We start from the raw sequence: 499,083 nt of genomic DNA, 5'->3' as shown, positions 1-499,083 counted from the left end.
AAGTAGAGATTGTCAAGGCAGCACAATCAAATGACTCTGCCTATTACACTAAACTTGGAGAAATATTTACAGCCCCTTGCCTATGCAGATAGGAAGCAAAGGGAACTGTTGACCAATCTGATGAGATTTCCCTAGATATCCATAAAAGATTAACCTTAATACTTACAGGCTAAGGAGAACTGATAGCTGAAATGTCTATTCTCAGCTTGCCTTCTAGATTGCCTGTAAGGCTGTCACTGTGCATCTACCAGCACTTCTGTGGCATCTACTTTATCGGCCATCCTAAGGAGCTCTGCAACCAGGTGCCAATTAGAAAAATCACTTCACCTTGTCCTGCTGCTGCCCTTTCACAATCAAGGCCAAGAGCTGCTGCACTCCTGCTGAAAGTATTACGAAGTACATAAGAGTTCCCTCCTTTCTCTGTTAATAAAGGAAATAAACCCACCTACACAAGATTCTAACTTCTGGGTGGCAGTTGTTGTTTCTTCCAAGCAGTATGTATTACACTTGCTGGTGTAATACCTTGTGGGGAGAAAAAGTTTTACTAGAATCTGACAAAGATGAGCACATTTGCTGGAGCACCTACAAACTTCTCCCAACTTTTTGTAGTTTTATGATTTTTAACTTCGTATTAGAACTTTTGCTGCAGGTGTAACTCTTCCAGGAAATGCCCAAGCTTTTAAGAGACCTTATGGAAAAGGGGGAAAAGACACTTTTGGTTACTGTTCTCTTTTGCAAGCTGACATGGCATGATCCCTCAAAGGACACTTTCAAAAGCAGACTTTAGCCAACAACTGAAGCCATTTGCACTGATGCATTGTAATGAAACTGTTTGAGCCACCCGTGTTAAATATTTACTACTCAAGTACCAAGCCAAAAACATTCCCAGACTCTTGCCCATTTAGTCTGTGGCAGTGTGAGTTTATGTCTGTCCATATGATAAGGTGGCACTTCTGTTCCTGACATCTTACCAGAAACAGGATAATTTTGAAAAACAACACAATTATTTAGAAAACTGCCAATTTATCAGTTATGTTTGTGAAATGTGGAACAAAACTTGAGTAAAAGGGATAATGTTCACTGGAGGTGTGTGACAAACAAATAGCACCCAGTAAGTCATCCCAGATGAATCTCCTCACTGAAGTCAGACACTAAACAGAAAAAAAAGAAAGCTCACCTGTTTCCCATGGGCTTTCTTCTTTACTGTGCCACTTATCCTGACAGGAGATCTTGATGTTTGCACTACAGATATGTCCAAACTTCCACTATCAACCTCTCACTCCATCAAGTGAACTTCCACTTTAGTGCTGCACTGATATTTTAAGGATACATACCCACTCCATGAAACAATTACAAAATAATATTTCCCCTCCCCCACAAACCACCATCCAGCCTTTCACCAATTTCAACAGGAGTTAATCTGGATTCTTTATAGCTGCTTATTACCTCTGCATTACTGCTTAACTTTAACAAAACCTGTTTCACTGCCAGTGCATTGTTTGGCAATAAAAGTTTAGCTCCACAAGTTGTCTTGTAAGCACAAACCATAAACTTCTTTCAAAAGTATTTGGCAGGGGTGTCAGTGTGTGTGTGGTTACATTACAAAAGCAAGCTGCAACCTTTTGTATCACTGTTAAAAATCAACTTCTCTGATAACCAGCTTTAATCTCCAAAATCCAAAAAGCACATCAGTAAGCCTTTACTTCTTCCAGGTTCAGTGGACATTCCTCTCACCATCACTCCTCCTTACCTTTTGTCTCTTCCCCCGTGCCAAATTACAGAGAACACATCTCTCTTTTTTTATTTCCAGTCATGTAGGCCGAAATGTCGTAAACATGAATTCAAAGGTTTTACACAACTTTAATGTAAAGAAAGAAAACACCAAATTCCCAGATGAGCTTTCCATCCAAATATTTTAGCTAGTAAACTAGAACTAACTTTCAAATTCGAAAATTATCCCTGGATAAAAGGAAACCACCAGCAGTCAAACTCTCAAAAACATATCCTTCCTAAAGCTAGAACTGTGAAGAATTTCACAAGGCACTGTATAACAGTGAAGAAACACAAATCCATTCCTTTCATTGTAGGTCACCCCTTAAAGCTTTAAATATTAGAAAAACAGATACAGACTCCTAATACTTAACTGGTTACCTAATTACTTTTATCTTAGTAGATTTGCATACCTAACAATGGAAAAAAAATTCTTCTGTAGACATAGCTTTATGGAGGACAATCATCATTAGTTCCTACAGCCATCTGAAGCCAGTAGTCCAGATTTCTAAAAATTACAAAGTTGTACAAGTTCTCTCCTCCCTTGTGGAAACCATGTTCACTTTCCCTCCAGGAAACAGGACTGTCTGCGAAGCCATGCACAGTTAATGTCAGCCAACTTGCCAGTTTTGGGTCACCAAAATAGCAGCTGCAAGGAAGGAGAAAAGGCAATCAGTAATTACAAGAGAATAGTCAGCATATTCAAGTACACAATATAAAGTGGGGGAAAAAAAAAACAACACAAAAAAACCCCAGGCACTTCAGTGAAAATTGATTCAACAGTTTTAAAAAACCTGCTTTGGTAAATAATAATTAAATCCAAAAGAAAGTATTCCATCAGATGACATTAGGAAATGAAATAAAATTGACTCAATTTTGGTTTTATTGACCATACTTGATTTCTTTTTGACCATACTTCTAGACATGGGAAACCTGCAGGTTAGAACAATTTCAAAAAGTTCTAAGTTGTAAAGTAGTTGTTCTGAATTTTCTAGAGCATGCATTGTCTGTCAGAGAGTAGAACATTTACTGAGAAGAATTGCTATCAGAGCCAAACAAGACATAGGAGGAAGAAACATGGCCAGGCTATGCTTGACACAAATAATTTTACTACCAGGAAGGAAACATTACAAATAATCAAAGCCAGACATTATCCACTGCTCATAAGAAAAGCCAAGGAAATATCTGTTCCAGCTCCAGCCTAGGGTGGCTTTCTGCATGAGATCTGAAAACTGCTGAAAAAAGTAATGATCATATCCCAGATAAAGCAACAGCAATACTGCTGTGAGTCAGTCCTACAATCATTGGCCAACAGGCACTTCAAGAATTGTCTGGAGCAAGAAGCTTCCAGAATTTGCTCTCAGTAACACTAAAACATACAATACAGGCAGATACCACAATGATTCACTTGTATCTTATAGTTTGCTATTGCATTGGAACTATAGCTACCCTGTTCATATGACAACACTTGATTAAAAAAAACCTCACTATATCCTAGTTTATTGTAATGCCATAATGACCTGAAGTAGCCTGTGATACTCTTTATTGGCATCATAAAGGAATTTCAGTCATATTTTCCATCAGTAGTTAAAAATGCTCACTTAAACATATTTGAGGGCATCTGCTTTTCATAGCCAGGGGAATTTGAAAAATGTAGGAGCTCAGTAGTAGAGCCACTGTTTCCTGGAAATTAACATAAAAAGCAAAGTCACTGCTGGAATACGGGGCAGGCATTTTCAGAATTCAGATACCCAGATTTGGAAATTTAACATCAGTATAAAAAGCAATAACCATCTCATTTTCTCATAAAAAGAAAGACAAATTTTCATTTTGTATATTTTGCTATTTACCTCCAATAGCAGTACTGAAAATAAGCATTTAAAAGTTATTTCAAAAATTAAGAAGTGTTCAAGTACAAGCATTTCAGTGATGTACTCCTGTCAGCCCTTACCACAGCTGCTCCAACAACTGAATTATCTTCTCAGGAATTATAAAGCCTGTGATTGTGCACAAAAAAGCTTTTTCCACTATTGTGCTGGGCTGAGGACAGCAATAGGTTGATAAGAAGCTAGATGATTTGTTGTCTCTGGAAAAAAACAAACAAACCCAAACTGAAATAAATGCATTTCAAATCATCTACAAGAAATCTCAGTAATCAAAACTTGTACCATATAAGTAGTATCTGTGAATATAGCCTAATTTAATACCTAATTTACTACTGTAACTACTAATGGCCAGTCAATTAATACACAAGATGTAATGGTGCTGCGGGTTAACCATGGTAAGTACCTAAACACAGAGGCACTCACTCCTCCTAAGTGGGATGGGAGAGAAAATCAGAAGGGTAAGTGAGAAAGCAAATTTAAATACATTTTAATAGGTAAAGCAAAAAGTTGCACATGAAAGCAAAGCAAACTAAGGAATTCATTTACTATTTCCCATCAGCAGGCAGATGTTCAGCCATCTCCAGGAAAGCAGGGTTCCATCACATGTAACCATGACTTGAGAAGATAAATGCTGTTAACTCCAAACATTTCCTGCCCTTCCTTCCACCACCTTTTACTGCTGAGCACACCACCTCCCAGCCCATTGCCCACCCCCAATCTACTTGCTAGGGGAGCTGTATAAAGAAACAAAAAAGGCTTTGTGTGTAAGCACTGCTGAGCAAGAGCTGAAACACCTTGCTGTTAGAAACACTGTTTTGGTCACAAATCCAAAACACAGCACCACACCAGAAAATTAACTCTATCCCAGCCAAAAGCAGTACACATGGGTACTCCTAAAAACACAGATAACTTATTCAAGACTTACTATAAAACACAGAAATGTGTTTTTCCTAATTCTTATTTGACAATTTCTCAAAATACATCGTGGGGTTTTTTTCAGTTAAAATGTACTGAAAGAGCAAACAAATTCACATACTTACAAGCTAACTTGATTCAAGACAGCACCTAGCCATTCAAACAGCTCCTCTGTACTGCAGGATTCCTCTGGCTTTCCTTGTAGTTCATTGCTTTGTAACACTGGACACTGCAAGTCCCTTAAGGTGCTAAATGTTATTTTTGGCTTCAGGGCCCGTATTTGGTTTTTTGAAAAGTATGACTTCAATGTTGATCCCTCTGCACCTTAACAACACAATACCACAAAGAGCTGTTACAAAACCAATAAACAAAAGCAGTACTGAATACATGGATCCTTTGTGTGTGCGTGTGTGTATATATACATATATATACACACACACTTTCAAGAAAATGTAGCATGTAAAACTGCTTACATGCTGTTATCCATAGAATCTTCAGCTTACTTATCTTCTTGGAAATAAAAATTAATGCAAGATCCAGCAACTCAGTGTATCTCAGTAAATTTAACTACTAAGTGTAGATCTGTCAATAGGGTATTCAAGCAGCATTAACAGGGCAAGTAATAAAATGAACTCATTAGAAAAAGGAATTCAGACTTCCCAAAAAGGAACAAATGAAAGAGAGCAGGGTTAACTGATCCCCCAAGCCAAAGTCATCTCCAAATGTACCACAGAAACACCCATGGCTACTATAAAATACCCATACCATGAATATATTACCATAAAAATACATGAGGCCAGAGAACATTCTTCCTTGCTAGTGTCCATACATACATTTCCCTTGTGCTCATGGACAGGTACTCCCTATTGTAGAAGAGCAATGAGTGCCTACTACCATGCTGAACCTCTAGTTCAGCATCTCTACAAATTCCACAGGCACTGCATTTTTAAGAGGGAGTATACATGGTAGACATACACAAGGATAATACATCTCTAAGATCAGGTTAAAGGGAACTAAGCTCAAATGAATTGAGGCAGTATTCTAAAACCACTGCCTACAGAGATCCTAGCATCGCTAATTCACTAAGAACTGCCTCCTAGAGACAGAATGGCTTTTAGAATCACAAAGAACTCAAATGGAATTTGAGTTCCTGCAGATCCTACATTCCTGCAGATGTCAGGAACACTTTGGAATAAGCTTTAGTGCCATTTAAAGTCTCCTGGAATAACCCCTCACAACTGCAGAAAGTTTCCCTTTCCATTGTCCTAAAAGGCATGCAGTGTTCTATCCAGCATGTCAAGTTAGCAGATCTCTTAGTCCTCTGAGCTGAGGACAAAAGTCTGTGAGAATCATTTTGAGAGGTTGTCCTGGTTTGGGCCAGGATAAAGGTAATTTTCTGCCTTGTACTTTTGCTTTCAGACTTCCAAGTCTTCTGTAAGTAGCTGCACTTGCTGAAATTAACAGCAAGTTTCTCAGTAAGTGTCTGCTTCTACAACTAGTAACACTCAATGTTTATAGTTACAGCCAGAGACTGGTGTGCAGAGCCAAGGACACTGCTCAGTTCTGAGGAACTGCCCTCTGGAAGGAGAAGAGGAGGAAAGAGTTCACACCTGCATCCCTCTCTTAGGGAGGAACAGACAAGATAAATGACCAAAATTGACCAGAGTACTCCATCCCATACACGACATACTCAGTATAAATCTGAGGGATCACAAGGGTTAGTCCCCTTCCTTCCTTCTTCCCCTTCTTTGTCTGTCCCTGTTTGCTTTGACATCCTGGGAGGATTCCATCCATTCCTCTGCCTGTGGTCCTGATCCGTGCCAGCCCATATCTGTGTGTTCCTGCCTCCAGCTCCCAACTGCTGCTGACTCCAGGAGTCCAGCCTGGACTTTCCCAGGGCTGCCCTGCAGCCTTTGTGGTGACGTGAGAGTTACTGGGGGAGAGGGGTAGGAACGGGGTATCAATTTTCCTGTATATTTTTATGTATTTAGTAATTGTTTTCCTATTTATTATTACTGTTTCATTAAAGCTGTGTAGTTTAGTTTCCAACCCCTAAGTTTCTCTCTTATTCTCTCTCCTTTCTTTATCAGGGAGGGTAGGAGAGTTAATAGAGCTGTCATTCAGTTTAATTGCCGGGCCAGTGTTAAACTGTGACAGAGGTCTTATCCCATCTCTGAAGACCACATGCTTCATTTCCTAGGTGTGATGGCAAAACTAATTTAGGATTCATAAAACCACTCTTGATCTACAGTAAACTGAGAAATTGTCTTCAAATAAGATATATTTGGAAGGTGATGATATCCCAGAAAAATACCAGAATCAGTCACTAAGAGTAAAGACCCTCTAAGGAGTCTGTCATGCCAGAACACCACTTTCCTCTGAATAGTGGCAAAGTGAGTAGGTGACTGCAGGTTTGAGAACAGATTTATCAGCTTTGTCAATAGAAATTCTAGGACAGTCTGGGGGACAAGGATTGGAGAGAGAAGAAAGATGGGGGGAGTATAGAAAAATCAAACTATGTCACAAATCTCACTTTACTAGGATCAGAGAAGAAAATGTCACAGTGGTGAGTCTTCATAGAATCATAGAATCCTAGGGGTTAGAAGGGACCTCGAAAGATAATCTAGTCCAACCCCCCCTGCCAGAGCAGGGCCACCTAGAGTACATCACATAGGAACGTGTCCAGGCGGGTTTTGAATGTCTCCAGTGAAGGAGACTCCACGACCCCCCTGGGCAGCCTGTTCCAGGGCTCTGTCACCCTTACAGTAAACAAATTTTTTCGAATATTCAACTTGAACCTCCTGTGCTCCAATTTACACCCATTACCCCTTGTCCTATCACTGGTCATCACTGAGAAAAGCCTAACTCCATCTCCCTGACACTCACTCCTTACATATTTGAAAACATTGATGAGGTCACCCCTCAGTCTCCTTTTCTCCAAACTAAAGAGACCCAGCTCCCTCAGCCTTTCCTCATAAGGGAGATGTTCCACTCCCTTAATCATCTTAGTAGCTCTGCGCTGGACTCTTTCAAGCACTTCCCTGTCCTTCTTGAACTGAGGGGCCCAGAACTGGACACAATACTCCAGGTGCGGCCTCACCAATGCAGAATAGAGGGGGAGGAGAACCTCTCTTGACCTACTAACCACACCCTTTCTAATGCACCCCAGGATGCCACTGGCCTTCTTGGCCACAAGGGCACATTGCTGGCTCATGGTCATCCTCTTGTCTACCAGGACCCCCAGGTCTCTTTCACCTACACTGCTCTCCAGCAGGTCAGCCCCCAACCTATACTGGGACATTGTGTTGTTCTTCCCCAAATGCAAAACTCTACACTTCCCCTTGTTGAACTTCATCATGTTTCTCTCTGCCCAACTCTCCAGCCTGTCTAAGTCTCTCTGAATGGCAGCACGGCCTTCCGTGCTGCTTCAAATGCAGCACAGCTGTAACAGCCAGATGTATCTTCATGGACTCCTGGGAAAGGTCATGTTTCTTCATAGTAAGTGATCCAAAACAGTATGTAAAATTCTGACATCCAACTTAGACTAAAACCTTAGTTAACCTAAGCAAGCATATTGAAAATTAAGAGATATTAAAGAGCTTCCTTTTTGAAGCAGTAAGATAATGTGAAATCAATTCTCCTTGATTTGTAATTCCAGATAGTGTATTCTATTTCCATAGGGTAACAATGGCAGCCAAGAAAAAATACCTGATTTGTGATAAGTCTGAAGTCCAGCATATCATTTAAATACTGCAGGGAAGGCACGTATGACCAGAAGAAATTCAAGAATAGGACAGAGTTCACTGCAGATTACAATATCCAACACTTGCTATCAAAAATTATGGACTGTCTAAATTTCATCAGTCCTATTTATCTCTTCAAGGACAATCACATGGGGAAGTAGAAAAATGAGGGCTAATCCAATCCTTTTTAGTCATCCTTCAAAAAAGGCTGTCCAAGTACTGAAGGGCACAGTGATAAAGACAGTCAGACACTGAATTCTTTAGTATTTTTTAGTATTTCATATAAGTACATTTAAGTCTGAAGTGTGCTAGAACAGATGATCTTCCTTCAGTCAGTACTTCCTATTGGCATTTGTTAGATTAACAGGCTAAAAAAATGTACAGTATTGCCCTAGAATTCCTAGTGAAATAAAAATATTCTACATTTTAGATGTCCACTCCATATGGGAGACTCAGCTACAGTCTTAACTTTAAGAATGCTCAAGGACTAGAATAAAGACTCCAACAGTAAAATTCCTCTAGCCAAAGCATAGCCTTCCATGTCAAAAACAACTAGGCACATTGTCAAAGTATTTTGGAAGCCACTGAATTTCAGCTAGTAAATATCTGAGACTGTCACAGAAATTAAAGCAATCAAAAAGAGAACAAAACACTTCTTTTGCCTCTGTCATTTGACATATTCCCTTTTTCTGTTCCTCCTGGTGCCAGAACCATTAAGTGGGAAAAACGGGTATGAAAACAAAAAGTCCTGCTTTTGGAAAGTGACATGAATGTTTATAGGTTCGCAGCAGTGCTGGCCACAGCAAGAAACACCAGTTATCAGCAGGAACGCTGAAAGCAGAATGTTCACAGAGGACACTGATTCTCTCCACAAAATACACCCCTCTTTTCCCCTTCCAGCAGAATCTACATGATGCCTCATGTCTATTAATAAAAATCTATAAAAGTTTTATGCTTGGCAGTACTAGGGAACTCAAGCTCTTTCATGTGTTATAAGCACAAGATTCCTGAACAGAAAGGCATTCAGATTTAACTCCATATTCAGGAAAAGATTGAACTGATCCAGTTTCTGGAAGTAAGAATGTGAGGAAAAGGAATGCTGCTCTTCCCGAATGCTGCTACACTGACAGCAACAAACATAAGAAACATTCTGGCTTTAGAGGCATTTTTCTCTCTCTTCACGGTCAATAAATCCAAGCAAGCTGAGCCTGAAGATCCTTAAAAGATCCTTAGCTGGATTTATGTCACCATTTATGGTAGCAACAGCCTTCACTGTGACTCTTCCCTGAAGACTACAAGGATGGGAATTGCAAGCCTTTAAACAATTTCTGTATGACAAAGAAGGAAGGATCCTCGGCACATGATTAGTACTTAAAAAGGGTGAGGAGATGAAGGAATGAAGTGAACATGGGACGCTGCCAAAGGAGTAACAACGAAGAGTGCAGATGGGAAAGAATTCCCAGGGACCACCCTCATGTGTCAGGGACATCCCTCCCCACTAGTGCGGAGGCTTCTTCATGACAGAAAGCAAAAATACACTAAAAGCTACACAGCTATGATGAAGAAAAACATTTTTTTGCAGTACAGACTCCTGCACCTTTTGCCAATTCCATGCAAATGCTGCATATCCCTAGATAGAACCCATTCCAGAAAATGAGCTTCCAAGGAAGAATACTTAAATTCTAAAAAAAAAATTTAATGTAACCAGAAAACAGCAGATAAACAAATTCTAGAAGAAAGGTAATTTTGAGACAACACAATTTCTTAGGATAACAACATCTTTCTCTGCTCCAATCTGAAACAAGTGCTTGAAAAAAATATGATAAAATAGCAGACTGTATGTATCGGTGTACATAGTACATGACAAACAGGGACTCTGTGCTACTGTAACTACTGCTGAAACAAGAAATTCCCCATCCTAAGTACTATACCAAATATGTAACTCATATGTATTAATAAATAAAAACCCACCTTAAATCATCCTATTAATAATGGTTGTGTATGTCACAGATCTGTAAAGAAGAGGCAGCACTACCAAATAGGTGAAGTTACACCAGAAACTCTGGGCAACATAGAGACAAGGCAATGAAGCAACTGATACATCTCCTATGAATCACTGTTGTGTTCCTGCACTGAAACATTCTGCTATGTAGGCAGTAACACACCCCCCTCAAACAAATAAACAATACAAACAAAAATCCCACCCAAACATTCTTTAATCCAACTTTTCTCTCTGCTAAAAATACATTTAGACAATTACTGGAAAAGAATAATAAACTAAAAATATTTGGACTTCATGCCAATTACATTTTGGTTTTACATTTAGTTCTCATTACCTGTATTATACCACGCCAGTAGGAAGTCAAATTCTAAAGGTTTCTTCTCTTTCAAGGCCCAAAGCACTCTGTTGTGTTTCTTGCTATCAGGGTGAAAGCCAGAATCAGTCAAGTCAATAGTTATAACTGCAAAAATGTACAAAAGCAGAAATTACTCAATTGAAATAAATTTTAATATTACGAACTATAGAAAATTAATTAAGAACTAAAGAAAACAAAGAAACCATAGAACATTGTACTGTCTTTTCACACACACAGCATCTTTATCAAGTATTTGATTATGCAAATATGATTCTCTGTTGTCTAATTAAATATCACCTCCTGCTGCCCTTATTTTGATATAAGCTGGGACTGTTTTCTAGTGATTGGAGGGATAGGTTCCTTTTGTAATGGCAGTGACAGAAGTCCCAAAACAGTGCCTTAAAAAATAACTTGGTAATTAGGCAAGCTATTAGCACCAAAAAAGCTCAAGTTTCTAACATAAAAAGCCACATATATGGCAATTAGACTTTTTTAGCTGGTATTTTTTCATTTTTTTTCTTTTTTTGTCCCAAGTGAGAAGTTATACTTAATTTTCCAGTGGAAATTTCATTATACATTTTACTTGACAATTGTCCCATTTTGAAAATATTGCTGCAGATAACAAATCTCCCCTTCTAATGTTGCATAACTCTCTATCAGCAACTGCTGTTGCCAATTAATTTGTGATGGTATCGTGTTCATGGTTTCACTACTTACCAAAAAAAAAAAAAAAATTTTACAACAACCATACTCACTGTACTCAGCTCTTTAAAAATTGCATCAATTTCAAGTACTTGGTAAATGGAGACTACTACTTTAAATGTGTCAAATGTAATATAATCCTCACTTTCAGGCAATCTTAGGTAAGGCTCTTGACCGTTTTTTTTTTTAATCTGCAAATTTTATGCTCTACCTTAGTTTAGTATTTTCCAATTTAAATCAAAAGGCATAAAATTCTTGAGTCTTACATCATGCTGTATAAACAAAATGAAAAACTAGGAAATTAAGAATTTTATGCAATACCCAAAAGACCACATCTTTCTTTCCTTGTAACTGCTTTATTATTTGAAGAAAAAAGTTCTCTTCCTGCAGTCCTTTTGTCTGCACCTGGAAGAACACGACCTAGACAATAACCAGCTTTACAGACAGGGAAGTTTCAGCATTGCTGACTTTGCAACCTAACAAGTGCTTCACAGATAGATGTGAAAGAAGTACTGTTAACATAAATAATACTTACTATATCTCATAACTTTTTTGCCAGAATACTGAGAAGGGCGACCCTGCAGTCCAAGTTCTTCATAAGTATCCTTGTCCACTGATAGAATAAGTTTTCCTATAAAGAAAACAAACCTTTTAACATAAATAATCTTTTACTTAGTTTAAGTCTTCTGAGAACCACATATCTCATCAACATTAGCTTTGGATCAGTGGTATTACTAATGAAATCCAGACTCCTTAGTCGCAGCTAAATGCATTGCCAGATAAACCCTTTAAAAAAGATATGTAGAACATAATTACTCTTTCATTAAAAAGGCTTTATGAACTAGAATGAGAACAGTGTAATATTATCCCTAAGATAGGCATCTTTTTTTACTGTACCACCTCACTTCATTGCCTCAGTTTTCCCTCCACTTGTCCCCTGGCATTTGCCATGTTGTTGTTTAAACACTACATCACATTAGGGCCTGACTTAAACAGTCACGCAGGCACTGCTCAGCTAAACACACAAAAGCAGTTCCTCCAGCTCCAGTGGGACTACTCATGTTGAGTAAACTATGCTTATTAGTAATGAGCAGACGTGCACTGGAACAACTCCACTTCCATGTCCATGATCCAAATCTAGCAGCTGCCACTTGAGACTGCATTTCACACAAAAAACCTCTAGTACAGGCTTTTGATTCTACTGTAGAAGTAACAGTGTAATAGAGGATACAATCAAAGCTGCTGCTGAAGATTTCACAGTGAAGTCACATGGAACAGTAAGACTGTATCTTATTAACTGTGCATAGCTTTTGGTCAAAGGAAGTGATTCTGCTCCTGTACTCAGCCCTGGTGAGGCCACACCTTGAGTACTGTGTCCAGTTCTGGGCCCCTCAGTTCAGGAAGGATATCGAGGTCCTGGAGCAGGTCCAAAGGAGGGCAACCAGGCTGGTGAAGGGACTCCAGCACAGATCCTATGAGGAGAGGCTGAGGGAGCTGGGGCTGTTCAGCCTGGAGAAGAGGAGGCTCAGGGGAGAACTCATGACTCTCTACAACTCCCTAAAAGGAGGGTGTAGCCAGGGGGGGGTTGGTCTCTTTTCCCAGGCAACTCTCAGCAAGACAAGAGGGCACGGTCTCAAGTTGTGCCAGGGGAGGTTTAGGTTGGATATTAGAAAGAATTTCTTTACGGAGAGAGTGATCAGACATTGGAATGGGCTGCCCAGGGAAGTAGTGGATTCTCCATCCCTGGAGATATTTAAAAAGAGACTGGATGTGGCACTCAGTGCCATGGTCTAGTAACTGCAGTGGTAGTGGATCAAGGGTTGGACTTGATGATCTCAGAGGTCCCTTCCAACCCAGCCAATCCTATGATTCTATGATACAAACAAAGCTGCTGCTGAAGATTTCACAGTGTAGTCACAGGGAACTGTAAGACTGTATCTTATTAACTTTGCATAGCTTTTGGCCACAGAAAGTCAATCACTATCAACTATCTGTTCAGGACTATGCTAAAGGAACACAGAAAAGAATTCCTCCTCTCAAGAAATCTGAATTTATTTATGCCCTGATAGGCATCCACCATATTTCCGCATCGCAGGCTAGAGGGACCAATTTGAGTTCCTATTACACCTGGTATAGTTAAACAGAAATGAGAAAACTCACTTGAAGCAAAAAATAGCTTCATAATTTTCTCTGCATGTAAAATCCCACCCAGGATGGACCATTTTGCCATAAAATTGTGATGGAACTGCAAAGGAGTATTTTTACATGAGAGATAATTCTCAAAAAATAAACACAAATATTTTAAGAACTGTTACTAAACACTACTATTTATTTTTTTGTAAATTCTGTCTTAAAGACCAGTAAGAAACATGAAGTTGAAATGCATTTTTTTCAGAAAAAAATAATCCTCTGTAGCAATTGTAAATTATAGGTGACACATTGCCATGGTGATACCACACATAAATGATATTTTTTTCCTGATTTCCTTTTGATGAAATAACCTAGCAGCATGAATTTTAAAAGTTAAGATAAATGTTTTTCTGATTCAACCATATTTCTGGTAAAGTTGGCAAGTACAATATGCATTATATTTTCCAGTTTACATTATTCCAAATGAAAAAAAAAACAAACAGCCCAGCCACAAACTCAAGACCACAAATAATATGTATTAACAAAACAAAACATACCATTTGGTAGCAGAGCTGCAGTATTATCTTGATCAATTTTTGTGTTATAGGTAAGTGCATAGCATGATCCTGTAATAGTAAAATAGAAAACCAAATTAGCCCCTAAAGACAGCCATGACAATATGAATGAGTCTTCTCAAGATAACCAAACATGCCAAATACCATCTGAATCACTCTATACACTCCAGTTGTCATTAATTTTCTTGCCCTTTTTCCAGCAAAACAGCAATTTGCTATTCTTTTCAGAAACCCTGGATTTGCACTGTTTTAAATGACATGTAACACATATAACATTAACAATATGCCCCAATATGAAAACTTTTTCTTGACAGCTGTGAGCTTCCCAATTAAGCAAACAGAAAACCCCATTTTATTTCTAGCGTTAGTTCACATGAGAACAAGGTGAAAGATGTTCATACTACTATGTATCTTTTGTAGCATTCTCTACTACAATTTTCATCTTAAAAATACAACTCAAAGCCTGTAAACTTGGCGTGCTAGTGTTGTACTGCTTCCATAAAATTACTGGCATGAAAGCCATTACTGAGACTAAAGGCAATACAAGAGTCCCACATTTAGAAAGTAATGGATCTCATTCTCCTGCTTCATCTTTTTCCTCTTTATCCTTTAAAGCTTTTTCCCCCTGAAAATTACCTGAAAGGCACAGCTTTTGTCATGAGCCACGTGAGCAGGGTCTGCTCAATGAGAACAGCATGCTCTAGATATGCAATAGCAAGTTGCTGGGCAGAGGCTGCACCTTTCTTCACATCCTCTTTGTTCTTACTGTGTAAGGACAAGCTCCACTGGCAAACACAACCAACTCCCACTCCAAAAAAACATTTTTGCCTCTTTTTGTCCTGTCTGCTGCAAAACACAGCTAACAGCTCTGTGTTGAAATATGAAGGAATCAAAAAGGGAGAAGGAAGCCAGTTTCTGCAGGAGTCTGCATAAAGATGAGATGTAGAAGATAAATGAGAATGGCTATAAGTGGAAGCCCTCTTGACATTGGGCTTGCAGAATTAAGAGGGAACGGGGAGAAATGAGAAGTCATAGAAGTTTTGGACCCACTGGGTGTAAACTAATGTTGACACACTACAAAGCAGAAAGAGGAAGACAAATAAATTAATACAGAATTTTCTTAGTATTTTTCCTTCCCTTTATAATACCCTCCAGAGCAAATATATAAAAATGGATTTTACTGTGTTACAAAAAACATACAAGATTAATGCACCTATCATGTTCTGATTAGCTCCTTACCTTTCTTGACAAATGCATCAATGAATTCGTGCGAGACCAATTCATGGATCGATAAATTCCTCACCAGGTAGTACTCTCCAACATCTGCAATTGTACTCTTCAGCACTTCAGGTAGGATGCCACATTCAGGGATCAAAAAAGACACCTATTAGGAACATATTTGTAATGTAAATTATATCCTAAAATCTGTTCTGGAAGAAAAACAAGATGTAAAAAATTCTTCCTTTCAGAGAAAATGGCATGTTATGCCAAAACAAGACAAAGAAAACAGTAATTTCATTCTACTGTCTTTAAAATGTATCAATTTGCAGAACATCTCCAAGTACAACAAAGACATTATTTTTTGCATTTTGCATGCTCTACAATTGCATTTGAGGTGTTTAATGAAGGCACGATTTTATGTAGCATGACTTAACTAATGATCTCGTTGCATGTCATTATGAATTTAGCATGAATTCACACTAGGTCTCCTTCAGCAGGAAGCAGTTGTAACTAAAAGTGTAGGCTCAGCATGCATGGAAATGGAAAGACCAAAGTAGATTTCAAACTAGTTTTTGAATCAAGACATCATCTTCTTGAGAATACTGTAGGGGTCAAGAAGGTGGTAAAAGTCATAAGGTGTACGAACAAGGCTACAAGTTCTGTAGCGGGTTTCTCATTTAAGGCAGGAAACTGATTTTTCAGAAGGAATGAGCATCTACGGGGTCTTTAGGGGGGGGTGTTGTTTTGGGGTTTTTTTGTACTGAGCTCAGCATCCAGTCTTCTGGTCTAATCACCTACCTTGAATTTCTCTCTCGTGTAAAACCTTTCCTCTGTGTCTTGCACAGATCAAGAGTATTCTTAAGTCTAGGAGACCAGGGCAAATGAGGACATTACTTGGGCAAGCACCAAGCTTCTCAATAACCATGAATGAAGTAGCCATTTTAATGAAACCATGCTTAAGCAGCATAAAGGTTCAATCCCCTGCTCCTTACTACTCCACTTCTCAAAAAAAAAACTTTTTTCTGAAACAAAGGGGTTCAGGGAGCATGGGTACGTATGATCTCCCTTTGCACACGTAAAAAGTAACAAATGACAGGTGGGCTGTCTGCCACCCAAGTAGAAAGCTTCCTAGTTCACTGCTAAAAAAATTACTAAAGAAACAGCAAGAGCTCTGACTGACGGTAGCAACAGGCAAAGGAAGGAAAGAAAGCTGGCAAAAACTGTCCCTCAAGCATTTCTCTAAAATCATGAAGCCTGTAGGCGACAGCACAACATGATGCTCCGGCAGACAGAGGGTCTTTCAGCTGACAACCCCCCTGGACTGCAGAGGGACTCCCTCACCATTCAGACCTGGATTTTGCAGATGCCGCTGACAGAACCGCCCCTCCCCCCTGAGCTCACCCCTCTTCCTCTTCGCGCCCGCACCGCCTCTCCCTCCCTGAGGTGCTGCGCCCCCGAACACCCCCAAAGCCAACGGGAAGCCAACGTTTGGTTCCCAGCTTTCCAAACCCTCCCCCATGCCTCCCCCAGAGGGGCGGGCAGGGCCACCCCTGGCACCGCCCACCGAACCCTCGGGGGGACCCTTCCTGCCGCCCGTGGCGAGGCGTGGGGGGCGGGGATACACCCTCCAGCTTCACCGGGGAGGGGGCGGAAGCCCCTGATCGTTCTCCCCAACCCCGGCACTGCGTGAGGGCCGGGCCTACCCCCACAACAACCCCCTCCCTCCCTTCACCGCGGAGCCCTCTCCCTCGCAACGCACCGGTAACCGCACCCTCCCCCCCCACCGCCTCCTCCTCCCGCCCCGCACTCACGCGGCAGTTGTAGGCGTGGTCCCGCACGTGGGCCGCGTGCCGGGAGCGCGGGTGCCGCGCGTGTCCCTTCTCGCTGACCAGCAGGTGCCGCGGGGCCTGGCAGAGGCGGCGCAGCAGCACCGGCACCGACATCTCCCGCACCGGCCGCGCCGCCAACGCGGGTGGGGTTAGGGTTAGAGTTAGAGTTCACCCCCGGGCGTCACGTCACCCGCCACACCCCCGGGAGAGGCTACACGGCCCGGCGAGAGACCCAGAGAGAGATGGAAGGGGGGTGGGGGAAGAAGCTGTGCGATGAGGTCACTTCCGCCGGGCTGGCGTCCGCCGTCGGGCTGGTGTCGTGCGCGTGCGCGGGAGGAGGTTCGGGAGGGGGAGTCGCGGTTCCGACCCGGTTCGGGGTGAAGCTGTGACTCGGGGGGTAATAGTGACTCGCGCTATCCGTCGCTGGTGAAAGGGCTGAGAGGTTGAGGGTTGTTTGTTCGTCCCGGAGGAGGTGAGGATACTCCGGGGAGCCAAATGTATCCTGATACCCGGGACTTGGGATTCTTCCCTTGGTAGGGCATAGGGTGGGAGAGTGAGATGTACTTCTGAAATCCTTTTGTAGTGGGTAAAGGTGTGGAGTGGGTAGATAAGGAGGAAGGCTTGGGGTATTGTCCCTTGGAGTGAGACTGGTAGGGGAAGCTACACCAGGACCAGCTGGAGATGAGGATGGTAAAGCTAAGAGAAAGGATGGACTGAGCATGCATGGAGACTGAGTTCAACCTGCAGACACAGTGATGATGACTGACGAAGACCACCAGAAGACACCCCCCTCCCCCCAGTGACCACCGAGGGGCACAAGTACTCATGTGCTAAGGACATTTGCAAATGCTACTTCATTCCTGGCTTGGCTTCACGAATGAAGATTTAAGAAAACAAATACACGTATCTAACCTGTATATACTCTCTGTGTTTGGACAGCTAGACATGGATGTTAGGTTGGGATGCTTCCCTGTGGATCTGGTGCCATAATAAAGAATAATGATTTAACAGTGACGAAAGTGCTGTTGAGGTGATTTTCTTTGTTTCAGTGCTGGGCTGCATCAAAAGAAACATGGCCAGCAGGTCAAGGGAGGTGATTCTTCCCTTCCACTGCCATCAGACCCCCATCTGGGTTATTGTGCCCAGTTCTGGAGCCCCCTGTGTAGGGAGGACATGGATATGTTTGAGAAAGTCCAGAGGAGGGCCATGAAGGTGATCAGAGGGCTGGAGAAGGTCTGCTGTGAAGACAGGCTGAGGGCATCATGGTTGTTCAGCCTGGAGAAGAGAAGGCTCCAGGGAGACCTTACAGTATCTGAAGAGGGGAGGAAAGCTGGGGAGGGACTTTTCACAAGGGAATGTAGTGAGTGATAGGACAAGAGGTACAATTTTCAACTGGAAGAGGGTAGATTCAGATGAGATACTAGGAAGAAGCTTAAAGCCCAGAAGGCGAGCTACAGGCCTGTCAGCCTGACCTCAGTACAGGGAAAAATTACAGAGGGGTTCATCTCAAGTGCAGTCATATGGCAAGTGCGGGATATGCAGGGGATCAGCATGGGTTCTGGAAAGGCAGGTCCTGCTTGACCAACTTCATCTTCTATGACCAGGTGACCTGCCTCATGGATGAGGGGAAAGGCAGTGGATATTGTCTATCTGGGCTATAGTAAAGCCTTTGACATCGTCTCCTGCGTCATTCTCCCAGAGAAGCTGGGGGCTCATGGCATAGACAGGTGTGCTCTTCACTGTGTTAAAAACTGGTTGGATGGCCAGACCCAAAGAGTTGAGGTGAATGAAGTTAAGTCTAGTTGGTGGCCAGTCACCAGTGGTGTCCCCTAGGGCTCAATTTCGGGGCCAGTCTTTTTCAGTATCTATCAACAACCTAGATGAGGGGACTGAGTGCTTCCTCAACAGGTTTGCAGAAGATTCCAAGCTGGGTGGGAGTGTTGATCTGCTCAGTCATAGGAAGACTGATCCAATTAGAAAGCACAGCACAAGAGGCCCTATCTCTGATGTGTGCTCCCACTCCTTTTTCCATACATTATATATTTTATGTAAAGCATGTGCAAAAATGTCCTCTTTCAGCCTTCCTGCAGTTTTTCTTTTCCTGGTCCCCTAGCTTCATGGCTTCTGATTTAGCTTAAAATGTTACTGAGAAGCTTTCTTGGTACTTGTTGGCTTTGTACACTGTACAAGGCTGTATGCAACCTTATTTAAAAAAGACCACTTAGGTCTGTTTACTAGACATCTATCAAGCTGGTGGGGTTTTTTGATGCTGGTTTGACAAGAGTAGTTCCAGAGATCTTGAACTTGCCCTAGGGAGATCTTGGCCTGCTGTTTGTAGATGTGATGTTCAGTGTTAACACTCAGGCGTAAATAGCCTGGTTATTCGTCTCCCATAGGTGTTCAGATACCAAGAAGCAAAGTTAGTTTGTATGGGAAGTTTTTTTAGTACAGAATGGTATAGGTTATAGGTCATTTGTTCAACAGGTGCAATCTTACACAGATATGTACCATAAAACTCCTGTGATTTTCCCTGTTCACCAGCTGCATGACATTCTGCTTTGATAGTATAACTCAGGCCCTCTTATTCACAGCCTTGTTAGTTACTGGATGCTTGGCTGTGGTAAACAGGGAGCACTTAGGTTTTCTAGATCTGTATTTCCAGTCTGGTGAATTTATGTTATGGCTTCAGCTTCGGCAGTTGACATGCCCAGGCTCTGCTTCTAGCACAGACTGCACTTTTCTGCTGCTCTGTCTGTGTTTGGGTCTGCCTGATGCTGCTGACTTCACAGCTATATAGTAGCCAGCAGTGTGAAAAGGCTGCTCCTTCCAAGGTTTGTGTTGCAGAACCCCTATGGAATCCCTATGGAATGAGGGACGCTACTGAAGAGTTACGAGTTCTGCCTTGCTAGGCTGATTCACACCCATTTGTTTGGGGTTCCTGCTTCCCCAGGGCTTGTTTACTGAAGTGACATCAAGACACTGCTGCTCTGAACACAGGGGCTGAGATGAAGCTACACATCACAAGGTCACTGCCTCATTAATGTTTGTGGAGGAGGGCTGGATTCCGCACTTATATTGCCTGTATAAATTGCATTAATTGGATTATTATGAATCAAAAAAAAAAAAAAAGGCTGTGTAATCAGAGTAGCTTTCTAATTTAAAGTATACAAACATTAATGGGCAAAGCACTATGTGATTAATGTCAGTTATTATCATACCCGCAAGCAGAAGCCTTTGTGTGCAGCCGAGCATCACACTGAGATGATCAGAAAGCTTGTTCTACTGAAGGGGTGAAAAGTTCAAGCTTCTGATCAATAAGCCCAGAGATCCAGAGAGGAAAGCAGCCTGTGAAGCTGAGTTTTTTAGTGATTTGGGGTTTTTTGTTAGCTTCTCTATGCTAATAAAATTTATACTTCCTGCTAGGGATACAATTAGGTGGGACAAGAAATGAGGGGAAAATATGTTGTGCAAGGGTCAAGAAACTTAAGATTCATGGTTGCATATTCAAAATTAATTCAGTATTTTAGGGACTTGGGGAGGAGCGTACTTCACTCAGTGGAGCATTGAAAAATTCACATCACTGTTCAGTACTTTCATTTGTATGTCAGGCAGTTAATATTAACTTACCCTTACACTGTCTGTCCTGTTAGAGGTAATGTGTGTTTTAGAGAACTCCCTGGAGATACTGAACTATGTTAAAAAAAACCACATTTAGTCCGTGCTGTAATATACAGAATTTCTCTACCTTTAGATGGGCTCTATATATGTATGCTGGTTGTTGGTAAATGCTGACAGTTTTATAATGGTTGTTACAGTTTTGTGAGTAAATAGGTACAGGGTTTCTGTATATTGTTAAAAAAAATAAACAAATTTAAGTAATTTAAGTGACACAGCCCCTGCAAGTTTCCCAGGGATTTCAAGCCACTGACAGGGTACTGCTGTTTTAAAGCAATTCAGTTTCTGAATTGCTCTCTTGAAGAGAGTTCCAGGCTGTAGTCAAGAGGAAGGCAATGCCTTGAGGCTGCCTGTGATACTAGCCTGGAGCAGGGAAGGATCTCTAAAATATTTTATAGGACTGGTGAAAAATTTATTCTGTTTTTGTGTAAGATTACCTGCTTTAGAAAGAAAAGCCTGATGTTCACATTATGTGCAATGTCTAGTTGTGAAGCCCAGCTGCTTATTTTATGTAATTTTTTCACTATTGAAAAGCAATCTTAACTCATTCTTTCTGGTAGATTTTCTGTTTTTTAAAAAATAACATTATTATAATACCTAGAGTTTCAAGAGATCAAATCTAAACAAGTATTCGTCACATGTATTATGAATTTGATTTGTGTCTTTAAGATGAATCAAAGTATTTTTCTTTTCAGACACTGTTTCTTTCTTAAATATTGCTGACTGCAGAAGAGAAGCAAGTTCTCTAAATGTTGTAACCTTGGCTACTATAATTAGTTCTTTGCAAAACAGAAACAAACATATCTCTGGTGTCTTGTTCATCTGAAATCCCTAAGGTGTGCAAGACTGAAAGCCAGTGTTTCTCTCGATAAGTGTCAACTGCTTTTTTTCATTGAGGAAAGTGGAGAGACAGTGAAGATGTGGATAATTAACTTCATATTCCGTTTTTACACACTTCAGCCCAAATGTTCAGAGCAGTGATGGTTTATAAAAATGATCAGACTTGGTTTTCTAGAAAATGGCAAACAAAGCTTCTGCCAAGCTGCTCCCCAAAGAAGCTGTTCAAGGAAGAAGAGTGAGTGCTAACGATGGACTGAGCTGCTGGGTTTGGTTTAAATGCAATTAAAAAACCCTAATCTGTTTGTTTTAGAGTTTAAAAAAAAAAACCCAAACTGTAATATGGGAAAACTCACATTCACTCACTGTTGTGATACTGCAGTGGAAGAAGAAATGAGAAGAATAATTCCAAGATTCTGGGGATTGGGATTGTACTTTGTATATATTAAAGCAGAGCCTTCACCTCCGCTTGCCTCCTAGCATTTTGCCTTGGCCCTGGGTGGTGATGGGGAATTTCCATTCAACTTCTCTCTCCCTCTAAACAGATCAATCGTTATGCACATCATGGCTAATATGAGACACATGCCCTCTTACAAGATATCCTTCAGGGCAAGCTGCCCCACAGTGTTAAAAGTCAGTCAGGCGTCTGTCCCTGTATTCTCACTTCCTTGCAATAGGTAACAAACTTGTGGCCGTGGTTTCCTGATTGCTCCTTCATCTTCTAGGGAATGTCTTAGGAAGTGCTTCAGCACCCACCTCAACCTTGACAGGAAATAAATGTGTCCCTTGTCCCATAACAAGAGAGGGAAACACTGCTGCCTTCCTCATTGCAAAGTTCCCCTCTCTCAGTACTATAGACACCAGGCACCACTATTCCTCATACTGACTGATCACTTCGATTAACTAACATGAGAACCTTAAACCCAGAGCAGTCATGTTCTCAACCCATTCTTATTTTTTGCAGTGAGATCAACTGGTCTTTTAAAGAATATCAGCTGTCCCTGCAAAAATTGCCTTGTTAATATATTTAGAGTGTGGTATTTCTGGTAGCATTAGTGCTGCTTCTGGGATTGTGGCAGATCACACTTTAGTTACTTTAGTGCACTGTCATGAAGATACAGAGTACAAACCAAAGAGAAAATAAAACTTAGTGTTCCCTCCTGTAGACACATTTTTTTTAAAACAAACAAACTAACAAACAAGTGACATATAAATTTAATGCTTAGAGTAGGTCCATTTTTTCTTACTATCACTGCAGAGTAATTCCTTCCTGTCACAGCTTCAAGCTTCCAGCTTGCTTCCAGGAGAGGATATGCCATCCCAACCAATAAATCATAGAATCATAGAATTGGCTGGGTTGGAAGGGACCTCTGAGATCATCAAGTCCAACTCTTGATCCACTACCGCTGTGGTTACCAGACCATGGCACTGAGTGCCACATCAGTCTCTTTTTAAATATCTCCAGGGATGGAGAATCCACTATGTCCCTGGGCAGCCCATTCCAATGCCTGATCACCCTCTCCATAAAGAAATTCTTTCTAATATCTAACCTAAACTTCCCCTGGCACAACTTAAGACCGTGCCCTCTTGTCTTGTTGAAAGTCACCTGGGAAAAGAGACCAACCCCCCCCTGGCTACACCCTCCTTTCAGGGAGTTGTAGAGAGCGATGAGGTCTCCTCTGAGCCTCCTCTTCTTTAGGCTGAACACCCCCAGCTCCCTCAGCCTCTCCTCATAGGGTCTGTGCTCGAGTCCCTTCACCAGCCTGGTTGCCCTCCTTTGGACCTGCTCCAGGACCTCGATATCCTTCCTGAACTGAGGGGCCCAGAACTGGACACAGTACTTGAGGTGTGGCCTCACCAGGGCTGAGTACAGGGGCAGAATCACTTCCTTGGACCTGCTGGTGACGCTGTTCCTGATACAGGCCAGGATGCCATTGGCCTGTAGCTATTATTGTGAAGCCCTTCGTATGTGAATGCATGATGTTAGTAAGTGTTTGGATTGCAAGACTATGGCATTTCCCCCTACTAAGCTCCTTCTCTTACACCCCCAAACCATAAAAGGTTCCATCCCACATTTCTACAAACTTGTGTAGGGCTGGGTGTAAGTCTTCTGACTGAGGAGGGGCAGCAAGGTTTGGCCTTGCAACTTCAGCACAGTAATTTTGATCCTCCTTTTGCAATGCAGCATCACAGATGTGGTTGCCTATTTCAAGCAAAGAGAAGCTGAAGAAGCAGAGGAAGAAAGCTACAGAGAGATGAGACAGTCCTTTCAACTTACTGGAAATCTTTTTCTCTATGGCTGGATGGTGAGCTGGCTTCAGCCACTGTGAACAGGCAGTCAGAAAGTGGGAGTGGGCCTGATTTCTGTCTTTAATATTAGCTATGAAATCAAGCAGTGGATACAGTGGAGTAATTTAAAATAACTGAAGATTTTCAAAAAGTTACATGTTCCTATGTAAGGATAGTATTTTCAGGAGAATCTAAGGATTTAAGGAGCAAAGCAGCCTTATCAGAAGTGAAGGATACAAGTTTAAATGTAGAATTTTATATTTCATTCATCTGAGCAAGATTAATGGTTAAAAATCTATAAATGCACTAAACCAGTTATTCAGGAAAAAATAGTTAAGAATGATTTTCACACATAAGACCATGTTTCAATACACTTATTTTGGAGTAAATCCTCATTTTCTCATTTCCCTTTATTCGTATTGTTAAGATTAGGATGTTTGTATACCAAGCTGTTCTGAAATGTGTATTTTATTATATTTGCAATTATGGACATGGACTTTATTGCCTGCCATACTGTCACCTCCAATCACTTTCAAAGATACGACTTTAAGACTGGAAGTTTCCCAAACATCTTTCCAAGGAGTCCATAGGTGCTTAGTAAAATGTAACATGATCAGACTACTCTTTCCCTTCCTTCCTCCTTCCTTCCTTCCTTCCTTCCTTCCTTCCTTCCTTCCTTCCTTCCTTCCTTCCTTCCTTCCTTCCTTCCTTCCTTCCTTCCTTCCTTCCTTCCTTCCTTCCTTCCTTCCTTCCCTTCCTTCCTTCCTTCCTTCCTTCCTTCCTTCCTTCCTTCCTTCCTTCCTTCCTTCCTTCCTCCCTCCCTTCCTCCCTCCCTCCCTTCCTCCCTTCCTCCCTCCCTCCCTCCCTTCCTGCCTGCCTTCCTTCCTCCCTCCCTTCCTCCCTCCCTCCCTTCCTCCCTTCCTCCCTCCCTCCCTCCCTCCCTCCCTTCCTGCCTGCCTTCCTGCCTCCCTTCCTCCCTTCCTCCCTTCCTCCCTTCCTCCCTTCCTCCCTTCCTTCATGTTCATACATATAGTCTCCTGTATGGTTTTGATTTTTTCCCTTCTACTGTTTTGCAAAATTACTTGGTCTTTCTGTTTCTTGTTATAAGTCCAAATTTTTAAGGAAATATTAAAAATGCCACTTTGAAAGACAAGCAATCCATGAACTTTAGATTAAATTTAAATTATTCTGTGTATTTATTACAATTGTGTTTCCTATAAGCACAATTTTTTTCCAAACAACTGGAATGAAATGTCCTCTATTATTTGTTGTGCATGAAGTATTAGGGAAAAAAAATGAATAAAAGCTCTGCTGCTACAGGTCAGCTCTTTATCTGAGGTCCAAGGAGCTTCTGCATCATTTGATACACAATGAATTAACAGCAAACCAATTCCTGACTGCCATGATGGCAAAGAAAATCATCTCAAATAAGCTTTTAGACTTCACTGGTTTCCTGGAAGATTAGAACTCTCTGCAAAACACACTGATAGATCACCACTTCACTGCTTTTATCCACTGCACGGAAATGGAAAAAATAAAGTGACTTGCATCTTGCTGAAGTTCAGTGCCAATACTTACAGATCTTACTGTTAAAAGAAATTATGACTACATGGAGATTTGGGACTCAACCATAATGATAAGACATGTCTTAAACAAATGGGAGGAAAGAGACACAAAATTTTACCCAGTCATTTACCTGCAAATTTGAAAGTAAGACAGGCTTCACAATTAAATTAAAGTACTCTGCATTTGGCTAAGATAAACCTTTTGTTCTTGGAGTGAGGGGGAAACAATGTCTGCTGGGGAATGGATGCATCCTTTTTTGTGGGCTGAGTAAGAAATAACTATTTTGTCACTTGGAGGACAAGTAGAAAACAGCATATAAAATTAAGTGAAATTAAATATAATTTTCAGACAAGTGGTAAAACAGGAAAAGTGGAAAGGAGACAAAATTACCCTTAAAATAGGTTTTTGAGGTAATTTAACTTGAGCTATTCACTGAATGCATTCAGTATTCAGAATGAAAATGCATCGCTCTTAAACTGTAGAGAGACATTGTCAACCAGGTGCCTTGAGTTGCCAAAGAGTGGGTGTGAGTCCACCTGTGCCTGATTAGGACAGGCCCCTATTGGGCATGAGCAAGACCAGGGGGCCAATAAAGGTGGAACACACACCCACAGAAGGCACCTCAGCTCACTCTGGTGTGAGGCATGGAGAGGCCAGCAGCTTGTCAAGCCTCTGGAGCAAGAAAGGCTCTTCCCGCTACACTTCTACCCTGGAAGCGCTGTGTGGTGGCTGGAGTCCTGGAAGAGACCAGCAGCTCGTCGAGCTTCAGGAGCAAGAATGGCTCCTCCCGCTACATTAAACTGTTGCTCAGTTCATTAGTTCATTCTTCCTACAAGGTTTTCAAGCTGTTTCTCCTTGTCATTCCAGCCCGATTAATAAATCACTCCACAAGATAACTAAGGGTTCCAAATTTTGGCGTCCTAAGATTGGCCTGGCTACCCTTGATATTGTTGAGTAACCTTAGGTCTGCAAGTAAGATGTTCAGATGGAAAAAATCTGTGTAGACTGCTCATATAATTAGAAAGTAATGGTTCGTAAGGGAGAGGAATATTTGCAACCAGAAACTCTACAGCGTATGATTTATTTAAAAGATTCAGAGTTATAACCTGCACTCATTTACAGCAGTGTAAATTTGGAATTATTTCCTAAACAGCAGTGAAATTATTCATGGTATAAAGCAACAAGTCCAATGTGATGAGTGGTCAGCGACCTACTTATTAACATTGCAAACAGAATAAATGTGGAGCAGTGAAAACTTTCTGTTCATTTTAAATGTGTTCATGCACTTCTGTTGTTTGGATGGGAGACAGAATGGGATGTGAATGGCAGTGCTTCTTATTCAGGAACAAGTTTTGGCACCATTAGGTTGCTTTTACAGTCTATCATATTGTAGAGACATTGGAAATGATGAACTGAGTCACGGAAGGAGCAGCCTTTAAATGTCTCATCAGCTCGGGAGTGGAAAGAAATAGGAGACACGTGGGATTTGTCTTTTTGTTTTTGTTGGAGATGAAACTGGAGACAGAAGCAGTGTTGCAGAAGATTAGTAGCCCAAATACCAGCAAAGGAAACATATTTAGCTAAACTTATTCTTAAATATTTAATGTATGATAATGTGAACTACATTCTATCTGCAGACAGCTCATAAATGGAACTGCCCTGAATTGTGCCAAGATGGTAGTGGGAAGGAACAAAGACTCTAAAAGAACTTCATTAAGGTTGCAGTCCCAATTCATGATGATATGAATCATGGTAATATTTTTTGATAAGGCTTTAATGCCATAGTTAAATACTACTCACATGGATGGCGGACTTTATTTGCTTCAAATTGCAAAAAGTGTGTGGGGGGAAATGATGGCCCTGCCATCATGGAGCCAAGCAATTCCTAGCCCAAAGGGACTAAATTTTAGTGCTGCTGCTGACATAAACCACCCAGCAGTGTTATGCAAATTTCTTACACTAATGTAGTTACCTATTGAATGTTGCTGACTTTCTACTCTGAAAACCCAGGAAGCCAAAATTCTGAGGTACTGTGCACTTGCTACTCTGGCTGAAATCAGAAGTAGCAATACTCTGAACACATGTAAAATTGTACATACTGATAAGAAATAGTGTCTTTTCTAACAAAATTGCCACTTGGTCATTGAAGAAATTTTCTTATAAAAACAACTAACTGAAGAATCACTTACTGTGAAGCACAGCACACATTTTTAATACCTCTGTAAAATTTCCATAAGATTTCATATGACAAATTCACCTGCAGCCCTGACTTTAGATTCACTCTCCTACTCTTCCCCTTTACTCCTTTCACTGATGATTCCTGCCTTCTCAGGCTGCAGCAGGCTACCTCTTGAACTAAAGTGTTTTGACACACCCTCTTGTTTTTGTTGGATCATCTGTTTCTATCCTGGATTAGTACCCTGGGAGGACCACATGTGCCTTGTGTTGAAAGTCTTCAACACTGCTTTGCTTCAAATAGAAGGTCATTCTGATTTTAAAGTGTTTTCTGATTTGAAAGTGCTGGTTCAGTTTGCAGAACAAGTGACCCTTTGTACATTACTTCTTTATTTTTTTTTTCCATTTGGTTGCTGGAGAAGAATGCAGTTGCAAGTAAATGAAATTTAAAGCAATTAAAATCAACCACACCACCAGATGGAGCTTCTTTTCTGCCTTTCCCACTGAAGGTGCTGAAACTGTGGGACTGAATTCAGTGGGACTGTAGGACTTAGCTGCATTTATAGTCAATGAAATAGAAAACTCTCTTATTTTACTCCTGGTGATGCAGGACTGAGCATGCCCACATTCATATATGGCTGTTTCAGTGATCTTTATCTGTGTACTGTTAATGATGGCTATTGTGCCAGTCCTTGCTTTTGCAGGGTAAGGCTGTATTGTGCAGTCCTGTTCCTTTTTCATGCACTTTTCAAATATAGGCTGACTTGTTAGAACAGTATAGTAATATTAAAGCAGCATGAATCTCTGCTCTTTTTTTTCCTACTCTAACAACTATTAACCTGCTTTAGAAATAAAGATCTATCTTTGTTCACTATATAATCTATTTTACTCACTGAAATTCAACTCTGAAGTTGTCTTTTTTGCTTTTAGAAGTATTGTAGTGTGTCACAGACACCTAGTTGCTGGTACATACCTACCTCATCTGAAGTTACGATGTTCTAAAGTCATGAGCATCCAAATAAATGACTGTGATAAACATCTCTCTTACAGCATAGACTGTCAGGTGCCTGGTTTGCTGGATCACAGCTTAGCAGTTGAGAACAAATTGTAACTGAGGCAATCTGGGGAACTGCAAAGAGACAGGGCTAATTTTATTTCTTTTTCAGTGGTTTGGAAAACTATGCATTCAAGCAAATTACTTTTGAGTTTTTGCAGCAAGATTATTACTTGAAAAGCCTATTTCCTTAGTTTAACCTAGGTGAAAGAAATGAATCTGACATACAGCTAATACAGCTGTGACTGCTGGACTGAAAATGTTGTCCTGCATTTGCCAGAAGGTTCTAGAACAAGCTATATTGCACAACTCTATTTTCCCAAAAGGCAGTGACGTATCTGAGCTGATGAGGTCAGGTTACCATTCTATTACACCACATCAAACACAACTCTGAAGACCAGCAGAGGCTTCGCCAGATGACTTTATGAAGGTCCTTCTGACCAGCCTGCCAATTCTCCTGTTATGGGAGAGTCCAACTGAGTTCATGCTGATATTGATTTTGAGTGAGCTAAATGCCTTGCTGCTTGTGGCAAAGACAAACACAGAAGTTCAGAACAGAATTAATGTGGGTAGAAGTTCACGTCATTTTCTGGTTTTGTGCCTTTATTCCAATGGCCAAAAGCCTAATGCCTTAGAGGGAAAAAAGTTCAGTGCCTCAGACACCTAGTGTTGATGTGCTAAAAACTCAAAAAGCTGCTCTAGAAAAGTGTTATTTTACAATTTATATTTTAAATACTTTCTAGAGTTAATTTTGGGGGATGTGTCTAGCATTTGCAATTTTTGAGCATTTTTAGTCAAGAGGTGAACATTTATCTTCTGTCTGAGTAAATTTCTCTTACAGAGTTTTAGAAGGACACAGTTTTTTTTTTTCCAGAGGAAGTCTGCTAGGTGGCAGGGCAGGAGCAAATTCCAGCAATTTAAAGACAGACAGCAAGAACATCAGTGACTGTAGTAGCCCAGCAACAGTTTTGGGGGCAGAGTGTCCTTTATATCAAACTACTCTGGATAAGATGGAGTGTAGTGAAATGAGGCAACCAGGTGCCCCTAATTACCAGGTAGTGGGCATGAGCTTGTGTTAAGCCCACCTGTGCCTGATTAGGGTGGGCCCCCACTGGCATGAGCAGGATTAGGGGGCCAATAAAAGGTAGCAGTGGGGGCCCACCCTAATCAGGCACAGGTGGGCTTAACACAAGCTCATGCCCACTACCTGGGAATTAGTGGCACCTGGTTGCCTCATTTCACTACAATGGAGCTTCTTTCTCCCTTCAGTCCAAAGGTCTATATAAGCATAAGGTAGGGCAAGAACTTGATCCAAATGATCCTTTTCCTAAATTGCTAGGTAAAAAATAGACATAGACATGGAGGTTTTACATGTGAGAACCTGGATCCTAGTGTTCATCAGGAACCTTTGAAAGAGATGTGGTTCTGCAGCTTTCTGGAGATCCACATTAGAGCAAACAAAACCCACAAAACAAAACCCTTTTCAGCTCCTATGCTGTGAATACGTTTCGTAAGCTGACACCATTTTTCTGACCAATAATCTGAACTTTTCACTTTCAAAAAATGTCTGCTTGGGTTAAATTGTTGAAATGAAACAGTAAATCTCTCTGTAAGGAAGGCAGCTTGTACAGAGGAGGGTTTTCTATCATACTGTGATTTAGGGATTAAAAGTCTGACCAGTTGCTTAAGATTTTCAGTGTATGACATGAATTGAAAAGTGTTGCATAAATATCTTTTAAGTATCCAAGGTATAAAACCAAATTTTGACACCTCTAAGGGCCACAAGAACCAAGTAATACTTGGTTCAGAAACTACTGTAATAAATTACAAATCTTCAACTTCAAACAGGTTGGCATTTCACCCAATTGAAAGGGCATTCCTTGCCTTATTTCCAAATATTTGGTAGTAGTAATTGAGAAGGATATTCATCGTCATTAACAGGAAGTACAGACAATGCTGTAATTAGAAAAAACTGAATAAGCACATTTTGTTTTATTTAAAATAATCTCTACATCCCATAGGGAATGTCAGATGCAAGTCTACAGAGAGACAAGGCAAATTATGCAGCAGACAGCTCTAAAAGTGATTGTCTGAGAGGCTCAAAGCTCTAATGGATTTTGCCTGCTGAGCATCCTGCAGAAATTAGGTTTAAATCTTGGTATTTAAGATTTGGAAACTAAAGTACTCGCTTCTAAATGTTTGTTTCCATTTCAGTACTTTTTCTATTACAGATCTAATGTACCTTGTTTTGGATTACAGCTCCTGGTTTTCCTGAATAAAGAAGAAAATTAGGTCTAATAATCTAACCTCTGAATAATTTCTATTCAGATTGCATGATTTTTCATTCACTGATTGGCTGTTCTCACAAACATAATAAACTGAAATCCTATCCTTACTAAAAACACAGACAAGCCTGAATTTCATAGAATTGAAAGCCTTTTTTTTTTTAACAATTGAGGAGTTTAATATCCTTCCTCACAATATTGCAATGAAGAACTACATGATTTTCAAAGTGAAACAAGAAGGTTGTTCAGAACGAATGCTGCTAGAATGAGAGAATATGTTACTAATTTTGTGTATGAAATGTGATAGTATTTCCATATTTCTAGATTCTTGCAAATTGTTTTGTGATGCTTAGGAGTTAATACTCATTCACATTTTTTGTAAGTTATTGTCATGGGATATTTTCTTAGGAAATACCTGAGTGGGAAATTGGAGAGATTTGGCACGTTTGAACTAGATATATCCAGAGGTAGAACACTTTGCTTTTGCACTAACTGAAAAAATCTGCTAGTTTGGTATTTGAAGGTTGAAGCTAATATTAAAAGTGCAGAAAAAGCAATGATGAGCAGTGTTTGAATGGGCTTCTGGATAACATTGTGTGGTTGAGTTGAATCAGCAGAATCCTCCAGTTACTTGACTCTGGGTGTCTGCAAACAAGTATTTTTGTGTTCATTTTGTGTCCATATGATGACAACTATTGATCCAAGCAGATTGACCAATTTATTAAATTGCACATCAAGTAGAACTACAGCCCAAAATCTGTGTATTAATGAGTCCTGAGCAATACATACTCATGCAGCCACAGTCAGAAGTGAGAAAGCAATTACCATAGATTGCTTGCCAGTGATTTACACTTTTTTTGTTGTTGTTGTTCTTTGGTTTTTGTGTGTTTGTTTTTGTTTGTTTGTTTGTGGGTGGTTTTGTTTTCTTTTTGGGGATTTTTTTCTTTTATTTCAATCAATAGCCATCTTAGGATACTACTGCTCCTGCATGATGTGTGTGTTGATCCTGCGTATAGTTTATGATCTTAAACCTAACGGGTCAAAGCTCAGGGTGACCTTCTGACTGTGAATCTGCTGCCTGGCTCTTACTAGGAGATCCCTCCACTTTTATCTCAACATTTTCTTTAACAACAAATGTGGTCAATAGTATTTAGAAATCCAAGAACCAGGTTGCCCTCTTCTTTTAAGTGAATCCACTTTGAAATACTTAAAAGACAACAGGAAATGTCTACTGGCATAGTTTGTCACATAGTTGAACATCTGTTGTAAAGGCTTATCTGATTCTAAATTATTCCCATTCAGAATGGTAGCAATCAATTGCCACTAAAAATCAGCTTTCCTTTGTATACTATTAATTGCCTGATTGTAGTTCTTTTCATGCAATACAGCTTCTGCAAGTTTAACTGATTCTGCTTTATTTCTGTGAACAGCAGTCCTTTTTGCAGGCCTGTCTCCCAGAGTTATAGAATATACAAGAAATGTATATTAATGGCTAAATTACTTAACTTTTATCAATATTTAAAGTAAGTTGCTGGTTTTGCTCTCACTTATTTTCCTTGAACCTTTCACCATTCCTCTCTAATTTGTAGTCATCCAAATGGTCTTGCTTTATCAGCAAATGGCACATTGTTTTTCCCTTTGCAGCCTAAAACATTTGTTAATGATTTGGCAAGTGTAGACATAATGTGGTGTGAATAAACACCACATGAGGAAGTAAGGGCTGGCTTCTTAATTTCTGTTTTCCTCACCATAAAACAGATGCTACTTTGAGAAAATACATCAGAAGTGTTGTATTTTTTTTCTACAGAGCCTTGAAGGTATCATGAATACTAAGCACCATAAACTGCACATCATCTATCCATTTTTCTTCATTTCAAGTTGGTAATTTGAGGTGCCCCAAGCCTCAGAGAGGTGGGTCATGAGGTCCCATTTCCAGGCAGAGGTAAGAAAGCACCTTCATTGCAGTGAGCTGTGATCAAAACGCCTGTTAACAGGACAGCGGCCCAGCATTGCCCACTGATGTGTTACAGCCATCAGCAGATTGGGAGTGATGGTGAAAGCAGATGAAAGTGATGCCTCCCCTGCCAGATTTCAAAGACCTCCTTGTTGCACTGCACTGCAGACCTCAGCTCAGTAACCTGGGAGGATGCTCTATAGATAACTACTACTAAGCTGGAGCTGGTTAGTTCAAAGATCTTACACGGTGGCACACCAGTGCACTTGGACCAGAGCAGGTCTCTGAAGAGTTCAGCTGACACAGACTGGTGAAGGTGGCAGCTTGCAGCACTGGTGGTGATGAGCAAACTGGTACTTGTCATGTTCGCCATTATCACAGCTGGTGCTGAGGAGAACATTTGTCCTTCATTCCTTTTCTTACAATGCTTTAAACCAAAATACTAGCAAATGTTGAGCACAAGACCAGAAGCTAGAGGAATCTGATTATTTGGCACTTGTAAGTAACTGCTTGCTGTTCAACTCTTCAGTCGAGGTGCAGTAAGAGCATCCTCACAGCAGTATCTGAGAAGAAAACTGTTTAGTGATATGTCTCTGCTGCTTTGACATTCATTCCTCTGCGAGATCCAGACTGCACACTCAGTTGAACTGCACAGTATTCACTCACATTAGGAGGCTCCTTTTTGGCAACAGGACTGGTGCTAAAATTAAAACCAGCAATGCAAAACAAACAAAAAAGCCCCCTCTGACAAATCCATAGTGGGAATGTATTCCTTCAGAAAGTACTGTATGATGTGCATATGCCTTTTAGTGCCTCTTCCATTCAAAAAAAGACAGGAAGGCAGTATAATGATGTAGTATTTTTGCAATCATCCGTGCAAATCACCCCCGGACAATAGCAGTGGCACACTCAAAGTATAGAATTCAGTTTGGAAAATTCTCTGAAATGGATCTCACCATACCAATAGAAGTATCTTATTCTGCTGTTTACATTGTGCTCAGAAAATATAACACATGTGGATTCTAATTCTCTTTATTTGTTTAATAAGTAAAGCCTGTATTTATTTATTTTTTCTGTTGCTAAGGGGAAACTTTGAAGACATTCTGACTTTCAGAAAGGGTGTGTGCATATATATGTGCTTCCTAAGCACTTAATTTTCCACGAGCAGAGTACTGCTGGTACCATGTGTGGGGAAAACTGGTTAAAGAGATTTGCTTACAAAATGTGTCATACGTTAGACAGTGAATACCTACGGTGTTCCTTTTACCTTTGGGGTTTTGTCCTCGAGTTCAGGTCTCAAAACTTTTCTCTGCAGGTAGGATGAGTGGAAAATAACTAAACCCTAAAAGCTGGGAAGAGTCTCACGAACTCTCAGATGTAGGAGATGGACATTTTCACGACGACTGCGGGACAGAAGCCTGCGCTTGGGGAGCTGGCGGGGAATAAGGGGGCAGCAGCTGCGCCCGGGGGCCGGCTCCCCTCTTTTTGCCCCCGGGGCAGGTCTGAGACTCCTCGGTGATGCCGACACGGTGCTGGGCGACGTCCTGCTTAATCCTGACCCTCTAAGGGTGTTCTTCGGGGTATCTCCCGATGCGCAGGAGCGTAAATCGTGATGATAACAAACGCTAATGAATTACAATAATAATGAAGCCTGCTCCGGCAGCCTGTGACCTCGCTTTTCCCCCCGGCCTGACTCTGCGGGGCGGGGCGGTGGCGGGGGGGGACACTGGGGGGCACGTCTGGCTCCGCGGGTGCACTGTCGTTTCCCCCCCATCTTCCCTCCAGCGCCCACACACCGCCCGGCTGCATTGCTCGAGGCTCTCTCCTCCGCGCCCCGGTAACGCCGGCCCCTGTGGCGGGAGGCTGCGGGTGGGAGGACGTGCGTGGCCACCCGTCGTGGCCGCCGCTCTTTCCGTATTGCCCGTTCCGGGAGGTCCCGCCCCCGCCCGCAGCGCCGCGGCTGCCCCAGCCCCGCGGGGAGGCTCCGGGCCCGGCGGGTGGGGGTTGAGGGGGGCGCGCCCCCCGCCCGGGGCCTGCGGCGGGGGCGCCGGATAAAGCGGTGCCGGCCCGTCCGGCTGCTGCCATAGGGGCGGCCGGGACCGGCCCAGCGGGGCGCCCCGCCATGGCGAGCCCCGCACGCCCGCGGCAGGAGCTGGCGGCGGAGGAGCGGCGGCTCCGAGGCGCGGCCCCGACGGTGCCCCGCGAAGCCAGGCGGGAGGCGGCGGGGGAGCGACTGGCGCTGCTGGAGCTGCGGCGCTGCAGACGGCCGCCGTCCCCCGGCCCCGGCGAGCGGAGGGAGGTGGGGGAGGAGGAGGCAGAGGAGGAGGAGGAGGAGGAGGAAGCGGCGGCGGGCGAAGACTGTTGCAGCAAGTGCAAGAAGCGGGTGCAATTCGCCGACTCGCTGGGGCTGAGCCTGGCCAGCGTCAAGCACTTCAGCGACGCCGAGGAGCCGCAAGTGCCGCCCGCCGCGCTGTCTCGCCTGCAGAGCCCTCCCGACGAGGAGCGGGACCCGCCGCCGCTCTGCGGGCACCCCCGCCCACCCGCCCTGAGCCTGCTGCCCGACTTCCCCGACGGCGGCGAGCCCAGCGCCGAGCGGCTGCGGCGGCAGCGCGTCTGCCTGGAGCGGCTGGGGCGGCCCCCGGCGCCCACCGACGTGCGGGGCACGGTGCAAGTGCTGGGTGGCCCCGGCCCCAAAGAGGTGACGGTGCGCTACACCTTTAACGAGTGGCTCTCCTTCCTGGACGTGCCGGCCGCCCCCATGCCACCGGCCCCGGCGGCCGCCGGAGATCCGCCAGCCGAGCGCTACAGCTTCGCCTTGTGCGTCCCGCCCGGCCTGCGGGAAGGCTCTGCCCTTCACTTCGCCATCCGCTACCGCAGCTCTCAGGGCGAGTATTGGGACAACAACGGCGGCCGCAACTACACCCTGCGGTGCTGCGGCTCCCCCGGGGGCGGCCCCGCCGCCGCTTCCAGCTGCCTGCCGCCCCCCGCCGCCCCCCGCTACTAATTCCAGCCGGACGAGGGGAGGGAGTCGGGAGGGCCCGGCCGGGCGGGGGGCGGTGCAGCCGGGGGCCTGGTTCGGGAGAACGACCGCCAGCACACGAGGCAGCCGTCCCGGAGACGACCCTAAGGCTGGTGTTTCCGCCAGTGAAAGATGGATGTGCGTAGGCTTGCATTGCTGTGGCTTGTGGAATCGTTTCCCTGTTTGTTTTTTTTTGGGGTTTTTTTTTTTTTTGAGAGACAGAGAACAAGGAGACTGAGTAGTGTGGGCTTTGCTTTTCCCCTCTTGAAGTGAATTTTTGAGGTCTTTGATTTGGCTTGACATCACTTACCCGATTAGGCAGAAATGCACGGAGCACTTGCATGAAAACTTAACGGCGTGTTCTCTACAGATTCAGATTACCATCCAACCCCTGTTGTCCCGTTCTGACATCCGTTTCAAAGACATAGTACTGCAACAGCAATGGTGTGCTTTGTCTTTTATTATTTTCCGAGTTCAATGGGCTCCATAACAATACGATTCACTGTTGCCAGGACCTGTCAAACTCATGACAGGCTTCTGTGCCCGTCCCACCTTTGCCGTGCCATGTGGCGGCTCCGAGCAGCAAGCAGTCTGTTCTGGGGCTGGATCTGGGGCTGGACTGGGCTGCTCTGGTTTTTGTCACTCAGCACACTTCGATCCCGCTCCCCGCCTTCCCCAGGCTTGTGTCTAGATCCTGCCTGGCTAATAGCAGCCAACGGGGACTTCCGCAAAAATGTTTTCGCTTAAAATAGACTGGTGGCTTCTTCTCAGACAAATGAGAAGTCTGAAACTGGGACAAAGGAGGAGTGAGAATACTTGCTGATGCTGGGTTTGTCAGGAGAACTTTGGTAACACCTTTAAGTAATGCACTCTAAAGGAAAAGATGGTGTCTGTCTCACACACGGTTCTGTAGTTCCAGATTTGGGGAGCGGTGATGGATTTGGATGACCTCACTGGGGAGTGCTGATGTAATACAGAGGGGGTGTCCTCAGTGATGAAGGAAAACAAGTGCCTTAGTTCAGCTCTCCTAATGTTAACTTTTGCACCACATTTCTCAAGTATTTATATTTTTTTCAACTTATTTTGTTACATGTTTTTCAGTATTTGTATGTTGCTGGGAAAGGGGTTTGTTGGTGCACACAGCTGGACTTTATAGCTCTGGACACTTGAAATAATGGACACTTCACTCTTGCATTGCAAGCCTTGACTACTATTGGTGTCCCAAGGCCTAAAAGTAAGCAGAAAGTACCAATGAAAATGGGTTTGTAAGAATAAAAAAAGCTTTTAAAAAGAGCCCACCAATACAAATGATTTTTCTGAATTGCAAAATGTGACTGTATGCTTATTAGTTTTGTAACCCGGTTGTGCCCCTGTCCTAATGTGTGCAGTGCAGAGGGGATAAAGCTGTTGGTGTGCTTCATGGCAAACCAGAGTTATACCTGAAACTGACTGTGGTCCTGCTAGAGCCACAAGGCAAATGGCCCTGTAAGTACACAATGGCCCAGTATGCTTCTGTAATAGGCATCTCATGCAGAGCTGTGGTGTGAGGAAGCTTCACTAGCACAGGTTGGAAAATACTCATGTTTTGGTACACTCCACTTGTATTATTTTGTTATCTTGAAATCCAGTTTTAAGTTTGGATGATGGAATAAGTAGATAAGATATTGTTGGAATGAAGAAAATGTTTTGACCTTTGGATGTGTGTTCTTCAGCAAGACCTTAAGAGATTATTTTCCTTTTCAAAACAGCATACTAAGAGTTTCCTCAGGTCTTTATTTCCTCTGGAGACATAAAACATTTTAAAGCCCATCATGAGCACCTTTGAAAAATGTGCACCTCTATAAAATTCCCCATACTTGAAAATAACTCTTCAGATAACCTGCCTCTTCAGAGCTGGTACAGAATTGGAGACAGCAGCAGGTGGGTTACCAGGGAAAATACATGAAGCAGAGAGAGCTTCAGACTAAAATTCCTGCAGTTTTACTAACATACTCGCTGCTTCTGAAATGCAGCCTGCCCTCCCTGCCCCCTAAAAGCCCCCTATATATAAACTATAGAGTGAGAATTTGGCCAAATATAAAGAGATGCTCAGTTCCTTGAGAAGCCACCTTGCTGTTAGACTAGTACCAGTCACTCTGGAAATGCACTGAGAAAAAGCTCTGTGAAAGCAAACAAAGTTCTGTTGCTTTCCAGATTACACTTAAATTCTTGCCAAAAGAATGAAAGGTTTTAAGGGAGAATAGTCAACTCCACTGCTTCCTTACACATGTTTGCTTTAAAACTATTGTGCATTACCAGATTACGGGTTATTATGAATTAGCCTTTCTTCAGATAGCTGTGTCAATGCAATAGTGTGCTTTTAAGCTGACGTGATGCTAACAGAATTAATTCTTAAGTACAATGTAGTATCAGGGACTTCTGGAGCCAATTCCTTATTCTGTGTTTTGTTTATTAATTCTTTCAGGGAAGAAGGAAACTTTGCCAAAGACAGGGAAGGAGGGATGGTGGAGGATTTAAACAGAATTTAAAGCAGGAGCCCTATTCTCTTTGGCAGCGGAGCAGAGCTGATACCTTGAATCCCAGCTAACTGTGATTATTGATAGAGAGCTAGAAACACTCTCTGCTATGCTGTAAACTATGGGGAAAGGGTTTAAAATACCCACATTCAGAAAATGTAACATTTATGTTTTCTCTTGAGTTGTGTGATTTGAAATGCAAAATGCAAGAAACTATTCACCGGGACTAAACAGTAAAATGCTTTTGAGTGTGTCAGAAAACTGGTGCCATTCTTAAATCCATCAAATTTTAATAATTAAAGCAGAATATTTTTGTGCTTTGATAACAGGTAAAGTGCTTTTATTATTAAGAATTACTTTTTGTGAAATAAAAGGGGGAACCTTTCTCAGACAGGAATCAAACATACTCAGTTTTAATAGACAGCACATCTTTGTACTTCTATGAACTTAGAGAAGCACAGGCTTCCAAAGTGGGTTTTGAAGACTTCCCCCCCCCCAGTTCTCTGTTTTCACAGATGAGGTTACTGGGGGCTACAGAAATCCAAGACCTTATCAAAGATTACATTGGGCTGCAGTGTAAAAATCAGATGTGCAGCATGTGTGTACTGAATGCTGGCAAACTCACATCAGCACAAGGCTTCTTCTCATGGTCATAGTTTGAGATACACAACATAACTGCAACTTTTTTATTTCTTTCTGCTAAGAAGTGTATTCAAAATGAAGTAGCTCGGCTCCAAAGATTTTCAATTTATGCAGATGTGTTCCCCCACCCTGAATTAAGGGCATATGGAAGAAACATCTGGCAAATGGTTTCAGAGGTGTATATAAAACCAAAAAGTTTGATATATTTGAACCTCTACAGTGAGTAACTGTGAAGGGCATTAAAGTTAAAGCTTCCTTAAGCATTTTTTTTTCTGCTTATACTTGCATTTAAATTCAGATTTAAATGATCCAGAAAAGGACTGTGAAGCTAAATTTACTTTGGTGTCATCAAGAACTGCAAATTTGCATGCAAACTACTTTTTTATTTAAAGCTGAGGCTTTCAGTCAGGACTTGAAAAGCCTGGCTTCTGCTCCCATTGGCTTCCCTGGGATTTGGATCTAGCCCAAAGTACTGCAGGAAGGTAGGGGAAATGATCTAGGTTTAATTGCCTGTTCTATTCAGAGTCTTGTGTTACGGGGTTAGGGTAACATAGCACTGTGATGAATGTTTGTCTGTCAGGGGTTCAAAATCTGCTGTCTATGTGTGGCAGTAATTAAATCACCTTAATTGTTTTTCATGATTCTTTTTAAGAGAGGGAAAATTACTTGCCTTGGATTAGCATATTGCCAAAGACTGGTATAAATATTTATGTGGTACACTCTTTCAATAGAAAGCCTGTACATTCTTCACAGGTCTCCATAGTTCTCTTATTCTGAACACAGAAGAGTCATTTGAATGCACTACTTACCAGCACTTCCCCCTCTTGTAAAGCTTTGGTAGATATTAGGCTTAACAGTAGAACAGGTAAGTAATTCTGAAAGCAGCAACTCTTGCAACACATTGATGATACTTAAATTTCCCCTGTAAGCTGCAGAATATTTTAAAGGTGTGTATGGTTGTGAAATACATTTGAGAGTTCCAAATTTTTTCCTCTTAGAGTTGCTGAAAATATACAACATTGGAAGAATTATTGGCTTCTCTTTTTTCCTGCTTCCATATATAAGCGCTCATCACTATTCTTGTATCTTAAAATACTGAAAAAAGTAAAAATCTAAACTCTCAGTAAAAGAGCTACACACTTTTCTTTTTTTTTATAAAGGTAATTGAGCAAAACAGTCCTAAGAGTATGAAATAAATATGCCTGTGTTAAGAATCGTGGAACAAAGCAAACAGTATAGTCCTGACTTGAATGCCAGGATTTCACTGTAGATCATTATGGAAAACTCAGGAAAACAGACAGTGCACAGCTCTTTTATGGCTCTGTCCATGGGTACGTATGGTCTCTGCAGGGAGAGATGCATTTGTGTTGCATGACCAGCAGTAAATAGAGGGGCTGGTGTTTCTCCATAAAATTTTATCCTTCTTCTTGCTGATGTTAGAGGGTGGGAAGAATACTTTAATGGTTTGAAACTCGATTAAGTTTTATGCAGAAATATGTTTCTAAAAATGCGAATAGTTAGGTAAAACTCTTTTTAGCCTTTCCTAACATTGTATGTTGAGTGCTCACATGCTGCTCTCGTGGGTTGCTTTCCTTCCAGGACAGCTGAACCTTGTGATACATATGAACATTTTGAAACTGAGCTTTCAATTGCAGTAAAATCTCCTGAGAAGCTGTAACATACAACAGAAATGCCTGTCCTTTAAACAGTTGCTATTATTAAACAAATTAGTTTTTTTCTTTTCTTTCAGAGAGCTGTTTCCAAGTCTATACTGTAAAAATTATGACAAAAATCAGTATATGTAAGCATTCAAATTCTGGTTCATACTGCTGAGGTTAACAGTTTGCCAAAATGTGGAGGAACAGGAACAGACAAACATTTTTAATATAGCACAAAAGCAAGCCTGTTTTGCTAAGACAGTGTAGATTTAGTAAAGATATTTATTGAACTCCCATTCTAAGGAAAAAGGACACACTTTTTATAATAATGGACACCGTACATAGGTCACGCGATCATTCCTTTGTGTTTTAACTATTCCTGTTGTTTACACTGCTTTGACAGAATCCAACAAAGCTCCTGTCAGCATGCCAGGAGAGAGATTTAATGAGTATTGCAACGTAAACGGAACTGGTGAGGCACAGAAGGTGCACCCATAGGAGCACAGCAGTTCCAAGGCTGGACCACAGTGCCAGCTCTCTAGTTCACTGTCTCCATCAGTGATGATGAGCATATGCTTAGCCAAGAGTAAGGACAGGGCAAGTCCATAGGGATATAATACTAAAGACATCCTAGCCTATAAATACCATTTCTGCACTGGACTTTCTAATCTAGATGTGGTTTCTAAGTATTTTCCTTATGTAGAATTTCAACAATAAAGCACTTGGCGAGCTATGTTTTTATACAGAACTGGGTACACTATGGCAAAATTTACTTAAAATGCATGTTATGCAAGGAAAACATAAGATTTTTAGTTAACTTCCAATCCTGTACACCTGATACGTACATAACTAGTGGAGGCTGCACTTGCTTGTATGTTGCAAAGAGGGAATGGGTACATAAAAGGCAGTGAGTGTTGAGGTTTGAGTAATAAATGCTAATACTCTTGCTAGCTTGACACTTTTGTTAACAACTTGGGTAATATTACACAGGCTTTTGGTCCTTTGCAATAGGATATTTCTTAAGTTACTTCTAATAAGTAATGTATAAACACTGTATTGTAAGCTGATGGTTAATTTGCAAGAACTAATTTTTCCCTGACTGAGAATGTGAGCTGTCTTCTTAACCTCTGCACTATGGATTGGGGAGAGAGGTAGAATAGAGAACCTGAAATTTATTGAATTTTTTTCTTGATGGGTCACCTCTTTAGAATTTATCCTGAGCGTTTCTTTGCAAATGTAAATTGTTAAGGGAGAAAAAATCTGACTGGTAACCTTGAGACAGAAAGTAGGAGCAGATGACAAGGATCAGGAGTGCAGCAGTGTTGTGGCTACCACCAAAATTTAACAGAAGTTTCAGGCATTAATGGAGAAGTAATCTTCAACCTTTTAATGGAATTTGTAAGAAATTTTACATATTCATGACTTCATGCCCGTATGAAAGCATGGACCATCTACTGTAGGTATTCTTGGTGGAAACTGAATGACAAAGATCTAAAATGGAAAGGTCCTGGTATTTTGTAAGAAATGATTATGTGTTTAGAGGGCCTCTACTTGAAAACAAACATTTTTTTTCTTTAAACATGGTGTTAAATAGTAAAAATATTACTGATGGAATTGTCCCTCTTCATAAATCAGGGCTACACTATTCTAAAGGATGTTTATTTTGCTTCCTAGCATGCATTCACAGATCTTGAATTGGTATGTAGTGCTTATTCCAGTAATTAAGCTGTGTTAAACACAGATTTTGCATCTGTTGTTTAAGGGACCAGGTTTCTTACAGTATAAAACTGGCAGTCCTTACCTCTGAAAGTGTAAGATGTTACTACATTTCTTTGAGTTCACTGGAAGGTTAGTTATTAAAACTTTCTTCCCCTACATTTTTATCGTTAACTTAAGTGCACTTAATTATCCAGTTGTGAATGTGAAGATCTGAAACACAGAATCTCATATATATTTTACCTATTAGAATAATTACATTCTGTTTTAATAAAGTAACCACTAAAAGCGATTTACACTGAAATATTTATACACCTAATATGAGAATTATTACTCTTTTTTTTTTATTTGAAAATGAGAATGGAGGCTGCATTTGTAGTTTCAGGTAGTCACAGCTTATTCTGTACATTTATATTGTTAATAGAATGCATTGTTACACATTTCAATCTAACTGTACAAAATAACGAAACACACTTTAAGTGGTAGGGAAGAATGGGAGTTTGATATAAGTCAGATATTTTGTCTATCCTCTGCTTTAATAATGTTACCACACAGCATGAACAATGCAAAACAACAGATATTCTTAACAAAGATGAATTTTGTGAAGCATGAAAAATAAGGGGAGGTTTTGAAAGCTCACAGTGTTTTAGAACTAGTTTTTAATAACTTACGTTTTTCTTCTTAAAAAACCCACAACAATTGCTTGAAAAAAAGGAAGCCATTAAAAAAGCTTTTCACGCCTTAATTTTTCTGCAATTTCTAACATAAAACAAATTCAAGCACAGCAATGAATTGAGCAGAACCTGATCAAAATTTTTGCTTGTTTTTAATCATACTGCCTTGAAATTGTTGATTATTCTATAGGCTTAATACTAAACAATAAAGAGCTATTATGAGTGTTCCATTTTGCTGGACAAAGCTTTCTGCCAATTTATGACATACTGCACTTGAGTTACTGTCATGGTTAGGCTCTTTTTCTCCTCCAAAATGAATGAGCTTTGTGAAAAAGAGAAACCTTCCATAAAGTCAGGTAGTGCTTTCTGCTAATAGCTGCACCTCAACTAATTTATACAAGGTTTTGGTGGAGAAAATATGTTTTAAAGCTCCCAAGCCTCAGTGATGCAAGCCTCACATTCTGCTGTTCTGATCTGTTATTGGTTAAAAGGAGGATGAAACTGGTTATTAACTCTTGGAAACTAAAGAATGAATTGGTAGAATTTTGATGTCACCTCCTGAAATGTCACAGGGTGCTCTTTAAGGACATCACACAGTGCAGCTTGTGCTATTTGTAAGTATCAAGGTCCAGAAGACAAAAACTCCTTTCATCTCTAGTTTTAGTATTAAAAATGAACTATGTATTTAGCCATTTAAGTCAGCTGCTGTATATTTTTAAATTAAACAGGACCAGTAAGAAGTTACTAACTGCGTGAGAAGTTTAAAATCTAACACATCCTTCATGCTCAGTAAGAGAAAAGGTCAGTAACAGAATAATGCATCTGGTTACAGGTAGTTTAATGAAGTTTTATTGTCAAAATAGAGCAAGAACTCTTTCATCACATGGGACACACAAGCGAACAAGATTTTAAGACTACCTTACATGCTATCATAAATCACAGCAATATATTTCAGATGTGAACCACTAGAAAATAGTACTTTGGTTGCCAAAAACTGAGTCTCCCAGACATTTTTTCTGCTGAACAGAAAAGCTCAGACATGTGCAGTGAGTTTATGCATCTGTATGTGGCACTGTAGGATGCTGAAGATGGTCCAGTGTTGTTTCAGGATCAGAGTTTTCACATAACTATGTGTTTCCTGGACTCTCAATAACCAATTTCTGCGTGGAATACATCTGACCAATAGTAACCTGAAATCAAACCAAAATATCAAGCTGAAACTGGAAAACAAACAGGTTATAATTTGAGCTTCACAAGAGAGATTAAAACCAAATCAAGATTTCAGTAGCACACATATTAAGCTTTTTTCATAATGATATTTCTCTTTCTATTGTAAATAATACTGCTATCAGCCTAGACCTTAAGAAAAATAACAGATATGTAAACCACATATAAATTCTTGAAAGAATGACATTCAGGAATACTGTTCAAAACTTATATTAAATGTTAGAATTAGAAATTAGTACAAAGAAAAAGTGAACAGGTTGTAGGTTCAGAAAAATGAAAAGATGAATATAATGAAATAAATCAGAAGGATAGACATAGTCAGTAGGTATTTCTAATTAAGTTTTTTGGGTGGAGAGCTCAGCTGTAAAACGGCAGGGTATGGTGGTGTTTTCCAGTTCTTTTGGAACCCTAATTTAATTCACCCTACAGACAGTGAAAACAGATGTACAGTTAGTTCAGCAGTAACATTTTGCATACGCTGGAAGTGACCTCGTGTTCATGAGATGGTATTCACACCTCATATATTGGTGCTTTCTAGTGCAACAAGGAAATGAAAACTGACAAAAATGCAACTTGATGCTTTGATTCCTTTTGTTCTTTAGTACTTTCTAGTCTGTACAGTAACAGTGGTAAACTGTAGTCAGATGCCCAGCTGGTGGTAGCCACAGCTCTTCTCTGAACAGTTGAGATGTGCAAGGGAGATGTTTCATGTAAGTAAAGTAATGTAAGTAGGAGAAAACAACACTCATTTTAAAACTATGCATAATGGAGTCTAACTTTCAGTATCTATTATGTACCTCCAAAGCCTGGGTACACAGTATCTCTGTTTCCTTCTCACAAAAAAAACACCCCAAAAAAACCAACAACCCAAACAAGTTCATAGATTTAATTACAGAATCAGGACAAAAGAAGATAGATGCTTAATTACAGTAAGCACTATATGTTTAGCAGAATTTAATACTGGACACACGAGGCTTGAAAGCAAGCCAGGCTCTCAGAGTAGTAAAAAACAAGGGAAAACAAATTTTTTTGGCTTTTTTCATTTAATATTTTTCAGGGGAAAAATCTTGGCAGCTCTTAAAAAAAATTGTCATCTACAGCCACTCTCACATAAAATGTAAATAATATAGCCTTTTAGGAAATGAACTATTTCATCTTGATAAACAGCCTTGTCTGAAACTTGTAACACATTGATTTTCATCTTGCAATATTTATTACAAGGGAGGATTTATGAGCCATTCTTAAAGGAATAGAAGTCCTCCTTGCCAGCAAATATCCCCTCTTTTGGCACTCTGAACTAAGCAACAGCGTAGGAACAGCTGATTATTTTTGAAATTACTCATGAAGTATGTTGCATTCAAAATATTTAAAACAAAGGCCTTCCATGACTGGGGCATGTGTTACCAACAGAAATTTTAAGCTGTCAACACGTGTTACTTATCAAAGAGAACTCGCTGCTCTGGGTTATGTGGCAGGCTATACACTTTAGTTGCTGCTTTACCACAAACCATGCTGTAGTACTTAATTTTTGTATACTGTGTTTCGGAGCCCAAAGAATCTAATCCTTTCCCACACAGTACAGCATATTTAATGGGAGGCTCAGAGGGATTACAAAAATGCTGAAACCTGAATTGCATTTTTTTTTTTCTCCACCAACTGGGGAGATAGACGAGGCTGAGTACGTGACCTCTCAGTCAATCGTATCCAGCCAGGGCAGATGGCTTTGTAGGAGAAAGGTAGGAGCTGCTGTATGCTGTCCCTGTGCCAAGAGGTGATATTACCTACTGCTGTACCTCTTGACTCACATGCAGTAAGGTCACATATGTCTGTGTTGAGCTGCTTCCTTAGTCAGCCACAGGCGTGCAGGAGTTTTAGAGAGCGCACAGCCACGGGTGCTGTGCTGTCTGCTTTTGCTGGGCTGCTGCAGCTTGCCTGCTCTGCTGCCTCCCTTCCAGAAGATTTGCCGTGACATTTTTCAGATGGACTTTAAAACGTAAGGATTTTTAAAAAAGAATTTTTAGCCTTGAATTTCCAACATCATGATCGAGCCTTTCCCACGCACTTCAGACAAAATAAATAGACCTTCCGTTTATAGCTGCCGAAACCTGACATCTGTAAACATCCACTGCCTCAGAAGGACTGCATCAGTATTTACACAATGACACTCATTAACCTTTTGAATCAAAACAGTGCTCTTACAGTGTCCTTGCCTCACCAGGGTCTAAAGAAAGCACTTAAGCAGCAAGCATCACTGTGCCCAATTCTTCTGAGTAACAGACTTAAGCATTGCGTTCTTTTTTCATGTGTGTAACTTGTACACTTACTCTTTTGGCAGGTGGCTCTAAGCCAGTGCAGAGGTCAGTGTAAGGGTATTTTCATTAATCACAGGAAGCTTTTGTGGAAAAAGGCTCTACCCGTTTGCTGAGCAACTATGTTACCCAGAATTTTATTTACCACTGTAAGGTAACACATTGCAAATAAATTCTGCAGTGAAGAGTGCGCAATAAAGAAGCAGTTTGTCATCAGGAGAAGACAATAAATAGAAATACAAAGGCTGCTTTTTGTATCATTTGTATCTTGCCAAAACATTCAATGTTTAAATTCTGCCTGCAAAATTATGCACTTTGAAAACAAGTCTGACAAGTCCAGCCCTCAAACCAGACAATTTTTCCTTGTTCAAAGATTTAGTACAAGTTGAAAAACAAGGTCTTGCCTTACCGCTGAACCCTGGACAATGCTTAGGGGGATTAGGGGTTCAGAATGGGATTTATCATCAGATGTAAGATAACAAATGAGGAATAAGAAATTATTGAACAGTAAGCACTGGTCCATCCTGTAACCCAGCCAGTCTCTAGTTGTTGGTATGTTCATATGGAAACACTAATTCCTTGTTCATGGCCGGCAGCAGCAATCATGGGAAGAAGACACTTCATAGAATATTTTACCACTATTACTTAAAAGGCAAGTAGGAATGGTTTTCCCAAGATTCCAAAGAGTATTAGAGATGTGTGTGTGGAGAGGTACAGTAAAAACTAAATAGTGGAATTAGGAATTAGGAATTAAGTAGAAGTAAGCATTAAAGAATTGGAATTAAATATTGAAAAAAAATCCTTACGCCCTGAATACATTAGAAAGAACATGCTGTCACCCTAAAAAATGAACAAATACACTCAAATTGCCAGCTCTGAACTGCCTTCTCTCAAGTGGTCTATGGCTGGCCAGTGTCTGACCCCAAGGACACCTCTGCCTGGTGAGAAGGTTATCTGTAGCTTACACGCCAAGCCATGCAAGAGGTAAGACTGGAACGGGACAGTAGTGAGCTGGAGGCAGCCAAAATCCTAGGAGCTGTCTTCCTACCCGACACAGCTAGGGGGGCAGATCCTGCAGGCCCATTGCCAATCCTTGCAAAACAATACTAGGTGATCTTCAGCTTTTGAAGGTGGGTGGCATGTCTGATGATTTTTGCTCATGTAAAGATTTTACATCAGCTCAGACTTGATGTAGGAGCAACTGCTCCTGTTTCTGTGTGGCTGAAAAAGTGACTCCGGTCATTTTAGAGTGCATGGCTGTGCCCTGAAAAATATGATAGCATCTTTCCTTGACATCTCTGTATGTATTAGAATTTTGATAGTCACTTTAATAACCACTAGATTTTTTCCTCCTTAATTGTATTGGCTCTGCAGTACAAAGGTGGCCGGGTATCTCTTTTTTCTCCTGTACTCGACAGAATTATAATTTTATGGTGAATAACCTGTAAATTCTATGAAATCCTGCTGAGCCCTGATGAAGATACTTTTCTCATTGTCACCAAACTATGGTGACCAAACTGTCACCATAGTGATTGTTATCACTATCTCCCAGCAAACCCTAACCATCTTCAAACTACTAGTTACCAGCTTGGATGAGGTCTCACTATCAAATTTCAAGGTGAATGCACTAAAATTACCCTGGTGGCAGACATGGGGAAAGGTGATTTGTAAAAGTAAAGTGTCAATGCACAGCCAAAAGTGTACACCAACAGGGAAGGATCTGAAGGACATCCACAGCTTCAGTCAACAAATACAAAGTCAAAGCCACAAGAAATCTGGCTTGTAACATTTCTTAGCAGGACGGACACACAAGAAGGACAGACAACAACACACATCTCAGCCCTTGAAGGAATCTTTGCACCTTGCACAGCTGGTGATGTATCTTGATAAAGTTGCCCCATACATAGAAACATCATCTTCCTAACTGCAAGCAGTGTAAATCAATGCAGTATGACTACAGACTCTCACAAAGGCACTTTGGCCATCAGTTTCTAACCTCTCCTGTGCCTCACCTCATTTGCAATACAAATAACAAAAATAACAAACAGGTTTTGATTATATAACAGCTCTCCCCTCACTTAAATACAGTTTCTGAAGTAAGCTCTAGGGAACAATTTTCTGTCCTCAAAAGCAAACCAACCCCAGGGTTTTTTCATGCCACTGTTTATTTTTTGATGTCAGACAAAAGCAGATGCAACATAACAAGGGGTGGTGCAACACTCTTAACTCTATCTGGAATCACCTCACTGGTACAGACAAGGCACAAACATGTAAAACTTCTACCACAGCACAGGAACAGAAAAATATCGTAAGAGTAATTCCTTTAGCTCTCAATTATTTAAAAATTCATTTCCTGAGAAGGTCATCACAAGGGAACCAAATGATGTTTCTTGTTCCTCTCAAAGAAATGCAGATGGTAACTAGAAGTTAGTGCACTACAGATGGTTTTACATATTAAACATATTTACATATATAAAAATAGATATAGGTTGTTATATATTTACATGCATAAATATCTATAAAACATACTTTATATAATCATAGCTATCTAATCTCTTTTGTTGCACATTTGCTTGCAGGGAAAATGGTTACCTTATTAAAGCCAGGGATCACATAAATATTTTCTTCATTGTGAAGAAAAAGGAAAACATCCTCTATACTAATATATCTGTACCATACACAGGCACACACACATATATATTTTAGTTTAGTTTGTCCTGTTGCACATGAAAAGCTGACAAGTGTATCTCACAGGCACATTGTTGAATCTTAACTAGGAAGAAAAGAATCCCTGACGACACATTGCATATATTGCTGCTAATACTGGCCTCTGACGCTATAGGAATAAGTTGCCCATTCCTATTTTCTTGTGCTATGATTATAAAATGCATTTTGAGTGAATGCTGACAAGAACAGAAATGTACAAGAATAATGATAAATTTTAAGAGCCAGCAACAGTGTATTTGTATTATGTATTATTTGTATTATGTTGTTTACCTGCTGTCTTTCCTGTTGGATGATGCCAACCAATTTTCAATCCTGTCACAAGTGTAACTGAAGTGGCTATTGTTTTTAAGAAACATAAATTTTCCTGTGCCCAAAGTCAGATATGCTATAAACAGCACACTTCATTATAAATATTTTTATATTAACTAAAGCCAGTTCAATGTTCTTTAAATGAATATGGATAGCAATTTTAAAAATGATCTTGCATTGCAATAATAAACACATCAATGTTGTGCATAATAATTAAAAAAAATCAAGTGGAACTAAAACCTCATCAATAACTGTTCAGTGCTTTGCCAAATTTTTGTATTTGTTCTAGACGATGTGCCAGAAGCCTTATTTATTTTTGCTTAGGAAAGAATGTTGAAAAACTTCATTTGGCTACTTAAATACATAGGTTATTCCAGTTTTTCAGAGCTGGAATGAATACAGAAAAAAATGTATAATTTTGGAGACATTTACCTTATTTTCAGTGGTTCCACTTGTCTACACAAGAATAGGAAGGGAAGTGAAAGAAATCACAGAGCTCAGGAGTTAGAACTATCATACATTATTCTTCTGTCTGTGCTTTGCAAACATTGTTTTCTTTGTTTCCTTGTGCCAAAACTTCTACAGCCACTGATACATGAAGCTTTTGAAAAGGCAGGAAAAATTATTTATAGCTACCATCTGTCTGGCTTCCACTAAGTGGGAAGGTGTTAAGTGAAGTAAAGTAAGCCATCTAGTGAGTGAGAATTTGTCTGAAACATTTCTCTTAATAATGATAATTAATGTGATTTTGTTAGAACCATGTGCACTGTACCTTAACATACCTTTATTCAACTTATCAGAAGCAGGATGACATATTGTTTTAATGCTTTTATCAATTTATTCTGTGGGTCTCCCTGAAGAGATATTCTTCAGTGAAGAGCAGAGAATCATATCTAATCTAACAATGATTAACACATCAAATACTGTAACCATATGCATTGATGTGTATTTGTATATGACGCTCTACAGTAGCAAGGCATTCTTATTTTTAAATGCTGATTATTTCTCAGTTAAGAGATTCTATTAAAAAAAAATAAATACAAAAACGTGCTGCTATTACAGAATCACAGAATGGCAGGGGTTGGAAGGGACCTCAGAAGATCCTCCAGTCCAATGGCACTGTTAGAGCAGCATCACCTGAAGTGGGTCATGCCCCATGACATCTAGATAGGTTTTGAATGTCTCCAGAGACTGAGCAGCTTGTTCCTGTGCTCTGTTACCCTCACAGTAAAAATTTTTTTCCTTAAGTTTAGAATGAACCTCCTGTGTTCCGGATTGTGACCATTGCCCCTTATGTCACTGGACACCACTGAGAAGAGTCTGGTCTCATCATCCTGACACCCACCCTTTAGATATTTATAAGCACTGATGAGATGGTGCCCCCTCAGTCTCCTCTTCTCCAGGCTGAACAGACCCATCTCTCTCAGCCTTTCCTAGTATGGTAGGTGCTCCAGCCCCCTTATCATCTTAGTTGCTCCGTGCTGGATTCTCTCCAGTAGTTCCTTACAGACAACATGAGCATGACAGACATGGGCTTTGCTCCAAATAGCTACATACTTGAAGAAACAACATTCAGAGATCCTGAACAGAGAAAGAAGTGGACAAGAATATGTGGTCCACACTGTTCCACTTTTCTCATTTCCTGCAACTTTCTCAGTCTACAGTAAAAAGGATTCTCAAAAGTATGCAGGGCGTAAGAGCAGATGGTGTGGGCAGCACCTGCTGCAAAGGGGAAGAAGCATCCTTCTGCTGCTGCACAGGTTAGTTCACAAAGATCTCAGGGACTGGGTCATGGGGAAGCAAGCAGTGACTGATTTTGGGCCTGAACAGCCAAGCAAAGGTTTGATACCACACACATTCGAGGAAGAAGCAACTCTGCAGAGGTAATGCTCTGTTGTGGTGTGATCTTTTACATGCTTTCAGCATCCTGGCAATCTCCATGCTTCCACCTCTCCTCTCCTTCTACTTGTTATCTGCTAATGTATTTCAGCATCTTGCCTTTTCTCTCTTGTTTACATCCAAAACCTCTGTCTCTGCAGAGCAGCTCAAACTCTTGGCAAAAGCAAACACAGACTAAGGAAGGTATTCTAAAGAGTCAGTCCCATGTGAGTAAAGGGGAAAAAGCTTCATATAAAAATCACTCAGTTAAGATGCTGAGTGTGGCAAGGAAAGGAATAAAAAAACCAAGTACTTGAAAATAGAGAGACAAAGACCTGGATAACATTGTGCTGAGTAGGGCATAACAGGTACTCTGGTAATGCTGAGACATTTGGTATGTAAATGCCCAAACCATTCAGAGAGGACCCTATGTGTTGTAGCAACTACATAAGCAGAATTCATCAAAGCCAGTGGGACTGCCTGCCTTACTTTTGTCAGTAGTATAATACAACAGCCACTGTCACAAAACACACATTCTGCACTATGTCCAGGAAAATACTGTAATGTTTGTGTAATACAGATAAACCAACTGTACAATACATACAAAGACTGAACTGTCATTAGAAAAGTAAAATATTCCACTCTTCAATGTCCTCTTGGATCACTAATTGTGACAGACTTTTGGAATGAAGCACTGAAGAAAAATTAGTCTTTATAGACAGCTATAAACAAATAAATATACTTACTGAGAAGTGTGATAAAGTAATTTTATAGCTCTAATAGGCTTTCATACTGTGAATTACTGGGCAGCTAAAATGAGCTGCCACTTTATGCTCAGCAACAGTCACAGTATAAAGACTGCCTTTTGCAACATTTGTATTTGAAGTCAGATGCTAGAAATGCGACATACTGAAACAATCAACTTTAGCCTTTATTCTCATGTGAAATGGTGAATGTGGCAAATGGGAAGAGCTCTAATACAGTTACTCGATGTATGACATGTATGTAGATTAATGTCTTTCAGAAAATTACTTATTTGAATGTGCCTGCTCCCCCACACCCACCCCGCCTTTTTTTTTTAATACCATACATCACCTTGTACATTTATCCTCTTTCCCAGTTTCAGAATATTTCCGCAAAATTTCATATTTCGTCCATCACCACTGGAAAGTTCCAGAAAGAGATAGAATGGCACATAGACTTTCTGTGCTTTTAACTAAGATTTATCTGTCTACATGATGATTGTCTAAAGCCTTGGAAAGCCTGTATGCTTTACTTTCACTATATTTCTAAGTGAATGATACACAAAGTAAGTGCAAGGCATCAAAATCTGTGTATTGGGAAAGGCTGAACTTCATGAGCTAAGACACCTTGAGACAGCAGGCACCAAGGTATTAAGGACTGACAAGCAAGACTGGCTGTCTGGATGTAGGGAAAATGCATCTGAGGGTCTCTGTACAAGCAAAGTGCCAGATAAGATGTCAGAGCTCACCCAAATGAAGAGTAATTCAGGACTGTGCAAGGCCAGCATGATGAGTACAGTCAAAGCTGATGATTCTTCAATGAAGAAAGTGCTGTCAGTGCAGTGGCACAAGACAATGCAGACTGCTCTAGAAAATGTGTTTGGCTTCCCAGCACGGGAGATCTTGGTCACCTGCTGCCTTTGAACCCAGCAGCAATTTTGACCCCAGCTGAGCCTGCACTTGCTTTCACTCACAGTTCATGCCTGGAGCATATCTTACATGGCACGACAGTTACCTTGGCACATTTGCCATACATCCACTTTGAATTTTGTAAACCAAAAGTTTTCACAGTATCTCCTGTATCAGAACACGTTACTGTACCTACATCTGCAGGATGTGGTAAATAAGTACACCACAGGTCTTACGCTTGAGGAATCTTTGAGGCCGAGGGTTCGAGAATTGAGAAGCCTCACCCTGATGGTGATGAGCTCTAGCGGAGCAATAAAGGTAATGCAGTGCTGAAAGCAGTACTTTAAGCCAAGCATGCCAAGATTGTAAGTTCCAGTGTGAGCTGAGCTTATGAGTTTGAGCCTTACCTTTTATTGGCCCTCTAATCCTGCTCATGCGCAGTGGGGGCCCGCCCTAATCAGGTACAGGTGGGCTTAACACAAGCTCATGCCCACTGCCTGGTAATTAGTGGCACCTGGTTGCCTCATTTCACTACAAATCTTAAGCTCCTGTGGGAGCTGAGGGGATCCTTCCCTGCAGTATCCTGCCCAGTTATTTCACAGAAAGTATGTACAGGTAGAAGTACAGAGAGAAATAATTAAGCCAGAAGCTCATATCTTTGGTTATCTGCCTAAACAAAAGAATTAACCCTAACTAGTATGAAAACTGTAGCAATTAAGACAGGTTGGCACAATCACCTACTAGAGAAAGATGCACCAACTAAGGCAAATATTTTTCCTTTCAAGCAGAACATAGTTTAGTACACCTGGCACCACAAGTCAGTATTTAACTAAATAAACTTGGATTTGTGTTTTTATTTATTCTGAATACTGTCCAGTGCACCAAACATAAAGGGGAACAGTTCAGATAACTCAGAAGTGTAATACTGTTTAAACTAGCAATTTCAATTTTCTGTTTTTTTAACGGCCTTTCAGTCACAAGAATATTTTCTAAAAATGCATTTTTATCTGATAGTGAAGCTGTATTTTGGGAGGTGAAAGACCCAGCAAGCTGCTAAATTTTTACATGAATGAATAATACCCACAGTTTAATTATTTGGTGGTAATAAGTCTGCTTCAAGACTCCAGACTGTCCTTACTGAGATACCTAGTGCTGGTTACAAGATGGTATCAGGTACACTACATTTTATAAAGCTGTCAGGTGTTTTAGTATGATTTTAAAGTAATAAGGCCTTTCAGTGTTCTGGAAAAAGTCAATCCTTAACATCATATACACTTTTCCAAGACACAGAGATACTCCTTTTTTTACTGTCTTTCAAAAAGGCTAAAAGCAAGGACTAAACTTAAATTTATAGGAGGAATCACATACTCTAAGATTCCAATATGTCTCTTCCTCTGCACTGTTACCACCTGACGGAGACTTCAAACTGAGCTTTTGTCTATGCACATTTAAATTACAAAATTAAATTTGAAAGAGTAGAAATAGATATTTGAATTTATCTTTAGAAAAAAAATTGAATTTAAATTGAATTTAGCTTTATAAAATTTATCTGTATTTCCAAAGATAAATTTTATATTGGATGTTTGACTCAATCTGTAGCTTCACCCAGAAAGAAGCATCCCATTATGAAAATACGTAATGTCAAGTACCTATTGCAGAGTTCAGATGGTTGTAAGTGTATAAGGAGGCAACTAATTTTATGTAATTTTCTGCATTAACAAAACTTCCTATTTTGAAAAAATTTTAACAGATTACTAAACTACAGTCATCTGTTCCTGACAGAATCACAAAGATGATTTCCTTGTTTATCTGACTTTCTCCATTAGAGGATATCCAAGGATTTTTTTTTTCTTGATCAGCTGTCATTCTCGGCTTAGAATCTCCTAATCCCACACCTGAAAGTGGCCCAAGTAAGCTACAAGAAGCTTTTTTTTTTTTTTTCCCCCTCTCTCCCCTCCTTTTCAAAGAGCTCCAGTGAAGGCTGCACACAACAGAACAAGGTCTCACACCCTCAGGGGAACAAACATAGCTCCTTTAGTTCTTGGGAATCAGTCATCAGCATTTGGAATTCCAGCTGGAAAAAGCATTGCCTGGACTGTCTACACTCTTCAAAAACCTGAGAAGAAAGGACATGATGTTTTAGGACTGAAGATGTATTTGTTGATTGAAAGGTCAAAAATTTGTGATTCTGAGTTGACACTTGCCAGCCACTGTACCACAGACACCCTGAGATGAGGTCTCTGGTTCAGCTTAGTTTCCAAACCAACACCCCAGTCCAAAACTGTGACTCTGATCTACCTTATTAAGCAGCCTCGGCAGCCCTCTGCCCCTCTTGAAAATTATCCAGGTGAAGATGGGTGGGCTTCCTACAGCCTGTGTGCTGGGGCAGGAATCAGATCAGACCCCTGCCTCTCAGCATCGAGGCAAACACTGCTTGTGGCTACACAGGGAGCTGAATCCAAGCCCTCACATTCAAACCTCCACCAGGCTCCTGCCATCAAACTGTTTCCAGAAGCTTAAGCTCAGACTTAGGCAGTTCCACATACAAATGATCCAATTTCCCATTGCTCCTCAGAACAGTGCTTTTCACAAAAACTAAGAAGAATTAACAAGAGAGAAAGTAATTATTTGCAAACCATCCAGCCTTTAAGCAGGAGATACCTGTGTTTGTGTGGATACAGGGTAGAGCATACATTAATTTATTTAATTGGAATAAACTCTAGCAGCACCTTTTTTTTTTTTTTTTGGCAAAGATAAATTACTAGGTTTAGCACAGCTGGTAAGAGCTAATTCTGTAGAAAGATTTCTTAGTAGTGTGGGTGGCAAAGCACTTTCAGCAACTGTCTTAATTAGTTTTTCCTTCTTTGCAATAATACAGGACAGTTTGCAGAGCCTTAAAAAAAAAAAAAAAAAAAAAAAAAGAGAGAGAGCTTGTAATAGAAGATGTGGTATAAAATAATCCTTTTTGCTCTTTTGATTTTGACAATTCTCCCCCATTTAATGCCCCACTTAAATGAAGGCTTGCCTTGGTATTTCCCAGCACAGATAACCATTAGGAGTAAGAAGTTAACACTTATTCCAAATATAGGCAGGGAGCAATCTCTGTTCCTCTACACCGGACAGAGTAGAGAGCATTTCTCAAACAAAACACCCTGGCCAAAACCAAACAACAATAGCAATGGGAGTGCCACAGAAGGCTTTCCCCTCAGCAGAGATACCATACAGCTTGTGGGTGGCTTGTTCAGCAAAGTCTGGGAAGCTCGAGCTGCTAATGAGACTTGGTCCCCAGTGCAACCTCTCTGACATGGATCATTTATATGACAAAAAACAACACGGGTGCCAAGAACAATCATTTCAGCTTCACTGCTCCCAGTGTACAGCATGTAGAATGCCAACTGCAGGGTAATAACCCATTGCCACCAACAAGCACTAACTTTAACACACAGACACCTCCCTGTCCAAATGAGCTGGCCAAGGGCATGCGGGCTCTTCCGTCAGCACACACACGCACACGGAAAAGTTCTGTAGCTGTGAGCAAGACACACCTCCTGCCAGATAAAAACTTGGCTTGCAGCATCCACTTGACCTTCTGAATGTCAGCGCAAGATAGGGTGAAAGGCCAGGAAGGGCACAGATGTTTGTATTTACCATAATTATTGGCCATTTAGGAAACATCTGGACATTTTTTCTAGCTGTTTCATCTTGAATACTGACCCTGGAGCTGTACGTGAGCGAGTTACAGATCTATTTGAAAATCAGCCCAAAGAGTTGCAAGCCATTACCAATGCTTCTCTTTCTCCCAACTAACCCGGAGAAAGGCATGAATATGAAAAAAGGAACGTTCTGGGGAAAAACAAACTAAAACTGAAGGAACATTTTAAGATGACAACCAAAAAAATCCTGTTAATGAGGAACCTTTCAAGATATGTTCAGGAAAAGCAAACAGTGAAACTGCAAATAACAATATTAAGCCATATCTACAGTCCCTGTTTTTTTCAGGAAATTCTTTTTATATTTGCCCATTCATTTCTTTTGGCAGTAAATAGAAGACAGGAAGTTACTCCTATAAAAAATATTAGGCAACTTGATTAAAAACAAGAGCCAATCACAACTTCTTATAACTGCTCACAGCTCATTTCTGGTACAAGCAGTCTGATACTGAGAATAACAATTTTCTAATAGATGCCTGTTCATGACAATTCTTGGACAGTTTATGGAAATGTGGTCCTTGGAAGGTTGGTAATGAATCCTGAAAAGTTTAAAGACACTTCGGGGAAGGCAGGAAAGGCAGGCAGGAAGGAAAAATATATTGAATCTAGGACTTTGTCAGTCAGGAATCCTGTCAGAAATAATTTCTATTCTTCATTTTCTTTCCATTTATTTGTATAACAACACTATGAAAAAAAAAAAAAAAGCACAAACTGACTGACTGTAGACAGAAAACAGTGAAGCTACCTGTAGAAAAACTTCTATGAGGGACATAAATGGAAAACAGAGATTCCTCCATTATTTTTAGTACTAATCACCTTAGAGTTTTAACAAAAGGAGAGCAAGATTGACTGGCAAGAGATTAGAAGTGACTCTTTAATCTATGTAATTTATTATGTTCCTTAGTGCACATATACATCCAAAAACTATCTTGCTCAATCTCTGCCAGCTTCTTTAGTTTGCTATTTAAAAATACCATTAAAAACTTACATATCAGATCGTATACAAAAATAACTCCCTCTTTTAGTTTAGCAAAAACTACAGGAAAGCGAGCCAGTAGATGGCATTGTGGCACTTCAAAAAGAAATTTCAGAAAATCTCACTTAAAAAAAATGCAAGCCTAAGTACTGTGTTTAACCACTTACTGCTTAACCCATACAATGTCCTGCTCAATGCTACCCAGGCACAACTGAATAAATAAAAACACATGATATAGCTGCACTGTCATGCTACCCCTAAAACAAATCTCCTCTGTCCTGGTTCCCAAATCCAATCAGCTCTGTATCTTAGATTTACAATCCCAGATTTGAAAAGATGATCCTTATTTGATAAATAATGTCCCATGAACCATGGCCATCAAGGGGATCCCAGAAAGGATGTGGTTAGTTGAAAAATATGTTCTAAAATATAATCACAAACAAGATCTTACAGCCAGTGCAGATGATACCATTTCCTGCCATACAAAAACTACTGAATAGATATCATTCCTTAAAAACTAAATGTCTGCAGTATTTTATGAATACTTCCATTTTCTTTCAGTTACACTGCTGATATACCCTGATGGCTAGGGATGAGAAGCCTGTAGAAACTCACCAGTTTTTGCAAACACATCAGTTCTCTGAATTGCAAAACCCACAAAAATGTGAACCCTTTTTTGCAGTCTTCCATGTAAATTAAAAATCAGGAATTTACTTCAAGAATTATATTCCATACATGGGCAAACTTATTTAAACTGAATTTAGAGTTGCAATTACCAGTAGTCTGTCTGCATGCTGCTCCATGGATAAACCTGCTTTATCTTCACCAGCTCTGACCAGAGGGTTGGACCAGAGACCTCCAGAGGTACCTTTCAGTCTCAGGTCATCTATATATGGCTTATAGATAGAGGCTTATATATAGATGCTACTTGTGACATTACTCTTTAAGAAAATGTCTAGTTTCACTTCGATATGCTTTTTCTCAGGAATTTCTAAAAATCCTTGTATCATAACAAAAAAAAAAAAAAAATAATTCAAGACAGTGTAGTTGAATATGCCTACCTTAAGGGCTCTTAATTAAATTCAATAGTGCATTTTAAAAGATCAGCTGTATCGATTAATATTTTTTCCATTAGCATTACTCTGAATGTTTAAATATTAAAAACAAATGCCTCCTTTCTGGAACAGAGGTGGTCAGGAGTTGGACAGGAACAGCCAGGACAATAGGTGAAACAGTTCCTTCCTTTCATCATTACTTCTAAGTGATCCCATCTGTAGTAGTAGACAAGTGTCACGAACCCCAAAACATTTTGAAAAGAAAAAAACGGTGTAAGACAGGGGAGAAGAGAAGCACTGTGGTACTGGATCAGTCCAAGCATACATCTTTTCCAGAATGTTGTATCCATCACTGGCCACCAGCAGATCCTCAGGGAAATGGTGCATGGATATCACACACATACATACCCATCTTTCTGCCTGAATGCCTGGTCTGCTATCAGTGACCACAGATTTGTGGTAACTTCAGGGCCACGTAGCTACAACAATACTACAATTTTAACAGATTGGATTAATTTCTCTGATACCTGGTTTGTACTCCTCTATCTATGGGCCACCTCAGCATGCTGTGGCAATGATTTCTAGAGTATAAATGAAATGCACTCTGCAGTTCTGTTGAACTCTCAGGCCTGATGGCTGATCATTTTGCTTTGACATTGTAAAGCAGTAAAAAAAATGTCACTTCACTTAGGTTTTCTTCAGAGCAATTCTCCTCTTGGTAGATCTTTCAAGTGGTAAGTTCTTCACGGAAAGATTTCCCCCCTTTGTGTACAAATATCCAGATACCAGGGAGAAGGACAATAGCCAGGTACCAGCAGTACTCAATCAGCTAACATCTATGTAGTCAGGAGCAGAGGAAGCAAGACTAACACTTGGCACAATTTCTGAACATGCTGGGAGAGCACCTTGACACCACCTAACAAGAGAAACCAGTTCAAGTAGGAAAAAGGTGACCTGACTGACTGCTCTTACAATCATTTAGGCAAAGGCTTTCAGAGTGTGCAGTGGTGTCTAGTTGCCACAGTTCAGTTCAGAAAGTCTATTGTATTGGAGTGGATCCTTGACATAAATACAGTGTGACTTTGCTTGGTGAACACCAGAGCATGGTGACACATGGCCATCCTTCACTGTCTTATTTATGCTGTGTATTTCATCTTGTATGCCATGAGGTCCAGTGCTGGAGACTGCCACAGAACCAGGGGAAAATGATATGGGGTCACAAAATAGTTTTGCCTTACAGGAAATTTATGTACAACTTAAAACTGTAACAGGCCCCTCTGGCCTCCATTGAACTGTGATTTGCAGGGGACACCACTTATGTGTCAGTAAGAAAATAAATGTGTTTCTTTTCTCATGTTTATCAGTTACCCTCTGCTGACATGAGGGTGCTTGATAGGGAAGGCAGCTTGACCCATACAAGACAGACACTTTTTGACAGCAAGAATTGGACTCTTGTGACTGAATCCACAGAATTTGATTCCCTCCCAAGAACATCCAAGTGCTTGAACTTTCTGCCCTTTGGCAGACTTGAAAATGTTGACTCTTCTTGTATGGCCAGCACTTCAACAGAATCAAGAGTTGGAACACAGGCAAATGTATTCATACCCTGACCTTTCTCAGTCTGTTCAGTGGCTCCTGGTGTAGTGGCCAGCCACCACTAAAAAACTCATGCTGCATCTAGAATTTGTTTGTTTTAGAGAATGACACCTACAGCTAATCCCAAAGACAAAAGGTTTTTTGAAGATGACTAATGTTTTACAATCTACATTGTTAACAACCGGTATAAATTACTTTTGAAATTTTTTTAAATGGCCTTGGTGCTGATTCACCAGAGCTGAGGCTGTTGTTTAACCCAGAATCAGTCAAAGGGAATTTTCTCAGATGCTAAAAAAAAATGGTGACAAGTGTGGTTGTGCTGCAGCTTTCATTATTCTTCAAACCAAAATTATAGTCAGAAAAAAAATACCCTTCCTTACTTGCAGACATAGGGAACATTTTTGGCAGACTTCACACTAACATAGTCTCTCCAGTTTTCTCCTGTTGTTCCACTGCTTATAGGACTGGTAACTATTTGTGAGCGACCAGCTTCCTAAACTACACCCACCTACAACCACAGACCACCTGGACTAGGCACAGAGCTCAATCTTACAGTTCCCTCAGGCTGCAGTTTCCCCACTGACAACATCTGCCCAGAAAGAAAAACAGATGGCAGTTCCTCCAGACTTTTCTGGCCACCTGACCTGTACTTTACACCCATCATTTGGGCAGATTTAAAGCAGGCTGATAAAATCTCCTTGATAAATTAAAGAGTTAATGATGTGACAACACTTGTTGATTTCAAACATTGGCATAACAACTAAGGTACTCTATGTGCTTTCACTAAAGAAGCAGACACAGGAAATATATTATCTTTAGGATACTACATTTGCTAATTCACTGTACTCTTCCAATGTTAATTGATAACTTCTTGCCATTTCTGAAAGCAATGTGACAGATTTTTCCAGGCACTCTGACATAGCCTATAGCACAGCTTTGTGAGGTACAATAATATTTACTTCTCACAAGTAAAAGAAAAGGCTCTCAACTCAGCAAGAATTACGATTGTTAAAAAAGATTTAAAAAATAATCTTACAAACTGGTGCATAGTATCTTCTGTATAAATCAGCATTTATAGACTAATATTTCTCACTTTGTTGCAAGCTCATAATCCAATCATTAGTTACATTAAAATGTACCAAAAAGAAAAAAATATGAAGATTTATCCCATTAGGGATTTCTTTAAGCAGGAAGCATGCAAATCAAATTTCTCTAATAAGTTAAATTTTCTACTCTTGATTTTTGAGCATTTATGTTCTTCATTCCATTAACTCATTCTTTATCTGCGTAATTACTTATAGTAAAATTATTTCCAGAGATTTTTAATCCATTTTCCTGAGCCTAATAAGCTTGTACAGTTGCACTATCTATACTTCTGCTGGTAGTAACGTCTGAAGCTGCCAAATCACTTTTACATAAGAGGAAGACATTTTCTCGTAAGTTCCTATGAATAATCAGCAATCAGTTACAGAAGAGACCCAAATTAATAGCTTCCCTGAAGGAGAGACTACAGCCTAAGTGTAAGTCTCTCTGGTTAGCCACCAGAGAATCAATTTGGGAGAGGGAAGTTGTGAAAGTTTCAGCTACATTTGAAATAACTACAACTACAATAAGCCTACCCAAGATCTTTTAAGCCATGAGAGAATCATGATAACGGAACCTTGAGACATAGCAACACAGAAAAGCAGATTTCCTAAATTCACATGTCCACAAACTGTCTAAAGTTTAGAGAGGAAAGAGCAGCAAACTACCACAAAAAAAAGGTGCATTCATCTTCACTACTGACTCCTAGGTGTTCCTCCCCATGCAGTGCCTGGGTACCTCATCATCTACCTTTCGTTACTGGTCCTCACTTCCAGTGCCAGCTAAAACTATATTCTATTGATCAGGGGGTGAAAGCCACCCAATGCTATAGTTGCAAACTGAGATCCCTCCTTTTGTGCGAAGTCACGTTATAGCTTGTCCCGTGGGATGGCAAATATCTGCCCATCTCTTTCTAATTTAGATACAAACACTCAAACACATAAATTGGAAGCACTCACCAGAAGCTTGTATCTCACTGTGTTACTTTGTTCCAGCTTATGCTAAGGGACAGAAATTCAATTTTTTTCGGTAACAGAGGGAAACGTTGAATTGTTAAAGGATATTGTAAGAGATGTACTAAAACTTGCCCTGATTACTACAGCCTTCCTGAGTCAATAAGCAAGTGTTACAAAACTTCCTGTTGCAAACTGAGGAAGTTAATCCGAGAGACAAGAATGAGAAATACTGTGCTTTCATAAAATAATACTTTTCCTCCCAATTTCTGATCAATTAATAACAGCAATGCATTAATCATTCTAGGGAGAAACTTTCTCAGGAAATACAGTGATAAGAGATTTATCATTTTCTGTGGCTCAGATGGCATTTGACAGAATTTCTCCTTGGGTACTCCTTTCCCACCACCCAGCTAAACTCTCATGCTAGTTCTGCAGTGATGCCAAACTTCCTTTCATTATGAAGGGTATGAACAACTCCTTCAGCTGTGGTCTAGTTTAAAAAGCACAGAACAAAATACTCTGAGCACATGAAACGTTTAGCTCGACTCATGTTAAATTAACAAGTTTTCTACTTCATGTTTTTATCCCTGAAAAGTGAATGCGTGTCAGCCCCCACAAGATACAGCCCTGAAGTAGCCCTGGCCAAAGAGGTAACACTCTTACATGATGGTTCTTGAACAGTTTGTTCAGGCAAGAATTTGGTCCAGGAAGAAAGAAAAGTCAGGTCACTCTGCACTGGACAGTGGACCCTAGGTTCCAGAGTATGGGTTTCTAAGGCAAAAGTCAAGTTAAACACACAGAACAAATTGATGGGTGTTCAACAGCATTCAGTGTCTCACCTGCAGTCACTAGTTTCATGATGAGGGAACTGGGGGAAAGGAAGCTATTTCCTAATGTGATCACAAGTCATCACTTACAGGTCTGTTCAGTAATACCCACTGAGAAGGCCAGAAGCAAGTACTAATAGGGCACATCTAAGGTAAACAAGCAAACTGAAACCAAGCATAAGCCAATGTCAGACAAGAAAAAAACATCTTTTGGAGAGCAAAAAGATACTGGCAAAAATCGACAATAAATTGAAAGGATCCATTATTTTGGTAAGAGGCAGGAGCTCTCCATCTATTTCAAAACAGAGTAAGACCCCTTGAGTCAGATACCATTTACTAGGAAGTTAAATGATGGGAAAGAAAATGCTACATATGAATGCCTAGAATTTTAGCACGCTGCATTTGTTTTTATAACTAGAAAGGCCCATCTCTACACAGATAAATGCTGAGAACATCAATTTTATCAAAAGTGTTTTGCTTCTGCTGTAAAAACATATGAAGGAAAAAAGTCCCTGGCATAGAGACTTGGTCTCTTTGTGCCAATAATGCTAGTCAATATTAGCATGTAAGTTTTTAGTGATTCACTATAATGTTTGATTACCCACTCTCAAAACCCACCTAATTAGTAGAAATATTGATTTTGCAATGCTTAGTCCTTCAAGCCTAAGAAATACCACCCAATAAACCTGGTCTGAATATATAAAAAAAAAGTAAACTGATATAGTAATAAAATTGTTACAAAGGAAAAATATCCTCCTACATCTAAATTGGGTTGCAGTAGATAATCTTTTAAATAATTTTAGTCTGAAGCCTGCTGAGGCAATCATTTATGGCATGCTGCCTTGCCAACCGAGTCACCAAGTCCTCCTTGAGAGGATGTGATTGTACTGTTGCCACAACATACCATCTGGTTCAAAATATTCTCCCTGAAATATAGTAGAGTCATAGCACAAAGCAAACAGTGCCAAAGGTCTAGCTGACAAGCTTTTCCTACTAACAGGAAAAGCATTCTGGTCCAAAGTCAGTTTTTCAGAGAATGATACAAAGTTTCTGCTTTTTCATTTAGCATACCAAAAAATCTCGTCAACATTTTTTTCCAAATTTCTATCTAATAATCAAAAGTAAACTTTCTCCTTCCCTTTTATATGAATAGGAAATTCTGAGTATCTTTTCGGTCTTAGAACGATAGAACAGTTACAGTCAATGAATATGTTCAAAATAGCAAAAAGAACTCCAGTCTTCGTAACATTAACAGATAGACTTTAACAAATATACTTTGTCCATGTTACCCTCTGTTTTAAAGCAGCCACAGTATTGCCAGTAATTCTCAAGATAAAGCTGTAACTACTCAAGGTACCTAACCTTCATTTCTTTTAAATTCTGCAATTTCTGTATTTGAAATAAAATGTTAGACGCTTCCTGTAAGAAAAGATTAAACCTTATCACTAAGTGCCCAGAATGATAATTTAGTGGAAAACTCTTCTCACTTCATAGGTTTTAGTCAAAATATATATGTATCTCTCCTCTTCCTCCTTTCTTTAATGGACCAAGATACATCACTAGGTCAGCACTCACAGGAAAGGAGGGAGCAAATGATTTTCAAGTAAAAAGAACACATCTTAATCCATTCTTCCTAGAAAGTAAATGTATATTTCAGGAGAGATAAAAAGCATGTCTTAGCTGTAAGTAAGTCCTTAGATAAAGAACTAAAGCAAATAACTAAATCCTGGCTAATATTTGATAGTTGCTGCCTTATGGAAACACTGAGGTCTGTGAGGACAGTGGCAGAATGATTACATGGTAAAACAGTATGTCAGCTGTTGAGGAGATTAAAACTCAACAGCCTGTATGACAGCATCAATAAAAAAAAGATCAACAGGACAACAGCAAGCAATAGCATCAGCATTGCCAGAAATGTGTGCAAAAAAGGCTTTAGAAGGCAGTGAGACCTTCTAAGGTTCATCCCATTTAACAAATTATGCTCATCTTAACAAACTCTTGTGAAATTATTTTTCTCCCCTCCTTTTCTTTTTAAAGAGGTTTCTGGCACTGCTCATGTTAGCAGCTGGTTCTGAGCGTTGGTGTTGGCTGAATGAATGTGCCCCCTCCCCACTACAGGAGGACAGCAGCCTCAGGACCCAGGAAAAGGAAATTTTCTTCTGGCCAGTTCCACTCACATCAGTTGATCAAAGTCCCAACACAAAAGGTAAGTTGGGGGGACTGCCAGTGTAAGTACAACCCTGAGCAGACCTGCCCTAAGGGACCTTTCATGAAGAGTTGTATGGACAGTCAGCATACACCAAAATCCTGAGTCTCTTCCTGTTGCCAGCAGAAGGCAGCAGTGAGAACTGCAGCCAGAGGGCAGCTAATGATGGGCATTTTGGGGTGCTGGCTATGATAGACCTGGGTACACAACAACTGATCCTATGGGCTTCCTACAGATGGTGGCCAGTGCTGGCTTCCAAACTAGCAAAAGGCTTTGCCAGCTCAAGCTTTCAATAAGCTTTTTCAAAGTTTTCCTTCAGGTTGCTTTAGCTATAAATACTTTTTTTTTTTGAAGAATATGATGAAAAACAGATCTTGTGGAACTTGCTTCCGTTTGTGAATGGTATGAATGGTATCCTTTAAAGTTCTCCTAGCTCCTGGCAACAAGAGTCCTTAAGACTCCTAAATGTTTTATTTGAATGGATGCTTCCTGTACTGATCTTTAGCTATTTACCATAAAAATCTTGACTTATGTTCCTTAATTAGTAGAATTTACGGAGAAATTAATACACATGACAGGTAGATGCATGGACTTAATTAATTAAAAATGCAAACAAATATTATCTACTTTAACATACTAAGGTAAATAGATTCCTGTAGAGAAAGCAGTTTTTAGGCCATAATCAGAGAAATGGTAACAACTGACTAGGGACTGATTGCTGTTACTACAGCTTTCAATTCTTCTTTTTGTAAAACATTGTGTAGAGTTTCCAGCACTGCAAATCTTTTCTTAAATCAGTAATTTTGAAAAAATATGTTCAGTTCATTTCATCAGCACATTTCATCATTGATAACTCAAAAAATATTGCCAAATGGATTAGTTAAATTTCACAAGTTTGCTGTGATGTAATGCAGTTACACCAACCTTTTAAAAGTTGGTTAAACTTCAGTGTTTGCATGTAAACAAAAAATGATTTTTTAGCCTTAGGTCTGTTTGACATTGAGAGGAATGTCGTCAGCACTCAGAAGCTACTTTTAGTTCCTGCTGATCAGATACCTGCTGCTGTCTCTGAGTCAGGATACACAGGACAAAGAGAAAAGTGAATCAGGACTCAAGCAGTAGTGACGTGAAGGTGAAATATTACTATTTTGTCTAAAATATTCCTTAACAATTAAAACGTTTTTCCTTACAGATTCTTCTGTTGACATAAGTTCCTGATCCAAAGAGAGCAAGGCAGAGGTTCATAATTTCTGATGTGGATGTTGATTTAAAACTGAGCAATCAAACTCAGTGATCTGGTCAGGTCACTACTCCATTACTGTTGTCCCATATATCACAGGAATATCATAGGAAGATAGGTATACTTAAAAAAAACTTTTAAGAATGCCAGCAAGAAGCTTCCTAAACAGTATGTTATTGCAGCTAACACAGAAACATTCTCTTGTAGTACAACCATGACTGCAATAACATTAACACAAAGGCCTTCTGAAAGCAAGCACCAAGTAAACATGACTGGTGGTGTCGGGTGTAAGGACTCAGCTTAGACACAGACATTCCAGGCACACAGTCCTGTCAAATCTCATCTTCTAACTATAAAAGAAGTTAAAACACACAAAAGAAAATTAGTATCTTCAGATTTGCCTCAAAACTTTAAGCCTCAAGTTATATACCTACCCTAACGAGTAAGACTTCTCAAATTTGGAAAACTTCCTGTAGGAGATGAGGGCTTGTGGATGAACAGTGCCAGAGGTTGTGAGTGTATGACACTGTGTGCCCCACTGATTTCTCCAAGCTGCAGCTACTAGAGCTTAATAGATTGTAGACAGGAAATGGGGAAGTGACTGCCTTTGCTATTAGAAATCTCTGGCCTCTCAAAGCATGCATTTTTCTGTATAGTATTTTCCCTAGTGAGTAGACACATATCTGATTACTGTATTTTCTTGCAAGCTCAAGTTCTTAGGCATGAGACTCATGGTTCAAAATGTCAACTTAGAGCTATTGTCATTAAATGTAATAAAAACCAAAATCAGTTTTTCACAGTTATAATGTACTGATACCAACTTCCAGCAGTCTCTCAGCTTCTAGGTGTAAAAGTGAGTACACTTTTACAGTGGTAGTTCTCCCAAAGTCTTTGGTGTTTGAGTGTACCCTCAACCACTGATCCATGTCAGGAACATAACCAACCAGGCTGTGGAAGAAATCTCTGCTGCCTCAGTTTGTCCTTGCAGTGCCAACTCACTGTGGGCTCAAACGGGTTAATTGTTAATCTTTGAGCATCATGAAAAATACACTGGAAGACAAGGACACATCAAGAATTCTACGTTCCTGGTCTACAGACTCATTTCATGTGTTGCTGTTACCCAGCATCAATCCAAATTAAAATAAAGTGGACATACAGTTACTCTTTCATGAAATTCAAAACTGACGTGAACATTTATTAAAGACAGACACAGGTGTGAAAATAAAAGGAAAAACACCATGTAGCCTATCTACACTGTAGGAGGTTACATCAAAGATCTATCTCATTTCCTCCTTCATCCTACCCTTTTCCTTTTGCTTACAAGATGACAGACAAGTTTCCAGCCCTCATGCAAACTAAACAAAATTCACTCTGTAAAATAATATTTTATGTCAAATATATTAAGAATAATTCCAAATTGATGAATACACTGTCTTAACCTTTGTAAAGAAAATACTGAGTTTCTATCTCCATTAGGTTCCCTCACCCTCCTTGATAGCTTTGATAGCCTTGATAGCCATGAGACTGTGGCTACAGACAGTACAAATATCTGTACAGGCCCTTCTCTGCCACCTAAACTAAGATGCTAAATAGAATCACCAATCTACTTATATATGTTAATCACTTGAGTAACTTAAACTAGGTTCCATTTAATAGGTGATTTTTAGAACACAGTTAGAATTCCCTAGATTATTTTCCTGCTGTATTTTCTAAGTAAAACTTAAGTGGCCTTGAAATAAAAACCAAAAAAGCCCACAGCAAAGCACTAAAACATGCAGCATTTCTGATAATTCTAATGGAGCATGGAAGGAGAAGCAAGGAAAAACAAAAACACTTCAGTTTTTTTAATTATAAAAAACCCAAATTCACAAGTTAGAGCAGAATTTGGGCATGTCTAAATAGGCATTTTCCACAGTAGAAGTATTGCCTAAGCTCTTTTAGAACTTGCTTGCATGCCAGAGCAAATATTTTCATTTCAGTGAATTTGCTAGGCAACTCCCCAACATAAAGTGTATGGTAAAAACACTCCCCAGTAATATCAAGCCTGGAATATTTATTAAAAACATTTTGTGATCCATGAAAACAAACTCTAAATCTGCACATATTCAAACTACGAAATCCACTTAATGTATTAACCAGTACAACAGAATTTTATTTTAAACAGATTTTTGTATGTCAGAAGAGATGGTGGTGAGTGGGTGCTCTTCTATACATTATTGCTAAGATTTGACCCTCTGAGACACCACTGACTAAAATTAGCATGCTTTATTTCAAGCTTGTTCAGATGCACACTGTACTATGTTCCACTGCTCTACAGTAGAATTAGCAGCAGGATTTAGAAGCATTATAAGGTTATTTTCTTATGAGAAAATGGAGGACATATTAGGATGCAAGTTGTGATTCTGTCTGTACTTTCCTCTCTGATATACCCAACATCATGCAGGCCTAGTGACTACACATTTCCCTCTGCACCACCAAAAATAAGTATGTATGTTCACTTATTACTGTAGCCTCTGAAAAATAGAAATGGTAATATATGGGTGAAGGTCTACTGCTATGGTAATAATACCATTACTTTCCACTTCCTACTACTTTTTAATAATTAGTTAATTTAGAAAAAAACATTAACAGTTATGATTCTTTAAGCACCATGAGGACCACACTCTGTTCTTCTCTGACTGCATGGTTGATCCTGTTCTGTTAAGTAAAGGGAAAAGGGATCTTTTATATGACTGAACAAAGGATTATCATCCAGTTTCACAACATGATTGAATATAATGATCTATGGTATTTAAGCAATGAATACCTTTCTGAAGTGAACTGAATTTATAATGACTGCTGTTGCTTTAGCTTATTTACAGTGAATTTCACACATTCATGAGACTGCCCAGGGAGGTTGCAGAGTCCCCTTTTCAGCAAATATTCAAAACCTGCCTGGATGCAAACCTGTGTCGTGTGCTCTAGGTGATCCTGCTTTAGTGGGAGAGTTGAACTGCATGATCTCTAGAGGTCTCTTCCAACTCTGATAATTCAGTGATTCTGTGAGACATATGTAGATGAAATAGGAGCATTTCTACTATATACAAAACCAAAAGCAATTTAATTAGTGTTAACAATGGAAAAGAGCATAAAACATGCTCGCTCTTTGAAGGGCAATTTCTAGGATTTTTGGTGCTAAGCCTTTGTATTGCACACAAAATTAATAGCTAAATGGTTATTACTGTCTTTACAGTTAATGCCTGCCTCTTCCAAAGACAGAAAGCTTGATTAAGTGTATTGTTATTTGCTGGGCTCTGATCCACATTCGCAGTGGAAACCCATCTCAGCAGAAGTGCTATGAATTTTATTCTTGTCCTTGAAAGGATCTCACAAGAATGTACACAGACAGACTAGTTTTTGAAAACTTGACACTTCTGACCAAGAATTACAGCAAGGAGGAAAGAAAGGACAACATCATAGTTCCTGTCATCTTAATACTTCAAAAGAAGAAATGTTAAAGACAGAAAGATCAAGTACTTTACATTTAAAAAAAAGACCCACTGGGGTCTGGGGTCATCATATACTTTGATAAGATTTTCCATAAAACCCAAACCCCACCCCCAACTAAGCAATCCGTCCCCAGTGATGCCCATTCTCTGCTTCATTTTTTACTTTCTTATACAATGGCATCCAACTATCAGATTGCAAATCCTGTGCAACCACAAAAATAGCAATGTTCTTCACAGTGGTTTTTACTGCCCTTTGGACTGAAACTGCCTTGGAGGAAAAGAAAAAAAAGGAGGACAAAAAGAAGGACAAAAAAGGAAATTAACTATTGTACTTTGCTACTGGCCAAGTTCTGTAAACTTCTGTAAATAAAATTTAGAAATAGCTTTTCCATTTTGGGGTTTCTCAGTGTAATTAGAAACTGAGTAGCAGCTGGATATTAATCATGCAAGTACTGGAAAATATGGACTGGGTGATACTGGTTGGATCAGATGTAGAACAGACCTTCACATTAGACTACACTCACTGCCATAAGCTAGCAAAATGTATTCAGAAAGATGAAACTAGAATAAGAGTAGAATAATGTACTGACAAAATACCTGGACATTAGATCACAAAGTGATAGGCATAAGGTCTTAAAGACAAGAAAGAAAAAAAATACTGTGTGAACTGTAACATTGTCTGTGGGCAACGTGACCATACTAATTTCTTCCTTTTAAGAACCAGTTTTCTGAGGTGAAAGGGGAAAGCAATAGTTTGGTTGCTTTTTGGTTACCATTTCTAGGTCACTTGAAACATTTTACAAGTATCCACTGGAAATTTCCCACTTAATGACGTGAATATCAGCTTGTGAACTGTGAAGTCAAAAGAGCATGCAAAGAAAAAATACAAACCACACAAATGCTATGGGAAGAATCACAGAGAACCACAGATTACCCGAAAGAATGACTGCTCATATTTTTTCTTTGCATAGCTTTCCAGCTGAGATGCAGACACTCAGCTTGCAAGAATCCAAGCAGCTTCAGAAAGCTGAGCATCTGGCACAGGCACTTGGTCCTTCTTACAAGACTCAGGAGCTGAAGACCTGGTAGATGTGCGTGCTGAACTCAAGGTTGAATAAAGACGGAATGTAGGAGTTTAGCTGCACCCCTGAAGCAGCATAAGTCCTGGAGGTTTACTGACCCACCCAGAATCTCTGGTCTTGACAAAATATGCAGTGCTGCTGGTTGCATGACATGAATCATGCCTGAGCCACTTGATAATGCTGTGGAGTTCAAGAAGGCAGACTCTCCATCCCTGCTCCTCCAGAAGCTTATTGCTCAGTCTCAAGCACTTCCAGTGGGAATGGGCTGCACAATGGCTTTTTCTCTTTTTTTGACTACCCAGAAAATGTGGACACTGCTAGTGAAATTAAATTATAGCCTATTTATTAAAAAATGGAACAGTGTATAATGTCAGTTATGAATATCGGAAAGCATGTACTGAGGAGAGGAAAGGTACATTGAAAATTGACAAGTGAATCAACACAAAAACTACAAGTATTACTTACAAGGTAAATCCCTTATCCAGAATCAAACTGTAAAAAGTTGCTAGACAAAGACACACAGGATCTGCTAGAATTTGACACTCATAAGCCAGCAACATTGCAGTTACAGACTGCCACTTAAAACACTGCAGTATCTCCCATGGATCTGCTCTTAAAAAAAAAAATCAAAGTTACCGATTTGCAAATGCAACACAGGTGTTGCAACTAAAGAGAAAAAAGCTAAGGCTTGTTTGAAGCTTGTTCCAGTTAGCAAATAGGAATCTAATTCCCCAGGATAATTTGAATAAATATATATGTTTTTTCCAAGGGCATCATAACTGTAGTAGAAAATTACTTTAAACCAGAGAATGAACATACACATTTCTGAAGAATGAGTAACAGTTAAGCAAGTCTTTTCATAAGAAAGTGCCTCAACAGGTATACTGACACTACAAAGCGTGTGTAAGGCATCCAGGCCAAACTGGTGATGATGCTTTCAGACATATCTAAAAATACTACAAGTTTGCCACTTGCTGAGATAAATGGCAGGAAGTGAAAGAGATGATAGAGCTTTTCAGGTACAATAATTCTGAAATACAGATAACATCTCTCAACACGTTGCTTATTTAACATTCCAAAGAATCAACATGCAAGCGTCCTTTGGAGCAATGTAAAATTTAAAAACTGTGTTTCAGTTTAGCTTACCACAAACACTACTCTCAGACTCCTAAGACTACTTGAGAAAACTGCCTACTCACATATGCATCCATTAGAAACAGATTGAAATTCTCACCAAATACGAGTAAGCCTTTGACTCAAACTCAGCATCTTGTTTACACGAGGCCTATACAGAGGCAGTAACATACAAAGCTTTCCAGAAGCCCTTATTTTTCTTTCTCCTAGCATGCTCTTCATAAAACAAGAAACACACAATGCATTCATCCAGACTGAGGAAAACCACTGAATTTTTGTCCTAGGAGGTACAAGGCGCAGCCTTAGCTCAGTTTATTTCTAGTTACTAAGGTCTCATCACGCAGCTGCTGGAACTGAAACTTGCCAAATATAATATATAAATGGAGTTGTGGCTGCATGGCCAAGATTCCAGTGCACTCGTGGGCAAAAATAACAGCAGTACAGCTTAGCTGGAATAGCCCACAGGGAGAAACCTTTTTATAGGACAAATAAGAACAGTTAGCAATGGCCCCTACTAAACCATGAATTCACAGATACACACATTCGTTTTTAGAGAGGATGGACTTTTCATGAAGAGTCTTGTTCTACAGACCAAGTAGGGAAAAAGATAGAAGTTAAATCCTGTTCTTGCTGAATCCATTAGCAAAGTTCCCCTATGTTTTAGGTGGGATCAAATTTTGTTTATGTGGCAATTTTTAATTTGAGAGAGAAATTTTTTTTCAGAAAAGACATAATTCAAACTGTCCTATCTTGGATTACCTAGAAGCTGCTTCTGCTCAGAACAAACTGTCTGCCTCAGCAGATCCATGTATCCAGAAAATAAATTTAATTGAAGAGGCTAAATTAATATGGAAATTTTCAGATTTATAAGGTTACCTATTCACATCTGTTTACTTCTCTGCCACTGAAGAACGAGAAAATACACCTACAAACCAAACAGAAACTACCAAACTGTACCAATAAAAGGGGGGTTTAAGAGGAAGACAGAGGCTTGTAAATGGTAGATTAATCAATAAGACTGCAGTTCTTCACACAGACTAAAGATCAATAAATGACCCTGTATTATTCCAGTGGTGCTTGTAAAGGATTTTATTAGGATTCCAGAGAAGATGTGATTAAAGGGCCAGTAACTGCCACACACTGTGACAGTGCCATGCTTTCTACCTCTGCAGCCAAAAAAAAATGCAGAGTTTTGCCTCTTTCAGTAATGTAAGAAGCACTGAGCACCATAATGACACCTTGGCTAATCATATGTACTGTGCCCTAGAAACAGTCTTGATCAAAGCATTCTACCGCCCAGAGTCCTTCTAAGTTCTGTAAAAAGTTTCAAAGGTTCACTAACTATGAAAAGTTGCATTTAAGCTGGCTCTGTATTGCAATGTGTCATGATAAGTAGGTCCCATTGTCATCTTCTGATTACATATAAAAATTGTTATTTTCATTTACTGTCAGCATGATGATATCGACATCTTATTCTTGTGATAACTCTGTAAGACTGATAAGACTGAATTTTGACAACAGTGGACAGAAACCAACAGCCATGCTACTGCTTTGTGACTGTGCTGAGCTGGCAGAAGTAGAACAGAGGCCACTGAGAGAATCTGCATCTTCTTTACTGACAATGAATCCATTTCATGGCTGCAGAAAAACACATCTATACTTGGCAAGGACTCCACTTAAGAAAAAAAAGAAGTATCAGTGTTTTAGTGGACATTATAGAAAAGTTACTTCCCAAGTGAATCTGACGCATTAAGAACACCTCTTTAACTGCTGCCTAATGATTTCTGCAGATGTGAAAGGGAATATTTTACTGCTATTTTCAGCCATCTGTGCTGACTTTTCTTTCAGCTCAGGTTTACCAAAACTGTAATAAAAGACCCTGTGCTTTATGGCATCACATGCTTATTAGAATCAATACACCAATTAAACATATCACAGATATCACAGGAACTAACTGCTGAACTCACACTGGCAGAAGCACAATTTTGTGCATAGGGCTTAATAATTAGCAGGCTCTAGTTATCTTCTTATTCTACTTAAAGGTTTTTCTCAGTAATAAAGGGAATTCAGAAGGAAGCTAGCTTAGAAGTAATAACTTGACAATAATGCTCAGAAGGCCACCACTAATTCCTTGTTAGACCACAGGGCTCTTGTCACTGGGGACAAGTTAAATCCTTTTGAGTGCATCTGCACTGAGGTTCTACTTTGGATGTGCAGCAAACTTGTAAAGTGAATTTCTTCATCGTCCATGCTTTGCTCCACATCATGGCCCAGCATTTCAGACTGAATGGGCTTAATGTGTGCTCCAGCAGTAACTGAACATCAAGGCACCAGGACTGGACAAGAATTAGTCCACAGTGACAGCCAAAATATAAAGCATATGCAATGCAGACATCAGGTTCTTTACATAAATTGTTTTGCCTTACTGATACATTTCTACAGATCTGCTCTATGCATTAAAGCAGACACTGTCTCAATATTTTCAGCTCATAGAATCATAGAATTGTCTGGGTTGGAAGGGATCTCAGAGATCATCAAGTCCAACCCTTGATCCACTACCGCTGCAGTTACCAGACCATGGCACTGAGTGCCACATCCAGTCTCTTTTTAAATATCTCCAGGGATGGAGAATCTACTACTTCCCTGGGCAGCCCATTCCAATGCCTGATCACCCTCTCCGTAAAGAAATTCTTTCTAATGTCCAACCTAAACCTCCCCTGGCACAACTTGAGACTGTGCCCTCTTGTCTTGCTGAGAGTTGCCTGGGAAAAGAGACCAACCCCCCCTGGCTACACCCTCCTTTTAGGTAGTTGTAGAGAGTGATGAGGTCTCCTCGGAGCCTCCTCTTTTCCAGGCTGAACAGCCCCAGCTCCCTCACCTCTCCTCATAGGGTCTGTGCTCGAGTCCCTTCACCAGCCTGGTTGCCCTCCTTTGGACCCGTTCCAGGACCTCGATATCCTTCCTGAACCGAGGGGCCCAGAACTGGACACAGTACTTGAGGTGTGGCCTCACCAGTGCTGAGTACAGGGGCAGAATCCCCTCCTTGGACCTGCTGGCCACGCTGTTTGCGATACAGGCCAGGATGCCATTGGCCTTCTTGGCCACCTGGGCACACTGCTGGCTCATGTTCAGCTTCCTGTCAATCCAGACTCCCAGGTCCCTTTCTGCCTGGCTGCTCTCAGCCACTCTGTGCCCAGCCTGGAGCTCCTCATGGGGTTGTTGTGGCCAAAGTGCAGGACCTGGCACTTGGCCATGTTAAACCTCAAATAGAGCTCCCCAGCAAGGCTTGATCTTTCAGGGATGGTGGTGATTGAGCCCACACTTAACTGGCTGTCATGCTGCTTGTATCAGCTTCAGCAGGTCCTTCTATCAGCACCTCTTATTCCTTAGTTACTAGGATAAATACTTTCCTGACCATGCAGCCAGCAAACCAGCTTTCTAAAAAGCACAAAAAAGCAAATTGGTGAGTGAATGACACCTCTACTCTTCCACAATGATAAAATAAATTATTATTGAGCTGGATCAGCTTTGTTGATCTAGATCACTGTTTTTGCTTAAGAAATTGAGATGCTATCACAAAAGAGAAAAAAAAAAAAAAAAAAAAAAAAGGAAAAAGGAAAAAAAAGGTGAGGAGCTGCCTTTTTGGACACTGAAAACATATTAACCAAACTATGGCCTGAAGAACAGACATGAAAGTGCTACAAAACCTTCCAAAACAGATGGGCAAGTTACATTTATAATACTTAAAATATTTATTCTGCTCACAATACAGACTATTTTTATTACCAGCACAAATATCAGGGGCACAATACACAAACTGGAAGTTCAGAGTGAAAAGCAACAGTTCAACAAGAAGTGCTTTTGGAAAGAATCACAAAACCTTGTAGAGGCCTCTCTTTGGAACAGGTCCTTGTGATTGAAAATTATTACTCTCTATTAATAATTAAGCCTGTCAACTCTTATTTTACTTGGTGATATACTACTATTGCCCTCACCAATTGAGCAAAAATAGTAATATGTAAACTAAATTAGGGAAAAGTTAGAAAGCAAATATCTTTATGCAGAAAAGCAGTATTATCTGAGGTAGTGCACCCAAATTTATTTGCAGACATTATTAGAGAAAGGCTGCTACAAACTGGCAGGTCAAAAGAAGGCTAGCTCACAAGTAGCAGCAATGAGACTGACAAATTATTCACTGCAGTGGAAAAGCATTACTAAGAAGTGTAGAGAGACATTGTCAACCAGGTGCCTCGAGTTGCCAAAGAGTGGGTGTGAGTCCACCTGTGCCTGGTTAGGAGGGCAGGCCCCCTATTACCAGGGGGCCAATAAAGGTGGGACACACACCCACAGAAGGCACCTCAGCTCACTCTGGTGCGAGGCATGGAGAGGCCAGCAGCTCGTCGAGCCTCTGGAGCAAGAAAGGCTCTTCCCGCTACACTTCTACCCTGGAAGCGCTGTGTGGTGGCTGGAGTCCTGGAAGAGACCAGCAGCTCGTCGAGCTTCAGGAGCAAGAATGGCTCCTCCTGCTACAAAGAAGGAAAAGACTATATGGTATATATGGAAAATAAAGTCATATGTTCTTCTCTTTTGAAGGAATGGCAGCTAAAACCAGAACTAATACATACAGCTGAAAGGCAAATCTGTTCAATGCAAGTGTCACACAGAAATGGTGTATTTAATTGCTTTGGTAGAGATGGTATGTGATGAGCTGCAATGGTGCTGAGGAAGTCTGAAGTTTCCCTTGCAATTCCCTGGATAAGACGTGTTTGGGTTTTTTTTTCTTACTGCCTCAGGGCAATCAGTTTCACCACAAAAACTGTCACTGAGGACTTTTCCCAAAGCTAATTTACAAGATGCTTTTTACACATCCATTCCCAGGGAGCATTTCTATCACAACATGTGGCCTGACAACTCTCAGTACACATCATCAGAGTGGCATAAAAAGCTCTAACCTTTCAGCTACGGTACAGCAACCAACTGCACCCACGCTCCTAGTCTACTGTGATGAAAATTACTTAGGGACTTGTAGTTTTTATTTGCAGCAGGAACTTTCAGCAGAAGGATCTGTTTCACCAAACTTAGCTCAGCTGCTCTCCTCTCTTCAGGATCTCCAGGCTCTTTGACAGCTGCACCTCTCATTCAACACAGCCACAAAGTTTAAATATGTAGAGGGCTGCATATAACTAAGATAAACCAAACATGAAGAAAGGAACAATTCACAGCAAGTGAAATGGAAGACAACATCTCTATGAAGTGACATGGTTCAAATGTGCCAGTCCATCAAAAATCAGTCAATTAAATCAAGGTAAAGATCTATGCTTTCAGAAAGTACTTAGTGTGGAAAAGTTAAGACTAAAGCAATAATTTTAGGTTCAGCAGACTGTGATCTATGGTAATTCAGCTATTGGCTTCAAGGGGCAGATTAAAAACAAATTTTACACAATATTCCAATACTTATGTTAATATAATTGACAAAAAATACATTTTGACAGTTAAATAAATTGAAACATTGCATATTAAACATGCAGCTATCTCCTTTCAACTACGGTCCTGTTGAAAATAATCAGCATGAGAAGAAACTCTGAGTGCTACAAGAAAGGTTTCTAATGATTTAATATCACTTATTTCAAGTCAGTCCTGGCAGGATTATTACTTAGAACCACTTGCCTAATGTTACCTTTAAACTCTGAAATGACCCTGAAGCTGTCCCCACTTGTGTGGTTTGAATGATGCCTATGCAGCAGTACAGGCTACACTGGGCTCCCTCTCTGCCACCTGACTCCGCCAGGAGCTGCTTTTAAGTGACTGATACTCTGGTCTGGGGGCTGCCTAGATGCCTGCTTTGGGAAACCAACCTCCTGTTTCTCTAAGGTGGTACTGCTTTTACCAGCACAACTGCTGAAAGATGCTCTTTGTATACCTTTGATTAAACTCCAGTTGCATCTTTCAGAAGCTAAGTGATCCACAGCTTTTAAAAATTAGTGTCTGCCCTTGGAAGTATGTTTTATCATATTACTTACTATCACTGTCATTCAAAAAACCCCCCTCTTCCTGCATTTTCTTCTCCCTTATTTGCTCCTGCTGACACCAACATCTGTACAGCTGTTTGGTGAGGGGCGTGGGAAAGCAGGCAGGTTAACAACCAACACACCCCTGGAACGTGACTGGAAAAAAACTGCTTCCTGGCCAGCCTGATCCCGCTTCCTATGTACCACTCCAACTACTACTCCAGGGACCAGACAGGACTGTTGTTTCCAGAGGCAATGCCAACTTCAGAGCTTTTCAACGACAGACTAATGGTTACAGTCTACTCCCAATGAAATGTTTCTTGGGTTTGAAACACACTCCCTGAATTTTCTTCCCTGAGCTGCTGAGCAACATCACAGGTATGTCTCAGTCAGGTGGCTAATTCACCTCTCTGAAGTGTTTGAGTTCCCGGCTCAAGGGCCAACAAAATTCTTTGGAATACCTCAATATCAAATCTATTACCCGAGATCTCATTTTTAATTGTGTTTAAACTGCAAGATGGAAAAAAAATGGACCAAAAGGAACAGGTTTAAGCTATCGAGCAAGCTATTAAAGCAACAGCCACACTACAAAGTAAATTACTTCTACTTCAACAAAGATGCTTTTTAGGAAAAAAATGGCAGCAGTTACATGCAAAGTACAGCCAGCATGTTGTACAAACATCAATAAGGAATGCAAAATTTGTACCCTTGGTGGCAGCTGTCTGTTTTACAATAGCAGGAGCTTTTTCATTTTTCGGTATACGGTGTACTACTTTGCATCAAACATATTTATTAGAACAGCAACAGCTATCTTCTATGTGTCTTACCTGACAAAAAGCACTTCTGTGCAACAACATTAGATCCTTGCTGTGCATTTTTGTAGGGGTTTCTTCAAATCACTACAAGCCATTAACCTTTCACTTCAGGTAAGTAATGAACAGTGACTTTTCCAATAAAGGAAATCAGCTGTGTTACCAATGGCAGCTCCACTTTTAAAATCCATGCACCAACACCCCGTGCATGCACTTGTAATTTTTTTTTTTTTTTAAATCAATTCTGGTATGAAATAAGAAAGGTTCCCTTTGGCTTCACCTTGAGCTGATAATGAACAAACTCTCAGTGAAGCCTGCTCCCAAGGAAGTCTTTCTTAATAGCACTGAATAAGAATAAAATGAAATTTCACTTAGGAAGCAAGATGTATTGCTTCCTGCTTTCCTTGCAGGGTATCTTGCAATTGGACCAGTGCTAATTGGACACTTCAGCTGAACAATTTAAATTAAAAAGGAAAAAATGAGACTCCAATTTCCCTTGGTTTCCGACAGTGTCATTGACCAACACCGATACGCTGAACTGCAAAATCAACATGGGACCTTAATTACACTGGAGGAAAGTGCAGGAAAAGCTTTGTGAGGTTCTCTTATTAATTTTACTTATGTACTACATTAACATACATTTTCTTGCAGAAACACAAAAGTGCTTCCTAAAGAACTTGCTCTGCTTTGTTGTCTTGTGCAACAGTAGCAGCTACCACAGGCTGAAAAATGTCTCAGCAACATTAGTGTGATTCTGTATTAGTATCAAATGAGGTATAAAATGGGTTAAAATTTTCTGCCTGACATCAGGGCATATCACTTACAAAGGAAGTGGTAAAAGCTGACAGATTCAGGACAGCAAGCTAGAAGAAAGAGACATAATTAAAATGTAGGCTATTTCTTAGGCAGACGCTAATTTGGAACAACTTGCATCTCTCTGTTTTGTGTTTATACATACTGGTGGTCAAAAATCATGCATATAATATAAAGGCCCAGAAAATCTTCTAAGTTGAGGGAATGCAGTAACAATGAATACTAATTTTTCCTTTCCCACCCAGTTTCATTCTATCCATTAATGCATCCTTAACCCTTGTGCCCTTAAGTATTCTCTTCCTTTCATCATTTCTCCCATTAACAGGGCTTCCTCCTCTCCAAAAGCAGCAGCTGTGAACTACTTATTTTAGCATCGAATTTCCAAAAGGAGCTTCCTGCATGAAGCAGGCACACACCAGCCTGTCTCAGCAGAACATGTATAAGCTTAGGAGAGATGATGGAGAACAAAGGATAGCTAAGAGAGGCTCTGCCTTGCATCTTCTTATTCTGGCTTTCCCTCTGCACTTTTTGTATGGCAAAACCACTAAAAAGGATGCACTGAAAAAGGGCATCCCACTACTTCCTTCGTTTAATTCCATATATTGGCATTCAAAATCAGATTTTACTTATGAATTTAAAGGTAGGTTTGATTTCATGTTAATAGGATGATAACCTTTAATTTTCTACAAAAGACTTGCGATATTTTTGTGGCAGAAATATATAGTCACATAATGCTTCGATGCATTTTATTAAACTTCATTCATACTTCCTTAATATTCTGCATGCAGCAGCTAGAAACCAGCAAACTGCTGATGGGATGCATTTTTAAAGTCTCAAAGTACCTCAAATACCAGCTCAGTAAAGACTTAGGGGGGAAAAAAAAAAAAAAAAAAAAAAAAAGATAAATAAAAAGCCTCAAGAGACCAGAGAGACTGCTATTCTCATCTGATATAGAAAGATGGATTCAGAAAAGACTTGATTTTAGCAGTATAAAATCCACAAGCCCATAAAGCCCCTGTTTTCTGTTTCCCCCCATAGAATAAAATAGATAACATCAACATGTAAAAACAATGTTAAAAATGCATAACCAGAGATACAAAAAATGACTTGACATTTATCTGCAGAATTAAACAGGGCTCAGAGCACATTTTATATTTTTAGACCATCATATAAATATAATTAATTTAGTTTCCATCAATCACTTCTGCATAAACATGAAACAAACAGTTCCCACAGTGAATCTCAGGATTCCACATTAATCATTGCTCTGACTGATCATTTAATTACAGCAAGAATCAAATACATCGGACTGTTTCCCCCAAATTGTTCTGCATTCTCTCCAGAATTTTCTGCCATGTTCTGTGTTTTTATGAGACTCCTTGTTCCCTACTAACATTTAGGGAACCTGTGCCTGCAAAATACTAAATGCATACATATTTCTGCTTTTCAAACTGCCTGGTAACTGTATATGCAGGCTATTTCCCCTCCCCAACTCCTCCAAAGTGGTTTGCAGGAAAAAATTACAGAAATATGATAATGTTGATATATTTGCATAAGGAAGATTTTGAAGTGTCCTCAATTTTCTTCTTTTGTATGTTTAATTCATTACCCTACAACCCAGCATGAAGATGGTGACCGGGCTACCCTTAACTATAATAACAGCTTGAACACATCATAGCTTGTCCCAGAAGTATCTTTTTCAAGGTACTTTGAGGGGATTTTTTTAAAAAAATCCACTGCAACAGGCGTATTAGCTATTCATATAATTAACCTATGTATTTGAAAAAATAAAGTATCCTGCCCAGCCTTTCTTTGTCACTTAATTTAAATAAAAGCAGAAGTCACCTATAAAAATATAGAGAGTAAATATAAATCAGAGGGCAACTATAAACTTATACTGAATAATTTTGTAGTAACCTTATTACTTCACTGTCACTAGCAAAGCATAGTACCAAACATACATGGGGTACCTTTTGAAAATTCTAATTTTCAATTTAGTATTTTTGCTGCTGTCATGACAACATCAACTAATACCATGTAATTTCATACTAAAGAGAATGAACAGTAAGTCAATTTCTTGTAAGTCAATTGTTCTTTGTGTGAAGTTTGTTTTAGTGCTAAATATACAATATCAAAGAAGAAGAAAAACCTCTTAATGCACTGGCACATCTTTAACAAAAGAGATTGCTCTGCCTGGGAATTTTTTTAAATCTACATATAAATACTGAATACTGTCCTTAGGGTATAATGCCATGAAATGGAACTTTATGGCTTTCTCTCTTCATGTGACAGTGGTGTTGGAATAATTTGTTGTTATCCAGAAGAGAACTGCATCAGGGTGTGTTTTATATTACAGATTGTCCAGTAATAATTAGTTCATGTCTTTCTCTTAGGCTACTTCTCTGCTTACTTCCTTGACTCTCAGGGGTACCTTTCCAGACTGAAACCATTAAGTAATTATATAGCAGTGACTGACAGAGTGCCATTAAACAAGCAGTTTAATTTGTTCAGGGTGTTTTGGTTGGATTGCTCAGCTGTAATGATCCTCTTGATGTAATATTCCAGTTCTTAAAAACCACAATTCATTGCCACAGCAGCAGCACTTCTATGCCAATAGGATGACCATCAGCACGAAGAATTCTCCTTTAATTTACCTTCAGAAACAATAATGTTTCACCACATCAGATCTCCCAATTTGTTCCCATTCAGGATTGACACGTTTTGTTTCACTCTACAGAAATCTTATAGCATTGGTTGCCAAAAGACAAAATGTGAGGCTTTTCCTCAGATATCATTAAGGGTTAATACAACTCCATTGCAGAAGGTAAAGATGACTTAAATCTAGTTGTACGTATTCACTGAGATATGACATATTCAAATTTTGTTCATAATAATCAAAAAATGGGGTAGAATCGGAGGTTTTATTGAAAGCTGCTGTTTACTTCTAGGCACACTCTATAAAGTAGAAGGTCACTGTTACTACATGTTGAAGCTGCAGGAGATGCTCTCAGCAAAACTGAGAACTAAAATCAGCAGATGCAGGCCTAGTAATCTGCAAAGTAAAACACAAATGTTCTTGCAGTACTATGAAAACAAATGCACACACCTTCTAAAAACCAAAAGCAAATGACACAAATATTTGTGCAGAGAAAGTGATGCTATTCTGTAAGGACCACTGGGAATATACGTGGCAGTGGCAGCAGACACTGCAAGATCAATTCCTGTGGTGTAGTAACTATAAACCACTTGCACTTCTATTAAAAAATTAGGCAATCAATAGCTCAGTGTTGCCAATAGTTTCAACAAATTCCAGATTACAGCAATAAGCAGACAGCTCATGAAGGAATACACAGCTCTCCCCATTCTTAAAAGCATCTTCCAACCAAAAAAGTGATGCAACAGCTGGGGCATCGTTAGGAATACCGCGCTGTATGGACATGATCCATGTGACAGTCATCCCACAGGACATTACAAATGAAACTAAATTTTCTTACACATGCATCCCCATAAGATCAGCAAGGTCTGCAGATTCACTAAAAAAACACTATAACTTATGCTATTTTCTTATACTTTTTCTATTTTCCTTATTCTACATCAAAGCTTTCTGAAAAGTTATGCATGACTAGCATCCTTTCCTATGTACTTGAACAGTTATGCTTTATATATATACAAGAACAGTACTTTGCTTCTTTACATAAGTGCAAAAACAGAGTCAAAGTGATCATTCAGGGAATAGCACAATGTGAAGGAGACTGCCCTCAAACCCAATTTTAGAAGACAAAAGCAAGGCTGTGATTACTTGTCTCACATAGTGAGAACGACACATTCTTCTTCACATTCTCCTCTATGCATTTAGTTTGGAATAACATTTTTTGTTCCCACTTCAGACTTTAGCTGCTTCCTAGGTGACAGATAAATGGTGTGCTTTGGGGAAAGGAGCTTTACATCAGGCTGGCTCAGCCAACTTTGCCCCCTCCGTGCCTGGTTATATTTACAGCTACACCTTACATTACAGGGTCTTGAGCAAGCATGAAGTGCCTGCAAAAATGCTGCTGATTCAGAACCCTCCACCTGCGGTGGGACAACTTGTTACACCCACTTCAAACAGGGTTAGGTGGCCATGCAAGACATACAGCAGGGTAGCTGTAAACCTGCTATATAATTCTTGTTATGGCTTTGGGAATTAGCTTTTTCCTTTTCTTCTCTCTTTTTTTTTTTCTTTTTTCTTTTTTCAATTTAAAAGAACAAGATACTAAAAAGCTGAAAGCTCCTAGCTCACCTACAAGAGAACATTCATATAATATGTAGTATGATTACTCCCTTGAATCAACCATAATGTTCCAACCTGTCCTTCCCATACAGAAACATCATCTATACTACACACTTCATAATGAAGCATAATAATTGAGAGGAATTTTTCGTTTGGCATTAAGAGAAATGTGACCAACATAAAAAAGCAAGCCATGAAATTCTGATGCCCCTTCCTGAGCTAGGTACTGGAAAAATGCTGCAGCTTCCAGGGAAACCACTCTTCCACCTGAATACTACATTGTAAAGGTACGAATCACACACAGAATCACAAAATCGTTCTGTCTGGAAAAGACTTTGAAGATCATCAAATCCAAACATTAAATGGCGACTGATGCTTCTCACTACCTTAAAAGATTCTGGAGTGAGGTTGCAATCACAAGTTTCTGTGATGGAGCAAGTAAAAGTGACACAGGGTGTTTGAGGTCACTCTGGCAAAAGGGAGACGAATGTCCAGATGCTGCACCTGCTGTACATAGAGTCATGGGACTGAAGTTATACTGAATGTAGAGCATGTTACTGTCTCTTTTCACTTCTAATCATAAGCAGACATCTTCTGCTCTGCTACAGATATCTAGAGCTACATGGGATTAAAGAAATTATATACTCTGTATTTAATGGCCTCTAACTACTTATGCTGAATGGATTATCTCCCCTACACAGTATAAGCAGCTGAACTGCACAGTGCAGATGCTAAATGCTTGCTGAAAACTCAACCACACCAAAGAATAAAGGGTTACCTTACCAGCTCAAATACCTGCTGCTGTTAAAATAACCAGTGTGATATATTATGTTTGATTCTCTCAGTGGGAAACCGAAGATCTGAATAAGTAAAGAAGAAAGCAAAACCATGCAAGGAACAAGAAGCCAAAGCAAGGCTAGGGATGTTAAGTCTGTAGTGAGGATCTAAAATTTTTACTGTTTCACCTCTGAGTTTGGGGGCAATGGAGTACTTTTAAAAATACCAGACATGTGCAGTTTAAATAGCTATTTATAATTTTTTTAAAACAAAGCAAAATCCATCCTCATAACAAATCATATGGGTACAGTATTCTATTAATTTCATTACAATCATACTGTGAAATGAGACACTTCTCAAAATATCTGAAAATAATATTCACACATTATATGAAATATGCAGCACTTGGCTTTTTGGATTAACAGATGTAAAATAATTTCAGTTGCACCTACTTATAAATAATTTACTTCTCTTAAAAAGTATGTATAAATAATGCAACCCTTCAGAGAATTAACATTTACTTTCTTAGTTGAATGAACTAGCTGAAATATCTGGAAAGTTTAGCCCTTTGAAGAGATGACCAATTTCAATATATGACTGAAAAGTATGCAACAGGTTCTCTTAAGGAACAGAAGAATGAGGGTGGGATACGTTAACATTTTTTTAAACGTAGATCACATTCCTATGATCATCAAAGAGAGATAAACAATCTTTTTCTTTCTTGTAACTTGCCCTACATGCATTTTCAGTGGGTGACCTGAGGAAGTAGCTTAAATGGAAGAGGAATCTTGGGACTTTTCAGATGAACAGCACCTACAGGAAAAATATGCTAAATTACACACACAGCTCTGTGATGCTGTAGAAGTTTCATGCCTGTGACCTCTGGACAGAACCTGCACATACATCAGACATTCCCAGCAAGCAGCAAGGTGGTCTTCCCTGACACAAGCAGCAGAGAAAAGACTCATGTTGGGCCCCAGGGAGGAAGGGAAGAAGTCATTGTAGGCCACAAGTCACACATACAGAGAGGGACTTCTGGAAGAGGACTGCATTTTGAGCACTGACAGAGAAGTGATCTGTGAAATGAAAAAAAATGGAGGAAACTGCTGCAGCTGCTAGGGCAGACCAACATTCTGTGAACTGATGGCATGAAGGATTGCACAAATGTGAAGCCCAGGAGGACAGGCTTACAGAAGTGCAATGTCCTCCAGCTCCATCTCCTCTGGGCATGGCAGCTATTCAGCACCAGCTGGCAGGAACAAAATGGGAGAACAGTTCTCACAGATGGAAGAAAGGAACGAGATCTTGTGGTGTTCTTTGGTCTGCTCATCATGCTGTAAGTGAGCTCAAAGAGTGACAAGATCTCTGGTCTTTGAATTTCCTTACTAGAACTTACTCAGCCTTGGGTAAGATCTCAATTTGCCTCTAGGCTTACAAAGCTCATAAGGCAACCTGCAGGGCCATGAAGTCTCAAAGCAATGCCTGGAAGGAAAAAGCCATTCTTAGGATCCATCTCAGAAGACCAAGACTTACTACAGCATAGGAGGATGCAAGGTGACTTAAGAAAACACCAGCCCTGTCATCTTGGTAACTTGAATGAACATGTCTGAGACTCAGCCTGCAGGAGGTACCTCTGGCAGGAGAGAGGCATTTGAGCAGAGACCTGACGTCATATACACAGCTGGAGTGAGAGAATTATTCTTCACCTACAAGAAATGGCTGAAAAGTAATAGAAACTGAAAGATCACAGGAGAAAAATCAAAGCAGAATGGAAACAGGAGCCCTTTCCGCTTTCAAGCCCTAGCTCCAACCCAAGGTACTTGAAAGGAACTAAAATGCTTTGCTTTGTATCAGCTCCATCTATTTATTAGTATGGTTACCAACAAGAAACAAGACTTTGCTATTGAGTATTTCTCACGGATGACTACACTTTTAATAGTACATATAACAGAACATTTAGAAATTTTGTAATGACCACAACGAACATTGTAACAAAAATAGAGTAAAAAAACAGTCATTCAAAATGCCTGTAACTCTGCTAACATCCTCCTGCACACATACACAACCATAATGTATCCATGAGAAAGTTTCAAGCTTGGAATAAAACAACATCAATGGGAGAAAATAATTTGAGAAAGAGGTCCTGTTTTTTCCCTCCTTCACTGCCTTGGATGTACACATTGTCAGGTCTTCAAGCCTTGTTTAATTACTTTGTGCAGAGGACTGGAATCCCCTAAGTGTTAGTGCGTGTGTGGGACAGTGGGAATGCATGGTGAAATTTGGTAGCTACACAAGCAAGTTAATGGCATTTTTAAAATACAGACCTATTACTCAGATTCTACTGCTTCAATTTTTCATTCCTTAAAATTCAGTAAATCCAGTACCAAACAATTAATCAGTTCTGTATCTGATTCAATTACCAGTATTTGACCAATGACAAGAAGAATGATATGGGATGGTATTACCAAGAAGACTCACACAGTAAAATATATTTTTTCTGTGCTACTGGGGGAGAAAAATAAAACAGAATTGTCTAGCAAAGGCAGAGCCCTCGGAGTAGAAATTCGAGGATGCCATTACTGTACTGGTTACCTGTGGTGAGGGCTGCATAGATCTGCTGCTTTTTAACTCCCCCATGTGGTCAAGCGAGTTTTTAAGTTTGTAAGTCCATCCCAGGTTTCTCCCTCTCTATACCATCCTCTACAGAGTTAGATGAAAAGGCTAGTAGTGGACTAGGAAAAATGCAAACTTGAAAAAAAATTCATTAAGAGGACAGAAAGCACAAGAAACACCTCAAAAGTCTCAAAAGTCACTCAGTTGCTCCATATAGTCCCTATAGCTCCCTATAGCCCCCTAAATTTAGTTCCTAACTCCCAGCACACAAGTGACTAAACTACAGCGTGAAATAGTACCCATGTTTGACAGTTTACAAGTGGGTTTAATCACCTTAGTACAGATTTACTAATGATTTATAATCCAATTTATCTTGGAAATAACCAATATTTCAAGTACCTGACACCAGAGGTATCTGAACTAGTATAATCTCATTGCAATTAAGAGCCTCAGACCATTCAATTGCAATCTGTCACTACTTCTCAAATAGCACTTGTTACAGTTATTTTTCTTTAATGTCTCCTGTAAGTTACAGTAAATAATCAGATAGTCTTCACATACATACATGGTCATATGTAGACATACATAATCATATGTATGTCTAAAAGGTGACGAAAAGGCTATGAGAAAAAAAAATATGAAATCCTTACTGTTGAGATATACTCTGTGTTACAAGCATTAATGCGGCTTTAGGACAGTTTAGTTTAGGCAGGATATAAATGACTGTCCTCCACTTTGCTCTTTTGTTCAGTCATTAAAGTTTACTTAATATTCATGAAAAATACTTTATATCCCTGGAAGCTAAAGGCCTCTCTTTATTAACAGAACAATTACACCTCTGGCTGTATCATAAATTACCTACGCTGTCAGGACAACATACTTAAAACCTTATGTGGAGGAACAATCTAGCTATAAGAGATTTGTTTTCATGCCTAACAATTACTAAAAATGCTTTTCTGTTTATTTCAGTTATAAAGAGTCCTTTTTATTTATAGTTGTCACATATTACCAGTACCACTAGGAAATCTTTCAAAGTCAGTATAAAATTTGAAACAGGGAATTTCCACTGGTGTTTGTGCTTACTGCTCACACACACTGAATTTCCCACGAGATATATATACAATTTTGTGATTGATCTTCCCAAAGAAAGGTCTAGCTGGAGGCAGCTGGCTTGGGCTGGGAAAAAGCAGTCACCAAATAGGCATCTTTCTCATTATGACAGGCACGGGTGGCATTGAAGGTGATATTAAAACACTTTTCTTGCCTTGTCAAAGCTGTCCCTGCAACCCAATGAAACATGCACAGCTTTCCACAAATTGAGGTTCAAAAGTACATCTTAACTTCTACTTCCATTGGAAAAAAACCCAAAAACAACAACCAAGCAGAGTTTTGTGGAAATGTCTTAATGAATTATAGCTTTAGCTTCAGGTGGAACCTTACGAATCCACTGCTGTTTTATGCCCACAACTATAGTTTTTATTTCTTATGGTAAATGCTGGATTCTACAACAGCTTAGACTAAGAAGCTGTTTTAGTCAAATTTCCATTCTTATCCTGCAAAAGTGTTCAGAAAAATTTATTATGTTGATTGAAATTACAGTGTTTATTCTCAAAGCAGTATCTTCTCCCATGAAGTAAGAGAAAGATCTTACCAAGAAGCAGCAGGAGAAAACAGTAAAGACCCATAAATAAAAACATCCTTTTGATTTAAAAATAGATTTTAAATATTTTGATCTTAAGAAATAAGGCTAAATCTAAAAGCAGACACAGAAATCTCTCCTAAGTACTACTTAACTGTTACTTTCTACACTGAAAATGATCTGTAGCACATACACCAGAGAGTAGTGATATGGTTACTTTTTAAGAGACAGCAATGGAAAATACAGGCTTGACAGCATATACCATGACCAAATTAAACATTGCTTTTCTGCTTTGCATAATTTACATATACAGAATTTGCTTTATAAACAATATTGGCATTTGGAATTTGTTTATCTAACAATAAAAATATGCCACATCACTTCTGCACAAGTAAGCTCTATGAGTATCTACACATTATCTTTAGTTTGCTGTACTGGCTGTCTTAAAGTTGCTTTGTAACCAGCTGCTATGGAAAAGAACTGAGTGCACATGTCAAAGACCAAAACCAAAAATGAAGTCCTTAATGCACAAGTGTTAAGAGTAGCTTTTAGTTTTGTCAACTAAATGTGTCACTGCTGATGTTTGTTAGTATGGTAGTAGAAAATAGTGTTAGTACTAGCAATTTGGCTTTGCAGTGATTTCCAACCTATGTCAACTGCCCTGAAAAAACAAATTTGACAAGCAATGGTCAAATATGAAAGAGATCGACCCCTGGATTTTTCTTTGTTCCCACTGGGTAACAGCTGTCCTCTGTATTTGTCCTTTTGACACAAAGACAGACCTAATTCTTAACCAGCTGCATGCCCCAGTATGCACCGTACACAGGATTTCAGGTCAGCCAGAGAACAAATGCTGGGCCAGGGAAGCATCTGCACAAACAAGTAAGGTGGGTAAGTGGCTTTTCAGTATTATTATATTGCGCGTTTCTCCTACGTAAGTTTTGCAACATATCTGTATACGAACTGTGTACGACTTAAAAACTGTGCAATATAATAAGGAAAAATGCCACTTACCTGACTTTTCTTAATATGCTCTACAAGAATTCAGTCTCACTAGCATGCTAAATATAGGGATGTCATAGAAGAGCACAGAGTCAGTCTTTTGACAACGAAGAATGTCATGTAGCCTAAAAAGAAATTACAAAGGGTTTTTGCTTCTCTAGAGGAAAAAAACAGACTATAATAATTTTTCTGTGATGCTATAATGTAAATTTTTTTCCAAGAAGATGTTTCTGCCATTTTCTGCCACTCTTTCACATGTGTTTCTGCCACTCCACACACCATTTCTATATTCCTTTGAAAGAGATTCTCTAATTTTTCCTAAATTATTTTCCTAAGTGTGATTTCTCTGCTGATAAATAAAGATACCTCCAATACATTCATCACTTGCTAGATCTATTTAATCCATGCTCAATGACTGGAACAAAAATAAAAAAGTTGAAGGAATTTCATAGCCAGACACAGAAAATTAAGTGTCAATAACCAAATTAATTGTTTCTAAAACTACAGAACATTTACTGCATTTTTATAACACTGTTCAAGTATTCAGATAGGCTCATTTAGCAAGAATAAGAAAACCCCTGTTTTTAGATACCGCACTAGGCCTGAAGATGTCTTGACACTGCATGATAACTAAAATTAATGAAAACATTACGTACAAAGGGCAGGGTAGGAAAAAAACCCACAATAAACAACCTAACCAAAAGCAAACTAAGCCCATACCAAATTCTGGAAGACTGAATTGCAGAGTGCTATCAATAAAATTTACACATATTTTGTTTCAAAAAATCCAAACCTCACTCACCCTTTACATACACACAATACAAATTTACTGAAATACTGAAATCCAAGATCCTCTTAGTGCAATGAAAGATGAATGGTGGGAAAATTCAGGTTCAATTATCTGCAGAATTATAACATACTTTGCATACTCAGTATGTTATCTGACTAGACAGGTAAGTCATGCCCAAATCTACACCACCCTTTGATATGATGTAGAGAAACCTCATGAACACAACACTGTCAATGGAGGCAAAATTTCCCTTCTGACTCAGGTCAGATGAAATTTTTACACAGGACATTAGTAAAAATAACCCAAACATTTCTAGCCTTATACTATCTGTGCAGTGGTGAATGTAAGATGCACTTGATTCTCCCAGAACAGCCGTATAGTTTACAACACTTTTAATTTCACTCTTATTCCCAGTATCTCAGATTCAAATAAACAGACCTCTATTACATAGAACTGGGTTAGGTGGATTTCTGGGCAAACTATAGCAATGTATTTTCCTGTGAACATTACATAGTACGTCACTTTTAACATTTCTCAACTCCTGCACAAAGTCTAGGTTTGCAAAGATATGCGCCACAGAAATAACAAAAGCTGAAATTTAGGTTCATATGCAATGCTACCCAACTTCAGAACAGAATGAAGAATAAAATATTACTCAGAATTAAACAACCCGAAAACCTGTTTTGCCTCTAGTGTCTCACCAAAATCTTTCTGCTTTTGCAGCTTTTCAACTATAATTATAGAATCACAGAATGATTTGGGTTGGAAAGGACCTTAAAGCTCATCTAGTTCCAACCCTCCCTGCGTAGGCAGGGACATCCCTCACTAGACCAGGTTGCTTCAAGCCCCCACCAACCTGGCCTTGAACACTTCCAGGAAGGGCCACAACTTCCCTGGGCAACCTGTGCCAGCGTCTCACCACCCTTGCACAAAAGAATTTCTTCATCATGTCTAGCATAAATCCCCTTTGTCTTATCACTACATGTCCTTGTAAAAAGTCTCCAGCTATTCTGTAGTCCCCCTCAGGTACTGGAAGGCTGGCATAAGATCTCCATGGAGTCTTCTCTTCTCCATCCCCAGAAGCCTAATGGGAGCAGAACTCAATACTGAGGAAGGACAAAGTAAGCTTGAATTTCTTCACAGAAACTAAACCATACTCTTTAGGATACTTAACAAATTCAAAACTCATATTAACTTCAAATCCCGACCACCGTAAGCTCTCTAAAGCAAAGCTTAAAATCTAGAAGACATTTCCTAAAAGAAAAATATACTCACAGCACCCAGCACCAAAAAGTGTCTTTATATTAAGAGAGCCAGCCTTAAATGATCTTTGTCATATATACAACTGAAGAATTATCTGGTTTAAAAAGGAAGATTCCAAAACAACGGGTAAAGATAGAAAGGATAAATTATGTTCTTCACTGCTGAAGGTTGTAACAGAACCAGTAGTAAAATGTGATTTTTCTAAACTTCTGTTCCTTGAAAGTAGACACTACACTATCTCACAGCCTTTGCAAGTTTCTTAAATCCACAAAAAAGAAATTGCATAAATATATGCCACTTTCTGACTCAGCTATAAGAGAAAGGGATTACATTAATTTTACCTGTTCATCTTAGTAGAGACTTTTTTTCCAGTGTCCTGTTCTTCGCATTTGTTCTTTAGCCAGAGGATGATGCCAGGCTCTTCTCAATTATGCCCAATGACAGGACAAGAGGCAATGGAGATACACTTGAGCATAGGTGGTTCCACAGAAACAGGAGGAAAACATTTTTTACTGTGAGAGTGACAGAGCACTGGCACAGGCTGCCCAGGGAGGCTGTGGAGTCTCCTTCTCTGGAGATGCTCAAAACCCACCTGGACACATTCCTGTGTGACCTTCTGTAGGTGACCCTGCTCTGGAAGGGGGGTTGATATTTCAAGGTCCCATCCAATTCCTAACTTTCTGTGATTCTGTGACTGAGATGCATTTCATGCTTTTTCCTACTAAAACATTCTGAGCTGTTCAGACTAGTGATCTGTTCAACACCATTCTTAAGTGACAAAGAGTAACAAAGAGAGGAAAAGTTATAAATTTCTTAGTACAACAATACCACAGTTTAAGGCACCAGATTGAAAGGCCAGGCCTTCCTAATACCATATTCACATCTACTCAACACTTACTTTCTGAACAAGGAAAAGTGATGAAACTTTCTATTGCTTACCAGAATGAGAGACATTCTGCCTAGTAATTAAATAAATGCTAAATTTCTGTCTCCATATAAAAAAAATGGCCAGATGTTAACTTCAGTGAGTTTGCTTAACTACTACATAGTTTGATGTGAGGTTGTAATATATAGGAAAAAATTGTTATATGGAACTGAAATTTTTCAGGGTTTTAAAATGTCTCTTGACTACAAAGAGTTGAATATATGTCATTTGACAGATGTGAGAACAGGATGATTCAACAAGTGCTATTACAACGCATACAGCATTACAGAAGCTTCAGGCTTCTGGCTAATGGTAATTACTGTACATTGCAAAGAATTGGTAAGAATGTTAAATTTTATGTTTGCTGCTTTACCTAAATCCTTAATGAAACTTACCACTACTTCACTGCTGAGATCTACAGAATAACTAAGGGAAACATCATCTCAGACACAGGTTCTCTCTAAGTAAGCCAAGCCAAATTACTAGTTCAGTTTAAGAAAATCACATGACACAAAGGGCTACCTGATTATTTATTCATGTTTCTAAAGTTAATGTACGAATTATTAGAAATTTTGGATTTTCCGTCTCTATGACTGAAAGTCACGTTTGGAAAATAATTCCAGATCCTACCGTCATGTGATGTGGAGTCTGATCTTTTCAAAGCACAGTAGAACTACTAATTAGAGTGAGAACTCTCACACACAAATGCTTCACTATTTAATTTACAAAGCAACAATCTGGTCATGTCTCATGATGATTCAGAGCGATGTTAACCTGTCTCAGAAACTGTGAGCTCAAACCACAGCAGGCTTCCGAATCAAGCATTTTGAAGTATTTCAGGTCAGTAACACCATTTCATCTCGGAACCATTCTGCTTTAAACTAGCTGTATTCCATCTCTCGTGCCAGAAATTTGTTCCCTCTGGCAGCAGCAGGAAATATAAATTAAAATGTGTATGTCTTAAGCAAAAAATGAATGGTAACGAACGGTTATTGATCAGGAGTGACCTCCCTCCACATGCCTGCATGGTCGCTGGGAGAAATTCCACACACTGCAGAAATGATGGCTTTTATCACTGAAGTTTATCACGTGTACTGGCATTGCACTACACATCCTACTAGCACCACATGATGCATGGCTAAGAGTAGACATGAAGAGCAATTAAAAAAAAAAGAAATAATAAGCAATAAGAAAGTGGGTAAAATATTACGACTGAAGATCATCATCTGTTGTTTTTTCATTACTGCCTAGCACAGGTATGCTGTATACAGTACACAGTATCAAAATTGCCTGCAAGCTGTGGCTCTGAGGTAGTCCTGGATCATAGAATCATAGAATTGCTGGGTTGGAAGGGACCTCAGAGATTACCGAGTCTAACCCTTGATCCACTATTGCTGCAGTTACCAGACCATGGCACTGAGTGCCACATCCAGTCTCCTTTTAAATATCTCCAGGGATGGAGAATCCACTACTTCCCTGGGCAGCCCATTCCAATGCTTGATCACTTGATCAATGCTTGATCAATTCTTCTTTCTGTGGAAGTTGAAAGCTGGCAGAATACAGCTACACACATTTCAGAACTGGAATTGTCCCTGTAAAATATCTTTTTTTCTTTCTTGTTTCCAACCAATCACATGTGAGCAAGAGGACGTATCCCACTGCACATATGTTATCACTTTGTTCCAACCCCCAATTAAAATGTTTTAGCATACCTCTTCATTTGTTAGAAAGGACCAGCCATGATGTACACGGCTCCTAACACACCACCACTACAGAAACTTGACATTTTACACAGCAGGTCTGACTAAAAATAGGAGGAAGTTGCATTTAGAAACTTAATGTACAGTTGGTGCAGTTCACGCAGAGTGGACATGGAAGCTGCAAAAAGTGTCTCATAGTCACACAAAACTATGTGGAGAACCATGATCACAGCACTGTGCATATGAATTTATTTACTGTAGGGATCTACTTCCAAAACAGTAGTAGAAGATCTATGAGTAGCATGCTAAGCATCAATCTGCATTCATACACAAAATGTCACATTAACAATTCTGTTCTGGAAGTCATGTTACAAAAGAAGATGTGGTATCAATCTACAAGTGTAGGACCTTGAATATATATGTCCCACTATGATGTACCACAATTTGTTCCTTTTTTACAAGACACAGGACAGGGGGTAGTCAGGGTATTCATTGTCTCTCCCCATGTGCCAAGGAGAAACTCCTTTAGCTGTACATCTATTCTGTAACCCTAGAAGCACTGACCCAAAATGAATTAAGCATTGTGTGTTTAGAAATATCAAATTTTAAGAACTTACAGGCTGAGCCTAATGCATAAAGGTTGTCTGAGAATTGGGGAAAGAAAATACAAGCCCCCAATTATTCTGCCATCACAGGCTATGCTTTTGTTCCTTTTGTTGAAGAGACTTGGGTAAGCATTACTACAAAAACATACTAAAATGAATAGCAAATGGCATTTTAAAAAGCTTCACTTCCTACATAGGGTAGACTTGAGAGCAAGGGGAGTAAGCATGTAGGAAGGAGAGTACTTGAAGAAAGAAATAAAAGCACAGTAGCTGGCCCTTCTCTGCAATAATATTATCAGCCTGCTGAGAGCAATTACAATAGCACAGACAGCACTTGCTTTATTGTGACCTTATTGAATTAAATCTGAGAAAAAAACCTCTGCGATTCAGCAGGGAATTTATTAGAAAATTTTAATGCTAACTTAAATTTGATCCAAAGGCCTCAATATTAAAGGTCATATCCATTACTATACAGTGGGAAACCTTGGATCTCTCTGTTCCTATTTCTACTCTTTTTCAGTTTATTTTCTTTTGTAAGAGTAGGTCAGATTCTCCTTCTCCCAGATTTGCAGCACTGTATTTGAGGCATGAGACTGCTATTTACATTTTAAAAAGCCTTAGCCAGCAAGTCAAATAAAAGAACTCTAATCTCACCTTTAATGAAAACTTGAAAACAAAAACCAAAATCAAGCAGCACTGAAGAAACTCATGCAATACAAGCTATATTTTAACCCATTTCGTGGATATATAAAACATGTAACCTGATTTTCACTCAATTACTTGCCACAGCCCTCCTGATGAACTGCCATCACAACAGGGAATCACGTATGGACAGACTACTAACTTACACAGATAGTGTAAAGGCTTTGTGTTTGTATGGCAGCAAGCACCCCCTACCAAGAGCCTTCAGCTTTACAACAGGAGAGGCACACGCTAAGCAACAGTGAAAAATAAAAAAGTGCACCCTGTAGCTTTGCACTCTGTCTGAATGAAAAAGTATTCCTCACAGATTTTCAGAATAGCTATGTGAAGTGACTCTTCTTTTAGCTGAAGACTTAGGAAAGAAACAGAAACATATAAGGACTGTACTTGACCAAAAGATGAAAAAGACCATGAGTTCTTCTTTTACACTGTATTTTCAAGCATCAAACTGTATGAGAGGGGGAAAGCTCATGTTCTCATATGCTTATATAATTTTGGAACTTACGTGGTATCAACTTCCAGAGTACCTTGAGCTCTTAGGCACCTATATAAAACAGCATAAATGTTTGAAGACAAACCTGGATCTTTGCTATCATTCTGCTCAGGTATCCTCTGAACAGATGAGCCACCTCTCTTTTGAGCCTATGAGAATATACATTATGGATGTTCATTACACTCCTTACTTTCTCTGTAGCCTTGGTACTCACTTGATGCAGGATGTCTGAGGAAGGGAGGAAGGTTAAGTGCCAAGTCTCCTGTACCAGGCTCACTTAGGTTTTAAAATATACCCCACTTCATGATGTGGTAGCAGAATTTTCAGTCTTCCTCAAAAGTACTGGAATATCTGCAAATTGAACTGGTTTAACCTACTGTTCAGGCTATGCTGGCATTAAATGTATTTTTGGAGGATAATGCATGAATATCTTTTGTGAACTTAATTCACACATCATTGTAACATTCTTCACTAACAGCAAAACTAAGTTTAATTTCAGATACATCTCAGGTTTCTTAGCAAGTTTGAAACCAAAAAGGCAAATACAGTTTGAATGCCACTGAAAGGTCACCACTCATTAAACTAATGACTTGTGTTCACACATTCACACACTGGCCCAAGCTTACCTTCTAGACATTGATGCAAACAACCTCTGGCTCAGAACCTGCACAGCACAGTCTGGGCTGATACACTCCATCAGCTCCCAGGGTGCCTGCTTTCAAACCTACACATCACATATTCACACAAGCACCCTATTGCAAAGCCCTCTACACACACAGTGAATGTATTTAATCTGCCATGCTAAAGAAGTGGGCTATGATTTGTCTTCTGAATTGCTTTACCCTTCACAAAGAGACTGATGACACATCCATGCTTTTACACAACCTGATTTGGTAACCACTGTAATTTTGTTTGTTAGATGGCTGTGTCTTAGCTGGCTCGTCTCATGCAAAAAAGGAGCACGAGGCTCTATTTATTACTTTTAATTCTTGCAGGAAGTCAACAAAATGGCTTCTAGACTAAAATCAAAACAGGTAATACTTTGTCTTTTCATATAAAAGCCTTGATGTTAGACTACAGACACGTTGGTTTTGTACATCAAGTATAACATCGCTGAGTCTGATTTTTTTTTTTCAGGGTATGAGCAACACATAAGTTATTAATTTAGTAAGGTGAGGACAGGACTTACAGAAACAGAAAATTCAATTGTGACACTGGGTTGGATGCCATCAGGGTTCATACTGGTGTTCAGCTCCCCTGTTTGGCAGATGTTTTTCTCTCATACAAGCTCAAGCAAGCAAAAAACCCCATTAATCTATTGACAGTAGTTTTCAATTAACGGTATCTTATTTACAATATGGACGGATACAGTATTTTGGAGTAAATATTACACAAGGATCTAGAACAAAAGAGGTATGAGGAACAAGAATTCAGACACTTCTGATCTTGAATTGCTCAAATGACAAAGAATTTTGCTACCTGCATCAAGAACTGGATGTTTAAATCAGATCTTTTGTCTCCTAGGAATTAGACACTGGTGAATTTTTACATAGCCCTTGAATAAAAGGGTTTGCTATCAAGTTCTTCTCCTTCTTATTTTTCTTTCCAAAATAAGCATTTTCCTAATCTCATTTTCAACTTAAAAAAATGGTGCACCTCTAACTTTATGTAAAGTATAATTTAATTCTACAGCATTTCAGATAACTAATTTAGTGAACAGTTCCTTCTACAAGTAGCATTGTCATGTTAGGCCCTACACAACATGATATTAAAATAATTGATTTTGTATCATATTTGAGTCCAACAACATTACTAATTTTTAATTTCAATTTTTGTATGTTTACTTGAAAACTTCTGTTCACCTTTAATATCTCAATTAAAAAGATAAGTAAAATTGCAAACCCCACAAACAGCTGCTTCCTTACTTCTCTCTTACGTTTGCATTCACACTGGCTCTGACTTAACGTGCAAATAACAACATCAACTATTGAGTCTTTCTTCACTGTTCATTACTCAGTATTTTAAATACTTATATTGTCTCCAGTGTGGCTCATAAAGCACTGTAAGAGTGACACAACGTGGTCAGCATCCTGCCAGATCATTGTCTAAGAAGTTATCTATAGTCTTCAGCTACTTGGACCTAGGGACAAAAGAGAAGACATCAAGACAGAAGATAAAGGCACACCCACTGAGATAGACAGTGTTGTAAGACTTACAGTGTCATGGTTTAATTCCTGCAGTAAGCATACTTTGGGAACCTGGGCAAACGGTTTAGTTCCCTACGCACTGAAGTCTTTAAACATAAGCCTAAATGTAAACATTTAGAAGCAGCCTCCTTAATTTCCTCCTCAATATCTTATGGACAGGCACGTGTTGAAATACACAGTTAAAATCAGAGTGCCTTGATCTCCCATACTTCACTGTTACTTCTGTAAAGGAGCAGTAGCAGGAGGAATTCTCTCTGCCCTCTGACTTCCTTGGACAGCTGGAGAAGGGAAGCACTCTCAGTGCTCACAAGCCCCTTGGGACAGCATAACAAATGCATGTGTACTGATATACCCACAGAATTAGTAGCAATAAAACTAGCACTTTGAAAAGACTTTCTTTTTTTTACCCATAGAGTACATATAGTAAAGATATTTTACTGTCAGTGTGCTAGTTATTCAATACTATTCTACAGCACAACTTTAGATACCAATTTTTCTTCCTCCTCCCTCATGAGCACACATAGAAATCATTTAAAAGCAATTTACATCAGACTGCTTAAGGAGACCCTTAAAAATATAATGTATGGAGTTAACCATTGGCATGATTTATTATTTAAGTTCCACTGTTATAACTTGACAATTAAGAAATATTGATAAATGTAAACACATTATTGATGTCAATTAAAATGTACAAGATTGATTAACCTCCCAGAGGTATATTGGTACAAGCAGTTAGAGAGTAATCACCCCCAATAAGTTTTCACTACAGACAAAAGTGCATAGAAATTAGACTGCTGTGAAACAAAAAGTACTTTCAATTAAAATTAAGATAATTTGAACACAGAACCAAAGCATTGGGTCAACAGAAAAATCAACAGAATTACAAACATAATCTGCATTAATGTGAAAGGCTGAGGTCACATAATGCTCTCATCAACCATACAGTTGGATGAAAATATGCTTAAAAATTATCAAAGCAACTGCTTAGCAAGTAAATTTATGGCCCTAGGAGAAGGACTATGAAAGTATTTTCTGGCCTCTACATTGTAATATTCGTAACTGCCCTAGAGAAGGATAAGATTGGTTAGAGGATAAACATCAGACTTTTGTTTCAAAGTACATTTTTATGTACATTCTACAGGTGACTGAATTATAAAGGTGAACTTTAAACTCCACTTAGAAGTGTTTTAGTTCCTGCAAAGCCAACAGTCTAAGGGCATTCAAGCAGTCCATACCTTGGAGGAAGGAAGCATGTATGGGACATACCCCAGAGAGAACAACAGGATTAAGTCAATTTGTGTTTTAAATGTGACTGAGAGAGTTTGGGCTCCTTCTTTCATTTTCTTTTTACCTGCTTTCAGAATTAATGTACTGGCATAATGCCTGTCACCAAGATGAAGGGCACTGCAGCTATAGCTTTTAATGACCAAAAAAACCCCAGGCTCAGCTCAGAAAGCACAGAGCTAAAGTCAGCAGCAATGCACCAGTACCAAGGAGACTGCGTAAACACTAAAACTCTCTGTATACTCTTGTCTAGAAAACAGTTCTCCCTGCTTAAACTTCCAAGGATCAGACATGCTGATACTGGAGTCTAACAACATTCTTCCCTAAAGCTTGGCCTTCATCATAACTTCATGGATCAAACACATTTCCCTCAAATAAAAGCAACTTAATTCTGAGACACTAGACAGAATTGAAATGACTGCAAAGAAGATAAAATTGAAATCTAACACATCAATGATAAACATTCTTTGTTTCCAAGAGCTTTGTGTGAAAGCCACATATGTGTTTATGGTTATTGTAAAGATAAAACTTGATCACTGTTAATTTACCTGGCTGCAAAATTCAGTCAAATGATATGACTTACAGAGACCACATTTGGTATTCAATGGACACCCACAGTGGACCCCCAGAACACTACAATACATGCAGACACACCAGACAGGACTGTGAAGAAGGCTGATTAAAAACAAGTAAACTTTTTTCCCAAGTTTTTATTAAATGACAGTTAAAGTTGGTGGGTTTTATAAATAAGTTTCATTTTTGACAAGCAATTTTAAAATAAGAAAACAACTGGTACTATGGAAGAATTTTAGTGACTGAACCACAGAAGAACCACAAAAATAAAATGGGGAAAGCCATCTGGCTTGTGAAGCCAGATTCTTGGAGAAAAGAGGACAACAGAGATCTTTGCAGACTGGCATTATGCTGAAAATGAAGATGAGAATAAATTCTGTAGTCCTGACAAACTATCTGTGGGAGAAACAAAAAAGGCATCTGATTTAGTACACGGGGAAGGTTTTACCTATTGTATTTTGTGTCTGCTGAATCGAGAAGCATGGCCATCTGAAAGGCCAGAAAAGAACACAAGTAGCTTAAGGAGGAGCCCTCTTCCCTTCTTTAGCTGTTAAGGGAAAAACTGTAACTATAATATGCTGAGTCTCACTGAGCATGGGAGGAGAGGTTATTTAAAAAAGCACTGTACCTCAGGTACAGGACTAGGTGACTTGTCAGACAGTGAGGGTACCAACACCAACATCATCATTCTGAATTACTGCAGTTCAAGGCAGCAGAACACAGTTCTGAGGATCTGATGCAAAGTGTCAAAGCTCCTCCTGGAGGGCAGTGTGCCTGCTCAGCTGCGGTGCCACTGACCCTCATGCTGCCTCCTTTCAGTCAGCAAACTGAAAACCAGGGAGGACAGGGAGGAGAGTTTTCTCAACAAGGAAAGTGAATAAAACAACAACAGATTAAAAAGCATTCAGCAAACTCTGGGAGATCAAAACAGAGATCACTGTTGTTATAACAGCACTGTTGTGTCTCTCATTATTTTTCAAAAGTCCAGAACAGCAATCCCTTTCATTACCCCTGAGTCTAGCTGGGCTTAAAACTGGTTTACCCCATGGAAACACCACTGAAAAGGAGCAGACAGGAGAGATCTATGTTCTTGCATGAATGCAAGTCACAAATACATTGGAAAGTCTTTTACATTGTTATATGTTTCATAAGTAACACATAGAACTGCCATGCTTCTCCTTCTCCTATTCAGTAAGTAAAAAAAAAAAAAAAGACACCCTTCACCAATGTTCACAGACACACAGATACCACACAACAAAAAAGACAAAGTTCCTCAAAGTCATTATCTTTCTTGCTAGAAGCTCAAAGTACAAACCCTCCCTTCAAGTAGCACCACTACAAAACAGAATGGACAAGCATCAACTCAAGGTCTCAGTGAGAAACATGGCAGAAGTCATTTGAGCTGGAATCAAAACTACCAGCATTTATCCCTGGAAGTGTTCAAGGCCAAGTTGGATGGGCTTTGAGCCACCTGGTCTAGTGGGAGGTGTCCCTGCCCATTGCAGGGGACTGGAAGGTTGGAACTAGATGATTTTTAAGGCCCCTTCCAACCTAAACCATTTTGTAATGCTATGATTTTTATCTTCCCCCTCTTGGCAGTATTTTATATTTATACTAGGATACGCATGTGTTTGCTGTTACTCGCCTAATCTGGATGAGGTGTCTTGAAGTTTTGTTGGAACAGATACTCCTATGATCTGCATTTGTCTACAGACTGAGCATAAGCCCTTGAGACACCAAACATGGGGAAGCAGAAAGCATGAAAGGACAAGGGGTAAACCAACACATCTCCTGCAAATGTGACCTTTCCTTGCTTCTGAAACTTTCTTTAGCCCATACTGGTTCCATTAGTACTGCTGTTTCAAGAAGCTACTGACCAGCCAGGCTGGTGAAACATTTTTGTATGTGGAAGTTTATACCAAGCATCTACTTGATCAGATACGACGTACTGCGAAGCCAAACTGCTCACTAAAAAGTCCTTCTCCTGTCCTTCAGACAGTTCTCCTCTGTGCATAACATCAGATGCTCAGAGCTCTGAATGCATTATGTAACTACTTATTATTTATGGCAAGGCCCCAATCTCCTGGACAAGCCACTAAATAAATGTAAAAAAAATAATTTCATCTCTTTATGAGAGATAATTAAAGTATTTTAAAAGCACCTGCCAACACTCAACAGCCTTTATCTTTTTTTTTTTTAAGGAAAGGTTACTGCATACATCAAATGCTGCATTTACATTAAGGCCTCCAGACCAGAAGACAAAGTCTCATTTTACCTCTGAATTGCCTTTGCTTGTAGCCTAAAGATTACTTATAATGCAGAGTCTAATCTGATATTTAATATTGCAGCAGGCTGAACCTGCCACTTGTAATTTAGTCCGCAGCATAGAAAACACCCAACCACTTGTAAAAATACAATTCTTCATCTCCATCAGGAGAGTTAAATGAAAGCCTGAGGAATAACACTGCTCTGGAGACTCAAACAGGTGTAACCTGGAGAGCAATGCTACCTGAAAACAGGTAAGATGTCTGTCATAGTTCCTGAGCATACAAATACTGGAAATTAAGTTACTATGACAGTTCTGGGATACTGATATCTGCTACAATACTGCATATCTCCAAAGCTATTCCACGTGCAAAGATGAAAAAGCTATTTGAAAACGCTGGCTAAAGGGGACCTCACTGCTAACACATTCTGCAAATGGCAAAGTTCTGATTCACTTGGGTTTCTGTTTAAATTTACCAAACCTTCCTCAAAGTCACCTCTACTGCATTTTTTTTGCTTCATTCTCCCTCCTTTTCCCCACTATTCACCCCAGCCCTTATGGATATTTAATGGACGTAAAATGCCTTTACTGGAATACAAAATTAGTATAATTCTGAATTGAATGCCTCAGTTCAATTTTGCTTTCAGGCTTTCTTTTATTCACTAAAAGACATATACACTTCCCCCCATTTGTACCTCTGCAAGTAAAGGACACTGAAACTTCAGCTACTTTAAAGATTTCTGTTTCCTTCTTGATTGCATTCTTCCTTGTAGGTTGCTATTACATGAGAAGAAATATACAAATGTATATTTCCAGTTATATTTTCAAATCACACCAAAAGTAAATACAACTTGAACATAACAAATGTTTAAATTCAGTGTTTGGCTTTGCCTCAAGCTTCCAGCACAGTTTTAGTAAATTTATATAGGGAATCAACCAAGTGAGAACTCATGATCTGCTAAAGCAATTGCAAACTGACTACCAGTACTGCAACAGTCCAAGAGCAAGATAAGTGCAGGAGGCTTATGGCAACCATTTGCTAAATTCTATGTGCTACTGCAAGTATTTAGAAGTGTATAGATTCTTTATTACCTTCAAAAACTGATATTGTGCAGTGACTTGTTAAAGCTTTTTTAATAGGATCTTTTTCAGCTATCTGATCATGCCATCCACCTCCTGCACTTCTGTGAATGAGGTATCTGAAAACTGTTTCCTTCTTCTTTCCTTCCTGCTTTAACAAACTAAATGGCTTGAAAGGTAGGAATAGTGCTCTCTGTGCATAATGTTGGCTATATCCTGGTTGGAACATGTAGGTGCAGCTGTAATAAATAAAGAAAAAAAAAGAAAAAAAAAAAGAAAAAAGAAAAGCAGAAAACTTCCAAGGACGCTCCTCTTACACGTGAGCTGTAGGTCTATAAATTTTTGTAGAAAAAGAGGTACTAGCCACTATGAAGCTGCAAATTCTGAAAATTCTAAAAAAATAATAAAAAAAATTCAGGGAGCTTCTCGAGAAAAGCAGTAAATTAACCTGTGATTTTACAGCTTGCTTGCAGTGACAAACTTGGTAATGAGAAACCATATTAGAGCTCCAACATTAACTGATTGTCAGGAGGAAAACATGACTTGCCAATACCACATACATTCCTGAACAGTGTGTGGGTGCTGCACCTTGTTCTTGAAGGGCCTAAAGAGTTTTTCCATCTATTCTTCCCTTTTGGCTTCAAAATTGCTGATATCATAATCAAATATATTATACAGTATTTTGCAACTTTCCTACATATTCATAGAATTTAGAAAAAAATTACTTGTAGACTAAATCTACCAATAAGAATTATCATAATGAACCTTCTCCTACTAAGGCATCCATCCTACAGTGCTTTCACAGAATCACCTGGGCTGGCCAAGACCTCCAAGATCATCAAGTCCAACCATAACCTAACACTGACAAAACCTTAACTAAGATATAACCCCAATCACTATGTGTATACAACTCTCAAATACCTCCAGGGATGGTGACTCCACCACTGCCCTGGGCAGCCTATTGCAATGTCTGATAGCCCCTTCAGTGAGGAGATATCTCCTTATATCCAGTCTAAGCTTTCCCTGGTGCAACTTGAGCCAATTACCTCTTGTCCTATCACATGTAACTTCACTGAACCGACCGATCCCCACCTCTTTACAACCTCCTTTCAGGTATCTGTAGAGAGTGCTAAGGTCTCCCCTCAGCCTCCTCTTTTCTAGACTACATAACCCCAGCTCCCTCAGCTGCTCCTTGCAAGACTTGTGCTCCAAACCCTTCATCAGCTTTGTTGTCCTTCTTTGGACATCTCTAGTAGCTCAATGTCCTTTCTGTAGTGAGGGAAACAAAAGTGAACACAGCACTCAAGGTGCAGCCCCAGCAGTACAGGAGTAAGGTCACCTCCCCAGCCCTGCTGGCCACACTATTCCTGATACAGGCCAGGATGCCATTGGCTTTGCAGTATAAACACAGGTATCTTCGGATACACAGAACATTTCTTGAAGGCTGAGAATTTCCTTGAGACAGTCTATTCTAATGTCACAACTGTGTAAACTGGTACCAGTTCCCTGAATGCACAACAATAAGCTTTCAATCCAGAAATACACACAACATGTCATTTACTATTTACCTGCTATTGCTGCAGATCAATCACAGGATTACTAGAACTGAACTGTGGAAAACAATGGCAGTATTTGCTGATAAAGCCACAAAGGCCAAGCAATAAAATCCAAAGCAGGTGCAGTAAGATAAGGTCCCTTACCTTTTGTGGGTTTTTTTTTCAGTAACTACAACTGAAATTGTTTGTTTTGTTAACAGTTATTAAACATGCTTTAATATTTACACTGTTTGTATTAACAGAAATATGCTTCCCTTTGTTGTGGCTATATTATGATCAGTTGATAACAAGTGCTGTATTAGCACAGTTCTTCAGAATAATTTCCACTTCCATTCAACAGTTATTTGGCTCCATGATACTTCTAAGATGAAATATTGCTAATTAAAGACCCAAGAAGGCTCAGTATTGGCTACAGAACTGCACTGGCAACATGGCTTGCTTAAAAAAAATAATCCAGAAGAACTGTTCAACTGTTCTTATTTTACAGTTTCCAAAACAGTGCCATACTAATGATTTTTACTAGAAATGGCAAGTGTAAAGAAGAAAACCAAGAATATAAGACCAAAATCATAACGTGATTTGTGTTGTAAATGACCTTAAAGACCATCAATCCTCCCTGCATGGGCAGGGACACCAGACCAGATTGCTCACAGTCCTGTCTAATCTGGACTTGAACACTTCCAGGGAGGGGACATCCACAACTCTGCACAACTTCTCCAGTGTTTCACCACCCTCACACAAAAGAGTTTATTCCTAATGTCTAACCTAAGTCAACCCTCTTCCAGTTTAAAGCCATTACCTTTTGTCCTATCACTACAGGACAAAAAGTGCTAAAAAGTTCCTCCACAGCTTTCCTGCAGGACCCTTCGAGTGCTGGAAAGCTGCTATAAGGTCTCCATGAAGCCTTTTCTTCTCCAGGCTGAACATAACAATTCTCCCAGCCTGTCTTCACAGGAGAGGTTCTCCAGCCATCTGAGCTTCTTTGTGGCCCTCCTCTGGACTTGCTCCAACAGCTCCACGTCGTTCCTGAGTTAGGGGCTTCAGAGCTGGACACGGTACTCCAGGTGAGGTCTCAAGAGAGTGCAGCAGAGCGAAAGAATCACTTCTCTTGACCTGCTGGCCACTGTTGTTTTGATGCAGCTCAGGATAAAGTTGGCTTTCTGGGCTGCATTTTCAGCTTGTGTTGTGCTCCTCACCAACCACCATCCCACATCCTTCTCCTCAGGGCTTCTATAAATCAGTTGCCCACCCACCCTCTATTTGTACTTGCTATTGCCCTGACCCAGGTGCAGGACCTTGCACTTGGCCTTGCTGAAGTTCATGAGGTTGGCATGGGCCCACCACTCAAGCCTGGCAAGGTCCCTCTGGATGGCATCTCTTCCTTCCAGTGTGTTGATTGCACCACACAGCTTGCTGCCATCAGAGAGCTTGCTGAGGGTGCACTGAATTACACTGTCCACGCAATCAACAAACATATTAAATAGTACAAGTCCCAGTACCAAACCTTGAGAAATGCCGCTCATCAGTGGTCTCCATTTGGACATCCATTTGACCACAACTTTTTGAGTGCGACCATCCAGGCAATTTCTTACCCACCAAGTGGTCCATCCATCAAATTGATATTGTTCCAGTTCAGTTAGCAGAATGTCGAGCACGACAGAGTCAAACACTTTGCACAAGTCCAGGCAGATGATGTCAGCTGCTCTCCCCTAGTCCACTGACGCTGGGACCCAATCATAAAAGGTGACCAGATTTGTCAGGCACTATTTGTCTTTGGTGGAGCTATGCTGATTGCCACCAACCAGCTCCTCATTTTCTATGTGCCTTAGCAGAACCTTCAGGAGGATCTGCTTCATGATCTTGCTGGGCACAGAGAAGAGACTGACTGCCCTGTAGTTCCCTGGGTCTTCTTCTTTTCCCTTTTTAAAAACGGGGGCTCTTTTTCCCTGTTTCCAGTCAGTGGGAACTTTACCAGATTACCCTGACTTTTCAAATATGATGCACAGTGAATTGCAACTTCATCTGCCAGCTCCCTCAGGAGCCAAGGATAGATCTCGTTAGGTCCCATGTTCTTGCACAGTTTCAGGTTCTTTAGATGGTCTTGAACTTGCTCTTCCACTACAGTGGGCTGATCTTCCTTCTCACAGTCCCTACCCTTGCCTTCTGTGACTTGGGTGGTGTGGTCAGAGCCTCTGAAGATGAAGACTGAGGTAATAGAAGTCACTGAGTACCTCAGGCTTCTCAATAGGCTGCATGACTATCTCTCCTGTTTCCTTCTGGAGATGGCTTACATTGACTCTAGTCTTCCTTTTATCACTGAATACCTACAGAAGCTTTTCTTGCTACCCTTGATGTCCTGTCTAGATTTAATTCTATCTGGGCTCCAGCTTTCCTCACCTGATCCCTGGCTGTTAGGACAACTTATTTGTACTCCTCACAGGTTGCCTTTCCTTGCTCCCACCTTCTGTAGACTTTGTTTTTACATCCAAGTGTGTCCAGAAGCTATTTGCTCATCCATGCAGGCCTCCTGCTATTCATGTCTGCTTTCCTCTTTCTTGGGATGCACTGCTCCTGGGCTTCGAGGAGGTGATTCCTGAATACTGACCAGCCCTCTTGGGCTCCTCTCCCCTCCAGAGCTTTACCTCATGGTACCCCACCAGCAGATCTCTGAGGAGCTCAAAGTCTGCTCTCCCGAAGTCCAGGGGAGTGAACTTCCTTTGTATTCTCCTTGTTCCCCTAAAGAGCCTAAGTTACATCACTGCATGGATGCTGCAGCCAAGGCTGCTCTTCAGTGTCACCAGCCCACCCTAATTAATGAGAACAAGGCCCAGCATAGCATCTTTTCTCACTGGGTTCTCTACCACTTGGAGAAAGAAATTATCATTGATGCATCCCAGGAACTTCCTGCACTGCTGGTTCATTGATGTGTTCTCCCTCCAACAGAGATTGGGGTGGCTGAAATTTCCTGTGACCAGTGCTTATGAATGCAAAGCTGCTCCAATCTCTCTACAGAAGACATCATTCCACTTGGTTTTCCTTGGTTTGCCTGTAGCAGCCTCACTATGACAACATCAGTCCTTTAACCCTGACCCATGAGCTCTCAGTCTTCATCCCCACAAGAAGCTCAACAGACTCCAGCTGGGCACTGCTGGAGGTTGACAAATATTCCTCTTCTCTGCCTGTCCTTCCTAAAGAGCTTGTACCCAACCATTCCCACACTTCAGTGGAGTCATCTCACCATGTTTCAGTGATGCTGGTGACATTGTAACCCTGCAGGCATGCACATGAATAACTCCTACTGTTTGTTCCCCATGCTGTGTGTACTTGCACACTTGTGCAGTCTCACACAAAGGATGACACGGGCTATCATGAAGGCACAGCATGAAGTACTTCATTAAAGGATATGGAGCTAAAGTTACTATACCAAGCTAATAATGCAAGGATTAGAATGCACTTGAAACAAGCTGTAAGTATGAACAATGCTGCAAGTGCTCAATATTTAGCATATCAGTGGCACCCTTCTCATAGTTCAAAATCACATTCCTTCATTCTTCTACACATCTGAAGGGAATCATGAGAGAGGTCAAGCTGGAGGAAGAAAAACTCAAATTTATGAAAACTAAAAGTCTTCACTGTCTGCCCCTTCCTGTAGAAAGCATGATGACCAGCCAGCTGCAGAGGAAGCAGAATCACACATCCTGCCCCTCTAACTGCGCATGGTGCAACTCCTGTCTCCATGCTAAAGGCTTGTGAAAACCATGATTCTAACAAATCTGGATTATTCAAAAGGACAAACAAAGGCTGTGAAATGTCAAATCTATTTCACTGAAGACTGCTGCATTTGTGTGATGTCAAAAGCAGTATATTTGATACTGAAGCCTTCAGAAGTGCCAGGAAAACAGAAATAATCCTTCCAAGCTGGACAAGATGATGACTGGTAATTTCCAGGTGCAAGCTAAAACTAAGAATAAAGTACTGTGAAGGAATATATAGCAACTAAATGCCCTATAAATTTAAACAGGGATTTAATTAGAGCACATGGGCCTAATATAGCTTTTGAATTTCACTTTTATGCTTTCAGTTCAAAACTTGACAGCATGCCACAAAGAAAACTAGCGAATAATTTAAAACACTCAGTATTATCCCAGCTTCAAAGTGGCTTCTCTAAATCTTGAATCCCAGCAACATCAGTAACATTTCAGCAGTCATTCTCCTAACACTGAAATATTCCAATGATGGAAACTCGCAAATGAAGTCATAATATCATAGTTGAGGAATAGCTGTTACAACTATTCTCAAAGGATTTCAAGACTTAGCATCAGAATTTTTTAAAAATTTGTATTTCAAACTTACTTGTGACAGTGCATTTCTTAAAAAGCCCTTCTTTAAAGGGAAGACACCACTAATTGTGCTGTTTACACAGTAAACACAAAAAAAATCTCCACAGTGTTCAGAAAAGAATCAGAGTAGTTCCTTCCTTTAGCCAGACGAGTTTTAAATTGAAACCAATAACAACCAGAGGAGGACTAGGGCAGAGATTAATGTTCCTCCATGCTTTTCAGCTTTATAAAGCTACTTTTATAACATTCAAGCAAATTGTACAGTGATTGACATGAACAAAATGACAGTAATCTGTCACTATTTCACATTTCCCACTAGGCTGATCCACATAGTTATTTATGAACCTTACACTTCAATGGTCACTTTGATGACTGAACCATAAATTAGAATATAAAGTGAATATAAATTTAATTTTAGAGTAACAACAAATTGTCAGCAATGTGGGATATTATTTAATTTCTATTGACACACTATGAAAAAGTCAGCAATACCAAGATGTGCTACATCTTAATAATCCCCAAACTTTGTGAAAAAACACACACTAGAGCTCATGTTTGCTTCAGTGCTTCTGCATTTAAAAATAAAACCACTTCATATTATGCTTGGTTAGTTTTAAATATGAAGTCTTAATAATGTCAGTTGACTTCATTACTTAAATCTTCAATTAAACAGGGAGCAAGGATTAATTTTTTTCAACAGAGCATGATTAAATTTGACAGCAAGCAATGAATTTAGAAGCTAAGGTTTTTAATAGTTCTGATGGAAAGCTTACTTTTAAGATAGTGTTGGTACTTTCCAATATTCATCTCGTTTTCCAGCTGAAAATGAGATGACCCTGAGATGTAATAGAAATTCTGCAAACAGTAGTTCTGTTTTTTCCAGAAACTTTTTTTTTCTCTAAGGGGAGGTGGGTAATGAGTCGGAAAAAAGTAATCCTTATTACCCAAGGAGCAAGAAGTCTTACAGGGACTCATGACTCAAAAATTATCTTGATAAACTAATTTTGTTTTATCAGGTTATTTTCTGTTAAGAACTCCATTGTTACTATCTGTTGCTCCCACAAACATGTAAGAAATACACACACTTCCAAAACTGAACACAGCATGATGATACTTTGGAAAGTTTTTAAAAGTGTGACATTAAAGATATATTTAAAACTAGGTTTCACTGGTTTAGCAGTGTTACAATTGGGAAATTGTGTCAGATTCTCTTTAATATTCCTTGCTTTTCAAATATATTTTTCCTTGAATTCTTACTAGGAACAATAAAATATGATCCAATTTAGAACTACTTTAGCTTTAGCAAATTGGTTTCACATGTGAGAGAAACCACTAAAATAGCTGTGATTTGAAACAACAAATAAACAAGCAAAACTCTGAAGTTATAGGAATTACTGAGCTCATTCTGCATTATTCTTGTACATCCCAGTGACAAAGATAGGTTTAAATAACAAGTATGTAGTAGAAAGATAGGCATTTAATGTTGTTTATTTGACAAGAATTTGATGATAATATATTTAAGATACTGATCTCAATCTTAAGAAAGATTTCTTAAAAAATAGCTTTGTCATTACTAACTACAAAGCAGCAAAATGGGGAAAAATGTGTAGTAGATTACAATTGTCCTGATTATTTAATGAATATATCAGAACACTTTTACCAGTGTAAAAATTGGTATATCAAAGTTACCTATTGTTCATTCACAGGCTTATTAGAGATACTTGAGTATGTACAGGCACATATATTTGTTTATGTCTGATCAAAATGTTCACTAGCAACCAATGAACTAAAAATGTTCTTAAACCCTATACTCCTTTACAAATAAGAGCAAGTGGGTATACCAGTCAGAGATGAACCAAGCCTGCCTGCCCTTCCTCATCTTTCCAAGGCAGCCAAAAGAGTTATTTGATTCTGAGGGGTAATCGTTAGGCTAAAAGAAAACTTCATTAAAGGTACAAAACAACACCCATGTCTGAGAAGCAAATGAGTCTGTCTTGTCAAGAGTCTTTTTTCAGGGCAGCAAGGTAATCTGGGTGTCTACAGGACCCCAACAGGAGAGATTTTACTTTAAAACCTATTCCAGATCTATTATGGCTCAGTTCAGTCAGCAGAACCATGTTTTGGAAAAAAATAAACAAAAAAAAAACCTGGAAAACATTTATTTTAACATGACTTGCCTATCATCTGAGTAAGAACTGCCTGTTTTTACTTATGCTCATAGAACCAGCGAGAGCCAAGCTCTGCCCACATCAAATCAGGGCACCTCAAAACTAAGGCACTACAAACCAGGGTCCTTGTTTTAGCATTCTCATTTTAGCATATGCATCTATGAAGCAGGAACAACATTACACACCTATCTCAAGTGCTTTGATACCTTGAAATGAACTCTTCAGAAAAAGAAAGTACTTGATATTATAAAAGAGCTCTGCCAAGTAGGTTCTAGCTCAGTTATTTTTGAAACAAAAAGTACACTTCAGTCATTCATTTCATGGCAAAACAGTTACAGTGGGAGCCTCACTAATGCTTTACTGATCTCTTAAAATTACAGTGTTTACATTCTTACAGCCTTCACAGAGCATTTCCCGACAGGTAGACAAGAATTTATCTTAGCCACTATCTAGAAGAGATTTTCTGTAGCATTTTACTATGAGAGATCCCATGTCCACAAATTGTTATCTCTTTGATGCAGATTTCTGTAAGTGGCAGAAGTGCATTCTAATGTTTTGGCACAACCTCCTTCATGATTTTCTCCAGCCTCTAATACCTCCCTGGAGAACACTGGATATCAAGGCTCTACAAAATAAAACCTCAAAAGAGGTTTTTTTAAAAAGAAAGAGCTGAAAATGCTACTCACCACCTACAGGTAACAGAAAAAGCATCCCGACATTTTAATATAAATGTAATGAATCAATACAATGTGAACTGCTTCTATGGCAGCACAAAAGAACACCTGTTCCTGGGATAAGACATTTTAAAAAATAACTTAATGTGCTCCAAACTATTCATTCTTAATTGCAAAACTGAAGGGTTCAGCTTCCTATGGTTATAACAATCCAGCTAACTGACCTGCTGGTTGTTATAAGAATTATGTTAAAATAGACTATGAAGGAACAGGTTCACATATTCACTTGATATTTAATAAAAGTACTACTGAGCTCTGACCATTGTCACTAAGTGCAGATTTTGCAGTGAGATAGCTTAAGCATTGCAAGGTTCCTTAGAGAGTTCAGGCACAGAAGTTTGCTTTCTTCAAATTTTCAGTGGTCAATGTAGATAGACAGCAGGTACGTATCAAATGTGAAGTATCTTAAGTACAACAATCTGTAATATGTCTAAATAATACAGCACCCAATGGAAGTAACAGAGAAGCTACAAATGCTACTCAGAGAAGTTCAGATAAAAATATAACTTGTGACTCAACTTTTTGCAAAGAAAAATCTGTTACCCTGCTTGGACACATTTAGACAGCATTTACTTAATTCTGTATTTTCTTGTTCTGCTACTGTTATAACACTGTATCAGGAAGTGGGGGAAAACAAACACAGAAAGCAAGACTATTTGGAGTTAGTGTCACAGCCAGTCTTGTAAACCTGTGATGGAAGGAAGATAAAAAGAGTGAGGAAAGGAATCTAATACACACGAGCTAGAGGAAACGGATGCAAAGGAAAATTAGGACAGAACAGATAAGAAGAATGAAGAGACAGTAAAACAAACAGCAGAAAAATTAACAGAAGAGCATACAAATTTTTGACAACTAGGCCTGTTCTGGTTAATGGAACATCCCTACATCCCCTATTGCATCCAGCATGGAAAAACTCATGGTTCCCACCCTCTCAAACTCAGACATACAAAAAGTAGTGTTCATCCTGAGATGTTTTGCACAATCTATTTTTTATCTGTAATGGCATAAGACAGTTTACTGAGAAGTGCACATGTCTTGGATAAAATGAGAGAAAGAAACATACCTGCCGATGAATAACCTCTAGGTTTGCTTTGGCTTTATTCACAAGTTCTTCTATTTTTTCAGAATCCTTTATATTCTTGTTTTCTCTGAAGGCATCTCTTATCCTTCTGATGGCATACATTCTAAACATAAACAGTAAGACGATGTTTTCATAGATGTACTATAGTTCACAGCACTCAAAAAGCAGAATTTGTTTACAAATCTAGATATATACAAACACACATATTTTGCCCAGTTTTATAGAAAAATCTTTCGATTCAGGGTTTTGCCTTGACTGATTTGAAACAGTGTCCATAATCATTAACTGAAAAAGTGCTCTTACTGGATGTTATTGTAGGAAAATATCATATTACACAAGTCCAGTCCTTACTGCTGTAAACATACTGTTGGATGCCTGGCATGGTTACTGTAAAGCTCAACATACAAAAAAGCTAAGAACAAAAAAAAAAAAAATCCACAAAAGGCTTTTTGAATCAGACTATTATTCTGCATAGCCTAAATTATTCTCAATTCTACCATCAACACACATATTGCACGTTATTCCTAGGTCTTACTTTGTAATCTGGCAGTCAAAGGTGGACCGATGGACCAATCATACAAAAAAAAACTCCTTCCCCATCAGCTCTTTCCTCTTTGAAAAAGTCTCAGTCCAACACCTCATCCATTTCCCTACTAAGAAGCAATAACAGGACACAAGCTCTGCAAGTTGGAAGCAGGTATCATCTCTCCTCTTATAAAGGAAGGTTCAAAGTCATCTGCAGTCATTTCTGCATCTCTCCTATTTCTTTTAAAACCAATAAAAACCCTTCATAGAATCATAGAATCATAGAATTAGCCGGGTTGGAAGGGACCTCAGAGATCATCTAGTCCAACCCTTGACCCACCGGAGCAGTTGCTAGACTTCATTGCACTGCTCAATAAAAAAAAGGGCCAACAATATTAAAATAAAATTTTCAGACTGAGCAGTAGCTACTTTCATTACACACATGCTAAGGGAAGAGAAGGATAAATGGCAGTAAACTGATTCTGTTCAGCTATCTTGATAACGTCCCCCTTCTCTACCACCACATCACATCAGTACTAATTTTACTAAAGAAACTGAAACCCTATGTGTGGTGCTAGGAAGAAGAAAAAAAGCTGCTGCAAATACCACAAATAGCGTAATATTTCAACAACTGTTTCAAGTCTTGTATAAAAGTGAAACATGAAACAAAATTCTCTGAAACACAATCATAAAAAATTCTAAAGATGATGTCAAAACCCAAAATATTCAGGGCGGGGAGAGAGGAAGAAGAAAGATGAATAGCCAGCAGCACTCCATAACATTAGATGGTGCTATGCAGCTCCTAATGCAGCCTCCACCAACCAAGCAGCATATTTTCTCTGTAAATAAATAATAAATTCATAAATAATACATTTTGTTCACTGGAGTCAGGATGGCTGTGGAGTGCCACCCTGCTGCCACACAGCGGCAGATGGTGTGTGCTTTTTAATTAGGGCCTGTTCACCTATAATGTGACACTGGGGTGCATGAGTGAGTGAGTCTGTGTGTTTGCATGTGTGAACTTAATAGAATGTATTAAATATGGAAGCTCATTCCCATCTGCAGCTGCTGCCCAAGCAAGATTTGAAGGGGAAGCAGCTTATTTCTGCTAGATAAGTAACAACCCCGAATCATTAAGATGCGGTGTAATTTTGTTGCTTCGCACCGGATAGACATGAAAGCACTACATATACACGAGTAGGGTTAAACTGCAGAAACATTAATATTTTCTGCAAGGAAGGAAGGTTTCCAAAAGATACAAAGACTAATTTTTTCCTTTTATAATTTCCTTAAACCTCTATGAATGTTAATAGCCAAATAAAGTTGTTTTACATAGCCTTTAGCACCATCTTAATTCTACTGCTAAATCTATACGTCTTCAGTATTCTCTAAACACACTTCAAAAACTAGATGAACATCCTGGTACTACTCTTTACTAAGATTACATGGAGATTCAATATATCACTTAAAATAAGAATAACCTGAACTCAAAGCTCAAACTCAGTCCTATAATGACTGTAAAACCATACTTTCTTCCTCATTGTGAGGTGCCAGGGGAACATTTCGCCAACACTCAAATTCTTTGAAAATTATGTAAAAAGTGTTAAGAGATAAACAAACCGGTAGTTTTGATGGTTGGTTTTGGTTTGGATATTTTTGTGTGTTTTGTTTTGTTTGTTTTTTAAACAACAGCTCTTTATACACAACAGCCCTTGTGAGCAGGGTCAATTCCAAAATTCAATACACTCTGCATTCCAAGAGTTTCTGAGCTGTGTTAAAAGCTAACACTGACACTAAGGCTGTGATATTGCTGCAAGTCCATGGACAATGGAGTTCTTCTGAAATTACAGCAATAGGTATAGCAACATGTACTACACAAACGCACACTATGAAAAGAAGCTGTTCATTCAGACATGTATATGTTGGTTTTTTGTTGTTTTTTTTTTTAAAGATCGCTATTCCAAAGATCTTCTGGTTGATGAAAAGAGTAGCCAGCTAATCTAGTGGTATGTACTCGCAATCCGATAAGCATAAACACTAAAACCAATCATGTACTGTTGGAGTCACAACTCAAAATGCCAGTGGCAGACAACAGATGGCTATCTTCAGAAAACTTTACATTAACCTAGAAGAATAAGTATCTGAAGACAGAGTGACAGATGAAAAGCATACCAGAAGTGACACAGTTGCTGTATTACTGGTGATTATTTACCCAAGCTGGCACAACAGAACTGAGGGCGTACAACACTGCAGCAAGTGAGTGAAGGGGAACTACTACAATTTTGCTACCCTCCCTGGTAGCCACAAAACCTCCCTCTGCCTCCTTCAGACCAGCACAGCAAGTCTTGAGGTGAGCCAGTCCAACTTGGTAACCTGAGAGAAGGCCAGTCTACTAAAAGAGTGAACCTTTTTTGCTGCTTTGCTTTTTCTGGATCCCTTCTGGAGCTCCATTTACTTTGCATGGGACTGGATGAGCATCAGGGCCAAGGGAGAGGGGACACAGCAACACAGCAGTACTGATTTAGATGGATAAAGTTAGCAATAGATCCCACCAAGAGAGGCTGACAAAGTCCCATAAACAAAGGGGACTCTTCATCAAAGAAGTACCAAGCAAGCCCTCTGAAGAAACAGAATGAGAAAGCAATTCTGCATACACTCAAACAGTTCCTGCAGACCTTTGGGATTGGTTGGGGTTTCATGTGAGAACAAGACCAGGGCAAAAACATTACCACAGACCCCCAGGGAACGGGCACTACCTGTTAAGAAACCATGCCCCCTAATAACAGTAAAAAACAGGGTTATAGTTAGAAGACAGTCTTTTCTTAATAATAAGTCATTCACCTCTACCTTCAAAGAGTTCATCTTCTTCCTTCCCTGAAGCACAATCGAAAACCTAACGTGTCCTCATAAAAATGAAGCTTACGAGAAGCCAAGTCTGAAACCACGGCTATTAAGAAAAAATGAAATTGCAATAAAGTGCTTCAGAAAATACTAGCTGCTCAGGGATATAGATGTTTTTATTTCAAAATGTTGACTTATGTCATGCTCAAACAGAATTAAAAAACCAAAATAAAATAAAATATCAGTTTCAGCCTTTCACTCTTGTACCTTTGTCCTCTGCTAAACCAGAGTGTAAAAAAGCTGAAACACAGCACATACCTCTAACTACCCAGTGCTATCCCCTTAAAATAAACCTAGCTAAGCAATGTTTGTCTCAAAAGCAATGAAGTAAAATACATTTTTCTTTATTAGTTTAAATTCTATTTAATTTATCAAGGCAAGTGATCAGTAGCTAACCCCTAGGAATCCCACTCTGGTCAGTAATTCTGAAATGAAGTATATAATGCTTTTATTTAAGGACACAATGTGCAAAAGTGAGATATTGACTTACAATACAGTAATATTAAATCAAGTGAAGGATCCTTTTTATAACAGGTTGTTGTTTCACTAACTATACTTTCTTACTGCTTGTCCTTTCCAGTTAACATCTATTCACTTAAGGTAGGGATAGTATACATTTTCCTAATTTCTCATTATTACTAGTAAAATGTGCACCAGGTGAAATTTGCATTTGCCTAGCTGAATTTTCAGAATTACTTAGCATTTAAAAATAGAAAGTTTTTATAATTAAAAAAATATTTGCAGAAAAATAATTTTAGCCTACCTTAAACTTTTATTAGCACTAGTGAGGATGTCTCAATGTATAGAATTACTTCAGAAGGAATCTTTATTTACATATAAATATGTGTAGACATAAGGATTTCCATATATAGGTATTTATTTACATTCTTTTTTCCTCTACAAAGGTCTCACTAAGGGACTCCAACAAAGGTGAGATAAAAGCTGCCATTTATTACCAAAAAAAAGAAACACTTGACAACAGATGTTTGTTTGAGACTCAGAGGTAATTAATTCATAGGGAAGTAGTTGTGACCTGCCTAATTAAACACGGGACCAACAGAAGGGTGTAGAGGAAATGTTTTATCAGCAAGGTGTTCCTCAAACTCCATCATTCGACACATTTTCAGCACTGCCACCTTGAGTTACAGCACAGCAACAATGACACCTGTCCGTTTTATAAAATCAAAGCAAAGCCTATTTAGCCTATTTCTGGAACCAGAATTTGCTTGGGGGAGCAGGGCTGGTGGCTGGAAGCTGGGAAAGGAGGAGAGAAAAGAAACAAAAATTAAGACCATTGGTTAATCCAATATTTCCTGATTCTGGTTCTAGTCAGAGTTTCTAGACAGTCTTCACAAAAAGCCTACAAATGAAATCCACAAGCCATTACTTCGTTTCTCTGCTACATACAAAATATGAGTTCCAGTGGCATTGATAAGAAGCATGGCTGGCAGAGAACAGCACCAGAGATCCGCTGCAAAGCAGCTCAGGAGGTCTCCAGTCTCAGCTCCTTCAGGGAGGAGGGCCAGTGATGGGATTGGATCAGGCTACTCATGGCTTTGTCCAGTCAGGTCTTGAAACCAGGATGGTGACTGGACCACCTCTCGGGGAATAATGCTGAATTGCTTGGCTGTCCTTGTGGGGAAAAATATTTTCCTTAAAGCCACTCAGAAAACCTCTTCCTTCATTTTACTTCTGCTGTCTCTTGCCCTCCCTCCAGGCAACTCTGGATACCTTGATGTAATGGCTTCTATTATGTTCCCTCAATGTTTTCACTCATCCAGGCCGACCCAGCCCAGTTCCCTCGGGCTCTTTTCACAAGGAAACTGCTTCACTCCCCAGCAACTTCGGTTGTTTCTGCATATCTTGCTTTAGGCTATCCATGTCCTTCCTGCCCGGGGGGGGGGGGGGGGGTGGGGGGGGGTTGGGGCAATACTGCATGCAGTACTCCAGTCTAACAAGCACCAGCTAGAAGGGGGGCAATCACCCCTCTCAGTCTGCTGCCTGAGCAACTGTTGATATATCTCAGGAAGCTCTTGGCCTTCCTTGTTTCCAGAGCATGTGGCTGGCTGCTGGGACCCCTAACCCCCTTTCATCAGAGCTGATTCCTGGCCAGTCAGTCTTCAGCCTGCTGTGTGTCCAGGGCATCCCCCTCCCAGGTGTAGTACACTGCACTTGTCCTTACTAAATTTCATATGGTTACTGTTGGCCTTTTCCTTCAGGGATTCCCTTCAGGCTTCTGAGGGCCCTCTGGACCGTAGTCCTTGAGCATGTTGGCTCCCTAATGTGGCATCATCTGCAAACTTTACTGCACTGTAACTTCCTCTGGGTCATTTGTGAAGATGTGAAACAGAATGAGCCCCAGGATAACCCTCTGAAGATCCATTAACTACCATTCTCTAAACCCTAGCATCCAACCACTCTGAAAGGCCCATGGTTGTACGTCTATCCAGACTATAGCAAGCTAACTTGGATACAAGAACATTGTGGGAACCAGCACTGAAAACCTCCCTAAAACAGAAGTAAACAATATCCACTGCTCTGCCCTCATTCACAAATCCAGTCAATGATGTTGGTCAGGCATGATTTATCCTCTGTCTCCAAACATCACCATCTTCATGGTCCCAGAATGCTATCTGTGCTATTCACAGTTAACTAGGATTGCTTTCACAGCTCTTTGAAAGATGAATTTTTTTACTATGCTTCTAAAACTAAAAGCAGTTATCAGTTTAATTCTAAGTGTAAAGAATCTATGCAGAAGAGAGTGCTTTTCAGAGGTCAGGGTTAAAAGAAAAATGTCCAAATGAAAGCATTCTTTTGATCTTTACTGGAGTTGCAACTGCAATGTTATATTGCAGAAGAGGTTAAAAAAAAAAAAGGTTACTAGTGAAGGACCCAATCGAACAAGTTGTTCAGTTAACGAGGCAACAGACAAAGATGTGCTGCAGGAACTAGAAACAGAATTTGCCTCAGATGAAAAGTGTCCTGATGGTCTGAAATGACAAATAGTTTTCTGCTAAGCTTTCACTGCCAAGACCCTGCCAACAGCTCACCAGGACACCTGAGTAGCTCAGCAGTCCAATTACCAGGTGGGGAATGCCTTGAAACCACAAGTTCAAATCCTGACAAGGCTTTTTTCTCTCTTCTTCCTTTTGAGGCAGAAAGACACCGTTCCATTTGCTGTACTGCCGTTTCTGAACACTTTTTAAAAGATGCCTGGCCTTCTGCAAGCTGTCATTACAAATTCTACTACACTTTTCAGGAAAGATTAGAGTTTTAGTCCAGCCCTGTGGCCCAAATTTCTTCTTTTCAGTGTGACTAGGAGTTACCCTCTATTCTAAGATTAGAGACATAGTATAGTTTGTGACTTAGGTACCCTGAGGAGGGCTAACCACATGGCACCTCTTGGTGACTGTCAATTTAGAAGCTCACTGGTGCTAAGCAGCCTTCCAGGACGAAAGCATTTCCCACATGCCAGTGGAACATGACTTCTCTTTGATGAAGCAAGAGTGCTTAGCTTTTTTTAATTAAGCAACAAGACATAATGCCTTGAGCTATTTTAACTTCCTCGATGCAGTGTGGGAAGACGATGATGAAATTTGGAGAGGACACTTCTGAAGCACAGCATTATTTCTGAAACTAAAGATTTAGATTTACTACCTATCTAGTTACAGTACCCATAATATTATAATATGGAAACAATAACATGTCAATTCTTTAGAAGACAAGAAGGATTGAATACCATAAATATGTTGACAACATTCAGTTTTAAAATAACTGAGATAACTGGACTGACAAAAGACAATTCTTTGAAAGCTGAGGTGAGGCTTTGCTGGTCATTTTGGCAGTCTAGTAATTCTGAGCCTAACACAGTTTTACTTGGATTCTAGTAACAAAGATGCTTAATTATGTCTCTTGAAGAATTTAAGCACGGACCCAAAATGAATCTAGTAATTGAATAGACACAGAATTTCGATAGGATCCACTCATCTCACAAAAAAGACAACAATAAACCGTAAGTACAATTTATTAAACAATCCATATGAATCAACAGACCAAGTGTTCTGTCAGTTTATAGACAACATAGAAGAAGTTACAGGATTTGGAATATTTGAGTTATTTGCCAATCTCTATCCTCTCCTCCATTTCTATCAGCTTTAAAGATTATCCAAAAATCTTTGTGTCTTATAACTCAGTCAATAATGACAAACATCCCCCACTGGAGCTCCCATTACCCCATGGCTCAATGACCTTCCCCCATTTATAGCATGTTTAGTTTTGCAAATTTACAACATCAATTTCGACAGCAATGTTGGCATTTGAAATTACTAGGTAATATTTGCCAGCATAGAAAACTCTAATATATGCAAAGCTTATTAGTCAAATCTAGAGCCTAAAAAAAAAGAAAAAAAAAAAATCCATTTGAAATGCATGACAAACCCACTGTCCTACTTTGTGACTACAACAGAGTACTGAATATCATTTTTAGACATTTGGGATTGTAAATGTAGTGCCTTTGGATAATATATGAAATGATTCAAGGAGGTTCAGATATAGAGTACTGTGATTCTGATACCAGAGGCTCAGAAAAAAAAAAAGCAGGTTGTTTTGTACAGTATGAATACTACCTAAGGCACAGAAAGTCAAGTGAACTAGATCTTTCCTTGTGTATTTTTTCTGTTTAATTAGTAACACAACCCAGAAGTCTTCACAAGCTTTATAGATTATAACATTACCAAAAAGAAATGGGGGCTGAACGCCCCAGTCTCAACCAGGAGCGGAATAATTACCCAGAAATGCCATGGGTGCAAAATTCATGCCCATGGGAAATCAGATGCAGCTACTTACACAATAAAAGTGCAGAAGGATTCATGGTTGAACGGAGGGAAAAGAATATTTTGCTCAGCAAAGCTGAATGACTGGTTCACTCACAGACCAAGTCAGAGGCAGATTTGAGGTTTTGAGGCAGGCACAGCTGATGTTCATCTACATAAATTACGTAACATCCCTATGCACCAGGCACAATGTGCCAGAACTATCCACTATGGCTTTCCACTCCTTGTATTTCCCAGGTGCTCTCAGCACAAGCAAGCACTGTTTGAATACTTGCAGGCTAGTTACAAAATAATATGCCCCCAGGCTTCTGATCTTTGTAGCGTAATGATCAGCTAAGACATAGAGGAGACCTCTGCTAGCTCCAGTAAAATTTTAAAACTCAGCCTCTCAGGAACTAAATATTCCATGAGTATTTCTGCAGTCCAAAAGTAACACACAAATCAAAGAAATTACTACATCCTAAGTGAAGTAACACATTTCACACATGTTAAACTATTTCATGTAACAGGAAAAAAGAAACATTACACATATTTTATTATTTTTGTTCCAACAGTTACTCTAAAAAACAATGTAGTATAAACAATCTGCTTTTATGCAGCAAGGAGTGTCTACCAGCCAAAACCTCTCTTTTGGGCTATGTGTAGCCTCCACCTTTAAAACTGTGGCACCCACACTCTTGCTCTCCAAACTGAAGATCTCAGCATAAAATGCAATACTTAGACCTGACCAGACCAGAACACATATATTTTAATATCAGATAGAAAAATGAAATTAGATTTAAAACTTAAGCTTACACCAGTTCAGTGAAAACAAGTCATCCAATAAAACTGCCAACCCACCTCCTGTGCAGTGAAACAGTTTAATCTAACCACGGCAACAGAAAGGGAGATCAGAAATATTCAGGAAAACAGGTAAATTTTTTCTCCAAGAAGAGAAGCATTGACTAAATACTGTCTTTTAGGCTAGTCAAGCCTAAATATGTTAAGTTCAGATATTAAAATTTACAGGTGAAGATAAAGATAAGGAAAAGATCAGCAATTTTTCAGGGGTTTTCCTTGAAAACCAGTTATGACGCTCACTTAGAGGTTTACATGACGAAGGAAAAAAACCCCACCCTGATCCTGTTTCTATAAGAGACATCTATGTATATATTCTATTGAACAAGAGTAAGTTCAAATTGGTACATTTACATATCACAAAAGGTTCTGCATCTCAGGGCAAAAATGTGTTACAAAGAAGCCGAGATAGCACTTAATAGCTAATTAAGTCACAAGAAAATATTCACTAACACAAGTGATAGTAGCACATTCAGTCCAGAAAAAAATACAGCAAAACCCAATTCCTCTTCCTTCCTTACGGACATGGCTACGAGGGAAGTTCCTCTAGGATAATGTTTACTTCAAATGCGGAATTAACATTTGGCCTAAAAATCAGTAACTCAGAGGAGCATTGGCTAAGGTTACCACATGAGATATTAGGAGAGGAAAAGAGGTATGAAGAGTGATCTATTTATCATAACAATGTTTTCAGTATAACATTTTATGACAAGGGCAGATTACTTTGTCTTTGACATGTGACAAGCCCTTCCATTCCCTAACGTAGCAGAAAAAGTTTATAATCCCAGAATAAATTACCCATAAAAGTTTCAGAAGCACCAGGTCCCTAGCTAATGGTAGCAATAACTTGCAATGGTAAGAGAATTTCTCCCTAAAGGATTACAAAAAATTGTTTAGAAATAAACCCCCAAAATCAAGCCTAACAATATACACAGGTTTTTAAGTACTGCCACTGGTTCACTGAATGAAGAGTTGTATGTAGGTATGGAAGTATAGGATACTTACTTGCCCACCACTGCATCACTATAGCTGGTAGGGCTACGTTCATGTTATGTTCCCATTGCTTTTGGATGTGATTGTGAAGGTGCCACACCAGTTTGACAAATATTCACCTTTACATTCAAGATGGGAAAATAATAGGCAGCAATTTTTGGTATAAATTACAAACTGAAAATAATAAAATAAGAAATTTTTAAAAAATGTGATTAATGGCTCTGGAAATCAGGAAACCTATTTAGAGGTCTACATGAAATACATGTTATTATTGTTTTGTAAACAAAACACAAACATTTATTTTCATATTGTAAATTAGCAAGGTCAGTGAAAATACATTATGAGTGGGATATCTAATTTATTTTGGACAGCGATGAAACTACTTAAATCGATCAATACATGTTCCTCCCTTCAAAACTAGTTTACATATAAAGAACATTAATTTGAAAACCTATTTGCCTATTTATTGGGCTAGAGAAATATTGTGATAATTTCAGATGAGTCAAAGATGTTTCCTGGCACTTACTAGCACGTTAGTTTCAACACAACATGCTGCTACTTGACATCCAGAACATAATTCAAGCTATAAAACCTTTAGGACATTGGATGGCTTGTACTATGTCTGCAGCGCTTCGTCTGAGCTGTACTGACTTTTTCCTGAGAAGGAGACAGTCTGACGTTATTTAAATAAATAGAAACATTGATTACAAGGGCAGGTACAATCCAAAACTTGAGGAAATGTGATGGTTAGTACCTAGCCCCCTAGAATAAATGATGGCTTCTAAAAATGAGCCCTGCCCCACCCTCCTCCTCCTCAACCCCCCTTCCCATTTAACTCTTCCACTGCTATTCTAACATAGTCTGCAGAAAAGTGTTTAACATTCACTAAACATGTAATCATCAATGGTAGCAATCCATGACATAAACTGATTTTCTTCATCATCAAGGCTCTGGAGGAAAGCTGTGTCTCCAGTTCTCCTGCTTATGCAGGAGGGAGCAGATGTTTACATCTGCCTGGGCAGGCAGCTGAGCCTTGTGGTAATCTGTATGTTTGATGGAGAAACAGAATCAGACTTAGAATGCTGTGCAAAAGATAGATGGAGACTCTCTAGAGGCTGACCTCACAGGACACAACAGTTCATCCTCAGAGGCACTTAAAAGTCAAAGAACTAATTTCCACTCTGTGGGCTTCAATATCATAATGGTTTAGTGGTTATTGCCCATATGTTGTAAATAAGTAACAGGGAAAGATTTTTTTTTTTTTAAACGTGCACTCAGGCAGCTAAAATAAGACAACCATACTTTTACCTAAGCTAATCTTTTAGGAAGAGGCCTTTCATGGCTCCAGACCAGGATACGCCACACAAGAGACTCAGAACTGTCAAGACCTAGCAATGGAGTTTGGGGAGAATCTCACTCCTGTCATATTCAGAATCCTGGAAGACATTTTAAATCTCTCATTGATTTGAACTAAAATTTTAATGGAGCTGTACTTAAATACTAGTTTCTTGAAAATTGTATTTAAAAAATCAACCAAACAGTTAATTATGTCCACTTATAAAACACTACATCCTAAATGTAAACTAAACATATTTTGATCTAAATGCTAACAAGTTCAAGAAAAAGAGCAGCACTGCAATTCAATGGAGATTGAATTGCAAAAACACTGACACACCTACTGTATTTCCTTTGGCTTCCACAATGGCTTCACAGCTTGCTTTTAACAAGTACTTTTGAAAAGGGATTATTGGGATGGAGCAGAAGTGAATTTCTGACCTCTTGATACCAATACATTCAGACATTCATACACACACAGTGTATTTACTTTGTGCATAGGCTTCTTTTCTTTAGAAGGCTTAAATGTTATTCAACCAATGGCTATTTATTTAAAAATTTGAAAAATATATCTGAGCAGCACCTTCTCCCAAGATTTTGTAATAAACAAGATGCTGAAGAAAAGCTTAGTCCTGAATAGTAAGAGTGTGAATACCAGCAAGGCTGGCATTTAGCCATTCACACCACAGGACCCTCAAATTTTCTTAAAGAATAATTTAAAGATTTTATTTCGTACATATTCTGTTAAAGAAGACAGCATCCGAACGTAACTTAATCTTTTCACTATTATCATACAATATGTTTTATTGTGTGTTGCATCCTCAGAAGATGTTACAAAGAGATCAAGTAAAAAGGAATAGAATAGAATAAAAAGTAGAAAAAAAATGTAAAACAAACAAAACAAGGCAATTTTTCATAACCCCATCCTAGCCAGAATATTGTCTGAATGATTTGTGGCATCTTCACTCTTGAGAAAGATTTACAATATCAAGAATTCCTAAAGTATTCCTTACTGAAGACATCCTCTGTACTGAGTTCTGTGCAAAACAGTCACAGAACAAATGGTCCAAGTATTCATACATGCAAGAAAAAAAAAAAAAGAAAGTTTTATTTTCATGTCCATTTTTCTTGGAAAAGCAGACAACCATGTACAATCTAGGATTATACTTTTTTGGTCAGCAAACCCAGAAAACATGGGAAGAGCTTTATAAAAGAGGTAGTTCAGACAGCACTCTTGCTATCTATTGCTGCAGCAGTGGTTCTAAACAACTGCAGTTTGTTTCCTTTTTTGCAAAATTACTTGATTTTTTCCAAAATCCAGAATGCTGAGAATATTTGAAATTTCAGTAGCCTGTATCAACTGTGTCTTGAATACGTTGTTATTCTATGAGTCAGCATCTTTTCATTTTCAGCAAAGCACAGATGAATAAAGTGAGGAACTAAGTGCTAAACCCACATTCAGGAATAAGAAAAGGAGAAGGTGAGCTAGGACAGCATTTCAATAGCTAAAACTATTACTACATTACAGAGTGTTTTTCATTTACCAGTAATCATATGCATAAGTCTATTATCGTGAATCATTGCCAGAGGCAGCAATTTTTCTATTATTCTCATTAGTTCTCAAACAAATTCTACCGATAATTAAATCTTGTGTAGAGAAGAAAAATGTCCCTGTTCTACTGTGCTATGCAAAAAATGCAAATAACGTCTTGGATAGCAACCACATCAGATTTACCCTACTTGGGTGCCTTTGCTAAAATTATAAAGTCCATTAATCAGTTTTGCGAGGGTGTCCCCACTTATGTGTCTTCTAACCATAAAACTTTAGTTTTCCCAGAACTCTCTATGACACATACGTGCTCCAAATTCTCCCTCTAAATTACTTTTACTCAAAATACTCCTCTGCTACAAAAAAAGTCACAAAAATTACATCAAAACGGATGTGTAAATATCCTTTGTTGTTTAGAAACGGTGTAATTTTACGAGGGTGAAGTGAATATATTTGGAAAATAACCATCACCATTGTACCTTTAGTACCAAGAAAACAGCTTCTGATGAACAACCAACAGAACTTTGATGGAATGATTTTCAGCTGGGAAATGCTACTATAAAAAAATGAAAACATTTGGAAAAATTGTTTCATCTGGTTTAAGATTTCTTTTCAGAGAAATATGTTCTGATTATATCTAATGTTTATGTTTTCAGATTTTTGGTACAGTTCTGTCTCCAAAATATTTTATATATGGATACTGAAGTCAAATGGAAATACTTCAGTATTGTCAGACCAAAGTCTGATGATTCATAATCACATTTTGTAATTTTGTCTCCACATTTTCCCCAAAAGTGCATGGATTTCCATGTTTTAATTCAACTGGGAGTGTAATCATCTCAGACCCTTTTACAGTTTCACTTTGGCTGCCTTTCGGGTGATCTTTGGAGTTCCCTTCCAACGTGGGACGTTTGATGGTCCCATGTCCCATGACTCCCTAAAATCACATCAATAACTCTATCACTCAAGGTAGGAAAGGCAACTGGCATTGAAAAAACCCAGTGTAACTTAGTTTGCTCAGCTTTGTTCTTAGGTTAACACAGATTTGCAAAAATCAAATTTACTGGTTTAAAATCCTGAAGGACACATCTCAGATTAATCTGTGTGCATGCAGTTTCGAAAGCAAAACCTTTTGATAAATTATCTTCCCCAATCCTTCTAGATTCTGGTTAGTTTTATGCATTAATCAAATATATTGCACATTCCAATAAAAAAATCAAAATCCATTTAAGTGTGATTCACAAAGACAAGCAAAATATATCTATATATAAAAACACAACATCCACCAGTTAACTGGCATGAATGTAAATCAAGAAATAGCTTTAAAAAACCAAATAATTTATTTGCAGAAAATTCCTAACAGAGAACCCCAAAGTTTCTGACTTTACCTATAACTGAAAGAAACTAAACAATTAGAAAGATGACGATCCAGAAGCAAGTCATAGAGTATCTGCCAGTGTAGGTATCTGTGTAGGCCAAGGAAGGCAGGGTCCTGGAAAGCACAGTAATGTTGGTTAGCTAGAATCTCTGGAGCTTATTCTAGCCAACCTTCCAGTTGAAATAGGCCTACATGCAACAAGGCCAGGTCAGCCATGGTACAGTTTGGTTAATCTTCAGAAATTAAGATGTAAAATCTCTCCAGGTGACCTGCTCCAGTCCTGCACTACCCTTCAAGAGAAAACCTTCTACCACTAGATTCCCGTATGTTTTGACCACTGAGCTTCAGTCATGTTAGAAAAAAAGTTGACATTATTCTTATTTGCAACCAGATGTGTTTTAACAGCTTTCAAAAGTTTACAAATTCTTTTGTTTACAGTAACAAAACAGACACACCATAAAATCATTATTAAGAACACAAATCCTTAGAAATTATCCCTCGAATCAATTTATTTGAGACTGTAATCCTGCACATTATAAACCACCAGAGGATCTGATTTGTGCCAACCAAGCGAAGAGAACACTCACTACAGAACACCTTTTTTACTCAATACCTAGCATCTCCATTTGTATATTGATTTTCCTCCAATACAAATAACTTTCTTTACTCAGACTGTGTGCATAGGTAACAAGGCAGAAATCAAATTACTTACAGTCTACTGAATTACTTAAAGTCTACTCTCTGCTGCTAAAACCTGGCACACAACCCCCAAACATTCCACAACATTTACTACAGGACCTGGAGATGCTCCTGTCTGCTGTTATTCTACTGTAAGGCATAAATGTTACTCTTTACAGTTACAAAACTAAAAGTTCTTTTGGGAGGTGGAAGACAATTTGGCACTACCAAATTTGACATATAGAAGTGACACACAGAATGTATTTACTGGGAAAGGCACAAAACCCCCTGAATTTTCCATCAAATCTATATGTACACGTTTAAGAGAAAAAGGATACCAAGCAAATAAGGAGACACCAACCAGCTGATGATACACTTCAGATGTACACATACAAATATGCACTCTGTGCAATAATAAAATATTCTGAAATTCTCTAACTGAAGTAATGAATCAATAAAATGAATACTTTCTACTTTGCTACAAGTTGGATCTTTACGAAGTCATTAGGTTTACTCCAGGGTATAACCATATCACATTACGGCATGAGGACATGGCAGGACTGCTTATCTTGGCACAGAAGAAGCAAACAGGGTGTCCATTTTAGCTACATAAAACTGTAGAGACAGAATAGTTGTTCTGGTCCCAGCAGATCTCTACATGTAACAGCTGTTGATTATTTCTGTTTCTAGTGCTCACAAATGTGTATATACCACATGATTTTACACAGTTGCAGACTTCACAGTATCTCCGGACAGGGCCATTAAAACTTAAGATCTTTCAGGAAACTGAAAACTTGCACCCTGATATGGTGGCATAAATGACTGATAACCCTGGTAAACACATTTTTCAGTATTTTATATCCTTTAAAATTCACGAGTATAAAAACACTAAAAAACCCAGAACTACAAGTTTTACATTACGTTAAGCAAAAATCTCACTGGTGCACCTACTGTTACCTGACAGCCTTACCTTTGAGACACATGCAAAAATTTCCATAGAGCCAAGACCTGTCAAGTACACAGTTCATTTCTGGAATACCTGGAGAGGTGGGCTGGGTTTCGAGTATAGTGTATAGAGGAGATGCCAACAATTCCCCAAGTCCCCTGTGCTCCACCATCAAGAGTTGAAGACTTCTACCTCCACAGGCTTTCTTTCCAAGGCACTCCCTCACACACGAGGGAATACTTATGCCTGGAAGAGCGCCGACCTTGCCATGTTATGCAAGTTCAAAGGCTTCCCTTTCCAACTCTTGCCAGGTTGGGGATGGTTCACAGCAAAGACAGCCCACATGTCCCTCTCCATGATCCAACTGCATGGTAAAGCCAACAAATGGCCAGTGGGCAATATTATTTTGCCAGTGTCAGCAAGAAGCCCCCCTGTGAAACCAGTGGGTAGCTAAAGGAGGCCAGGGCTATGCCTCTGGCACACAAGCAGGCATGCTCTTCGCCAAAATACCTGTGCACATCTTTCACCAACACCCAGAGAAGGCAGCCGGCCGTGCAGCATGGCATCTCGTCTGGCTGGACAGGTGAACCCTGCTCCCTCACCCCCTGACCTCAGGTACAGCACATGGTGCCCATGAGTAGCAGCAGAGCCGCCCTTCTCCCGCACATCCAAGGCTGCAGCGCGGCCCCGGCTCTCCCCTACCAGACGGGCGGCATCCAGACTAGACACGAGCTTTTCCAGGATGGGACGATCTCCGTTCTGTCCCTTCCTCCTGTGACAGGGAGGGTCCATCACCTTAGGCTTTGGGGCAGCCTGTGGCCAAGCCCTTGGATCGGGGGATCACCCTCCTCTGGCCCCCTCGAATCGTGCCCGGGCCCAGGCCCGGAAAGGCCTCCCCCAGGGCAGGGCAGGGCTTGGCCTGGGCCGGCAGCCGCTCCTCCGTGGGGTCCCGGGAGGTCACAGCTTTCCCGCACCCCCCGAAGACGAGCTCCTCACGCGAACCCAGCCCAGCCCCCATAAAAAACGCCGGCATTCCCCGTTTCCCCATCGTTACCCCTATTCTTTCGCGGAAATAAGCGGCGTCAGGGGCAGCTGCCTGCCCCGAAGCCCATCCCCGCCCGGGCCGGGAGCTCACCTGTAATTGTAGCCGTCGAAACGCTGGCTTTCCCGTAACAGGGCCCGGTAAAGCCGCAGCACCTGGGCCCGGCTGGACGCTGCCATGTTACCCACAACAGGCGGGTCCTCCCGCGGCGAGGCCCCTTTCCCCGCCCGCAGCGCCCGGGGCCGCGCCGGCCCCCGGAGCCGCCTTCAGCCGCCTGCGCCGGCTTCTCTGCGCGCCTCCGCGGCGGGCAGGCAGGGGCGGGGGCAGCCGCGGTAGCGGCAGAAGCAGAAGCGTACGGCCTGGCGGTGAGTATAGGAGCGCCGAGCGGTCGGGCAGCGGCTGCGGCTCGGCCGGGGCCCAACGCAAGGGCCGGGGCGGGGCCGTGGCCTGAGTGGCGCGGGGGGAAGGCACTCCCCCGGCTGGGGCAGCCGTGAGGGCTCGGGGCAGATGCCAGGCCCGAGCAGTCCTCCTGGGTTTGCCCCTTCCGGCGTAGCAGGTGGGGTAGATCCGCGGGGCCGCTCTCTGTTGGGCTGCGCCCCCAGGTTATGGGTCAAGCCTCAGGCTGCCTCGACCCGCGGGGGCTCCGCTCGGGCTTCGTCAGTGCGGCTCTGAGCGGCCCGAACCGGGGGTGGGGGGTGTAGGGGAAGGCCTAAGCGATAGGGGTAAAATAAAACCAGCGTTGGGTGACAGTGGGGTGTTTGTGCGCACCAGGGGCTGTTTTGTCGGTGTGTTGTATGGAGGGGTGGCTGCTGGCAAAGTGGGGTGGGTGTAGGGCCCCGAGAGGAGCAACAGGTGGTGGGCGTTTGGGCATCGCATCCAAATCGCTATGTTAAGTTTCAAGTCAATGTTTCCCCGTGTCCCTGTGCCAGGGCCTGATGTGTTGCAACCCTATGTGAACGATTTCTCTCTTAGTATCCTGGCTTAAGTTAAATTTTGCTGTTGACCTGGGTAGTTCTAACTCAGATAGCGTTCAGGTTAAGTAGTGAGATTCTCTGAAGGAGGTTGGCGGGGATTTCCTGCCTCTGTGCTTGGTGAGAAATGTGTGATGCTCACACCTCTCTGTGATGAGAAATACCAGTTGGTTTTTTTTTTTCTTACTTTTTTTTCCCAGCACTGAGAAGTGATCACAGGAGTTTTATCAGTAGCCTCCTCTAAGGTTCCTTATCTGTGCTGGTTTTCAGAAAGAAAATGACTCTGTACTTGGGGTAAATTTAACATACAGGCCTTCATGTGTTGAAAGTGGCCTTGAAGAGAGCAGGAATTGGTGTACACAGTGTTTGTGTGTTGTACAGTCCACAGAGCAGCAGGTTAGTTGAACCATTCAAAAAATAGATTCTGCCTGTTTGTCTTGTTTTGTATTCTTCTCTAAGGCTCTACTGTGGCTCTTTTTCTACTTAAGCATTTCTGTTATTATTTTGAGAGGCATCCTGATACTTCTGTTGCTGGAAGCAGCATATACCTAACATTCTCTTCTGCTGAAAGTTTTCCAACTGTAGAGTAAACCTGACCTTGTAAATTACAGGTGTGATCCCCAGCTGCATTTAATACTGATTTTTAAATAGTATCAATAATATGGTTTACTGATAATCATTACAGGATTCCTACTTTCTCCATGGTATGTTTTGTATATAGTAAATGTTTTTATACTTTTGACATTGCTCTGGCAAAATTGCTTCAATTGCTGCTACTAATTGACCTCATATTTAACTGTATATGAACTTTGAGTGTTATCATTTGAGTCAGTTGCACATCTGATAACAATTTACAGTTTATTGCATAGAATAAAAATAGTTCCATGCTTCTGAATTAAAGTAATAGATACATATGAATTATCTGAAGTCATCTTATGTCAAGTCATGTTATGTTTTAGCAGTCCTTTTAGGCTTCTGGAAAATGGGATTTTCCATATATAACAAATTTCTTGGATATTCTCTTTATAAAACCCAAACTAGAGGAAATGCTGTGGTTTTGTAAAAAATTTAAGTTACCAACTGAGGTACTTTGATAAGCATCATGCTTTTGAGGCCTTCCCATGTCAGTTACAAAACCCTGTGTTTTGGGCTAGCTTTCAGGAGACTTGAACAGAAATATGTAAAGCAAGCATGTGCTTTAGTTGCCCATGGGACTAAATTCTCCTTGTACCCCAAGCCATATTGACACAGATTGCCACATGAGAAGTGGAATCCATCTGAGGTGCTGCTACCCCCCCATCTTTGGAGCAGTTGGTGGCTGTGGTCCTTAATACATGTTAAAACACTTGCTTTGTGTCTCCAGATTTATCATCTTCCCTGAAAGCAGTGGCAGCCCTGCCCTTTGTTTTTGTCATGGGCTTCAGACAGCTTAAAATATGTGGGTCTGCCATGTACAGAACAAAACCTTGCTTTGCAAGTTCAGCAGAGTTACGTTAAATCATTCTGTGGGTGAGCGTGGCTGATTTCACAACAGCCCTCTTTCTTATGATGAGAAATAAAATTTTGATGCTTATGTTTTCAGCTGTATAAGATGAGAGAATAATTGGAAGGAAAGCAAAATGTGTAATTAAATTTTCTTTACAAGAGTACTATTGATTTAATATTTGTGAAGTAATTATAAATGATTTTGAAATAGCCCCAGATGCTGATTCTGTTATCCTGTTCCTGAATCTCCCTGACAGTTTTTGTGGTTTTATTTATTTATTAATGAAAATGGAAACTTCATATGTTTAGAATAAGCAGTAATCACACGCAATTTACTATCAAATGCAAAGAAAACATACCAAGGGACGTTCCTCTCATCTCCCTCTCCTGGCTTAACTTTTGTTATACTAAAGGAGGGAAGAACAATTTTTTTGCAGAAAGTCGTCACCCTTGTGCAGTTGGATTGACACTGTTGACTGGAATAGCTATTTTCTTATGTATTTTATTATTGCATTTTCTTGAAAGCCATGTATTATGGTCTCAGAAGTCCTGTTCTTCTGCAGTGAGTGGTCATCACCTCTGCTATGATGGGGACACTTGTGATTCTTCGAGCCTTCTGTTTATGTGCATCATTGTAAGCCTGAAGAAAATTTAAAGGATAGTTACTGCTCTAATGAGCTCCGTTGTGTCCTGTGGTACTAGAGCATTGGTATGGGGAAGCTAAAATGATCACTTGATTATATTAACTGCATCCTCATTCCTTCGGGAGAAGCCACACCTGAATTTAATCTGGACACCAAGCCAGGACCAATTAAGACAAGCAACCTAGGGTCTAGTGGGAGGTGTCCCTGCCCATGCAGGGAGGTTGGAACTAGATGGTCTTTAAGGTCCCTTCCAACCCAAACCATCCTGTGATGGATATTCTATAGTTCTATAGAACTATAATTCTATAGTTCTCTAAAGGGCAGGTGATTTTTTTTTTTGTTTGTTTTTTACCCCCAGGCTCCTCTGTTTTAAAACTTAATGCTGTTTTATTGTTACAGTTTATGGGGATGGGCCTAGAGATATGTTTTTCTTAATTGCAGGGATACATATGATAATTGTTAAGAGTGGTTTCTCGGTATTCATATGTACAAGAGTCTTTGGTTTCGGCATTTGGTCTGAGGAAGGAAGGCAGCCTGTGCCTTGCCTTTCTGCATCTCTTGGGGTAAATAAGCACTTTGAGAATGAAATAATAGTGACAGAGTCTGGAATAGTTACTAATATTTTAAATGTGTAGCTGTTAAAAAATAAATTAAGGCATTTTGATTAAATACCTGCAGAGACTATAAACTGGTGTGAAAGGCAACATCTGTTACATTCTGTGGTACATATTGGATGTTTTGTTATACTTGGCTGAATTGTTCCTTGTGGTACACTATTTCAGCTTTATGACACTGTACTCAACACTTTAAGAAAGCTTGTACTTTCCTGGTACACTGCTGTTCTTGTTCATTATTTTTCTTTGAGGGTCAGAATGATAATTGATTGTTGTGGTGTTATAATCCCTTTTAATTATCTTTTTCAGTTTGTGAATGTTTGGGATCTTTTCCCTGCTTCTATGGTGTTGTTTTTCTCACTTCTTCCCTGTTCCGTAGTTTTTGATGGACAGTGTTTTATGCAGTGAGATCCTATCCACTGTAGAGTTGGAAGGACTATAAATCACAAGAATTTGGGGATTTCAGTCACAAATGTATCAAATTATCATTTAACCATTACCTGTAATGAGTAAGATTTTCACAGTGTCAAAAGGAGACTTTGAATAACTGTCCTTTTGAAAAAAAAATTATTTACCCTATGGAAAAGGAATTTTAATAGGAGGGGAAAATTCCATGTTTCAAATTCAGCTATGCTCCTAAATTATTTGTGTATTTTGGAAAATTCTATCTAAGAGTTCAGAGGGAAGAAGCTCCTAGTCATTTTTTGTGACCATCTCTTTTTGAACTGAACTGCAGAATGCTGTGCAGTTTTTGAAGTGAGATGGTAAGAATAGTAATAATAGGGGGAAAAAAACCACAAACTCACAAAACCAGTAATGTTTTTTGTTGTTGTGAAACTTGTGTTGGTAAGGGAAAAGCTGTTTTACCACTGCTCCTAAACCTTTGCTGGTTTATGATCTCCCACGTGCTGCAGGCTTCAAACTGAAGGAAATGCTCCATTTTGTTTTGCTTATTGGCTTTAGTTTTACTCTTCTGATTTCCTGTGGCTATGTGCAACACCAGGGGATTTCATGGGCATCATGTTGCCTGCTAAATATGTATCATGACAAGCAGCTGGACAGTTCTGCAATCGTGGGATAGCTTCCAGATAAATGGCATGCAATGTTGATACTTACCATATTGATCTGGAAAGATGTTGATAGACATATTTTGATAAAGTACTTCATAATGCCTGAAATACAAATGCTATAGAAGTCCAGAATAAACAGGAAAATTTGATTGCTACAGTAGGCAAGAGAGTAAGTTCTAGGGGATTAAAGTTAGGAATAATGCTTGAAGAGTTTGGTGTGTAGTAGTTGCATGAAATGTAAGTGATGCTTCTAACCTTAATGCTGATGTAATCCATGGTATTTTTCAAGACAGGAATCCAACAAGAAGTGAAGGTGGTTTTGCTGTATGATTGCTTGTTATATTGAAATGTTACTGAGAAACCTAATCATGAGAAGTGGATTTATTAAGTGTTCTCATCCATGACCGCATCTATTCAGAAATGGTTTCTTTGCTGTGCAGTTCCAGTCTTTTATCTAATTTAATCTCAAATAACTTCCCTTTCTGTGGGAAAAATATTCTACTTTATATTGTATCTTGCAGTTAAGAAATGTTTTCCAACACTCAGCCTATGGTACCTACTTCCCTTACATTCATCCCATGCCTTCACTTATGCCTTGTGAAGCAATACTCTGCGTTTCCTCTCCCCCTGTGATTTACACTATCATCATATTTCTCTATAGCTCTCATCCAGCCAGGATAACTTGTTTACTCATTTTGATTTATTCCCCCCTCCCTTTCTTTTTCAGTGGACATGGAAATTTTCAGCTTAGGAAGCAAATTTATCTGTAAAACAAGGACTGATACTTTAAGAGCAGCAGAGAATCTCTTCGTAGAAATCTCTTATATTTTTGCTGTCTTGTGATTTTGGGTTTGCCAGGTTTGTTACAAATAATTTTTGTTAAAAATCATCATTGCATCTAAGATATATTGCTAGAGCAAAGTTTATTCTTTTCTTGCATTTATTTTTGTCATATATGAATGTGTGCATGTGTATAAAAGCACGTGTGAATACATGTAAAAGCACACACAAAGTTGTGTGGTGGTAGTAAAGGTGACAGTCACAGAGTTCATCCTGGATCCTCCATGCTGTGGTGGTGGGGATTTGTGCACAGCTAACACAGGGCTGTGGGGCTTTTTTTTCTGTTTACTCAGTCCCACATGTCAGGTATAGGAAATCAAAGACGACCTCCTGCTTGGGTGCATCTTGGTTCTTTTCCCTATGCCTGCATTGTGTGCATGGGCCCTCATGTCACCCAATACAGGGGGCTGGCTCTGGCTACTGCTTAAGTCCTTCCCTGCAAATTGATTTCCCTAAGCATTTTCTTATAAATACTTCTTGTGTGATTATTTCCTGGAAGCAATTCTTGAAGCAAAGTATCTGTGGGTGTTGGAAAACTGTGTTGCTATGAGGTAGACTGGAGCTGATACAAGAAAACGTTATCCAAGGTTCATTTAGAATGCAAAGTTATTGCATAATGTGTTCTAAAGGTGTTATCTGGGACATGTGTGACCTCTGAAAATTGCATGTATGGAAATCACTAATTTTATTTTCTTTTAGGCAAAGAAGTTAAGTAGAACTGCAGCTTACAATGGATATGTAAAGCAGCAAGGATTAAGTAAGTAGGCAATCTGTTTAGTTTTCTGACTGTAAGATGAGGGGATGGCAATATGATTTTCCAGTTGTAATGTTTTTTCATATTATGATGTGATGCATCCATATGACCTTTTGTTCTGGTAGTTTGGACTTTTGGTGGAGAAAAAGCCCAACAATTTAAATATGAAACTGAAGCAAAGGAATCTAAAGAGAATATTCCTGTAATTGAAAGAAAACTATGGAGCATTGTTTTCATTTAAATGAGGAAAACAAATACACTTAATAGCAAATTATGGTAATGGTAGAGGTTAAGTGAAGATAATTTTGCATGATCTTAGCATTTTTGATCTTTAATCTTGTGTCACTATCCATTTTATTTCCCCAGAACTCTGGCCACCATTCATGATAGTGGGAACATGTTTCTAATTATATAATGTTTCTGATGCACTTGTTAGATGAGATGAATCATTGAAATTTCCTTATGTGCCTTCACTCTTCTAGACTGAAGTTTCTTTTATTTCTGCTTCAGTTTTTTTTTTTTTTTTATATCTGGGGTGACTATGCCAAAATTTGTCTTTCAGCCAGTCCCGTAAGAGAAGGGATTAAGCAGTGACTAAAGCTTACAAGAGCTGAAGAAAGATTATTTCTGCTTGCAGGTAAGTAATGACAAACAAATGTAGCATTCTGAATGTCATTGACACCAGCACTGCCAGTCTTTTTAGACAGTTTTCAGTCTGTCTTCATTTTAGTTAATAAAATAATCTTTCTTCATCTTCACCAACTGTTAAAGACAGGTGTGCTAATTAGGTATGCTAACTATCTAACTTTGCTTTTTGTGTAGAATTTATGTGGTTTTTTACTCCTAAGACAGAAAATAATGAGACTTAAAATACACAGATAGGTAGACAATAATAGTAGGTAGATAGGTAGAGAATAATCATCTTCTGAAGGACAAATTCTATCATCTTTATATGGAAGTATGTCCATATCATTGTATATAATCCCTTTGAAATCTGTCTAACTACAAAAGCAGTAAGTTGCTGTTCAGAGTGAGAACAGGAGGAAGAATAGTGATGCTCTGGTGAATGGGGAATGAGCTCGGTGATCTCTTATGAGAAGCAATGGTTAGGGCCTTACAAATCCCACTGTTAACCTTCTAGTCTGTTATGTTGCTATTTCTGTAGCAGAATAAGCTAAGTGCAGTGTGTATCCATGTCTCTTCATGAAGTTTCATGTGGGAGACCAAACTGGGGATGAGGGTGGGTCTAGGTGGGGGTGCAAACCTATGAAGTGAAGCTGCCAGCTTTCCTATAAGGGGAGAGTTTAACATTCTGCACAAACACGGGAAAGAGGAATAGGGGAAGAAGTAGTTTGAAGTACTATTGTGAGAAGAATGTATGACTTCTGTCTGCACTCCTGAATTAAGGGTCTTCTTGTTGTAGAATTTCTGTGATTAGCTTTTTCAGGTATGTTCTGTAGCCTAGGATTAGTCTTGCTCAAGGTCAGGTTGCTGATGTGGGTGTTGGGTTTTTTGTTTGTTTTTTTGTGTGTGTGTGTTGAGTTTTGTTTTGTTTTGTTTTCCTGGCAGGTGATTTTCATAATCATTTTAATTTTTACTTTTTTTGGAAATGATTCCTAGTGAAATATGTGTTCTGCATATAAAATAAAAGTAACCCCGACAGATAAACAGAGCAAATTATCAGGGTTCTCACAGAGACTAAATAGTGCTTCTTTTAAAATTTTTTGTGTATGATTTCAAAATTGGTTTGATTTTCAAGACCTTGTGCTCTTATTTTTGAGAGTATTAACATAATGTTTGCATTGTTTCCTTATTTATTTTGGCTGTCAACATAGGCTTTTTTTGCCTATTTTTGCAGAAACATTAATTTTAACTTTGCTTTTTATTATACTAATTGCTTCCAGGGTAAAAAAATGCTTAGTGCTTTACAACAGCTCTTCCCTTGGGAAGATTAATATTCTGAAAGGGGCAATACAGTATTACACATGTAAAACTGTCAGATATTGAACAGATAATTAAATAGCAGTTCTAAGTAAGTTTGTTAAAATTATAAAAGCTACTTACTTTTTGTGTTGGCACACTAGCTCTGTCAAGGTGTTGCCTGATAATGGTTGTGTTCTGTTTTCCCTTCTGTCCCTCTCCCTCCCTGCACAAATTTTGTTTCTTTATTGCCCCACCCTTCCACTCCCAAAGTATCTGTTTCTGATGCTGCCACTGCTCTGCCATTTTCTTGTTGCAGATTATATTCTCAATACAGTATTCATTCAACAAACCCAAACTCTGCTGAATAGATGAATACTTGAACTAAGTATGTAGAAAAGCCATGCCTATTCTAGTTTCTTTTATCAGACTCCCTATGTTGTTTTTAAAATATTTTTTAATATATAAACATCATTTTAGGCATATTGCAGATTCTACCAAGTCTTATTTCCTTACCTGATATTAGTAGTTCATTTTGTCCATGTGTCCCCTGGCTGCTCTCATTCTAGACACTGAGTGACAGAGACTGCTTGGGCCCCTGTGGAGCTTCATCTTTCAGCATGTTGTAAATTGCAGTTCTACAAATTAAAATATTATGATTGTTATTTTTGATTCTTCAGTACATAATGGATGTGGCATTAACTGAAGATTATTTAGTCGTGTCACCTTGAGCTAGAAAAAACCCTTATTATTCAATAATAATAAAGACAAATCTTTCACATTACTGTTTTGTTTTTTCCCCTAATAGGTATAGTTTCTTCCTTCTGCCCCATCAATGTATGTATCTTGCCTTAAAATTCAAGATGAAGGGATGTTGTCTTTCTTATGTAAAGACTGGATGCTTCTGTGTGCTGGAAGCTTCTGTGTGCTGTAGTTTAAGATGTGTATTTTAAGCTCTAACTTTTATTTCACTGAGGCCTGCTCTGGATGGAAGTGTGACTTGAGTATTCTTTGAGGGTTCTCTGACGTAATTAAAATATAAGGCTCTCTCAAGGCCTTTCAAACAAAGGTTTTCTTTTGTTCTTTTTTTCCATGCTTTGTCTGCATTAAGTATATCAACATTAGCAAGCCTTATAGGAAATTTTACCTGGTAACATTAAAGATGATAAAGCATGAAGCTGCTTGGGATCCTATTACACTACAGTGCTGTGAGCCATGGACCCAAATGTATCCTATTTCCTAGCATTAATGACAAAGAAAGAAATTAGTGATACTAATCTTGTTCTTTCTACTGTAACTATTTTTTTGTATCCTGTGGTAGCAGGACTGTATGGAGAGACAATTTAAACCTTTAAGTCACACTTCCCTTGCTTTGATTGCCACAGGATATCTCAGAACTAGTTCTTTAACAAGCTATAAATGTCAAAATGTATTGAACACTGTATAGATAGTAGTGTTCAGACATAATCAAACAGTGTTACAAGGTGTGTGTGCCTGAATACATTATAAGTGTCACTGAGGAAATTAGACCCAGCCATAAACTTTAGCAGAACCAGAGCACGGTTGTATCAGGAAATTAGAACAGGATTAAGCTAATTGATGGTAAAATTTGACTTGTATTTAATTGAATAGGCAGAACTTGAAATTGAGGGACTCCATTATAAAATTTCTAAGTGTTTCTCAACAGCATTGTTTATAATTCAGTATTACTTGTTTCGTTTATTTTTAAGGAAAAAAATGATACTTTTTTACCCTTTGGCTTTAAGCATTGTTAAGGCATTTCTTTAGCTACAGTTACAGATCTATCTCATAATATAAATAGAATACTTGCAAAATGTGTTTTTCTGTCTTTTGGTAACTTTGTATACATTGTAACTAGAATATACAAAGTAAAATTTTTAAACTTGTTAGTGGAGGGTTGGCTAGGCAGTTACTTCTTGTGAGTTTCCTCAAGTACACTTGTTCTTATAATAGCAAAGCAAGCCCAGTGATGTGTTAGTTGGTAGACCGATGTGGTAGCACAGAGGATTGAGTAAGTCATGTGGGATTTTGAAGAAATATATTATCCATGTATCTGTGGTAAATTGAGTGCTGGAATCAAGGAAATAACACCAGAGTAGTTAAAAAATAAATGTATATAGTGAATAAATTTGCTCAAAAGACCAGGTGAAAAGAAACTGAAAATGTTTATCAATCGGTCTTCATTTTTGCTTTACCTTCTCAAATTTGTATTGCTGTGAGACCAGCTGTATTGAGACAGATACTGTGATTATGAGACTTGCTTGCAGAGCTGTTTGTATTGCTTGCAAATCCTGCTGTTCATATGCATCTGGCATTTTGTGTAGGTTAAATGGGTTGGAATGAACTGTGTCATTTAGAAACTTGTGTTCGTGGGTAGTTTGTTTTCCTTTTAAGACATGCCAATGCCTCACTCTTTATAGGCTAGCTGCTTTTTCCTGTACTTTTATTTTTTTCCTACTCTATTACTATCTGTAATCCATGTGATGTGGGATTGAGTATAAATGATTGGAGTTCCTAAACAGATGTTGTTTGCTTTATCATATTATCATAGTATGTATTTTTAATTCCAGCCTAAGACTTTGGGTTCATAGTTCTTGTGATATGAAGGGGTCTTCTGCTTCTAAATCCCAATAATAGTAAGGGAACACAACAGCCTAAATGAAAGAACAGAACATAAATGCACAGCTACCACATAAATGAATGAAAATAAAAACAAACCCCTCATTGATTTGTTTCACTCAATCAACACAAAAAACCTCCAGCAACAGGGAATCATATGAAAGCAATGAAGGTTTTTGCAGCATGTAAGGAGAAAATGTTGGACTAAATAGAATTTACTTCTTAGTACAACTTGTAGGCCTCATTTACGCACTTAAGGAATAATGGGTCCTTATTAAAAGAGTGAACCAACAGCAGTGTTTTGAAGTAGAGAAGTCTCTTAAGTGTTTTTCAAGAGCATTATTAGTGCCTGGGTAAATTTATAGGAATCAGGTTTTACTTGTTACTTGAACTGCAGTAGTGTATTTTATTCTACATCTATGTCTGCACTCAGTCAAGAGCTGAGTTTCAAATTATTTCTGTGAAATATTCAGAACTATTAATGAACCCAGTAAAAAAAGAAAAAAACAAACCAACAATCTGCTATCATAACTTCTAATTGGATACCTGAAAGTGCCTCTGCAGAAATCTTCTCTGACAAAGGAAAACAGAAGAAAGATGGCAGGAATTTCAGTCATTGTTTTTTGTTTTTTCTCTCCTTGGGCTTGGGCAGGGGTTGAGTGAGAAGGAGGAAGCAGACTGGGAGATCATTTCACGTTCCTGTTCTAGGGTTTCAGGGCTCCATAGGGATGTTTTTGCACTGCATGAAAATAAAGCCCTGCTGCTCTGACTGCACCAGGTTCCCAGTTGCACAGCTCAGCTGTCCAGGGCATCTGAGTTTTGCTATAGCAAAGGGGACTGGAGGTGTGGTAATAAAGGTTGTAGTAACACTGTTCCATTTCTGTTGTTTTTAATGTGATTCTTTAACATGAACTAGACGGAGGTGCTAGGAGGAAACCTCTTTGCTATACATACACAGCTTTCTGAACATGGATGTAATGGATTTGATCAAAGAAAATGTATTTTTCAACAAGAAAGGCTTGAAATCTGTTTTAAAGTAGGAAGGATGTAAGGTGACCACCTCTGCAGGACTGCATGCACAAGTTTTACTCAGACTGTCTAGAGACCATTTTTCACTTAAGCTTGTGTCTCTGTATAGATGGAATATGTTTTAGGCATTGAAAAAACCACTGAAAGGAACATTTTTGGTTTTTGTTTTTATAGGGGCATTTAAGAGTTACTGAAGCAACATTAATATATGAACATAATGCTGAGGTTTTAGGTGTTATTTTCTCTGCAGCTTTACAAGACAAAAGTTTCTGTAGTGATGCAACATAGTGTAGAACACATAATACTTGTGAGGCAGACATTACCTTCTTAAATTATCATGACACGTGCTGAGGCCATACTATGTATGATTATGTATCATCTACAATGATTTGGGGGGTTATGTATTACAAGAGTATCTCTGTATCCTTTAAGGAATGATATGACAGAAGTGAAATAGATAAATCTAAGTGTAATCTGCTCCTAGACAAGCAGACTACCTATGTGTTCTGTAGCAATGACCTTTACCAATGTGAATAGTTATATACTTTTGAGAACCAGAGTGCAACTCTCACTTAAGGTGTTGCTGTCTTTTTTAAGGCACTGTTGGGTTGAGTCTAATATTTTTCCTAGAAATTCCAATTTTAAGCCTAGATTCCTATGGAATTGAGGCCTGTGAGATGGTATTTGTACATCTGCTTATTTTTTCTCTTATTTTCAGTCAAATTTCACAAGGGGTGTCCAGATCACCAGAGACAGCAACTTAGAGTGATGTGTAAGAATAAAGGGACTAATAAAGGAGATGTATACCTTATTAATGCCTCAGCTAAGGGGGAAATAGCAGAATGAATTTGTCTTTGCTTCCAGACTTAGAGGAAATAAAGTTTTGGTGGCTCTGCTGCTTGCAAAAAAAATCTTTTTCTAAACTGTTTTCCCCAAGGATGAATTATGTTCTATTGGCTGACACATCTTACAGAAGTAGAAAAGAGGATACATTGTCTGAACTATTTTGAAATAACTGAGAATTGGTTATGAAAAAAAGTGTATGTGTTGTCTTTTAGACTGTTATAGAAGAGTAGCATGTCTATGGGGGAAGGTTTGAGACAGAAGATGCTATTTTTTCCCAGTCTTGCAGATCATTAGCAAATATTGGAATTTCATAGAAATTATAATCAACTGTAAATGTAAGCTGTTAAATTGTTGCAGAGGGAGAGTCATTACTTAGACAATGAACCTTAGAGTAGCACATCTACTTTTTAAGCTGTCAGCATGTTACCATCATCTGGAAAAGTACACAACAGCTTGTCATAAACATATCAACTTTTCTCTTCAAATGAACATTTCTGTTGGCAATGTATGAAATGTTGAAAGAATTACCTTTAAATTAAAGCATTTGTGGTTTTAACTCCTCTTGCAACAATTGAATTATGAATAGAAATTTTCTGTTTCGTATACAAATTCAAAACTAAGAAAAATAATTTCACAAACAGAAGTCCAAGAAATCAGTTAATCTTTTTTTTTCTTTTTTTTTTTTCTTTTTTTTTTTTTAAATATATTTTGGTTGTTTGCTTCTCTGTATAAACCACAGTGTATTCTCCCAGCGTATTTTTTTTTCTCAGAGCTGTGGATAATCAGCTCTTCAGAAGAATTCTGTCATGTTTATAGAGCTGCTTAAAGTCCATCAGTACATTATGTTGGTAACTAGTGTATAAAGAAAAGAAAGGCAGGCATTTATAGTACATTATGCACTTCAGGTCAGGTATAGACAAGGTAGATAGTGAACAGGGTTTCTAAGACCCAAATAATGGATTTGTAAATGGGAGATTTCATTTTGTGTGACTTGTCTACATAGTTGTGCAGCTCTGATTTGTTCCAAAGTTTTGCACGTACAGCCTCTGTCCATTCTCCCTTTTTGAAAATGTTCAGGAAACTGCTCAGCTATAGGTTTGGTTCTGTGTGTTAGCAAGTAAATGTATCTACCCTGTGGGTCTCTCTGTATGAGAACCCCGTGGGCAAGAGCATTAAATTCAAATTATCTATAACTGGATTGCTCAGAGAGGTTGTGGAAACTGTTCTTGGAGACATACAAACCCAGCTGGGTGAGTCTTATGCAACCTGCTTTGAACAGGGTATTTGCCTAGATCATCTCTTTGATGAAGTGGTCTCTTTGAAACTAAGTTATTCTAATATTCTTTAATCCTAGGAATTGCAGAAATAACGTTTGTATCCACTTCTAAAGGAGGCTGGTGCTGGGATTGTTGTTATACTGAGCAGGCGTTAAATCCTGTCATCCCTAAACCCAGCTCTGTGTCCATCTCTTGCTGTTATTGGGCCTTGATTTCCCTGTGGGCAGTTTTGACCCTCATGGGGCTGTAACCATCAAGAGAAGTTAGAAAGCAGGAGATGGACCCTCACTGTAATTAATTTGGTGGTGGAGGACTTAAAACTGAGATTTTAAACAACAGTGTTCATACTGTGAACAACAGAGATGAGAAGAATTCCAGTTGCTAAACCATTGGGCTCTTGTGTATCTGTATCATTTTACCTGGGGCTCCAGCTTCTTTCTGGAGCAGATCATAGAATCATAGAATTGGCTGGGTTGGAAGGGACCTCAGAGATCATCAAGTCCAACCCTTGATCCACTGCCGCTGCAGTTCCCAGACCATGGCACTGAGTGCCACATCCAGTCTCTTTTTAAATATCTCCAGACACGGAGAATCCACTACTTCCCTGGGCAGCCCATTCCAATGTCTGATCACCCTCTCCGTAAAGAAATTCTTTCTAATATCTAACCTAAACTTCCCCTGGCACAACTTGAGACCATGCCCTCTTGTCTTGCTGAGAGTTGCCTGGGAAAAGAGACCAACCCCCACTTGGCTCCAACCTCCTTTCAGGGAGCTGTAGAGAGTGATGAGGTCTCCCCTGAGCCTCCTCTTCTCCAGGCTGAACAGCCCCAGCTCCCTCAGCCTCTCCTCATAGGGTCTGTGCTGGAGTCCCTTCACCAGCCTGGTTGCCCTCCTTTGGACCTGCTCCAGGATCTCGATATCCTTCCTGAACTGAGGGGCCCAGAACTGGACACAGTACTCGAGGTGTGGCCTCACCAGCGCTGAGTACAGGGGCAGAATCACCTCCTTGGACCTGCTGGTGACGCTGTTTCTGATACAGGCCAGGATGCCATTGGCCTTCTTGGCCACCTGGGCACACTGCTGGCTCATGTTCAGCTTCCTGTCAATCCAGACTCCCAGGTCCCTTTCTGCCTGGCTGCTCTCCAGCCACTCTGTCCCCAGCCTGGAGCTCCCCATGGGGTTGTTGTGGCCAAAGTGCAGGACCCGGCACTTGGCCGTGTTAAACCTCATCCCGTTGGAATCAGCCCAACTCTCCAGTGTGTCCAGGTCCCTCTGCAGAGCCCTCCTGCCTTCCAGCTGATCCACACTCCCCCCCCAGCTTAGTGTCAGCTGCAAATTTGCTGATGATGGACTGAATCCCCTCATCTGAATCATCAATAAAGCTATTAAACAGAACTGGGCCCAACACTGATCCCTGGGGGACACCACTAGTGACCGGCCACCAACTGGATGCAGCCCTGTTCAGCACCACTCTCTGGGCCCGGCCCTCCAGCCAGCTCCTAACCCAGCACAGGGTGCTCCTGTCCAAGCTGCGGGCTGACAGCTTTTTCAGGAGGATGCTGTGGGAGACAGTGTCAAAGGCCTTGCTGAAGTCCAGGTAGACTCCATCCACAGCCTTCCCCTCATCCACCAGGCAGGTCACCTGAGCATAAAAGAAGATCAGGTTGGTCAGATGGAGTCTCTAAAGCCAAGGAATGCTCTTGTATCCTGCAAGCAAGCTTCAACAAAAAATATTTCCATTATACTGCTCATTTGTTTTTCCCTGCAGTTTTGGGAGGCTGTTTAAAACTTCATTTCTCCAATCTCTAACTTGTGGTGAGCGAGCTGCTCCTCTGGTATTCATCACCAGCGAGAGGAAGGCCCGGTGTCAGCAGTAGTTAATTACCTATTTTGAGAACTGGAGGTATCAAATTTTCCCACACCAGGGGAAATTAATGCAATTCCGAAACGTGAGGGAGAAATGCAGCTCTCACTGTACTTTAGGTATCACTTTACCATTGCTTCTAATTAAGGTTTTTCAGCACTAGCAATCAGCTCACCCCGCACAGCTGCACAGAAAGGCGGGAAGGAACCCGGAAGCTCCCTGGCTGGCTCAGCCAATCAGGGGCGGCGGGGGGCGTGGCCTGGTAGCCGCGGGAGGGATTTAAACGGCCACGGGGGCGTAGGTCGGAGGCAGGCGAGAGGGAGAGAGAGACACGGCCCTGCGGGACCGGAACCGGGACCGGGACGGTGGGGTTGGTTGGTGGTGTTTGGGGGGGATTTTTGGTGGGGTTTTTTGGGGGCTTCGGGTTTTTTTAGGTGTTTTTCGGTTTTTTTTTGTTTTGTCGCGTGTGTTCTGTCGCGTGTTTTGTTGCGTGTGTTTTTTTCCGTGTGCTTTTTTTGCGTGTGTTTTTGTGTGTGTTTTTGTTGCGTTTTGTTGTGTTTTCTTGCGCGTTTTTTGCGTGTGTTTTTTTGCGTGTGTTTTTTTCCGTGTGTTTTGTCGCATGTTTTTTTGCGTATGTTTTTTTGCGTGTGTTTTTTCCGTGTCTTGTTGCGTGTTTTTGCGTGGGTTTTTCCCGTGTGTTTTGTCGCGTGTGTTTTTTCCCGTGTGTTTTGTCCCGTGTTTTTTTTCCCGTGTCTTGTTGTGTGTTTTTTGCCTGTGTTTTGTTGCGTGTGTTTTGTCACGTGTGTTTTTTCCCACGGCTTTTGTCGCGTGTTTTGTCACGTGTATTTTGCCACATGGTTTTTGTCGTGTTTTGTCCCGTGTGTTTTGTCGCGTGTTTTGTTGCGTGTTTTTAGCTTGTGTTTTTTGTGTGTTTTTACATGTGTGTGAAATTACACGCATGTGAAAAAACACATGCTAAAAACCACATGTAAAAACCACACGTAAAAACATGCGAAAAAACATACATGTGAAAAACTCGCAAAAAACCACACAGAAAAAACACACGAAAAAACCAGGAAAAAAATACTTAAAAAACAACACGCAAAAAACCATGCGAAAAACATACATGTGAAAAAACACGTAAAAACATGTGGGTTTTTCGCGTGTGTTTTGTCGCGTGTGTTTTGTCGCGTGTGTCTTGTCCTGTGTGTTTTTTCCCGTTTCTTGTTGCGTGTTTTTTGCTTGTGGTTTTTCCGTGTGTTTTTTTGCATTTGGTTGCGTGTGTTTTGTCGTGTGTTTTTTGTTGCGTGTTTTGTCGAGCGTGTCTTGTCGCGTGTCTTGTCCCGTTTGTCTTGTCGCGTGTGTTTTTTTGTGTGTTTTGTCCCGTGTGTTTTGTTGCTTTTTTCCCCGTGTCTTGTTGCGTGTTTTTTGCGTGTGTTTTTTGTCCTGTGTGTTTTGTCGCGTGTTTTGTCACGTGTGTTTTGCCATGTTTTTTGTCGTTTTTTGTCCTGTGTGTTTTGTCGCGTGTTTTGTTGCGTGTTTTTAGCTTGTTTTTTTGTGTGTTTTTTACGTGTTTTGTCCCGTGTGTTTTTTGTCGCGTTTTTTTTCCGTGTCTTGTTGCGTGTTTTTTCCGTGTGTTTTTTCCATGTGTTTTTTTGCTTTTTGTTGTGTGCGTTTTGTCACGTGCATTGTCGCGTGTTTTTTCACGTGTGTTTTCTCACGTGTTTTGTCATGTGTTTTTTGTCCCGTGTTTTGTTTCTTGTGTTTTGTCGCGTGTCTTGTTGCTTGTGTTTGTTTGCGTGTGTGTTTTTTCCGTGTGTTTCCCGTGTTCTCAGCTCAGATGGGCTGCATCTGTCTAGCAGGGGCAGGAGGACTGTAGCCTGTGAGTTGGTGGGGCTGAGCAGGAGGGCTTTAAACTAGGTTTGAAGGGGGAAGGGATTGAAACTGGGCTCTCCAGAGGTGAGCCTAGAGGTGAAAAGCCTGAGTTAAGAGTAAAATCAGCAGCCCAGCTGAAGTGCATGTACAGCAAAGCACACGGTATGGGAAACAAACAGGAGGAGCTCGAAACCATGGTGCAGCAGGAAAGCTCTGATGTTGTCACCATCACGGAAACGTGGTGGGATGACCGGAGTGCTGTCATGGATGGCTACAGGGTCTTCAGAAGGTGTGGGAAAACAGTCTGCGGAGGCTTAAGGATTCCATGTGCACATCAATATGATTGTATGAAATCGTTTATTAGCAACTTGCACTCACTTTATATAGAGAAGCCTTGTTTACACCATCTTATCATGCAGGTGGCTTTGTATTCCAATTACACATACCATTCTCACGGAAAGATTCTTCTCACATAATTATTTTCCTCTTCTGTTGCCAATTAAGTTATCTCTTTCCCAGTAGCTCATTCTTAGAAAGCCTCTAACTAGGCCTCAATAACCATTAACCCAATGTGGCCTAAATTGAAGTAAGTCAGGATTGCTCACAACCTGTATATTTCTGAACTGTTTCCCCAACAAGAAGGGACAGACAAGGGAGAAGTGGAGGGGTGGCTCTATATGTCAGAGAGTCTCTTGACTCTGTAGAACTTGAGGTCAGTAACAATAAAGCTGAGTGCCAGTGGATCAGAATCAGGGGGAATGCCAACAAGGCTGATATCCTCATGGGAGTCTGATACAGATCACCCAACCAGGATGATGAGTGATGAATTATTCTACAAACAGCTGGCAGATGTCTCAAAACCATCAGACGTTGTTCTCGTGGGTGGCTTTAACCTGCCAGATGTCTGCTGGGAATTCCTGCTGGGAATTCCAGGCAGTCTAGGAGATTCCTAGAGCGTATAGAGGATAATTTCCTGCTCCAGCTGGTAAATGAGCCTACCAGGGATAGGTCCCCACTAGACCTGCTCACAAACAGAGAGGGGCTGATGGGAGATGTGGTGGTCGGAGGCTGTCTGGGGCACAATGCCCACGAAATGATAGTTTTCAGTACTCAGGGATGCAAGGGGGGACAATAAAACCTCTACACTGGACTTCTGGAGGGCAGGGTCTATTCAGAAAACAGATTCAGAGTGTGCCCTGGGAAACAGCCCTTGAAAATAAAGGGGTCCAGGAGGGATGGGTGTACTTCAAGAAACAAGTATTGAGTGCACAGGAGCACTGTCCCTGTGTGCTGAAAGGCAAGCTGGCAGGGAAGATGACCAGCCTGGCTGAACAGAGAGGTTTTGAAGGACTTAGATAACCTTATTCTATTATTAGAAATACTCAAAGTAATTTAATTTTAAAAATAAAATAAAATAGAATGCTAGTGATATCAAATTGATTTGCTTTCCATTGTTTGAAATACGAAGTGCTGCATAAAAAAAACAAAAAACCAAATGACAAGCTAGGAATATTTTTAAATTTCTTCAAGATGGTCTGCCAGACATATTATAGGTAATATATTTATATCATGAAACGGTGTCTTACATCACTGTCAAAGTCATGTAGTAATACCTAGTATCTAAGATTTGCATCTGTCAAACTATACCCATTCAGAGTATCACTGATGATATATATATAAATATATATATATAATAGATATAAAAATCTCATCACTAGATATGAATTCAAAATTCTTAGAAAACTAGTGTTACTTCCTCATGATGGTTGCTAATAATAGAGCTTCACTTCTGATGGCCTGTCCAGCACCTATTGATAACCTTTTGATAATGGTTTGCATTTGGAGCTAGATTCTCTAACTTCTATCCTTATAGGAAGCCAGAGCATAAACAGAATGAGATGTTAAGGTTTTTTTGTAGAAAATTGCTTATGGTAGTTTTTGAGCATCAAGGGCTGTATTCTCTGTTGTTCCTGTACTAAAATCCTAGGGACAAATAAACTACACTCTGGTGAATGACTGTGTACCACGTAGTGATGACTGCTGTGTAATGCAAGCTATCTGTGCATCTTCTAGTTGTCATTGCCATCACTCCTTCTTATATGAGGTAGTAAATAATAGAGATATTTTTGCTGATTCTTGAATATTCAAGGTTAAAGTCTCTAAAGCAGTTCTCTGGCATTGTTCAGTAGCAGCAGGATGTCTTACAAGTGGTATAAAAACCTGAAAGCCTGCTTTTCTTGGCTTCTTTATTGCTAGGTTCACATTGTGCCTTTGCTCCCTTCTTGATTTCTGGAAGAAAAACAAAACCAAAACTATTTAATTATTTCTCAATTAAATGCTGAGCACTCCAAGAGATTAACTCAACAGAGAAATGCAGAACCTTTACTACAATGAGCAACTTTACCCAGATGACTTATTAGCTGAAAATAGTTAAGAATGTCAGCGTAGCTGAAAACTTTCATCTTCTGTGCACCAGAAGGAGCATCTGGTTTGTTTTGCTCATTTGTTTGCTTTGCTTGTAGAAGTTTCCTAGTTCTTCAAGCCAGCCAGGAAAACCAGCAGAATTATTTAAACAAAATTCCCCCTAGCACACTACGATAAGGCCAAATAATTAGATTAATATGCTTAAAGTAGATACACAGAACAGATTTAAAACAAAAACAACCCATCTGATTCAGCTGGCACAAGTTTTTTTCTTGCATAGGAAGGCAGAGAACAGAGTTCACCTGTTTGATAGTAGGTTGGACCTTACCAGCATTAGGTCTGTTGTCCTAGAAAGACTCTGATGTTTCTGTTGTAAACTTGGAGCTAAAAAACCTGGTGCTGGCATCAGCAAATATTTCATGCATTTGATTGATTCTTCCAATGTGGCTAAAATACTTCCATTTCAAATACCCACTCTCTTAGGAAAAAATCTTTTTTAAGCAAGTAGATATTGTACCTTGAAAACGGTGATCCACAAAACATCTGTGTTTGCACATAGATGCCAGCCAAAATGAATTTATTAAAAAGATTCAATGTTACATGACAAAATGAGGTTTTGTATTTATTGTGTCATGGGTTAACTATTGATTGTTCAGTTTATATAAAAATAATGCCTCCATCAAAGTACTGAGTAAAGTTTTGTTGCTTTTGTGTGCATCTGCTTTTTTAAAGAGAACACTGAAACCCTGTGGGTTTTTTTGTGTTGTGGTTTTGTTTGTTTTTTTTTTTAATGAGGATTTTTGCGAAGTGAAATGTTTTTGGAGGTTAAATTTGAAGACTGTATCTAGTTAGATGATTACAGTTTCTTATTTACTAAATTAAGAGTGTTACGTGCACTAGAGAGCAGAATGCCGTGCACTGGGATGAATCCTGTCCCCACAAGACTATTATAAAAGGGTAAGAGTGGTCACAGTGGTCTGTATAGCTAAAGATCAGTGATATGCTTCTGGGCATACTTTTTGCATTTTCTAATGAGAAAAAATTAATACTTGATAGCATGAAAAAATGTGTTGTATCTTTAATTTTTGGGTCACACTGTTCTTAGAGATGTGAGGAGAAGCTTTTGACAGTGAGTGCAAAGCCCTATCCAAGGCCTTTTAAAAATTATTTGGCTGTGAGTCTCTTTTCTTTCTTGTAGCATGGGCACAATCTGTTTTATCATGTGCCTTACTCCTACCATATTGAAACACAGATGTTTTAAAAATAAGATGCAGTAAACTAAAATAGGAAATATAAGGAATATTTTGTTACAAACTTTGAATGATAAACATGGGAACTTTAAATTTTCTCCTGATGAATTTTTATAGTAAAGGTTAAAAATTAAAGAAGTTTGTTTTGCATGCAAACTTTCAGCAGGCTTTACTCTGTTTAATAAAAATATTCTTTTTTTAAAGTGTAACAGCTGCTTTTATTGGACTAGAAAGGGGATATCATGTGAGTAATGCTGTAGTTAAAAACCCTGCAACCCGACATTGGGAGTTTGTTTGGCTTTAAGGCTTTGATCATTTGGATTTAAACAGAATTTGCTGTTGGCATTGTGTTTGAGAGTTCACACTTTTAGCCCACATTTATTTAAAAAAGGTTAAATGAGCTCATGGATGAACCAAATCACTTTAGCTAGTTCTTATTACTTGACTGTGAGCTCATACTAACGCAAGGAATATAAACCAGTGGAAATAACGTGCACAAGTATAGTGTTGTCTTTTGTGCTTCAGCTTGTACTTGGTAGCTGTGCTTTGAGACTTTTAAGAACCTACTGTCTCCCTTCAGTCCAAGGAACAGTTTGTCAGACTTTTTATAGCTCTTGCTGGCATAAAATATTTTGAACACAAGCAAGTTTAAAGGAATTTAATCAAAATAGCTTGAAGAAAGGAGTTTCCTGAATATTAGATTAGAACAGAAAAATAAACTTTCAGTGCTGATTTTCTGTGTTGCACCCAGCAGAGCATGTTTGCTTCATTTTAGTATGGATGTTTTTTCAGACTGCTCTTTGGGAGGCTTAAAAACTCTGTTCTAGTAACTGTGAAAAGAACACTGTCTGCTCTCGCATGCAGACATGAACAGAACTTGGAACTGTGTAGATACATTTTGTGATTTGTATTTTCTCTGTAGCAGGGAGAGCCTTTCTTGCTCCTGAGGCTCAACAAGCTGCTGGCTTCTCCAGTGCCTCTTGCAAGAGTGAGCTCTCTCCTTGTGGGTGTGTGTCCCACCTTTATTGGCCCCCTGGTAATAGGGGGCCTGCCCTAACCAGGCACAGGTGGACTCACACCCACTCTTTGGCAACTCGAGGCACCTGGTTTATCTTGTTTCTCTACATTTCTCAATAGTTCTTTTTGTTGTGTTCTTTTTTCTCTTCATACATGTTTATGTAAGCATATTTAAAGTTTAATTCTGTCACATTCTTGCCATATGAAAATCAAAATCTAGCATGAAACATTTATGTGTGAGTCCTAGTATAAAGGAAACTAAAATACTCTGATAACTTTGTAAGATGGTTGTGAACACCTAAAGGCCTGTCCTGTTCCGGATTACTTTGTGTGAATCCAGACAGTGGTGATTGAATCTCTTTTATTGGGTAAGTAGAATTGATGATGTTAAACAGAACAGGTGGGGTTTTTTTCAGCTGCATTTGTCATCTATGAAAAATAAATACAGCTCTGAATCAGACCAGCTTGAAAATGTCTCAGTCTTAGTTTGAATTTCTGCTCCAAACTCTTAGACCCTCATTCACTATAAAAACAGTGTTTGGATATGATAAGGATTAGTGCTAAGAGGGAGGCATTTTGTTTTCAAACTCATGGAAGGCCAACAAACCCGTTTGCTTTAGTTTCTCTTCCATCCCAGTTTTTTGTGTAGTGGTATTTAATGAGGACCCTGAGCATTCCTCATTCCACTCTCTGCCACCTCTGACCTCCTTTTTCAATCCACGTTTATAGTCAGCAAAAGGGTGGTACTTGCTGCCACTCGGGGAAGCCATCAGAGGAGATAAACTGAGCTTGTACCTTGGTTCTTGTACTTCCTTTTGAATGAAGATACTTCCCACTGCTGTTATCACCAGGGGAGTACTAACTTTTCAAGTCCTGAACTGCCCATCCTATTTAGGGTTTTGCCATCAGTCCATTCAGGTGGCCAGTGGTATCTTTCTAAAGACATGTGGAAGGCAGGGATAGCAACACACTTTTTGCTTATTGAACAGGAAGTTGTTGGAGCTTTCTGTTGTGAATTCTTAGAGCTACTGACTTGCTGTGTACTTCCATGGGTCTTCTTAGAGCATTATTTTATTCCCGGCAAGTGGTTTTTAGCCCTATAAGACCCAAATGAACATTTTAAACAAACAGGTCTGCTGAAAGCATGTGAGTAGTGCTGAGGGAATTAGATTATTTTCTGTTTTTTTCTGGTTAAGGATATTTATTAGGGTGAGCAGATGGGCACTACTCATTTTTGGCATTCATTGGTAAGCCTGCTACCTCTCCAGGTGGCTCAACAAAAATGCTAACACTGTGGCACTGCTCCCATTTTATTTTTATTCCTCTTAGACTAGTTAGTCACCTGTCTCTGTTCTCCTCATTTAGAGCCATCTGCTGGATTTTTTTTGCTTCTGTTCTTTGGATGTTCTGAATTCTAAAGTTAACAAGGGATCTCCAATTGGGGCTGATGCAAAGTCTTTGAGTATTTGCTGAGTATTGGACTCAAGGATATATATTTTATATATATATTATATTCCCCAGTCTGTCCTTATAAAGTAAGTCATGCAACACTAAATTATGTGTGTCTTTAGTGGACTATTTTACCATTTTTCATTATTAATATAGCAGTTCTCTTTTAAGTTGAAATATTAAAAAAATTAACCAGCAAGAATCCATCATCTTGCGTTTGTTCTCATCACAAGAGAGCAGAACACTAATTTGTCAGGCACAAGTGATGAAAAAACAAGCTTTAACTATATAAAAGTACATTTAAAAAAGTTTAATCAACAATTTATTCTCTGAAGAGATAGGGAACATGGCTCTAAACTGGAAAACCTTTATTTTGAGTGTGATGTTGTCTACACTGTGTTAGAGTTGACTGTGTAGGACAAACCCATACCTATCACGTGCATCCATCTCTGAAGTAAGGCAGTTGCTTCTTTTCACTGCTTGCTCACTATTCATCTAGAAGCCTTCTCACTTGAGTATTTTCATTATGATAAATTTGCTCTGTTTTCTTAGAAAGTCTTTTGAATATGCACAGTTCTCCTGAATACAAGTTTAAAATGCGTCACCTGTATTTAAGTGTGTGGTCAACAGAAAGCGTATTTGATACTAGGCCAAATAAATTCTCTGGCTGAAGGGCCTGGCCACTGTTTCATGGCTGTTCCCTTATGTTTTCTTCCTTTCTTCTTGCAAGCTCCTCCTCCTCCTTCCCTCTCCTGGGAGGGCAAAGCTGCTACTGTGTGTGCTTGAGTGGAGAGAGGTGAGTGGGAAGTTCCCTGGAGAGACCCTGGAGGGTGCTGTATGTGCAGACCATGACTTCTCTGTTGACTCTTATTGAATATCTACTTGGCACAGAGCTGTGCTGGTCAACCCACCTTTCCTTTGAGTCCAGTATTACATCCTTGGTGGATCCTATTGAAATCTACAATCTATTGGACTTCTTGTGCAATGAGAAGCCATTATCTGGTGGGTGTAAAAATGCTCTGGTGGGAACCACAAAGATGAGCTCAAGCAGTACTCCTAAACAGCTGCTGAGAGAGCTTTGCTTCCCTATCATTTTGGAGAGCTGGTACTTTGCTATTGAAACTTGTTCCCAGATTTCCATTTGCGATTGCAAACTTTATTCTCTAATATGTTCCTAAAACTGAAATAGGCAACATTGGAGGAGAGGTCAATATAGATGAACATAGAGCTTAATTTAAATGTTTCGGTACATTTTATGTCTGGCCGTGGGTGCAGGAAAACCTGAGAAATTCAATCATATTTAACTCAGAGTTACTTGTTTTGTTACTTGTATCATGTTGCTCTTGAGGACTGTAAGCACTGATATGCCTAGTGGCAGTACCATAAAGAATATAAAGTTTGAGTTTCAGGCCTGGTTCCCATTTCTTGAATATGTTTACTAGAAAACAATAGAAATTTTTTTGTCTTGTGGACATCTGGGGTGTCTTTTTCCTCATACTGCTAGCACATCCTTTTGCAGCTCTTGCTCCCAGCTCCTTCTGTTGAGACACTGAATATTAACCAATCTCCCTCATTTCTTTGCCTGTTCCTGCTCTCTTTTCTGCCTTGAATTAGCAGTATGATTCTTCCTACCCTGTACTGTATTTTTTTATGTAGCTATTAAAGAGTTCTTCTTGCCACCAGACAACAATTTAAACAAATGTCTGACCCTCACATTATCCTCATGATCGCTGCATTATTTTCTCATTACCTGTCCTTACATCTGTTCTTGCTCTGCTGTTTTAATAAATAGCTTTCTTTATCTGCCATAAAGAAAGGAGAAAGATAAATCACAGATGATACATTGGAGGAGGTGAAGAGTAAAGTTCTCCAGATCGGTTTTTTTGTTTTGTTGCTGTGAGGCTTTATAATCTTTATTTTTGTGAGTGGTAGTGCAGTATCCTGAGATTATTGTAAACAGGTCAGTCAGAAGTGGCTTGAGACTACTGAGACCTGATACAGTACAGTAGCTGATAAAGCTACTGAGTAATCAAGAGTGAAATTTATAGGTATTTACCTATGTTTAAACTTTTACATTGTTCTTAATGTGTTCTTCCAACTTTTCTCTGGGGCAGTTTGCCTCTGGTGAATGACATATTTTATCCATGGTTTTGAACTCATAGTAACTGTTTTCCCTACATAATTACTCTGTTGACTTTGCAGTTCGGTAACATTGATCTTTAAACTACAGTATGCAGGCTGAAGTGATGAGAACAGTGGTTTGTCATTGGTGATGGAGAGTCATGTCAACATAATTGAATTTAGTTTGACCGCAGTGATTTTTTTGGTTTTTTCCCCTCCAAATGTCGGTACAAAAAATGATCTTAATGTTTTCAGGAGAGACTTCTGTACAAAGGGGAGTCAGCCTAGGTATCTGGCTTTTAATGTTGGTAATCTGGGCCAGTGATATGTATTCCATCTCTGTTAGTCTGAATTGCTTGAGGAAGATCCTGTATGTCTTCACCACTAGAGTACAAATTGTTTATTTCAGTAGTTTAAGTCCCCCATCTCAAGTCCAAAGTATACTACTGTTATTAAAAGGTTTGGACTCACTTTCTGTGGCTTTCCTCTAACCTCAGAAATGAGGCAGCACTCAAATCACAAAATGGGATTGGTAAAGAACATTTAGATTTTTATGCAAAAAACCCTAAATGAGTGTGACAGCTGAGGACCGTGTGTGTTTCTCATCGAGCCATATTTGTTGCAATTAATGTTCTATTCTACCTTTAACCACTAGAGAAAATTGCATAGCGGGCATAAAATAAGCCATCTTTTGGAAGAAGATTGAAGGTGTAGAGCCTTAAACAGTGATTAATGACAGGTGTGTCCTTTCCATTTTAAATAGCAACATAAATAGCCTGGTATCTAATGTTAGGCATAGATACTGAGTTATTTCCTTGAATCAAGGCTGATGTATGTAGCTATTAACAGCGAGGCATTCCTACATTCATTTATTTAATAATGTAGAAATAAGAGTTTTAAGAGAGGAATAAAATGTATGGTCAAGGTGTAGGTATTCAGCAAAATGCTTTGTGAGTGAACATTTTTAACAGGTTTTGTGGTGAAACTAACCCATTTGCCTCAGTTAAGGTAAATAAGCCCTTCAAACTGAGGTAAATTTGAAAGAGTGTCTGTCAGTTCTGAATTTCTCTCTCTGCTGTGGCAAATGTTTGTGTCTAAAGTGTTCTCACTTGCTGCTAATCTTCTACTTGGTGCCCTTTTTAAACAACTGGGCTCAATCCTAGTGTTGGTTAAAGCAGTGCAGCTGCATGAAGGACCTGACCCAAAGGTCAGTGTTCTGTCCTTTCCTTTCTTAAAGGACTGAAATGCTTATATTACAATCTAAAGAACTGCTGTGGGTAGGAGAGGGGGTGACATGCTTATGTGATACATCTTTGAATAAGATACATGTCTTTTTCAATCGGAGAGGTGAAAATAGTAACAAAAAAAAAAGTTGATGAAGCTTCTGTCAGTGGTCTCTCCAGTCTTTTGTGGTTAGAATGAAACCATGTTCACCAGGTGTATGAATCACTCTTCAGAGTTTTGTATCAGCTGTGCATTTCCTAAGAATCCACTCTATCCTTTTGTCTAGGTCATGAATGGAGATGTGAAATAGTATTGGAGCCTGTATTGACCCCTGGGGCATGCTGCTGGTGTCCGGCCAGACTTCTTGCATCTAATATCAATCTTTTCAGCACAACCAGTTTTTGTAGTGAAATGAGGCAACCCGGTGCCACTAATTACCAGGCAGTGGGCATGAGCTTGTGTTAAGCCCACCTGTGCCTGATTAGGGCGGGCCCCAACTGAACATGAGCAGGACCAGGGAGCCAATAAAAGGTGAGGCCTGAACTCACAAGCTCAGTTCACGCTAGAACTCACAATCTCGGCGTGCTTGGCTTTAAGTGCTTCTCTCAGCACTGCACTGCCTTTATTGCTCCGCTAGAGCTCGTCACCGTCAGGGTGAGGCTTCTGAGTCTCGAACCCGCAGCCTCGGCATTGCTCGGGTTTGTCGGTTACTGCGTGCTTAGCCGGCTGCGCCACTCAAGCCTCACCCTGATGGCGGTGAGCTCTAGTGGAGCAATAAAGGTAATGCAGTGCTGAGAGAAGCACTTAAAGCCAAGCACGCCGAGATTGAGTTCCAGTGTGAGCTGAGTTTGTGAGTTCAGGCCTCACCTTTTATTGGCCCCCTGGTCCTGCTCATGCACAGTTAGGGCCTGCCTTAATCAGGCACAGGTGGGCTTAACACAAGCTCATGCCACTCCCTGGCAATTAGTGGCACCTGGTTGTCTCATTTCACTACAAGTTTTCAGTCAACTTCACTGTCCCTTTATCTAGTCTGTACTTGATCAGTTTGTTTAGGAAAATATTATGGGAAACGGTGTCAAAAGCCTTACTACAGCAAGATGAACACATCCACTGCTCTCCTCTCATCCACCAAGCCAGCACTCTCTTCATAGAAGGCTAACAGGTGGATCAGACATGATTTCCCTTTCAGAAATCCGTGCTGATGGCTTCTAATCAATTTCACGTATTTTAAAAGTTATGTCCAGGGTTAGTTGTACCACTGCCTTCCCAGGGACTGAAGTGGACTTGCCAGTAGTCCTCTGGATTCTCCTTCTAAACCTTGAAGATAGGACTGACATACTTCATTCAATCTTTGTTTTCAGCTAAACTTTTCTAGAGAAGACTTTTAAATTGTGATTGCCTTTTCTTGATGTAACTTGGTTGTTATTTTTGAAAAGACACAATTTATACATTGGAAATAAAATAATAACTCTTCACTGAATTTAACTTTCCTGTGTATTGATCAAATCTTCACCTTACATCTGGAAACAGGTTAAATTTGGACTGAATGTAAATATGGTTGTACACTAAAAGTAGTGTAATATATCTTGTTAATTTTTTTCCCTTTCCTTTCCACTTCACTAACTTGAACCAGCCCAGCTTAATTGAGAGTGAGAGCTCTGTTCCAGACTGCCATCTTCAGAGGAAAATAATTTTTCTTGAGAGCATCATGAGCAGATTGTTAGAGAAGGCACTTGTAAAGGCCTGCCTTTGCACACCAGAAATAATTTATGTGTGCTAGCAGTTCTACTACTACTACCCCTCAGTATGAAAATAATATTAATTCTGCTCATGGACGGTGAAGCTTGCAGATTGGTGGGAACAGACCAGGACACCAGTCAAGATAAATTGACTTAATTCATAATTAAGAATGGATTATTTGAAGGACTAGGGAAGCTTTGTGCATTTTGTCATTTTCCTTGAAAATTGTTAGTTCTCACTGGCTGTCAAAAAGTAAAATAAGTTGTTTGATAAATAATGTTAGTCTTTTATACTAAAGTAAGCATTCACTTTGCTCTTTTAAACAGCTATACAACTTAACACAAATACAGCTTAAGTATTTACACATTCTTATTTTATAAAATACTGATTTGTACATTTCTTGCCTACCAGCTAATGGTTAACTTTTATTTGGGACATGTACAGTTGAATTTGGATGGAAATTTGAATGCAGTTTAAAATACAGAAACACAACATTATACATTTTCCTTAAAAACATATTCCACATTTAAAACTACTGGAGTAGACTAAAGAAAGGCAGTGTCTTCATTCAATTAAATATATTGTTTCTGGGTATCATATTGAGTGGATTTCATCTTGAGAAGGAAAGATGCAGGTGGTTTTGGTCTGACAAGCCTGTTTTTCTTCTAGAAAAGTTATGCCTGGAATATGGTGACATAGGATTTTTTAAGTGGCAAAAAGGTGTTTATATTATCTTCCATGTGTTTTTAGGAAGTTATTCTATCTATGGTTTCTTAGAATAATTAAGTATTCCAAGATGTTAGGAGGTGTTTTGCTATGCAGAAAGTTAGTGTCCTTCAACATTGTTCCTTTTACAACTTTGCTTTTTTTTTTGAGGGATTTAAGCATTGAGTCCGTCACTTTTTTAGATCTTGTTCATTTTGCCAGAAGAAAAAATATGAAGATACTTTCAATGAAATGCCATCTTCTTGGTCTTGCTTCTTTCTCTTTGATGGTAGGTTTTATTATGTGTTATGGTAGGACTGTGAATTATAGAGCTTAGAATAGTTCAAGCTTCAGTCCAGGCTTCCTTATTATTGTTCCATCATCATCATAATCATCATCGTCGTTATTATTATTATTATCATTATTTATTTGCTTCAAATGAAGGAAGGATCATAAATTTCTTAACACACCTCAGACAAATATTTACTTAAATTCCACCTTGTCTGCTGTTCTCCAGTAAGAAGACACTTTTGTATTATTGGGGTCCATGATGAGAGGCCAGCAGGTTTCTCTTTTTGGGGAGAGGGGCTCATTCCCCAGCCTGCAAGGACACATGGTAGGAAAAAGGGTGCAGTATCATCCCTTCCCTTGGCATTATTAGAGAAAGCAGCTACCTCAAGCTTCACACCATCTGAAGTTCAGAACAGTGGGGTAGATCAGTTTCCTGGGACAGGTTGCGTGCCAACACGTACCAAAATTAGCCAACTCAACTATCAGGGAGAATTGGTAGCAGTATGTGATAGCTTTTACTGAAAGAGTACAAATATTTACATTCTTATGTTTTGGCTCTCTGGTTTACCAAGGATACCCTTATAGGGTTTCCCAGCCTTTTCTTTGCAATGGTGTTGGTTGTGCCCACAGCATCTTCCAGCTGCTAGCAAAGCTGTTGCATATGTGCAGGTAGAAGTTTTGTGCTACCTTGGCAGTGGTTGCCTCTGCTTTGAAATAGCTTGTCATAGTTTGAAAATATATTTCTCCAGTATGTACTCGGAACATTTCAAATTCAGTGTTTAAAAAAAAAATAAAATTTTGCACTTCGTTATTTCCTACTCTGAATGACTATGTGAGCATTTATGTCATTCAAATGGTAAAACTGTTTTAAACTATGCTCCAGCAGTTTTCAAAAAGTGCTGGAAAAAGGCAACTAACATTTTTACTGAATAAGTAGTTACTCAGCTTTTAATGTAAATTGATGTTATTCTGCAATACTGATGCTCTTTCATCAACTTGCAGTAAATCTTTTGGGGGCCAGATCTTTTCCATCTCAGTAGTTCTGCTATACTCAATGTGGCTGCTCTGTGCAGTTCTTTTATGCAAGTAAAGGAGGAGATGTAAAAGGAGCAGGCAGTATATGTGAATGTTCTGTCAAACCAAGCCTAAATGACTTTCCTTTTTTTGCCTCCAAATTCTTGAAAGAAAAATTTTCATCAAACTTTGAACTGTTAAATTTTTATACCCTTTTTTACAGGATTCACCACACAAAGATTTAAATAAATAAATATATATATATATATATATATATATATCACTTAAGGTAATAAATAGTCATGAGATGATTTCTTTCAGAAGAGAAAGCTACTGTACATCATTAAATTCCTACCAAAGGAAGGAAAGGAAGTTTCCAAAGGAAGGAAACTTGCCAAAGGTGTCAAGCTTCATCTGGAAGTCTCTCTTGCTCCATAGAGTCCACTTTTAAAAAGGGGAAATGCTTTAGGAGATCTGCCAATAGTCTTTTTCACTTCAGGTTGCTGCAGTCATGGATTGGTATTCACAGATAAAACCATCTTTTCCCATTTTCCACAAACCCTATTTTAAATATCTCAAACATAGACAATTACTTAGCAAGTTGGTATCACCCTCATGTGCAGAATGAACTCAGAGCTTCAGATATACTTAAAATGGTGAGAAAATGTATATTTATTTTAGCTTAAAATTAATTAATTATTGCTGCCCCAGCCTCCCCTTCCTTTGCTATTGACATGAAACTCTTGCTTTGCAACCAAATCAAGTTGTTGAGCATCTTGGTATTTCAGCATGTGAATAACTTAATTTCTACTGGGTTATGCACATGCTTATAGCTCCAGAAAGTGATTCAGTGAGGTGCAGAGCTTCGAAGAGCACTTGGCTAGCTTCAAAGTTTGTGCTTGTGTTCAAGTTCCAGTGGAATCAAGCATGAGTCTAATCCAAAGTCCAGTAATCCAGTAATTAAAATACAGTTGAAAGACTGTGAAAGGACAAGACTTTGAGCCAATTCTTTGGGGTTTCAATGAGTTTGCAAATTGTACTGCTCAAGTCTAGTATTTCTCATGTTTGGCTTCATTTTTACCCTGTGTTGCTGCCCTCTGCAAGCCCAGGTAAGGGCCTTAAGTATTGAGATGCTGCGTAGAGCTGAGTGAGTTCCCAGTTTTAATAGAAAGAGTGAAAAAACCAAACAAGGTCTCAGATGATGCCTAGACAGACTTGGCAGAGGAGGAAGGTAATGGTTGATTACCAAATAGAAATATGGGGAGTTTTGAAAATGTTACGTGACTTGTGAACAAATTCCCTAGCAGTATGGATGTGGGACAGCACAGTGTTAAATTTTAGTGCAAGTATTCTTAAGTGTCTGGGTACTTTTATTAACTGGATGATCAATGCAAATTAGATATTTAAGATTTTAGTCAGCATATTAGTGATGACTTATGCCATAATGTATGCAAGTTTTATCGTTGCTTCTGTATAGCAGTTTGTATTACTATTGTTGCTTGTGAGTCACAAATGGTAATCTTAAGATCATGTCAGTAACATTTTTATGGTATACACTTACCCTTGTGTTTGATATACAGTACACTGAAAATGTTTTACAGAAAAGAAGTTTACTAACAGTTTAGAGGGTTTCACATTTTTATTGTAGGTAGTTTTCATTTTCCTAATCTGTAAATCTACTTTTAAGTTATTTCATTGATGTATACTCTTGAAAAAGGAAGATATTTAAATAGATCTCTAAGAAGCCTGTAAGAATTGCTTGTAGTAAAATTCAGTGTCCAAACAAAGTGCTCCTAAGATTTAGTACCTTGAAACTTTATAGGAAATAAAAATGTGCTCTGTAGTGGATAAAAGGTGATAATCTTCCCTCTTCCATATGAAAAATGAGATTTTTTAAAAAGTAGGTTCATGATTTACAATTTAATGTTGTCTGTCCTACTCTAAAAGTCAAGATAATTCTGGAAGAGGAAAGCCTTAATTTTTACATTTAAAAAAAAAATCTGTCTGCTCAGGATATTTACAAAAGACAAAAGATAATGAATTTGTTTATACCTATATTTATACCCTATGTGGGATGAAATATATTTGAAGTAGTTTGAATATCTAAGAGCATTTGGAAATATGGTAAGTTGGTTTCCAAGAGTCTTAGCCTACACAGTCTGTAGAATAAAGATGCTCCGGAGAGGTGAATGAATAGGAGTTTCAGAAATTCATGTTATATAGAGCATGTAGGAGGTGTCCTGAAATTACATAATAAAGGAGTCATGTGTTCACTTCAGGTCTATATTTGGGTTGGAAATTAGTTTTAAAATAATCAAGAACATTGTCAGTTCTCTGCCTCTCAGTCTTAAAATAGGTTTCTTGGATTACTTATGTGAAATTTAAATCAGTTGATCATTAGTAAAGTTTAAAAATTTAAAAACTAGTATAGGAGTTAGAGCAGGATTAAACATGGCCATGACCATAAACATAAGGTCTGAAGCTATGCTAGGGGAGATTTATGTTGGCTATCAGGAAGCACTTCCTCTTGGAAAGGGTGATCAGGCATTGGAATGGACTGCCCAGGGAAGTGCTGGAGTCACCATCCCTGGAGGTGTTTAAGAAGAGGCTGGATGTGGCACTTAGTGCCATGGTCTGCCTGATGTGGTAGTGTTAGGTCATAGACTGGGCTTGATGATCTCCGAGGTCTTTTCCAGCCTCAGTAATTCTGTGATATTCCTCTAACATAAATAACTCCTGATTCCTGTTCAGTGTTTTCTTTTGACTCAACAGATGTTGCACATCTGCCAGCAACCACTTTGCTCAGGGACAGAAGTGGAAGTCAGGCCTGATGAAACTGCAGCTCAGCACTGCAAAGCTGCCATCAGATCTGTAAGGGCAAGAAGAAACTTTTGATTTATAGTTGTTGCATTAGGTGAAGAGTTTCACTGCACTGTCAGATCTCTGGAGACATCACATCTTTGTTGAGCTAAGGCTGTGGTTAGCATGCTCTGCCAGCATCCTGTCCTTTCTTTACAAGAAAATTGTATCCAATTTTCCTATCCAGGGTATCCGCAGACTTCCCTGGTGTGCTGGATTTAGGGACTGGATGACAACACCTTGTCGCCAATATGTTTGAATTGGCATTCATTCGGATTTTGTTTTTTTGTTTGTTTGGTTTGGTTTTTGGTGCTGTGTTTGTGTTGGTTTTTTGTTTGGGTTATTTTGTTTGTTTTTTGGTGGGGGGTTTTTTGTGTGGTTTTTGTGATGTTTTTTTTTTTTAGTTTTTTATCAAGTGAAGGCTCTATCCTGCAAAAGCATTAAACCCAGAGACCTGTACTTGAGTCTTTTGCTTGCTAGAAGCTGAGCAATGTAGGATGTCTTTATTCTGGCTGAAGTAGACTTACTTACCACTGAGAACAATGACATCAAATGAAAGCCTTTTGGAGAGGGAAGACTTTTTTTTTCTCTGTGCTTGCTTTATAGCACTTCTTTCCTGAACATATTGGGAACCTGCCTGACAAAGATGGATGTGTTAGAAACTCAGAATGACAGGATGATATTAGAAACAAGAGTATGACCTGAGGAATTTGTTTAGCAATCAAGAAGTAATCTGCTTGCCAAGTGACTGCTTTTCTATCATTTGTATATACAATTTAAACAGAGACTATTCTACTTAAAACAGAGATGAGGAGTGAAAGGAATTGTTTTATGTTTGGAAAGTGTTTTCAGTAGATACCATTTGTCTTGTATTTATTTTTGTGATGGAAAGATCAATGAGAAGTCTACCAGAAGGGATAAAAACGTGTGGGAAGACACTTTATAAATGCTTTTGATAGAGTGTTGAATGCATTTTTAGTTTCCATTTACCTGGCTTCATTCAAGGAAAGGTTATGTGTTCTAACATCTATGTATTTCATCATCAAGTCTGTTTTTGGGTAATCTGTCCTGCCAAATAAAAAAAAAAAAATGTGGGACTTAGTGTGATAGGTGTTTTAAAATTTATTCTGTATGCCATTTGTTTACCGAAGGGGGAAAAATGATTTGGCCTGGCTGTTCCTTTACACAGTTAAACTTAGTTTTCCTAGTGTCATGGTCTTTCTAAAATTACTGAATAGTGTGATCTCTAAGATGACCTTTGTTAGCAGTTGTCAATAGCTAATGGTAATGTCAGACTGATTCAAATAGCCTCTAAATGTTACTGCCCCCCACTCTTTTTTTGTGACAGCATGGGCCTAATTCAAACATCTTTTTTTTTTCAGGGAAGCAAATACATAATCCTAATCTTTATCTTGCCTTGACACTCTCCACCCTTATTGCTGAGATGCAAAATTAGTAATTTTACTCCTATTGTAGATTATGTGATGAGATAGAAGTGCACCCTGAACAGCCCTCTTTACCAGGAGGGAGCACTTTGTGGTGTTCAATGCAGTGAAAGAATTCCACTTTCAGAATTGCATTTTTAGGTTTTTCAGTTGTCTTGCTGTCATGGTTGTCCCAGCTGGAAACTAAGGCCCACACAGCCACTCACTCACTCCTCCTCAGTGGGGTGGGGGAGAGAATCAGAAGAGTAAAAGTGAGAAAACTCGTGGGATGAGATAAAGACAGTTTAATAAGTAAAGCAACAGCTAAAGCAAAGCAAAAGGAATTAATTCACTACTTCCCATTAGCAGAGAATCTCCAGTTCAGCCATGTCCAGGAAAGCAGGGCTCCATCACACATAAAGGTTACTTGGGAAGACAATACTCCATCACTCTAAGCATCCTCTCTTCCTTCTTTTTCCCCAACCTTATATGCTCAGCATGGCATCATATGGTATGGAATATTTCATTGAATAGTTGAGATCAGCTGTCTCAGTTGTGTCCCTTCCCAGCCTCTTGTACACCCCCAGCTAACTCATGGGTGGGATGATGTGAGGAGCAGAAAAGGCCTTGACTGAGCCATGATTGTTGCTATTTTATAGAGAAGGGCAAAAGTGAAAGCTTTGAGTAAAGTTCAAATATGTTCTTTGCACTTTGAATCCATTTACAGGTGTTGAATAGTAAAGCATGAAAACTTGTTGCTTTGAGAAAAATGCTTTATTTTTGATTCCTGCAAACAGAAAAGTCACAGGCATTATACATGTACATCCTTAATCTCAGTGTGGTCAAGAGTGCAGCCAAGGTGAAATATAATTAAAGAAAAAAATATCGGAATATGAGATAAGGAGATAACTTTGGACATGTCATTGTATGTTTCAGTGATAGCTGCTGAAATAACCCTGGTTCTCTAAAAATAGAGATCAAAGAGAAAGCAACAGAAGTTACTTGAGCAGAAGTGATGGGAATTATGACTTCTGGATGAAGGAGTATTAAAAAAAAATTAAACAAATTGCAATATCTATGACTTGAGTTTGAAGAGTGGAGTAAAAATAGTATTTTGTCAGCTTAATAAGATTTTTACAGACACTTCTGGTGTCTTTCCATTAATTTCAGTGGGAGTTTGTATCTAGACCACCCAGAAATTTTAAACACGAGTAAAATGAAATTATGAATGGAAAGGCCTAATCCAAATGGATTTTTCTGCCTACTCTATGCCTTGAAACAAGATGAATGAACTAACTGAAATGCAGCCATCATATATTTTCAGTCAATATGGTGCCATAGTTACAGCATGCAATTTGCAGGAGGTGCCTGTTTGACTGACTGACTGCTGTAGGTTCTCTATTTTCCTATTTCCTTCTATACAAAAAACTGCTGAAAAACTTTGTTGTAACAGGAAACAAATGTTGTTGTTTTCTTTACTAATAGTACACAGCTAACCATGGCTGTCAGTTGGCACTCAAACTTTCTTTGTAAAAATTTTTGTGAATATTTGTACTCTTGCCAGCTAATCTGAGAGGAGGAGTGTCAATGAGGGGAATAAAATATGGGAAATGATAATGTGTTTTATATAGCACCTGCCATACTCTAGAATGTTAAAGCACTTACTAAATAGATGCTGAGATGGATAAAATGTGACAGTGCCTATGAGCAAATACATCACCTGCTAAGCTTTCAACAATATAACTGGCATACAGCCATAAACACCATTAAAACTGCTACTGAAAGAAATATTTGGATAGACCTCTTAGGGATAACCTGCTATTATGTTTCATAATTTCTTTTTTTTAATAATGGTCATAGAAATCATAATATAAACTAAAACAAAACTGGAAAAACCTGGAGGTACTAATTAATCTCTTCTTTCTCCTGCCCAAAGCAGACTGAATTTTATACCTGTTTTTTTTAACACAGCTGTTTAGAAATCTGCATGAAGTAATGCAATTGCCCAAGTCCTCTCTTGCATTATGTCACTCTATTTGTAGAAAGACTTCACCTGATCATAGGTACAAAAACTCTGACTTTGGTTTCAACAGCTACATTGCTGCTTGTCCTCGGGGTGCAATGGAGGCAAGACTATTCCATAGGGTGTACAATTTTTTTTCAGATCTGATGATGAAAATGCCTTTAATATTTTTCCTCTCTAGTCTAAATAGTCCTTGTATGTTCAGTCTTTCTACAGAGTTCCTCCTTTGAGACTTGTGGTGATTTCTTTTTGCTATTTGAACACTTTTTCAGTAGCTTCACATTTTTTATGTGTGTTTTGCCAAAAAATTGACAGTTTTACTTCTTCTTCATAAACAGGACAGCAGTGCTTCCTATTTTATGGAGTACAAACTCTGTGTTCCTGTATGATGGTTTCTTTTTTTAAAAAAATACATTTTTAACATATATTCAGCTCATAGTCTGTGTTATAATCCCTGATCCTCTTCTGAAGAAGCCACCATCAAGTGGCTTACTTGTGCTATAGATAGGCAGCTGGCTATCTGCCCAAGTACAGAAACTTGCAGTTGCCCCCGCTGAATCAATCTATTATTTTATTGACCACTTTGCTAGTTTTACAGAATAATTTTGAGCTTCAGACCTCTTCTCCAGCATACCAATAGTCCTGGTTCTTGATGATCAGCAGATTTAGGTGTGTCCTCTGTTCAGTTGTGTCGGCTGCTAATGGAAATGCCTGGAAGACCAAGGTCAGATCCTTGCAAAAAACCCAGCACACTTTTTTGGTTTTGATACCAAGCTATAAAAAATGTTGGGGGTTGTGTAATCAACACTTTTTGCCCTTAGTCACTAATAATTTCCTGTAGAAGTTACCTGCTTATAGGAGGATGTGTGAAGGAATTACCTGCCTTTTTCTTTGGTAATACAAGCTGTTTCCCACTGGAGAATGAAAGCTGGAATTTTTCATGATCTGATGATGCATAAGAAATAGGATTAGTTATTCCCATGTGCAAAGTAATACTTTATTGTTGAGAAAAGATCTTGTAGCACAAAAAGAAAAAAAAAAGACATGGAGATGTTTGCACATTAGTAACTGCATGTTTATGGATACTTAGATAGTCAGATCTGGGTGATCTTTGGCTGTTTTAGTAGCTTTGATAATCAGACCTAGTTACTGGATGCGTGCAACAATGCAGATAACAGCTGTTAGAGACCAAATATGAAAGTATCCTTTCAGATATCAAAGGATAGTCTTCTGAGTTCAGAACTTAAATTCTGCCTTCTTAACTTATGTATACTTCATGTCATTGTGGAATATAGTCTTAGACTTTATTCAATATTTGTATGTGTAGAAGGAAAAAAGAGCTGTCTTGAAGGCATTATGTGGCATACTGAAAGATATATACAATTTGATGTAATTTAAAAAAAATTTTATTCATTTATTTATTTATTGTGGAGAGAGAAGGTCAAATGCAGCAGAATGATCAGAGCTAGATGTTAAGTCATCGATATTCTGACTTGTGTTTTACTGGTGGTGTCTTGTTTGCCAGTGGAATTCAAACAGACACTCCCAAAATTAGTCCAAGTCTGCTGATAATAACAGTAATTGTCTACAGGTTGCTAGTAAAAAACTTGTGATTTTTGAGAGATGGTTGAAGTGAGCGTAACAGTAGTGACTGCACTTTTATGCTCGTGGAATTTACACTGAATATAGTCTGGATACCAGTAGGATGTAGATGAACATAGTAATTTGAACAGTTAAATGCAGGACATTCATACAGAGATCTAATGTTACTTTGACTAAATATTTCTGAATATACCTGCTATGTCAGCCATTTTTTAATGTTTTCAATAAACAGATTTGAGTTCAGGCCTTAAACTGCAAATTCCTGCCATGTGAGATAGCTCTAGTGCAGGACTCAAGCATGGAACTGTACATGATTTTATAGTTGCCTTTACAAGGCTTACCTGGCAATGACTCAGATGCTACGCCTCTGGAAAGTGGTGAATTTCAGCCCCAAGTGTGAGTATATATCATCTTTAGGCACACCAGGAGGTAACTTACTATACTTTATTTTTCAATTTACAGCAATCTTAGCAAAAGTGCAACAAAAATTACAGAAGTTTAAAAGACCAGTGAATTTGAACTCTTTTTATTCTGATGAAACATTTTTCTGTACCGACCTCACCTAGTATCAAAATAAATTTTGGAGCAAAAAAGTAATTCAAAAGTATATAAAAGCAAAGAGACAGTAAAAGAGCTTTCCCCAATTTGTTATTTTGTTGTAAGAAGCAGCTGGCTTTAAGACATTAAGGATAAAAAAGTCTTACTGGGTGCTTTATAGTTATTTTATTTTAAATTCATGCTGTGCTAAAAACCACTGGATGTCCATGACAGGTCTATGTTAGCAGTGATAATTCGGATAGCTATCTTTCTGCTGCTTTTGTCTTAATAAAGTAGTGTCAGCCTGGAAGCAATAGGTTGTTGCTTTTTATTATTTTTTATTCTTTCCCTCTACTTGTAAAGAGTATTTCATCTTTTCCTGTAATTATGGACAGAGGTGCTGATTGTAACAGAGTGTTGTATATGTGATTTTGCAATAATATGTGATTGAAAACCCCTTAATTGGGTATTATGCTTCTTTAACTGATGTTGAAATGTTAGCATCATGCCTTGTTTGCTTTCTTTTCCTTTGAGCTGTGTTTCTTGGTAGCCCTGTAGTAAAAATTTATGAGAACTGGAAAGGCAGACCAGTTTCATTCTGTTTAAACTCCTTTCTTCACATCTCTTGAAAACTTTGCTTTCTTTTTTTTTTTTCTTTTTCAAATGACTTGCCTTAGAAGAAAGTTCATTTTTTGTGGCATTGCTCTTCAGCTTTGTTGAAGGAAATGTAAGCATTCTCAGCCAGTCTATTGATCCTTATTTAGCAAGTCTTCTCTGTGTGATGCCAAGGAATGAACTACACAGTGAAAGCAATCAGCAACTGCTTGAGTCAATCTAATTACTCTGCTCTGTCTCCCAGCAGATGACAGAAAGAAGAATTGGAAAAGGAGATTTTTTAGCCCAGGTGCCAATTAATGTATTGGAATAGCAGAAAATTAAATGCCGTAACGGTCTGGAATAGTGGCTTTAACTTCCAGAGCTCAAAAAATTTCATCCTGAGACTTTTCATTCTCAGCTTAGTTACCTGATGGATTTTGTGGAAATGTTTTCCGACAGAGTTGAATTATTCTGCAATGTCTAAATAAGTGACAAAGGCAGCAACTGAGCATGCAGCTTTTTATGGTGGTGTTACAGAAAATAATTGTTTTCTAAAATATTCCAAACAACAGATATCAACACAGCTCACCTGCTCCCCAAACCACAACCAAACAACAAAGAGCAATGCCAAATAATTTAGGCTTAATGATAAAGGATTTAGCAATTTGGGGAAATGATTTTCAGCTCTTGCACTATTCACTGAAATAATGTTTTTAGCTTCATCATGTGAGTAATATATTATAAGCGGTGTATGGTGTTCAGTCTGGCTTAGCTGAGAGCAGACCTCAAAGCAAAGCAATCTTAGAAATGTTTGGGCTCTCTTGTGCTGTGAGGTAAGGAAAGAGCAGAACCCTGCAAATGTGCATCTAGCTGAGCCTACATCCTGATGTGGCTGCAGGGGGCTGGGAGTAGGAACACGTGAACAACAAGAAATATTTAATTCTAATTTACGAAATCACCAGATTCAGGCTTATTTCATACCTACAGAAACTGGATATTTACAATTATGCACATAAATCTTTGCAGTTTTGCTTACATGTTTGGAATCAATTGCCATTTACATTTGGGCATTCAGTAGATTTGTAGATAAATCAGGTTTATCAGACATGATTAATATGATTTTGTGTACTCAGCCACAAATGTTTAATACAATGTTAATATTTTAATGTTGTCTAGAAAATAAGGTAATATGCCATGCTAGGCCAGATTTTGTTGTATCAAATAACAAGCTAGACAAATATCCTGCAATTCTTTTGTTTCTTTGAGTATACACAGAGTAGCAGCATGAAAATGAAATTAATTCTTTTTTTTTCTTTGTCTTTGGAAATTCTAACTTCGAAATTATCTAGTAGGTATGGAGACTAAAACAAGCTAAACTGTAACTTTTATTTAATAGCTGTGGGCAGTGGTCCTTGGAACTCTAAGAATTTCATACGGAAGATTCATACTGAAAAAATGTTAGTACTCATTATAAGTCTGTGGTTGTCCCAGTTTGATGTGTCCCAATAGATATTGGTTAGGTTTGCCTTTTCTGAGTGCTACCTGATTGCCCTTACCATTTGTATCAACTCACTGTAGTAATAGTCCATTGGGTTTTGTCCATTTAATGGAGTGGGAGTGTGGTCATGCCTTTAGCTTTCAAGTTAACTCACTCTGACCTACTCAGATCTTGTATAGTTTACTCTGGCCTCAGTAAATTACCATTTCCTACCTTCTGGTACATTGCAAGTCTTGCATCTCCAACAAGAGATGCATTTAAACACCACTGTGGATTGGGAAGGGGACAATTGGCTGCTTAGTGCCATTTTTGTCTAGGACAACAACAACAACAACGGTTGTCTTACACCCTGTGGATTTTCTTCTGCTCTGCCTTCTGGTTGCAGTAAAGATTATAATTCAGAATTATTTAGCATTAATGTAGGATATCTGTCACTACTGACTGCACACTGCTTTGCAGTTCCCTATGTTGGCAGCACCAGGCATGACAATTTTCCTTTCTTGATGCTCTATCTTCATATTTCATATGCAGTCTGCCTGGCTTCAAGGGCTAGTAACATGGTAGTAACACATGGTGGTGGAGGCACCCTCTTTGCTATTTCTTGATGTTGGTTAAATTTACTTTTGTTTTCTTTATCCTCGAGTCATTGTGGGCTTTGTGTGAGCTCTGCTGAGCTCTTGAGCCTTGGTTCTGTAAAACCCTTCAGCAGATGCTGACTGCCGTGCCAGGCAGATTCTTTGGCCCCATCAGAAGCAAGTCCTAATGCTGATGGCATGATGTTGCTTTTGGCTGCTTTACTGGTAAATATGATTAAAAGATTACTATCTTTACTGCCTGCCTTGGGTCTCAGTACGTATGGTGTTTATTTGAGTCTCGTATGACTGCCAGTTCTCACAGCTCACAAGAGAGACAGCCCACCATGTAGTATTCTTTTTCCTGGTTGGGTTGGCAGGCTGACTGCTTAATCTGAGTCAAGAGCAGTAAGGGGGGTTAGTTATAATGTGAAACTTCCCCAAAATGAGCCCATAAGAAACATAAATTTTTAAAATCAAGATAAACACTGCCTTTTGTTCTGGTAAATGTGTTGATCAGAGATGAAATCCTAATTAATAGATGATTTGTGAATGCCAGGCTGGTTTGCAGGCCAACCCCAGTGTGGAGCAGGTAAAAGCAGCAATGATCTGTCCCATGCCACTTCACCTAGTTTGTTACTTTCTTCTTTCATATTTGTTTGCCTCAACACAGCTCCATTTATTTATCTTCCCATCTTCCCTAAATATCTTCTGCCTTTCCAGCTGATCTCTCCTGATCATGCTTAGTTAATTGTTATTACAATAAAGTTAAGCCCTGTGAAGTTTGAGACATAAGACAACCAGAGGAATGACTAGGTACTTCTTGCACGGGGAATAGCCTTAAAAATCTGCACATTGAGGGAGGAAGTGTTTCAATGGTAATAGCTCAGTATTTCTGAAGTGTTCAGCATGACTTCTAATAGGCGATTTTTTGGCAAACTGCTTTCAAAATGTTTTAGTTGTGTTCACAGTAGGCATTGTACTCATTAAACTGTTGGTAAAATGGTATTGCGAACAATTTAAAAAAATGGCAGTATAAGGAGGAAAATGGCAATATAATAAAACCAATTTGGAAATAAAAAAATAAGTGAAAGCCAAAATGTTGAAGTAGAGCACTTGTGAACTGAGAGCTGCTGCACTAGCAGGTATGAAACATGCAATACCTTTCCCATGGGAAAAATTATACAGTTTAATTGGTTTTACTGGCTGAAAAGCACTTTGAAAACCTATATAGAGATATGCTATGTAAGAACAGAGTGCTGCCTAATGAAAGTCTAAATGCTGCTTTATAACCCTGTCCTCTCTATTTGTCAGTATGCCCAACTGGTATCAGTGGTGATGAAAGCCATGGATCACATTGTGGGACATGTTTGACAGTTAGCAAGGTGACTATAGCTGTGTTTTGATATATTAAAAATTTGCTTTTTTTGCCAATAGGACCATTTTTAAAAATAAAAGTTTTAAATTACTTTTCTTTTTAATATATTATGATGCTTTGAATGCTTTTCAGATTTGCTTACACTAAAAATTACCAGGCTTTAAAAAGAAATAAATCCTTCCAATTTATTATATAAGAAGTGTTATGTAGAATTATAGTACACCTGGCACTAAAAGCATACCTATATTAAAATTATATCAAAATTTATGAGTAAATATAGAAGTGGGACTAAATGGTAGGAACATGGAGTCTGACTGAATAATTTCTTAATCTTTTTCTTTTGCAAGTTCCTTTTATGGAGAAATAACACTTAGAAATTCCTGGAGATGATTTACATCTTAAGTCTTTTTTTAGGGAGTATAGATTTTAGCATCTGATTTAACAGAGTAGACAATTTTTTCTTTGTCTGTCTTCTTTATGATTTGTGAAGAAGCCTCACTACTGTTTTGGGTTTTGGTTTTTTTTCATTTTTGTGAATGATTTTTTTGGTTTTGCATTTTATGTGAGTTTTCAATTATTAAGTAGCTTCTGTCATGACAGCACCTTTCAGCTCGCATAGTACATGGTAAGCTAGTTTATTTGGAAAAAAACATAACTAAAAGAAACTGGGTTTGAGAAATCAAGGATTGAAAATTTAAATTCTAAACCCTTAGAATGACTCATAGTGACTTGTAGAAGTTAATATGTTATTACTGCATCTTATGAATTTTTATCTTTAAATATTTCCATTCATTCATTTATTATTTTCTTTCAAAGCTTAAGAGTGTGGACAAGCAGGTAAAATAGATTTTTTTTTCCTCCCCCCACTCCCTTTTTCTCTTTTGACCACTTAGTTTGTGCTAACTAAGCTTAGTACCTCATTGCTTGCCTCTGTGTGGCTGTCAAGGTTTCTTGCATAATTTTCTTGACAAATGGCTTACTCATTAATATTTCAGCCCTGTTACTACCAACCTCAGAGAAGTGGTATGCCTCAGGCAGGGAAATGCAGTTTCTTCCTTGGGAGCCTTCTCATCTTCTCCTTAAGAGCTTTGTCATAGCCCGTGGCAGATAAATGAAGATGGTGCAGCTCACACTAGAGATGACTTTGTAAACACGTGGTCAAGCATTTTCTGACTGGAAAATGTTGGACTGCAGTGAAGTCTGCTGCAAACATCTACATTTTCTCTTCTTTATCTTTCTTAATGCGAGACTTATTGATTCTGAAGTCAGATCTGTAGAGGAATTTGTCTCTGTCTTTTTTTTTTTTTTTTTTTTTTGATTGCCTGTTGAAATATAAGTAGTCCTAGTAAAGGCTCTGTCTGTTCACAGACTTTCATTATTTGTATAATAAAGATAGACCAAGGTGTGACTCTGCAGCTTGGAGTTTGATTTTTTTATCAAGTTTACATCACAGCTAGGTCTGAGATAAGGGTCTCTGGTGATACTTTGGCAAAAGATGACAGCAGATATGTGAAACCAATCTTCTTTAGAGCTTGGTGTGACAGAAAATTTATATGATATGAAACATAATACTCCCACCACCACTCAGGGTTGAAACATGGTAAGAAATGCTACTGTGGCTTAAATTTTAATTATATACATTTTAAACCCATGAAATAACTCCCTAGTTTAAAATAGTAATTGTATTTATTATTTCATATTAGTATTTAGATTTTTTTTTTTAAACTACAGCATGATATGTAGGGTATTACTAAGGAGGGCTTCAGGATCTATACTGGGTCATGGAATTCTCCATTCCTTTTCAGGAATGGAAGGAGGTGGCAGGAATGAGAGTTCTACCAAGAGACAGCAGGTAAAGCTGAAGACTTCTAGTTTGTGAATGCAGTGATTGATTTGTGTTAGCTGCTGGCTCTGGAGTGAGCCATCTAACTGATTTGATATTCTTGGTATTGGGTGGGCTGGGTTTCTTTCTGAAGTTTAGTTTTTCACTGTGCCATATGAGGTCTCTGAAACTTGGGCATGCTGAATATTTTGCAGATGAAGGTTAAATGTAGCTTGTATAGCATGTGGATCGAATCTGTTATGTGTAGTGAGACAGGACCAGGTGCCCTGAGTTATTGATGAGTGGGTGTGGGTTCACCTGTGTCTGGCCTCCCTCCTGAGCATGTGCAGGAGCAGGGGGCCAATAAGAGAGCAGCTGACACCCACGGAGAGAGCTCTCACTCTTCAGTGAGCATGGAGAAGCCCACAGCTCGAGGAGCCCCAGGAGCAGGCAAGAAGGGGTAGATCCCGAGGCCACAGGAACAGCCCTAGGACATCGTCCAGGAATGGGCTAAACCCCGAGGCCTCAGGATCAGCCCTAGGAGCAAGAAGGGCTCCTCCCGCTACAGTTATGTAAGATGTTGCCATGTTTTTTTCTGCCTTTTCCCTGGAAGAGGCAGGCAGCCATTATTTGATCAGGGAATGATGCCTCTTGAGTTGAAGATATATTCTTAGTTTACCACAGGCATTTCTGGAGGGCTGGGCTGTTCCTGCTGTTGCCATTGCCAGGAAGGTGCAGCACTGTTCCAAAGGTTGGAACAGGTTCCTGGTTGGCCCACCAGGAGGGTCCAGCACTTCTGGGGGCTGTGGCTGAGCCATTTTGCCTAAATTGTAAAAATAAAGCATATGCCTATAGCTTTATGTTCTTCTGTAGTGTATTGTAGTGTGCATCTTCATCCCACTGACTCATGGCAATGCACTTATAGATAACTTTATTTATGTGAGAAGCAGTGCTGAAATTCAGGAGGTTCTGCTGTCTCAGGGGTGCAGCGTGTACCATGGTTATAACCACCCTTCCTGTGGAGTTGTTGTTCTATGGTGCAGTGTTTTGGATTACTATAATGGAAATTAATAATACTTGAAATTAATTACTTACACTCCCTCTGCTGTCCTTTTACTGTTACCAAGTCTACACAGGTGCCATTCTGGGCATTTAATAACTGACTGTGAAAAAATTATTACTCCATCCTCATGTTAATGCAGGATGAGGTCTCTATGTTTTTATTATGTCCAAGTGGTATAGTTAATTAGTGAGAACTAAGAAAGTGTACAACTACACATACATGCTGCCAATACCTGATTTGAAAATAAATTAATGTTTATTCAAATAAAACACCATAGGAGTAAAATTCTTGATGTCATATACATCTGTAGAAAAATAGATGATGGAGTTTCAGATATTGGTGGGAAGAAGGCAGAAGGCGTGGTGGTAATCCTTACTGCAGAGAGGGTTTTATGGGTATTTAAAAGTGTCTGTTCCTTTCATCTGACAGTTATTTATGATATGTCTTCTAAGGAAGAAAGCTAGTTGGCAATATTTTCAAGGTACTGGAAAAAGAATATTCCCTCAGCAGGGAAAGGCAGTGTTTTTTTTCAGATTGCATCCCTTGAAAAATGGATGTATTTAAAAGTACAAGACACATCTGAGAACGTTTAAGAACCTTTTCTGCATTTGTAATGCAATGTGTTTGAAATTTGTTTGTAGAGTGAGGATTTGCTGTTAAAATATGGAATTGGCTAAGAGTTTGTCTCATTGTGAAGGGAGAGAAGAGCACAGGCATGGCAGTGAGAGCTCAGGTCACACCTGCTTAGTTTTCAGTAGAGTTTTGTGTGCCTTATCACACATTATTTAAAGTTTCCACTAAACTGAAATTTCTTCAGTAGAAAGCAAACAATGTTTTAAGGTTGTGAAAAAGAAAATGAAGTTGTAATTGAGTATAAATGAAAGAAAATTAGATACTGTTTCTGAGCAGGGGTAATTTTTCCTTAATTTAACTGTGATGTTTATATATACATATACACACTTTTTTTTTTTTCTTGCTGATAGTTTCTTTCCTCTTTTTAAAAAAATTTTTGGTTTTATTCACCTGTTTTTTCTCTTCAACTAAAAATTGTTCTTTCTGCTTACCTTAAACTTCTGAATTTTGCCTGTTACAGAGTCTGTTGTCTTCCATCTTCTAGAACCAGACCTTTGAATTTGTTTGCTTTTAGTCTTTAGCTTCTAATGTCAAATATGTTCCATACTTTTTATCTTTAAAAAAATATATTCTCTGAATAATTCAGAAAATTGATGTACCTGATTATCTTGCTGATCACAAATTCTACTGCATGAATGCTCTACTGAGCTGCTTAAACAGATTTACTTCAGGTTGTCTTGAAACCAAATTTTTCCAGATTTTGAAACAGTCTTAATAGCAGCAAGGTGGCACAGCTACTGAATTTGCAAGTATTTTGACCACTGAAACACATTTTGCCTGTATTGTATTCCATGTCGTGAGGAGTATCCTTTTAGTAAGTGGGAAACTGACTGATAAACCTGAACAATCCTGGACTGACACTGTTGGGGGAAACTAATGCCTGTAGCAGCCTTTGGAGGACCACACGGAGCACCGAAATTGTTGCAGTGAGATGTGAATACATTTGTCATCATTTGCAGTATACAAGTGTGCTCTCAAGTGGTGATTCAAAACATTTGAAAACTGGTGCCCAGACATATGTTCAGAAGTGTGTTCCCCTCTCCAGAGAATTACTGCCTTCTATGATTGCCCATCCTGCAGTCCTAAAGAATGGTGAAGGTTGAGGTTGTACCTCAGAAGGATGGGACCACATTTTCTCTGCTTGCCTACAGGTGCTCATGCATGTCAGGCAGGGCATAAAATCCTGGCCTCTGTTCAGACAGTAAGCATCTTCTGAACCAGTTAAAAGTGTGCATGGTTGTTAGTACCTTTTATTTCATATTTAAGAAGGTCTTGCATGTAACACTGAAAGAAAACATGGTCATACCTTATCCCAGAGAAGACTGTTTAATTTTGTCTCAGAATATTGCAAGCCTCAAAATGTTGCTGAAGGCAGCATCATGATTAATGTATTACTATTACAAAGCAGACAGCAAGGCAGCTTATGAAACATTTTTGCTTTGGTTAAGAAAAATACCAAAAAAGTAAGTTATTATATATGTTTCTTGGAACTTGGATTATTAATTAGACAAACTCCAAGTGCATGAAAAAATTAAGAGTCAAATACTTGAAGGCTGTATTATCTTGCCTGGTGTTTTGTAGTGCATGCAAAATTTTGTTCTGTTGGATGAAAATATTCTGCCTTTGGAAGGTCAGGTTCTAAAGTGGGTCCATTCTGAGAGGTATATAAGGCCATTTCAGAGGTCTGTGTATATAGCATAAATTCATTATGCTCAGTAAGAGTGAAATCGGTGTGCAACAGCATATTCAGCATTTTAAAATGAGCTGCAAAAAACCCCCTGAGCTTGTTATTAGTATTGCATGTAAAACAATTTGTTATTTTCTATGTAATGTAAATATAGTCATAGCAATACAATGATATTTGCTGCTGTATGCCTACATAGTTTTCAAAACTAAAATTCAGTGCTTAGCTAAATTGCTAAGCCGACTGGTAAATGTCCAATTTTAGCAGCCCAGCATATGTTTGTAATTTTTGTTTTAACATATGTTATGTTGGTTGAACTCCCCTCCCACCCATACGGTAGATAAAAGCTGTCACATCACAAAATGGTGGCAGCCCAACTTTTCTAACATTTTCCATGGCACTTCAGAGCCTTGCATTAATTAGCTATTCTTGGATAGGAGACAGACTCTCATCTTTGTGAAATTTTGGTTTTAAACCCATCATGTACTTTGGTTTATGGATGAGGTAACCCATCTGTGTTTTCACAGCCATGAATGGTAAAAAGCACAGGGTGTATAGAGAAGTGGTCAGCAAGAGCAAGGATGCCCTTGGGTCACAGATACAAATAACTAGCAAATGGCCCTGAGCATGGGCCTGTTACCTTCACTCGTGGGCTCTAGTTTGCTTGAGCAAGAATGTTCTCTCTCTCCTGCTTTTCTAGGGGATGTGGGAGAATAAAACAACACTGGTGGACAGACTTTTCATTGTGAACTGCTAAGCTACATATCCTCCTAAGCTAAGCTAAGCTTTTATCCTCCCTTTTCAAGGCAGGTGTAAGGAGGAATTCCACCGAGTGTACAATTTTTTCTGAAATGTCAGTGGAGTGGAGGGGACCTGTGACAGGTAGCGCTGCAGCTGTAATAATGCTGTCTTAATCCTTGCTGGCACTGTGACATGGATCCTGGATTTATACGTGAAAGGACAGACCTTGACAGTACAGCAATAAGATCTTTTGTCATACCAAACTGCTTTTTGCATGTGCTCCAAAATCATGGTATTTTTTAAATTCTGTCTTCAGTTTCCCTGCTGCTAAGCTCTTGACTGTGGTGTACTTCTATATGTGTAATGTCTACTGTGCTGCTGGGTGATGGCTGGGGGTTTTCTGTGGGGGATGAAGGAGCCTTGCCCATCAACTGAAACTGCTGTAGAAATGGCACAGGGTTTCTGGTTGAGGACTGAGTTTGGTATGTGCAGTCATATCTGTGTCTGCTCTACAGCATGGACAGGGCTGTTCAGATGCCTTCATCCCTGGGTGGCATGGATACCACGTCTTTCTCTCTGTTCAGAAGCTCATACCCACATACAAGCCTGATTCTAAATGTATTCCCAAAACATAAAATATGACATCAGTCCTTTCAAAGATCTGAGTTTCTGCAGTCATATGAGACATTGAGGTACAGGATCAGGCCAGTGGAGTTTAAGAGGAGCTGCTGAGATACCCAGAAATGTAACAGTGGCAGCATCAAGGAAATAGTGGGCCTGGTTTTTGCATGTCCATCTGAAGTGCTTTGAGAAGCCCCACTGGGAGCTACTTGTGAGCAGACTAATTCCAAAGCCCTGCACAGTTAGTTCCCAACTGTGAGCCAGAGGCACAGTCAAGCCCAGAGCACGTAAGCCACTGGTAATGCTGGTGGAGCTTTTGGCTCGCAGATGCCAGTGGTGGTTGTTCAATATTTATTTCCCATTTATGTATTTGTTTTCAGTTACAGGACCTACAGCTGCTGCTTGGCTTGATGTGGTTGTTAGCTGGCTGGCAGTCTTTGCTGTGGGATTCAGCTTTTGTCAGTGTGCATAGAAACTATTTTTAGTTTACTGCCAAATGATAAGCATGATGTAAAAGAAGGAAGAAAGTGGTAAATTTAAAATATGCTTTTTCAGACCTTTAGACACCTGTCTGCTCCTTACAACTAAACGTAATTGTGTGTATCTGTAAGATCAGTTGTTTATTGATCAGTGATTTATTGCTAGCAGGTTTTTTTGTTTATTTTTTGCAGTGTTGCTCTCTGGTAAACATTTCTTTGATTTTAAGGTTTCCTGTATGTTATGGAGCTTTTTGCCTTCCTTCTCTGTGGCTTCTGTTCCCAAATGTAATTTTTCACCAGCTGAGCTCACCCAAGTCCAGTACCATTTTTCTGTAGTGAGTCTGGAAGTGGCATACAAGGAGCATACATGAGTCTGTGTTGGGAGATGAGAGCAGAAAAGTGTTTGTGAAGGACTTCAGTATTTCTTATGCTCTTGTGTGACACTGTGTCAATGTCTCCTTACTGCTTTTTCGCTCTTGCAGTAATTGGACATTAAATAACTACTCAGATAACATTGGATAACTAACAGTAGGTTTGGCATTAGATTGCAATAGTAGTGCAGATAGTAATGCAATTTATCTATCTGAAGCATATATATAATGTTATGATGAAAACTGTGATATAAGGTCATCTATAGGTTTTTCTCTTGTACAAGTTTGTGGAGAGTATGTATTGCTTGCTCAGATTAGCATTTCTGAATTATCAAAAGTTGATTAAAGTGGATTGCAGAGTAACAAATTGTGTTACAAATACAGAAGACTCAAGAGCTAAGTCCTTGGAGATGTACACATTGGTCTTCCTTAAAAATGAGTCTTAAAGTAAAGTTCTCCCACTCTCTCCCCCCCAAACACTTCAGGTTCATGTTCTAATTTCTTTTCCCATAAAATTATAGTAATGAGAAAAGCTGATTATATGAAAATTCAGCTTTTGATGTGGTTGTCTGACTTTCAGAGGAATAGCATTTAGGAAAGCAGCAAATATCACGTGGCTCACAATGAAGTCATGAGAGTTTTTCGTATGTTATAGTTATGTGTAAGTTTTGAATCAATTTTTTTTTTTAATAAATGTATGGACAGATAGTGATATTTACTTAAGGGAAGCTGAATTCATTATCTGACTAGAACTGGGTATTGAAAGCAGCTGTTTAAAAATGAGAACTCACTTTCCATGAAGGAGAATGTGCGTTTGGGGAAAATGGATCCTGTTTCCAAAATGTAAGGCTATCCTTTGTTTTGTCTTTTTCAGAGGGTTTTCTGGCATGTGTATGTGAATTCATTTATGGAAGAATCTTACCAGTAGTGGCCAAGCTTAAAAACAATCTTTAAAACAAAACCAAACCTCCCACCCAAAACTCAGTCCTTAAAAGTTTCAAAACCAGGTAAAAGTTGTAGCTGTTCTTTTTTTTTCTTAGGATATTTGACCTGGAAAAGAATTAAACTAAATATTTAGTAATCTTACATTGTTCTAGCAAATTGATTTCCTGACTGCTTAACTTGCCTTTATTTTGATTCATTGAGATATGCAATTACTTTAGGATGTAATTTATAGAGAACATCAGGTGTAAGACAGAAGAAGAGGTACAATATGAGCATATGTTATCTTTTACAGATCTAGTTCTAGCTGGGGGGTGAGGACTCTGTGTTCTGGAATGTGTCTATTCTGCTTGCATATATAAATTTCTGAAGTTTAAGAGTATGAAGAATAATCTTGTTTATTCTTTTTCTTTACACTTGTTTCTCTTATGTTGCCATAGAAAGCTAGCCACATACTGTAATCCTAGTATGACAATGGAAAGCTCTTGAAGATCGTGGTCTGCTCGCTGCTTATGTCCTTTCTTTCCCTCATGTCTTGAAGATAGCTTTCACAGGAAAGCCTTTCACTCAGGAAACCTGTGGCCCTGGATTTCTTAGTTCATAATGAAATAACAAACTATTTTATTACTTGAAGCACTTATGTTTCCCCAGTCACATAACTTCTAATACCTTGTTTTCCTATTCCTTAATAAGCAAATATTAATGCTTAATTATTTTACCGCATCCTATACTAATATTTGTAATGCCAACTATAGATTTTCAAGTGATTTTGCATCTCAGAATGACTTTTGCATTGGGAGTAACAGGAGGGCTCATGATCCTCAAAACTCCTTGTGCTTGGAATTGTCTCTTTGACCACTACAGCTGCGTACACATGAAGCGCAAAGCCTGTTTGTAAACGAGGTGAATGTATGAAGATGGCCCTTCAAACTGAAACAAGTTATAGAATAATTTTGGTTGGAAAAGACCTTTTAAAACCAAGTCCAACTGTTAGCCCAGCACACTGCCAAATCTACTAAACCATAGAATCACAGAACATAGAATCACAGGTTGGAAAGGGCCTCTGAGATCATCAAGTCCAACCCTTGCTCCACTACCACCGTAGTTACCAGACCATGGCACTGAGTGCTACATCCAGTCTCCTGAACCTCCAGGGACGGAGAATCCACCACCTCCCAGGGCAGCCCATTCCAATGCCTGCTCACTCTCTCTATAAAGAATTTTTTCCTAATATCCAACCTAAACCTCCCCTGACAGAGCTTAAGTCCATGTCTTCTTGTCCTACTGATAGCTGCCTGGGAGAAGAGACCAACCCCCCCCTGGCTACCCCCTCCTTTCAGGGAGTTGTAGAGAGTGATGAGGTCTCCCCTGAGCCTCATCTTCTCCAGACTGAACACCCCCAGCTCCCTCAGCCTTTCCTCACAGGACTTGTGCTGGATCCCTTCACAGCCTCCTTGCTCTTCTCTGGACCTGCTCCAGGACCTCAATCTCCTTCCTGAACTGAGGGGCCCAGAACCGGACACAGGACTCAAGGTTTGGCCTCACCAGCGCTGAGTACAGGGGAAGAATCCCTTCCCTGGACCTGCTGGCCACGCTGTTCCTGATACAGGCCAGGATGCCATTGGCCTTCTTGGCCACCTGGGCACACTGCTGGCTCATGTCCCTAAGCTCCACATCTACATGTGTTTTAAATACTTCCAGGGATGGCATCTCGGTCACTTCCCTGAGCTGCCTGTTTTAATGCTTGACAACCCCTACAGTGAATTTTTTTTTCTTGACATCTAATCTAAACCTGTCCTGGCACATTTCCTCTTGTTCTATCACTTGTTACTTAGGAGAAAACACTGCCCTCACCTCACTACACTCTCCTTTCAGGTAGTTTTAGAGAGTGACAATGTCCCCTCTCAACCTCCTTTTCTCTAGGCTGAACAACCCCACTTCCCTCAGCTGTTTCTTATATGACTTTTTCTCTAGACTATTCTCTAGACCTTGATTGCCTTTCTCTGGACACACTCCAGCACCTCAATGTCCTCCTTGTTGGGGGCCTCAAAAATGAACACATTACTTGAGGTGCAGCCTCATGAATGCCAAGTACAGGGGGATAACAACCTCCCTAGTCCTTCTGTTACAAGCCAGGATGCTGTTGGCCTTCTTGGCCACCTGGGCACCCTTCAACCTCCTATTCAGCTGACTGTCGATGAACACATCCAAGTCCTTTCCCTCTGAGCAGCTTTCCAGGCTCTCTTGCCCAGGCCTGAAGTGTTGCACGGGGTTGTTGTGATGTTCAATTGTGTTGTTCAGCTCAGATATCTTTAAAAATGTCATCCTGTCATTCAGTTTCATTTACATCAATTTCCTAATACTTGATACGCCTCCCTGCCCAGTAGAGCAGGATAAGCTGTGAAAACAGCTATTCTGGGAAAATACAGAAAAGGGGTTTTGTACATTGGTCCTGACTAAGTGGACCCTTTATTGTGAATCTTTTGCAACACTTACATGTAAACTTAACATGCAGTTTATATATACAAGTATAAATATATATATATGCTAGATATATAAAAGTATAAATTTATGCCTTGTGGTTTGAACTGTTAAACTGGCTTTGTCTGGCATGAAGTAAGAATTACCCATGATTGCATAGTGTGTGCCTCATGCATATGCTTGGTGTGGAGCACCTTCTGCAGCTTCTGATAATAGGGGAAGGTGGCTCAACAGTAAGCTAGTACTTGAGGTTTTGTTAGAAGCAAGTCCAAAGGGCATTGTTAAATTTCTGAGTTTTGTCATAAGTACTGTTCAGTTATTGCTTCAGTTATATGAAAAATACTGGTTCAAAGAAGCTGATGTTTATTCAGCTGTATCTGGGAGGGGGTTAAGTCTGGGTCTCGAGTCATTAATACTGATGCAGTGATGCAGAAGACTGATAATTGAATAAGAAATCCTACTTAAAATTTGATTGTGAGGGCATTTTCTCTCTTTTGCAGTCATAATAGCAGTTTATAATGGGAACTTTCTCTCATGGACATTTGGATTTCATTTGTCCATGAGACACCAGCAATTCCTGCAGCAAGATTGCATTTCCTAACTCAATGTTTTAAATTTTAATTTTTTTTTTTTTTCTTTTCTCTAGATTGTAAAAGGTTTTGCAATGGCAATGCTCTGGAAATTCATGAGAGTAGCTAAGTATTCTAAACCAGCTTTACCACCAAAAGTAAAGGGAAGAGGAATTCCCACCCATGTAAGGCATTCTTCATCCAAGTCTGTACCTTCAGATTTTGCTGCCAGCACACCCTGCTCAAATACTGTGGAACTGCTTGGTAAAGTTTATCTTCAGGATCACTACAGCAATGTCACAGAGAAGATTCTTTCCAAGGTGGGGAAAAACTTACACAACAAAAAGCATCACCCTTTGTGGCTAATCAAGGAGCAGGTGAAGGACCACTTTTACAAGCAATATATAGGACGTCGTGGGACTCCGTTGTTTTCTGTCTATGATGGTCTTTCTCCAGTGGTTACAGTACAACAGAATTTTGATAGTTTGCTCATCCCACAAAACCACGTCAGCAGAAGGAAGGAGGATAACTATTACTTGAATCGGGATCATATGCTAAGAGCACATACATCAGCTCATCAGTGGGACCTGATACACTCTGGCCTAGATGCCTTCCTGGCTGTGGGAGATGTCTACCGCCGGGACACAATTGATAACACCCACTACCCAGTCTTCCATCAGATGGAAGGAGTTCGGCTTTTCTCCTGTCACGAGGTAGGAATGCACTAGTTGGGGTGAAAGAGATTTTGGGTAAGTTGTGTGATCATGTATTTGCTGTAAGCGAAGTGCATGCAGATGTAGTGCATGTTATAGCAACACATGCTGTACACTGATGAAAATCAAGTGATTGCTCATCTAGTAATACTTTTAGTTTGGGAAAAATACACGTAGAAAACACTGAGTTTGAAAACAACCATAAACTTCCCCAGAAAAATGTGGAAAAAAAAAAAAAAAGAACAATAATCTGGAAAGCTGACAAAGTATAACATTTTCTGAAAGGAAATAGCTTGTTCAGCTAATGATCTGCACAATTCAATTCTAGTTCTATCACAAGCCTCTTCTGATGTGGCTGTTTTTGATAAAACTTTGTCATATTAATACTTGAACAACTCAAGGGTGTGTGTTGTTGCAGCTATATCCAGCGTGAAGTTTTTATTCTGTCACCCTTTTTTTTTCAATAGCTCCAATCTTCTGTAAATTAATGTCTTTCTTAATTAATTGTTCCATTCTTCATCTTACTCTAAAGCTGCACTGAAGGATTCATCTGGTGCCACTGATTATTATGGGTGTGAAAGACATACACAGTAAACTCATCAGAGTCCAGAGGCATCAGCTAAAGAGCTCTAGGTAGTTGTCCAAGACTCTTGTGTTTCATATATTTTGCTGGCATGGCTTGCATGTTCTGCAAAGGCATAGGTGTCATTAAGTATTCTGCTGTGTCATTGATTAGTGGTAAATATAAGTTACTTTCTTTTCCAGATAGTAATTGATTGGTACAATTTGTGTATGCTTGTAGCAATACTGCTAAATTCACATTTCTAAAACTAAAACTAGCCTATTCTAATAATGCTGAGATGTAGACCATTCTTTATGTCATTGCCAGTGGGTGACAGGAGCTTGTCAGGGAATCATAGAATCATAGAATTGGCTGGGTTGGAAGGGACCTCAGAGATCATCAAGTCCAACCCGTGATCCACTACCGCTGCAGTTACCAGACCATGGCACTGAGTGCCACATCCAGTCTCTTTTTAAATATCTCCAGACACGGAGAATCCACTTCTTCCCTGGGCAGCCCATTCCAATACCTGATCACCCTCTCCATAAAGAAATTCTTTCTAATATCCAACCTAAACCTCCCCTGGCACAACTTGAGACCATGCCCTCTTGTCTTGCTGAGAGTTGCCTGGGAAAAGAGACCAACCCCCCCTGGCTACACCCTCCTTTCAGGGAGTTGTAGAGAGTGATGAGGTCTCCCCTGAGCCTCCTCGTCTCTAGGCTGAGCAGCCCCAGCTCCCTCAGCCTCTCCTCATAGGATTTGTGCTCGAGCCTGATGGGTTTGGATGCCCAAGGGAAAATTAGGGTAGAGCATACATAGAGCATGGCTTTTCTCACTGGTGGAAAGGGTTCATGCTGCCTGCACTGTTCCCTACCCTATGGTGTCACTGCCACTTCCACTTTGAAAACATACCTGCCTCTGCAGCTGTCCTGTGAGCTGTGTGGTGTAAGATACAGCTTGCAACAGGCTCTTTGGTAACCAGGAAATGGAAATCTTGTGGGATTTATCCAGTCTTGTTTGCTGTTCTTTTCCCAAAGGCCTGTTTATGAATACAACTGGGGTGTATGCAAGAGAAAAATGTACAGTACTACATCAAGAAAGTGCCATTTATTAATGATTTTTGTTCATAACAATTTTTTTTGCTTGAGCAGGAGTTTCCATTCAGATGGAAAGATATTATCTCCCAGATAAAGATGGTGATTGATCTGATTATTGAAATTTTTTTTAATGAATATGGACCTTAACATTTTTTTGACCTAATAACAGACTACTTCTTTCTTAATAATAGTACTTAATAATATTAATTACTTAATAATAGTAATAATGGGATTTTAATAACTGGGAAGAAAGTTAAAGAAATGTTCAATAGCATCTTCTCTCTAGAAATACATGATGTGTAGCAATCTGATTCATTGCACTGTAGTTTGCTCATTTCTTTTTCTCTTCTTTATTCTCCCCAGGGAAATGATTGAGAAGTTTTTGGGGAATTTTAGTAGCTGGTGAATTTGAAGTTAGTGCTTCTGTAAAATGGGTCTGTCTCTCTAAAGAATGAAAGGCCAGTACTTCCTGTACTGACGAAGTAAATATAGTGGTATTGTGTACAAAGTGTAAAGCTTGTTTACTGGGCAGCATGTACAAATTCTAAACCTAAGCAGGATCTAAAGCATAATTTTTTAGATTCAGCTGCAGTTTAAATACCAATAGAGTCTTGTAATATGTAGTACTTACTGTAGTCATTATCACAAGAGCCTTGTGGAATAAATTTAATTTGTAATTCTGAAATTTCACTGGGGACTGTTTCTGTGTTTTATTTTCTGGTGGCTTGTTCAAAATAACTTAAATTAAAATAATTCCAGAAGGAACTGTTTGAGCAGAACAAAGACTAAATGGAGGTAATACTACATGAGAGCAAAAATTTTATATTTTGGCATTACTTTATTTACACCCATGTTTAAGTTGTAACCCACTGAGCAGAAATGTATGAATGTCAAGGGCTGTTACCTTTCTCTCAGACTTTTTGTTCATAACCATACTGCAATCCCTGGTGAGGAAATCTGCATGGTACTGAGGTTAAGACTGTTTGGAATTAAGGGAAAAACTGTTAGCTCTTAGCTACAAGGACAGTATACCTTTCATCTTATGGTCTATAGAATAATTTTACATGCTGTAGCCAGTTTAGTTCTCTACTTTATTCTTTTTATTCTTTTCTGATTTGTTGTCTGCTCAGTGAAAGTGACCACAGAACTAGGGGAGGGTGAGAACAAACCCCAAAACCTAGAATGAGTTTACAGGAACCTGAGTTTAAAGGAATTTAACATCTCAACTCGGTGTAGGAAGGGGAAAAAACAGGCCAATTCATCCTCAGCTGAAATTTTAGGCAGGATAAGATGTAGAAGATGTAGAAAAGTGTCTCTCCTTTACAAATACAAAAATCTTTAGTCAAGGTTAGGTTAAAACTTCTTCCCTGAAACATTTAGCATAATTCCTCTTCATATCAAAGGTAAAATCAATACATTGGGGAAAAAAAAGCAGGAAAAACTAATAATAGTTTGGAATTTTAGTATTTTACTCTGAGATACTTGTGAGCTGCTTGCTACTTTTGGCTATACTGTTTTGCATAGATTCACAGAATGGTTTGGGTTGGAAGGGACCTTAAAGATCATGGGCAGGGACACCTTCTACTAGACCAGGTTCCTCCAAGCCCCATCCAACCTGACCTTGAACACTTTCAGGGAGGGGGCATCAACAGCTTCCCTGGGCAGCCTGTGCAAACCACCCTCACATGAAAGAATTTCTTCCTGATGTCTAATCTAAATCTCCCCGCTTCCAGTTTAAAGACATTCCCTACTGTCCTACTGCTACACGCCCTTTTAAATAGTCTCTCTTCAGCTTTCCTATAGACCCCCTTCAGGTACTGCAAGGCTGCTGTAAGGTTTCCTTGGAGCCTTCTCTTCTTCAGGCCAAACAATTCAACTCTCTCAGCCTGTCTTCATAGAAGATGTTCTCCAGCCCTCTGATTATCTCCGTGGCCCTCCTCTAGAGTTGCTCCAAGAGCTTTCATGTCCTTCTTGCGTTGATACTGGACACAAAACTCCAGGTGGTGCCTCATGAGGGTGAAGCACAGATTAGGGGGCATCCTGCTGGAAAGCAGCTCCATGGAGAAAGACCTTGGAGTCCTAGTAGACAGTAAATTCTCCATGGGTCAACAATGTGCCCTTGTGGCCAATGGTATCCTCGGGTGCATCAGGAAAAATGTGTCCAGCAGATCTAGAGAGGTTCTCCTCTCCCTCTACTGTGCCCTGGTGAGACCGCACCTGGAATTCTACATCCAATTTTGAGCTCTCCAAGAGAAACAGGGATCTACTGGAGAGAGTTCAGTGGATAGCTACAAAGCTGATTAAGGGGCTTGAGCATTTCTGCTATGAAGAAAGACTGAGAGAACTGGGCTGTTTAGCTTTGAGAAAAGGCTGAGAGGGGATCTTATTAATGTCTATAAATACCTGAGGGGTGGGTGTCAAGAGGATGAGGCCAATCTCTTTTCAGTGGTGCCCAGTAATAGGACAAGGACAAGGTTTAAACTAGAACATAGGAAGTTCCACCTCAAGATGAGGAGAAACTTCCTTACTGTGAGGGTGATGGAGCACAGGAACAGGCTGCCCAGAGAGGCTGTGGAGTGTCCTTCTCTGGAGACTTTCAGAACCCACCTGGATGCATTCCTGTGTGGCTTGCTCTAGTTTATCCTGCTCTGGCAGGTTGGACTAGATGATCTTTAGAGGTCCCCTCCTGTAGTGTAACAAGGCAACCAGGTGCCACTAATTGCCAGGTAGTGGGCATGAGCTTGCGTCAAGCCCACCTGTGCCCAATTAGGGTGGGCCCCCACTGCGCATGAGCAGGACCAGGGGGCCAATAAAAGGTGAGGCCTGAGACACAGGCAGGGCTCACTCCTGAGCAAGCCAGCAGAGATCAGTCACTCTCAGAGCAACAGCACTGATCCAAGCTAGTCAACCCTGTGGCTATAGGCTCGGAGCACTGTTCGTGAGGCTCTGCTGGAACTCCTGGTTGGACCTTGAAGCGCCGTACCCTAAAAGAGGTTTGTCTTGCTACACCCTCCAACCCCTATGATTCTGTCATTCTAAGTTCAAGAGAATCACCTCTCCTGACCTGCTGGCCACATTACTTTTGATGCAGCCCAGGATACAGTTGGCTTTCAGGTGCGAGCACACGTTGCCAGCTCATGTTGAGCTTCTCATCAGCCAACAACAGCAAGTCCTTCTCCTCAGGGCTGCTCTCAATCAGTTGTCTGCCCAGCCTGTATTTGAGCTTGCTAGTGCCCTGACCCAGGTGCAGGACTTCATGAGGTTTGCATGGGCACACCTCTCAATCCTGACAAGGTCCCTCTAGGGCAGTGTGGTGACTGAACAGCACAGCTTGGTGCTATCAGAGAACTTACTGAGAGTGCACTCAATTCCGCTGTCCATGTCGTCAGCAAAGATGTTAAACAGTGTTGGTCCTAAAACCAGCCATTGAAGAACACCACTCATCACTGTTCTCCGTTTGGACATCAAGCCAATGGCTCCATTTCTTTGAGTCTGACCATCCAGCCAATTCCATATCCACTGAGGGAGTGATACATCCATTGAATCCCTATCTTTCCTATTTAGAGACCAGAATGTCATGTGGGACAGTGCTGAATACTTTGCACAAGTTCAAGTAGATGGTGTTAGTTGCTCTCCCTTTGTCAGCCAACGCTGTGACCCCATCATAGAAGGCCACCAAATTTGTCAGGGATGATTTTCCCTGGGTGAAGGAAGACGTAGCTGCCACCTACTACCTCTGTGTTTTCCATATGCTTTAGCAGAGCCTTCAGGAGAATCTGCTCCATGATCTTGCTGGGCACAGGGGTGAGACTGGCCTGTAGTTCCCTGGGTCTTCCTTTTCCACCTGTTTTTGAAATGGGGGCTATGTTTTCCCTTTTCCAGCCGATGGGAAGTTCACGGGACTGCCACAACTTCTCAAAAATGCTGGCTAGTGGCTTAGCAAATTCCATCTCCCTCAGGGCCCACAGATTTATCTCATCAGGCCCCATGTGCTTCTGCACCTTCAGGTCTCAAACCTGATCTTCTCGTACTGTGTGTGGTTCTTCATTCTCCCAGTCCCTGCATTTGCCTTCTGTGACTGGGGCAGTGTGACTTCAGCACTTGTGGGTGAAGACTGAGGCAAAAAAGACACTGAGTACCTCAGCTTTCTCCATATCCAGAATATCCATGTCTCCTGTTCCCTTCTGGAGAGTTCCTTTTCACATTTTTTCCTAGTCTTCCTTTTATCCCAGATATATCTAGAGAAGCTTTTATTTTCTTCATGATGGTTGATTGATTGATTATTTTTGTAAGAGTAATCTGTGATTCAAAGAGGGGCAGGTAAGTGATGCCTCTCTGTAGCTTTGTATGAGTGTAGATACTGAAGTACTAAAAAATTGCTAAAAGTTATAAAAAATTCATGCTGAAATTTCCCATAAACTTATAAAAAAATGTCCTGGGACTGTTATTAAAGAACATTTGAAATTCATTTAGACGTGTTTACAGTATATTTGAAAATATTTTACAGAATTGTCACCTGGTCATAATATAAAGAAGTATTAAAATTAATACAAATAGTTAAAACCAGTGCATAAATAGCTTCCCAAATTGGCTTGAAAATGGTGGACATAAAATGAACTATTCTTCAATAGTATTCCCAAATTCTATTTGTTTTGTATTCTCTTCCTCTAGCAAGCCTGTTTTTTCTTCTAAAGGGAGGAAAACACCTCCTAAAGGAATTTTTTAGTCATATGGATCTAAATTATAAAATAAATTATATAAATGATAATCTAAATTTTTGTAGTCATTTGGATTTACAGTATCAATAATGCTGTAGTCAAGTTTGAATTGGCAAAATTTCCAGGGTGGATTATAAAAAAAAAAAAAAAAAAAAATTCAGTGCTATGCCGTGGTCTTTGGTGCAGTTCATTATTTTGGTTTATGGAAAAGAGAAAAAAATCTCAACGAAATGACACTTTGTGCATTTTAGCCAGCAGAGGGAGCCGACATAAATCCAATGGCAACTGCAGGACAGTTTTTAGTTGACCACAAATAATGTTCACACAGTGGAAGAAGACTTTATAAGACATTTTATAGTCTGTACTGAATTATACATAAATTTTAAGGGGAACAGATGTGAAAATATAGGAATTGCTCCTCTATTTTAATAACCCTGTTCCAGTGGAGGCCAATACCAGATTGTTCAGATGAAATTATGCTCTCATCAGGCTCATTTATGCAAACATCTGAGAAATATAAATAGGAGACTCTGAAAAAGTAGTGGGGATACATCTTGATTCTCAATTGAAATGGTTTTGGTGGAAGTAACAAATTTTTGTAGCCTAACAGAAAACTGTAGGACTAGTCCTCCAAAGCAGTAACTACTCAGAAAAAATAATTTCTGTATTGTAACATCATAGTGTTCATATTCTGAAATATAAAGACTCTTCCTAGCTAACAGAAGTGTGGATTTTCTCTTTTTCTTATAAATGTGTACTGCTTTACTTGTCTTGTTACACTTGTGAACCTTGGCCATATTTTTTATTTACTACATAAAAAAAAAAGTTGTGTTTATCCTTTTCCTTACAGTTTGGGGTAGGTGTGAACATCTGATTGACATACATCTTTTTTTAAGCCTTGATTTTAAAAAATCCCAAAAGTAAATAAATGTGTGCCATCCTGGGTTTTCAGTTGCAAGATTACTGTCGTGAGGTTTGACTTCCTGAAATCCTGGGGGTTACTGCAGCTTTGGTCACTCTACTTCTGTTATGATATTGTATCAAAGGAAAGCCTCTTCCTGTCTTCGGTCTCTATTCTTCCTTGTGTGCAAAGTGATTTGCATAAGTTTATTGTGTTTCAGGGACTGACCTATTATATAGAGTGATTTGGAGCATTTACAGAATGCATGAGAAAAATTGTGTTTAAAATATTTTGTCCCCTTCAGTAACTAGGTGAAATAATAACAATGTTTAGCTGAGCACTGAAGAAAAAAAATAGTTAAAAAACCTTAAATGGTCCAGGTATGGCACTCTTTGTAGCCCTCTGCAACCTGGGGGTAGGGGGAAGCTTGTGATGAAACTCCTTGTAATCACTCTGTGGGTATCCCCTTTTCTGTATATTTCTTCTGATTTGAATGATGCTCTTTAGTGTTCCAGCAAGTGGGGAGTAAGGGTCATGTGAGAAGGAGTCAGTGACCTTGTCAGTGACCAGACGAGATGGACTCGGGGAGTCCTGGTCTGGTGTCTGTCCCTCTAACGGAGGGCATTTATCTTCTATTCTGTAATAGCATGTGTGAGTCAGAGGGAAATGGGGATTTCCTGGCTGCTTTGAGATAATAGTATTAGGGATCCATTCAGGTTTTTCTGAAGGTGGAAAATGATGAAACAGATTTTACTTTAGGGTGGCTATCTCCCAGACGTGTGGGCCTGCATCTTAAACACATCTGGATGTGGAAAGTAGTGCAGGCTGCATGCATTGTGTGGCACTCCCAGCTTGTGAAGCAGTGTCCATCACATCAGGTTTCAGGTGCCTCTGAGTTGTTGTTTGTTAATGTTGGTCATGAGCAATGCATCAGTCCCAAGGATCCTGAGAGATGGTCTTCCTTCCCTCAGGCAGCAGGGAAAAGCAGATAGTAGCAGGGACACCAGAACTAAGCCCACCACGGTAAGAAAGAAATAACAGCAGTGTTACTTTGCTGGAGTATTCTAATGATGATATTTATTGCTCAAGCTGAAATTTGACTGAGTTGTTATGAATAGAGAGCCTGGCTAATTTAGGTGGAACTGCTTTCACTGTTGTGGATGTCTACCCAAGTTGTGAGTGTTGTTTTACTCATTGTTTTCCAAGTTGTGGTGTATAAATCATGCAGATCTGAGGGCCCGCACTGTATTATTTGTGGTTTTTTAGTTGAAAAGCTGATAGTGAGGGGCAGCAGAAGGCCTGTGACATTTTCATCATGGTCTGTGGTCTAGAAAGTTTGGAAGCCACCAGTGGATCTTTTCGTAGAAAATACTTTTTTCACAGTTAGTTTTGATTTGTGTCATATCCAGAAAAAATATCTAATAGTGCTTTTCAGAATATAGCAGTTAAATCTATTAAAGACAATATTTAAATTGTGCAAGAAAAAAAGAGCAAAACGTCTAAAAGGGTATTTGGTAAGTCTGAGGTGCTTAAAAGTAAAGGAATTCCTATTGCCACAAGAAGAGAAATCTGAGTCCTATCATGTACGTCTCATTATAACACATCTGTGTAGCAGTGTTCCTTTTTCTTCACTTTCCCAAAACACGTTTTTCCCTTAAATGCAGTGATGATTTAGTGTGGTGTTTTTTTTTTTTAAAAACACTTTGATTAGATTACAAAAACCAAAACAACCTTTCTTGCTATAATTGAAAGACTGAAAAGGGAAGGATCCAGAAATTAGGGGAACCACTCTGCAAGCCTTCTTTCTTGATTTGATTTTTGCCATTTCTTCCAAAACAATTGCTTATCAATAAGCAGTAAAGAGCATTCTGTCATGTGGATGATGGGCTGTATATACCTTCATCACATGGAGGTGCCTAGATGGGGGTGCAGATTTACAAGTTTTACCCTCTTGGTTTTGGACTGGCATTATGTTTTCTTTTTGACGAGCTGTCTTCAAGTGGCATCATTGTCATCATTCCTGATCCATCAGTTAAGTGTTACAGCACATTAAAATGTTGAGGAAATGGTTTGCTATTTGTAAGTGGATTTAGAGTGCAGCTGTTTGTTTATTTATAGGGATATTCATCAGGGATCGAGAATCAAAATGTATTTGGTGTGGCAAGGTTGAGTGCTGCCACATAGAGATCCTCACGTAGTCTTAAGTGCCAGTTTATTTGTGAGTGTAAGTACATGTTATTCATTATCTTAATTGCTGGTGTATGCAGTGACTGGCAAGAAGAATACACAACTGCATTGTGGAAAGGCAGGATGTAGTTACAATTATCTTTCTGATCTTAAACCTACCATGAATGACATCACGTAAAGAGACACAATCTTGGACTGAATCCTAAGTGTATGGATACTGAAATGATGTGAGATTAAAAAATGTCTGTCAAGTGACTGAAGCATTGCTGGGTTCTTTATTGAAATCACACAAGTGACTTCTATTCTCTGAGCTGGACTAAGAAAGTTCTTTTAAAGCAGTATAGCTCTGTTTATATTTGTCCAACTGAAACTGTCTTCTGGTCATTTCCATGTTACCAAATTTGACTTTGTTTTAATAAGGGAAATTATGAGTATATTTAATTCCAGATGGTAAGGTCACTTCAGTTTCCTTCTTCCTTCTCCTTTGCAACACATCATCATTGAATATATACACTGACGGACCTGTGTAATTACTAAATTTTTTACTTCTGCATGATGACACAATATTCAGTGTTTTGCACACCTTCTCTTAAAGACAAAAACTTCTTGTTCCTACAGTAGACAGACACAGGTGCTTGATTTATAGGTACAGAAAATTTATTTTCTGGTAGTAGTAACAACCGATCATATTCAATACAGTAAAATAGTGCATTTTATTTTGGTCTGCACTGAAGGAATAAATGTGCACACAATTGTGTCATCTTGGATGTCTCAGTGTTTTATGTAAGACTTAGGTTTGGGATTTTTCTCCATTTGCTCAGATATGTGTTTGTGAAGAATTGATATGAAAAAGAAGCAACCATAGGTGATTCTTCATTTTATTCAAGTTTTGACTTCCCTGGCTTTATGTATATAGAAATATTGGAGTGTTTCTAGTCCAAGACATGTACTCAGCACAGTTCAATCATTGTAATAGTGAAACCAGTGTATCAGTTTAAAGCTGCGTATATTGACATAGCAATCTTGGTGAACAGAATAGAAAGGAATAAGTATTAATACACCTGAAGGTGTCTTTTTTTTTTCTGTCTATAACCCCATCCCCAGCTGTGCCAGAGCCTCTATGGAGAATACCAAAGTGCTTTCCTGTGCCTGTCAGCAAGGGCAGCAGTTTCCTTGCCCACTACCTGTCTTCCAGGGCTTCCCCTAAGGCTGTGTTTTCACATCCTGTGCAAACTAGTGTAGATTCACAGCTGTGCCAAAAGTGACTCAGCCCCGTCCCACCTTCCAGCGTGTCTCTTGGTGCATCCAGTATGCTGATAAGTGGTTACTGATCTGAATCTGACCAGTTTCACGTCCCTCAGTTTCTTCCCGTCTCCTGGGTTACTTCTCATCTGGATCCACCTCCCAGCCTGGCTCACTGCGCTGCCATGTGGACGCTTGCCCTGGCAAAGGGAAGGAGATGGTGCATATGGCTGGTTTGGCAGCATACAGAGGACGGCAGGTTAGAGAGCTGGGGTATGACTAAATTTATTTACTCTCGTGGTTCTTGCACATATTTTATTGACACATCTGATACAATCTGCTAAAATAGATTTCTGCTTCAGACAGATATTGTAGCATCAACATTTCAGGAATAATTCTGTAGTATGGAAAGGTACTTCTGTGCGCTTGTTGTTAATGTATTTTAACGGCAGTGTCCAGTCTTTCTGTTCATTGCAGTGGTCTGAGTAACCAGTTTGAAGCTGGAGAGGAATGAAGCAGGAAAGGAAGAAGAGTTTCATGTCCTAAAATATTGCTGATGGGAAAAATAGCAATCACACATCTTCAACAATTACACATCTTCTAATATGTCAATACAGTGTATTCTGGTTCTAAGGGAAAAATACTTCTGTGGCCTAAAGGGTGTTTCTGGCTTACTTCTCTTCCGTCAATATAAATTAAAAATTGCTTCCTACGTAGGGTAGTTCAGAGCAGAAACCTACCTTAGCCACTCCAGGTTCTCATGTGAGACAGCCTGAGTCTGTCCATTGACCAGCCAGTGAGCCTAAGATGAGTAACCTCCCTAAGCTAATGTTGGCCACTGTAAATAAGCCCTGGATATCAAACCCACTTGCTGGATGAGTTCTCTGCCCTGCTGACAGTAAATTAGTTATGGAGTGGGCATCATCTGCTTCTTCCAGCCAATGCAAAAATAATGCTTGTAGGAAGAAAGGGGTTTAATCTTTCACGTGAGCACTTGAATAAAGATTCTGTTATGTAAAAGTGTAACACCTAGTTTGTCAAAACTCCTGTCTTTTGATTATTAAAGGAATTTTAGTCAGGCTAATGGACAGTAGTTTTACTTTCTTTTTCTTTTTTATTTTGTAATTTTTTTTCAGTGCATGAAGCAGATTAACTTGCCAGGTGTTTTCTCAATCTTCCAGCCAAGTCTCCTTCTGATCAGCAGTACAAAGCTAAAGGCTACTGATAGGATTCCTTCAATTCATTTCACTGCTAGTTTGCATAATATCTGAATTCAGACCCCTGAATGCATTGTATATGTGTGAAACTTGATAGAAACTAGTTTTAACTGTGCATTTGTAGACTGCCAGAGGTTCACTCGAACTTCTTAAAGAACATTTAATGTGCTGAAGGCATCAAACTGCAACTAAAACAACTTCTGTGGGCATCTGTGGGTTAAGCTTACACACTGTTTGTGGCATCTTCTGAGTAAGCTGGGAGGCTTAATGCAAAAAAAATTTTATGCATGTTTTTTTCCCTCTATGTGTGCTTGGTTGACTGTAGGTACTTAGAGGAGAAAGGGTAAGAAAGAGCGCAAGAAGTACTTTTACAGTTCTCTCTCTCTCTCTACCTTACAGATGTAACAGAGTTGTTTTTTGTACAGCTGTTAGGATTTTAAAAAATTCTCTTCAGAGTGCAAAACTGCCTGTTTGTCTCCACAAAAGCAGAGAGGCTCAATGATGTGGCTTAGTGGGAGTATTTTATTGGTCTCTCTGAGAGGATGTACATTTGCTGGTGTGGATCGGTCCAGGATTGCTTGATCAGGGCTGGACAGGGGTGTGCAGGAAACAGAAATCTTCAGTTTGCAGCATAGTGGAGAGTGGCCTCTGCATAAAGAGTGAATTTGCCACATCATAAATGCAGCCTGACCCTGTGGTTCCTAATTTGGAAACCTCAGACCAACACCGTGAATCCTTAAAAACCCCCACGATAGACAAAATCCCTGTACAAAGGCAGGTGCTGTGTTCAGGAAAACACAGAAAAATGGTAGTCCTTAAATGAATAAATATTACCCAAGATAAATCAAATGTAAGCAGCCTAAATTAAACAGCCTAGGTTTTTTTGTTTTGTTATGTGGTTGTTTTGGGGGTTTTAGGTTCATTTGATTGTAGATTTTAAAGTTCTAGGGGTTTTCGGTTTTTCTTTTACACCATTCAATTACTAAAAAAATTAAAAATGTTCTAAATGCCATTGTGCATCGTAGGTTTTGGAATATAGTTTATGTATACTGCTCAATGTAATTTATTCTCCATTAAAACTTTCAAAGTAAGAGAATCAGAAGAAAAAGAGATGTTTCCTTAAGGTTATTATTTTCCTAGAGGTAATCATACTATTTGAAGATATGGTACAGAAATAAAACAAATGTTATTGTTGGAGTATTTGTGGTTTTGTGATGATTTATCTCTGTGTTTAAGGAACAGAATTTGCATTTTTATAATTTTTATGCTTGTTTTTCATGGTTCAGACTTAGCAGGTAAGTTCCCAACTTAATTATTAACTTTATTCTCTGGTTTTGTTTAGAAAGTAATTGATGTGAAACACACTGGTTATTTTGTGGTTTTGTTCTAGCTGTTCTCCAACATTAAGGATGGTGAAGGCTTACAATTGTTTGAGCAAGGTCATCGCACTGCACACAAGCAAGAGTGTCACACCATGGAGGCAGTGAGGCTGGTGGAGTTCAACCTGAAGCAAGTGCTTACAAAGCTCATGACTCACATCTTTGGTGATGGTAGGTTCTTGAACCTTTTTTCCTGGGCTGCTGATGGCTTTAGGCATCTGGACTTGTCGGAAACATTTTGCTGCATAATAAAAACAGGAGGCTTGGGGGTGATATTGACAGCTGTCATACTGAAACAGCCATGTGGGATTTTTCTAATGAGAGTTACAGCAATTTTAGAAGTCTTCGTTCATATTCTTTACTGTTACATTTTTGTCTTAAGTTTGGTTGGAGTTCCATTCCAGTGTCTTTTAATGCCAGAGTGACTGGCTATTGATTGACCTTTCAGCTGTGACTTGTATTTATGCTATTGTTCTTTAATACTGTTATATCCACATCTTATAAAATTACTGAGCACAGCCCAAGAGGCCACACACAATTCTCTCTTGGTTTTCCTAAATCCCGGTGCACACAACCCTGTGCTGAATCATCAGGGTTTTGTGAAAATGTTTTGGCATGCAGCAGATCAGGGTAATGCAGTGGGCATGAATACAGGTAAGGACATTTGCCAGACCCAACCAACTACAAGTACTCATCTAGTAGAAGCCATGTGTTGGAGTAAATGTGATGTACCTCTCTGTGAGAGCCTCTCTGCTTCCTCCTTGTGGGCATCCTGTGTCTCCAGAGGGAAAGGGCATGAAGGAGGTGTCACATCTGGGGATGCATCAGCACTTGGGTGCTGCTGGCGAGGGTGCAGGGCACTGATTATATCTCCTAATAGTAGCATGGAGATGGACAGGAGAAGGGAAGGGATACATACCCTTCTTTACCATGAGGGTGTCAAAAAAATGGAACAGGTAGCCCAGGGGAGTAGTTGAGGCCTCATCTCTGGAGATATTCAAGGTGAGGTTTGATGAGGCTCTGAGCAACCTGAGGGTTGCTCTAGCTGAGGGTGTCCCTGCTGATTGCTGGCGTGGGGGGGTTGGACTGGATGGCCTTTAGAGGTCCCTTCCAACCCAATTTATTCTGTGATTTTATGACACGTGCATGTGTGCTTTGCTGCATCCACATACACCAAACCTTTTGGCTGAGGAGAGATGGTATTTGCTAAGCTCATACCAAGCTGAAAAACAGCTGGGTTTTGGTACTTAGGGTGGAATGAGGAAGGGTAATGAATGTCTCTGTGTATGAATCAAATATCCTCTCTTCAGAAATACCCGCTTTCAGTTTGAGGACCTGAACTTATAAATGGCCTAAGTCAAAATTGCTAGGTTAATGTTATTTCCTGGCAAGGAGGCTGCTCTTCTGAACCGATTCATTTTTCTGTTCAGGAAATGCTGGATCATATCAGAATGCATGGGGTATCTTGGCTACTTTCAAAGCTTTTTTAAGATTTAGAGCTGTAGTTCCAAGAGTGGATTGATAATGGTAGCAAGTCATATATATGACTGCTTTAATATTTTTCTGAAATTCTGAAGCTGAATTTACAGCAAGCAAAACCTTTACTGTTTTTCAGTCTATTCCACATGGACAAAATCTTTTTAGGTTCCTGACTTCAGATTTTCTTTTGGGTGTATTCTACTTGACAGTGGCCTTTTGAAACATACAAAATTGGGATCAAAGTGACTAATAGTAGGAATGATATTTTTAGATCAACCTCAGATGAGGAGGATGCTGTTTCAATTAAGAGGTTTCTAGGAGTTATTAGTGATGTCCGAGACTGCAGTGGCATCTTTCTAAAACTGTTGACAGATGCTTCACTTTAAGCTTCAGGATGTTGGCTGTTACTAGTTCTTCTACAGTCCACACAGTAGCTAGAAAGACATTATTTTTTAATTATTTATTAATTAATTGTTTTTAATTTAATTTATTAATTAAATACTTTTTAATTATTCTAAAACTACAGACTAAAAGTAGATACCATCTTCTTACTGTTTTTTATTTCTGTGCCCCCAATATTTTTCCTGAACTACATAGAAAAGATATAGTTAGTGATTTAACTGTAAGTGTCTCTACTTTTTTTTCCCATTCGTGGACATAATAATCTCTGTCCTTGTCACCATATTGATGCTAGGCCCTAAACATATGAAATGAGTGTAGTACAAGTGACCTGGGGAACACATGATTAAATTTGTCTTTTGACAGCTCTCATTGTTTAATTTTAATTTTACTTTTATTCTTCACTTTACACAATGCTTTCAATTACCACTTTATCTCAACTCCTGTAGATTTTAATTTAAAAATCAAAATGTATTTTACTGTATTTATTGCTCTTTGAAAAATTCTTTATTTTTCCTTTGTGTGGCTATTCCATAAGGCCCCATGCTCTGTTAAAAGAAAAAAATATCATTCATTTTATGCTCTGCATCAGTTGTATTCTCTACAGCCTGTGCTGTCAGCCGAATATTGCAGTCAAGTTGCACATCTTTTCTAGCAGGATAGCATGATCATAGATGCTGTAAGCTACTGAAATATTGTATTAAGGCCAACTGTTATTTAACAGCTGATTGATTGTTTTGCAGGCTAAGTCTACCATGAACACACAGACATGCTATTTAGTTTTGCATAAACTAGCTTAGGCCTAAAGCTCTCTATCTCTTGGATAGCTGTGCTTCTGCAAGGCTTCGTATGAATTTAACAGCTCAGGGTTCGGCCTGGAGAAGAGAAGGCTCCAGGGAGACCTCAATAGCAGCCTTCCACTGTCTGAAGGGGGGCCTACAGGCAAGATGGGAAGGGACTTTTTAAAAAGGTATGTAGTGATAGGATGAGAAGTAATGGTGTTAAACTGGAAGAGGGTAGATTTAGTTAGACATCAGGAAAAAATTCTTCACTGTGCAGGTGGTGAGACACTGGCACAGGTTGCCCAGGGAGGCTGTGGCTGCCCCCTCCGTGGAAGTGTTCAAGGCCAGGTTGGATGGGCCTTGAGCAACCTGGGCTGGTGGGAGATGTGCCTGCCCATGCAAGGGGGTTGGAACTAGATAGATGATCTTTAAGGTCCCTTCCAACCCAAACCATTCTATGATTCTGTGATAGATTGAGGACCTCTGCACGAAGGTCAGATCTCTGACCTTTCTCTTTTTTTGTTTGTGTTTTTTATTGTCTCATTTCAGATATGTTTTGTATTAGATTATGTTACATAATATTTAATAAGCCAGTTTTAATTTAGCTGGCTCACCTCACATTATTTCGATACTTTAGGGTAGACTGCACATATCAATAAACAATATAACAAACGTTGAGTAATGATCACTACTTTGTCATGAAGAAGGTCAAAGGCTTCATAAAACTCTGCACCTACATTTATTCCCAGGTTTGTCTTTTTACTTCTTCCTGGCTTTGCCAACAGGCAAAAGAATGATAGATATTAGATCAGGGGAAAGATCTGAAGCATTCAATTAGCTGTCTTAATAATATAGGATAATGTAGGATAGTTCTTTCTATGACATTTTCTAGTGGCACGCCATGTCTGACTTTGCATTCTACAAGTGATGGCCTTTCAGTTTATTTCATGAGATTTTGCTATTAGGAAGCTGTTTCAAATATTACACATAGCAATCACCTTCCTTACTTTTCTTCTATTACCTCCAGATATGGTGCACACTTAAAATCCACTAATTTAACTTACACCTCCATCTCCACGTGCAGATCTGTCAGCACAAGAAGTCTGTTCTGTCTCATTTTAGTCACCTTCTAATGAGGTTTTCCAAGATTAGCTGTGTTAAGTTTTCTTAATAAGTTAGTCAGTCTTTCCCAGCTCCAGCTCTTTCTCTAACCTTTCCGTATTTTACCAAATCTCTTCTGGATCCTGAGAGATTCAGAAGTAATCATATGATTGCAAATAGAAAAGAATGACTGTGTGCTGGTTCTGTATCTTTGCTTTGCATTAAATGGCCCCAAAATTTACTGCTATCTCATACTTATCTACTCAATTCCTAGGGTAAGACAAGATGGGAGGATGAGTAGTACCATGCTTTGACTGATGGTTCTGCTGCTGCTGGTTCTCACTGAACATTCACCAAATGTCTTTTAAATCAAACACGTTGTTCTCCTACTGTTTCCCTTCCTAATTTGTATTGATGTCTCTTTTGACTGCATGAAGATCTATGATTGTAAGGAGTTAAAAAAAAAAAATAAAAAAATCACCTATTGAGGACATAAAGGTCTGGCCACTAATAATGTGAGCTAACACAGGTTTATGTGCAGCCAGCTCCTGTCTGCTGCACGTGAGATGAATTAACTGAAGCAATGAGGTACATAGTACTTAAAAATGAACACTCTTCTCAAGTGGCCATGGCTTGTTATGTTCTGTGCTCCTCAGCACTGTCTCCCTGCCCTGCACCCCTCTCTTTTTCTATCCCACGGACTCCTTCTCTAAAAATAATGCTCACAGCAACAAAGAGAATTTCTGGACAGTGAATACCATCTGGGGATCTGGCTTTGTTGCTTCTGTGCTGTAGTGTAGAAATAGGCTGCTTTAATATATTGGGTGGTTTGGTTTGGGTTTTTTTTCTTTCTTTTTTATTGCCTTTGGTCAAGCCTTTTTCATTATGAGACTAAATTAGGCTTGTATTGACAGATACTTGTTAAGCTTAGTATGAGATAACACTATCACTGTTGAGTGCAGGCTATGACTAATTCCTTACCTGGATTCAGTACTCAGGAATAACAATAACTATTCCCTTTTTCCTTTCTCATTGTAAGTTGCTAATGGACATTTGATAACTGGAAGGACTCCTGTGAACTGTGAGGCTGTGAAATGAGCAGATGTCCCCTGCTAATACAAATCATCCCTTTGAACTAAGGGAATTACTGAGTTTGTATCAAGTGATCAGGCTTCAGTTAGATTCAGCATTGTGGTTTTTTGAGTGCCTCCATTTTTTAAAACCAGTATACATTTCCTAAAATCTCTGGAAAAGATTTTTTTCCCCCCAGCATTTTATAGGCTCTATATGAAGAAATAAGAAAAGTTTCATCAGGTAAAAATGTATAGTACTACAGAAAGCCTCATCTTCATAATCCTTTTAAGTCTTCAGTTGTTTAATTTGATGAGTGTGAGCAATATCCCTTATTCCATGGGAATATATTGGGTGAAAGGACAATATTTTTTACCTTAATAATGAATGTACCCATTTATTCTCTGAGTCTGTAGAAATGCAGTTAGAAGGTTTAATCTTAACAAAGTTTGTGCACCCTCTGCTTTTCAGCAAAGTCCTCCACAGCCAAAAGACTCAAAGAGCACATGAATGTAAACTAGAGAGGTATTCCCTCTTGTCCTGGCTATTGTATTAATGACATTATTGTGGTATATGATGTTACCTATTAATTTAGGGAAAAGAAGGAAGGAGGGAGTTGTTTCTTCATTGTGGATTTCTTTTGTTTTATTCAGATTTTTTTTTTTGTTTGCTTATATCTGCTTAAAACAAATGCCTTTTACGTACTAATATACAATAAAATTAAAAACTAAAAGAGTTTAAAATTTTTTCCTATAAAATTTTATTTTAATTAAGAACAAAAATGAGAAAACTACTTTTTCCCAAAGCTTCATTTTGAAGTGCTCAGAGGATTAGAAAGAAATCATTATCTGAATATGATGCTGAATATGAAACTACTTGAATATTCAATGTCATTCTTGCAGCAGTTGCAGATTTTGATAGCTAAAGATATTTTATTTGTACATGACTTTACAGAGTTGTACATTCCCCAGACTGAAAATGCATTTCTACCAAGATTGGAAAACCCATAGAATCTTAGAATAGTTTCTCACCACACTCACAATGAAGAATTTCCTCCTAAATTAAAAATAAAAATGTTTTCTGACCACCATACTGTTGTACACACATGACTTTTTAAATGTATATAATTTTTTTATTGCTATGCAGAAAAATAAACAATAAGGTAATAGTCCAATTATGAATGGTATAATTGCTACAATATTTGTTTTTCTGAGTTCTGTGGATAAAGTTATTAAAACTCTTTTTTAGCATTCATGTATCTTTCTGAGGTTTTTTTTTAGTTTTTAAGAGAGGAAAGAGAATACAGAAGTATCAATGTGTTTTTTTTTAAAAATCTGCTTCTCCATTTGAAAGTTTACATTATCACAAAAAGTTCCCTGTAACTTTTCTGTATTTTATGTTTCTGCCATGTATGTATGTTTCTTTTCTTACTGTCTTAGTTTCTGTAGCTACATTCAGTGTTTGAAAAGTAATAAAATAAAACCTACTCCTTACGGCTACAGAAAAAGTTGGAATTTGAAAAACTCTCTGTATAAATTATGCAATTTCATGTTGTAAGTCACTTTTTTGAAATAAAGAAAACCCCAGAAATCAAACTAGGGGTGTTAATAGTTGCTGTTACCTGAACAACCTTTGCTGGGCCCCTGGTTTTCTAAACTGAACCTGCCTGGTTGTTGATAATCCTAATGCTGATTAGCATTTGATTTAACTGAAGGGAAAGATGAGTTTGGGATTAAGTCATTAGCTCACAGAATTCACATTTCAGCTTTCCCTGGAGTTTTTACAGTTCATGTTTCTGAGACTTTTTTTTTCCTGACACCTAATGGCTGTATAAAAAATTCTTCAATAAAACAAAACTTGGTTACAAGTACTGAAACACAGCAAATAAATCAGGACCTTGACAACACCCCTTCTTTGCCAGCACTGTAGTCCTTGTTTTTTTCTGGCTCTGCAGCTCTGAGATGCCAGGGGTATCTTTGCTCAGCACAGTGGTACTTGCAGAGGTGCTGAGCTGCACATCCACATCTTGTCTCATGGGTCCAGAGTATTCCATCTCTGCTGATATATTGCATACCTTAATAATGTACTCTGTGTATATATATTTGTGTGTATTAATATATATTTTTAACTTTCCTATTTGAACATGTAGAGAAAGAATTGCTGTGTATTTTAAATAGGTTCTCATGAAAAAAATTACTTGCCTAGCTGATCCATAAAATACTAAGTGACAATTAAAGACTTTGTTTTTCCTTTGAGGAGGAGCCAGTCATCTTCTGGTGCAAAGAATAGCAAAATAGTCTGACTTTCCCATGATCTTGGCTCATTTTTGTTTGGTATCAGGTGGTTGCTAGAGTTTGACAAGTGATTGATTTGGTTTCAAAGGGTGCTTGAATTGCACAAAGTGTTTTTCATACTAGAAAAGACATGGTCATTTTTCCCCACAAGTTTCAAGATTTATTGCCTTGCACAGGTGTTGTAAATTAGTTTGTTTGCTATTTATTTTCTCTGGATTGCTGTAATTGATGTCATTAGTTGAAGGGTAAGTTTTACAGATGGTTGGAGGGATGGCCTTTTAAGCATACACCCTTCTTATTTTATTTTTTATCACTGTTACAGGGCTGCAAGTGAGATGGGTGGACTGCTACTTCCCGTTTACTCACCCTTCCTTTGAGATGGAGATCAACTTCCAAGGAGAATGGATGGAGGTCCTGGGCTGTGGGGTCATGGAGCAGCAGCTAGTTAACTCAGGTACTGAAACTCCTTTACTTCATTGGCATCTCTTTTAGCAAACACTTCCAAGGCAATCAGCATCACAATCTGAAATGCCTCCTTCTCCTCTGGTGAGTGCAAGCATCTCTGTTCAGCAGCCACCACAAATAGTCCTTAGGTGGAATGCAGCCCTTGCATGCTCTGATTTGAAGGTAGCAATTGAGTGAGTGATCTGCAGCCTGCAAAGGGAAAGATTGCCTTTTATTTTGTTCAGTGAGACAGACAGATGTCAGCCTTAAAAGCAAAATCTGGGTGTGTCTTTTTTTCTCTTTTGAGAGATATCAAGTGGATTCCTAGTTATGATTTAGAAGTATCATAAACAAATAGCATCATCTCATATTTGGAATATCTATAGAAAGAGGAATGTGATATATTTCATACTGCTTTTTGGTCCCTGGGTAAATGGTAGGTTGGTTTTTGGTATAAGTTTATTCCTTTTCTCCTCAGGTTGGTTATTTATGATGTTGTAAACTGATTAAAAGCACCCTCATTTGTATTAATTGAAATTATTACATAGCAATGTTACCTGATGATTTTGCTCTCTAAAACTTACATGTAAGTAACAAAAGAAGAAGAGGAGAAATTGGTGGGGTTTTAAATTTTTATATAGTGAATTTTACATTCTGGGGTTTTTTATTAGCTGAGAATAGGCAATTTTTTGTAAGCACAGTGCAGACTTCATGCACTCAAACCTGTCATTCAGTGTCTCCCAGTATTGTCTTTGCTTGATATTAACTATTAAAATATGTATTCCTGAAATGTAATACCTGCTGGTAGGCATCACTTTTCCTTCTGTAAGACAATATTTTCCTAAGAGAAATAACGAGCGCTTTTTACCTTCACAATCCTTGAGTCCTTCTGTGAAGACTGCTTTGTGGGGCGATTGCAAACAGTCATTTGAATCTGAAGGTTGGATATGACTGCTTATGTATGGTATAATTTGTATAGTTGGAATGCTTCAGAACAGAATTTTTTTCTTTTTTTAATTTTTGTTTTGTTGAAAATATATAAGTTCATATAGTAATATACAGGAAACAAACAAACAAAAAAACAAAATGCAGACCAGAAGAAGCTTTGTGGAAGGATGGAAAGCTAAGGTCCATGCTGCAAGGGGGCTAGGACATTTGCTCTAAGTAGATGCTGCTTTATGTTGGCAGAAATTTCTGTTGGACTGGCAGGTCTTATAAAGATGACTACCTGCCCAAAGTAACCTCAGTATAACTCCTTGGAGGGTACCCTCCTCATGCAGCAAATCCGCATGAGGTCCAAATGGTATTGGTAGATCATATTAACGTTTTTTTTTTAGTCTTGAGTAAAGAATTTTCATGGAGCTTTAATGCCCCTTGCAGTCCGTGTTAGATTTGTTGTTATTTTCTGAAAGACAATGTCCTATTAATTTTTTTCTGATGCCTTGTTTTGAAAAGAGCCTTTCTTTTCAACCGCGTTTAAGTAGAACATAATACACATATTTACTACGTGTCATCAGAAATGCACTGCTAATAGAGAAGAATTGTCAAATACATTCAAATGTGTTGATAGTACTCTTCATCACCTGCTTTCTTACTCTCTGCTCTTTTTATTTCTGATGTCTGTGAAGAGCCTCTTTTTTTTTTTTTTTTTTATGTTCCTTAACAAGCTAGATTTCCAGTTTCTGACATAGACGTCACAGCACCTGTGTGGTAAAGAACCCAGATATGAGAGGCAACAGAAGAAAACAGTATTCTTGGTGCAACTTTATTGTTTATGGACTTCCATAGTGCTCTATTTCACCCTTGAAATTTCACCTTTGTAAAATGTTAAACCAGATCAGGACTTAATAAGGGAGACACAGGCAGACTCATTTTTAGTCATTCACTGGGTAGTGGGGGTGATCTAGTCTTCTGCACCATTCACATTTTCTGTGTGAACACTAAGCAAGGTTTCTGTTGTCTTGGTGTGTGGATGAACAAAATTTTATAATGCCTGTAATTACCATTTATATTGAATTCAATCCAGCTATTGAGTAATTTTGAGTTGTTTGCATTCAGTAAAGTCTCTTACTGTAAACAAAGTGTAGAATATGGTGTTAATATTTTCTAACACTGAGAGTTGCTGGTTTTAGAAGAAAAGAATATACCCTATGATAGTGTTTTATTTTATATAATTATTGAAAACCTATGCACCACTACAAAGATGCACTGAATTGCAAGGAATGATATTACATGTTCCCTTAAGGCTGGTGGTGCTGAACTAGAGCAATTATTTGGTATAATGTGAACATAGAAAAAACACTATTATAATCAGTGTTCAACAGGAAGTATAAAATCTAAATTATTGTAATGTTCAGCTTTCCATTTTTCTGTGTGCTTTGTTTTTCATCTTAAACTGTACCTGAATACATAACTTTAATAGGAATGTTGCATATGAATTTGATATAAAGGTATTTTTATTCAGGATAACACTGGGAAAAATATAGAAACTTTACAGTATATTAGCAAGTAGTCTTATTTTTAGGTTTATGATAACTATGCAAGGAATCTCTTTGATCCAGTAGAACTAATATCAATTAACAACACACAAAGTATTTATTTCTGTACTTCAAGTGTTTGTTATCCAATATTTGCAAAGCTGGTTTTCATTGGTAGGTGCAATTGGAAGTTCCCAGGTCTGTATGAAGTTACATGGTTGAAACCTTTGAATATAGGATGCTCCTTCCTCAGAGGCTGTAATCACATGGTGTTGCTTAGTACCTGTGAAATTGGAAGCAGTTAGGGTGTGATCCTTTGCTGATTGAAATCAATGGCAATGTCCTTGGTGTTCAGTGTTGTAGGATATGTTAGCTGTGGATGGAAGCAAGAAAATTGGACGGGAGTTTACCCCAAAACCAAGAGACTATAAACACAAATATTTGAAAAACAAAAGAAAGGACAAACACACACCCCAAACCCACAAACAAAACCAAACAAAAAGCTATAAAAGGCTTCTCATGATGTTTCTGAACTCCTGAGGTATGCAAAAAAATAACCTAGGGGTGTCACACAGATCAAACCAAAGTCCAGGACATACCTGTATCCCTGTACCATGATGACACCCAAAGCAGGTGCTGAAAGATGAGTAAACAGGTGTGCTTATGCCCATCCTTTGCTGATACACTCCTGCAACAGTCTTTTCCTGCACTGAGAATGGTACATTTGTTTTCAGTTGTCATTGTGGAATTTTTTTTTCCATTCATTTGTTGAAGTGTTTTTTGAGTTCTAGTAAATCTTTACTATGTGCAGCATCGTGCAGCATCTTGCAGCAAGAAACTGTATTGAGGAAGAACTTCCTTTTTTTGTTTTGACCAACAACTTAAGAGTTACAGCTAGAGCTCCTCTCATGTGAGAAGAGACAGTAAGTAGCTGTCTCTTCTTCTGTGTTTAAGCCACTCAGGATTTGTTTAGATCTCAGCTGTAACTCTTGTCAATGATTTCTTTCCAGGTCAGAGAGGGTCCTGGCCATGCAGTTTCTCCCTGTGTGGGAGCTTATCTGTGTGTTCTGATCATTCCTGCCTTCATTTTCTGCAGCTCTCTGCTGTAGGAAGTCACTGTGTAATACTCAAGCTATGGGCATATGGTGGTTTTGTACATCGTACATATACCATACAGTAAAGACTGCCTTTGCTTTTCTTTTTCTGATAATTCTTAATATTCATGTTGTTGCCTTGACCTTAAATGAGCCTAGAGTTGCAAAATGAAGAGAGGTTTTGGTACAATGACTGCTGAAGATGATTGCTTTTGATCACTGGCTGGTAGTTTGAAACATCCTGGCACTCAGCCACCCATTCAGCTCTGGGTGGGAGCTCAGGTTGAGAACTTGTTTCATGAGATTATGAATCATGAAGACAGCTGTATTGAGGCTACCAGTGAGAGAGGAGTTGGTAAGACTCTTCCTGTATGTAGATTTTTCAGCTTTCCACATTAGAACGCAACATTGATATTTATAGTCTTAAGAAATCAATTTTTTAAGTTATTTTTTATTTTTACTTTTGTTTGACAGTTTGAATTTAGTAGGGAATGGTGTAAGAGTTTGAAGAAGGAAGTGTCAGCTTTCCAGCATGAATAGTAGGATATTATCATGGCATTAGCAAGGAAATGATCAGGCTTTCAGTAAGGCTATAGAAAGAACTTCTAGTCAACAGTCTGCATACAGTTATAATTTTAAAAATTTCTGACTAGTCTTGGTCTTCCAGCTGTAAGCTCTGAATTTATAGGGTAGGTAGTTTTTCGAGCATGATATTTCTTCCTTAGTTTTGTGTATACTTCTGATGAGGAAAAAAATTCTAAACTTGTCTAAACATCTTTATGAACACAGTTGAACATGACCAGGAGTGTGCCATAATTTCTGCCAATATTTGCCCACTTGCCATGGGTGTACACTCCTTGGTGAAACTTGATTCTTGAAGTGTGAGCCTTTCCCATTTGGAAGCCTTTATACAGATCAGTTGGAGGACTTATTTCCAAAATTTAAATAGAACCTGGCCCAGGGCTGCCACCTTCAGCCAAATACAAGTCTAAACTTGTAGAATTCATTTGGCTTCAGTGCTGCACTAAATAAATCTTTCTTTACTCATTTATTGAAAATCATCAAAGTTGCTGCCTGAGGGGAAGTAGCAATTTTAAGTTCTTAACCTGTCCACTCCTTTTTGTTTTGTATTAAGGAAAAAGAATATTAGTTTGGACAGTTATCCATGGGCAGCAGACAAGTAGTTAACAGAAAAATTATGTCAATGTTACCTTGCAGATGCAGGACATATATTTGTTTTTTTTTAAATTTATGATTATGTTCTTAAATCAAATTTTAGTTATGGGCGAGCTACGTTCATATATCAAGCAGCAGGGAGTGTTTTGGGCAAAAGGAAATTTAATATCTTTCATCTAGCAGGTTGTTTTCCTTCTCAGCTTTTCCCTGGTAAATTGCATTAAAATGTTGGAGCAGATGGTGCATGTGGCTTAAGCAGTATGCAGACCCATGTTCTGTCTGTGCTAACAGCTCTCTGTGGGGACCTTGAAATAGTTAATGCTGTATATGTCTATATGGATATAGTGTATAAGGGTAAATATAATGCATTTAAAATACATCCCTGCAACTCTTCAAGGTGAAATTAAAGTTACAGAGGTATTGGTGTCTTGAGCACCTGGGGCCTCCCAAGGAGATGAGGTGAAACTGTTGAGTGGGCTGGTTCTTCCCACACAGTGCATCCAAAGAGATTCAAAAGGCTGTTGCCTAAGCTTCCTCTAATCTCCTGGGGGTTAAAATCTGTTAATTTTAGGTCACTGTCTGTCTCCTGCATGACCACATCACAGAAATACTTTGAAGTCTCCTGGCATTTCCTGCATTTATCCTCCTAAGACCGTAATGAGATAGGGATGTGTAGTCAGGCCTCTTCTGTGGACTGGAGACTGACACACATGCACACTGCAGACAAAGTCTTTAGTTGCCATAGTTAAACTTAGTTTTTCTACAGCCCTTAATAGATATTAAAAAGGTCTTTGAATGTATGGAGCTTATTTTTTGGATCAGTTTGCTGGGCAGTCTCTACGACTGGCTGCAGGGGGAGCCTGATCTCTTGATTCAGGCAAGTACCTGAAGGTTAGGTGAATATCCCACAGAGACCATGTCTCAGATTAAATGAAATTAATGGGGAATTAGGCAGCATCTGAGTTTGAGTGACTTCCCAAGGGTCTCAGGAGTTGCCCGAGGCAGAAACTGGAGTTGAATCCAAGCTTTATAGCTCAGCTCCTGGGCCACCTTTGTCTCAGTTCATCCTAGTGATTGACATTTGCACAAGCATACTTATATATGTTTGTGTATATATATATATATATATATATATGAAAATAAACACAGAGTGAGACAAGTAAGACAAATCAGTAACTAAATAAATACAGAGTGAGGCAAATTTAGCCTGTGTTGATTTCTGTATATGGGTGGTATTCTCCACACATGCACACACATTCCCACTGTAAACAGAAAAAATGATTGTCACAGCTGGCTAGTTTGAGGGACACTCTGCCGAGCTGGCCACCACTGCAGTCTTTTTTTGTCCAGTCAAACATGGAGCTAGTATGGAGTTGTGGGATTTTAGAGAAAGATGTGATTGAATTTTTATTTGGGTTCTGCAGGATTGCATATATATACCCACATATACCCACAAATATACACACATGGCACAGGTAGGGAAGCGTCTACCTGAGGCAGTACTGATTGGTTTAAAAGGGCATAAGTGAAAGGGCAGAGGACCTGATTTTCACTAAAAATCTGTGGTTGTCCATCCTGTCTGGACAAGGAGAGAATCTGTGATTGTAGTTACCTGAGTGGCTGCCAGCAGAACAGTTAAGCACATACTTGACTTTTAGTGCATGTAAAGGCCTTGATGTGTATGTTGAGGGGGTGGGGGGGTCAATTAGCTGTCATTAATTGCCCACCACACCTCTTGGCTGTAAAGGAACTGTGCATAGCCAGTGACTGCAGAGATGCCAGCTGCTTTCTCAGCATCTTCAGATTAACAATTAGTGCCAGCCACCTTCATTGTTGTAAACCTGAGTGATGGTTTGCTAGGCATCCAATTCCAGCAAAGGGAACAGATAATGAGCTGCTGCATGAGCTGGACAATAGTTTGTGCTTTAAATTTTGGCAGGGTTACATCGGGACTCTCAGGACTTTGGAGGTTTATGTTTCTAAAGACATGTATTTTTAAATCAGGATGACTCTTAAAAACAGTTTCTTCTGTCTCATTTCATGCCACTGAAGGAAGAAATTGGAGAGAGTTTATTTCCTGTGTTTGCATAAAGAATGCCTTTTTGATTTGATTTTGTTTTGGTTTCTTTTGAACTGACATGAAGTAAGCCTTGGTCATGCCTTGATAACTGAGCTAAAACACAGAAATGAGGTTCACAAAGGTGATGCTCATGTCAATCAAAGGGTGCATTGCACAAAGGTTATGCTTCAGTCAATGATGCTTCGGTGTATTCTTTTATTTGTTACTTGTTTCTCTTGTTCTGTTACCCATGGTTACACCACCAGGTGTTGTGTTGTGTTATACATTTCCTCTCCCCTTCCCTTTTCCTTGTCAAGATAATTTGCCTGTTGTCTCCTACTTAATTTATAGCTCTATTTTTAAAACTGTTTTTTCATCAAGCTTTTCATCCAGAAGGAACCTATAAAATTTTTGAAATGTTGCTTTCTCTGATTTTATTGCCTTTGACAGATTCATTAGGTATGTTAGAGTTTGTGTTCTTCAAAAGAATTAACAGAAGCTTACTCCCCATCTTTATGTGTTTGTGTGGAATGAGCAAATACAGTATTCTATTTTATGACAATTCTATTACACCTATTTCTGGGAAATGTGTTATTTATTTGCGGGGCTATTTTGTGAGAGAATAAGTATAGGATTGAACTTGGTTGGCCATTTGAATTTGTGGCTACATATGATTTTGCCAGCTAAGTGTTAGAGTAGTACTGTCAATGGATTTAGAGGATAATTTCCCTTTCACGATGCAGGACTACATTTTTAGTTGGAATATATGCTCCTTATCTTCACAATTTAGGAAACGACTTTGTCTTCATGGTTCATTTTCTCCTGCACAAAAATTTCTTTGAATAAGGATGAACTCCACCTAACTCAAACCTTGAAACTATCAAGAGTGATAATTTGACTGACTAAGGCATGGTACTTCTTTCCATCCAGTGAATGAAAGCTTCTCCTTAACAGACATGAGGCTTAATTGTGTCTATTTGGAATCTAAAAAGAAAAAAAAGAGGTGGGCAAATGTGCAGATACATCTTGCAAAGCTTTTATTGCCTTCAGAGGAGTTTGCCCATGTGTATTTATTGCCTCTTCTTCCCTTAATTTTTTTTTAATCAAAAGTAAATTAAAGGTTTAGTAATTCACTATTACTTGCCTCCTTGGGATCCAGTAGGAGGACTAGAGCGCTGTATACAAGAGAAGGCTAAATAATGATGGATGTAGCTTATTAAGCAGCTCTCAAATAAAAGAAGGTACTACTCTCAAAAACCTTGAGGAGCAACAATTTATAGCACAGAGAAGGTGTTTCCCTTGGCTTTATTTATGCAAATAAAAATACAGCTAAATAATACTACTGAATTACTACACTGTTAAGTGATGAATGCTGAATGTTTCTAATCAGCCAGGAGCTGCTCCAATGAGCCTAATATAATTCCTCATCAGGCTAGGATACCCCGTGGGGTTTTTTTGTTGTTTTGCAATATTCATTTTTTGCTGTTCCCAGGACATTTATCAGTACTATCCAGTTGAGGGTGAAGAGATTTTGCAGACATGCCTCTGCCTGCTCCTGATTCTGCCACACAAAGCTCAGTTGAGGTAGTTTCAGTTCAGCTGAGAGCAGAGCAAGCATTTGGGAGGTATTTCTCTTCACTACATTGCAAATACAAAGTTGATTTCTCAAGAAGAGAGAGAGGTTTTGGATAGAATGTTTGCATTGTGCATAATTCCTGTCAGTTTTGTAGTTGGAGAGAGGAGCCGGTGACCGCAGTTCTCCCACATGACTGCTGGAGGCTGAACACCTTCCTCTTCCCCTCTCTGCTCTTGCATTAAGAAAATAACCAACCAGTGGTAGTGTCTGAGTGGTCAGCCCTCCAATCTCCATTCCATTTATCAGCTTCCAGTTGAGTCACCAGGGACATGTCTTTAGAGGGCAGCAAATGGGGAAGGGAAGCCTGAGTGTACTGCGCATCTGGGACAGAGCAGTGGCTGCCCAGTGGTGACAGCCTGGTTGTGGCAGCAGGCCAGGCTGAGCCAGTGGCACCAGCCTCTCGTGGCTTATTTTGCCTGGAGGTTTGAGAGGACCTGGTTGACCAGCTGCCTGTGTGCCAGCATGTAGGAATCCACTGCTGACCAGGCAGGCAAGCCTTGGCTGGCAACCTTTTTTGAATTGCATGTGAGCAAACACACAACAAACAGCTCAAGAGCCTGAGTTTGGCCACTGCTTCTCTGTTGTTATTGCCTGACAACAGACCAACCTTTCATGTTATTATAAAGTTGAGCTTTCTAAGAGTATATGATAAATCAGCTCCACTGGGGCTGCTTTGGCTTGTACTGCAAAGGAAAACTTAGCTTGAATTTTGTTTGGGCTTCATCTTCAGATAACTGGCTTGGCAGTTCAGCATTACTAAATAAGAAATGTCTACAAGCACTAGAAGGGATAAAACTGAGAATGTAAATAAAAAGGTGATGTGGAGGTTAATTGTGGTTCCAGAAGAAATGAAGGAAAGAGCCTACAACAGGTTTGGCACTTCCATACTGCTGGGAGGTATCTGCAGCACAGCTACAAGAGAGGAGACAGCTTGTTCCAGGCAGTGTACCAGCCAGTTATGAGCAGGATCTGCTGCTGTACCTGAAGGAAATCAGGGAAAAATGCCAGCCTTTATTAACACTTTTCCCCATGTAAATAGCAATGACAGATTACTAATAGATATTAAAACAATGTCTCCCTTTTCCTGAACAGAACGGATGCCATAAATTATGTAGCCTGATGACTGTGCAGTGAGCATCACTAATAAGTTTGATCCTAAATATTCTGGCAGAGTCCCAGGAAACTTCTGTATGTAACAACAAATGGATTTTAAGAGGTAACCACTGAGGTCGTCTCATACCTTTTTTGTTTATAGAATAGACAATGGAGAGCAGAAAGGGTTGGTTTGTTTCTTTGCTTTTGAGGGCATTTGGATTATTTAAAAATTTTAGCTCACTATTTTAAAATCTCAGCAAGTTCTGTATTCTCAGGATCAAAATGTTTGCTTTATCAGGAGAAAAGGCAAAAAACCACATCAAACCCCCAGAAAGCCCATAAGCTCGTTGCTACAGTTTTAGAGCTCTTCAGTTCCTCACCTTGCAATAAGTTGTAACTTTTATCTCTCCTTTATCTTAAAATTGTAAAAAACCCAGGAAAAAGTACACAGAAAAATGTTTCTTCAAGACCTGGAGTTTGAGTTGCTCATTCAAAAGTAGCAGTCATCTTTGAGGTAATGGCAAATATTGCCACTGACATTATAATTCAGAGGTGTTTTTTTTTTTTAAATAATAATTAAAGCAGAACAGTGATTGATGCAAAATAGCAATGGGAATTAGAACAGAAAAAAAAAGTTAATAAGACTCATTTAAATAAGGCAAGAGACTGTAGCTAGAGCTTAATCTTTGACTGTATGGGTTGAAAAGTATTTAGCTAATGAATTATTCTAAATGAACAAATACAGTGAGGAGGACCCTTTCCTTTTATTTGTTCAGGCTTGCTTAGCATGTTTCCAAAGTGACAGTCAAAGGTAAACTTCTAACTTAGACTTTTTTTTTCATCTCAGGGAAATACATTCTTAATACAATAGTACTGCATAGGTTACAGCAGAAACTACAACTGCCAGGATATCTCTGCTACCATACTAGAGCCTGTTGTATCACCATCAGGAGAGGGACAAAATTACTTCTAAAAATGCTAAATTGCTTTCTGTTTGTATTCAATTAAAAGCTGATGATCTTAGAAAGGAAAACTACTTTTCCTGTATTGACACTTGCTGATGCTGTGTTCTTCTTTATTTATTTAATAAGAACTGGTGGTTCATATTATAATGGAGCAGTTATTTTCTCTAGGGCTCTCTGCTCATGAGGGGCAGTGTCTGTGTCTGCTCTCTTATAGTTATTTATTTATAACTCAGGGCAGTCTGAGGTTCTCACCATATTCAGAGGAGGGTTAGGGTATTTCAGAGGAGGTTTATTGACATCTGGATTGCAGCTCTCTTGCACACCATGGGCACATGAGTAATAGGAACAAAGAAAAAGGGCATTTACAAGAGCCAGTCCAAAACAGGGAGCTGAACTTCACTGAAGCCATCTGAAAATGCACTTAATTGCACAGGAGCTTTAAACAAAAGGTTATTGTGTCTGTGTTGCTATCATCTTTCACACATCAATAGTGAAGTGGAGCAGTCTGTGCGTAAGCATTTGCCACATTCTGCATATGGCAGATTGGAGTACACAAACAGTAGACAAATGTTGTAGCATTCTCTGTAGATTTTCAAAGTTGTTGTATGCCATTTGGGGGGGGAGGGGACGTTGTTTTATAATAGTACCCAGGTGATGAGAATGATGCACTGGTTGAGTATCTGGGTTTCTTTAAATCTGACCCTATGAGCTGTTGTCCTAGTGGGACAAGGAACAAGCTGCTGCTTTGTTTCGGCAGGATGTGAGGCTGAGGGGAGTTGCTTCTAGCTCAAAAAAAAATTAATTCCTACTGTTTTTGCTTCTCTACTGTTAATCAATACTGAATAAATTCAGTAGAAGCAAACCAGTATGTCCTGGGATGGAGAGAAAGCACTCAATATTATATGACTCTAATATAGTGAAAAGAAAAGAGTTATTTTTGTGGTGCCCCATCAGTACTTCTGTGGTTGTCACCAATGATTATGAAAGATTATCAGTGGGCATAATGTTTACTGGTAACTGATTTTTTTCCTGTTCAGTTGCAGACCATTCATAAACACTGTCATTGCCCTGGAATTTCTTCCACATCCTTTTAAGAAAATGGTATTTAAAACCAAGGACAATTGGAAGATGAGACAGATGGAAACTTGGGTCATTCTAAACCAAGTTTAGGAGCAGTATAAGGAGAGGTGAAACCAGTCATTTCCTATTGACCTCTCTGGGCTCTCTGGTGTTGGACAAGGAATGATGTCACATTCTTGCCTCTTCTTCATGGGTCAATAATTAGATCAAACTTTATAAACAGCCATCAGAGACCTCCCTTCTGTTGTTCTTCATTAAATTGGCCATTGTGTTTAAGCTTTCAGAGGAGGGGAAGTAATAGCAACCACTTGAAAAAGAGATGGCCAGAGGGTAAGATCAGGTTGGCTCTATTTTTGTAGACTAAATTAACATAGTAATTGTTAGAAGAGGAAACACAGTCACAGTCATCAAAAAACCCCACAGATTCTTTACTCTACTTGTTTTCAGAAGACACCCACTATTCTATGCTGCAGGTGTAATACTCAGCAGTAAAAGAAAATCATTAATTCTTGCCTTGAAAGGATCAAATTTGAAAAAGCCAGGGTTCCCCTACAATGACCTTCTTGCTGCCTTATGATACTCTGTAGGAAGAGAAAATCAGCATCTCTTTCCTTAAAAGACTCACATTTGAAAAGCAAGAGTTCCTCTACAGTGACCTTTTTTCTGCTTTACTCCCATCTCCCTTTCATTATTTCTCTTCTGATGGAGCTTGAAGAAATACCTGTACACCTTAAGGTAGGGAAAAGCTCTGTGGCTGTACAATTTACAAATGGAGTATAAGGAAGGTGAGCTAAGAGGCACTAAATCTGTAATTCCATGTGTTCTGCAAGTTTGTGCAATATAGAGCAGACAGGGCCTTCCCAGGCTCCCTGGAGATACCCAAAAGGCTTGGAGGCAGAAGGAAGTAATTGCAGAAAGTATGCTGGCAGCTGAAGGACAACCCCAAGATGATTTTCAAACCACAGCTGAGGAAACTGCCAAAGAAGTGTGACAGCAGGGAAGATGCCTGCATGAGCTCATCAGTTCTGTTCTACACTATCTGTAGAAGTCTTGTGCAAGACACTGAATTTGGAGGGCTAGGATTTGTCCCTAGCATTGCTTTCTGGACACACGCCTTGAACAGAGAGCCTTCAACCATTGACTTTGATTTTCTTATTCAACTCCCAACCTTTTTTTGTAGAAGTACAGTTTTAGTTTGGGTAATCCAGCATATGGACTTGTTTGCCATGTCTGCAATGATGTTGAATGGAAGCTGAAATCTTCCTCTGGGAAAGCAGAAAAGAATGATGAAGAGTCATGGTGAAGGCTAAGGGTGGGATTGGAGTAAAATGCTGTATTAGGAAGAAATATGAAGAGTTGAGCACTGGTGAAAATGGAGAATAAAAAAGATGGAGTAGCTGTTTCTTGATAGCTTAAGACATAGTAGCAGCTGTAATGGCAACAGAGAAAAGTCCTGAGGAATCACACTGTCTTTATTTCTGTTTGTTGGGTTTTTTCCCCTAAATTAAAATAGAGAGGGGCTTGCTTTCTTCTTTTAAGGACATGTCAACTGAAAAACCTCACAGTAAGCTGTGAAGTCTGATAGCTTGAAAGTGGTATGTTTCCCATGACCATGCATTACTCATCTACAATACCTTAGCCTTACTAGACATAAAGCTTACTGCAGTGGAGCCCTACCTGACTGAAAAAACTCCTCAGTCAATGTTGGCCCATCATGCAAATACTCTTAAGACATAATGCACCAATCCAGACTTGGATCACTTGTTGTAGGTGTCATAGCTTTGAGAAAGTGTTAATGTATAGATACGTTAGTAATGTGTCCTCTTCACCTCTTCTGAAACCTCTTTGAACCCATGTGTTTTTTTTTGCTGGTGGTTGGTTGTTTTTTAAAAACCTGTATATAAAAGCTGTATTATTAGACATGGCTTACAGAAGGTGAAACTCTAACACACTCAATGTAGTGACTTGTCCCACATTGTCATTCTGCTGTTCACTTGGAGAAAGGCTGTCCCTCTTCAGTTGTTTGTCCTTAGTAAGGGCAGCATTACTGCTACCTTGTCACCTTCTGCTTGGAAGGTAATTCTTTGTTTCATGTGTTTCTTTTTATGTGCTTTTTCTTTTCAAAATCCTTTTCTGAATGTTTTAGACCTGATCTCTGTCTCAGAAAGTTTGCTAGTGCTAGGTTTTTCTTGTTTTTCTTTTTACATGAGGAGCTCTGAGCTGGAGCAAGCAAAACAAACATTAAGTATAAAATATGTTCCAGTGTTATGTGAGGACTCCTCGGGATTTTTTCACAGCCAGAAATTTTACTTTTGCAAAGGTTGTTTTCCTTTCCTGTGATTACCTTGGTGCACTTAGACTGATGCATTAGAAAATGTCTGGAAAAATGCTCCAAAACTGCACACTAACAATTTGCCTGGAATTCAATGGTGCTCAAATTCCATGTCCTCCCTTACACTTCATGCTCTTAGATGCGGTCAAAGTAGGCCAGATTAAAACGTATACGGGGTATCAGTCTTCATGTCAAGATGATCACTGACTACCTGAGTTTAATCTGCTGAAACATCACGTGTAGCCCTGTTATTGCATGATTATAGCTTCTGGTTTCTCTAGCTGGCAAAATGCAAAAGCAGTCAGATCCTTATGGCTGATCCTAATGTAGAAGATTTCTATGTATGATAAAATGCTAACCCTTCAAATCAAATCTCAAACATTTGGATTTTTTCTAAATTTATTGAGTCTTGGTTCTCTCTGCAGAATGGTTGTACAATTTCATTTAGTAATGTCAGTTGTCTTTGTCCTGCTTATTATTAACCATGTACGTAATAGTAGCGCTCTTTCTGCATTCAGTAAGAAGAGAACACAGGCATGCCTACTCCTAAAGATTGGGTTTTATTTTTGTTTATTTGGTGTTTGCTTTCTGCGCAAAAGTTGTGTAATTAATTGGACGGAAATACTGATGCCTGTATTAAAACTATTCAGTAGGATTTTCTTGAACTTGGCATCTCTGTTGCATTCAGGGTCTTCAATTTATTTGTGTACAAAATGGAGGTAATAACCTATTGACTTTTTACTGTTGTTTCAGGCTTGATTATTAGTTTCAAAATGCTGTTGTAGCTACTGATGCAAGTCAATCAGCAAGTGTAAAATAGACTGGGAGTCACAAAGTGCAGTAGTTGGTATAATGGGAGTTACCCAGCCTTGGAATTTAGTGAGGACTAAGCAGCTCATGGCACGGATGCCTGCAGTGGATTGTAGATGCCAAATGGTGTGCACTAGGGTTGGCGTAATGTTGAGAGCACAGGCTTCTGAGAGGGACCACAGCCTCTGGAAAAACTAAAAGTGAGCAGACTCAGAAGAGCTGTCTGATGCTGAAGGTTGATGAGAGGTTTACTGACAGCATCTGATCTCTTTGAAAAGTAGCATCATCCAGCCCCTGCATCCAGCTTTACATCTGATCCTCTAGACAAAAGGGTTAGTGGATACTGTGCTTCCAGAGGAAGAGCACTTGTGCTGTGAGGCTGCAGGGTTTTTTAGTTAATGCTATTAACTGCATAAATGCCAAAGAGCCCCCCCGAAAGGGATTATTGTTCTTGAGCATACACCGACCAAATAGAAAGTACAACAGAATCTTCACTACAGAGCTAACAAAAACTAACACTGACCTGGCCAGTAATGAGCGAACAAACTAGCAGTTTTAGGAAAGACTGAGGTAAATTGTCACCTTGGGACAATTGTCCTGACTAAGCTAATAGCTGTCTGAGTGTTACTTGTCACAGTGCTGTCGCTCAGACTGCTCACACTAATGTCTCTACTTTGGTGTTATCCAAGGTTCTGCACCACAGCCACACAAATGAGACCTTTGCTGGGCATTATTTTACTTGTACATTTTTATATTATTCTTTTTATTGACTTGAAGATAAAGATACATGCTGACAAGGCTCATGCTGAAGTGTTCTGTTTTAGCTCTCTAATCAAAATTTAAGAGCATTGTCTACCGTACAATCTCATTTTGAGAGGTATCCAACTTGAACAGTTCCAGAATCCATTTGTCATTGTTGCTTAGAAGCATTTGATGTTTTGATGCATTTTCAATCACTGCTTACAGCACTCCGTAATGTTTTTACAGCACTTGGCTTGGTAGCTGCAGTTCTTTGCTGCATCGGGGTTTTTTTGTGGTTTATTTATTTATTTTATTCTGCTTAAAACACTCCCTGCTTGCAGCAGCTGTGACTTGTGCCCATCAAGGTAAAAAGGCAGCATTTTTATTGCTGCTGCAAATCTTTCTGCTCTGGGTGATTATAGGTATCTAGTCATAAAGCAGCCTCAGAGCCAGCAACACAGTTTGTAAAGACACTGTGGGGGCAAAGTGAGACTAATGCCTATTTCCAGCCCCTCTGGTGAGAACTGCTTGGAGCAGAGAAAACCCCCTCTGTCCTCCCCAGCACATCAAAATCTGGCAGCTAGCTGCTAATTGCCTTTACAGTGATTCACATGCCATCTGCCATTGCTGGGATCTTTTGTCATCGACTGTAGGCTCTAGGCTGTTCCATAAACTTCATGGGGCTCTTCTGTCAGTAACAATGACTTGATGCAGGATGGTAATAACAGCAATACAGCTATGTGCAGAAATTAATTAAGAAACTATTTATGTGTTGTCACCCTTTTTTTTTGGCTTTGAGAGGACGGTGTTCTCTGGGGGTAAAGGCAGAGAAGGGTGAGCAAGAAAGATTTCCTTTGTGTGCCACAAAGGGTTCCCCCACCCTCACAGAAAGCAACTCAGGGAAGGGTGCTGTCAAAAGTAATAAAAGTGGGAAGGATTATTATGTATTTGTGTATCACACCTCATCTGCAAGCCAGGGGGGAGCAGAGGAGGGTGAGACCTCCCGGTACAGTGGCTGGGGAGACAGAGGGAGCTCTCCTTGCTGGGAGCCAGGCAGGGAAAGGTGAAGGCATTGGTCCTGTCGCAACTTACATAATGGTTGCATAAGAGTGCTGGTGCCGTGACTGTCAAAAGCACACGGGAAGGACGGGATTTTTCCCTCCCTTCGCTTCCCTATGGCTGAAATCAGAAACTGAGTCTAAGACACTGTTGTTTACTCTTCTGTGTAGCCCAGTTTTCGCTCTCCCCTGACTCTGAAGGAGCAGGGGGGCTCCTGCTTTTGCTTATTTTTGCTGTGTTTTGCTCTTAGTTCTTCTTTTCTTTCTTCTTTTTTTTTTTTTTTTTTCTTTTTTTTTTTTTTTCTCCTTTGCCTGCATTTACATTTCAGTTCTCACTACTGCCCCTACCATGGCTTTCAATGTTTACATGTTTTGTCAGTGTTTTTTAAAGTCACCTGGATGATCCCTGCAATGCCCCCTTGTTTTAAAGTGGTCACTTCAAAGCAGAGATACTGCAGAATCTCATCTGGTTTTTTTTATTTTTCCTCCATTCAAGCCTTCTTTAACGTGTTAGGAAACCTGATTGTGAGGGAGGGTGAGAACATGGTATTATCCAATTGGTCCATTCTGAGCTGCAAACCGAATACTGTTTTTCTAGGCACCCAGGCATACACCGGTGGAGGGTGTTGTACACCTCAGTCAACATAGGCTGGCTTATATGATGGTGAATAAATTAATCCAGGAACAAGAAGTCAGAAAGGGGACTGGGAACTCCAGCCTCTTCATTCCCCAGGCAAGCTTTTTGCCAGCTGATCTGAGGGTCAGTTAGTTCATTCAGCTTGGATGGGCAATGGTACTTTTGTATAATCCTCACGGCTCCCTCTGCACCTCTGTGGCACTGATCCTTTCTGCTGCTGCAGGGCTGCTGGTGCAGCAATTTGTTTGTTGTTGTTTTTTGTTTTGTTTTGTTTGTTTTTTGTTTTTTTTTTAATTTGGCTTTGAAGCAAGAGAGAAGCTTTTGGATTGCCTTTTTATTTCTTGTTAAATGGGTGTAATTATTGGGAGTCCGGAAAAGTGAATGGGGTCTGTACGATGTGGTTTGCTGGTGTTGAGGAGGTGATTAGAGCTATGCCTCAATCAGCCAGAGGGTTCCCCCTGGGCAGGTCTGGTCCCATCGGTGCATCCTTGACAGGGGAGGGAGAGGGGCTGCAGCCTGCTGCGGCAGATGAGGACCGGCCGTTGCCATGGAGATCGCTAATACATCCAAAACGTGGAGAAAAAGGGCATTCCGTGCAGCACACCAGCTCGACGCAGGCTGAAGGGAGAACAAGCCTGCCCGGAGGATAGGACCCCCATCAGCAGTCCCAGATGGAGTTTTAATTTCCTTCCTCTCTTTCCACCCCTGTTACAATGCCCCCTCCCTCCCCTTAAAAGCAGGAATATCAAGCATCTGAGCTGCTGGTGCACTGCCAGCTCTGCTTCTCTTCTCACCTCCCAGAGGCCAGGGACAGCATATTGATGGCTGTGTAATGGGGAAGAGGGGAGGGGGACAGGGCACGAGGCTTTCGTTAAGGAGTGTGCACCACTTGCCACTGGGGCTTTAGTGGGTGTCATGGGATTTGTTTGCAGCATATGCGATGCTGTTAATGATTGAAAAATTACCACAACAATTAGTCATGGATCGCTGAAGGCAAGGCCCCCAAACACTCTGGACAATATGATTAAATCCATGTATGTGACAATTAACTCTCCTTCAGGTTTATCCACCAAGGAGATGAGAAGAAGATGGACAAAAAAAATGACAGGCGAGAATAATGTGGCAGAATGGACCCGATACAGCTGGCACTATCAATTTTAATCTGACACTGAATTAATCACACTTGGTTTAATCCCGTTCTTATTGCACCATTCTGGTTGCCTGTTTATTTATATTCTACTTCCTTTGTGTGCTACACGGAAGCATGACCAATTTAATTCCTGTCCGTTCCATGTTTTTAAATTTAAAAGGCAAATCCTTCAGTCATGCCATGTTTGAGGTAGTCCATGGTGCAATTATCTCATAAAAAATGAGCAGAGTCCAGATGCACCACGCCATGAATCCCCTTCTGTATCACAGCTGAGTAACTTTCAATAAATATTTGTTCACCCAGTATTCTCACCGGGTAGATCTAATTCTGCCTGTCTGTCCAGCCAGCCAGACATGCGGACACACAAGCAATGCTTTGCTTGTGCATTTATGCTGTCATTAGATAAAAAAGAAATTGGTGTGTGTTTATTGGTGATTATTTTGTGCCCATGATTTTATTTTGAGGGACCAAAAGCAACCCTTTTGTAATGTTTGGATGTTTGTAATGTTTGTAATGATTGGAAAAGGAAGACAGTCTGGTGCAGGAAAAGGCAGGTTTTGGTGATCTGGCATAAAATTTTTAAAATATTAAGACTTTTAAAGGAAAAGTGCTAATGTTTGACAGCTGCTGCTGAAGTTCTAAAAGAGACACAGTGTATATCAATAAGCAATCTCCTCAAATTAGCCAACTGTGTGACCTTTCTAGTACAGTAAATGTAGTTTGATTACTACACAGTTGCTGTGCCTGCTCCCTGACAAGTCTCTTGTTCACCAAGTAGCAAGGGCAGTTAAACGGATTGTACAAGCCACAACTAAATTTCATCTGTAGCTACTGCCAAACTCACTCTTTCTTCTCTTCTATCCTTTCTTTTATTTATTTGGTATTATCTGAAGAAGATTTTTTAACTTTGAATTCAAGTTGACTCTCTAGATATATCTAGGCATGACGTAAAGATTCAGTTGTATTGCAGCATATTACTGCTCTGGTCTGTAATGCTTAACATTTTTAAGTGTTCCAATTGCTAGTCTTAAGTGTCATAGTGTTCCTGCATTTTAAAATCTTGGTAAAAGTGCTGGTGTTATGTACCTGTGTTCTTAAACAAGGTGACTTAAAGGCATGAGTGTTTCTATTGAAATAATTAGTAAACTCCCTTCTGGTTTAAAATTTCAAGGTTTTTATCCAGTCTTCTATTTATCTGTCAGTAGCTTGAAAACACAAAATGAAGTAGAGTGGAACTGTCTTCTTCTAGAATGATTCTTGGGCTCTTGTTATCTGAGAACACAATCTGTACTCCTGCTTTGACCTGTGGGCTTAATGACAAAGAAATGACTGTGAAGTCAATGGGCAATGAAGATATCAATGACCTTGATATGTAATTCAGTGTCCAAAGGAACCTTGTTTTTCTGTTGATGATGTAACTTTTAAGTAACTTTCAAGGTGGTTCAAGGTGAAGTGCATGAAGCTGGCAGATGTGAATTTCGTTTCTTCTGTTTGTGTGTGAAGGTGAAAATACTCATTGATAGAACAGTATGTACTGAGTGAAGGTCAAAAAAATCTGGCCCAGATACCTCTTACACTCCAGAAGTTTTCCAGTAGGTTCTAGTCAAAATCTCAGACTCATATTAAACAATGTAATATTGGACATCGTCGCCCACATGAAGCAACATTTGAGTCAGAGATGATTCTTTTATTGTATCTTTCAGCACTTTCACCAACTGTATGTATTCCTGCCTCTGGAGTCCATCTATATTTTGTAGACATTACTCTTTTGTCTTTTTTTTTTTGTCCCTTCATTGCAAATCTACAGGGAGAGAAGAACCAAAAATGTTTTGAAGGGGGAGCGTTTAAATTTATGTCACCCCAAAGTCTGATGCTGAGTTCTGATAAATGTGTAGTAAGTAGTGGATATTAGGTCTGATCTGGCAGTACTTTGGTTCTCAAAGTGTCCAAAGCAATAGTAAAATGTTTTTCTGTTTGTTTTATTTATTTCTTTTGTCATGTCATGACATAAGTTTTAGGTTCTGATCCTCTTGTAACTTCTGGCAGCTTAGAAGAGGAGTTGACTGTATTGTAAACTTGTAGCAGAAGCTAGCTCTGCTGGGCAGCAGAGATAAAATTAACTAGTAATAGGAATTTAATTTCTTCTTTCTGCTTCCCCAGTCTCTGGTATAGTCTGGTGATTCGCAGTGGAGTTTGCTTCTGCTGTTTGATGGATAGCAAACACTTGCTGATTACATAACTAATTGACAACTATGGAAGTCGCTCCTTTATTAAAAGATTTATCAAGTGATTAGGAGACCATTTATATAGACTCTACTAACATAACACTAAACGTTGAGCACATTAGTAGGAATAAAGTATGGGATGGTTTTAGATGTATTTTTTTAAGCAATTTTTGTTTTATTTCCTTTGAGGCTTCAAATCACAGGGGGTATGATGCATTAAAACAATATTGCTTGGGGCTTCTGACATGGGATGGTCTCTTGGCCTACTGCACATTACATTTTACACCATTCAAAATTTATTTAAATTTAATTAAGATTAATCAGACCAATTTACTGCTCCTTCATTACAATTAAAGTGCGAGTGACTTAAGTTTGTTAGCAAGAATTTTGCAGTTCTAATATCAGAAAGTACTGTTGGCACACTTCAAGTTACAAGTTACTTGTGACATGTGACAATGCTTGTAACCCATGCCAAACCTGTGAATGAGAGCATCATTAAGCATTTTGTGCATGTTGGTGTTGGGCTCAGGGAGTGGGGTAGAGTGTGCACATACATTGATTGCATGGATCAATGTACAAATCAAAAAGCATGTTTGATTGCTGGCAGAAGAGATGAGCTTGAAATGGAGATGAGGCAAGAGGCCTGCCAGCAGGACAGTAAATGTTTAGAGTGCATATAACTTGAGGGTGATAAAACTCTCTAGTATCCAAATCTGACCTTCTGAAGAGATTCTTTAGATCTTTCCAATGAGGATCTTTCCTCAATAGATATTGTTCAAGCCATGGTCTGCAAAGAGGAACAATTTTTTTTTCATTTCCTCCTCTCCTCAATATGAGGTTTTTCATTTCCCTTTGCTTACATGGAACTGGATGGGAACAATGCCACACACCAAGTGCCAAATCAGTGTTGTTGTGTGGCTACTATGATATTGCCATTCCTTGGAGCATTGCAGAACAATTTCATATGGTCTTTATTTTGTCAAACTTCTCTTTTTAGGAGTTTAGATGGTCACTTAGATGTGAACTGTGTATACTAGTGTATCTACAAGTGTAGGCTATGATGTGCAAGGCTGAAAATGGGGTGAATGAAAAGGCAGAGTATCATGTTTTGCTCCGTAGTTTTATGGTGCACTTGCAATACTGGCAGGATGTAGTAAACCAACAAAGAGGGATAGGAGCAAACTCTCAACTAATGACTTTCATAAAGGTCTCTTTTCTTTAGCTGGTAGAGAAAGAGAATGGATTCCAGATAAACCAGCCAAAACCTTACCTTTCTTTCAATAATGGTGCTACTCAGGAAATTGAAAGCAGTTACCTTTTTGTTGTTGTTCCTCTGAGACAGTTGTAAAAAAGCAGACAATATATTAAAAGTATGTAAATACCTGTGAACTTCTGTGTGTCTATACATGTTTATATATTTAAATACACACAACGCACACATTTTCTACAAAATCCAAATAAAGACTGCAAGTGTTAGTCATTTTTTTTCTTAAAATATGTATGTGAAATTAGATGATTAAAGAAGTAGAGAGAAAAATAAATTACTTCTTGAATACTATCTCTCTGTTTTTACTTACACTAATGTGTATGACCAATTTATCTATTTGCCTGAAAAGCTGAACTTACTCATATGTGGTTTTATTACAGATAAACTGCTATTGTTATATTTTCTGGGAGTATAGTATGTAAGAGTCAGTATATACTTTTGATTCTTAATTTGTATATGTTGCTGCAACTTCCTGTAGACATTGATAAATAGGATACATATTTTCAGGCAATACACTATTTGATAGACAAACACTTCTTGTGCACTCTGTCACACTGATGATGAGGTTGACAATTTTGTGTTGGTATGAACTGCTTATTACAGGCAAAGAAAATGTATGTGTCATGCTTGTTCATATATTGCCTAATAGGAGTCTTAGAAGAAAGAGATCTACCTTTACAGCTTTTCCTGGTAGCAGCACTATCCTGTGGTACCAGTGAGCACTGGGTAACTCGCCTGCATGCTTCTGTACTAGTTATATACCCCCATAATTACTTCCCACCTTGACTTTAAAAGAACCCAAATACTACAGCCTTGAAAACAGTGCTGGGTATGTATATTTAAGGCATAAGAAATTATGGTTGCTAAGCCAGGTCAGGCATTTTTACAGGACCAGGGCTTGTGTACTTGGTCCCTGAAGAGCCTGGTACACTGAGCGTGTGCACTTTCAATATTTCCTCACAGTTCATTGTACTGGGCACGTTTAGCTTTCAGGAAATAGATGTATATTAGAAATACTTCTAACATTTGCCCTTTACCACTCATAGCTGTCTCAAAACCATCCATCCTTCCCAACAGAAGTAAATTTTTTATCCGGCTGATTAGCTAGGGGGAAAAAAAAAAATAAAAAAACATCTCTTGGAGACCTTTGCGAGGTCATTAGCGAAGCTTTCTTTTCAGAACGTGAATACGCCACCTGCCTTTCATAGCCCAGGGGAGCCCAACAACAGTGTGTGTCTTGGAGCACACCACAGAATAGCATCTGCATACTGCCAGACTGAGCTGCTAATAGCCAAGGGAAAGAAAGAATTGGTGCCAGGGGTGAAGAGAAATGCTGAAACCTTGCAAAGCGTTAAGCAGTGCTCACCTATTTATTAGACAGTTAATGCCGCCTGTAGCGTGACCAGTGAAGGATAAAAGAAGTGGGGCATGCTGCAGATTGTTAATTGGTCTTAGAGCTGCATGGTGTAATTACTAGCTCACTTTCTTCTCTACTAAGGAAAAAAATATCCCAGAAGGGACCAAAGCTGAGACAGTTTTAGTCTGCCAAAAATCACGTTATGTGTTTAAATATTTAAATTTTTTATTTCAGAAAAAACATTTTGCTCGCAGACTGATAACCTGCAAGAGGGCTTCTACCTGATTTTGAGACCTTAAATGATCACCCATTGTTTGTGATGGGGTAGAAACAGGTGATTTTCTGTGTCCGTGCCATGGGACACGCATTTGTCTCTGGGAGAATGAGAGAGGTCATTTCAGTCATCTGTGGTTTTGCTTCTCATGATAAATAGAGAGTTACATCTCTGCGTACAGACATTGTAGAGCTTGCAGATATGCTAGTAAGACCAACAGATAGAACCACACAGAGGAAAGGTGAACAGCAGAGCCATAAGCAAAGGTGCGTGTTTGTATATTACATGGAAATGTAGTACATATTGCATAACAATACTGCATTTGCAATGTGTAACTTGTGTTTTGCCCCTTAGTTCTATCACTGCTGAAACTTCATTTGCATCACTTACCCCAGAAAGTAGTTGACAGCTTTTTTTCTTTTTTTCTTCTTTTTTTTTTTTTTAATATTTGTGTAAAGCTGCCACATGAGAAATTTTGGAGGGTTTTTTTTTTTGCTGCCTCTTTGCTTTCCCCTCAAGGCTGTGTTATTCAGACATTTAATACTTCATCTCCAGACTGTGAGAATTTCCAGACTGAAATGTCATATCTGACAAGAAGATGCAAATATCATTCATATCCTCCATTATGCTGTCTTGCACAAGGCAAACATTTAAAGGATGTGTAAATGTGTAGGTAAAGGTCTTCAGTTGGTTCAGATTGTCATGACCCCAGCTGACACATTGCACAAGATGAACATCTGTCTTCTTATTTGCTCTCCTCTCAGCATTCTGCAATACCTAAGCATATGCAAACACACTACTATCCATAGTTAACTGAACAAGTGAGTTAAGTTTCTCTGTTGCAGTGAAATATGGAGCACACAACAATACTAGTGCTATTTTTGTCTTATGGTATAAGTGCAAGTGACGTTTTTCAAATGTTCTACAGGGAACACAAACTCTGTATGTGTAATGTGGTAGTGTTTAAAACACTTCCACAAGAAAATCGTTTAAACCCAGCTTGCTGGAAATACACAAGGTATTTTAGTTAATTAATTCTTTTGTGATTTATATTGAGGATGGGTGATTTTCACTTGACAGTTAATTGACTTTTAAAATCATAATCTTCCTGTAGGAATAAGTTCTTCCTCTTTCCCCTTGAAAACTTCTATTTCATCATTACCGTCTTGCAGTTTGGTCTTTTCTGAGTATGTGTTTTCTGCAAACCCTAGGTTCTTTGTCCAGCTGTAATTTTGTTGTTGTTCTCCTATTTACTCCATGCCTTGAAGGCTAAGGACAAAAAACAATTGCAGTATTAAACAGAATATTAACTTGCTAGCTGTTTTATTTATTTCCTGCATTCTCGGGAAATGTCCTCTAAAGTAAATTTATTCACAATAGTAAGAAGGACAACATTTAGTATTTCTGCTGACAGTTAATACAATATTTTGCCAAGTATTATCTAGGTAAAAGTTTCACTCTTAGTTGAAATGAGAAGTAGTTTATTTCCTTTTTCAGTCCTGTCTGCTTGCTGCAAGTTGATTGTAACAGGTTAGCAAACAGTTGTTCTAAAACTAGATCATTTCATGCTGATGGAGAGATATACTGGGGGTGAGGGGAGAGAAAAGCTGGCACTGCTGGTACCATCAGGCTCAGTATATGTTCTCATTGCATAAAGGAAAAGTAGGTTTGCAGCCCTCACTCCTCATCATGATTGTTTCCTCCAGCCTTAATTTGCACTTGCAATATAGAAAGGGCAAATTTAGCCTATGCTTCTGCTTTTTTCCTATCTATCTCTGCCCTTCCTGTTCCCTCAGCAGGCACAAGGATCTTCTCCACCAGCTCTAGTTCATCTTTCTCCCCACTGGTGGAGTAGATTTACCTCCCACACCTGCAGCAACTTTGGTTTTCCCTCCAACTTGGTTGACATTTAGGGTAGAGGTGGGTAGAACATACTGAAATAAACTTTTGGCTCAGTTTAATAGTAATGTCACACTACAGCTCCTGTATTATATGGCCTTATAGTAGCTTCAGGTGGAAAATTTTCTTTCCATTATGCATTTTTTCTTTTTTTTTCCTATATAAAATAAATAGAACTATATGTTGGACTGAGTTCTTCCTTTCCAAGAAAGCTTGTCTGTAGCTAAGGACTCAGTGCATAAATACTTCTTGTTGCTTAAAATAAAGGCAGTGACTTGAAAATAATTTATTTAGAAATTCTTTCCTAGCTTATCTGACAACTTAGCATGGCAGTGTTCGGTTGCTAGAACACACGCTTCGCTAAGAGACAGGACAAGCATCCAACTGCGTATGCAGAAAGCATTTGAATTTGAATTTCAATTAATTCACGTACAGCATGAAATAAAAATGTCATGTTTGGAGGAGGGTTATTGTTGTTTATGCAGTTTTACTCAAAGACTTGCAGAATAAATGATTGGTTTGTACTACAGCACAGTATTAGAACAAGAAGTGATTGCATTATTAGCTGACAAGTCATGAGTGGCCTGGATACTTTAGCTTGCTCCCATGTAAAACTACTTTGGAGATTACAGGTCTGTCTGTTATGTCTTTCATCCTTTTTAACATTATATTCTGCTAGCTGTTACAACATTACGTGCCTTGTGGTAATTTGTTGAACCATCAGCTGCAAATATTTGTTCAGTCTAAGGACTCCAGGCAGGCATAAGAGAAAAAAGGTCAAATCATGGGGAAGAATATTCTGTTGCCTGAGTTTTTTAGTAAATTACTATCTTACTTTTGTTCATAAAGGAATTACAGTGAGAGCTGTATTGATTAGTCCATGTCTGTGTGCACATGCTCTTGATCGTTCAGCAGCCAGACTCCGCTTTGGGTTTTGGATTGGCAGAAGTTATCATGTCAGAAAGACCAAGTACAGGAGAATAAGTGGCCCCCAAAGGACTTTGCTGCTTTGAAACATCAGCAGAAACAGCTACGCATCCAAACACGCCCAGCTTCATCTAGGTGAAATCACTCATTGGCAGCACAGCATAGAAGGCTTTTCTCATTAAAGAGATTTTCTCATTAAAATGTTGTTTCGTGTTTTGAGCTGAAAAAGTTATTTTTATTCAAAACTGAAAGCTGTAAAAAGAGCCTGGTCAATTTCTGAGAAAGTTTTCATTATAAATTGTTCCAGAAATGTCTGGTTTATCCATCTTGATACTTTCTGACATGAAATGTTTTGTTTTTTTTTCATTTAGTTGTAGTGGAGTGTAAAATATCATATTTCTAAAACATACTGAAATAAAGCTTTCAAAAATTAACTTTATTATTAATTGAAGGATAGATCCTGCCACTGTTTGGAGGAGAAGCCCAAGAGAAGCACAAGTGTAAGTACTTATGTGGTTGGGCTGGATGACCTCTTGAGGTCCCATATATCCTGAATTATTTCCTTAGTCTATACAACAGCATAAAAGGTCAAGGTTTTTTTTCCACTCTGATGTGTTCTTGGCTCTTATTGGGACAGCCTCAAGGAGTTGCTGTAAAATATCACCTGACCCAGAGTACTGTAACATTATACCCAGGCGTCAGATGCTTCGATGTAAAAGAGCAAAAAAAAGAGCTAGGCAGCAGAACAAAGAATTCTGTCAAAATTGAATGAGGAAGGGAGAGGATACTTTAAGACTTCAGGTATATTGTGTATTAGTGACTTTGGGAAGATTCACATCCATCTGCTTGGGGCTGAAGTTGGTAGATGAAAGAGATGATGTGCAGGTATTAGAAATTATTCAGCTCAGTGGCTGAGCCCTTTGTAAGAAGTGAATAAACCTAATGAAGTGCACTTTATATCTTTAAAGGTGGAAAAGAACCCACCAACAACAAAACCAACAACCCCCCCCAAAAAACAACAACAAAAAAAAACAACCAGAAGAAACTAAGAGTTGTTATTTGCAGACCAATTAAAGGAAGAACAAGTATAGTGTTCAGTTTTTTAATATAGCACATACTTATCTGATTGATTTGACTAAACCATCATTATTATTAAATACAGCAGTGCTGTCCCATATTCTGACTGGCTTTCCCATTGACCACGCCATGGAAGTGTTTGTACAGGAATTGCTCAAGGGTCTTCCCTGGCTTGCTGTGCCAGCACACTGAAAATAATGTTAAATTTTGCTTTTTGCCTCAGTTTTCAAAAGCCATTTTGAGGCTTTTGTTTTCAGTGATGACATACATCATTTAAAATCTCCCAGGCCTCAGAATGATAGAAGCAGGAAAACCAGCACTTTCTGTGTTGAAGTGACAGTGAAAAATACTCAGAGATTGGTGAATCCCTGCCATGTGCACTCTCTCTTTAACCACTTGTAACACTTCCTTCCTTTGGTATAAGTGATCTCTGTATTTTGTTAGGTTAGATGTGAGGGGTTTGATAACCCATTCAGTTGGGTAAACTGCCAAGAATACTCCTTCATGGACCAAAAATATTTGTAAGAGTTGAATTAACAGGGGAAAGGTGGGGGAAATGTTAAGGTTTTTCCCCCAGCAAAGGAATGTGTGAAGATTATCTCCAGAGTTTTCACGTGGAGGAAAAATTGGTGTATTCTATCTAGGTTCATCCTTGAGATGTCCTTATAAGAGGAACGGATGGTTTAAAATCCATTGATACTGCTGGCAGCTAAAAACTTAATAAAAACAATTTAGTGATTTTTAATTGAACTAAATGCATTGTTCTACAGACCAGATGTTATTTGAACCTATAGAATCAAGGCCAATAATTAATGACAGTGATGCATAATGACACTTTAATAAATTTATGATGGCACCAACTCCTTGCTAGGCACTTACCACACAGTCTCAAATGGCAGTCAGATTCTGCAAACACCTTGTAGTATAAATATAGATAGATGAGTGATATACTAACAGAATGACATCCTCTAACAAAAATTCAGAAAACTATCCTTAAGGGCCTTACAGGTATGTTTATACGTCTTGAGAGTGTGTGTTTGGCAGTTTTTGGAGCCAAGGCATGTACCCTGTCATTATGAGGGAAAAAACAAGGAAGATAGGAGTAGTAATCTGAGGTATACCAAACCAGCCCTAATAAAACCTGTCCAAGCTACTCTTTCCGTGTATTTGTATTTTACCCCAGGCTTTGCTTCTGGCATTCAGCATCAGCTAGGCAAAGTCTTTGGTCACATTAATTTTTCAAACCTTTTAGTTGGTTGGGCAAGTTGAGCGATGGGAAGTAAACCTTCCAAAGCTTAGGTAAAAGCAGTACTGTAGAAGTTTGTGTTAAATGTATAACTAACCTTTGATTCTTAATTTATCCACAAACTTCTAGTAGAGAAAATGCCTACAGAGGAGGGTTTCTGTCACAGCAAGAGTCAGTTGGGATGGAGTCTCAGGGTAAAGAGGATGGGGGGAATTCAAGATAGAAAGCATTGAGGGAGTTTGCAATACTTACGGAACAGGAAAACCATTTTTTCCAATTTACCAAAGTTATGTGCAAGTATCTTAATTTGCCTTTTAAACTATTAACCATGCTATTTTAAGCAGGATTTAAAACCGTTCATCAAAGTGGGGAAAAATGAGCTGAAAATGTGGATTTATAATAATGGCATATTAGACAGAGACCATGCGGCCTGTAAGATGCTAGTAGTACCTTTCAAGAACAGCACCACTGAAAATATTGGGTGAAGATTAAAATATATCTTCCTAATCTTCTGCTATGTTTGCCTGAATAGGTTCATATCCCTTTGAGGCAATGTACTGTAATTCCAATAAATACTGTGTAATCTTTGGATATAGCATCTTAGTGCTTTCTTTCTCCTAAGACCTGTCTATATTCATAATGAAAAGACAGAAGGTAGAGGCCTCTTCTTCTGTTGCTAAAAGACCCAAGTGAGGGGCTGGGCCCCACATGCCACCCTGGCACAGGACTGAGGCACTGCCCTGAGAGTTTCAGGGATATTTCAGCTGAAGGCTCCGGTGCTGGCTGAAATGGTCCCTGACCCTCAGCGGTTTGTTTTATTGCCTTGCCAGGCTTTTCCTTTCCCTCAGACTGGTCCCTGACCTGACTGGAATGCATGAGGCAATAGGAGTGCATTTTGTCAACTAGACCGAGATGGTAGAGCTTGGTTAAGGGGCAGTCACCCACAGACTTAGGCTGACAGACCAAGGGGGAAGAGCAGGAAGGCACTCTGTGCTTCAGGCACCTGCAAGGGGCTAAACTGTGGCAGAGGGACAGTGACCCTTTTCTGCCTCTGGTCCCAAGCAGCAGGGACACCTGAGTCCTGAAGGCTGAGGCAGCTTGGGCCTCCTGAACTCTCCAGTGCAACTCCCTGCTCAGCAGCTCATGGTGAGGAGGTGAGAGGAGATAAGGCTGGCACGTGGATGTGCGCTGGCTTCTTTCCTGCCCCCTGGGCACCACGGGCCTAGTGGAGGAGGCTCTGGGCACAGGGTAGGGAGGCTGGAGCAAGAATGGCCCCTTCGTCCCCGATAAAGGGCTAGTGCTGAGCTTGCTGCATTCCTGAGGCTGAAGTTTTGCGTCTGTGATCTTTGTCTGCTTTTGCTTTTGCATCCAAATATGTCTTACAGTTTTTGCAGTCTTGTATTAGGCTTCATTTGAGGAAGGGGATTTAAAAGCAGCTATTTTAACGTTGCCATTATAGTAACAGTTAGACTCCCTTTTCAGAAAGCTTCCAGATTCCCCATACTTAAATGTACAGCTTTTGTGTATTTCTGCTGCCACTTTCTGCTCTTCAGAACTGGACTATGACTTTGCTCCACTGTCCTTGATTTTTTTTTTTCCTCTCCTTTTTTCTAATGACAGTTGTTCCTGATCTTACTGTGCCAGAAAGTTGAGAAGAATGATCTTCTGCGGCACTATAATGCTTGTCAGCTCTTTCCTATCCTGAGTTTTAATGAACAGTTTAGTTCCTTGCCTTTGCGCTTCTGTCTCTGCTGTTTTGCTGCTGTGCTGGAGTCTGAGCAAAGGAGTGCATGACAGAAAGACACGATTTCTCTCTTTCCTACCTAGATAATTCCTAACTGTGTTTATTTATCCCCTCTTTGTCCTTCTTTCTTCGCCTTCCTAAGAAAGCTAACGAGAAATGCTGCATCCCCAGGCCCCTTTATACTCGTTTGTGTATCTGTATTATAACAGCAGTGCTTAGCACTTGCATAATCTTGCTCCCCTGCATAATCACTGTAATCATTTACGCATCTGTTTTATAGCAGGAGTGGGTCAGATTCTGAGACAGAGCTGAGCAATTCTGGCTCTCCACTGTGTCTGCTGGTTTGGCTAGCACTCGTCATCACTCTTTGGTGTTTATTTTATGTAGTGTTTTATGTATCTTCTGGACTTGAGGACTACCTTTTGTTCCTTTGATTTTTGGGGAGTTGTTCTCATCATGGAAAATTGCCATGCTCTGGGAAGGTGCTGCAGAGTAGGGGCAACACATCTGGATTAAGGTTGATTCTCTAATTGTTTTAGGCAAATTGAGCACATGATGTTTATAGTCAGAGTGAGGAAGGCTGCGACCTAGTGCTGAAATTACCTTCCTGAGCCACACATCGTGGAGTAACTCAAGAGCTGGCATCTTCCTGGCTGTCCTCACCTTGCCTCTCCAGACTCCTGCTGCACTGCAGATAAGCCTCTGAGGCTTAAAGGCCCTCTTTCCTAATCTGAGGCTTGATAAACTACTGGTAGAGGGAGCATTTCCTCACAGGTTTCTATATTAAGGAGCCATTTGGATGCTAGCTGCAGCAAGCAGAGATTCTACGCAGTGTGAGCAGTGTCTGTGTTAAAGAGGTCAAAGAGCTGCATCATCTGTAGTCATTACTGCACAGCACTGTGTGGGGAGTGCAGCACCAAAGCCAGCACTCTGGAGTAGCATCTCTGGGTGGAGCTTTCTTCTTCCTCCATCTTTGTTTTATTTTTCTCAGTGTTGACCTAGTTTATCAGTGTTAATGATATTAGTGCATCAGCTTCATTTTTGTGGTTATTAAGTGCTTTTGGGGCTTCATAATTTTATTATTTCAGCGCCTTTTGCAATATAAATGAAGCACAAATGAATGTAGCCTGAAATAATACTTTATTCTAACTTGATAAATCTCGTACATCTAAACTAATCTATGTTAATACTTCTTTCTTTTCACGACTCTGTGATCATGTAATTTGTTTAGTGCTGAAATATTTTTCCTTTTTACCCAGAGTGCCTGAAACTGTGGCGTATCTCTCTGCTATATATCATTCTGTCTTCGAATTTTAAACACTTATGTTTAGGGCTTTATATAACATACCCCATCTGTATACTAGGAGGCTGACAATCCAATTAGATGTCCATTGATTGTCCCCATCCATTCATTTGCATCACTGCCTCCTGCTGTGCTAGTTTCTCATACGGTGCCTTTTCACATCTACCTTGCTGCATTGTTTCCTGGTTCATCTTGTCTCAGATGCCATAATACTTTCCTTGCTCCCCTCCTATACCACAATTTTCATAGCCTTTCATTTTCTGCTACTTTTTGTTTTCTTTATCATCCCTGGTCTGAACTAGAATTACTTTCCTGTGGTACTGGGGGAACGTTTCCAGTGCTGGAAGGGAGAAGCTTCAGACCCACCTCCCCACAAAAAACAATCCGAACTCCACATTCTTTTCCTGTGCAGATCATTTTGATGCCTTCCTGACTTTGTTTGCTCTGAGGTGAGTTTGAGAACTGCATCAAGACCCTTCTGTTCTGCCTAATGCTTACTGAATGGGTGGAGAAGTAAGAGGACTAGTACAGCATTCACCTCCTTTGAGGTTCTGGCAATGTTCAGGCAGTGCTCATTTCTCCTCAAGCCAATGGCTTTGACTTCCACTTTTTTTGAGCGGTATTCCTGCCCATGGCAAAGGCATTGGAACAGGATCTTTAAGCTCCCTTCCAAACCAAACCTTTCTATGATTCTATGAAGAGAGAAATGGAGCCGCAGTTGGGTAACTGAGCACCTCCCTATGGAGCTCTGGAGGTCCTGCCAGAACCCACTATGATCCAAGGGGATCAGAACCTCTGGGGTTATAAGGCATGAAGTTGTTGTTCATTCACCATGAGGCAACCACCAAATTCTTTGAGCTCAAGCAAAGTCTTGCTGCATATTTAGACACAAAAATGTAATCACTCGTTTTCTAAGCCTGTCCTTACTATTCCTACATCTCTGGTAATGGTTTTGTGGTTAAGAAGGATTTGCAGCTCAGCTCAGCTGAGGGTCTGTTTTGATGGTAGCTTGCACAACTGCAAAGTGAAAAACAAACTGAAGAGACTACTTAGGTAGGGTTGTAAAGATGACAAGCAGGTTGCATCTGTTGCAATGCCCAAGTGGGTTTTCGATCCCACCAAATGGAATTAGAATTTTTCTGGATAGGTGGAAAGAGACAATATCTCCTAACAATCTCCCTGAAATAGAGAATAAAAATATCCGAATGATGAGAACAAGGAACTGTGGGGTTTTTTTCTTCATAATGTGATAATAATGCCATACTGCAGTGGGATATCATTGCTGTCAGTTAAAAGCTTGTTAAGCTGCTATCACTGTAAATAGGTCATTAACAGTGAAAATGAATGTCACTAGCATAATTTAAAATTCTTTCAGTTCCCTTAATATCTCTTAAATGCTTAGCATAATGTATCAATCTAAGTTTTAGATCTGAGGAATTACATGCTCTTAAAAAAAATAAAATCAGAAAACTTTTTTTTTTGTCACTACAGAATGTATTTCCCAAAAATAAGAATTAGTAAATATTTTAATGCAGTATTTAGAGATCTGTCCACCCAATAATTTATTTCCCATCACTGCATTTGGAATCAAATTACTTTTCTTCCATATATTTCCCCATCCATACACTGTCAAAGCTGACTTTTTAAAAATAATATACCTAGGTACTGCAGGTTTGTTTTCAAAAAGGAAATTTTGCTCATTTTTCAGATTTATTTTTTTTTCTAAATAGGGTAGTAATGAGTGTAAACTTCTATCAGAATGGCATCTGGAAACTGATAGTCATGTTTAGTGACAGAGAGATCAAAATAATCTTCCATGTACCTATTTGGTTTGCATACATGGAAACCAGCAGTAATTCTACTGAAGTTTATAGAATATAACCTTCAGTGTAAGCATCTACAACTGAAATGTAATGAACAAACTGAAATGTACATCTTTAATTAAATTTAATTAATTTTTTAATTGTTAATTCAATTTGGTTTTGAAATATTTTTTTTCTGTCTTTCCTTGCAGAGAAATCAGTAAAGCTGTGGAAGTAAACAAATAGGTTGTTTGTATAATCCTTTTATATCTTAAAATGCTCTCTTAGTGCCAGAGTTTCTTTTTCTTGGATTGCCGCTTGTGGTTGTGTTTTGACAGTGTTGAAGGTGTTTAACTGGACATGCCAGTGGTGTGGACAAATGCAGAATGATAAAAGAATGAAGCAGAAGGTAACGCTGCAAAAGTGAAGTTTTCTTTATACTGCTCTGACCTTTTTTGATGTGCACCATCTTTTAAGGATTTGTAACTCACCTAGGTGATAACATCTTCAGTATCCTGTGTTCCCTCTCAGCTAGTAAGATAATGTTAAACATATAATTGCTGTATGTATATATATATATATAGTGTGAGTGAAAAATATTACTTGTGATATAGCTTTTTTTTTATCACTTACCAGGGAAGTGGTGGAGTCTGAAGGTATTAAAAAAATGTGTGGATATGGCACTTCAGGACATTGTTTAGTTGGCAAGGTGGTGTTGATGGTTGGGCTTGATGATTTTAGAGGTCTTTTCCAACGTTAATGAGTCTGTGATTCTATGATATTTCCTTCATATGGTCTGAGTGGTGGAGCAACAGGGGACATAATGTCCAGGCTCACTTAAGAGCCATTTAGCATTTTCTTTAGAGCTGCCTCAAGGAACTAAGTTGCACTGCTACATATGCGTGCCTAGAAGTCCTTTTTCCTGGGAAATTATTCTGGTGACAGGCCTTTGGAAGAGGTAAGGGGCTCTAATTTCAGTCACTGCATTGAAGTAATGTCTAGGGCATCATCTGGAGTAGCTTCACAGCTCTGTGCGTTTCTGTCTATAGCTCTTTGCTCCCTCTCTATTTGCCAAGTGTGTAATTTAGACAGATCTAATGTTTTCAGAGCTTCTGTTCAGCACAGAGAACTCTGTGACACTGCTAGTTCCTTATTTCAAAATCTAAAAAAGCTGAGTGTGTATTTAATACTAAATTACATATAGCTTCCATGTTGTTAATTTTCAATCTACATCAAATATTTCTGAATTTGCTCACTACTGCAACTTGGTACCAAAAAGTTTCCTTCTGATTTTTTACCATTTTGAGGAAACTTGTCAATTGCAGCTTAATGCCTGGGTTGTACAGCTCCTTGGTGGGATTTCACTCTCACTAGAAACAATGCTAGTTCTAGTTGAAAACATCACAGATGATGCCAAGAGTTTAAAAATAGATACTTAGAAATGCTAGGTGTGGATTTGGCTTTATTTAGTTTTATACTGCCACAAGAGTTAAACATTACCCCTGAAAGCTGTAGATTCTTATGTCAGAATGTGGGGGGAAAAAGCAAACAAGTCTGCTAAGTATGGAAAGACTTGGTGAAACGTAGTGAGCTGGCACAGCATAGAAAGTCATTTTGTTGTTGTTGGTATTTTTTTTCTGGATAGGAGATTTGAAACAGCTTGGTCCCTACCCTGCTGAAGTGTTTCTAGATCTAGGATCTATTTGTCCTAGATCCTTTGAGCAAAATTCAGTCTCCAGAATAAAAGCTATGAAAGAGTAAAAATCTGAACCATATGCATGAAACTGTGTGCATCCTGCAATATGTGTTTTATAGTGAGTTCTGCCTCAAAATTGTCATTCTGGGCTATGGTCATAGTAAAAAAGGGCAAGTAATATGTTGTTAGGAGTATTTAAGAAAGTAGGCTCCTTTCAGCTTCCTGGTAAAAGGAAGCTTGCCAGCTTAAGGTGGACAGTTTGAGCAGGTAAGTTGTGATGAATTCACTGGATGTAGAGGGGTGGTTTGATTTGAAATTATGACTTGTCTTTTCAGGGGATAACAGGTTTTTTTTCCTTCCTATTCTTGTTCTCTTCCCTCAGAAATGAAAGGACTGAGGTTTCCTATTTTAGATATCTCTGATCTGGGCTTTTCTTCTTTACTTAAGAGAAAAAAGACTACAGATAGCTTCAGAAAGGGATCTTATCTCCTTAATGGCTTAGATTTATGTAGCTGTTGAGCAGAAGAGACTGGAATAATCTTACCTCTCAAAGAAAGAACGCAGAGTAGCTGCTGTTTAAGTCTAGCTGTGCTACCTCAAGCTTTGTGTCGGTGATGAGTGAAACCAAGTTTGGGACTGACACTGCACTTTTCACTCTCATTTTTATAATTCTTATGAACAGGTCTCAGTCTTGTTGTATCCCAGAACTTCTGAGCGTAAAAACGATACAAAGTGGTAGGTGCAACTTTTAGGTTTCCAGATGGCATGCTTCATAAAGCGTTGCCACAAGAAAAAGAAGTTAACTTTCTACTGGCAAAGGACTGGAGCTGCAAAGGAACCTTCAGTCTCAACAGAGCCTGCACAGTGTTCATATTTTTTAACTAAATTCAGGAAATTGGCAAAAGGAAAATGGAATTCTATGTGCCATACTTAATTTTTTAAAAGTTTGTGTTAATAAAACAACCGGAACAACTAAAGCAAGCTGTTGTTCCACAACCTCTTGGTCAATGTGAATCTCAGAGAGATACAACTCAGTTTTTCCTAGCTACTTACTGTTCAGTCAGCTTCCTGAAGAATGCTAAATGAGAAGAAAAGAGTGCTGGAGGAATTAGCACTTCAGGGTCTCCTTGCATTCATCAAAGAGATGTATTTTCATAATAAATTTTCACACATGCTGCCATCAGCAAAATTATTACATTAAGAAGTTTCCAGAGTTAGTAGGGAATAAAGGGAGGCATGCTCTGAAATTCCAAAGACAATCACAAAGACGTCAAAGATTTCCTTTGATCTTCTATTTGTTTTCCATGATTCTTCCAAGAAAGGTATTAATGACTGACTATAAGCAGAACAAAACATGGTTTTCTGAAGTACTGTTCCATCCAGGAACACTTGGCAGAATAAACCTCCAGCTTTAGGAGTACAGAAGAAATCTTGTTCTGACACCAAAAAATGAGGTTGAATTGTCAGACAGAATTTGGTCTGCTTTATTGTTTTCACCTATTTGTAGTTTTGCTTCTTCCTATTCCAGTGTTTCTATGTGCACCTAGAGAGCATAGATTATTCTCTTTATTAATCCTTGTATTTTATCTCTCGTGATTGCTACATGAGTTGATGAAGTAGGAGTTCCAAGTAGCTTATTCTTCATAGTCAACTGGCATATTTTTGGAATGCTTTCTTGATCCATCCTAAGTTGTGGTGATTTCATGAGTTGGCAGGCATGCCTTTCTCCAGTTTAAGATGTTAATACATGATGTCATGCTTATGGAGAAAAAAATTCCACCATAAGTAATAATCAGGACCTCTTTCTCAAGCTTCAGGTTGGAAGAAGACAGCTTCTGGTTTTGAATATTTCATGCTTGTCACTGTCAGTGTCAAGTTCTGACTTTCTCTGTGTCCTGTCTTGCATTTTCTGTGGTGACTGTATAGTATATTATGGAAAAATAAGTAATCCTGGCAAAGGGAGTCTTATGTTACATTCCCAATGGGTGTTGAGTTTAGGAAGTACGTGAAATGCATTTAGACTGAATAACCATCCCAAATCTGTCTAGGGACATCTGTTTTTGCATGACTGCTAGCTCAGTCTCATTATATGAGTGCTATGCCAAGAGTGGTCCCAGCTGATGAGGGTAGATATTATAGCGATATTCCAGGTTAGGTAAACTCAGGAAGGAATAAAGAGTGGCATTCAGCTCCACATGCAACAAAATCTACTTGGAGAAATACAGCAATTAATTTTTTTTTTTAAATACACAGAAGATCTGTGTGAGAAAGGAAGAGATCAGTGGCAGGAGGGACAGGCAAGGGTACAGTTTACATCTCAGAGTGTCTGTTTTTTATCTAAAAAGTTGGCTGGACAGCATGCTGTGAGCCAGCAATGCACCCAGCTGCAAAGAAGGCTCGCAGCTTCCTGGGATGCATTAAATGGGTGTTGCCAGCAGGTTGTGGGAGGTGATCCTTGTCCTCTGCTCAGCACTGGTGAGACACTTCTGGAGATATGTGCCCAGTCCTGGGCTCTGTAGTACAAGAGAGAAATGGACATGCTGGGGTCAGCCCAGTGAAGGGCCACTGAGCTAGCTAAGGACTTGGAGCAGCTGACATATGGGGAGAGAACCTGGAGAGATTACTCAGGAGGATCTTTTCAATATTAATAAATATCTAATGGGTAGGAGTAAAGAGGACAGAGACAGACACTTCTCAGAGATGCCCAGTGACAGAAAAAGATGCAGTGGGTGCAAACTGAAATACAGGAAATTTCATTTAAACGTGCGGAAAAAACTTCTTTACTGTAAGAATGTTCTAGCATTGACTGGAACAGTTTGCCTGGTGGGATTGTGATGTCTCCATCCTTGGAGATATGAAAAAACCCTGACTGTATAATATTTTTCCTGAATAACCTGCTCTAATTGAGCCTGATTTGAGCAGCAAGGGTTGGACTAGACAATCTCCAATGGTCTCTTTCCCCTGCAGCCATTCTGTAAAGGAGACAGTATTAAGGAGTAGGTCTGTTTAATACTTTTCACTTGGGATTATCTGAAATAAGAACCATTCTCTAAGTATTACATGTGTGATCTGTTTGCTCAGAGGTGCTTTTTAAGACTTACTAAAAATCTGGCTTTTTCAGAACTCCTGGAATTCTGTTTTTAATGAGTAACACTGCATGCAGTCTTAGTTGCAGGCTTGGAAGTGTGTTGACTGGAAGATGTTTAACCACAATCCTCGATTTTGCAGGATGCATTTCTGGAGATATAGTTGGGTGATACAAGCAGGAAAAATGTTAGTAGTATCGGGGGAAAAAGGAAGAGAAAAAGGATTTCTTTACCACCCTTGAAAGAAGGAGGGTAGTGGAGTGCTGACCCACACTGTGGCAATAAATTTACAGCAACTATTAAAACCCCTTAAATCTTAATAAGGGTTAAGATTTTAGTAGAGGACCAGATAAGGATAGTCATTCAAAGTAACCTATCGCTTTGGCACAATTTTGTTTATCTAAATAATAGTTCCTGGCATTAGGAAGATATTGCTCCATTATGTGCTGAGGAATACTTAAGCAGACCTGCTGTAACGTACCTATTCGGTAGAGAGAGCGCAAGCAGATATGGACCTTCAAATTTAGCAAGTCTCACCAGTTTGCTTCTGTTGGCGAGTAATATAAATGGCACTTTGGGCTAGAAATTAAGCATTTAGGCAATGTTAAAATAAGAAGGCATGAAAATACTTGGCATACATTGCTCTCTTCTTTAAGACGAGGCAACACAGCATTGATACTTGGTGGAAAAGGGTGAAAGTTGCGTTCTATCAAGATGCTATGTGGTTAATTGTTTTTACGATTTTCTCTCTGTTCCCTGCTTTTTACCTGCTGCACTTATTACATGGTAAATGCTTCAAAAATGGCATAATGATGAGTTACAGGTTAACAAAAATACTGATGTGAAGTGAAGGTCATACTTGGCTGGTAGGAGACATAAGCTCAAAGTTCTCTATTACGTGCATAGAAACTGCCTGAAAAGAGCATAGACTCTTTCTGTTATACTATTAAGAGCATATTTAATTAAGACAAAATGCATAATTATGCTTTTCAGTGTAGCATAGCTCCTTCCCAGATGAATCAGAATTTAATATCATGATCTCCTTAGGTGTTTGCTGAATATTCTATTTTCCTCTTATAGTACTTATTCATGCTGTTTTACAAGCATAACAGCACGCAGTGACATGTTCACACATGGTGCAAGAACATTGTATCAAAACCAAAAGTTTTGCTCACAGATATTAAGTAAAAAGAGGATAAACTTTACTTTAATTGCTTGGATATTTTTTCTCCTCTAAATATATTCATAAGCAATACAAAGCAGTATCTGAAACTTCAATATATTTCTTCTTGAGTATTTGGGGAGCAGAGACTCTTGAATGTGTGAATGTTGGGATCAACAAAAGACACAGTACTTCCCTACCTGATAGCTTCATCCTTGTCCATGACCATTGTCCTTAATTAAAAGGGCCAGAGAGTTTATGTTATAGAAAAACAGAGTGAGTAAGATGATGCTTACCATAGTCTGGCCATTTTTACTTCTTACCCATTACTTTTGCTCCCAAGTGTAAGATCAAAGTAGAATCTGACTGCCCTGTGTTTCTGTCTTCTCTGATTTTTCTGCCCAATGCAACTTTTGTTTTCCAGTGTTTTCCCCTTTCCTTTCTTCTCATCTGAATTGTTTCATGCCTGAGCATGGCAAAAATGTTTATATTTAGCCATGTCAGCACGTTTTGCTAAAATTTGATAGAATCATAAGGGACACACTGAGGCAGTTGCATTTTTAAAGCTCTTCCCAAACAAGTATCAAAGAACAGAACTGTAGCTTTCCTCCACTTCCAACACAAGAAACTCATGGAATAATTTGTATTTTCTGTCTGCTGGGTGGTGATAATCTCAAGTAGGGAACCACTATTTTAATGGTAAAGGCAGTGCAACTACCTTGGATGTTACTGGACACCTATAACTGCAATACCATCTCATACTTACTTCATTTTATAGGTATTGATATTTAAAAGAGGTAAAGATCATAGGGACATACTTTTGACTCTTTCATTTCAACTACTGGTGTCCATAGTGAAATGATTCTTCTTTCCAAGGGCCCAGACACCAAAACTTCCTTTGAAAAGTATGTAAAGAGGAGGTGTTCTATTTTTATTTTTTTTTTTTAATCTGCTTGTGTATCTAGTTTTTGTAATGGAGTGGGTGAAGAAGGGTTTGTGTATGTTTGAAATTCCTGGAGGTCTCAATACCTGTCATGTTCCATCATCAAAAAGACATAAGTTACCTATCCATCCCCAGTGTCATCATTGTAACAGGTTGCCAAAGGCTAGAGAGACCAAGGAAAAATATTGATGTACAGCTATCTAATGCTTGCACTTCTACCATGTTCTCCTAACAGCCACTGCCTCTCTCCTGACAGTAGTTTCATTTCAGGTGAGGGGAATCCTGAGAGAGAAAATGCAGGAGTCAGCAGAATGGCAGATGATGAAATTTCAGGGTGGAAAGGTGCTCAGAGTGTAAAAAATTATTTGTGTAGGAAGATTTTTCTCTTGAAGGAGTTATGGTGGTGAAAAAAAATGCTTTTTAGCTGTGTGTGGTTAAGACAGAAAATCTAATCTTGTTAAGGAGCTACAGGAGGAGAGGATCATCTGTGATATACCGAACCATAGCAGATGCTGGGCATCTTTGATGTTAGTCCTGTGTGTTGTAGGAGCATATGCCCTTAGCATATGCCCTTGCAGCACTGAGGGAGAAATGCTGGCACGACTTTCTTGCTTTGTAGCAGCCACAATTCATACTTCTCAGGCCTGTGGCATGATCTGGTTTAGCATTCTTTTAGGCCACCAGGAAAAGAGATGCATGTTGTCTTTCCGTCCTTGCCATTATACTTCAAGCTGGTTCTTCCAGCTATTGTATTGTACTGTTATTTTCTAGGTATCTCTGCTAAGCCTTGCCCTCAAGTGGAAGCTGAGTGTTTCTTCAGCAAACTTAGTTCCTATCAGTCAGTTGGGCTGAAAAAGCTTCTTTTTTTTATTATTTATTTATAACTCTGAAAACTAGTTTAGAAAGATGGTGTCTTTGTGTGGTGTGTACACTTCTGCCTATCTCTATGTAAAAATACACATGTGAATTGTTGCTAATATAAAATCACATGGTCAAGTCCACTAAGCATAGCAGAGGTTTTATTTTCTTGCTTGGTTTTGTTTATGGTTTGCTTTTTTTTTACAGTAAGAGGGGCCAAATTTTGGAAAAACAGTATTTCTGTGGAGGGCTTAGTGTAGGCTATATTATTCTGATGTTCTGCCCTTCAATCTGCAATCCTGATTCCAGGTTCAGCATTGTCATGTCAATGATAGTGTCCTTACCGATAATAATTCAGTTGTTAATATGGCATGAATTAATAGAAAAATTTTAGTAAGTGTTGTAAATGTGGCAGAGAGCAACTTGACTTTCTTGCAGGTGCCCTTAGGAATGCAAGTGGCAACCACTTAAAATCCATTTACTTAACTATGACTGTTTACACCATAAGAAGAAATTCACTCATAATTATATTCAGAATTGTAGAAAGCTGTTGCTGCTTTGGATTATTTGATCTCTCTGGGGAAACGTCCATCAAACTTAACAGCCTACATTTTTGCTTAGTTAATTATAAAGCTGTGAACAAGAAAATGCAAGTCAATCTCTACTATTCTTAGTGTAATAGTAACTTCCTGAAATATTACTGTCTTTATGAGTCCCAGTGGAGGTTCCTTCTTGGCAGGGAGAAAAACCCCACCATTCTATTGCATAAATAACTCATAGTCATGGGCTTTTATAAATTGGTGCACTTACGGTATCTGCAGGTTGGCTTAAGTTATTTTTTTTCTTCAATCTATGCAATCCAAAACATGTGTTGTGTGTTCTTTTTAAATATTAGTTGTGCATTTTATGCCAGTCAGGGTAGATTGAAAATATTCTCTTCTCTTCTTTTGTACTGGTATGAAGAGCATATTGTGTAGAGTACTACTTTGCCTCTGGCTGCTATTGAGGTCTTTCATGGAGATGAAATTTTTTTTGTTTTTGCCTCCTATTGGGATGTTTTCCACAGTTCATAAATAACAAAGTTGCTACAGGTCCTTTTATAGCTTAAAGGATCTTTTGTTAAAAATTAAAAACTTGAGTTATCAGACACAATACATGGAGAGTCACTTTGTCTTGTCCATCTAGGATTCCAAACAGCTGAAAATCCTTGGAAAGGATTTGAGGCTTTCTTCAACAGTGTTTGTTACTCATGCATAGAAATCAACTTTATTGCTTTTTACCTTGCCATTTATTATATTCAAATTGCATGTTCATGGTTTTTGTTACAATCTGTAGTAGTGCCTTGTGTGAATACATTTTCACAGCTCATTTGCAGAAGACAGGAATTGCTTTTTGAGGTTTGTAGCTCTCAATGATCAAAGAAAGTAGTCTTTTCAAGATTTTGGGGAAAAAAACAACCAAACAAAAAAACCCAAACAAAACCAAGGTTTCCTAATCAATTCAGTGGGATATCATTGACCTGTGTAATGCCATCTTAACATGCAGTAGGACCAAGTCCTGTGCTGTAGGTGGTCCTGCTTGAGCCCTGGGCTTTTAACTAGGTGATCTCAAGAGGTCCCTTTCCACTTCAACCATTCTCTGATTTTGTGTGTTGCAAAGAGCTTCTTCAGAGAATTATTTGTATGTTCCACTGTGATGCTATTGTGTGTGATAATTAAATCATTATGTTCCTACTGCTGCCATGTCTCTGCAATTCCCCTTTTTGCAGCATCATCAGTTTCATTGGTGCCCCATTGCTAGACACTTCTAATCGCAGGTCTGTAGCTGAGCTGATGCACAAGACTAAACATTTACTGAATTTTGAAGCCATGAGGCATATGAAATGAGAGCTGCTGCAATGTGCAGCTGCTCTTTGTTGTGTTTGTGCTCCCCCAAAGCACAGCTGTTGAAAGACAGTTTATTGAACAGTAAAATCAAATCCCATGGAATTAGAACCAGTATGGCTCTGAGTGCAGAGTTTTTACTGCTGGCTTCAGAGATACCCCCTAGCACCATTCTGCTTTGAATACATCAACAAACTATTGCTGTCACTCAGTTGAGCTTTAAAGTAGAAGGCCAAAGAAAACTTCTTATGAAATAAAAATTGATTAGTAATGATTTCATGTATATATCTTGAGGATGTGCCATACTAATTCAGCCCACTGAAGCCTGTAAGTGCTTTCTGGATGGTCACTGAGCACCAGATGGATTTGGATGCTATAGTTGAAATATTCAGACCTGGCTTTTTTTTTTTTTTCGACAGGCATCATTAAATAACATGAGTGATAGCCTTGCACTTTGTATCACCAGGGAAACCTATACTTCACAGAATCACAAAATGTCTTTCATTGCAAGAGACCTTCAAGATCATCCAGTCCAACCTTTGTCCAACACTGTAAGCTCACCACTAAACCGTGTCCCTAAGGACCAGGCCCACGTGCTGTTTAAATACCACCAGGGATGGTCACTCCACCACAGCCCTGGGCAGACTATTCTGATATTTGACAACCCTTTCAGTGACAAAATGTTTTCTAATATTCAGCCTAAACCTCCCCTGGTGTAACCTCCATCCATTTTCCATGGTCCCGTAACATGTCACCAAATAGAAGAAGCTGTCTCCCTCCTCACTCCAACCTCCTTTGAGGTGGTTGAAGAGAGCAATAAGGTCTCCTCTCAGCCTCCTCTTCTCCAGACTGAACACCCCCAGCTCCCTCAGCTGCTTCTCACAGCACTTGTGCTCCAGGCGCCTTAAAGAGATTTCCCTGGACACACTCCAGTACTTATATGTGCCCAGAACTAAATGCAATATTCAAGGTGTGGTCTCACCAGAGCTGAGTACAGGGGGATGATGACCTCCCTGTTCCTGCTGGCCACACTGTTCCTAACACAAGCCAGGATGCCATTGGCTTTCTTGGCCACCTGCACACACAGCTGACTCATATTTAGTCGATGATCAACCAGTACCCTCAGGTCCCTTTCCAACTTGCAGCTTTCTAACCACACATCCCCAAATCTGTAGCTTACCATGGGGTTGTTATAACCCAAGTGCAGGACCTGACATTTGGCCTTATTGTACCTCATACAATTAACCTTGGACCATTGATCTCACCTGTCTAGATCCTGCTGTAAGTTTTCCCTACCCTCCAGCAGATAACACAGCCACCTGGCTTGATGACATCTGCACATTACTGAGCGTGCACACAATCCCCTCACCTAGATCATTAATAAAGATATTAAAGAGATCAATACTTATGCTATGGTAAGAGACCACTGTGAGGTTTTGTGAAGCGGGAGGAGCCCTTCAAGCTCCTAGGGCTGCTCCTGAGGCCTCGGGGTTTAGCCCATTCCTGGACGATGTCCTAGGGCTGTTCCTGAGGCCTCGGGATCTACCCCTTCTTGCCTGCTCCTGGGGCTCCTCGAGCTGTGGGCTTCTCCATGCTCACTGAAGAGTGAGAGCTCTCTCTGTGGGTGTCAGCTGCTCTCTTATTGGCCCCGTGCTCCTGCACATGCTCAGGAGGGAGGCCAGACACAGGTGAACCCACACCCACTCATCAACAACCCAGGGCACCCGGTCCTATCTCACTACATTTCCCCCCCCCCTTTTTTTTTTTTTTTTTTTTTTTTTTTTTTTTACACAGACATTTACATAGTACACAGACATTTACATAGACATTTACATATTTACATAGCACGATTTTTTATACACAAGAATACACTTACAGGATTTTTCTTCGGGCCCCGCAGGACACTCAGCTAAGAGCATCAAGGGGGCGCCGAGGGGCAGTACAAAACACACTTATACAGGATTTAGACATAGACATACAGGATTTTTACAGGATTTTTCTTCGGGCCCCGCGGGACACTCAACTAAGAGCATCGAGGAGGCGCCGAGAGGTTAGAGGATTTTTACACAAAAATATAACTTACAAGATTTAAACATATAACTTACATATAACATATAACTTATTTTACATATATTTTTAGGGAGAATTCTCAACCCTTACACGTATTTTGGGGAGAATTCTCAACCTTCTTTCTTTCAACCTTCTTTCTTTAAGGGGAATTAAGCATACCCACATATTCGCTCGATGTCAGCCCCTTTCTGGCAAAGTCTCTGCAAGCTGTCTGAGCACTCTTCACAAAGTCTCTGCAAATTGTCCCAGGCACTTGCCCTCTGTTCCGGGGTTTCTTTCCTCATGGGCCTCGGGATTTAACCCTTCCTCATGGGATTTCCCTCTGCTCAAGGGCTTAGCCTAGGCATATTTCACAAAGCCTCTGCGAGTTGCACCAGGCACTTTTCACAGAGTCTCTGCAAGTTGTTCTTCTAGTTATTATTCTCCCTCCTGTATCTGCTCTTCTGGCTTGGTTTCCCTCTGTTCCGGGGTTTCTTTCCTCATGGGCCTCGGGATTTAACCCTTCCTCATGGGATTTACCCCTCTGCTCTGGGGTTTCCTGTCCAGAGAGCTTGTTGATCATACCTTACAGGGAGAACATTCTTGCAGTTTCTGTGCCAGCTAGGTTTTCTGCAGGTTGCCCGCATTCTCCACCAGATGAAGCGGGAGGAGCCCTTCAAGCTCCTAGGGCTGCTCCTGAGGCCTCGGGGTTTAGCCCATTCCTGGACGATGTCCTAGGGCTGTTCCTGAGGCCTCGGGATCTACCCCTTCTTGCCTGCTCCTGGGGCTCCTCGAGCTGTGGGCTTCTCCATGCTCACTGAAGAGTGAGAGCTCTCTCTGTGGGTGTCAGCTGCTCTCTTATTGGCCCCGTGCTCCTGCACATGCTCAGGAGGGAGGCCAGACACAGGTGAACCCACACCCACTCATCAACAACCCAGGGCACCCGGTCCTATCTCACTACAGTTTTGAGATAGTTTTAAGTCTTTATTGATAATTTCACTTTTCTTACTCTTTATTAATCTTCCAGATAAAGATTTTAGAACTGTTAAAGCAAGCGTATCAAGAATGGCAACTGTGTAAAGGAGCTCCTTAGTGATATTGAGGACCCAAGTGTGTGTTTCTTGGCCTAATCAAACAGTATCAAACTTGATATCTTCCAGGCTCTTCCTACAACATAATATTCTTTTTCCTCTTACCGTCTCCTAATAATGTGTTCCTTTCCAGCACATAAGAGCAAGCAGAGTAACTTTACAACGGTCTTGAAACGTGGAATTTGTACCTTTTTTTTTCAGTGGTAGCTAAGAGGAGAGGGAGATATTTGTAGTCTCTTGGATGTTTTTTGTCCAGATTTCCAGATTTTCTTGTGGCCTTTGGGTTTTTCTGGTAGCCTTAATGGTCATATAATGCAGAGTAGTTTAAGGGCAGAGAGCAATATATCAATAATAATTCATGTACATTGCTTGGAGAACACTTACGCAAATTCACTTTTCTTTCTTACCTGAACTATGTGGATTCAAAGAGAGGAAAGATTGATAGAGGCAGAGTTTGCAGCTTTCCCATCATAGCATGTCTGTGAGATTTTCTGAATTTTGAGGTCAGAAATTGTCAGTACACTATTGTGATTCTGTGATACCAGCTGACATATTTGCCAATTTAAGCTGGTGCAATAAAGCTGATATAGTGATGGGTTTACTTTGAGACCAGTGGTAGGAGCAGAAGAGTGGGGAATAGCACACCAGTTTTTTGGTCTCTGGAAGAGACAGGTGCATTCTGCAATCTTGGCAGATGAATAAATCTTCAAGATGTATTTGCCACAAAAAAACTAGGGGTAGCAGACCTGGCTGGTTTACCTCAGCAAGAAAGAAGTGGGATAAATTGTTCTTACTGGTGCTTCCTATTGACTTGAAATAGACCACAATTGGCAGCTGAATGTGCTTGTTCAGGAAGTGGACTCTGTGCCTTTCGCCTTTGTGCACCTTGTAGACATTCTTGCACTTTCTCTGACAGCAAAACAGGGAGAGAAGAGGGCTCTCCTTTTCCTCTGAAAGGACTGTCTAAACATATTTTATATATTGACTAAAGCCAAAATAAGGAATGAACAATGTGACTAAATTCAGCTTCCTCACCATGCTGTGATTAGGTTAATATCAGCTGTGCAGAACTGTGTAATGTCTGCACTCCCTCCGTCTGTTGAGAAGTTGGAGAGTGACAAAGTGAGGGTGCTGGTCCAGACTTTTTTCCATTTCCCTGTATTAGGGAAGGGATTGACACTGGCATGCTTGTGCTTTTCTTGATTTCCTCTGTGTGCTTGCAACCCTGGCATATTTTTAACTTCTTTAAGGATGAACCTAAGCCAGCCATGTGACTTCTAATAAAAATTACATATTGGCAGGAGTTCTCCTGCTTTGCCTGGCCTGACTTTCCCTTTTAATGAAATCAGAAATAAGGTAAACTTGATCTGATCAGATAGCCCAAGCAGTTGTGCAGTGTGTAGATGTTTATGAGCAAACCCGTGGAAACAAAATACTTCTGATTCTTTTTCTACTTATGCTGTGGGAAAGTAGGAATTACCATGGTGAAGCCAATGATATACTTATGTGTGCATTGCATAGAAATTTGAATAAATAAGAACTGGGCCAAGTATTTTTTTCTTTTGCTATTTGGCTAATGACAGCTTAGATCTCATCTGGTCTAAATTGGCACAGCTTCACTGATATTGGAGGAGCTTTTATACTTATTCATACCAGCTGAGCATGTTATACAGTCCAGTCTTTGCATATGTGGGCTGGTTTTTTTTTTTTTCCTTTTTACCTCTTATTCTGTTTTCCATCTTGTGCTTGGTGATCTTTTGTTCTGCCCCTCATGTGCAAGTTCCAGCTCTTGCCAATTGACTGCACATAAACTGCCAGCCTATTTCAGAGTAAAGCTTTTTCACAATCATCTAGAAGCCTATTAATTTTGAATCTAGGTTGCACAGATATGTAGAGGATTTATTTTAAATCAAAAACAAAGATTTGTACTTTTCTATAGCTTTTTCTTTTTTCCTATGAAAATCACAAATTAATTTTAATGGCTGAATAAATTTCTGGGTAAGCAATCCCTGTTTATCTCATTTGATTTGTGAGGAGCTTAATATGAATATATACCGAAATCTGCTGCTTCTAGTTATTCTTAGAGTCTGGCAGAAAGCTTCTGTTTCAATTGTCACAACAAAAAGTAAGAAGGATATACATGCATTCAAGCATTGCTATGCCTTAGAGCGTATCCTATCTTATCTGACTTGGGGGAATTACACATACACATTTTGTAGAAAGAAATCTTATACTAATATATGTGCAAACTTTGTGTGATAATTATCCAAGGACACCTTAATTAATCTGGTCATATTTTAATGGCTGGTGACATTTTAAATTGTTCAGGGAAGCAGGCAACCATGATGAACACAGTGCTCAGAAGCTCAAAACCTCTTACAGTTATGTGGAACTAATGCACAACATATCCTTGGAAATGACAAGGAAAATTAAAATAGTGAAGATCCTGTTATTTCATAATATTCTAAAACCGTATCATGCCTCTGCAGCTGTAATCATTTTATAGTATTTTGTGGTTTGCATTCTTAGAGGTGTGCATATTTTAACAGCTTGTTTATTAAAAAGAGATGATGAAAGGAAAGTTAGCAAGTTCAACACTCCAGCTGAAGAGTGACCCATCTCACTCTTCTTTCTCATGACCAGTAATCAGGGAAACGTGGGAAAACCTACAGTAGACAAATACGACAAACAAGTATTTCCTATATTTATTTCTAGTCAGGAATGCTTAGCAGCTACCTTTAAAGGCAAAACTTGATGATGTTTGTTTTCCTGTATATACAGTATGTTGCATACTGGCAATCATGTATTAAGTAGAGCTTTTTCACATATGTCTGAACTTGAGGTATAGAGCACAGAAGCTTTATAGTTGTAGTGTCTTCTGCTAAAATGGGCTATATAAGATTTTGAAATGCACATCCTGGATTTTTTCCTGGTTTCAGTTTGTCATAACAAATTCCCCACGACAATATTAGTAGGTAATTGATTGGATGAAGTAATTCTACACTGTATAATGAAGATTCTGTTAATGCAGCATCATTGTGCAGAATTTTATATGTGTGGAAGTTCAAAAGCTTAGCAAAGTTGGAGTAGAGTACAGAAACTCTTGTTGAAGTGTATTTTCATGAGTCAGACGTCAATTCTAGAAATCAATAATTCTGAGCTGTGTTGTTCACTTAGTTAATGGTTTGGTTTCTTTGAGGAAATTACTAGTATGCTTCAAATTGTGTAATTTCCATGACAATATTAATTGTAGTACTTCCCTAGAGCTTGATGCTTGCAAGAGGATAGAAAGAAACCTGTTGTAAAAATGCTTCATAAATGTTAGTATCTAGGCTTGGCTGGTTCTTGTCCTCCACTCTGCACTGCTGCTTCACTGTTGGAAAATTACTATCTTTTATTGTTAAATTCCCTTGGGGCTTCAGAAAAGACAGATGGCGAGGTCTCCTTGTAGGGGAGCTTTCTGCTTGGCATTATTAATTTTCCAGTCCCTTATTAGTAATGGAGCATTTGCAGCAGACCCCTTAGGTCTTGATGGTTTTAGATACCTGTGTTTTATTTGATAATTCCTATTTTTCTTATACTTCACTTCAAATTCACTGCTTGGTACAGAAACAGTCAGCTTCTGAGTAAGAAAGATGCTTAAACATATCACTGCTAATTAGTAATTAGGTACCTTTACAGGCTTTCTTTTTTTTTTTTTTTTCCTTACAGACTGTAATAAGGGAATGTAACCACAAAAGCATGAATTGCTTTCTCTTTTTTGATAAGGCATCTTCCAAGGTTCTCTAGTTTGCTTTTTCAGTATGTCTTAGGACATATCTTTATCCGCATATTTTTTGGTAGTAGAAATCTAGCTCCTGACAGTTTTGTCAGAATTTCAGAACTAGAACATCAGTGAAATTGTAGCATCAAAGTTAAGGCAGTGGCTGATGACCTGGAGTTTTTGTTTGTTTCCACAGGATCTATTTGATTTGAGTGAATGGTTATTTATATCAGGGTTATCATGTGAAGTGTTGTATTCCTGGCAGAGGTTTCTGCACTTCAAAATATTAAAGAAAAAAATCAATAGAACTTTGTAAAGATTTAAGGCAAGAAGGTGAAAAGTACTATTTAACATGATCAGATAACAGATTGTCTATGATGTGAAGCTCAGCAGTTCACCATGTTAGCTAATCCTACGCAAAATTTAGTGTCTTGTGTAACTGGACAATTTGTATCTTCAGTAACTTGTGGGAACCCCTAAAATCTCATGGTGTTATTTCATTACCTGTAAGCATCCTAATGCAATATTCTCAAAGAGGTTTGTGAGTGCACATGTGAAGTCTCGTTTTCCTTTAAAAAAATAATTATCCTATTCAGTGATGAGCTGCAAGACTAAGAGTTCTTTGAAATTTTCTGACATAAATTAATAGTCAGTTTGAATATCCTGTGTGGCAGGAGCTTTTCACAGTCCTCTGAAGCTCAGGGACAGGCACCCAGAAATCAGGCAGTTCTCCTTAAAGGAGGTGTTGAAGCCCCTTACTTTCTCATCTGTGAAATGGCACCCTAATCCCAAGAGCTGTGTTAAATATTAACCAGTTTGTCCACCATGCCTTGAAATGATGAAGTGCTCCATAAATGGCAAGTGACATTTATAGAAGTTCTTTTGATTGTGGTTTTGTGAGGAAGGTAAACCAAAGATGCTGCTTAAAAGGTGGCCATGTAAAGAGCATGGAGTTTACCTACCCACATTTTCACTCTTAACCATTCACTGAAGAAAGAATGGACAAGAAATACACCTCTGTATGACCTCAGAGTTTGTTAGTTTCAAAGGTAACCTATTGAGAAAGAATATCTCGCTGTCATATTCCACAAATGCTGCAAATATCCAGCATAGTTTTCCTACAACAAATTACATGAGTACACATAAAGCCACCATCACAGAATAATGTAGGTCCAATAGGACCTCCAGAAGTCTGTGGTCCAGCCCCCTGACCAAAGCAAGTCCAGGCAGAACAGGACACCTAGGGCTTGGTTCAGTCAAGTTTTAAATCTCTTCATAAAAAGCCTGTACCCATCTATTTCCCCAGTAAAGTGAGATGTCCCAACACATCTGTAATCAGAGGGAGGTCATGGCTTGCAGCTTAGGCTTTTAATTTCTCCTGTTTGCTTTCCATGCTGAGTGCATTTGTGTTCAGCCTTCTTGTGAGACCCTTTCAGGAGAGGGTCAGAGCATTCCTAAAGCTGCTCATGCCCATTGGAGAGAAGTCAAGCATATGGTGGTAAAGAACAAGTAATAGGATTGGGATTGATTTAATCTTTATCTGCATATAGGCTGATAAAACTGGCATTTGCAAGTACTGATATTCAGTAGGTCCAATGGTTATACATACATAAAGTGATTATGGGCATTCAGGTATTTCTTTACAAGGATCAGAAATGTGCATCATTTGCTGAAAGCTGGCCCTGTGTGTTCATTCTGTCGTGTTCTCTTTTTTTATTTCCTGGGAGAGGGAGAGGAGGGGAATGACTTCCTAGACTACTTTGTACTAGAAAACATTATATTATTTACTGTAAATACAGAATATTTTAGTTGAGACAAGATCCTAGAAAACCTCCATTAAAGTAAAATGCAAAGTAAAAAAAGCCCCAAAACAAAAAACCTCCTACTTACCTTTTCTAGCTTAAACAAGCACCCACCAAAAAAACTCCTGTATGGAAGATATTAAGAAACTTCAGATGGTTATTTAAAAAAATACTAAAAAGTCGTGGAGAAAACCAAGAACATTTTCTGTTGACTTGTTATTTCTCTCTTGGAAAGGTCACTGAAAGTTTACACAGTGACAAAATAACCACCTAATTAGTGTCTGTCCTGTAAAACTAAATGTTGATATATTTCAGGGTCTCCTCTATTGACAAGTGGGACTGATATTCAACATGGGCTTCTCTTAAGTGATTCCAGGGCAAAAATTACCAGATACAGTTGTGAGTTTCTATACTGATTGCTGTCAATTTTTTTTTTCAAACTGTAAAGGAAACAAGATGTAATTAAAAACTGTCTGTAGGTTTACTTCCTAGGAAGAATCTTCTTTTAATTCTATTTCTGAGAGCTATAAAAGGCACTATTTTATCATGAGAGTGAATCTTGAAAGCACAGCAACCCCTTTATATATAGCTTAAAAAATTCACAGTGGAAATTAGTATTTCATTAATTGTCATTGAATAATTACAGAATTAGGGGTTCTAACATTTTTTATATCATTCATTTCTTTAGGTGTCAATGGAATTACCTTTCCAAATCTAGGTTCAGTGCATACCATCAAATTAATTAGCAATTATGAAAAAGGAAGATGAGTTAGAATACTTGTAACTTCTTTTGAGAAAGGAATCTCTTTAATGAGGAGGTTTAAATTGCAGTTTTTCAAGAAAAGAGTAAGAGAAATTATTTTTATTAATATATTAATTCTTCTTGACAAAAAAGCAGATAAATAGTCTTTTCTGTTAATTCATTTAAATATTTTAACAGCAAATTAAAATACCATGTAATCAAAGCAGTAACTTTTCATTTATGTTATATTTATACTAGAATATTTCCATTCATGCAGTCCATGAGGAAGTTTCAAAACTCACTGAGTGAAGCTCAGATCTTTCCTTTTGAGGTGCTGTGATACTCACACACATGCACATCAACTACACAATTGATCACATCTCCTTCCTTACCAAGACAATTGTCAGTCTGCCATGTCCCTGACCTGTACATTGGACAAGGTACTGTTTGGTGAGGAAGGAACTTTTCCATTCCTTACTGATGTCTGCATGGGGGTTTTTTAGCTCTTTGTTTTCAGAGGGCTTAAGACTATGTACTCCTGTAGTTTTCATCCTACATCCAGTTAAGTGTAATTACATCTTTAGCCCACTTTATTTGCAGTTTTGTCTGCTCATTGAAGGAGGCTCTTGTCAGGGGAGGGGCAGAAAAGGCATACAAGATGTATGTACCTATGTTTAGTAAATAGTACTCTCTTTCTCAGAGGCAATACCTGTGAGAAAGGTAGAGCACTACTTGAGTGAAGGGTTCAGGCACATTCATCCACTGGAGTTTTAGTTCTGGCTTCCTCTGGAAACTTGGAGGAAATTAATGGCTCAATGATACCATGACTTGCTGTCAGCTGAACTCATCCAGTGTTCACCCTGAGCTGGGTATGGACTCAATTAGGCTCTCTGCAGTTCAGTGTAGGGCTGTAGGTATCCATCAGCATCCTTTGGACACAGGAGGTTCTCTCCCTCACGATCTCCATGCTGCATCTCAGAAGGAGAGAGATAGAAACCTTGGTTGGAAAGCCAGCATCCTGAGGAGTGAAGAAGGGTAAGAATCCATTTAGGATGCAAGGAACATTGCTAAGTTTACTGCTTCTTCTGTGTTTGTTAACTCATTCAGTTTCCAAGGTGGTCATTCCTCTGTGGATAAATTGAAACTGCTGGGTGGAGGGTGCTGCTTGCAGGCCTCTACCTCACTGAGGCAATGGTTGGAAAGCATTAGTTGGGTGCTGCTAGTGGCATCAGGAAAGGACAGCCTGTTCACTTTAACCCTGCTCTGCCTTCTCTTCTTTCCTGCTAAAAAAGATTCCTAGTTAGAATCATAGAATTGGCTGGGTTGGAAGGGACCTCAGAGATCATCAAGTCCAACCCTTGATCCACTCCCCCCGTGGTTCCCAGCCCATGGCACTCAGTGCCACATCCAGTCTCTTTTTAAGTATCTCCAGGGACGGAGAATCCACTACTTCCCTGGGAACTTTATTCCAATGTCTGATCACCCTCTCCGTAAAGAAATTCTTTCTAATGTCCAACCTAAACCTCCCCCAGCACAACTTGAGACCATGCCCTCTTGTCTTGCTGAGAGTTGCCTGGGAAAAGAGACCAACCCCCCCCTGGCTACACCCTCCTTTCAGGGAGTTGTAGAGAGTGATGAGGTCTCCCCTGAGCCTCCTCTTCTCCAGGCTGAACACCCCCAGCTCCCTCAGCCTCTCCTTATAGTTGAATGTAGGAACATCTCCTGTCTCAAAGTTTTCACATGTGGTCACTAACTGTGTGCTATTTGTAATCTCAGTGCCTGACTGGAGACCCTGATGTCTGATTTCAGAAGTGTTGAGTGCTCATGGCTTCAGCTGTAGTAATAAGGAGCTGTACTTCCATTGTATTAACTGTTGTTTAATGCTTGGTGCTCAGAAACATCAGGTCCCAGGTATCTCAGGGAGCAAAATTAATAGATGCTTTAAAGTCTTTGTGCCCAAATTCCCTGTCTGCAATGCAGGAGTCAACAATGCTTCCTCAACTCACCAAGACATGTGGAAGAAGGAAAAAAAAAATCCTTAATATTTATAAAGCATTTAAATATTGTAGAACTGAGTGCTTCATTGGGAAGCTCATAAAAAGAAAGAGTATGTCTTCAGAGCTCTGTTTGATTATTGCTCAGTGCATAAGGCACTTGGGGTACATATTCAGCAATAGAAGGAACTCAAGCAGGGATCATTAGCTATTGTCTCTTCTCTGTGTTCAACAGAACAAAGTCTTGTAGAAAAATTAATACTTGATTGTCTCACTGAAAACAGCATCATAATGTATTTCTAAGATGTGAGCATCTTAATGTTCCTCTGGCAACCTTAATTCTAGCATTTCAGAATATCTGAGTGTTTCATTCAAACACCAAGTGTTGTATTAAGCCTCGCTTTTGTGGGCCATTTCCTGATTGTTTTAAATTGAAAACTGAGAAATTGAGATACTCTGTTGTATATCATCACATTCTTATGAGTCATCAGTGTAATATAATTACAAGCTTTGTAGAGTAATTCTCTGTGTATATACCTCTAATTATCACACACAGAAAATATTAGATATAATTGAGAGTTTATATGAGCACAGTAAGAAAATTTTAATTTTTTTTTCAAGCAGCTGCAGGAGCTGAAATTCTTTGTATGACAGGCTTTGCCTTCTTTGAGTATCTTTGCTGAGAAAATTCTCTCTTCAGAGGTAAATAAAGCTGTTCTGTTTTGTGCTATCGATCCCTGTGTGGAGTAGTAAAATGTTCTATACAATACACAGTATAACACACACCCTCTGTGTGAGTCTCACTCCCCAGGCTAGTGTAGGAGAGGTTGGCCAGTATAGGTGTGCTACAGCTGTACTTCATACCAACAGAATCAACTTTTTGCTTCTGGAATTGTGGCTAAAGAGACCTTTTGCTGATGGAAAGATACATTGCTAAGAAGAATCTTTCTAAGCTGTCCAAAGAAAAACAAAGTTTCACCAGTTCACTCTCCTAGGAACTCATTGCTGCAGTTGAATAAGGTAGTATTTTGGCATCCCACAGATGCTTAGAAATTTCTTGCAGATACCTCTGCTTTCACTTGGAAGCCTCCCCAGATCCAAAGAGAATAGACTATTAGCCATCAAGTTGATAATAACCAGGTGTAATTGCAAAGTATTCAATAGGAGAAATAACTCTTGCCTTGAGTGAAACCCTTCAGTTCCTGCCCCAGAGGAGCACTGGGTATGGCAGTGCTGTCCCACAGTGTCACTGCACAGAGAGTTAGGTACAGCACAGGGTTAGGCACAGCTCAAGTCCTTTCCTCAGGTAATGCAGTTCAGAGGGTCGTGGTCACATAGAATTCAAGCAGTGTACTACAAGTCAGAGAAACTTAATTGGTAAGTTCTGATTTTTTCTCCATCTTGGTGTTCCTGGAAACATAGGCATGAGAGAAGAAATGGAAGAGATTTTAGTCCCAGGCAGAAGAGCATGCCATGGTTCTCTGTGCCTTTTCCTGAGGTGTCCATTAATGCTACAGCTGGATACTTTCCCTTTTATGCATGCTGTGTTTACAAAACTCACCAGGAGGCTAGCTGAGCAACCGTAGATACATTACAGGTGCAGATATTTGCAGGAGACCAGGCTGACAAACAATAACTGGAAACACTAAACTCAGGAGCAATGTATAGAGAACTGCAAGAGGGTCCTTGTGTGACATGGTCTGCAAATCCAGCTTGGTAGTGCCTGATTTCATATCGCATGTACTTCCTGTAATTATACATTTAAAATATGCTGATGTCTTTGAGTAGCATCAGAGCTCTTGACAGAAAATACCTAGTCCAGAAACATACAATGGTCAATTTTTTTCCAGATGGAAGATGAGTGAGCAGGCATGGCTTGCAAAGCCAGTCATACTCAGAAGAGCCCTTTGAAAGCAGAAGTGAGAAGTGCTCATAAAAATGTTGTAACACAGAACTGGTGGAATAGTTCTCTAGTAAGAAGAAAGGAAAACTTGGGATAGTGCTTTTGAACTATCCCTATAGTCTGTGCTATATGACAATATGTTTAGGTATCCCTGGACCTTTCATGTTCTGATTTTTTAAAAGAAATTAATTCTGTGTACCTAGAACCTTGCTAGAACTCTCAGGAAACAATGTGGTGGTATTATATTGGAATTCATTGTGTTAGAGTGTGTGTGCTTCACTTCTGTATGAAATCTTTTCATTGCTTTACCATCAGAATGCTGAGCTAGTATTGATAGGAAGTCTTTGGGATTTAGTATTTTGTGTTTATGTTGGGTCTTATTTAAATAATACTAGGAAAGAAAGTACTATTATCCCAACTCCATTTATAAGGCAAGGGATGCCTACATGATATTGAGGGATTTCATGAGTTTCTTCCAAAGGATGGGTTTATGGCAGAAGAATGTAGTTGTTACATCATAAACCTTATCTATCTGTTACTTTTATAAATTGTAGAGCCAAGGAACCCCAGACTTCTCTAAGATAGGTGCTGTAGAAACACAAAAAACTTTGTTGGTCCCTGCCTGTAGAAGTTGAATTTACTGTGCAGTATCAGCCTTTCAGAGTAAATGCTATCAGCTGAACACATTTTTTAGCCCTCTGATATATATAGATGTTCCCAGTTTTTTAACAGGAATATCAAACAAATGCTAACGTCATTCTGTGCTATGATACATAAAATGTATCTTCTCTGTCTCTTTTGAGGATGTCTTAATGTCTTGAAGATGGTAGCACATTATGATGGTCCTTGCGTTCTTGTTCCTTGCTCTATTGTTATTCTTGAAGAAAAAAAAAAGTGTAAGATACTAAACTTTGGTATTATTGAAATTTTGCACCTGGGGGCAATGATTATATATGGAGTGAGTTTGTCCAGCTGTACTTATACCCCTGAAAAAATGGGTTTCATAATTGAATTTTAGAGTGGTACTGTAGACTTGGTCTGTTTCCCAAATGGCAGCCCTTCATGTATTTCTTTATAGCTTTTACTTTTTCAAATTTACATGGGCTCAATGCCTAGGGAGATGTCATGGTATTAAAAGATACTAAGAGACCCAAACTGGCAAAATTCAACTTTTCCTGAATGAACAAAACATTACAAAGGATTTGGAATTTGCTTATGCATGCAAAGAACAAAAAGAGCAGTACTGGAGCCCACAGACAGAGCGAGGGGAAATAGACCCAAGAGTCAATTAATTTTTTGCTCTATGACAGGAATTAAGACAGAAAATTGCAGTGTCCTCCATGGAGAATGTCCAGTCTTGAGATATCCAGAGATAAAGGAAAAAAGCAAGCCATTTGTTCAGATATGTAGGCTGAAATACAGAGAAAAAGGTAGACCATATACCATAAAAGACTTTGTAGTTAATGACTAGTATCTTGTGTTGTGCCTGGGATTTAAGTGTATACTTTATTTAGACTAATTTTAAAAGATGAATGTTATTGCAGTGTATGGTCTTGAACTTTGAAAGCATATTTTAATTTTTAAGTAAGTTTTTTAATGGTGGTTTTATTGTTGATTTTGTTGTGGATGTTTAGGAGGGCTTGTGAGAATGAGAGCAGTGGACTCAGCTCAGGCAAAGACAGAAAGATGGACAGGAGCAGAAGAGGAGGACTGAGGAAGTAATTACTTGAGAAACAGAAAGTTAAAAGAATTGGAAACTAGTAGTGCCAGTTCAAGGTGGGAAATAATAGAGGAAGTTCCTCCTTGTTGCTGTGGTTCACTCTTTCTGCTTCTTGCTAGTCCAATTTTCTTGTCCTCTTCTGCTCCAGTAATGCATTTCTCCCTATCAGAAATGTTTTCTCAGCTATTTGGTCTGGTGAAATATTTATAAAATGATAGATGTTAATTACACATTGGAAGAAAGTCTAATGCAGTGGGTGGCTTCCCTGGGTAGAATTTTTTTAAATAGACTGTTCCCTTAGTATGTACACAGCTATTTTCATTATGGAACAAGTATAAATATACATATTAAAAACTCAATCAAAGCCTTTAAAGTTCTTTTGCTTGGTTTTCAAGTGGAACAAACAGAACAGATCAGTCTGACCCAGGAGACAAAGCTGTGGTCTCAAAGTGCCTATTATTGTTGGAAAATCATTCCACATATGAGATCTAGAAAGATATGTTCTTTTTCCACAGAATAGGCATAATTGAATGTTTACTTCTTTTCTTGAATTCTTGAGGAGTGGCTTAGTTAGCATGCATAGTCTGAAAGCCAAGTCCTTATTTTAGGAGGCAATTTAAACTGAATTGCATGCAGAAGCCTGAAGGCATCAATTTAACAGTGTTAGAAAATAATATGACCATTTTGATTTTTGTTTTCACTGGAGAGATCCATTCAGAGGGAAACTTCAGTGAGCTTTTTGGTTTCAGATGCTTAACATCCCAGCCACCTGACCTTGCACTTTCAGAAGCTCTTGTATACAAGAGTGTATATACACACTGTATATAAGGTGTGTATTTTTTTTAGTATTTTTTGTCCATGTAAAGCTTTGACTCCCAATATATAGAGGTTTTATCTGACATAGGAAATAATTTTTAAATGGCTTATTTTTAACATGGGTAAACATCTTTCACCTCGTTGTGATGGTCATGTAGAATATGCATTCCTAATGTCTAGTGATAAGTAACTATTTGTTTTGCAAAAGCTGTTTTTCAAAATCTTCTTCATAAGCTACCCATTAAGTACCTAGACCTCAACTGTGGGCGCAGGTCTTTGTTTAGGAATTTGTTATGTTTTATGTCAAGTCACATGTACATTATGTCTGTAATTTGATTCCTATACAACTTAGAGTACTGTTTTCTAAAACATCATGAGTAGTCTGTGTGCCTTTGAGAAACTGTTCACTCTTCTTCTTACCATTTTAGTTCCTTTAATTTAGTTCAGTCCATGGTTTGGACTGTAAGAAAGAAATCAAACTCAGATCTTTGCTTCTGGAACTCACCCGAGCTTGCAGCCACATATACTTTGGGTATAATAATTTTTGGGCATTTTGTGAAAAACACCTTGTATGTAGGCTGTTGTATGCTCCTGACTTTGCTGCAATCTAAGATCAAAATTCAATTTCTTCCACTTCTCAGTAACTGCTGACTATAACACTTTGAAGACCCAATTTAGGCTCTGTTGAAAGAAAGATTTCTTTATTGGCAGTTTTACAGGGATAGCAAAAATTCTTAAATATAAGAAAGCATGGATATAACAATAAGTGTGACCAAAGTCTGTAACAAAAAAGTTTTTTCAACCTGTTCCTATCACCGAGCTGCAAAATATGCCTTTAAAATCTTGTACAGTGCAAAAATGTCTTTTCTCACATTCCTTGAGAAGGTAAATATTTCTGCCTGTGGGTATTTCTGAGGATTCAGTGGGATATAATACATGAGTTCTGCTAGGTTATTATATATTCCTCAGTGAAGAATTATGAAGCTTCCCATCCTCAGTGATGAAATTTAGCTTTCATTTAAAGCTTTTTTGAATGGCTCGATGAGTCTACATTTAAGTGTAAACTGATTCATCTGAGCTCAAGGCTTAAGAGCAGGACAGATAGATATGACTATACAAGGAATACTCTTGAGCTCCTCTGTAAGGCAGAGCAGTGATGATGCAGTCTTCTGTAATCATAGAATCATAGAATTGGCTGGGTTGGAAGGGACCTCAGAGATCACCAAGTCCAACCCTTGATCCACTACCGCTGCAGTTACCAGCCCATGGCACTGAGTGCCACATCCAGTCTCTTTTTAAATATCTCCAGGGATGGAGAATCCACTACTTCCCTGGGCAGCCCATTCCAATGTCTGATCACCCTCTACATAAAGAAATTCTTTCTAATATCCAACCTAAACCTCCCCTGGCACAACTTGAGACTGTGCCCTCTTGTCTTGCTGAGAGTTGCCTGGGAAAAGAGACCAACCCCCACTTGGCTCCAACCTCCTTTCAGGGAGTTGTAGAGAGTGATGAGGTCTCCCCTGAGCCTCCTCTTCTCCAGACTGAACAACCCCAGCTCCCTCAGCCTTTCCTCATAGGATCTGTGCTGGAGTCCCTTCACCAGCCTGGTTGCCCTCCTTTGGACCCGCTCCAGGACCTCAATATCCTTCCTGAACTGAGGGGCCCAGAACTGGACATCAGATTGGACTGTCTCATTCCCCCAGTGTGGTAAGCCAGTCAAACCATTTTATCCTTTCCTTTTACATAATTGGCTACCTGACATGCAAAGATTCCAGCAATTTTCTCCTAGTGGGTAGTCAAGTTTTTCACATGAGGCAGCCGGAGCCTGGCAGCACACAAACCTTGGAGGGGCCAGCTGGGGAAAGCTCGTATGTCAGGAAAGCTTTATCCATCGGACTGTGTCACCTCAGGCAGGGATACCATGGTTGTCCCACCAGGCACCAGGTCCCTGCAATCTGCCACTTCAGCCAGGTGTTGTCATCAGAACCTCAACCTGTTTTTTTGTCGTGTCTCAAGCTATTCTGTGTCAATTCTTTCTGTCATGTTGACTCACATTTACTGACTCCTTCTTATTTTAATTGCCAGAATTCATTTAAACTTACGCATGTGCCGTGAAGAGCTTTGGGTCAGGCTGTACATTAAACAGATGGGCTGTACATTTAACTTTTAAGCCACTTGGTCATTTAGGAGCGTGCTTTAGACTTGCTGAGCTTCTCAAGGTAATTCTTCAGGTGCTTTAAGTCAATTATATCTTACATTGATTTGGAACTTTAGAAACGGGAATTTGGAGAAGAGATCAGAGACAAAATAAATGAAGATCTGGGGTGCAGGGGAGATTTGCCAGTGCTGATTTGAGAAGGAATTCTAGCTACCTGCATTTTCCTTTTTTTCTTTTTTAATTTTTTTTCCTTTGAGTAAGGAATTCTTCACTGATAAGGCTTGGACTTCAGACACTTGGGAAATTTGTGGTCTGAAGGCTGATAACTGCTGGAGGATCATCCAAAGGACCAGTTCTGTGACTCCTTGTTTACTCATAGCTCAGTTGACAATGCTGTGAGCTGCTAGGCAGATAGCTGGGTGAATAATGTTTATCTGCTACATAATGCAAAAAAAGTGTGATGTGTTTCATAACCTTAAAAAAAAAAAAAAGGAAAAAAGAGAGATTACTGATACCAAATTAAAGCATTCATTACAGAATTAAAATGCATAGCAAATAAAATGGGTATAAATATTGTACACTACCCTCAAAGTATCTGGAAAGCATCACAATGAAAACCATTCTAAAATCAAAATAATAAAAAGCAAAAATCTTAAATGTAAAGCTCTGCCTATCAAAATACAGACCCATTCTGCTGATAATCTATCATATACTTTTTTTCCTATCCTATCTACCAGTAACCATTAGTAATTTGGGGAAAGAGGACTACTGTCCTCTATCATGTATACTTAAAAATGCATCAGTGAATTAATGAACTCAGATGCTTAACCTGGTATCTTTGTATTTTAGGTTTAATGCCTCTGTAGAGATTAAGCAGTGTTCAGAAACCTCATGAATATTGCTCCAGGTGTTGTACTTTACCTCTGGATGAGGTGGTGGATTGTATTAATCAGTCTACAGAAATATCCATGGGTCTATGAAAGTGTGACTCTCTTGAAATTAATAGGAGTTTTGTTTCTGAGGCAGGAGTAGATCATCTAATGAAGACAAGCTGGAAGTTTGGGGAAGCAACAGCATTATCTTCCCATCTTCATAGTCATAAAAATACAATGACTTTTAGATACTGGAGTATAGACAGAAACAGTACTTTCAGCTTGGAAAAGAAACAATTCATATTTTACACTTAAAGTTGGAGCTCAAAATCTTTCCCAAATAGAGATTTCAATACATTCACTGTAGTCACTATCCTTTCTCTAAAAATACCTCAATCAACAGTACCAAATCATGAAGTCTTCATGTAAGATAGCATGGATTATTGGTTTCCAGGGTCATGTTAGCTCAAAGGCTCTTGAGAGGTCTAAGCATATTAGTTTGAACAGCTCTACAGTGAGATATGAGTTCACACCCAGTACTCTGTTTATTAGGACTTCCACAGTGTAGTTGATAAACTTATTTCAAAGGTCAGAAAATGCAAAATCTTGCATATGAGCACACATTAAAGGACAAAGCAAAAATATCCATACTCTTCAGGGGAATACTGTTGCAAAGTGGACTGAATTCCTGTGGCAGTGCTGAGACTGCAGATGAGTTATGGATAAGTTCTACTGGGGACTTGGTATTCCAGGTAAATAGGCACGTTCAAATTAATTAAAAGAATCAAAGTGATGACTGTGTCTCTTCCCCAAAGCTGGTCATGCCTGCCTCTATTTAAACAGGACTCTGGACCATTTAGTCTCAGCACTGAGTGTGACAGCAAACTTCAGAATGTCATCAACTCCCAAAGGGAGCTGTCTTCTTTCTGGGAGCACAGACAAGGGTCAGAAAGTTGATTTCTGCCCCCAGACTCTCCTGTATGATGGTGACAAATCTGCCAGTTTCAAAGATTTAAAAAAATTAGTTTAAATTAATACTGGGGGAGACAGGAATGGCCTAGGTCTAACTGAGGTGCTGTGAGATGTGCAGTGATAGCAGTATATGACTGAGGAGCACACTGCCAGTGCTGATAGTGAACTCTAGTCTGTCACACATGCACACATCTTTTCAGAATAAGTGCGTTTATTTAGGCATTTGTTTAAGTTTTGAAACCCTCTGAGCCTTTGCCACCTCTCAGCTTATTACAAAATCAGTAGAAGAGACAGTGGCTAAACATGGAGTTGGTTCCTGGAACTGTTTAATGACTCAGTGCTCCTGTCCTGTAAATGAAGGAAGGTATGGATATTTCCTTTCTTGCCAGAAATGTTGCATCATTAATATCTGTTCAGCGCCTCTGTATTAAATATTCTTGCTTTTTTATATTTAGTGTCATGTAAAAGAAACTTGTGTATGTGGGAGCAATGGCTTTTCCCAGGCACAGCAGACCAGGAGTTCTTTGGTTGGTTGTGTGACCCTAATGTGACAGCACCTTGCATCCCGTTGTTCTTTTTCTTCCAGGGGCCAGAGGAAAGTGGCAATTTTGGTCCTCTCAAGTGTTGGCTATGATGTTAATGTTACATAGGCCTGGCCTGGTCATAGAATCATAGAATCATAGAATCATAGAATCCTAGGGGTTAGAAGGGACCTCGAAAGATCATCTAGTCCAACCCCCCCTGCCAGAGCAGGGCCACCTAGAGTACATCGTGCAGGAACGTGTCCAAGCGGGTTTTGAATGTCTCCAGTGAAGGAGACTCCACGACCCCCCTGGGCAGCCTGTTCCAGGGCTCTGTCACCCTTACAGTAAAAAAATTTTTTCGAATATTCAACTTGAACCTCCTGTGCTCCAATTTACACCCATTACCCCTTGTCCTATCACTGGTCATCACTGAGAAAAGCCTAACTCCATCTCCCTGACACTCACTCCTTACATATTTGAAAACATTGATGAGGTCACCCCTCAGTCTCCTTTTCTCCAAACTAAAGAGACCCAGCTCCCTCAGCCTTTCCTCATAAGGGAGATGTTCCACTCCCTTAATCATCTTAGTAGCTCTGCGCTGGACTCTTTCAAGCACTTCCCTGTCCTTCTTGAACTGAGGGGCCCAGAACTGGACACAATACTCCAGGTGCGGCCTCACCAATGCAGAATAGAGGGGGAGGAGAACCTCTCTTGACCTACTAACCACACCCTTTCTAATGCACCCCAGGATGCCATTGGCCTTCTTGGCCACAAGGGCACATTGCTGGCTCATGGTCATCCTCTTGTCTACCAGGACCCCCAGGTCTCTTTCACCTACACTGCTCTCCAGCAGGTCAGCCCAAGTCTGTCATCCCAAGTGAAAAAAAACCTCTGAGCAGAAAATTCATGTTTGCATGTCATAGAAAATGGAACTGAATTGCAAAGTGTTTAGCTCCTAAGGATAGTAAAAGGAGGTAGTGCATCGTGCTATGCAGTATTTTTCAAAACCTATTTGAAACCTTGAGCACAAAGAGCCAAGGGTGTGGCTTTATTTTATTGCAATTTTTGGTTCCTGGACTTAGTGATGTGCCCAGTCTTGCTGCTTTTTTGATGAGAGCAGGACCTGTTCTGTAGCTGTAAAATCTTTCATTTGGTGTTTACTTGTAGGCTTTTCTCTCTGGCCACTTCACCTTTTCTTTTTCTGTCTTTGTAAACAGGTGAAAATTTATGCACAGTTTTTCATGTTAGGAGCTTAATCTCTTGAATTTTTATTGTGTTTTTTTTGTTTATTGCAGCTGGTGCTGAGGATAAAATTGGCTGGGCATTTGGCCTGGGCTTGGAGAGGTTGGCCATGATCCTGTACGATATCCCTGACATCCGATTGTTCTGGAGTGAAGATGAACGCTTCTTGAAGCAGTTTATTGTGCCTCACATTTGGCAAAAAATAAAATTCCAGGTAAAATAATACATATTCAATAATAATAATTTTCTACCAGTAAGAAGTGGTTTTAGCCCTAGAGAATATAATTAAAATTCTGTGCTATTTACAGTTAGGCTTTAAAGCAACAACTTTGCAGCTATCGTGATTTTCTGATATACTGCAATAAAATTCAGCTTTTGATGACAACTTTTTTTTTCAGTTGCTACTGGTACCCAGTGAATATCTCTCTTCTGAGTAATACTTAAGCATGTATTTAACTTTTAAATATATCCAGAAAAAAAGGATTGATTTTGGCCTGTGTCTGGTTTAGTATGTTCTTGGATTGTGACCATAATTCTGTTTCATTATACAGTTGTGCTTGATGCTAAGTTCTCAAATATTATAATGCATTTCAAATTTTTCCCATTGTTTTTACTCTTATAGTATTGGAGTCACTTTGAATTGGGTTGTTAAACTTTGCCAAAACAATGTACTTCACCATCTTCAATACATCAGCTCTTTTCTCCACGTGGTATTGAAAGAAGAGTGCAGGCTCAGCTTCCATTTCTTTTGTAACTCCTCTACAGAGGTGACTTTTGAACTTGGCAACCTTGTCTTATACTTTGTGGTTGCAAAGTAATCAAGCCTAACCGGATTGAATGGAAATGCTACTTCCATAATATCCTTCTGTGTGAGCCCGGGAAGGTTCACATTATCTGGGATCATTGGTCTTCTGGGGAGCTGAGCTGACATAGCTGTGTAGATGCTTAATGAAGTCTTAACTGCTAAAGCAACACGATGCTTTTTTCTGCTGTCTTTAACTATATCCCTTGGTTGTTTGTGAACAGCTTGATTATGTTTTTTAAGAACTAAAAATATAAAAGGGGGAATCAACAGTGACAATGCTTAGATGATATTTGAGTAGTCTCCACATCAAATCAGTAGCAGCATCCATTTTTTTAATTCATGGCAATTCTGGCACATCTTCTCTGATAGAGTCAAAATGGTGTTTAGATGGGTTTGGGGTGGTGTTTGACTTTTTTTTTGTTTTTTTGAGTGTGTGTTTTAATTTGGTGACACTGTCATTTGTGTAATCAGATTGTAAATATCACTTCCAGAAAGAAGACAGGTTTTTCCTGTTGTTTCAGAGGTGGGTCAGCCTTTAAGATTCCCTGATAATCCTGCAGAATGTGTGTTGTTCTTTTCAGTAAGGAGGGCTCAAGTCTCCTTTTCAGCCCTTAACTTTCTGATTGGCTTTGCTCCTGAGGAGCACAAATTACTGCTTGATTTATAGAGTTCCATCTGATCTCTTATGGAACAAAGAGGAGTTTCCTGGCCTGCTTTAAAATTGTGGATCCAAACCTCAAACTGATTTTACCAATAGACTGGATTTTGGGGGAAAGGATCAGATTGTCAGAATAGGATGGTATGAGGGTGAAGCCAAAGAGGGAGCTGAGTGTCTGGTTTCTCTAAGTTACCCATCATTTCCATGTTCAGCTTCAGGTAAAGTCACAGTCCCTTCCACCCGTAGCCATTCTGTGATTCTATGGTCATATCCCAACAAAAGTATACAGAATACAGTATATCCCATCAAAAGTTTACAGACTGGGAGAAAGAGGGTCAGCAAAGGTACTAAGGTGGATTATTTTGATTATTTTCTCTCTCTACTCTAAAGAAAGTGTATGACCAAAGTTTCAAAAACAATTTTTTGCTCTGATGTCAAATACTGCTTAATGATCTGTTTTCTTTTTTTCCTTTTGTGTTTTCTTCTTTCCTTTTTTTTCCCCTTTCCCTTTTAACACTTACATATGCACCTCTCTGATGTCTCAGCTTCATCTTGGTAAAGTAATTCTCCCTAATTCTTTGTTTAAATATTTCAACTCTGTCCCTAAAGAGATGAGCTTGGTTTATTTATTTAAGTCTGCATCCAGATTTAATCTGGTATCTTACATTGAGCTTTTTCAAGCTCAATATTTTACATACTACCAGCACCTACTGGCATTGTTTTTTAAGGTGACCCTTCAAATGAGAATACTGTGAAATAATTCTTGGTGTTACCATAAGATCTTGGGTGATGGGTGTTAATAAGCCGATTTTTTATTTCTTTCTGTTGTATTTTTTCATGTATTCTTTAAAACCAAGTCAGCAGACCTGCTCTCGTCTACTTTCTAAAGAGTAATAATTAATTAATCACAATTAATAACATGGTTTATTCGTATCATATTTGAAGGAAAACTTCTGTCCTCCATTGTTGAAGTTGTAAGGAATCTCAATGGATATTAAAAAAGTTACAGATTTTCTGCGTGCAAGGCCATGCAGTGTCTTTCAGCCTGACTGAACTAAACCAAGGCAGACCAGATGTTCTGAGAGCTTTTCATTACACAGATTGAGTCCTGGAGCCTCAGAAGGCCTGGGTAAATGTCCATCCTTTATGTGCTTAACTGAGATAGACCTCTTAACCTTTGGATACCCCCCCCATCCTTTCTTATAACCTGTATATTGTCCACCAACGTAAGTATTTTTCTTTCTGTTCATTAAAATGTTCTTCAAATACATGAAGTCTACACTTCATAGCAGTAACTTTTAATAACAGCGAGACTAAATATACTATTGTTCAAAAATGGGATTTAATGGAAGCACTTTCTTGGGACTTAAGGATATGGTCTGTGCCTTTTAACAGCCTGAATGTGTCAGACTTTTTTTCCTGTGTCATCAGTTCAATATACGTGTGCAGGCTTCAGTAGGTCAAAAAGCTGCTGGGAAAAGCTGACAGCACTTGTATGATTGTGGCCACTCAGCACAGCAGTGTCAGAGTGCTGCTCCCCACAGATCAGATTATTGCCTTCATTTGGATTACCGAATGGCTCTGGCTATAACTTGACACAAGTCACAGCAGTGTAGGGGATCAGAGGCTGTTAGCTTGCCTTCAATCACTTGTGCAGGGCTTCTGCTCAGGCTGTGAAAGCAAGGGCTGAAGACGGACAGGGCACAAAAGACTAAGCAAGGTGTAATGTAATAAAACAAATGGCTTGGATCTGATCTAGCACCCTGTGTTACATCTCTGTTCTTCAGGGCTCTGAGCATAGCTGCATATAATCACTTTCTGGTTCATGCTGAGCCAGTATTCTTACTGAAAAAAAAAACCATGTGTCCATGGGCTGACAACTCTCCAGAAAAGGTACAAAAATTAAATGACATTTAGGAAAGGAAGGCACTTATAGTTCAGATGAAATGCAGCGTACCCAGAGGTGTTGATTAAGACAAATGGGCTCTGGTGGCAGGATGGTTCCTGGAGCCTCCATCATTTCACTGCCACAGCGAGTAAGCAGCATTTCACCTCAATTGACTGCTGATGCATCCTCTCCTCACAAAGTCACTTTCATCTGATGCTGCTGGTGGCTGCTGCTGCTGTTGTTTTAAATAATTATTTCTTTCTATTTCAGATGAGCCTTGTGGCCTGGACTGAGGTCAAGCAGGAGCATGTTTATACTGTTCTAAGGGAGCATTGGTAGAAAGGAAATCTGTATCAGATTCCTAGCTAACCTGCAGACTTCCTCTGTGGGGTTATGAGATCTGCCTTTTCCTTTGTTTCCTCATTTCTGCAATAAGCCTAGCACCTCCTCCTTTTTACCACCCTCTTCCATCATCTCCTTCTTTGTTTCTGCTGGCATGTGCAGTCTTTCCTGAATCAGTTACATCATAATAACCTGTTAACATCAATACTCAGAATAATAGACTGTCTAACTGGGATCATTTTGACTGGTGCCAGGACAGACAAAGTTCCTGGAGCAGTTCAGCTGAGAGATCTGAGGGACTGGTAATGTCTGGCAGTAGAGTGAGAAGAGCTGACAAGCAGCTTGAGTTGACACTGTTCACCTCCCTTACAGCTGCAGCCAAAACAGTGTATGTGTCCCTAACCTAGGAAACACTACTACAAAGATGTAGTTGTGTGCAAAGAAGTGATTCATTATACAGGGAAGGGAATCAAAGTGGCCTCATCTTTCTCCTGTGAAGACAGCAAAGGCTGGGCCTCACTTACTCCCACTTGCCTGTGCTCACTGTGCCATAGGAATTAAGCCCCTATTCTAATGACCCAGTTTTTATCCAGAAGCCCACTTTCTGCTATTTGCTATGTATTTGAGCCCTCTTGCTTACATAGCTACACAATTTGACTTACCATGCACTTTTCTGTTTTCTGAAACAGTTGTCCCTGTGCATCTTTCCTGCATGTTGCTGGTAGACATATGGCTTGTCCTAGAGCTTTAGAAGATGCTGAAAATAAAATGCACTTACAGGTCCAAGGGGAAGCTTTTGCAAATTAAAACTTCTTACTCTATAACCTTTATTCCATGATCAAGAAGGGGGGCATCTGATCTATAAGCCAGCCATTTTAACCAGTTTGATCTTATTATATTCCCTTCACAGGGTGGGGCTGTATGATCCATCATGAGTATGCTGTATAAAATTTATATGTATCTTCTTAGCCTGTGATTAGCTTTATTTTCCAATAAAAAAGTAAACAGATTCACTGGCTGCTACATTTTCAGATATTTTTCATCAAGATTAGGTAACTCCATGCTTAAATGGTTATTCATTTATTATGTTTACTTTCTAATAGTGCATCTATTAAAGGCAAATATGCAACCATTAGTATGTAAATTTAACTTGGATGTCTGAACAAATGAGGTACTGCCTCTACTGTGATTTATTGTCTAATTAGTTTTACTGTAATTGAAGATATATACTGTGTGTGTATGCATGTAGAGGTACAACAGAGAATAGATGATGGTGTAGCATAAACATTTTATTGGCATGACTTTGGGAAGGTTGAATTTCTTATGAGCTGCTTACATAGATCATCTTAAATGAAGGTCAATAAAACCTTTACAGTGCTGTATATCTCAGGTTTGTCTGTACACTCTGCAGAACATTGTGCGACTCTCCTTATTTTAGTATTGGATAGCTATGGAAAAGAGGAAAAAAAGCCTTCTTCAGTGCAGAGGTGCTGCTGCACTAAGCTGCACAATTGGATTAGAAATCACTTGATCATCAAGCCTTCTCTCATCAGGATGCTGTGTCTCGTATCATTTGTAGGCAGTGCTGGTATTGAAGCTTGAGGAACCCGAGCCCTCTGCTCCCAGTCAGGCAAAGTACTGAAGCACACGCTGAGCTTTAAACTTGCAAGAGGTCCCATTTAAATCAATGGGACTGCGCTCAGTCAAACATAACCTAAAGGTCTCAGTAGTTTCAGGTCAGAGATCTCCATACTTCCCAGGATCCAGCTGAGAGTGATCAGTGCCTTGCAGAGCTGAAGCAGAGGAAACGTTCAAAATGGCCTTTATAAGCAGTAAGAGTTTAATCTGATAAACCACCAAACTTCATTTGCAAAATCTGTGATACAAGCTGGTTTTAATGATGAACACTTGGGGTAAAGAAAGTGAATGAGCACGCATCTGGAGGGTAAGCAGAACTTGAATTCTCACTCTCAACTAAAGGCAATTGGCTGAAAACATGGGAAGGAAAGGAGAAAATGGGGGTCAGAAACTAGGAGAGAGACAGTGGACAGTTATGAGGCTGGATACAAGAAAAACAAACCACTGAGGTAAGACAAAATAAGAAGAAAGTGGAAGAGAGAAGAGCTATACTTTGGGCACTGGGGGCAATATTAAAAAGTCTAGGGGGAAAACAAAGTTTAAACAAGATGTGTTGTGGGACAGTGGGAAGAGGATAAAGGCACAGAAAAAGAGCAGGTTAAAGGCAAGAAATTGTTGAGACTGATGCAAAAGTCTTTTTCTAAATCTATCAGAAAGTTCTCCCAGACTTTGTGCAGTGTGCAACTAGTCTTGATCTCCTTTTGAAAAGAAGAAATATGAGTGAATACAAAAATTATGACCACAAGCCAAATTCTGTACTTTAAAGCATTATCATCAGTCTCAGGGTAGGAGAGTTGAAAGCAAGGAATGTGTTGCCTGAGAGTAATGATTGACACACCCATAGCAGCTCTCCAGAACTCAAGTGTACCTCAAAAACAGAAGAGGGTTGATGAACACTGTTATATCCAGTGCTATCCTATCATAATTTCATTTGGGGGACTGAAAAATAAGCAGCTTACATACCAGTGAACTGCAAATGAGAAATGGAGTGGTTTTCCCATATATGATACAGTAAACAGTTGCTCAGATACACATACAGTTTCACTGGAGTACAACTGGACCTGTTGTGCTTTCAAGGTAATTTTGCAAACACATTCAGAATTTTCTTTCTCTGGCTCTTACCATTTTATTTCCCCAAGTAAAACCTGAGTCAAATTACTTACAAGAGCTATAGGCTATCTGTGCCTTGTTTAAAAGAGAAACTGTGGATCGCAAGATACAGAAGTGCAGATAGGGGATGGAGCTGAAGAGTGTTACCTCTATTAAGTGTGGTAGGAACAGCAATGTGGAGATCAAAGGAGTGCCCTGTCATATCTTCTCACCACATCTTTGCCTTGGCTTTCGTTTATCTTCATAGTCTTAGGATATAAGGCTAATTCAGCTTGGAAGGAAACTCAGTAGATCTCTAGGCACACCTTCTCCTCAAGGCAGGGTCAGCTCTGAGATCAGGTCAGGTTGCTTAGGACTATATCCAGTTGGATCTTGAAATCTCCCAAGAGGGAAACTGCACAATGTTTTTGGGCAACCTATTCCACTGCCTTACTGTCACGGTAAAAAAATTTGTTTTTTTTTTTTATCTGTTCTGAAATTTTCTTGTTTTCACTTAGATCCATTGTGTTATCGTCCCACCACTCATGGGAGTGTAAAGCCTGGGTCTGTCATGTTGATGACCTCCTTAAACGTACTGGCAGATTGCTGTAAAGTTCCCCTAAAGTTGTCTCTTCTCCAGGCTGAGCAAGCCCTGTTCTCTCTCAGCCTTTTCTCACTGGTTAGATATTTCAGACTCCTGATGATATTGGTGGCCCAATGCTGAAAATGGAGCAGTTTGTCAGTGTCTTTCCTGTACTGGGTGGGGGGCAAGCTGGATGCAGTACTCTACATGAGGTTTTATGACCACTGAATGAGTAAAGGAGGATAATCACAGTCTTTGATCTGCTGGCTCTGCTCCTGTTGATATAGCCCAAGATGCTCTTGGCCTTCTTTGCTGCCGGGTCACATTCATGCTCAGTCACTGTCTGTAGGAGCCACCAGCTCCTTCTCAGCAGAGCTGTGTTCTTCTCTTTGCATGTTTTCTTGTGGTGGATAAGCCCTTCTGTGGCTTATCCATGAAATGTTGCTTTTCTTCACTGTCAAGGCTTTTCATAACCTGGTCTTACCTAGCATTTCTTAGTTCATATACAGAAACTGATGCCTGTGTCAAACTGGACAGTGATTTCAGTATTTCTTCCCACTCTTTAAATGCTCATATGAGCATTTTGGGTTTACTTTAATATTGCTTCTCACACTGGGCAAGAGCTCTCTGTAATACTCACTCTTCTGTTCTCTTTCAAATCCTGCAGTGCCTTCCAGAAGAGCTGGAGGCAGGTGTCTGAGGTGGTGATGAGCTGCTCGTTGTCATTTCTCAGACAGTTAACATGTCAGCTTTTAGGTGCAGGAACCATCACTGCACACTCCACATTTTAATTCTGAATTTGTGAAACTGTGTGCCAGAAACCAGACTTGTGACTAAGGCTGCACTGAGATGATACTATTGAAACTCTTGATAAAAATTACCATTAAAGGAGGATGTGGTTCCCCAGCAGTCCAGCTGCTGTCCTTCAGGCTAATACCAATGATGCAGATCTTTACACATACCCTGTTCCCATCCCTTCTCCCACCCACTCAAATCTAGTCTTACTAATAGTCTCTCACTGAACCTGGACGAACAGCAACAGATTAATTCCTTTCTACTTGTACTTGGAAAATTGTCAATAGCCCTTTGTGCTTACATTACTTAGTGATATTTATCTTGCGTGGTATCTCCGTCTGTTGTCTGCTGGAGCACCAAAGGCCTAAGCAAATCCACATCATCCATATAGCAGCCACCTTGGTAATAGTCAGATGTATGAGCGAATGTGTAAGTCAGATGTATGAAGGTGTATATATGATATTCATTAGCAAAATCTTTTTTTGTCTCCTTCGCCTATAGTTCTTGAAAATAAATAATTCTAGGTTGTTTTCACAGTCTTAAGAGTATTTGAAAACTCTGATGTTCACCTCTGTTAAGTTACCACATGCCAATAGCAGATTTCATAGAATCATAGAATGACTAGGGTTGGAAAGAAACTTGAAGATCATCTAGTTCCAGTCCTCCTGGCACAGGGTGGGATGCCTACCACTAGATCAAGGCCCCATCCAACCTGGCCTTGAACATTTCCAGGGAAGGAGCATCCACAACTTCCCTGGGCAATCTGTTACAGTCTCACCACCCTCACAGGAAACATTTTTTCCTAATGTGTAGCCTAAATCTCCCCTCTTCAAGTTTTAAATGATTGCCCCTTGTCCTCTCACTACACACTCATGCAAAAAGTCCTACCCCTTCAAGTACTGAAAGAAAGCTGGAGTAGGGCTGTAAATTTAGTCTTGCTGATGGTGATTCGAAGCAAAATAGCTGGTTTGAGCTGTTCTTTCTGGATGTTACAAGTTTTCTGCTTTGTACACAACTGCCCCAGTTGGAATTTGTTAGGAGTGGGGAGAGTATGCCTGTATATGTATGTAAAAAGAGCAAAACACTTCATCTTACTTTCAGTTCTCTATGCTAGCACACAGTTAAATCACCAACAGAATTCTTATGACCTGGCAGGTAGTTCCAAAACTTGAATATAATTATATATTTTCTTGAATTCTCAGCTATGTGGGAGGTCCAGGGCTTTACTAACAAACCTACAAAGTGCCTACAAAGAGATTTTTGGAGTGTTGCAATGTGAAATACCAGTGTGTCCACATGGAAGATGCCCTTTCTTTTGCTCGCAGGTCCAGTCAGCAACAGCAGTTAAAACTTCTCTCGTTTTAAAGGATTTAAGTGGTTTTTTTGTGACTGCTCTGCACCACTTGTTCCCAGATCCTTGGTTCTCACAGTATCAGAATTAAAAGCATTTTTTTTGTTTGTTTTTTCTCATGGATTATTCTGCTCTCCTGTTCCAGTTTTACCATAGCTGCTACTTATGTAGTTGCACTGTGAGGTGAATTAGGGACCCTTTTTCCTATGCTGTTCCTTAAAGCCATGTCAGTTCCATGGTTCCCTTCTCATTGTTGCCCCACAACCTCAGCACAACTGAGGAGAGAGCTTTTCTTTTTAGAGGCAAGATTAAACCAAAGTGACTGGGGAAATGTGAGAGGGAAAAAGTCCTGTAAGGTGGCTTTGCTACTGGATAGCACACTCAGCACCGTGGCTTGCATCCATAAGTAGCGCAAGGAAAGGTGATGGATCAGTGAGGGAGGTGAGCAGTCTAGGTGGGAAAAGGAGCTTTTGCCAGCTGGGAGTCTTCTACTGTTCCCTTCCATGTATCTCAGACACCTAAAACTTCAGTCCTGGAAGGAAGAAGAATAAGGTCCAGAAGCAATTGAAAGAAAAGTCAAGGACTAGAGAAGAAAGGACAGAGTAACTTAGATGAAGACATACAGCTGTTGTTGTGGAAATTTTTTTGTCACTTCCAATGGAGGCATCCCGAGTGAAACACACCTGTGCAACCATCATTAGATCCAAAGGCTGCTGACTCTTTAGTTGGGTCCTGCGGATTTCAAATTGTGCTCTTCCTATCTTCCTAAACAGATATGTGCCCTTGTCCTTCCATTAATGTAAATTAAAACAGAAATGTTTCCTATTAGAAACCAAATGGTGGCATCAAGATCACTTTTTTTTTTTTCCCCCCACTTCTCTGTAGTCTGGAAAGTTGTAAGGACATGACAGAGACCTCATCACTCTCTACAACTCCCAGAAAGGAGGTTGTAGCCAGGGGGAGGTTGCTCTCTTTTCCCAGGCAACTCTCAGCAAGACAAGAGGGCACGGTCTCAAGTTGTGCCAGGGGAGGTTTAGGTTGGATATTAGAAAGAATTTCTTTACGGAGAGGGTGATCAGACACTGGAATGGGCTGCCCAGGGAAGTAGTGGATTCTCCATCCCTGGAGATATTTAAAAAGAGACTGGATGTGGCACTCAGTGCCATGGTCTGGGAACCGCAGCGGTAGTGGATCAAGGGTTGGACTTGATGATCTCTGAGGTCCCTTCCAACCCAGCCAATTCTATGATTCTATGATTCTATGATAAATCCAGCTTCTCACAAGTTAAGAGTGGTAACATTCATAGCATATCCCATGAAAGGGTCTGGCATGAGCAAATGAAAGAAAAGAGAGCTTCAGAAATGTCCATCTTAGGTGTGGCTGAATTTAGAGCATAGTCTTAATTTAGAGGATGATGGGTGAACCTGTAGATAATGTGGTATATCCAGCAGTTGTGTCATCAAGTGAAAGAGATTCCCAGCAACTGGGAACAGACCACCAGGGACTTCCTTCTAATTTGTGTTTTCTCAAATAGGAGCAACTGTAGCCTTGACTGAATTTTCAGCTCAACCCAGCATGATATAAATAAAAAATGAATTTCCAGTTACAGCTGCTGCTGCAATCAATGTACATCTGTTGCCAGCAGGATCATTTTGCTGCTGCTAGCTTTTGGGGGTTTTTGTAGGCAAAAGCCAATGCAACCCAAAGTGAACCTGATAGTATTTAAATGATTACTAAGTAAAAAGTGCAACAGGCTTCAAGAATCATGTGTTACTATGTTTTGCTCTTACCTCTAAACCTCATACATTTGCAGTTCAACTGGTTGAGGCTCTTTAAAACAAATAGCTCACAAATGAGTAATTCTGTTGCTGAAAATAATCAACCAATCTTTATTGCATCCCACATGATGAAGTATAATGGTTATACAAAGTGCTTAAATAAGCCATGGAGCAATTTCCAGCAGTGATATATATATATATATGTTCTGAAACCCACATTAAATTAACACTTGGTGAAGGAATAAACCTGGAAATCTGAAATAATACTCAGTTTCTATTGATTTCTAGGATTTCGTATTCGTTATGTGAAAGTGTGAGAACCAGCTGCTGGTGATTTTGGCAGGAAGCCACAAATGTTCAGAGTTTTCAATCTTACTGTCTACAAAAGTATGTAGCTAGTAGGGAGGGTAACCCTTAGACTTTTGCCAAGACTTTTCAAATACTTATTGGGTTACAGTGTGGTGAAAAGAATTCTGACTAGGAGGATGGCACAGGAGCTAGCTTGACTTTAGTCTTTGTCCCTGACTTGACACGAGACTCAATTTCCCTACTCAGTAATGCTTTTTTCCATGCTATTTACAGCTGTAGTTGTCCTGTACCTCTTGTGTCAGCATGTCTTCTCCAATACTATCCTAGAGTGGTGTAATGGAGAAGATGGTGTTACACATTCTTCTCAAACAGTCTGAAGGACTTAAGAGGCAGTTCCTGGAGAAGAGGGGAAGCCACAAAGCCAGACTGGAGACTTTCTTGATTCCTTGATCCCAAGGTGCAAAATTTGGGTTGTGACTTCACTATAACTTCTTTATTTCCATTTTTTCCTCTCTCTTTTCTCTTCTACAACTATAATTTTAAGGAACTGGTTCATGGAGCGTGGTGTGACACCATTGTAAGCCTTCAAACAAATACTTATTAACATTCCTAAAAGAATGCCTGGAGCTATGGAAGTAACAGCCTGCATATGGCCTAGGGCCTCTATATGGAGACAATGGTAGAGATAACAACTGAGGATCAAAGTGGTAGAAGTCTGCTCTAGTTGCTCAGTCTGATAAGTTTTATTGTTGTGAAACGATTAAGTGTAACAGGCCTATAAAAGGAGCTGTGGTGGTGGGCTGGGTTTTTTTTTTCCACCGACACTAACCCTCCTCTAGTATGCTGGCCCAACAATGGATCCAGGACTGGTAATTTTTTTTTTTTTTTTCTCTTTCTCTCTTCCTCCTTCCTCTTTCCTCCTTCCTTCTCCCCCTTCTCCTTCCCCTTCTCCTTTTCTTTATCTTTTTCAACATAAATAGGTTTCATAGTTACCATTTTAATGCCTACCGGTTATGTTCATTAAACATAACTGTTTAATGTTCTATCTTTACTTTGGCCTGTTGGGATCCAACAAGAATCTCCATGCTTCCAGCCTTTGGAATGTCACAGGTGGGAAGTTCTTCAGGTCAGGGACTACAGTTTTGTACTCTACCAAATGGGACTCTGGTTTCTGACTTGCAGTCCTAGGTAATTACCCCAGTCTGAATGTCTGTATGCCTGCAGTTGGGTTAAATACATCTTTCTGAATGTACATTATGCATGTACTATAAGAATGAACTCCTGTTTAAAATTTACCTAAGCATTTGTGCTATGGGGGGAAGAAGACAGGTACTGAAACTAATAGGAAATACACTCTGATTATATTTACCAGTTTTGGATAAAATGATGGATTTTGTCATAGACAAGTTTACTTGATAGTTGTTTTAACATTTATGCCAATGTTTAGGTGCAAAAGACACATCTTGCAAAGAGGTTTCAATAAAGTGGTCTCTAAAATCATACCTAAACCCCTACAGTCATCATCTGCATCATTATTAACTATTGCAGCTCAGCTGTAGACATCCTTAGGAAATAAGGGCTGGAGAGAACAGTCTGGGGGCATGTGTGTGTATTTGTGAAGAGGAGCACATTTGAAATACATGGTGTTAATAAAATCCCCTGATTTTCAGCTGCCACTTGTCTGATCAGAATATGAATTAGGCTACAGAGAATAGCCAGACAACAGAAGGCACAGTTGGGAAGAACCGTATTATTCTTATCATACTCATTCTCAAATTTCCTTCATCTTGCTAGTGTGAGAGACACGTGGACCATAGTAGTGACAGCCTCAACCAAAATATGACAAGCAGTGTTTTGGGATGCATATGCTGCCAAGGATGATTTTTGCATTTTTAAAGAAAAATAATAATGGGAAGAAATCACCTCTTTTGAGGATTGCTTGCATCCTTCTGCTCCTGCACATGTCTTAAATCCAGTTTGCATAATTATTCCCACTTGTAACCTGTTCTCCTAAATCAGCAATAGTGAACCCATTTTCTGATTCTTGTAAAATAAGGAAAGACATTAAAGAAATACCTGGTGCACAAGGATCCTGCTTGTAGAGGTTTAATGTTTTTTTAATTTTGTCACTGTATACTTAAATGCTTAGTGTACTCTTTGTGCTTTTTGTGCTTGGTCTGTTCTTGGCTTGTGCTTCTCTGAAGTTTTCTTTTTCTAAGTGTTATTACTCTTTAACAAGGGTATAGCTTTAGGGCTGCTCAGGGTCTGCCTGAAAGGCCCCTTCTTCTGAGTATTGGACAAGGAAGCAGAACCTTTATTTTTCTCTCTAGTTTACCTACTGTTCTTTAAAGTTAGATGCTATTTTTAGATTGTTGCACTACCGTGCTGTTTTATTATTGTTTTTGCACTTTGGAGGTTGTGATTTGTATGAATCCAGTACTTAAGGGGGAAAGATGAAGTTGACTAGTCTGGAAATTAAAGTCAAGAGTCATTGCAACTCAGGCAGTTTCCCCAGCTGAAGAAGGAAAGCCAGATGTTTTAGGGGCACTGGAAATCATGATGGGTATTTCAAAACCACTAGTGATCTGCTCAGGTAAAATGTTATATGTGGTAGTTGGGATCTTTTAATTTCTAAGGGAGCAGGGGGTTTTATGACACAGTTTCTACTGCAACATTTCCCAGATGATACAGATTTGCTTATAAGTCTGAGAAGTGTCGAAAGATGAGGACAGTCCTTTGTACCATAACAATGTCCAGGGCATTATGTGAAGCTGTACCTGTGAAGTCAATAAATATGAAACATCATTGCTGTTCTTGTGTTGGAAACCTCTGCATTTTTTAGGGCAGAGAGAGAAAAAATACAGCTTGTTAGGTGGCAAGAATGACTTTTTCAGGTGTTGCATGTGCCTGTGAGAGTTGTGATGCCGTGTTATTTTAGTGCAAGTCATATTCAGGTGTTCTGGAGATTCTGCTGTTTATACAGTAACTCTCTGGAATGTGGGATTTAATAAGCAAAAAAGGAAATATATTCAACAGTGCATTATACGAGTTTGGGGTTTTTTTCTAAGCTGAAATAAAAGGTTGGGTGCAATTTGTTTCCATTGTTACTCTATGTGTTCAGAGGAAATGCATCTTCATATTGCTGCAGTCTCTTCAAATACTTGCATTCTTTATTTAGACATAAATCTTTTATATGAACTGTTGATGTGTGCAGTATTTTACCCTATCAAGCTATTTATCTCAGCATTACTATTAAGCATAATGAGAAACAAATATTCAAGCCAAACCAGCAGGAATGAGGAAACCTGACTTGTGAGCATAGCAAACACTGAATGCCTGCAGAAACCAGTGCCTTCTACAGGAACTGCAGGTGGTCAGCACCACTGAAGAAAAAATTCTGAATAACTACTGAGTAATCTGGCTTCTGCTATCCTGTTCCTTGCAGGCATGGCAGGTAGTTTTTAGAAAAGTGCATGATTGTTACATACAGTCTTTGTTGACAGTTCATTCTCTGAGGTCTGTGTCTTCTTTGCCCTTTTTACCCCTGCTTCTAAGGGGTAAAAATCCCTCCTGATGGAGCAATTCTGGCTCTGGGGTGGGGACTTGGGTAGGAAGGACAAACAACACGTAGACAGCCTGTGCAAAAGGCATTCCTAAGTGTTGATCATTAGGTTTGATATGAGAATCCACTTTATCATTTCAGTGGTCCCAAATCCTCTGGACTCCTTCCACAGGGCATAAGCTTGCTCTTTTTCTATAGATGATGAGAGACTGTAATAAATGGGTTGTCCCACCTGTTCCCTTTTGTGTAACAACAGTTCTCTGGTGGCAACTGCTCAAATGAAAAAATTAGACCAAAGAAACCCATTTCTTGGCTTTTGGTTGTCTTGCTGTGATGTGTATGTGTTTGAAATGAGGAAATAAGTGCCATGAAACTGAGCTAGCACTCAGCAGGCCATCAACTGAGAGGTCAAGGAAGAAACATTAGGAGAATGCATATTTTTTACAGTAGACCTAGAACTGCCATAGGAACATGTCAGGCTAATCTCTTCTTCGTCATGGTGTTTTCAAAAGGGGGCTGTAAGAAACTGAGATGTGGGAGTGGTATCTGCTTTGGTGGTTCTCCTTATGAGTCCTGTCCTATGGGGATGAGAAATTATTTTTGACTAGTCAAGCACAGAACAGAGTCCATTACCAGTATTTAGGAACCATTTGTATTTATCTTTTGGTATTTTTTTATAATCAGATCACAAGTGGCAAGGCATATGCAAATGCCGAAGTGTATGGGTGCCTGAAAATCTCTCTCCACTATGTACATTGCAACAATCCTACTTTTAATAGGATTAAGTCAATACTCTAATTTTTTATGTCTTTCCTCTACTTTCACAATTCCTTACTTTTCATAAAAATAATACTTTCAGTGGCTATAGAAATTGTCCTTTTGTGTCTGAAAAACATCTCAAAAGCCATATGTTCATCCTGTTTTTGATGACAGATCAATTTAAAATACATTTTTTTGCTCTGAGAACCGTGGCTTTAAACTTGGAGCGTCATCCATGACAAATTCAATCAAGCTTGACTTCAGAATAAAATACTTGTAATTTAAAATAATGTGCATAAGAACACAGTGTCCCTTTCTGATGGCACCACCACCTTAATAACTAGTTTATGAAGAGTTACCTGGTGACCACTAATGCAGAATGTAAGCAATTAAACTTTTTCTTGTTTTGCACCTTCAGGAAACCTGTAACACAGCTCAAGAAAGAAACTCTTTATCTTCAACAAGAATGCAGGGAGCTTAGCTTAGGTGGAAAGGGGACAGAGCTCATATGGTGGTGTGCACTGTACGACAGAAGGGAATCTTGCTGGATCTTGTCCACAGTTTTGGCCAGACAGCTTCTTATTCCTGAACCCGGAGACTTACCTAAAAAGACAGTCTATGCCCTGTGGCACTTCCCTACTGAACTTGGATCTAGAGTGGGTGTTTCACAGAATTTTCAGAACTGGAAGGGATCTCTAGGGCATCTAATTTAACTCTCCCACTAAAGCAGGATCACCTAGAGCACATTACACAGGATTGCATCCAGGCAGGTTTTGAATATCTCCAGGGAAGGGGACTCCAGAATCTCCCTGGGCACCTTGTTCCAGTGCTTTGCACCCTCATAGTAAAGAAGTTTTTGCTTATATTTAAATTGAACTTCCTGTGTTCCAGCTTGTGCCTATTGCCCCTCATCCTGACACTGGGAACTGCTGAGGAGAGACTTGCTCCATCAGCCTGCAGATACTTGTAGACACTAATAAGGTCTCCCCTCAGCCTTCTCTTCTCCAGGCTCAAGGGTTCCAGCTGTCTCAGCCTTTCCTCATAAGAGGGATGCTCTATTCCCTCCTCTGGACTTTCTCTAGTAGTTCGCTATCTCTCCTGAACTGGGGAGCCCAGAGCTGGATGCAGTATTCCAGCTGAGGCCTCACCAGGGCAGAGTAGAGGAGGAGTATGGCCTCCCTCAACCTACTGGCCACACTCTTCTTTATGTAGCCCAGGATTCCATTGGCTTTCTTGGCAATAATGGCACACTGCTGGCTTATGGATAATTTACTATCTACTAGATAGTACTACCTTCCAGATCCTTGTCCTCAGAACTGCTTTCTAGAAGGTTCACCCCTAACCTTGGCCCCAGGTACAGGACCCTACACTTGCTTTTGTTGAACCTTATTAGGTTCTTCCCAGCTCTCCAGCCTGTCCAGATCACACTGGATGGCTGCACAGCCCTCTGGAATGTCAGCTGCACCTCTCAGTTTTGTATCATCATCGAACTTGCTGAGCATACACTCTGTCTGCTCATCCAGGTCATTGATGAACACGTTGAACAAAACCAGGCCAAGTGTTGACCCCTGGGGACACTGGTGGGGTCCAACAGGCCTCCAACTCAACCCTGCTCCACTGGACACCACCAGTTTTAATTTACTGTGCGTCTTGACAGTGTTGTTTCCTTTTACTTGTATTTTCTGCAACGTACTTCCTGAACTCCCTTAATTCCATTATTGTTTTTCCCCAGGGATGAGGGAGGTAAAGGTAAAGAGAGTGTTTTGCCAAGATGAGAAACATCAATGACTTGAAACCCAATGCTGTTTGAATGATGCAGTTTTCTACAGATAAACAAACTAGTCTCCCTGCCAAACATATGATTTTCCTCAAGGTATTGATCTCTAGAGGAGAGTCTGGCATCCCTCTTCCTTTTTCACCCCCGTGAAGGGCTCTGAACTGCACTAGATGGAGTGGAAACTGAGTTACTATTTGACTGATTAGACCTGCAGGTGTGTGTTGGCAAGTCCAGTCAGCTGCAGTGTCTGCAGACAAATGCTCCTTGTGACTGGTGGTAGCTTTCATTTGGTTTCCTGTCTGAAGTGAAAGAGAGGGACTGGAACCAGGGCTCTTAAATACAGCTTAGAAATAAAGCATTTCTATCAACTATGACAAATTAAAACCTTTGAGAATGGAAAGAAACCAGGCTATTTAGAAAGTAAAAAGTGAGGAAAACGGGAGTGGCTATGGAAATGTTTGGGCAATCCTTTCCCTTACCCCAATCCCAGAACCTGTGAGAGACTTGATTGCATAGTACTACTGCCATGCCTAGGAGGAGTTGTTTCTAAGGTGTTGTACACCCAGTTCTTCTCAGTAGCTCAACATCTTCATGCTGACCTTCATGTTCCTTTAAGATGAGAAGTCAGTGAGCTAGAAAAAGAAGGAGATATGATTTGGTAGTATTTTCTTTCCTAGAATGCCATAAAAGAAGCAATTTTCTTAAAGGAAAAAGACCTATTATGCTATACCTTACCATTTAGCTGTAGTATGCTGTCTCCCATCATGGCAAACATCAAGTGCTTGGAGAACAGCAGAATGAGTATGAAAACAGTCTGATCTATGTCCACTTTTACTGATCCTACTTAGGGTCACAGGAGCGATGCTGAACCAAAGTACAGTTTGATTGCTCCATTTAATAGTGACTAGAGAATCTGTCCACCAGGAATATGTGTAGTCCTTTTTGGTTCCACACAAGTCCTTAGTTATGGTATGCAAAGTGTGGAGCAAATTCACCATTTAGGTAATTTGTAACCTGATGTCTTCTGTGCTTGCCTCTTTTCCATTTGCTTCTGTGAAAAATAGTGATGGGTGTTTCCCATTCTATGTTGAGTGAATTAATGGTTTGAAGTCGTTTGGGACACTTAAAGGCACTCACATGATATTCAATTCACAGACAGGGCATTCTCACCCATGCGTGAAGAAAACCTCTTCCACACAAAATAATCCATCTTCAGGCAAAGTGCCTGAAATCCAGGAAGTACATGATGTTCCCTTGGACACATGGCATTCCCTGGATCTCTGTGTCAGCTTACTGAGGTGAAAAGAACTTTTGTGGGAAGCAGGCTGCTGATTATACTTGTGTGTGCACTCCTTAAGAGGTTTGCAGGACCACTGGAAGGTAACGCCCTTCTGCCATTCCCTACAGGAGGACAGAGCAGTTCATCATTCCCATGCTGGTCCACTTGCTTTGATGTTAAGAGCTTAATCCCAGAACATATCTGCATAACTGCTTATCAGACTTTATGGAAGTTCTCTGTTGAAATTTCTCCACTTCCTTCTTTGGATATATCTGTTTATGTGTGTGGCTACACATAAATATATGTCTGTGTGTATATATATATATATATATGAATATAGAGAATTTTCTAGATATAACTAAGGAAAAAATTGATTTGGTGAAGGGAAATGTAGAAAACTTATAATGGCACATCGTGATTGTGAATTTTAAGCCACAACAGAGAAGAAATTCAAAATTATGTTTCCTGTAGCAACCATAATTTGTCTACTCTGGTCATAAATGCGAAAGTGTAAACTTAGTAGCACACATACTAATAAAGGAAATTTCATTACATGCAAGAGGGTTAAGTTACAGTTATAAATCTGTAGATTTGAATTTTGTGCCTGTTAAGTGTTTAAATTTCATATGACAACACTGAACTAATGTAGTTTCACCATGAAATATATTAAGAAAGGCTTAGCTATTACAGGACTATAGCTTTAATTTCAGTGAGAATATGACGTTGCATTAAAACTGCATAGTTTGTGTACATATTTCTCCAAAACAAGGGGTAAGACAGGACTGTTATGATGCTGCCAAGCCTCATGTTTTTCTGACTTAGGCTGGTGATAGCAGTCCAGCATGGCTACCTTTTTAAGAGTTTGGCTTCTGTGGAGTTGCTAACCCACCCTTTGATACATATCATCGTTAACTTTGCATTTGTGTCACAGCTGTCAAAATCCACATACAGCTTTTTTCTCCACCATGTGTGTTGCTCATTTGTTGTGTTACTCAGTCTGCAGGAGGGAGGGAAAGTCCTGAGGTTCATAATTTGTTTGTGTCTTTGGGCTACAGGTGCTCTGTGGCCCTGTGCTAGCCTATTTGCCAGCACTGGCTGTGCATTACCTCTAGCTGGTTTTTCCCCAGAGGATGGGGCTTCTGCCATGTGTTGTGTTCTCCTGTGAGCTGTGGGGTATCTGCATGCAGGCTACCTGATGATCCTTTGTCATCTGGAGATGAAGAGAGACCACTGTTAAGGTGACCATTTGATTACTGTGTCCAGGGTGTCCAGAGTGGTGTGGCGTCATGTACAGAGCCCGAGTTTTTCCGATTTTATGCAGATGAATTCTGTTTCACCCTCTTGCTGTCCGTCACTGCCTCAACCTGCTGCAGTCCTTCACCCAACATTTATTAGCACCTATGGCAGTCTCTGAGCTGTAGTGGTAGAGAAGCAGGCACGTGTTTGTTTTGTCATCTGCTGCAGGGACAGTAAACCCTGACAGAAAGGTAGAGCAGGGGGCTGGGGTTGAGGAATGCCACAAACCAGCAGAGCTCTTTGCTGTCACAAACCCACACAGAAGAGTCACAGCCCTGAGTTTTCAGTGATGTGCTCCTCAGGGACATCTAGGCATGGGCTGGGTAGGCTGGCTGAGCAGGGTACAGCACTAGTGTCCAGCTTTTCCTTTCTATACTAAAATTAGCATCTTGAGAAGGAAAACCTTGCAGTTTTAGTAAACACTTTTTTTTTTTTTTTTTTTTTATTAAACGGAGAAGGAAACGTGACTGATGAATAGCAAACATGTAAGCCTAGGAAAGCACTATTGTTTTCTGAGTTTGTCAGAAACAGTGCACTGCAGTGTTTGAAATGGAAAGTAAGCAGAACATTTAAAATAGTGCTGGGGTGACAAAACCGATGGGACCAAAGAAGTGGTGCAGAGCTGTCTGTGCATCAGCAGTGCTGCCTGACAAGCCTGGCAGTAGCCTTCTGTTGGTGGGATCAGTTCTACCTTTTACTAAATCTCTTTTCAGTTCCCCAGATACCTAAAGGGAGTGGTCAGGCAGTAGAAGAAGTTACAGTGGGGCTTCCTGGGTGGGCAGCGTGGTGGGAGCTGAGGTCAACATGAAGGCAGTGGAGCCAGAGGGTTCCTGTGAGCTTCTCCGAGCACTGTGCTGGAGCACAGCAGAGTCTTGAGGAGGAGGTGGCTGAAGTGTGGCTGGAGGTGACAGCAATGCAGAAAATGAATAGGGAAGAGGAAATTGCTCTCAAGAGGGGCTTCTAAAATGTCTGTAAATTTATAAGGAAAAAGCCTTCAGGGCTGCTGTTTGCCTTGGACCTCGAGAGGGATCAAAGTCTAATGGGCTTTAGACTGCTCTTTTCATAAAGGGCAGTAGAGTTTAGAAGGAAGATAGAGGGCAATGGGATCTCTTGGCCTACAGTATGTATTTGCTGGGGTTCCAGAATACCAATTTGCTAACTTCATTTTGACCTGCCATCTGGAGACTCTTTTTCTATCCTCTTCATGTTTTAGGTGTAGCTAATAAACAGTTATGTATCTCTACAACAAACAGATCAATATGTTTGAGAACAAGGAATTTTATCCTTATGCTAACGTTAGTGTTGATATAATACTTACTGCAGTAATATTGACTGCAGCCAGGTGGTGAAGGGACAGTATAATAGGGGATTATTGCCTTGCCTTTTACCATAAAAGATTTTTCTGCATTATAGGGCTCTGAGAAAAGGTTTGCGACTAATAATAAAAAAGTTAAGCTTACTGTTTTAAGCGTTTGTCCTTCCAGTCTATGTAACACAGACGCATACGCACACACGCACACATAAAACTAAAACATTTCTGTATCTGAGCTAGTAACACCATGGAATGCATCAGAGCAGCAGTTTTCCTACAGATCTAATAATCCAAGAGGGACAGACCCTACAGTTCATTACAGCTTTGGCTATGATCGCATGGAATATGGTGACACTGACAATGTGAGTCAGACTGTTCTGGCTACATTTGCAAGGTAGCCACATTGGTCCTTGTGTACATCTCATTTTAAGTGATAAAGAAAGTGCTGTTTTCATGTGCCTGACATAATCCTTATGCTTTTGACCTCAGTAGCAAATACTATGAATTGTGAGTACTCTGCTGCTTTTGGGAGTTAGGATATTACTCAGTTACTTGAATGTGTAATTATTTTTCTTCAGTGTCCTTGTAGCTGTGGGTATTGAAGAAGTCCCCTTCCCAAATGGAATATTCATGTTTAGGCTTGTGAGATACGTCTTTTAGTAGAATAATTAAATATCCTGAAGCTGGGAGTTCAGTGACCTGTGGATTAGTCCCCACAAGCTTTGAAGTGTATTCAGTGGGCTGCTGAAATACAGCAGTGGTAAATATAGTGGTAGACAAAGGTGAGATGAAAATATGGAGGTCTACTGGAGAATTACAACTTCATTCACACGAGCACATGTATCAGGTTGTTGACTGAGGAACACCTCCAACATTTGCAGCTGTGACTTCTGTATACAAAAGAGGAGATGTTTACATTTCGTTCATTAGCATTTCATCAAAAGCTGTTGTGTGATGGCTTTACTCAGAAAGGTTTTTTTGGTATACAGGATATGAATTCATTTGACAAGTTTATTCCTTGAACAAGTTGGATAATCATTTGTGATCCACAATTTTATTCACCTGGGGGAGGTGTGTTATTAATTTAAAACTTGCACTGTATTCCTTATCAGATATTTATTGACCAGTTTACATTGTACAGAAAAGGATTTGTGTAAATCATCATGCCATAAAGTTGCCTTTTTTACAGGTTTATTGCTTTAGCAGGTATTCACTTAGGATTTCACTGTTTCATCATAAAACATTCCCAGGCACAGAATAATTTTTGGGTGTGATAATATACTGTGTATACCAAGGTGTACACATCAGCTGTCATATACATCTGAGCAAAATTAGAAAGGATTTTTTCTCCACAGACCCCAACAATCTTGTGTAAGCATCCTCATTTCAACTGCAGTGCATTAATAGAAGGTAGGAGTAAGATATTGCATGACCTAGAGGGCATGAAAGAAGAGCATTATCATTTTCTTCAAAGGCAGAAATGTCTCAGCAAAGGCAAGATCTGAAACTAGTTTACTCCAGAAAAGTTCCATCAAAATTGAAAAACTAATAATTGTTTTGTTTTCTTTCTCATCCTCTTTTTACAAATAACAAGTTATATGCTGTTCTGACCACAAGATGAGGTCTTTCTGTCTGCAGGAAAGATGCCCCTTTATGTTTATGAGTCTGTTGTGGTACTTAGGGGATTAGTAACTGTGCTAACAGAAATACTTCTTGTATTGTTGCAGATGTTTGAATGCCTATAAAAAACACCGAAAAGTGAACCAATTAAACCAAAGTGTATTCTTATTGTAACCTTTTAATAAGAAGGAAGCTATTGATAAGACTTCCTTAGAAATTGGACAGTACAAATAATAAACATATCATGTTATATAAGAACCATATAAAGTAAATATAAATTTTATATATCCACGTGATAAGACTTTTTGAATCTGTAAAAATCAGAAAAATGCTTTTTAAAAGTACGGTTATATTCAGTGAATAATCATGTTAAAATGCTCTCTTCCTTTTAAACAGCTCTGATCCAAAAATGTATTTTGGCTCATAAGTGCTGATTTCAGCAAACAAAACAATTTTGTTTTTTTCTTCTTCTGAATGAATCAAAGTGGTTACAAGGGGATCTTTAAAAGACATTTCCTAGTATAGAATCTTGCATCTCAATTGTTTATGAGGTCAGTTTGCACTTCAAAAAGCATTTCAGAAAGCCTCTAAAATATGTGCTATGTGTGTTATACAAGTTCAAAACAATTGTAGATGTACCTACCAAGTGCTGCCACTTACAAAGGTATGTTTTTTAATTTTTTTAGCCACTCAGCAGATACCCACCTTTGATCAATGACATCTCCTTTTGGCTGCCTTCTGAGACGTACTCCCAGAATGATTTTTATGATTTGGCTCGAACCATTGGTGGAGACTTGATAGAAAAGGTTGTCCTAGTGGATGAATTTACCCATCCAAAGTAAGTAAAACTTTTAAAACATTTTTCCTGTGGTAACAGTGTAAATATTATATACATATTTTAGTTCTGTATCTGAAGAAGTTCTTGCTTCCTTCCAGTGTCTTCACATTTTTCTTACAGAAAAGCCTCTGGGCACAGAAATCAGTACAAAAGATTCTTAGTTTGCTATAGAACTGTATGTTGTAGATCTAGATGCTTGTAATCATTATCTTGATTTTGTAGTGATATTCTGGTCTGGTGGATGGGAGAAAAATGTGTAGGATAGGGAAGCCTGTATTACTGCTGTCTTGAATGTTAGTTACTGAAAAGCAGCTTAGTAAGTTCATGTTTCTAATTAATCACCTCTAGAATTTAAAATTCAGGCTTTATTCATCCTTTAGAAATACAAGTTTCATGAGAAATTAGCACATTTGGCAGTCTTACTTTCCTTCTTAAACTAACTTTCTTAGTTATAAGACTATAAGGATTGGAGAACAGAAAATGCTATAGAAATAAGCTAATTTAGAACACAGAAAGAGGTCTTTTAATTAAGATCCTTTGGAGACACTGTGTAGATGATACTGTGTAGTTATCTTACAAACTTTTCTGTGGTTCAAAAAAACCTTTCAAGGTTCCACTGGGCTTTGGAATGAGAACCATGCTCCAGTACATTGCAGTTAGGGTGTGTATTAGCAGTGAAAATGTATTTCTCTACAGGGAGAAGGAAAGGGGGCAAAAAAACCCCAAGTCATGTAATTGTTTATACAAGGAACAAAGGTCTGTGAAAAAAAGTAAATCTTGATTATCTGCTTTGTAAGGTGATAATCTTCCAGGAAAGGAAGGAGTCTCATTGCTGAAAAGCATAAATTCAGGATAATGTCAAGTTACTGTGCTAGGGTAATTAGAACTGTTTCAACCTTAATGCATCTTTGGTAAACTTAACAGGACACAGCATTGAGATAAATAGAGTAAATGTGCAATATGTGAAGAAGGCTTTCCAGAAAATGGAAGGTTTTTGGTTCAGTTTAGTCTGCAAAAGAAAGTATTTTCTTTTCCTTACAGCTGAAACTAATTGTAATGGATGCCAGCCTAGTGGAGCTAGATCAATTTTAAAATGTTTCAAGCAGAAATTTATTTCACCGTGCAGTCATATGTTACTTTGAGGTGGAAAAATAAGCATTCCCTATTAGAAAATTATGTACTAGCAGTAGCTAGGACATGGAGACATTTCTGTATTCAATTCTCTTGAATTTTGTCATTCCTCTAAACTCCTGTTCAATAGTGCAACAGGTAGACCTCACAGAGCAAAGAAATCCATCTACTCTGTCCCAAGCAAAGAAGTTTAAGCAACTAAGCTGAGGTACGTAGGTAGGTTTTCTGTAAAGTGATTCTGGAAACCAGGATAACCATAGGGTTGCTCAGCAAGAGTACATCACCCAGTGATTCCAGACAGGTTCTCCAGCCCTCAAAGCTCCTTTTGAGTCCTGATGACACAGTCTGATTGTAACTTCAATAACATAAAATGTGTCTGTAACACAACTGTTATTCAGGCCTATAAAGAACAAATCAGCAGAAACGAAGGAAAAGTTGTGGCTTTGCTGAAATGCCAAGGAAGCTGAGTGAAGCTAGCAGTTATGGCAAGAACAGGAGCAAGCTATCTGTAAGGCAAACAGAACAGAGAAGAAAGGTATCTTTGCAGAGTTTTCCACAGTGCATCTCATGCAAAGGCCACTTTACTTGATGCATTAGGTGCTAACATTTAGATTGTAATACATTTGGTTTGTGGAGCATATTTTTCCATGTGTGGTCTGTATAAACATTTCACTGTGACTTGAGTTGTACACAGTGTGAGCCATGGGACCAGTTACTGGAAGGTAGTGGCACTGTTTCTGCTACCTGATAGAATTACTTCTTTAAAATCCATGGAGATCTTTAAGGACTGTTAAGCACTGCTGTGAAAATACAGGATGAGATTTCTGAGGATTTATTGTTGATATTTTTTGCTATGGAACATTCTAGTGAAAAACAAAGAATAGAGTTTGGACTATATTGATAGGGATTGAAGGGAGAAAATCAGGTTTTTGGGTTGTTTTTTTTTTTCCTTACCTTTTGCAATGTCTCTTGTACTTTCCATATCTTTAAGTTCAAGATTTCTACTGCTCAATCTGTCTAAGCTGTATAATCAGTATGAATGACCTTCAGAAATTAAATCAGAAAGTAGTCTCCTCCTCAATGGTCAAGACTTCTCTAGTTTGAGAAAGAAAATAGGTTTCACAGGGAAAAAGAAAGGTTGGCTGAATGACAGTCCAAAGGTAGAAAGGTCTCTACTCACTACAAATAAGCAAATTAAAACTGCTGCCATGCAGAGAATCACAGTAAGAGCAGTGCCTTGCATTTTTGAGATACTTGAGTAAGTATTGTCACTGCATACAGGTGAAGTTCCAGGGATAATGCTTAAAGCATTAAAATGCTTAAAGTGTCCAAAGTAATAGAGAAAATACTGGCTAATTGCATGTGGTAGAAGTGATGGAAGATATTTTTAAGCTGAATTGTCCTTGATGCAGAGGATATGGGATAAACCCAACAGTGAGAGAGAAGAGTCAGGGGTGATTACCTGTCCCCTGCAATGCAGCACCACAAAGAGAATCCAGAAATGCCAGGGTTGCTTATCTTTGCTTTGGGTGAGCCCTGCAAATCTGTGGGTTTGGGGTTTTTTTAGCTGCAGAGTCTCTTCTCTCAGGTACCTTGCATTGTGTCAGGTGTGATGGGTTCTCATCCTCATTCTGAAAGTTTTCCAAGTTTTGCAGAGAAGTTGATTTCCTACTGGTCTGGGGCTTGGTTTTGTTGGTTGTTTTTTTTTCTGCTTTGTTTTTTATTTGTTTGTTGTTTGTTTTTTTTTTTAAAGTTTGACCCTAACATTGCTTTTTTGTTAGAAGAAGAGGGGAAGGAAGGATGTGCCTCCACATCTTGCTTTGTAAGGAACACATGGACTTAGGCTGACAAAAGTATACAAAACTGTTATCAAGAAATGCACTGTGTCCTCAATAGTACTTAAGAGGTAAATTTTTAATCAGAACAACTAAAAATACCATGAAAAGGCAGTGTGGAGACAGTAAGGAGTGAAAAATTGATTTGCTGCATTTTGACTGCTATGCTGTTAAAAATGTAAGTGGGGAATAGGTAAGAAAGGATTTATTCTTGCCTCTGAGTGAATTACTTGCACACTTCTGGAGTGAGATCTGCACATTTGTAACAATCTGTTAAGTGAAGGAAGAGGAAATGTATTTGCTGCTGTGAAAGAAGAAGGTTGGTGCACTGTGGCAATATCTTTAGAGTCTTTAGGAGTACTCAGATGACCTGTGTCTCTTTTTTCACAGTTATTAAAAGAAACAGATCTGACAGCAAAGAATCAGATCCTGCTGATTGCTGTGTAGTCACCCCTAGCTCCTTGTTAGTAAATAGAAAAAGGTTAATAACAATAAATGATAATTTTCCTTTGTATTGCCATATTTGTTGCCTTTTTCCTTATCTAGCTGGAGATCAAATCAAATACTTTTAGGTTTGGATTATTTATTGTATCTGGCTTGGTTTTGTCTTGCTTCTGGAACGGGTGAATTAAGCAGAATAATTCTGAAGCACTGCTTGCTGCTAGTACTACACAATTTAAAGCAATCAGTTCATTCCCTGACTACCTTGTTGTTCTTCAGCCTGAGCACTTTACAATTTGCTGAGGGATTCTTTGGGATTACCCTTAACTGCTGATCTGGCAAAGTCCCAGCAGCAGTTTCTCTTCAGAAAAAAACAACCCCCAAGCTGCTTTTGACAGTAGCTAGCAGAGGATTGGTTTCCTATTAATGAACTGTTTTTCTTTAGCTCTGGACTTCTTTTCTCTCATTAAGTCAAATGTGTAGAAGTCTAATATTCTAATAATGGAAGTCTGATAGTCTAATAATGTTTAAATCTAATAATCTATGTGTAAATCTAATAATCTAATAAATGTGTAAGTCTATTAATCTAATATTTTGCAATGCACTTTTGTAGCACAACCCAGAAAACATTGTTCTATACAGAAGTAAAGCTTTTCAGTTCTATATTTATTACATATACATGTGTAGACTTGGAACCTGCGAGCTTGTTAAGCACCTCTTTCCAGGCTTTCAAATGCTTGGCCTAGAGCTCTGAAATTCCAGTGTGGTTCAGATACCTTATTCCCTCTGGTTACTTTGAAAGTTTCCCAAATAGCAGTGTCTTGCTCAAATGTAAGAGTGTCATAAAGAATTATGAGAGGAAGGACAGAGAACTCTGTCCTGTTAGGGATGGCATGCCCTTGAAATGTAGAACATCTCCTTATGCTAGGCATTTCTTGCTTCATCTGCCAGAAGGATGGACTTGAAAAATAGTAGTAAATACATCTTTTCCTTTTAAAAGGAAAAAGGGAAAAAAAATGTAATCCTTGCTTTATACAGTAAAGTGTGAGCTGTGTAACTTAGAGCTTTTTACACAGCTTGTGACTGCCAGTTCAGGCCTCTGATGCCAGTGTTTTCTTGAAGACCATCTGGTGGAGGGGGGGAAGAATAATCGACTAATCAGGAAAGACAGACTCTGCCTTCTTTCTTTGGTGTTCAGACAGGCACCATGCAAATAGCTGTTCTTAATGTCTCACTCCTGAAGTCTGAGGTTTCCATCAAACCACTGTATTCAGATCAATTGTGGGGCAGACAGTGTTCTGCTGTGCCGTCCCTGTTTCTTCAGAGGCTTCACCGGGAAAATAGTCTTCACTAACTGAAAATAATTTACTATTAATGAGCTTCAGTAGGAGTAACCCATTATTCTTCTTTAGTGGGAGACTGATGTCTAACACGCAGCCTTGTGGGAGGATTGGTATTCAAGAAAGGAAAAAGATGAAGTAACCACAGGTTCCCCTAAGAGAGGTGAGGAAACACAGCCCTGAAGTGTGATGTATCACCAGTGATATTCCATAGGAAGTGCAATCACCCTTCACGGGTAATGAGAAGAGAGGAAAACTTAAGTACGTGAGCCACACAGAAGACAAATGTCACCTCCCTTATGTATTCAGGCAGATGCAGAGGATAGCATTGCTGTATAGAAAAGGGATAGCTGAAGTCACAATGAATCTAAGAGGCTGCTCAGCTGAAGAGCTTAACCTTTCTTCATCATGTCAACCTGGAGTCAGCCATTCACCACCAGTTCTCAGATGCAGCCCGGAAATCTTTGCCGCAATTCCCAAAGCACTTCACAGGAGGCATCACAGGAATTAGTGCAGTGATTTATTGACAAGCAGTGGGCCGGTGAAAAATTGCTGAAGGAGTCAGCTGCCACAGGATGCACAAGGGGATAGCAGTAGCCTTGTGAGTGCTTCTGAGTTGAGGGAAATGTGTTCTGGCTAGGTCTCAGGTCTGTACCTGAAACTATAGCTTTTGTCTAACTTCTCCTTAATCAGCTTTTAAATAAACATTAATAGGAAAATGCAGGATGGGGTTTTTTCTGTAATCTTCTGGCAGTGTGAAGAAGCAGCACATTTGCAGCTAATCTTGGAGTTTCTCTCAAATTCGTTTGAGATCTGTAGGGAGATCTGCATGGGAAGGTAGAGCTGTTCCCATTTGCTTTTCTATAAAAGGATCTTTCTAGCCACAGAAAGTGTCTCTGGTAGTGAGACAGCCACACCAAATATTTCTTAGGGTGATTAAGGACAGCAACATCCTGTGTTAAGAATTGCATGCCTGTGGTTCCAGCAGGTTATATGGACATTTTCACTCATCTCTTGGCAAGGCTTTCATAAGACTGTGTTGAGCTTGGTAATAATGTGGCCAGGCCCCTGATTCTTAGACTAGATTCAGCCAAACATACATCCTGTAATGCTGCCAGGATGGGAGATGAGAGGAAAGCATCTTTACATGCCCTTCTTCACTTCCTAGTATTTGTGAGCAGAAGAGAGATGGATTTAGCACTAAATAATTAATTCTGCTCTTTATATTTGATGGATCCAGAACACATTTTCGTAGGGAAAAAACCCCTATAGCTAGGAAGGGTTTCTTGAAACTGAGTCAAAATATTAAGCAGCTAAAAGGTTAATTATCTCCTTGCTGGAAAATGTCAGCAGTTAGGCTGAGGAAACAAGGTTTTCTTTAATTTCAGAATAAACAAATGTCAGCATACCTGTAACAGATCACAACATCTTCTCGTTTGTTTTGTGCTTGATTGATATTTTATTTTAACCTTCTAGTTAGCTTTAAATAATTAGTTTAAGAAGATTGTTGCCAAATTCTGTAAAGTACTAAGTGCCTGAGTAAATTGAATAGAAATTAATGGGGCTGTTCACTTGATAAGATCTGTATACTAGGGAAATGAACCTGAGCTGCAAAATATTAATCTGGATGGCAACTGCTGCCATTCCAAGTTCCTCCAGAATTCAGGTTTCTGTCCTGCTTCTCTCAAACACTGTCTGGTAAAGTCAATATTAACACCATGCACCTGATCTGTTATTCATTAGGCATCACACAGAAGTGTAAGGGAAGAGTGCCTATCAAAAATTAATCTGAGTATGAAAAAAAAATTTTTTTAGTATTTTTATGCCTACTAGTACATGTGTGGGACAGATGGATAGTAGGAAAATGAATGGCTGTTCTTAATTTGTAGCATTTGAATAGTTTGCTGTCATACTTTGTAAAATGAACACCAGAAAGGAGAAAGATGAAGGCTGTAGGGGTTTTTTATTACCCCTATATATAAAGGTCTCGTGGTTCTCTGCTAAGATGATGTCTCTCTCTGCAGACCAGTGAAACAAAGGAGGCTGAAGTATGAAGTGACACATCTGACAAGCCATAAAGTAAATTTAACAGTTTATATTAGAATGTTGACTTTAGTTGGATAGATGGGATGTATATTGAGCAACTAAAAATCAGCTGAGGTGGTGCAGCAGATTCAAGTTCTTGAAGTAAATGTCCAGATTCAATTATGCAAAGGCAAGTCTTTAACTGTGGGTTGTGTCACTTAGGCAGACATTTTTCTGATATTCCTGGGTTTTGCTTTTTAAAATTAGTCCTTATTTTCAGAGCTTCTGAGGATTAGCAGTTCCACTGAAATCACTAGGCACTGTGGGAACTCCCAAGTTTTTCAAAATTATGTCATTTGTAGAGTATCCATCATTTTAAGCTAAGGGATGTTCAGAAAGCTTAACTAAAATGTGCATCATGATATGTAAAACGTTTGCAGTAGTGGTATCTTTCAGCAAATAAACCTCTATGGTAACACAGAAACATAAGTGACATCTGCCTGGGGTCATGATGAAATCTCAGTATGAATTATAAACCTGCAGTATTTATAAAATTACTGTTGTATTTCATACAGCTCTGAAATATGTCACTAGACAATTCTATCAGCAGGGTCTTAGATTAAATAGTGTTTTCTTGTACCTTAGTATGGCAATATGTATTTTTTGTCTGTTTCAAATATATAAAATTTCTATATGCTCACAAACTTCAGTTTTTAAACAGTAGTTCCCTCAGGGGGCCTCAGTGGGTCCTATTTCCATTCTCTAAATAGGAATAGCACTTATATACCAGTTTTGAAATATAATATTAACCTAGTAGATCATGATAGTAGCCATTATGGGCTATCAAGCTGAACATGGTAATGGTGAAGCAGTAAATTCACCATTACAAATTCAAGGTCTTCCACTCTCCTGGCTACTAACCCAGTTGCTTATGTTGACTTTGAAGTACATCCACTTTCAGCTCCATAGAGAATATTTTAAATTTCTAAATTTGTTTGGTAGCAGTAAGTTAACATGCTTGACTAGTGTAGATTTGTGCTAGTTTTATATTTGTTGTGAATCTGTTGAATTTGAAATCTGCTTGGAACCCCTGCTTTTTCTCTTTAACCTTCTCTCTATGACATGAGTTCAATTGGTCATATACAGTGCTTTATTTCTCTGCAGAAAGAAACAGTTCTGTGTACTAGAGGGAGAACTATCAACTTAGGAAAATACAGAATGCAAAGTGGGCATTTTTTTTTTTTCCTCCTGCATTTTTTCTACATCTGTTCTCTTTCTGGTGTTCATCTCATCTGCAATCCTTGTAGCAGCACAGAGAAAATAGAGCCTAGGATGGTTGATTTGGTTGATTTCTAGCTGAACCAACAACGTCTCTATGTGGAAGAAGCTAAAGCAAAGAGGTTCTTCTGTTACTAATATTATTTTGTTTAATGATCAAAAAACCCCAATAGACCTATCCAGTAATGCAAACTAGCTGAAGCCTCCAAAAGATTCAGGGATTCAGAGTGGCTCTCCATTGCCTTTCAACTTAAAATTTTGAGTATGGCAATGTGTTTGCAGGGTGAAATTTCTTGTCTGAAAGGCAGGATTTCTGTCAGTATTAAGTTCTGCTTGGAATATTGGACAAGACAGGAATGAAAGCTGAAGGAATGCAAAGGTGAAGGAAAAGACACAGGGAAAAAGCACCATAGCTGAAAAAGACCAATATCCTATATGACTGATTTTACTTTTCTGGGTGACGGGATTAAGTAGCTTGAAAGGGCTGTGATTCTCAGAAGTTGACATTTAGCACTTCTGAAGATGAGACCAAAAAGGAATTCATCAAACACCCGTAGCTTTTGAAAGTTTTGTCCAAGAGTTTAAAAAACAGGCATATGAGAAATAACTGAAACCACAATTCCTGCACAATATTTTTGCTGTGTACTTTGGCTTTCAAGTGTGTTCAGTGCCATCTCTGCCCCTGCTGAGCTGCTGCCCACCCAGATGTTCCACGTTTTGTGCTTCATTCCTCTCTTCAGTGGAGCAACTTGCAGCAAGTGAGCAGTCTTCTCAAGCAGCATGCTGCACAGCAGGAGTGTGCTCTAGCTCCCAGGAGTTAAATCTTGGTCCTTAAACCACAAGTTCTGCTATGAATTTCAGTGTGACACTACTTCAGAAACATAAGTATGACACATATGGGGCTAGAGACTAGTTTGAAGTAGCTGGGGCTAGTGGCATTTTGAAGTTTACACACCTCTGACTCTCTTATTCTTTTGCTTATTGATTTTATTTTTTTTTTCAGGAATCCTATTTATAAAATAGACATGCTCTGAGTTGTTGATTAAAACTAATCAGACTTTTTCTTTAATCCTCTTATGGAGAATACCTACTGTTTGTTTCGCTTTTTCATTTTAAGTATTATTAATAAAAAGAAGCATCCACGGGAAAATAATATGTATGCAAATACTTTGTCATAACCAAGTAGCCAAAACTGTGGAAATTTTGACAAGCAAGATCTAAAATCTGTGGCTGGTCAGAGTATGGAGGAAATGCTGTAAAATAGTTCTGAAGAAGACTTGTTTGTTAACCCCAGCTCTTTCTGCATATAGTACTGCCAACAGAGTGCAGCAGCACCATAGAGAGTTACTGCACTCATGACTCTTAGTTTTAAATGAAGAATTGTGTCCTTAACTCAAGGCTTACATGTAATTTATTAAGGTCATTAAAGGTCTTGCTTGGTGTACGGGTCAGGCATATATTAAAGTAATGGCTTACAAAGCACAACAGTAGAAGGAAAAATACTACAAAGGCAGGAAAAACTGTCTTTTAAACTGTGTATTGTAATTAAAAAGTCCTGTGTAACTTGTCATCTGTGTAAAGTTACTATCCCAGTGTACTAGTTTGACCCAATGTCTTTCATCCATTCCAGATGAAGACATAATTCTAGTGCTGGAAAACATGATTACTAAAATAAGTAGATTTGAAAATGAAATACGCTCTGAGTAAAGCACCTGTAAGTGGTAGTGGAAAAGATTATGATACCTTTGGAGCACTTCACTTTCCTCACAAGCAGAGTTGGCACAAGATGAGCCTACTGAGTGTCATCCCCCACAATTCTCTTTTTGGAAAATTCAGCTTGACATTCTTAGCAAACTGATTTTTTTTTTCTTGCTTATAATGGGGGAGTTTCCATGTTGGAGAAAGTGGTAATATTGGTTGTCAAAGAACTGTTCTTCTTTGAGCAACTCCTTTTGAGTTTCAGTGAAGCTGGGAATGTGACAGACATGAAATCAGGACCCCAAAGCTCCATCCAAAGCTCACTGAAGTCAGCAGAGACCACCTCGTTGACTTAAGTGGGATTAAGATCAGGCCCTGTGTGTTTTCCTTGCTCATTAAACCCCAATCTGTCTGCAGAGAGCAGAGTCATTTCTCTTCTGGGAACCTGGACTTTATTGCCAGTGAATTCAGTTCTCCATTAAGAAATATGATGTCTGCTGTTAGAAATACTCATGTTATTCAGCAGGGACATTCTGATATTTACTCAGTAGAGTAAAGTGGTAGTTAATAATGAGATTTGCGTTACAGTTTCATTCAGAAGTCCTTCCAGTTTTCTGGTATTCTGGAAATACAGAGGGTACATAGGTGTTGTAGCAATACACTTGCACACATTTTTAGGCATTGTGAAAATTGATCACTTACATACTTATTTATTATCAAATTTTCTCATATTGTAGCATTAGACCAATCAGGTATAGAACTTGAAAGACCATCTAAGGTGTAAGAATGGGTTTTTTTCCTAGATATGATAATGTTTACTCTTGCAAGCACACAGCTAGAAATGAAGGGAGAAACTAACTACCCATTGATGATTTGACTTTACTAAGTTCAGCTTTCACCTTGTATTGCAATCATGCCTGTTTTGTCTGGATAGGAAAGATGTTCCTTCATCATGTTGTTTGGTCTATTGTTTGCCATTGACCAGGCATCTAGGGTGCCAAAAGGGCTATCAGCTCTTCCAGTATTGAAGAATTCCCTATTTACAAAGAATCTTGCTACCTTTAGGAGAACCTGTCTTAAAAACTAATACGTTTGCTTTGGAAGAGGCTCTGTGAGTTTGTTTATGTAGTATCACACAATCAAGATGTACTGTTCTTGGTTTTGTTCTCATCTACAGTCTGTTCCTGGGTCTTCAAAAAAAAAATTAGTACCTTTTAAATGAAAGTATAAGATGTAATGATAGAATAGAAAATACATTTTCAGAAGATAAAAAAAGTGAGGATTTCCTTAAGTGTTAGGAAGAGCTGTAAGTGAAATTACAAAAAGTTTACCTTAACTGTAGAAGTTTGACTTTTCCAATCAAAGCTGCTTAATAGCATCCCAAATATGGCTTAAAGGATATGCACATGCTTTCAGATACAAAATCTGGCATTCACCTAGTATCTGCAGAACAGCCCTGGAAATGCAGGGAGTGCTGGAGTAATATGAAGAGTGTCCCTTCAGCTGGGTGTCATGTTGTCAGCAGTAGCTAGTTTAGGATGCTACAGAAGGCAACGTATGAAATCCTCCCTAAACTGTTAGGAAATATGATATCCATTATAGAATGTCTTGCTAACCTCCATCTGTTAGTGGCTGTTTATAGTGGAACTGCAGGGATTATTTGTATACTTATGCAATTGCAGTATAATCTACTTCATGCTTGTCATCAATTGTCTTTTGTGGAAATGGGTTCCACAGGATATCTATTCACTGTTTTAAAAACAAAGTATCATTTTGAAATGTTATTTAATTCTGTTTGACTTTGTATTGAGAGCAAGTAAAAAATACTTCCTAATTAACTTTCACTATATTGTGTATATTTATTCAGTCCTCCTGTTATCTTTCCGGTAAACAGATTTGATCTTGTCAGTCATTCCTAATTCAGTTGTCTGTCTGCCTAATAACTTTTGCAGCCTGACTCTAGGACCCCTTATTACCTTCATATATATTTTTAGATGTGGAGATCAGACTGGGAGTATATCTAAGGTGAGCACATGATACTGACTCCTATGCTAGCATTGTAGTATTTTAAGTGTTTTATTTTTCTTGCTCCTTTGGGAAGATTTTAGCTTTTGTTTCCTATATTTGTGCTGAGCAAATTTCTTGATCTTTTGGGAGATGCCATGATGGGTTTTCCTTCAATTAACTGCCTATTTTGATGCTGTATTTTATTTCCGCTGATCTTTTTCAGCAATACATTTTTTAATCTGGTTATTTACCATATCTTTCTTACCAGTGTTTCTGTGTGACTTTAGTCACAAAGGCTAGGCTAGATACTGGGATCAAGATACAGGAAAAAATGTTCAAGCCATGCTTCATCTTGGGTAGTGTTGCTTCAAGTGTTTTGTTTAGTGTTTTGGGGTTTTTTTGTTTTATTAACAACAAAAAGTTTGCACTTTGAATGCTCAGTTGTGGGGTGTTTTCACACTTTTTGTGTGTGTAGAAGCAAGAACATTTATTTTCTTCTGGTCATTTCAGTTGTCAGTGAACAACAGACTTAAAAGCACTATCTAAATCATACACAACACTGGTAGCAAAGCCATAATAAAATATATTTCCCTAACACTTTTAAAGATAAATTCCTGTGACGTCCTTAAGGCAAGTTCAGGCCTTTCATTCCAGTGTTCCATAAGCTCAGCCTGTTATTCTACTTTAACTTATACCAAGTTATTCTACTGGTCTGGGAATACTGAAGAGAGCTTGGGGGTGACAACTCCCCACAGATCAGCGACTGGTCCTGGTATCAGCCTGAAGAGTCCATCTTTTCATCATTTCCATCAGGGTTTCCAGCAGCTGATCTTCAGCACTGCTCTTTGGGCTGTGGGTACAGAACCCATCAAGGAGCATCTCTAGCAAACACTTGTTTACTTTGAGAACCATTTCACCAAAGTAAATGCTTTTGAAGTAAGCAAGTAAATTGTCTGCAAAGCCCTGCATGTGAAATTTTTGTTTTTTACTTTGTGAGTGTGAATCACACAAGTTCATAATTACAAAATCTGTCTGAAATTACTTTCCTGGTGAGTGGCAGGGACACCCTAAGAGGCCAGAGTCAATGTTGCAAAGGTGGCTAAACAGTGTCCCTTAAGTAACTAGCTTTGTGAGCTAAATGGTGCTCTTTTAATAAGAATTAGAAATTGTGTTATTGTCACATTCTAATGCTGGGCCAGCAATTAGAGGAAGAACAGATGCTCTCTATTGAACTCCTTCCTTTCCCCAATAGAGAAAAAAGAGAGAATAAGGGAGAGAGACTTACAGGTTGGAAACTAAACTACAGAGCTTTAATGAAACAGTAATGATGAAAAGGAAAATTATTAAATATACAAATATACACAAAAGTGATATCATGTTCCTCCCTTCTTTTCCCCCAGTAATCCTCATGTCACTACCAAGGTTGCAGGGCAGTCCTGGAAAAGTCCCAGACTGGGTTCCTGGAGTCAGAGGCAGAAGGGAGCTGGATGCAGGAACACAGATTCAGGGGGGTACGGATCAGGATCAAAAGCAGATGAATGGATGGAATCATTCTTCAGCCATGACTCTAAACATTAAACAGTATCAGTCCTAGGACTGGACACTGACTGAGAAACTTGCTTTTAATTTCAGCATGTGCAGCTACTTAGAAGAGATTTAACTGAAACTAAAATTACAAGAAAGAAAACTGGTTCTATCCTGGCTCAAACCAAGACAGTTATTAATTCTGCCCCTGCTTCCTGGAGGTCTTCAGTTTCAGTCACACTGGTGGCTGAGCTCCTACCTTCTGAAAACCTGTGGCCAGTTTCTAAGCCTATGAAATACCTCATCTGAGCTGCAGCTCAATTTAAAATCTTCTCATGGCTCTCTCACTTCCTGGCAGTGCTGGGACAAGCCCGTTTTGGGGTGCTCTGTATTTTAAATAATGGTGTTGCACTGTCCTTGCTGAGAAGGTTTTTGTGAGTTTTAGGGTTTCCTTTGTCAGCATTGGCATTCGCCTGTTTATCTGTCTAGCCCTCTTCCCTCCCCCCCCCCCCCAGTTTTCATTTTCAGTTATTTTTGTTTATGTTGAACTTCTGCCTGTTCAGCTGCAGCAGAGCTCAGTGTTGGCAGCCCGCCTTGTGTTGTACAATTCTGCAACTTCTGCTGCTTAGCAGCATGTTGGAAATTGCTTTGAAATAAATCCATGTTGGACCAAAGGCAGCATCTTTGTTGTTACCCCCTCAGAATAATTTGGAGCTATAATTGGATTTCTCATTTTAAATAAACAAACATGATTTCTGATCTATAGACAGATCTGGAGGCATAGACAGGCAGAGATGTGTGTGTATGTCCCATCCCCAGCACAGAGAGGCATTTACAAAGCATGCATGCACTTCTGGTGCCTTGGGGCAGGTTCACACTGGAGAGGGAGGGCTGGAGGGCAGCCTCAAATCCCCACTGGGTCCCCGTGAGATCTGTCAAAGGAATTTTTTGCTCTGTGCTCTCTTGACATGAATGTGCAGGAAGCTTTATGTTGTTTCTGCTCTCATCTTTGGAATGCTGATACCCAGTGGCAAGAATAGGAAGCTGTGGGTCCAACATGCTACTGCTGCCTTACCAGTCCTTGGATGGCATGTGGGAAAAGAGAGAAAGCTGTGGTATTTTGAACTCCCCTTTATGTGTAGACTGAAGGCTGCACACAGTGTAGGATTTCCATTTCAACAAGGATATGCAAGAAGCTAAAAAAAAAATTGACAGGGATAATCAGAGAATGGTTGAGAAAAACAATAATTTTCTTCTGGTAGAGATGATTTGGTGGATGAATGTGAGAGAGATCTGGAAAATCATGGGTGGGTTCAAGAGGATGGGTGGAAAAGAATGGCTTTATGGGTTCTAGTACAGAAGGCTTCATGCTTCAAATGAAACTATGAGAAACGAGCTTCAACAATCAGGATGAGATCTAAGTCCCCCTGGAACTCCTTGCAGAAGGGTGACAAATGCAAAATGTTCATATGGGGAGACTGGATCAATTAATTCAGAGGAATATACTGAGATGGGAAAAATATGTAGAAGTGGCATGCACCTCAGGAATGCTTTGTGTTGAAAACAGATTGGATAGGAGAGTATTAGAGGCTTGTGGATTAATACATGTGCACATTGGTTTGGTTTTTAACTAAAGGTATCCACTTATCAAGACTGTTTAACTGTGTCTCTAAGTTTGTGTGTGGGGTGCTTTTTTTTTTTTTTCCAGACAGAACAGGGTTATATAGACCTTTCATACAGCCCCAAAAAGTTGTTCATGAGTTCTTATATGGTATAATTCAGTTACTTGAGGTAATTTTTTTTTTCGTGACTTTGAAATTTGGGCATTTTTGCTGCAGGCTTTGTTGCCTTTATTCCCTGTATCCCCATATTTGCAACCAGTTATTTGTTTGTTTGTTTGTTTGTTTTAAATATGGGTCTCCTGAAACCTGATTGCATTAAAATATGGCACTGTAAGTGTTTAAATCCACTTTGTGTTCCTTTAGTTGATGAACGCTCTAGGACACAGAGACGTGAAATTGCTTTTTTCAAGTCAAGAACATGGTTGTTGTTTGTCTGTCACAGCATTTTTGTGAATTCAATCAAGATACCTGGAAAAACAAGGGATGAAAAGGTAGTGATCAGATAAAAGTGAGGAGGGGAAGACCTGCAACACAGCTAATTTGTAGTAAGCATCTTCCCACCTTCCTCTTGTCTGCCTGTGCTGCAATTCCAAAGGAAGCAAGAAGAATTTGGTTTGAAAGTATGCAAAAGGTGGCTGCAGAAGGCTGTCAGGGCTGCAAATAGACAGAGACACATCTATGGTGCCAGAAGAGGAGGAGCAGGTCATGCCCTGCAAGCTTCTGCAGAAGGAGTCATTTAGCACAGCTTAATGGGGATGGGGTAATGGCAGTGTGTTTGGCGATTAGATTGAGTAAATGATGGATGAACTGCATAGCCCCCAAAATACTGTATACAGCTGTCATGCCTGTGTACTTATGATCAATAGCTGTTGTAACAGGAAGAAGCTGTCCCCTGGCTGTCTCCTCTTCCTCCCCATCATTTAACTGTCTCTTGCATTGCTGTCGCTCGGTGATACAGCAGCACCTATTAAAAAAGATGAGAATGCATAGATTGTATTTTAAACATGACTCTAAATGCTTATCTTTCTTTTTTTTTTCTTTTTTGTGTTTTTTTTTTAAAGGGTCATTTTCCAATTCAATTTTCTTCTAAATGTCCAAATGGACTTATGTATTTCTTGAACCTAATAAAGTGAGCGAACTGGTGTTTTTTTCCTCTTGAGTTATCTAACAAAATTTCTCCTTCTCCACTGAATTATCAATTATTCATGTCCCAGCATTCCTGAGAAATTGTGGATGTTGATACTGGCACTGGAAAAAAATAGACTCCAGGAAAATCTTGCTGGATTTTTCAAACATTCAGCTTGAAACACCCTATAGCTTACAGAATTTATATGATCTTTTTTTTTTAGATTTTTTTTCTTTTTTTTCATTGGCTATTTATGGACTAAAAGAGGAGGACTTTGGCGACCTTGCTGAGTCGTTTGTCCTAGAAAGATGCACTAAGATCTTTTAAGATATTCCTTCCTGCAGCAGGTCATTTCTACAAATTCAGTATAGACAAAGAGGCAGAGGCAGTTTCTTGTGATTTCTGGCCCTGTCTTCCTAGTGGGAACTGTGTTCCCCTGACTATTGTCCATGTAGTCTCTCAGCTTAATGTTCACTGTGGTTTCTCAAAAGCTACTGGGTTTTTCTCATAACTTTTATTCAATAATCGAAGAGCTGCAACCACTCTATCCTACTAGAATCAATCCAAACTAAGGAAGCTCCTTAGTTTGTGGCTTGACTTCACTTTGTGTAAAACGCTCTTACTTCATGGATGAGTCTTTTTGATCTCAAAGCAATCTGCTTATCACCTTAACAGCAGCCTGTGAATGATGCTTACTATTAACTTTTAGCACCATTGCATAGAAGACCAAAGAGCCACCTCTGATGCCTGGAAAATTTGCTGGGCAAGTTTCTGAAGTGGACATTATTGTGTGAGTGCAGACTACCCTGTCATTGACCTGGGAGAAAACATGGCTTAAGATTTTTCTATATAATTCCTATAAAGTTATCTAGAGAAAATAACCATTCAGGTAGTACTAACAAAGCAGAAAAAAAAATTTAAACAGTGTGACTTTAAATTGCATAGTAAGCTCTTGTATTACATTTTTATTAAATTGTGGGCTCTTTGAAGTGATTGTCTTTGAACGATGATATATTTCTAAAACGTAATTATTTTTCTGCTTAATAAAATTCTAGAGAATTCAAGACTATTTATCAGGGCTTAGAATTACATTATTTAGTATTGCCTTTAAAATAATATTTTTTAAACTGTTTATGCAGGGTGCCTTTCTTTGTACACCTGTCCCAGAATGTATGTTGCTTCAAGAACCGTGTGCTTGTACCCCTGCCTGGCTGGTTTTCTAGCTTTTTAGCCCTGAGGCTACAGACCTGTTCCTGATTTTGGTTTTGTAGTCCAACCTTCTGCTAAAAGCATAGTTAATCCTGACATCAAGCTGCATTGATCAAGGTTTTATCCAGTTTGCTGATGGAAACTTCCAAGGGTGGAGACCACACAGCCTCTCTGGGCAACCTTCTGCACTGCTTGACTGACCTCATGGTGAAAAAGTCTTTCCAAATATCTGATGTGTACCTCACTCACCCTTTATTTGCTGTTGTCACTCATCTTCCTGCTGTGCGCTTCCATAAAAGAGGCTGACTCTGTCTTTTCCATAACCTTTTGTAGGCACTCAAAGGTAGCTACTAGGTTTCTTAACCTGTGCCTCCCTCCAGCAAGGCTCCACAGCCAATCCACACGAGGCCTGTGCTTCAGCCTCCATCTTCCTTGCATTCTTCATCACTACCCAGTTTATCTTAAATTCTATGTATTTTTTTGCTTTTACTGCTAATACAGCTCAGGTTCTGGCCAGCTACCTGAGGATATTTCTCTGTGGTCAACATTTTTGATCAATCAAATCAGTCCATTATAGAGAGCATCATCTGGAACTTTTATGGCTAAAGACAGCACTTCTGTGGTGTTCCACACCTGTGGCACTAAGTGTGGGTGAGCAGTGGCACTGCTGGCTATCTCAGCAAGCTGAACTGGACCATTATAGAGGTACTGGAGAGTGTCCAGATGAGGGCTATGAGGTTGGTGAAGGGTTTAGAGGGAAAGCTGTATGAGGAGTGACTAAAGACACTTGGTCTGTTCAGCCTGGAGAAGGGGAGACAGAGGGGAGAGCTCATCACAGCTCACTGCTTCCTCAGTAGGGAAGGAGGAGGAGCAGGCACTGACCTCTTCTCTCTGGTGACCAACAATAGGACCTGAGGGAGCTGTAGGAAGATGTGCTGGGGGAAGTTTAGGTTAGATATTAGGGAGAAGTTTTTCACCCAGAGGGCAGTTGAGGAGTAAAACAGGCTCCCCAGTGAAGGGGTAACAGCACCAAACCTGCCTGAGTTCAAGAAGTGTTTGGATGACACTCTTAGGCAGATAGTGTGATCCTGGAGGTGCTCTACACAGGGACAGGAGTTGGACTTGATGATCCTGATGGGTCCCTTCTAGCCTGGTGGATTTTATGATTAGTGTTACAGGCACAGTACAGCACCTTAAAAATTGAGAACCCAATGGGAACAGAAATGTCCATTAGTTTAATGAGATGTAAGTAAAATACTTGTCCAGAAGACAGGAATGGTTTTGGAAGAGTTGGTTTCACTTGGACATGGGATCATCTGTGTCCTGCTTTCACTGCAGGTGAAGGAGGAGATAGTAGTATAATGAAACAGAAAGTAAACTAGCTTAAAAATAAGTTACTGACCTGTTGCATGAGCACTGCAGGTACATGTGTTTAATTGTTTCTCTGTCACAATGCAGTTTTATTCAAGGACTACAAGGATGCATGTGTTACGGGAAATCCATAGCACAAATTCTCAACCAGCCTGAACAGGGTGATGATAAACAGGGTGACAATGCCAATTTACTCCTGTGGAGAAAATGGCTTAGCATTTCAAATAATGTAATTTTCCTTAATTGTGAAATCGAAGTATATCAATCAAGTTTGAAAAAGGGCTCAATAAATTTAATCATGAAACACTACATTATGGCTAGGTAGTACGTTTAATTTTGTCTTTTATTTATTTTGATGGCGCAAAGGAGTCTATTTGTTATGATGCTCAGGTAATTACCTATCACAGTAATGGTTTTAATGACACATGATCTCTCTACAACTACCTTAAAGCAGCTTGTAAAGATGGGGGATTGGTCTGTTCAATGAAGTGAAAGGACAAGACATGGTGGGCTCAAGTTGCACCAGGGAAAGTTTAGGTTAGCTGTTAGGAAGAATTTCATCACTTAAGGGATTATCAGACTTGGAACAGGCTGCCCAGGGCAGTGGTTGAGTCACCATCCCAATTTAAGAATTGTATACACATAGTGCCTAGGGATATGGCTTAGTTGAGGTCTTGTCAGTGTTAGGCTATAGTTGGACTTTATACTCTTGATGGTCTTTTCCAACCAAGGTGATTAAGTGACTCTGTGATCTCTTGACTTTTCTGCTTGGAAAATATGTTTCATTTGAGGAAAAAAATTTTTTTGCAATTTCATAAATTTTCATTATCAGGCAAGTGTATTTTTTAATTCCATCACAGACGGTCTTGTAAAGCTGGCCTCTTTTTTATGTAGTGTTACATTTGTAGGCCATTTTAAGCATCTCTGAGAATGCACCAGAAACATCATTTCCTCTACTGTCATGTTATTTCTGATTTTTTAGCCCCTGTACTCAGCCCTGGTGAGGCCACACCTCGAGTACTGTGTCCAGTTCTGGGCCCCTCAGTTCAGGAAAGATATCAAGGTCCTGGAGCGGGTCCAAAGGAGGGCAACCAGGCTGGTGAAGGGACTTGAGCACAGACCCTATGAGGAGAGGCTGAGGGAGCTGGGGGTGTTCAGCCTGGAGAAGAGGAGGCTCAGGGGAGACCTCATCGCTCTCTACAACTCCCTGAAAGGAGGGTGTAGCCAGGTGGGGGTCGGTCTCTTTTGCCAAACGACTTTCAACAAGACAAGAGGGCATTGTCTTAAGTTGTGCCAGGGGAGGTTTAGGTTAGATATTAGAAAGAATTTCTTTATAGAGAGGGTGATCAGACATTGGAATGGGCTGCCCAGGGAAGTAGTGGATTCTCCATCCCTGGAGATATTTAAAAAGAGACTGGATGTGGCACTCAGTGCCATGGTCTGGGAACTGCAGCGGTAGTGGATCAAGAGTTGGACTTGATGATCTCTGAGGTCCCTTCCAACCCAGCCAATTCTATGATTCTATGATTCTAAATACTTCTGCATAGGAGTGTTTTAATGGAAGAACTTGCTTGTGATGTTTTGTCTTCAGATTTTTTCTCTGTAGGGAAGCGTCTTAGTCTTCTTTTATAATGACATTTCAACTTTCTCATTAACAAACTTGGGATTTGGAAGGAACTTAAGAAGAAGAAAAGACCTTTCAAGTAGCAATTTAGTAGCTGCATGTGCAATACCAAGTTTTTATAAAATTGTATTGCTATTCTATCAGTGCTAATAATGCATAACATCATTCTTCTGTCTTACATTTTTGAAATAAAATATGCGTACAAATCAATCCTCACAACATCCTGTGAGAGAGATAACTATCAACATTATTCTGATCCTCATAGTCCATTAAATGAGAATAATGACTGTTTCAAGTGGAGAGCTCAAGAAGAAGTAGCATGTTTTGAACTCAAAACTCCTGAAGCAGCTTGTGATAATCATCCCATACATCTTTCTAAGTCCAATTATTACTCTCTACCTTTGCAAAAACATCTCTTATTCTAGTTTTGCAAATTTCCTATTTTGCTGAAAATCATAGAGCAGTCCAGGTTGGAAAGGACCTTGAAAGATCATCTGGTCCAACTGTTTGTTGGAAACAGAGCTTAGATGAGGTTAGCTAGTACCCTGTCCAATCACATCTTAAAAACCTACAGTAATGGGGAGAGAATCTACCACATCCCTGGGGAATTTATTATTAATATAAAATATTTTTTTTTATCTATTGAGCTGAATGATCTTGATGTTAGATCAAAATATACATCAGAATGACCCATAAATGGCTATACAGTAGATTGCCACATGAAGAGAACATGTGTATGTGTGAGTGCATCCTGTGTGGGGAAGGGAGGCAGCAAACATGATGCTCATTAATGCAGAATTCTCCAGGCTTTCTTGGTTGCATTTTGAATTTTGGTTGAATTATCTCCCTTCAGGCTTCTGACCATATCCACCATTTTTACTCTGCTCTAACCTAGGAGAAGATACTGCATTTTTGTCAAAATCACAACTTTACTTAGCACCTGCCCACAATTGAATGGAGGTTTGGTTATATAGGCAATGTAGTTAGCGGAATATGAAATATATTTACTGCTCTACTAAGAAATATTATTATTGAGTTAGTACTGATATAAATAAACTCTATTGGCACAGGCCTTGATCTTGCAAGAATTTGGCTGAACTACTGCAGTAGCACTGTGTGAAATATGTTATTGACATGGGGAAGGAGGAGGCCTTAAGCACCTTTGAGGTGACAGCATGTTCATTGGTGGCTCTCTCACAATGCTGAGGTTTCTTTGGTACATTTTTTGTATTCTGTATTCTGCATCTGCCTGAGTTTATCTTTGTTTCTGTGAACTATGTAATCTCTGTTATTTCATGCATTACAATCTTTGAAAGTGCTTAAATAATTCATGGATATATTGCCTGTGCTATAACCTATCAAACTATAAAAATGTTTTCCATTATATATCACCCATTTTAATCAGTTTCTAAAAAATACATCTAACTTGTAAAGGATTAATAAAATCTTCTTCCAAACTCTTTATAATTTTTTTCCATTGTCAGTGTGCTACTACTCCACTACCAGCTCATATTATTCTTTCTTTCTCCTCTTAGCTTCCCTTTCCTCATACTGACAGTTGGTTTGTTTACTCAGGCTCTTCAGCTATCAAAAATTCTCTCTTATGGCTTTTTTCCCCTCACAACCTTTGAATAACACTTTACCTCCAGATCTTATTTTTAATCTGTTTTTTTTTTTTCTTCAGGTATCATAGTGCTTTTAATTGTAAGTGGTGATACTTAATAAAGATTACTGCTAAATGAAAAAAAAAAAATGTATCAATTAATTCAGGGGCAAATTAGATTCCCAGGTGTGATTTTGTGATTATGGTTATTACTCTGAATGGGGCTTTGGTTATGCATTTTAATTTCTTTAAGAAACCTCCTTCTCTTCTAACTTAGGTACCTTTAATAGTTGAATAGTGCTGTAATGAGTCCATTGCAGGTCCACCCAAATCAGATTATAAATTTGGAAACCATTTTACTGCAGGACCTGCAGTGCTGGGGATAATCTGTAGTGCAGACTTTCAGGGATGTGACTGCTAGTTCTGTATTTGAACTGCAAAATTTCCCTTTTTGGGGGGGGGAGGTGGCCAAAGAGGCAGTAGATTTATTCCCCATATTTCCTATGCAAATTAATCTCCCTGTTACAAGCAAAACCAAAAAAGGTCTGTACACCTCAGTCTTCTGCAGTGGGTTAGGTCTTTTTTTTTGATACTGTGGCTGGTGTCAGTGTCCTGTAGTACTTTTATAAGTATTTCCCAGTTCTTGGCCTCAGACAGATAGATCTTACTTGTTCAGACAAAAAGACTGAGTCCTGACAACCAGGGAAAAAAAGGCAGAAAGCAGAAGTCTTGTTGCTCCTTTGCATTTCACTTGCCTTGCTGTTCTTTCCACTTGTACAGGCGTGTGCTAAAACAAGTTCCTGCTCCCTGCTGTTCAGCTGTGAGGCACTAGAGAGATTTTTACCTCAAAATTTCACTTTCCTTTGTTCTGTAGACAATGGTAGGCAGTAGACTAAATCAAGTCATGTTCAAAGATTGTTTTTTTTACTCTGAAGGTTTAATCTCCACTTTCATAGGAGATTTCCTACATGGCATAACTTGCAGCCAGTTTTTTCCAGAGTACTCTTACTATGGTCATCCAAACTTTGCATGTGGTTTTTAGTAGTCCTGTGAACTTTAAAATTCCAAGTGTGATAGTACAGAATCAATTCCCTAAAAACTTGGCTCACTGTCTGACTTGTGTTCTGTAAGAATAACTGAATATGAAGTTTGTAAGCTCAGCATGGTTTTTTCCCTTGAGGTGTTAGGTTGCAGACATTTTCATCAGGACTTAAGAGACAATCTTTGCTGTTAAAGATGTAATGAAAATTTGATTCATCCTGTCACGGTCTTGCAAATTCTGTAAAAAAAAAAAAAAGATTATTATTCTGCAGCTGCTGAACTTCCTTCAGCAAGTGTTAAATGTACTCCTTTCTTCATTATTTTAAACTTCACAACTCCTTCATTACAGCAAATTTAGACTTCCATTTAGAAATTATACCAATTAGTTTCATGAATTTCTTTATAAAAATTGGAGTAAACCATGTAGTAAGAATTATATGCAATTTCACCTGACAAACAGTTATACGATACTCTTTTCATTTTATATGCGCTTCTGACTTGGAAATGCCTCATCAGATTATTACAATCTGTTTTCTCTATCAAATCATCTTTAAAAAAAAAAAATTAAAAAAAAAAAAGGCATGTGGCAAAATCCTTGGCTTTTGTGTTTCAATTTTACCTAAAGTGACTTTCCCACTTCTGCACTACCTGAGATTTATATATGCAGCACTTATTTGGCAGGTAGTATCTAAAAGACTGAGGAGATCCGCAGTGATGCCTCTGCCTGGGGCTGCTGAGCCTCTTCTGCAGCTCCAAGTCTGAGTCTCAGGAGAGTGAGGTGCAATGCCCAGATGTGGAAGTAGAAGCAAAGCTTTTCTGGTGTAAAACTTGCTAAAAGCAGAAAGTCTTAGGCTCACCCATTACACATACATGCTGTGACCCCAAACTGCAGACTTCTTCACGTGGTACCTTTAGTGGCAGGAATAGTCCTTAGGCATCTATGCACAGTTGTCACCTCTGTGTGCAGTTTTGCAAAAATTGTACTCATAGGTGGCATTTCACATGTAGTTTCACAGAGTCTGGCATTCTTAAGTTTGTCTCATTTCAGAAATAGCTGGTAATGTGGCCAATGATATGGGGACACCTGCATGGTTCTGTGCAGCACAATGACTTGTATACTGGAAGCCTCATTACCATGAATTAAATGCATAGTTTTACAGATAACATTGTAGGACATACAGAAATATTCTAGCTGGAATTTCACTTCTGGATGTGAAAAAATTGTTTTTGCTAAATTGTATAATGAGATCTTTAGCAGCACTTAATATGATTTAGTCTTTGTATTTAGTCTTCAGTAACATGGAAAGCTCTTCTTAGCTTAAAGATCGTGTTAAAAATTGCATAATCCTTGTCTGGGTGATTGAGTCTTCAAATGCTGACATTGATATACCCTGTGTCCTGGCAAATGAGTGGTTTCCTCCAGTCAGCACTGGCAGGCTTGCAGGTGACTGAATACAGTCTAAATGTTAATGCTGGTCATTCACCTTAAATAGTCATTTGCCTGTCATGAAAATCAAATTTCTTGTTTGCATGAAACCAAAGTAGCATGTACTAAAGAGCTAAATTTTCTGTCTCAAATGTGTATCGCAGGCTGCTGAGGATATAGTCCGTAGCATGAAAAATAAACCAAAACAAATGGAAGATAAATGTAGATGCATGTGGAGTTGTATTCAGAAGAATACAACGATAAATTGTATTTATCTGCTATGTAATAGGCACTGCCTGCAGCTGTATCATATTCTACATCTGAAGTGACCTTTTGCATTTCTGGTATGAATAGAGGGAAGGGAGTGGTTCCTTTGGGGCATAGGGTAGTGATCAGGTCTGGTGTTCAATTTTATGCAGGTTCATGTGCATGTTGCCAGCTGTCGAGTTGCGGTGTGCTCCTGGTTCCTGTTCCCTTGGGATCCAATCTGTGGCCAACCTATTTTGGGTGTCACATTGATGTTGCTTCTAGAGTAGAGCAAGGACTAAATTGACAATGTGTGTGAAAGAGCCTGTGTTGCTTTTATGAGACAGGGTGCCTGACTAGGATGAATGTAATTTGCACTAGAAAGTTCATAGAGGCTAATGAAGATGGGACGTGATGTTATTTTCTAATTGCCTTTGTTACAGCAGCCGTCAACAGAAAGTAAATAATCCATTTTTGGCACAATGGAGTTGCCAGATTGAGCTAATGTCAGGGCATCTTTGCTAGAGCAGATCTGGGAAAGAGCATCTTCTTTCCCACTGTCCTCATCCAAGTACCAGCCTAAGTCAGTAGGAAACTAATTGCTCCGTCAGTGGACATCTCATTGAGAATGGCAGAATTTCAGTCCAGATTGCAGAAATCTGGTGGCTTGAGGAGGCACATTAGAAGGAAAGTCTTCCAAAAGTTATATAGGGAGAATATTTTAAATTTTATTCTAATTTTTTCTTTAAGTATTTAGTATTTCAGGTGTGACAGTAGGGTGATTCAAGATCAAATAATGGCTATGTTATGGCATTGTCACCTCTTAGGAGGTGACAATCTTAGGCTCAATCACCCATATGAAACACCCCTAAAAGTGCAGAGCCTCTGTTGTCATGTGTGGGACAAGTTCCTCTTCCCATGGCCTGTGTTAACTGGATGGATAACGGGAGAGAGCATAGCTTAGTTTTACCTAGTTCTGCCAATTCTTGTCTGCTGGTGCAAGTCAGAGCCATATACATGGCACTCTAACATAAGTTGGGAGACAGGATCCGGGCACAGACAGTCCATGACTGGATGGGTGCCCAGGTGGCCAAGGGGTAGGATTGGTCCCTTATCCCTTAACAGAGTGACTCTGAGGGACTTTGAAGTAATTACAGTAGAGGACCTATATCTGGGGAACTGGAGTTGAGGTGACTGTGTTTATACTTCTGAGCATGCACATATCTCAGCTGGACACTGATGTAATTAATAAGCATTATGGCTTCTTTCCAAGTACTTAGATCTTGAAAGACTTCACCTCTTCTAATTGATGCATGGGAAGGCAGAGCTGATTTTTGTGAAGATCTAGAAAAGCAAAGAAAGGTGATGGTTTCCAGTAGAGGCTGAAGCTTCTGTAAACTTGTGTCTGTATGTATTAACCAGCTGTTTATACATACACAAATGTGAGTGAAGTGCTGCATGTTTAAACATAATCACATCAGCCACAATTTTATGGCAAGTAATGCCTTTGCTAAAAGCGAGGTGAATTTTGAGACTAGCAGTACCACGTAGATGTAAAGTTCAATGCATTACCCCAAAATAAAGAGAGAAGAGGACACAGTATGTACAAATTGGATGCTAAATACAATCCAAAGTAAACACAAAATATGTGTCTTCATTTTAAGCACAGGCATCAAAAAAAAAAAAAAAAGAAGTGGAAAGTGTGTGATCTGAAATTAACTAGAACTGTTAAGCATTAAAAAATAGATTGACCTTTTCATTTCACTGTGGGGGAAAAATAGCATTGGAGTGGCATATAGTATGGTCTAATCCTAGAAATAAACAACTGCCTGTCCACTGTGCCATTTCTGTGTTTTAGGAAACAAACAAAACTCTTTAGCAAACTCTTGTTTGCTGGATCTGTTGCATGTTTAAATAAATGTTCCTTGGTGCTGACCTCAAGGAGTCACAAATATGTTTTAAACCACTGTTATTCTTCATTTTGTCTTTAGTGGCCTTGGAGCTTGGCTCCACTGTAGCAGGAGGCCCAACACCTCCATAAAGAGGTGCTACAGGACAGCTGTAATAAAAGAACATTAAAGTTTATTTTAAATCACTATTATATGAAAGTCAAATAGACACAAGCTGGGGATAGAACATCAAATCTAGTGCAAAAATATGCTTTTCTCTAAAACAGTTACATGAGCAATATTCAATGTTGCTTCCAGTGTAGAAGAGATGAAAAGATCGGTGTGGTACTTGTAAACCTCCTTGCAAGATGATCTAAAGACTTTATTGTCTTAGACCCAACCCCTTTTTACAACAGTCTTATAACAGTCGGATGATTTATGAAGAAAATATCATTTGGCTTTTACGTTGTGAGCAAAAGAATGATTGCTTCTAAAGTGTTGCTGTTTAGTGAGATATTAATGGAGGGATAATCCATTTACATTTTTACAGCGGAAGTTTTGTAATGCTTTGGGGATTCATTTATTCTTTGCATTCATGAAATAGCCTCTACTGAAATAATGTTGAAGTAATTTGCTGTTGAAGAATAAAGTAGTTTGTCAAAAAAAAAAAAAAAAAAAAAAAAAAATGTGGAGGCTCCAAACAAAGTTCTGCTGTTAAAATAATAATTTGCTTTTTATATAAATTGATAATATTCTTTCCATAGGCAGCTTATAAAGTGGATCAGAGTTGTAAATTCCACAGGCTATAGATTTAGTAAGCACAGTGTACTCGTTTTAACTCTGTGTTTTTTGTTGATGTGCAGTAGATAGTGAGATGCATAAATATGCACGACATACCATTTGTATGTATCAGTCTTCTCAATAGGAGCTGTTTGCTGGTTGTTCCCCATCCTGTCTCATTCTCTTCTAGGTGATCAGTGATTTGGTCTGCTTCTGCCTTTGCTTCTGTTTTTCTGTTGTACCACCCTGGTGGTAAAAGCACAAAGATTGCCATTATTCTGTGCTAAGAGGGCAGTACAGAGTGCAGTTCTCATTTATAAATGAGTATTACATTACTCTCCTGTCTTGGTATTGCAGGAACTAGACAGTGATTATTTTGAACTGCAGTGTCCTGCTTACATGTTTTCTGCTGCTCACATAACCTTTGCAGAAGAACTGGGGAAGGGAATGAGGGAGTAAAGATGGACTGACAATGCACATCTGGTCAGGCAGCTTATTGGTAGTTGGAGGTGATTTACACTGGGAAAAAAACTACAAAAATGTGATACAGCTGACCAAGTGTTAGATGCCTCAACACTAATAAAGGAAAAATCTGGCGCAGAAAATAGCCCTTTGAATTGAGGGAACTTAAACCATTTAGTTGTCTTGCAGCACTGTTTCTTTCAGAGCCTGTTCAGGACAGAAACATTTTAAATTATAATAACTGACTCGTTGGCCTGGCTCTGCATTTTGCCTTGCTATATGATATACTTATCTTATTGACTGTTGGTCTGTGTACTCTATTTGTGTGTACAACAAAAACATGCTATTTCTTGATCCTCTTTTTAGTACTGAGCTGCAGTATCTGTAAAAATTGGACAAATAACATGATGTTCACTGGTCTTATATGTGGTGTAGCTGTGTGTGAACACTCAGCCCTGCAGCTCTGGGAGCTCTCATGGCCTCTCTGAAACATGCTACTTGCTATGTGATAAGTTATCAAATAATAGAGATATGCTTAAATTGCCCCTTCCACACTCAGGTGTACAGCGCTGGACTCTGGATGTTACCCTGAGCAGCACAAACTCATGAAAATGTAGCAGAGGAAGAGAAAAACTCAAGTTTTCTTTCTTTTGTTGTAGAGAGTCCACAAAGTACTGAACAGCACAGCTCCTTCTAAGAGCTGAGAATCCAAAGCCAATGCAACAGCCTATAGTAATTCATGATACTTATGTAATTATGTACTTCCCAACTGCAAAGTTTAGCTGAAAGAAATATGTTCTTGAAAAATACTCCTTAACAGCAACTGCAGAAAGCTGTGATGGCTTTCAGTGCACAAAGGAAAAAGACACGAAACAGAATTTATATTAATCAGCTTTCAGTTATCCTTTGAAGTGTCTTTAAATCATCATTTTAATATCATACTCACAATGCACCTGATTTACATTTACTTACAAACTGCAAATATAAAGTCCTTGGCTAATTTCAGGGTGAATTCTAGATGGAAGATGATCTGTCCCTGAAATGTATCATTCATTTTCACATTTGATACTTGTTCAGAAATGGAGCCAAAACATTATCCTGAATGCTCAGACAAATTTTGTGAATTAAAAAGAGTCCTATTGAAATGGATTACAGAAAAACTATACGTAGACAGAGATTATTCTGGCGAAGTTAGCTAGTTTTCTGTGGGGAGACTTACTGGCCATTTACACTACTGTGTATGTGTTTATAAAATGGAAGGTTTTTTAATTTGAAGATCAGATTTCAGGTCAAGGTAATTTTTCTGAAAAGTGACTTTCAGATGGAGAAACAGCATGCTTTAGAAAAAAAACAGTGATGCATAAAATGAATGAGGTTGAGCTAAGATTGCTCTTACAATTAGTTGCAAATTTCACAAGTCATGTTTGTAATTTTCAGAAAAACAATTATCCTCTTGATAAAGCAACCCATTCTGAATAAAAAACTTTCTAAAGTTTTGCTCTTTTCATCTTGAATTTCTCTGTCCAGCCCATGTTCAAAGAAGAACTTCAAATGTGCTGTATTTAAGCAAGTGTTGCCAGCAAACAGAGTTGACCTGAAATGACTCCAGAAAGAGTCAGGTAGATTCCAGAAGGAATGTTAAAAGGAATTGTAGCAATTTCTACATAAAATGAACTAGAAATATAAAAAAGAAATAACTATCTACAGTGAGATCAATAGTGAGTAGAATTCATGTTTTCTGAAGACCCCAAGAACCAGCTCTTAACTTGTTAACTACTGCTGACACTAGGAAGACTTATTTCTTTATTCCCCAGCTGTGGAGAGCAGCAAACCTTTGACAATTATGACCTTTAAAAAAAGTCAGTTTTGACATCCAAACCCAAGGCATGAAGGGAATCTGTTAGTTAGTCTGGACAATCTTGTGATTAAATGCTTAACTTTTGGGTCTAGTATCTTAAACTTGCAGTGAGTCCATGTGATTTTTTTTCTATGTTCTGTTGGTACCATGCACAATATTCTTCCTTGGAAACCTGTGAAGAAAAGGCGTATGTCTGATGTGTGTGCAATGTGGTGTCCTGAATTAGAGTTAAATTCTTATCTTTAGCAGACATTTGCTATATAACAACAAAAAATAAATGTTTGATAACGTGTTTTCATTAGAGACAAAGCTTTCAGTCCATTGGGTTAATCTGTGATGGTGAATTGAGGAGGCTGCTTACCTTAAAGAAAACAGCATCATCTATCAGAGTTTTGTTTTGGTCCATCATGATGTGTTACAGGTAAGAATTTTTCTGAACTGGTTGTTGCTGCACATCAGATGTGGAGAAAACCAAGGAGAGGGAAAAAAATATGCTTTTTAGTGTATTTGGTGCTTTTTTCCCTCAAATGGTTCACCAGTAGCTAGAACTTATTACCTGAAAGTGAGATGCTTATTTTCTCTTTTAAACTGTGCCTTTCTCCCTGTCCATCTTGATCTTGATGAATCCTTTCAGCGTCTGCCTTCCAGGCTGATGTAGCAGAAGCTTGTGCCAGTGAGAGGAAGACAGTGGCAGTGTTATGGCTGGGATTTTCTTGTGTCATCACTCTGCAAACCCCTAGAAGGTTATGAAACTATAACCATGGGCCATATTTGAAGTTCTTTCTTTTGCTTATTGGTTTAACTGTGATGTCAAGATCTTTTTTAAGAGAAGTGATGTAATGAATCATTGAAGAAAACTTGAGTTTGCTGATGGTCACTAGAGATGCTTACTGGCCTTAAAACTACATGAGTTTATGGGGAAATTATCAGAACACAAGAATGTTCTCTGATGAGTGTATTTTATTAACAACATGCTTCATGTTTTAATGGGTTGTTTCTCTCAGGTGTTTGAGGTGCTGTTATGCTAGTTACTCAAATTTATGAAGTTAAACAATAAACATTAGAAGTGAAAGCTCAGGAAAATTGCCAGAGTGTAAAATAGATCAGTCCCTCGGCAGATTTAATTTGCCTTAGTTTTCAAAATGTTTTTCTTTTAGTTTAGTATTTAGAGGAAGGGAAGACAGACTTTAATTTGAGGCTTTAGGTCTGAAGGTACAGAAAAGAGTAATGTTTTCTCCAGGGGGTGGCAAGCTTTGTTTGCAATTAGCCCAAGCATTTGCTATATGAGGGCTATTGATGCTTCTGCACTTGAAATCTTTATGACTGAGCCATAGTGAAGTGTGACTTGGAAATCAACCAGTAAGAAACCTGGAATGATCAACGTGGAGCAAATAAATGTTTTGTGTTTGATACGTGTTTATCTTTTATGTTTTCTGCTTTTACACAGTTTTGCAGACAGGACTGGAATCTTTTTGTTACTATGAAATATAAGTTACTTATTTAGCTGAAGTCTTACTTTTCTGTGTGGATGAAACTGAGCAATTCAGTGTTTTATTTGAACATAGCATGTAAAGTAAATACACAGTCCATGGGGCAGATGCCCATGAATGCCTTTTATTTTCACCTGGCTTGCCAGGTATGTAATAATTTTTCATGTGTTACTGTCAGAAGACACTAAGATGTGTGATTAATGCGAGTCTGTCAAAGGTGTAGAAAGGTGCAGTTATTTCTCAGGCAGGAACAAGACCTCCCTTCTCAAAGGTGAAATACAAATCATGTAGGCAAGGAAGGAAAGCAGGCTCCACGTTATGGTAAGCACAAAATTTCTAGGAAACTCTTCTGCTTTGCACAACAGTTACTTACTACTCAAGCTATTATCCACAGGCACAAAAGGCTTAGTTTCATAGCACAGATGGCATTTCATCTGCTTGGACAGCTGGGCTAATTTCAGCCTTGGACCTATTCTACAGGAGGTCTTCAAAAAGGGTTAAGAGCAGCGGGGTTTGAGCTCTGGTGTTTAATATGTGCATTCCTCCCATTTGCTAGTTTACTGAAGATATGGTACAAGCATATTCAGCACTCTGGTGCACTCAAAGCATAGAGCAAACTAGGAGTTTGCTTGTAGTCACATTTTGACTGCTTTTGAAAGATATATTACTGTGTACAGCTTTTATCTTAAATTAATGTTTTTTAAAATGTTTAAAGAACCTTGAAGAAACGGTTATAGAAAGGAAAGTAATATTTGCATCTCTGTTCGAGCTGCTTAAGGGAGCAGTGAACTGAATATACAACCAGTTCTCTGTTACTTTTGGCTCTGGGGACAGAAACACCTCAAACGAGACAATTTCTGATCAACCTGTGGCTAACAGAGGCTGATGCCAAGACTTGCAGGGGCCACTACCCAGAGCAGAGCCAGCCCTGATCTGCAAGATGTTAACTTCCAGTGCTGCCTGGGAGAGCTGAGCTGGGCCTGGAAGCAGTGTAGTTCATGCAGCAGTCTTGGTTCTGAGACAATAAATCTGCCTGGGTCTGAGCAGCTGATGTGGGGCCAGCTCTGATGTCTCTCCATCTGTAGCAGGCTTAACTTGCAGCACCACTTCTTGGGATCCCCAGACTTCAATCGTACCATCTGCCTCCTTAGCACTTGGACTAAGCAAATTGCTAATTACAGTGTCTGCTTGTATGGCCCAGTTTAAGCATTTCTGCAGCCCACATTAGCTGATCCCTGTAGGTCATAAGCTTGCTTAATGCACAAAAAGACAGTTCTTTTCTGTGTCTTTTGGTTCTGGCTTATTTTGGGTATTTAATGGAGCTGGCTTTTATTCCCTGTGAGAGAGTAGCATCCCTCTAGCACTGGACCCTCAGGATGTGACTTTTTAAGAGAGGTAAAGGTGAGGAGAAATGATCCTGACTGAGTGGAAAGGGGAATCCCAGTATCAGAAACTGGAAAGTGGTAAGGACAATTTCCCTGATCTACAGTTGAGGGGATTGTCAGGAAGAAGTACAAGCCAGTGTTTCAGAGGACTTTGAAGCGGTAACAGGAGAGGCTGTATTAGAGCTAAACCCTTCAGTGCATTTGCTGCATAATTTTTTATCCTCAGATGAAGGAAGATGAAACATAATGAGTGCTGAGTAAAGCAATTTTAGCTGTAACCAAAGCCTTTTGAGGAATAACAGCAAATTAAAGAAAGAAAAAGAAAAACAAAACAAAACCAAAACCACAACAAAACAAACATGACTAAAATAGAAAAGCTTGCAGAGTCTGTGAACACTTCCCAATTCATTAGACTTGTTCTTGGATTGTATTTTTTTTCCCCTTTTCTTGTTTTCATTACTCTCCTTCACCAGGCAGTGGTTGATATCATCACCTTGTTGTCATATGTGCTTGGGGGAAACAAATCTCTCACAGCAGTATCCTGTCAATACCCTGTCTTGAGTTAGCAGCATGTGCCTAGCTCCAGCCCTGGAGGATAATGTTGCTTTTGCTGATAAACCCCCACTCTTTTCGTTATCTGTTGATGAATAAACTGCACTCTGGCATTACCCACATTTGGAAACCAAGTCTGCTGTCAATAGATAGAATTTGTAGCAACTGTTTGAAGTCACAGTTTCAAGTGTATGAATAGAGTTTATAACTTAAGATTTCTGTGGAGCAGAAAATTATTCACATTCAGAATGAACTATCTTGATCTTCTGTGGTTTTTCAACCCCATTTAAAAATTTTTTTTAACATCTATATATAAAAACACATATATAGCATTAGTATTTCCAAAGTAATGTATGCATATGTAGGGGAAAGCTGTCAGTATCTTTACTTTTCTCTCACATTGCTTGGTGTACCGATGGTGTAAGAGTGGGTAGTGGTGCAAGGAGACTGGTTATGTCTGAGTTATTTAGTAGTTACTGGTACCAGACAATTTGAAAAAAGGTCTGCAAAAATTCTCACAATAGGAATTTAAAATAAAACTGAATTAATCTACTAGGTTAGATGGTAGCATTGTTTGTAAGGTGATGTATCCTAAGAAAAATAGACACTTAAAGGACTGGAAATTACAAAGACTAAGCAAATGAGCATGTTTGTGTAATTAGTTAATGAAAATCACTGTATGACCACAGTGTGAAAATGGTGAACGTATCTTTGGGACTATATTCAGTAAGTGTTTCATCAAAGGTAAAAAATTATAGTTCTTCTTTCATCTAGATATTGAAAGCAGAGATTCAGTAAATCCCAGATCAAATAGTGCGTGTGAGAGGATGGAAGCCAAAGAGGATAATGTGCATATGAGGATCCACACAAATCTTTCTGGTTGTTTGATGTTTGCCAAGTCTAAATTGGAATCAATGTCATTGGGTTTTTTTTTTTGTTTGTTTGTTTGTTTTAATATAATGACTGTCTATGTTGAACCATTCAGCTCAGTTTTGTGGAAAATTCATCCTGATATAAAATCACCACCTTCAATTTAGCTGAAAATTTAGGCTTTGTAATGCAAAATGTCAAGAAGAATGTTTCCATTTGTGCTTTCTTAAAAAAGAGATGTCTTTTTAGGCTGACAAACCGGCTGAACAGAAAATAAGTAATCTGTGCACATCAGTAGGTCTGAATCAACATCCTCAAAGAACTGATGGATCACATCAACACAGATGGATAGTAATAGCTGCAAAGGAGGCTTTGTGTCACTAAAGATCCACAGTAGGCCACAGTAAAGTGGGAACGTGAAGGATGTTCAACCTCTGTCAGAAAAGGCAATTCAAGAGACAAGCAAAATGCCATACTTAGCATGGCCAACATAAGGACTTCCTCAAAAGCTACCTCCAGGACTCAGTTTTGAAGGAATTCTGCTAGGCTGAAGGACCATGAGTAACCAAGTTTGTTCAGCATGCTTGCTGAAGACTTGCTGCAGTACATGAATGAGGCAAAAAAATCACAGTGCCTCTCTCAGCCTCCTGACTGAGCATCTTTTCTTATTTCTAGAGTATCATTAATGCTTAAAAAATTGAATTTGGGATATTTGCCATGACCCTTTCCCTCACTCTGCAGCAGAGTAAGGGAATCTGAGCTGGGACACCAGCTAACAGTCTTTAACCTGAAGCCACAAATAGGATGAAAGAAAAAGTCTCTTTCAAAGGATGCTGTCTCCCATAATAAGCTGACCTACCAAACTGGATGGGCAGTTCTCCCCAGCAGACAGTCAGACAGTAATTGTCCCACTGCCTTTCTAAGACAGTGTCTTCTTGTCCCAGGATGCTCCCTTTTGCTTCAGCATATGCGTGGTTGCACAAAAAATACCTAGAGGAGGTATGGTTCAGTTAGCTCTGGCTGACTTGAGATCATCTTTAGCATTTAGCGCTATCTTTTAAGTTATGCCATTCTTTGTCTTTTTAACACAAATCCATTTGTAAAAATTATGTTATTGGTACTCATGTTGATGTGTGACTACACATAACACAATAATGCCTACAGAGCAACCAAGGGCAGGACCACATTATGATAGTACTTCTTGAAAGCAAAATGAAACAGAAAACCAACCAACCAACCAACCAAAAAAAAAAAAAAAAGGAAAAAAAAAAAAAAAAAAAAAGAAAAAAAAGAAAAAAAGAAAAAAGCAAACCAGCAAAAAAGCCAAACCTGCTTGGAAAAGATTGCCAAAGACTAAACACATGAGAAAAAGACAAACACTAAAATGACTTGAAGCACTCTGAGGCAGAGTGAGGCTGAGGTGAAGAGAGCACAGAGTGAAGAGCCAGGAGTCATCCAGGTCCAAACAAAACAGTAGGAAATTTTCCCCAATGGCTCTGTTTTAGCAGCTTCTGCTGCAGTTTCTCTTGTGTGAAGTCCTTGGCTTTCTTCTCCCTTCATTGCAGTCAATCCACAGATACCGTATTAGTTAGTTTGCTGCAGAATGTACTGCTTCAGAATTTGATGCTTTCTCTCAGCAGAGTGCAGTATGCACTCTCTCAGCCAGTTCTGCATCTCTTTCCCCTGTCCTGGCTTAGTGTTATTGAACTGTCTGAAAACAGCACTTTCCTCACCAGTGGTTTGGCCCAGGCTTGATATTGCAATGAATTTAGTTTGACTGTGGCAAGTCACACAGAGGTAGCACAGCTATGGGAAGATGAGCTGGAATCCATTGTTTATTGTCAGGGGTACCGTCATATAGTGGCAGGATTCATAGAATCACAGAATAATATAACACTGGGTTGGAAGACCTTAGAGATCATCTGGTTCCAACCCCTCTGCATGGGCAGGAACAACTCACATTAGACCTGGTTGGTCATAGTCCCATCCAATCTCTCCTTGAACATCCCACATCAAGGGATGTGGCATTGACAACTTCTCTGGGCAACCTGTTCTAGTGTCTCATCACCCTCACACACATTTCTTTCTAACATGTAATCTAAATCTACCCTCTTTCAACTTAAAAGTGTTCCCCCTCATGTTATCACTACATGCCCTTGTAAAAACTCCAGCTTTCTTGTAGACCCCCTTCAGGTACTGGAAGACTCCTGGGAGGTATCCCCAGAGCCTTCTCCTCTCCATGATGAACTCCAGTTCTCTCAGCTAGTCTTCATAGCAAAGGTACTCCAGCCCCCCGATCATCTTTGTGGCCTTCCTCTGAACTTGCTCCAACATCTCCATGTCCTCCTTGTCTCAGGAACCCCAAAGCTGAACATGGTACTTGAGGGATGGTCACATGAGAGTGAAGTAGAGAGGGAGAATCATCTCCCTCATGCTTTTTTTGGATGCAGCCCATGATACGGTTGGCTTTCTGGGCTACAACTACACATTGCTGACTCATGGTGAGCTTTCCATCAACCAACACGTTCAAGTCCTTTGTCTCAGGACTGTTCTTAATTCATTCTCTGCTCTGCCTGTATTTGTGCTTGGGATTGCCCTGATGTACAGGACCTTGCTCTTGGCCTTATTGAGCTTCATGAGGTTTGCATGGGGCCACCTGTCAAGCCCGTCAAGGTCCCTCTGGGTGTCACCCCTTCACTTTAGCATGTCAGCCACACCACACAGCTTGGTGTTGTCAGCAAACTTGCTGAAGGTGCAATCAGTTCCACTTCCCATGTCACTGACAAAGACGTCAAACAGTGACAGGTTCCAGTATTGACCCCTGAGGAAGCCCACTCATCACTGACCTCTGCTTGGACACCGAGTCATTGGCTGCATCTCTTTGAGTGTGATCATTCAGCCTTATCCACCAGGTGGTCCATCTGTCAAGTCCATGTCTCTTCAATTTAGAGACAAGGATGTCATGTGGGACAGTGTTAAATGCTTTGCACAAGTCCAGGTAGGTGATATCAGTTGCTCTTTTCTTATTCATATAACCCCATTATAGATGGCCACCGAATTTGTCAGGCACAATTTGCCCTTAGTGAAGACGTGTTGGCTGTCACAAATCACCTCCACATTTTCCATATGTTTTAGCATAGTTTCCAGGAGGATCTATTCCATGATCCTGCTGGACACGGTGGTGAGGCTGACTGGCCTGTAATTCCCTGGGTCTTACTTTTTTCCCTTTTTTAAAATGGGGGCTATGTTTCCACTATTACAATCAGTGGGAACTTAACCAGACTGCCACAACTTCTCAAAAATTATTATAGTGGCCAAGCAACTTCATCTGTCAGTGCTCAGGACATGCAGATGCATCTCATCAGGTCCCATAAATTTGTATACCTTCAGGTTCCTTAGATGGTCTCAAACCTGCTCTTCTCATCCAGTAGGTATTTCTTCATTCTCCCAGTCCCTGCCTTTGCCTTCTGTGACTTCAGTTGTGTGACTTGAGCTCCTGCAGGTGAAGACTAAGGAAAAAAGAGTTGTTGAGTAACTCAGCCTTCTTTGTATTCTGAGTAACCTGGTTTCCTGGATCCTTCTGGATAGGGCACACATTTTTCCTAGTCTTCCTTTTATCACCAACATACCTGTAGAGAAATATTTAAAAAGACAACATAATGTTGAAGAGGCTCCAGGAGGAGCCTGGCATTTAGCAAAATGTCTTTCTTAACAAACTGGCAAATTAATAAATGATGGAATCAGAACTGGAATCCTGTGGTGTATCTTCAGAGTTGGTGGTAGGAGCAGAGCAGCACTTTAACACTTTGCCTGAAGGGAGTGAAAAAAAAAACCTGTCAGGAGTTAAAAGGAGAAATGTTCACCTCCTAATTGCTTGGTGCAAATCTCTCATTTACAATAAACTGTCAGTTGCAATTTTCAGCTTTTAGAAATAAGTGGCCTGGTGTTCAAGACTTCTAAGTGGCAAAGTTGTGCAGGTCAAGTTCTGTCGAGTACATAATGTGAAAACAAAGTAGCAAGACAAATGTTATGACTTCCATACCTTTGATTAGCAGGATGGATGTTCAAAAAGAAGAAAATAAATCCTCTAACTCTTTCAAAGCCCACTCAGAGATTTTTAGAGCGGCTTTATAAACACAAAATTTTAGTATATGTAAAATGAGAGCATTTGATTTTGAAGCCTTTAAGACATTGACAGAAGGGCCCAGAATGCCATTTGAGGCACTGAGGTAGTTCTGAGTTTTAATGTTAACTTGTCTATCTCTGTATGATACTACTGACCTGTCCCACCTTGTGAGGATTAATTACTTAGTTTGCTCTGCCACTTTGAAGACATAAAACACATCTCATGTCAGGTAAGGTCTGCATCAAAAGACTGAAGAAAGGCACTGAGCACTGTTTGGGGTTTGTTTCCATTTGAAGTCATCTGGAAGCACCATTCCAATCTACCAGTGCTAGAGGATATGGGTTTTTTAGGCTGAAGGGAAGACCAAGCTGTTTTGAGATGACTTTGGTTTACTCAAGCCATTTTTGCTTGCTGTAGCTTCAAGGCATAAATTGATTTAGAATATGTTAACAATTGCTGCGGGTGGATAACAGACATTTGAAATGCTTTTGAGTGAGTGAATGTGTTCTTAATGCCATAAGCTCCTCAATAAAATATTATCCTAACACGCAAACGTCAAATTTTTATTCTTTTTTGTGTAATCCCATGTTGAAAAACCAAACCTGTCCTTCCAGCATTTTAAGGGGCAGTCATGCCTCTCTGTCAGTCATCTGGCAACTGTGGTTGGCTTCCAGGGACAGAAAAAATGAAGCAAATAGATAAACAAGAGACCTGAATGTTGTGGGGGACTCTGGAAGAGCAAAAGGGATGTCCTAGAGATTAGCTTGAACTAAACTCTACCATGCTCTGAAGAAAATGAGGAGTGCAGAGTCCAAAGTTTGCAGAAAGGTGATTTGCAGAAAGATAGACAGATAATTGAACTGAACTAAACTAACACCTAAACTAACAACCAGTTCCTGGCTTGCTGAATCAGACTGAACAAAAAATACTAGCATAGTGGACATGCAAAGTGTCTACCTAAACCTCTTTGACAGTAACTCATGTAGCCAAATAGCAGAGTCTCTAGACTCAGAGACTGTCTTTGCTTCTTTATTGAGGTGATTGACCTAAGGTCAATGGAGAAGCTCTTTTCAGCAGTCTGTCGTGTGAGTGGTGGTCTAGTCTCTGAGATTTGAGTGGAACAGTTTCTTTCCAGATCAGAGCACTTCCAGCAAATGAGATATTTCAAGGCAAGCTGTTTCCCATGGGGATAGCTGATCCAGTTTTTGCTTTTTTGCGTTACTTCGCTAGTCCCAGCCTTTTGTACTTGTTCACTTTGGGCCCTGATGAAATGAATTCTCTTTTGCAGTGACCTGTGCCTCCAGTGTGCAGTAAATGTCCCAGTCTGTCTGTATTCCACTCTACCCATGGTACAGCCTTTCAGTTTCGACTTTTTCCTATTGAAGATACTAGAAGGGAATTTCATAATACATATTGATTACTATGGTTTCAGACTGCCCCTCTGCTCCTACTTTAGATTTTTAACATGTTCAAAAAGTGACAGTAATGGTTGTCTGCTCTAGGCTAATGTATATTTGTCTGAGTATATGTATGAAGCACACCAACAATTTTAACATTGCACTGGCATTTATCTAGTAACTTTTCTCCTTTAAGAATAATTCCAGTGAGATTCCATGACCAAGCACATGCTGTTTATCTAGTAGATACTGTTTTCTACCAATGTCATCAGTCAAATGTAAAGAGAGAGGAGATTGTGTGGAAATAATCTTGGGCTCTATAGTGGTATTTTGTCCATGTTGTATGTGCAAATACTCCATTCCCCTGTTGGCAATTTCTGTCAGCTCTTCAGTAAATCGCCTGCTGTACCTAAAGCAGGAGTCTTTCAAATGAAGGAAGAATTTGGATCTAATTTGTTCAATTTTCTCCCTTGAGGACATAGGTAAGGCCCCAGTCTATGTGACTACTGTTAAAATGCCACGAAATCAGGTGATCTTAGTTGTGAGTAGGAGAAAATCTTGGCAAAACAAGTGTTTCAATGTTGCTGTGCTCTTAGAAGGCACCTTTACTGCATTGGTGTGCAACACACATTTCCCTGCCTCCAATGCAGCAATTGGAATGCAGTAAATTTTAGGAGGGGATAAAAGGGCATAAAAACAGAATTCAGGACCATGCTGTGAATTCTTGTTTACTTTTCTGAATGATGGTACTGCAGATAGTTACCTGCTTGCTTGACTACCCACCTGCTATGTATGGTTTGTGTTGTACAACCAGCAGACAAACCAGTTTTGCAAGGTGCACTCATTTGTATTTTTCTGTATTGTGCTTGTTCACAAACCTGATTCTTTGCAAGTTTTTTACTTCTACTTCCTGAGTGACACTTCTGTCATATTTTTTGACTAATATCATAGTGGTTGACATTTTTATATCCTGAAGGCTCGTAGAGAATTTTAGTACCTACAGAAAAAGGTGTGAATCTGGAAGCCTGTATTTGTATGGGGGTAAGTCATTCTACAACACTACTAATTTAGGTGTTTTGAATGCCTGTTAGAAAGAGCCCCTTTTCGCCTTTGCATGTAGCTTCCCCTGGACAGCTGTTCTAGCATAATAGAAAATGCCATTGCTTAGTTGAATCTTTTATTCTCCTCTCCGGTGGGCTGATGTGACATGATACTGAGTCAAAATAAATGCCAATAGCAAAAGAAATCTTTCCGGGAAAACTGAAACCCCTTCATGAATCCAGAAAGCAATGGCTCCACATCAGTTGAGTGAAAGGGTGGTGAAGCAGCAGTCGTTGTTTCAAACACACTTTTTTCAGTGGTAGATTCAAGCAGTGAGAGGCAAACACAAGTAAGTGCCTCCAGTGAAGGAGGGCAAGGCCCACCATGATGTCCAACAGGAGGAAGGTCTGTAGGAGATGGGTTGCTGCTGGTACTGTTTCTCTTCTCTCCTGGGCATTATTCCTTTTTATGTGTCTCGGGGACTGCCTGGGTTTCTACTGGTTGGAGAAGATCAGAAGACATCTTCCTTTGTCCTGGTTAATTTGGCAGAATAAATTAGTTACAGGACCTGGTGTGGATCTGTGCATCAGAAACCAGGTTCCTGGGTCAGATCATGTGGATGTGTTAATAATGCTTTGAGGGAAAATGAAAATGCTAACAGACAGATGGGCAGATCTCTATATTTTACACTGTGGTAGGAATGAGGGAGTCCTGCACAGTAATTTGCCAGAATAAATGGAAAAGGCTCCGTGGTCCCAGACTGCTCTACCAGTTGCTGCTCTTTTCCCTCAAATCTCTGTGTTACTTTGAGTGACATCACTTCTGACAAGTCTCAGTTAACTCATCTGTAAAATAGGGCTAATCAGATTTGCCTACCTTATGGAGATAAATTTATTAAGCTTATATTGCAAAGTAGTATGAAGGCATAAAACATTATGGAACTGTTGAGTGGTAGCCATGCTATGTTAATTTTGTTTATGGAGTCGCATCACACATAATGTCAGTGCACTTCTGCAAATTAGGGCAGCACAAGCTAATCAAAATGTAAGCTTTTCTAATGCTGTTTTTATTTTTGCAGCACTCTTGCTGGTTTTCCAATTCAGTATGAGTTGGGTAAATAAATAAATGACCTATCTTTTGTTTAGCAGCATAGGCCATTCTAAAGTCTACTGTGGAATCTGGCTTGGAGCTTAACTTTTTTCTGCTTCCTTCACAATTTTAACCCCTCTGTCCCTTGCTCTGTCTTGCTCTTCCTGTTTGGTTTTTTTGAGTGATTCTGCTACCCTTGTATCTCCTTGGCCCTTGATTTTCACTTGCTGGGTCTAGTGCTATCACTTTCAGTGATTTGGTTTGAATTTCACTGTACCTTACCATCCTGAGTGGTAGGTACGAGCTCAGTGCTACGTCTTTACATGTGTAGACCCTATTGGGAAAAAAAGAAGCCCCTCTACTTCATCTGCCAGGGGAAATTATATGCACGGGACTGAAAGTTCTGCTCTGCTGCTGCCAATTGCAAGCAAATATGCTTTCTCAAAACCACAACTAGAGAAGGAGGCAATTCTTGGCAAAAAGCTCCCCTTAAGAGCACTTGCTGGAAATGTCTGCACACTGTTCCTGAAAAATACACTACAGAACACTGCACTCTTCAATTTGCATTCTTTAAAATGGAGAGAAAGAACTTTGTCAGGGGACCTAGGTGTCTTGTTCAGGAAACTGATGTAAAATACTGAAGGCTATCACAGCCCAAGCCACCCCAAAGGTAAAGCAAACCCCCAGATGATCATTGAGTCCCAGAAATGGGTTGTTCAGGTGAGAAAGGCATTAGCAGTGACACAGAGGGCATGAAGTCCACTACACAAAGTGCACTTGTCTTGGTCTTCAGGGTAGTGGCAGAATGTAATTAGGTGTTCCAGTAATCAGAACATTTTCAATAGAAGTATTTTGAGGTGAAATAAAAAGTAGAGGTTGGAAACTTAAGTAGTTTCTGTATATGAATGATGCATTCTCCCAGAAAACATTAGCTGGAGAGAAGGACCACATATAATGTAGGTATTTTCCTTCTGTTTCTACAGAAAAGTTGTCTTTGAAGGCTTGGGCTGGGTTTTTGTGAAGCTCTGCAGATGCCTCCATACCAAGCAGTGTTCCAGGGACCAGATAGTATACCCTGCACTTGGGATCATCAACTTTTCTAGCCCTACAATGTCTGATATCTCAAGGCTGACACACAGCTGTAACCCCAAGTGGCTTGGCCTGGACAACAAGCACTGCTTCCAGAATAAGAGAATTTGATCTGGCTCCTGAGCTGCTTAAACTGTGGCATCTTATGGGACCTACTTTGATGTCAGTAAGATGAGCTTACACCCAGAAGAACCTGGCTGATACTGGTGGATTACTTCAGGGGGAACTGCTGAAAGATTAGCACTTTCCCCTGAAGGCAGTATGGATTCTTCTTTCAGGAGTGCTGTTTCAGACTTCCTGGAATAGAAACTTTGCAGAGTACCATAAACTCATTCTCCTAATCCATAGAGGTCCTGCAACATTGGTATTTAGTGTCTTTTCCATATAGGGGAGCAATTTCAAATTAATTTTTAATAGGCTTCAATGATTTTTCTCTTGGGACTTGTGTAGTTAAATTCTTAATAACTCGTTTGTTGAGCTATTCATTCTCAGGGAGTTGAATGTTCTCCCTGTCTTCCTGTGGGAGCATGCCAGGCTCAGGCTCTCTGTACCAACCCCACATGGACAAAGATTTGTTATCATGCCATCCATCCCATATTCATTCTGTACAGCTTTACTGAGTGTTTGTCTGCAGGTAGGGAGGTCTTTGGTCGGTCTTAGGATGGCACTTCAGTTGAATAGGAATATATTCCTGCATCAAGAACTCCACAGAGGGAGAGTTGGTTCTCTTGTCCGGGATGTGGAGGTAAAAGGGGTTGTGATACCATGCAAAGATGTTGCTCTAGAGCAAGTCTTCATTGTGAGATAATGTCAAAATGGACAGAGGGCATATGGGCAAAGACAGGTAAAAAGAAAGAGAGAAAACTGTAGCTTTAGGTAATAAAAGGACAAAGAAGCAGATTGGACTTGATATAGTCCTAACAATGATAGAAAAAATATGAGGCTGGAACATTGCAGACCCATGGAGTATTTAGGGCCTGGCCACCGGGGCCTTATATTAATTAATGGTCTTTGTTTCTTTAGCATTCACAGCATTTGGGATCAGAAGCCTTGGAAGTGCCAGATTTCCCAGCCTGGAAACTGTAGTTGGTGTTTTCAATGCACACAGCTTTGACCTTTCCCTTTTTTTCTCACATCTTAATTAAAATGCTCCTGTCAATGAGCAAATGAGCAAAAGATTGAGCCAAAAAGATGCACTTGGAGTAACTTAGGGTGAGATTTTATTTGCAAGTCAGAATGTTACCACCTGTACAAGTGTCTTCAAGTGTCTACAGTCTTCTGATGCAGATATTGTCTGAGCAGCTGTAAGCAGCCTGTCCAGATAGAAACTGAGGTGCAAAGAAATCTACAGTATAAGAAGGACCCTAATTAAGAGGAGATCATGGTTTAAGCCTGACAAAGACCAAGCTTGAGTAGGTTGATGCATCCCTGAGAAAAAGGAGAATGGACAGACAGTGGATGTTAAATATAATAAACAAAATGGATCGCATACAAGGCAAGAGTGGTTTGGTTTTCTGCTACATACACAGGTGCTTCTTCATCTTACCATGGAAGATGCTGTGTCAGACTATAAATCTGTCAGTATTCAACATTATCTTTCAAAATGTCTTCTAGGAGATGCTGCCCGAATTATTAGCCCTTAGGTAATAGAGGAAAAAACACTGAATCTGGCTCTTTCTCTCCTGAATGCTTGGAGCATTTCACTGAATGCTTTCATATGCTTGTATGACAACATACCTTCAACCAATAATTCTTTACACATACCCATAAAATTAAAATGAAGCACGTCAGTATAGTAGCTAGTACAAATTAAATTCACAGATTGAAGTGGCAACAGTGAGGAGGAAAAATCATTGGCTATGAGGGAAACTCAAGGAATATAAAGTAGTGCCTTCTTGAGACAGAATGTTAAGCACCATCAGTTGGGCAAAAGTGATATGATTTCATAAAATCCTTGCAGTATTGTAAATGTGTCTACCAGGCAAATCATTAGTATTGCCAGTATTTATTACACTGAATAAAACATGGTGATTTTGGATCATGGGGAGTCATGTAAAGCTTGTTCCCATTCACATGGGTCCACATCTCCTGGGTCTTGTGCAAAGAAGGAAACTCAAAAAAGCTTAAAGCAAATTTTGATTGAAACCTAAGCATTAGGGTTTTATTTATTTATTATACCCCAAACATTATTTGTTGATTTAAATTTAAATTATTTATAAGCCAAACCTTGGTTTATTTATTTATTTTTAAGATTCCCATATGATCGTAAACACCACATTTTCTCAGTTATTTAAATGTATTAAAAAGTTGCTATTTTTTTCCCCACTGCAGAATTCATCAAGCTGTTTCATCAAAAATAGCATCTTAAGCTAAGTGATTTTTTGTATTTGATATACTGATTTTAAGCAAATCCAGTGTAGGTAGCTAAATGGTATACCTTACTTGCTTGGAAGCAAATGATGTTGTGAAGGAATAATTACTCTTGAGTAATATGGAGTGAAATTTTCAGAAGTGGCTTTGCTGTCAGCTTAGGTCAGTGATGGTATTCATGCTTCTCAACTCAGCTGGATGGAGGCATTTGCATGTTCCTGTGCATATTGACATCAGGCTCCCTGATGTTCCAAACTTCTCGAATTGCCTTTACCAAATTTCAGAAACTCCAGAAACATGACCAATTAAATTTATTTTTTGCAACAAATCTTTCAAGTTCAGTGTTGTATGTAAAGAAACTTGGATACCTTGAAGAACAGGTAATGCTAGAAGGACCAGAGAGGTTTTTGAGTGTTGCAGCTGCTTTTGTCCCGTGTTGTAAAATTTTGAAGTGTGGGTGCTTTCTTAAGCTATAATTCACGACTGTGGATGAGAGAATGACTTATTTAAAACCATTGTTGCTGCTGGCAAAAGAGTTTGAAGCTCTTTGTTAAAGCAAATACAGGATGAGAGTGAACCTTTCGTTCTGTTAAGTGGCATGAAGTAGATCAGCCTGTGTGTAGCAGGCTGTAACAGCTACTAACTTTTGCCTGAATTACGAGGGAAGCTCCAGCACAGATACAGTGTATTTTTTAGAAGATACATCTTCTGCAAGATGCCAAAGTTTAGTACTTAGACGGGGACTCAACATCAGATGTGAGAAATCACAGTTCCATCTATTTTTATTTCAATAACATTAGAGAGCAATGGAGGAGAAAGAAATCTACTTCTGTGCTGTGAGAGTAGCTTTGACTGATGACTAAGTGCCAGCCTGGGGAATTATAGTAGTGGCATGCTTTAGTTTTCCTGGATTTCGAAGGAATTGCAATGTTTGACCTGGAGGTGCAGGTTTGCCTCATTTTTAAAATTTAGCTGAAAAGGGCACTTAAAAAGAGGTAGCATGTGCTGCCTTCAAAAGAACCATTTTTCTTGCTTTTACTGAGGAAGCTGAGCCATGCTGTCTTCTATAAATAGCAATAAAATCTCCTGCTTAAAACTTACACGGGGCCAGTGGAAATCATAGCTTCTGCATTAATGAGCATCAGCCCTCCTCATGACCTTCTCTTGCTGGTTACAGGCTCTGAGGACTCCAAGTGAGAATCTGCAAGAGATGCTCTGTTCCTCCAGGGCATCCCAGCTGCAGGTATCCATGCTGCCGAGGGCACTGGGCTGTGGGAGCATCGCTGTTGGGTTCTGATTTCACCCCTGGAATCAGCCTGTTGCAAGGATTCAGAGGTGTCTCAGATGCCTTGATTTTCAAACCTGCTTCATACCCTCTGTTAGGCTCTGGGGAAGAGCTGTGAGAACTTGAACCATTGTGAATCTCAAGAATTTTCTGACCCTGTGGGATGAAATGTGGGCCTCAGAGAAGTCAACAGCCATTTGCTATAGACTTCAACAAGACTGATGTTGTCCCCTTTGATGTCTGCTGACAGCAGGGAAAGTGTGACAGAGTCTTTGGAGAGTAACTGAATAGGTAAATGCAGTGCTAGTGAGACTGATGAAAATACAAAAAGCCACTGAAATTTTGCAAGCCATCAAAGCAGGGAGCCATTAAGCATGCCTTGCATATTTTAGAATACCTAAATGATTTACTCATCAGAGATCAAATTTAATCAGCTTCTGAGTTCCTTGGGTACCTCAGCCAGGCTTAAATGTGTCACCTTGTTCTGGAAATAGCCTAAGCACCAGCCTGTGGTAAGTGTAGGTTGATCTACCTCTGATGAAGCAGGGTAAATCATCCTGCACCAGGCACTGTGCTGTTGCAGCTCCAACACTAGGTCTAATGCACTATCTCAGACACCTCTGCACTGTCTGTAGTCTGGATGTGCCATCTGTCAGAAAGATACCTGCAAACAGTAGCTCTGGGAGGGGTAATAAAGCTTAAATGTGTTTGAGAATGAAGGAGGTTGGAGCAATATGAGCCCGTAAATTGCAGTAAGTTGCCAGAATTTTTGAAGGGATCTCAGACTGAATAAAGTGACTGTGCTGGTAACAAAAAATATATAATCCCTAGTGAAATTCAGCTCCTGTGTGACCTACAAGCCCTTAAGACTTATTTTAGAATGAGTTAAACTCATTGCGGGGAAGAAAAGCAATGACAGCAATACAATTTATTGGGGAACATGGCTGAAGAGGGATAAATGCCTATCAGAATGGAGTATATTGTAGTTCTTGCAGATGGTGATGAATTTTAAATATACAGAGTCATTTTAGGCACAAATTTTTATTGATGGTCTAGGAAGTGGGATTGCTGTAATTTATTACTTTACACGTAAAGAAAGGTGCTACCTAACACTGCAATTGCTTGTGTAGGTAGTTCTGGTAGTGTTGGAGGGAACAGTCTTTTCAACTCACTATTAGTCCTGAAGGAGAACTGTTTTTCAGCTGAGGATGAAATAATATATCCTGCACTTCAATCTATTTTCCTATCCATTTGATTATTTCTTCTCCTCATTGAAGAAAATGAAGAGAAACATGGTTGCATGCAGCTGTAAATATTATGATGGTATTATATAAATCCTGGGCCTGTCTCCCTTGTGAGAAGGTGTGGTCGTAACTAGTCCCTGCATCTTGACAAACATCAGGCAAAAAATATCCAGGAAACAGAAGTTGTCTAAGATGTGGAAATGCACAAGACATGAGGATGAATTAAATGTTATTAGAACTGCTTAGGCCAGGGAGGAAACAGATGACAGGTGACATGATAGAGGAATGTAAAAATAACGAGTAGTTCAGAGAAGGCTGGCTACATGCTCATGCTTACTGAGTTGCAGATATAACAAGGATATCCAATGCACTTAAAAGGCACCACATTCAAAACTTGTAAAAGGAAATCTTTTATGACAAAAGTGGATAAATAATCACTGACACAAGAAACTCTTGAGTAAAAGAGCTCCTGTAGGTTTGCAAGAAGTTTACACTAATGTATGAATGAAACCTTTCTGCTTCAGTTCATAGGCCCACTGATACTGGTGGCTTGAAAGGATCAGAGAGCTCTTGATCCAGCTGTAGCACTTAATCCCTCTGTAAATTGTTTAAGGCTCAGCCCCCATATTTCACCTCTTGCTATTTGAGGTTTTTTTTCCTGTGATATAATGAAACACTACTTTTTAACTGACTTCTAGATTATTAGAACAAAGAAGCACACAGTTAATTTTTTAAAAAATTGTCTAGATTTGTCTTTGGGTAACTTCACATAAAATTATCAGAAACACTAGCTAGGTTGTGGTTGTCCAGGAAGAAACTTTTATACTAAATTAAAAGATGTTGGATGAATATCACTTGCAGAGTAGAAAACTACAGTGCTGGCATTCTGTGTCACGGTTAAGGTGATACGGAACATCAATGTGATGTGAAAATAATGGACAGTGCAATGCTACAAAATGAAAGAACCATAGCCACAGCTCCCATGTTATTCCCAATTTAGAGTCAGAGCCAAAAGGCATCTCACTGTAGGAGAAAAGAATGGAATCCCTCATAAAGGGATAAATAGGCTTTTCAAGTGTAGAAGCAGGGAATGAAAAGCAGGTTGTTCAGGCTGAGGAAGGGAGCTAGTGTAAACTAGAGCAGCCTTAAAGAGTGTTTTAAAGTGGGCATTCCCGGCCTCATTATTGCAGCTGTCTCCATTTTGGTTTTACCTCCTCATCTTTGACATTGCTGTGGAGTTAGTGAGGCCAAGAGAGATAGATGTTCTCAGTGATGCTGTTGCTTGTTCCATCACTGGACTTCTGTGCCTTTTAACTCCATCATTTTCTGTCTCAGAGTCCTCAAAAGTGTCTTCACTGCAATTGCTTCCCAGTGAAGGGATTCTGCCAGGATTAAGTACAGTTTTGAAAATGTGTGGCCTGGTATTATCTGGAAAGGAGAAAATCTAGGTCTGTATTTTTAGACTGGAATTCTGTGCTATCCCTTCCCTCTGAGAATACCAAGCCATCAAGGATGCTCTAGGATTAAGCTTTCCTTTTTTCCCTGAAGGGACTGCCAGTAAAGTTGGAGCAAATGATCCTCAGTGCAACAGTAAAAAGGAAGATTTGAAATATCTTCAATAACTTTTTCATGCTCTCTCCAGGAGGACAGAGGTATTAATAGATCACAGAACAGTTTTTTCTTCCTCATTTGGTTACAAAGATGAGTTTCTAGGTGCCTTTTTCCCCTTTTTACTTTTAAAAAACATGAAAGGTGAGTCTCTGCTGGGGAGTTCCCCTTGGTCCAGCAGAAACAGTGATGGGCCACAGTTTCTGTGTTAGGTAACAAAAAGATTTATGAAAAAAACCCCTAGGATTTTGAAGGCCTTCTCCTACTTCTCCTTCTCCCTCTCCTCCTTCTCCTTTTTCCTTTCCTTCCCCTCCCCCTCCCCTTGGACATTAAGTGGTACCAATGCAGTTCAACTTTGACTAGCAAAAAAATTTGACCAGAGTTTTCATAATGCCGACCTCATCAAAAGGACATTCTTAACATCAATAGCTATAACAGCTGAGCATTTAAAACGCAGCCTGTGGCCTTACCTATTTTAATTTCTTACCCCTTTTCTCCTTGTTGGGTTCATAGGATGGCAAACAGAAATATCATCTGTAATTACATTCAATAAATCCACTTGAACATCTTTGCAAAGAAAATTTTCCCCTAGGTGAGTGATATTTTTGCTTTGCATATGAAAATGTTGGAGCTTTACTGCATTAAATCAAAACAAAATGAAGATTCTGAACAATTTTTAAAATCCAGTTCTGGATCTGATCCTGGGAGCTGATACATACATTCAGCTCTTACTGAGCCTAGAGGGAGATAGAGATGATTGTAAGCTGCAGATCAGATTCTTATGCAGTGTTCACAATGAAAGTAAATTCCAGACTCACACAAAGTAAATTCTCCCTGAATAGGAATACAATTATATTTCTTCAGCTAAATGTTTAACAAAGACGTTGCAGCATGGAAAATGTTAGGTAAACTTTATCTAAGAGCTGATAAATGAATGCTTCTATTCTACAGAAGGGAAGTCCAACATATGACACACTAAATGTCCTGAAAAATATTTATTGTACTATAGGATGGGGGTTTTGGTTTATTAGTTACTCATCAAAAAGCATTTCAAAACCAGTGAGTCATAAATGATTTAACAACTTAATTTGTAACATACTTACTATACTACCTTTTCTGCTTTTCTATCAAATTAGTACATTGGGTGATGTAGTGATTTCTGTTTAAATCTAGCCAATGTCTGATAGTCTTTACATCACAGCAATCATAAAATTAAAAGAATAAATAAGTAGCCTGACAGATTCTTTCAATATTATCTTAATTCTTGCTCCAACCTATCAAGGGTGATATTTATTATAGATATAAAGGGCATGGAATTAAAGCTCATATGAATAAAAGAAGCCTAACCAACAGTGGGAGTTGATTTCATAGCTTGTGCTTCCTTGCATGGCTAAGTATGAAGGCTGTGTCCTTAGAGACAATAAAAGAGCTTTGGGGTGGATGACAGGAAGAGATAAAAGTGCAAGTGCTGGTCATCCACATAAATATGTTCTTATGTCTACAGGCTTGTAACTCACTGCCTGTGGTGGGTAGGAGGGTGGTGACTATTTGTCTGAGTGAATTTCATGTAAAGGAAGCTTGACTGGAAGTTGCTCTTACTCATGTTTTGAGACAAGGCTCCCCTAGACGTCCCTGTGGCACCTTGTAGGTACCAGGTTCTGTACTTGGCATTCCCTAAAGACCAGAGCCTAAACCCTGGATTGGGATTTTGACAGTTTCATGGGTGAAAGACAGACAAATTAAGTCTATGTCTGGATTTGAAGAACTGGCTATGTCACCAGAAAAATACTGTTCTCAGCAGGTCTTTTTGCTTTGATTTTGTATGTTTTCACACCTCACTCTGTTAGACACCAGCTGGAGAGCTCAGCAGGGGTGGATTTTCAATTTTGGGGTTTGGGTTTTTTTAACTTTTTCAAAGGAGAACACGGGCTCTGAAATGTCTGTCCCTCTGCCTTCCTTGCTGCCATAGTCTAAACTGTGTCATGTGTAACATTAAAATGTGTGTTCAGTGCTTGTCTTTCACCAGTAGAGGTAGCAGACTTTGCAGAAAGGCTTTGCAATGCTGTGTGCAGCCACCTTTTCTGGAAAAACACTACAGGTTTTTTGAATCTCCAGGGCAGTTCATCAAAACAGATGTATAAAACCATCAGGGGACACACTTTTCCCAAAAATAAGCCCTTCCTCTATATGCACACAGACGTGTTCCTGTAAGCAAAGTTTCCAGACATATCTGTCAAGCAGTGCTTTCTTCTGTGCTCCAGGTAATGAGAATCTGCTGAATTGGGGTCAACAGTTCCTGCTTTAAACATGAGCTTGGGTTTGTATTGTGCTACAATAATATTTTCTTTCTGGGTTTCAGGAAACACCTTGTGCAGGCAGGAATTCTTACCCAAATTTGGCAAGTGTGCATATAATAGGCAAACCTGGACTCATTCAGGTGTTCAGAAGTGCAGTTTGCTTGTTTTGCATCTGAATATAGTCTCATAGATGCCAAAATTTCCCATTTAAAATAAAATAAACTACTTGGAATGATGGCAAGGAGATTGGATAGTGGACTTTAAGCTGCTGAAGCTGTAGTATTTTTTTACCTTTTGAAGGAGTACATGTTTAATTCCTCATCACAAAGGATACTGCCTGCAACACTGTCCCACTGTAAAGGAGCAGGAGGAAAGCTGTAAGGCTGCCCACTCTCTCAGTACACCAGAAAGAGAGGTTCACAGAAGAAGCCACAGAATCCTAGATCCTAGTGGACTTGCAGCTTTTGAAATCTGTTGATCTTTCCTATGCTGACAGCAAATGAAAGTTTGCAATATTTCCTCATGATGCTGTGTTGGATACAGGAGAACCCCAGTCCCAGAATATCCCTCTAGGATTTGCTTCCAAATTAAAACTTAAGTGCAAACTGGTTACCAGCTTCAGGCAATCTCTTTCATCCTGTCCCACATCTGCTTTATCAGTTTACCTACTTCCAGCTTCAAATTTTATGGGGTTACTGCTTTTCCTCTCACATGGAATCAGTGAATATGCCTTTATATTTACACCTTTCTGATATTCCTCTGTCATCTTAGAGTGATTTATGTCATGGGATAGATGGATGTAGCACTTTGCTAGGTCTGGTGCTCCCTCTATATTCAGAATGTTCAGCATTAGATTCTGAGTCTGCTTTTCTTGGTAGTACTGGGCATCTCATCTGAACTTAGCACCTAGTAACTTCCCCTCTAGGGAATAAATGAATATTAAAAAATATTTATATATCTAGGGCTTTTTTTGCATCCCACCTACCTTTCCTTTCCAAATACCCTTCTTCAGAGAATTTCACAAATAAATTACTGACGATTTAGGCATAGATCAGCAGACTGAAGAGTAGGGTTTAAAAATAGTTTGACGCCTGTAAAATGGATCATTTTCACAGTTAAAGTATTTTTGCTCATGTCTCAGAGGAATGTTGGAAGTGCAAAGAAAATGTTTTTGCAACAAAAATTATTGGCAATTTTCAGCTAACACAAAAGTATTGGAAGTACTTGTATTTTTTTTTTCTTTCTGAGCTCTACTTGAGTGCTGTTAAGTTAAATATAATTATATATAGCTGTATTATAGAATATGTGTACTAAATGTACTACTATGTACTTTTTCCCCTACACCAGACACTTTTAAGACTCAGCTTGACAAGGTGCTTGGCCATTGCATCAGAACTGTGTGCCTACCTGGCAAGGTTGGATGGACCACATGATCCTTGAGATCTCTTCCAACCTGGCATTCTATGATTCTAAGTAGCACACATCATCTTCCAATCACACTCTCTTTGCTCTGCAGTGTAAAGAACTACCAGTATGAAAGTTAAACCAAGATACATAGTTGTTTCCCTCAACTTCAATGCCAAATTGTACATGGGTTCTTTGCATTCTTTTAACGAATTATTTGGAAAATCACTGTTGTCTCTTTAAAAAATTTTAAAAATATGAATGCAACTGGAAAATGAAGCTAAAAGTCCTGCCTTGCTTCTAGAAAGCCTGTGCATCAGCTTGTTTGAGGACTAGGAGCAGCCTAATACAGCAGTACTGAACCTGTCAGAGGCTGCAGGCTTTTCCTGGAGGCAGGGCAGGTTTACTCTGTGTGAGCATCCCCATGCTGTCAGTAGTTTAATCATGGCTGTATTTTGTGATTGTTTGATGACTGTCCCATTTTTTAAATGAAACATACACGAATCTTACACCTCCAGACTAGCACCTCGGATCCCACAAACCTCTACTTGCTCCCTCAAGAATCCCTGCAACTATGAGGAACAAAAAAAATTTGCTTGCAAAATGAATGTATTGCAAGGTGAGCCCACTGCAGCATTCTCTGGATTCTCATATGAGTTACAAGCATGGAATATCATTTACATTGCAGTAACTCACACTGAAGTTAGTCAGAGGGATGTGGAGGGTGTTTTCAGCCAAACTTTAGGAAGGGGAGGTTAAGACTTCCAAGCATTTGTCCTAGGTGGTATCTACTGAAGACATCACATCTTGTATTGACGGTTGCTTATGAGTTAGGAGCAGAGCTGGCAAGTTCTCTGGGTTTGGTCCTGGAACTGTAATCTGAGGATGTGGCAAAAACTTGTACTTTGATTAACCGTTCCCAGTCTTTACTCCTAAACTTGTGCCAATCCCTGTACTATGAGAGTGTTATGTGCTATCTGTCATCCAGATAAAAGTAAGAGGGTTGGTTGTGCTTCAACCACATAAGTTTTAGTTGTCTCCACAACCAGCTGTGTGGCCATGAAGCAGGTCTGGTGGCCACAGGAGTGATCAGGGCAAGGGCTGCTTTACCTGCTGTTGCTGCTTAAGACCTTTCTGTCTGCTATTTCCAGAAGGAGTGGCTGTGGTATTTGCTATGGGAGAAGAATAATCCATGGCTGTGGAACATGTCTCACTGACAAGTCACACAAATGGGCTTTATATTCTCTTGGAGACTGTCCTTATTCAGTTGCTGCCTGTCAGTTCTGCAGATAACCTTTGCTGCCATTGCCACATCAATAAGTGCAATGTAGACGAATCATAGTTGTGTTTGGACCTACTGCTCTCCTCACAATAATGGATGAGGGGAAAGAGACTTCATTTACCTGTTAAGCTTGAGGGTGATAGATGGTCAGCTAGTCATTGGACTCAAGTCTAATAAACTACCCATTTGGTCAGTTCAGATGTTTTATTCCATATTGAAATATCCGATGAAGAGGAGATTTAAACAGATACTACTTAATAAATATATTGCAAAGCATTTATGCAAAGGTTTTACCCTGCTTGTTTTCCAAGTTTCATAGTAGGAGTTTTGCATTAATGTGTGTTGCCACTCCACACTGCCAGATCACTTCTGAGAAGCCATGTTGTCTCACAGAAGAGTTGAGCAATCCTGCAGCAGGGCTAGAGATATTCACAGACATGGTCACACACACGAAATCCAGGTGTGTCAAATGCTTATATTTAATTTTCCAAGGATTTCAGAGGCCTTTATTTGGGTAGGAGCTTCTACTGTATTGCGCTTCTTAGGAGGGCAGAGTGAGGTGCCTGAATTTCAATTCATATGCAAAGAGGTTAAATGATTAATTGAGTGACATTCAACAAGTCCTTGTCACTCACTGTCCTTATCTGCCCTGCTTCCCCTTCTGATATCCTGCCATGGCCAAAGACGTCTGATGTTTGTCAGAGGAGATCATGTTAATTTAGGCAGGCCAGGCTGCTATAAATAAGGGATGAACTTGTAATTGTAAATGATGCTAGTTTTGTAGCTAAGTGAATTGCCACCTCTCTGCTCATCTGCATAGGCTTCTAGTTGTCACATTCTTAAATATTTTTTCACTGTAGCAGTTCAAGCTAATGTATTTTATTGTATTGCTGGTATGGATGGAAACATGGACATAGTTCAGCTGATGAATGGTAGCTCCATAGTTATCTGTAGCTCAAGCATCATAACATGTGAGTACACTTAAATTTCATTTTTTTGGCATTGTTTGGAATTCCTGGCATACTTTTCTTGGTGTCTCCCAAAAGACCAGTCAGTTTTTTCTTTTGGTGCCTTGCTTCCTTGAGCCTGCTTTCAGTGCTGCTTTTGAGCTCTTAAAACCAAACGTGCCTAGCTTCTGTCCACTGAGAAGAGCAGAGAGAAGGCAGATGTGCTTGTCCTGACTAGAAAGGCAAAGGTAGTGAACACCATCATTACTCTGTATGCATAGGTACGTTTATAACACTAGAAAGGGTAAATTTTCATCAAGGCAGAGGTTTGGTTCGTATCTTAATCAAAACAAATCTCTACAATTTCAGCCTGGTCCATTAGTTCTTTTAGTGATAACATCTGCAAAGCCACACAGCACTTGAACTTGCATGTCTTAGCCTAGTAATGCAGGAGAGGGTTTATGCCATAAACCAAATATAACTGTTGTGACCATTTCCCATTGGAATTTCATTATGGATGGATCAAGTTCATTTTTTGTGATACTCTGAGATATATAATGGAGGAAAACTGTACTTTATATCAAGCATCCTTAGAAGAGTTGGAAAGTGAAAAACAAAAAAGCCACATCAAAAGTGCTATTGATATGAAGCTGAAAGAGAAGTGCCAAGTGCAAACACAGCGGAGAGATGGCATTGTGAATCCTCTCCAAGTCTTTTCTCTGTTTCTATGGTTTGTGTGTTGTTTCCTGGGACTTAAAATGAGGGTGACCAGGGAGTTAGTAGGTTTTGGACATTTTTTACAGCTCCTTTTCCTTTGAATTTCCCAAGTAACTTCAGTAGACTCCACGTACAAGATTCACAGCTCAACGCCAGCAAATGCCAAGCCAAAAAGAAAGTAGAAGGGGGAAAAAAAAGAGTGAAGATGCAGAAGAAAATCACTAGAGAAGCTTATTTGTTAGGAAATCCATCCAGTTTGACTTTGTCAGCTGCAGAGACCACCTCTCCCCCTTCACAGCTGAGAAAGTGAAGAAGATGCAGTGCCCTGTGCTCCGTGTCCTGCTGCTCTGTGCTGCAGCACAGGCTGATGCTGCACAGGAGGTAGGCACTGCACAGGTGCTGTGCAGGGAGCCCTCAAGTCCAAGAGCCCTGGCACTGCATCCCTGAGGATCAGCAGAGAGCAGCCCAGCCCTGCTGCCTGGCAGGTGCCAGCTGATGAGATACTGAATATTCAAGGTACACTCGGTGGCTTAATACAAGGGTGAGAAATCTCAAAAAGGGGTGCTCTTTGCTACCTCTGCCTCTCTCAGGATATTTTTCAAGTGGCTGAATTGTGCCAATAGACGCAAGTTGTCTTTGAAACAATTTTTAAATGTAAATGTGACATTTCCTCCCCTAATCACACTACCTTCAGGTGAAAGATGATAGAGTTGTCTGACTAGTTAAGCCCTGAGTCTTTGAATAGTTGCTCCAGAATTAAATCTATCCATAAGGGTGGTTTCTTAAGTTCTTCTCTTTTTTTTTTCTGTTAGGCACTCAGCTCATTTAATCTGTGTTTGAATGTGAAAATGTTCTTAAGAAGTGAAAGATCTGTGATTTATATGCAGTCCCTAGCATCCTTTTGCCTAGTCCTCATTTTATTTTGAGTTGATATCGTAACAGATACATCAGTGCAGAGAACACACTGTGTTTCTTTTCTCAAAACATTCAAAATTCATGTTAATTTCATGCCTGCTAATTCTCAGTTACAGGATATCTTTAAAAGATAACTAACAAAATAATGTTTGCGTGCCTAATTATTATTACTTTTTATTTTTGAAAATCGATGTAGATGTACGATCATTTCCATTTCTCTAACCAAAAGCAAAGCACTCTGTCTCTAGCCATATGGATTTCATATGCCTTTCAGAGCAACCCAGTCTTACATGGTAATGACTCAACAACTTACTGAATCCAGTTAGCAGCTTTATAGATGGTTACCCAAAGTATCTCATGGTTAAGTTTCATAACAGTCCCACTTAGGTAATCTCTCATCCTCTGTGTAACTGTTTGTTAAAGGAACCATGCCTTCTATAAGCAAAGAAGCACATATCCTATGAGGAGAGGCTGTGGGAGCTGGGGCTGTTCAGCCTGAAGAAGAGGAGGCTCAGGGGAGACCTCATCACTCTCTACAACTCCCTGAAAGGAGGGTGTAGCCAGGGGGGGGTTGGTCTCTTTTCCCAGGCAACTCTCAGCAAGACAAGAGGACACGGTCTTAAGTTGTGCCGGGGGAGGTTTAGGTTGGACATTAGAAAGAATTTCTTTATGGAGAGGGTGATCAGACATGGGAATGGGCTGCCCAGGGAAGTAGTGGATTCTCCATCCCTGGAGATATTTAAAAAGAGACTGGATGTGGCACTCAGTGCCATGGTCTGGTAACCACAGTGGTAGTGGATCAAGGGTTGGACTTGATGATCTCTGAGGTCCCTTCCAACCCAGTCAATTCTATGATTCTATGAAGTGATACACTGTTAGTATTGATCCCCACACCCTCCTCCTAGCCAGCCACTCTTCTTAATATCTAAAAGCCAAGCTGTCAGGTTGGGCTGATGTCCCATAATACAGGGGAGTAGGTAAAGACAGTCTTTTAAAAATTCATCCTTAATGGCAGTAACCTCCTAAGCATTGTGGCAGAATTTGGTGAAATACTGAAAGAAAGACTTTACAAGTACAGGATCTGTATTACATAGGCCAGAAGGGAGAACTTCACTTGCATAGAATGAAATTCCGGTTAGAGCAGAGGCTCTATGAAGAACTACACATATAAGGTCAGCTCAGAAAACTGACCTCAGGCTTAATTCATGGCAAAACAGTTTGCACTGCTGCAAATTTCAGCTGTCATAGCTGGTTGTGTTTACCTCTTCTCATGCCGTCCTGAACACATCCATTCATTTCCTAACTAAACTGGTGTTTCATCATTTTTAAGAAGAGGATCTGACTGGCTGCTTCTGCAGATCAGTTTTGAAAACATTGCTATCCAGGGACCTGTCCCTCTTGTTTTATAAAATGTCAGCTTAATCCTCAGTTGACAGAAAGATGTCATCCCTGTGCAGTGGGAGCAGGTCACAAGATTGGACTCAGTAGTATTTGAGGACAACCAGACACATTTTTTTCCCTCATACCTGAGTCTCATTTTGAACATAGTATATAACATGTTTTAATATGAACTTAAGAAGAAAAGAGACATTGTGTTTATGTGGATTCAGTGAATTGCTAGCTTGTGATTTTAGTCCCTGTTTCCATGAGTTTATCCTGGCAGCATAAGTCTTGGTTTGTGCTGTTCTCACCCCCACACTGTGCTGGCAGAGTGACTGCTGTAGCCATTCAGCGAACCAAATTTGGGATTAAGTCTGTTTTTTCTGTTCCTACCTGTTCGTTTTTCAACCACATCATCTTGGTAGTGTGGATTGTCACACAAGCAGCCACTCAGGCAGGTGTGCTGGTTTAGTACAGCAGGGCAAATCTGAGAAGCAGGAAGCAAGTGGAGGTAGGATCAGGGAAGGATTCATGCAAACACCACTGCTACTCAGTTTTATTGACTCACTGCTGTGCTACTGAAATGCTCACCCAAGGAAAGTAAGTAGAGGCTCAACCTTAAAAAAAAAACGAGTCCAAACGAAAAAAAACAACCCACATCCCTCAAAGGCTGATCCTACACAGTATGAGTCTAAGTACGGGCTTTGTAAGTGAATGCTGAGCTTGATCCACTTTCTTTCATTACTTTCCTGTGGAGCTTCTTTGATGTTTTTGGGATGTACAGAGTCAGAACTGTGATCTCTCAAGGTACAAGAGACTACACTTGTCCATGCTAGTTGAGATATGCTAGCAATATAAGAAAGTGCTCAGCCAGCTTAAAAATGCTTAGAAATATTTTGACTGTCCTATAACCATCCAAGTCCTATGCAACCCAGCTTCTGTGGTGGGTTTGTCCTAGAGAAGGGTGAGATCATTTTAATCTTTCTCATATGGATGCTAAAGTAAAATCACAATAGTATCAGGTATTGTGATACTGACTAAATCCTGTTAATAAAAAGTGTGGGGGTTTCAGGAGTGGGATCTGCAGGTCTCTCCCTGCATCTACTCCCTGCTGTTCAGTGATCTGATTTTATTGGGTTGTCCAAACTGTGACTCTGTGCCTTCACTTTTTGGTAAAGACCAGAGTGCAGAATGTCACAGGGATATTGTAGTCTCCCTCTTCTTCCCCTTTAAAATCTCAAGTGTTTCCTCTGTCATCTCTTCCATTCTAAGGAGGTATATTCCCTCACTGAATCCACACACCAGCACCTGTCTTTATTCATCCATCTCTGCAGAGCTTGTGTCGCTGGCTGGGGAGAAGAGTTTGTGCATGAGTGCAGTGGAGAGACATAGAGGATGCAGATGATTCAGAAGGGAGCGTGAGTAGCATTGCAACCCTCTCAGCAGTGAGTGCCTAATAATTTTCATATTCTTTGGTACTGTCTGTGTTTCAAAACACACTATTAGAACACCAGCCAGCAAAGTAGAGAATGAGCTGCTGATCTTAATGATGTGACCTCCAGGTTACACTGGGTGAGGTGACTGTTCAGGTGTAGTTAGCAGTAATCTCAGAAGGAGCATCTCCTCCCATGTTTATACTGTACTTCAAAAGAAAATCTGCTAGCAGAGGTGATGGTGTTTTAAGGTCATGCTCTCAAATTTCTGCATCTTATTATAATAAATATCAGTCTCCTGTAACTCCATAAAGTCAGTAATGTAAGAATAACAAGTTCATTTCAGGCAGCTGTCTGGATGAATAGTTGCTGTCTGGTTCACCTACAAATAAACAGGTATGTGGGACTGTGGTGCACGTGTCTGCGGCATGTATGAGTCTTTCTTCTGTGACTTACACAATCATGTCAAGATGAGGACAAAGGAGAGTGTAGTTCTTAAACCTGCTTAAGGGAGTCTCCAGTTCAGGGAACAACAGAGTGCAGTACTTTCAAAGTAGTACATGCCCCCATTAAGCCATTCTTCATTACTGTACAGACATAAGTCATAAATAGTTTATTTGCTGCTCAGCAACTTCATATTTCATGTAAGAATGGAAGAACACATATACAATGGAATTTTTATGAGATCAACATTTAATCCCTGAAAAAGATTTAGTAAGGATCACCCCAAAGCTAGTGATCTTATCAGTCCAAGCAAACTTGCAAAGGTTAATAAAAAACTAGCCTTTGCAGTAATAGCTATGAATGTATATATACACTTACATACATGTATCTTTATACCAGTATCCATGGGGTTATTTTTCCTTGTAGCAGTCATAGCCTCTTCTCTGCTGCAACAGGCAGTGCAGATAAATAAAATGAAAGGCAGCTCCTTCCTCACAGCTTATGGGTACATAAGGAAGAAGTACAACAAGTGAATACAGAATGGCAAGTGGTTGAGAATGGGGAGGCCAGGATAACATGTACGAATACAAGAAAAACATGGCCGGTTATTCAGAGCCTCCATGAGATGAGATTTCTATCATGTTTCTATATATCTCTATTATAAGATTAATTGATCTGCAGTAGGTCCTTGGACATATCATTTCCTCTCTATTTTTCAGTCTGCCTGCTACAAGGCAGAAAGATAGTGTGAGCTTCTATGTACAAAGGTGATAGTCCCAAGAGTTGTTGTCCTCCTCAGGGCCTCCTTAGCCCTCATTCAAGGATTCTTGTCTCAGATATCTCATAGTCCCCAGTTTTTCCCAAATTGCCTCATAGTGCAGATTTCCAACAGGCTTGTTTGAAACACTGATTTGTGAGAAGAAGGGCTTTGTTCTTATGTTAAGATTCCCTCAGGTTGGACGTGAACTTGGAAAGCTGAAAGCAAAGGGTTAACATCTTGATATAAGCTCAGAGAAGCGTAAAAGAGAGCTGCAGTTCCAGCCTCCATCATACATACATGAATGATATGTAGCATCTTCTGTGGCTGTTCCTTAGAGCTTTCCTAAGGCATCTCTCAGCCCTGAAGCAAAGAGGACAAAGTGCTGAGTGACATTCTCCCTGTGGGATGCTGTCTTACCGAGTGGACTTTTCTGGGATTTTTGTTTATTTTTTTAATTGGCTTTAGACAGTGAAAGGTAATTCAGCAGTACTTGGCTTTCCTTTCTGCTGTATTTCAACGTTGGCCTATAAAGCTAATGAAAGGCCTAAAGAGGTTACATAGTTTTCATGATACTCCTTCTCCCTCTCAGTCTTTTGATCTCTGCTTTTCCCCTTTAAAAGTTGTTCCCTGTTTTCTTTATTTCCTGGGAATCTAGTGTTGGTAACACAGAGCTCTTTTGCCTGGTATAGCACAGTGTTTTGTATTTCCTACCTCTCTGGCTACCTGAACTGGGCTTTTTTCTCTCTCTTCTTTTAATGCAATGAGAGAAAAAAATAGTGTGCATTCAGTTGGAGCTACAGAGAGCTATCTTTGCTACTCATGTAACTTCCTGCATTTTGAAGGCCATTACATTATTTTACACTAAAGAGTTGAGGAGTACTGCCACCTAGATCATCCTCCTACTCCAAAACAGGATGAGCTCTACTTACAGCATTCCTGACAGACACTTGTATAACCAGTCCTTAAAGATTTCCAGGCATGGTGACCTTACCGCCTTCCCAAGCAGATTTTCAAGCTGAATCTTTCTGCAATATGAGCTCATTACTTTCGTCTCCTGCCGCTCGTGAATGTTCATGAACAGCTTATTACCTAACTCCGTGCAGCAGCACTTAAATATTTGAAGTGTGTTTTCATGTTCTGCCTTCTTCAGGCTGAATGACCTGTGTTCTCCCAGTCTTCCATCAGAATTTTGTGTTACCTGCTTCTTTGCTCTGCTCCCTAGTGATCCCTTTGCACTACTCCCTAGTGATCTGCCTCCAGTTGCCTCACATCAGTCTCAAGGTGAGGAAAAGGTACTTCAGCTGAGCCAGCAGCAGTGTGGAGTAGGGCAGAAGGATGTCACTCCAGCTGCATTCCAGCAGTCTGTCCCAGAGTGGTGCTTGCTTAGCTTGAAGCAGCACAGCATCATCGCGGATTCACACTTGGCTGATGATTCTGTGCAGTCCTTAGGTGCTTTGTGCAGTACTCCTCTATGCCCAGTTGTTCCTTCTGTGCATACAGCTGGGTGGTTTGGGTTTAATACAGAGGCTCCTTCTGGTTGCAATGTGTCCTTCAGTTTTTCCAGTCAAGATTATTCTAATCCTGACTTTAGCTATACAGTTTGTCCGCTAACAAACATTTCTGCTGCATCACCTATTCCATTAATGAAAATACTCCATCATAGAGGAACTAGGCTGAAAATCCCTAGAAGAATCCTTCAGAATTGGATGTGAGCTGCAGATAACTGCTTCCAGAAACAACAAATTACTGGCAGCTAATCCAGCCATTTGGAATGTCACCTTCTAGTAGTAACTATATTGATCACCAGTTTTCTCATCTACCTCCATACAGCTCCCTCCAAAGTGAAACATTTAGGAAGATGGATTTTGTACTATCTAATTTTATGAACTGTGTTTAGTATTTTTCTTCTTTTTTCACTTTCTGTTATAACTTTTTAAAAATTGTCCTAATATTTTTCAGCCTTGTCTGAGACTGCTTGCAGCTGCCAGAGGATCCACGTTTTGTGGCATATTGGAGCTAGATGATCTTTGAAGCTCCCTCTGCCTCCACCCATCCTGTGATTCTATGATATTGCTCTTAGACCATCTTCTTATCTGGTTTAGCTGACTATGAAGATAGGTGCCATATGCACATATACCCCCTACAGATACACCTGCCCCCCATGGTGTTACTACTTCCTGCAATTTATTGTTTCATTTATTGATTATTGGTTTTTTAACCTGATACCACTTTATAGAGGGAAACCAATTTGGGGTTTTTTTACTAGATTTTTTTACTAGATTTGATTGATACATCTGCATTTTCTACTTTTTTTTTCATTTCTATTGTGTGCTTACAAGTGGCTTGATTATCTGCACCAGAGTACTTCTTTTTGAAGTACTTTTGAAGTTACTTTTGAAGTACTTTACTTCCTTTTGCCTTCCTTGGTAGTATTAATTCCTGATAGTGAGAGGATCATTTGGGCATTTGTAGTAAAGTCTTAGCAAAAAACCATATTTTCATCTTCCAAGTGTAATGTCTCAGTGGCTTTTTTTTTCCTTTCTCAAATGTCAAACCAATAATGTCATTGTACCTACAGAATAATGCATTTAGTTTGTGCCCCAACTTTTTAAGCTTCATTCCCACGTGGTGCTTATTGTGTGATGCTGATATGATCTTAATGTAGGAGGTGATCACCATGCATATGTCCTGTCACATTCACATTTTTCATTTTTTTTTTCATTAAAAGTAGCCATAATACTAAGAGGACAACACACCAAACATGGCAGTTAGAGTCGTCCAAATGGATGTTCATTTTGGCAGCTGCAAAAGTTCTGGCCAGTGCACAGAACTGGTACGTGTTGTCATCATTTGGCTAATTTCAATGGTGCTGTGACATTTCCCCTGTCATTATATTCAGAATAACCAGGCAAGCCTCAACTACAAGACCCAGGCTCTTTTTCTGTCATCATGTCCAAATGTATTACCTGTAAAAATGGGACCTGGCAAGAGAAATGCTTAACAGCCAGACAGTTTTCTGTGTGTTAGCAGTAGTTTAATCTGCTGGGCAGTAGTTATCCTTACTTTAAGGACTTTTTCTGAGTTGTCTTCCCAAGGCAGCAGCTGTCAGAAAAGCAATGAGAACAGGTTTCTTGTGACTGTCTGTGTGGAACTTCACTACCCCTTGGGAAGGGAAAGTGCAGAGTTTCTGTATCTCCAAAACAAATCCAGTTAGCCAGATTAAACCTCATAAAACCTGACAATTCTGAGAGAAAAAATAATGTATTGACTGGAAGGAGATAGTAATACTTAATTATGCAAGTGGCTGCAGAAATTCCACCAGGTTTAACATATACTGTAAGCAGTCTTGTTGAGAGCCCCCTGTATTGGCACACTCACAGGTACAAATATTTAAGATGTTTCTAGTGCTGCAGGCTGCCCAGGCAGACAGGTGCATTTAATTTGTTGCTTTCACACAAAAGGGTGATTTCTTTTCATCTCTGCTTCCAGTTTTGAAGACCCTCCTGCCTTCTGATCTCTGGTTAACTCATCTCTTCCTGCTCCCCCGCCTGTTTTCTCCTGATTTGGGAATAACTTATCACTTAGCAAACAGCACATTTGGTTATCCTGATGTTGGGTCTACACTTTTCTCCACCCTGTCCACTGTATATAGGATGAGTTATTTTTTCCTTCCATACCCTGTTTTGTTTCCAGGGCTGCTGTACAATTTGCAGAAGAGAAGGTTGACTGGAATTGTGTATGTATGGGAAGAGTAACTCCAAAGTAGGGTAACTGAAAGGGTCTGCACCTTCACTAATCCCACCCCCTCCTCTGTCATTGATTCACTGTGTAACCTTGGAATAATCATCATGCTCTGAGTCCAGACCCATGTTCTTCTTTACATTAACTCAGCAAGCCTAATGAGAACTTAAGCACCTAGCTCCTGGACAAAGCAACTAATCCCAAGGATGAAATCTATACAAGTACCTGAAACAGCATCCAGTCCTTCCCATGCACTTGTCTACCACCTTACTGTGTAATCCTTGATTTCAGCTGGTGCTCAATGAAGATCATAGAATCATAGAATTGGCTGGGTTGGAAGGGACCTCAGAGATCATCAAGTCCAACCCTTGATCCACTACCGCTGCAGTTACCAGACCATGGCACTGAGTGCCACATCCAGTCTCTTTTGAAATATCTCCAGGGATACTTCTGAATGGGCTGTCACTCCCATTCATCTTCATTTCTTACATCAAATTGTTTTAAATTCTGATATAAATTCCCTTTCTACTCAATTATGAAATATGTTTTAATTTGACAGAAATGTTATTTTAGAAATACTTTTTGTAGCCTTTAATATTAACACCTAATTGGGGGGAAAAATGCTAAATATTTATACTTCTCTTCTTTGATCTTTCACTCAGACGAACTGAAAAGGTATCACACTTAACATTTTTACTATAAATATTTTAGATAGCATTTGTAAGAGTCTAAATTCACCTGTCGTGTTGGGTTTGTTGGGATTATTGGAAATGTTGTCACACTTGAGTGTTTCCAGAAAGCATTTCAGTTGCCAGTGGCTGGAAACTTCAGATTGACACTGTTCTGGGTAATGACCAGTGATGGAATGATTAATATCATTGTTTGACAGAAGTGGGGTCAGGTCTTCTTCCATCCTCTTACTCATATGCTGTAGTTAGAGGGACATTAATATAATATCTTCACACAAGAAGCACAACAACTCTGCAAACACAGTGTCTTCCAGAGTTGCTGTTTGCAAACAGGTGATGTCCCTGGCCTGCTCCAGAACTAGCCAGCTGCCCTGGAAGACCACAAAGGGTTGTGAATGAGATACCTAAGTCATGAACTTCTGCCAGACTTACAAAGCCCATTGCTGCCAGAGCTGCCTCATTTTGCTATTAAATTACCAGGTATTTAGGAGTGCAGTGGAAAAAAATGGGAGAGCCAACAGTGATGTCTTGATTTGTTGTGGCTTTATTCACTGGAAAAAGATTTCAGTAAGAATCTTCTGGCTTGCAACCAAAACACTTCAGCTGCCAGGACTTCCAGGTATTGTGTGTTGCTGTTCTCTTCAGTATGCTCTGATTCCTCATCAGCTCTGTCAGCCAAGTTTCTTTTCCAGAGAGGGGAGGTGATCTATCCTAGGAATTTTTGGCCTGGCATCTCATGTTGTCCTGCATTGGGTTCTGAATTACCGAGGGAAGGAGAAAGTCAAGGAGCTTAGATGGCAGTTGCCATGAGATACAATATCCAAAATGAGTTATTTCGTTCTTTTGTTTGCTTGGTTGGAAATACTGGGCAATTTTTAAGCAACAAATAACAAAAAGTATTATCCCTTGCGTTTTGTTTGTTTGTTTAAAACATGGTTAGACTTTGGCAGGCATTTGACACAGAACCTTTCCAGCCAAGCCTAGGGAAAGTGAAGCAGAATAAAATCCTATGCTGTACACAGAACAGGTATTCTGTCCTGTCTGATGCTGAGACTATCACTTTTTACCTCTTACTTTCAGCATCCAATTATTTTTCTATGTTTAGAACATAAAATAAAGTGTCTCAAGTATTGTAGCAAACAATCTTCTCTTTTTTGCCACTGCAATCGGTAGAAGTTATTTCACTGGATTGTATATGTGTGCATTTATTTCAGAAAGTTTGTTTTCTCCTATTTTTCCATTCCACCTATGAAGTCCTTGTATCTGTCATAGTGATAACCCTGAAGAAAAAGTGGGCATTTGTCTGAGCCTCAAAGACTTCCATGCATTCTGATTTTTGTCTGTCTGCCCACTGCATGGCTTTATTTCTGAAAGTCTCAGCCTCAGTTAGTTGAGAGACTTATTCTGTTAAAAGTGAATAACATTGCATCTACCTGGCATGATGAGTGTTCCAGAGTTACTACACTGACAGCAAGGCAAGTATTGAAAAGATTCAGCCTCTAGCCTACTCTTGAATCTTCCTAGATTTAAAGCAGGATTTTGAACTGACTCACTAGATGGATTGGTGAGCTCCTAAAAAGTGAAGAGGCCCAATGTGCTATCCAAGTTTTAATTAGTGTGTAATGGATTCCTCTGTATAGGTGTAGATCAGATATTATAGGAATTCCATCACCTGTGCTTGATAGATGATTTTACCAAAGAGGGAGATTGGAGGACGAGCAGTCATCGCTGGTGTTTGAAATCAGCCCCTGGAGAATGGGTTTTGTACCTCCTTTACAACCACTGATCATTGCTTTCTTTAAGGAATAAGTGAGGCATTGTATTAAAAACAAAAAACCCCAAGAAAAACCCAATCCCAAACCCCAAGGCTTTGCAGTATTTTTTCTGGCCTTCCATGGCAGCAACTGTGTGTGTTACAGTTAGCTTAGTGCAGACTTTGGATTTTCTTTTCCTGTAACAGAGAATTATATTTGTCTTCTTAGTCTTCACCCTAGAGATATTTGCTTGATGTCTGCATATGATGTATTCCATTATTTCTAAAGCTGTGAAGCTAAAGAGCTTTTTAATGGGAAGTGCTTAGATCTGAGATGGGTTGGCTGCATCCTTGGCTGATTACTGAGACACCTGTAACAGTGCACAAGGGAAATACTTTCTTAGCTTCTTCTGTAACTCAGTCTGTTTACAAGGGTTCCCTCTGCTTGGGAGCTGGCAAGAAAGCCCTGTGCAGCTCACCTGAGTTCTTTTGCTGGCATGTGACCTGAACAAAACCAGGGGGTCTGCAGAAATGAGAAAAAGGTTCTTGGGGGCCAAACTGCTGCGCCAAAGCACAAGTAATTGCTTGAATTGTTTCACTAAACATTCAATGAATATATCTGTGAGCCCAGAGACTCTCTTTTAGGTGATGCTTATGAATTAGTTCTTTCAGTATCTATCTGTTTGTTTCTCTCCTGCATGTAAGAAATTAGGTGATGGTTTTAGGTAGAAAACGAAAATATTGATCAGAAGTTTCTAACCAGCCCAATGAAAAGGCAAAGCAGGTTCAGGGTTTGGTATTCAGATACAGATTTCACCAAGCAAAATTAGAAAAGAGCAAAAATTTAGTTACTTTCTCAGTTTTGTGAAATAGAAGAACAGCATTTTAGTCCAGCTCTCTGTCACTGAACATGCATTTCTTTTAAAGTGGCCAACAACATGATTATGTTGACCTGAACTATCTTCAAAGCTGAAGCATTCTTCTGCCACATACCCACTGGAAAAGATGAGCAACAGAAATTACAGTTTCCTGCTTTCTGTGGGTTTAAAGCAGTTCTTTCTTCTGGAGATGATCTAGTGCCTTTCACTAGCACCAAAATCACTTTAAACAAAAACATGTCCATTTTAAAAAATATGCTGTTGTATACAATATGCTCTTCCAGAGAAATGGAGTATTAGCATTTGAAAGGACTGATGAGAATGCATCTTTGAGAAAGGCCTTTGTTGAAAGAATTACTGCTATATTCTATGAGCATATCACCATGGTAATTGAATTATTTGCCATGGACAGTAAGGTATATAGCACAAGTCTTTTGCCATTTTCCATGATGTGGTTCCTAGCAAAGAGTGCAATTTGTCAAATTAAAATTTATAGGATGACATGTAGTAGTTGTATCTGCTATCATAGTGGTGGCTGTGGTCTGAAAATATGAAACTAAAAGGAAAGGGTAATTACAATTTCTTCTTCTTCTTGCAGTTTAATATTCCTCCCCATTTCCACTTACAACCTGAACCATTCTGGAACTGTTGGAGTCCCAAAGCAGCAAACGTAATGCTAGTAACATGAAACAATATTTTCATTTCTTCCCATCATCATCCCATGCATACTCAGAGCATGATGCATCTCTGTGAAGTGTGTAGTGGTCACTGAGTATTGTGTGAAGGTTTATGTAAGCTGATAGGATGAATCCTTTTCTGAGGATATAGGATACAAACTGCTATGGCAAGAGTTGGTAGACCCTCAAGGAACCTCATTAACATGACTCACTTAACTGAGGGAAAATAATCTCAAATAGTTGGATTATCATGTGTGTAGATCACAGAATGTTTGTGGTCGGAAGAGACCTTAGCAATCTTTTGTTTTAAACAGTATTCTGTAGGAAAAGGTGCAATACAAATATGCTGGTGAGTAGTACTACATAGTGCAATGCTCAGAGTACTCTTTTTCACTCCTTGATGCTGTGGGAGATTGTAATCTCTACATCCTCAGAGTAAATCCAGCTTTCTAGAAAACTCTGGTACTGTGTTGTCATCACCACCTAAGCACAGAAGTTACCTCCCTATAAAGGGATTCTAATTTATTAGATATCTATTAGATATCTAAATTTAAGATTTATGGAAAGGAGAACACAGATTAAAAATGGGTTTTTTCCGCCTACTCATTGCTGCCTTTTATCTCCCTTTTCAAGAACAAGTGGGAGAAATTTTAATTCTTGTTATGGCATTGCATGTGGACAAGACAAAAGCCAGTATGAGGCATTTATTCTTCAGGCAACATTTTGGTTACCCAGTGACCCTGTGTCATAGTCCTATCTAGCTACTGACCCCCGTTCCCCACTTTGTTTAGGTGTTTTGCTCTTGGTAGCTTCTGGGATCAGCTTGCTAGCTCAGTTGTATTTAAAACATCCTTCAGTGGACTTGCATACAGGGAAAGCTAAGACATAGGTATTAATTTTTATTGGCTACCACACCCTTTCATTTCAGCCCTGGTCCCAGTGTCAGGTTGCTTTCATGTTTTTTTTTATTAGACTCATGGCAAACTAAGGCCCCTTGATATCTTGCTGTGCTCAGATACCAGGCTGGAATATTGAAACATATACATAGACATATACATAGACATAGACATAAACATAGACATAGACGTAGACATAGACATAAACACAGACATAGACATATACATGGACCTTTAGGTTAGCACCACGCAGTGCATCTGGCCTGGTAGCAAGCAGCTCCCTAGCATGTGGAGGTGGCCATGTGCCAATTCCTGAAAATCATGAGGCAGATCGATTTTCTCAGAAAAACAGGAAGGAGCATTAGGCTGAGTTTCACTCTGGTGTTTTGTTCATGGACCAGGTTTTTGTTTCCTCCCACGGCACTGGAATAAATCCTGAGCTTCCTTTTCCCTTTGAGCTGTGCTTCACTGTGCTCACTGCATTTCATTACCTGAAAAGACTCAGGCTGGTGCAGAGGAGACTGGTGATACTAACACCAGCTGAAGCCTAATGGGAGAGCAGTCTGCATGATTGTGAACCACATGGCCTTGTCTGGTGGTGCAGTTTAGGTAAATAAAGCTCAGTATGCTCACTATTAAGTGCCTCCTTTGTTTTGTTTGTTTGATTGTTTGTTTGGGCTTTTTTAACTTACTGAAGCTGCCCTTCTAGATTTTGGCCTCAAATTTTACACTGCTTAGGCCACAGAGCTACTGCCTCTCTATCATCAGGCTGCAGCATGACATGCAGGAGAGAGTTCATTATGCATTAGCAGAGCCATCTTTTAGGTAGGCAAGTGCTCTGTGACTCTGCAGAAAAAAAAGGAAAGCAAGAAAGGGAATCAGCAAACATGTATTATTTGCTAACAGTAATTGTTTCCAGTTGCAGCTGCCAGCAGTGATTAATCACATTGTTTTAGTATTTTATTTGAGGGGAAAAGAGGGCATAGGTGTCAGGGGACAGGGAGAGTCAAGGAGTACTCTTCCCTGTCTCCCCTGAAATATTAGGTAATACTACTCTAGAAATAGTGCTTAAGGTTTTGAAACTTGCAGCTGGACTTATTGAAATAGCATTGAACCATAATACTTCACTTTCTAATTAGTAACAAAGATGTAGACCTAGCTGAAAGGTGGGAAAAAAATGTAACCTACCAACAACATGAGAGATGTGTAGCCAGCTGTGTGTTTTAGTAGTTGCATCATTTTTTGGCTATAATTAAAATAAGATTAATTACATTTAATGCAGCCCCTGTTTTATTTCTCTTGCACCAATGTTTAACTTCAGCTGCAGCAAAAAGAGTTCTAGTCTAGTGCTGTTCATTAAGACTTCCACCTTTCCTAATTTAAAAGTCTCCTAAAGATGCTGGTTTTCCACAACACCCACAAGAAACTGTTGCATCCTATTACAACCTATTTAATTTGTCTCATGAATTAATTGCTCACTAGGATGGAGAGGGATACCTAAACACCTGGCTCAAGAGAAAGCATTACCTTCAGTTAACCGTGACCAGTGATAAAATGGTGCTGTAGATATCCCTACCACAGCTTAAATACATTAAGCAAACTTGCGTTTGAATAATATTAAACGGTGGCAATGAGTTTTCCATCACAAGATATATTCCCAGTATATAGAAGACTTCAGGTCCAGGGTTATGGCTGGACATCTTCTAAATAGATTTTCTGCCAAAGCAATTTGCAAATGTTTTCATTTGGGTGGGTTGCTCTAGCACCTTTAAAAACTGAAATACTAGCAGCTGTAATGGTATTTGTCAACCTGGTTTTGAGAATTGTTTCTCTTAAGCCCAATTCATGATCTCTCCCTCATACTCAAATTTTTCTTATAATGTATCATCTGATCAAACTCTTATTATTCCACTTACTTGCATCTCCCATGTCTGTCCTCCTGCCTGCTTTGCAGATGTGGAGCAGAGCAGAGCAATGCCTTCACAGTCACACCTCCCCCTCTTTTCTCAAAGATCACTTTTCTACAGTGCTTAACCTGCACCTAGTGAAAGCTCTGGGATGTTTTTTAGCAGTTACCTGCCATCACCTTAACCTGCTATGAAATGCAGTTTGCCCTTTCCTATGCTAGGCAGATTTAACTTGCTTTATCTTCAGAGCACACAAAACAAAAAGACTGCTTTAATTTGAAATAACCTTTTTGCTGCAAATTGTCAGTGGGAGCAGAGCAAGCTTCCCATCAGTGTTATGTGGGTCAAAGTTGCTATCAAATAGCAATTCTGAGATAAAACCTACCTATGCCTGTTTCTAGTAGGATTTGAGTTTGAAATTAGTATCCTGAGAGTTATCTTTGTGTATGAGCACATATAACAAGTTTTAATCAAATAGTCATGTTAAATATGGTTTCTAACATGAAATAATTTTTCAAGAGAGAGAGATGACCTGAAGCTTTCTGCAATGCCTTTGTGTGCCATTAAATGCTGGTTTGGGAGATCCTCCTGTCTGGTACTTGATCTCTGGTTTCCTGTTATTTTTCCCCTCAGATTTCCTTTCTTTCACTGAAGTGTGTGTTTGCCTATGAAAGAAGCAGCTGTGTGGGCTCCATTTGAAACTAAAATAAAAATGCCACAACTTACATTTACATTTAGTAATAGAAGCTCTGCAATTGTAGATATGCCACTTGTAAGAGTTATATATTGCAGCCTAGTTTTGATGGAGGGCTAGATTTTTTGCTCTCTTACTCAACTTACTGTCTTGGTCCTGATTTTCCATGAACTTGTCTTTGCTGAACTCAGCAACTCTTAAATACTTCATTTTTTTTCCCTATCATTGCCTCTTCCCCATTCCTTTTCCCTGTTCTCTTTTGCCTTTCATTTCCATAGTATCAGGGAGTAAGAAATTTTGCTATGTGTGGCTGTCAGGTCTCACCCTCATTTCTACCTGAGTTTTCTGGGCTGCCCCTGCACCTCAGCTGCTGTGTGGCTGATGCTCAGGTGTTGCTGTTTGGTTCTTGGCTTTGGGAAAGACAACCACCCCTGTCCTGCATCTCTGTCCTTCTCTCACAAACAGAGATTACAGATGTATTTTGTCCTTGTTTCTATTTTCCAGCAAAGGCACAATAGTTGTCTGTATTGAAAAAATAAATGGTTTGCTCTGTGTAATGTTTTAGTCTGTAAATAAATGTTCGGTCTCATCTCCCAGGATGAAGCCTAGATGAAGATGCTTGTGAGATGCCCCATGTTAGCTAGCAACATTGTTCTCCAGTGTACAGAGGTTGTTTTCCTAAAGCCCATCACCAGCAGCCCTGCTGGTCTGAGGCAGCTATTTGTGTGCAGTGCTCACTTAAGGTAGTGCCATTAGCACCAAAATGAGAGAGTAGTGGTGCCGGGATCAGTTCAGTGGTGTCAGCATCAACCTCCCCTTGGCCTCGTTTGTTTAGGCAAGAAGCTACTGAACTGCAGTATAAGTTGAGGTCTTAGGTGGAAGTCAGCAAAGTTCTGTTCCAAAATTAAAATTCAGCTCAGTCCCACCTCTCTAGACTGTGTATTTTAGCATTAAGGTGATTTTCAAGCTACAGGAACTAAATTAGAACCCAAATACAAAATGGTCCAGAGGGTAAGTGTTTGGCCTCGTGTATTTGCATTTTAGGCAGGTGTATTTATGAGTCCTCTTTTGGTTTCTATTTTGTAGGACAAAGAAGGTGAGCCATTGCTACCGGATCGTTTACCGCCACCTGGAGAGGACTTTAACACAGGACGAGGTTCATCGAGTCCATCAAGCTATTGAAGAATCAGCAGTTCGAGAACTTGGGGTTGAAGGCAGATTCTGACATTGCTCTCCAAAGCCCTAATGACAGTTTCCTCTTCTTTTCTTTTTTTTTTTTTTCCTCATTATCTTCTTTTTAGGATGAGGAGTACAAGAAGGGGGGGTTGTGACTGATCCTAGCACATGCAAAACGATTGATATATGGCAATGGTAAAACTATCAGATAATAAACATTACTACTGAGAAAGCATTGACAAAGCAATGGTGCTTTATTTTAAGAATTGGGGGAGCAGCAGTAATGTAAGATTTCCCTCCTGTTATAATAAGAAATACACTGCCTGGTGGTTTTCTGTGGTGTTAATTGGTCCCCGGGTTCCATTAAACTGTAAACACTTGGCGTTATTTCTGTGTTGACAGAATCTTCTGTCTGTGTAACAAGTGAAGCAAATCAGAGACACAGTTTAGCTTGGGGAAGAAAAGCAATTTTATTCTTCCATCCACATCTCTCTTTTTTTAAATGACAAATGGCAGGTTTTGCTTTATGAAGCCTCCCAAAAAGTCCATCTTGAGAAATTTAGCTCTCTTACCTTCAGAGCCTATGGGTGTCACTTTCATCTGTTACAGAGCAGGAGCCAGGGTGGCTCTGAGGCCAGGCCACCAGTCTTCAAGTGGTGGATATTTGGTGAGTTTTTCCTCCTGGATCCCTCTGCTTCCACAGAACTGAGCAGAGCCATTTAATGATGCACTCTGAGCTGTGCCGCCTGCCCCAGGTGAGCAGCTCCCTTGTCTCTGTTCTCCTCACACAGGCACCAGTGCAGGATAAGTCTGTTCCCCTGTCACCATCAAAGGACTGATATGACATGGGGCAGGCTAGCAGAAAAAAAGAAACTTTTCCATACAGTACCCTGAAATGCAGCTGCCTTGATCTCTCTCAGTATTTTACTTTCTAGCAGCAGTATTTGCTCAGAAATTTGACCTTTGAGGCAGGAAACCAAACTAAAATGGAATCTCCTACTATTTCAGGAACCAGTTGCTGTACAGGATGCTTGGCTTTTTCATTGCAGGTTATAATAAGTAAATTCTGGCAGTGGATCCTAGGACCTGTAGAAGTGTTCAAATGATCTGATAAATACTTGATGAGCCATTGCAGATGCTGATATGGAATATGGGACCTGTTTTTGCTTTTAATGGTATTTCAGAGAGTCTTGCAGGTCACATCTGGTTGCTGTGGAGGCAGCGTTCCCTACTTCAGGGAAGAAGGCAGTAAAAGCACTGCAATAAACAGCATCTAACACTGATTTATACCTTATCAAGAAACATCTGTGCAGCAGGCTTGTACTCAGCCATAAGCCACCAGTTACTTGCAGATGTGAAAGAACTAGAGGGCTCATTTTAATTTAATTACTCAATATATTTAGCTGTGTAAACAAATCTTAATCTAAATCACTGTTGTGTTATCCAAATAACTTGATTATGAAAACAATATGCTAGACTTTCTACAGGGTGAAAAGAATGGGTGCCATCTAGACAACAGAAAAACCTGCTTGGTTCTTTTTAAACTATGATCTACATGATCCATAAATGCAACCCAGCCTGTTTGATGTTTCTCTGTCTCCTTCATCCTTTACCTTTCCAGGATTCTCAGTGAGGACCACTGAAGAGGAGGAGCACTCCCCTGGACTGCACTGAGCAGTAGTTGTTCCAAGACATGGCTCAATTGATGCTACCACATGGAGCAGCAAATTATGTGGATATTAACTGATGGTATTGCATATGAAAAGACTACTAAACCCTACCTTCCGCATGAAAATACTAAGTCTCTTGCAAAACCAGGAGACTATCTGGGTGGAGCAGATTGTAAGATTCCCCTTTTAGTTTACTGAGTAGAGAAGTTTCTATTTTTCTCTCCCCAAATCCATTTGGATTGGCTGGTTTTGGGGCCATAAAATTTTCAGGAAAACAAGGAGAAGAAAACTGGACAATGAGCCTTCATCGTTGCATCCACAGACTGATGTGTCCAGCTTTGCAAGAAGAATTGGATGTTCTTGAATTGTCCAGTCTCCAGCCACTAGCCAAACAACCATACATGTTTGGTGTGTTTACCTGTGAACTGTCTGCACTCTGGTGAGGAGGGGCTCAGGACAGGTCTTGGCAAACATTGTTCTTTGAAACCTAAAAGATTCACCTCCTGGGCTAATTAAGATAAGGGGGAAATGCAGATATTTCCCTGAAGTTGACCTGACAGCATGGAATCATGTTCTAGAGCAGGAGTTCTCATAGCATCAACTTTCAGAGAAAAATGCAAAACATTAAGGTTGAAACCAAACCAAAACAAAAACCAGCTTCTTCAGGAGCACGTCTGATTCAGTCATTTGAAGTATTTTGAGGCCTGTAAAATCAGATGGGCTAACTGTGATCATAATAAGAATACCTGGGTATATTTATATCACGTAAGCCATAATCTAGGATTAATCTGCTCTGTAGACTTATTGTTCTGGCAAATATTCACTTCTACTAGCAAAGCAAACCTCAGACCAAAAGTCATCAGATTTGCATTTTTATGCTGCTGTTCTTTGGAAAATATGACTTTGCCTTTAAAGCCCAACCTTAATTTTACTGGGAAAATTTTCTGTGGCCAGTAGTAGACTCTTGAACAATGTAGCCTTCTGTGGGTACCAAAAGAGGGCCCATGGAAATCTGAAGGTGTAATAGCCATGATTTATTTTAACACTGATTTCTAATAGTATCTAAAGGGCTGGGCTGATCCTTGGTGTTAGTTTAGAAAACCTGCCTGAGGAAAGCCCTTGTACAGTCACTGATCAACTCCGGGCACTTGGATTTTGTTTAGGCATAGTTAGCACCAAGGTAAGTAGCTTGAAGACCAAGGACAACATAGCTGCTAAGGTAAGTTCCCTTGCTTATCACTCCACTACCCTAAAGTCTGTCTCATGAACATGCCTCAATCTTGGACGGGCTAAAAGTCTAGTAAATGTGGAAGAGTTCATAAATAACAAAGTACCATATGGAAATATGAATGGGAGCAACATTTGAGTAATTAGTATGTGTGCTGACTGATGAGAACAGTGGCAGGCACAAGGCCTGGCTTCTTATTTTTATTAACTTCCTGCATTTATTTTTGCATGCCACTGGGTTTTGTATCAACATCCATTAATAGAAGAGAAAAAAAAATCAATTGTATCAAAAGAAAATACCGGTCCCCAGGAGAACTGGGGGTTGATTTCTATGACTGAACAGCGTGTACAGTTTTAATGTTCTGGGTATGGGGTTTGTTCCTAGTTGCAATTAGTTTTCAAGCTAGCCCTAGCAAAGACTGAAGTTTTTGCTTTAACACACATTTTAGGATCTTCCCAGTAAACTGGCAGCAAATTTACAATACACTGAGACTTACCTGGTTCTGATGTTCTTGTTAAAGGCATTGCAATGAAAGTGTTTTGAGCCAGATAAGCAGTAAATTGCTCTGTATTTTTACCCTTGTGGCTTCAGTGACCTCTGCCATAGTATTGCCAGGCATAATCAAGCAGTTATACAAATCTGAAAGTAGTGTTGTACTGAGAATCCAAACTACATTAGTAAACCACTAATTAGTAAACCACTGGTGGTGGCCATTTGCCTTCCACTAAGAGTGTTGCTCCTGCCTTTTCTGCAGGTTGGTGGCCATAATTCAAGCAATGAATGTATTAGTTTCTTACTCTGTTCAGCTGTACTGGTTTTCAGAAGTATTAGCAAATTGATCTTAGCTCTTGAATAATTTCATGTAGGGCATAACTTTTTAATTTAAATGGAGAAAAAAAGGGTTGTGGGCTCTTTGATAATTTTTATGCAGTGGCTAATGGATTTCAGCTGTCCCAGGTAGAACTCTGGGCCAAGACAGAATTCTTTGGTGGTCTGTTGAAGTAAACAGGGAGTCTCAACCCAAAAAGCAGAATATGTCAATCTCATTGAATTCATATTTGGGTAGAACTAAAGGACAGTCTTTGCTGTGGGTTGGCTAAAGGCTGGTTGGTGCTTGTTGGTTAAACCAAGGTCAGGAAGCGCTCCGGCTTGCCACCAGCCCAAACACACAGAGAAGTTTTAGGCACAAAGAAGGTCTGACAAATTCAGTGTGAGGATATAAAATGATTGTGCTGGGTATTTGAGGCCTGCTAGTTGATATCACTGAATTATCTTCATCACCATTGTTACCATCGGGGAGAAATGGGGGTTTTATTTAAGCTCTGAAATAAGTAGCTGTACTTTTAAAGCTAAGAGTTCTCTTCAGATATTGTCTGCTGTGCTGCTTCACTAAGAGAAGACTCCATGTGAAACAGATTTCCTTTCTGTGTAGACTGGGCCATATTGGCTAATGACACAACCTGATAAAATTTTAGGATTTGTGAATTTTGCTTCTGAGGGCCACCAGAACTGAAGTAGTCTTTTTAAGGACCTTGAATAAATTTATAGGACACATAAAAACCTGGACACTGACACTGATTACCTGCTTTTAAAAGTGACTGCAATTACATCTGAATTTGAAGCTGAGTATCTCAAGGAGGTGACTGCAGTTCAGCACAGGGTGTGGTCATATGCTGGGTGAAGGCACTGACTTCTCCAGAATCTGTCATATAAGGTCTGATCGTCGTTAACATCTGATGCACTTGCATATTTGGCAGTTTTTGTGGTTTTTAAATTTTGTCAGATGGCCTCTGCTATTCTGTTTCTGCCCACTGTTAACTATGTAGACTCTGCTTTAGTGTGATTTTTATACTTGAAAAATTGTGCCTGAAATCATTTCTTCCATAACATAGCTTTCTCATTTCAGTTTTCCTTACCTTTTCTTACAGTAAATTCTTTCTAATCAAGTTTGGTATAACTTTGGTGAAGAAGCAGTGTCAGGCTGTAGAGAGGGAGATTTATTATACCACAGCCTAAAGCCTGTGCTCCCACGCTGTGTTACTGCAGGGTCTCTCTGTGCTCACCCTCTGGATGCAAGTGATTAACACACCATCCAGGGAATTGTGCCTCTGCCTGCTCAATAATTTGCTGGGCAGCACTGCAGTCAACCAGAGCAGCTGCCACTTAAATGGGTAGTAGATTGTTCTCTTTTGATTTTTGTGTCTGCAGCTTCACTGGTATCACAGTATGATACAGCCAGGAAGTGCTGTATTGGTATTTGCTGCAGCTCAGCATCAGTGAGATGCATCTCGTGAGCTGGTGCCTCTGCACCTCGAGTCCTGTGTCCAGTTCTGGGCCCCTCAGTTCAGGAGGGATATCGAGGTCCTGGAGGAGGTCCAAAGGAGGGCAACCAGGCTGGTGAAGGGACTCCAGCACAGATCCTATGAGGAGAGGCTGAGGGAGCTGAGGCTGTTCAGCCTGGAGAAGAGGAGGCTCAGGGGAGACCTCATCACTCTCTACAACTCCCTGAAAGGAGGTTGTAGCCATGGGGGGGGTTGGTCTCTTTTCCCAGGCAACTCTCAGCAAGACAAGAGGGCATGGTCTCAAGTTGTGCTAGGGGAGGTTTAAGTTGGATATTAGAAAGAATTTCTTTATGGAGAGGGTGATCAGACATTGGAATGGGCTGCCCAGGGAAGTAGTGGATTCTCTGTCCCTGGAGATATTTAAAAAGAGACTGGATGTGGCACTCAGTGCCATGGTCTGGTAACTGCAGCGGGAGTGGATCAAGGGTTGGACTTGATGATCTCTGAGGTCCTTTCCAACCCAGCCAATTCTATGATTCTATGATTTTTCAGGGGAAGTGCTGTGTGCTCATGAGTGGCTATGGCCATCCTCACCTACAGATGTGAGGCACATCAAGACCATGTGTAAGGAGTAAAAATTACCAGACACCAACGGGTACAAATAACTGCTGGTGGGATTTTGTCCACCTCTCTGCAGGTTTGAAAGTCCCACTCGGCATCTGTCCAAGTGTTTGGGAATTTGGAAACATTTTGGAACCCAACACTGATGTAATTTTTGGAGAGGGGAGAAGGTTTAGCGAGCAATCACAGAGTGGCTGAGCAGCAAGGCAGGAGGTGGTGTCTTCTGATGTCCTGGGCTCAAAGCACTGAATTACCTTCCTTCCCACCACACTACTGAGAGGCATGGATGTGAGTTTTGACTGCCTGCCTTTCCACAGTAGTAAATAATTAGCATGCACAGCCTGGCTTTCTGGTCATCAGTTATTGTTGTAGCTGATGATTCATTTAAGGGTTTATTGATTCTCATGCCAAATCTTTACTCACTAGTTGCACAGAAGCTACCAGTCATCCACGGGGTCTTCATTGACAGATCTCGGTATTGGAACTGAATAAAACATTGTGGGAATGGAAGTGTAGGCCTGGAGGTTGGTTTGTGTCTTCCTGATCATGGGGGATTGGCAGAGGTTTGACTCACTTGAAAGTCTAATGTCAGGTACCCAACCTGAAGCCGGGTGTTCAGCATCTTGGCTGGTGCTTTCAGAAAGGATGGGGCCATCTGAGATCACCACACAGGTCTGCAGAGCTGTCTCCCTTGTGTCCATTAGAAAGCCCTTGTCTGGGCACTGAGGGCTCTAGGACACCAGTGGAGCTTGATTGCTTTCAAATTTCTATCATGTGCTCACAACATGCAGCCCTCAACAACATTACCTCCCTGGGCCCTTCATGTGGGCCTGAAAGACCCTTGCTTCTAAAGTCTCCTAAATGGCATTTGATCTCCCTCCCACTACCCCAAACATCATCTTTTCACCCCTTTGTAGTACAGTGTCCTGCTCAGTCCATGGTGCCTTGCCAGAAGCTTACTTGAAGGGCTTTCACACGGGCTGGCCAGGTCACTGAACAAACCCCAGTAGATGACCCCTGTGCACATGCATTACTGTTTGGGTCTCTTAGCACAGCTGCTCATTTTTCACAAAGTTTGCCAGAACATCATGCCTGGGAGGCCCTCACCTTGAAGTCCAGCACGGATTAGATTATTCCAGTGGGTTCAAAAGTCAGTGAAGGCAGCTGACAGTGGAAGGATGGGCCCCATCAGTATTGCACAGCCCCTGGCTTCCTTAGGAAGATGAGACAGAGAAATAGCAGGGCTGCAATGAAGGTTGTCAGCATAAATAAGTGTGCCCTGACTCAAAGTTCAGGCAGGGGAGACAGCATATTAGTAAGAATCTGATGCATCAGCATCATCCCCTGCACATACATCCAGGAAATTAGTACAAATATAATTTTGATAAATAATAACAGCAGCCTTCTGTGTCTTTACAAGCTGCTATGCTATTGTGCTATCTTGTCTGCATAACTATTCATTTCCTTTCACTTGCTAGGAACAGAAAAGTGTGCATTTGGTGAAGAGCTAAATGATTTCCTGTTGTTCCTGTTCTTGCAGCGTTTTTGAACAAGGAGGGCAGTCCAGCATTGCTGAGGAGATCTTCAGCACCTTGCCAAATTATGTTATTCCTGTGCTGCACACACACATGCATATGAAATCAGTTGGTGTGGGTGATGTGAGCTTTATTTCTGTGCTGTGGATACAAAAGCAGGGTTGTTGTTCTCCATACTCTGTGTGATTAGAGACTTTTCTCTCCCGCTGCTTTGCTCCGATACACAGAAAACCACCTTTTTCTAAGAAAAATTCAATACTTTCTGATGCCTCCCGCTGTCAGAGTGCCAGCAGTCTTCTGAGTACTCTTCCTTCAAAGAGCAATTGAATTTTGGGCAGAGGACTCCCTTTCCCACTTGAGACATTTTCCTTTTAGCCTGAAAGACTTTCTGGCGTCTCTTTTAGGCTCCTGTGCAACACCTGCTGCTGATGACAGTGCAGGTCTTTTTCCACCTTGTGGGAAGAAAGGTGACTTAATAGAAAGGCCAGCTTTATAAAAGAAACTTGAACTATTTAAATGTCCTGCCCTAATTAAAAAAAAAAATCCTACCCTCTACAAAGTTATTAATAAAAGTCCTCTTTGATCTTTCCTAGAGGGTAGGCTTGTGCAGTGGTAGCATTTCCACATCAGAACAGCCCACGAGGCTCCAACAGAGGACAGCTTTGCCACTGAAGGGTCTTTCATTCATATTTGGAAAATTACTTGATAGTTTTCTGGCTTCCTTTCTACTTGGTAACACATTTGGAGTCACCGGCTGTGCTTTCTCTGCCTGTGCTTTCTCTGCCTGTGCTCTAACCCCTTCTGTGGTTCTGTATAGATTGAATTCCTTGACTGTGCAGTGTTGGCATTGTTCAGCATCCCTAGGGCTACTGTGAAACAGATCACCAGGGGAGTCAAGACTTCAAAGGTGCCCATCTCTTGGGGTGCATTCCACATTGCTCACTTGCCCCTGTGCAGCCAGCCCAGCCACCCTGCCCAGGAAGCTCAGCCTGCAGCTCAGAGCTTGTCTTGCAGGTGCAGCTTCTGGAGGGCCCCTGTGCATGGGCATGGGGTTGCCAAGCTGAGCAGAAGCCAATGCATCTGTGAGCACATCTCTGCCCAGCCAGTTGTTTGGGCTTCCCATGACACCTGGAAGGAGATCCATTTTAAGGCCAAGGATGACAGCACATGGCTGGGACAGGGGACATTTCTACCTTGGGTTCAGTGTGTTTAAGGAGAGCCGCTGTAAGGAAGATGAATCAGTGTAATTCCTGAAAGGAGCCTTTCAGGGAAATTCTTGAATATGAACCTTTCTACTTGTCAAGAGAAGAAGGCTTCACAGGACCTTGGTTCTCTGGATGTGTCTTTTGTGAGGACTTCAGTCTGGTGCATGCACTGAAAAGGTATCAAGAATTACACAGTTGCAGCCTGGGATTTTAGCATTCCTGGTCAGCCAGAAGCTTTAACTTTCCAAATCAGAAGCTCTTGGGCACCTTGGATCTGCTGTGATGTAAAATGCTCAGTAGTAAGGCTTAGCCCTGCTGTGGCACGACAGCAGACATGACAGTGAAGAGAACTACAGTGCTTCTCCTGCCTCTGGTCCTTCCCTGTACCAAGGTAAGAGTGCACCTCCAGTGCTTGCATTGGGGTGACTTAACTCAGATGCATCTTTGTTGGCTGCTGTGAGGGCTGAGACTGACGTGGTGGTGTGCTGTGGCATGGGATGACTGACACCCAGGGGTCCTTTTTGAGCATCAGTACTTTATTCGTGAAACACCTCTATTTTTAAACTTGCCATTATCTTGCCCACGAGTACTGCCATAGTTGGTGTTACTTTATAGTTGTTTATCACGAGCTGATCACACAAACTTGTTGCAAGCTGATAGCTTACGACTAATTGTTCACATGAAGCAGAGCCTCCTCTAAGTAGTTAATGCAATCTTTGCTAAAAAGCAAAACGTGCTACTCTATTCTTTTACCAAGGTCTTGTTATGCCTGTTATCTACATTCTTCTTGCCCAAAGTTACCAACTGCTTTTGCTTCAAGGGTAAAGCACTAACACATCTAGGCGAAAGTCTTCAAAACTTAGAACACTGTCTGCTACAGTGGTGAATGAAACACATTTCCTCTTGTGCAGGGCTGGTAAACATACCTGTAAATGTTTCATTGACTTTTGAATAGCATTTTGTTCTTTTTTCAGTATGATGAGCATAGCTTGGCAGCCCAGGCATTTAAATACAAGATGGTGTATTCGGGAGCTCTCAATGTATTATTTTTTCTTCTGTTAACTTACTGTTTCCCTCTTAGTCCATACAAACTTCTGTCACTGACGTCCTGTGTCAAGGAGCTCAGTTTAACTAAGCTGTATTAAAAAAGAAAGCATGCTTTGGATTGGTGTGACCTGCCATCTAACTTTGCCCGGTGTTCCAAGTCCCAGAATATCTGGTACAGCCAGCACCAGGCCCTCACTAACCAGAGAGGTACTGAGAAAACTGGGAAATTTTTGGAGGAGAGTGACTGCGCTGATCAGGTGATGTGGAAGTACAGACAGATGAGTTCAAATTAAAAACGAAGCAGAGCTTAGCTCAGGAATGACTAACAAGTGTGTGGTTTGTGAGACATGCAGCTCTCTGATGAGCACGAACACCCTCCCACTCTCCCAGTCGCAGGAGGGGAATTTTTAGCATGACATGCAGGGATATAACAAGGGCTAATAGTGTGTCAGTCAGGCTGAATGTAAAGTAACATTTCCTGACACGTGCTGTGGAAGAGTTTCCTGGGGTCAAGGGTGGGCACCCAACTGTTTGGCCCTTTTTAAAGCCAGACTGGACAAAGGATTAGGTACTCCAGATGGTAGGCATCGGTTGGCAGGAGGATGAACTGGTGATCTAATAGGTCCTTCCCATTTCTAGCTCCTATGATATGATATTCTCTGTAATGAGTTTTGACTAGTTTTAAGCTCAGAGAGTAAAAAGGAGATAAAGCTGAACAAAAAGATTAAAAACTAAGCAAAAAATGTAGGTTTATTTAATAGTCATGGAAATAGCCAGATTGAGAGTTCCTTGTATACCAGTAGTGCTATTCAAAAATAGCATTGCAACGGGGAAAATGGAAATTGTTACAGTAGTAATGACTTCTTTTTAGAGAGTCCCCATTGTCCAGAAGGATCCAAGAGCATGTTTCAGAGCAGAGGTGTGCACATTCACACCCGTGAAATGGGGGAGTTGTTGCTGCTGACTTTGAAATATAGCAACCACTGGACAGAAACAACCTATTGTAATGGCAAACAGTAATCCAGGGCAGCAATTTAAGATGGCATATAAAGAGTAATTTCTATGGTTGAAACTATAACAGGATTGTTTAGGTTTGGCAGAATTTCACTCACTGATGAATCATCTTTACACAGGTTTCTTTTGCAACTGCCTTGTCCCATGTCCTTGCTTTTAAGGTAGCAGAGTCTGGCAATATTGAGCTGGCTTTCCTGTTTCCTTTTGGGTGGGCAGGGAGAAATGTGCTGAACTCTCATGACACTGAGCCAAGCCTCGTTGGACTGGTGTCAAGGATGGACATGACTTCACTGGTTCCCTTGGCCCTCATTACCCTCACACTTACCTCTTGGAGGCTTTTCAAGAAGGGTTTCTTGCAGGTGCTGTGTTTTCCAGACTGTTGGCCCTAGATATTTGGTTCATGTTGTACTGTCTTCCTCTAGGCCTGATACCTGAATGTGGCTGCTATAGGCAAGGGCTGCCTCTATGTGTATTTTTTGTCTGCTTCTTGTGAGTCCTGATGTCAGGGCTATGAATTCTTGGAGGACATGGGGACTCTAATTTAATTTAGCAAAGGACTATTGGAAAAGAAAAGTCTGAAAATGTGAAATAGTTAGGTCTGTGTATGGAAACAGAAAAGACAATCTGGAAAAGCTGAAATGTATTATAAACTCATTTTAATATTGCTATTTAAAGTGAACCATGTTAGTTATCATTGATGTGGAGAAAAACTCTTTCCTCTGCCCCCCCCCCTTTTTTTTTATAAGTAGTCACAAACCTAAGAGAAATTATTAGAAAGTGGCTGAAATATAGGTTTTCTGCATTGCTTGTCTCCCATGAAATTAGACTCTCTTAGCCAACAGCTCTGAGGAGTCATCCCAGTCGAAAAAGGAAGGAAATGAGCAAGGTGAGAACTTGCATGTTGAACATGTCATCCTTCTGGAGCCACATGCTTGCCATGGAACTGACTCACATGACATTAAAAATTATTTGTTCTCATTTATGCTGTCTGCAATGCTACATTTAACATAATATTCACTAGCTTCACAATTAACCAAATGCTATCCATTTGCTAATGAAGATGGTAAACATTCCTATATAAAGTGCCATTGACTACTGAATAGATGAAGTACAGTGTAGTTTGACTACCACTATTTTTCACAAATCACTAGACAGATCTATGCAGTTCTCAAGATTTTTGTTCAATAGTCACTACAGATATGGCTGTTACCTGGTCATGCATAAATCAGTCAAAATTTTCTTTTGAATGTTTTTATTATTCATAGCGGAGATAAGAGTTCTCCCTTTATCCACCAGAAATTTTAGCACTTCAACAAAACAAAATATCCATTCAAGCCTGAGATAAAATCCTGCCACCCTCATGCTTCCACAATATCAGAGCCCAAAAACTATTTATTTGTGAGCAACTGATGTAATAGTATTTTTTTTCTTTTCAGATTGATGAGGCTGTCAGAACCATTAGAGGAATTGCTACTTCTTACATGCTGATGAGAAGTCAGCTTGAAAACCACTGTAAACCATCATGATCTGGGATTTCCACTGCTTGAAAGTTCTTAGTCTTTTAGTAGCTGACAAAATGGTTGTATCAGCAACTTCTACCACATCAGCTACCAAAATTTCAAGTTTCCTCTAAAAGGGCTCTGTTTCTTTTCTGGGCCATCTTAGGGAGAATTTCTTAGTCTGGAAACTTTTGACTAGTCCCAGGACTTAGACTGTAGATTAGTATTTGACTTTCAGTAGGACATATGTTTCTAGACTTCTTGTGAATGGGATTTATATTCCATTTTCATTTAGGCATCGTAGCAGTCTTACCTTTCTTAGTAACATGGTAAAAAATTTCTCAAAGTGTGGGTTGCTCCTCAGCTGTTGTTACCTGATAAAACATTTTGTCTGGGTATACTGCCTTGTTCTGGGAGAAGGATGGCCTCTGAGAAGAGGCTGTAGATTCCTTCCCTCTGCCTGGTGGCTTCTGGTATGAGGAGGCTGTAAAAGGATAGGAAGGGATCTCAACTGGGATCTAGCAGCAAAACCATGGCATGAGCGAGTCGGAGATCATTATTTCCTACTTAAATGCTAAATTCATATTAGGTAGAAGGAAGGATGTGATCCCAAAAGCTGGGTACAGGGTAGATACTAACTAGTCAAGAAGGCCTAAGTACCATAATAAATTGTTTGACTGACTGAAAAGGGAGTAGAAGGGGCTCTGCTTCTTTTTTCCAGCAGTGGCACTGACCAGTCAGACCATGAAGTCACTTTCCCTTAGCTTGCTGGTTTTCCTTTGCCACATGTTTTTAGACTTCCAGAGGTAACACACTGCATAAGAACTCTTGGATAGGCTGGGTATTTAGTGAGGATGATGTCTGTATTTACATCGTGGCACAACCTGGTCCTAGAGGGACTGTCTACAGGATCGGGTGTGGTACACTGAGAAGGGCTACTCAGAAATGGTCCCTGAACTTCAGCCAGTTGCCATGGCAACAGAAGAGCTAAGCTCGGCAAGGAAAGAGAGAAGGGAGATACTCTGTTAAGGATAACTTACAGCATCAAGGCTGCACTTTGAAATATCTCCAGTTTTCTGGGTCTGGGCTTGGGAGGCACATTGCAGAGCTCTGGGATTGCTTCCTCCTGAATCCTCTTCTCCAGCTTAGACACAATGAGCAAATATAGGCAAAAAAAAAGTGGAAAATCTCAATGGTGAAAGAACAGCAGGGTGGCTTTCCTATCACTGTTTTTTTTTGTTGTTGGTGGAGTGGGTGGGAGTAGAATCTGCATCTCTGAAGCCCTTCTGCAGGGACTTGGTGTCAAGAGCTGATGAAAACCATCTGCTGGCCTGCTTTCCACCCATCATTTCATACATGCAGCTGCCAGGTGCTCCTTCAGCCCCTGGCTCTGTTCTAGTTCTAGTTCAAGGACTTTTTCTCCAGTCAAGCCCCATCAGAGGAGGGAGGGATACCCTCATGGTTCAGGTTCCTCAGGCAGCAAGAAGCTTTTAGTCTGCACCTTTCAGAGGACTCTGCAATTGCCATGCCCTGGGAGGACCTGGTCACAAAATTTCACAATGGGTTTTGCAGCAAGCTCCTGGAATGATGAGTGTAAGACCTTGGGAATAGGACTAGCAAGAGCTGAAAGCCCCCAAGAGGAGCCTGTTCACGTTGTCCATGTTTGCCTGAAAAAACTCCGGAGCAGAAAGGGGCCAGTACCCTGATGCCTATACCATGGTGTACATTAAGGGCTTCATTGTCTTTACCAAGGACCTTACAAACAGGCAGGGAGGGATTTCACTTGGCTGTGCAGTGCCAAAATCAGTGTCTCCACACCAAGGAGGAACTGGGAGTAGATCCTCCAGGAAGTGACAGTGGTTGGAGGGATGCTGTGGTCATTCGGTGCTGCATCCTGATGAATGGGCACATGAGGCCTTTTCCTTTGTGGCTCAGGGCTTTGTGACTGGGATCGTGCTTGGAAGAAAGCTCAGAGAGGCTAAAAATTGCTTCAAAGGAATCTGGAAGGTGTAAGAAAGGACACTTTGGAGGTGGGGAGAGGGACAAGTGGTGGAGAGTTCCATGTTAGGTAATATGAGCTTGCTCTTGGCTACTTTTATTTTATAGCTTGGAGGAAAAACTGGTGAGAACCTTCCTGCTGATGAAGCAGCCCACTAATGTACATGGCTGTAGGGTGAAGACCATAGATTTTATAAAGATAATGATGAAAATTGGTGGGCCACACGTGCCCACAACTGAGTTTCTGAAGATGGGAGGAAGAACTCAGGGGCCTAGGAAATCTCTTTAAAAACTAGGGAAGCTTGAAAGAAAAAACAAGATAAAATGGCAATTGACTATAATCCCACGCATGCATTCACTCTGTTGCTTTCTCTCTTACACCCCCACACTCAAGCACATCTTTCTGTCCGAAATAGTAGGGAAAAGGTATCACAACCTTTATTGTCAAGAGTAATTTCTCTTCATGTGTCACTACCAACAAATCCTCAGAGCGGGTGGATGTATATAAAACTAATCTGCTTGCTTTTTCCTTTCCTAAACCTGAACAAAAAGAAAAAAAACCCTGGGAACTGTGGAGCTGAAGTGCTATATGCTGACAACTCTTAGATGGATGAAGGCTGGACACAACTATTTGTCGTATGCCAACTGTGCAATGTGAGGCAGTAGGGTGATTATATGGAGAACCAGGGCTCCCTTTTCCTCGTAAGAATGGCTTTTAGTCTATGTCCTTGTGCATTTGGGGATGTTGGGGAACCTGGCTGCAGCTCCACCATGCATTTGCCTCCTGAAAAGCTGTGAAAGTTGAGGGGCTTCTCACCCCTCCTGTCCAGCCTGCAAGGAGCATCACTGAAAATAACCTGCTGGCTGCTCTCCTTGGGGCTGAGACACCACACAAGACTGAGGCCTTTTGGCTGCAGGGGCTGCACAGTGATTATATGCAGCAGGATGAAGAAGTGGTGTCTGCCAGCTGGGTTTGAGCTTGTGGCATCCTTCCACACTGTTGGCAGGAGCACTAGGAGCTGTGGGTGTCTCTGGGGAGATGGAGCCATCATATGCTCAGGTGAGGTCAGAGTAGTCCCTCTGGATTATGTGAGGAGAATCTTGGTCCTACTATAAGCATGCTTGGACTCTCCCCTCCCAGGGATGATCACTTAATATATGCTTGAAGATTCACACAGCAGACTAGAGGCAATTTGGGTCTTTGTCCTATATTTAATTGATACCATAAACTTCTCTGCTGGATGTTGACTCAGGGCTTTGACTGCTGTTTGTTTGGCTCCATGAGATTCTCAATCCCAACATGCTTGGGTGAAAGACTCCACCAGCTCGTTGGGTCATCATAGCCATATCCCATGCATAGAAAAAAAAAAAAAAAAAGATCTCTGGACTGTTATGGATTCCTCTGTTTTGTATATTCATTCCTGGCTAATGGTCAGGAACTTTATGTAAGAAAAGATCACTATGGTTCCTGTCAAGGAATGGAATTTGTGTTAGCAGATGTAATTTTTTAAAATTTTATTTTATTTTGCAAAAGGCATAGTAATACCCAAGGTTCCTTCAGTGCACTTCCAGTGTTCCCTTCTTGCTATGTCAAACTACTGAATCTGCATTGAAAATATGTGAAAAAATCTAGGGCTTTTTATGATGCTTGGAAGAAAATGGATTTGCAGAGCTTCTCTCTTTAAATGTGTCAACATAAATGACGTCCTAGCAGGTCTTGCAGATTACATGGCATAGGCAAATAACTGCTATTTATTGCATGGGCTGTGCAATTTTTCACCTCGCTATTTCTGCTACACGTGGAATAGATGAAACAAATTTTTCTTGTACATTTATATAGAGCCTGTCAAGAGATGCATGTAGTGGTCTCCATTAATGCTCATTTGTGCCATGATTCCTTATCCAGCATTTAACCCCTCCCAGAGGAAAAGTGCATCACATCTGTGATACCCATTACAAAACAGTCCAGATTCTGTGCAACATTCTGCCTAACAGGCTACGCGTGGCATTTTGCTTCCCTTTGGCCTCTCAAGTTTCCTTCTCTTTAAAGACGAGTCTGTCACAGAGTTATAGGAGAGAGACCTTGCAACTGGCATTAAAAAGGCCAGCACTAACTCTTTAAAGTCTCTCAGTCTTTAGCTACCAACTTGTTTCAAAGAGACAGCAACATAAAAGAGAAAAGTATTTTGAAAAAGAAGAAAAATAAGCCAAGTGAGGCTCAACAAAAAAAAAGCTCAAATGCTCTGCACACAGCTATCAGTGTAAACTATGTATGTAAGCACATCAGAGTTAATTTGATTGAGAGTTTTGATACTAAAGACAAAGATTAAATTATTTCTTCTCTGCTTGCCATCTGTGTTACTGCAGCTGCTCACCCCACTGGCTTTGGGTGTTTACTGATATCTTATTTACAAAACACATTATGCCCCAACTGGTCCTCTGGACGAGAGTATCGCTTCTGTTGCTTATAGCTGTCATCAGAGGGACAATGTATGTGTCTGAAGGTACCCCTATATTTTGCTGAATCAGACTCTGGGTTTCCTTCTACTGTAACATGCTGCAGTTCTCCTCGCCATCACTGATCTAAATATCCCTGTTCAGTAATACATATAAATCATATCTGTGATACCGACATCAGACGCACATGTGCCTGTATCTCGTTTACTTGGGCAGAGCTTTTACTTCTCACATTTATTTTTTAGAGTAAGAAAAATAAAGGCACTTAGCCTATGACGACTACTTTGCAGCAGGAGAACATTGAAAAAGAAAAATGAATACTGCAGAAATGGAAGGAGGAAATGAAAGTTGATCCACTGACAGGGGTACATGGGTTCAGCAATGGGTGGATTAGACTGAGCATTATCAGTGATGATGAAACACAGCAGACTGTGGTAATGAAATATTTATGAATGGGGAAATGATACTGCATTCTGCAGTGCAGCACAGGGGAAAGAGAAATTTCAAGAATACTGTAATAGCAAAGCCCTCCATTAATTATCAAAAGCAAGCTGTAATGCCAGTTACTATGACAACAGGGTCCCCTATGTATTTTGCACCATTTGGGGGGATAAGAGGGGACTACTTCTATTTACTGGAGTGCATTGTATTTCTTGTGCTGTTTTTATTGTTGTGAATTATGACTGTCCCAGCCTGTGACTATTTGGTTAATTTCAGTGATAAAATTATAAAGTGACTATTGGCTAAAAATATAGGGAAAGCCTTTAATAAATAGTACTGGTCTTTTTATTCTGCAGAGATCTAAAGATTCCCCTTCCTGTGTTAAAGGACAGGCTTTGGCGTTATTAATAATCTTATATAATATTAATGCATGCTAATGTAATAATAAAAATTTAAATGCTACTAGAAGCTTTATTATTAATAATAATTTTGACTGTGTTAGGCTTTCACCCGCAAAGCATTTTAGAAACAGTGATTAATTAAAATGTCAATATTGGCATACTAAATCCACCACTACATCTCCAGATGGAGCAAGGGAATGTACAACCTCTGCCCACTTATTTTTAATTACTCCTTATTTGGTTTCTTAAACCCATGACCCTCTCTGTGATTTCCACTTATTCTCAGCACAGCCAATGGTTTTTCCTGCCCACACCTCTACGTGGTGGAATGCACGTGAAGAAGGCAAGAAGGTGAGGTGTAGACCATGACTGAAGGAGGACGTCAGCTGAAACGTAGCTTTGGGCTGTGGCAATGTGTCCTCTTAATGCAGCTTTGCCAGTTCTCTGCACAGCACACATTTTTGGACGACACACTTATAAATAGTTACTAAATGGAATAGGAAGAGCTGTACACTCCAACCCCTTTAGCCCAGTGACTACAGATGCTGGGGATGGATGCTGATAATGGGCCACAGATGGTGGCCAGCCTGACCAGCTCCCACTAGAACATTTTCTGCTGCTATGGTAAGAGGCAGAGTATTCTATTGTTACAAGCTACTCAGACATTCTCCTATTTTTTTCTTCTCATTTTTTTTGCTTAATAGTGCATTTAATCAGTTGTTATCAAAGGACGGTATAGGTGTTCTTACTGTATCTTGTTTATAGGCAGATAAGTGTGCTATACATCCATTAGATGACTTCCTTTAGGTGATATAGGTAACTGGAAACAGAAGATCACAAGCCAAATCTCCTAGTTCCAGCTTCAGGACCTTCTTCCATGGCATGCAATAAGTTCCTGGTTCTCAGCTTTTCTAGGATGAATGGCATTGCAAAGGTAAGAAGGGAAAACAGTTGGGAACTTGAAATGTGATTTCTCTATCAGAGGTAGCTAGATGCAGTCACTACTGTTAAACGTTTCCTAACCTTACATGACAAAACAAGCCAGAAGTAGGTACCTTGGCCCTGTGCATCTAACTGAGTGCAAGCCTGGGTGGATCAAGGGCAAGTCAAACATGATGGTAGCGACAAGATTTCTGCATCATCACTTACTAGAAGATGCCACAAAGGACATAATTTGACATGTGTGGGTGTATATGCATGTATATACATGCACATGTCCATATGCATGTCCATAACATATTTTATTTACATAGAATAACAATAGACAGACATTGGCTTAGAGAAGAAGAATTTTGCCTGATTTTATTCACTCTGAGCTTACTGAGTGGCTGTGGAGGAGAAATCCGTTTCTTAACTTTTTTATTACTACAGCCCTTCCCATTTTCCCCTGCTTGCAATTCAGAGCCTTCAGCTCATCTTGGGTAGCATGCCCAATTGTCATCCTAAGGCAGAATTGCCCTGCCTTGACATGGGTCAAAACTGGAGCTTAGAGTCTTCTCTGTGTCCTTTTGTAGTGCAAGCTACCTTTTTCTTTTTCTTTCTTTCTTTTTTTTTTTTTAACAAACAAACAAACAAACCGCCCCACACAAACCAAAACACAGCACTGTGAGAAATATGTGAACCCTGTGAGCAATAAACAATGGAGTAACATAATCCAGCCTCCCACTGCCTGATGAATGGCTGTGGGAAGCTGGTGGGGAAGGCGAGGGCTCAATTTTCACTGTGATGAGAGCTGCCCCAGAGGACCGATAGGGATGTAAGCTTTCCTCTCCTTGGCTCCAAGGCTAGAGGCATCCAATAAATAGCTCAGACTGCAACTCACTGACAAAGAACAGGGGGAAGGACAAACGGGTAGGTGTGGGAAAAGAGCAGGTCGTGTTTGTTTAATGGTTTCAGAAACTTGACAGAGAATAAAAGGTTGTGGGGATTGTTTGTTCAGTGCAGAAAAGGCAAGGAGTATTGGGGAGGGGAAATCTAATAGTAGTTGTCACACAGAGTGTATGAAGATCTGCCAGAGGCAGGGCAGATATATTAATCCTGCCCTGGCATGTGGGGATGGCTGGACATCCTGCTAGCTCTCCCCCATATTGGGAGCTCTCATTCAGATGAGTACTGTCACTGAATAATGGCTGTCAGGGAGGGGCATGGTTGAACTTCTGAGCTCCCCATTCAGCACTCAGCACCACATCACCTGGGACAGAATCAAAGAATCATTAAGGTTGGAAAAGACCTCTGAGATCATCAAGTCCGACCGTCAGCGCCACCAGCCAACTAAACCTTGTCCTCGACTGCTCTGTCCATATATTTTTTGAAAAGTGACCCAACCACTTCCTTGGGCAGCTGGTTCCAGGATAGAGGACAGGGAGGGCCTTGTGTGCCACAGAAAAATCCCTAGTCCCAGGGCTAACTTTAGGGTAAAGGAAGTCATGCCAGGAGTCATTCCCATCACAACCTAGAGAGCACTAACTACATTTCTGTGTATTCGACAGTGCCTGTGGGCATGTAATGGAAAGAGCCTGAGCTGGGGATGTCTCTTTTTCCTCTTCTAAATGCTTTTTGCTTGGCAGTCTCCTTGGGGTAAATCTTGAGAGTGTGCACATGCATATGTGTGTATGTAAGCTTTAGTTCATTAATTGTCACTGATTTAAAATCCTAAGGGTGATAGCACAAGTGGGAGCTGCATTAAACTTTGTCTTCTCTGGGATGGAAGGCGTTGGCAGATTTATATGTTTTTGTGTGGAAAAGACAAACTGTGCCCCTAGGATACACCAGCCAGCTGAGGTAAGCCTTGCCTGGGCCTCTAGTTTTGCTTCATCCAGCTGCTGCCAGCTGTATATAATGTGCCCCATCGACACATGAGTAACCCATGAGCTAACCTGTGTCATCCTTGTTGTCTCAAGGACGATGGAACCAGAAGCTACCTTACTACAAATATTTGCACCAGATCCTGAGGTCAGTCTCAAATAAAGGTCAAATATCTATAGCACATTCATTTAGAAAGAGCATAGGCTGGTGTTTTAACCTGGACATTTTAACCTGTTAGAGTGAGAACCCAGCCACCAAGCTTGAGAAAGCAACCTCCAAACAGCACTAGAAAAAGCAGAATATGAGCCTTGGAGAGGGAAGGGCTGTGCTTGCACCCACCTAGTGTAGGAGGAGGGAGAGGAGCTCGTTTCTGCTTGCTTCTGCTTCTGACAGGCCCTAAGGTGCTAGGGAAAAAAAAAATAATCCTTGCATTAGGCATGTTTGCATCACTCCATAAATAATGAATAACAGCAGTTGGACTGAGCAGGGGCTTCCCTCGGAGGCGTGAAAGCCTTAAGGGAGGAAAATCTAGAGCAGGAGGCTGTAAGTTGCATTAGTGCAGCTTCTCCCCCAAACTCCCATGACCTTGTTGCAATTCAGCACACGCAGGCAACCAGCCCTGCCCAAGCCTGTGGTAGGAGCCCTGTTTGTAATAAATCAGCAAGCAGAGAAGCCCCCTTCATTAACTGAGGGATTTTCTGTTCGTGCTTTGGCTGTTTATTCTTTCTAGTGCTATTCTGTTCGGTTGCTGCAGGGACTGCTAAGAGATGCAGGGGGAACAGGGAGCACTTAGTCAAGGGCAGAAATACTTGGATGCAGTAAAAAAAAAAAAAAAAAAAAAAGGAATCCCTGAAAATTAGAGATATTTTCCAGAGCAGATATTTTGTCTGACTGCAGGGTTTCATATGCTCCATGCTGAATTACCCTGAAGTGCAATTAAAATAATGGAACGTTTGAAATCTGGAAATCCTCGGACCCACAGTCTTAATATTGTTCTTAGATGTGAAAGAGGAGGGGAGAAGGAATGGATTTATTCTCACCAGGCTGCAGGGGGATTTACACCAGCAATTTTCATCCACTTCACTGCAAATCCTTTCTAATCAATATGCAGGCAGTGCCAGTGTGCCAGAGAAAGGCAGAGGTGCTGGTGATGCCTGTGTCTCCCCTGCTACCAAAGGAGTGGTGTAGCTGTGGCAAACTCCCTCTGCGGCCCTGAATCCACTAGCCTCTCCCTGCCCTGCTTTCAGCAAACCTGGAATAATTTTGTATCATTTCCTATGGGAGGAGGCATACAGCTAAGACTGCAGTTCTGCCTCTGGAAGTTTGCTCTTTTCCTTCTTCTAGAAGCAGGTGAGCCCTGATCTTTGGATGCAGAATGAGGATGGAGCCAAGGTATAAGGTTTGGTTTGGCTCCACAAGTGACAAACACAGAACTCTGTACACCTCTGCCGAAAAATATTAGAAAGCTGCAATGTTTAAGGTCACTGTGACCATCAGGGAAGGAAGAAAAGCCAGTTTTTTCTTCCCATGGCTCATCCTTGGCCCTCTTGCACTTCTGCTGCTCCCCACAGCTGCCAGGCAGAACGCGTGTGTCCAGGTGCCTGTTACAGAGAGAGAAGCACTCAGCAAGCCAGGAGGACTCTGCACTGATAAGCAAACATTTAGATGAGGGATATCAGACTTTTTTTCTTAAAGAGTGTGAGCTTAATTCAAGGCTGAGCTGGCAGGCTGAGGCAATTCACACGTCCTGGCAGAAGGCTGCCTGAGTGAGTGATGGGAGGCCCTGGTACCTGGAGCGTAGCCTGCTAAGTGAGGGACGCTACAAGTCATCATCTGGGTACTTAGGAGCAGTGTCCTTTATGATCCTCTGATTCATGAGCAAGGAGCAGCTTATAACTCAGGGACACTTACCAAGCCCTGGGGTGCCATCCTTCAAAGTTTTGCTGCAGCGACTTCAGGATAGACTCCAGGAAACTCTCTGACATCAGGCCTGGCTGATCAGGGGCTCAGTTCAGCTCTTTCCACTTAGAATTAGTTAAAGCAAGTATCTTACTTCTACAAGACAAAAAAGAAGCCACGGAGGAGTTTTCCTGCCTAGGAAAATTCATGGTGACAGAGACATAATTAACAATGAGCAGCACAAAAGAGAGAAGAAAAAGCAGATCCCTGAGGTTGATGGCGTTGTCCCCAAGGCTGCTCACAGCTCTCTGCTGCTGCTGCTGGTTTGCCTTCTGGCTAGGGGTCTGCCAAAAGAGTAAAAGCTGTACCCACCTGGCACTCTCAACACTCAGATATGGAAGGGAGAACAAGCGGGGATGGTTTATTCTGTGTCCTGCAGATAGAGGAATACCAAGTGAGAAACCTGTAAACAACTGGAGAAGCACAGACCTTCTGGTTATTGCACTGCAGACAATTGGGTACCAGAGACAGTAGCTGGGGGCTGTAGCCCCTCAAACCAGCAGCTGCTTGTAGCCAGCTGGACCATACTGGTCCATCAATAGGCTGCATGAGCACTCCTAATACATGAGCACAAAGAAAGGTGAGATGTGTATGATGGTGGTTTAAATAACCTGGAAGACTTGGCACAAAAGGGGTCAGGAAATGACCTTGTGATCCACCAGCAGCTGAGCTGCAGCACTAGGAGGATTAAAAAATGGTAGGGATTTCAGTGCCATGAGATACAGTTAACTCTGCTTGTGGACATCTTATCACAATTGACAAAGTTTTGGAATTTAAATCCTTTCTCCCATTTCTATGCCCCGGTAAATGGCGTATCTATTAAGGAAAGATTAGCCAGATGAACTGTAATCGGGGGGGCAGCAGATTTTGGTGCTACTAGTACATTATTACCTCATTCCACTGCTAAAACAGTCTTTACCCAGAGTATATACTGAGCTGTTAAGCATTTTCTGTAAAGAGCTATTTATTAAGCAGAGAAAGCCTCAAGATAGAAGTAAGTGTCTAGTTTTTCTGGGAGGAAAAATAAAAATCTTTGCAGGTTAAAATTAGCTTTCAGATTGCAGGGGTGAAACCACCTGAGGTTAGAGCATTGCTGCTTTTTAATAAGCAAATGAGATATTTGATGAGGAATTGTCTCTACGTGACTATTGAAATGCGTGTTATATTCTAGCAGCAACTTCTGTGGCGTGAGGTGTCTCTCTGCAGGAGAAACAAAGCAGGGAGCCAGGTGAGATTGCCAGGGAGACAATGGATTCCCTCCACACCGTGGGATGCTTCTCAGTGAAGTGGGTATTGCCATTTATTGTAAGTGCCCTGTCATTAGCTGTTCATTGTAATGTATTAAACGGAGGGATCTCAGGGGGCTCTCATGCGCCTCCTCAGAAGTGTGCCCTGGCTTCCCTGAAGCATTGTCTGAGCTGAGCGTGGCAGCACTTGTCAATGGAGCACTTGTGGTGACATGTTGGAGAGTCCTAATGCACTTTTTAATTCTCCTCCATCAGCCTCCTACACTTTCTTTCAGTTTCAGATGTGGATTTTTCCACCATGTCCATCCCAGAGGACAAGGGCTGTGTCTGCTATGGTCTTTGCTCTGATCTTTGCCTTTGACGTGAGCTGGTCTCTGACTGTCTGTGCACCAGCCCTTTACCAAAGTGTGTCCTGGATCCTTTTCCCCCTCATTTTCCTTCCCAGAGGACACGTCCTGGCTCCAGAGACTGAGTACCAGGTCACCACAGCAGGGACCAATGACAAGGATGATCAAGAGATACGAACCAGCTTCCTCAAGAGGAGCAAATAAATAGATTGGAAGTCTTCAGCCTCCAAGACTGAAAGCAGGTAGGGTGGAAGCTTGCTTGAGCCTGACTGGTGTGGAGTGGAGAGCTGCAACCATTTCAGACAGTTCCTCACCCCTTCCTTCCTGCTACTGGCCATACAGATAAGCTGGCATGTGGCAGGCTCAAAGCCCACAAAAGGAGCTGATTCTTCACACCATGGCAGACTGTGGAGACTCCTTGCCAAGGGAAGGTGCGGGTGCTGGAAGTTTCTGTGGACTCGAGGAATCATGAAGAATGTTTACAGAAGTAAAATCCATTGATTTATTAGATACAAGGGCTTTGCCTCAGGTTCAAGAAGTCCCTGAGCTGCAAGTGATTGAAGTCTTAAAGAACATTTGAGGTAGTATCACTCTGTGCTCAATGCATTTTTATGCTCATACATTTGTTTTCCACCACTGGGGGAAACTTGGGTAGATGGATGTCTGTCTGATCTAACATGAGGTGTCTCTTCTGGTGTTTACCCTGTCCTTACCACAGTGCAGACCCTTTAGTGTCAAAAGACTGAGGTTGAGTTACCTCACAGCCTTCAGTAGGAACACCCACTAAATATGGATGCTTTATGTGCCTGAGCCATGATTACTTCTGGAGTATGGGAGGCCTTTCCTTTCCTTTCCACTGCCTGTTGTACTTACCAGGCACCACTTCCCACAGAGAGAGGACCACTGAGCAATCTCTATTATACTATTGTCACTGTTGCACGTATTTATTGTGATTAATATATTATTGTTATGTAATTGCTACAAAGCTTTAGTTACAATAATGTTTATATAGTAAGTTTTTGGTTTAATAGTAAGTGGTTTAATAATAATAGTTTTTGGTTTAATAGTTTTATAGTAAGTTGGTTTTCTGTGAAGCTTGGTGACTTGCCTGAGCTGAGGTTGACTTACAGCTGTTGGCAAAGTTACAGCACAGTTTAAGACCTCAAAGTCTTGTAGGATAATGCTACCTTCTTGGGCTAGAGGGGTTGGGATGAACATCAGGGTGTTGGTGACACTGGGGTGTGTTACCAGGGCCTGCCCAGCCTCTCAGGGTGCCTTGATCCTTGAAGTACAATACTAGACAGCTAATGAGGGAACCTCTCTGTGGCCTCATTGTCATGAACACTGTCTCTAAAAGGACTGATTTGTTTTCTGTGCTGCCTATGATGCATGGAGCAGAGGGCTGAAAATCTATTTTAATGCCAGTGAGTGGTGTCAGCTGACTATGAGCTGATGTAGGGATTCAGACAATTAGAGCAGCTTCCCTTGACCCAATAGGAGCAGAGGGTTTTCTGCAAGCTGTGATAGATGTAGACCCTCAACCATTGATTTTTTTTTGGTACCTGTCTACAAATATCATGATAAAGTGTTGTTTTCGTGAGGGTTTCTTTTTTTAAAGAGAGTTGAGTTGCTGTAGAAATATTGGTGATGTAGTTATCTGTAAGCTATCTAAGCACCATGACACACAGAGCATTAGAATTCATCATGCTTGTTATTGCCCTTTTACAAATTACTTTATGCCAACCAGTCAAAGCTTGGGACTAAAAATGCAGCTTCACAGAAGTAGCTGCACAACATCTTCTCTGCAAAGGGTCTGATTTAATCATAAAAGAGGTACGCTCAGGGACCATGGAAATGAAGTTTTTCATGAAGCAGACAGGGGATGTGGACTAAACACTGAAGTCAGGAGGGGACTGTAAATACAAGTGTGACAGGAGGTTAGCAGAAAATATTTGTCAGTGAAAGATAATAAATGTGTGTCCAGAAACACAGGGAGCCAGGGAAAGCAGAGATACATTTTTGTTTGAGAAGGTTCCCTGATGGCTCCGTGACACCCCTTCTAAGCTTGACCGAGCTTTAGAACTCATGGATTCTTTGCAAATTGGTTCACCTGCACCTGAAGGCATCTGTTTTCCTCTGACAGCAATTCCTTTTCAAAAGATCCAATTGGCCAACTTACAAAATATTTTTCCATTATTTCATCTCTGATTATCAGTTCTGTTCCCTCAGGTTAATGACCCCAGATATGCCCTTTTCTCCTCTTACCTATTTGTTGTGTTTGACCAGGAGTCCTTTCAAATTTTTGCTTAATTTTCCTCTCTCAGGCCTGAGAGAGGTGAATCATTTACACATCCAGCCATAAATACACAGCATTCCTAGAACTGCCAGGGCCCCCTTGCACAGCCAACAAAGCCCTTGGAGACAGCAGAGTGAGGGTTGAAACCCCTTAAGATACCTCAGGAATTGAAAATGGTAGCCAAGAATGAGCTAGCTCATTTGAGAAGCAAGTCCTACCAATTGAGGCTTGGGGCTGGGGCCGGTTCCAAAGGACAGCAGTTAAGGAGTCTCTGGACTGCATCATACTGCATAAACGAGGGGATTAAAATGCTCAGATTTGCTGCATTGAAGTACACCAGGTGAAAGACACTCATTCAGGTCTTCCACCAGTGTAATCTGAAGTTGTTCATCCCTGTTCAAGGGGGGTTAATCCATAGTAAAACCAGCCATGATGCAACCAGCATGTGCCTACTTTCATCATGGGAAGTTTATCTTTTATATCCACCAGAGAGTTAAAACAAGAAGACTCTATCCTTTAAGTGGAGAGGATATTATAGCTGGCGGGTGACTGCTGGACAGTTCTGTTGAGTCCTTATCCCAAGGAAGGAAAGTAGGAGGAAAAAAAAGTCAGTCTTAACAGGAGTGAAGCAGGATAATACCTTAACCCATTATTTGAATTACATTTTCCTTAAAATGGCAGATAAACCAGAGTGACTTTAGAAAATCTGAAAAATTGACACTGAAACCACAGAAGTAGGACATAAAGACCTCTCCATTATATTAGTGCCAAGCATTCTGGAGGAATATAAAAGGGTTAACTCTGGTCTGCAGCTTGGGGAGGACAGCATCACTGGGGCAATGTGTGCCACAGGGAGATGTCCTATCCACACCTGCTCCTGCCTCCCTGGGGTGGTAACTCCGAGTCCTCCTGCATGAGAAGGTGCAGAACCAGGAGCAAAACATCAAAATGTCTTTTGGCAAGCTACACATGTGTGATGGAGTCTGTTTATTTTGCCAGAGACCCCGTTTCAAAGAGAGAAGGGTAAGAAGTAGCCCTGTGGTTGATGAAAGCCCCATGTCTTCTGCCATCCACCAGCAGCCAAGTGACCTCGTGTTCCACCTTGCAGCTCAGTGGGGACCCACAGCTTGAAAAAGCAAATGTGTAGGACTTGCAGAAGTGAGTGTTGGCAGAGGGCTCTGGAGGAGGTCATATGTCATCATCTGTATCAGAGTGGTTGTTATGGTGTTTGTTGTGCCCCAGATAGACTGCCAAAACCCAGACCAGGTGGTATGGAACAGGCACATGTCTCAGCAACACTCTGCTTAGCATGGATTACTCCAGGCTTTTGGTACAATTGGTAGAGTTACTGTTTATTATCTTACCCCAATTGGCCTACTCTGCCTTGGTTAAATTAATTTTTTTTGATCGCTCCCACTCTGTCAGATTTCTTTCTTATTATGTGTCCTCCAGTTTTTAATTTAAGATGTTATTATGCTTTTCAGGGCAAAATAATTTTCTTCCTTCTGTAGCACAGTAAGAACCCCTGTTCCTGCTTGTTCCCCAATCTAGCCTTGCTGTTACTTTCTCATTTCATCATACAATCAGTGGGGAATATTAATCAAGGTCTGGTGGGATCTTTTTCATTTGGATGGCAGACTACCTGAAAGTCAGAAAATTATGTCCATGAGCAGCAGAAGCAATGAGATGTAGTTTCCTAAGGAACTGTCTAGAGCTTTAACTCTGGTGTCTGGTAAAGTCTGTACTGGCACTGCTGTTTTCCCTTCAGTGAGGTGATTGATAATGCTTATTTTCACTACTCAGTCTTTTTTAAATTTTAATTATATAAGAACTTCAGATTTTTTAAAAATCTTTACCACTCTGACGACTGAACATTGGCTTCAAATATTATAGCAGAAGGAACTGGTTGTGGCAGAAACACAGGCATATCATCAGAGAGCTTAGCACTGGATCTAGCTTCCTTACAAATGTAAAACTTTACAGTAAAAGTGTTCTTTTGGGCTCACTCAGGTGGGGCAGGTGGTAGGATACACAAAGTCCTAATTATTAGTGGACTGGATGACAGTATATACTCTTGTCTCATCCCTGGCTAGAGAAATAAGCCTTCAGCTTTTCGTGGTGGTAAAGCTACTGAAGAAAAGGGAATCTTGATTTCCTCCACGCCAGCCTGGCCTGACAACAAAAAAAATGTGTTGCTACACATTTTGCAGAATCCTTGTGAATTGTATAAAACATCATTCTCAAAATATCTTTGATGGCTGTGCCCAGGGAGCTCTCTGGCATATTGCTGGGAAGTGTTTCAGTTCCAGGATTTCTGGGAAAAGTTTGGGGCAGTTGTATTGCAGATGTTTCTGCAACAGGCAAGTTCCTATATTTCCACAGGAGCAGAATTGCAAAGGATTGCAAAGCAAACTCTTCTTAGAGCTGAGGAAATCAGTTGCCTGGTGAGGACATAATCACATTGCTAGCAGTGTGATGTGCCAGGAATTCAGCAAACGACATCAGAGACAGCCCCAGCAACTGTACTTTATATTTCAGTGGCTATAGTTTGTAAAAGTAAATGTACATTGGATCCATCATCATTGTAAGCACCATAGATTTGGGTGAACTGAGAGTTACCATTTTTTTTTTCATGTTCACTGCATTTGTCCACATTAAGAACAAAACTGTTGCCTTGCAGGATAACAAGAAAGGTGCATATAGTCTGGTATTCTGTTTCTGACAGTGGCCAACAGAGGATAATGCTGAAATAGCAGATAGACAGGGAAAACATAGAGATGCCACCCCAGGCTTCAACAAATTGCAGGTCAGATGTTTCCTAGCTGTATTGTCTTTGTATTTAAAGGCCTCAGCAGATTTTTCTTTCAAGTAGCCACTAAGTCCTTTTTGAACCATGTGAAAATCAGCATCCACAGCCTCCATCCCATGTCAGGTAGTTCCATGGCCTCATTATGCACCTTGTGAAAACTGTTCCTGCATACTTGCTTTGAACCTTCCTCCTGCCAGTCCTGTTTATTTTCTCCTGCTTCTTATCGTGGGAGAGAAAATGACTACTCAGCCCCTACCCCTTCCCTAGGCATCCCTTGTTTCTATTGCTGGTTTTCCAGGTTCTTCTGTTTTCCCACCACTTTCCTTGTACTCAGAATGGCTGATTTGAGAATTGAAGGCATCAAGACATCACAGAATAACTTGCCTTTTGTCATGAATTCCCAAGCAGGAAAGCAGGATCCTCCAAGTTCAAAAACGTGCCCAGCAATGATGTGCCAACAGCATCTCTCATGTATCTCCTCAGTAAAATGGGCTCTGGCAAAATGAGAGCTGCTAAGCATTTGGAAGAAGACATCTCTCCTTAAACATTGCAGTGGCACTTTGCAGAGGTGGTTCTAAATGCATCATTCTGCCTCATGCAATGTTTGTGTGGTGATTTCCAGGGGTATAAGGGAAAGCAATTTGTACCGAGGCTCTTCAATCACAAGCTATTATACAGCTGGAATACTTGGCCAGTGTTCTTGGTGCAGATGACAAGTTATGAACAGCTGTGTTGCAAAATGAGAAATATAATCAGACTGTCTGGTGGAGGTGGTTGAGGGGCAGTCGTTTGCAGAAACTAGGGCAGCCTTGCATTTGCACAGGCTGCTCCTCACAGCTTTGCATACATTGTGATGCCAAGGAAAAGCCTCTACTTCGCAGGGGTGCTGCACCTGGGAGTACCATTGCTAGACCTTCCAAAAGACCCTCCAGACTCAGGATGGTGTGACTTTGATTTAGCAAGTTCCCAATTGTGCAGAAGAGCAGATTTGTTTTCACACAGAAGCTTTTAAGCTGTGATGCTGTTTTCAATTGCTTGTCTGCTGCACAGAAGGAAAAATAGGGAAGACCAGCGAGTGGGTGTAACAGCTGGGTACCTGGACTTTTGGAAGTATTGGAAAAAGCTTGTTGCTGCTTCATTTTCAGCCTGTTGCTGCACAGATTGAATCTGAAGTCAGGATTTAAACAGTGAAATCCCTAGCTGCTGTCAAGTCTGACAGTCTGCTGCATACTCTCTTGTTCTGGTACAGCTGAATTCCCCCCTCCTCACTTCCAGTTTCAGAGGCAGAAGAACAGCCCTGGGGATGCCTCTGCTTTGTAATGCAGGGTGATAGCAGGAATGCTGCTCACCCTCTGTGTTCATCAGGGTGCAGCATCAGTAGGTGGGGGAGCAGAGCCCCTGCTTGGAAGCTCCCTCTGTGACTGCAGCAGAGACTGGCAGGAGATGAGGAATAGTTGGAAGATATTTCTGTTATATCTCTTCAGAAGGAGATATATTTTTAACAGCCTTTCAGGAGGCAGAGCTCACATCCAGAACTGCAGCGGGGAGGTAGGGTGGACAGAAATTTTCCCCACTGGGATCTTTTGGTCTCAGTCTGGAGAGGATAGGTTTTTGGTCCCCATGTTCAATTCCAGTGGTGCCATCTGGGCATTCTCTTTAGGGCAGCCACCCAGGAATGCAAATTTTGTGAACAAATGCTAGGTATGTATTTCTCAGAGAAGAGTCATCTGAGGTTGAATATTTTGTGGTTGCTCCCTTGCTCTGTGGTGTGAACATGTCACCTAGATGTAAAAAGTGCCATCCTGTAAACTTCAATCTTAGAAAGATTTCTCTTCTTTTTACATATGTTATGGTCAAGCTACTGTGTAAATGAAGCTGCATCTTTTTGGTCATAAAAATAAAAAGAAAGCACTGGAAATTCCCTGGGGCAGAAGCTGTCTTTATTGATGCTTATTATAGCTCACACACATCCCTGAGATGCAAGGCCTCATAATTAATTGCTAAATAATTAATAATAATATGAAGCAGATACTACTCAGGAAGTAATTAAACTCCGTATGCTTACAGAGAAGTCCTATGGAATGGAAGAGTAATGAAAGGCTCTTTAAACACCAGAAAAATACCTCCCACTGACTTCAGTCAGATCAGGCTTAGGAACTGAGTCCAGCAGAATATCCTCAGACACAAAATAAAAATAGTTTTGTTCCTGTAGGTAACAATTTCCAAGTCTGATAATTTTTTATTAGTCTATACAAGTGTGCAGCCTGGAAGAATAATTCTGATTGAATTTAATTTAATCTCTGATAGTTAATTTATGAAGTAATTAGTAATAAATTATGCTGGATTTTTCCTTGGAAAGCCAGCAGGTGGCTAATTCATATTGGAATGGGGGGTTCTCATTATTTCATTCAGGCAATATCATACAGTGGAGAAATCAAAGGCCTGGATAGCAAAATTAATTTGCAAGAAGTATATTTAGGTAACATGATCCACATTCTATCCACAAAGGCACAGAGAGTTTAGCAGCTTTTTAGTTTTGTTCATGCCTGAATGGGACTTTTACAGTCATTTCAATGTTCCATCAGATGAATTCACACAGTCAAGTAGAGGAGATGTGAATTTTCTGGGACTTTGGAGCTGTCGTTGCTGAGAGCACTGAAAACATCAGCTAAAAATATCAGGTCATACAACCACTTGATATTACTTACTCAAGGCAATCCTTGCTACTCCTGATTCATAACTTCATTGGGCTCTTCCTGCAAATCAAAACAAAAGGACACAAGCTCCCCAGACTCCTGCAAGGTATTTTTAAATCAGGGTGAGCTAGAGCTCTCAATTTCATCACTCCCAACAGTGTTCGTAGTGTCCTCCCTTCAAAGATGTGTCTCGAGAGTGTCTTGATGCACCAATAATGAACACTGTCTTGTTTTAAGGATTCACCAATGTCCTTTGTTAGCCCTTCAATTTTTCTTTATCTTCTTATTATACAGGCTACTCCTTCTCTCCTGATACCGGGTGGAGGTGATTGCATTATGCTGCTTTTGTCAAATACATGACAGTATGAGAAAATGCCAGTCATTTTGGGTCTGTCTTTGGGGCTCTGAGGAAGTTCTGGCTCTCAAGAAACTTCCAAATTTGTTTATCTTGATGTAGATGGCAGACTTAGAGGTTAATACTCTGTAGCAGTGCAATGGAAAATGACATTGCTTTACATTTTTGTGAAGTGACTTTTGACAGGATCTTCTGCATGGCATGACTTTACCTTTTCAGATAGTCCACCTTACCTGTATTCTTGTCCTGGTGCTTGGCCCTGATTAAATTGTACCATCTGTCCTTGAGAAGTGGGGTCACCAGGACTACACTGTATCCCTGGTGCAAGTCTGGAGAAGCCTACTTGGTTCCTGCACTCCCTATTGCCCTTCACCAGTGCAGCTCAAACAGCAGCTCCAACCCTGATGGAGCCCCTGGTCCCAGCGCCCCAGTGCACTCAACCCCCAACCCATCAGAGAAAATCTCAGCCATGTCACCCCTTCACACCTGGGAGGCCAAGGGGTATCCCCAGCCCAGGGGGATACTGTCCCTTCTCCTTTGAAGGCCAGGTGCATGAAATTTCAGGATCTGTGGAGGAAGAGCAGAGAGCAATTAATAGCTGAGGGTTCTGACAGGCAGCCTGCACACTGAAATCTAACTCAAGCCCATGGATCACCTTGTGGAAAGCTTGGGGGAAAAGTTCTCCAAAGATCTTTTCACTATCTCTCCTTGGAGATGGATTGCCATGCATCAGCCCAGGCACAGGTAGCTGAGAAAGGTATGGAGAGGTCATGCAGGCACCCACCCCATTTAATAGCCTTTTCAGGGATGGTGTAGCAGAGGTATTTAATAAGTGCACTAATTAACATATTTCTGTTTGGAAGATGATCATCAACACTCCATAGAAGTCAATTAAAATTGTGTGAAAAGTGACCTTGAAAAGATTAATTGATGTTAGTGACTGTTTTGTTTGCCCACACATTTCTTGAAACACAATCTCCTAGTCTAGATCCTTTAAAAGGTGCTGTGGGTTTTCAAGGCAACTTTTTACTTCCCCTTCTCTGAGTCAGCAGTTGACTGTTGTAAATAGGAGTTTGACCTAAAAAATAAAAGGACTGATCAGCTAAAATAAATTTTACATCTAGTTTTTAGTATTCTTAGGAACTTTTAATGAATTGGGTTCCCCTGTCTGCTGGCATGCTTAATCTGGCCAAGTTACTAACTGCAGTGAAAAGGACAACCATGGCCTTCTCCTTTCCCCATGGCCCACTGATGCCTTTCTGCCAGTTCCCTTACATTAATCGAACTATGCAACCTCTTAGAAGATGAAGTGATTGAAAATACACTTCCAAACCCCTGACAAGATTAATTTCCAGTGCTGTCATCCCAGAGCAGTTGCAGAGTCTCTGGATCCAACACAAGAGAGCTGGAAGAAACATGGTGGGAGAGAGTGGGACTCTTAAACAACCCACAAAGCTCTGTCACTCCAATTGAACACCGGGTGGATGTTTGCTCTCCTGAGATTTATGCACTAATGAAAATCCTAACACGGAGCCAACTTGCACCAGGGTCCTCTCAGGTGGGAACTTCCCAGCTGAGTTTTGTTGGCTGAGCTAGGAGCTGCCCACCACTGTGGAGTCTGGAAACAAGGATAGTGACGTGCAGCTGCTCTGCAGTACAGAGGAAGAACTGAAAGCAATAGGATCTCCAACAGAAAAGGAGTTCACTGCTAAAATGTTGCTCTTGTTTCCACCCCAAGGGCACTAGGCTAGTTGATGAGGCTATACTGACATTACAGCTCACAGTATGACAAGTATTGAGCTAGTCTATACTAATTATTGATACTACATATGGATTTGCCTCACCTAGGGGGCTTAGGAGTCACTGGGATTAAATTCCAGAGGAAGTCACTGTCATATCCCTGGTCTCTGGATGGTATCCAAACATCTCTAACAGGAAGCAGAAAAGGATGAGGTAAGGAAAAAAGGGCCCCAGAGGAAAAAATGAGGGCTCAGGTTGTGGTGGCAAAATGAATTTCCCTAAAGAGAAGAGTAGTTAAGGATATTTCCTTCCTGATAGTGTCAGTGCTGCAATCCACAGTGCCATGGTGCTTCTCTCCACCCATGCTGGAAACCTGGCCACTGAAGGGACCCACATTACAAAAAAATACCGAGACCTCCAACCTTCCCTGCCACTGCCACTCCTACCAACCTCTTCTGCCACTATCACCAGCAGCAGAGATCCCTTGGAGTGCTAACAAACAGCTGAGGGCCACCAACATCTGGTGTCACCACATCCTTGCTGAAAGGGCTGTCTTGTCCCAGGCCCCTCGGGGGCATTTAAATTCAGGTGCTCAGTAGAGGGATCCAGGTGTAAAATGCTGACCTATAATATTATGAAATCTCTTAAAATCATCTTCCACTGATGCTTCAGTCCCCTGTGGCTGAGGCCTCTCTGTTTCAGTGTGCCACACGTCTGTGTTCCCTCAGACACGCACCTGGTGACAGCAGCAACCCCTGAATGTACCAGGAGAAAAATGTGGTTGAGCCTCCAGTTTCCACCCCCAATATTTATTTTAATGTTTTGTTCTGAGTTAAGACATTACTACATAAGTGCTCTACCGCTGCCCTACGGGGATGTTTTAAAGTGTTTTGATTCCTTTATGTTGTTTTCTTTTTATTCTGTATGTCAAACAACACAGCTGGGAGCCTAATGCAGGGACTAGGAATCTGGAAAGGTCTCAGCATCACCAGGATGCAACATTCCCTGCAGCAGCAGGTGTCTGAGAAGGTGAGTTTTGCCTAGGGAGTAGAAGTAACTGTATTCTAGAATTTCCCTAAGAATTCTCAAGCATTTTTCCCCTTTTGCACAAGTGACTCCAGAGCTGCTCAGCACTGGGGGGATTTAGAGGTTTCCCCCCTCCTTTTTTTCCCCTTCCTTCCTCCTCTCCCTAAACACCCGTTGAAAAAAACAACAACCCAAAAAAGCTACAAAAAAAAGGAGACCTTAAAACACACATACTTGTTGTGGGAGCAGGGAGGGGCAGCTACTCTCTGATTCATGGTATGCTCCAACACCTGACTCAAATATTTCCACAGAGGAAAAATTTCACTTTCCCTCTGAAGTTTTAGAGCACACTCAAAAAAATGTGGGATCTGGCTTCACTGCAGGATCATTACAGGGATTTAAAAGAGAAAATTTTACCACCTTATGTATCTTGTCAGACAACACCTGGTAGTTCAGCCAGGGGTATGAATACCCTACCCAGCTGAAGCATTGGCTTTAAGACTGTCATCTACAGGCACAGGTTAGCTCAAACCAACGTTCCCAAGGTGGAAAACCCAGAAATCCAGAGCCAATGTAGTGTTTACAGTATCTTCCTGACTCTGTATTCTGTGTATGTGTCTCTCTGACAACAGAATGATGAGCAATCACAATTATGAAATACTGCATACACAGCTGCTCATCCGGGACATTTACCAGCAAGAGATTGTCTTCTTAAGACCCTGCTCCTTGTGCCTCCAGCCACACATGGACCTGTTTTCATGTGAGTTTGTCTCCTCCCTGTCCCCTGGGCAGCTTACCCTGCTGACCTCCACAGCAGTGGTTTCCACAGGTCCCACATGAAAAGATACTTTCTTCTCGTTGTTTTCTAAGACCCAGAATCTGGTCTTTTTATTGGCTGTGCCTCAATTCTCTGGTGGTGAGAAAACACATTTCTCCAATTTTGGGTCATGACCTAATCATATCAAATTATTGTTGGCTTCAGCATCTCCCAGCTAGATGGGAAAACTTCAGGCTTTTAAATATAACCCTTTGCGTGGTACTAGATGCACTATCATTGCTCTTCTCTTCCCTACCAGAGCACAAAGCGTGCCTGACAGCACTCACAGACCTCCAAAAAAAAACCCCCCAAAACCAAACCAGTACACAAGTTGACAGTGCAGTCCTGAAGTTTGTCTTCACCCATCGTGTGCCAGTGAGTGAAGTTTCAGGCAGATGCTTCAGAAATCTCATTTATTTGTTTCTTCTCCTGGTCAGGGAATATAGGCAAACATGATTAGTGTGAATTTTATAAACTGCCCGTAGGAGACTGTGATAAATGCAACCGCTTCTTTATGATTAATAAACATTTAAAAAATGTATCCAGAAGTGATCAAGATACTGAAATTCAGATGTTCACTTAAGGCAAGGAAAATTCTTGTGTGCTTCCATTTTGTCTTTGGAAAAACAAAAAACAATGTAATGAAATACAAATGACAGAAAATCAGGAATGGCTCCTTTTCAGCAGTAAAGCCTCAGAGAATTAACTTCATTAAAGAAACTGGAAGTAACAATAAACCCCACTTTACTTACGATGCACACTTTTTATCAATGCACAGCTGAGCATAATTCAAGAGTGTTGGTTTTCAGTATAGCCTATACTTTGTTCCACTGTTAGAGATTAGATACCAGGCAGAAGCTTCAAAATCAGATTGCTGCCTCTTTTAGTTGCATGCCTGTTGAAGATAATTTATCAAAGGGGAAAAAATAGTTATGAGTGGCTAAAGAAGCTTTGCTCGCCTCTACCTTCTTTCTTTTTATTGCCTTTAAAATGAAGAGCAAGTGACCATAGCAATTGCTACTCATATTTAAATTAAAAAAAAAACCCAACTTGTTATGATATTAAGCAAACACTCTCATTACCACAGCAAATCAATGCCTTGAAGGTAAGACAGCATGGGAAAGAAGATGAAAAATAAGAAGAAAAGCAACCCATGGGTAAGGTTTTACAAGGTAAGTGAAACCATTAGGACAAAACTGCAGTGTGAATTTATCTTGAGTTAGTGCAGTGGTGTTTTGGAAGCTGGGGGCCCACTGGGGTGGCTCCTGTGAAAAGCTGCTGGAAGCTGCCCTGGTTCCACTCCCTGCCCCATCTCTGGCCAAGTCCAAGGATATCTGGGAAGCTGGCTGCATCTCTTTGAGTAACATAAGAGTATAAAAAAAGACCTGCAAAACAGGGGAGGGGAGGAGGTGAGGGCAAGCAATCATCAAGGTCAGAGAGAAAGGAAGGGGAGAAGGTGCCTAAGCAGAGATTTCCCCACAGCCTATGGTGGGATGGCAGCTGTCCCCCTGCAACCTATGGAGAAGCATGGTGAAGCAGACCCTAAGGAGCATGGTGGGATAGTCCCTGAAGTGTCACGGGTGGGCAGATGTGGATCTGCAGCCTGTGCAGGATCACAGAGAGGGTCAGATGTGGATCTGCAGCCATGTAGGACCCCATGCCAGAGGAGGTGACTGCTCCTGCAGCAGCCGTGGCTCTGTGTGCAGCCCAGGCAGTTCCTGAGGGACTGCACCTGTGGGAGGGACTCATGTCCCAGGGGTTCCTGAAGGACTCTCCTGTGAGAGGGACCCCGCGTTGGAGCGGGGGATGAATGTGAGGAGTCCCCTCCCTGAAGAGGAAAGAGCAGCAGGAACACCATGTGGAGTAGTGACCCCACACAGTAGAGTAGTGACAGGTAAGTGTTGTAGTGAAATGAGGCAACCAGGTGCCACTAATTACCAGGCAGTGGGCATGAGCTTGTGTTAAGCCCACCTGTGCCTGATTAGGGCGGGCCCCAACTGCACCTGAGCAGGATTAGGGGGGCAATAAAAGGTGAGGCCTGAGACACAGGGTCAGCTCATTGCTGAGCAAGCCAGCAGAGGTCAGTTGAATCTGGAGCAGTAGCACCGAGCCAGGTTAACCAGTGCTGAGGGCAACAGACTCAGAGAACCATTTGTGCACTTCTGCTGGAACACCTGTTGGACCTCAGAGCGCTCTCCCCTAAGAGAGGTTTGTGCTGCAACAAAGCGTAGTGTGAGAAGTAATCCAGGCCTGGGAAGAAGTGAGGGGTGGGGGAGGCATTAAGAGCTGGTCAAGTTCTATCTTTCTTCTGGTAGATAATTAGTTTATTTTTCTTCCTGAATTGAGCCTGTCTGGGTTCTACCTGTTACCGTAATGGGTGTATCCCCCTCCTTGTCTCGACTGAGACTTTGGGTGGATTTTCTCCTCAGTGTCCCACAGTGCTGGTTGGGGATGAGCAAGCAGGGGCCTGGCTGATACCATCTGGGCCTAAACCGTGACAGGAGGATGATGATGAAGGAAGGCTGCTCCCAAGGCAGTGTCCCAGCCCTAGGTGCAGCACCAGTTCCTCCCTTTTGCCTGGGACTGGGCATGTGCCCGCACCATTTGCACCATGGCCACCTTCAGCCCTGGGTGGTTTCACTCTCCTTTGCCTTGAGAACAATAAAGGGTCACGGCAAGAGCACCAAGAAATACACAGAGGAGTGTGGAGCTGGTTATCTGAGCTGTCTTCTCTCTTTAAGTTTTCAGAGTGATGTGGAAAGCAGAACATCTTTTTTCCTCTCACTTTTCTGGATGTAAGAAGGAATGGTCTTGTGAAGGTTTTTGTTATAGGGTACATGGTAGAGAAAGGGAGAGGGGGAGACATAAAAATTTTGAAGGAAACAAGGGAGGAATATGCAAAGATTTCAGGAGCTCCCTGTCCAAAACAGGTTTAGAGCTGCTATTCCACCACTTTGTAAATCAGCAATAATAGGCATGATCCCTATTCTGGAAGCAATTATTGTTGGGAGTACCTCAAACTGCAGATAAGAACCACATTGGGACTGCAGCACTATGTACATTGATCTGCTAGTGTCTAGCATTGCCTGATGCTACAGAAACAAGAACTTGTAAAATGCTGAGGACTAATAGAAGTATAATACCTGTTTTCTAGTGTGGCTGCAGTAAGTATGGCAGAGCTGACATCTTAGTGGAGGGAAATGAGTAAAATATTTTTATTTCGTCAATATGCTCTTCAGACTCCTACTAGTGTTTGAAATCCTGATGCTCCCAGTAGAAGTCATGGCCTGGAAACCTTTTCTTCTGCCTCATTTTTTGCTTGATCATCTGTGGACAATGAGTTGTCACCTGTGAGCATCCCAGCATTTATTAACGTAGGCCCTTTGATTTCTTTTCTTTCACCTGAGTTGTAAAAAAAATAAAAATTGTTCTAGCATAGTGCAGTGGACTGGTCATAAACATTTAAGATGTATCATAGTGTCACATTTTCTAGGCAGTATGATAGCATTCCATTTATTGTTTCCCAAGGACTAAACTTGGAAAGTAATGGCTTTATGAAGAGGCTAGTCCTATATTAAAGTTGATTGATTCCCTTCATCCTCTTACAGGCTCCTCAGCAAGACAATTTCCCCTTAATTAAGCAATATGATGTAGATTGCATGGTAATTGATTTAATAAAAATATATGATGCAAACTAACATGGAAGAAAAAAAATTAAGGAACATCAGAATGATACTCTGCAGGTAATGGGAAGACTACTGGAAATGAAGTTAGAAAAGCAATAAAACAAAAGATTATATAGATTTTTTTTTCATCATTTTTGTTTTCCTGACAGCTGAATGGATTAATCACCACCTCATTTTCTAGCATTAAAGATGTTAGATTAAAGCTAACCCCTTCTTCCCAGTTACTGATGGTTTTTTTTAATCACTTCTGATATTAATGTTGGGGTTTTTTTGACAAATAAATGTACTTTACCTGACTTTTTTTCTGATCTAGATACCATTTTGAATTTCAAGTGGGACAGATGTTTCATTTTGTGTTAATTTTTTCTACTTCTTGCCCCCCAAACCCTGTGCTACTGCTCTTGTGCACTGTTGCTCAAGTGTTATTGCTTATGTGTATTTTGTAGGAAACCTATGGGACACTATTAGGGCAAAATGTCCTCTGCCTGCACTCCTCACTTCAAGGTTTGTTTGGTTAATCTGTGGAGTTGTTGGGGACTGCTACCAGATAGTGAAGATTCTTAACACAGTGCATGATAAATTTGAGGGCATCCTTAGGAAAATGCAGCACTTTGTAAAGTATCTTTTCTCTGTGGCATAGTATTCTGTATAAAAGCAGATTCTTGTCTACCACTTGCTGTCGTATTTTCCTTTTTTGGGTGGATATACCCTGGAAGGAAATGTTGTAGAAAGCAGAATTTTTCCATGTTGATCTTTACCCAGGATATTCACAGGAGGGAAAGCTGTTTGCTAGTGCTTACGGGCAAGCTGTACAGAGGGAACAAAGTCACAGACATACTGATGAACAACTGGAAAGGGATAGAGACTTACTGAAAGGTTGGAAGAACATGAGCAAATACTTCAAAGACAGTGGAAAGTACCCAGAGGGTGCTGTGAAAGAGCTGAGTGAAGCAAATCATGGGAAAATTCCTGCCACTCAGATCCAGAAAGATGTGAGATTTTGATACAGGTGCTTGCCTCTCCTTGAAAACATTGATTGCTGAATAATTGCCTACCCTTAAGGTTTCAAGGCCTCAACGTGTGGCTGAGGTAGCAATGAGTTCACATCAGACAGTCTGACTTCTGTGTCATGTGTTGCAGCTCTCATGTCTGCAAAATAAACCAAACAGCCTCATAAGCTAGGACTTCTTCCAACTTTCCTTTAAGACAAAGATCTTCCAGTGTGTTTTTTGTGGATGTCATTTATTCTGATCTCAGCCAGGATCAGAAAAATATAAGCACAAATACAAAATGTTTTCATTTGGGTTTAGGATTAAATTTCTTTAGGAGTTCTTTAGAAACACAAATACATCTTTGTCTAGAGCTTTAGATTCGGAACTTAGTTCAGTTTAATTTCCTTTACTCAATCAGACTGTCAGTCTTTCCTGGCAGGCAGGAACTACATTGTTTTCTGTAGTGAGCTCTGGGTAGTCAACATCCTAATGTATGGCTTTAAAGTAGGAAGAAATATCCAGAGTCCTGATGCCGTCAATCAAAACGGTGAGCAGTGATTTCACACCAGCCTTCCCCTCAACAGAGTAAACCAAGGGAGAAGCAATCATTGCTTTCTGAAATCAACAATGTCAATCCTTGATATAGAGGAGGTTGGTGAAGAAAGGTTAGCTTTGGTGTCATTGTGCCATTAGGTCTGAGCAGCTCTGAGAGATCACTAGTGCAACCTGTCATTCACAGACCCCCAGGGATTTCTTTTTTAAATGAAAGGTTGCAAAAATCTCATTCTGTATTCCAGCTCAGCACACACAATGTCTCCCTTCCCCCCATCAATAGGAAGAAGCTAATGGGAATCAGATCCTTAATGGAGGGCAATGGCAATTCTGTGCAGGTGGGAAGGCATAAAACATTTGCCAGCCAACCTTTTTTGGCTGGTGGTCAATGAAATATTAATACGTGACCTTCATCATTTTCACTTTCCATTAAAAACCTCAGTATACTGGTACCAAAGTATTTAAAATCACTTCTGCTTCCTGGTAATCAGTATTTTAAAAAGAAATAAAAGTATATCTGTACTCTTTGTATTTGTGACCAGAAACCTTACTCTAGATTGGCTCTGGTGTTAGATGTCAATGTCCTTTTTAAAGGATTTTGAATTTGGGGACACTCCCTGCATATCCAAGCAACAATTGCCTGTGGAGATGTAGAGGTAAAAGATTCTTGCTTCAGATGCACCCATTGCTGCATTGTTGCAATGACCTCTCCTGCCCAGCAGCATTCAAGAAAAATGTGCAAGGTCTAAAAGACTGGAGCTACCTATTATCTAAAGGTTAGTTGAATGTTAAGCTTAGTAAATGTTGTTCCTTTTCCTGGAGATGTTGATTTAAGTTGTAGGGTGGCAAGACAGCTGGGATAATCAGAATAAGGTTCACCTGATGCTCATAATCATCAATGTTTACATGCACAAAGCTACCTTAGTTGCCAAATAAAACTCTTCACCATTGTCACTACAGCTGAATTAACTGCTTTACAACCAGAATCAACTTTAATCCATCCATTCTTTGCTATGTGGATGAAGACAGCTATATAGGGGTGATTGAAAAGATGGCTTGGGGGCTAAAAGCACAAAATGTAAATGTCAGAGGTGCCTCACCAGTGTTCAGATCGTGCTGCAAGCTTCCTTCATGGGCTTTTGGTAAGTAACCTCATTTCTTGGTCTTAAAAGATCTGTCAGGTTCAAAATGGTTTATTGCACTATGGCTTTGTGTTTGTGGTGTGAAATGCTGAAGTTGCTACAGTTAGCAGTAAATTCTGACCCCAGGCTGATACTTCACCCCAAAACAATTTTATGATCTTGTTCTTGGGTGAATGTTCCTAATGAGTTAAAAGGTACTGCTCATCTGAGGAAAGTTATACAAATGCCTGACATTAGTAGTGCACGGTCATGCAGTGTTACAAAAAAAGATGGTATGGAGAGGTGGTATTTGTTTCATGTGACATAAATATGCAGAAGAGTTGGGGCAGAAATTTAAGTAAAAACTGAGATTTTTTTTTTTCAGTGTATAGAAAAGTTTTAAGTTGTTTTCATTTTAAAAATGTTGTAAATATATGGTCACAATCTTAATCACTTTATTGCCTTTCTTTTGTGAGGAGGTAGTAATATTCCCCCTTTTCTATTGGATCAAGTTATCCTGCCATAATATAGATGGTTCTATGGGTTTGCATCACACTGCAGCAAAGCTAACTGTGGACACAGCAAAAAAAAAAAAATTGGGAACTCTGAAAAGGAATGAAGTGTCATGGGAAGGAAACCATTTACAGCACCCAACCCCAAATATTGGCTCACTGGTCACTGCAAGGAGGAAGTCCTTTTCCCTAAGCAGTTCAAAGTCTATTCTCATTGCTGTCTTTGCATGATGTGATGCAGAGAAGTCTTGATACTTGGTGTGACATGACTCAGGGCTGCACCCCTGTTGTAGAGTGACCAGAGTTCTCTTTGGCCAAGTCTTTACTGAACCACTTCTCAATCTCTGACACTGAGACATGGAGATGACTACTATGCATGTGTGTGTGTTTAATCCAAAGTGCTCTAAGTGACAGGAATGGTCATGTCACAGATGCCTTGGTTGGTTCTTGTGTGACAGGAATGTGATCTGTCCCCTGTGCCATGGTGGGGGGAGGCTGCGAGGCTTGCTAGGCGAGTGCTGGGGCTTGTCCCAGGAGGGTAGAGCTGAATACGATGGCATCTGTAGTCACAATGTCTGTCTGCACTTTTCCTCCATAACTTGTGCTCAGATTTCCTCTGGGAAGGAGATGATTGATTTACTCCAGGAGGAATAAACTGCCACACAGGCTCTGCAGAAGGCAGCAGGAACAAGCTGAGGAGAGAGAAAAGATAATCCCAGCTCAAATCTTTACCTTAATTGTACCCTGGGCAGCAATTCCCACAGCAAGAGAGCATTGGTCTCTACTCTTGCTGTGACTGTGGGCCACACAACACACAGAGGGCTCCTAAAACATACAACTTGTCTCACATGAGTGCTACCCCAAGTGATCAGTCCCTGTATCAGAAGAGAGCAAAACCTAAAACAACTCCCTGAAAGGAGAGTGTAGCCAGGGGGGGTTGGTCTCTTTTCCCAGGCAACTCTCAGTAAGACAAGAGGGCATGGTCTCAAGTTGTGCCAGGGGAGGTTTAGGTTGGACATTAGAAAGAATTTCTTTATGGAGAGAGTGATCAGGCATTGGAATGGGCTGCCCAGGGAAGTAGTGGATTCTCCGTGTCTGGAGATATTTAAAAAGAGACTGGATGTGGCACTCAGTGCCATGGTCTGGGAACTGCAGCAGTAGTGGATCAAGGGTTGGACTTGATGATCTCTGAGGTCCCTTCCAACCCAGCCAATTCTATGATTCTAATGACCCCTGCCTAGTCATGCCAATAGCCGTGTTTATTTTCCTCTGCTCATCTTGCTATGTGTGGGAACAGGCTTATCCTTTGAACTTTTAGGCTTTATGATTTTTTCTACCCTGCATGGATCACTGCTAAAACCAGATGGTTTCTGCCTCTGGGTAGTGGAGAATGTGGTAATATGGTGCACCTGTGGCTGACATCTGCAGAGCCTATTCCCATCCCTAACTCTGAGTCAGGGGACCAAATCTCTGGAGTAAAGAACATGTATGGGAGAAAGAACCTCTGCCAACCTTTGCCTTCTTTGTAGCTGTATAAATGCTGTAGCATTCGACAATATGCTGGGCTTGTGAAGGTTTCCCAACTGTACCCTGATCCCATTTATAAGTCAGGGAACCAATTTGTATTGTAAAAGGGCTTGAAGAGAATTTCCTCTTCTCCACACAAATCCTCTCACTGTGTCTGAAGGCCTTGCATATTGCAAGAAGTCGTTACTCTTCTGACATTTTGTATTCTCAGAGCTATAACTATAATCTCAACACAAACCCTGATGTTATTCACAGACAGGAGGTAACTCCTCTTTCTAAAGGAGTATGTAATTTTACTTATGCTAACACCAGCTGTCCTTACATTGTTGAAAGCCCTACAATGATGAATGCCTCATGAAAGGGAACTCCATCCCTTCTGCCTGCTGATAGTCAAGGGATCATTTCCTTTGGGAAAAGAGAACCTATGGCCTTGGTCACAGCACCACAATTCCTTTTCCTTCACCATCTACAATAGGCTGGAGTCTGTCACTGTCCTCACTCTAATTCCAGTCCCAACTGTATACTTAGCTGTGGCAAGAGAACCTCAATGAAAATGGAAAGCATTGGTCCCTTGTACCACCTTTTGGCCTAATTCTTGGGAGTTTGTAGAGTTCAGAAGGAAACTGAGCATTAGAATATATCTTTATGTATCCATATATATCCTCCCATCCAGCTTACTTATATCCCAGGATCTAATAACCCCAGTGAAGGAGAATGTGACACCTACAAACATCATTCTGCTCCCTATAGCTGTGGGTCCTGATGTTCTCTGTAGTGAACTGGCCTCTGAAAGCTTTTGCAAGCTATATTGTCTTTGTGGATAGCATCAGAGAGATGTCCTGGGGCAAACTGGGGCTAATTCCTGGCCACTCAAGCCTAGCAGGCTCTGGACTGACCACATCCTCCTTGCATAGCAGCTGGGATATTTAAAACCACAAATGCAGACACATGTGGACACTCACATGCATATCCATGGCACTTTCTCTGTTTAAAATGCATACATTAATGACATGGCTTTTCATCCAGCCTGTCTCTCAGAAGAAAGGCTTAGAGAGCAAGGTTTGCTGAGACAGAGTTGAAGGAGTGTCTCCTGTGGAGGCAGCCAAATTTCTTGCTTCCTAAGTGCCCTCTCTTTGCAGCCCCTGGGAGATGCTGTCCTCTCGAGATGCCTGAGGTTTTTGCTGGGTGTTCACTGCCCAAAGGAGATAACATGCATGCAGGATGTGTCATCAGTGGAGCCAGGCAAAACAAGGAGCGACCTGATCTGTCAGTGGAGACACATTAGTTGGCTACTGCCTTAATAACCTACTGGGTGTCTCAGTTTATGCAATGTGACCCTTTCCCAGTGATAGCAATTAACTTTCCAGGCTGCGATTCACTTTTTGGTGGGTTTATCAAGGCCTCCTAGATAAAATATGCACAAGCACATCTTACCCCTCCTCCAGAACCAGGCCTCTTCTATTGACAGCTTAGCAGGCATCCTGGTGTAGTTGGCAGCATTGGGAATTATTTTCATCCTTGCTACAGCAGTGTGGTGGTGGAAAGTTCACTTGAAAGAGTCCTTTAGACTTGTTCTTGGTACTGTATTGCTGATCTAATTTCATCTATATTTTAAATGGTACAGTACAAACACAGGAAGGACTAAGGCACAACCTTTGAAAAAAAAAAAAAGGAAGATGCAGACAGACAATATTATGTTCTCTGGATTACTTTTTTTATACTTTGTCTCATTTCTGAAGCTGCCTTCAGCAATTTCTGTCAGAAAATACTGTTATTAGTTTTAGTAGTACTACAGTAACATTCATCTAATGATTTTTAGTTACAGAAATATGTATTTGTATGTGTATACGAAAGACACATATGCCATTTATATAAAAAAATTCTGTCCATAGCTGTATCCAGTTAGTATTGGAAGACTGTTTGTAGACTCAGTTGTACTCTCTTGGTGCTAAAATTGATTTCTTGGCTGAATTATTTTGCAATAGGATAAACCCAGTAATCGTGCACCTAAATAAAATTGAATAAAATCAATTTTAACAAATTGAACGTCTTTTATTTTACTGGAGATGATAATTTATAGACGAAAATAGGCATCCTTAATTAAATTTGGCATAGACAGGTCTGCTGAGGACACATTAGATCCTTTTTTTTTTCATGTGATTTTAGTGCTTTTTAAAAATTTTAGACCATCCTGATATTCCTAGATTAAATTGTGTTTATTACAGCTGTAGAGCCAGTCAGTTATTTTCTCTATGCAGTTCTTAAGGATCCCACCTGGATTTAGCATAGATCTTCTGTGAAAAAGAACTATTAATTTATAATTTCTCATTAAATACATCAGAACTTGAAATCCATTGTTCTTATTCTGGAAATAGATGTCCTAATTCAGGAGTACCTAGCCTGCCATCTGTACAAATGGGAGGAAAGCGAGGAGAACAGAATTACATTTATCACTATCTCTCAGTGGGCAGATCTCAATAAAGCTGGGAAAGTTTAGCTGAAAGAAAATGATCTGCAGCCTCACCAGTGCTCTCAGAGAAGCTGAACACTACAGAGGCCACCTCGCCTAAAGGAGAAGCCAAGAAAGTTGTCCTGTCCTTTACTGCAGGCAAAGCAGAATGGTAATCCTTGTAAAACAGTGTTCTGGATGTGACCAGGAGACCAGAGTTGGTCCCTGTGATCTTTTTCTTTTTGGAGTATGATAGAAGCTTGAACCAGAAAGTAAGCATCCATAAATATCCATTATACTGGTAATATGGATAATATCCATAAATTTCCACTAAATTTTGAACCAGAAGTAAATGTCCATAAGTGTCTTATCATACCAAAGGATAGGGTTGACACGACTGGTGGTCTGCTCTGCAGCACAAACCTCAAGTGGTCTCTGTAAGAGACTTTGTCCAAGGTCTCCTTTGAACCCCCAGCAGTGAATGCTGCCAACTTCTTGAACATGCTGTCATTGTCACCAGCCAAGCAGGTGAAGAGCTAAGAGCTCTTCTGATGAAAGATCAGCAGATACCTTCTTTCTCCCTAACAGGCCTGTCAAATCAGGGAGGGACAAAAAAAGAAAGCTTCAGAATTTAATTCTTCATTGAAATTCTGGGTAAAGAACACAGGTTTTAAATTCTGATTTGTTATTATGCTTCCCTCAAAATAGTGACATTTTTTTTCTTGATTTTTATGTTCATGTTGTGTTTAGATGTTATATTTTGGTATTATACCAGTAAACACAGGTACTACACCCACACCTTTAAATTCAAAATAAATACACAAGGAAAAACTGCAGCTAAAACCAATCATGAAATGAAGACGTGCAATATCAGAGTGTATATATCAGGCTTCAGTTAAGGTTTCCCCCTTTCCTAATTTCACAAGTGAATTGATAAATAGCTTTTCAACAGTGAGGTACCTGGTTTTGTTTCTGCCCTGGGAAAGGCCTCCTTGGGTTGAGGGCATATTCCTCAGGCAAGCTGGAAGGTTTAAAAACCATCTCTGGGTTAAATAAGATGTCAGGACTTTGAACTATACCGACACAGCACAGGTTTATTCACAGGTAAATACCTTGGGGTGCTTGGGAGTCACTGGTTACTGCCATCTTCTGCCAGTACCACTCTCTTGCTTTCTCCCACTTTATGTCTCTGTTTTATGACTCCATTCTGTTGGCCTGATACTTTTTGTGCTCTTCACTGTCTTTCCTTTAGTAATACAACAGGCAGAAAACATCAAGCAGCTCAAAACAGCCTCCTTGGGTTTTCAGAATAAAGCTATTAGCCAAGGAAAAGCACAACTTTTTTCCTCCCTTACCCATCTGGTGCTGACTCTGCAGGGGTGAAAATAGTCATTGCATAACAGGCTGACAGAATACTAAGAGGGTGGCCTTTGCTGTGAGGGAGGAATTCGTTTTTCTATGACCTAAAGACTTTTTTTTTCTTCTGTTCATTCCTACTGTATTTTGAAATGGGCTGTGCACCTGCATTTGGCAACAGAGGTGAGGGAGAAAGAGGCAGGGGTTAGGAATGAAACCATAAAGAAGACAGCCCCTCGTTGTGAGCCTTCCTACTTTGACACACGCTCGTATTTTTAGAGTACAGCACACGGAATTTGATTGTTTTGGCTGCTCTTGCTCCTGGTTCTTGGCTCCCATCCTGGCTTCTGGAATACAAGGAGAGTCCACTCCCTGCCAAGCTCACAGGTGCAGCACAGGGGAGCTCACCAGCACTGTCTGCCCTCTAAAAAGCTAATCCACTGCTGGGAACATGGGGGGAATTGGACCTCAGGTGAGGTGGTAGTGCTGCCAACTCCCACTGGGGCTTTCAAGGGAGTGGTTGGCACAGAAAGGTTAAGAAAAGACAAGGCTGATGCTCAATCCCTTTTTAAAAAAAAATAAAAAATGAACAATTAAAAGGCTTAATTTAAATGGGAGGGAAAGGAAAGCCAAACCAAGCATTCTTTCCCAAATGGTTATAATACAAAGTTCTGGAAAATTTCAGAACATATTTCAGCTATAATACCTAGAACAGATTTTTTTTTTTACCTGCCTGCTGGCTCTCAGTAGGTAAATAGCAGCTGTTGTCTGCTTCTTGGCCTTTTCTTCTCTCTCTTTCAGATCTGATTCTCTCTGTGGCCTGTCAACTCTGAAACTTATTGTTGCCATTCAGGTCCAGCTAGAGTGCTGTGTCCAGTGTGGACCACTGCACTTTGAGAAAGAGACTGAAGAAGGTGCAGTAATCTGCAGTAAGAGTTTTCTTCTGAAGAAAGATTGAACTAACTGGAATTGAGGGAGGATAAATGGTAATTGCCTTCAAGAATGTGGAAGTTTACTGGGAGGGAGATACCACTACCTCTGGGCAGCCTGTGCAGTAGTCAATCACACATAGAAAGGGGTTGTTCTTATATTTAAGTGTCATTTCCTGTATGTCATTTTGTGCTCATTTCTTCTTGTTCTGTCACTGGGCACCAGTGAGAAGAGTCTGGGTCTGTCTTCTTTACTACCTCCCATCAGGTATTTATACATATGGAGAAGATCTCTCTGAGCCTTCGCTTCTATAGGTTGAATGTGTCTGTCTCAGCATCTAACGTGTAGAATCACAACATTGTTTTAGTTAGAAAAGAACTTTAAGATTATCAAGCCCAACTGTTAACACAGCACTGCCAAGTTCACCACTAAACCATGTCCCTAAGCATCACATATGTCCTCACATGTCAGCTGGTTCCATCCCTTAGTCATTTCATTGAGTCTCCATCCCTGAATGTGTTTAAAAATCATCTAGATGTGGTACAGAGGGACATGGGTTTTGTGGTGGAATCAGGAATGGGGTAATAGGGTTAGGATGAGGTTGGACTCAATAATCTTGAAAGTCTCTTCCAGCCTGAGCAATTCTATCATTCTATGATTCTTTTTGGCCCACTTATGGACTTGCTTCAGTATGTCCATATCTGTCTTTCACTCAGAAGTCCAGATTTGTATGCAGTGCTCTAAATATGTCCCACCAGTACTGAGCAAAAGGTAAGGATCACTTAATTTGCTCACAGCACTTTTCCTAATACAGACCACAAAGCTTTCATCTTTCTTTGCTGCAAAGGCACATTGCTGTCTCAAGGTTAACTTGGTGTCCACCTGGACCCCCAGGTCCTTTTATGCTAAGCTCCTTTCAATCTGGTCAGCCCCCATCTTATACTGGAGCATGGGGCTTATTCCCTTCCAGTAGCAGGATTTGGATTTTCCATGAGATTCCTGTCAGCCCATTTCACCAGCCTGTTGAGGTCCCTCTGGATAGCAGCATGACTCTGGGTTATGTCAGCCACTCCTTACAGCTTTGTGCAACCTGCTGACTTGCTGTGGGTACACTCTATCCCAGCACTGATGTGATTAATGAAGATGTTAAACAGCTGCTGATTGCAATCCTTTGAGCCTCATGGTGCAGCCAGTTTTCAGCTTGTCTCATTGTCCACTTTTCTACCCTGCTCTTTAGCAGTTCATCATATAATCTATTTGTCAGCTCTGCAGTGGATAGGGCGAGAAGGCAAGCTATAAATTGCAGCAAGAAAGATTAATATTAAGCAAAAGAAGAAAGCTTTCTAAAGTTGGTGACAGTGAAACACTGGGATAGGTTTTGTGAAGAGGATGGTAGCTGGAATAGTTGACCCCTTAAGGTAATTTCCTGACTTACTTTCTTGGATTCCTAATAAAATTTTGAAAAAGCATAAGCTGTAGGTAATTATCCCTCTGAATGAGCTGAAGTGGGACTTGATTAGCCTAAGGCTCCCAGTGACTGCTCAGGAAAGGGGTGAGGGTAAAAAGTTAAAAGACAATTTCAATTTAATGCAGATGTATACCCTGAGGTAGGGGTGACCTCAGTTTACCATGACATTACTTGAGTGTCTGGAGCTTGGGCTGAGACCCCTAGTTCTGTAGGAGAATTTTATTTTTTTATTCAGACATGAACTATTTCCATATTCTTTAAGCATCTTTATTAGCTAGTGACGCACAGCATCAACCATGGTTGTTTATTTGCTAGATCTAGGATCATCACATGAGTTTAAAAAAGAAGAAAACGGAAATAATCATTACGGCTTGGCTTACTGCAGAGAGAGACAGAGGCTGGGGCTTGGGAGTAAAATCCCCTATTTTTTCCTCAGGTGGAAGCAGGGGTGTCTGCATCTCTGGCCCAGCTTGAGAAGCAATTGCCAGCAGTCAGAGAAGCTATAAGATGCAGATTGCCCTGGGGTCATGGAGCTGAGGGTTGTTTCTATAAATAGAAAACCTCTCCGGCTAGAAGCACCACTGCAGCTCATAAGATGGATAGAAACAAACATGGACCACAGGAGCACAGCTGAATGTGATGAAGGCAAGCAGGTCTTTACTCCAGTTGAAGGCTATTTAGCTTCAGTCTACTTCTTCATGCCTGTCATTTACCTCCTTCCCAAGCTTGCAAGACAGGGTGCCTTTCTTCAAACTCAGTGGACTTCCCAGACTGTGAATATGGCATGGTTTCTGCACTGACCTAGTGGAAGATGGCTCCACACAGCTGGTATCTCTGCTTACTTTGCAATAGCTCCCCTGAAGCTGGTAGAAGATAGGAAGCATGTTTCACACAGTTCTCCTGGGCTTGCCTTCATCTTCCTTTAAACCTTTGTCCAGGTCCAGAAATGAGATAAGCAAGTGAAAGTGCCTTGTCTCTGTGATTCCTGCCTTAGATAAACATGCTTGTGGGCAGTGTCCGATCCAGCAAATAGGTTGTAAAGAGAGGCAGGAAGAGATGGTGTCCAATTAAAAAACATAGGCAAACACATTGTTCAGTTTGTCATGCAGTTTCTTCTAAGCAAGGGAAACACAGAGCTAGATGTGCTGATATGAAGGCACACTGGTGGGGTGGGGTGGGGCAGGAGCAGATGGCTCAGGTTGTTTTCTCCTTAGCTCCAACCCAGAGTTTTGGGCCTAGTTGTGAATTGCATGTTCAGTTCTTTGGTTGTGCATGTAAGAGAAAGGGGTAGCAGACCCCACTGAGGGAGTCTGAATCAGGAATAATTCATAGCTTGTGAGATACTCAGGTATTTCATGTGAGTGCCATGAAATTACTTGAAAAGAAACAAAAGTAAAATATGAGGCTGGATGAAAGGGAGAGGACAATGTAGTGATACAATCCCTTTTAAGGCCAGAAGAGACCATTATGGCAGTTCAGCAGTCTTCTCCCATAGAACAGATTTCAGGACTTCATTAAACTACTTCTTACTTCAGAACAAGAGCTGTGATTGACCCAGAGCATGTATTTCAAGAAAAACTGCCCAACTTGACCTCAGAGGGAGAATGTGATGGGAGAATCCACTGCCTTTAGTAAGTTATTCCCTCTCTATTAAATATGTTTCTTGTTCTTATTTGTCTTCTTTTGCCTTCTGACAGTCTGACTTATTTCATGCTGGTATGCTAGCTAGAGGGACACATTGTTATCCTAGGTCTGTTCCCCGGGCACAGGACTCTGAGTATCACTGAAGGCATTGCATAGATTTTTCATTTATTAAGCTAACTAACTTCACTGAGCCCTGAAGCCAAGGGTGAACTGGGAGTCCCAGGAGCACTCTCTGTTTCTGGATTGGGAGAGTGCCTGGGCTGTGACCCGATTTCACACAGAGACACACAGAACCTGCCCCTGCCAGCACTGTTTGTGCTCTGCTTCTGCACTAGAAAAGCCCAGGTGAACTGGCTAGGCAGAAAGGCCTTTCATCTGTCTCCCCAAGAGGGATGGGAAGGGGCTGAGGACCTTACAGTGTACCACAGGATGTATGCCCAAGGTGAGAGAGGTGGATGCACAGAATTTCCCACTCTAGGATGTTCTCAGTAACCTGTGAACAGTTTTTCATCTCATCACTGAGCCCACTCCAAGGTTTCAGCCTTGCCCTGTAGACTCCATCTCCAGGTGCACTCTCCCAAACCTAGTTGTGCTGGTGCTGAGCACAGCAGTACTGAAGCTTCCGGAGGTAAAATGACAAGCAAATGTTCTGCAGTGTTCTCTACAGATTTGATTTTGATTTCATTTGAATGGTTCTCTGCCTAATTGCTTGCCTATAGTGAAAACTTAATGTGTTGATTTTCCAAGGGCTACAGCACAGCACTTGGAGAACAATCACTCAGATGTTTTGTCACATCCCAGGCAGCCCTAGCAGCATTTCACTGAAATGAAATGTAACAGCTCTACACTGCAGGCAATATTTTTGCTGATAATGCTTCTGCATATCTTGCTAAATAAAAATAGATTCCTCCTTTTTTGATTTAGATATTAGTTAAAAGCAAGACCAAAATCCCACTTGCATTAAGGTGACACAATACCAAACTGGAAGCTGAAGCTGTCTTCCACATGTGACTGTGGTCACATTAGGTCCCAGACTTGATCCTGAGCCATCTGCTAATTGCTGTGGTTTTACAATCATATATCCCAAAGCTAATTTAGCTTGGAAGAATCTGTTGGAACATGGATTCATCCTTGGAAGTCACATAGCATCTTTGTTAATGGGCACTGCAGACTCCTAAACTGCTCCAGCCTGCTTTGCCATAGGGGAACTTGGGTAGTGTCCTGTCTTTTAAAGACCTCTAGGCTGTTGAGTAGCTTTGAAGGATTCAACAAACTAAAGGGAGTCCTGAGGCCGGTCCTTAATACTGGACTCAAGGACAGTAGAGACACTGAATCTGTGGGCATGAGGGGCAAGCCCCCCAGAGCACTTGGAAACCCCATATCAGAGCATGACAGTGATTTGCCTGCCAACTTGTGGGAACTGCTTTGTCAGGCTGTTACAAGGTACACAGTGCATGGGATTCAGGGTAGGCTATGCTCTGGGATGCTTTAGACGTTCCTCTGTCCTTCAGCTACCAAAGCCCAAGCTGCTGTGGTCTCCTGCACGCCACACCACTGCCAGACACATTAAGGAAAAGGCAGAGGCTAAATGAGAAACTCATTCATACCAGAGCGGAATATTCAGATTACAGAAAGCCTGAATGTACCTCTTTGAAGGCAGAAGAGACAACAGCACAAAGCATTCCCAGTGCTGCTGTGCTCCAGTCTCCTCAGGGCCCTTTGTCCTAGACATGGGCTTGTCACGGGTTTTAGAAACATCAGACTAAACAAAACGTGATGGAAAGATAGGCACTGATGTGTCATCATCTTCTGCTGTTATAACCAGTGCTCTTATGATCTCCATTACTCTGCTGCCCTATTTGACTCAGTCTTTTAAAGTGCTTGTCCTCACGACACCCTGGTGAGCTAAGGGATGTGCTGCAGATGGGCACAGCCACCATGCCTCTGTTAATAATAGTAACAAGCATTCCCAGAGCTGTCTGCTGCCCCTGAGGCCAGAAGCATCGTGTGGGCTGTGATGCTGTCAGGGTCACCCCTGAGTGAAGGCACAAGTAGGTGGGCACAGGCTGTGTCATGAACTGTGTCCCACGGGGCAAGCTGCATGCCTCTTGCACGTCCTGCAGTCCTCTCTCCCCTGCCCCATGAAATGCTTAGGGTCTGAAACTAGGCTCTTCAAGCTTCACTCCTAGGTTAGCAGTTTCTGGTTAAGTGAGTGATGCATCTGCCTTTGCTGTCTCCTCAGGACCAGGGGAAAGAGAACAGACACCTCCTTTGGGCTGGAGACAGAAAAGGGATGGCTGGCCACAACAATTTGGTCCCATCCTAGCGGAGAAGGGAAATGCCACCCCTATAGACAGACCAGCAATCTCTGACTCCCTCTGATCAGGTGCAAGTAGCGTGGGGTCAGCAAGTAGGTCGGAGCTGGGGGGAAGGGGATGCACTGTTGTACAAACTGCCCTCTCATAACTGCTCCATGGGGTATGCTCACAGAGCATACCTTCTACAAGGCTCTGGGTTTTATTCCTTGGTCTGAGGATGAGGTTGGGATGTAGTCAGTCTGTCTTTCCTAGAAGAGGTCTCTGTGTTCTTCCTGCTTGCAGCCTGTTCTGTACAGACAGGGGATGTAGTGCTTACTGCTGCTGTCAGTGCCCAGCCAGCAAGCAGAAGATGCTTCCAGAGGAGCATGGGTTGCACTGTGAAAGGTTCATTCTTGACCACACTGAAGTGTGTTGGGCTGCTCTGTTCCTACCTATTTTGGTAGTTTATTGCCTGAAGGATAAAGTGAATGGCCTTAAACAGCATGAACTAGTAAAAGCTCAGTGTCCCAGGTGTTGCAACAAGGAAGGTTGAGACAGATTCACACGCACAAGGATGTATTATCAGGATCCATAGCTGATGGGATATATCAGTTCTAACAGTGAAAATTACTTCTGTGAGAAAATAAAAACAAGGGAGAAAAAAGGAAAAGGGAGAGGTAAAGACCATGACAAAAGGAAAGAGAAGGGGAAAGTGTAAATTCTTCCCAATGTCCAGCTAGAAAAAGACACTCCATTTATGCTATCTACATGCTAGGCATGGGTGGGAGGTGGTCCCCAGAGCCTGGTGCCTGGTGATGCAATGTAGATACGGTCTCTGGCTGGTTTTTGTTTGTTTGTATGTTGTTTTTTGTTTGGTTTTTTGTTTGTTTGTTTGGGGTTTGTTTTTTTTTTTGTCTGATGCAGTTTCTGTGAAGGACCATCAGTTGAGGAAATACCTGGAAATACCAGGGCTGTGCCCAGCATTTTCTCCATCCACACCTGCAATGTATAGGGCTCCAGTTCCTCACAAGGGTAACAAAGATAGGTGCCTGAACCTGGATGGGCTGGATCTCTGGTCTTGGTCTAGGTTTCCAAACAATCATGGTGGCAGTCCCTCTGTCACAGATCTGGTACACTTTGGTGTCATGTGCACTCCTGGTGAATAGGTGGCTCTTGCTGGACACTTGCATGCATGCCAGGTTTAGCTGGGTGTCAGGATTTAATACTGAACTGGCAATTAAACTGAATGACTGATGCTCTATTAATTCCCCTCCCTGATAAAGAAAGGAGAGAGAATAAGGGAGAGAGACTTATCGGTTTGAAACTAAACTACACAGCTTTAATGAAACAGTAATGATAAAAAGGAAAAATTACTCAATATATACAAATTCACAGGAAAATTGATACTATGTTCCCCCCCCCCTCTCCCCCAGTAACTCTCACGTCACCACTGAGGCTGCAGGGCAGCCCTGGGAAAGTCCAGGCTGGACTCCTGGAGCTGGCAGCAGTCGGGAGCTGGAGGCAGAAACACACAGATATGGGCTGGCATGGATCAGGACCACAGGCAGAGGAATGGAATCCTCCCAGGATGTCAAAGCAAACAGGGACAGACAAAGAAGTGGAAGAAGGAAGGAAGGGGTCTGACCCTCGTGATCCCTCAGATTTATACTGAGTATGTCGTGTATGGGATGGAGTACTCTGGTCAATTTTGGTCATTTATCTTGTCTGTTCCTCCCTAAGAGAGGGATGCAGGTGTGAACTCTTTACTCCTTTTCTCCTTCCACAGAACTGAGCAGTGTCCTTGGCTCTGCACACCAATCTCTGGCTGTAACTATAAACATCGAGTGTTATCAGTCCTAGAAGCAGTCACTGACTGAGAAACTTGCTGTTAATTTCAGCAAGTGCAACTAATTACAAGAGACTTAGCTGAACGTAAAATTACAAGACAGAAAATTACCTTTATCCTCGCCCAAACCAGGACACTGGGTTATTTTGTCCCTTGGCAGTGGGCTTAGCTTAGCCTCTGTTTCCCTTAGTCGAAAAGCAGATAGCAAGAGATTTCACCACTCTTGCTCAACTTGGTCCCTCCTATTCCTCCTAGGCTGGAATAAGATTAACCATGGTGATTGCTCCTGTAATCCTGCTATGACCAAGTGCAGTTGTCTCATCTAATTAAAAAGTGGTAGAAAGCAGCTCCTTCTAGAGAGTTTTTTTTTAAGTGGAGGAATCTGACTTCAGAGTGATTTGAGGACTGGTGTGAGAACAAGAGGATTGCATGAGAAGAAATTCTGCAGGAGGATGGTGCAGAAGGACATAGTGAAGTGACACACTCTGTGTTGCTTCCTACATTTCCTGGCCCATGCCATGCTCAGACAGTGCTTAGGAAGTGTTTAAGTGCTAAGTGGCACCAGCCAAAAGCATGAGGGACATAATTAAACAGTAGAAGCAAATGTGCTCTGGATCCTGGGCCCTCATCTCATTTAGGGTTTTTTAGGCAAGAGGTATAACCTGAGAAGCTACATCTTATTTTCCCACAGATATTGTCCTCATACTGATTTCAGATTCAGCTAGACACTCTAAGTAAGGCAGAAATATTTCTGTAGACCTTGCCTGAACCAGGTGGCCCATCATCATGTGGGAAGTCTGTAACAGGGGAAGAAACTCATCCCAGGTCAGTCTGGCTGCTCATGAGGGGTAAAGTGAAGTACAAGGAACAGGCAAGGTGGGACCTGGGCTCATCATGCAGCCTCCTCAGGGCAGGGGTCTATCTTCTCTTCGTTTGTCTGCAGAGCACATAGCTGTGGCCTTGTGTAAATAATGCATAACATGCACAGTCATATTTTCTACACGTCCCTGCCCGCACAGATGGCTTCAATGGGAAAATGTCATCGCTGATCATTAAAAGATAACAAACTCTTCAATTACCAAAATAAATAAGTGGTATAGTGAGTAGGTTCCTACACAGGTAGGTTTTTTCTCCCATGTATGCACCTTCAGCAAATTGATTTGATAAAACCCAGTTCCAGACATCACCTTATTTCAAGTTCAGTTACCTAGGAAACCGCAGCGCACTGCTGGGACGAGCTGCCCGCTTCTGCTCCAGTTGGAGCTATTACACACATCAGCTCTTCCTTCAGCAAGAGCAGAATGCTCTTCTAGCATTTTTTATGCAGATACAGGCTGTGCATGCGTGCAAAGAGAAGAACACTCTTACCAGTGCCTGTGGGAGGGAGACACACATAATACTACCCACACCCACGCCTGCGTATTAAAAGTTGCTCATTTAACTATGAGACTGCATGTAGATGTTGGACCTATCTATAGCATATGAATGTATAGATGTACGCAGTAGCTGTGTCTACATATGCACACATTACACACAGGCCTACGCAGAGTAGCTGGTGTGTATGTGTGTGCTGATACACGTAGGTGTTGCTTCTAGTGAAATGACTAAAGTTATCAGAGCTTCCACAAAATGGTAATTATTTTGAGGATCTGAGATAACATGGTTTCTTTTTTGTTTGTTTTGGGGGGTTTTGTTTGTTTGTTTTCTTCTGGGGTTTTTGTTTTGTTTTGTTTTGTTAGTTGTTTTGGATTTTGGTTGGTTGGTTGGGTTTTTTAATTGATCTGGTTTGGTTTGTTTTGTTTTTTCCAGCAGAAGGTTCATTTCTGGAAGGTGAGCTCATCTACTTTGGGACAAGAAGGCATTTGCACTCTCTGCTCCCCATTTTCTGAAAAATTAGGTCCTTGCAGAGTAGAGGTTGTAGCCAGGTGGGGGTTGGTCTCTTTTCCCAGGCAACTCTCAGCAAGGCAAGAGGGCATGGTCTCAAGTTGTGCCAGGGGAGGTTTAGGTTGGATATTAGAAAGAATTTCTTTACAGAGAGGGTGATTAGACATTGGAATGGGCTGCCCAGGGAAGTAGTGGATTCTCCATCCCTGGAGATATTTCAAAAGAGACTGGATGTGGCACTCAGTGCCATGGTCTGGTAACTGCAGCAGTAGTGGATCAAGGGTTGGACTTGATGATCTCTGAGGTCCCTTCCAACCCAGCTGATTCTGTGATTCTATGATGATCACAGTGGTACTTGCAAAATGGATGGATGGCAAAAAGCCCAAGCACAGCAGTTATTTTGTGAAATGCTTGATTTTACTAGATTAGCAGAATGTGTTCCCCACAGCAGTTTGTCTCTCAGGTGTCAAATATTCAGCTGCACCATGTCCTAGGGGCATGGGAGGCTCAGGTACTGGGATGAAGGGGGAAAGGTTTAAGTGAGCAGCTGGACAGGAGAATCCCATTTTTCCTTGCACCACGGCCCAGGTGCTACACCTCACTGTTGGAATGTAAACACATATAGGCTCAACTTGTCTGTTCTCATTTAGCACTGGTAACATTGACTGGAGCTAATTCTTATTTAGCTGATAGCTCTGTCAACAAGAAGCCCCCTTTTCCCCATGCTACCATTCAGCAATTTTCCAGAGACAATGGATGGCTTCAATATTTTTTTTTACACAAATTGGAGTCCAATGTGCATCTCTCAGATGGGAAAATAAAATTTGCTGTGCATACCTCCCTGACTGGTTTGCTCTGTGATATAACTCATGTAGTCATCTGCAGGTGTTGGCAGACCTTTAGTCTGTCTTCCACCAACTGTAAATATTATAGCTCCTCTGGTAGAGAGGGAAATTATCTTGAGGAGGTGGAAATGGTCAGAGAGTTTGCCCAGAGGTGACATGATAGGACATCTATTGTCTGAGGCACAAAGTCTATCCTGACAGGTTTTGAGGCACAGAATAGTTCTTGCATTATTTGCAGGAGATCACCAATACCTGTTCCCTTTGCTACCCTGTATGGGAACCTAGAAGTTAACACAGATAACAAACTCACAAGAACAGAAGGTGGAATCCCTCTTGTCACTCTCCCCTATCCCCAAAACCTGCATCTCTGGGGTAAGAAGCAGCAGAATAACTTCAGTGTATGGGCTAGAGCCCTGGCCTACAAACACCCACCCTCAGGGAGCAGGGCTGTGCTGTGCTACCTGTCTAGAGGGAATCTGTCTATATCCAACCCTATCCCCTTTAATAGCATAGTCCTCCAGGTAACTTGTTGACACTGACTGTCCTGTTGCTGCCACCTTGCTGGTGCCCCACCAAGTATCCAAAGTGTCAGTGGTTGTCTCAAGAGGTCCTTTCCACCTGGGTGAATTTCAAGCTAAGAGAAGAACCAAAAGCACAAAATGTTGGGCTGCTGATATGCTGTGTCCCCTCTCTCAGGCTGCCCTTCGGATCTGAACCACCCAAAACTTTGACAGTCTGTGAGAAGGGAGTCACAGAAACATGGTGACACTGCATCAGTGCCCTCACAGCCTCACTGCAAAGCTGTGTGCATGGCACTGCAAAGGCCATCAGCAGGCTCTGCTGCCTCCACTGGATAGCTTGTGTGTGGGAAAAGTCAGAGGCATCCCTTCCCATCCACACAGATTGCCAGGGCTGTACTGGGATGCACAGCACTCTGTGCAAGCCTCTGGAATTTAGGTGTTAGGTACAGCTGTGAACTACTGGATGGAGAGCATGGGGCTGCTGGTGTGTGCACACACTGTGAGGGATATAATGGGGGAAGGAAAGGGAAGGGAAGGAAAAGGAAGGGCTATATACACACATATATTTGATAAATATATACAGAATACATGTAGTACACTTTCTAACATATTGCATTGCATTCTCACTAATTGAGTGCAAAATGTATGCTTTCCATATATACAAGCAGCAGCAGGTATCCTGATGAGGCATTTGCAAGGACATGCTTGCCATGCTGGAGCTCTTAGGGTTTGCAAGTAACTTGTTGACCTACTTAGTTTGCATATGTCTACACACAGTTAGACACATAGTCAGGGAGATACTTAAAAGTCTAGTTAAGTGACTGAGAAACCTTTATTTTCATCAACCTGTCAGCAATAGCATTACAGATATTTATTTGGCATTACTCAGTCTAATATAGAGTTCTTTGTACTTCCTCTGCTAGTTGTTGCACAAAACCTTTATAACTTACTTGGATCATTCTACATACATCTATGTTTGTATACCTACACACAAACATGCAAAGACCTGTACATGTTTATACCTATACATGCACATTATGTTCCAAACTCATAAACAGCTAATGTGGAAATGATAGACAAAGATTTTATTTCATCCACTGCCTCCAGGATGAAAGAGGGCATATATAAGACCTCTGAATGATGCTGAGGGAGTGAGCAGCAGCCTATCCAGATCAAAATGTCTACAGTGCATCTTTTGCTTCCTGGGGCAACGATTCGTGCAGCTGGGGACCTACTTTTATGAATAGATGTTCAGAGAAGGGATTTGGCCTTAGCAACTTTATCAGTGGCTGAGACTCTTTCCTGGAAGAGAAATGTCAAACATTTCAACTGAGCTTATGTGTTGTTCTGCATAGCAGCATCTCCAGAAAGGTTTTCTTTCCTGGGTACCTATACATAACTGATCTTTGGCTGTTCTGTACCTATATCCCAGAGGATGTTGTGTTTTCTTGGATGCATTTCTCATTTAAAATACTGAAAATAATGAATAGAGAAGCTTTGGCAACAGCCGAGTCTGTGATAGTTTTCTGAGCTGTAAAAGCTGCTGGGGCCTCACAGAGATAGTGATAGCAGATGTGTCTGTGCCTGTGTTACCCTGCTTTCCCAACATCCCCAAAGCTCCTCTGCTATTTTTGACAACATTACAAAAGCAGTGTAGAAGGGGAAAGAAACACAGCTAGAGAGAGTAAAGCATTTACTTGCTGGAGAATTGATTCAAGGTATGGAAGATGCTAAAAAGACAGAGAACTGGCCAGAGGGCTGCAATATCTAGGAATGCTTTTTACTTTCCAACTGATATTTTTCATGTCCTGTGCCACAGAATATGTTATCCTATACATCTTCTCTGTCAGAAAATCTATGGAGGCACCAGAAAAAGCACCCAGACTGCAGCAGCTCCCTCACCCCAGATCCACAGACCCATTGACTTTACTTAGAAGAACCAAGGGCACAAAGGAAAAGTTGAGATTTCTTGAGTTCCCCTCAGCTGGGATCAGTTTGGCTCCTTGAGCTACTGGATGTCTCTATGAGTCGGTGACCCAGCCTCACCACAAGCAGAGACCTGGGCTCCATCCTTGGTCTGGAACTGCTGGTGTTACTCGTGAAATCAGTCCTGCTACTTCAAGGCTGCCTGACCCTTTCCATGTAAAACTTCTTTTTAAATTTCTTTATAAGTAAAATGATACATTGTTTTGAAAGATAACCATGTGATGGGCTTATAGGTCCAGACTTGGCTCTCCCATTTTAGGAGCAATGCACTTCAGATGGAACAGTAGCAGGGCACGAATACAAGTAGAAACAGATGAAGAGGACTGACTCTTCTGAGAGAAAACTAGATTTGTCTTGTTTAACCTAGCAATGAAAATTCAGACAAAAAAAAATTAGAATTACCATCTGCAAATACCTCAGAAAGGGTAAAGAGTTTCTTTTAAAAGTCAGTTTAGTATGATAGGACATGGTTTTAAAATGTCTGGGAGTCAGTCTAGACTGGGAACAAAAAGTTCTTTCTACCATCAAAGTGATGAGGCCACAAGGTTCCACAGGGGCCTTGAAGCCAAAATAACCCAATTAACTTAAAGGTGAAGCGTGAGCAAGTGATGAAAGGGAGCCTACTAAGGAACTGCCTGCAAGTTCAGGGCCCTGGATTGCACAGTCTAAGAGAACCACATTGTAGACATAAAATGTGAATACTGAAGTTGTAGATCTCTCATCTTGGGTGTTCAAAATCACTTAATTCAAAAGCAAGGCTTTACTGTCTCTACCCCTTTTCCTTGTAGTGCTGTTGAATATAAAGGTATAATTCCTTTAGCTCTACTCAAATATTAAGGCCAGAGTGTGTTAGAAATATCCAGAAGGAAAGTCGATAATCTTCTGTTTGGTGTTTTGTCACATGTGCTGCATATTTTGTTTACCTACAAAGAAATGCTGTATAATGATGTATTCAGACAACACTTATTTTCTGAAACCAGTGTTTCAGCATGTATTTAAAGCCTGTATTTAACCTACAGTACAGTTTCTAACTTTTTCACAACTTGCTCTAACTTTCGAGCAGTTGAGTCTTGGTGGTCTTTTAACATAGAAAGGTATTTGACTGTAGCAAATTTGACTGTAGCAGGTATTTGACTGAGAGGTATTTGACTGCAGCAATGCTAAGGTAGCTGCAAGAATGGTCAGTTGAAACAGATTTTCATCTGTGATGCTGTCCCACTAAGATTATAGAAAGATTGTACAGTGGTAGGTATTAAAGCTACCAATAAAAAAAAAGAGATGGTTTTCTAGTCAGAACATAACTGGATTGTTTTGAGCTGGGTTTTACTAAATCCACTTGCAAAAGTTGGATAACACTGAAAGAAGATAGGGAATTTCAGTGCTGATAATGTTCTTGTTCCTAAAACCAATTATTTTCAAACATGTCAACTACATTAGCTCACTGTGAGAATTAACTACATGACAGGCTTGAACTTTTAAAAGCAAGTGAGTTTTAAACTATGAAAGAGCAGGGGAAAAAGGTGACACTAATTTTTACTGTACATATAAAAGTACTGAAACATGTAAAGTTTTTCAGTGCATCATCATTCAAAGTCTACTTGCTGTAGTTGTAACGAGAATTATTTCCCTTGTCTTGCTTTCTTGACTCCTTAAAAAGAAACACTTTGTGATCGGATGGTGTTGACTGGTTTTTAATAAATCATTTATCAGTCTAGTAGTTTATTGAAAATAAATCTCCCTCATTTAGGCCAGGAATATTTTTCTCTTAATTACTCTGCAAGTGTTTAAGTATATTTGTACTTAAAGCTACATGGGCCTACACTGGCTGAATGCTATATTTGTGTTGTATCACTGGATGAGATGATCACCTAAAACTAGGTGTCTTGGCTGACTCTGACAGCCAATTCAAAATTTCAGCAAACATTCGTGGACATTATGTGAAAATAAATATCACTATACTCTCCTAGAAGTATAGTTCCTAGTATTTTCAGGGAATGAACCCTGTAATTCTCACACTCCCTAAATCCTCCTGGGTTAAAAGATGTGCTGCTGTTTCCCTACTCCTCTGCAGAAGAGTCTTTGATCCTCAGAGCTGGGACAATAATATACACAGCCATTGGGTTTTAGTGGGAATACTGCTATACATTTTTAACTGCATGGGGCGGACTGCACCAAATGTGAAATGTTTTAGCCCCAAAGCAAATACTTACAGATGTGGGAAGATGGAAGTTATTCAGGACTTGATTTGCTATAGGGAGCACAACTCCACTGATATTGCCACTGATGTGGTCTGTATTATCCATCAGTTTCCCACACAGGCCAGCAAAGGGATAGACAAATCAAAGAGGTCAATAGATGTACTCACCCAAGACAGACAGGAGTAAATCAGGATTTCAGTGTGACCTAGAGTGGCAGAGCTGCCATTCAGACCTGTAGATGCTCACTCTTTAAATTTTAGGCTAAGCTCTGACACCAGTAAACCCTTGGAAAGCCTGTGGAAAGCCAGCAGTGACAGAAATGTGGCTTAGTTGATGGCCAACCACTGATGGTGACATTCTCAGGAGTGTCACATACATTTTCTGTTTTGGTTGAAGATATTAATGAGGGAGATATTTCCAGGATGGAAAAAGAAATCTGGACTGAGAAAATCTAATCCTGAAAAAGGGAAGGGGAGACTGAGAAGCAAATAATCATAAATTTCAGGATTTAAACTTCAGTAGAATAGGATGAGACCTGTAGGAGAGGCAGGAGAGGCAGTCTGTGTCATATTGGACAGGATGGGGGACACACTGGCCTCAGTGCAGCAGCTGGGGCTGCTTCTTCAGGGCTTGAGAACTCAGACACAGCATCCAATGGCAGCAACTTTAATCCTAGCACTCTAGGAAAAGGTAGTGATTTCAGCAGACTGAAATAGGATGGGGAGTCCTCTTGGGATGAGACATAAGAGACACCACCATGCATAGCTCTTCAGGCCAAGAGACAATAGGAAATTCCTGTCTCTCATGTGGAAAAATGAACTTAGCAGTCTTACCATAGCATCTCTGCTTAGCCAGAGCAATGAACAGTATGAGGTTTGAGGGATGAGGCTGGCACAGGTCACAGGGACTAAGCTGGTGCAACTCATCCTCCCATTTCATTCCTCACAGAAAAAGGTATTTCAGATAGAGATGACTTCACTCAAAAGAAGAGCATTTAGGAGTTGTGGGGGTTTTTAGAACTATCATAAAATTATGTTCTCTGACAAAGAAAATTAGAAAATGCCCAAACAAATTTTTCTTTTGCTAAAATAATACACAGTTTGCTTCTTTATTTTTCTTTTCTACAGAGTGACATAAGTGAGAAAATGCTTTTTCCTTGAGAAATTTTAGAAGACAAAATTTCTCTTCCTTGCAAAACCAGTTTTTAACTGGGTTCATCCGTAGACATGAGTTAGGTATTACAAGTAGTCAGGGAGATTTCGATCCTTCCAGCTGTCAAGCATACTGCCAACAAAGGCCTTTTAGCTATTTTCTGAATTTTCAGAACACCAATAGCTCTCCTAACCTTGCAGAGATGAACCTGAATGCTACAAGCCAAGTGTGTGCTCACCATCTACTTGCCCAGATTTTCAGGGTTGTAGAACCGAACTGACGGTACAGAAAATAAAGTCTTTCTTCCCTGATTTTTTTTTATTTTTAGCTGACAAGTGTACTGATGGGCAGTTCCATTTGATTTGACACAGATGGCCATTTCAGTTGGCAATCATCTGCCAAAATACATGTCACCCTTGGCTAATGACCTAGCCTCATCGATAATCTTCTGACATTTTTCCACATTGTATATGACATGTGCCTGTGAACCTCTTGCAATAACCCCTTCATGTTTTTAAATCCCAGACTGCCAAATGCCTGGATCCAAAATGTCATTTCTCCCTCACAAGTATGCACCAGCTGCTGAGTGAGCTTCCTGTGATGCTCCCTCCATCTTAACCCTAGGGGCTGGTGGGAAGGGATGTGTAAAATGCCACAAAAGGAGATATCTGCCCTTTGTTTCCATCCATCACATCATGCCAGGCCACAGCCTAAAAGGATGGAGCCAGTGGCCTGTCCTTCCTTCAGCCCTCCCCTAGACCTGAGATGGAGGGATGCTGCATTGCAGCACTGTAGGTTTGATATGGATTATTAATGGTCTCTAATAATTCTAGATCCTTATTTTCTCTGCATTTGTATTGATTGGGGATCTACCGGTTTTCCCTCTTGAGCTGTCTAATAATTTTTGAGGAGGATGTTTAGCCTTTTGTATGCACTAAGGCCTTAAAATCTGATCCAGAGTCCCCTGTAATCCATGGCTGCCTGTTCACACTCAGGGTAGGCGACGACATGCAGGATGAGTATGTCATCAGCTGTTACAAAAAGTAAGTGGTGAACAAGATGTTTTCAAGATAAAGTCTTGCATCTCCATGCAAGACTTTCCAGTCACTATTTGAAAGACATTTTCCAGCTTAATCTTTTTCTGAAATCTTTCTACTCAGTTTACACTCGTTTCCATCACAGGGCTGTTTGCCCAATAAATTAAACAGCTGATAAATGCAGAGGCAATAAATCTTCTCCATCACTAATTACTTTAAAAGTGAAGAGACTGCTATTATGCCTCCTTTATTTCATCTGATAGTTTTAGCAACAGTAGCTGATCTGATGAATAATCCCAGAAATCTGTCTTTGACTGTGGCCTATTGATGTGTCACGAGGAGAGAGAATATGAAACTCAGGCATGTGTAGAGTAATTTTTTCTCATGAAAGAACATCTTAATATCAAACAATGATAAGCTCTGGGACTTCCTGACCTGGATGTTGCATACCTTGCCCTCAGCTGAGGTTGTTTTGCCATTGTGGAGAAATGTCCTCTGGGAGCTCCAGTGTGTGGCTGCTAACACTTGGCAGTCATCCTCTACATGAGCTGTGGGGAATCTCCATCACTGTGCAGCCATCTGAGCCTCATTGCTGTGAGATCCCAAAGGCCTTTGCAAGGTTTGTTTATTATTAGCCTCATTTATCTCTCTCATGACTGATTTTGAATATAAGGAAAGTGGATCCTCTTAAAAAATTCATGCTTTACTACCTAGGACCCAGGGTCAAGTGTGGAGTAACCCACATTTCATCATTATACTATTAAATAACAAGAATTCATTTACTCTACACCAACTAGCTAAGCACAGCAGAACTAAATTTTAACATGTGGCAGAGAGCTGACATCTTCTAGATTAGAGATGTCATATGTGGATCCAGGATATTTTATGAAATATTATTTCTGACATCACAAATCACCCGGCTGTTCTGCTAGGGAAGCATTTAGTTTGTGGTGCCCTCTCTGAACTGTTGATCCTAACAGTGAAGCCCAAAGCAGGTGACCTAGAAGTCCTGCCTATGTTTCAGTGTGATGTCTGTGTGGAAGGGAGTAGTGTTTGGAGGAGGAACAAGATTGTATGTCCCATCAAAGAGCATCTAAGGAAGTAAGCTGTGGGTTCATCTGTGAGTTAAGTGCCTAAGGTTAAAGCTGTAGTTGGTGAAATATTGTTCCAACAGACAATACCAAACCCATTTCAATAATTTCCTAGCTATGCCAACCTCCTTGGCTGTGCTGAAAGCTGTTTGTTAGACAGTGCTGTGTTATAAACAGAGGTACTGACATTGCACCAAGTCAGATGCCATCATCCCAAAGGTCCTTTTTCACTCACCTCAACAGACTTGAGGAGGGATGGGAATGGATGGAAGGACCTGGTAATGTGTGATTCTGGTAAAGTCACCCCTCTCTGCCCCCACCAGCCCACAGCCCACCACGTCCTGTTTTTCAGTGGCCACTTCCATTGACTTTCTGGAATACAAGAGTGAACTGTGGCAGAGATTTTGGGCTCACTGTGCAATAGTTTTGTTTGTTTGGTTGGTTTTTTTTTTAAGAGTTTGTTTGTTTTGTTTTAAAAACACACGCAAAAATCCCATTTTAGGTTAAAAAATAAAAAGCACAAATTGTAGTTAAAACTGGTCAACCTACCCTTCATAAACACTAAATGTAGGCTTGGGTAATTCAAAAACAGGAAAAATAGATAAAGTCAATGATCAACTCCTTTACTTTGCCTTCATCCAAGCCAATGGTTTGCTCCTGAGCTGTCATGGCCAAAGTACTTCCACACACCAGTGTTTGGGATTTGTTGAATGGGCACAGATCAAGGACTTTTCCATCATGGTGCCTTCCAGAGTCACCTTGCAGGCTGTTCAGCTGATTTTCAGTGCAGTGATGAATGAGTTAGGGCACTGAGTCTCACTCTGAGCACAAGAACTAGAGCCCTCCGTTCAAGTTTTCAGGCTACATCAGCAGTAAAGAGATACTCAGTTGAAAAATCTGCTGCAGCACAAGGCTGCTTTGGGGTAATGGGGAAAAGTTCCCAGTCACAATAGCAAAAGGACATAAGGACATTAACTGAACAGCAGCATGGAGTTTGCCATGCAGAGTCCCATATGGATCAGAAAGTACTGTGAGTCAGCTCTCAGAAACCAGGCCAGCCATAAAAATGGACATTTGCATGGCTCAAATAAAAAAGAACAGAGGCAAACAATTCACCTGGGCTGCCGTAAGGTCCCCCAGCTCCCTGTGCAAATGGAGCAGAGCACAGAGGGAATAAACCCTGCAAAATGCCAGCTCTATAGCCCTGCCTTGTGGACTGAAGAGCAGCAGACTTTCCCCAGATTTTGGGGTTGGCTTTTGTCCACCTGCACAAAGATTCTCCCCTCTGCAACAGCCTGCAGTCCTTGCAGGAACAGTGCTGGCTTCTCTGTTCTATCACCTTGGGGGAGAAAATGAGAAACAAACACCAAATAACACTGTCCAATGGCCATAAGGGTAGTAGCAATTGGGCTTATTTGGAGAGAAAAGTGCCAGGGAAGCCCAATGCTTATAGGCCTTGCTAGGGACCCAAGTCACACACATACTTGTTATTCCATTTGGTTTCTTTTCTCTCCCCAGAAGTGCCAGTTTCTTCTGGGTGTTTGTTCCTCACTCCAGATGTGGGAGATTTGGTCCAGAACAATTTATTTCTCACACATCAGTGAATATCTAACTGCCCATCTTCAGTCTGACTGATGAGAGCCTGTGTAGCTTGGCAATCTTCTTCCTCCATTTGTAGAGCTGATAGCTGGAATCTCTGTGAATGCTGCTGCCATAGACATTGATGCCACCAAAACAGGCAGCACTCTGCAGCAAGCAATATCTGTAGAAGACAATCTATATGAGTGAAAATGTATTTTCATAGAATCATAGAATGGTTTGGGTTGGAAGGGACCTTAAAGATCAAACAGTTCCATCCCCCTACATGGGCACAGACACCTCCCACTAGAAAATATTACTCAAAGCCCTATCCAGTCTGACCATGAACACTTCCAGGGAGGGGTCATCCGCATCCTCCCTGGGAAACCTGTGCCAGTGTCTCACCACCCTTATAGTGAAGAATTTCTTCCTAATGTCTAACTTAAATCTCCCTTCTTTCACCTTAAAGCCATTCCCTCTTGTCCTATCACTACATGCCCTTGTAGAAAATCCCTCCCCAGCTCTCCTGTAGCCCACTCCAGGTACTAGAAGGCCACTGTAAGGTCTGCCTGGAGACTTGTCCACGCTGAACAACCCCAACTCTCTCAGCCATTCTTCATAGGAGAGGTGATCCAGCCCTATGATCATCTTCGTGGCCCTCCTCTGGAGTTGCTCCAACAGCTCCATGTACTTCTTTTGTTGAGGCTCCAGAACTGGATGCAATACTCCAAATGGGGCCTCATAAGAGCAGAGTAGAGGAGGAGAATCACCTCCCTCAACCTGCGGGCCATGCTTCTTTTGATGCAGCCTAGGATACAGATTTTTTAAATTTGTTCTGCAAGGACAACAAAAACAGTGTATCCCATCAAAATTATTTGGTTTCCTTTGATTTCTTTCCTTTCTTTTTAACGACGAAGTGAAAAAACAATCCTCTTTCACTTTCCCAAAATCTCCAAGGTAAAAATCATTTCAGTTCTTCCCCATGAGCTGACTGGCTGGAAGATCCTCCCTTAGGACTGCTCAGCATATTCATTACATTGTTCTCACTCCTCACAAGATAATGAATCATGTATCCCTGGACTTGCCTGCACTTGAAAGTTATCAGTGATTAAGGTAAGGCACAAACACAAAGTGCCATCGCCGTTCCTTAAGAGCAGCTCAAGGGCTGAGTTAAGCAGGAACAATACACTCCCATTTTGCAATAACAGCATCCACACAGGGTGCTAATCAGGAATAGATGATTGGAAACAACTCAACACAGAGGCACAACTTAGGCAAATCAGCTGCACTTGCTTAAACCTTTCCCAGAGGCCCTTACCAACAGAAGGGGAGAGTTTCAGACAGGCACTGCTGAAGCTCCTATGGATGAGCTTAGTTAATACTGTACATATTAGGGTCTGTACCATGAGTTGCAGTAGGTGAGCAGCCTTTACCTTAAGCCATGAATATTAGTTGAGCTGTCTGCTAGAGGATGTCTGAGAATAAAGGCTGATGTGTTTGCCTGTTGAGCAGTCAAGCAAATTAAACGGCATTTGACAAAATGTTCCAGCTGCAAATGAATGCCCAGAGCTGGGTGAGACTCAACCATAAGAGCCTGTGACTGGTAACAGCACTGCTGCTAGAGCAAGCTGTTAGGCAGCAAAGCTACAAGGGAACATTTAGTGGGTTGCAAATGCTCTCTTCGTGTCTTTCAGTTTTGAAAATCTTATTGAGTGTTTTTTCCCTTATTCTGTAACCATCCCCATTCAGTACAGGCACTTTGCTTGCCATCTGGGAAGATCTGTCATTGCATAACTTCATACTTGTCTGGCAAAACATTTCACTGCTTTTGACTTATGGCTGACCCCTTGGTGTCCTTCAGCAAGATATTACCGAAGACTGGAAAAAAACCAAACAACCACCACAAAAAACAAATCAGGATTTGGCTTTCCTCTACATTTTCCATGCTCTTAGTCTAACCCAAAGCACTGAAAAAAATAATTACTAGCCTATTAAGGAAAGGTGTGAGTGAATTAGGTCTCTGGTCTCTAATTTATATGCAGGAGTGGAAAAACACCCTACCTTTGCTGTGATTAAGGTGCCTGTGGGAGCTATTAATGCTTTCAGGATGTTTCTGGCCACCCTTTTCATTTTAGGGAACTGCAGGTATCTACAGAGATGATTATAGGGGTTTCCTGGTCGATGCTCAGAGAGAAGCAGGTGCTTCCAGAAGGGAATGCTGGGCTGGGGTCTATACTTTCAGGGGGCACAGCGGCTTGTCCCACCCAGACCTGCATCAGCTGGATACAGGTCTGTGACTGCTGGTGTCCCAGCTCCTACCCCTCAAGCACATGCAAGGAGTGGGTGGTTGAATCTCCCTTTCCTCTGTGCTGAGGGGTGGGATCCAGCATGAGGGCTGCTATGGGGGGGGGCAGCTGGCAGAAGGTCACTGTGTGAGGGTGGGTCCTGCCCTGCAGCTCACAGGATGCCCTGTTGCATCTGCCACCTGGGCTCAGCCTCTCCAGGGGGACCTTAGCATCCGAAAAAGGGCACAGAAGAGGCAGCTTCAGAACAGAGGCTGGCAGAACAGTTTTGGAGTGTGGGTTGATAAGCGCAGGGAGAACAGGAAGATAGACTTCTTGAGGAATAATTTGCAGCCCTGTGTCTGAAATTTGCTTGGGGACCTGCATTATCTATCATTGTCCCAATGTCTCATTTCAGGGGGGGATTCAGAACAAGCCTCTCTGCCTGCTGAAGAGCTGTGTCAGAATTTGCCTGGAGCTGCAAGTGAAAAAATTACCTCAGGGAATCTAGATATGTCTGTGAACAAAAACCAGTTTCAGAAAGTGCAAGTGCATACAACCCAGTTTGCATTTCAGAGAGAATGGTATAATGGTGATGGGGTACAGCACCAAACACACCTCAAGTGGCCTAAAACTATTTACAGAGTTTCTTTTCTACATGATCATTAGATTTAATTTTTTTTTCAAAAATATTTTTTCCATCAGTCCAGCCTTGTGGCACTAATGGGACCAAAAGCTACAGCTGATCCATATTTGCACAGGAGGCTGAGAGCAAAATATTTCATCAATGCCTTGATATCTCTAACTCAATCTTTGCTTAAGTTTGAAGATCAGCAACTACAGCTCTATCTGATAATACTGGGGACTAAGAGGAATTTTTGAAAACCAAGCCCAGAGGGAGTCAGAATTTTCATCACTGACACAAACCCAAGGAAGCTTCCTGATGGATTCATTTTCTATTTGGAGTTTCACTGACCTGGAAAATAATAGAGGGAATATATATTCTGTGTATTCTTCAGACAGATTACACATGTTCATCTCCGTTACCAAATGCAATACTCTCTGATGCTGTCAGTGGATTCTTTTGCTCTAAATTTGTTTTCCAGAGCTATATTTCTGCAAAGAGATAATGTGGCTTGGAACACTACTCTTATGATCATAAAAGATTTTGTTCTCACTGTGCTTTTTAACAGGTGCGTCTAGAGACGAAGCCCATTTTAGGAATGTGTCAGAGGAAAAGAGCTAAAATGAGTTGCCAAAGCTGCTGTCTGACCTTTAAATATATACTTAAAGTTCCTTCTCAGGGCTCCAAAGCCCCAAGGATTTTATTTTCTCACAGCCAGATGCAGAGTACTTGCAGGTCAATTTTGACCCCATCTCCTCTGAGCAAGGTGCTGAGTCCCCATGCTAAAGCCAAGAGCTGTTTACACAGAAAATTGTGGCAGAAGTCTGTGTGTCACCAAGCAGCTTTCTTCTGCACTGAATGGAAATATTCAGGGTCTTTTCCTCTTGACTGTATTTCCTCCTACACCTTTATCTTCTGAAATATCTCCTGTAAGTAATCTGAGATACAAAAGTTTGCCTGCCACCGTGTTAAAGTACTAAAACGACCTTGTATCTTATAATCTGCCCCTTTTGCTGGGAGTTCATCAGCTTTACAGGACATGCTGCTAGGAGACATTATCCCTAGGATAGGTTAAGCCATTTGGAAGTCCCAGCTGAGTACAGTTATAGTTAGTGAAAGGAGTATTGTTTATAAAGCTGGTAAGGAAAGGTGCACTGCAAGAAATCCATGAGAAAGTGGGGTGGCCAGCTGAGGACGGGGTGGATCTGACTGAGCGCTCTTTTCTGCCCAAGCCAGGAGCTGAGAGAGACACCAACCACCTGTCCTCTTGGATTAGAGATGTTTCTCTGACTGTGTAGAGAATGGATGCCACCAGGGAAGAAGGGAGCCAGAGCCTGAGGGAGGCTGTACTTGCATGGCTGGTACCTAAAGTGATGCCATAGTGGTTTTTTTCCACTGCCCCTCTTGGAGTATTTGCTAACATTACATATACACAGGGGAGGTCTCAATACTTACCAGCACAGAAATATTTTGCAGTCAGTCCTGGCAGAAATATTTTGCAGTCAGTCAGTCAGACTGCCCAGCAGGATGGGTATCTCTGCTATTCTATCTCCTGCCATTATCCAGCAGCAGCCAGCAGCTGGGATGTCTCTGGGGTAGGCACCTGCAGTGCACATCTCTGAGTATGCCAGCTCCTTGTTTCTCCTGCTTGGACATTAATCTGGGGATGCCAACCCAAGGAGTGGAAAATTGTTTTTACTTGTTGTCTCCAACTAACATAAGATGCCCCAAGGAACAGTAAGTTTAGACAGACTTTAGTCCAAATGTCAGCAAGATCAGTCACTGGCTTCCTTGTAACACCATCCTCCCCCACTCCCTGCATAGCTGTCTCTAAGGTTGGGTTAACTCTGAAGCATAATAGTGGCAAGTTTAAATGACAGTACTTCTACCTGTTTCAATGTTGATTGCTTTACAGACTTAGCAGGCTGTGCACAAATGTCCAGCACAGCTTCGTGTCTTGGGACTTCTTCTGTCTCTCTGATCCCTAAGTAATGTATGCTGACTTTTCAGTGTACGAGCAACCTCGTGTGGTTTTTTGGAAGTCTTTGTCCCAGCAAGACTTCAGAAAAGCTGACTCCTGGTTTTATACAGGGCAGCAAACATTTTCATAAATTCAATAAGCAAATAATATTGCTTATTTGATTAAAAGAATATGTTCAGTGAAGAGGAAATATTTTAAAAGAACTATTTCCTGTAGCTGTTAGTTTATCACACCAGAATTCTATAGAGCCATGAAAGAGGGTTAGAGAGGCCCACAGGAGATCTTGATGTCCATTTCTTGTCCATGGCACTCATAGATGTTCAGCCATCCTCTTTGTAGTCACCTCTAAAGCTGGAAGATTCAGGTTGGGCTTCGGGAAAAGATACCTTTGACAGTGAAGAAAGTGCAGCACCAACAAAGGCTGAGCAGGTATGGGATCACCCTCACTGGTGATTTTTAAGTCACTAGTCATAAACCATGGTTTCTGATGGCTGCCTGGATTCTTGCTGTGGAGACACTGCTTGGAATGTTAGGGCAGTGAGTGTCTTGATGTAAGGACACCAACATTTTTTGTTCAGATGTGTTTGTTTTAAGGGATGTAGCTCCTCTTCTACATTGCTCACCTTGTTAAGGTTGAGTAAAGGTGCAAATCACCTTTCCTGGTGGTCTTAAGTTTTTTGGTCCAAGGTATCATCTCTACACACCTTCAGGTCTTTGCTTCAAAGAAGTTGAAACAAAAGGATTTGTGCAAAACTGTACAAGCATCAGTTTGCAAAATACCTGTCCACTGTCACAATACCTTGTAGCTCACCAGGCACCCAGCTCAGGCCACACTGTTCCCATCTGGTCTACAGAGTATGTCCAACTGTACCAAGTGGTGAATTTGGTCACAGGGACTGTTTTGGCAGATGAGCTAAACCAGCAAGATCTAGTGCAGCCAGAGCTCGTTGCCACATATCACCCCAGTCTGGATGCAGCCACAGCTCTGTCATAGGACATGAAACTCTGCTTCACCACTTACTGCTATCAGCAGAGAGAGCACAGTCTGGGAGGTAACCATTCCCTTTGGACTTAATTAAATTTATGTTGGTTTAATTTAAGGCTGGGAAGAGTTTTCAAGCTAAAATAATAAAAGCCACTCTTGAAGTGAAAAACCAGATGACAATAATATTGACACGACAATAACAATAAGTAAGTGCTGTCGATGAAAGGTTTTCTGTTAATGAAATTGAAGCAAAACAAGTTTACTTGTGGATTATAACCCAGAGGCCAATGGATCTTGGATATCTTTGAGAAGAGGGATCACTGGCCTCAAACTCTATTGGGACATGCAAGGAATTCCATGGCTCAAATTATTTGTTACTTTGTGCTTTGAGACAAAGAAACACAAAGATAGCTGAGACAAGCACAAAGCATGTGCTTTATTCACAGATCTTGATGGCATACACCACATCCTAGGTTAAAAGGAAAATTGTACCCAGTGGCTTGCCAAGAAAAGATGCAGTCAGGAGTCCTCAGGTGAGTGTCCTTTTCTGGGTATCTGCTCCAGTGCAGTAGGGGAGCACATTCATATCAACACCCACCCCCTGTAATTTTTTCCTGGTAAAATTATACACTTTGTTAAAGCCTGCTCAAGTTGCCTTTCAGTGATCTTTGTCTATTGGCAACACTGGCCCTGACTGGATTATGTTTAATGAGGTAAAAATGTTGCATACTAATTGGCTGCTAAGTCTTGTACACATATATAGTTAGTAATAATACTTCTCATATGTTAAAATGGCTATTATTTACTCATTATCTGACATATTTGTTCTAATATGGAGTAATCTGTCTAGAAGGCACCAAGTGGACAGGTTGTGGGAACTGCAGTGCAGACTACAAATCATAACTCCAGAGCAGCATGGTGGGAAGGTAGAGGAGAAGAGGAGAGAAGGATGGCTGAGGATTAGGAAGCAAGCCCTTTCTCAGGGGACATGATGCACTAGTGCAAGGCCATGAGGGGAAGAGCATTGAGAAACTGAGCTAAAGGGCTGCCATGGCAATCACAGAGTAAGTTAAGTGAAATGCTGCAAGCAGAAAAAAACCTCTAAAAATTCCAAATGGAAGGCCTTTAGCAAGAGGCAAGTACAAGCACTTAAGCACCGTAAAGCATTTGGAGGACACAATGTCCTATAAGCATCATAAAAATGACATAGTAATAAGGAGTGGGATATTGAGTATATCCTGCACTCTGGGTACACCCAGGCTTTCAAACTACCCTTGCATTTGGCACACAACAACTGATGGAAAGGTCTGAGCTTTTATATCTGAGTTTCATTATGTGTGTGATCTGCAGTAGGTGGGGAAAATGAAAGAGTAAGGAACACCAAAATCTAGAGAGAACAAAGCAGAGCTCAAGAGCTGAATGTCAGTAATTGCACTGAGTGCAAAAATACAATTAGTGACATTATAATTACTGAAATTAAATATCAGTTTATGTGAGTATGCACTATAATATTTTTGTCAGCCTCAAACATTGTATGATATCAAATAATAACAGGATGACAGCTCTCTAATTTGCAAAGAAGCAGTACTAGAATCACTAAAGCTCACTGAAAGGATATTATTCCATAGGATACAAGGACAGGAAAGGTTTTAGTACACAGAAGAGATGTGCTTATAAATGCCCAGTAAAACCATGCATACTTCTGCAGCTATAGACACACAGCAGCTTTTCTGCAATGCAAGCACGGTACACGGAGTAACAAACCCTGCATCAGCACCATGGAAAACACAGATCTGAAGCAGAGAGCTGTAAGTGGGTCGTTCCACTTGAGATAGGACCCACCCTACTCCAGATACTACAGGCACAAAGGCTGCACACTATTTGTGTCTGTCTTCCTCTAGTCAGTAGAAACAGGGACTACTAGAGACAATCTTAAACATGTAAATATCCATTTAAGGTGCCTGGTGGTAAGATGAATCGAGGTGATAGCTCTCTCCTGTTAATTTTCACAAGAGAGCTTGCCATCTCCTGGAGAATATTTTCTCCATTTTGCTTCCTCAAGGTTGGTCCTTTAAGTATGCAAGAGCTTTGTAGCCACAAGGCAGTGATATTTTGCCTTTCAAAACAGCTTCACTTTCCTTTGCCACCTTCCTTCTCTTCTGCCAGTGTTTAGGTCTTTTTTTTTTTTTTTTTTTTTTTTGCTAACAGGGTGGCATTTTTTCCCCTGTTGCTAGGTTGGTAGCCTAGTTTCCCAAGGAAAGGAAATTTATAAAAATCACACAGTCTGAGCAAGTGCCAGTCAGTCCCTCCTAAGTAATTTTTTGAGACTGTGGGCTGAGTTTGATCAAACTTTACAGGGAATGGAAATCTCAAAGTTTTGAGCTGCCCACAAGTGCTGTGGAAGTGGGCAGGCAGAAGAGAAAAACCCTGGGAGTGCACCTGTGGCAGGAACACAACTGTGTTGCTAGAAACCAGGGAGTCCTCAGAAGAGAGCATCGTTACCACTGCACACCACAGGAGGTACAAATCCACAGACTCAGCAGCTCACCAGACAACTTGCTTGATATGAGCATGAGCAAAATGTCCTTCTCTTCTTCTGTAGTACAAAACTTCCATTTACAGAGCAGCTGGGGGAGAGGTGAGAAACATCAGGGCAGCAGAATGAGTTTTAGAGCAAACTGCTGCTCCTTCTCACACCACTACTCATCAGAAGCTCTGCTGACTTCTCCGTGACTCCAGTACCCGCCCTTCCAGGATCTAGTTCACACAAAGGACAAGACTGGAAACTTCAGACTATGGGCTAATGCAAATTAGGAGCAAATCTTAAATCACCACAAGCTGGCACAGCTCTGCCGTGTCTGTGAAGGTGCCTTATAATGGGCCATCACTTCTAAGTGCAGCTCCATGACTAAGCGTCTGGCTTGGCTTTCTTTGCATTTGTCTACATTACAGTTGCTAATGGCAATTTGTTTAACATGAGCACGAGTTGGAGCATAAACTAAAGACCAGCAAAAGCTGTGCCTCGTGTGTAGGCTGGCTCTTGTTTATTCCTATTGTGGCTTTTCCTAGAAAGTCAGCCACCTCAGGACTGGTAAGCCTGAGCAAATTCCTCACAGTCCCTTGTTAACACGAGCAATGGAGAAAATCAAGATATTAGCACAGGTGAAGATTCACAGAGAAGCTGAAATTACTCAGCTTACAGAAAAATATACAACAGACTAACCACAGCTGACATTAAAATGGCAACTGGGGAGTTTTGCAACTTTGCATGTTCAGTGAAATATTGATGTTTTCTTCTTCTCCTAAGTCTCCTTAGTCTTCAGCACTAAGAGCTGATGTGCCAGATCTCTGATTTAGGTGGAGCGCAAATCACCGACACCTAAAGAAAAAGCGGGGAAGGGAATGAAATGAACCTTTGATGCAGAGCAAAACAGGGAGCTCACCAGCAGCGAGTGACATGGCTGAAGATGGACCAGGATCTCTGCAAGAAAGACAGGTGCTGCAACTTGTCCTCAGCAGCGTGGCCCAGGGCACAGGCTGAAATTCACAGCCTGAAAGACCTGCAGTGAAGCATCTGTATTAGGTGGATATGCTACAACATGCTTGAAAATGAAGCTCCTTCAGAGGGAAATGTGAACAACTCTTTTGCAGCCAGGGTGGGATGTTTTCTGTTACACAGCAGATCTATGAAGCCACAGGGAAGCATCCTTTACCTATTATATGTTGCTGTCATTTCAGTCCAGACAGTTTCCTAATGATGAAAGCTAAAAGATAAAATAAAATCGTTCTAATTAATAATGCCTACCTCCTCATGTAACATTTTTTCATCCACTGAAGATCTCAAAGTGCTTCTCCCATTTAATAGACAGCTGAAGTAAGGGTGAGAGAAATCAAATTAAATGTCTTGGCAACAGGACAAAAACAAGTCTTGCATCACAGGTCTAGTAAAAGGGACAAGGGTGCCCATTAAGCCTCAATAAAAAGCCGAGCTTAGAACAATTCTCTGACACTGGATCCTTAAATGAGGCATTGCAAAACTAATGTGACCAATGCTCCATGCTAATAAAATATGTTCTGGATTTTCCTTCTGACAGCATAATATAGAGATTTCCAGGAATATTTGAAACAAAATGGGGCACTGGCTTTACAGGAATCATTCTTTTGCAAAGGCAGCTTATACCAGACTGGAAAATTGAAAGTGCCCCAAAGGAGCACAGGAACAGATAAGACTTCTTCCACTACCCAGTCAAACTAAAATGCATTAAAAGAAGCATAAATACCAAACTATCCATTTACTGCAAAACTTCTTGTACTTAAGATACTATTATTAGGAGTTCTGACAAAGAGAAACACTATACTAGACCATGATTTGACTCTTAAATAAGAGGTCAAAGAGAAATTAGACCATGTACCTAGCTGGTCCTAAAGTAAACTTAATGGTAGTGTCTGCAGCGAAATAGACGTCTTAAGGAGGGATAAAGCTGATTAAAACAGTTCCTATCAATATCAGTCATTATATTTTTTCACCTGCTTTTCCTTATTTTAGGCTATTCTTTCTTTCTTTTTTTCTTTCTTTTTTTTTTTTTTCTTTTTTTTTTTTTAGTTTGATTGTCTGGGATTTGATTTTGTTTTCATTTGGTCTTTTTTGCTCACTGTCTTAGGGAGCATCAGTTTGAATATCCAGTAGTTTCCGAACTGTTATAAAATTGGTGGCATTAAAGTGGTATTAAAGGATGCACTGCACATCCACTTTTGAGTCTGCTGCTTCACGGCAAAAAAGGTACCCTGCAGATTTGATCTTTGATGCTTGAGAGATTAGTAAGTTTTTCACACTCTTTAATAAAGTGGTATCATAGGCAAGAAACCTGTAGGTATGAAGTAGGATGCACACACAAGCACTTCATATTTTTGAGGCAGGAACCTGGAGTTCATATTTGGAGAACATCTCTGTTAGAGGCAAAACTGAGCACCCAAAACCCTTACCTAGGCAGAATGCATAATGACTTCAGGGGATACTTTTTCCCAGAGAAGGACAGTCTAAAGAAGGTCAGGACTAGATGCTTGTCCCCTGCAGCGGTGCTGTTTCTCTTGGCTGAGGAGACTTCCAGAACCTGTGGGCACCATATCTGCTGTTAAATACCAACACTCACGTGAATTGATGGTCAGTCTCACCTTGACATCCAGCAAGCTGTTTCCATCTTTCCTTCATGTCATCTTGGGGAGAAGGGAATTGCCAATAACTCACCAGTGTCAGAGCTGTATCTCTCTCACATCACCTCCAGCTTTTCTTTTCACTAGTGGAGCTGGGCAGTAGGAGATCCTAGGCCCAAAGGAGATGAAAGCCCATTGCTGTAACACCACTGCAATGGGTCTTGGCTGAAACTGTCCCTCAGGAGAGACAGCAGCCAGCTGGAACCAGATGTGCCAGCAGTACTATTGATCATCAGCTACCAGTAGCCTGAAGCAACTCTTCTGGACAGCTAAAGTTCCATCTGATTTTGTAACTGACTCCTCTGCAGTCCTCATCACTTTGCCTTCCCACCTGCCCAACCCCTCACACCCCCTCTCAGAAAAAAAAACCAAAACAACCAAACCAACAAAAAAACCCAAAACCACACAACAAAACATCAAGAAACTCCCCCAAACCCATTCCTTTGTCCTGTAACAAAGAACAAAGTGGCTCTGAAAAATAACCTGATTTGCCACCCCCTCCTGCAAGTCCTGCTAGCCACCTCCTGCACTGGTCTTGCTCTGCAGCAGCCTGTAAGCAGGATCTGCAGCTAAGGTGAAGGACAGGGAAAAGCTGGGGCAAGAGGAGATGGAGATAGTGGGAGTGGGAAGGCAGAGAGGCTGCATACCAGAAAGCCAGGGTTATTCCTGCCACCCACCCTGGAGACAATACCTCTGCATCAGGCAGGAGTAACAGAGGGAAAATCTGGCTCTCTGTATTTGGGAATCTCACTTTCTTTTAATTGGGGCCCTCAGGCACTGCTGTAGTGCACCTAATGGCACTAATTATTAATGAATCAGCCCTGATGAATATGAAGGCCTCTCTCTCCTTGGGTTGTCAGCCCTTCATTGAGCCTACTGAATATCTCTTGGCAGCAAAGCAACAGCACATATTTAAGCAGGGTCCTGGAAAGAAAGGGGGCTGGGAAAGGCACCAATACTGTACAAACCAGCCAGGGACTAACAGCATCTCACTGCTTCTTCTGAGGTGTAGACACAGCCACCAGGAAGTCATTCAAGAGAAAGGTACTGTGCTTTCCTTTTACACCATTCCTGCCTGCGCCCTCTGTAAGGACCAACTTCTTTGCCCTCACTAATTCCTCAGTTTTGTGTGTCCTGACTCAAGCTTTTGCTCCCAGCACAGGCCTGCTCCACCTCCGTGCTACATGGGAGAGGAACTTATTTATTTTTTTTCTCCTCTAAAGAAAAAAAAAATTACTAAAAAAATCAACAGCCACCACATCACTGGCACAGTTTAGCCACCCAGGAGAGCAGCCCAAAAAGGCAGCAAGGCACAGGCCTCCCTCCAGAGCTGAGCCAGGCTGCTAAAAGGTGGAGGCTGGCAGAAAGCAGGCGACTGCCAAGCAGGGGTTCATCCAGCTCCAGCACGGAGGGGGAAGGCAGGAGCCAGCTCTCTGCCGATCTCCGGGGACTGCGGGGCTGCGGTTGCTCAGTCGGAGCCAGGGACAGGAATTAGGGCAGGCAGAGCCGCAATGGCTGCAGCCCTCCCCGATTATCCAGCCGGCTAGAAAGGGACTGGCTTGCCTTTTGTTTCAGCTGTGGAGTTGTGCTGTTTGTTTTTTTTTTTTCCTCTGTTTTTTTTCCTCTGTTGATCTGTTTGGAAATATTTTTTCCGGCCTGTGTGTGTATTTTTTGTTTAAGTATGTGATAATTTTACTGTGGCTACTGTAAACCTTTAAAAGATTTTCTGTCGTGTTTTTTTCCCCTCCCCAGTTCACCAACATATGTTTGCCCAGGAGCGGTCAGAGGTTCGAACCTCTCCAGCTTTTGCTTACCCAGACCAGCAAGCGACCCGCCAGCCTGCCCCCGCAGCCCTCTCCTGCCAGCCCTTACAAACCCTACAGGTGCAAGGCGACGGGAGGCAAACAGAGTACATTCAGTCCTTTTCTGGGACGCGGGGAACAGCGCATGTTTCCTTGGCCAAAAAACAAGGCAAGACAAGAGCGGTCGTCCCTGGGTAAAAAAAGAAAAAAGAAAAAAGAAAAAAAAAAAAAGAAATCGACCATTCCACCCCAGGCTTCAGAAATAACCTCTGAAAGGGGCAGAAAGAGGAACAAAAAATTAAAAACAAAACAATGCCCTGCGCACTGAGGGGCTGCTATAAAATTAACAGGATGAAGGAGGGGAGGGAGTTCGTTGATTACTGGTGCTCTCCCGAAAAAATATCGAGGTGCTAGCGGGAATAGCCTCGTTTGCCGGTTGCCCTGGGGAGCTGAGCCGGGGGGACTGGGATTTGCTTCCCTCTCTGCCTCCTGTTCGAGAAATCCCAGGGGTGCAATGCAGTTTTTTGAGCAGCAAATACCTCCTTGTGCCTCGACTCGCCTAGGATGCCCGGTGGCCCTGTGGATTGCTCCTGACAATTAGGAGCCCGAAATGGGAAAGTGCCCAGGAAGTGTCCAGAGGGCGGCAGGAGGAGTGGGAAGAGGCACGGCCACCAGTCCCCTACAAACCCTCTCGGCTGTTTTCTCCCCAGTTTGTCACCAGTTTATCATTCGCCTCAGCGGAGGGCTAATTGGGAAATGCGCTAATCACCCATTAGCAATTCAACGTCACGCGAAGGTAACTCGAGCCCACTAACGAGCTGGAAATCGCCCCCTTTATTAGGGAGTTTCTTAGGGAGTTTCAGCTTTCTTCCGAGGGGTGAGGAAAAAGCCGGTACGCTCCCCTCCCACCGTCCTCCGACAGAAGGGCACCGTCCAGCAGCTGGCAAGACGGCTGCATCCCGGCGCTGGGGAGCTGGATGCCGGCAGCGGGTGGGATGGGCGCCCGAGCATCCCTGGGGGAAAGCGGGCTGTCTGCCGCCGGCGACAACTCCCCGGTGCCCAGCCGGCGGAGGCAGCAGGCTGCGGAGCCCCTCGCACCCCAGCCAGGGCTGTCTCTCCCCTCTTTCCTCGGAAGCTGGTAATTGTTGCTACAGGGAATCGTAACAGCAGCTCCTGACCTCATGAATATAGAGATGTGCACAGAAAAATCAATTTAGGTCTAGATCCAATGTGGGAAGGGAAAATAACCCAAACCATTTAAACAAAGCTCTGCTCTCCAGGGTTTTCCTTTTTTTTCTTTTTAGTGGTGGTGGGGATAAAGTCTAGAAGGAGGGCAATTGGAACCGAAATTGCAAGCAGACCTACAGAAGCGAGGCTGAGCTCTGCAAAGTCGTGTGTTCCTCCCCCCAACATGCGCATAATGTATTTTATCATTAAAAAATCAACATTGCTTCCAGTGCTAAAGGCGCCTGGCTCCAGTTCCTGAGTGCATTCGTTGCTGGGATTCAATCCGTTTGGGAAATGCAGATTGGCTTGCGACCCACTGTTTGATTTATGAACTGTTACACTTGCTATTGCTTACACATTACATTGGGAAGCAGGGAGAGGGGGCGAAGGAGAGAGAGACCCTGACACCCTACACATTGGCAAAGGAGAGCTATTGCACAGGCTCCTCACCGGAATAATCACCTCAAACCAATCCGTGGTCCCTACCTCCCCATCACCCACTCAGCCATCCTCCCCCGGTCGCCAGCTGGGTTCTCGCCTTATAAGTAAAAAAGGACGTGTTTACTCTTTGATGTGTATTGCTTTATAAAGGCATCAGGCGCTTATAAATAGCCGAGGTTAGAGCAGCTTCTGCTACGAAATCAATACCCTGTCGTTCCCCCCCCTTCCCCTTGCTCCTTCGGCTGATCTGCCTTATTAATTATGAAAGGACTCCTCTGCGCCCCGGCTCCGGCTCCTCAGCCTCCTCCTTAATGGTGGTTTCTGCTCTCCCTCCGCCAGGGCTCCGCGCCGTTCCGCACCGCACCGCTCCCCGATCCCTCCCTCGCCCCCCCCCCGCCGCACCCCTGCTGCTCTGCCGGGGCTCCTTCTCCGGCTCTGGACAGCTAGAAAAAGGGGATGATGTGGTTTTGGCGTTTCGAGAGAAGGAGGGTGGCAGGATTTATAGCATATTTTTAAAGAAAGAATTAGGAAAAAAAAAAAAAAAAAAAAAAAAAAAAAAAAAAAAAAAAAAAGAAGAATGGTGGGGGGAGGTTGAGACTAACCACTTCAGCCTCCCTGTCCTTGTTTAAACTGAAATAATTGCCATGTTCACCAAGGGATCGGTTCGGGATTTAGCCTGCTTTGCCTTAAAAGCCCTGCCCTTTCCAAGACACTCTGGGTATATTTTATAAAAAGGACGACAGTCTCACTTCAAACAATAATTTTTATTTTATACTTCTGTCTATACTTTGTAGCAAATCTTTTTTTGTTATTTTTTTGCTGAATTGACTTTATAATAAACTTTTGTTTAAATTACATTTTTCTTCTCTTTAAAATCAAGGCTCTTTTTTCAAAATCATTTTGCTATTGTTGTTTTGTTTTATTTTGGTTTTGTTTTTTTGTTTTTCTTTAAGTTTACATTTAAGCCCCCTTTTTGTGATCTCTACGGTTGGATATTCAGGTATTTTACTGGTATGTGTAACATCTAAAACAAAGAGGAAGAAAAAATTAAAGGCAGTGAATTCGGAAAGATGCCTTCGAACAGCAAGTAAAGGTAAACTCTCAAAGATTTGCTAGCAGCATTCCTTCACTCCACCAGGCATTTAGCCAAATCTCTTTCTTTCGTTCTTCGCTTCTTTCCTTCCTTTCTTAACTGTTCGTTTCCCTCTCTCTCTCTTGCTCGCTCGCTCTTTTTTCCACTCGAGGAAAAATGCTCTTTTAATTTTTTTTATTTTTTTTTCTTTTTTTTTTTTTTTTTTTTTTTTTTTTGCAGTGGAATGACCAAAAAACAAGCGACTGTGGAGGAAAGATGAGAGATTGTGAATTATTCACCATATGCTTCACTCGTGGACATCTACCTTGGATTCATCGCCAGTGCCTTTTTTTTTGCCTGCGATTTTGTTCTCGCCTCGCCCATTGCCACATTTTTAAGGAGCCCGTGGCTCGCCGGGAGGTATCCCGGCCGATTACAACCTTAGCATTAGGTGGCCCAGAGCCGTTCCTGAGATTGCTTCTGCACAACGAGGGCTCGAGTTTCGACTTTTATTTTTTTCTATTTTTGATTCGAAGCGATAGTAAAGCTGAGGTCCGATTTGGGCTGCACGCCGCTGCCTGTTTGGTAACATTTGGCAAATAAAACACAAAAAAATAAAGGGAGAACGCTTCCACAGTCCTACATGGGTGTTTCACCATCATCAGCCACCACCACCACCATCATCATCATCAACCACAGAAAAGCACAACGTCCCCAAAGCAACGGATGGACACTTCCTCTATAGATCCAGCACATGGAGAGGGTGTAGGTGTGAGTGTGCTCGCCCCCCTAGAAAGGCAGCCAGGTCACTAGGGCAGCCCACAGAGCCGCCAGGAGCAGGGGCAAGGCCGGCGGGAGAAGGGACGGTGCCGCTCCGCTGCCGCCTCCGCACAGTTCAAACAAGCTGCCTTGGAAATCGAGGTTTTTGGATTCCCGTCTCAGTTTCTCCCAGAGGTCTGTCGCTCCTTCCTGGCAATCGGTGAGCGCTGTGAGGGTGCAGGCGTGGAAATCATCCCAGTACCTGCAGGGAGGGAAGAGGAGCCGGCATCAAAACAGGCACGTATCCACCTTCCCGGGGGACTGGGGAGGGCCGCCCCCTCGGGCCCGCCGCCCCCGACGGCTGAGCTGAGCGGGGCCATGTCTTAAAGAGGGGCTGGCGCCCTGTGGGGAGGAGCTACTGCTTCCCTCGCCCTAAAACCTTGTCCCTGCCCCTTCCCCTAGGCATTGTTTCCTCGCCCGCTTTGCCTTCCCCGGGCTGCCCCACGACCCACCCCTTGTTCACCCTTTGCTCTGGGCACCGGCTCCCCTGCCAACTCCCTAGGGGGGGCGGGTTGCCTTTTGCTGTGTCTTTGGGAGCCCTCCCTCCCCAGCTCCGCCTTCGGGCTAGTGCAAAATTTGTTTTGCTAGGTCTTTGACAGAGGGAGGTTTTGCCTGATGGGGGGAGAGGGCATGCACCCCTCCGCTGGCAGGCGACAGCCTAGGAGCCCATGGGCTCATCCCCAGGAGTTTCCGTCACCGATGGGAGCGGGGAGATGAGGATGGGAAAGGCCTCGTTTTTCCCAGGAGGGAGAGGGTATCCTGTAGGGTCCCGGTGCAGTCAGAACCCATCGGGAGGGGGATCCACCCGGGCGGAAACGGCCTCTGACTGCAGGAGCAGGAAGGGAGGAAGAGGAGGAGAATGAGAAGAAGAGAAGGAAAAGGAGCATTTTCACCTCCTGAGTGCCCCGCAGGAGCGGCGGCAGGGACTCCTCATCCATGGCCAGGGCGCTGGGTGCAGTGCAGGGCTACTATTTCCCCAGGATAATATCCTGCAGTTTCCACACGTTTCCCTTTTTCTTTATTCCCTTCTTCACGGGGATTGGACCGGGGTTTACCGCCGGGGCAGCACCCGTCCCACTGCCCTACCTAAGGCGGACGGGAGGACCTTTCCTGTCTGAATTATCGAAATTCACAACGAATCTGCTTTCTGCCTCATATTTATCCCTATCCGCAAGACAGGCTCTGCAAATCCGGATCTTGATTTTCTTTCTTTGTAAAATTAGTTCTAAAGCCTCTAATTTATGCCCACTTGAATCTGGTAGTAGACTCCCAACGTTTGCTACATTTGTAATAAATAATGAGATATTGAGAAGCCAGAGTCTGAGAGTGTGCCTCTCCTGCAGTATTTCTGCTGTAATTGCATCTCCCAAAGGAAAATTAAATCTTTCTTCATCTTCTTTCAATATACATTCCAGCACAGGGTGAAAGCAATCGGGTGGTGGGAGGTGGACGGGAAAAGGGTCTTGCTCGGAAAATAGGTACTTTTTACAGGTCAACACCACCAGGGCCAAAGGACATTATATGAGTACGCTGCTGCCCCTTGATATTTATTCCTCATGCAGGACACAAGGTAAACTGCAATCCAGCATTTATAGCGTTGTGCTAACCTTAGGTTCTTAGCTCAGAAGTCTCTAGGTGGGAAGGGGAGGACTACAGAATAAGCTTTCCTTTCCTTTCCATTCCACTCCATTTCGTGTCCTTCGTTTTCTGATTTTCGTGAAGAAAAATAAGGGGCAAAAAGCCTATTCTAAACTTATTTATGTCTAAAGACCTTTTCTCGTTTCTAAATATGACTTTACCTATTTTTGTTCGGTGTTTTGGGTTTTTTTTTTCTTTTTAGATTGTGTGTTTATTTGCTGGGGTTTTTTGTTTGTTCGTTGTTTTTTTTTTTTCGTCGTGGACTTTGTGCTGGAAAACAACTACGGGGAAACGGAATATTACCCCGTGCAGACGGATATTTTTTGTTCTCTAGATATATGGAAAATGTCCATTACTGCCTTCCAGCCCGGGACGAGAGAGCCCTAAGCGGGACGGGCGAAGGCCAGAGATGGCGGCTCTACAGCCCACGACGGCCGCCCCAATTTTCCCTCCTTTTAGTAAGAGCCTCTGAGATCCTGTGAGCCTTTTGCTGATGGGCGATTAATATTGTGCCTGGGCAAGTTTCTATTAAAGTACATTTTACTTTGCGAGGAACCTCCTCCCCAGCGCCGGCTGCCCCCGGGCGAGGCGCACTGCCTGCCCCGACCTGACTCTGCCTTAAGCGCCCGGAGGGACCCCGCTGCCTGCCAGTGTGAGTGAGTCCAAGGGCAGCAATAACGAAAGAGATAACAGTCCCTGCGCATCTAATGTCAACACCTCAGTGTCAAGGAGGATAAGAGCAACAAATACAAGGGAGAAGCTAAGGAGGGAAAGAAGAGGGGGAGAAAAAATAAAAGACAAAAAAAAGAGGAAAAAAACCAAAAACCAAAAAAACCCAACCACACGGATTCACGGAGAGAAAAACTAAAAAGATATGGTGAAACTCTCTCCAGAATTCCTTTACTGTTCCCTTATCCGGCCTGTCCCCATGGCAATACTCTCGGAGGGCCCCTGGAGCAGAGAACCCAGCCCTGGCGCATCAAACCCCGCGTTACTTCTGTTGCTTCCCACCGCTACCGAAGTAACCTCACCCCGCTTGCCCAGCCCCGGATGACCCCCTTTATTCCCACTCTCCCCCCCTGCCCCCGGAGCCCAGAAGGAGATAGGAGAGACCTACGCGCAGATCGTTTGGAGATTTCTCTTGTCGTCCAGGTCCTGCGGGTAGTTGGCCATGTTATCGCCCAGCCGCAGCAAACAGTTCGAGAAGCCCCTAAAGACCGCATCGCACCGCCCCGCCGCTCTCACCGCCTGCACCAGGTACGCTGGGGGGGGGCAGGGGCACAGGTCAGCTCCGCCGGCTCCTTGCCCGCCCCGGCCCCCCGCACCGCCGCCCCCTCCCCTTCCCCCACCTCTTTCCCCTTTCTATAGGCGCGCCCCGCCGAGGATGATTTGGGGTGGGAGGAGGGCGGTGGGACCGAGCCAGGGTCACACCAGGCACTCAGAGATGTGCGTCAGGGGCCTTTCTCCCTTCCCCCTTTTTTGTTTTGGTTTTGTTTTGTTTTTTGTTTTTTTTTTTTGAGGGTCGAGGAGACTGGGTGAAGATGCACTGCCTGCTTTTCTCCTCCCCGGACTTGCTCCTTTGTTAGAAAATTCCGCTTGAAAGCAAGAAGCAGGCGCCTTTCTCCTTACACATACAGGCGCACAGGCATGCACACAAAACACGGCTACTTATTGCCTGGGTCACTTGGCAAATACCGTGCAAAATGCAGCGGTGAAAAATTAATAATAATATTAAAACAACAACAACATAAAAAAAAAAAAAAAGTTGAAAAGTTGAAAGAACTGAAATAAAAAGATGGAAAGAAAGGTCCTCCAAAGCCACGCATGCAGCTGGGAGGGCACCAGCTCCGCGGCCGCCTGGGCTCGGGGTAGAGGGGCGCAAAGGGGCACGGATGAATCCTCTTCCCCTAAACCTGCTGCCTCGGGATCGCGCTGGAAAACCGCATTAACCTCGGTTAAATGCGACAGGAACAAACCCAACAACAACCGGGCGCAAAGAGAGAAAGAAAACGAATTACGCCGTGAGGGAGCTGGCTGCCGCCGAGTGCCTGCGGCTGCCGGGCCAGGCCCCGCAAGGGAACGGGACGGGACGCGGGGACATGGTCGCTTCAGGACGCGGCCCGCAGGATGTCACCGCGCCAAGGATACCCCCACAGCACCTGCGCTGCAGCCGTACCCCAGCGTGGGGTACCTGGGCACGGGTGTGGGAGGGAGAAGTGGGCTGATCCCTATCAACTCTGCTACCGCTGGCGGGGGTTAGGGACGCCAGTGGTGTCCCTGGGCCCGGCCTCGACCCCAGACAGCGCTGTTGGGATGTCACTGAGATCCACCGGGGGCGGAAGGGGGCTGCTTTCCCTCCTCCCCTTTTGGGGAGCCCCCGTCCGCCCACACGGTTGGGGGGGGGGCTGGTGGGGTGGGGGTTCCCTACCGAATCGTATCCCCAAGGCATGCCGTGGCATGTATGTTTCCTTGCAGGGCACAGGTGACACACTAAATGGCTGACTCCAAAAGAGACTGTTTCAACCCAGATCCCGCTCTTGCCTTGCGATTAATCGCTAGCAGGACTTGGAGGCCACTCCCCTACACACACACACACACACACACACACACCAGCACCAGCCGTCACATCAAAAACCCAACAGGCTACAGACATTGGCTACGACAGGGGAAAAAAAAAAAAAAAAAAAAAAAAAAAAAGAAACAAACCAAAAACAAAACAAAAAAAACCCCAAGCAAACAAATAGAGAAGAGGAACATCCCGAGGGTAAAACCATGTCTTATAAAACCCGTGTCATTCCGCTCCGGCAGTTACAGAGGGGAAGGGGAGGGGAAGTTGCCTCGAATTTATCAAAAAACTTGACCGGCTGCACTGAAAATACGGGGTCCGATGAGGAGCCCGCCTGCGGGTCGGGTACGGGAGGTGGTAGAGGGTCAGATTTGGGACAAGTGGGGCTCAAAGCATCCCTCTCCTCCGAGGAGCGGCCTGGTCCTGTGTGCTCCCTCCACACAGGATATCCCCGATCAAAAGACCACCAAAAAAAAAAAAAAAAAAAAAAAAAAAAAAAAAAAAAATTTAAAAGCAAAAGGGAACAAATGAAGGTCCTGCCAGGTAAAACGGCAGTGGGTTTTCTCTTGAAGTAGGTCACTTGCTCTTTACCGTAGCCCCGACCTCCCCCCCACACCCCTTGTCCTTCAAAGACAAGGGTGTGCAGCAATTTGCAATGCAGCAGGACCGCAGGAACCATCCATAACGGAGAGTGACCCCCTCCCGAAACGCGGTCCCCGTCCCCTCAGCCCGCCTGCTCTCTGGATGTTCCCGGCCCACTCCTCCTGTCACTGGGCTCCTTCCGCGGAGACTCAGTCCCCGCGCCCTACCCCACCGACACCTCCCAAAATGTCAGGGATTTCGGACAGCTCCGATCCCCTCTGCCCAAATAACTAAATAAGCAAGTAAATAAATAATTGGGTTTTTTGCCTTTCTTTTTTTTTTTTTTTTTTAGCCCCGGTGCATAGATATTTTGGGGACGAACAATACATTCATTTCACACGAGCCATCACAGGAGACAGGGCAAACGCAAATGTCCCTTTGCAAAGCCCACACTGACAACCACAAGCTGATTTCGGGGGAGCTGGGAAGGGGGGGGGAGGAGGGGGAGGGTTACCCGAAATACCGAAGGAGGAGAAAAGCCCTTCACGAACATCAAAGCCGTCCTCTCCCACGGCACCACCGCAAAGCGACCGCACTGCCACAGTCTCCGCGGTGTGCAGCAATATTTGAGGGTAACTTTCCAAATGACTGCTCATGCCCACGCTAGCCCGGGAACGGAGATTCCCGGGGACTCTGTATACCTTTTGAAATTTCTCCGTGAAAAAAAAAAAAAACAAAACAAAAACCAACAAAAAAAGTCCTCTCTGAGTTGAATCAAACACTCACAAATGAGAGAACTTCCCCAAATGAACGAAAAAACGAAAAATATTGCAAGGACTGAAATTAAGTATAACATCCAAATAGTGTCTTGCCCTTTCTCACAATACAGAAAATGGCCTTCTGAATAGTTCGGCGTCAGTTAAAATGGAATGATAATACAAATGGAGGGGTTTGCATCGCATATCCACATTTTCAGAGATCAATGTTTCATTGCAATATTCCTTACGTTTTTCTTTTATCGATGGGCTATTTTGTCTCTTTCTTTCTTTCCTTTCTTGTCCCCCTCCCCCTTCCTCTTCTCTCTCTCTCTTTTTGTTTTTTTTTTTTCTTTTGGTACACACAAAATACTGCAGAGATTGCCTGGAGAGGAGGGTGACCGAGAGAAAGGATCTCTAAATAGCAATGCCAATTTTTTTTTTTTTAAATTGTAGCAGAATTCCTTTGCAGGCAAATATTTTCAAAGGTCTCTTCACACCTGCCAATCTGGATAAGAAAAGACGCGCTTTAATCTCTATTTCCTTGAAGCCCAGTTTTGAATGATGCTCGGAAACATACATATTCAATATATAATCTTTAAAATTTTCCAGTACAGGACCAAAGTGGTCCTCAACTTGGAGACCGTTTAATGTGTAACGAAAAAAAAAAAAAAATCAGAAAAGAAATGATGAATAAAATGAACCTGAGATCAAACCAACCTACAGAACTAATGAAACTCCCAATATATTAAACAAAACCAGCAATAAGCACACAAAACCACATAGTGGCATGGAGAAAACCTATTCTATTTTAAGTAATTTAATATATATAGAATTATTTTTTTTACCGCTCGTTTTTTGACAGCGAGTCTCCGAGTACATAATTAACGATTGGGTGGTGGGACTTCGCTATTTGATATTTTTTATTTGTTTAATTCCCGCAGTCGGGTAGATTTATATTTAAATTAACGTTTGGGTTTGTTTCTGTTTTAGGATGGTCTGCAGATGAAAAAGCCTCCAAGTTCCCAAAGGGAGTCATTCGCTTGTCCCTCTGCTTTTCAGCGAAAAAACTTTCCAGCTAGATCTCTCAAAAGCTTTTTTGTTCCCGTTCTCTGTCCCTCGGGAGAGGGGGATTTCTTATCTCTGGAGTCTCCAAATTACCGGTGGAAAGGAATGCAGGGGATATCCGAAAAGCAAATACAAATTGCAGCCGTTCGTGGGGACGGAGAGAACAGAGGGGACAAGGAGTGAAATAAGAAGGGAGGGAAATAAAAGTGATGAATGAGCATGCACTGTTTTAGGAAAACGAACAACAAAAGTCATTCAAGAGGAACAAGGCATCGGCTCCCTTTCCTGTGGACCCCCCCTGCCTTGACAGCGTGAAGAACCGCGAAGGTATCACCGAGAAGGAGGCAGAGGTAGCGGGGAGAAGGGGTCCCTCCGCCGCCCCAAACCGCGTCCGTCAGCGCAGGTTATTCCGACATTCCGCTTCTGCATGCATCAGCCGGGCTTTGGTGCACACAACTTGATACCGAATTTGGCAGTCCACTTACCTATCTGTACAGCAAGGATCAGAGAAATATATCTGCCGTTCAACTTAAGTCCCATCCTACATTTAGTAAAACCATTTGCGGATGCAGATCTTTAAATAGTTACTTGGGAGAACGTGGGGGAAAGCTGAAAAATAGGCATTGCCAACAAGTTCCGAGCAGCGGAAGACTTTGCAGACAAGGGGGTGAGACAAGAAGAGAAGGAGAGAAAGAGGGAGGCAGAGGGAGAGGGCGAGGAGGACTAGCTGGGAATGGTTCGCTCCATTAGGAGGGGGCGGAGGAAGTACAGCCTCACGCCCACCACAGGCCCTGACGTGGGGGGGATGACACGGACTGGGTTTTTTCCCCCTTCTTTTTCATTTTTTTAATATTTTTTTTTTTTTTTATAATGTGCACCTTGGAAGAGAAACGCCATTTATAGACATCACAGCCTGGATTTATCCGCTTTCCCCGTGTCCCCCCTCCCCATTAATGGATGAAAATCTATTCCCCCCCCCCTTCCCCCCCCCCCGTCTCCCTTCTGCGCTCCTCCTGCCCCGTGTGACGGCGCGGGGGGGGGGCAGCCAGGACCGTCTCTCCGGAGTGGAAGGGATGCGGGGGCGAGGGGGGGGCGCGCAAACACACACACACACGCACACACGCATACACACACACACACACACAGAGACACGCACACAGACACGCAGACGGAGGAGCCGCCCCCCCGGGGGTGGGGATAGCACGGCAGGAACCCCCCCCCGCCCCCGGGCCGCCCCGTCGGGGCTGGCCGGCCCGGCCCCCGCGCTGCGGAGCGGGGAGGAGGAAAGGGAGGTGCGGGGGTCCCCTCCCCCTGCCCGCCCCTCCCCCACCATGACGTCACCCCCAGGCGGTGGTGCCGGGGGGGAGCGAGGGGAGCCGGTCTCTCCCGGCACTGCTGCCTCTGCTCCATCCCGGTGGCAGCACCTCGCGTGTGGGAGAGCGAGGGGTGGGTTAGGGAAGGGGGTCACGCTTGGGATGAGCCTGGGGAGCTGCAGTGGGGCAGGCCCGGGAATGGGGGCTACCCCGCCCATCCTCTGGGGACGAGCCACAGCTGTGGCAGAGATAGGTGGCAGGGATGGGTGGTGAGGATGGCGCCGGCTGACGCTACGTGGAGCCCTGCCCGGGACAGGGCTTGGTATGTGGTGGTCCCGCAGTCAGGGACTCTCCCAGGATTCTCCTCAGGGCCATCCCTGTGGGACAGAAGCGCGGGAGGAACCTAAAGGTGCCGGCATTCGCTTCTCCCGGAGCGAAGTAACCAATAAAATCCCCATAGTACAGCCTTACCCCTGGACTCTTCCACTGCAAAGTTAATATCCTCAGCTCATCCCTGACCTTCACCAGCCATTTGTAGGATCTCCAGGAGCCAAGGAGGGAGTGGCTCCCCCTGGCCTCAGGTTCCCCCCTGATCGTAATCCCACCGTGATGCAGTACTGCATCAAACTGCATCAGCTGGGCTACTAGTTGGTCCCTCCCTTTTACAAACCATTGGTGATAATCCTTAGACCTCAATGACAGGGACAACAGCTCCCCACGATCTCCAAGGGTTGCAAAGGCCTGGGGCCCAACAGGCGAGGACAGGACTGGCACAGAGTTAGAGGAATCAGTGCAATAGGAAGTAAGCAAATTGAGAAGATGAGAAGTTTCCTTGAAGAGAGCTTCATTCATGAAATACTGCTGTTGAACACCATTGCCTTTCTAGGTCTACCTAATGTGTGTAGGGGCAACTGCATAGGCATCCTCTTCAAGTTGTCATAAAACTCCATCCTGTTTCGTCAAAGCAGAAAAATCCTGAGTAATAGAAAGCAGGAACAATATTGGGTAATTATGCCAGCAGTCCGTGGGGCCTGCAGGTGAAATATGCTGGCTTGAAATGCTGGCTTGTCTTCTCTGCACCTTCTCGTTATTATTTTTGTCTCACCTTTTTTGCCTACTTACAGAACTCCTCTCTAGACGGGGAGCCAGATTACAGGACAGAGCTGTCTGAAAACTAACTTGATGAATTAAAAAAAAAAATAAAAAAAAATTCATTCAAGCTCCCAGGGCCAGCTCAGCACGTGGACACACGCTAGTGAGCGCAGCACACAGCACAGGCAGTGGGTGCTGTGTCCCCTGGCAGCTTGCCCTTCCATTCACTCAGACATGAAGCTGCAGCCCGGAGCAGAGTTGTCTTTTACACGTTCCCAAAGACATTGGTGGCAGCAAGGAGATCAAGGTTAAGCTTCATACCGTGCACTTCGTTCTCTTTCAAAGGAATGAAATATTTGAGTTTAAGCTGGGGCTAAGGCAAAACACTTTCACCGAGCTCTCTACTGCTGTGGTAATGAGTGCTTTCATAATGCAACAGAGAGACTGAAGTGGATATTAAAATGTGGAGCCCTGTCCTTTTACTGGAAGGAATGGGTTAGATGGCCTAAAAGATCTTTAAAGTCTCACAGTCAATGCTTTATCCGCATAAAAAAGGAAGAGGATGATAGGACAGTGGGTTGAGGTACATGGATACAAACATTCAATCTACTAGCTCTTGGAAGCTCATCCTCTTGGCTTCATTTCGTTTAAGGACGGGGCACCCTTGCAGGAGTACCAGGTTGTGGAGGCTACAGCAAGAGGAATTTCAGGTTTCACTCCTCTGCTCTGTTGATAACTGTATTGTTTTATTTATACATTTATAAGTTGTACAGTTTTGCCTGGTACTTCTTTTTCTGAGTGCAGATAAGCTATATCTTCAGGTTAAAGGTTGGGCTGGCTCCAAGAGGCTTGTGTTGAACACGATTTTGACATTACACTATGTAAATCTGCTTTGGAATGAACTGCAGGGAAGTTTCCAATGCACAATCCAGGAAGAGCTTAATATCTAGCTTCTGGTATGTCCATCACTCCTGAAATTCACTCTGGCAATTTGTCCACAAATCTCATAAGAATAGGCATTTCTGTGGGATTTCTGGCCAAAAAACAGCAAAAAGCTAACAGCCAGAGGCATCAATTACAGAGACCAAAGGGGCCTGGCCAAATTCCTCTAAATGTTCTTGACTGCTGGAACAGCCCAGGCTCTGTCTGAAATTCAAGCCTGGCTCCAGCCTTACCACCTTCCCTGGCCCAGGAAGGGGCCCGTCAAGCTATAGATTCTGAACAAAAGCCAGCGGTTTCAGACCATCTCAAATAGCAGCACTCTCAGCTCTGCTGGAAGCCAGGGAGCAGGATGAAGTGGGGACAGTTGTTTATCAAACTATCCTTTTTTTCAATTGTCAGGTTTTTTTTTGTTTGTTTTGTTTCTTTTTTTTCCCCCCAAGATGGTATTAGAAGGGGCTTGATTATCAGCCTGTCTCTAAGAGACATCCTAGTGTGTTTTAGCAGAGGCTCTCCTGACGGTGTCTTGCTCAGTCCTGGTTAGGAAAACCTTGCTCGTCAGCACGATGTTGCCCCTGTTTTTAAGGAAAAAAAAAAGGGTTCTGTCCCGGTGCCAGCCTCACGAGGGCTGTCAACCCCTAAGGGCAGGCTTGGCGGCGGTGTCACGCCGCGGGTGAGTGCGATCGCTGCTGTGGCGCTCGGAGGCAGACGGACAGAGCCCACGACTGCTGGACAGATATAGCTTCGCCTGCGCTGGCAGCGGCGAGCGCGGCGTGGGCTGCAGCAAGCGCGGCGTGGGCTGCACCGTGTGCCGGAGCGGCTGGGGAAGTGTTCGGGTGGGCAGCCCTGAGCTCTGAGCGAACAGCAGCGTGCCGGGCAGCTGATAGAAAGTGAGCTCAGCTCTATCCGAAAACGTCTACCACAAGGGGTACCCACCGCGTTTTGGGATGTGTTTCTCTCTCTTAGCTTTCGGCTGACCATCAAGGCTGAACCTCGAAAGAGGGGTGGCAGGGAGAGCTGCTTTCCGTGGCAAAGCTGGTTGCATCTGTGCATTTTTCTTTCCCCCTTCATCTTTTTTTTTTTTTTTTTTTTTTTTTTTTTAAAATGCAAAATATGTCTTCAATCAGTCCGCACCTAGGTCTTCTCAGTTCACAGCTGCAAGCTAGTAATAGGGGTAAAAAAATGAATCTTTGGTGCTGGCAGGCAGAGATTGCTTTATTCTAAGCACCAGCTTGGGTTGGAGGGGAGGGTCCAGTGATCACGGTGATATTTTAGAAGCCCCTCCTATAGGTGTGAGAAACATATTCACTCTTAGCTCATCCTGCAGTAACATTGTCTCTACCAGGAGGTGACTGCTTGCTTTTACTGTCCCTCACAATCAGCCCGAGATCAGACTTAGTAAAGCTGGGATGAAACAGGAGCCAGAGACCTGTGTGTCTCTACCCTCCTGTCACACAGGTCCCCTGAGAAGAGGGGACAAACTGACAGCTTTACTGACAGTCCCTCAGAAGTGGCTGTCCTTGCTTGTGCTGTGCCCCCCAGCCCACAGCTGCTGCTCTCCCTAAAGGAAGGTGACCAGCCAGAAAACTACATGCAAATATCAAACCTAGCTGATAAATTAACAGCTACTCATAGTATGATTCTCCAAGAATTTTATTTAAGTAGAAAAATAATGAGAACATGCTGAAAATGTGACAGGTAGGATTAAAGAAATACCTTTCGATAAAGGCCAGACTTCTGAAGCTCTTTAGGTGGCCTTTTTAATTAGACATCTGGCTTCATTAGTGGCTGGATGTGTCTGACTTCAGCTAAGCAGAAAAGTTTAAGTTATGCACCTAAGACCAAAATTTGACCCATATCTGCCTCAAAATTAGCACTAAAATAGTACAGCTTGTTGACCATGAAAATCACAGTCATTTTATGTCTGTGAAAATATATTTCTGAAAATATAAACTGTTGCTGTGGTTCTAAATATAAAATGAGGGGAGAAAAAAAGTATACGGCTGAGTGGGTGTAAAAGGGGTGTTATTGCTCAATACCAAATCTTTAAAAAATGGAAAATAGTGGGTAAGGTGTTTGTAACCTATGTGACACAGAAAACAATGTTCTGATACAAACTTAGAATAATGCAATATTCAGCCTCAGCTTCTGAAGTTTTTAAAGGGAAAAGTCATACTTTACTAGTTTCTTTGAAAAGTTCAGTCTCTAAATTCGTTCTTCAGTAATTTTCTCTTTTAAAAAGCAGTCTTAAAAAAAAAAAAAAAAGATCTCACTTGGCCATGATCAGCTTGTGCCAGCCAATCCAGTAAGGAAAGCGTTATCTATTACAGAAACAGTAGTGTTTGCATTTAGCTGTGTTTTTCAGAGATATATTTATAGAAGGGTGCATTCAAAAACCTGCATCTTATTATTAGCATGACCCTTTTATATTAGATTATGGCTCTGGCATTGCTGCTGAGCCCAGGCAAGCTGAAGGGAGGTAAGCAAGCCTGCACTGCTCTAGCCAGATGGAGTTCACACCCACTACAATTATGTTTGCAACACATGATTCGCTTAAGGTGCCTGTGGATGTTTCAAAGAGTAGGATGGTTTCAGTAAACCAGTCTCAGAAGAAAGTGTCAATCCTCAGCATCTTTACCACTGAAATTTTCCGCCAAGAAACATAAACCTAAGGCACTTCTCATCACAAGCTGGTGGGAAGTATATAGACCTGGAGAATGACCATGAAAAGGCTGCTACCAGTGGATTTCTTGGCATCCAGACTTACTTTTGTCTCGGAACACAGAAACATAGAACAGCCCAGGTTGGAAGGGACCTCCAGAGATCACCCGGTCCAACCCTTCTTAGAAAAAGGAATTTAGGTGGTATTACCTATGACCCTGTCTGGCTGTGTTTTGGAACTCTCCAGTTCTGTGGACTCCACCACAACACTGGAGAGGTTGCTCTGATGATTGCTTCACTATGGCAAAATCCACAGTGTGTAAGAAAGTGGAAGGTTTGTGATGAACTCTGTGTATCATTCCCAATGTGTTGATCTCTGTCTGACATCTTTAATAGATATTTTGATCTAGATACCAATTATCATGAAAGTAACCCTGAATGAACTTCCATGGTATGATGATAATTTCAGTTTCTCTGGTTGCGAACACCAGTAAACAAGTTCTGGGTCTTGGTTCAGAACTAAGTTGTGTGTCTGGAAGAACAGCACCATTGCCAGAACAAAAACTGGTGGCACAAAACCTTTCTAGCCAGTATATATTAATAACTAGTCCTAAAATCTGCTGCCACACGAACATTTTCTGCTTCCACAGACATGGGCACCACAACTTATACTGACCACATTCAGACGGAACATTCCTCAGTGAGATGATATTCTGATTTATGTGTTTCTTCCATTGATTTATGGAGTATCTACTGCCACAGCAGCTATTAACCTTCAGCTACACAAGGACTTCAATAATAGAATTACCATTCTGAGCTTTTGTTGTAACAGTCAATATAATTTGTTCTAATAAATAAATAAATATTTAAAAAACTCAGACATATCAGATTTCCAGCTATCATGGGAAGACACTACTTCTACATTTCAAATCTTCCTTTAGTCATGAAAACCGAAGTATCAGGGGAACTTGGGGATTTAGGGAGCAGGAATCCGATATGTTAATTAATTGTGGGCTGGTAAGAACATTGCCAGGACAGATGTTCTGCCAGTCACACATGCATTGCAAGAAATTCAAGTGAGATCTCACTTTCATAGGAAGGATGAAATCAGGGAAGAAGAAAGTATACAGAGGTGAAAAGGGCTCTGTGAGAAGGTAAAGTAGGATGAATCTGTATATCATTCTGCAATCGGATTTACAGAGATGCTGAGGATATGCAACTTCTTCATCGCCTTCTTCTTCACTATTATCTTCAGAAACATCTTTATGACACTGGAAACTGGGAAAGGTCAGCGATGTGTCCTGGGAATCTGAGTCGAAAACTTTTTCTTGATGTGTCTGGTATCTGGTTTCACAATAGCATGACTTGAGTGGGAGTATACATTTATTAAAAGCCACCCTTCTTCAGAACCCTCATTTGGGCCACATTTGTTTTGTGTGAGCTACAGATGGCATATTTAGCTCAAATATCATTGTCACGTGTCAGTTGCCATTCAGGTGACCGCAGCTGGAGAAGTCAAGGGCAGTTCCACAGCTGCTATTGATAGGTGCATCAAACAACTAAAGAGCTGGCATCTTCCTTGAGGACTTCTCTTGCTTATCAGCATGACCTAGCAGTACAACAAAAAAGCTGGAAAGTGATGTGGATAACTGTGTATTAAGATGTTTCATGCATCACCTATCCATTGCTACCAGCTAAGACACATCCAGGATCTATCACCACTTTTGTGAGCATCAAAGCCCTTTGACTGGCAGCATTAAAGTGCTTTTCTTCTCATATTCTTCTTTGCCTCTGCCACCCCTGATCATTCTTGTCTTTGGATTTTGTAGTGATCTGTTTGCTGCGCTAGACCCCAGTAATTTGGGCCTGAACCCCAAGGGCCTTGGACAAACTCCCTCCATCCTGGGGACAGGCAGTAACCATTAAAGGCAACCCAGAGTAGCAGGCTGCTGCAGTTTGTCTGTCCTGTCACTAGAGTGTGACATGCCCACAAGCATCCTGGGCTGCTCTGTTCTCTGTTGGGAGGCGCTAAGCAGGAATGTGGGGTGCTGGTGCTGGCACTCAGGGGGCATTGTGCACCATGGCAGACCTTGACATCCTCAGTAGGATGAGCTTTAGCATCAGAAACTCTGCAGGTTACTCATTCTACTGCAAAGACATTTCTTTTTTTTGTTTGTTTTTTTACAATTGCCATAGAAGAGCTGAAGTGGCTGACGGGTGGGAGGGACCCTAAAAATCCTTTGTCATGACCTCTTGATAGCTGTGACTGCTAACCCCTGATTCCTGGGCTCATGGGTGTCTGATCTGATCTGTAGTCCATCTGAGTTTACCAGCATCTTTCTATTGACTTCCAAAAGACTTTGACTCAGACCATCTCACTGCTTAGTCTGAGCAAGACCAAGCAGCAACATATGTATTCCAGATATTTCTCAGCAAGGCAGCAAGGAGAAAGAACTTCTTACTGAAGGATGAAAAAACAGAGGTAGTTCTGACATCTAAATAAAATGACTCATTGAGGAAACTGCTTTTTCTCCCCTTTTGTGACACGCTCACCTGAAGACCCATCATTTATGACAACGTTTTACAGATGGTCCCACAAGGATGCTTTTTTTTTCTCCCATTTCTTTTTTCTCTGAGCAAAGTGTGATGCCCTGCCAGTGAGTGGCTTGTGCAGGTCCAGATGGAGAAAGCAAGCTGCTAAAAGGTAGTGATTGCAGCACTGATCTCTTGCAGGCTCTGCAGTGTGAGGAGGTGGTTCTGAATCACAATGAACTTAATTGAACAAGAAATGGCATTGATTTTTCCTTTTCAGCCCTCCCCATCACTCACAGCAACACTGCACTGAATCCTCTGCCCATGTCAAGTAGCAGAACTGCACAGTGCAGTAGAATGGAGATTTTAAATTTTTTGTCCTATAATTAGCATGTTTTTATTTTTAAATAGGGTAAAAACCAAAGCTCTCTAGACTTTGAAATGTAATCAGGGAAAAGTATTGCCTGTGCAGTAAGAGTTGCTGGAGCAAAAGCAAGGAGGTTATGTGACAAACTGTGGCTTACTTTATACTCCTTTGGCCAAGAAATAACGTTGTTGTGAGTTTATCTGATTGTTGAAAGAACTAGAACAACACAACTGCCAAGCTGCTGAAGGTGTCCTAAAAGAACATTTTATTTATTTTTTTTTTTAAACTTAGATAGATAAAGGTGCATAAGCTGCCTGCAGTCTGCAGGGAAACACAGAAGAAAAGCATTCCAAACTCCAGTTACTGAATCATTGCTATTTTTTGCCCTGTTGGGCAGGCATGTTAACACATAATTACATATTTCAACAGCAAGCAATTTCCTATACAACCTGTTAAATATATCAGTGAATATACCCGTGTGTTTACTCTTACTTAGAACTGATGAGGGGTGTTTGCAGTTTCCAGAGCCTCTCTCCCTACTTCCCCCCAGACATTGAAAGAATAAATTATAAAGGTATGTGGGAAATTCTCTAGCAAATTCATGCTAGCAGTCTTAGTCAGTGCCCAGATCCTAATTCCAGCATCATAATCGGGTTCCCTGCAATGCCCAGATTGTTTTGTTCTTGAGGGGAATTTTTCAGCTTAGATTGCCAGGCTGAGCAGGGGAGGGAATCATGGCTAAGAGAAATTTAGGTGCATGGTACTACCTAGAGCAGTGCATGCCATACATCACAATGAGATCAACTTCTACCTTTAATGAACATCATCCAGGCCAGAAAGCCAACTGAATCTTGGGCTGCATCAAAAGAAGAGTTATCAGCAGGTCAAGGGAGGTGATTCTCCCCCTCTACTCCACTTCTGAGACCCCACCTGGAGTATGATGCCCAGTTCTGGAGCCCCCAACACCAGGGAGATGCTGGTGTGAACCCAGAAAAGGGCCAAGAAAATGATCAGAAGTTTGGAGCACCTGGGCTGTGAAGACAGGCTGAGAGAGTTGGAGTTGGTGAGCCTGGGGAAGAGAAAACTTGAGAGACTTTATGGCAGCTTTCCAGTACTTGAAGGTGTTTACAGGAAAGCTGTGGAGGGACTTTTTACAAGGACATGTAGTGACAGGACAAGGGGTATTGACTTTGAACTGGAAGAAGGTAAATTTTGTTTAGATGTTGGAAAAAAATTCTTTGCTATGATGGTGGTGAAACAATGATGCAGGTTGCCCAGGGAGGCTTTGGATGCCTCCTCCCTAGAAATGTTCAAGGCCAGGTTGGATGAGACTTTGAGCAACCTGGTCTTGTGGGAGGTGTCCCTGCCCATGCAGGGGGGTTGGAACCAGATGACCTTTCTTTCCTATTCAAACCTTTCTATGATGATTCATCCTGTGATCTACCTCTGGTACCAGGTACTGGACACCAGGTCGATTTGATCTTACTTTGGAAACAGGAGGAATACATGTGAAGTTAGCCCATGTCGTTCAGCTGGCTGGGGTGGTGAATTCTTACCACCTGCTCAGCTGGCTTCACGTGTGCTGTGAGTTGTGCCCCAGAGCAAGGGGGTGGCAAATCTGATCTCCTGGATGAAGTCCCTGGTGGTGTGGGAAGTGACTCCTTGCTGGGAGCTGCCAGGTCTCTCTGGAAGACAACACTTCAGGCACTCAGTGCACTCAGTGCACTCAGTGTACTCAGCAGCACTTGCAGCCCAGAAAACTAACCATATCTTTGGCTGCATCAAGAGAAGCATGGCTAGCAGGTCAAGAGAAGTGATTCTCACCCTCTACTCTGCTCTTCTGGGACCCCACCCGGAATACTGCATCCAGTGCTGGAGCCCCTATTACAAGCAAGACACGGATGTGCTGGTGCGTGTGCAGAGAAGGGCCATGAGGATGATCAGAGGGCTGGAGCACCTCTCCTGTAAAGACAGACTGAGAGAGTTGGAGTTGTTCAGCCTGGAGAGGAGAAGGCTCTGAGGAGACCTTATTGTAGCCTTCCAGTATCTGAAGGGGTCCTACAAGAAAGCTGGTGAGGGACTTTTTAGGATATCAGGTAGTGATAGGACATGGTGGAATGATTTCAAACTAGAGGAAGGCAGATTAGATTAGAAATTACAAAGAAGTTCTTTGCCATGAGTGTTGAAATACTGGAACAGAGAGGTGGGCAATCCCTGGAAGTTTTTAAGGCTAGGCCGGAGGGGGCTCTGAGCAACCTGATCCAGTGGGAGGTGTCCCTGCCCATGGCAGGGGGGTTGGCACTAGATGATCTTAAATGTCCCTTCCAACCCTGAAAATTCCATGATTCTAACACAGTCATTGCAGCCCCACCTTGCTGTTGATCCTGCGTGCCAAAACAGCATTTTGGGGCTGTGATGAGCTCTAATGTTGGGGCTGATCTCAAGATCTGGCTGCTGCAGAGTCAGCGCAACGCGTTTCTCTCGCCTGCCACTAGCTATTCTCATTGCTTTTTGAGGAGGGATTAAGTGGACAGGGAGCTTGTATCGGGTTTCATGGAAGTCCTGTCAGTGACTTTAATAAGAGCAGTGTCAGACTCTTCTAGAATCGATATAATTCATGAAGGCTGTACAAGACCTAAAGCAGCATGTTGTGCTGCAATATGATATGTATAACAAAGTTACTGGCACTCTGTCTAATGGGGAAAAATGCATCCAAGAATTGCTCTTACCAAAAGCAGGGGCTGAGCTGGGTGGACTGATGAACAAAACTCAAGCAAATGGCCGTATTTTGGGCTAGCATGTCTGTCAGCTGCTTGGGCAAACTTGACATGCTAGCTATCCACGCTTCCCAAACTCACATCCAAGCTTGTCAGGGAAAGCCATGGATTTTGCCTCTGCCAAGTCTGCACCAGAATGAGGAGAAGCTGGTTTTGATAATGTAAGGGAACATGTAATATTTCTGTTTCTGATAAAGGGAAACCTCTAAGCAACTTGAGTAGGCAGAAGAAGTGAGCCAAAACAAGAAGCACCCAGGCAATACTCAGAAATGACATTGGAAATAACTGGGTGGGACAGGGATCCTGCCTGTGAAAACAAAAGCAGAGCCATTTGCCACAGCTCATGACAAGCAGATGTGGCTTGGTGTTATCTTTTGCCAGCAAGACCTTCAGGCCAGCAACTGAAGGCTATTTGCAGACAAATCCAGCCCAGTCCCACAGCTGATGACCTTGTGTCCCCCTGATGAAGGTACTGAGAGACTGGAAGTTGGATGTGAATACCTGGGAATGTCTTGCATCAGTCAGCACTGAGTCCATTAGAGATCCACATCATGCATCTCAAAAATGAGACAGCTGCTCACCTACTACAGCTGCAGTGGTTTTGGATTCTGCCCTTCATCAAAAGAAGGTCTCAAAACAGTACAAAAGTGTCAGGAAAAACAGAAGGAAGTCTAGCTGTCTGATGGTCTTCAAACACAATACAGTGAGACTATGAGGTATAAAGCTTAAAACCCAAAATATTTCATACACGGTAGTTCCACCGTGAAGATTATGCCTATCTTTACATGCTATGTGTCATTTTTCTGACTTTATTAAAAAAAATGAAATTTCTCCTTTCAATTTCTCAATTATTTTCTGTAGCCAGAGAGGATTTTTCTGTGTGTGAAGTCTGAGGTTAATCTGACAAGGAATCTTAGAGCTATGAAACTGACAATTGAGACCAGGGTTTCCTGCTGGTACAGGATTTGCTATTTTTACTATATATTTTTTTTTTAATTTTGCTTTAATGTATCTTGTCTTGAAACTCAAGATGTAGAAGCCCTTAATGTGGTTATTTAGCCTTCTTCCCTGAGAAATTATTCCTCTATAATATTTTAACAAGGACACTGTCTAGTTCAGTGAATTCCATAGTGTAATTGTTTTAACACATCTCTCTGCTTTTAATCTGCTCCATGTAAGCAATAGGCTCTTATTTAAACAAAAAGTCTCCCTACCTGCTAAGGTGCTGTGCCTTTACAAGCTAAACAGACTGGGAAGTCTTCTTCTGTCTGGACTAGAATTTTTGTGAGTGAGAACTTTAGGCAAATTATGGAAAGATGGGCAAGCAGGTAAAAACTCCCTGGAAGGTCCAGATTTGTTTCTTTGTATTACTACTTCTGTACTTCACTGCTAGTTGAGCAGGTTGCCAGAAGTGTTTATATGGTTGCTGTTGTTAGATGTGGTGGTACAGGTAGCCTTGCCGGTAACTGTGTGCCCAGTTAAAGGTGTCCCCCATGCCCAGACTGTGTCAGAGCAGAGGCCCAAGGGGGATGCTGGTGTTTACAGTGCTGCTGGTGGTGGCAGGATGCCAGCCAGCAAGGGCTGCTGGGGATGTTACCACCAGGGTGTTGTGACGTTCTGTCACGGCTTAAAAGTTTAGGTGGACAAAAAACCAAAGGACAGAATTATTCTCGATTAATAATCCTCTGCTCCTCCCCCAAGGGAAGATAAAAGGGGAATAAAGACTTGAAGTTGGAAATTTAAAAAAATTGTAAAAAGATTTACTAGCACAGTGGAAAGGCAATAGCATAAGGGATAAAGAACAAAAATAGAAGTATATACAAATATATATATATACAACCCAATCTTGATGTTGGCAGGGGTAGGTGCCTAAGGGCCCTTGCAGCAGGACTGACTCAGGAGGGGGCTCCACAGCTCTTCTCAGCACCCCATGGATGTGGATTTAGGAGAGCAGGTGAGCTGGGGGTAAAGGAGTGCAGGGGAACAGCAGTGAAGCGAGGAGCAGGTAAAAAAGAGAGAGGAGGGGCTGCTGGTCTGCCTGAGCTTTATAGAGTATGGGCAGGGAATGGGAAGGAATAGACCCCTCCGTGTTCCACCCCTCTCAGAGCCCTCCTGCTTTAGTTCCTCATATGGCACATTCTATGTCAGAAAGAGCCAGACCCCCTCATAAAGAGAACACAGAGGAAACGTCTTTCAGTATTAGGGACAGTTCACTGTAATATCTGGATGGGGGGATTGAATGCACCCTCAGTAAGTTTGCAGATGACACTATGCTGGGTTGGTGGGTTGACTTGTCTGAGGGTAAGAAAGCTCTACAGAGGGACCTGGACAGTCTGGATCTATGGGAAGAGGCCAGTTGTATGAGATTAAACAAAGCCAAGTGCCAGGTCCTGCCTCATGGTCACAACAACCCCAGGCAATGCTACGGGCTTTGGGGAGAGTGTCTGCAAAACTGTCCAGAGGAAAAGGACCTGGGGGTGCTGATCAACAGCCAGCTGAATATGAGCCAGAATGGTGCCCAGGTGGCCAAGAAGGCCAGCGGGACTTGGAAGTGGACCAGGAGGTGATTGTGCCCTTATACTTGGCACTGATGGGGCTGCACCTCAAGTGCTGTGTTCAGTTCTGGGCCCCTCACCGCAAGAAGGACATTAAGGTGCTGGAGCACGTCCAAGGGCAACCAAGCTGGTGAAGGGTCTGGAGCACAGATATTATGAGGAGCATCTGAGGGAACTGAGGTTCTTTAGCCTGGAGAAAAGGAGGCTGAGGGGAGACCTTATTGCTCTCTACAAATACCTGAAAGGAGATTGTAGTGAGCTGGGATCAGTCTCTTCTCCCAAGTTACAAGCGATAGAACAAAAGCAAATGGCCTCAGGTTGTTCCAGGGGAGGTTTAGTTTGGATATTAGGAAAAACTTCTTCACCAGAAGGGTTGTCAGGCACTGGAACAAGCTTTCCAGGGAAGTAGTGGAGTCACCATCCCTAGACGTATTGAAAATACATGTAGATATGGTTCTTAGAGATGTGATTTAGTGGTGGATTTGTTAATACGCTGGCTTAATGGTTGCACTTGATGATCTTAAAGGTCTTTTCCAGACAAAATGATTCTATGATTGTCTCCTGTCAGTGGATGACTAAGGAAAACTCTCTTTCCCCTCAAATCTGTAGATCAAATCTCCCCTCAAATCTCTCTCTCCCCTCTGTATCATGAGATATGTCTTGGTGTTTCTGGGACACAGAATAGAAGGCAAGTTAGTCTTCCCTGCTGTTTTGAAGAATCAAATTGATGTGCATGCTGGAGTGCCTAGTTCACAAATAAGATTTAATAATATAATTTATATAATAAATCATATAGTTTATCTAATACTTATACTATCTAAATAATGTAGTTATAAACTATATTGATTGCCATACCTTTTGCTAGAAGCCTTTGATGCAGTCACAGTGCTGGACTGGGGATTGCTGGGCACTATTAGCAGGTGACCACACTCCTTACAACTCTGATGTGAACTTAAGTCTGGCACTGCAAGTATGTTTGGGCTCAAGGGCTGTAACTGGTAGGAGGTTTGCAGGTGCTATTCCAGCAGAGAAATCTCAGATAAAAAAAAAAAAAAATTAAAGAAAATATCTTTCCTTCTTGGTGTTCAGCTGTTGTCTGACCAGCGGCTTCCAAAGGCTACCAACAGGTTATTTTAGACAAGTTTTTTTGGAGTTGGACTTTTCCTTCTTTTTGAAGATCTTGGAAAAAGAGAGTTTCTTTAGATTTGTCACTTCTGTGATAAATTGTCACCTAACTGATGTATCACAAGCTATACCAGTATCACCAAAGTGCTAAATTATTTTACTTCTCATTGCTTACTCTGACAGGTAGGAAAGAGCTCTATTTCACATTGGTGAGTCTACAACACAGTACAGTAAAGTGGAAGATAAATCTGAAGTGCTAACAGATTTCTCAAATCCTAGCCTATTCTCTGCTCACTGGAGACTTCTCCATCTCTGCAGCTGGATTACATTTCTTGCCCTTACAGGTCCTGGGCATTAAAAAACAGAACTCCCTGGATATCATCCTGGTTCATTCTGTTACCTGCTTCACCCCAGATTTCATCCTATTAGAAGAATGGTTGATGGAGCTGGTTGTTTTTCTCATGTCATTCAACAGATATCCACTGTAGAAATACATTTCATTTTTCCTTCAACAGTAAGAATTCACCAAAAGGAACGAACAATCCCAGTTTTCTGCTCTGTGTTTTGGTTCCACCCCCCTTCCTCAGGTATTTAATTTAAAACACTGGGGTTTGTTTACTTATGCTCCTTTCTTTCCTGTGATTCTCTTCCAACACTGTATATTCTTCCTTTCTTTTTCCTATTTTCATACTGCTTCTGTTTGCAGATATGTACTTCATCAAAATGGGCTTTACAAAGCATTGGCAGTTACATCTTCTGGCTTTTCACTGGCCACAGTGTACAGTCTGTAGTTTGCATAATGATCCAAGTTGTTTCAGCCACCTCGCTCCAAGATGGAGCTTGAACTCTGCGCTGCTAAACCCAGGGTGACTTTCAGGCCAAGAGACTCCAATCTCACATCAATCATCACAACTTTAAAAAAAAGTATAAAAAATTGTGACTAAATTTATGAATTATTAGTTGCTTTTAAAGAGGTATAGGTTTTTAAGGCACCATCTTCAGCTTCATTCACTGCATTTTCTTCCTTATGGCAGCAGCTGCTACCTATCAGAAGTCCCTCCTCTCCTTTCACGTGTGTGCTACCTGGACCAGAAAAAAAGGCATCTGCTGCCATTCTCTGGGATCTCTCTGTCCTGGATGCCATTTGATTAAAAGCTTCCCTGATAGCTCTTCCAACAGGATCTGTGTTCCTGTTGTAGAAAGGTCAGTAGTGTGAGCAGCAGAACGTTGACTTCATTATAGGAAAGGTCAAACAATTAGCGTAATGAGCTTCACAAAGTGTGTAAGGCTGAAGATGCTGTAGATACCCAGACTTCCAAGACAGCCGTGTAACAAAGCCCAGACATAAGTTTCAGAAACTGAAATAAATTCCAATGGTACTTGCCACAAGAGGTAAAAACCCAACCAATCCCCAGCACACCCAAACCAAACACATATTTCCTGTGTATCTTGTTCCAGGTCCTTGACTACTGTGGAGTCCTCCTAGGCACAGAACTATTAGTATTATTAGCTTGAAATTGCATCCTGAGAAAATCCTGAGCTTGGAAGTAGAGAGAAGTAGAGAGAAGAATTCCACCAAGGTCTCAGAGAGCTATTGGGGGAGATGAAATTGTTCATTATTCTTCAGGTCTGGGGAAAATTAGGCAGAAGAAAAAAAATCATTTTCAAATACATTCTGGGTATTTCAGACACTAAGTGAAATTTGCACCAGCTGAATTCTTAATATACTGATTGTTCTTAAAGGGAAGAAAACAACATCATGGCACACAGGGTGAGCTTTTTTTGTTGTTTTTTGTTTGTTTTTGTTAAGTGAGATCTAAATTAGAGCCATCTAAATTAGTCTGATAAACTTAGGAGAAAACTGATCTGGATTTTTGTTACTGGGAGCCATAACACAGCAGACAACACCCATGCCATCTCTCAAGAGCTGTGATTAAGGACTCAGGTGGTGGCTCATTCCTGCCCCAGAGCTGAGCATCCCAGGAGCTCAGAGAATTAGGAAGGAAATGCTCTTCCTTGATCCTGGGTTTCTAACAAGCTGATTCAATCCCTTGAGCTAAGAATTGCTCTAACTTTATCTCTAATTTCTTCAAGATACCTCGATGGCCTTGGGGGATAGAAAGGTAATATTTGCTGGGAAGATCATAAAAGTAGAACTACTCCAGGGTAAATTTTGCCTTTTGATGCATATGCGTTGAAGATAAAGGAGTGTCTTGGGCTAAAGAAGGAATCAGGTTTGCATCTCATGTAAAGGCTTGGGTTTACCACTATAAGATTAAAAAATCAACTTTGCTTCAGGGTTTTGTGGCAAGAGATTTTAGGCTTGCTTTTGTAGTAACAGCCACCATTAAATACCTTTTCAGATTCTTATTAAAGAAACAAAAAGGGAGACCCAGGTGGTTAAAGCACTTGAAATATAAGGCAGTAACATTTATTGTATCATTACCTTTTTTTCATGATCATTTCAATCAGAGAAAAATCTTGATTTTAGGGGTGGTCTTGTGCTGTCCTGCTTTGAGCGAGAGAGGAAAAGTTGGGGATCCACCCTGATCTATGGAAGTGGCTTATCATTCTGATTACTCACTCAAAGAGACAACATGAAAACTACATACAAAGTGAGAAAAAAACCAGAGGAAGTCCCATCACAGAGGGTCACTATTTTTTTTCCTGTCAGCCTGTCTGGAGAAACACAGATCCATAACAGCTGCTCCAGGATCTGGCAGGCTGCTAGTGATGTTTCACTGCTCAGGGCATTACTTTTAGGACTGGTTTTTTTTTGGATCACATATGATAAAAGATTATTTTATCTCAGCTGGTTATTAGCTAACAAGCACAAAAAGCCATATATAAAGGAAAGGAATAAGGCAGTGAATGTCAATGGCATAGGAGGGATAAAGTGGCTGCAACAATCAGTGATCTGTATTCCAGCTGCTGCTGCAGGTGCTGCTGCCAGGTTGATGTTCTGTCTTGATGACTGCTGGAAGATGCAGCCAGACTGGTGATGTTTTCTTCTCAGAGAAGGCCACACTATAGTTTCAGAGGCCCTAAAATAAATAATGCTTCTTCAAGAAGTGCTGCAGCTTCATCCCACTGATGTAATCAATCCACATGTTCAAGGTCTCTGACTCCTGTCAATCATAATGACATTGGCAAGCCCAAGAGCCTGTTGTCTGATCTGTAGTGTCTTTAAAAGTCCAATTTACACTTTGCATTTTGTCTCCACTGATTTTTAAAAAAATATTGTCATGTATCAGACTCAATTTTATTTCAACACTTTGAGAACTGACATCTTTATAAGTACATACCCAGGTGCAAAGAGTTTCTCTGAGGACAGCACTAGACACAGACAGACATTAAGACACAGATATATTAAAACCAAAGACACAGTATTTTGAGTTTCACCTCCACCTATCAGTGATAAAGTTCTTCTTTTCTTCAGCTAATTTGGTCAGTAAGTAGTGTCAGTATTCCGTAACCTGAGGATTCATCTAATTTGTGTCCAACCAGTTAGTGCTGCTCTTTACTGAAGTTGGGGTCTAAGCCATCTCCCTTGTGGTTTATGATGATACAGATGTTAATGAATTTGCCCATGTACACAGAGATACAATGAGAAACCCAGAGAGAGACCATAGGGAGCTCCATGGCAAGCATTCCAATACAAGCTGTACCACCAAGAAAGCTTTGAACAACTTCCATGCAGAAGTCATAGCCACCTCTGTATGTGCCACTGCCTGGAGTCTGTGTGGAATCTCATGCAGATGAATGAACAGAACACCATCAGAGTCTGAATTTGCAGTTACAGGTTTGCTGCTTCACTTCTAATCAACAAGACCAATTGGTGGCTATTCCAGCCATGGGTCCAGGAAATGTCATGGTGATGCTCTGCAACTGCAGCTTGGCTAACACTTAATCCTCTCTTCCCTCAGGGACAAGGAAACAACTGTCTCTTCCAAACATTTCTCAATTGTTGCTTTATTAGGTATGAACACGGGGCAGGAAAACCTAGGGGAGCTGCAAGTTCCCTTACACAGCTCAGGGCATTTCTGTAGGAATAACAAAACTTAACATTCCTTCATATGAGTTTTTTTTAATTAAACTAAAGTTTTGAAGAAAACTTTCTCTTATTCTCTCTAAAGTCTTTTCCCATGAAGATTCCCATTTGGGAACTAACTTCAAAATTACAGAATTTTCCAGTGTTTCAGGTTTCCAAGGGGTCTTGAGAATGTGAGGAGCAATTTTGTTTGTACACAAGTTGTGGGAGAGCATTTGGCATTTCTCCTCACAACAGTGTGGCCTTTTTTCACCAGTTGGGACCCATCAGGGTCCCTCCACTTGACTGCTGCCCTTCTGTCCTCCACTCACAAGCAGCAAGAAACCATTTGCATGCTTTTCTTCGGTTCAAATGATCTTGCAATCTGATAAAAACAGACTGAAAAATCAGAAAAAGTGTCAAGTCGTGTTCCCTCCTGACTTTCTTGACATTACCTTTTACACAGCTGCCAGAAAGCAGCATCTGCTTCCCTGGTTCTCTTGTTGTTTCCTCCGTGTGCCAAAGGAGAATCCTCTTTGGCATTACCAGCCATGCCTTGCCTCATTTCTTTTTGCACTGGCACCTTGTTTCCCCAATTATTTTTTTCATTTTAGTTTACAAATCTTAATTTAGAAAGGAGAGAGAAAATGTACTTTTTCCCAGACACAGATACTCTCCTCCTTACTGAACCACTGAAAGGCCTTAACAATTGGCTCACACATCTTTCCTTATTTTTCTCCTTCTTCTCTTTGTTTCTCCTCAGATTCACTCCTTTTCTCAGCCTTAGCTGTTTCTCCTCTTCTCCCTCTTCCTCTCCACTTTGTAGTCAGTGGTGGGATGATCAGCCCTGCCATGCTGTGCAAGCAGGGTGTGAACCAGCAGCTCTGCTCCACATGGGGAGCTCAGGGTGCCACAGGAGGCATCCAGGGATCCTGCCGGGCCTCAGGCAATGCCTGGCATCACACCTGATTTCCCCTTTGAAACCAGCTTCTTTGTATCCCAGAAGAAGCCAGCTGGAGACAGGTCACACAGAGGCTTAGCAGTGGTGTTGGGAGGGTAGAATCCAGTACGGATAACCTGCTCTATTTTTAATTCCTAGAAGAATAGAATGGTTTGTGTTGGAAGGGACCTTAAGGATCATCCAGTTCCAGCCTCCCTGGCTGGGCAGGGACACCTCCCACTACACCAGGTTGTTCAAAGTTCCATCCAATCTGTCCTTGGACACTTCCAGGGATGGGACATCGACAACTTCCCTGGGAAACCTGTGCCAGCGCCTTACCACCCTCATAGTCAAGAATTTCTTCCTAATGTCTAACTTAAATCTACCCTCTTCCAGAGGGAGGAAAACCTGGAGCAAAGGAGCAATTCAGAGGTTGCCTTTGGATCACCTAGACAGTGCTGTAAACTCAGGGTGAATCCCAGGCAATCTTGGATGTCTCCATCCCCTCTCTCCTTGCCATGCTTTGTAATGCCCTGTGACACCCAGCTACTGTGTAAGTGGTCCACTCCCTGTGACAGCTTGTCCAGGCCCCAATAACTGTGACCAAATGGGCACAGAGCCCAAGGCAAATGTTTTCTTCAACCTACACTTGTGCAACTTGATACAGATAAGTTGATTGGGAAACACATGACCTTGAAGGAATTGCTATTTCTAACTCAAAATTTCCCTTCAGTTGGCAATAATAGCTGCTGTTGGGTGCAATTAACCATGTTGTTTGAGAAGCAGGTGAGTGATCAACCCAAGTGGAGCTGGTGGTGTTTGACCTGTGGCTTCTGTCAAGCTCCCAGGTCCATCTCCACAGTCATTTGCCTCTAAGTAGAGAAAAAGCCTGATGCAGATTTAATTTAGTCCTGTAGAGCACTGAATGCAAATATGCCTCCCTATCAATTAAGAAGGAAGAAGCATTCATTTGGCTGCAAATATCCTGACTGTTAAAGAAGGCAGTTTAATTATTGAATCTGGGTGAAATTCAACTTCATTGAGAAATGAAGTCAACTTCTCATCCCATGGGGCCATGATAGTACTACTATTCCCTCAAGGAGTGTGGCAATTTCTTTCAGTGGTCCTCATGGTTGGTTAAAAATCAGTTTTCTTGATCCTAATTCTATCTAGGTAAAATCCCTTCTTTGCACTAACTGCAACCACCCCTTGGAGCCCAAACGGTTACCCATGTTGACTTTTTTTAGGTGAAATTTACCTTATAAGCATTGTGCTATTATTGAATGGGATCAAAAGCTATTATAATGGGTCTATATAATTAAAGTAATTCATTTGACTAATTACCTTTTCTTTTCATAAGGAAAACAGCTTCACATAGTAAAGTACTGCTCTCATCTTAATATTCCATCTTATTTCTATATAAATCCAATTTTCAACATGCAGACATTTTTCTCATTCAGTAAAAACAGAATAAAGAACTTTAACAGGATCTAGAAATTCTTCAGGACAGGTAATTAAGGCCTTGGTCTATTTGTCTGCCTAGCTTTCATATTTTGTCAAATACACTTTTATTACTGCTTCTGGTCTAAAGTCTGAGGGATATGCTCTACAGGAAGGTCTGCGCTAGATCTGTGTTCTTTTCAGATTAGCACACGCTGAAATGTCTCATATGCAAATATTTGGGATTTTGACACTTAGCATGAAAGAATAACAGGTGGAACTATTTATTATGAAAAATATTCACCTGGTTTTTGTTGTTCACCCCACCTGCTGCTCCAAACTGCTCAAATCCAAGTATTTTGACACCAAAATCCCGATATCAATCTGTGACTGCAGCATTAGTGTCTTTTTTACCTATTGAGGAACACCATGTTGCCTGTTTCTCACATGCTATAAATTGGTACATCTTTATTGAAGCCTGTTGTGCTTCTGTTGACTTCACACTAAATGAAATAGCTGGTCCATTGTATTCTGAGTCTTTATCCAATTCTCATTAAAATCAAAGAAAACACTTTCCAGATTCCTAGAGAGTTAGATCAGGCTCTGGAAAACAATGGGCAATATTGTAATTTGTGTGATTTTCTAATATCATACCTAAGGAAGATGTTTATGCAAATGTTCTTGGCTAAACCAAACCATCAGCTGGGGACTTTAAATGACCTTCATTTCATCATCTTGAGGGTCCCAGAATTGATGCAGAGAACTCTATAGAATATATTTAAATTTCAGGTCTGAGGCCACTAACACTAATCCATACTCCTCAGCTCCAAATGCCAACAAGCTGACCAGAGGACAAATTTAATGATGTTCCTGATCTCTGATAGGATTAGAAAAATCTTAAAGTTTAAAATCTGCCATTTCATCTTATCAACAAGCCACAATGGATGGAAGTAATGTGCTGTGTGATTCTAGTTCACTGAGAAGAAGGAAAAGAAATGTGACAATGAGTCATCAGGTACAAAGCATCAGAATTCAATAAATAAATTTTCTTTTCTTTCCCACAAAAAATCAACCCTTCCTTTTATCTGATAACATCTGCACAAGAGCTGTGCATTTCCAAGAGTGCCACTCTCTAGAGGCAAGAGAGCACAAGAACATCAGTAACATGTGGGCAGCCTACTCCTTTTGTGTATTAGCTCACATGCTCTTTTTATAGGAGCTTCTATCTCAGTAAACCAGGGGAAGCACACATACTTATAAAGCTGTTCTCCTCTGAGACTGACCCTCAGACTCTGACTCAAGTCCTTGGACTGCTCACTTACAGATTTACAGTGCCCTCAATCAGTCCTACAAATAAAAACAAGGAACAGGGACTGTTGTTAATAAGAGGCTCTGAATTAGAAACCTTGTGATTTGCTGCTGGCACAGACAGATGGGCACAACCTTGTCAGCCCTGCTAATAAACTTCAGTCACAGTCCTGACCTGCTGACAGGCCCCACAAGCTGATGCTATCTTGCAGCTTTTGAGCAAAGATTGCTTTGCATGTCAATGTTGAAGACTTCTTTATTACATTATTTTCAGATTAATGTTTTTATTAGGGAGCTAGAGTGAAAACACAACCTCAGGAAGAGATGGGGGCTGTGGCATCAGTATTTTCAAATGCTTCTCCTTCTGCTCTGCTCATAATCTATGCTGAGTTACCATTCAGTGGTAGAACCTCTCAAGTCCACCCATCTCCCAGAAAAAAAATTAAGGACCACGACATGACAGTGCTGGATATTGAACAAAACACAGTGTATGGAGGGCATCCCAGGCCCAGGAACCTGCAGTCTCAACAGATGATGATAGATAGTGCATGGTTGCTGACAAGCAGGAAACAGTGAACTAAATGACTACAGGGCTGAACACAACCATCTTGGCACTGCTCTGCATGAGGCTGCTTACTGAGATCATTCTGACCATCTACTCACCACCATGAGCTGTCTGCCCCAAATGCAGCCATGATGCACAGCACAAGATACACAGGTTGCTACACCACCTCTGCAAAGCTTTCTATAGTACTATGCCTGGATGCTGCCCCTCAGCACATCCACTGACACTGCCACATTAGTATGTGGCATCTGCTTGGCACCAGGTGATTTGCTGTGCCTCGACAGCTTTGTGGATGCAAGATGCAGACCCCCACCTGAGAGATGTGAGGAATGAAGCAGGTGGGAATCAGGGTCAAACAAAAAAGCAGGGGCAGTTCTTCCTGCATCAGCAACCAGACTTGTGGGACTTTTTGCAGAACGAGGCTGAAGTTCCTTATGGTTTACTTGAGTTCATATAAGACTGAGGTAACCATTTAATAACTGTTGGAGGTTACTAAATATGCAGAGAAACCGCCTCCACCTCAGAAAGGCCAGGAGCAAAAAATAGTTGAATCCTGGGGGTGTCAGTAGAAAATATACACACTTGCCCTGGTCACATATATTCCTCATGCATCAGTGAGACATTGATGGAGATATGATGAGGGAGCATCTAGGCCTTTCTTATAATTATCCTGATGTTCAGTAAAAGGCATCTTGCATCTGTAGGAGCATATGTGATACCCACACGGGACAAGCAGCACATGACACCATCAAGCATCCACTGGCAGGGTTCTGTCTCCATAACCTCATGCCACAGCATGACTACTAATACCTATGCTAATACCTACCCCTGAGATGCCTTACTCTCTCTTTCCATCACTTGCAGCTCCATCCCTTCTGATAGTTTTCTCTTCATTGCCTCCTTGCTTTTCACATGGAAGACTGTCCTGTCCCTGTCCCACCAACCTGCTTGAATTTCCCAGCCTCCCTCACTGAAGTCCTCTCTATATGAAAAAAAAAAAGTTAATTCTCTTTCAGACTCTACATTGTCTGACACAGGAGGATCAGGTCCAGGTTGTGATGATCAGCTGCCCTTTTCCCCCTCATACTCTCTCAAAGAAATTTCCACGCTGCTCATTCTGGAGGACATGCATGACAGTTTGTTATGATCTATCCTGCCACACAGAAGTCCACATCAGGACAAACAGAATCTGCTTGAATCATCCAAACATAATCAAATATGACCTGACCTTCTACCTTGAGTTTGTATAACCAGGTCACAACTGAGATTTTTGGTTCAATCAAGGTTGAATGTGTCAAGGGGACAGGCTAGCACAGTGCCAATATAACAGAATATAATTTTTTTCCTCTCATACCGCACAGATTTGAATGCCTGCTCAGCAGCCCACGTTACTATGCTTTTTTACTTTGCCTTCTTCTACACATTATCTGGAGACAGGTACGAGTTGTAGCAGATTCTTCAGAGCTTAACTCAAACAGCAGCCTTGTAAATCTCACATGCCCCTGTCAGCCACAGCCTGACTGCTACATAGTGCCCCTGGGTCCCTTGATAATGCCACAGTCCAGCACCAGCGTACTCTCCAAAACATTGTGCAAATCTCCAAAGCTGTGTGAATGTCCAGCTATGTCCAGTTCAACAAATGATCCACTGAACAACATCATCTGTGTGCAGGACACCACTAACATTTTGTAGCATCGTGTAGCATTCCCAGAGTGTCATTGGACTGTGGCATGATCAAGGGACACAGGGAAAAAAAAACACCCTAAAAACTTTTTTTAAACCAACAGGCTTGACCCAGCAGGCTACCAAACAGTACAGGTCTGCTTTTATTCTTCTGTCTCCACCCCAGGGGGAACCACTGGTACCCCAAACTGTGCTGTGGTGAGAGAGCCTAGAGAGCTGCCTGTCCAGTAGCTGTGAATTTCCTCTGTGCTTTCAAATAGTAAAGGTCAAAACTGAATAATGGAGTTTCCTGTGCATGTTATCAAGTGTCACCAGGGAAAAGAACCTCAGGTAAGGGACCACAGATGCCCCATGAACCCCGCCAGTCCTACTGCTCCACACCCAGTGATGTTGACCTGCCATAGCTAGCTCAGGTAATGAATTCCTTCAGACACGCCAGGATTCAAATGGTGTTGAGAGCATCAGCCTCATGATTTGTGTTGTTAGGAGTTAACATCTTCTGGTCTGAGTCACCACTGTTGAGTATTTGGATATTTGGAGCCCATCCCCTTGCATGCATGAACATTTTGCAGCAGTTTTTGATGAGCTTCACAATCAATTGTTGTGAAGAGCAACCCAGATCCATAGAGTACAAACCAAGCAGGAACAAAGTAGCATGCTTCCATAAGCCAAATATCCTTGTAGGCAAATTCTGGCCTGCTGACTATAAATAACACTTCTAGAGTCAAACATTTGAAAAATCACCTTTACCTTCACTTTATTCTGTATCTAAATACTTATTTCTAGTAAAAAACAAAAAAATAAAAAAGCAAGTCCAAAAATGATCTCTGTAATATAACTGAAAAAACATACTTGAGTTAGGACTTCCAACATAGTATGAATACTATATTTCAGTAACTTAGGAGGGAATATATAATACTAAAATGTTCTAATCCCTTGAATATGTATTTTAAAAAAAAGGCAACCAGAATCGTGATAGATTTTTGTGTTTTTGCTTGTGCAGACCTACTATCTATAGTCTCTATAGTTGCTCTTCTTATAGTAGCAGCAGCTGAGATCCTGTATGTAAATTGTGTTGCAGACTCATTAGTGTTACTGCTGCTTGGTTGCTAGCTGAGACACCAGTTCTGATTTAGTGTATTTTGACACTTAGCAACAAACTAAGCTTTAGCGAGCATGTGGCTGAGCCAAAATAGTATCAGGGTTCACAGTTAGCTGAAATAATAACAAGGAATTGCTGGTCAGAATACTCTTGCTTTCATGATTTCTTAAAACAGCCTGGGAAAAACTTGTTAGTGAAGGATCCACTCCCACAAGACACCTGTTTCCAAAACACCGTGGTGCAGGTGTGTTGCTTTGCACACATGGGAACAGTTCCCTTGTTAGCCCTGCCCAACCAGTAGATCCATTCACCTCCGGTCACCAAAGTAACCAATAGTCTGCCTGTCTTGCCTCTTCAGGAGAACTTTAACAGGCAAGTCCTAGAGTCTCCCAGCAGCCTACAGCTGTTTCTTGTACCTGGAGTGGGTCCAAAGGAGGGCAACCAGGCTGGTGAAGGGACTCCAGCACAGATCCAATGAGGAGAGGCTGAGGGAGCTGGGGGTGTTCAGCCTGGAGAAGAGGAGGCTCAGGGGAGACCTCATCACTCTCTACAACTCCCTGAAAGGAGGGGGTAGCCAGGGGGGGGTTGGTCTCTTTTCCCAGGCAACTCTCAGCAAGACAAGAGGGCACAGTCTCAAGTTGTGCCGGGGGAGGTTTAGGTTGGACATTAGAAAGGATTTCTTTACAGAGAGGGTGATCAGACATTGGAATGGGCTGCCCTGGAAAGTAGTGGATTCTCCATCCCTGGAGATATTTAAAAAGAGACTGGATGTGGCACTCAGTGCCATGGTCTGGTAACCACAGTGGTAGTGGATCAAGGGTTGGACTTGATGATCTCTGAGGTCCCTTCCAACCCAGTCGATTCTATGATTCTATGATTCTATGATTCTATGATTCTATGATTCTATGATTCTATGATTCTATGATTCTATGATTCTATGATTCTATGATTCTATGATTCTATGATTCTATGATTCTATGATTCTATGATTCTATGATTCTATGATTCTATGATTCTATGATTCTATGAAGTGATACACTGTTAGTATTGATCCCCACACCCTCCTCCTAGCCAGCCACTCTTCTTAATATCTAAAAGCCAAGCTGTCAGGTTGGGCTGATGTCCCATAATACAGGGGAGTAGGTAAAGACAGTCTTTTAGAAATTCATCCTTAATGGCAGTAACCTCTTAAGCATTGTGGCAGAATTTGGTGAAATACTGAAAGAAAGACTTTACAAGCACAGGATCTGTATTACATAGGCCAGAAGGGAGAACTTCACTTGCATAGAATGAAATTCGGGTTAGAGCAGAGGCTCTATGAAGAACTACACATGTAAGGTCAGCTCAGAAAACTGACCTCAGGCTTAATTCATGGCAAAACAGTTTGCACTGCTGCAAATTTCAGCTGTCATAGCTGGTTGTGTTTACCTCTTCTCATGCCGTCCTGAACACATCCATTCATTTCCTAACTAAACTGGTGTTTCATCATTTTTAAGAAGAGGATCTGACTGGCTGCTTCTGCAGATCAGTTTTGAAAACATTGCTATCCAGGGACCTGTCCCTCTTGTTTTATAAAATGTCAGCTTAATCCTCAGTTGACAGAAAGATGTCATCCCTGTGCAGTGGGAGCAGGTCACAAGATTGGACTCAGTAGTATTTGAGGACAACCAGACATTTTTTTCCCCTCATACCTGAGTCTCAGTGCCATGGGCTGGTAACTGCAGCGGTAGTGGATCAAGGATTGGACTTGATGATCTCAGAAGTCCCTTCCAACCCAGCCAAGTCTATGATTCTATAATCCACTCTTTTTTCCAGACTTACATTGGTGTGCTCTCTAGTTCAAGACATGGGAGAGGTCTCAGATTGTCTGTAAGATTGCTTTGGTGTGGCACAGCCCCTTTTCTCACCCCACTCAGGGTCTATAGAGAGGCTAAGGATGACTGTTCCTCCTTTGAGGGTCTCAGTGATACCTTGGAGCAAGGACCTCCTCTCACTGGTTTCCAGACTGGCTGTCAAAGTTGACCATCTCTTGCCCTACTCCACACAAAATACAACTTTCTAAGCAAGAGAGATGATATGAAGCTGTCACTCTGCTGTGAAGTACCTACAACCTTTCTGAGATGGAAGGAAATCATTGCTCCTCACAGCAAGACTCTCTCTCTGTGTTAGAGAACCAGAACAAAAAGCCTGAAAATCTGAACAGAGCCCAGTTCTTCACACAGTGTGTACTCAGCTATAAGCTCTGCTCACTCTGTATTTATTTATGCTGCATGCTCGTGGTCTAATGCAGGGATATTAAATCCAGGGTTGAATGTCAGATGCAGCCAGAAAATTCATCTCTCATGGCCTCTGGCCACTCAATTCTTTAAGGCATGACAACAGGCTTGCCTAAAACCCTGTGCTCCTGGGGTGTCCATCTAGCACTGGCTACTGGCAAGAATGCAGGTCCCAGCCGGGCCTTGAGGCTGGATGAAGGCACTCGGGAGGTCTGGGTATCTGGCTGGGATTTCATTGCGAGGCCCTGAGTAAGCCTCTTCCAGAGCTCCTGTGTTCTGCAAAAAAGGGATAGAAATAGAACTTTTTCTCATGCGTGAGACTTGCCATCTGTTTGGGAACCTTGCTGGAAGGTTCACCAACTGAAAGTGAGGTGTTAAAGGCTTTGTAGGGGAGGATGAGAACATGTATGTGCGCGTGGGGGGCAGGTTGGGGTGGGACCTTTCAAGGACTCTTGCAACAATTGTGCCAGCAGTGGAGAGGAGTGGGGGCACAGCCTTGGTAGAGCTCACAGGGGGTGAGGATTCACCCTCAGGCCTGTAGGACAGTGTGTGGTAGCTACTTGGTTGCAGGCATCCGTTTTTTTGGTCACTTCATTATGTGCATCCAACCTGAATCAGTTTAGAGAGGCGAAACTTATTTCAGAAGGCAGAGGAACATTCTCTGGAAAAACAAAGAGGTTTTGCAGCATCTCAGCTAGAACTTGCAAAAAATTGCTGGTCACTTTTGAGAATCATGGCAGTTTACACCTACAGATCCCTATGTAGAAGGAACTAAATTTTATTAACGTTTCCAGAAGAAATCAACGAAGATATTGCAGAGAATTATGATCCTAATGAAGAAATAAGCTCCAGAAGAAGAGGGATGGCTAATAGTCAAGGAACTTTTCCCAGAAAAACACCATTGCCATTAGTACAAAAACATGACAAAAAGAGATTTATATCACTCAGGACACGAGTGAATTGTCTGGCTTACAAGGGGAAGGTAAAAGGAATTGTTTTCTAAAAAGTTATTTTTAAGATGCAAGCAGGTCTTTAAAACACAGGCAAGCATTCTCTGTGCTACATTTACTAGCACAGAGAATCTACCAAAAAAGCACCAGACCCAAAGGGCTCCAGCCCATATGATAATTCTCATACAAGGGGCATTTGAGTGTATCCCTGGGGTCACATGGAGAAATTGGATGATTGTACAGGGACCTCTATGACAATTCCACTGCAGAGAAAGAGGAGGAATGATCAGCAAAGCCCATGGTATAGACTGGAGTTAGCAAAACAAATTTAACCTTGCACCAAGTGGTCAGATCCTGGTAGTGCTTCTACAAGCACCTAGCCTGATTATTGTCATATGTTAAATTAGATTATTTCTTAGCCGTAGCTCTTAAATAGCCCTTCCCACATTCATAGAGACAGGGGAAAAAAAAAAAGTAATCTTCTTTCTTAACAACCTGAGACATCCTAAAGGACCAGGGATATCCGAGTGCTTCAGAGATGCCTGAACATGAGTGTCCATGTATGTGTGTGTAACACATATGCACAGAGACCTCGAGTGCATTTGAGTAGATGATGTCCAAAGATTTAACCAGAATGACTTGAAAGGCTGCCCAAGATAAAATGGGTGCCAGAAAACAGTTTTGGCAGTGGAAGTCAAGTGAGAAGCCCCGACCCTTGGGCTTCTGGTGCTCTTGCCTTCATATCTCAATGCCTGATTTCTGAGTTGTCTGGGAACTCAGTAACATACTCAAGGCTACTGAGTCAAGCAGAGTCAGACTCAGAACACAAAGGTATTACAAATCTTCCTGTCAAGCCTCCAGGGGACCAGGCTAACATTTAAGCTATAAGATATATAATGTACATTACCACAAAGTTGAATCATTTTCAAGTCAACAATCTGTGCATGTGTTAATATTTCAAAAATCAGTAGTTCAGTTTAAAGGAAAAACAATTGGTAGTGCTTTAGAATCAATATCAACTGAAGTGACTGACTCAAAGGCAGCAGAAAACCATCAAGGCTGCAGCAATACAATGAAACAAGCTTTTACAGAGATATAGCTGTGGCTAATTTTGAATGAAAGGCATCAGAACATCACTGGATGCTCTCCCACAGTGCCAAAAATTTGTATTGCTATGTTGTTCTGTATCCCTCTGACCCTCTCTGGACCAACCTTCAGTATAGTGAGACAACTTACAAATGTGTTGAGAGAGGAAGCAGGTGAAAAGTGTTTCCAAGGCTGACACAGTAGTAAAAATTTGGGTCTTTGATGAAGAAATAAAACCTGGCTGAAGTATGGAGCTGTAGTGTCACTGGGCTTGTCACACAGCAATGCTCAACTGATGGACTTCAAGACAAATTTCTGGGTCAAAGATGACATACCAGTGTTGAGTTCAGTGTTTGCACAAGTATCAAATTAAATCTATCAAAGACTCAGGACACAAGCATCCAACCTGGCTTAATTAAAAGTAGATCTCTGTTGCAATCAAATTCTACCTTTTAGTCAATAAAGAGGACAAAGCCAAACTGAGACCTGATGTAAGCTAGTCCAACTCTGACAGAACATCTGCTTTTGGTATTAATTTTACCTGTCTTTACAAGACAACAAAACATAGTTAACATTGATCCTTTCAAAAGCTGTCACATTATCAATGCTCTCATATGTGTCCTGGTAAGACACATCTTCTCCTGAGAGGACCCATGTGCTTTCACTGAAGTGAGTGGGAGCCAAGCACCTTTTACCCAATACATTTAAAAAAACAGCCCTGTGCTTCTCTGCAAATCAACCCTCATCAAAAGCAGCAATCTGAGGCATTTACTGTTGGAGATATTACATACAGCATAACTCCTCTACCTACATCTACATTATATACAGAATTTAGAATAATCTAGTGTAATAATACCATGTTTCTAAATTTTTTTCAAAACCACAGCCCACACAAGACTTGAGGAAAAAACTTTCTGATCATCACAGTTTTTCACTTGAAGCCAAGTAAAAATTAGCCCATGATTTGAAACACCCCCCCCCCCCTTTTTTTTTCCATTTAAGTCTGAAGTTTTTGTAAATAAACAGAGTTTCTTCTGAGTATCACTTTCTATAGCCTGTGGCTCATCGTTGGTCCTTGGCTCCAAGCAGTGTCATCCATTTCCAGTTGTAAAGCTGGGACACAAAATAGAGAACTGACATGCAGAAGGATGTCAAAAAATCAGCTGCAGAGCTAATTTATCCTGAATCAACTTCCAGCTCTGCCTGGTTGGCTTAGTTGTCTCCCTTGGCAAATGACTTATAGGCAGAAATGTATCCCCCTCTCCCTGGCTTCAGCAGTGGCTTCAGTTCTTTCCTACAGTACTCAGCTACAGTCCCTGTTAGGATTCTGTGCTTTTATTCCCATTATCTCCTTTAGATTCCTGTGAATTTTTGGAAATCTGCTTAATTCAGTATAGAAGACAACAAGAGAAACAACAGACAGGCTTCTGAAGATTTACCAGCTATTCTTTGTGGTGTTGTCTATCTTTTCTGATGTGCACTAGGAAGACCAATGCTACAGTGCTGCTTCTGGAGCAGACTTCATTGCCCCATATCCTTTACCAGGAGCCTAGCAGGGTGGATTGCAAGAGTGAATGGATCTACTGTAACCCAGACAGATAGACAGTGCTCAAAATGCCTCTAAAATTCTTGAAGTAGAAGAAATAAACAAGCAATAGAAAAAATCACGGTTGTCTTGTAATTAATTGGTGTTCTCACACTTGTTTTCAAAGGACAGAGAGGAAAGCACAAGGTCAAATCTCTCTCCCCCAGATGATCACTGTGATGTGTCTTTATGGCCAAGTAAGTTGGAGGGGAATGGATTTTCTGATCTCTGCTGTTACAGGCACTTGCCAAACTAATCTTAGCCACATCAACCTTCAAATCTAGGCTTCAGCTCCATCAGTCTGGATCTGTGTTACACCAAAGCCCCAGGCTATCAGGCTCACTGACAGCCTCAGGACTGAGGCACAAGTGCTCATCCAGAGTTTTGGTGGTGGCTTTCCCTAGGGAAGAACACCAGGCTGGGATTTGCCTGAACCCCCTGATGCTATTGGAAAATAAAAATGGTCTACTGTCAAGATATGTAACAAATTAATATAATAATTACAATTAAAAAATTGAAGAACTCAATGAAGTCTTTGTAAAGTTAGGTGTTGCAGTGGCTCATCCTTTCAGCCACCACTGTCCCACTAAAAGCAGCATGGGCTACTCCCACTCTCAGGCTGCTGGTGCAGGCAATCTACTCCAAGCATGTGTCACTGCAGATGCTCAGGGATGAAAGGAGGAATCGCACCGCCAGTACCATATCCGTAGGTAACCCAGACCTTGGCTAGAAATTTTGCCTTCTGCTCTTCAGCTCTATGACACCCTCCCCCTTCATTTTTGCTTTATGTGGGTACTGCAACGTGTCTGAAGTTTCTGCCCTAAATTCAGAAAGACCAGGGAAGAAGAGAGGGAATCTCAGCAAGTTGTGGGGGAAGGTGTTAAGGAGAACCATAGACCTCAACTTCACCTGTTTTTCCTCCCCACCAGCTATTCAAGTGCTGCTCAGAAAGCAGAGTTACTCTTTCTTCACCAGGTATCTGTTGTACTCCATCACTGCATTTTCCAAATAACCCCCATAACACACAAAGTGGCAAGAAGCCAAAAGCTACCTGGAAAATCAGGATGCTTAATTAACAGCTGATAGGGGGGGAGGGACTCCAACTTCCTGATGCATTTTATGGATTAAATATGTGACCCTCATTAACTTCTCCCTCAGCAATGAGTACTCTACATCTGCACACAGGAGCCTTCTGCCTTCATTCAACCATCCACAGCTGCAAACACCTAATCACTCATCTGAGATGGACCCACCAGCTCACCACCAGGAGGGCACACACAGTCTAAAGAGTCATGACCCTTAACTTTCTTTTCTGCTAATCCCTTCCTTATCTACTACATTTTCCACTACTCCAGCAGGACATGAGACTGGGTTCCAGTGGGCAGAGGCTGTACTCAGTTCAGTCTCCCTTCCTCCCCACTGTCCACCCATCCTGGCCAAGGGAGGGACTATTCCTGCAGAAAAAAAGCATGTAATTGGTATATATGGTGCCAATGACTGCCCTGCTGACTTACAATCAGTCATGCTCTTCTGTTTCTAAACACTTGACTTTTTAAGACCTCATAAGATCTTTGACATAGACCCAGCAAGAGTAAGGGAAGGCAAGTACCTAGGGTGGGAAAATTCCCCAGACTGACTTTACATGCTTGAACCCATCAGATCAGAGCTGCACAAAACACTCAGAACCAGGAGGAATGCTGCTGCTACAGTCTTGGCAAGATTTCAGCTTTAGCCTGCAGCTGAATGGGCAGCATGCAGCCCACAGCAGTATTGTTTTAGCCCATGGCTTGTTCCTAAGCATCCCTTTTCTAGGAATAACTTTTGTGCAAGAAACCTATAGTGTCTGAAAGTATCTTTTCAATCTTTTCCAAGGTCTTTCAGTTCTGGCACTAAGCTCATGTGAAGTAACTTTGAGGCAGTGGAAAAGACAAAAAGCTTTTGAATGATGTAAGAAGGAGAGGGATCACCTGGCACCCAGCACCCCTCTGGCACTGCAAGGAGATGTGTCACCTTCCCAGCTTGACCACCACTCTCTAAGCTACTATGAACATGCTCAGGGGGAACACTTTTCCCAAGGTTTGCAGTCCATCTTGGATAAATACTGTTAACTGTCCTTCTGTTGATGTTTCTAGAAGGACCTTTGACACAGCAAGAGATACACAGATGTGAACAACACTGTAGATCTACCAAAGCAGGTAAATGAAATGCAACACTTCTTACCTCCATAATCTTTTTCTTTTCTTTCCATAAAGTCTTAGCTCATTCTTTCTTCAAATACTATTACATGCTGCTTTTCAGAATTGCAGTTTTCCAAGGTCCAGCTGAGCAATACCCTACTTCACAGATCAACCCACTGAGTAAATTGTGCAGTGGCATTCTGATCAGCAGATACAGGTTGGGCTCTCATCAGATTCTTTGACACCATGGCAAAACCAGATCAGAAGCAGACACAAAATCAGAAGTATACAGTCTGTTAGTGGCCTGCTTAGAAGAATGAAAAGTAGCTAAAGAAAAGCTATGTAAACATATTGCTGTCAAGGAAAGGCATTCCTACACCAACAGAAGAGGAAAAATAAACCTCACTTTCTTTTCAGTCAAGATAAGCCTACTGAGATCTGATCCATGGGTATAGCTATGTGTGTTTCTCATTAAATGCATGGTGCTGTACTTGCTCGAAAAGCCAGACTGTCTTGGTAGTTTTTGCTGAGAGGCTGGGTTATATTAGTGTTCAATCAACTCATTCAGTGTTCAATCCAGAAGGTGTAATAGAAGAAATCCACTCTGCTGTACCATTCTAAAATAATCAGGCTATTGGTAATGGTATTTGGTCAAGACCTTGCAGCTGATATGCTGGAAAGCAAAGCAAGCCCACTCCATGGGCTTTGCTACTTTTTGCATGAAGTACAAAAAAACAGAAATAAAAGGAGTCAGCATTCATCTTAATAAAGCTAATTCCCATGCACCATACAGGATACTTGGAGAATGTTTTTCTCAAAAGACTTACATTTATTTTAGGATGGACAGAAGTTGCATCTTCTGAAATGGGTGAAATAGGATTTCTGCATCTGTCCCAAACATTGCATGGCAGGTAACCTGGGAACCTGAGTTGGAACTTTCCAAAGAATAGCTAAATTCTGGCTGTGATGACCCTAAACCTGCCCTTCAGGGAGAGGAAATTATCTCTAGAGGAGATTCTGGACAGCCCCCAAAACTATAGAGCCCTTGAAGTCAATCCCCACACCAATCTCCAGAAACATTAATCCAATAAATTCCTAACATCAGGGCTTTTGGCAGCTAATACCTCTCCTTAGAGGGGAGCTCCAGCTCTGACAATGAAGGAGAATGATAGTGTCAGGGTTGGATAATTTTCTAGGCATTTCCTGAAGACTGGAAGGAAAGAGAGAGTTTGTCATTCCCAGTTGAGACCCATAATGTCACATCTGTATAGAGCATTTATAATAGCATGCTGAAAGAAGGGAATGAATGGGGCAGAAGGCAATAGAGATGCTCTTGCTACATAAGAAGCCACAAAGTCCTTCACTGATTTAGGAAGAGAGGTATTTGGCCACTGTTTGAGCAGTGATGTAAGGGAGCTAAGATCCACTTTGTGACAGAAATTACAGATGTCAGAAAGAAAACTTCACAGCCATTTTATCTGCTGGCAATTCTGTTATTCTTGACACAGCCTCTTCTGCCCTCTCCCTCATTACTGTCCCTAGCCATCTTATTTTTTCCTCTGGCAATCAATGCCTAATACTTAAAAATCATATGCAGGGGTTTTCATTATTCTGTGCCCTATAGGATGTAACAGCTAAGCTGCTGCAATAGAAGAAAAATGCATGTCCACAGCTAGCCCACAAGCTATTTTCTAGGGATTTTAAAAATTGACCACTCATGAAGGGAACTGGTTGGGATTATGGATTAGCATATGGTGATAATCAGAAATAGATTACTGATGAAAAGCCAACAAGAATGATCTCCTTCTATGGAGCACTGATTTCTTATCTAAGACTAGCTGTAAAACTTGTGAGGTCATGTAGGTGCACTAGCAGCCAGGACACCCCAACCACACACAGCCCACTGTGCTCTGGGTCATACTGGTTTGGCCTCAGGGATGGAGGGAACTGTGGGAAGCATGACGATGGAGAGAGAAACAGCTGGTATCTGCACTAGTAAGGAGTCAAAGTACTGCAAAGATGAATGCATTGGCTTTGCCTGGTCCATTAGCTCTGTGGAGTTTCAGGAAGTCTGGCTAACGAAAGGCTGAACAACCAAAATGTTGTTTCACAGAAAAAAAATGTTGTCTTATGGGAACATCCTGATGTTACACAGCTTCACTGGAAAGACAGCCAGAAGACTTTCCTGTGGTCCTGACTCCCCACAATCTGACAAGTCTGCTTGATTTGGGGTTTTTTGGTGGTGGTGGGGTTTTTTTGCCCCCCCCTTTTTTTTTTAATTAGGTAAAAGCTCTTCCAGAGCAAGCTGATTGGAGCACAGTGGTTTTTTTTAGAATGCAAAAACTGTGGCTACCTTACTTACCATGTTAAAAGGCAGAAAATAATTCCCTAGCATGTTGCAGTGGGGTTTACAATGGCCCTATACAAAGATTATCTTAGTACATGAAAATGTCTTCCTATAAACTCAATTGTTTAGGCAGCAGAGGCTTTGAAACACTCCCTTTATAACAGTCCCTACATTAACTCAAGTTATTTGCTTTATACAGAACAAACTTTCAAGCAAACAGCTGGGTAAACCTTAACAGATGCAAGCAGAACCAATGTAAAGCTCTGATGGTATACATTGCATTTGGCTAAAAGAAGGCATGTTCCCAAAACATGCATCTTGGTACAATCACAAGAACAGATACAGCTAGTTCAGCATAACAATGCCTTCAGTCATCAGATGGGATAATCGTGCCACTCTGCAGAGGGTACCAGGCACTCGTTCTGATAAAAAAAAACAAAACCAAAACCCAAACAAAACAGTCCCATGGGAAAAGAGAGATTTTTTTTTTCCTTAAAGTTGGACTATTAAGGGTTTATACCATTACTTCTGGAGGTTCATTTTGACTGATGGTTCCAGTTTACGGTTTCTTTGTGCTTCCTATAAAAGTAAGCGGTAGTGGTGTGAGTACTTTTGCATTGGTACACCTACACAGGGAAATACCAAATGCTTCAATGCTCCATGATTTCACTGCCCAGGCAGATCTCCACCATGCAGCTGTCACAGATACTCAACTCTTGACCATCCCTCAGATTTGACTAGAAACATGGTTTTGAAACAACAGCTTACGGTGCTTTGGCCTGCAACAGAGTGGTTTTGAAGCATGCATTTTTTCACAGAATTACAGAATTATCACAGTTGGAAAAGACCTCTAAGATCACTTTGTCCATTTGTAAATTCCCCCCCAGTAAAATATATATATCAGTATCTGTATCTCCCACTAGAGTATGTTCTGAAGTACATTATCTACACAGTTTTCACATACTTCCAGGGATGGTGACTTGACCACATCCCTTGGCAGATCATTCCAATGCCTAACCACTCTCTCAGTAGAGAAATTCTTCCTCAAATCTAGTCTAAACCTCCTCTGGTTCAACTTCAGGCCATTTCCTCTAGCTCCATCATTATTCACTCAAGAGGCCAACACCCACCTCCCTACAACCGCCTTTCAGGTAGTTGCAGAGAGCAATAAGGTCTCTCCTTAGCCTCCTCTTCTCCAAACTAAACAGTCCAAATTTTCTCAATGTCTCATCATAATGCCTGTTCTCCAAAACCTTCACCAGCTTTGTTACCCTTCTCTGAACTCACTCCAGCAACTCAATGTCTTTCTTGCAGTGAGGGGCCCAGAACTGAACACAGTACTCAAGATGCATCCTCACCAATACCAAGTACAGAGGCATGATCCCTTCCCTTCTCCTGCTGGGCACGCTATTCCTGATACAAGCCTGGGTGCTGTTGGCCTTCTTCACCACCTGAGCACACTGCTGCCTCATAGACAGCCAGATGCTGACCAGCACCCCAGAGTCATTTTTTGTTTGACAGCTTTCCAGCCACTCCACCCCAAACCTGTAGCCTTGCATGGGGTTGTTTTGACCAAAGCTCAGGACCCAGCACTTGGCCTTGTTAAACCTCATGTCATTGACCTTGGCCCACTGGTCCAGCCTGT

At 40.6% G+C, this 499,083-nt stretch overlaps 5 protein-coding genes across 12 annotated transcripts; 2 read left to right on the top strand and 3 right to left on the bottom strand.

Moving 5' to 3' along the window:
* Positions 1-1,647: 1,647 nt before the first annotated feature.
* Positions 1,648-17,572, bottom strand: RPP40 (ribonuclease P/MRP subunit p40). Of its 2 annotated transcripts, XM_030446302.1 has the most exons (9): positions 17,111-17,193; positions 15,318-15,422; positions 14,061-14,129; positions 13,534-13,618; positions 11,909-12,004; positions 10,651-10,776; positions 4,697-4,895; positions 3,722-3,856; positions 1,648-2,419 (listed from the first exon to the last, which is right to left on the bottom strand). In XM_030446302.1, exons 2-9 carry the CDS (start codon positions 15,360-15,362, stop codon positions 2,221-2,223), a joined length of 954 nt encoding a protein of 317 aa, XP_030302162.1. In that variant the 5' UTR covers positions 15,363-15,422; positions 17,111-17,193; the 3' UTR covers positions 1,648-2,220. The 2 variants fall into 2 exon arrangements, with proteins under 2 accessions (XP_030302162.1, XP_030302161.1); XM_030446301.1 differs by lacking the exon at positions 13,534-13,618 and having other exon boundaries at positions 15,318-15,462; positions 17,111-17,572.
* Positions 17,573-35,085: 17,513 nt separating this feature from the next.
* Positions 35,086-37,311, top strand: PPP1R3G (protein phosphatase 1 regulatory subunit 3G). Its single transcript, XM_030444658.1, has one exon. The coding sequence runs from the start codon at positions 35,086-35,088 to the stop codon at positions 35,965-35,967; it is 882 nt and encodes a 293-aa protein (XP_030300518.1). The 3' UTR covers positions 35,968-37,311.
* A 6,703-nt stretch (positions 37,312-44,014) lies between these two features.
* On the bottom strand, positions 44,015-131,632 carry LYRM4 (LYR motif containing 4). 2 transcript variants are annotated; one of them, XR_003987164.1, is made up of 4 exons: positions 131,454-131,632; positions 114,327-114,447; positions 90,590-90,702; positions 44,015-44,378 (listed from the first exon to the last, which is right to left on the bottom strand). XR_003987164.1 is itself a non-coding variant. In XM_030444181.1 (3 exons), the coding sequence occupies exons 1-3, from the start codon at positions 131,537-131,539 to the stop codon at positions 44,316-44,318; spliced, it is 270 nt and encodes an 89-aa protein (XP_030300041.1). In that variant the 5' UTR covers positions 131,540-131,632; the 3' UTR covers positions 44,015-44,315. The 2 variants fall into 2 exon arrangements, 1 of the variants encoding a protein (XP_030300041.1); XM_030444181.1 differs by lacking the exon at positions 90,590-90,702.
* Positions 131,627-369,606, top strand: FARS2 (phenylalanyl-tRNA synthetase 2, mitochondrial). 6 transcript variants are annotated; one of them, XM_030444177.1, is made up of 10 exons: positions 131,627-131,725; positions 132,602-132,727; positions 137,684-137,741; positions 138,301-138,375; positions 186,398-187,033; positions 200,348-200,507; positions 207,785-207,916; positions 272,670-272,830; positions 296,144-296,295; positions 369,278-369,606. In XM_030444177.1, exons 5-10 carry the CDS (start codon positions 186,416-186,418, stop codon positions 369,414-369,416), a joined length of 1,362 nt encoding a protein of 453 aa, XP_030300037.1. In that variant the 5' UTR covers positions 131,627-131,725; positions 132,602-132,727; positions 137,684-137,741; positions 138,301-138,375; positions 186,398-186,415; the 3' UTR covers positions 369,417-369,606. The 6 variants fall into 6 exon arrangements, with proteins under 6 accessions (XP_030300037.1, XP_030300038.1, XP_030300035.1 ...); XM_030444175.1 differs by lacking the exons at positions 131,627-131,725; positions 132,602-132,727 and adding exons at positions 131,801-131,916; positions 183,203-183,335; XM_030444176.1 differs by lacking the exon at positions 131,627-131,725 and adding an exon at positions 131,830-131,916.
* Positions 369,607-452,837: 83,231 nt separating this feature from the next.
* NRN1 (neuritin 1) lies at positions 452,838-461,326 on the bottom strand. Its single transcript, XM_030445367.1, has 3 exons — positions 461,074-461,326; positions 456,735-456,879; positions 452,838-454,181 (listed from the first exon to the last, which is right to left on the bottom strand). The coding sequence occupies exons 1-3, from the start codon at positions 461,126-461,128 to the stop codon at positions 453,950-453,952; spliced, it is 432 nt and encodes a 143-aa protein (XP_030301227.1). The 5' UTR covers positions 461,129-461,326; the 3' UTR covers positions 452,838-453,949.
* Positions 461,327-499,083: the final 37,757 nt, after the last annotated feature.

The sequence above is a fragment of the Calypte anna genome, chromosome 2, assembly GCF_003957555.1.
Source record: "Calypte anna isolate BGI_N300 chromosome 2, bCalAnn1_v1.p, whole genome shotgun sequence".
Taxonomy (NCBI): domain Eukaryota; kingdom Metazoa; phylum Chordata; class Aves; order Apodiformes; family Trochilidae; genus Calypte; species Calypte anna.
This window is presented reverse-complemented; position numbering and strand designations above follow the sequence as displayed.

Excerpts from the sequence above, each read along its gene's own strand:
- RPP40 (XM_030446301.1), bottom strand. The coding sequence starts at position 17,242 with ATGTCGGTGCCGGTGCTGCTGCGCCGCCTCTGCCAGGCCCCGCGGCAC. Across the intron at positions 12,005-14,060 it reads TGCAGCTCTGCTACCAAATG|GAAAACTTATTCTATCAGTG; the intron begins GTATGTTTTGTT and ends TTTTCTTTATAG. Across the intron at positions 2,420-3,721 it reads CAGTTGTTGGAGCAGCTGTG|CTGCTATTTTGGTGACCCAA; the intron begins GTAAGGGCTGAC and ends CCTTCCTTGCAG.
- PPP1R3G (XM_030444658.1), top strand. The coding sequence starts at position 35,086 with ATGGCGAGCCCCGCACGCCCGCGGCAGGAGCTGGCGGCGGAGGAGCGG.
- LYRM4 (XM_030444181.1), bottom strand. The coding sequence starts at position 131,539 with ATGGCAGCGTCCAGCCGGGCCCAGGTGCTGCGGCTTTACCGGGCCCTG. Across the intron at positions 114,448-131,453 it reads TTCGACGGCTACAATTACAG|AATGTATGCCATCAGAAGGA; the intron begins GTGAGCTCCCGG and ends GTTTATGTTTAG. Across the intron at positions 44,379-114,326 it reads TAGAGGTTATTCATCGGCAG|GTTACTATTGGTCAGATGTA; the intron begins GTATGTTTCTTT and ends GTTTGATTTCAG.
- FARS2 (XM_030444177.1), top strand. The coding sequence starts at position 186,416 with ATGGCAATGCTCTGGAAATTCATGAGAGTAGCTAAGTATTCTAAACCA. Across the intron at positions 207,917-272,669 it reads GCAGCAGCTAGTTAACTCAG|CTGGTGCTGAGGATAAAATT; the intron begins GTACTGAAACTC and ends TGTTTATTGCAG. Across the intron at positions 272,831-296,143 it reads GGCAAAAAATAAAATTCCAG|CCACTCAGCAGATACCCACC; the intron begins GTAAAATAATAC and ends TAATTTTTTTAG.
- NRN1 (XM_030445367.1), bottom strand. The coding sequence starts at position 461,128 with ATGGGACTTAAGTTGAACGGCAGATATATTTCTCTGATCCTTGCTGTA. Across the intron at positions 456,880-461,073 it reads GATCCTTGCTGTACAGATAG|CGTACCTGGTGCAGGCGGTG; the intron begins GTAAGTGGACTG and ends GCCCCCCCCCAG. Across the intron at positions 454,182-456,734 it reads AATCTCCAAACGATCTGCGC|GTACTGGGATGATTTCCACG; the intron begins GTAGGTCTCTCC and ends CCCTCCCTGCAG.